At 38.0% G+C, this 423189-nt stretch overlaps 9 protein-coding genes across 12 annotated transcripts; 3 read left to right on the top strand and 6 right to left on the bottom strand.

Moving 5' to 3' along the window:
• Positions 1 to 20692: 20692 nt before the first annotated feature.
• On the top strand, positions 20693 to 31662 carry ascc2 (activating signal cointegrator 1 complex subunit 2). Its single transcript, XM_038288127.1, has 19 exons — positions 20693 to 20825; positions 22920 to 23030; positions 23119 to 23277; positions 23351 to 23524; positions 23610 to 23739; positions 23820 to 23887; positions 23972 to 24085; positions 25313 to 25425; positions 25494 to 25568; positions 25662 to 25766; positions 25847 to 25915; positions 27004 to 27078; positions 27270 to 27516; positions 27740 to 27936; positions 28280 to 28399; positions 28528 to 28755; positions 29421 to 29514; positions 30540 to 30631; positions 30765 to 31662. The coding sequence occupies exons 2-19, from the start codon at positions 22947 to 22949 to the stop codon at positions 30934 to 30936; spliced, it is 2316 nt and encodes a 771-aa protein (XP_038144055.1). The 5' UTR covers positions 20693 to 20825; positions 22920 to 22946; the 3' UTR covers positions 30937 to 31662.
• Positions 31663 to 32972: 1310 nt separating this feature from the next.
• On the bottom strand, positions 32973 to 41091 carry rnf215 (ring finger protein 215). The gene is made up of 10 exons (XM_038288128.1): positions 40768 to 41091; positions 38429 to 38584; positions 37493 to 37564; positions 37244 to 37329; positions 35837 to 35891; positions 35630 to 35734; positions 35324 to 35440; positions 34605 to 34748; positions 34413 to 34515; positions 32973 to 34321 (listed from the first exon to the last, which is right to left on the bottom strand). The coding sequence occupies exons 1-10, from the start codon at positions 41002 to 41004 to the stop codon at positions 34299 to 34301; spliced, it is 1098 nt and encodes a 365-aa protein (XP_038144056.1). The 5' UTR covers positions 41005 to 41091; the 3' UTR covers positions 32973 to 34298.
• A 1168-nt stretch (positions 41092 to 42259) lies between these two features.
• Positions 42260 to 66230, top strand: LOC119785429 (SEC14-like protein 2). The gene is made up of 12 exons (XM_038288111.1): positions 42260 to 42577; positions 46540 to 46615; positions 52207 to 52250; positions 52661 to 52723; positions 52805 to 52993; positions 55850 to 55945; positions 56028 to 56088; positions 56351 to 56434; positions 56807 to 56913; positions 63742 to 63881; positions 65332 to 65501; positions 65595 to 66230. Exons 1-12 carry the CDS (start codon positions 42524 to 42526, stop codon positions 65768 to 65770), a joined length of 1260 nt encoding a protein of 419 aa, XP_038144039.1. The 5' UTR covers positions 42260 to 42523; the 3' UTR covers positions 65771 to 66230.
• Positions 66231 to 72105: 5875 nt separating this feature from the next.
• On the bottom strand, positions 72106 to 305732 carry LOC119785426 (protein unc-13 homolog B-like). Its single transcript, XM_038288108.1, has 57 exons — positions 305458 to 305732; positions 280052 to 280081; positions 269825 to 269924; positions 256290 to 256407; positions 253889 to 254012; positions 252494 to 252567; positions 251538 to 251595; positions 251137 to 251172; positions 250531 to 250744; positions 229910 to 230182; positions 229682 to 229769; positions 174219 to 174268; positions 174052 to 174127; positions 172905 to 172910; positions 169700 to 169774; positions 159104 to 159323; positions 158627 to 158854; positions 146855 to 146996; positions 144530 to 144699; positions 143804 to 143919; positions 140839 to 141002; positions 129393 to 129543; positions 116475 to 116543; positions 116065 to 116154; positions 115527 to 115667; positions 113284 to 113519; positions 111602 to 111687; positions 111447 to 111482; positions 110842 to 110883; positions 110148 to 110274; positions 107433 to 107529; positions 104801 to 104944; positions 97967 to 98044; positions 97733 to 97810; positions 96657 to 96677; positions 96379 to 96417; positions 94764 to 94796; positions 94626 to 94640; positions 94471 to 94500; positions 93257 to 93280; positions 89665 to 89709; positions 89245 to 89259; positions 89134 to 89154; positions 88126 to 88152; positions 87839 to 87859; positions 86617 to 86637; positions 86241 to 86270; positions 81568 to 81656; positions 81336 to 81473; positions 79385 to 79508; positions 78794 to 78838; positions 77810 to 77881; positions 75554 to 75701; positions 75415 to 75471; positions 74962 to 75045; positions 73990 to 74149; positions 72106 to 73900 (listed from the first exon to the last, which is right to left on the bottom strand). Exons 1-57 carry the CDS (start codon positions 305477 to 305479, stop codon positions 73618 to 73620), a joined length of 5301 nt encoding a protein of 1766 aa, XP_038144036.1. The 5' UTR covers positions 305480 to 305732; the 3' UTR covers positions 72106 to 73617.
• A 6272-nt stretch (positions 305733 to 312004) lies between these two features.
• On the bottom strand, positions 312005 to 313529 carry LOC119785427 (keratinocyte proline-rich protein-like). Its single transcript, XM_038288109.1, has 5 exons — positions 313468 to 313529; positions 313348 to 313397; positions 312714 to 313269; positions 312222 to 312545; positions 312005 to 312147 (listed from the first exon to the last, which is right to left on the bottom strand). The coding sequence occupies exons 1-4, from the start codon at positions 313482 to 313484 to the stop codon at positions 312245 to 312247; spliced, it is 924 nt and encodes a 307-aa protein (XP_038144037.1). The 5' UTR covers positions 313485 to 313529; the 3' UTR covers positions 312005 to 312147; positions 312222 to 312244.
• Positions 313530 to 316415: 2886 nt separating this feature from the next.
• Positions 316416 to 353243, top strand: rusc2 (RUN and SH3 domain containing 2). 4 transcript variants are annotated; one of them, XM_038288115.1, is made up of 13 exons: positions 316416 to 316574; positions 332600 to 334323; positions 335231 to 335825; positions 342056 to 342742; positions 344450 to 344644; positions 344771 to 344938; positions 346767 to 346843; positions 347107 to 347281; positions 347519 to 347624; positions 347936 to 347982; positions 348076 to 349015; positions 350231 to 350398; positions 351189 to 353243. In XM_038288115.1, exons 2-13 carry the CDS (start codon positions 332758 to 332760, stop codon positions 351394 to 351396), a joined length of 4932 nt encoding a protein of 1643 aa, XP_038144043.1. In that variant the 5' UTR covers positions 316416 to 316574; positions 332600 to 332757; the 3' UTR covers positions 351397 to 353243. The 4 variants fall into 4 exon arrangements, with proteins under 4 accessions (XP_038144043.1, XP_038144042.1, XP_038144046.1 ...); XM_038288114.1 differs by having other exon boundaries at positions 344768 to 344938; XM_038288118.1 differs by lacking the exon at positions 344450 to 344644.
• A 9867-nt stretch (positions 353244 to 363110) lies between these two features.
• On the bottom strand, positions 363111 to 366718 carry LOC119785445 (C-C motif chemokine 18-like). The gene is made up of 4 exons (XM_038288135.1): positions 366485 to 366718; positions 364274 to 364391; positions 364080 to 364197; positions 363111 to 363505 (listed from the first exon to the last, which is right to left on the bottom strand). The coding sequence occupies exons 1-4, from the start codon at positions 366546 to 366548 to the stop codon at positions 363473 to 363475; spliced, it is 333 nt and encodes a 110-aa protein (XP_038144063.1). The 5' UTR covers positions 366549 to 366718; the 3' UTR covers positions 363111 to 363472.
• A 23972-nt stretch (positions 366719 to 390690) lies between these two features.
• Positions 390691 to 391562, bottom strand: LOC119785428 (C-C motif chemokine 20-like). The gene is made up of 3 exons (XM_038288110.1): positions 391427 to 391562; positions 391191 to 391308; positions 390691 to 391010 (listed from the first exon to the last, which is right to left on the bottom strand). The coding sequence occupies exons 1-3, from the start codon at positions 391485 to 391487 to the stop codon at positions 390902 to 390904; spliced, it is 288 nt and encodes a 95-aa protein (XP_038144038.1). The 5' UTR covers positions 391488 to 391562; the 3' UTR covers positions 390691 to 390901.
• An 8127-nt stretch (positions 391563 to 399689) lies between these two features.
• LOC119785448 (C-C motif chemokine 20-like) lies at positions 399690 to 400480 on the bottom strand. Its single transcript, XM_038288138.1, has 3 exons — positions 400311 to 400480; positions 400078 to 400195; positions 399690 to 399994 (listed from the first exon to the last, which is right to left on the bottom strand). The coding sequence occupies exons 1-3, from the start codon at positions 400369 to 400371 to the stop codon at positions 399886 to 399888; spliced, it is 288 nt and encodes a 95-aa protein (XP_038144066.1). The 5' UTR covers positions 400372 to 400480; the 3' UTR covers positions 399690 to 399885.
• Positions 400481 to 423189: the final 22709 nt, after the last annotated feature.

The following is a 423189-nucleotide window of genomic DNA, read 5'->3' as shown; positions in this document are numbered from 1 at the left end:
TAATAATTTTATTATATATATATATATTATATAATATATATATATACAATATATATACACACACATATATATATATATATATATATATATATATATATATACATACATATATATATACATACATACATACATATATATGTAATATATATATATAATATATATAATTACATATATATATACATACATATATATATATATATATATATATGTATATATATATATATATATATATATATACATACAATATATATATATACATATATGTATATATATACATATATATATATATATATATATATATATATATGTAATATATATATATAATATATATATATATATATATATATATATATATATGTATATATATATATATATATATATAAGCCTGGCTATAATAAAGTTCTTCACTGTGAACTACTCCTCGGCTCGTCTTTCTCAAAAATGCTGAAATCTTAAAAACTGTTTATAGACAGCAAGTGAGGTCACAATATGATGTCACAGTGGGAGTTCTCACTTGCAGCACTGTGACATCACTCACATGGAATTGTGTGGGCGTGGTCGTTTGAAGAGACCACGCCTACACAATTCCATGTGACCACACCCCCTGTGACATCATATTCTGACCTCACTTGCTGTCTATAAACAGGCAGTTATTTTGCTACGAGAAGCAGTCTCCACAGGTCTACGAGAATCCTACCTAGTCTGAAAAAATAGTTTACTGCTGAGGAGTAGTTCACAGTGACCAATTCTTCAGGTAGGTAAAATATTTACCAGACGTTATTAAAATGGATTTAGAAACATTTTTTCCTGCTAAAAATGACGATACCGATTCTGATACCTCTACCGATACCGAAACCGATACCGAAACCGATACCGATACGGAGGAAAAAAACAAACCTGATCCCAGACTTAGGTGGAAACAATGTATAACGCAAGTACAACTTAATAACCAAATCAAAAACCCGGCTCAAAAAATTCAAGATTTAAAGATAAAACTGCAACAATCAAATAATAACGCTGACTCTTACTTAAGTAAGCTAGTCCAAAAAAAATCAGGAAGTAATAGTTTTAAAAAAACTTGTGGCGGATTATAAACACAAGGAGGCTATGGGAATTCAGGTAACGGATCAATATAAACCCATTTCTCGTGAATTCTTAAAAAATTATTCGGATCAATTTCAGGCTAAAATAAAATTACTGGAAAAAGAAAAGGTGCACCTGCGTGAACAAGTTTTGATGCTAAAAGAAAAACTTGAGCTCAAAGACCAGGATTTTAAAAATGCTTTCGAGCAGGTCAGTATGAAAGCGAAGGAGAACACTGGTTTAAAGACTGAAATCAAAAATCTTAACCACAAGCTCTCTAAGAAGAACAAAGCTATGCTAATTCTGGAAAATGCCAGTAAAGCAGAGACCCGGAAGCTTCAAAATATTCTAATGTCTCTCAAAGACGCAGAAAAAGAGGTTGATGAGTCTAGGGAACAAACACAATTACTGCTTCAAGAAAACAAGAGCTTGGATGAAGAAGTTTTAGAGTTGAGAAGAAAACTCGAAGAGAACGAAAATATTTTAACACAAAGAGATAAACAACTTAAACTGAAACATGTGGATTTAAAGAAAGCTACAGAAATGGTCAAGAGGAATGGTGAGCGCATTACGATGTTAACATCAGAGAACATCGACGTAAAGAAAGAAATCAAGAATCTTAACCACAAGCTGTCTGAGTTACAAACAGCTTTTCAAGTTCAGGAAAATGCCTTGAAAGCAGAGACCAAAAGGCTTCAAAATACTCTAACTTCTCTGAAAGACGCACAGAGAGACTTAAATGAGTCTTTGGCTCAAACAAAATCACTGCGTGAAAAAAATACGAGGTTAAATGAAGAAGTTTTAGGGTTGAGACGAAGACTCACAAATAAAGAAAAGACTTTAAAACAAATGCATGAAAAATTTAAACAGAAAGAACTGGAATTTATAAATGTTTCTGATAGGGCCAAAACCTACAGCCAGTGCGTTACGTCATTAAAATCAGAGAACAGTGACTTAACGACTGAAATCACACAACTTAACAAGAAGTTGCAAATTCAGGAAATTGCTATGCAAAAAGAGACCAAGGAATTTAAACAAGTTCTTGCTTATTTCAAAATCTCCCAAAGGCAGTTTGATAATTGTAGGGCTGCAATAGCATTACAGAAGAGAAAAAAACATCAAATTCCTAAATAAGTTTCTTTTTCGTTATCTTCTGATAGTGTTGTGTTTTTGTGTGTTACTCTGTGTCGCCCCGTCTTGCCAGTTTCCATTCCTCTTGGCTCTGTTCCAGTTAATTTTATCCACACCTGCTCCATGTCAGCTCATAAGCCCATTCTTTGTTCTGATCCCCATATATACTTCACTTCTGCAGTTCCTCTATGCTGGTTTCTTGTTGGATGGTTGCAAGGATGATTGGCGACCCAATTTTGTTCTCTTTTTGCTCTTTTTTTGTTTGTTTTTTTCCCCTCTTGACCCTTGCAGACTTGTATTAACTGCTGTTCACCTTCTGCGCTGTGGGCTGCACAATGGTGCAATTTCTAGCACTGTTGCCTTGTAGCAAGAAGATTCTGGGTTCACTCCCAGTGCAGGGTCTTTCTGATTTTTGCATGGTCTTCCTCTACATTATGGGTTCTCTCCGGGTAATCTGGCTTCCTCCCACTGTCCAAAAGCATAACCTGTTAGGTTAATTGGCCTTTGCATGGTTGTATGTCTCTCTGTATCTCTTTTTATGTTATATATTATCCTATAAAATAATACTTTTGTGCAGAGACTTTATTGATTTGAAGGGATGAACAATTTGATTGTGTTTTTCTAAAGGATGGACAAAACTACAGATTTTACTTAAAGGTCTTTTAATCTAAATGTTAAAGCTACAGTGTGTAATTTTCAGCGACATCTAACATCCAGACTGCAGACTGCAGCAACATGAACGTCTCCCCCCCACCGCTTCTCCCCCCCAACAGTACGGCGAGCTTTACAGGACAAAATGTCTTCCACGACGTCGGAATCACCTACCTTCTCAAGTGATGAGGTTTGTTTACATAGATAATTTTACAGATAGTATTTCATTAGTCTGTGTAGGGTATAGATTTCATGTAGACTTTAGATAATAAATATACCCGTTATTTTTTCTACGTCGTTGTGACGTTTTGGTGAGCTGCTTTGCATGGTGATATAAACAGACGAAGTAATTGTAGTCATTAGTTTACCAGCGAGATTGTGTTCGCTGGAAGAATATATATTCCCCGTTTACAGAGTCCAAGTCTTGTTTGTGGCACGGGGGTTACAAGGCGAGGAAGAGGGAGAGGAAGAGGGCGAGGAAGAGGGCGAGGAAGAGGGCGAGGAAGAGGGCGAGGAAGAGGGAGAGGAAGAGGGAGAGGGCGAGGAAGAGGGAGAGGAAGAGGGAGAGGGCGAGGAAGAGGGAGAGGAAGAGGGAGAGGGCGAGGAAGAGGGAAAGGAAGAGGGCAGAGAGGCCGGGGGTGGGCGTGCAGCTAGGGCCAGGCGAGGGAGGGGTGCCAGCGGGGTGAGTATAGCAGAGGAGGAAAGGCTTGAAGATCTCCAAAGGAGCCAGAGAGAAGTAACCGAGGTATATATCCAGAAAATTATTTTACAGAAAATTACTGAATCATTACCTGTGAAACGTCAGGGACGTTGCTGAATAAGTATACTGGAGAGTAACAGCATCATCACGCAGCATGTTATTGTTTTAGACAGGTCTGAGCATCCTGTACTCCAAAAACTGCAGTGATATTAGACAATTGTGTGTGTAGGATTAATTACCTTTCCAAGAGAAAACTGGCAACTTGAGTGTCACTTTGAAAACCTTTTTCCTCCATCAGTGACTTCCATCGTGTAAATGCCGTAGCCAATGTTGATCCGTGTTTTTTGTCGTTTCTTGTCACGCTTGCGTTTATTCTCGTCGTGTTTCCGTTTCTTAGATGACGGGGGTTTTTCTGGTTGTCCCCCGTTTTTTCGTTGTGATGCAGATTTAGGCTTGATCCCCCATTTGCCCTGATGTTTGGCCACACAGTGAGAGAAATTAAAGGATAAAACCTTCTGTCAAAAATAAATTGTGGCCTAAATGACCGACCTTTTGACGGGGAAAAACCTCACCCCTCCCCCTTTCCGGCCCCCTCCCCCCACAAATGATTTTTTGCCCTTTTCCCACCTCCCCACAAAGGGATTTTTTGACCCCCCCTCCCCCAAAAAATGTTTTTTATGCCCTTTTCCCCCCCCCCCCCCCACAAAATAATTTATGCCCTTTCCCCCTCCCCCTTTTTTTCCCCCCCCCCCAAAAAAAGGGATTTATGACCCCCCCCCTCCCCCTTTCCCCGGTCCCATCCCCCATCCTTAGGACCCCCAAGGGATTTTTGACCTTACCCCTCCCCCTTTTGGGGTCCCATCCCCCCAAAAAATGATTTATGCCCCCAAACCCCTCCCCCATTTCCTTTCCCCCATCCCCCTTTCCCTTCCGGATCCCCAAGATTTTTGACCCCATCCCCCACCCATTTTCCCCTAAGCAAAACCAATAAAAATGGGTTGGGGGAATTATTCCCTTTTTTAAATATTGCTGGGGAAAAAAATTTTCTGTATTTTAGCAAGAGAAAAACACTTACGATCCGTTTTTCCGCCTGCAAAGAAATGGAGGGGGAAAGGGAGAGAATTCGGGGGTTTCGCCCCCTTTTGGTGAAAGTTTCTTAATTGGGGCCCAACCCTGGACCAATGGAAGACTTTGAGCCCCTTCCCTTTCCCCCCTGCCTTTTCCCTCATAAGACAAAAAACTACCCCATTTTTAAAAATTTAGGTTTAAACATGTTTTTAAAAACAAATTTTTTTTTCCCATAAACAAATCTTATTTTTTTTTAAAATTTACAGATGCCCTTTCGAAAGCCTTGTTTTCCCTTTTTAAAACCGGGATTTACTCCCCACGATAAAGCTTTCTTTTTTTTAAAAGACCATTTTTTTAATTCATCATTAAAGTCTGTTTTTACTCGCAAAATCACAAACAAACTTAAATTGAAACCAATTTTCCCTTTTTTTTTAAAATAAAAACCAACTAACTTTTCTATCCGGCAAAAACCGGGCTTTTATAAACCCTTCAATTTATTCTCTTTATTTGTTTATTTTTTTTAAAAAAGCCCCAGAAACCACTTCCGGGAATCAGTAAACCTTCAGCTCTTTTGTGAAAAGGGCCCAAAATTTTTTTAATTCTCATTAAAGATTTGGGTTAAACTACAAAAACCCCAAAAACCCCGGAATTGTTAGTAAGTTTTTTTTTTAAAATTTCAACCCCAATTCCCATGATGTAAAAATACACATTTTAAAATTCACACCCCCAGATTTTTAAATTTTAAAAAAAGGGATACCACCCTTTAAACTTTTCACCCACACCCACAGCAAAACACCACCCCGGACACACCCAAACACAACAACAAAACACACACCCAAAACACACACACACAAACACACACACACAAAACAAACACACACAAAACACACCACTGCCCCCACAGCCCCCCAACCCCTTCAAAAGAGGGGGGAAAACAGCAAATGGTTTGCAAGGGGTTTTTTAAAAATGTGTTTATTTTAAATTTTAACCCTTTTTCCCAACCCAACCAAAGCTAACAAATTTTTATTTTTTTTTAAAAATACAGAGTCATTTCATTAAGCTTTTTTTTATTTTTCAAAAATTAATTACTGTCACTTTAAAAATGGGATACAAAAAAAATTATATTAAACCCTTTTTCATCCATATTTTTGTTTGCTAGATATTAAAAAAAAAAAGTAAAAAAAAAAAAAAAACAAAATAAATGGAAAGTCTCCCTAGTTATCCAAAAAAAAAATTTTGATTAGATCCATATCAGGTAAAAGGTTTTTTTTTTTTTTTTCCCCTTTTTGGGGTTTTCAGAGTAGAGCCCCAAAAACAAATCAGTTTAATCAAAAACAAAAAGATCAGTGTTTTAGTTTAAAAGTAGATCCGGTGAGATACTTGTTTTAGAAAAACTGTGGCCCTCGCAGGGTTTGTTGACCACTTTCTATTTTCCCAAAGGGCCCTTTTTTTTCAGGATAAAATTTTCCCTTCTTTGTTTTAAATTTGGGAAGGGGGGGGTAGGTAGGGGAGGGACGTGTGATGTTTGGTTGCTGGGAAGTTAAAGGGTTTTCTCTGCTCCAATGTTTTTCCCCTATAAAAGTTTTTGGGTTTTTGGGAAATAAGAGCTTTGAAGTATAAAAACAATTAGAATTTTGCTTATCTGTTGTCGTCGTTTGAAGCGGGAGTTTAGGTTCATGACATGTTTGAAAATTTTAAAACCCTTTAAGTTATGAAAAATTCAAGGAGCCCCATCTAGGGTTGGGTGTCAGTTTTGGGGCTAGTATTGTCATCTTGCAGAAGCCCTTTCTGGGGGAGTGGGAAACTTTGGGAATTTTTTCCCCCAAGTTATCTGTTTTCTATCCCCAAACAAGTTTCCCTTCTTTGAGGTTTGTTTTTTGAGTGATTTCCCTCCCCTCTATCTGAAAGGGGTTTTAAAAATGCGGGGAAGAACCCCAAGTTCTTGCAAATTTCCTGAAATTTTTTTTAACCCATTTTCTGAGTTTAAAAAACCTCTTTTTGGCAGAAAGTTTAATCTCCCCCTTAAAACCTCGTTTTAAATTTTTAAAAAAAAAGTCTTTTTATTTCGGTTTTTTAATTTTTTTGAAATTAAAAACTATGGAATTAAGTAAAATCCATAAATTTAACACAAAATAAAGTCAATAAAGGGTTTTCTCCTTTTTTTTAAAGCCCTTTGATCTCCACCACACTCTTTTAACAAAAACACAAGAAAAAACAAATTTTTCTGGTAAAAATTTAAAACTTGAAAAAATTTATGTGGCTTAAAAAAATAGAAAATTTTTAAAAATCTTCAGAACAAAAAAAAATACAGAAGGGGATGTTTCTCTTTAAAAACTTTTTCTGTTTTTTGAATTGACAGATTATTTAGTTTTGGCATTAATAAGTAACTATGTGTTAATCACTTTCCCGTAAAATTTTCGATTTTTTTATCTTTTAATATCGGGAAATTTCTTTTTTGGGCCCAAATTTTGGAAAAACATCTATTTTTTTCATTTTTAAAATTTTTTCTCAATAAAAGGAAAGCAAAAATTTAAATTTTTTTAAAATAAAAACGCATTCTCTCGGGAACCATTTTTTTGGAGACAAACGGGTTTTTTAAATTTTTTTTGCTGATTCAAATCTAAAAGAAAAGCAAATTTTGGGAAAATTTATCCAATACTTTTCTGAATAAACTTTTGGGTTAAAAAAACATGTGGAAAACACGATTACTCACTATTATTTAAAGTTGAAAAAAACTTAAAAAAAAACCCTTTAGGAAAAGAATTAGTGGGGGGGGGACATTACTTTACTTTTTAAAATGAAAAACCAAAATTTTTTGGGAAATCCCAAAGTTTCTTAAATGCTACAGCAGAAATAGCTTAGATAATTTTTTTTAGCAGTTTTTTTTCAGCTTTCTGTCCCCTTGTTCAGTAGGTTTTTGGGGTTTGAACACATTTGGCCCAAACTGTGAAAAAGTTTTTGGGAGATTTTCGTTTTCATTTGTTCCCCCACTATTTTTTTTTTAGTAATCTTCTTTGTTGTTTTATTCCGATACTTTAATTTTCTTGTTTTTTTTTTTTTTTTTATGAAAAAAATCCCAATATCAGGGAACTAAAAAAAAAAACCCAAACCTTCTCTCGGGGTTTTAAAAACCCATCATTGCTTTAGTGTTCATACCTCTTTTCTGTGTATAACTAACCAGTTTGTCATGTGAATATAATGTTTTTAATTACATTTTGGGGGTTATATTCTTAAGAAAAAAAACCATCCTGTTTGATTTCTCAATGAAGTTGTTATCAATATGTGGGGTTTTTAACCCTTAAACTTAAATTATAACAACTGTCCCGGGAACCCCTTTTAACCCAAAAAACTATAATGGTCTGCAGAAGAAAAAAACCATGTAAAAAAAAAAAAAACAACGATGGGGATTTGATGTGTTGGTCCGGGTAAACATTCAAGATTATGCCCTTTTTCAGTATTCTAAAAAGGAAATTGTAGGCATTTTTTAACTTGTTTTAAATCAGTGAACACGGGGTTTTAAAAGGTTCCCCTCTTTGTAACTTGTAAGTAAAATTACATCTCAAAATGCAATGCGATAAAAATTCGTCACAATAAATAATCTTTTTGTTTTTGGGGAAAAAAGCTTTTTATTAAGGGGGAACATTCATAAAAAAAAGTATATTTCTGAGAAGCCCCTTTTCCCCCCTGCAAATTTAAAAACGGGTAGGATAAGCCCATTGGTTTTTTTTTTGCCCTGCTTTTTTTTTTTTCCCGGGTTTTTTGTTGTTGTACAAAATTTTTCTTTTTTTGTTACTAAAAATGTCGTAGAAAAAAACTGGCCTCCCCCTTTAAAAAACCTCGGGGTCCTAAATTTGGGCAATTGCCACGACAGGAAAACACTGTTTTCACAAAAGCTTTTTGGTTTGGACCGCAACACAGAGTTAATGTAAAACCTTAGGTTTTCCTGGTTAAAGCGGTGTTTTTAATGCTTTGAAAAGAACAAGGTACGGTACTTGAGTTACTCAATCACCCAAAAACCCTATGTAAGTGTTTTGCTGTGACCTTTGACTGCAGTTTTATTACAAAATAGACCTTTTTTAAATTTCCCCCTATAGCCCAAAAAAATTTTTTTTTTTTGCCCCTAAACCCAAGATAATGTTTTGTGCTAACAATTTGGGAAACCATAGTTGTTTTCAACTAGAATTTTAGATGAATTGGTGCCAAAATTTTAATTTTGGGGTGAACCATGGGTTTTCTTGGGAGGTAAAATTAAAAATTATATTAATGTGAGAAAGTCAAGTCACAATCAATAAAAACAAAGTATTAAGAGTAAAATTTCCCTTTTTTTTAAGATTATTAAAAAACAAGGGATATTTTGAGAAGAAATTTTACCAGGGATTGGGGGGGTGCCCCATGCTCATTTTCCCCCCAAAAAAAAACCTTGCTGTAGATCCTCCATGTTTTTTCACATTTGCTTCCCTCCTGCAGGCTCAAGTCCCGCTTGTTTCCCCCAGCCCCAAAACCTTTTTTTCCCTTTTTTGTTTTTTTGCATTTTTTTTTTCATTTGGTTTGTTGAGTACAAAACTTTACTTTTTCTTGTTTCTAAAAAAAGCTCTATAGAAATAAACTGGCCCCACCTTAAAATTCCCGGTCCCGAATTGAGTATTCCCAAAACAAGGGGAAAAACAGCCCGTTTCAAAGCTTTTGGTTGGACCCCCGGGAACACGGAGTATAATGTGAACAGGTTTGGTTCCCGGGAATGCGGCTGTTTTTAATGCTTTGAAAAGAACAAGGCTACGGTCATCTTGAGTTACTCAATCACAAAAGACATATATAAGTTTTTTGTTAAAACACCTCTGCAATTTCTCATAAATGCCCAAACATGTTTGTCTTGAACCTAAGGTAATGTTTTGTGCTAACATTAGGGAAAGCATAGATGTTACAACTAGAACTGTAGATGAATTGGTGCCAATTTAGAATTTTAATTTTAGTCAAACTTTGTTTTCTTGTCAGACAAAAGACAAGAATAATTTAGAATTTGTTCACATTCATATCTGATTACACTTTTTTTGTTTTGTTTAAATCTTTTAACCGTTTTTCCTAATCTCCCCAAAACACATTCTTACTCTTTCTACCATACACTCTATACTGATGACTCAGAATTTTAAAATAAGGCTCTGACTATTGATTTATTCTCAGTCAGCAATCAACATCTAATTATTTTTGTTTGCTGTTGGTGCTCTATGAAATGTTTCACTAGTTGGTAAGATCTTTGCTTCAGAGCTTAGTTAAATTCTAATAAATAAAAACAAGGAAGGACCAAAGCTTTGATGCAAACATGGAGGAAAGTCATGTTATCTCCTGACTTTTCTTTCTTTCTCTCTCTATAAGATTCAGCCTTATCCTCTCTGCCAAGCAGTCATAGGATAAATGTCTATTTTATTTAGTTGCTGAAATGCAACTGTTTACACAAACTATTAGGAACATCTTTTCAGTCCATAGTAGAAATTTTAAAATGAAAATTAAAATCTAAACAACAGTGCAACAATTTGTTTTAGAATCATTTTTAACATATCAAGAAAATTGACAAATTAATAAACATAGTTTTTCTCTTGCATTCTGATCTTTTTCTTTCTAATCAGAATCAACACAGAAATCCATTGTTTGATGGATCTTCCCCCAATCCCACCAACTTTGTTGAGAAGCACTTTTTAGCTACGAGTAGGTTTGGAATTAACCTTTAATTTTCACTTTTGGACACATCTGAAAGATTTCCACGTGAATGTTACAGAAAGTAGGATGTTTGCATGAGCGGAAATAAGCTGGGGCCTCTGCCCATCAGTCATTGAATGGGATTGTAATCCCAATAGATTTTGGGAAACGCAGAACTGATTATAAATTGAAAGCATTCATTACCACAATTTACAAAATACAGACAAAAATGTATTTCAAACTAGGATACAACCATTATTATTCAACCTATTAGATCCATAGTCTAGTCTGCTAGATATGTAAAAAAATAAAAAAAACTGAAAAGCTCTACCTCTTCATCCAAAAACAAATCGTGACAAGATCCATATCAGATAGAAAATTGTTTTCTTTTTTTTAACCTTCTTGGTTTTCAGAGTGAGAGAACCACAATCAGTTTAATCACAAAACAGAAGATCAGTGTTTGGTAAACCGTAGGACCTCTGCATCTACCTTCACAGGGGTTCTTGTGACATGATCAGATTTCCTTCTTTGCTGTTTAGTGAGTGGGGGGCTGAATGGAGGTGTGATGTGTTTGGCAGCTGGGGATTCAACCGGTGTAGCTGAGGGATCTTTACATCTTAAATCATTGTACAAACACTTTGTTGAGTGAATTTCACTAATTATCAGATTACCCATATAACAACGCTGAGATCTAAATCAACGCTTATTTTTCTCATATACATACGAGAAAAAGTCTATTCAGCAATCCTAAGGGTGAAGGGTTTCTTGTGGAGCATTACCACAATAATCATTAAAAAAAATCAGTATCAATTATGAAACGATAAAATTGTATAAAAAGTTGCTTTACTTGCTTTATCCAAATTGTGTAAATAAATAATAATCATATATGCAATGGCAGGCTTTGATGATGTATCTGAATTCTCTGAAAATTTCCCAAAATCTATTGGGATTACAATCCCATTCAATGACTGATGGGCAGAGGCCCCAGCTTATTTCCGCTCATGCAAACATCCTACTTTCTGTAACATTCACGTGGAAATCTTTCAGATGTGTCCAAAAGTGAAAATTGAAGGTTAATTCCAAACCTACTCGTAGCTAAAAAGTGCTTCTCAACAAAGTTGGTGGGATTGGGGGAAGATCCATCAAACAATGGATTTCTGCGTTGATTCTGATTAGAACGAAAAAGATCAGAATGCAAGAGAAAAACTATGTTTATTAATTTGTCCATTTTCTTGATATGTTAAAAATGATTCTAAAACAAATTGTTGCACTGTTGTTTAGATTTTAATTTTCACTTTAAAATTTCTACTATGGACTGAAAAGATGTTCCTAATAGTTTGTGTAAACAGTTGCATTTCAGCAACTAAATAAAATAGACATTTATCCTATGACTGCTTGGCAGAGAGGATAAGGCTGAATCTTATAGAGAGAGAAAGAAAGAAAAGTCAGGAGATAACATGACTTTCCTCCATGTTTGCATCAAAGCTTTGGTCCTTCCTTGTTTTTATTTATTAGAATTTAACTAAGCTCTAAAGCAAAGATCTTACCAACTAGTGAAACATTTCATAGAGCACCAACAGCAAACAAAAATAATTAGATGTTGATTGCTGACTGAGAATAAATCAATAGTCAGAGCCTTATTTTAAAATTCTGAGTCATCAGTATAGAGTGTATGGTAGAAAGAGTAAGAATGTGTTTTGGGGAGATTAGGAATAACGGTTAAAAGATTTAAACAAAACAAAAAAAGTGTAATCAGATATGAATGTGAACAAATTCTAAATTATTCTTGTCTTTTGTCTGACAAGAAAACAAAGTTTGACTAAAATTAAAATTCTAAATTGGCACCAATTCATCTACAGCTCTAGTTGTAACATCTATGCTTTCCCTAATGTTAGCACAAAACATTACCTTAGGTTCAAGACAAACATGTTTGGGCATTTATGAGAAATTGCAGAGGTGTTTTAACAAAAAACTTATATATGTTTTTTGTGATTGAGTAACTCAAGATGACCGTAGCCTTGTTCTTTTCAAAGCATTAAAAACAGCCGCATTACCAGGAACCTAACTGTTCACATTATAGCTCCGTGTTGCTGGTCCAACCAAAAGCTTTTGTGAAACAGCTGATTTTCCTGTCTGTGGCTGAATAGCTCAGATTCAGGACCAGGAGGTTTAAGGTGAGGCCAGTTTATTTCTATAGAGCATTTTTAGTAACAAGAAAAAGTAAAGTTTTGTACATCAACAAACCATGAAAAACAAAAATGTAGACAAACTTAAAAGAAAATAGAGTTTGGCTGGGGGTATGCAGAGCAGACTTGAGCCTGCAGATGAAGCAAAGTGTGAACAAGCAGTGAGGATCTACAGCAGAGGTGGGGGTTGGGTTTTATGAGCACCAGCACACAATGCAGGGTAAAAGTTCTTCTCAGAAATATACTTGTTTATGAATGGAATCTTAATAAAAAGTATTACTCTTAATACTATTGATTATTGATTGTGACTTGACTTTCGTCACATTAGATTATGAGATGTAATTTACCTACAAGTAAAACATGGTTCAACTAAAATTAAAATTTGAAATTGGCACCAATTCATCTATAGTTCTAGTTGTAACAACTATGGTTTCCCTATTGTTAGCACAAAACATTATCTTAGGTTTAACCAGAGATGGGGACTCGAGTTTGTGACTCGTACTCGAGTCGCACTTAAGTCGCATATTAAATGACTTCAGACTCGACTTAGACTTGCATTTAAAGGACTTCAGACTCGACTGAGACTCGTGATTTCCGACTTGTGAACAATATTTTATTCCAGTGTAAAAACACTTATTCAAGTGTTTTTTGTTTTACTAACTTGATTGATCGCCGCTCGCCTTACCCGCACACAGAAGAGGTAAAAAAAAAAAAAAAAAAAACCCTCAAAGACCCAAACCGTGAAGCACTCAAGTACAAGTGTTTTATTTATACAAAAAGCCACAGCAAAAGTGGCATAATAAAACAGTCCTTTTCTTCTCCTGATAAAACCTAAAATTCAAGAGTTTTCCTTAAAAATCACAGGCTGGAAGTTGGGCTCCGCTTGTTATGCTGCTTCTGGTGCGAGTGATCGGCCAGGAGCACCCACTGGCTGATCCACAGACTCTGCGGCGCTCCAGCACTGTTCCACTCCCTGGCGTGCCACACCCCTTTCCAGACCGATCCAGCTAAAAAGAGAAGCAAGGAGAACGCCAGCATCCACGCGCCAAAACCCCGTCGGAAGATATATTCCTGTTTATGCTTTAAGCGAGGGGGAGCGCTACTTACAGGCGAGGTTCCTCCTCTGCCCTAATACTTCTTACTGGGCCATCTGTGCGCCCTCCTGGCGCACGGATACCAACTGCATCTCCCCTGGCAGCGCGTCCGTCTCTGTCACCTGCAGATTCCGTTCTCTTTCTCCTTTCCTTCAGACTCCTTTTATGTCGGCTTTAATCAGCCCTTGCTCACACCTAAGCGCAGCATTACGCAGCGCAATTAATGCACTCCGCCTCCTCAGACAACTACTTCAGTCCAGTGCGCATGGATTGTCACAGGGGAAAAACAAACCAAAACAACCCAACATGCAGGAAAAATTCAAAAGTCTAAAATAAAGGAAAACAATCATATAAAAAAGAAACATCAAAACATGCAAAGCTCAAGAAGAAAATACAAAGAAAAACAAATCATATCTTCCTCTCCAAACATGCAAAGCATAAAACTAACATTTAAATGAAAGAAAACCATAAACCATATTTTTCCCCTGTGCAACACACTGAAGTCACTGACGCAACAGTACGTGGACGGCAGGATTGTGATTGTTTTTTTTCCCACAGTCCTCATTTTCAATAAAAGAGCAGACATTTACTGCTAAAACTAGAAAAAGTTGTAACCACAAATGTCAGGTAAATACTGTAAGAAAATGCAAAATTTATCTGGAAACAAATTTTGCGTGTGCTTTTTTTAATTGTATTTTTCATTTAGCAGTTCAAGATAATGATAATTCCATAGATATAATAGCGACCTTTAAGCTATACCGTCTCAGTGACGGAGATTAAAACACAAGGAGAAACAAGCAAGCACGAAAATTATTGCACTTTTTTAAATGAATCAAGTGATTAGAATTTTTTGTGCGATTAATTGATTATTGCGACAGGCCTTCTCAAGACTTGAGACTTGACTTGGACTTGAGCTCTCAAGACTTGAGACTTGACTTGGACTTGCAAAAATGACTTGTGAACATGTCTGGGTTTAACGCAAAAAAAAAAATTTGTTTGGGCTATAGGAGAAATTAAAAAGGTCTATTTTGTAGATCACTGCAGTGCAGATGGTCTACAGCAAAACACTTACATATGGTTTTGTGATTGAGTAACTCAAGATGACCGTAGCCTTGTTCTTTTCAAAGCATTAAAAACAGCCGCATTACCAGGAACCTAACTGTTCACATTATAGCTCCGTGTTGCTGGTCCAACCAAAAGCTTTTGTGAAACAGCTGATTTTCCTGTCTGTGGCTGAATAGCCCAGATTCAGGACCAGGAGGTTTAAGGTGAGGCCAGTTTATTTCTACAGAGCATTTTTAGTAACAAGAAAAAGTAAAGTTTTGTACATCAACAAACCGTGAAAAACAAAAATGCAGACAAACATAAAACCAATGGTACTTATCCTACAGTTGAATTAGCAGGGTAAAAGGTCTTCTCAGAAATATACTTGTTTATGAATGGTCTCTTAATAAAAAGCTTTACTTATAATACAAATGATTATTGATTGTGACTTGATTTTCATCGCATTGCATTCTGAGATGTAATTCACTTACAAGTTACAAAGAGGAGAACCTTTTAACCAGTGTTCACTGATAAATCTAGTTAAAAGATGTCCTACAATTCTTTGTTGAATACTGTAAAAGTTATAATCTTGAATGTTTACTGGATCCAACACATCTGAAATCCCGATCTTGTAGTTTTTTTTTTTTTTTTTTTTTTTTTTTACATGGTTTTATCTTCTGCAGACCATTATAGTTCTGGGTAAAGGGTTAGGCACAGTTGTTATATTAAGTTTAAGGGTTAACTACCTACAGTATTGATAACAGACTTGCATTAGAGAGTACAAACATGATGGTTTCATCTTAAGAATATAACCCAAATAATGTAATTAAAAACATTATATTCACATGACTATACTGGTTAGTTATACACAGAAATGATGGTATGATCACTGAAAGCAATGATGTTTAAGACTTCTGAGAGAATGGTTTGATTTTTGTTTTAGTCATGATATGGAGTTTCTTCAGTAAAAAAAAAAAAGACAAGCAAAATTAAAGTATCAGGAATAAAACAACAAATGATGATTACTAAAAAAAAAAATAGTGGTGGAACAAGATGAAAAAGAAAATCTGCAACACTTTTCACAGTTGGTCAACTGTGTTCAGCCCAACAACCTACTGAACAAGGAGACAGAAAGCTGAACAACTGCTAAAAAGTTATCTAAGCTATACTGCTGTAGCATCTGTAGAAACTGTGCAGTTTCTAATATTAGGTTTACATTTTAACTGTAAAGTGAATGTCCCACTAATCTGTTCCTAAAGTGTTTTTTGTAAGTTTTTTACAACTAAAATAATAGTGAGTAATGCTGTGTTTTCCTACATGTTCATTCAACCAATGTTTGATTCAGACAGTATTGGATAATTATGCAATAGTTTGCTTTTCTTTTAGATTTGAATCAGCAAAAAAATTTAAAACCAGTATGTCTCCAAAAGAATGGTTCAAGAGAGTAATGCGTTTATCTAAAAACTTTATTTTGTGCTTTCTTGTATTGAGAAAAGTTATTAAAATGAAAAGTAGATGTTTACCAAAATGGGCTAGAAAAAGAAATTCTCCGATATGAAAAGATAAAAAAATCGAAAATTTTACGGTAAAGTGATGAACACATAGTTACTTATTAGATGCAAAACTAAATAAATCTGTCAATTCATAAACAGAAAAAGTTCTAAGAGAAACAGTCCGTTCTGTGAGTTTTTTTGTTGCTGATGATGTTTTAAATTTACTATTTTTCAAGCCACATACTTTCTTTCAAGTGTGATATTATTACCAGAACATTTGTTTGTTCTTGTGTTCTGTTAAAAGAGTGTGGTGGAGATCAAGGACATTTAAAAATAAGGAGAAACATCAGTATAGACTCTTACATTTTAGCTTGAAATGATTTATTTAATTAAAGTATAGAGACCAAAACAGATCTTTAGCTGGCAGAGCAATACATTTAGAGCAGTAATTATTTTAAAAAAAATTGCATTTAAGACAAAAAATAAAATGTTTTCTGTCAATATGCTCAATTCCCAATTACTTAAGTGGAAAAGTTTCACGAAATGAGTCTGAGATGATTCACTTTATAACATGGCGCATTATCCTGCTGGAAGTAGCCATCAGAAGATTGGTACACTGTGGTCATAAGGACATAAGTTCAGCAACAATGCTGAGGTAGGCTATGAGGTGCCCCCAGGGACATAAATCAGAATTAACTTGCATATACACATATTAAATTACACTCTTCCATATAATATACTGAAAACCTCACACAAACACTAGTAAAAAGCTCTCACATAAACTAGTGAAAACATTTACCTCTTATATAATCTACTCAAAAGCTCTCATACAAAGTAGTGAGAACTGTTCATATAAACTGGTGAAAAGCTTTACCTTTCATACACACTACTAGAAAGCTTTCATATACACTATTAAAAAGCTCTCATATACACTACTAGAACGCTCTCATATACACTATTAGAAAGCTCTGATATACACTATTAGAAAGCTCTCATATACACTACTAGAAAGCTCTCATATACACTATTAGAACGCTCTCATATACACTATTAGAATGCTCTCATATACACTATTAGAACGCTCTCATATACACTATTAGAAAACTCTCATATACACTACTAGAATGCTCTCATATACACTATTAGAACGCTCTCATATACACTATTAGAACGCTCTCATATACACTATTAGAACGCTCTCATATACACTATTAGAAAGCTCTCATATACACTACTAGAATGCTCTCATATACACTATTAGAACGCTCTCATATACACTACTAGAAAGCTCTCATATACACTATTAGAAAGCTCTCATATACACTACTAGAAAGCTCTCATATACACTATTAGAACGCTCTCATATACACTACTAGAAGGCTCTCATATACACTACTAGAACGCTCTCATACACGCTACTAGAAAGCTCTCAAACACACTACTGGAAAGCTTTCATACACACAATTAGAAAACTAAAATATATGGTCCCCCTCCTTTAATTTAGGCAAACATTGCTCAAATATCACCGAATCCAGATGGTTTGTTGTTGATGAAGAGAGGAATAAACACAGTTTAAGATTTGCAGCTAAATTAATTTGTTTCCATATTATGGAACTGCTATCAGGCACTTCCCATCATCTTATATCAGTAATAAAAAATTATAAATACAAATTTGGTATTTGGTGACTTGACTTTTATTTCTGTCAGGCTCAAGTGAAAAAACTTGGAAAGAGACTGATTCTCTTGGCGTTTAAAATAACAACACAAAACAGCATAAGAAAACCGCATTTATTTTTTTTATTTTACAATTTTGTAAACAACAGCGGCTGATTAAACTAAATGTCTCAACCTTGTATAATTTTACGACTTTTTATTTAACCAAGAAATGATCCGAAAGGCCTGGGAAATGATCAGATCCGCTTATGTGGCTGCAATGCGCGGCGCGCTCCCGACACAGGTGGAACAGATTTTCACATGGGAACAGAATTTCGCACAACACTGGAAAAGGATCTCTGTTGAAGCAAAAACATAAAAAATAAAGTCGAGTAATGCCCACGCTTCTGTGAGTTGTTTAGCGGATAGCTGAGCATGAATCAATAATTTTATTTGATACAATTTCGGCCGGAGATAGCACAAAATGTACGGAGCTAGCCAGAATGACCTCCGTTTAAAACAACTTCCGGTGTAATGACGGTACTTCCTGTTTCACTGAAACACCTTCCGTTTCAACTGAAATCCGCTAATAGCTTTTCAGTAGTGTGTATGAGAGCTTTCTAGTAGCGTGTATGAGAGCCTTCTAGTAGTGTATATGAGAGCTTTCTAGTAGCATGTATGAGAGCTTTCTAGTAGCGTGTATGAGAGCGTTCTAGTAGTGTATATGAGAGCATTCTAGTAGTGTATATGAGAGCTTTCTAATAGTGTATATGAGAGCGTTCTAATAGTGTATATGAGAGCGTTCTAATAGTGTATATGAGAGCTTTCTAATAGTGTATATGAGAGCGTTCTAATAGTGTATATGAGAGCGCTCTAATAGTGTATATGAGAGCGCTCTAATAGTGTATATGAGAGTTTTCTAATAGTGTATATGAGAGCTTTCTAATAGTGTATATGAGAGTGTTCTAATAGTGTATATGAGAGCGTTCTAATAGTGTATATGAGAGCTTTCTAATAGTGTATATGAGAGCGTTCTAATAGTGTATATAGGAAGAAACTAATGCTGTTTACTTTGATAAACATCTTTCAGAGCTGCTTTTTGCAGGGCAGGTTTAAATTGTTTCTTACACAACTGCACATTAATAATCGTTGCTGTGATGCATCTTTGCTCAGCAGCTTCATTCGTTGTAAACCAACCAATCAGCGCACAGCTCATATAAATATTCATGAGCATACCATAAAAGGAAGAAAACATGTTGTTTCAATCTAGGGCTTTTTTTTTTTTTTTTTTTTTAACAGAGTCCTGTCTGGCAATGTAGCAATAAGAATAATTGCCTTGATGCCAAGAAGAGCCCAACAGATTTTAATTTCACAAGTGGAGCAGTATGGCTATCGCCATAGTGGTCTGCTTGATTTATGCATATACATTTCTTTATTAAAATTATGCAGGGGGCTTTACAGATTTTATGGACCCCGCAATGTATGTAGAACAGGATATACAGATATACAATAAAGTAACACGTAGATACTATCGCTGAAGTATAAGTAGTATTATTTAATCTGACATGTTACTTGAAGATCAGAATATGGGCTTTCGTATTGAAGTGAATCTCTAAGTACCTGGAACCAAGCACCTGTAGTTCTTTGTGAAAGTGCACTTGTGCATGTAAAGTTTATCCAAAGGAGAAATGCTCAATAGTGGTTGTGAAGAGCCGAAGAGGCATCCTCCCTCAGAGCAACAAGGCCAGTGCCGGGAGACCCAAAGCCCTAGACGCCCAAAAGGACCCCAAGAGCAAAGGCGCCCAGGAGGGGCCAGCCCAGGAAATCCGACCCCCACTAAGGGAGGAGGAGAGATCGCCCCGAGGTAGTCCTCCAGCCTCTGCAATGCCTGAACCCCCGTGAGCAGGGGGAACAAGTCCGCGGGCTCCGCCGGCAGCCAGCCACCCCAAAGTGAATCCGGCCATGGTATACCGGCCATGGTATACCTTGGATACCGAGGTATCCAAGGTATCCAAGGCCCCAGGGGCGTCCCACCCCCCGGCGGGAGCCCCCCCCGGCATGCCAGGCACCGCGGAGAAGCCACCAGGAATAAACCAGTAGCCGCCCGGGCATCCACCCCCAAAACCCGAGCTCCACCAGTGCACCGGCGAGGGCTTTTAACCAGGCTTGCATTAGGGCTCATAGAACATCAGATATGCCACTTTCAGCCCAACCAATGGTACACACCCTATTCAGAGACCTTAAGGACCAGCACCAAATACCCTATATAATCATTCTATGAACCCTTTAAAGTAAAGTAATTAGTAATCTTCCATAACTAAATGAGAATAAAAAGGAATGATTAAAATAAGATGACAATGAAGACATAACGATTGAATGATACCCTGCAGCAAGAAGGTCCTGAAAGTTGGAATCTTGGCCAAGGATCTTTTTGTATAGAATTTGCATGTGTTCTACATGCTTTCTCTTTGAGTAATCAGTTAAATCTATACAAAAAGTCCTTCGGTAGCAGTGTTTGTGACTCCTGACCATTCAAGTCATCACATCTCGCTCATTGAGGGACCCCCCCCCCCACCCCCCACCCCCCCGCCCTTTCTGGGTCCTTTGGTCCAAATCGCACTAGGAATCTATGGAAAACAGAAAAATAGATTTTTAAATATATGTTTCCTCTTCTGTAAGTATCTTAAATATATTTTGCCTTTTTATCTTTAGCAAACAAAACTTCCACAGTGGTTTTTAATTTTCTCTGTTTTGCTTCCATCGTTTAAAACAATCAAATTAGATGTTATGATCCAAGAAAATAAAAGGTTTGAGAGAAAAAATTATTTAAAACAAAGAAACTGTAGTTTCATTCCCAACCGCTAGGGGCAGTCGCGGTTTCTACAGACCATCGTTGCTGACTACGTCAAAGAAAAACAGAGGACTTAATTTCCTGGCCAGCGCAGATGTGCGGAAGGTTGGAGGCAGAAAGGAGTGAAAACAGCGTCAACTGTAATGAGATGGCTTGAACAAATCCCAGTTGTTTTCGGAGGTGAGCGGCTTTATTTAGCTCCGGTTCCGGGCAGTTATTTCCACTGAGTAACGGCCGCCAAGGCGGTATGGCAACCCAGTTGGTTAAAACATGACTTCATTCATTAGCAGCTGTCATTAAACGGGTTACCCAAGCTTTAAACGGCAGCTAGTCAAATAAGGTAACAATTTCTTTACAGTAAAAGTTAATAATTAACTGCTCCCCATTTCAGTCGACGTTAGTCCGTCATTTTAATCAGCTGTCTAACTTTACATTTTACATGTGTCATTACTTTAAAGCATGTTAGCATTAGCTAACGTTGTATGATAGCAATTTTTTTTATTTATTTAAGAGTTTTAATTATTATGTATAACTTACACTAAGTAGAAAATATCAATCCGTGTAGCTTTTTGAGGTCCCTAATTGGATTCTGTTATACTTTCGTTTATGTAATTATCTGGCATTTGGTTATTTGCTTATGTTAGATGAAGCGCTGTGTCTGGCAAAGGGAGTCCACTGCACCCTGGGAATATAATATCCTCTTCTGATGTCCTAAATTTAAATTTCTATGGAGCTCACTGCACAAACATTCAAAGCGCCACAATATTTAAATCGGTCTAAATATAGTTTGTTCTTTTTCAGATTGAGAGGTATTTGTTTTTATTATTTGATCTCATATGTGGAGAAAGTGAGATCACATATTGAGGTTTTGAAGGCACATTGTGGTACAGAATTATGTAGAAAAATAACTGTAAGCGTTTTTCTCTCAATTGTTTTGATTGGAAAGAGCAATGAGGTGAAAGAATTCACCTTTTAATCAAGCCACTCCAATATAACCAAAGATTTCTCAACACACTCTCTTACACATATAATCTGTTTTTGTATTTGCTTTTATGAGTAAAGCCAATTGGCAAAAATAAAACCTTTTCTTTCAAGGTGACTCCCTGAGATAGTTTTCCTTGCTTTTATTTAATCTTGATTGGGTTACTTTAATGAGCTCTATTTTGGGTGGGTGCCAGTCTTTGCTGTGTCATCTAATTCTGGCAGGTGTTTGCCTTTTAACTGTGGCTCCAAAATATGATCACATCACTCCTTACTAGGGTTGTCACGATACTAAACTTTTCAACTCGATACCGATACTAAGGAAAATATTCGATACTCGATACCATTTTCGATACCACAAGGATAAAATTTCAACAGAAATATTTTGATTAATAATTAAAATACAATAAATAAATAAATACAATAAACAATAAGAACAACATTTTGAGGTTGTTTGCTGTGCAAGCTTGATAAAAAACTTACAAAATTAAAATTAAGTTTTCCTTACTTGGCTATGCTTTGCACACATAACAATGACACTAGCCAAACCGGTTAAGAAACAAAAATAATTCTCAGCAGCTGCAACTGTTACAAAAAAAGTCTGAAACTGTAAAGTGCACAGAATTATTCAATCACACAGTGTTCAGAAAGTGCATTTTCCTCTATTCTGCACTTTAGATGAATGACTGTTTAGGTGCGACTGGTACTCGATACTTTTGAAAATGAGTATTGTATCCGGATACAACATTTCAGTATCGATACTTTTTTGAGTATCGATACTTTTGACAACCCTACTCCTTACCTGGCTTCATTACACTGGCTGCCTGTGCATTTTAGAGTTAATTTTAAAATTCTTATCATAGTTTTAAGTGGTTAAATAGCCGTGCTCCATCTTACCTCTCTGATCCTCTTCACCCCTATTTGCTCCCTCAGTCCCTCAGGTCAGCAGCTCCTGCAGGTACTGAGGATTAAGAGGAAGCTCAGAGGAATATGAGCCTCTATCACCGTTCCATGTTTAGTATATAGCCTACCGCTGCAGATTAGGGAGGTTCCTTCAAAGCCAAATTTTAAAACATGGCTCAAAACGTGCTTTAATTCAATGGCTTTTAACACTTAGTTGCTGTAACTTTGATTATTGAGCTTTAACAAATTCATATTATTGCCTTATTTTATATTTTCGTGCTGTATTTTATTATTTTATTATGTTTAGCTATGTTCAGCGCTTTGTTTTCACCTGTAGCTGTTTTAAAGCGCTCTGCAAATAAAGTTGATGATATTTCTTTGTATCTTCAGATCAGGGTAAACGTTTGAGGAGCAGCCATGGCCTGTGCTCGTGTGCCTCTGGATGAGCAACAGGTGACTGAGCCAGGCCCTATAGGAAAGGAGCGCACTCTGCCTGCACTGGTCAGTTCTGTCTTTTGTCTTTGTCTGGAAACATTTGACCTCATGAGGATTTCTTATGTCACACATTTTTGTTTCTGTTCTCCACCAGCACCCTGACAGAAAGGAGGAGCGCTATTTTGTGCCTTATAGACCCCCCCCAGAAAATGGCTCTCCCGCTGAGGTGGAAGAGTTTTTGGAACATGCCAAATTTATAGCAGAAGATATGGAGTGGCTGCTGGCGCTGCCCCACGACAAGTTCTGGTGTCAGGTATGCCACTGCTACAGCTTTGATTTTTGGAGAGAATGAATTCAGAGTGAAATGTCTTTGTTTGTCCTACCAGGTGGTGTTTGATGAATCCCTTCAGAAGTGTCTCGACTCCTACCTGCATCAGGCTCCACGTGGCCTTGACCTTGCCACACTGCCGCTGTCGCCAGCTGTGGCTGATGTGCAGCGCGCCGTCCACAAGGCCATTTTCTTGACCTTCCTCCGGATGGCCACGCATAAAGAATCAAAGGTCTGAGAGTAGTATTTAAGGTACTTATCATGTTACATTCATGGGACGACTTATTCTAAAAAGTACCCTTTATTTCTTTCTACAGGATCACTTTTTCACCCCAGCTGTATTTGGAGAGATTATCTATGACAACTTCCTGTTTGACATTCCTAAAATTCTGGATTTGTGTGTGCTCTTTGGAAAGGGCAACAGCCAGCTGCTTCATAAAATGATTGGTGAGCTGATTGAAAATATCTCCAGTTGGAGCTCCTGCAGCATTGAGTTTGTGATTTGACTTGTTCTGACCTCCTTTCAGAAAACATTTTTACTCAGCAGCCAGCCTACTACAACGACCTGGATGAGACGCTCCCCACAGTGTTACAGGTCGGATTTATAATCCCCTTTGAGAATGTTTGTATTTTTTATGTCTACTGCGGTAATTGTTCATTTTTAAAAAATAAAATACAGGTGTTTGATACCATCCTCGACAAATGTGGTCTTCGGTGTGAAGGAGCCACAGCCATGGAGCCAATGAAGCTGAATGCACAGAAACAGCCCACTGCCATGAGCATGAACCTGGAGGTCAGAGTGTTGCACAGCGTCCTTTTACTTCTCTATGCCCTTAGCTTACGCTTGCATTAAAACATAGCCGCAGGATAGACATTTAGAAAAAATACCAATTAGTGATGTCAATTAAACATTTAAAGACTTAATCTGTGTAGTTTTTGAAAAAAAAAAAAAGCCTTTATATTAGCAGGCTGTGCTTTGTCTGCATAAGGCGGCTAAAGGACTCATTTTTCTAACCATGATCATTTGAATCTTCTGTGTAGTTATAAGGTCACCGATATAACAGTTTTATTTCAAGATTTTGCTTCTAAAAATCGTTTGAAGCCATTTCTACACACCTGGAGAAATAACAATCTATAAACAGCAGCTACAATTAAATCTTACTTCTTGTTACTCAGGAAATTAGAGGAAAAAGCCATTAAGCTAAAGCTAATGATCTTAGTTTAAAAGCTGAAGGGAATATGTTGAATTTGAACAGGCGTCAGCAGATGTTTTCTACTGACAGGGGGTAAATAGATGGATGAAGCACATTTTCTTACCTGATAAATTATACTTTAAGAAAACGCCTATATTCGCATCAGTGGTCTGGCTGCTGATTCACTGCTAGAGCTCTTCATCATCATGGCTGTGGCATAAGCTGTCAATTGTCTGTCCTTGTGTTTCACCTCCATGTCAATTTGATTTTATTTTTTTAGCTTTTATTGTCATTACACACTGTCACAAGTACAAAGCAATGATAAATCTTTTCCTCCTTTTTTTCCGTAATACATTTTTAGTAGCTTTTATCTTCATAAAGTATCTTCAGATAAAGCAAGGATGGTCACTCCATCCCTTTTTTTTAACCAAACATTTTTACCCATATTAGGTGATAATGGTGCTTTCTTATTCTGGTTCTTTTATGCTAAAATATGAAGTGAGAAAATTGCTAATCTGTTTTGGAAAAACAGAAGAACCAAAAGTGACTTTATTATTTTATAGTTTATACGTGTTTAAAGCCTGCTGACTCTGAAATGTAATGTTTTTTTCCTCTTTAACTTCTTTGAATTCACATTATATTATATGCAATAATTAGAAAAGAGTTTTATTTCATTATATCCAAATTAAATTAGAAGAGAATTAGCTGAAAAAAATGACCTTTTCAATAGAATATTAATCTCTCTGTTGTAAGGTTGGTAGGAAATAGCCTGAGCATCATTTGATTTGATTGCTGCCAGTAATTATGTTTTTTTCTTTCCACTACAGGAACTTGGAGATATAATTTTGTACCTGTGCGACTCGACCACCACAATACATGCCTTCCTGGACATATTCCCTGCCGCTTGCTCCAGCTTCCACTCCCATGGTTTCCTCAGCAGGTAAGCCGACTGACAGCATCGCTGCTCAGAGCTCACATAGACAAGTCTTTACTGTCCTCTGTTACCAGGCTGCCACCGTTCTACGAGGCTGCAGTGCCAGACTTGGAGAAGGCCATCAAAAAGAGAAACTTTGATGATAAAAGGCGAGCATCCACCTCACAGATTTTATTATAGGAGAAAACTGGGAGTATGCCATCTTCTGGTTAGTAACACACTGAACTCTTACTCGACTGTAGTCTGCAGGAAGACTTGTGGAAAAGGCTGAGTCACTCCTGCAGGAAGATAGTGGAGACATCTCACCTGTTGCTGCACCACACCTGCCTGCAGCCCATCCTGGAAGGGTGAGCGATCACTCTCACCATGCAGCTCAGCTCGGTCCTCATGAGTACATTTGATCATTCTTCTTTGTTCTTTGTTCTAGTCAAGAAAATATGCAAACTTTTGCAGAGGAACTTCTGCAATATTTCACATCTTTTTTACCTGAGAAAAGGTGAGAGTCATATTCGTTATCTGGCCTTTAAATTGTGAGAACTGTGCCCTGTTTGAAGTATTGTTAAAGAATTAAGGTATGAAATTAAGCACATTACTCGTTTGTTTCTTTGTTGTAATTTATTTATGAGTTTGAACAGTTCTTTGCCTCCAGTTTCAAATACATTGGTGTAATAAAGCTTGAAGTAAAGTCATTTTGTGTGATATAAGAATTTTTTTCCTGATGGAAGCAGCATTGCAGCTTCTTTTTTCAGCTTTAAAGCTGGTTAACACATTTTTTCTGTCTGTGATTTTCCCGTTTGGGGCATTTCCGTTGAATGTAACTAAGTAAAGCCAAAAGACCCTAAATGGAGACAGACATTAACTTTACCATAACTTTCGGACTATAAGCCGCGACTTTTTCCCTATTTTTCGACCATTTTTCGACCTTGCGGCTTATATAACAATGCGGCTTATGTATGGACTTTTACAGCTAACGGCCACTAGGGTAATACCTAAATCTATGGATTTTACCATCCACCATGTTGACGTCACATTTGCTTCAACACACAAGTAGCCGCGCGAGTGGGAATGCGGACGTCCTCCAGAAGCAGACTCCGAGAAAGACGATCATTGAGAGCGCAAGACAGTTTGTCATTATGGAAAACAAACATTGAAATGCATATGATTCAGCTTTTAAGTTAAAGGCAGTCAATTTGCCAGTAAACGAAGGAAATAGAACCGCTGCACGTAACCTTGGAATCAACGAGTCAATTGTGAGACTTTGGAGATGCCAGCAGGAAGAATTGTCTCTATTCAATTGTGTTGAAATGTTAATAAATAGGAGCTTCCCCAAACAGTTGCCTCTTTCCCAAAAATCCTCTCTGTGTACGAACCATATGGTAATTAAACATAAAAAACCTGTGGCTTATAGTCCGGTGCAGCTTGTATATGTACAAATCATGCAATTTAGCTTCTGTGGCTTATATTCAGGTGCGGCTTATAGTCCGAAAATTACGGTATATATATATATATATATATATATATATAAAAAACCCCACTTAGATCTTTGTGGTTGGTACATTTCAACTCCTCTCTTGCGCTTTCCAGGTTTTTGGTGGACTACGATGAGCTATTTCCCATCGCAGACGACGTCAGCCTCCTACAACAAGCTCTACCTGTCATGTATCCCTTATTGCTTAAGGCAGCGTTTCCAGATGTTTGGCTGAAAACTTGATCTAGATGTTATGTTTAGATCAATATATGCTTTCAGCTTTGGTGATGTACAAGAGTTTGTCTGCCTAAGCTGCAGTTTTAAGTCACAAACATACTCCCGGATTCAGTTTGTTTTCTTCTTTAACTGCCGACTCCCTCAGTGATGAGACAAGGACGTCTTATTTACTCCAGGGGGTTGAAAGTGCCTGGGACAGCATGGGTCGACAAAGACCGCTGGGCCACATCCAGAGCGAGGGCGTTTCTTTAATGTCGGCCAATCAGGGAGCAGCAGGTGGAACTGCCGCCTCTTCAGACAGCTTCAGGGCTCCAGAGCTCCAAGAATCAAGAGAAGGACAGAAGCTGAGAGGCGCTGAGGCTATGATGAACGTCCCACAGAAAGGAAACAACGTGAGTTCTTTGTTTATGGAGTGGAATGATATAATTAAACAAATGCAGTGTATTTGACTGCTGCAAATGAAGTCTTTTCAAATAATTATTGGTAAAAATCCTATTAGGCCGTCCATCAAGATGATAAAAACATGAGCGGCAATTATTTACTGCTTTGTGTTTGTGATAACAGAGCTGCCTCTCTTAAGGAGAATTGGAATAAGAAGACATTTGCGTTTTTCAGGGCGCCGTGTGTCCTGTGAGCGGGCCGGAGCTGGAGTCTCTCCTGTCCTGCATCAGGGACCTGCTTCCTGACTTAGGGGAAGGGTTCCTGCTGGCGTGCCTGCAGGAATACAACTACAACTCTGAGCTGGTGATCAACAACATCCTAGAAGACCGCTTGGCCCCCAACCTGGAAAAACTGGATCGAGCTATGCCAAGGTAAGCACACTACCATAATATAATAACATCCACTAGGAGGCAGCAGCCAAACAAAATTTTGATAGATGCTTCAGCTATTGCTGAGTAACTGTATTGTGGTGTCAGCTATGAGGTTCTGTTGGATTTCTAAGCTTATTAAAAAATATATCTGTATTTTAAAAGAGCTGAAAAACTCAAAGAGCAGCTTTGAGGATCCTTAGGATGATTGGTTGGTCATGGCCATTTGAAATTCGTACAAGAAATTTGGGGAATCAAAAGTGACATAGAAAAGAAATAAGGGATGATTAAAGACAAAGCATGTAGACCATCTTTGTGTTTGAAATGTAGCTCTCTACATTTATAGGCCGGTGAAAGAGGAGCTTCCAGCTCTTCTGAACAACCGATCCAACGTGTTTGACGACGACGAGTTTGACGTCTTCCGCAGGGATCAGGTCGACATGTCCCGCATCTGGAAGGGCAGGAGGTAAAAAATAAAAAAGAAGCTCTTAAAAGAAGCTTCTATTCTGTGTGCTGTTGCTCTTTAATCTGAGGAGCACAGAGGATCAAACCAGCTTTTTTTTCTTTCCTTTATTTTTTTTGCTTATCTTACAGGAAAGGTGAGAATGCTCGAGAGATGCTGAACGACAAGCAGCACATAGCGGAGCAGCGAGATCGTTATCGGACTTATGAGACCGTGGTGGACGAAGTTGTCATCGAACCGGGAGAGTCCGGTGCCGTCGCCTACGACTTGGACGATTATGATGACGAGTACGACGACACCTACGACATGAACCAAGTTGGAGCAAACGATCTGGATGGAGACAGTTTACTGAACAGAAGGTATGCTCTTATATCTTGACATCCACCTATTCTATGCAGCTTTACTCTTTATTTAAAAGCTCTGATTCAACTGTAGGGATGAAGAATTTGACCAAAAATCAGTCATTGCATTAACCACAAGGCATGCCGACATTTCACTCTAGGTTTTGTTGTTTTCATGACCTTGAAAGCCTACTTGTCCAGAATCCATTGTTGGATAACATTCCTGTTAGAAGAATTAAATGTTTCCAAGTTATCCTTATTTTGATGGGATTCTTCAAATTAAGGACAATAAATTGTCCCAAAACATCATGCTGCCACCGTTATGTCTGACAGTTAACACATTGATTCTGGCTTTGAAGGTATCAAATAAACTCTTTCAAGCATATTTAGCCTTTGTTTCCAGACTCGTTTTAAATCTGAAGACAAGGGGAAAAAAACAGAGCCGTGCTTGGAACAACCCGTTGAAAACAATGGCAGAGTGGTCAAATTGTTTATTCTGCAACTTGTGATGGGGAAATTAGTAGAGCTGTTGGAATATATTTTAGAAGTTGTTTTCATTTCGTCTCTTTGTAGATGAGGATGATAACATTAATGTCCAAACTGAGTGTATATACGTTTCCTGCTGGAACGTCCTGAAACGGAAGGAAAAATATAGTGAATGTTTGATCACTCTTTTCCTTCAGGCCTTTTACGATCCCCCAGGTACTGAGAAAAGGAACCAAAGCAGAGGTTGAGGAGCAGGAACAGGACGAAGATGATGATGACGATGTTTCACAGGTACTTATGCCCTGATCCCTCCTTAAAGAAGTGCACCAAATCCCCTCATTTAATAACCTACAAATAACCAGGATTTAAAGCAACTGTTGGATATTGATGTAAAATGTGTAGATTTCAGTTCAGGTGAATCTTTAAGCAAATTGTGTCGTTTTAGCAATTAAAAAAACTCATGTAAGCATTTTAAAAGAGATTGGCTGTGACTGAAGCGTATTTGAACAAGAGGGTGTAGGTTGAAAATGATGCCTTCTAATAATTTTGTGGTATTTGTTATGCTTAAAAATAATGATCCTTAAAAAAAAAAAAAAAAATGTAGGCTTAAATATCCATGTCTGTATAGAGCTAGAACCCAACAAATACTTTCTATATGTCAAAAGACATAATTTGTTGGTTTATTTTGTTAAAATAATGTAAGAAATGCTTTAATTCGATTATATAATCCTGATCTATGATATGAAGTAGGTAAACGGTGAGGATTATTATTTTACTGTAGTTTCTACCTTAAAATGCTACAGCTTTAAATAATAGATATATTTAAGTTTATAGAAAACCATCTCAATCCCTTAATAATCCAAAGAGCCATTTAAACCCTCCGTCCAGCTGAATAAACACTATTGAGACACTTCTGCAAAAAAGCTTACTTATATTTGATAAATATCCTCTATAGGAGATTTGTGTTCATTGCTAAAGGACCACTGTTGTAATTTAGTTTCTCAATAAAAAACAAAAACTTTGCAAAAAGAAGATGGAGATATATTTATTCTATCTTTGGATTAAGTTATGAAGAGCTATTAAGAAGGTCCATTAAGCCACAGGTTGCTTGTTTAGCAACCACCATTGCGAAGAACAAATTATGTTCCTTAACAACTTTCTCACTAAAGAGGTGAGATTAGATAATTTTTGATTGATCTTCATAGTTCATGAAATCCCTGAAATTAAACAGATTATTAAATAGAACTGTTTAAAATGGTCCATCTGCCCCTTAGCAGGTAGAAACTTCCATCGTTTGTTGTATCTTTGTGTTGCAGAACAATGTGAACCGGGACCAGTTTGTGCAGGACCCGGCTCTGCTGAGGGAGAGGGCGGAGGCTAGACGAGCTGCCATGCAGCAGAAGAAAGGGTAAATCTTTCCTGTATTAATATAACCTTCTTTTTGGATTACGTCTGGGCGATTCTGGGCTTGGGCCTTTCAGAGCTTAGTGACAGTTTAAGACCAAAAAGATAAAATCCCTGGTTCCTCCCTTATCTTCCAGTTATCACCCAGAGCGTCCCAGTAATGTCATGGGCCGACCCAAAGGACAAGGACAAACTCTGGAGACCTTCTTGGACCGACGTAAAAAGGAGGCCAATAAAAACCGAGTGGGCAACCACAACCGGCGCAGCATGGCAGACCGAAAGAGGAACAAAGGCATGATTCCCTCCTGACCTGAGTGAAGGTCCTGGTGGAAAGACTGAGAACCAGAGGAGGTCCGACTGACCGACTTGGTTCTGGTTTGATGTTGGTGCCGATCAGCCCTGAAGAAGCTGTGGAAGTCACCCCAGGTGTTTGGTAGTTCTCAAGAGGTTTCATTTTATTTTCACACCATCTTATAACAGTTTTAGCTTTACTTTACGTTAAAGCTGCCAAGCAGCTTGTAGAAATATTTGGCAACAAACTCACCTGATTTAGTTGAGCACTGAAACTTGATTTTGATTTCGTTCACGGATATGTTCTAAATGTGAACCACCGACTGATCACAAAAAATGAGACCTTTATTTTGCCAAGTAACAAATGTTTATTATTACCATCCAAAGATATTAACAAATAGACATAGAGGGGATGAAGAGACAGCAGCTTTCTCTTCATCTGGAAGAACATTAACCAAACGATCATGTGTGGATATGAGCTGAACCTGGTTAGCGTGTAACATGTCGGTGTGCCCTCCGGTTCTGCTCGCTGACAGGAGTCTGTTCCACAATGGTCTCACTGGAAGCACAGGCTGGAATACGGAGGAGATCCTGCATCATATTGCCATGCACATATTTTTTTATATATAGCGAGCCCATCTATCTGTCAGAGGATTTTGTAACACAGCAAATTATTACTATTTTGCAACTGACATGGCAAACAAAAAAAAGCAGATAATAAATAATGCAGTGGTTTTGACATCCTTCTAGTTTGACTCGTTTGTGAAACAAGGCATGTATTAAAAAAAAAAAGTCTTTGTAGTGAATTCTTCTACAGCAGGTGAAATCAGAGTTTAGAGTCCTGCTAAACTTTGGACAAATCAGACCCTGCTAAATTATACCACCCTGCATGAAACACATTGATCCCATCAAGCATAAAGTGCCTGCCTGGTTAAAATGCAGCTTTTAGGAAGACTGTAAGCAGTGAACAGATGAAGAACCTCTGTATTCCACTGTTCAGGGAGCAGAAACCTCCCTGGACTGATTATTAGCGCTTTTAATTTAAGTGGATATTTGGTCAAATATCTGGCAAATATCTGCATATAAATATCACCAACAGGGGGCGTGCATAACTATATCAATGTCTCCTTACTGCACAGACTTTAACTCCTAAAGTTTACAGTGATGAGCAAGAATCTTCAGCCTGAAGTGATGCGTTCAGACACTGACACTCCTTAAAAACTTTTCAAATTCTTTGGATTTTAACTGATGTTTCAGCTTCTTAACATAATTTTTTTTAAATATTTTAAATTCTTTTTGAATCTATGTAAAAGCAGTTAACAATACAGACCCATAGGGATTGTAATTTTTTCTTCCCAATTGCTTTTGGACATTTTTGGGCTAATTTTCAGAGCCTTTTCAGCTTCATCCCAGCGCTTATGCTGTGTTGCACAATGATGCTGTTATCTACTCTACATAGTTCCAAATAACAGATTTTAAAGGTAAACTGCATATCGTATTAAGATGCAGATTTTCTGCCTACAGCGTCACCTTAGTGGTCTTAAAACGCCTATTTACCTGTCAGTTTATTCTTCTAAAAATTTACCTCAGAGAAAGCAAATTCTTTTTCCTGCTGCTAAAATCCCTCCTTAGGTTGTTAAGCATTTGATCAGTGATAAAATACGTGAAAATGTCAAAGTTAAAAGAATAAATATAAAAATATGTTAATTTTTAAGAATTACAATTTAATATTAAATAAGTAGTGGTTGAAGGCTGTCAGGCAGCGATTGACCGCATGTCTTTCATCTCAACAAAAAGGAGAACTCTGTTTCACATCTTATGGTCTGTGTTCCCTCCATCCAACATTAGTCCATCCAGAAGTAACTGTTACCAACACCACTAACAGTCCATACTAACTTATTTGGGCCTTTTTTTTTTTTCCAGAGTGGAATGAGCAGACAACCAGATAGAAATATTTTGTATGTTATAATCCAAATGGGGTCAAAATTATGCTGTTCAGAAAGGCTGAGATAGTAGAACCCAAAGGAAAGTTTGGATAAATGTATAGCAGGTCACACTTGGTCTGTATTTTTTATTTTTTTTTGAGCCGTAAACAAGCTTCATGCCATTAACTGGACTTTCAAACAAACTTCACCCATCATTAAAGTATTACCGAGCCTGCTTCCTGGAAGCTGTCTTCATGTGTCAGCCAAGATTATCTAGCTGATGATTAGAGATGAATTTAAAGGTGTTTCTTTTTCAATCCACCAACCTTTTGCAATGCAAGAGGACCACCAAGAGCAAGAAAGTACCATAGCATGACGTGACCCCCACCATGCTTCAAAGTTGCTACAGTTCTCACAGGTTGGAAACCCATCCACCAGCTCCTCCTTTCACATTTATTGTTGAGGTGAAGCTTATGTCCTGAACCTTTCATCTTGAGGTTGATTGAAAATAGCTTATTAGAAAGAATTTAATCTCATCTTGAACAGTTTGTTTTAAGGTGGCTATTTTCCAGGTGGAAACTGAGATGTGCTTCATCGTTGGTGGTGACACTAGAGTTCTCCTCTCGTTCTTAGTCTTTCCAGATCACCCTGATCAGGTTCCAAATAACTGATTGGGACAGTTTGTCTCATATTGTTTTAACCTAGAAATAATTAGTTTCTTCTATTGGGCACAGGTCCTATCAAAACTGCTTCCGCACAGAATTAATCAGGCCAACACTGAGCATATATGTGAAAAATTAGAATTCTTTTAGACTCTTTGGAAGATGGATTAGGAAACCAATCAATTTCTGTAATTTTTTCTTAAACTTGCTGACTGCACAATCTTTTTATGGGAGATTTAGCCCAAAATTAGTGACTTGTTCCAGTATGTTTAAGCAATATCAGTAAGTTAATCTTTTCACTCTGGAAGAAAGACGTTCCATGATGTATGTAAACATCTGAACAGAAGTGCTCATTTTAAAGTATGGAAGGGAAATAAAAAGCACACAAAGTCAAGGTGATAACAGAATCAAAGCAGCCAACTGGGTCACCCTGATCGCCCAGGTGTTAACGTCCGTTTAGGAGCTAAGGAGAACAGCAACAGTCTGTCCATGAAGCCAATAAACACACAAAGGTTTTCTGTTTGTACACATTAAATGTTCACCAGTCTGGACTGAAACGACTCACATGATCACTTCTGGAAATAATCCCCACGTTTTTAAAGTAACAGACATTCCCAGGGAGAGCACAACAGTATCATCACACTACTTCATGACACGGCTTTTCTACCGCCAGCTTGGATGAGGCCGATCAGCTGCTGCTTTAAGGTTGGATCTGCTGCCAGGCTGCGGAGCCGGAAGGAGGAAGAGTTAGGATGAGGTCAGTTTGGAGCGTATGCAGGAGGTGAAACGGCCGTTAACTGTCTCTGCAGACGCTGTCTGGAGACAGTTGGAGAGGAGGGGGAAAAAAACTTTTAAAGCAAAGAAACGGATAAGACTGCTGACTAACTGGGAAGCGGCGGGAGCTCACTGAGGATGCTGCGTTTGCACAGAGGGCAGGTGTGCTGCAGTAGCAGCCAGGGGTCGATGCAATCCCTGTGGTACTCATGTAGACACGGCAGCACCCGCAGACACTAGGGTCGTAAAATACAATAAAACAGCAGTAAAACATGTAATTGATCTGAAAGTAGACAAGGACACCTGGATACCAACAGCAACTCACCTGGTTGTTGTTGAACGGCTCCAGGCAGACGGCACAGTTCTCCGCCTCTGTCTGCTGGGCCGGGTCGCACCAGGGTTTGGGCCGACGGTATGTTTTGGTTTTCAGAGACGACATTTTCTTCAGAATGTCCTGCTTGGGAAGAAGCTGTAGGCAAAAACAGCAGAAGAAAAAACTAAATCACATTTAATATACAAACATTACATTACAGAGGAACTATATCTGAACACAGACCAATACACTAAAAATAATAAATTCAATGTTAAAAATTTTTAAACAGCCTCAAAGGTTTGATTGGGAGCTTTTATTTAGATTTCTTTTAAACAAGGCATGTTAATTATCAGCTGAAATAAAACTGGCAGACTATTAGCATCAAATCCCATAATGCCAATTTAGCCAAATCCTTCGTAGTCGTAGTTCATACAAGCTGGGGACCTCCAAGGTATTCTGCCAGTACTGCACAACAGGATAGACTGGAAGGAACTTTAATATCCCCAGACATCTTGTAAACACCACAGGCCTTTGTGTATTTATGTTCTTCCATCACGTTAACTGAGCTTCAACCTTCAAAATATTAATAATAATCAATTGAGGAGTTAAGCAGTGAAAATGGGTCAGTGTTGTTCCAACCACTCGAACTATTCTGCCTAATTCACCTCAGTCTGCAGCCAAACAGTAGAGGAACCATGGAGCAAGGATGTAACCAGATTAAATGCGAGTACCTCTGAGTTGTCGTTCAGCTGGTTGACCTGATACTGCCAGCGAGCCTGGACAATGACTCCGGTACAGAGGATCAGAGCCACCAGGAGGACGGTGTCCCACAGCTGCTGCAAGTACTTCTGGAACCCACAAGAAAAAACAAAAACGAAGAACATCTGAAACATTCTTCTCATATTTGCAAACAAATCCTCTGTCCTGTTTCACATAGAGATACCCAGGTTCCCTGAACCACCCTCAGACTGTGAATCAGACCACCGTTGTTATGGAAATGAAAGCAGGAGATGTTTGTGTTTGTCCCTCCTCCCCACCTGGACCTGAGAGTTGGTCTCTCCCGTGCAGATGACCCCCTGCCACTCTCCGTACACACCTCCCCTCGATCGGCCGCAGCTGGACCACAGGGTGAGCGTGGCTCCCTGCCAGAACACACAGCATCAGCCCGTGATCTGTTCACTCACCACTAGAGGGTGCCAAGCCAAGAACTGAGAAACACAGTCAGCCAGGAGGCTGAGGCTCACCAAGTTGTCCTGTAGGATCGTCTCATATGTGATTTTTGCCGTCGCCCGTAGACCCCTGCAATTAGAACAATAATAATAAATGAATCCTTGTTGGTCATACTACAGGTGTGAATGGAGACAGGAAGCATTGGCGACGCATGTGACTATTTAATGGATATTAAAAGTATAGTGGAGGATGTTCTTTTTCCGGGTGGATCATCAAAATAAGTGGTCCTCCCCCGTTGTCAATCATTCTGGTGATATGTTTATGTAGGGCCGTCCTACGTGCTCGTCCCCATTTTCTGTGGTGAGTCTATATGAGTGATGCAAACAGCAACTTTTAAACAGAGCGTACACAAGGAGAAATGGGCTTGTGCATGCTCTTGCACGCGTTTAGTAGTGCAAGAACCCTGTACCCGCTACAGGGTTCTGAATGTGCTTTTTTTTTTTTTTTTTTAAGCCGATTTATTCTAGTCCAAATTTAAGGAACCCTTCTTGGCCTGATGGGGGGTTGCAGAATGAAAAAACTCATTTAGCAGGATTAACAGATAAATTTGTGTCTCGTTTCAGTTTTCTACAATGGGATTGTGCCAAAACCAAACAAAGAGCATAAATACAACTCTTTGCATTTCTAAGGTTTGGCTTCTTAAGCATAAAAAAATCTTAATTCTCACCACATACGACCATAAGGAGCGATCACACTCTGTGTAAGAGGAAGAAGCATTTAGCAAGAATACTAAATGGTGTGAGATGGATCTTTATCCAAAAGTCTTTACTCCGAAGCCCTAAAATAAATTTTATACAAAAAACTGTCTTTAAAAGGCAGCTGATTAGTCCACCGATTCCACCTGTTCTGTAAAGGCCTCAGTATTTTATTTTTAGAAAACATTTAAGAGCAGACAGCATCAGTAGGACCAAGGAACACTGTTAGATAACTGAACAACATCTTGCATCATTACACGGCTGCTGTGGTGAGGCATGGTAGCAGCTGTATTATACTGTGGGGATGCAACAGCTGGTCAGAGTTGTTGGAAAGTAGAATTTTGGTAGAGAACCAAGCTCTATGTTTCTGGCAGGACAATCCCCACAAATGTGCAGATATAGCAACAAAGGAAACGTTTAGAACAAATCACCTTAATGTAGTAAAGTGGCCCAATCAAAGTCCAGGCCAGACAACTAAATAAAAATCTGGTAAGACTTGAAAACTGATCTTCACAGACTTTTATCTTTCCATTTAGATTAAAGATGAAATGTTTTCAAAAGATAATCTGGCAAAAATGTTAGTTTCTACCTTTGCAAAGCTGGTGTTGTAAAGTCCAAGGGTCATTATATTTTTTTTAAGACACTTTTATTTAAAAACATGACAGATATGCAGGACTGAGGCAAATTGAACCGGGCCGTTTCTGTAATAAAGAGACTTTTCTGTACCTTAGCAGAGCTCCAATCAGCTTGGTGACATTTTCCGATGTCTGGATCACTATGATGGGCTTGGAGAGAACCTGAGACAAATCCATCTAGAACACAAAGAGTCCGATTTTAAAAATATTTCAACTGAAACGAATCCGAAACAAACATGCAGGACGAAGGAAGCTGCAAAAAGTAGAAACGAAAACATCAGAGGAAGTCAGAACTAAAGTTGGGATAATTGGTTAGGGGTTCCTAAGGTTTTTTTTTTACCTCGCTGACTGTGTTCTGGTTGAGAGCCAAGATGATCAGTGCTGATGCTCCAAGGACCAAAGCTCGCTTCATCTTGTGCAAAAAAAAACAAAAAAAAGATTTTAACAGATCCGGTAAAAAGTAAACAATCCTCTAAAACTCCATGCGGAGTAACAACTGTGATTAAAGCTTAAAAAGGAGATGGTGTCAATGTGTGCAGCTGCTCATCTGTTTTTGTTGATGCTGGTTCTGAATCTGGTCATAAGATAAATGCATGTTTTCCTGGTTTATTATCTCTAAACATCTTGCTATAAACTAATGGTATTTTATCATGACAGACTTAAATGTGCATGAGCTTCTTTCAGGAAGTCTAACTCACTACGGCATCCCCCCGGGACATGATAAAGGAAGTAGATGGATAGTGAGACTGAACTTCCTGCTGACGCATGGTTACCGGCCATCAAATGGATGATTTATGAGAGCATTTACCTCAGAATCTGACACCACTGAGCTGGAATCAAGAACCAGCTCTTCTGGTAAATTATCGTGGATTTCCTCACCCTCCAAATTTTTCTTTGTGTCACTGAGACATGGTTCACTAGAGGTAAGGGACATTTTTTCAGACTTATGCCAGTGGATTGCTGCAAGGGAGAGAAGGTGAAACAACCACTACCGGTATGTAGAAAAATAACTTCAGTTTTTTTTTGTGAGAAAGAAATTTCCAGGTTTGAACTAACCTTGTTTTAAGTGAGCTGTACAAACTTGGTTTTCTGTTTTGTCTGGTGTTAAACCGCAGTGAGACCTAGTTTGACCTTGTTTGGTTGAATAGTTTTTTATTGTGTGTGTTTATGGTTTTGATTTATCTGCAGCACTTTTGTTTTTAGCCACTTTCTTGCGTTTAGGAGGTAAAAATAAGGCAAAGAGCCAAACCAAACTTTTCTTGAATTTAATTCCTACCTTATTGACCACTGCATCTGCAAACGACTCCTGGTTCCCAGTGGAGGCTTTGCTGTCATCCATCTCCATGGGTACAACCCCGATCCAAGGCTCCTGCTGGTTGCTGTTGTCCTCATCTCCTCCTCCGCTGCTTTGCTGCGTCTCATCATCTCGAACCTTGAGACAAAAACCCACACAATTTTGGTATCTGTCCTGCTTGAAAAAAATTCCAACAATGCTGAGACTTTGTATGGTTCCATTTTCTAAAAACCTGCTTTAACCCCTGCAGGGCTGGCGCATCATATCAAAGGCTGTCTAATGCACTGAACCAAAGTTGGGTTTTTTGGACTTTGAGAGGAAGCTGGAATAACCAGAGAGAACCAATGCATGCACTGAGATACCATCCAAACTCCAAAAAGAAAGTCTCCTAACTGGACTGCAAGGCAACAAAGCTAAAAACCTGCACCACAACACAGCTGATTGAGATTTCCTTTGCTTCAAATTATTAAAAAATACACCTTATAAATGCAAAAAGCTCTGCGTGTTCTACCTTTAAGTCAACGTAAACTTCTTATTTAAAAAAATATAAAAAAAATATGGAAAACCTCATTGTGAATCTCATCCATAATTCTGTTTCACTCTAAGGACTTGCTCTAAGGAGTTTTTTTTTACTTTCTATTTTTCATGTTCTCCCCATCAATATACACTTTTAAAGAAATCGCTTCAGAATCTTCGCAGAATGCTTGATCCTAGCTTGTTTACGGAAAGTTTAGTGGAAGGAAAAAGTGTGGTAGACAAGTAAATATGAACAGACCTATCAAAGACTTGAACTAAATCTTTTACATGCTTTTTATTTATTTATTTTTTAGCCACTCCTAAATAAGGGACAGTATAAGAAGTATCTTAGCCTTTTATTGGTCTTTGGTAACATTCTAATAGTGGAGAACCTACATTTCGGTTTCCATGAGCAATTGATCCAAAGGGCTGCAGCCAGAGTTTTTATGAAAATGAAAAAGAGAGATCATATCTCTCCTATCCTGGCTTCTCTTCATTGGCTTCCTGTTAAATCCAGAATAGAATTTAAAATCCTACTTATTACATATAAAGCCTCAAATGGCCAAGCTCCATCTTATATCAGAGATATAATTGTCCCTTATTTGCCTGACAGAGCACTTCGCTCTCAATCTGCAGGTTTACTAGTGGTCCATAGAATTAGTAAAAGTAGAATGGGAGGCAGATCTTTTAGTTATCAGGCTCCTCTCCCGTGGAACCAACTACCAGTTTTAGTCTGTGAGGCAGACAACCTGTCTACTTTTAAGGCAAGGCTTACAACTTTCCTTTTTGATAAAGCTTATAGTTAGAGTCCTCAGATTATCTTTAGCTATCTCTATAGTTATGCTGCTATTGGCTTAGACTGCTGGATGACATAGGGAACCCTTTCTCATCATTCTGCTTTGTTCCATCTCTATTCTCCCACTCTGCAGTATTTGTTAGTTCAACCTCTAAAATTATGCACTATCTCCTTTTTCTCATAGTAGCTTCATCTTGTCTGTTCCTGTTTGGCTGTGACTCCATCCTGGAGAAAAATATCAGCTGTGCTGCTGCCATGTTGGGGTTTGGCCTGTTTTTCATTGCAGTCCAGTTTCTCTGACTGTGACTAACTGTATGGGATCTCTTTCATCCTCTGACGTGGGAGCTAGCTTGAAGCTCGTCTGCCTGGCTGTGTATTTACCTGGACGGGGCCGCCAGCAGAACTGGTTGAAATTTGTCTTTTGTATCTCTGCTTCTTTCTCTATGTCTGCTTCTGTCTCCTTGAACCCCAATCGGCCTCTGCAGATGGCAGCTCACGCTGAGCCTGATTCTGCTGGAGGTTTCTTCCTTTTAAAAGGGAGTTTTTCCTTTCCACTGTCGCTACAAGCATGCTTGGTGTGAGGTGTGCTTTTGAGTCAATGAAGCTTTGTACCAGTCTTACTGTATGACCTGCTTGAATTGACTCTGTATAGTGCCTTGAGATGACATTTTTGTGATTTATATAAATAAACTGAATTGAAATGAGTTGGTATTAATCATAAAACTTAACTACCCTTTCTGATGAATTGATATATGAACTTCTCTTAGTTATAAAAGCAACTTATAGACATCCTGAATTTATTGAGCCTTGCTTGTATTAATTGCTTGTTTATTTACATGTACTATATTACCAATTCCACAGGAGAAAAACGCAATTATTATATATGACAAATAAAAACAAATGGTAATAATAAGGAAAACGATTAATCTGTGTACCCTGGTTAGATGCACTTGCAGATCTAAGGATGTGTCATCCAAATAAAAATATAAAAAATGACAGGAAGTCTCACCAACACCAGGTTCCCTTCCAGCTCCTCGTTTCGGCTTTCTGAGCTCCTGCTGCCTCTGCCGGACTCCACCACCTCCCCCCGGAGAAGGGCGCTTGCAGCGGGCTGCTGCTCCAGGAAAACCTCCACCAAAGCAAGCTGATCTGCGGCCACCAGCAGCCCGGGCCACCGCAGCAGCAGCAGGAGGAGGAGGAGAAGCTGTGAAGGCAACCAAAGACAACACCGGCAAACCGAAACCATGGCAACTCCCCCCCCAAAAAACAGCAGGAAGCAACGATTAATGTATGAAACTCATCAGCTATCAGGCATTATGTCAGTAATCCTGTAGCCGATCGCAGGCTTCTGATGTAAACAGGAAAAATTTGAAACTTCCGGCTGCAAACGAAAGAGGGGAGGGTTATTATCTTGTGTAACAGATTACCAGAGATCAACGGCAGGTTTGTAGAAAAAATGGTTTATATAAAAAAATGTACATACCCATTTAAAGCGAATGTTTCTATATATATAAAAAATGTCTTTAAAATAAAAAAATCTTTTTGTTTGTTTGTTGCGAAACGTGTTTTCATAATAAAATTGATGGCGATGACGCGTTTAACGTCAAAGAGAAATGTAAAATAAAGATAGTAATCTGAATACTTTTCCTTCTTGGTTTTAAAGCCCCAGTTCATTTAACGAAAAAAAACTGCTTAAAAAGGATCAAATAAATAAATATAAATTAATATACATAGATAAATACATGTTTGGTGTTAAGCTGTAGAAACTTCAGTTATTTTTGTTTGTTTTTATTTTGTCATTGAAAAATTATATTTCAATGTGGGAGTGGTGGGTTTAAATAAATAGTAAAATTACATCAGGATGAATGAAACGATTGAAAAAAAAAAAGTGTAAACAGGAAAACAAAAGCTTCAGATGCTATTTACCCCCTCAGGCATTTTGGGATTCTTTAAAGGAAAGTAGGATCCTTCTGATTTACTATTTCCTTGGACCCTTAGTAAATTTAAATGCAGTTATTAAGATTAAAAACAGAAGTCAAAACAGAGGCAATAAGCTTTTACATAAAAGGCAATGTTTGAAGACTTACTTTATCAGAACTTTTCAATGGCTCACTCAAAGTCTTGCTACTCAGGTCTGATTAATATCATTTTTCATTTTACACCAAAGTAAAAACTATAATTAGTGCCCAATAGAGGTTATAGATTTAGCTTTGTTAATCATTTAGTTTGAGCAAAATCTTCATGGCAGGTTTAGGAAGCTAGTCACTCGATTTTTAAAGTTCTCTCTTTAATGAGGTCAGAATCTTTAATTTGTACCCTACAGTTTTTACTTTCTGTCTGATTTGTTTTGCCTTAGCGTTTTGTCACGATGACGTGCACAAAAGAATATAATTATTTTTAAAAGCGTATTACATGTTGACCTAAATAAGAGTTTTTTTCACGTTTAGACCCCCATAGAGGCGGATCCTCCTTCCAGTGCGGAGTGACTCCTCCTGTCCTCTCGCAGATCTTTGGCAGAGTCAGACAGTTGAAGCGGTCCTGCAGCGGGCTATGAGCGTCTGACAGAGCGGTGTTTACATTTTTTCCTCCTCTGTTGCTTTATTTTCTATCTGCAGGCCGCGGTCAGCGGGAGTTAACAGGAATCTATAGCCTCACATGAGCATCAGGAAGCGTTGCCTGCCTGCTGCTGGTGAACTGCGTGTGTTGGTGGATTTGAGTGAAGAAGCGCAGCCTGTCTGTCTGTCAGGCAGCTTTAGGTCTCAGACATGAGCGGAAGAGTTGGAGATCTCAGTCCTAAGCAGACTGAGGCGCTGGAACAAGTAAGTTTTATTAGAAATAATAATAATAAAAAAAAACTATAAGAAACTCATAATGTTTACATATATGTTTTAATTACTTGCTTGTTTTAATTAATAACATTCAGGTGGTCTAATGGGAAAGCTTACCTGCACAGATGCACTGTTGTGCTCTTAGTTTTACAGAGTTCTAATTGTTTTCATCATTCCGGTTTCCAGAAAGGAAGGCTTTATAATAGGATGACATCGCAGAATGCATCGGCTATTAGGCAGCCATTGTAGAAAAAAAAGGGGGGAAAGGAAGGGTTTTAATTACAACATCCGATCAGAGACTCATATGTGAGAGCAGTTTGTGGATTAGATTCATTTCTTGTCTCATTTTGTCAGAATCCAAAACTCATTTTAACAATTTTGCTTATTGAAAATGTTTTTCTAGGAAGGGAAAAGATAGATGTGGTATTCAATCACAGCTGCAATGTGTTTGGGACATGCATATAATTTATTTCATTTCTAGCCATGCCAGTGAGCATGGCTAGAAATGAAAGAAATTATATATATATATATATATATATATATATATATATATATATATATATATATATATATATATATATATATATATATATATATATATGCTGGCGGGGAAAGCTTACATGTAGCACCATAACCAAGTGGCTGAAATAGTGTACAGGAACATCTCTGCAGAGTATGGAATGGAAACCCCAAGGTCAAAGTTGGATACACCTCCAAAGATGGTAGCGAATGATCAGGCAAAGATCCTGTGGGACTTACAGATTAAGACGGACCGAAGGGTAATGGCAAACCAACCGGAGGAAAGCCGTTGTGGTTGACATGGCAATACTAAGTGACTACAACATTAGGGAAAAAAAGAATATGAAAAACTAGAGCAATACCAGGGGCTTAGAAAAGAGCTGGAGAAAACATGGATGGTCAAGGCATCAGTGGTACCCGTGTTCATTGGGGCCCTCGGGTTGTGACCCCCAAACTGGTGGAATGGTTACAGCAGATCCCTGGAAATACATCAGACATCAGCAAAGATACTGAGCAGAACCCTCAAGCTTGCAGGCCTCTGGTAGAGGATTCGACCTTGGAGGAGAAAGATGGGAAGGTGGGACAATCACTGTCCAGCTACAGATTCCCCATCAGATATTTATCTAGACTTTGACAAATCCATTAGAAGATTTCAACTGATAGCAGATTACAAGCTTTAGCTGAACCGGAATCATCCAAATCAGATGTGTTTAAGTACAGAAACCTAAAACCTAAAAACCAAAGGCTCACATTACCCTGTCCTGCTAGAAAAGTATCAAGTATGATGCTGCCTCTACCGTGTTTTCACATGTGAACGCTGTGCCAATATACAGAATATGATATAAAAAAGGATATACAAAAATGCATACTTCAATGGAGGATTTTTTTTGTTACTGTTTTTGTAAAGTAGTCACTTTCTCCTTAATTACCCATCAATGGAGGCCAGATTTTAGGAGTGAACCAAAAGTAAATTAATTGAAGGATTTCCCACCCCAGCAGTCCATCCCTGCAGCTCCTCCAAAGCTACCTTTGGTGTTGGCTGCTCCTTGCTCTGATGCACTCTGTGCCGGCTGCATCAGTTTGGCTCTTGCAGTTGTGACATTCTGTTTTCATTTTCAGATTTTAGATTAAACAGAGCCCGATCAAAGGATATGATACTGTTATATAACCCAACCCAGCTTTTACTGTCTCCATACCTTTCTCCACAACCTGTTGTTTGTTACTGGATTGCATTTAGAGGTGTCAGAGTAAAGGGGGCTGGACACAACTTTCCATTTTTTTGTACAAATCAATTTGAATAAACATGGCAGTCTTCTTCCACCTGACAAGAAGTCAAACCTTCATTTTGGTCTATCCTGAAGAAAACATGGAGTTTTGTTGTTTTGGTTTGACAAAAGAGGAAAACTGAAGACTCGTTCTAAGAGCCGGAAAAAAAAAAAAAAAGGGAAATAAAGTACTTTATAACAAACTGCTCTAAAACCATTTAACATTCTTAACTTATTATAATCTTGAGGTTTTCTGAATGAAGCTTTTCTAATGGAGACTATAGATACACGATAGAGCTGCAGCATGTAGCAACACCTGTCAGACCTTTGTTACAGGTTAGTGGAGGTACGTGTGTGATGGACTTTATCAGTTCAGCCAGTGTTCAAACTTCAATGGCAGACTCAGCCCAAAAGGCCAGTCCTGAAAAAAAAAAAAAAAAACAGACATTTGAAGAGTAATGTCTATGCTTTACTTACTTTGCTTTCTGTAGAGGTTCTGCTCAGATGCATATCTTTTATTTGTTGCAGTCATGATAGAAATCTACCGTGACACCACAGCCCTTAGGTGCTTCTGTGGTTAGGGTCTGATGACTATTTAGACCTTTTCTATTGCAGTGAACTCATTGTCATGTTGAAGGAACCCGTTTGATGTTATTTGAGCTTTATAGCTCAGAGCATTATCCTGCTGGAAGTAGAAACAGTACACTTTAGTCACAAAGGGAAGGACAATGTAGTTGTCAATTGGTTGCAAAGTTAGAAAAAGTGTAACATAGATACACTGTTTTTGCCAAAAGTTATAATCTGATATTTGTAGTTGAAATTCCAGTTCTGGTGAGCTTGGACCGCAGCATCGGCTTGGCCTTCTGCTGCCCTCTGCCCTCTAATTTAAGGTTTATGCTGATGCTGGTTTTCTGCACACCTTTGCTGCCATCATTGTTGAAGCTACTGTTGCTTTTCTATCATCTCAAACCAGTCAACTGATTCACCTCTTCCTGTGTCTTTAAAGTGTATTTTCATTCTCAAAGTTGCTTATCATTGGATATTTATACAGTTTTTTGAAAATTCCTTGTAAACCTGACAGGCAGTTGTGGTTTAAAACCACAGTGGATTAGCAGTATCTTGTATCATGCTTCTAAGTTTTATTTTCCACTCATTCTGATTTTCAGTTTCAACCTCAGCTATTTGTTTTCACCTCATCTAAAGGACTGAAACAATTCAAATCATGCCATAGGAATTTCTGTATTAATTAAGCAATTATACAGGTGGTAATAATTAAGTGCCAAGTTAGGATAAAACCGTCCAGCTAGAAAGCAACCTGGAAAATGTTAGATTAAAAAGAAAACATCTGGCTCTTCTATCTAAGCCTGGAACCTCCATGACCTAACATGGAATTAGTGGAGTTAAACTGATGGATTTATGTTTACGTTGGCTGGTTTCTAGGAACTAAAATAATCCATCATTTAGGGAGGTTGGTGAATCATAGATTCTGATTTCTGTTTAATCTTTGCATATTTTTGATTTGTAATAAGTTATCTGTTTGTGTTATAACACACAATAATCAAAGATAAAAGACATAATCAGAGATTAAAGGGGATATAGCAGCCAAAAGAAAACATTTAGAAATACCAAACAAACAAAACTCTTTCATAAAGAATTTTTAAAGGCATTTGCTCTCTGTTTTATTTATAAAATAAACCGTATTAAACTTTTTGAACACTTAAAAAGCAAACAAGACACCCTAATGATAAGAGATTAAAAAAAAAAAAACCCCATTTGGGCTCCTCAACTGTTAACAGTTTGAACTAATATATAAGTAAATAGAATAATTGGAAATAATTTAAATTTTATGATAATTATTGTATATTTCCACTATGAGTTAATTTTAATGAACCATTTAACATAGCTGAAAATGGTGTTTTTATGGTGATATTATTGGCGGTTGAAAGGTGTTGTTGGAAACATGATAACATAAGGGCCCCTCTGCTTTCCTGCTTCAGTAAAACATGTGTATATGTAATATGAAACTGGGGAGTTTGTAAAGTACAGTGCAAATTAAAGCAAAAAAAAAAAAAAAGACAAGTAAGGTCTAAAAAAGTAACTGTAACCCCAGAATTTTCGCTTAAACTTTCGGGCTGAACTTATGTGGGCTTCTGGTTTTCTCTGGTTTAGTTTCGATCGAAGATACAAGACATTCTTCCTCAACTCCCAGCACAGCATGACCACTTCCTGTTACGCTGGCTCCGAGGTACGTTTATACACAACTCTTCCCTTTTTTTTTGTTAAATGAAACTTATTTAAGTAAGATTTCCCTCTGTTCTGTGGTTGGATATTTGCTTTTGTTCTCGGGAACCGTTCCCGTACCGTAAAATAAATCTGTGTCATCACATTTTAGCTTTAAGCAGAAGCTGTAGGGGTTTACCACTTAAAACGACGTGATGCAACACACACACTTAAAGAGATTTTGCAGAACTTGATGCTGAAGCGACTGCTAAATGAACTATAGTGTCTAATTTTCCTGTGGTTTATTCTATGTATGAGAGGAAATGGGACCAGTCCTGCTCTGATCAATTCAGCAGCAGAGCTCCAACAGTCTGTTTATCAATCTAATCCAGAGTTAATCGCATTAAGAGAGTACAATAGCTGCAGGATACTGCTGCTGTTTCTAGTGCTCTGCTGGGTTTAAATGACCAGGATTTTGAAGATATTAAGAAATAGTTTCCTACCAAGAACTCTGGCAGCATTGAGGGTTCTTTGTTCTCCTAATTAAGCTTTACTAAATGAATGTACCAGTTATGAAATGTCAATTTTTGCCTTTGGGAACCTAAGTGTTCCAGCTTCAAACACAAACAATAAAGCTTTGTTTACTGTGATGAATGCCCCAAACAGTTAAAGTTCTGTTACCCTTGCATGAATAGAAAGTTTACCACAATTTACCATTTAAGTAGCTTTAAAATAAGATTTGATGTCCTTATTCTGACTAATAATTCAATAATTTGAAGTTTAACCACATAGCACAATCAAAGGCCTAAAGGAGAAACATTTTTCACTTTTTTTTCTTTAACTTTATACAAATTCCTTGTGCTTGATAAAATATTTGTGACAAGATTTGGTTAAAATTCCACAAAGATACCAGGAATACCGCATGTAGTGCTCAGCCTGGGACATCTGAATGCAGTTTTCAAGAAGATTAGACATGTAAAACTAATGAAGTTATTTTTAATAGAGAAATAGTAAGTTATGGCCATGCAATGTTCCACTAATTCATAGACTGCTGATTTACCACTGGTCCACTTACAAAGTAAGTATTTTCAAGGCTTTTGGGAGATGGCACCATGCAGGCACATGCAGGACACATTTTATGGGAATTTTTTGTGAAGCATTTCCTGAACCACAGCAGATGTGTCCTACTAAAGAGAAGGGATGGTTGTTGCTAAGTAGCATTAAGGCGTCAAGTTCCCAGAGCCAGAACATGAGAGGATTCGGAGAGAATCCATGTTGACTGAAGTTAAGTTTCATGCTTTCATAGTCTGTAATGATTTGAAGCTTCATGTCATCTGCTGGTGCTGGTTCACTTTGATTATGATTTAACCTAGCCTATGCTGTTGATATGATCCTGCCTGTTTTCTTTAAATAAAATCAGAAACAGCTGCTGACATTAAAATTGTTTTAAGATTCTTACTTTTATAAGGTTTTTAGTTACAAAACTCAAAATATTCACCTTATAACTTCAGAAAAATGCCAGATAGACCATTGATTTTTCTGGATGTTTTGATTTTTGGCCACCGAAAAGAAAAAAAAACAAGACAACATATAAAAATGGTTTTGGTCAGTTAAACTGTGTGGCACTTTAATCATACCCTTTTCAGAGAGAATCATACCCTTTCTGTTTTTTATTTTTTATTTTTATTTTTTTTGTCCAAATACACGCCAATTGTCTTTCCATTATAGCTCATAACAGTGGATTCGGTTAACCTTACATTACCAGGCTAAATATGCTAACTTTAATAACCTTTTTCTTGCTGCCATAACAATTTCCCTACAGTGATGTATGGATTTTCCTGCTTGAATGTCTCAACAAATGCGGATATGTTGCAACAAATGCGGATATGTTGCAAAGAAAAGTTAACATCCATATTTAGTCTCAGATTAGCTGAAACACTTAGTTTATTTAAATCCAGGCTGAAGACCCACCTGTTCTCAGCTGCATTTACGTAGATTTTATTCAAAAGTTAAAATTCGCCCGTCTCTGTATTCTCTCTTTTTTTTCTTAAATGTTTTTAATTTTGAATCACGCTTTTAATTGTTTTTAATTGTTTTCCTTCCCTTTTGCTTATAATGTTTTATGTAAAGCACTTTGAATTGTTCTGTACATGAAATGTGCTTTACAAATAAACTTGCCTTGCCTTGCCTATTTAATGGCACCGGAATCTCAGGGTTGGTGTCTAATAATGAAGCAGATAGGGAAGAGCCAGCCCTTTAAGTACCTTAAAACAATCCTGTAGATTACTGGAAGCAGGCAAAGCTGTGTCTGTAAACTGTAGGTGATTTATGGTCATATTTTCACTAACTAATGAGAAGGTAGACTAATGCCTGATTGTTTACAGTATTTTAAATAATGTGTAATGCTGAATGTCATCTGCTTAAATGAAAAAAAAAAAGAGATTATTACATTCTGGCAGGATTTTGATTCATCATCTTGTCATATTAGTAGCTATTCTGGGTGTTTTATTGTCATAATTTCAAATTTGACAGATGGGTCTGTAAAAGCGATCCAGTCCAGTTTTTAATCATCTGAGGCTAATGAGTAAAGTTAAGTTCTATCTTTGTCATGATCTCTTTAAAATGGTTCTTCATGCTTTTATCTTTTCTATCTTGCAGCTTCCTCTGTAGCGAGGATTGACCAGTCTCTCCTTCACTGTTTTTCAGCTGCTTCTAAATTCAGCTGCCCACTGTTTATCAGGGACAAGTGTATTATGCCAGTAATGTGTTTAATAGCTGCAGTCAACATATTCCCATGATCAGGTATAGCTAGCTTGGATGAGTTACATCACATACTGAATAGAGAAAACCTAGCAGATCTTGTATTGTGGTGTGAGGGTAATGGTTAGGGCTTGTTTTACAGTCGACTACGGGCTTCTAGTTTTACCAAAGATTGGATCATTTCACTATCTACAGATGCATGACGCCCCATGCATCTGTGTGACTTTAAATGGTAGACAGGCATGTTTCTTTAGTTCTTTGATAGGTAAATGTTCTCTTTTAAGTAGTTTACCATCCTTTTAGTTATGTAAGGAATAAATTAACCTCTTTGCTTCTCTTCTGAGGTTAACCTTAGAAAAAACCCCCACCTGGGTTGTTTTAGAGTTTAAACGTGGTCAAAAGGTAGCTGTTTTATAGCACTTAACCAACCTTGTTTTTTCCTTAGCTGTATATAATAACTTGACATTTATTTTTCAAAAACTCCTCCTTCATAGATAAACAGCTGGTGAAACACCAGTTGACTCTGTAATCATCTTCATACATCTGTGTCAGCAGTTCAATAAAGAGCGGTTCCTCTTTTGAGCACCTCCACTGTCCACTCAGTCACATTTAGCTGATACTGGAAGTTTACTTCTCCCTTTCATGGACCGTAAAATTTGTACAAAATAGTTTTTGATTCATTAGATAAGCGGAAAAATTTTGCACCATATATTAGCAACATTAAGGACTTTAGTATAACCTTATGAAAGCCTTAATATTTTTATTGGAAAATGTCAGAACAAATCAACTCTCTCTTTAATAAATTTGTGCTGTTTCTAACGGTGAGCTCAATGCTTGTTATATGATTAAGACTAAAGAATAGCTGAGTTAACACCTTGACTTTTCAGTTTCGAGGCTCTGTTCCGGTGACATTGATGTGCAAAGGTGGAACGGTGAATGGAGCATAATCCAGGGCCAGAATAAACTGTTTATTTCACGTCATAGCCACAGCACTGCCATGCTGCCAGTCTGTCAGCTGCAGAGTTAATCAGCTTATAGAAAGTATTAGACAGCCAACTGTCCCCTCAGCTCAGCCGCTAAATTTTGTAACAGTGTTGTAAAATAGTTATTTATAAATCGTACAGCAAAGTTTTTGAAATATTTATCTGTAAGATGAAGATTCTCAGTTCTCTTTTTCTATTTGGAACACCTCAGAATAAACCTGGCCTGAATTATTCTACTCCTATTTCAGATTCTGTAAGATGCAATTAGTGAAAATGTTTTCTCCATTTGTTCAGAGATTCTAATTTGCAACGTCTCGGTAGGTAGGATGACAGGATCCAGTAGAACATTTCATGTTGTGGCCCTAGCAAGCTTTTGTTTTTTCCATAATGCATCCCGGTGCCATGTTCTCCACAGGTTAGCGAACCACATGCATCGCTGTTTATTTAATACAAAACATGAATCACCAGAGCAGATCCACATTGCTCTGTGGTCCAGCTCTGATGGACAGGTCTCTGCACCCTGCCTGGTCTGCAGCCATGCAAACTGTGATGCACTGTAAGTTCTGATGCTCTTCTATCAGAACCAGTATTCACTGCTTCAGCAACTCAAGATACACATTTCCAACACCATAACAACAATTTTACAGTTGTTTACATCCTGCTCTAGAGACTCATCCATGCTCATTCATTTCCCCTTCTTCTTGCATTAGATTTTAGGACAAAAGGTTCACTCTCTGCCTAATATATTCCACCCACCAGCAGGTGCCATGATTAGAAGATAATGAGTGTTATTCTGTCACTTGTTGGGGACTAATCAGTGTTTATATATTTTCAGTTACTGAGTTTGGTAAATTATAGCACGAGTGATTGCTGGTTATAGAAGCATTAGTATTGACATCAAAGACACAGGCTGAAAGTAACACAGCGTGGATCTGGTAGGATCAATTGAAACAGTGTCTACAGTCAAGCGTAAGTGCTCATGTCTAGAATCATGTACACTCATCTATTTACATTGTTTTTTAAAGATTTAATTGGGTCTCCTTATTTTGTGTTAGGAAAGCAGAGCAGTTGGTTGCAGATGGGTTTGTACCGCTTAAATCTTGAACCACTTTCTGTAGTTTTATGTTTTGGACTGAAAAGGAAGTGCACAATTGTGGCAGCTAAACAATTTTCACATTTTTTTTTGGACTTAGTTCTCTTACATTCATTATAAGAAAAAACTAATTCTTTGTATTTACGGCTGGGCCGGAGGGAGGGAGGAAGGAAGGAAGGAAGGAAGGAAGGAAGGAAGGAAGGAAGGAAGGAAGGAAGGAAGGAAGGAAGGAAGGAAGGAAGGAAGGAAGGAAGGAAGGAAGGAAGGAAGACATTTAAGAATTTAATAAACAAATTAGAGAAAGTTTAATAAAATGAATGACGAACCACAGGAAGTCTGAGAAGCCCCAGGAGGAAGGAGACAAATAGATAGACAGGATAAGAGAAAGGAAGACGTTTAAATTAAATGGAAGTGTTAAATAGAAGTTAAAACTATAATAGATAAACAAAGTAAAGGCACATGTTAGGAAAAAACAGATGGCATGTGGATAAATATCAACAAGTGTATGATTGATAGGTTACCATGTATGACAACAGAACAAATAAAGTCTTAAAAATGTTTGCCTTGTTTTAATTGTCAATAGAAAATAGAAGCTGGAAACATTTTATGCTTTTTCTAGATTATATAGGAAATCTGAGAAAAAAAAAATGTTTTCTGGTAGCAATTATCTGTTGAATTTACTTTTTAAAGTAAATTTAACTTCTTTTGCTAATCTGATGTATTAACACCTTTTAAATCAATAACATCTGCTTGAATTAATAACTGCCTCTTCTTTTTCAGCGCGAAACTTCAATGTTCAGAAGTCTGAGGCAATGCTGCGAAAGGTAACAGACCTAACCTGTGCAGGCAGGCCTTATAAATGAGCTCACAGCTGCAGGCAATCACACGAGTAAATATTATCTAAGGAGCTAAGTACAGCTGGATGGGATTTCTTTTAATGAAAGGCATGTATGGAGGTGCACTTGGCTCTAGCTCAGACTGTTTAATACATCAGTGCAGGTGTGGCTGTAGATTATAGAGGAGTAGCAGGGGTGAAGGTTCGCAGAGGGCAGACTGAGTCATCAGAAGAATCTGAGGGAGATAAGACGCAGCCAAGATTAAACAAGTACTTATGGCAGGTTAAGATTAACGGTTGCATCATTAACAGTTAATCGGCCTCCACCAGGATACCGAACACCTTAACATCCTCCGCCCTAACGTTATGTCTCAACTAAACACAAATCTTCCCTTTCAGCATCTGGAGTTCAGGAAACACATGAAAGTAGACACGATAACCACTGACTGGTGCCCACCAGAGGTAAATCAAAAAACAACTATGAGAACAAGATACTCAAAAAAACAACAACTTTGGATTAATAGGAATGGCTTCCCCTTGTAGGTGATAGAGAAGTATCTCTCAGGAGGGATGTGTGGATATGACCGTGAGGGGAGCCCTGTTTGGTACGACGTGATTGGACCCGTGGATCCCAAAGGTCTCTTCCTGTCCGCTTCCAAGCAGGACTTCATTAAGTCCAAGATCAGAGACTGTGAGATGCTGCAGAAGGAATGTAACCTCCAGTCAGAGAGAGTAAGTGGGGCAGTGTGGACCTGCACTAAAAAAAAAAAAGATCTAGAAATAAGTCAGAATTTCTTAAATTAGATTTATTTACCCTTAATTTGAGCAGGTAAATATGATTATTTGCTAATAGACTGAGTGTTTTTACTTTTAGAATAAGATAATTAAATATTATGCATTGGAAATAAGACAATGCATTTGTTTTTTCTTACTTTAAATATTAGTTGTCTTATTCCATCGGCAAAGTGTCTCACTTATCTCCTCAATTCACAAAGAAATGCACTCATTTTAAGAAAAATTACTTATTTAGATTCCTTTTTTTTGCAGTGTGGGCTGGGGCAAACGTTTGGCGGAAATGTTTTCTCATCCACAATCTTTTAATATGAAAAAATACAGAAACTGATAAAATGTAGACACAATCAGAATTTAATGTTGTTGGTTTTTTTTTTACTAACTTTTGATTTGATCAAGACAGATTAGCAGCTGTTAGAGGAATGTAGAAAACCTTTTGTGTTTTTTCTACCATTTTGGTGCATTTAGAAGGATGGTGAACCTCTGCCCCAGTCTGGCAGTTTTCAGCAGCTTTGGGGTGTTTTTACTTCCATCCATCTCTATATCAACTCTGAGTAGCTTCCTTGGCCCGTCCTGCATTTGCTGTTATTACAAAGTTTAACTGGGATGTTGGGTTTTAGGTGTTGTGTAGTTTTAGGAAGAATGGCTTACGTCCCCAGGAGGCTTCTGACTGGGATGCCTCCTGGGAACGTCCCACCAGGAGGAGATCCCTGGGAAGACCCACATGGAGGAATTGTATATCCCAGCTTTGGGATATTAGCCAATTGTATCATCTCATCATAAAATTAGTTAGACTTGTAAAGAATTTCAACAATCTTTCTTTTAGTCATCTTCCCTATAGGCTAGACTTTACAGCAGGGGTTACCAACCTTTCTAAGGCTAAGGGCTACTTCATGGGTTCTGAGTCATAGGACAGGCTACCAATACTGACCTATGAGCCGTAGGAGTCGGCATTCACCTAAACTTGATAGTTAATAAACATATTTCTTTTGTTTCTTTTCATTTTTAATTTGCTTTTAGATATTTTCATTGAAATGCTTAATGATATGATAAAATGCGCTCTAAATAAAAAAAAAAACTTCAACCTTAGTTCACTTTTACCCAATGTGGTCCTTGAGGGCCATGTTGGTTACCTCTGCTGTACTGTCTACCACAGATATTGCAGGCCTACTAGTCTATTCATTTATTTATTTATTTTTTACGATTCTTCTTGTTTTCTAACCTACTTCTAACCCACTCTAATGTATATTATTATTATTCCACTTCAGTAACAAAATACAGTCTGTGTTTGTAATCTCACTAAATGTTTGGTGCAAGAATGTGTCCAAGGCCCTGTACAAACAGTATGGATAGACAGAAGTTGTATTGGTCTAACCAAGGTTACCATGAGACTATAAGATGAGTAATAATTACCACCTAAAGATAAGTTCCCTCCTCTACACTGGAAATAATCAAAACAATTTTTCTTAAAATAACTGCATTTGTTCTTTGATTGAGGAGGTAAATAGACATTTTGCCAAGGGAGCAAGACCATTTACACCTAAAATAAGGAAATTATTTCAAGTAATGTGTTATATCAAGTGCATATTATCTAATTATCTTATTTTAAGAGTATAACTACTCATTCCATTGGCAAAATTTATTTCTAGATCGTTTTTCCAGTGTAGGAGCCAGAATAAACAGAGGAACAATAGTAAACGAGAGAAAATGATGCATGCTTTTGGTTAAACTTCAGGAATAACGGATGAATTATTGTATCTTCTTACATACAACACTCATTGTGTCTATCCTATGGTATGATGTTGGCTACGCCATTGCCTGCATTATACAAAACTAAACCGAAGAGGCAGACATGGAGTGAAAGCTTTCTTCATAACCATTCAGTTGGGAGCACTGAAAATGAGCTGTATTTCATAATATATTTGAGTACAGAGTGCTAATCCTGCCAAGGACATAACTGCTGAGCCCTACCCAGCAGGAATGCAGCTCTTCTCTAAGTCGCTAAATTATGATGATTGATTGTGATTTTTACTGTCCAAATTTTAACTGGAAAAATATGTGAAATAAGATGATTCAGGTAAAGCATTTTATTGTTTTATTGTTGTTTTGCTTTATCAGCTGAACACCAATTAACAGTTTTATTTTCTCTATGATGCCAAAAAAGGGACATTTTGGCAAAATCATTTTGACACTTAAATGATGTAAATCCAAAAAAGCACTTTTATATTAAAATACTGTTTTTATCCAGACAGTAAATGTCTACTGATGCTACAACCGGCTGCTATTTAGGTGCCTTCTGAAAGTATTCAGCCCCCTTGAACTTTTCAACCTTTTACCACATTTCAGGCTTCAAACATATAAAATATAACATTGTTATTTTTTGTGAAGAATCAACAGGTTGGGCACAATTGTGAAGTGGAACAAATTTATTTGGATATTTTAAACTTTTTTAACAAACAAAATAAATAAAAACAAAAATTTGGGTGTCCAAAAAGATCACCCCCTTGAGTTAATACTTTGTAGCGCCACCTTTGGCTGCAATTACACCAGCAAGTTGCTTGGGGTATGCCTCTATTGTTCAAATACTTTAGCAAGCCACTTTATGTTCTGCTGTCAAGTTTAAAAAAAAGTCATATCTCTTTGGTACAAACTCTTATCAATAATGTTAACAGAGATGTATTCTGTGTTAATTTTTCTTTATCGATTATGAAAATGTTGCCAGATTATGTTAAATTACAGCTTTATTCAATAATTTCTTCAAATTATTGAAGTTTTTTTTTGTTCTTTTTTTTTTAGCTGGGCAGGAATATCGAGTCAATCACCATGATCTATGATGTTGAAGGTCTGGGACTGAAACACTTGTGGAAACCTGCAATAGAAACATATGGAGAGGTATAACTCTAAATCAGATGCATAAAATAATCTCTTACAATAACAGCTTTATTAACATCTCTGCTCTTCTTTTCCCCACTAGATCCTGCAGATGTTTGAGGATAACTACCCAGAGGGGCTGAAGAGGCTATTTGTTATAAAGGGTAAATATAAAATAAATGTTCCAATTGCTAAAATGTATTTAATATGCCCAATTTATGTTTTCATATTTTTGAAAAAAAAACATCCAACTGTAAAATATGTACAAAAATATACCATATTTGGAGATTAATGTTTTAATGACCTCATAGGCAATTTGAAAATCCAGATTGTATTCAAACAGTCTCCCAGTTAATTACATTTATTTATTGAGTGCATATTTCTAACTGCAACATATTTCTTATGTTACTTTGTCTCCTCCTTTAGCTCCTAAACTGTTTCCTGTGGCCTATAACCTTGTCAAGCATTTTCTGAGTGAGATCACCCGGCAAAAGATCTACATCCTCGGGGGTGAGATATCAACACGTCTGCTTAGAGCTGCACATTTCAAAATAAGATCATAGCAACAGCAATGTACTAAATGATAATATTACAATGGTTTAAGAGGCAATAACTGATAAGAAATCTATGGAACATTTTATAATTAGCTGCAAGAAACACTGCTGTTAAATTGATCAACCACATGGAGAGACTTATATAACAGATTACATAAATCAGAACATGATTTAGTGTCAAACTCCTGTGCAGTCAATTTCTACTCTGTCTCACTGCTCATATGAATGCATATCATTTTAATAAACTTAACATTTTTGTTTATGTTAAGTACACCTTTATTAGCTTGTGCACAGTAACTGTATTGGCATGCCCTACTGTTTTATTCAGCAAACTGGCAGGAGGTTTTACTGAAGTACATTGATGCAGAGGAGCTGCCGGCCATTTATGGGGGGAAGATGACGGATCCTGACGGCGATCCTCGTTGCAGAAACAGGGTGAGTCAGCAAACCTACTGGTGCTGATTATTTCATGCAGGAAATGGCTGATAAGTTGGTAAGATAAGTATCTATAACATAAAAACGATAAGAAATCACAGATTCCAGCATTGTTAGGCCTTTTAGTTCAGAGCCTTGGAAGCATAAACAAGAGGACCCTTAATCCCATTTTTTCTTGGGAAAACTATATTATGTGTAGCAGAGATGTTTGCCAGAATCTAGCTTTTCTTTTTACTAACCTATTATTAAACACATTCCGAATTCGAGCATTTAAGCCTTTAGGACCTTTGATTTTACCTCGTGACTCTTTTATCTTGATTAAATGCCAATGTTTATTCACACTTGCAATAAAATAGCCGTCATTAACACCAGTAAAGTTATCTTGACCTTGGTTGACTGGTGTACTCTGCTCCTCTGCAGTTCAAACAGCTGTAAAAGACAAAAAAATAATAATACTAATAATAAGAAGAGCATAAGTTATTTTGCAACGCACACAGAGATTTTCTAAAAAAAAAAAAAAACAGCAGAAAGTGGGGATAGATGCAGCTGATATGAATCCAATCAATTTTTGTCACATGTTGCACAACTTGTAATTGAATTTGTAATGAAATCAGACATGCACGCAGAAAGATAAGGCAGAAATCTTTTAGGAGGGACACAACCTGCAAAGCCGCTTTAATGTATTTTAAGTAGGGCAGAATATCAAATTCATATTTAAGGAATCGATTCAACTCAGATTTTCAAGATTTAGAATCCGTTCTTTCTGATCCGATCTCAAATTGGATTCCTGGAATGAAAACATTTTTTAATTGTTACCCAAATGTGAAATCCATGAATAAAGCTAATTGGCTCTGATGGTCCAATTCAAAATTACTGCAACATTCCTTTCTCTGGGCATTCATCCAGTTGGTGTCATATATCAGGATCTATAACAGTGAAAGCAATATTTTATTATGCAATCTCTAGCAATCTTTTTTATCTATGATTATTTAAGGTGGCAGTTTGCTTGTGAAGGTGCAGACATTGGTTGCAAGGTGTTCCTTAAGATGATGCAGTTCTGCAATGTATAGATTCTATTAATATATTAATATTTAACAGCAAATTAATAAAGTAATGGTAGTTATGGTGTCTTAAGGACAGCAGATAATGCATTTTTTAAACTCGGTCCTTAGTTATATGAATCAATCTTTAGTAGTTAAAATGAGAATTGGCGAAAAGCATATTTATCCATATGTAGATTCTTTCAGTTTGTGCGATTTCTGGCTCTTATTTTGAGACCAAAATTGATGTTGAGTCTTTTTCTCCAAAGCACTTTGTTACACATTTTTTTCTGTGTCCCCTGTATGACTTCTGACAGTTTTTTAAGGGACTTCCAGTGGCTTACTTTCAACAGCTCAATAATCTGCTTTATTTGTGCAAGACTCAGATTTGTAAAGTGCGCAACTATTTGTATCTTCAATCGACAACCTTCCTAGTCTTTATCATTTTAGCAGGACTGCCACATCCTGGTCTGTCTGCAATATTCCTATCCTCTCTCCATCTCCAGATGATGGATATAACTGAGTTTTCTAGATGATTCCAAAGTTTGGGACATTGCTGTATAACCTAACCTGCTTTAAAACTTCTCCACAACTGCAACCCTGACCATCGCCTGTTCTTCGATTTTCTCTAAAAGACTTCTGAGGCCTTCAGATAACCGAGGAATGTATACTGAATGGAGATAAGGTTTATAAGCTAATTTTAAATGCAGCTGGTTGCATTGGATTTGATTACAGTATTAAGACCTCAATGCCAAGGAAAAATTACACTTTTAAATAATTGTAACGAAGGAAAGGGAAATCACAATAATGTTGAGCTTTTGGTAGTTCTGTTACATGAAATCCCCATAAAACACATTGGACTGTGGAAGGGATATGATACAAAATGTGAAAAAAATCTTAATCGTTAATTACAAGGCATGAAATCGTTAGTCAGATTTATTTGTCCATGGATGTCTGCATAGTCAAAGAATTTATTATAGTAAATTATAGTAAAACGGTAAATAGAAAACTTATTTTGAGTCTTTTTACTCTAACTGACCACTCAAGGCACACTTAATAGACTGAAGGTTAAGCTCCCCATTAGTTACAGTAAGGGTTTGCTTTTTGGTTTGGAGCACGGTCTCATTTTTTTACAGAAATATCTGGAATGCTGACTCATTTATGCAGAACAGACTTTCTTATTGTAAGCTTAGATGTTTATAAGCCCAGAGAGAAGATACCAACTCGGAATGTTTACAAAAGGCTTCCTTGTCAAACATTAACTTAGCATGCACTATAAAATATTCAAACAGTCATATGTATCAATGTTATGTATGATATTGCATCGGAAAATAGGAGAAATTGTTGTTTCTCAATGTGTTGTTACTGGATACAGGTCCGATTCCAACTACAGCCATTCACCCCGCAGTAGATTTAAAAAGATGAAAGGAATAACCCTTAAGGAAAGTAGACGCAGAAATAGTTAACATTGGCTTCTCTGGAACTGTTAGATATTTGCTTATTGTCTGAAATATTGAATCTTACTGTATGTTTTTATAATTTGCTCATGTAGTTTGATAGCAGCTTGCAGCTTTGCTTTTAGTGAAACACTGTCAGGCTAATATGCAGTATGCTCATGTGTTATAGGGAGTTCACATTTGACTTGCAAAATTACTTTTATGGACGCTTTTTAACCACCAGATTTACCTGTCTTGACCAAGCAGCTAATACAATAAATTGATTTTCCTACACAGGAATACAGTCATATCCCATAAGGGAAGATAAATCTAACAGGATTTCCTGTAATACTTGGTCAGTTAATGTTTGGATAATATTTCACACATGGAAGGTAAAGTAAAAGCTATTCCTAAATGTTTTTTTTACAGGATTATTCAGTTTGAATTCATGCCACTGCTGTCCTGCCTGGCTTTGTTGGTAAAGCAAAAGCATTCCATATTACTTAACCTGGCAGATCAGAGATTATTAGTAGCAGATGCAGTACAGGCATGGGCCGGTAGATGATTCCCAATATATAACTTTAAGTAAAAATACAACACTTGTGATTCAGTTCAGTTTATATATAGCATCAAATCACAACACAAGTCATCGACAGATAACCTTGCGCTGCAAGCTGGATTGTCATGAGATCTGAGTTTTCAGTCTCAGAACAAATCCATCTTGAAAGACCCCCACTAATATGTCCGTCTTGTAACAACCAGAGAATCGGACCAATGACATTACAGCAATGTTTTTGGGGGCGGGACATGTAGGAATGATGACAGTCAGAAGGGCCTCACCTATAGATACTGGAATTGACTTTGTTTTAGCTAAAATACTGACAATTTCTTGCTTAAAAATTGAGAAAAAAGATGCACTTTTTCTAAACATCCAACAATCGTCTACATTTCAGTAAACACGTCCCACCTGTCATTACTGGTGCACGTCTGAAATGTCACAATTAGATGCTATGATTGGCTGAAAGCATATTATAGAAGGCGGGTACTAGCTGGCACATATTGTACTAAACATCCCTCCTTTTAACGGACGCAAGTATTTTTAATATAACTAACTTCAACATGTTTGACCATCAGCTCAAATGTTTGTATAGTGAGCTTCTGAGGAGTGACAGCGGTGACAGCCAATCACACAAGATAAGACTGTGGGCCAGTCAGGAGCTTGTGGGCGGTCTAAACTCAGGGAGGCGGGCTTCAGCTTGTCTGTGCACTGTAGCGTAATATTGCTTTTGGACAGTAAAAAATGCAGGGGACCAAAACGGACGTTTGAAAAAGTGCAGATTACATGTCCCCCTCATCCCCACCAAAAATTATCTCCATGCATGTAGCGACAGTGGAGAGGAAAACTACCTTTTAACGGGAAGAAATCTCTTGCAAAACCAGGCTCAGTGTGGTAAACATCTGCCGAGGTTGACTGGGGTTCAATGAGACAGAAGCAGACAAACAGAAAGAAGCAGAGATACAAAAGTCCAGCAAAGACTGATATTAATAGTGGAGCAATTCAAGTTAGGTGATAATTAATAATTTAGAAACCTTTTTGGAAAGAGTAACTTTTCAAACTGTAACTGGCCCATGCCTAAAGTAGTGCCAACCTAATGGTAGCTGCTATAGGAGTCCCAATCTAGGAGATGATTAGAAAACTGACCCGTGTTTGTCACTGTTTCTTCAGATAAAAAATTGGGCCCAGGACAAATGAAGAACACAAGGAGGCAAATTCATTTTGACTGCATGCAAGAATCTAGAAGTTAACTCTGGCTCCAAATGCTTTGGGCTTTTTCTCTGCTTGTTCCTTTAACTTTTCCTCCAGTTAGCTAGCTGATTGTTTTGTTTTCACAGTGTATCGGAATGTGTTGGCTTGCTTGGGAAGTCCCCGCTGTTCACATTGTTATTACATGATAATAGACAACATTTTGTGTTTCCATGTGTGGAATTGGATTGTAGTTTACGGCGACAGGATTTCGACTTTTAATATACAATACAGACAATCTAGAGGGTATTGTTGAGCCCATTTTTCTCTTACTACTCTCTTTTTAATAAGTTTTTTTTTTTTTTCATTTAAGCAATAAGTAATTTAATAAATGATTTTAAACTGCATAAGTAAGGGACAGAAATAAAAGTGCTAATCCAAACGTCTTTTTCAAAACGGACAGAGATAGTACTGGTGTTTTTTGAGTCTAGCTGGATAAGAGAGTTTATTTGCTTTGATAATAAACCACCTATGTATTTTGCAAACTATAGAGCGCACCTCACTATAAGCTGCGCCCACAATTTTTTTTTGTGTGTGTGTGTGAAAAAACAGAAAAAAAAAAAACATACTGGGCTATAAGTATGAACATCTACTGAACTGTCTCCCACCAATCCTGCAGGGGGAGCTCTACATACTCTGGAGTAGGGATTAAGAAGAAATCTAGCTCCTGTTAGCTTGTTGGCTCACGGCAGTTAGAGCTTTTTTTGAAAGATGGGGCTTTGTCAGCTCTTTATTTCAGCTCTCCAGTCTTGAGTTGAGCCCAGTCTTTTTTTTTTCTTTTCGGCAGCTTTAATGAGGCAAATAAATGGAAAAATGTGTGAATTCAGCACATTTGTTCTCCGTCGTGGCTGCTGCTAGCTAACCTGACAACAGCCAGATGCATGTCTAGCTCCGCCTAGTGAAGCTAGGCAGAGCGAGACATGCATCTGGCTGTTGTCAGGTTAGCTGCTAGCATGTTCTCATGCTAAATGAAAGTTAGGCCCTTATTCTTTTATTTCCAACTGTGACTTCTTCCTCTGGCGGTTAGGAAAAGTCCACAGAAAAGCAGCACCTTCTTATAAACCACAGGGTTTAAAGCAGAGGTCTTCAATAGACCCCTAGGGGATCCACGGAGGTACTGCATGATGGTCGCGAAAGTTTTGGTTAATTAGACTTTTTTATTTATTTTTTTTATTCCCCCCCTGAAATTTTTTCCACTAATTGAAATACACTTTAAATAAACTTTATCATGAATTAAACACACTGTAGTTAACAGAATAATGGAGGCAAAAGATGTCTTTCAGTCATCAATGAACACATTTAGCGACACACAGGAGCCCGTTTCATCCACAAACACCTGTCCCATCAACCAGGAATCAGAATGAGAAATACTTTAATAATCTCAGGGAGAAATTACTTTCGTTACATTACTACATCTGTGATAGAGTGACTATAGGACCAGTTTGATATAACACAATTTCATACAATATATATAATTAGGGGGTCCCCGCTCCATCTTGCCATCAGTTTGGGGGTCCTTGGCCTGGAAAATGTTGAAGACCCCTGGTTTCAAGCATGAGAAGAAAGTAGCAGCTTATAGTACGGAAAATTGGTTTAGAAATTAGCGGAATATTACTTGAGAGATTTCTTTAATAACTAAAGAAGTATTCAACAAATTGGAAATTATGTTTGCTAAATATCTCTCCCACACTAAAGATACTGCGGAACCCCCCCCTCAAAATTGGCATTTTTAACTTAAAAAAAGTTATTTAAAAGTTATTTAGTTTTATAAAAGAAATGCTCAGGCGAATAAGTACTCATTCATTCGTTCATTTCATATTTATTTCATTCAAAAAAATACTTTAAAATACAAATATACAACCCTACTCACATTTCCAAATCAATCGGTCTAACATGAAAAAAAAGCAGAAAGAAGAACAATCTTATATCTGCCTCTTAATTCATTTTTCAACAACTTTGCATTGGTTCTGTTATTTTTATTTACATCCATCTTTTCTAAACTATCCACATCCACTGTGATTATTTATTTTATATTAAAGTATGTTTACTTATTTTGATAATCAAAAACTAACACCATCATTATGTCCATGAACTCTATTTTGTAAGTTTTTTTTTTTAAAGCTTTTTGAATTGTGCAAATCTTACATCATGAAAGTGTTTTAAGATGTACAACCTTCATTTGAGGGATTCTTTTTTTTTATTTCCTTTTCTCTATGGTGATATCCAGACAACACTTTTTATTCCTGTAGTCATGTACTTATGTTGTAGTAAGTTTTAAGGTTATTTTATTGCATTATTTACTGTTTTTGTGGTTTAAGTTTGTGTGTATAAATAAAAACAAAGATGTAAAACAGATAATCATTTTGTGCTTTATGTAATATGCTGTTGAATATTTAATTAAGAAGGTTTTGCACAAGAGCAAAACAATAACAAGCGGTCATAGATGTGACAGCACCGTAAGTCAAGCCTCTTTTCCCTCGATTTCTTCTAACCTTCAGCTTTAAGTTTTTTATTACCTGTATTATGACTTTTTCTGATTCTTATGCAGATCAACCATGTTGGCCCAGTACCTCCTTCCTACTATGTGCGGGATCATATCAAAGTGGATTATGAATGCTGTGTGACCGTCAATCGAGGTTCTTCCCAACAACTGGACTATGAGATCTTGTTCCCAGGCTGCGTCCTCCGGTCAGTGTGACAATTAAGCCTACGTTTAAAATGACCTCTGTTTGAATGGCCTATGTTTTATATGCAATACAAGACAAATCTTCCATTTTGTTGATGCAAACCAAGAAAACATAAATATTTTCCATGTAAAATGGGGAACTACTATTTCCAACTGCTCAACCTTTTGCAGCAAGACCAGCTGAATGATTACTTCTGACAATGTTATTGTTTTGACAAGAGATTAAGTTGATGTATCACTCAAAATGCATTTCCTGGATTTAATCAATCTGATTTCTGAAAATGAGGGGACATGAATTTCCACTGCTGTTTATGTGGATCTCAGATTTTTTTGTTTTTTAGTCAGCTCTGCTTCTGCCTTTTCTTCCATGGGTTACAACTGTTTCTCCATTTCAGTCTCCATGCAGAAGGGTGCGCTACTATCAAAGATTATTAGATTATTAGAAATATAAAAACCCATTTTTTTCATAATTGAAGATGCTAAAATCATTTGGTTATTTAAAAAAAGGAATTGAGTTGTGATTTTCACAAAGCAGAGCAGCAGTTGCAACCTGTCTTCAAGAAACTCAATTTGCAGTCCCACTGTTGATCAGGGGGTATCATTACAGTGACAAATTGCACTTTTAAATACTTAAGAGCACCCAGAATGGTCTTAGAGGATCATCCCCGAATCGGGCAAATTCCAAAGCAGAAGTGCGTCAGTGGTGACTTTAATAAATGCTGTCAGAATAGTGCTGGAAGTAAGGGAGGAGGTAGGAAGAGGAAGCAAAATGCTTGAGCTGTTTGCTTTGTCTGTGTAACTTTTGTAGATCTTTTTCTAAACCCTGTTGTCCCACTTTTCAACAACATCCTCCATTTACATTTTTGTCATGTAATGGCTTCCGTAAGGATGAAAGCTGTCCAGATTCATGCAGTAATACAAAGTTCCTTTCTTATCCATGATAGTGCTCTCACTGTTGACTCCATCAAATGGGAAGAAATAGGAGGTCAGAGCTACAATTTGCACTATTTGAAATCAGCTAAAGAAACCTATAGGAACTATTTTCCCATTGCTGCTCACATCTAAGGCTGCCATAGCGCTGATCAGCGACAGCAAAGTGTCTGATATTACAGCACTGTTTGTCATAAAAAAAAAGGTTGAGTAGGGGTTGTTAAGATATGATGACAGCAGAGGTGATTGTAGGATAAATTTACCAGGGGCCAGGGTGGGGCGAGGGGGGCCAGGGTTCATTCATGGTTGCACATAAAATATAAAACACAAAAACAGATGCAATGTTTAGTATATTAAGTGAACCACAAAACTATGACTACAGACTGCTAATTTATTAGCTGAAAGCTGTAATCCTATTTCCCTTTCCTTTCTTTGGGCATTCATCCAGCATGTGTCATAATATCAGGCTCTATAACAGTAAAACAATTTTTTATTAATCTGTTTTATCTGTGATTCTTTAAGGTGGCAGTTTGCTTGTGAAGGTGCAGACATTGGTTTCGGGGTGTTCCTTAAGACGAAAAAGGGGGAGTGGAAGAAGGCATCTGAAATGGAGGAAGTAATTCCCAGCCAGCGGTATAACGCTCACTTAGTACCAGAGGATGGATCTCTGACCTGTGAGCGTCCAGGAGTTTGTGAGTAGCTTATCCGTTTTGTTTTTTTTAAAGTCTCCACAACATAAAGTCCTCTTCTCTTTTATAAAATGCTTCACTTTCTGCTAAAACCAGATGTGCTGAGGTTTGACAACACGTACAGCATCTTCCAGGCAAAACGAGTCAGCTACACCGTGGAGGTGCTGCTCTCTGACCAGTTACAGTCACAGAGGGAAGGCCACAGCAACGGGAACAACAGGAAGCCCAGCAGCCAAGCGGAAGATGACGACAGCAGCCAGACACAAATGTGATGTTGGTTAAGTTCAGGGATGTTGAGCCGCTTATGATCAGCACAGCCTGACAAACTTGATGTAAACCCAGCCACATCTGCATTAGCTCACTCATTTTCAATTGTTTATAGGGCTATAACAGTCAGGGTCTGGTACAGAACTCTATTTGGAGTGTTTTGTACATCGACCAACCAAAAAAATAAAATAATTCAAATGCTTGGTTTTCCTTCTCCTATTTTAAACAGAAAAAATAAGTAATGAAAGTGTTCTTAAAATAAAGTGGTTCTGATCGAGTGAGCAGGATACATTATTGAGAAGCAAATTTGTCAACTTCCAAATTAAATCCAAAATTAAGATGCTTACATTTAAAACTAATTTGGATATATATACTATAAACTACAGTATGTGCGACTTAGAAGTTGATGTTTTTTTTATCTACTTGGTTTTTGTTGCAGCTAATAACTGCAAAAATCTTGCTCAGGGTGAGCAGCTTTTGAAAGTTTGTCTGGGTAGGGTATCCGTTCAGTTTTCTTGTTCTTTTCCATTTCAATTATAATGCAGCGCTCTCCTCTCGTTTTCTGTTTTTTTGTTTTTCTTCCGCTCACCACAAAAATGGCGCTAGGGGGCGTGTCAGTCACGTGACTGACAAAAACCGATAGTAGCCAGCAGTAAATACTGTCTTCACTCATGTACCCATCTGGATGATTTGGTGCAAAAACACAAATGCTACAACCCTAATTATTATCAAAGGCTAGAAGAGCAACATGCTCATATTAAATAAATAAGATAAACATTTAAAAACATTACTATTTATATAAAGCTGCAAATGCATACACTAATTGAATACATTGTCTCTACATTTTCATACTTTATAAACTAGTCATACATAACTAAATAGATGCTAAAATCGTTGTGTGTTTAGATTGTGATTCAAAGGTTTCATGATTATTGAAATGATTCAGTTGTTGTCATAAGAACTCATCACTTTTGTGATGATAAGTTTCATAATGGAAACATTTGGACAGCATGACTGTAATTTTCCAACTGTTTCCTCCTTATGAATAGAAACATAAATGGGTATCAACATAAAAAAATATGACTGATGGTTGTTATTTCCTGTTGTTTGGCAGTTTGGTTGCACTATTCAATGCTACTGATGTGCTGAAGGAGTCTCATTGATGATGGGGAAGTTGTATTTTTGTATGTAGTTCTGTATGTGAGGCTCTGATTATCCAGCTATTGGTGCATTTCCAAAAAAAGTCAATTTTTATCATCACTTTTATCATTATTGTGGTAACTATTGCAAAATAGAGCAATATATTTATAATCCACATCATATATTTTTGTTTAAACCAATTTTATTCAGTATTTATTGAATAATTTAACATTCCTAAACACAGATGTGAGAACACAGGTTAGGAAAAGTTGATTGGTGTGTAGTTCAACTGTATGTTAACCAATCAGATGTTAGGGTCTGGATAAACACCAACTTATAGTTATAGAAATTATTCCACAATTGACAGTAGCATGAGAGAGATGTGACTTAATTCAATAATTTCTGAAGTTTTTCTGAATTATTTTAAAACGTTAACTATTTTGATTAATAGTTTTATATGTTTAATAATTTTTGTTTTTTTTTATTCTTGCCACATTTACATGGATTTTTTTTTTCTAGATATCAATTTTTATTTGACAGACCAATATAAACAAATATTTAATAGCTCTTAATCATTTTAGATGTCCTTACTTAGTTCTTCATTTGATATATTTAAAATCATTTAGAGGTTTTGACACTGTTTTAAATTAAAGAAGTTAATTCAAAGTGAAGATAAATATACATTCATGAAGAATGATGATAAAGTAAAACTGCATTTTATGCATAGTATAAATATTTTTCTTCCAATATTTATATATAAATTGGTATCAATTTCTCGTAGTGTAATAAAATCTGTTTAAAAGTGTGCATCTTGCTTCAACATTATTAAAACAAAAAGCACTGCAAAGATGTTTCCATCTTGTTTGAATGTTATTGACATGATGTGTTGTAAATAGTTTGTGACCATGTGATCATGCTGATGTTGAATTCTTCAGTCCTGGTACCCCAGTCAAAGGCACCACTTTCTCTTCCTTACATGTCACTAAAAATAATAAATACAATGAATATGTAAAGACTAAAATATTTTATCTAAACCATATTAAGTCTTAAAATTTTTGTTTTGACTCAGCAGTATAGCCCAAGTCCTGTTTTCGAGATGTAAGCAAATCTTTTTGTTTCACAATGTTTTTGTCAATAAATAATTACTGAATGTAATTTTCTGGGGTCAGACTAAAGTCTTTTTTTTTTTCTTTCTGTACTGTTTTTAAATGTATTCCAAACCCTGTCTATATATGGTTTGACCTGCATAATTGATTTTGGAGATAAAAACAAGTGTTAATCTGTTACTGATTTAATTTTTTTTCGATGTGTATTTTAATAACATTTGTTTCCCGATTTTTAAACTGGTCAGGTCATCAGTTGCTCAATAAAAAGTAGTAATTTCAAATATTTTATAGCTGTTCAGATCATTATTAAAAAACAGACAATGAATATTGTGCAACATCCATCGTAGCCTACTGATGAAAAAGGCTGCAGCATAAAAAAAAGCACTCAGAAGTCTTATAATCCTTCCTGTACTTTTTAAAGATACATTTTACTAGATCTATTTTGTCCAGTCACATATTTACAATATCCAGAGTCTGTTTTGATGTCCCCCAAAATACAGTGGATCAAGGCTACAAAGAAAGAAGATAAATACTATACCTTTACCTTATCGAGAGGATCACTGGTTCAAACCCCAGCTATGTCCATCATAGTTGTGTCCTTGAGAAACATTTTAATTTCTCATATATTAAAAATTACTTGACAACAAAAGCACTATGGCTAATTATACACATTCATATACTAACATTAAAGATAAGTACAGAATTCAAGCAGAAATAGATTTTGTGTTTTATGGGGTAAAGAGAAAATTCTGCATCTCTGTAAGTCATCTAGGAGTCTTCAGTGAAATAGATAAATAAAACATATTAAATAATCAATTTATGTAGATATTAGTGTTTGTAAATATCAATTTTATGCATAATGATTACTGATAAAAGTAGGTAATTAATGACAATGGAAAAGATGTTCACCCAAAACTCAAACCTTAAAGAATTCTACCCACTACAACTTTTATCTAAAAGCACGGATGTTTGAATATATTCGTCTATTAGTAAGCAAAGGCTGTTTTCCTGTTGGATCAGTACAGATTAAATCTGTGGTTCTGGTGCCTATCCGCTTTTGGCCACCCCTCAGTGTACATTGGTTATTGCCTGGCCACCCTTATAAAAAAATTCTGGCTACGCCTCTGGTCCTTGGTAAAGACACTTCATCTGCATTGCATACTGATGGTGGTCAGAAGGCCTGTGTACAGCTGTCTCACTACAGTCAGTGTGCCCTAGGGTAGCTGTGGCTACCATCAATATGTGCGTTAATGAATGAATGTAAAGCTGTTTGGAGCTATAGGTTTGGACCTATATTACCAATTCTGCACTTTAGTAGCCTTTAATTCTCAGCGCAAGCCTAACCTTACATTTCCTTCCAGTTTTCTACTGCAAACTGGGAAATATTTACTACATTCCCTCAAAAATTTGTACATTATTTGATTTTATTCTTTAAAACAATCAGTAAAATCAATAATTTTAGACAACTGAAATTGTCTTTAACCATTTGTCACTTAGGATACACAATATATTACCAAAATTATTTTCTATTCTTACTTGTATCTTTCAATCCCAAATATCTAATTATACTAAGTGGCAATCAACAAAAGACTTATTTTTTGAGTTGAAAAAATACTTTTTGAATACCAGTGCTTGTAAATAAAATCACCTTGAATAATCTCTGTGATAGTTAATAGTTTTAAATTTAAGTGTAATTTATCAAACAAAACAAAAAAACTAGTTAAACAGGAACAGATTTTAAATTTGCGGAGAAGTGCGTAACATGCTATACCATGAAGTACAGTGTTCAACTATTTAGCTTTTGATTCCTTAGAACATAATTTTTATGGCCCCTATCAGGGGTGCAATTTATCTGCAGATGGCTAAGTAATCATAGGGGTGATGGCAACTCCAAAATACATTAATTCAATTAAAAAAAAATGCAAAACAAATGCTGCAATCACTATAAATTGTTTGGAGCGGAATAAATATGTTTGCAATTCAAAAAAAGCTGAAACCTCACTCCATAAAACAGAGAAGTGCACCACTAGGGGGAGTCAACCACCAAGTCACATAAGATTCACACCTGCAGTAAATACATTAATGGGATGTCCAGAAAGTTTGAGGGGAAAAAAGAAAAAAAAAATTTTTAAACGCACAGCTATAATATCTTAAAATATCATAAATGCAGAATAGCAGTAGCTCTACAGGTGCTGGTAATAAAATTAGAATATCATGAAAAAATAGATTGATTTCAGTAATTCCATTTAAAAAGTGAAACTTGTATATTATATTCATACATTACATACAAACTCATATATTTCAGATGTTTATTTTGTTTAATTTTGATGATTACAAATGACAACAAATGAAAATCTCAAATTCATCATATCAGAAAATTAGAATATTACTGAAGACCAATAAAAACAAAGGATTTATAGAAATGTTGGCCAACTGAAAAGTATGAACATGAAAAGTATGAGCATGTACAGCACTCAGTATTTAGTTGGGCCTCCTTTGGCCTGTATTACTGCAGCAATGCGGCGTGGCATGGAGTCGATCAGTCTGTGGCACTGCTCAGGTGTTATGATAGCCCAGGTTGCTCTAATAGTGGCTTTTAGCTCTTCTGAATTGTTGGGTCTGGTGTATTGCATCTTCTTCTTCACAATACCCCATAGATTTTCTATGGGGTTAAGGTCAGGAGAGTTTGCTGGCCAATTAAGAACAGGGATACCATGGTCCTTCAACCAGGTACTGGTAGCTTTGGCACTGTGTGCAGGTGCCAAGTCCTGTTGGAAAATGAAATCTGCATCTCCAAAAAGTTGGTCAGCTGCAGGAAGCATGAAGTGCTCTAAAACTTCCTGGTATGTGGCTGCGTTGACCCTGGACCTCAGAAAACACAATGGACCAACACCAGCAGATGACATGGCACCCCAAACCATCACTAACTGTGGAAACTTTACACTGGACTTCAAGCAACGTGGATGAAGTGCCTCTCTTCTTTTCCTCCAGACTCTGGGACCTTGATTTCCAAAGGAAATGCAAAATTTACTTTCATCAGAGAACATGACTTTGGACCACTCACCAGCAGTCCAGTCCTGTTTCTCTTTAGCCCAGGCAAGACGCTTCTGACGCTGTCTGTGGTTCAAGAGTGGCTTGACACAAGGAATGCGACAGCAGAAACCCATGTCTTTCATACGTCTGTGTGTGGTGGTTCTTGAAGCACTCACTCCAGCTGCAGTCCACTCTTTGTGAATCTCCCCCACATTTTTGAATGGGTTTTGTTTCACAATCCTCTCCAGGGTGCGGTTATCTCTCTTGCTTGTACACTTTTTTCGACCACATCTTTTCCTTCCCTTCGCCTCTCTATTAATGTGCTTGGACACTGAGCTCTGTGAACAGCCAGCCTCTTTAGCGATGACCTTTTGTGTCTTGCCCTCCTTGTGCAAGGTGTCGATGGTCGTCTTTTGGACAACTGTCAAGTCAGCAGTCTTCCCCATGATTGTGTAGCCTATAGAACTAGACTGAAAGACCATTTAAAGGCTTTTGCAGGTGGTTTGAGTTAATTAGCTGATTAGAGTGTGGCACCAGGGGCCATCAATTTTGAACCTTTTCACAATATTCTAATTTTCTGATATGATGAATTTGAGATTTTCATTTGTTGTCATTTGTAATCATCAAAATTAAACAAAATAAACATCTGAAATATATGAGTTTGTATGTAATGTATGAATATAATATACAAGTTTCACTTTTTAAATGGAATTACTGAAATCAATCTACTTTTTCATGATATTCTAATTTTATGACCAGCACCTGTACCTGAGCTTCCCCTAGATGATGAAGCTCACCACCACAACTCCAGCATCCTTCTGGAGAAAGATAATATCAGCTGCTTGTATCCATGATCTTTTCATTTCGGTTGTGATTCATATCTCATGACCCTAGCGGAGAGTCTGTAAATAGATGGACCTTTTAATCTAAAAGCTTTGATTTTTTGGCACAGCTGTTTCCTCACTGCCACAGACCACATCTGAGCTGACATTACTGCGGACGAAGCCCCAATCAATCTGTCCATCTCCTCTAAACACAAACAAAAGAACTGAACCCCATTGTCCTGATTCATAAATATTTTATATACAAAATATTGTTACAAGTATATTCAACATATGTCACATTAGGATATTTATAATTACAGAAATTTACTCAGTTTCACAGTACATACTTAAAAAAAAAATCACAAATCTAGTGGATTTTGTGTACAATAAATACATGCTCTATTCGTAGGCCTTTATATTTTTTTACAGGTTTGTTCTAAGAAGAGTGCAAGTGTTCAGCTGTCACTCCAGGTATGGCCGATGAGAAAGATCCCAACAGGGTCTTTAACATAAGCAGACTGTTTTCCGTTTAATAAACGCTGTTGTTAAGTGGCGTTTGAAAAGCCAGTAGCAAAATATGGGATTTTTAGAGCAAAAGGCCACATTTGTCTGAAATCAACCTTAGAATGTGACGCACTGAACACTTACTAACCTTGGCACGTCGTCAGCACACAACAGGACAGATCTATCGTGTTGTCTATGCTGTAGGTTTAATTATAGGAACACCAGTAAGGTACTGGAAATGGATGATAGGTGCGAGGCCATAACAAATGCATTGCATGGTTGCAGCATCTATATATATTTTTTTTCAGCTTGCAAAAACTCTAAATGTTGTTAGAAAAAAAGATATCTGTTCCTCTATCTCATACAGAAAAAAAACATGGTTCTTCCTGTGTGTTTGGTTTTTTAAATCCATCTCACTAAAACCATTGAACACAGCTTTATGTTTAGTAAAATTAACACAAGCTTGACTGATCAATCATAAAACTCAAGCATTAAAAGTAAACAAAAGCTACCTTTGGCAGCTAACTGTCCCCTGTTTAAGGCGTCACAAATGAGAACTTGCTACAACATCATGCTCCAATGTGATTTTGCACCATCTACCACCAGCCAATCAATGCTTAAAAGTAATTACTATTAAAGATTAGAGACCTTTTTTGTTGGGATATGCTGCAGTTCTGCAAACATAATTAAAACAGCTACTTTATATAAGACACATCTGGTGCTAGGAGTGTTAATTGGTGGATCCAAGTTATGAAAGCTCTGATTCACAATAAACAAGCTTGAAACCAATTAGTGAAATAGGAGGAGTTTTCTTTGATTACCCCTTAAGTGGTTATAGATGAGATCTAGAGTAAATGGTGGTACTGATGGCACACAAGATTTTCCTCAGGTCTCTAAAAGCCTTAAAGTTGTAGTTACCTTTATTAAACAGGCCTGCTCTTTCCCCCTTAAAACATTGGCTGTAACTAGCAGACACAAATGTAATATTTGTATTTGGATTAAGATCGTATTGATTTTATTCAGATCAACTGTCTAACGTCCCCTAACTTCATTATCTTCAAAATAAACTCTTTATCTCATACAAAGTAAGCTGTATTATGTCCTCTTTGCCTTAAACAATCAGTAACTCACACATATACGATCAGTAACTGACATGCTGACTCTGTTTTCCGAAAATAAACATGAGATGGGTCATCAACATTTACCCTATTTTAGCAACATTCAGTCCTAAGTCTGAAGCTCTGCTCATCTGCCCTCCTCTGCAGGGCGAGTCTCAGACTTCAGCTTCACAAACTCTTTTGCCACCTCATCAGCCGGCCGCTGAGACAGGATACGCATCACCGTCATGCCCGTCTCGTCAGTTTGAATTCGCTGCCCAAGAGGACACCAGCACACACAGCTCTTCCTGTCGGCCACGTCGCGCAGCTGGACCACAGCCATGCCGACCACCCGGTCTGCCCGGCCGAAGCAGTAATCCTTCACTGTCACATGGAGCTCGTAGCAATCTGGAGACTCTTTACCTAGGATACTGTAGAGCAGTAGGAGAAATACATAATCAATGACTAATATGATGCATAGAATACAGGTGCATAGAGGCGTTTCAGATGTCCAACTCACAACTGGAAAGTCTCGTTGAACTTTGCTGTCCAGCAGTTGTTCTTTGATTTAGTGGTGAACTTGCGCTTTTTGTCGGCCAAGAAGGGACCCACCATGGAGACCTCAACAAATGGCCGAAACATCCCAGATGTTTGCCACTTCATATCGTTCACAGCAATTACTATGGGGGCAGACATGAAAGAAAAACAGAGTATAAGCAACAAAAAACAGAGCAGAGTCTTAAGTACTACCTAAACAGAAGAAATGCTACCTATATCTATCTATCCATTTATCGATACATATATATTCATTCAGTATTATTCTATGCACGCATATTCTCTTTAAGGTCATGTCACAAAGGTGGCAGGTTCAGGAGTGTTATGCCATAAGCCCTGATAATAACTTTTAACTTTGCTGAAGAAAATGTTGTGTTATCCAAACTCTCCAAACTGTGCTCCCCAAACCTCTTCAACCCATCAGAGGGACATGTGATGCTGTTCCCACCATGCTGGGGATAAAAGGCTCTGCTCACAGATTTTCCATCCTTTTGCCGTGGTAGCTCTGCTGTATAGCCACATCAGGGACAATAAAGAGAACATGGCTAAATGTTCTCTTTGAAACCAATTTCTATCATCCAGTTCTTGTTTCCTTGGCCAGGAAGAGAGATCAAGATTCTCAGCTGATAACGGGAAGGCTAAGCGGAGTGCAATAAAGGTTCTCAGTATTATATTTTGACCTTTTAATCTTTGTCATCAAGGAATATGCTGGCAGTGTGACGTATGGTGTTACATAACATTATTATTGGGTAATAACTTTGACATTCATTCACCACTTTTGTTTTATTTACATTAATTTACTATTTTTATTGCGTTATATATTTATTAAGAAAGGGCAATTACCTTGCTACCTCCTTCATTTTAGAATGAGTGGGGCTTTACATACATGATCAAATTTAATAAATGGGTTTAATGTTTTGGCAGCTTAAACTCTCACCACGGACGTTGATCTTGCGCTCTTTTCCGAGCAGCATGTCGATCTGCAGCATAGCCTCTCCAATTGGCTTCTCCAGACCTGAGCCTGTATTTAACAGACAGCACATTCATATAAGTGACAACACCTCACAGCCTTAATAACTGAATCAATCGTTTTTCATCATGGGTTTCTAACAGCGTCAGTGACCCATTTGATCATTTTCAATTCAATAATTTTGCACCTTTTGCATTGAGCTTTAAACATTTATTTTTGATAAAAAATACTAGTTTATCAACTTCAAGCCTTTGTTTTATAGTAGTAATGACTGAAACTAAGGTAAACTCTCTTATTTTGAAAATAAGCCACTATTTCCTGCAAAACTTAAGTGTATAAACTTATGGACGTATCAGAGCTGAACATCTTTTATTCGTTGCTAAGAACGAGAACAAATCTCTAGACTCTTATAGGATGTACCTCTGTCAGGTTTAATCTTCTCATTGCCGGTGATTCTGATGCCAATCCCATCGTGCACTGAGACAACAAAGGAAAGAAGTTTTTAATTATTTTAAGAATTATATCACTGGCATCAGATGCATGCTGTTTGTGATACCACCTTGGGAGTGTTGTGTGGTGACAAAGGTCTTAATCAGGGCATCGGTGCTCTGGGAGTACAGTGACAGGGCGTAACGCAGCGAAGCTAGCTCAGGACTTTTCTCTACGAATGCTTTCTTCAGGCCATTTCCTCCAGCATGGAAGAATTGCTAAAAGGCAACAAAGGAAAGAAACTGCTTTTTTAATTATCAAAGAAGACAATATTTGGCTTTTAACTACATAAACGTAATGTAATGTAGGTAGCAAACTGATTTTTTCCATTTTCTGACACGCTTAATGCCAAGTGGGATTGCGAGGGGTGCTGGTGCCTATCTCCAGCTGTCTACGGGCGAGAGGCGGGGTACACCCTGGACAGGTCGCCAGTCCATCGCAGGGCAACACAGAAAAAAACGGGACAAACAACCATTCATGCACACCTAAGGAGAATTTAGAGAAGCCAATTAACCTAATAGTCATGTTTTTGGACTGTGGGAGGAAGCCGGAGTACCCGGAGAAACCCCACGCATGCTCAGGGAGAACATGCAAACTCCATGCAGAAAGACCCCGGGCCGGGAATCAAACTCACAACCTGCAAGGAGTGCAGCAAGAAGGAGAAAACTGTGGGTAGCATCTGCAAGGAATGCTACCCCCTGTGCCACTGAGCAGCCCACCTTTATTGTCATTGAATTAAAAATGATTACTTGGAAAATATTGCCTAAAAGTAATGACTGTATACGGTTTTAAAAAGAAAATTATTGTACCTGCATTTTTAGATAATGAAGTGAAACACACAAACAAAATGGATCTATATGGTCTACATCTGGACCATGGAGGGTAAAACAGAAATAATTGGGTATGAGTGTCTGTCGCAGGAGTAACTACAGTGAAACTGTCCTGTAAGATTAAAAGAGATAAGGACAGCAGATGAAATAGGGGAGCAGACGAAAAGTCTGATGGTTTGTTATTCTTACCACAGAAGACTCTTTTTATGTTTTTAATTTCCAAGATAGCCTGATGCATGTTTTTTTTTTTCCATAGCTCTACTTTCATTGTATGTTTTGTGGTTTTCCCCAGTCCTTATGTTTTTATTCATTTTACTGCCCAGTATTTTAGTCTAATTTGTATCTTCAGGAGTTTTACGAATACAGCAGGACTGAATTGGGGCGTGAATATGTAAAATATTACCCTAGCAGTTCAAATTTCCTAAGACCTACAGCACACAATATGAAATTTAAAAGATATATCCAGTTGATTCAAAAAGGGCATTATGAAAAACAACTGCATTATGGGTCACTGTGGGGGAAGTGTAAACACCCGCCCGCCGTGCTCTGATTGGTCCAGCCTGTCAGGCTGGATAACCAGGCAGCAGATGACACCAATGTTCTTACTTTAAAATACAAACTTTCAGAATTAGTTTAATGATAATTTAACAGTGACCAGACTTTTAATACGGAACCTACAGAGGGAAGGCTGGAAGGAGGGAAGGAAATGAAAGAGGAGCTAAGAAAGGAAATAAGAAAGAAAGAGATTTCAATAAGGAAAGGAAACAAGGCACAGAAAGACATCTTGCCTGCTCAGCAGGGCTAACAATGACCCTAGCAACTCCCCCTTTCAGAGGCATAGACCAGTATCGGGTATTGCAGGCTAAAAAAGACCTCAATGGCTCCCTGTAACTAAGGGGTGGACCTCTTCTTCCGGTTCAATTTGCATGTTTTCGAAGGCTTTGTTGGGCTACTCAATAAAGCTTGGAACTCAATCCTAATCTAGACATTTTGAATTGAAAAAGCTTCCTGGATAGGAAGGGAAACATCTTCTAACTTCGAAAACAAAGTCCAGTCGTTTGTTTTTTAACTTCTTGGTAAGGCACAGAAAAGAAAATACAAAGAAGGTATTAAAAAAAAAAAGAAAACGAGGAATGAAGGATAAAAAGAATAAAGGACATTAGAATTAGGAATTAGGAACTAGGAAGGAAAGAAGAAAGGAAGGGAGGACACAAGGAAGCCTGAAAATGTACATTACTTTGAAAGGAAAGAAACAAATGCACAGGAAAAAGAAAGGAAGGAATAAGGGAAGGTAGAAAAGAAAGGGAGGACACCACATTTAGATAATAGGGATTTGAAATAGCAAATGTTTTCTGATTTATCTATAGCTGGAAAAATACTGAAGTTTAATCCCAGAGTCTCAAACACAGGAACCAGGCAGTATGTAGAACCTCGGTTCTATGTTAACATGGCAGCAATAACATGGCAACATTTCCGACCATGTTTGTAAAACCCACCTTGATCGTCTCCAGCCCTGCATCGATAATGATGCATTGTTTAGGTGTCAAAGTTTTGGCCTCAGCTCCTCCCTGTGAAAACAGACAAACGTTAACATAAAAAGTTACTCATAAAGAAACACCTATAATAAAACACAAAGGAGAAACAACATCTACATATTAGAAGTGCAGTAAGAAAGAAATTTTTCAGCATGAAGAATGAGACATACAGCAAAGTATTCACATCTTGTTTAAAACCACAACATTTTTTGATTTAAATCGGCTTCATGTTAGATACAAACTGTACACAGTTTTGTAAGCTGCTAAATGTAAGATCTGTTTTTTTTCTAATAATGAGAGGGTTTAAACAATTTAAAAATTTGTCTCCAATCAAGTCTAATCAATTTTCTCACGTATCTTAATTCTGAAAAGAGGTTAATGGATTCCAAACAAAGGCAGTTTGTATTAAACAAAACAACTATAATTAATTTTTTGGCTTTTTCAAATAAATAATTGAGAACATGATAATTAAGAATAAACTCTAATTAAATCCTAAATAAATGCCTCTCATTTTGATTGATTTTAAAGTTTTTACACTTGTTTTTAAAGCACTTCATGGTCTTGCTTTGCTATATTTAACTGAGATGTTGACCGTACATCGCCCCAGGGGAGCTCTCCGGTCCGCTGATCAAATGGCTCTGGATGTCCCTAGGTTCCAGTATAAACACTGCACCGGAAATGTGGAACAATCTGCCCCTCGGTGTACGGGTTCTCACTGATCTGCACCTTTTTAAATCCAGATAAAAGACTCATTTTTTTTTTTTTTACTGGCTTTTAGTACTTAGAACAAGTTGTTTTATGCTTATGATTTTATTATTATTCTTTCATTTATTTATTTTTTAAACGTTTTTATACTTCTGTGAAGCACTTTGGTCTTCCTGGTGTTATTGTAAAGGGCTATACAAATAAAATTTGATTTGATTTTTGATTTGATTAAAGATGTACCTTGAGATTAGAGAGTCCTTTCGCTGCAGTGAGGAGTTGAGCTCCCTGCAAACAGAGAGAGAGGAAGATTAGATTTATCCCAAACACGGAAATATCAAATTAAAGGAGAAGAAGCAAACCGGGAAGGGCAGCAGAGCCCAAAATTCTGTTAATATCCTTTTACCATACACTACTTATGATACAGTTCACATGTTTAGCCTAACTTAGATATCACAATACATGTTTAATAAGAACATACTCAAAAGACACCCAGACGAATATAATTGTTAGGTTTTGACAACTTCAGCTAAGTATATATTTTTTTGAAAACATGATGAACAAAGAAGGAAGAAGAAAGTGGTCATTATTGTGCAACATTTTGCTTCTATTCCTCTACCCCAATAATTGGCAGTATTTCAGGTTCATTTTATAAAATCAAGCGATAAAGTAAAATTCTTGAGGGAAGCATCTATCCACTTTGATTCTGATGTTTTAATGTTTCATCTCTGAGGTAAGTCCCTATAGCAGACGTCTTTCTTTAACTATATTGTTGTACAGGGTTAGAGATGTTTTAAGGTGAGTAAGGACAGGGAAGATTGTTGTCTCTCTCACCAGGCTGTCATTAGACTGAGGCAGGACGACGGTCTTCTCCAGGCTGCTCAGGACAATCTTCCACAGATCCTTTAGGATCCTCTTCAGCACCGTTTTTTCACAGATGTCAGCGAATATGCTGAGGCTGGATTACAAGCAGACGAGACATTGGTGTTTAAAATAATAATAAAAAAAAACACTAAAGATTTCTGCCTAAGAAAATATTTTGTTGCAGTGCTTTACAAATAAACAAGTGCACTAAGCAAACAACCAAAACTGTAAAATTTGCAGGTAATTTTGCTTGTAATAATTTTTCTTTTTTTCCTGTTAAGCAGGTGATCAAAAAATACATAGCAAAAAAAAAAAAAAATGTTAAGCCCAATTAGGGATGATTGTGACCAGCAGATGGCAGCAAAGTGTAGCATTATTGGGATTCATACACAGCCTCACCAGTTAAAACAAGAATACTATACAATGTGATATCTGAGCTGCTTTAAGTAAAAAAGTAATAGAGATACCATACTTTTTCTTTCTCTTTTTTTTTTTTTTGTAAAAGTACGTAATTTAAAGTAATTTAGGGATAACAAGTTGTTTGTAAAAGAACATGATTTTAAGCCAATTTATGTCATGTAAATAAGCCAAATGGCTGCTGGACAGAAAAGATATTGACCTTAACTATAAGGCAGAGTGCAGCCGGTTTTAATTGGATAATTTGATCCGCTTATTTCCAGGAATGAAGTCTTTTCCATTATGTTCAGCAGTGCATAGAGAAAGTAATGGACTAACCCCCTTAAAGATTCCATCTGTTTTTGCCCTTTTCGTTCCACGAAATATTTTACATCCTTTAACAAATGTTAACACTGTGATGTTAAGTCGTTGATATCAGTTTAGTAAAAATCAGACAATTCTGAGGGTTGTCAAGCATAAACACCTCTATTAAAATATTTAATTCCAGACTTTGATAAAGCCACACTAAATCCTTAATTAGTCACTTCATTGACTCAGTGCTGGCCACCAAGTTTTAATAAATTGAAATTCAAATAGATTTGTCTTTTGCTCTAATAAATTAGAAGAAAAGTGATTAAATTTGAGTAAATTACTGGACTGAATCGACTGTTTATTTCTATATATGAATTTAATCTAAATTGCCTTTAGACAACATTCGCTCTGAAACAAAACTATTTAAATAACCGAAGCTGAAATATTTATGTTCTGTTGAGATATTCTGAGCTGGAATTGTTGATGTGCTTGGATTCAGTTTCCTGCAATGTAACCTAGGTCGGCTTGTGTGAAGGTCATGTATGGGTGGCCAGGTACGGTATTATCTAACAGAGAGCAGAAAATTTGCTTCTATTAATAAGTGCAAGTTATCCTCTTTATTATCCTTCCATCTCCATTTTTGAATCTAAAATGCAGATTGTCGCTAGCTTAACTTGGCTGTAAATCTTTTTGCTCTAACTGACCAATCAGCGGACAGAAAATGCTGATGTAGGGGTGGGCTCGCAAGCTGGCCCTGTGAGGCAAATCTAAATTCTGATTGGTTGAAGAAAGCGTTCCTCACTAATATTGTTAAGGTAACAGCCGCCATGCTGATAATGAAGGCCCTGGGCAGAAGTGATTAACATAGTAACGAACTGAGGCTGAAATCTGATTAGACAAAAAATATAGCATATATATAGCATAATTATAACACTACATAATTAAGAGAACAGATCGTTTGGAATAAATTAATACAGTTGGATAGAAGAAAATTTAAGTTTAGGTTTTGAATATAGATTAGTGTCTCTGATTGATTTTAGGCCAGCAGTGAAGGCCTTGAAGGCCCTGGCCCGCCACAATTGTAATTTATCATGTGATTAATAACAAATTTACCATTTTCACTAAACATTTCTGAAGGTTGTATTCCTTATCTCTAAATGCATATTTCTAATCAGGCGTTATATTGAAGGTTGCACACATCTTGGCAACTTACTTTCCATCCAGGAACTCCATTAGAGGCCGCAGTGCATTGTCGGCGTCTGTCTCTGCAGTGTTGTGGTTGGGCGGACCTTTCATCTGGTAGAGGATCTCGGCCATCTGACGCATGCAGCTGTTTATGCGATTCTGGAAACTGAAGAGAGCAAAGATTAAGTCTGTAAGCGCCTGCTGCAAGCCACTATTTAGCTTTAGGGTTTAGTTTAGACCCAGGTCCTAAGGGCTGTTACCTTTTAGCAAACACGGCACTAAAGTTGTCCAGGACTGTACTGAGCTTCACCTGAAGGTCGTTGAGGATGTTGGCGGCCTCAGTGTCCAGCTGAAAGATGGGTAGAAATGAAAAGGATGAGGGTGGTGGTAACAGGGTCGTAACTTTGTGATCAGAACCAGAGCCAGAACTTGGCTGCAATGTTACATAATTTTCAGTAGGTGCGGCAGGGTGGCTCTGTCGAGGAGAAACTTAAGGGTTAGTTTCCATGTTTTTTGTGTGTTTTTTTTTAAGTTTTCTGTCTTAGAGTTATTTTGGAGTTCACATCATGAATGTTTTTGAAAAAAATAAAACAGCAGGACAGATAACACCATTAAAAACTAAGTTTAATTCAATTCAATTTCAATTCAGTTTATTTATATAGCGCCAAATTCACAACACATGTCATCTCAAGGCACTTTACAGTTCAACCAGATCATACAGTCAAATTGATACAAAGTTTTCTATCTAAGGAAAACCAGTTGATTGCATTGACTCATTGACTCAAATACAATCCCCCACACTAAGCATGCTTGTAGCGACAAGTTTAGCATCACATAGTTAGCTTTTACTAACCATTAGTCATTCTTCAGTAAGTGGACGGTTTGTTTTTAACTTGCATGTAAAATTTCTACTGGTCCATAATTATTATAAAAATATCTAGCAGTTTTTTTCCTAATTTACTGAATATTGTCCGTTTTAAAACAAATGCAGGCCTTCGCAAAGTGGTTAATGCTCACCAAATGTTTCCAGTGTTAACAGCATGCTAAAGTCTGTGAACAGCAAAAGCTTAACCCCTGTCGGCTAATAAAGTGTTGGGTCGTCTATTAAAGTTTACATCAGTAAAAGTTTCCATATCACTTTTAATTCAACCCGTTTATATTTTGCTGCCTGGATGGATTGTATATCTTACAAAAGAAACTCAACAGACAATATGGCAATTAAACCAGACCATAATGCAGAGACAAACAGCCTTGGTAACCAGGTCACTGTTTAAAGCTAATTACATTTATTATCTTCAGAGTGATCTCCTGACCCCAACTTTAGGAATAAGTTTATCAAATCAGCAGAAAAACTTCTGTACTTAACTATTTAGTGCCCTGAAATTAAAGTATAAGTAAAGATATGACAGCTGAATCTACTTGACATTAGGTCACGAGTTATAAAAGTTGGGTTGTGAAGACATGAAGCACTCTGGAGAGTTGAACTCAAAGTAAGGAACAGCATCGATTTGTTTTTGTGATTAATTAAGTTTCTTTCTCTATTTGTTTACCCATGTAAGTTTAATTTCATGCATGCTTTGACATTTTTACAGGGATTTTGAGTATAATGTTGGCAATTGGAAAAGCAAATATTGTTGAGGACATTATGCAGCAGAAGTTGCTTTTCTCATATGAACAGAGATTAATGTATGAGCTCTACCTACAGCAAAGCAGCAGGTCATGAATGTTAAAGAACTGAGAGCCCATCATACATTTAATCTGTGTAGCATTCATAGATGTAACAAGAAAGACAGAAGACAGGCTCTATTTTGCCTCTTCAGAACATGCTGTATTATCTCGTCTGGATGGAGCAATTAAAGAGGTCATTTCCTGAAACTCAAGCGGATCTTCAAAAATGTACCAGAGGATGAAATGAAAACCGTTTTCTTATAACCAGGCATAAACATCCTGAAGTTAGTTTTACTTTCCAACAGAAAAAAACTGAGTAAAAGCTGAACATTCATATATCACAAAATGTTCAGAGACATTTCATTAGAAATCTGTGCTTTTTAAGAATTCTCTACCTTTTACTTTAATTTAGAATATGAAATACATATATTTACTGTAATTTTCAAGCTGGTTTCTTTAGGAAGGAAGGAAGGAAGGAAGGAAGGAAGGAAGGAAGGAAGGAAGGAAGGAAGGAAGGAAGGAAGGAAGGAAGGAAGGAAGGAAGGAAGGAAGGAAAGATTTAGTACATGTAAGAACGCAAGAATTGAAGGAGTATGCAGTCGGATCTATAGAAGGAAAGAAGAACAACTCCCAGAAAAGAAGAAAACAAAGAGGGAGAAAAACAAAAAGATAAAAGAATTTAATAAAAATTAAATCCAAAAAAGGATGGATAAAAAAAAGTGCACCAAAAAAAATGAGGATAAGACATGAAGCGGGGAAATACATGAGAGGGAATGAAAGTATAGAATAAATTGAAGAAAGACTTTTTAGACAATGGGATAGGGAATAATGCCTAAAATATAATTTACATATACATATAGTTTTATATGCTCATTTTCTTTAACCATACTTTTCCAGGTCTGGAAAAAAAGAGAAATCAAATTCCAGATTTGAACAAAGACCATATCTACAATAAATCTCATTGCTGTCATTTGAATGAGATAATCACAGCAAAAGAGGGACAAAAATAGTACTTAAATGTTAATAGAACCTAAGATGAATGAAAATATACTGTATTTTACACCCTTTTTATCAAAGAAACATAACACTCAAAAGGTCATTTTAATTCCAGCTTTAGTTAATGTTTAGCATAATGCTATACTATCATTTTGGACAGAAGTTCAGAACAAAGAACCCCTGTAGCAGCACAAAGCAGTTTCACACTAAAAGATAAAAAAACTCCACATTTTTAGGAATAATGTCTTCCACATGCTTTAGAAAATTAACTGGTCTCAATAATAAGTTATCAATAAATTAAAGAATAAAAAACAAGCTTATTAAGATTATTCAAGTGTTCTCCATGTGTCACACCAGTCAAAGTAGGAGCTGGATGTACATAAGGAGAAGCATCCAAATAAGTCTTTATTAAAAGTGCTCCATCAATAACCGCAGCAGAGTGTTATTAGCTAGAAGACACTGGGCACACTGCCACAGAGTAGATATAAGTGGGGTAAAGAGGGAGGGCCACTTTCCAGCAAAAGCGCTTTACCTTCTTGCATTTTAATTGATAAACGCTAAAATGATGGAGGTGAAAGGTTGGCCAGCAAAATATGCATCCCTGTTTATTTGGAGCTCAGAGTTAAGTAAAAGCTTTAATGGCATCTCAGAGTAAATCTTTAATCTCCTTGAAAAATGAAGGTCAGGCACAATTTTCAAGCATGCAGTAGTGTATCTATCAAACTGGGTATTTTAGATTTAAAACAAGTTTATAGCATTTAAATGCCTCCACCGAAGCAAAGGCGCATAATGGTTTCATGTTTGAATAAGGAACCACAATAAATGTACAAGAAGAGAGCAATCAAGGAAATGGCTCATGATCTCAGTTAGGTGTTTTTACTTAACACACTGGCATCCATAACTCTTAAATTACTGTGCGGAGAAGATGGATGGATGGATGGATGGATGGATGGATGGATGGATGGATGGATGGATGGATGGATGGATGGATGGATGGATGGAGGGATGGATGGATGGATGGGTGGGTGGGTGGATGGACTGATCGACATTAAATAGTAGCAGTAATCAGAAAATCATCTTGTCTTTCTTCATATAAATTATTGAACCTGTTTGTGCTGTCCTCTGAAGGGAGTAGTACACACTGTAGGAAATCTTCAATTTCTTAACAATTTCTCGCATGGAATAGCCTTCATTTCTAAGAACAAGAATAGACTGTGGAGTTTCAGATAAAAGTTATCTTTTTCTGGCCATTTTGAGCGTTTAATTGACCCCACAAATGTGATGCTCCAGAAACTCAATCTGCTCAAAGGAAGGTCAGTTTTGTAGCTTCTGTAACGAGCTAAACTGTTTTCAGATGTGTGAACGTAATTGCACAAGGGTTTTCTAATCATCAATTAGCCTTCTGAGCCAATGAGCAAGAATCAGAATCAGAATCAGAATCAGAATCAGAATCGGGTTTATTGCCATTGTTAGTGAAGGAGTTCACAACTAGGAATTTTTTATGGTACAATCGTGCAACATGAAACATATAATATGAAATAGGTAAATAAAATTATAAAAATCTCTAAAAACACTGGGGTATAAGGCATGCAAAAAATATACTAATATATACACTTAGGATAAAAATATGGATAAAAAAAAAAATATATATATATATATAAAAAGTATAAAAAGTAAAATGTACAAGGTAGTGCAAATAGAGCAGTGTGCAATACAGCAGTGTAAATGGCATGGGCAGGTTATGGAGTCTGACATATAGTTATGTGTTCATGGGTCTTATGGCAGAGGGGAAGAAGCTATTTTTACCCCTCTGCCATAAGACACATTGTACCATTAGAACAGTGGAGTGATAGTTGCTGGAAATGGGCCTCTATACACCTATGTAGATATTGCACCAAAAACCAGACATTTGCAGCTAGAATAGTCCTTTACCACATTACTGTAGCAATGTATAGAGTGTATTTCTTTAAAGTTAAGACTAGTTTAAAGTTATCTTGATTGAAAAGTACAGTGCTTTTCCTTCAAAAATAAGGACATTTCAATGTGACCCCAAACTTTTGAACGGTAGTGTATATATATATATATATATATATATATATATATATATATATATATATATATATATATATATATATATATATATATATATATATATATATATATATATATATTTTTTTTTTTTTTTTTTAAAACTAAAACTCAACACTTACTGCACCATAAACCTATGGACAGGTAATCTATTGACTGTGGCTATTTCACTTCACTGTACCTTCTTTGTGACCACAGATGTGGCTTCAGTCTTTCCAGTGACAAGAAAAAAAAAAGACAAAAGCATAAGAAAAATCAGCCGATGATAAACAAGTGCAAAACAAAAGGCTGTAAACATCAAAAGCACAAAGAACTTGATTTATTCTGAGTGTGGTTTGGTGATATCACAGGGCTAAGGGCGAGCGGGTGAACTGCTACTATGGAGCTCTATGGGCACCAATGGTGTCTAACGGAAACAGCTGGGAGGATGACATCGTCTAACAAGTCAGAAATGCACATCAGAATATCTGCAGCAGGCTTTTCTCAGGAAAATTTACACTTGAGTTTATACAGCAATAAAGCTTTGAGGGGGGGTGATGTTCACTAAACTAACAGACCTTGTTGAGTTCTTCTTTTGACTGTAAAAAGCACATGAAGCAAAAAGGTAAAGATTAGACGGCTGATATTTAAAGCAGTCTTTTCTACCCTCTACTGCAGCAACTGTCTAAAACACATTTAACAGAGGAGTTGGAAACACAATGGGTTTCTTTTCTCTGATGGTAAAATAAAATGGTAACAAAAACGCATGAAATATGGGAGCGAACAGGATCGACTTCAACTGGATATAAAAGTTTTCACATGACACAACAGTAAAATAACATAGAAACATAAAGAAATTCAGTGCTGATTAATGGTTTTTCCTATTACACATCATTTCAATGCCATTATGACGTACAGTATTTGGCTCTATTGTTTCTTTTTTTGCTTTCAGTTTTTTTCTTTTTCATTCTAAAAAAATCTCATTTTAGGAAAATGGTAGTCTGCAGTTTGAAACAGAATCAGGTTTTGTCCTTAAGGATTTTTAAATCAATAAGCAAAGTTTTTCATTTAACTCTAGATTTACATTAATAGATTTTTTTGTGCCAATTATTAACAATCCAATACATTATCTTAACAAAAAAAGAAGATCCCACCGCAAAAAGAACTAAAATCTGGACACTATTGAACCTGGATGAATCACAAAGGCTGCTGGAAAATCTTGTGACAAAAAAAAAAAAAAAAAGATTGACTTCCTCTTTCTGTAGTAAGAGGGATTTCCAATGTTACATTCTGGTTCTGTTTATTCTGATACAGCATATGATCTGTTTTTTGTTATTGTTAGCTGTAAAATTGACAATACTGTTAAAGAACTCTGCACATAGAATGGAAAAGCACTTCTTAGTGGGTTCAAGCTAATGACAGGCTTGTTTTACACTTGTTACAAACCTGAACACTATCCCTGTTGGAAACTTTTTCCTTCTACCCAATTTTCCATGAATACCCTGAATACAGCACTATATAACTCCATCCACACCATGATTAGCCTATATAAACAGGTTTAAACTAAAACACTCTATATAAGATTTATTATGTGTAATTAAGTCTTACTTTTCAACAGTATTCTAATTAAAGGAAAATCATCTGTAAACTATATTTAAACTTTCCAAATGCAAGACAAAAACTTGAAAAAGATGTAACTGGTAGGTTTTTTTTTGTTGCTGTTGAATTTCTATGGTTCCTGCAGGTCCTTGCCTCTGTTTATCTTTCTAACATTAAGACTAATGTGTTTCAAGAACCCACCTCTTTGGTAATGGTCTCCTCCTTGGGCAAAAATGAGGATAAAGACATTTAAGATAAATGTTATTTGCTTTTTGGGGAGACAGAAAACATACTCTATTTTCAAATAAGAGATATATCTAAGCTGTATTATTTAAGATAGAAAATGTACAGCCACATATGCCTTTTAAAAATACTTAAGAAAAGCTAAGAAAAGGAGAGCAATGGCAGGGAGCACTGTTTAAAAAAAAATAAAGTAGGCCATGAAGCTTTCTGCAAATTGAGGGTAAAACGACCACAAACCAACCAACCTGCTTCTCTTGGTCCTTCTTTTCAGCCTGAAAGGACACATATGTGTAGGTGAGCCACAGCATCTGTGGCACCCCCCCCCCCCCTTCCCTAAAGCAACAACATGCTGACAGCAATCTTGTTTTAGCAGTTTCAACAGGTTTACTGTCTCCTCCTGCAAGCTGTGACTCACACTTTAATAACCACTGTCTACAAGTGAAACAGCTGCAAGGTTTGTAAATTCCAGCTTTCCTTCTTAGCCTTAACTCTCCATTTTTTTCATCAGGGGTTAAAGATATGAAATACAACCTTGACGTTAGACAGGATTAGCTAGGGACAGACAGGATTTGCACATTCAGGTACTTCTGAGATTGAGATCAAGGTGGCGATGATTTAAAATCTCCTGATTGTGTTAGGATCATTAACAGACAGTCCCACCAGGCTGCAGCTGGGATGAGCTGTAGAAACTTTTAAACATGTAATTCTTTGAGAAAAACCCAGCCTTTAATTTCATTACATCTATTAATAAACCATTAAGATAATTTTTTTCTGTGTGCTAAATCTATTAAAAACTCCAAATTCATTATTGACTCTTTGAAATACCTGATGTCAAATAAATCTAATTGCCTAAGCAGTTACGTTTGTAAGACATTAAAAGCAGTCTTCTTTAACAACTGCCTCAGTTCCAAGATCTAAATAGCACTGAATAGCAAGAAATCTGTGATCTAAAAAGATTTTGCAAGTTTGTCTGCAAAGAAACCATGTAAGATGCAACAGTAAAGACTGTGAGCTTCTCTAAAGCATTAAGAGACCATACATTAAGAGAAGAAACTATATTTTCCTCTGCAGAATAAGTTCATTTCATCTAAAATTACATGCCTGCAATGAAAGATTGATCACTTTTCAGCTTTTACAAAGATTGGAGATATGTACAAAAAGCAGCAAAAGTTACCTGCTGTATATAGCACTATAAAATATTATTGGTGCAAAAAAGTTACTCTTATGATGAGGATATAGAAACACAGACAAACCTTTTCCTTTTTGGACTCAGACTAAAAAAAGTTAAAAAAGGAAAGGAAAACCGGTTAAAATTACAAACAAAAACCAAATATTTGTGTCAAATTAATCTGTTTGTGGATCACCTTCTCTTTGTCAAGCTTTTCATTAAAGAAAGGAACACATGAAAAAAAGAGATTGAATTAAGATAAGAATGGTGGAGGGGGGATATATAGGCACGTATGGAAGGATCCTGTCCTACAGAGCACTCTTTCAGATGCATCCCTTCTTCCACAGAATCACATGGCTGAATTCCCGGATTAGCTGTCAGTCATTTAGAACTGCAAGCAATTTTTTTTTGTATTTGGATGCATTGAAGAAGAGATGCATCTAAAAGCCACAGGATGGGAGCTCTTAAGGATTGGACTTGGCCACCCCTTATATAGAGAAATGATGTCAAAGGAGAGAAGGGGCGGAGGATTATGGTAAACTATGAGGATTTTAGTTGGTGCAGAGGAGTCCAGGAGCAGCAGAGGAAGATGAGTATAAGACCAAACAAGCCAAACCTTCTCCTGCTCCTCCTCGCTCTCATCATAAGCTGAGGAGTCATCCTACAGGAGGACAGATTATAACTTATCTAAACACAAAACAAACTAGGATCTGTTGAATTCTACGGAGAGTGGCTGCGATTTCAGGAACAATCATGTGCTCAACAATAAAACATGAAAAGAAAATCTCACTTTCTCCTGCCAGGGACTGAGATTCTCTGTGGTTTGCAATATTATGTCGTTACTGAGAGGTGGAAATTTCTCAAGTCTTTGGTTTATGCTTTGACCATATTTTTAATCGTCATGATTAAATGTGTACTGCAGCCAGCAAACCACTGAGATAGAGCTTTGACATCTTGGCATAAACTTAGTGTAAGTGCACTGCAAAAAAAATGCTAATCTAAATAGGTGAGACACTTCGCCAATGGAACAACACAATTAACATTTATTTATTTATTTTTGGGTTAACAGGAAAGGGGGTAAGAGAGAGAGGGAGAGATATGCAGCAAAGGACCCGGGTCAGCCGTGTGGAGGACTAAGGATGGGTCATGCACGCCAATCACTGCGCCACCAAAGCACACCCCAAACAATTTATAGACACAGAACAAATGCACTTATTTTAAGAAAAAAATCACTTATTTAGATTTGCATTTTTTTTGCAGTGTACTTACACTAAGTTTATGTCCAGATACATTTTTCCTATCTCAAAGCTCTGTCTCAGTGGTTTGCTGGCTGCTGTACACAGTTAAGGCCTCCATACATGGGTCATGCGCGCCAACCACTGCGCTACCAAAGCACGCACCAGACAATTTATATTTAAGATAGGAAAAACAATTCAAGTGCATTTTATCTATCTTATTTTAAGAGTAAAAATACTCAGTCCATTGGCAAATCATCTTATCAGCCTGCTCAAAGGGTAAACACACATTTTTATTTATTTCAAGAGCATTTTTGCAGAGTAATCTTTTAGTGTAACTAATCTTTTAGTTCTCTTTAATTTTAAAATCTTTTTAATTTCTTGTGCCATTTTGAATTCTATATCTGGGCACAGCTGCAGTCTCCTGCTCTAATGGGACTCTTCATCTTTGTAAGACCAAAACCACACAACTGATGAAAACATACAGCACCACTAATTAAGACTACTATAAAAACTGCTGTTATTTTTGTTATTTATCGCAGGATGTAAAATTATAACACCTTCAAACATACCAAAAGCTAGCTCAGTCAACACGGTATTACTGTGCTTGATTGGCCAGCAAACTGTTCTAAACTGAACCCTGTAAAGGATCTAAGGGGTATTTTAAGAGGAAGAGAAGAGACAAAAGACCCAATAGTGTCCAACAATGACCTGAAAGCTGCTTTTAAAGCGTCTTTTGCTTCTGTTTGGTACGATGTTGGCATGTAGAGGGCAACATGCTAACTGCTTACATCCCATGCTGTAGTACTGCAATAATTAATTTAAAATTGAGCCAAAGACCCAGCCCTAAATGCATGGAAATTAACAGATTTATTTTTTTCAGAATCCAGACATTTCTGTTTAAAATATGCTGAGTGAACTTTTGTGATATTTTACTTTTCTGACACTAAATTGTAGGTTTTGGTTCTCTGTAACCAAATTGATCAAAATTACAGTAATAAAGGCTTAAATTATTTACAGTAAGTGCAATGAATAAAAAAATCCTTTAATTTTTCCTAAGAATCTACCATATTTTCACGACCATAAGGCGCACCGTACTAAAAGGCGCAGTCTCAGTTATGTGTCCCATTTCTGTATTTAACACACACATAAGGCGCACCGGACTATAGGGCGCGTTTTTTATATACAGGTACATGTCCTCTACTACCTTTAAATACCTCTACTGCGTATTTAAAAATACAGCGGGGGCAAAACTGAGTATGACTGTGCTTTATTCATGTATTTATTAAAAAGTATTAATCAAACCTGGCAGCTGGCCGTGAGACAGACACATCGCAGATGACACAGCGCTGTGATCACTCCTAAATTAACTTAAAATCCTGAAACCTGCCGACGGAATATGTTCGCTTTTATGGGTGCCTGCAGTTTAAATTATTTAGATGAAAAACACCTGCCATCCACCGCGTGAACCTGGAGGCTGCCCAGCCTACAGGCTGCTGATGAAAGGATTTCTCCTGTCGGCGCACCGCTGGTATGTGGGGGTCTGAGCGCCTCCGACAGAAATAGATAATCTGGATGAACTGACTGCAATTATTAAGTTTACAGGTGGACTTTCTCACTTAAAAACATATTAAAACTACTTTATTCCCACTGATCACAGCAAATATAGCTGCAAGATTTAGATTATTTAGATGAAAAAACACCTGCCAGCCACCGCGGTGAAGAGGAGGAGACCCGCCCAGAGGCTGCTGTTGAATTAAGTTTTCAGGTAGAAAAATAGAGCGGGAGCAAAACTGAGTATGATTGTGCTTTATTCATGTATTTATTACAAAGTATTAATCAAACCCATCAAAGTCATCATCCTCTGTTTCTGAATAAAACAGCTGCGCTAAATCAGACATGCCAATTTCCCCTTCTCCGCTGTCAGAGTCACTTTCCATGCAGCGCGGCTCCTCAGAAATAATGCCGGCTTTTGCAAAAGCTTGTACAACAGAGCCAGCAGACACGTTAGTCCATCTACAATCCATCCGCAAACTGTGGCGTAACTTGCCCGGCGCTGCCTTCCACTTATCCTGAAACTGTGGTCTCTGTCGGTCATCCATCGCTCCCACGCCGCTCGCAGCCTTACTTTGAACGGCCGCTTCACACTGATGTCGAGCGGTTGAAGCTCCTTTGTCAGACCCCCCGGGATAACGGCGAGCACAGCGTCCATTTGATTCACCTTTTTTTTCACATCGGCTGTGAGATGGGCATGCGGCGATGGTGATGCATGGAAAAAACCACCTGGTCTCCTCACATAGGCTACACCTCCCTCAGCTACGCTTTCATCATCTCCTCATCCATCCAGCCCTTTTCATTTGCGTTAATATCGTATGTCATCAGAGCGCTGTGTCTGTCTCGCTGTCAGCTCCCAGATCAGCTTCTCTGATTGGTTGATGCGGCGCGTCCAGCAGCAAAACTTCAATTTTTCCATCTCGAGCAGCAGCAGCGCGTTGGCAGATGCTTAAACGCTCCTGCTGCTCAAAACGCGCTGCAGGACCTTTTGCTGCACCTATACACGCGTCAACCATTTACTTTGCATGTAAACTCGCTGCTTCTGCTGCACCTGCTGGGTCCGGTTCACACCGATGTCGAGCGGTTGAACAGCGAGCACAGGGTTAATTTGTTTCCCCATGTTTTTCACATCAGCTGTGAGATGGGCACGCATGGAGTTACATATTAACAGCGATGGTGATGAGTGGAAAAAAACAGCTGGTCTCCTTACATTCAGCCACTCTTTCATCATCTCCTCAATGAGGTGGTCTCAAAAGTCGCAGTTAGAACACACATAGGGCGCACCGCACCATAGGGCGCACCGCACATTTTGAGGAAAAAAAAAAGACGTTTAAGTGCGCCTTATAGTCGTGAAAATACGGTAATCATTTAACTGCACACGCACAGCACTACACACAAAACACATTGACCCTGACTGACCTTCTCCTTCTCTTTGTTGTCAACCTACAAGCAGACAGCAGGACCATTTAGAGGAGGACAGATTGGAGAAGACAGAACAGCAAAAGCAGAACGGTTAGAAATAGATCCCTCTATTTCTAAACAGATTCTAGATGCCACAAACAAAGATAAATAAACACAATTCAAACAATCTATCTTTCTCCACTTCCACCTTTCAGTTCTGGGACAGGCATAAAGTGGGATCTTTATTAATGAACAGCTTAAAACAGGCCTAAACAGTGTGGAATAAAACCACAACAAGTAAATAAAATGATGGGAGTTTGTGGTGACAGCCACTCCAACCACACAGTTATCTTAGTGATCCATTAGTGCAACAAAAGTACACTATAGCCCCTAAAGATTTGTTTATGAAAGTATTTTTTCATTCCGAAAACCCTCTGAATGGCTCATAAGGAAGCCAAAACAAAAAAAGGAAGTGTTTCAGAGTGGCCTAGTCAAAGTTTATACTTAAATCCAATTAGGAAGACCTTAAACAGGCCTTTATTCCGTTACACCCTTCAAATGTGGGTGAAATAAACTACTCAGCGGCAACTGTTGGCACCATGTGTGATTTAATTACCAGTATTTTTTTTTTTTTTCTTCATATTTTGACATCAGAACAGGACGGTTTGGAATGACTTTCTTTTTTCAATTACATCATTTAAGTGCTTCTTGGATTACCTGAAGTTAACCTTATCATATTACAATAAGTTTGATATATTTAACAACTTTGTATACAAAAAATTATGAAAAAATAAAAAAACTATTTAGTTACAACAAGTTTTCAATAATTAATTTCTTACCAGTGCTGAGTGAATACAATTGAATGATATCACTCTGATCTGTTTCACTATGCATTTAGGTTTAGCTTCCACCACACAGACTTGTGGACTTTTTTTAAACAAAACAAAAAATCCCCAACAATTAATTTAACATATTCCCCAACTTCAACACCAAAATAAAGGAACTAAAGCTGAAACCATAAAAAGCAAAAGTAGCAAAATAAAGTGGTGTGTATAACCATGGCTAACAGCATAACTGTTGTATTTTTTAACATCATATACTTTAAAATAAATATTAGTGCTTTGATGCAAATATTAAAGTGATTCTAAGTTTTAGGAATCATAAGAACAGAAACATTGCTACAAAGTAAGCCAAACCAAGCATGACTTTTACCCAAATAACTTCAATCTTACCTCAGATCCCTCTGAGTCTGAGCAACCAGACTGTTGGTTAATAGAATAAGAAAAACAGGGAAATAATAAGACAAAATGAAAACAAAGAAGGATGTTTCATATGGATAAGTTCAACAGTCTTCCAGGTCACTACCGACCTGGAAGCTCCCCCTCACCTTGGTGTCCTCTGACTGTCAGCAATAAAGATTTAAACCAAGGGAACCAAACGAAGATGGTTATTTTAAGAAATATAGACAATGAAAATATTAACAAAAAAATAAGGCTGAATTTTCTTTCAGCTGCAGCCTACCCACCATGCCATCCTCTCCTTCATTCTCAGAAATGGCCTGGTGGTGAGCATACAGGGATGAAAAAAAAGAAGTAAAACTAAGGAAAAATCAACAGTTCCATGATAAATCATAAACATATCATATAGTTCTACTACTATTCTTGGTTATTGTAATATAATAACATATAAAAAAAGGCTTCTAAGAAGGTAATCATAATGTTTAAAAACAGGCAAGAAATTGAATAATCTTTGGAGGTTCAGGACAGGTCTTCTGGTGCTCTGAAAATGCAGCACATTACACTAACATAGTTCTTAGACAAAATCTGAGAATCAAATGTCCTACAGGGTGTGATTGCCCTGAGAACAAAAGAGCCAATCACAAACTTAGTGATGTACTGTCACCTCTGTGTAGGAAAAACTAAACTGCCTTTCCAAAGACGTATATGGCTTAATGCCTGAGAGCCGGCACCTCAGGACAGCACTCAGAGAGAATTGAAAGCGGAATACAGGAAACCATTAAATGGAAAAAAGAAAAATAAACAGAGGATGAGGGATCAAGTTCCAGCTTTTACATAGACTAAAGGTGTCCAGTCAGCGTCAAACCAATTCACTCCATTTTAGATGTGATTAAAAACATCTGGGCCAGGCCAAAAGTGGCCCTAACAGCAGCTTGTTGCTAAGGAAGTCTAATCTGCATGTCATTATAGACATGCAAAATTTATCTTCCTAAACATCCTCACTAGCTTTGAAATGTGAAAGCCTTTCAGAAGAAGGATACACCTGTCAAGGATTTAAAGTGTATTTGTGTTGTTCTGCTTTCCTCCTCAGAGCTGCAGTTCCTCCTGGTGGGTGGGGCTCAGCAGTGTGCTCCCACACACCTGCTCCTAATCATCTTGTTTTGTAGAAGAGGAGTAAAGAGGAGCTGTCATTGATCATTTGCCTGAGAATTAATTGATTAGGTTATCTAGCCGCCTAGGGTAGATAACTACTCTCAGTAGGTGTTGTTGATATGCTAACCTCCTTTGTCTGTCCCAATGATCAGCTGTGCTCCTCTCCCTCCTCACACCTCCAGGTCAGTCTGTCCGCTCCTGTTTCTTATCCTCAACAGCAGCTCACCCACTCCAAACCTCAGTAAGATCCATTTTCCCAATCAACAACTGCATAATTAAACCACTTTGGCTCCATTCATTTCTCCTCCACTTCCCACAGAGATCAGCTGTCTAAAACCCAAGAATCACACAGGCCTACTATCATTATTCATTAATTATTTCAATAAATATTTCTATCTCTACCTTGTGGTAGGTTTATTTCTATGTGAGTCAGAAGTCTGATTGAAATGACAAAAATGTATTTGTTTTTTGTGTCTATTTTAAGCAACATTCAAACAAATATAAGTGGATATTAGTGGGTCTGTAAGTATATATTTGATTACATTTTAATTTCTGGATCAACAAGTAAATAAGCTGTGTGTTGTCTGATCACCCATCTCAGGAACAAAATACTTCAATAAATTATTAAAACTTTTCATTTTAATCGGATTCTGGTCTACATTGATTGAAACCTTTGACTAAAACTGTACCTTTACATGAAATTTCTGGATAATCCTGAATATTAAAAATTCTGTATATCCTTGAACCCACCTCTTCATCGCGCTCGTCAGGTTCCTCCTCATTCTCAAGCTTTTTGGAAAATGCAGCAACGAATCAGATGGAAAGGAAAGTTTTTTTTGTTTATTTATTTTGGAGGGAGAAGAGGAATTGTTAGATAGAGGAAGAGAGGTCTAATTAAGCCTAAAAATATCCAAACACAGTCTACAGGGATGGATTCCATTTAGGGATTGTTAAGGGGGTTCAGGATGGGTGTTTATTTTTCTACTGACAGGAGGAAGGAGGGATGAAGGACAAATCCTCAGACGTACCCTTTCCTCCTCAGCAGTTAACTGCACAAGAGCAGACACAAAATCAGCCTTACTCCTTACATAAAATTACTACTTTAAACCTCCAACTTTACTTTTTTTTCCCTAAAAAAAATCTGACAGCAAGAACTGTTATAATGGAAAGTTTTAGTGACATTTTTATTTTCTCTCTATGAATTGTGAATGTACTGCATGTTGCTTTCAGGACTTTCATCTTACATAAAGGTATAGTGGAGGATGTTCTTTTTCCTGGTGGATCATCAAAATAAGTGGTACTCCTAATTGTCAATTGTTCTGGTGATATGTTTATATAAGGTCGTCCTATGTGCTCGTCCACATTCTCACTTGATGAGTCTGATATAGTGGAAAAAATTGCAAATGTTCTTTTGGAAAGTAAGTTTGTATGAGTGATGCAAAGAGCAACTTTTATACAGAGCGTGCACGAGGAGAAATTGACTCATGCATGCTCTCGCACACCTCTAATTGGCATTCCCAACGGGAGCGGGTACAGGGTTGTGCACGTGCATTTTTTATTTTTTTTTTTTACGTGGAAGAGGGCGGGTCTTTTCAAAAAGTCATGAAGATCCTCCACTATATCTTTAACAAAGCTGCTTCCACCAACTCAAAGCTGAGAGCAGCTCTTCCTGCTGATATCAAATGAGATCCAATCCACCAGTGAAAGCGGCTAAAAACAGCAACTACTCTATGGAGAAAAAGAAGCACACTTTTTCTCCCTCATGTTAAATGAGGGGGTCTTTTAAATGTTATCCCATATTTATACCCAGAGGCCTACCAGAAAATCTACACAAATGCCAGTTTCTAAACTTCCGATCTTCAATAATATCCCACTGATTCTGTGGAAACAATCCTTATAAACTGTTTTTATTCCCACCTGTGTAAAATCTTATAAATAAACTAGAGGGATCACGGAAATGTTTAGCCCGGATTTGAGGAGGACACTTGAAGCATTTTAGTTCACCAAGATGATGCTAAACTCTTGTAGGTGATATTAGCAACAGATTTAGCAGGAAAACAAAACAGTGGCACTATGAGGTTTGAATCTACTTGTTCACACTCACCTGTTTTGCTCCCATCGACTCAAACATTTTCTCCAGAAGGACCCTCATCTGCTGGATGTTGTTCATTAGTACACAGGGCTGTAGGAAGAGGAATGAGTCGAGAACAGGTGTTATAGGAGAGAAAATAATAGAATAAGACATAAATCACTGCAAAAACGAAAATAGAAAACTCCTTTAAATCGACCTTGGACACACAGTTACAAATTAAATAAGTTTTTTGCAGTGGGTACTCACTATCTTCTCCTTCTCACAGTAGGCTGGAAAGCTCTTGGCCAGCACTGCACAATACTGCAGCAGAACTTTGGTGATTGTCTGTGGAAACAACCAGGGTTGATGTTTTGAGATCTTCAAGTGAAAAATATCAGTTTCTTCCATAAAAAAAATAAATATTAAAGTCTCCTGATGTCTTGTTTCTCTGGTTTGGGCTTATTGCAAACAAAACTTTACAACTTTTTGCATTATGAACTTTTTTTTCTCTTAAAACAGTTGCGCATGGTCATTTGAACCATTTTTTTGTCTTTGTGCGTTTAGTTTGGCACAAGTTTTGATTACAATGTTTGCAGATTTAGAAAAAACTACACAGGGGACAAAACAACGTTACGTGGAGTTATATAGGATCTTATTTAGTAGTGCTTTACACTACATTCAGTCATTCACCCATTCATGCAACATTCACACTTTACTGATGGTGGCAAGCTACATTGTAGCCGCAGCTGCCCCAAAGCTCATTGAGATTGTGTAACACGATCTCAGATAAGCACAAAAAATAAGTCCTGCAGGACCAGATTGCAAAAATGTTTTTAAAACCATTGAGAGAAAAAAAATTGCTGAAGGGATGAGGAAGAAAGGATAATTTGTATTGTTGAACCATTTATTAGGTTATTGTGAAGTGGCTAAACTTCTTTATGGGAGATCCTCATGGGGGAATGTTCTATTTGGACAACAATCAGCAATGGGAACACTTAATTCGTAACCTTAAAGAGGAAAATTCATCAGAGTGTTGGCCTAGTGGTTAGAGCAGTGCATTTGTGTTCTGAGAAGGTTGCAAGCATCCGGTTTGATCCCCACAGTCTCCACTCTGGGACCCTGAGCAAGACCCTTAAGACAACACTGCTCCCCGGACGCCACACAATGGCAGCCCACTGCCCCTAAGGGGATAGGTTAAATGCAGATGTGAATTTCTCCATTGTGAGAATAATAAAGTTTAATCAATAAAACTTTTTTTTAAAACCTATTTTTGTCCACTGATCTTATTAGACGGTCTGCAAAAACTTTGCTTAGTACAGTGTTGTTGTTTTTTTACATGCAGATTGCAGTATAAAACATTCGGTAAAAAGGTCAAGAAAATGTTAACGAGGTGTCAACGATCCTAGCAAGGATGCACAAATAGTGTCTACTGGTGACAAAACTAAATGTCATGTTTGTTTAAGTGCAAACCTCCCAGGGGAACTCTCAAAGAAATCAGCGGTTTAATTTATGATTTAAGACGGGAACTTAAGGACTGGAAAAACCTAAATAGTGCAGTTTTCCCGTCAGAGCATCCAGAGTCCCTGTGACAGATTCCCTGGCTTTCTGCTGACTCAGCTGGATGGAAGGCTCATGCATTAAACATTTAAGCCATTAACTGCCCGCTTCCCTAAGTCCCTCCATCCTCTGATTGTGAGGCTCCTGTCTTTCCAGTGAGACTTCTGCTGCCGTCTCTACTCTACTGTGATAAAGATGAAATACTATTATAGTCTGAATCAAGACAAACAAGGAATTGCTGTGGGAATAGGTGACCAAATTTTTTAAAGTAAGTGAGAGAAGAAAATGGTAGAAGGGGTGAAAAACAAAAGGCAGGAGGTTCAATAGCAAAAGTGAAAAGATTAAAATGACTGTAGAGGCAGAAATAAAAAGCCATTTAATAGAAATGGATTGGGTGATGGCTCACGTTAGCCATTCTTTATGCAAATTACTGCCTTATTGATCCAGCCTTGAAGTTATATTAGCTTTGAAGGCAATGCCTAAAAGCTGTTGCTTCAAATGAATAAAAACAGAAATGAGTTGTCAATATAAATGTTAAATATCTGTTTGCTTAGGTTTTTCAGATTTACACCTGATCTGAGGAGGTGAAAGATGACAAAGGGTTCAAAGGTTAGATTCTAATATGCCACAGCAATTTCTTGTGTTAAAGGCTCCATATTTTTTTTTAAATCTTATACAGCTACTAATGTAACTGAGCATTTGTTTAGTTTTGTGCAGGAAATTTGTTTGGGAAAAATCCAAAAGGAATAAAAGAAGAGGAAAATCCTCAACATTCGATCCCTCTTTAGAAGGAGTAAAACTGAACCTAATGGTCTTTTATGCTAAAGTTGAGAATTCAGACATTTTCCCTGTTTGCTACAACTTAACTGCTAGGAGGAACTGGCACTCTGTCATCATGGGACCATTTTTTACATTCTCTCTTTGCAGCTATCTAATGCCTAGACTTAGACTTATGCTACGTTCAGCCCCCACGCAGCAGGAGCAGCAAAAAACGCGCCTGCAGCTTAATTTTTTATGCTTGTACAAGTTTAGTTCTGATGCACAGAAGCTGAAGCATCTTTGCTGCTCTAGCTGCGTGGTCGAAAAAGTGGGTCTGATGAGTGTTGGATGGAGCTACACTATCCTTTCTTTGCCTGTAACAGTGGCAGCTATATTTGCTGTGATCAGTGGGTAAAAAGTAGTTTTAAAATGTTTTTAAGTGAGAAAGTCCACCTAAAAAATTCAGCTGTGCAGTCAGTTTAACCAGATTGTGATCCTGCCTTCAAATATTATTTAGCTGACGGAGCCGCTCAGACCTCTGTAAACCGGCGGTGCGCTGTCACTGGGAATCCTGTTCAACAGCAACCTCTAGTCCAGTTGCCTCTTTGCGGTTTTCCGCTACTGTTCGCGGCAGCTGGTAGGCATTTTTTATGTAGGTAATCCAAACTGCAGGCAACAGAATAATAAAATCGAACATATTGTGCAGGTAGGTTTTGACATTTTAAGTTAATTTAGGCATTAAACTGTTTCAGAGGAGCAATCGTAGCTCTTTGCATCAGCAGTGCTGTGTCTGTCTCCCTGCAAGCTCCCAGATCAGCTTCTCTGATTGGTTGATGTGGTGCATCGAGCAGCAAAGGTTTTTTCCAACTTTAGCAGGAGCTGCTTTGCAGCTCATCACGAGCTTCAGATGCTCAGAAACACATGACGCGCTGCTTCAGCTGCTCAAAATACGCTGCAGGACCTTTGCTGCGCCTTGATGTGCGTCAACCATTGACTGCTTCAGCGGCTGGCAATCTTAACTTAACATTTTGTATACACAGAGTGTTACAAAATGAAATTTAGTTAATTACAGTTTTTTAGAAATTAAATGAAAATTTCCATTTCCATAAATTGCAGCAGTGATCAGATGTAAACAGTGTGGGAGAAAAAAAAAACACGGGGCAAAAAGTTCAGAGCATTAATATGCCTGATGTACAGGCTGTAACGTTGCTGATAATATAATTAGAATATCATGAAAAAAAAGGATTTATTTCAGGAATTACATTCAGAATGTGATACTGGCAATTTTCTAAATTAATTACACACAGAGTGACATATTTCAAATGTTTTTTTATTTTTATTTAGATGACTATAAATGACAAAACCAATTTTTTTAAAGCTATCTCAGAAATTCCTTAGTGTAGTTCTGTAGCCTACAAATTATGGGGAAGACTGCTGACTTGAGAGTTATACAAAAGATGGCCACTAACATCTTGCACAAGGAAGGAAACACAAAATTTCTATTGATACAGAGGCTGGCTGTTGACAGAGCTCTGTATCCAAGCACATTAATAGAGATGTGCAAAGGGAAGGAAAAGATGTTATCGCTGTGTCCTCTGCTGGTGATGGTGTTTGTGAATTCCAAGGTCAACACAGCCAAAAGACTTTCTGTTTCCGGCTGCTGACCAACTTTATGGAGATGTAGATTTAATTTTCCAACAGGACTTGACAACTGAGCACAATGCCAACGCTTCCAGTACCTGTTTTAAGGACAATGGTATCGCTAATCTTAACTGGACAGCAAACTCATAGCAGATCCATGGGGTATTGTAGAGAGGAGAATGCAATCCGCCATACCTAAGGATGCAGAAGAGCTGAAGTGGACTATCAGAGCAACCTGGGCTCTGATAACACCTGAGCATTGCCACAAACTGATCAACTCTATGCCATGCTGCATTGCTGCAGTAATCCAGGAAAAACTGAGCATTGAGAGCTGTACATGTTATATTTTTTGGTTGGCTAATATTTCTAAAAATCTGTTTCTGTGTATTGTTCTTAAGTAATAATCAAATTTTCTGTGATACTGAATATGGGATTTTCATTAGTTGTAAACATCTAAATTAAAGGAAATAAATACTTGAAATATATCAATGTGTGTATAGAGAATGATTCCAATATGAAAGCTTAACTTTTTCAATGAAATAAGCCAAATATATATATATATATATATATATATATATATATATTTTTTTTTTTTTTTTTTTTTTTTTTTTCATGATTTTATAATAATATGATCAAGCAGCCTGGCCAAAATAGACTGAATAACACAGAGCACAGATCATTTATTTTGGTAAACTGCTGCTGAATCTGGCTAGATCTGGTCACAATAATCACAGAGCAGGAGGCATGACTTTACAATGTGTATTTCGGGCAACCACAAATGGAGCAATGTTGCAATGAGAATTAAGAACGTACAAGAGAGCACGCCTTCTATGATCAGATTTTTGGGGCAAAACTAGCAGAAAGCATCCACTGGGGTGTTTCTTTGATGGTTCAACATGTTTCATGGATTACAAAATTACAAAAACATAGCTTGTCGCTTGGAGTTTTTGCATTACATCCGTAGTTTTCTGATTGATTGAGGCTAACTCTGTTGGTCCCGCCCTTCGTAATCGAGCTGTGGCAGCTGTTTACCAGACTGATACACTGTATATAGGTCGTATCAGTGTAGCTGGTCAAGCTAATAACCAAAATTATATGTAAATCAACAAGAAACATGCCATCAGTGTTGCCACTGCTATAAAATCAGGAACATTACTTTAGTTTGTTGTTGCTCACAGGTGTATGAACACAACACTAAGGTGGAGAGACATCACAAATGGTCTGAGAGAACCCTCACCTGCTTCTTATTATTAGACAAGGGTAATAAGGACATTTACAAACAATTTTAAGTTATTGATTGACAGTAAGATTTTCTATTTTAGTCACAAGACGAAGACATTTAATAGATTTGCCAATTCTGCCTTGGAATGAATGTCGCAAAAAAATTTATTACACCAAAACCCATGCAACTCCATCTTGGACTCTATAGGTCTCAGTCAGCATGGTAGATTAATCTATGGATTATGAGAACAAGACTGAAAAAGGATGACTTTGTAAAGCCAGTAAAAAAACAAGCCTCCTATCCTTAAAAAGAACATAATAGCCCTGAAGTTTGCTTAGGTGCTTCTCATTTACCAGAGGATGGCCACACTAAATAACATGGATAACAATATCAGGAGAAAATCAAACGCAGCATACAGTATGTTCTGGGGTTGGACATTTTGCATTGCTGCTGATATGGCCTACATAGAACCCTGTGAGTCTGACTGCAACCAACCTTCTCTCTCCTCTACTTCACAGGAACTGCTTTGCTTTATAACCTCGGTCTGCAAACCACAACACTTGCACAGACATTCTCCACTCACACACCACTTATCTGGTAAAGGTGCTGGAACCCTAAATTGTTTTAAATCCAGATTAGAAATGTATTTGTTTAAAGTGGCCTTTCACTGTGCCATCTAAAGAATATTAGCTGAAATTTGTAGTCCAATCTACTTTCACTTTACTATCAATCATTTCCTCCTTTTCTCCTGTTTTAAATTATCTTGCAATGTACTTTTTTATGTGCTTTACTTTTGTGTAAAACAATTTGTGTACTACTACTAAAATGTGCAACATAAATAAAGTTGCCCTGCCTTATTTTGTAATGGCAGGATTTTTAGACCCACTTTCATAATTGGAGGAGGTTACACTAGAGGTGGGTGGATTGATCCAAATACCGATAAGATCGCTACCAAAGGTGGTACTGATGTTGAACCATACTAAAAATAAACTCTCCTGCATGCATTGACTGCAGCAGATTCATCAAAGCCTTTGGCTGTGTCCAAACATTCACCCTAACCCCTAGATCCCTCAATAACTATATAGAGCGGGGACTGTATAGTGGACTTTATAGTGAACTCAGTTAACTGACCGTTCAGACAGATGATCACTCTTGTTATTTGTTGCCGCTGTTGCTACTGTACCTGACAGTGGGCCGCTGTGACAAATTGTCTAGTGACCATGGATGATCACTACTTTTCAAGGTGCATTGTGGGAAATTTTGAGTCCACTAATTTTTCATCCACTAGACATTCAGACCCTCATTTAAAATGACGTAACCACTATATAGTGCCCTATATAGTGATTAGGGCGGTATTTGGACACAGCCTAACTGTCTTTGTCAGTGCACCTGCATGTGTGCTGTGCCGCTGACTGGACCAGACCGGGCATTCGCACCGAGCCATCAGATCCAGGTTTACAAAAAATCCCGGACGATTTTGAAATTCCCCCCGGACATTTTTTAGGAATGAAAAGTAGGACTTGTCCGGGAAAAAGAGGACGTCTGGTCACCCTTACAGTAGTTTTTGAATTTTTTATTGCCTCAAGATTTCAAAATAGCTTTGAAAATTTGTTTTCCTAATGTTTTATTAAAGTAAAAATCACAAATGCACCAGTAGGTCAACAGTTTCATGATATATCAAGCTTAAAAAAGTATCAGCATCGATATTGGCGAAGCTGACTACATCTAAATTTGAGGACGGTTTGTTCCATCTAGACTATGATGAGGAAGCAAAGACAAATACGAAAGCATTTAGCAGAAGCAGAGTGAGAAGATAAATTTCTTGTTACATAATATTTCGGTTCACCGTAGACTGGAAATCTAAGAAATTGGGAACCCAATAGTGGAAAGCAGCTGTAGTGTTACACAGGTGCAAAGCTCACCTTAGCAAAGCGTCTGTTATATTGGGCCACCACAGCTGGATCAGGACAGTCCAGTTTCTTGATGATCTCAAAGCTCTGGTTAAGCTGAGTGAAGATGTCCACCACCGAACTGGAGAACAGAACGTGCTCAGACGTCTGCTGGAACTGCAGGTAGGAGCGGGAAACAACACTTTTCTGTAACTTCAGTACCCACACTTCATTCACACAAACGCCTGCTCCATATTTATTCCCCTGAAAGATAATCGTTAGTGCACAGTTCCACTTACAGTATTGGGTGTAGCTATACAGGAAGTCATTAGATGGGAAGCTCAAACTAAAAGGCTAATTATACCCAAACAAATGGAGTGTCAGGTTTCTGGCTTCTCCTGCTAGTTCTTTATGTTAAAATAATTGCTTAAACATGCTTCTCAAAGAGTAAAAAGATCACCAATATGAAGATAAATAATATTGAAATGTCACCATGTTAATTTCTATTACATAAAAACCGTTTTATTCGTACTATTTAAAGCAACTATGTGGAGAGGTAAAGTTTTGGGTAATTATATAATTTTTTCCTTTTGCTAAACAAAATTCAGTAATTAGGTGACATCTATTTGTTTTAAAGAACTTTAATAAAAAAACAAAAAACAAAAAAAAACTAATCAATAAGACCTGGAGTAGTCTGTGACATTCAGTAATTTAAATCAGAGCAAACAAAGATCACATGTTGGTTACCTTAGGGCTAATTTCTCAGTCTGCTTTCATTTAAATGCATCTAAATGATGCATTTATCTAAACGTATGGAGTACTGATCCCTTATTATACATGATCTTGTCAAACACTTATCTTATCTCTGTTACCAACTGAACTAGTTTTCTATAGTGTTTTAAAATAAATGGTTCAGAATTTCATCAGATGTGAGATTAAAAATAATTTTGTTTGTCTTACAAATTTCAAAGTAAGAAATCAGTAGTTAGATTACTGTATTTTTGTCTATAAAGGTCTCAAAAAGGTCATAAATTATCCTGTTCATATCTGACCACCCTTAAATCCCCCAGAATTGATTGACTGTTTGTTAAAATATAGAATTTGAAAACCTTGTCAATGGTCTATAAGACAGGGTGAGGTCTTTGGCTTAGATTTATTTAAAAGTTACTAGTTCTGATTTTTTTTTTTTTTTTTTTTTTTTTTTATCATTCAGACTACCAAGTTTATCAGGGACATGTTAACTGGTGTTCCAAAAACAAGAATGAAAAAAGAGGTAGGATTTAGTTTCTATGCTGTTTTAGTTTCTATCGGTTTTTAAACCAACCACCAAGAAACTTGATGAGCTGAGAGTGTTACCCTCTGCAAATCAGGACTAAAGATATTGCTCACTGAAGACTACTTTTGAGTTAATTTATATACAAAGAAGCTTGAATTTTCTATGCTTTTATCGTGAAAAACATTATTATTACTGCATTTTGGCAACAGAAAAAAAAAGCAACCAGTAGGCCACCCTACTCTGGGTCTCTGAGCAGAACCCTTAACCCCACACTGCTCCCCAGGCAGCCCTCTGCTCCCCAAGGGGATGGGTTAAACGCAGATAAATTTCTCGAATGTGAGATAAATAAAGTTAAATTATTGATATTTTTATTATTATTATTGCCAGTCATATTATCAGTACAGATTAAGCTGTGAAAGAGCATGAACAGTCTAATTAGTGGAAAAAACTCTTTAAAAGGGAATACTCAAAATTATTTCTTTTGCTTCCTTTAATGATTAACTAACCAACATTTTGCATAAAAAATGGCACCAGATGACAGAAAGTAATGCTAAGAACACAGCAGCTAAAAAAAGGCTGTTTGTTTGAAAAACAGGAAGGTCATTATAAGAGTTTTAGCCTCAGGGTAAAATGATTTAGTAGATGACCAGCAAGTCTTAGGTGCATCTCCTTCTTAATAGAATCAAACTGCTTCCTGCAGAAAACTCAGACAACACTGAAAGCACATGGGTGTCAGTGGATGTGGACACACAGTGTGGGAAGGACAACAGGTTAATGATAATGATGGCAGCAAAGAACCCACTTTAGGTCAAAAAAGATAATGGACAGGATAAATGAACAGCTTAACTGGAATTAAGCATTTTCCTTTTCGGGAGGGCATGACGTGATCCAAACCTGAAAGGTTTAGCATTAGGCCTGTTTGGTCAGATTGAACTCCAGCAGAGCTTCACAATGCAAACAGAAGAAAGGTCATCCTGATTTACTAAAAATAAAGTGCAGCTTTGGGAGCAGAAGGAGTTCAACAGACAACACCTGTCCATCATTCTGTAAAATTGGCCAAAAGAAGAGCCGGCTGAACCAGAATCAATAAAACCGATCCAGGAGAGACTGTGTGAACTCCAGGTCATGAAACAGTGGCTGTAAATCACCCTGTTGTAAAAAAGCTTCTGTTCTGCTGCTGCTGAGTTTAGTTTTCCTTTATTCTGTTGGATAATTGCTGTTTGAGGATACAGGATGTTTTCAGGGAATAAAGAAAAATTAGCTTTTTTTTTAACAAACAGGTTTTGAGATAATTTGAGCATTTAAACTTTACAGTGTTGAGCGTTTTTTTAGTAGTTCTTGTTAAATTAGAGTGGAGTTCTTCTTCTTTGTGGTCACATAAAAACTCACCCCTTCCCTCTTGTCTCTCTCCAGAGCTCCGGACATGAAGTCCATCGACACCTCCTCATTCTCAGCCAGCCAGGCCAGAACAAACTGGAGGAACCACCTGCAACAACAAGGACGATGTCAGAAAGAACGAAACACCACATTTGTTGTTAGGGATATTCTGGAGGATCTTCCCAAACTTTTGTAGGAAGGTGGATCACAGTAAATTGGAAAAAGCTTCCTCCATTTGAGGAAAATCATGATGCCGCTACAGTTTGACTTAAGAGGTTTTTACTGCTGGTGTTTGTGACTCTAAGGAGCTCACTAGGAGCAGTTGCACCTTACAATCCCCTGGACAATTAAATATCTAATACTACATGAGTTAGTCCTTGCATAGAACCCTCAGGATAACAGCACACATGCACGTTACCCAGAAATACAGCAGTTCTTGCTGTTTTAATGTTGTTTTATTGTCTAATATTTGCATAATCAACCAGTACAGCTTCTCTAATGCCAGGTTTTTGGATCTCTACCAACAGTTTTAGCTAGAGCTGCATTCTACACTCACCGGCCACTTTATTAGGTACACCTGTCCAACTGCTCGTTAACACTTAATTTCTAAGCAGCCAATCACATGGCGGCAACTCAGTGCATTTAGGCATGTAGACATGGTCAAGACAATCTCCTGCAGTTCCACCCGAGCATCAGTATGGGGAAGAAAGGTGATTTGAGTGACTTTGAACGTGGCATGATTGTTGGTGCCAGAAGAGCTGGGCTGAGTATTTCAGAAACTGCTGATCTACTGGGATTTTCACTCACAACCATCTCTAGGGTTTACAGAGAATGGACCGAAAAAGAAAAAACATCCAGTGAGCGGCAGTTCTGTGGGCGGAAATGCCTTGTTGATGCCAGAGGTCAGAGGAGAATGGCCAGACTGGTTCGAGCTGATAGAAGGGCAACAGTGACTCAAATAACCACCCGTTACAACCAAGGTGGATAGAAGAGCATCTCTGAACGCACAGTACGTCGAACTTTGAGGCAGATCGGCTACAGCAGCAGAAGACCACACCGGGTGCCACTCCTTTCAGCTAAGAACAGGAAAGTGAGGCTACAATTTGCACAAGCTCATCGAAATTGGACAATAGAAGATTGGAAAAACATTGCCTGGTCTGATGAGTCTCGATTTCTGCTGCGACATTCGGATGGTAGGGTCAGAATTTGGCGTCTACAACATGAAAGCATGGATCCATCCTGCCTTGTATCAACGGTTCAGGCTGGTGGTGGTGGTGTCATGGTGTGGGGAATATTTTCTTGGCACTCTTTGGGCCCCTTGGTACCAATTGAGCATCGTTGCAACGCCACAGCCTACCTGAGTATTGTTGCTGACCATGTCCATCCCTTTATGACCACAATGTACCCAACTTCTGATGGCTACTTTCAGCAGGATAATGCGCCATGTCATAAAGCTGGAATCATCTCAGACTGGTTTCTTGAACATGACAATGAGTTCACTGTACTCAAATGGCCTCCACAGTCACCAGATCTCAATCCAATAGAGCATCTTTGGGATGTGGTGGAACGGGAGATTCGCATCATGGATGTGCAGCCGACAAATCTGCGGCAACTGTGTGATGCCATCATGTCAATATGGACCAAACTCCCTGAGGAATGCTTCCAGCACCTTGTTGAATCTATGCCACGAAGAATTGAGGCAGTTCTGAAGGCAAAAGGGGGTCCAACCCGTTACTAGCATGGGGTACCTAATTAAGTGGCCGGTGAGTGTATATCAAATAACAAACCTCACTGCAACATTAGAACATTGCTTTCATAGAGTGTATTACACCTATATCATATTTAATGTGAGATGCATTCAGGCTCCTCATGCAAATTATCTTTTTCAGTTGGATTGGCTCCCAGTAGCTCTCACTGTACATAATATTGATTAATATATGGTACGGACTGCAGGCCTGACAACTCTGCAAGTAGCATTAGAGAAGGGTGGAGAATCCATGAGAGGAAGTGATTGAAAGTGGAAACCTGGGACAGCTACCCTGAAGAACAAATAGCCTCCATTTCTGTTCTTCTTTGCCGCTACACCAAACAGCAGCTCCTGGCTAAATCCCTTGATGCCATATTCTTCATCCAGTCAGGTGGGTGTTAGTATCAAGATAACTGGCTCAAGGCATTTCGTAGCTGTTCCGCTGGTTTTTGTTTTAGCTTTTAATAAGGATTTTAATAGAGGTGTAGAAGATATTAATTAAAAAGGGACGAATTATAGTAAGCTGCCTTGTTTTAAATTGGGGTGACAATGATCTTTTTAAAACCTGCAATTCAACAGGAAATGTATGATCAAGTCTAAGAAACAAATCATTATTTTATTATAATATTTTCCTCCAAACAGAAGCTTTTTTAAGTTAAAAAGGAAATTCTCAAACACAACAGTTACCTATTGGTCCACTGATTAATGTGAAATACCCAATCTGTCCTTTTGTTCCTTTGGGATGGGCTTTTAACCACCACTGACTAACATACACAGAAAGCAAAAACATACATGCCCACAACTAAGATCAATTCAAACGCAGGATCATCTTCCAACAAGGCAAAAGAGCTAACAGATGCATAACTCTGCGGCTCAATATACAGCACATCACAGGAACATTAAAATATTGATCAAAAATCCGTGGGGTGGAGGTTCTATTTGAAAGAAACAAATGAGGGAAAGAAGAATGATTGTCTTACGCAGGGTATTCAGGTACAGCATCTGTGAACGCGGGCAGCTCCTTCACGTATTCGTTGTAAAGCCATTTGACTTTAAAGTGTAGGTTCATGTAGTCAGCAGATTTACACAGCTTATGCTTCTCATGCTCTGTGAAAATAAAAAAAAATATATACACATTGAACAGTGAAAATTTTCCTAAAAAAATCCAAGACTCATTTAAGAAATTCAAGACTTGTAGACTTAATTAAAATTATTTTTGGTGCTTCTTCAGCAAGAAAATAGAAAAACAGCAGCTTGCTTTTGAAACTGCAGAGAAAAAACAATGTTGCTAAGTATATTGGTGGTTAATTAAATCTATTTTTTCATATTATTCAATTCAAGGCCTGTTTTGCATGCTGCTCTCTAGAAGAAACCCTGAAGGAAAAGTCTGGATCTGACTGATATGTTGGGATTATCTGAAATATTTAAGCTTCACAAAAAAGCAAAGATTCAGCCTTAAATTGTAGTAATAGCATTTATGCCTAACAGCAAGACCTACCCTAACTATTACTATTATATTGCTGACCCAATAATCACACCTTTCCCCCAACCCTAAACCTAAAGTTTCCCCATAAGACCGTCCTTCTTCAGAAGGCTGGTCAAAATGCTAAAGAAAGTCCTTAAAGGGCATATAAACTAATAGAAAAACACGCCTACACACAGACAACGTCTTACCAGCATAAAAATCAACTCTGCGGATGCAAAATGTGGCGGGAGCTGAGATGGCAACAGAACAATGAATGAAACAATGAGAGTTCAGACAAAGCAAGATGAAAGTCTGATACACAGACAGGGAAAGATTTGAGAGGAGAAAAACCCACATTTCAAGGTGCACTAAACAATTCACTCTACCTATTTAATAACAATTTGAAGGATCTAATATTTTATGACACAAAATATTACAGGCATCTAGACCACCAGGACAGAACATGATTGTTTCTACAAGCCTTAATGTAGTTACACAGCAAGATATTCATATCCACAAAGAAGGAGGACTATATATATATATATATATATATATGTTGCTGCAATATAAAAAATATATATTCTAAAGTTTGATTTTCATCTAGAAATATCAGTATTTAGATCATATCAAATATCTTAACAAATTAATTATATAACAGTATGAAGCTGCTGCATATTCCCTTAAGCCTCAGTGGATACTGTAACAGCAATGATAGACCTGCTTTAATAATACGACACAACACTTATTGTCCCATTGATGACTCTCACAGCTATTCTATCCTAACATCCACATTGTGTTACTTCCTCTATCTCACCGTTGTTCCAGTGATAGTGGTCAATTTTATCCAAAACTGAAGAAGATGATGGATAAGAGTGGGATGAGAGTTGATGGTGTGGATTTAGAGGTTGGAGTTGTGAAGCGCACACACTCACACTTAGAAGTACACAGTGTAGAGAAACATGTACTTACCCTCCAGTGCATATTTCATGTCCTGAGCGAAGAGATTCCACATCACCTCAGCGCTGACTTTACCGACATTGAGTTCCTGAGGAAACCTAAAATTGGTCAGAAAGGAGAAGCATAAGCTGTTTATCTCATCATGCATGCAAGCATATGAGGAATGACAATTGATTTGTGGAACTTTAAGTCCTTTTGAGTCTTCAGTGTTTCTTTCAGTTTTTGTGGCTTCATTTTGCGTTTGTACTAGAATAACTCTTAGGGAATTCAGGGTTCCACTGACCAGGACAGGGTACTTTCCTATCACTTCATTGTTTTGTTTATTTATTAAGTCCTTATATTTTAGCCCTGACAAGTTCCCCTAATATTAGAATGTGAGTCATTTTACATTATTAAAGAAAATGGAGCAACACACCAGTTTTAAGACTTCAGAATGTGGAAGTGAGTGTATCATTGTCAGTGCAGGCAGCTTAGCATAACATAAATGATGCAGCTATTGCTCCAATATTAGGTTTGCACTTATACCGCCTCTACACATACTCAGTATAGATGGGGTGAGAAGCTCATGCTGCACTAGGACTGCACAATATGACCAAAATTATATCACAAATTATTTCTTAGGTTTAGTTGATACAACACAATCCTGATATCGATATTCACAAAACAACAGCCTCATAAAGTCTGCCAAGAGTTACCATAAGAGATGGAAACTTATGACAATTCTTTTAGCTATGGATATAAAAGTTCTACAATTAAACTCTGTAGAATAATCTGTAGATTTTAAAAGACATAAAAAAATTAACCAATCCCACAATGTATGAAGCGTAAAATTCTTTAACCATGGACTCTAAGTTGCACTAAAGTATCAGGAAAAATCACTCCCATTATACTGAGTCATATAGTTAGACCATACATGCTCAGTCAAATGTACATTAAGCCCATAAGCAGCAAATATTTACTTCCTGTGACATATTTCCTACTTCACTGAAATACAAAATATGCAATTATGGGACAAAGGTTTTAGTGGTCATATTTTCAGCTAGAGTTCTATTGTTCACAAAGTTTCTGCTTTACCTAAGGATTACTGTATTGGTTGGAGATATCTATGATTTTCATAAAGTCTCCATTGAAAAAAGCTTAAACCCCACATCTCACAAATGGATGGATGATTATCTGCACCTTCCTTTTTGCTGCTTTACTGAACCACTTTTCTAATGATAAATTTAACAAAATATTACTGCAGACATTAAGTTTCAAAAATGAAACTACAGTTAGAAATTTAAAATAAAATCATATGTTGGAGTTTAATAAATTTTCTGGACTAGAAAACGACGATTTTGGGAGTAATATGTGTGTATTTATTTATATGTGAAAAAAGTACAATTTGCTTGCATTAACTTTTCTAAATTAGTACCTGAAAGCTGAAGTCAAAACAAATAATTCAATGTTTTGACAAATGGTCTTTGCAGGTTCATCAACCTACTCTCTTGGAAAATCTTAAAAAATAACTATACAGGTGTGCTCCAAAACCTGTTGTTTGTGATTACCATCTTTGGTTATCAATCCATATTTTAAAGGAAAAGTAATAATAAAACTTATTTTTACGTTAAAGGACTTGCAATTGAATCTAAATGCCCAAAATCATATTAATAAAACTGCATAAATATCTTAAAATAAATTTCAGAGTTCAGTACTGGTTAATGATGGGCGTATATGAGTTCTTGTCTTCCTCGATGATGGACACAATAAGCGTGATGAGTTTAGGCCAAAAGTCCAGATTCTGGATGCTCGGGCCTTGTTCTTCTGGCTGACTCTCTTCTTTCTTCTCCTCTTCCTCCTCCTCTTCCTCTTCCTCTTCTTCTTCACTATCATCTCCTTCTCCCTCAGCTTTTTCTTTCTTTTTCTTTATCTTCTTCTTTTCCTGCTCAGGCTGTTATGGAGTAAAGAGACAAAATAAAAAAAGGCAATGAAAGAATTCTGTTCTGATGTGTCGCATCTCTTAGAAACTGACTGGGGGAAAAAAAAAGCTCTCATGAATACGTCATTTTTCACAAAGAAGCATCTGCATCAAACACTAAATACAAAATAAATACACAAAAAAACTTTAAAAAGCTCATAAATAAGCTTAAACAAGACTTTAAGATCAATATTGAAGATATGAGAATTGTGGGTAGTTTATACAAAAAAAGGAGACAATAAAACATCATCCCACACATTAATAGGCAAATCTTTCAAAGCACAGTAATAAAATATTCAAAGATGCTGATGGTGACTCTTATTAGTCCATTACTTTGTGCAGCATGTGCTGTCAGTGAGAATCAGTTTGGAACACATCTTCAAATAATGTTCCTTTCTTAGCTTTAGGAACACTAAAATACATCAGAAACATTTTAAAAACCTTTGAGGATCATATAAGTTTTTTTATTTTGTCTGTAGTATTAAACTGAGTATAGAAGATGGAACCAAAATAACAAATTAAAGACAGGATTAGATGCTATTGCAGCAGTTGTCTCTATTTCCTCCCCATTCAATCTCAAAGGTAGAGAAAAACAACTATAAATGATCAATTGACATACAATTATTTTTAATTTTTGTTCATTTTCTGAAATACTAATACATGTGATTGCAATCAAAAATGATATATGGTTATCTTACATGAATTATTATTTATAATAATGCAAAATGGTAATGGTAATGATAAGAGAAGTAATTTTTATTGTTATTAGGAATTTGAGCATGATCCATTATGTAATAATTACTAGAAATACTAATAACAATGCTACTGATGCTATCAGATTGTTATTTTAATGTTGTAATATTAATCTTCAATATTCAAAATAACCATAACAAGCATTACATTTTATACCACAATAACAAAATGACTTAAATGAATAGAAAGGCTGAAAACAAAATTTAGAATAATCAATTTACTAAACTGTTTAAAATTAATCTGGAAACTACAGTTAATAAAAATGAGCATAAATAATAAAAAGAAAAGCTAAAATAAAAAGTAACTCCTTTTTTAGTCGGTTCAACTTAGATTAATTTATTGTGTTTAAAAATATTATTCTTACTGATTTTTTTTTACAGTATGTATTTTCATTTTGACAGCTCTGGTCCTCCAAACAACGATCTGGGTCAGCTATTGTATTATGTTGATATGATGTCATGATCTGGCCTGTTTGCTCTCCCTTAATTAGTCATTCCTTTCACCTGTTGTTTTTCCCTCCCTGCCTCAATTAGAATTTATTCCTCTCACCTGTGTCCTCTAGTTTATATTCAGTTCAGCCTGAGCATTCAGTGCCAGATCATTACCTGTCTTTCTGTCAGCCTGTTCTGTTAATTTTATTTCCTTTGGTTCATGTCCTGGATCCTAACAGCCAGTGGATAGAGGGTTTTAGTGTTTGTCTTGTCTCCTGACTGTCCACTGTTCCTCCCCTGTGGAGTCCTCTGGGTTTTTGGCTCATTATGGGGGGAGGTTCAGTTTTTATCAAAGTAAGCCTGGCTCCAGGGAGGAGACCAGTTTAAAGTCATGCTTCAAGTTCCGGTTCCTACGTCCTGTCTCGGCTACCCTCTTCCACTGTGCCTGCCTGTCTGCACCTGATCCTGTCTGCTCCTGTGCTTAACCACCTGGTCATGCTTCTGGTCCCAGTCAGACTCTGAACCCTCCTGGAAGCCTGTGCATGCCTGGAAGTCTGGATCCTGCCACCTGTCTCTGTTCCTGCCTGATCTGGATCCTGCCTGTTTCTGTCTGTTCTGGATCCCTCACCAGGATCAGCTTCCAGCATAACCTCTGGGACTGCAATACTGGGTCCATCTGTCCTCGTTTCATGACATATGATTGGTCAGCTGAAAAGTTTATGTTTTTTATTTGATCTGACTAAATAGGTTATTTTCTTAACAACCTTTTATGAACTGTAGAAACTTCAAAACTTACCTCCTGAATTGCAGGTTGAAACTGGCGATTAAAGAGATCTAAACAGTTGTTGAAGATGTACTCATAGGTGGAGTTCAGACAGGCTTTGACACAATCCCGCACCACGTTGGCTGCTCTGGGCGGACTCGGCAGCTCCAACACCTGAATGTGAGCAGACAGTGAGTGGGAGGACAGGGAGCAGTAAACAAAACCAACCAGGAAATGTCCGGCCAGCTGATACAGAATGGACAGCATGTTAATAAAGTAATCAAAAATGCTGTTACTAAACTATAAGGATACCCTGAAAAACATTGCAAGAAAGTGCTGCAAAATAACCTGAAGAGCTGAAAAATGAATTTTTAGTGAAAATAGTATTCAGAGCTAAAAATTAAAACTTAACATAAAAACGATAAAGTTTAGATGATGTAAAAAATGTAAAATACTTTATCATGCCTTGTGACTTTAGACAATGAATTTTATTTCATTTTTTCACAGTTTTCAGAGTATATCAACTACCTGGCAGGTATTTAAATGAAAGCATAATAATTCGTTTATTCACCTTCATCCGGAAGAAGGTGATGCTGGTAAGAAGATCTACGGTTGATTTCAGGTCATTGAGACGGGCCTTGTTGCTGGCTGGGAAGTTATTCTGCACGCAGACATGGACAAACAAGGAGAAAAAAAAGGTTTAAAAACTTCAAACTGACCTAAATTAATAGGCAAGAGGTAACACAATTGCAATTAAATGTTACACAATAACTCTCTCTGAGGATACATTAAAGTGTACATTTTCATTTATGTTCCTTTTGAAGACAATAAGAAACCGCCAGAGACAGAGGAAGAAAATAATACCTTTTATACAGATTATTTAAAATCAATGAACTCTCCCCCAGTATCATCTGTAAAATTGGCTCTCTGTATTACATCAAAATTTCACATTTTCATAATGAGCTGAAAGCTTCCACTCACTCTGTACATAGAGAGGTCGATTCTTAAGGAGTTGTGCAGCTGATCCAGGAGCTTTACAAAACGATCCCGCTGTTGGGGGAAAGAACAGACCAATCACATTCAATGATTCTTACAGAAAAATGTTGCAGGATTGCAAAAACAGAATCTACATCGAGTCTTTGAAACATAAATAAAAAGTAAAAGTAAAACTACTTAAAGTATAAAAGTAAAAGTAATGCAGGACAAAAATGTTAAGGATAGGTGCTTTATTGCTCTACCCTTTAAGGAACATCTTTCTGCAATTCTTAAACTTGATTTTCGTAATTTTATAACTAATGGTAACAGTGTTAAATTTAACTTTGCATCATCTTTACAAACTCTTTATTTCGGTATGTAGTGAACAACAAGTTTGTACATTACCGAGTCCAACTGCAAAGAAATTCATAGTCTGGATAAAACAAATTATGTTGATGGTTTTTACTTATTCTAATTACCAACAGGCCATAACCAAAATCAGCTTAAATGAAAACAAACTAATGATTCTATTTTTAAAATGAAAGTAGTAAAAAGTAGAGATAATTGCTAAACAAAATATGTGAGGAGTAGAAGTAAAAATTCTGTAAAAAATAATTACTCCGGTAAAGCACGAAATTTCTACTTTAACAAAGTATTTGTACCTTACTTGACACCTCTTTTTAAACTCCATCTGGAGTTTAAATGACCTAGAAAAGAGGGACCAGAATAGGTCATTTTGTTTAGGGTCACAAACATTGACATTGGCTGATTGAGTTAAATACAAAAGGCCAATAATTATGTTTAGGGAAAGGAACCCTTTTCTTCAAGGCAATATCTGAAAAAGTGTTTCAGAAGAGGTGGTTATAATTTTAGAGACAAACCTAGAAAAACACGTGAACAGCAAATTTTGCCCCAAATTGTGATTTTCACCTATAGCTAAAACTGGCACATGAACTGAAACATTACCAAATTTTACATGAAATGCATCCAGAGGGTTTCAATTGATCCTGCTATCAAACAACATTCCCTTTTCTTGTGTTTATGTCTTTAATAAAATATGTCATGCCTTTTTGAGTCCGATACGGAGGCTTGGTAGAACAAGCAGTTCCCGAATAAGCCCCATTCTCACAATGTTAGAGACTCTTTAAAAAAGGATCCTGTATCCTGATTAACAGGGGGACACCTCTGATAAAACTTTCTTTAAAATCTGTTATTAACTTTTATAGTTATTCTGTACCCAGACAGACAAACACTTCAATATTTGCAGTAATAATGTAAAAACAACAAAAATTCTTCTTCTTGTACTGACAAAATGACCTTGTGTTTTTCAATTTGTGAATGTGGATGCATCACTTCGCAAAATATAAATAGATTTTTAAAAAAAAGATATGACTTGGGATATTCATAGCTGAGGATGGTTGTTTTTTTTATATTTGGTCCTTGTTATTTTCTGTCACATGGGAACCAATCGTTGGCAGTTATTCTAATGCATCTTTTAGTGTAAATTCATATTGAGATGTAAATGATTTTGGAATGTATATGTATCAAATATCAGTGGGGATTAATAAATCTTTTCACCTGCCTACTCCTTTTTGAAAAATCTATTAAGTATTGTTCTTGCTATGTTTTGGCCTAGTTTATATCCCTGTTGTAATTTAAACAGATGAATGATGATCTTCTGATGCACCTTAACCAGCTGCCTAAGTGCCGTTATATTTAACTAATGTGCATTATTGTTGGACTGTTATTGCATTTGTTTTTTACACACAGTTCTTCGATTGCCTGTCTCTTGAAAACAGTTGAGTAGCTGAATCTGTATTTAAAAAAACCAAGAGAAGGGGAGTTCCAGAATCCTCTAACTCTATGAAAAAAGGCAGAGCAGCTCTCTCAGCTGAAATAGGGCCAGTAGTGATATCCCCAATGCTTATTTTTATCCCTTTTCCTGCACAAGCATTGGCTACACAAATGTATCTACATGACATGGGAAAAAAGCAACCTGCAGTTTGCAGGAAGCATTATCTGCCATAGAAGGAGTCACGACTTGGATAACAGATTGAGGAAACCACATTGGGTTTTATCTGATGACGGTTTGAAACCTGGATCCACTCTCACTGAAGTTAGCTGATTAAAAACTAAATATGGAAAAGATCCTTCTGTTGGGAGCTGGAGAAATTCCACCTTTCTCCAGCAGAGTCCGCCGTGGATCCTCCTGAGGGAGCCTCCTGCACAGCTGCAGCCCATCAAGATCATCAGAGGATCCACTACTTAAGCTGTCTTCAGACCTTGCCTCAACGCCGCAGTGTTGATCCAGTTGGTCAGCGCCTAAGCCTAGATCCTCAGTGTAACTTCGTGACTTTGAATCCAGCCTGGATTCTAACCGTTGTCTCTGTCTTCCAGGAAACCAGTGTCTCCTCTGAGAAGCTCAGGAAGAGCTAACCTGCCGAGCCGACCCTCTGAGCCAAACCTGAAGAATCATAGAGAACCTCCATGCAGCTCAGGACTAAGAGCTGGAAAACCCAAAGCCAAGGTCTGTTCATTATAAGACATGAGACGCTGAAGCAGCAAGCGGACTCTGCTGGTGAACTCCTCTCCAGATCCAACAGTGACTCTCCCAAAGCTAACCTCAAGAACCCTCAAGGTACTATCAGTTCTCTTCAAGAAATCAAGCTCCAGCTTGCAACGCTAACTGAACTGCCTCTCACGCAGACTCCGGTGAACCAGTGTCCAGGCCCGAACCTGAACCAGTACATTCTGTGTGCTTGCATATAAATAAACTTGTTAAACTTTTATTCCCCTGACCGTCAGTGGTGTTCTGCATTCTTAGGTCGCTTTTAGTGAACCCATCATGACACCTTCAAAGATTTCCAAAATGGTGCATTTGATTATGTGAGCATTGAAGACTATATTTGATGTCTCCCTTCTTTTTGCCCCATAGGAAAGTAAGCTGCAAACCGTGCACTTGATGGCTGTGTTTCTGTGCATGAAAATCAAACCAGAGTTGAACAAAAACCTGGAATTAAAATATTGTTTAAAGACACGAAAACAGAATCATCCTTAGAGCTTTTGTTTTTATTTTTGACTTGTTCCTGGCGATCTGAGAATCCCAGGGAGGCAGGGGTGGCACAAAGAGATAATGGTGGTGCTTAAGGAAGCAGAGGCACAGAGCATGCAGTCCGGCTTTGTGACTCACGACAGTCACGACAAAAGAAAACGAAGGAACAATGAGAAGGAACAGCAACACCAACTTACACAACTTGCATGGAAAAGTTGCAAGCTAACCTAAAATGCACAGATCCTCCAAACATTTCTATTATTCCATGCCGAGCTACAATGCTTTACTAAATTCATGATAAAGAAAGAAAAAAACAAACAACTAAACAATATGAATCTGTCAAGCTTTTTAAAAGAGGATAATTTTAAATTAACCTTTAATGCTTCCACATTAACTAAACACCAAACCTTAATTCCAATAATCCAAACATAATTTCTCTTTGCAACTGAATCAAAACACCTCAACTGGCATAACATATGTACTGTAGCTCAAACAGATGTGCTCATTTCTTCCATGAGTAAGCTGCCACATCTGCACAGACAATACATGCACTGCAAAAAACAAACACTTTGTGACTAAATTCTGGTAATTTCAGATCAGTTGTTACTATTATTAAAAAAAATGATTACAGGTCAGTGGGAATGAAGACTGGACTGAGACTAAATTGGAAACCTTTAATTTACATACGAACCACTGATCTGTCAGATAAACTGTATCAATAATATAAAGGAAACAGCCAGATTTCCTGCTCCTTAATATCAAAAGGAGCCAGTTGAGGAGGCTGGACATCTCAGGGAGTCCTTTGAATACTTTCTGAGGAAAGGGATTCAAACATGTCTCACTAGAAGAGGCTCTAAGGCAGATCTGTCAGCCCCTTAGAAATGAATCAATGTCTGATCTCTGTTGATGCTGTTGCTACATGATCTACTCCAAGATGTATTTATAGATACCATCAATGAGGGAAAAATGTGTTCAACTTTTAAAGGAAATAAGCAAACATTCAAAAACCAATAATGTAGATGCTGGTTAAAGACTGACATAATTTATTCCTCAGACTTAAGACTGATTGATGTAAATGTTAGATTTGTAACAAAAAACAACAACAAAAAACAGTAAACTGGTTAAGTAAGGCTTTATGATACAGCTTAAATAATCCCTATCTTGAAAATTAATCCTCAGAAAGAGACAAACAGGAAGAAAACGTCCCGATTGACAAATTTAATTCAGTTCAGACAAAGCAGAGACCATATGTTATCATATCACCATAAACACATCCCTCTGGGATTATTGTAATTTCCCTCTAGGATTATTAAAGTATGTCTGATTCTGATTAATCTGTCCTTGTGCAATAATAAAAATACTATGAATAATAACTAAATAAGAAACTCATTCTTAAAAATTGGGTCTTAGATTTTTTTTCTCTCCACTAAAGCAGTTTTTGGCTTTGTTAGAAAAAACATTGTTGGGGAAAAATATCCTCTGCATATTATAAATAACAGAGAGAATATAGGATATATTATGCCGAACTTGTTCTGTCTGAAACAGAAACAAAGAGTCCAGAGCAGGAAATACTATCTTAAATAAGAAGCAGAAGGAGAGAAGTATTACAAAATCTATTAGAAAAGCTGAACACAACCATTAAATGAGATGGGACTGAAGGACTGAAAAAAAAAAACACATCACTGCTGTCTGTAAAATTTTCTGAAATGAAAAAGAAGATTTTTTTGTCTTGAAATAAAATGATTATTACATTAAATTAAATATGTAGCTTGGTTCCTAGATGTGAGCACATCTCACAACTCCAATGTGAAACCTCCTGTATGGCTCACCTAAAAAGCCCTTCTGAAAGTGGTGGAAAGAGAAAAAGCTGGCTGGTAAGTGTGCATAACCATATTGCCCTGGTGTGGGTAACTTGCAAAAGATCCAACATCCAGAGTTTGATCAAGAGCTTAATGGTATGCAGTCTGTTGATAAAGTTTCGCCTTCATTAAAAACAAAACAAAACAGATTTACATAAAGAAAGGTAATCCAGAGCATGAGGCTATGAGGTTTTCTCATCAGGCTTGGATACTTTTTAAGCAAGAAAATATGTCCATCTGTTAAGAATGAAAAAAAAAATGAAACTATCTTAAACTCTCTATAATTTTCATTTCAGCCCTCACCTATGGTCATGAGAGATTGATAACAGCTGAAAGAATCAGATTCACACTACAAGTGACTGGGGAAAAAACTCCTCTGTAGGGCTGCCTGACTCACCCTGAGGAGTCGGGTGAGAAGTTCTGTCAATTTGGGCGAGCTGGGAGCTTTTCAGAGGGAGTTGGCTGACAAGTTGGGTAATTAACAGTGATCCCAGCCATATGTTCCTCAGATGTATACAAATCCCTTTATGTGTGGGGCTCATTTGCAGCAATGAACTGATTTCCCAATTTATTTAGATCTACAACTGCACCTGAGCTGCTGCAGGGGAACCACCTGTGAATAAATATGGTTTTGTAAAGAGAAAGCATTTTCCTCTAATATATGTGCAACCTATTTGTGATGTGCAAAAGGGTCTCTAAAATGTTATGGCACGCTGGCACGATTCACAGGATTCCTTTACATTATTCCAATAATAATAATTTTGTTCCATGCATGATGGTGGCTTTTAGGTATTTTTAACTATTTGCTAATCTAAGCTGCTGCTAGATGGCGCACAATAATGTCAGGATGAATTCTTTTTATTTGAGGATAAATGTAGGTTTTTTTTTGTATTTCTTTTTTTTTACAGTCATGGTATATGACTTGGCCTCTTGAGGGGAAGCTGCAAGAAAACATATACATAAAGTTTCATACATGTGAACTTTTATCTGAGCAGCAGGTGTCTCAATTTCACCCGACTGCAAACCTTTAGCATGAAAGATGTTCACTGTTTCCATCAGGCTCCTTTTGTTTTCTATTTTAAGGACCCATCCACAGGAAGACAAACTCAGCCCAAAACACAAGCATGCTTCATCAAACCCCTGTGTGATCCACATGTGTGATGATCCTGGCACTGGAGCTGACTCTATCTCCTATTATCACTCTGGTTCAGTCTCCACCCCCATTGCAATCATCTCTACTGGTTTCACCTGTCACCACCTGCATATAAGCTCCACCCTCATGAGTCTCCAGTGCCAGATTGTTTTAAGCCAACCCGGTGAGAACCTTTCAGCCTTATTTCTGAAAACCTGTCTGTTGCCTGCCTACCTGCCTTCCTGCCTGATCATACCGGAGATACATACCTGGATCTGAAACTGAACAAACCTGCTGAAATCCCCTCTGCTTATCAGCTGGATGTCTGAATCAATATCTGGACACACTACCTGTTCCTGGCTGGTCCTCAGAGCCTGAACCCCGTGTGAAATCAGGTTAGTCCATCAGACAGTTTCTACTGAAACCTGCCAGAGCCGCCTCTAACCTGTCCCTCTGTCTCCAGGTCATATCAGTCAGCACACGGAAGCTCAACGCCCGAGAGTCGGCGTCTCTATCACCTGTGTTCTCAATAAACTTCTTACATTGTCACTGACCTGTTGTGATGAATCTTGGGTCCGCATCCAGCCCATTACAATGAGGCTGTCATTTGGGAGTCTGTGAAGTAATGTTTTTGATACTAGGTCCCAGAATGACAATATTTCAACTTCCATGTTTCCAGACTTTCCGCCTCTCTGAATCTTCCTCTGAGACACTTTTGTAATCAGCCAGAGGTGTCAAAAGTATTCATGTTTATTACTAACATAGATACATAAATCCGTTTTAAAACAATTTTTTTAGAAGTTAGAGTATCAACTTAAGCTTTTTTTGAAGTAAAAGAGCAAAAGTACCAATTTTAAAACTAATTAAAGTATTAAAGTAAAAGTAATGCAGGAAAAAATGCAAAGGACAGATGGTTTAAAGCTTATACTGCACTACTCTATCAAAGGGTACAATTCTTAATGATAACTTCCTTATATGTCAAATTTAACTTTGCATCATCTTTAAAAACAATTTATTTTGGTATGTGGCAAACAACAAGTTGGGGCAGGACTGAGTCCAACCACAAAGAAATTAAATATGTGAATGAAACAACAAATTTTTGATTTTTTTTTTTTTTTTAACAGGTCATAACGAAAATGAGCTTAAATGAAACAAAACTAAAGCAGAGATAATGGCAAAAAAAATTGAAGGAATAGAAATAAAAACTCCAGTAAAGTATAGGTAGCCAAAAGTTCTACTTAAATAAGGTAACAAAGTATTTGTACTTGTTACTTGACACCCCTGTAATCGGCCAACTTCAAACAAACACACATTTGCGGCACTCAGAAAACAACAGCACCAATAGAGCCATACAGCATTGTGCACATGCCCAATTCCCTATTGCGTCACAGGGCCACCTACAGGTCTGGCATAGTTTGATTGCATTTTCAATCGTACTAAGTACATTCATGTAGCAGCAGACATTTACTAAGCTGACTTATTCTTATGGACATCATTTCTGAAATTATACAGGAAATTATAAGTGTTTTGTCTTGTTTTTGTGTGGATGTAGTTCTTTTTCATAATATTCACTCGGTGTCTCGCTATGGGATGCAGCCTCCTGCAGCCCTGATAGAAGCATTTATCTCAATCTGCCAATCCGCCGCCACCCACAGCCGCCGCGACCTCGGTCCCACAGGCGAGGAAGAAAAAGAGAGCGGCCTGACAGCCGCCAGTTCCTCAGTTGGTGCAGCCTACTGTTCCCCGTTGCGCAGGCCCACCGTTTTGGCTTGTTTGTGCGCGTCCCGCGCCACCGTTGCCCATCCCAGAGCCGGTCCGCGAGGACAGGGACATCGCCCCGGAGGTTTGCGCGGTTGCGCCCAGAGCGGAATGTCCACAAGCACAGTCACACACACTTGTTCAAAGAATAAATGGTGTCAAAATAAAAATAATAAATCTTTCACAGCCAGGCCACGAGCCGAGGGTGCAGATAATAAAAAAAGCCAAAACAGACAATGCTCTCCCCATAAGCAGGGTGGCCGCTCAGCCCCCTGCAGCTCTGCTCCCGGACGGGCACCTCCGTCCCCACGGAGCAGAGCGGAGCGCCCCACCGTACCTCCTGTGGTGCCCGGGAGTCATTTCTCGGTTCTACCACAGGGGGGCGCGGGGCAGGAGCCGCATTATGTTTCCCCCCGCTTTCTCTCAGATGGAAAAGCTGGAGAGCAGCAGCAGCTCCACCGTGGGTGTTGCGCACAATTTCCCGGGGATACAGGCTTCAATTCGCCACTGTCCCTCCCCGCTTCTCTGGCGTAATACACTCACATGCACAGGGAGAATCAGCTCGAGTCTTACGGGAGGAAATTCTCTCTCTGTTAGACAAACGAGCGGTTTCTGTCGTATCTCCCGAACAGAGTCTGTCAGGGTTTTATTCCAGATACTTCCTCGTCCCCAAACGGGGGGGGGAGAGGAATCCGCCCTATTCTGGACCTGAGGGCCCTGAACAAATTCCTGCGGAAATACAAGTTCAGGATGCTGACACACATGCAGCACTGCTGCGTCTAGTAAGACCGAACGACTGGTTTTCGTCCGTGGATCTGAAAGACGCGTATTTCCACATTCCCATTTATCCCCCTCACAGACAATATCTCCGATTTGCCTTTCAAGGGGTGTGTTACGAATACCGTGTTCTACCATTCGGTCTGTCTCTCAGCCCGAGGGTTTTCATACGGTGCACAGAGGCCGCGGTAGCTCCGCTCAGACGCCGGGGGATACGTCTGGCCACGTATCTGGAGGACTGGCTCCTGTTAGCGCAGTCAGAACAGGAAGCCAGGGTTCACACACATATTGTCACAGCACACCTGATGGATTTGGGTTTTGTGATAAATATGGAGAAAAGCCACCTATCTCCAACGCAGGAGATATGCTTTCTGGGTTTATCCCTGCGCTCTGTTCCGTTCACAGCTCGCCTGTCGAAGGAAAGGGTGACGACTTTCAGAGCGTGCCTTGCAAATTTCCGTCTGCACAGGTCTGTCCAGTTCAGACTGTGCCTTCGGTTGCTGGGTCTGATGGCCTCAGCCATCCTCGTGATTCGCCTCAACCGCCTTCACATGCGGGACTTTCAGCGCTGGGTCGCTTCTCTCCGAATGGACCCCGTGCGTCATGGCGAACGGCGGATAACGGTCACAGCGGACTGTATAACAGCTCTGCGCTGTTGGCAAGCCCCGTCCTTCCTGACTCGAGGGGTGCCTATGGGCACTGTCTCGTCCAGGAAGGTGGTAACCACGGATGCCAGCCTATCAGGCTGGGGCGGCATTCACGAGGGCAGGTCTGTGAGGTGCCGCTGGAGCCAGGCTCTCCAGCGCCTTCACATAAACTATCTCGAACTTTCGGCGGTGTTTCTTTCTCTGAGACACTTCCTCCCATTCCTCTCGGGTCACCATGTCCTGGTGAGGACAGACAACACGACAACAGTGGCGTATATCAAACGCCAAGGGGGCCTGCGCTCCCGTATGTTGCACGATCTGGCGCGCGACCTGATTCTCTGGAGCAGTGCCCACTTTCTCTCCCTGAGGGCGACGCACGTCCCGGGAGACTTAAACACGGGTGCGGACCTGCTGTCCAGAGGCGCGCCGGTGTACGGGGAATGGACGCTGCACCCGCAGGTCGTGGAGCAGATATGGGCGCGCTACGGGCGCGCTCAGATAGATCTGTTTGCGTCCAGGGAAAATGCTCGATGCGAGCTGTTCTTCTCTCTGAGCACTCTGAATGCCACTCTGGGCATAGACGCACTAGCGCACGCTTGGCCGCACGAGCTGCTATACGCGTTTCCACCGCTGGCCCTGATACCCCCCACTCTCGCCAGAGTGAGAGCATTCAATCACAAGCTCATCCTGATAGCTCCGCACTGGCCAGCACAACACTGGCTGGCGGAGATATTCCAGATGCTGTGCGCCCAGCCTTGGGAGCTGCCGCTGCGCAGGGACCTGCTCTCGCAGGGCGCGGGGACAGTGTTCCACCCACACCCGGAGCGACTGCAGCTGTGGGCCTGGCTCGTGAGTGGCTTAATTTAACCACTGCCGGGCTCCCTCAGAGTGTAATTAATACTATCCAAAACGCCAGGGCTCCCTCCACTAGGAACCTATATGGCTCCAAGTGGGGACTGTTTGAGCGGTGGTGTCTTGAACGGGACTACATTCCCTTTCAGTGTTCTGTATCAACGATTCTGTTGTTTTTACAGGAACTGATTGATAAAGGAAAAGCCTTTTCCACGGTTAAGGTTTATCTAGCAGCTATAGCAGCATGCCATATAGGATTTGGGGACAAAACGGCGAGCCAACACCCTTTGGTTTGTCGGTTTATGAAGGGCGCCCGCAGGCTTCTCCCCGTCTCCAGACCTTTGCTGCCTCCGTGGGATTTGTCGGTGGTTCTGGAGGGGCTCAAGGGACCCCCATTTGAACCGTTGCTGGGGTCCAGTCTTAAACATCTGTCTCTCAAGACAGTGCTGTTACTGGCCCTGGCCTCTGCGAAGCGGGTCAGCGACATTCATGCGCTTTCTGTGAACCCTGCATGTACCCGGTTCGACCCGGAGTACACACGTATGGTTCTGAAGCCCAACCCGGCCTTTGTTCCTAAAGTGGTTGGTTCGTGTTCACCGATCGAGCTAGCGGCGTTCGCCGCCTCCCCAGGTGAACAGCGAGCGCACATGCTGTGCCCTGTTCGAGCCGTGCGCTCTTATATAGACAGGACGCAGAGCTTCAGGAGGAGTGATCAGCTCTTTGTCTCCTGGGCGGAGCCCCGTAAGGGGCAGCCGATCACAAAGCAACGCCTCGCCCACTGGATGGTGGAGGCTATAGCTTTGGCGTATGGAAGCAGGGGTCTGCAGCCCCCGGCGGGTCTGCCTGCACACTCTACCCGCGGGATGGCTGCATCCTGGGCTTTATTTCGGGGAGTGTCCGTTCAGGACATTTGTTCAGCGGCGAGTTGGTCCTCACCTCTGACTTTTGTCCGGTTCTACATGCTTGACCTGTCTGGACCGTGCGTGGCCAGTGCGGTCCTAGAGTCATAACTGACCTTGTGGACCTCCCCCCCTCGGCCGAGCGGTGCGCTTGTGCACTAAGAAAGTTGCAAGTACCCGGTTTGATCCCCCAATTTGGGTCCCTGAGCAAAAGACCCTTAACCCCACACTGCTCCCCAGGCACCACACAATGGCAGCCCACTACTCCCCAAAGGGGATGGGTTAGATGCAGAGAGTTCATTTCTCCACTGTCAGATCAATAAAGTTCAATTTCTGTCTTTTTTTTTATTATTTTTGTGTATCCAGTAGAGCCGAACTCTCTGTCTCCTTGAAATAATATCTGACTAAATGAAGAGCAGTTTTAAAGTCTAGCTGAAGACTAATCCCATTTCTAACATAGCGTATATATTGTGTTTTAAACTATTTCATTATATTTTAGCTAGGGCTGGGTATTTTCGGTAATTTTCGGTTCCGGTACCAATACCGATACCTTCACTTCGATACCGGTTCCTGAACGATACTTTTTTCGATACCAGTTTTATATTAATTCGAAGAAAAAGAAAATTACACAACATAAAAAAGTACAAATCTTGAGTTTTATTTTAAGCTCTGATTTTTTCCATTTACATTTTTTGTCTTACATAAAAAAAAAAAAAAAAAAAAAATCAGTGTCTAATATTCACTGTTACATTGTGAGGACCTTTTTACTTAGCAGTTTTCCTTTAGAAAAATTACCATGTCTGACAAACAAGCCCGTTGAATGAGCGGCTCCGACAGAAATATTGGAAGGCAGGATGAACTGACTGCACTGATTAAGTTTTCAGGTGGTTTTTCCCACTTAAAAACATAATAAAACTACTTTATTCCCACTGATCACAGCAAATATAGCTGCAAGGCAAATAAAGGATAGAGTAGCTCCGCCCAACGCGCGTCAGAGTCACTTTTCGACCGCGCAGCCAGAGCAGCAAAGCTGCTTCAGCCGTGCGTCAGAAGCTGGTACAAGCAGCAAAAAAGGAAGCAGCAGACGCGATTTTGCTGCTCCTGCTGCGTCCAGTTTGAAAGCAGCATTCTCCAAGAGTGTCTCGCATTATTCACTCCGCTCTGGCTTTGCACTGCCCACGGGCTGCTGAGAGGAGGATGGTCACGCTGGCTGCGGTCCGCTCTTCTTGCAGTCAAACACCGAGCAACTTTCTGATTTTTTCCGTGCACGATGTATTGCATTGCGCACTATTAGCATCAGTCTTAATAAAGTGAAGCCGCACTTTTGACCTGGGGGGCATTTTAAAGGGGTTCCGCGACGCTCACAACCAGTTCACAACAGATACACATGAACCCTGGCTGTAGGCGTGACCACCTGTGTATTTTTCCTGGATGACGCAATCACGTTAAGTGTTACAGCCAATCACCGAAACTTGGTACCGAAAGACGAGGCATGTTTCGATACTCTGTAGAACCGAAGCATTTCGGTCGGTACCATAAAAGAACCGAAGTTCGGTACCCAGCCCAAATTTTAGCAGCTTTCTGGTCATCATAAATGCAAGCATCAAACTAAATCTTCTGAAATATAACAGTTTTTTTTTTTCTCTTTTTTTTCTTTTCTTTTTTTTTTACCAATTTGTCTTAAAATATAAAACAAACTTTTATTGATTTCAAACTTTAGACCAAAAATGATTTAAACAGTTCTCAAGTTAAGCAGCAGCTAGTTTTATTTTTTATAAGATATTTGATTCCTGGCCTTTTATTACAACCTACAGAATGGTTTTTCTAATTTAAAATCTCTAAAAATATTATGTAAGTATTCCACCTAATTGACAGTTTGACTCTCTGCCCCATGAGTAAAAAATGAAAACCGATTTGTTTGGTTTCGCTGTGACTGTCGGTCACTTACCCCAAAGTTTGATGCAGCAAATCTTGCAGGAGCGGAGACATTTGTGGAGGCAGTGGGGTGGGCGTAGAAGGCATTGATGTTGGCCAGCAGGGTGCTCATCACTGCTGGCACTCCTGACAGCATGTATTTAGATGACAGGCAAGAAAAATGTCTGAAGGGGGGGAAAGGAGAAGAAGATTAAAATATGTAATCTTTTTTTCAAGGGCATTGATGAGGCTACTCTAAAAATACAGCTTTGGCCACCAGATAGGTTATAAGCCTCTTTTGGTTCATCTGGTCAAGAAGTAAGGACTTAACTGAAATAAACCAATAAAGAAAAGCAGAGTCTGTGTAATGGGTTGCTATGGGGATTTGTCTGCAAAGCATCCATCATGTATTAAAGAAAGTTTAAACCTCAAACATAAACTGTCTGTCCAAAATGAATGTCCAGTCTTAAAAAAGACTTAAGAAACCTGAGTGGCAAAAAACCTCTCAAGGCCACATTGGTCAGCTTAGGTTTGTTTAAGACAGGGGCGGGCAAACTGTGGCCCTGCAGCCATTTGAGGGCTGTGGAAATTTTATTTTTGTCCCCCAACCACATTTAAAAAACAGCACAAATTTTAACTTCCAATAAAGTTTAGCAACACTTTACAATAACCATTATAACATCATTTATAAATAGTAAATTGACAATTTATTAATGCTTTATAGATAGTTTATTAATGTTTGATTCATTTATAAACTGACGCTAAACCATTCACAAAAGGTACAGGCACATCAGTGGGCTTAATACCTTAATAAATTATCTATTTACCTTTTATAGATGGTTAAGATGCAGATTATAAATAACTCAGATATTAATAAAATATCTGTTAATTCTACTTTGTGTCTTGAACATATTGCATGTTGAAGTTATTGCTGTGCAAAGAAATAAAATGAAAAATAATTGAGCATTAAAACACGGAAGGAGAGGATGTGAAGTGACTTTAAAGGGTTTAATGGTTGTTGAGGCTAAACTACTGACCAACTAAGATTATTAGGCATCTTTAAGGCTACGTTCACACTGCAGGCCTTAATTCTGCAATTTCGCAACTGCATTTATACAACTTAAGTATCCTGCACGCACAGTAGAGGACGCATTGACGTCACAAGCAAGTGTGCTCTGTGTTCACGGAAGTAAACATGGATGGTAGTGCTGTAGCGCAGGCATCCCCAAACTCGGTCCTCAAGGCCCCGTGTTCTGCAGGTTCAGAACACGGTGGAGCAGGTTTGCTGGAGCAAGGAAACCTCTAAAACCTGCAGGACAGGGGGCCTTGAGGACCGAGTTTGGGGATGCCTGCTGTAGCGCATCTAGCGATCTTTCATTTCTTTCCCAACCTCAGCCAGTGCAAGGGTTGAAAATAAAGACTGCTATTCGCATCATTGTCCACCATGGTTGCTATTTTTCTTTCCACTTCTGCATAGCAAGACGTAGAATAGTGACCTTTATTGAGTATTAATGACGTTCAGGCTGGATAAATGCGACCTGACATGCATTTGAAAAGATCAGATCCTATCAGATTCATGACAACATAGCCAAGTGGCCTGGGTCACATTGGACATGTTATCGCGTGAAGTTACGTACACTCAAGTGAACTTCTGTTCTCGCGAGTTAAATCTCCGGACCTGTTGCCGGAGCCGCAGAGCCGCACCGCACTGTAGTGAAAAGGGCGGTGTGAGAGGGGGTAACCGCACCGGAGCCAGTGTGAGCAAGGGGTTACCTGCACTACCTCAGCCTGGAATATACTATTGCTGCTGTTTTTATTGCTTGTATTGTAATGTCTATACACTATATTTATCTTATCTTCTTTTACATGTTCAATATTAAATATTGAATGTTAACGTTAAATCACATATGTTCTTTGTACTGTATTTATTATTGACTAGGGTGACCATATTTTAATTTCGGAAAACCAAGACACCTTGGAGTGGGGGCGGGGGGTGGGGGGGGTGGTAGTACGGGTTTGGGATCTTTGTTCCCATGCACTCACTTAACATAGGCCTACGTAATCCTACAATAACATTATATTTACAGTTGATTTATTAAAAATGCTTTTCAGTAAAAGTCAACAGCAATAACTCCAATAACAAATGATAATTTTATTCAAAATGTATTCATTAAAAATGCTTAACAAATCCTGTAATGAATAAATAGCACAATGAAAGAAATAATGTCTCATCATCGGGATTTGCTCCGTGATCAGAGGAAATGTTACTTTGCGCCGAACAGTGGTGAAAATTGGAAGTTCAGTTTAATATAATAAAACTCTGTGAATAGTTCCGTCTGAAATGAATGAAAATAGTTGTTTTAATGGTTATAGAGGCAGATATGTGGCGGTAATGTTTTGTTTATCTAAAGCTTTTAATCTGTTACTGTGTAAATGGGTTTGGCTGTAATTTAAGGACAGATTCTAATAGATCTGCAGAGTGGGAACTATTTAATTTTTTTATTGCTGTTTTGCACAATATGCTTAAGTAAGTATTTTTTGTTGTTGAATATTAGAGATTTTGTAGATATATTTTGTTCATACATTGTTTAGATTTACTTATATATTTCTAACCCTTTTATAGAATAGAAAATCCCTTTATTGTTCCACAATGGGCAAATTTACAGCAGCAGAAAGATTATTAAAAATGGTCACACAAATGTGGACCTTAGAAAATGTATAAGAATAACATAATAGGGAAGAGTTAAAATATAAAAAATACAATTCTGTAAAGTGTTTTATCAATATAAAACTGGAGAATTAATAACCAATATGCAGCTATGGACATTTTTACAGTGATGGATATTTGAAAATAGCAGCAACATCAGAGATGTGCAGAATGACAGCAGCAGACAGTAATTTAACTGACTAAGGTTTCTATCATTACATTTGATTTTATTTGTTCCTGCTCCAGGTGGTTGGAATCTTTATTCCACTCTGGATTCTTGTGAGTGTAGTCTTTGTTCACTTTAACTTTAAAAAAAAAAATAAAATAAACAAACAGTTTTGAAAACCTCGGTATTCATTCTTTTCCTGCTTTGTGTGTCAACTTTCACGGTTGCTAAGCAACAGAGCATAACTGGAAAATAATCCAATAAAGATGTAGGACGTAATACTGTATGCTAGCATTAGCCCCAACTTTCCGACCTCCTTTCTTCTTTTTACTCGATGCAGCAGGCACAAAAAAATCATCTAGAGACATGTCGGCGGGTTGTTGTCTTAAATTGTAGATTTACTTCGACCCAGACAGGAGACAAAAAACACACGACTATTCCGCAGCGTGCATCACGTGGTCCCCAATATGCTTTATTTTATTATGACCTCAGCCAGCTAAACTAGCTTCATCAACACCAAAATCCGTCCCATGTGTTTACTTTCTACAATAATCCTTCCCCTGCTCTTTGAGTGCAATGGCTAAGTGTGTTTCACAAAGTTAGATTTCATAAGTTTGACCTGGATATTATGGGTGAACAACACTAAAGTGAATTAAGCTATCAGTTCTGAAAACTCACAGCTACTGTAATCTAATTCATTGAGGTTAAACTGAGTACTCCATCCTCAAAATAAACAAGTTACTCTAATCAATTTAAGATAATTTGAGAACTATAAACTTAAAATAATTAAGTTATAATCCAGTTATTTAAGATAATTTAAGTACTTCAGACTCCAAATAAACAAGTTACTATAATCTAATCATATAAGATAATTTGAGTACTGCAAACTCAAAATAAACAAGTTACTATAATCTAATCATATAAGATAATTTAAGTCCTGCAAACTCACAGTAATTAAATCAATCCAATGTAATTCATCTAAGTTGACTTTAATTACATTTTTTGAGGCAGAAAGTTTGCATATTTTTTTTAAGTAAGGTCAACTTATAAAACTTTACAGTGTAATTATTAGGTATAATACTGTGTGATTGTAGCTAATAAAGGTTCCATTGTATTTTAACCCAGTTTATCACGCAGGCTGGATTCCCTCTTCTTTCAGTAGCATCCAAATGAACAGAAACACATTTATTTAGTTGGTGGTTCATACATTTGCTAAGAGCCGTAGCCTAAATTACTAAATTGGTGAAAGATAACTGTATTTTTAACAGCCGGATACAGTAGTCCAAACTTCTTGGAAAGGGGCTAAAACCCTCGTAAGTAAGCAAATTACAGTTATAATCATTCAACTCATAATAAATAATGAGTTTTACCCTCGATTTGAATGGCCAATAATTAACTATAACTCCCAGTTCTATTTATTTTATATATTCATAATCTTCTGGAAAGCTGGCATAACATATTGATCTATATTGGTTGAAAAAATATTTTCAGCTCTAGTTTTAAACCGCTCTTAGTCTGGCCTGTCACCCAGAGACGCTAACATAGCCACTGGGATCATTCCAGCACTGAAACCCCTCCACCATGTTAAGGTGGCGGTTCAAGGAGGAATTGCTTCCTCATATGGGTGTCGTGCCTTGAACACCCTGCAGAGGAGCCAAGGAGGACTACATCACTTTGTTGGTGCTGAAACACCTCTAGCTTCTCCCAGAGGAACTAAATGAACTGTCTTAGTTTAGTTTATAATAAGGGATATTTGGATTCAGAAACCTCTCCAAGTCCTTAGACCCAAGGGGAGTTCAGAGAAGCCAATTAACATGTTTACCATTGTCAAACATGTCTTTTTTTTTACTATGTGGGGGAAGCCGGGGCACCCGGAGTGAACCCACGCATACACAGGAAGACATTTCCCCCCGTGCAGCCCTTGCTTTTTAAATTCAATTGAAAAAAGAATCCTATTTTTCTGAAACCCCCCACCACCACCCACCATTAAACCCCCATACCCCCCCGCCGCCCCGACTATCTTCCTAACCCCACGTGATGCAAGCCCACCACCACTGGTACTCTAAATCATCAGAGTCCGCGCTAATGGTCCATCCAGTCTGTTTTTTCCTCCTGCCATCTTTGTATAGGCGCTTATGTGATGGAGTAAGAGCTTTTTTAAATCGCCTCCACAATGAAACCTTTTTGATTGGGACCTCTAATTCTTCAGAACTACTGTCCTGCAATGGCAACTCATTTTCTGCCTCTGTATCTAATCCCTACGGTGGTTCGGGGATGATGATTGGTTGGTATGGGGAGATTCTCGGTAGTTTGGGTGATGGTATATTAGCTGGAAGCGATGTTGCTCGGTTTGATATTGCGACAGCTTTACTTTCATCTACCACAACTTCTCTAGGAACTGTTACATTGTTGACAGTTTGAAGCTCAAGAGCAGTCTTTGTTTCTGGCTTCTCATCCAAAGATTCTTTTGTTTCCAGTGCCTCACATTTCTTGATGGATGTTGGTTGGTATGTAAAGATTCTTGGTGGTTTGGGTGGTGGTGTATTAGCTTGAAGCGATGTTGCTCGGTTTGATATTGCGACAGCTTTACTTTTATCTACCACCACTTCTCTAGGAACTGTTACATTGTTGACAGTTTGAAGCTCAAGAGCAGTCTTTGTTTCTGGCTTCCCATCCAAAGATTCTTCTGATTCCAATCCCTCACATTTCTTGATGGATGTTGGTTGGTATGTAAAGATTCTTGGTGGTTTGGGTGGTGGTATATTAGCTGGAAGGGATGTTGCTGGGTTTGATACTGAGACAGCTTTACTTTCATCTACCACCACTTTTCTAGGAACTGTTACATTGTTGACAGTTTGAAGCTCAAGAGCAGTCTTCGTTTCTGGCTTCCCATCCAAAGATTCTTCTGATTCCAATGCCTCACATTTCTTGATGGATGTTGGCTGGTATGTATGGATACTTGGTGATTTGGGTGGTGGTGTCTTAGCTTTTTGGATTTGATTCTCATTTTGACAGCTCTCACTTTCAGCAGAATTTGCCTGCTCCGTATCATTTTTTGTTTCTGAAACATGGCAAAGTTTTGTCTCGTTATGCTCGAAAGCTGTCTGAGATAACTCTGTTTCTGTTACTGCCAGAATGTTCTGTGTCAGAGTCTTGCCCTGTTGGACGTCATTTTCTTGTGTTTCAGGGATCTTTTCCTCTTCGGGGACCATTGTTGGTGGAAACATCACAGTTTTATTTGTATGACTCTCATTTGTTGAGGAGGCTGTCTGATCCTCAACTATTTCAGGTTTTGAAACTTCCTGCTGTTCAACACGTTCTTCAGAAACCTTTTGGTCATTGACGGTTTCTTGCTGGGCGGCTGCCTTTCTCAGCAATGCTGCCCTTATCCTGTTCTTACGTTTGGCTTTCTTTGATAGTTTTGGCTCCACATGCTGCTCATTTATTTCTTGTGCTTCAGAGATCTTTTCGTGCTCAGCAACCATCTGTGGTAGAGAGACCAATGTTTCATTTGTATGACTCTCATTTGTTGAGGAGGATGTCTGATCCTCAACCATTTCAGGTTTTGAAACTTCCTGCTGTTCAACACGTTCTTCAGAAACCTTTTGGTCATTGACGGTTTCTTGCTGGGCGGCTGCCTTTCTCAGCAATGCTGCTTTTTTCCTGTACTTACGTTTGGCCATCTTAGGTTGCTTTTTCTTGTCCCTCTTTTGGACCTGATTTTTTTGTGTTTTAGAGACTCCTTTTTCTTGAGTGACCAGCTGTGGTTCAGAAATCATGGTTTCATTTGTAGAATTATCATTTCTTGAGGAATCTGTCTGGACCTCAACTATTTGCAGTGTTAAAACTTGTTGCTGTTCAACATTTTCCTCAGTTGCTTTTTGATTGTCATTGGTTTTTGGTCAGAGGAGGTTTCTTGTACGTTTTCCCCTTCAAATAATGCTTCTTTTCTGATCTCACTTTCAGACTGTTTAGCTAGACTGGTCCATTGCTGATCCCTACTGTGTTGTGTTTCCGAGACCTCTTCCTTTTCACAATTTACCAATACATCTGTTCCTGTTTGTGTTGAAATCATCTGATGGACAGGTGATTCAAAAATGATTTCCAGTACATCTGTCTCACTTTGTGTTAAAACATCTTGATAATGGACTGATTTCAGCTTTGGGCTTTCCTGTAAATCTGTCTGAGTTTCGTTGGAAACCATTTGCTTCTGCAGGTGTCTTTGTTCTGAGACAGGCTGCTCCTGGTGTTTGAGTTTCTTACTTAGCTCAAGATTAATGTTGAACATCTCGCTGGCTTCTTTTTCGGTGACAGGTGGAGGAGAGGTGTTCATATTTTCTTTTGTTGAAGCCTCCACTTGAGTTTTTCCCAACGTTGAAACATCTTCCTTTTCAACTTTTTCCCCACAAAGACTTTGTACTTTAAGTTCGTATGTATCTATCCAAACTTTGAATGGTACTTTTTTCTTTTTGTTGCGCCTAATAGATGGCTTTTGCTCCCCTTGTTTATCGGTGACCTGCTGTGAAACCATTTGATCACTCGGGGTCTGTGGCTCAGAAGCAGGAAAAGTAAATTCTTTGATGCTTTCTGAGGTTTGACTTGCTGAAAGATTCTCCTTCTGGATCTCCATAGTCTGGTTGGATGTCATTGTACAATTGTTTAAATACTAAGATAAGCACTTTTTTTCGCAAAGCAATAAGAACTGAACTCAGAACTTGATGTAAATGTTCAACAGTGTTTTAAAACAAAGCTGAAAGTTGCTTTAAGCTGCGAAAAAAATCTGCACGTGAAAAGGTCTGTACCTTGGAACTGCAAAGCCTTTGTGATACAATGACCTATTCTGACTGGCTTCTAAAGAATTCTGCCACTAGACTGTGATGTCATCATGCTTTAATAGACCCTGATGACATCATAGAATTCCGCATTTTAATTAGGTTCACAACCACCAACCCACCCACCCACACACACACACACACACACACACACACACACACACACACACACACACACACACACACACACACACACACACACACACACACACACACACACACACACACACACACACACACACACACACACACACACACCCACACACACGTTGTGTCACAATATCCTTGTGGGGACCTTCCATTGACTTCCATTCATTTCCCACTAATTTATATGGCCTAACCATGACCCTTGCCCTAACCCTAACCATTACCCTCACATACCTATCCCTAAACCTAACCTAAACTCAATTCACACCTTAGTCCGGGTTAGTACGGGTTTGGGATCTTTGTTCCCATGCACTCACTTAACATAGGCCTACGTAATCCTACAATAACATTATATTTACAGTTGATTTATTAAAAATGCTTTTCAGTAAAAGTCAACAGCAATAACTCCAATAACAAACGATAATTTTATTCAAAATGCATTCATTAAAAATGCTTAACAATTCCTGTAATGAATAAATAGTACAACGAAAGAAATAATGTCTCATCATCGGGATTTGCTCCGTGATCAGAGGAAATGTTACTTTGCGCCGAACAGTGGTGAAAATTGGAAGTTCAGTTTAATATAATACAACTCTGTGAATAGTTCCGTCTGAAATGAATGAAAATAGTTGTTTTAATGGTTATAGAGGTAGATATGTGGCGGTAATGTTTTGTTTATCTAAAGCTTTTAATCTGTTACTGTGTAAATGGGTTTGGCTGTAATTTAAGGACAGATTCTAATAGATCTGCAGAGTGGGAACTATTAAATTTTTTTATTGCTGTTTTGCACAATATGCTTAACTAAGTATTTTTTGTTGTTGAATATTAGAGATTTTGTAGATATATTTTGCAGATACATTGTTTAGATTTACTTATATATTTCTAACCCTTTTATAGAATAGAAAATCCCTTTATTGTTCCACAAAGAGCAAATTTACAGCAGCAGAAAGATTATTAAAAATGGTCACACAAATGTGGACCTTAGAAAATGTATAAGAATAACATAATAGGGAAGAGTTAAAATATAAAAAATACAATTCTGTAAAGTGTTTTATCAATATAAAACTGGAGAATTAATAACCAATATGCAGCTATGGACATTTTTACAGTGATGGATATTTGAAAATAGCAGCAACATCAGAGATGTGCAGAATGACAGCAGCACGTTATTTAACTGACTAAGGTTTCTATCATTACATTTGATTTTATTTGTTCCTGCTCCCGGTGGCTGGAATCTTTATTCCACTCTGGATTCTTGTGAGTGTAGTCTTTGTTCACTTTAACTTTTTAAAAAATAAATAAATAAACAAACAGTTTTGAAAACCTCGGTATTCATTCTTTTCCTGCTTTGTGTGTCAACTTTCACGGTTGCTAAGCAACAGAGCATACGGCAGGTAAAACCCGCCTAAGGGTGGACCTGTTCGAATTTACAGCCAAAACTCTTCTGGCCTCCTTATTGTCAAGGACTTCGAAGGATCCAGTCTAGGTAGACCGCGTCCTTGGAGGATGCAGCCCAGGTTTTCGAACAGAGCCTCTTATTAAGAACAGGGCTGCCCGCACTGAAGCGGCTCAGGGATTACGTCACACGCAGCGTCGTGCGCAGTGCCCTAGTGCCTGTAAATTTAATGGTCCAATTAAGGTAATTTGAAAAATCAGGACATTTCCTCACTTTCTAAAAAAAACCCGGGACGCCCGGGACAGGACGTGAAATACGGATATGTCCCGGGAAATACGGACGTTTGGTCACCCTAGGGTATAAGGTATAAGAGAGGGGGAGAGGCAAAGGACCACAGGTCGTATTTGGAACCCAGGTCGAGGACTCCACCTCATTACAAGGGTCATGTGTGCTAACCAATGCGCCACCGAAGCACACCCAAAAGATATTTAATGAAGTGAGAGTCAATTGCTCGGAAGAACATCTCTAGTTGTTTGGGCTGACTGGTTTAAGATAATAGAAAGGCAGCAGCCAAATAACCTATCTTTATAATCATGGATTTAAGAAAACCACCTCTGAACACACAGCAGTTAGCATAAGCGCATAAGAACAAAAAATATGAGGTACAATTCACAAAAATTACAGTACACAATGCTGGCTTAGAAAAACATGCCTTCTCCAATGCGTCTCAACATTAGACATTAGGAACAGAAATGGCTTTAAACAGCATTAAAGGGTCCATCAAACCTTTTTTAATAGTTATGATTTGCCGATGCAACTCCTCACAGGTTAACAAACACTATTAAAAACTTCAACCATCTCAATGTGCTTCTTTAAACATCATAGTGAGTTCATTATTATTCCAATTCATCTACAGTCACCAGAACTTTAGGATGATGTGTAAAAGTAAAGTCCAAGCACAGATGGTAGCCAGAAAAATCTCTGCAAACTGGTCAATGATATCATTACAAAATAGACTGAAATCTGTGCAGAATGTTGTTGAAACTAAGGCATGCAGAGTTGTATCTTAACTAATAACATTTACTTAAGTAACATTAAAAAATATATATATATTTCTAGGAGTAGGATTTACATCAATGTACTTTATACGTTTACTCAAGTCATATTTAAAATAACGCTATTCCTACTTTGGTAATGTTTCTGGCTACTATGTCCACTGGGAGCTATACAGAGATTAAGTAATATATAGTAAATAGTAGGTATTGTCAGTGGAAGTAATTTACCAACTCCAAAAATATTATGTTTATTTTAGTCTTTCACATAAAGTTTTTCTAACAAAATCTTTTCTAAACATTAAATCAGACAATATGATCCAATAATTACTTAGTACTTTAGAAACCTTTTTACAAAATACATTTTTAATCTCACTTGAGTAATTTTTTGGATGACTAATTTTCACTTTTACTTGGGTAAAACAAATGTTTAAATAGTGCCACCTCTGACGGCATGAAGAATTATGGCAATTCTGAAATTTGAAGAGGCCCCAACTGGTACTATCATGGTGCGCATAATAAAGTGTTCAGCACTGCTATCAAATGTATGATCCTGTTTGATGTATCAGTATGTAGAAGTTAGGATGTTCAATTTAACAACCTAAGTATGAGCAAAAAAAAAACCCTTATTTTAGTTAAAAATCTCAGCTTCTCATTTCAGACTATGCATAGAACAATGTTTGAAGTTCAATTTTCCAAATGAGTCTCCTCTTTCCTGTGATCTTTTAATTAAACGTCTGTATTACAATCCCAGATTTGATTCAGCAGCAGCAGTGTTCTTTTTTCTACAGCCTCTTTTCCACTGGGTTAAAAGTCTGGTCATTTTCTGCTTGGCCCTAAATGATCTAATTTTAGTATTATTGATGAAATTCTATTGGCTTACATTTGTTTTGTGTGGTTATATAAGCTCACAAAGTCTTTCTCTCCATCTGATCACACATTGGGGAAAACTTGCAGGTGGCAGGTCATATATTCTCATTACATGAGATAAACTGATTTGCATTCTGTTTATAGTTCATAAAAACCTTGCTGACCCCTCATACACACAGCGCCAAACAATGCTGCTCAGAGGCAGAGTAATATGAAGCACTTCCTGATTTAATTCACCCACAATTAGCTAAAATCCCCGCCCAATAGGTGAATTTCATCCAGAGCAAACTTATTCAGCAGCTGAGCTCACGTCATGGCTTGGTAGATGGACTCCACGCCGTAACGCATGGCGAACTCGTCGACAATTTCCTGCTGAACTTCATCAAAGTAGACCTTCCAGGCATCGTCTCCTTGAGCTGTCGGGATCTTCACCATTCCGCCTCCCTCGACATCGGTTGAGAAGTGAAACATGTTCTGAATGCAGAAAGATAATAAAAAAAGATGAAGAAAAACCTAAGAATTAGAGTTAAACCTGGCAGCATACATAAAGGGAGCTACATACTGTGATGTACTATGGAAATCTTTGGAAAGGCCACCTTACTGCGCTGAAGTGATTCACTTTTCTAGCATATCTATTTACTTTTTCATTTAGAAAAACACATTTAATCTGGTTGCTTTGATTAAGTAATAAAAGTATCTTTGATGATTCATTTTTTTTTAGTTAGCAGAAACAATCTCTTTATTTCTACATATTTCTCTTAACTTGACCTTCAAGTGGACAGTACATTTGGTTATTAACTTATGGTTTTTGTCTTAATTTAGTTTATCTACATTACAGGAATTAAATGCAAAAAGTAATCTTAGAGAAGAATAAAATTTACAGCCCAGTCCATGAGGACTTGTTTAAGTTTATTCCAAGACACAGCAGTTTGAACCCATAGTCAGTGGCGCAAAAAGTGGGTATGCAGTGTATGCGACGCATAGGGGCGCTACACTGGAGGGGCCCCTCTAGAAATTTTTTTATAATAACTATATTCATTCATTGAGTTTTTTCAATAGATATCATTCAAGAAATATACCCAGCAAGCCAACTACTGAAGGGTTACAAGGCTCTAGAAAACTTAAATTTCCTCATTCAAGAGAACCTTGGTATTTCCACATTTGAAAGTAGCCCTTGGAGTATTTTAACCATGCCTCTGACAGTTGCAACTGCAGAAAGATCATTTAGCAAGCTGAAGCTCATCAAGACATACTTTCATAAATGTTAAAACTCTGACATGGAGTCCAGGCTGTTAAGATTTCATATTTCCGTTACAGAGAATGTTGATGATGTGTTCACATCCACCTCAAAAATATGTAGTTGTGCCCCTACCCGTAGTACATTTTAGTGAATTAGGTGCAGAAATTTGGCTGCTCCACCAGGACAGTGATTCCTAACACCACAAACCTGATGACTTAATCTTTTGAAAGGATTTTTCCAAATCTCTAAACTTGGTTAAAATTCATGCATGCACAGAGAGATTTAAATCTCTAAAAAGAGCCAGGACCTCCTTGCTACCACAAAAAGCTGTTATCAGCTTTGCAATTACCGGTAAGCAGCCTCACTTAGATCAAACTAGAAAAAACTCAGTTTAAATTATTACTATGAGCCTAAAAACAACATCCTTCTGTCTGAGACTGCAAATTTATTCTTTCAATAAAAGCATCATTGTTGGAAAATGTGCTAAAATTAGAAGGTTAATATGAGCTCTTAATATAATACACTGTGAATTCAAAAAAGGCTGTTTTTATGTTTCTTTAAACCAAATAGCTTCCATTTCATATTGCCCATCATGCCATTGGTAAACAAAGCTCTGCTTGGGAGTGAAGGGCTGCTGCAGACTGAGAGAATCTATTTCAAAAGATGATCAGATGTCACAGAACCAGAGAATCTATCGCAGGGCAACACAGAGACAAACACACACAGTCACACCTCAGGAAAATTTAGAAAAATCAATGAACCTAACAGTCATGTTTTTGGACTGTGGGAGGCCCTTGAGAAAACCCATGCATGCTCAGGAAGAACATGCAAACTCCATTCAGAAAGAACCCAAGTCGGAAATCTCACCCAGAACCTTCTTGCTGCAAGGCAGCAGTGCTACCCACTCTTCCACTAAGCAAGCCCACATAACCACTCCATTGTACTACTATAAGTGTATTAGCTCACTATGAAAAGGACTACATGTGCTTACATACATAAAAAGCATACATGACTAAATGTTTATCCTGGAGCAAATGTCAAATCATGTAACTAGTCTGCTGTACAATATTTGGTGCTTTAAGTTTCAATTCCATTACAATATTAATGTATTAGGTTTTGTTGCAGTGATTAAATTATTAAAAAAACAAAACAATAAACAAATCATATTTTTATTTTTAGGATTTGGGGAAAAAAATGAAAGAAAGTTCACATCCCTGCATCAGAGCGCTACCTGTTCGATCTGTGGACGGTTATCCATGTTTGCAACAAAACTAGCAGCAGTAGTGGAGTTAAGTTTTGCAATATACTTCTTAAATCTATCTTTGCGCTCCTCTTATTTATGAAGAAGTTCCACAATCACACTTTTGTCTCACACCCAATTGGCGGTCTGCAAATTTAGCAAGCCTTCCCTGGAAATCCCTTTCCAAATGACACTTTTTATATCTCGACAACTTCTCATTATAAAGCAAACATGCAGGCAATCCTTCTGAATTAGTAATAAGAGCAAATGATTCAGTCTATTCTTTTTTGAATCCTCTGTTCTCAGCAGCTATCTTTCTTTTTTCCCTCTAGGATCTATGGCCTGAAACACATCTGTTGGTTTGTCCATAAAAGCCACCTGCCTGGAACCGCACCGCACTGAAATGTGTGTTGCAGGCTATGACGCAAATCTTAGTTGAGAGAAATTTTCAAGTTTAAAATTATTTTTATATAATTTTTTTATAATAACAAATTATTATACAAATTTTTACAGCATGGAAAAACAAAATTAGTGTTTGTTTGACCCACTGCATACCATATTAAAACAAGCAAACAAACAAAAAATAATCCATATATTTTCATACATTTTTGAACAGTTCTAAGGGGGGCAATAAAGAGCCGCATGTGGCTCTGGAGCCGCGGGTTGCCGGCCCCTGGTCTTAACAAAGTGGTAAAGCCAAAGTGAAAACCGTCTGGCATATTTCCTTAAAAAAATTAGCGATGAATTCAAATGGATGCTTTAAATTAAATTATTAACATCCCTAATAGTTCTTACCTCATGAAGGCATGTGTACTGCACATGGTATGGAGCAACCTTCTCCTCTCCTTCGATCTCTACACTGATCTGAAGACGGATGGCACCAGACACTGCTGACTTGTCAGTTCTCTTCTCTGCAAGTGATAACATACAGAAACACAAACACACACAGTTAATCTAAAGCCATGCATCATTCAGAGCCATCTGAGAAAGAAATCTGCATCTAATTTGACAGCCGGAGAGAGCAGCTTCTCCACCTGCTTTACTAGTGAGTAATGTAAACAAGCAGAAACAGTTCCAATGCAACACAAAACCAAAGATCAGAGTTATTTTATTAATTTTGAATTATGGCTGTCAGTAGACAACATTTTTGCCAACTTTGTTGCTTTTATCATACTTAATAAATAAATGTGGTTTGAATTTGTTTGATCAAATTTGACCTCACTTTTTAATAAAAATATATCATTGTATGTTTTTATTCCCTGATTAAAGTTAATGTGAATTATTAGGTCTTTGCAGGAGCTGACTTGCTGAGGAATTAGTAAAGGAAATTGACAGGTGAGTGAATAATATAAAACAACTTAAAAAAAAAAATCTTTTTTGTTTTCTTGATCCTTAGTCTTTAATACATCATCTTAAGGTTGTGGATTGACAGTGTTGTTAGCCTTTGATTCAAACTTTGACTATTTTTTGTAGTTTTTTCCAATAGTTTTACTAATGCATACATTTTTCAGCTCTACATACCTAAGTTGTACCAAACGTCCATCTCTCCACTCAGTGTTCGGACCTCAATGATGGTCTGACCCAGGAAGTCATCAGACTCTCTCTTTAGTCGCTGCTTTACCCGTGACTTGATGTCGTCGTCCTCATCCCACACTCTGAGTTTGATCCTGTCTGATGAATTGTGGCACTCACTGCAAGGGCAGAAGATACAGTAAGATCAAGAGAGGATATGTTTGTTAAACAGTCATTGCATTTCTGTAGTTAGCTGGTACAGCAGATAAAACAAATGTTTTGGTTTTAAGACTCTATACACCCTGGACAGATCACCAGTTCATTGCAGGGTAATACAGAGACAAAGAATCATGCACACACAGTCATGCTTTTGGACTGTGGGATGAAGCTGTGGTACCTGGAGAGAACCCATGCATGCAAAGGGGGGAAAATACTAACTCAGTGTAGAATGAACCTGGGCCAGGAATATAACCCAGGACCTTCTTGCTGTAAAGGAACAGTGCGATGTACAAATTGTGCCATCATTCAGCCCTGGTAATTATGTATGAAACTTTATTAGAAGTTGCATTCAGAGAAAAACACATGGAATGGACTTGGAGACAGAAATGGAAGTTAGAAAGGGAGAGGGGACAAGAATTATTGGGAAGAAAGAGACATTTACACAGAGACAGAGAGAAAGAGAATGAATGAGAAATCAAAAACAAAACACAGAAAATACAAAATAACTTCTAGAAGTCTGCTTCCTACCATGTAGGAAACAAGAGGAAAGACAAGAAAAAAAAAACACAACACACCAACCACGAAAAAACAGGGACTATTCCATGGAAATGCAATGAATAATTTATACAAACATCGAAAGAGAAACCTATCAAGATTACGTAATGTGAATCAGAGCTGTATATTTTTCCACTGTAGATGCAATGGTGAAGCGGACAACAAGAAAGGACAGAGCAGACTGTACTTCCTAAGGAAGTCTACGTCCTAGAAGAGTATGATGTCTTCTACCATCATTTACTGAGGTACCAGCCCCAGAACAACTGACTGAAAGAAGCTCAACAAGCTAATAAAGAAGGCAGACTCTGTTCTGAGAACTCCTCTAGAACCTCTGGAGAGGATTTTCCAAAAAAGAATTCTCCACCAAGTAAAGCATAGGGAAACAAATGCAGCATCTTCAGAATATTTTTAAACAACAACAATGTATTTTTTTAGTCAGAGGCTTCTCCAGATCTGAAGTTGTCAAGACAAAACGATACAGAAGATCCTTTCTGCATACAGTGTTCAACACTAATAACAACTCTTTTAAAAACAGTTCTCATGAGTTAATTCAACATGTAATTTCCCTGTGGGCTTGATTAAATATTGGTGAATTAAATTGAAATGACTCCTTTTGAAAGTACAGGAATGTATTAAGCCTGACTCTATATCCATAAACATGTAGAACGTCTGAAGTGTATGCGCATGAGTGTGCTTGTGTATAAGGTTTATAAGGATCCTTCAGCGGAAAGATGTGCTCAATAGTTGGTGTGAGAAGCCCCAGAACTGCCCTACACTCGACCCCAGAGGGCACCTGAACATTTGGACACCTTTAATCAGGCAAGGCACCCTGTCTGTAGCGCAAAGCGAGAGCATGGTGCAGCCTCGCACTTTCATTTCTATATGTGCAGTTTAACATAACCATAGTATTTTAGAGTGGAAGACTTCAACAGGGGATCTGCGACCCCTAGGGGGTCCATGGAGGTACTGCATGGGGGTCGCGAAAGTTTTGATTGATTAGACTTTTTTTTAATATAGAGTCATGTGTGACATAAACAGTGACTCGGGTTCATGCCAGCTGACCAAATCTACGTTGTTATAGTATTAATGTGAAGTTTAATTAACAGCGCATACATTCACCTGAGAACTGATGATCTCTGAGTGTTACAGACCCCGGTTGCGTGCACTGAAGTGTATATGACAATTAAGTAGTGGATCTCAATCTATTTACTTTTTTTTATTGTATTTTAAATAGTTCTATAGTCTCATAGGTCTTTTGTCCAAAAAATACCAAAAATCTTTTCATAGCAGCCTCTGTTCAAAATCACTTCCAGCGGCCCTGTCTGTGGATGGATCTGTGTTCCATTAAAAGGTGTTTTAAAACCAAGGTAGCAGGATAATCTTTACTTAACCCACACAGCTATGAGAGAGGTTTGAACCAAATGATATCACCTATGTGGGTTTGGAGTGTGATAGATTTTAAGTAAGATCATACAGGCAGAAATATTTTTTCTGCAGGTTTTCACTGTTACTTTAGAGAGATTTTGCAGCATAACCATGAAGTTAAAAAAAAGAACTTACAAGCTGAACTTTTCCTCCCAAACTGGGTTCAGGTTTCCATATATGGTCTTTGTTCTCTTCTTGGTCTTTCCCACCTGGATGGTGACATATGGATCACTGGAGCCGGTCCTGTCCTTGGCCTGAAGACCCTGTGCACTAACCACTGAGGGCATTAAAAAAATACAAACACACACATTGAGTGAGTTTGACTGTAAAAATTGCATAAGAAAAACAAACACCTACTCTCTAACATCATCATCCTTCCTTGTCTCATTCACACACACATCAAAACGCAAGATATCACCCACACAGTTATGCAAAGACTCGTAACACAGTTTTTCATGACTCAGAGCCAGATGCCGGGGAGCAGCCTTAAACTAAAGTCACCCAGTACAACGAGTCGGCGAGAAAACCTTCACGGAAACATGGCGCTTTGTAGTGAGTGACAAAGCAGAAAGGCCATTTGTTTAATCACCGTGCATTATAAAAAATGTGGAAAAAAAACAAACTTTGCTTTCATTTCAAGTTACATAAAGGCATGTAAAATCTCTTAAAATTCTCCCAAATCCTTTTGTCTAAGAAACATAGTTAGTCTTGCAAAAATAAAATGATATCACTTTAACTTGTTTTTATTTTATTGCGACATACCCCCACACTCCAGGCATGACCTTTGTAAGTTATGCGACAGTCAAACCGAACTAAACTAAACAAAGATGTGTTTTCAGTTGTTTTCGGTAATGTTTAGATATAGAAATCAGAAGTAAGACAGACAGCCACAAAACTTCTTAAACCAAAAAGGGAAATTAGGTTGCTGTTTTTAAATCCCCCCCAAAAAAATGGATTAAACATGATTAGTGATTGTTATTAAAATAAATTCTCAAACCCACTTTGCGAAAAGAAACACATTGTATAGCATGATGTCTTTAAGCCTCATTTCCGTTGAGTATTTCCAATAAAAGAGATTTAGTACAGAAATATTAATGAAAGGTAGGTTATTTAAATCTTTAACATTATCTTCAAGAGTTTTTTTAATATAAATTAGCCTCAATGAATTGCATTAATAAGGCTTTGAATACATTCACCCTCTTTCAAATGCTTTTAGAAACACCCTTTGTTCTAAAACTAAAGCTGATTTTAAGGTTATAAAGTTAAGTTTTCAGCATATCTGCTAACATCAATTTTGAAGCCTTGCCTTGGATTTTCAGTCAAATTGAGCTCTGAACTAACTTTCAAAAACATTTTCCTTAAACCTTCACTAAGTAACTTTTCAACCTTCAAAAAATATTTTGTGATTATACTTCCAATTACAAGTAGTTGATTGACACCTCTGTCGTGGCCAGATGGGGTCTGTATTGCTTTCACCAACACTAACTTACACTAACCCTAAGTGGCAGTAACTCTGCGACACAACTACAAATGTGCAGACTGCTTTATTGCATACATCACTTCCCACTTTTCCCATTTATTTATAAAGACAAAACTCAATGTGATTAAATTTGAGAGATTGTATGTTTGTGCAAATTGTGCAGGGTCGATATTGAGGAAATGTGGCACCTTCCTGCTGTGATCTCTACATGTGTTTGCTGTGAAATTATCAAACATAACGTTATATGCTGGGTTGGGTGGGGTGGGGGTGGGGGGGGGGGGTGAATGCAGAACTATGGTACAAAACCAAGGAGTTAAACATTTTTTCTTTTCAACGTCATCATATGACATTGTTTCACCCCAATTACATTAGAGATACCTCATCGCTTTTCATCTATTTTCCATTGGAAACAGTAATGTAGTTCAATCCAATTGCAGGCGATTGAAAGATCAGGATTTTACAACGCTACTGGTTCTCATTGGAAATGCTGTCTTCCTTCAGGCAAAACAATACAGCTTTTCTCCACTTGGGGGATCTAAAATTGACCAAAGCTGAAAGTTCTTCAAAGCTTCTTTAAAGTATGGTTCTATAGCCTATTAACTACTAGCAGCGGCCCTGTCCCTTCTGTAAAGCAACATCTCCACCAACATATTTCACTCTGGGATATTCACCACCACATATGCGGCAGCGACAGTTATCCACATTTCATCCTTAAAGATTTTAATATTTTCAAGACTGAATCAAACATGCTCCATTGTTAAGTAAATCCACAATCCTTCTGCAGACCAGATGTTGTGATTTGATAAATTCCAAATTTTTTGATTTCCATGGGATCTTCTCTTGGTTATCTAAGGTACACTGACCTATGGTTATTGATAACATCACATCAATATCAAAGAGAATTCAGCATCAATTTTGAAGAAAGTCAGTGATCATTTGGTGGAGATAAAAAATATATCCTGTCAGTTAACCATCAAGCTCAACCACTTTGACACATAGGATTTTTAGGACTCATTTAATTATTTAAGTGTGTTTGAAAAATGTGTAGTTTTATTTTGTAGATACATTTTAATCTTAGATCATAAAGTCAGCTCTGAAGAGGTTTGGGTAAGCATGTTATTATGTGCTTGAGCCTTCATAATCAAAGAAATCACGTGACCATGAATTCATTTCAGCAGACCAGCAGGTTATCCCTGCTCATCTCTGTTGATTGGAGAGACAACCTGTGATGGCTGCCATGGCAACACCGCTGCCACTAAAAGCTGTGTGATGTGTCTGGTCGCTTTGGTAACAGCAGTCGCCTTGTTGCCGTGGGTGAACATGAGTTTGGGGTTTCATAAAGACGTGGGAAAGGTAAACATCCCTTGATGCTTCTATCTGGAGAAACCTGACTTGCTCAGTAACACATAGTTTCATAATCACAGCCACAGGTCTTTATAAAGGAGTCAGATGTCCCAGCAACACGCTCTGATTCAATGGAACTGTTTTGCTTCCTCTGACTTTTTAATAAACAGTTTTAGATTGTGCCACATTGTATAATGATACCTAAATATATCATTATCTAAGGGGACCCAATGCATTGCCTTGATTTTTTTTGTTAGACAATCTTCCTACAATGTTTGAGAAAAACAACTATAAACAAACTATATTTAACTAAAGATGGGAACTAATCCGAAATGGAGTGCTACGATTCATGGTGTTGACTTATAATCCCCAACAGGAGAGAAGCAACACTTTCCACATGGAATATGAATGAAATTTAGAGAGGTGATTAAGAAAATCAAGTCATCTCATGAGCCCTGTTATACTTCGCAGTAAAAAGGAAAGTAGGCATTTAACTGATCAAACCACACTGATGAATTTGTTCGTTTTCTAAAATTACTTTAATTGCTTTGAATTTGTTTCAATATTTGCCTCAAGGCATTTACCTAAGAATTATTTCATAGACAATATTGATGACAAATATTTCATAGTAGCTTCTGACATACTCCACTGGTGTTTGGGTTTTCTTATGAGTTTTAATCTTTCCATTTTTTGAGTGTCCTGTTCTAATGTTCTTGCCATATCTTGCTAATTTCTCTATTCTCTCCACTGTTTCTGAGAGGCTGTCAGATTACGTCATTTGTTTGTGCTTAGTTTCTTACTAAATTCTGGCGTTCTTTGCAAATTCCATTTTTTATTTAGATTTCTTTTAGACATTTCCCACTTATTTAGTAGTTTTTTTGTGTCTCAGAATAGTACGATCAATGTTATTTAGACTGTCTTCTTCAAGCTCTTTGCTTAGTTTTCAAATAAAGCCCAAGACACACATTTGCATCCCATCATTCATGCTTTGATCCATTTTTTTCAGTGCCTGCATAGATGGTCCCTATGCAGACCACTGGACAGTAAACTTATATCTGCAGCTGCTGCTTGAAAAAGCTGAGAGAAGATCCCAGTTTCACTTTCTTTTCTCTACTTCCATTCTCCTACAGTGGGTAAATACACGGTTAATGTTTTATAGATTGTGTGTCCAGGTTTGCCCAGCCTACCATACAAAGAAAAACTTTTTTGCCGTGTGTTTCTAGCCGAACTTGTGGGGACCAATCTTACTTATTTAGTTTCTATTTACCAAAACTAGATTAAATTTAGTCCAGAAATACTTTAATAATCCGAAAAAGGAAATGAAATGTTGCAGTATACATTAAAAAAAAAAAAAAAACATATTTTCTTGGTGTTGATAGCTGTAAGCAGGAAGGTTCTTCTGTAGCTGTCTGTCTTGCACCGGATCTGGAGAAGCCTCTGACTGAAGACACTATCTTGTTGTTCAACAATCTTCTGAAGAGGATGCTCACTGTTGTCCATAATTTTCTACACTTTTCGGAAATTCTTCTTTGTTAAATAATCTCCAGAGGTTCTAGAGGAGTTCCTAGAAAGGAGCTGGCCTTCTTAGTTAGATAGTTCAGCTTTTTTAGGTGATTTGCTCTATGCTGTTACCAAAGCAGATGATTGAAGAAGAGATCACACTCTCCACAGCAGACTTATAGAAGATATGGAGAATCTTGCTGGAAACAGTGAAGGAGCTAAGCTTCCTTGGGAAATACAGTTGGCTCGCTTCCTTCTTGTAGATGGCTTCACAGTTGTGTCCCCAGTCTAGTTTGTTGTCTGGGTGAATACCAAGGTATTTATACTCCTCCATTACTTCCAGTTCTTCTCCCATCAGGTTAATAGGATTCAACTTGTTCCCGTATCTTCTGAAGTCAACCATTATCTGATGCAGCCTACTTTCCTGTCATGTCTCTCTTCCTGTCAGACTCTGAGATCGAAATGCTGAGTAGTTTCAACCAAAATGGACAAACGGTCTAGAGTACCTCAGTCAGAACTATACCTATATAGTTGCAGAGAATCACAAGCAGTTTGATAGCCATGTTAACTTTAATATATTGCAAATGCTACAGACATCCTACGACCTAAATTTCTGATGGATCCGATTCAAAAACATATACAGTTTGTTTTGGTAGTAAGACTGCATTGATATTTGAAAATATTAAATGTTAACACTGTTTTTAAAGGAATAGTACACCCAAAACATGATTAGCCTTCATTTTCTACTCACCCCCATGCTGAACAATACTCTGGAGTACTTTTTTAATATCTCAAATGCATCTGGAGATCTGGGAGGCTTCTTGCTGTCTGCTGACATTCAAATAATAGAGGTCTGTGGTGCCCGAGACAGAAAGGTCCATAAAAGTCCACACGAGTCTACGGAAACCGCGGCAAACCAAACCAGATGAAAGTGCGCATTCAGCTCGGCAAAGAACTCATGCTCTTCCTCAACACTGAAGTCCTCAGACATTTTTCTTTCGTTGTTTCTTACTTTGCACAGGTAAACAGCACATTTCTTCTTCTACGCTTGCATTATCGGCAGAGCAGACGTTGAATGCGCACTTTCATCTGGTTTGGTCTGCCGGCTTCCGTAGCGTCGTGAACGCGCAGGCGCGCGCTTTCAGGAAATCCTATACACTACTGTTTATGCTCTAAAAACATTCTAAATGACTTCGCTTCGAGTAAATTCTGGATGCTACCCACTCAGGACACTTGGAATACATTGGACGAGCAGTATGGAGGAATATTGACACGTTTTTTGTGGACTTTTATGGACCTTTCTGCCTCGGGCACCATAGACCTCCATTATTTGAATGTCAGCAGACAGCAAGAAGCCTCCCAGATCTCCAGATGAATTTGAGATATCAAAAAAGTACTCCAGAGTGTTGTTCAGCATGGGGGTGAGTAGAAAATGAAGGCTAATCATGTTTTGGGTGTACTATTCCTTTAAGTTCTTTTCAAATGCATACAGTCCAGTGTAGGAGTTTTCCCTAAATACATGCTGTATCAAATGTTTAACTCTATTCAGAGGGAATCCTGCAAACATATGTGCTGCTGTGCAGGATTTCAGGCAGGCTGGCTACTACAAGAGGCAGCAGGATTTGGATCTTTAAAAGTTTTCCCCAAGCACATGTAGTATTTTATAACCGGCTTGTTGTTTAAGGTGAGTAATTAAGGTTTGAGAAACTCTGAGATCAACGTGAGTGTATAAATTCTGGTGGAGTTGCAAAAAGAAGAGGAGGTCCAAAAGTGTGAAAAAGCACAAAAAAAATTTTAATCATAGAGGGAAAAGACTGAAAAAATGCTTGAAATACATCATGAACATTAGTGTTCACTGAGGCATGAGCCACAGCTGCCAAAGGATTCTAATGCTTCTGCAAAGTGGATTGCTTCATGATTACAAGTCCTTACTAATATTGGTTCCAAGAATAGAAATGCTACGTTAAGTTTTAGTCTAAATTTTGCAAGTTTGAATAAATTGAATGATTTATTGATAGATTCAAATAAACAGAGCTTGAGGGGGAGATTTATTTTCCAGCTACTGGAATCCAGAAGGCTATTTAAGATCAGATTAAATTCTGGTCTCATCAATAACATGCTTATGTTTTTTTAGTAAATGTATGTTTAATTTGTTTTTATTCTAATTAAAAGGAATTGTCCATTGACTTATTTATTTCATTGCAATATATCCTTGATGCCTTTTCCCTTTTTGCATTTGGTAAGAACAGGATTTTTCTTTTCCCTCGATGTTCTGTTAAGAGAGACTGAGGTGAATTTACTAGAACTTAGAATTATTGTGCATTTGGGTTGGCCTTTGACCACTCTGAGCTGCTGCTTAACTTATTAAGCAGCTACTTCAATTGTCGTCATCCGGTTTTGACAGTCCTGTGGTTATGCTGAGTGGGACATTTCTGCTTATGTCTGCTCAGTGCTAAAACTCATTTTAGGCTTAAAAAAAGTTGTAAATACCATCAAGATGGATGACTGGTCAAGATTAACTTTTTTAGTCATGATCAAATGATTTTTGGTCAAGATTAATTTTTTAGTCATGATCAAATGATTTTTGGTCTTTTTTGTAGGGCCAGAAAACATGACTGTGCACCTTTATATTTCTGTTAGATTAATTCAGAACTTCTTTTTAAAGCACTGAGTCACTTGTTATTTATGAAAAAATTATATTATATTTGCATTTGAAATTAATTCACAGTTGAACACTACATTGCTACACTTTACGAAAGTGTTTGTTCACAAATGTTTGTGACACAAATGTTTGTGACAAACATTTGTGTAAGAACAGGATTTTTCTTTTCCCTCGATGTTCTGTTAAGAGAGACTGAGGTGAATTTATTAGAACTTAGAATTATTGTGCATTTGGGTTGGCCTTTGACCACTCTGAGCTGCTGCTTAACTTATTAAGCAGCTACTTCAATTGTCGTCATCCGGTTTTGACAGTCCTGTGGTTATGCTGAGTGGGACATTTCTGCTTATGTCTGCTCAGTGCTAAAACTCATTTTAGGCTTAAAAAAAGTTGTAAATACCATCAAGATGGATGACTGGTCAAGATTAACTTTTTTAGTCATGATCAAATGATTTTTGGTCAAGATTAACTTTTTTAGTCATGATCAAATGATTTTTGGTCTTTTTTGTAGGGCCAGAAAACATGACTGTGCACCTTTATATTTCTGTTAGATTAATTCAGAACTTCTTTTTAAAGCACTGAGTCACTTGTTATTTATGAAAAAATTATATTATATTTGCATTTGAAATTAATTCACAGTTGAACACTACATTGCTACACTTTACGAAAGTGTTTGTTCACAAATGTTTGTGACACAAATGTTTGTGACAAACATTTGTGTAAGAACAGGATTTTTCTTTTCCCTCGATGTTCTGTTAAGAGAGACTGAGGTGAATTTATTAGAACTTAGAATTATTGTGCATTTGGGTTGGCCTTTGACCACTCTGAGCTGCTGCTTAACTTATTAAGCAGCTACTTCAATTGTCGTCATCCGGTTTTGACAGTCCTGTGGTTATGCTGAGGGGGACATTTCTGCTTATGTCTGCTCAGTGCTAAAACTCATTTTAGGCTTAAAAAAAGTTGTAAATACCATCAAGATGGATGACTGGTCAAGATTAACTTTTTTAGTCATGATCAAATGATTTTTGGTCTTTTTTGTAGGGCCAGAAAACATGACTGTGCACCTTTATATTTCTGTTAGATTAATTCAGAACTTCTTTTTAAAGCACTGAGTCACTTGTTATTTATGAAAAAATTATATTAAATTTGCATTTGAAATTAATTCACAGTTGAACACTACATTGCTACACTTTACGAAAGTGTTTGTTCACAAATGTTTGTGACACAAATGTTTGTGACAAACATTTGTGAAAGAATGGGTCATTTTCAAGAGCTCAGGAGCAGGGTCCAAAAAGGGTCCATAAAGACATGGATGGGAGAGTCTGGTGTGGATGAAGCTGACTGGCCAGCAGTCAGCTTCATCCACTGATTTATGCATTTTATGATATATTTTGCCCTCCACACTTGAGGGATTGCATCACAATGACCCCCCGCTGTCTGCCACTTTGGGAACCCCTGAAGTAGAGGATGTATGTGAGGATGTGGGTCTGACTCCTGGGTATGGAGGAGCAGGTTGGGCGGGAAAACCCCTCAGATATTCATTCAGATTGTAGGGGAGGTGTGGGAGGTCGCTGAGCTGCTGATCGGAGGAGCAAATCACCTTTTAGATTAACTAAAGCAGAGACTGAGAGCCAGGCATTCTCTTCCACTATCAGTGTGTGACCTCACAGATGTGCTTCTGGAAAAAATTCTCAAATCTTGTGAGCAGCCTTCCCAGAAGAGCTGAAGCTGTTCTAGCTGTAAAGGGTGGACCGACGTCATATTGAACTAGGGCTGCAACTAACGATTATGTTGCAAATCACTTCATCTGGGGTTTATTTTTTCCATTAATTGATTAATTATCAAACGAAAACCTTTCCACTTGAGGAGTTCCAGATTTTTTAAATCTTAAATGCAAAATGTTTAAAGATTTTTCTACAATTTTGATATAACCATTATTCTAAGTGGGTCCCTCTGTCAGCTAATGGCCTGTTTTACAGTCTTTATACTCCAGTCAACGATTAATCAATTACTAAATCAGTTGACGATTATTTTAATAATTGATTTATCACGATTAATCCGATTAATTGATTCAGCCCTATGTTGAACCCCTATGGATTAGGAATGGGACGCCACTTAAGCCCATATGTGAGTCACGACAGGTGAGCGAATACTTTTTGTAAAATAGTATATCTGAAACCCTTTAGATTAGTGGTTTGATACTCAAGTCTCCATGAACTACAGTTCACGAGGACTATCTCTGCTTAAACAAACTAAACCTGGGGAAAAACTGACAAATCAAACAAACCTGACCTAAGGCAGTAACAGAACTCTTTGCAGAGCTCTGAAAAGCCTAATTACACTAAAGCAGTTTTGAAATTTGACTCATGAGTGTATAGGAAGGGGAAAGGAGAAGTAAATTCAGTAGGATGAAGGTCAATGACCTTCAAGGCATGGAGTTTAAGATCACTACATTGATTGAAATACCTTAGGTTGCACTATAATAAAAATCTTTTCAAACTTTTAATAAACATAACAGAAGGAGGTTAATGCAAGTTCGAATTTTGAGGAAATGCACTATTCTTACGATTATTTTTCCAAGTTGACCGTTAAAAGTGTTAAAATAAGAATAGATTGCTAATTATTAATACATTCAGCCATGATAGACTTTTATAATTTTCACATCCACACAGATGAAAGGACCCATAAAGGCAACAGAAGCCTACTGCGTCAAAGGGGAGTCTTGTGTTCAATCATTTGACTGACTTCACACAGAGATATGAGTGCTATCAATACCCACAGGGTATGAAGCAGCGAATCCTGTTGCCACGTGCCCTGTGTGGATCCGAACTGAACATGTAGACACCATAAAGAAACAAATAACAGCTCAATCTTTTCATTGGTGGTAATATATTTCATTTGCTTTTCTAAACATTTTCTGTGAAATGTTTACCTAAAAAGCATGCTTCTTTCAACAAACTTTTAAATGAAACATTAAAAAAAAACCACAAAACAAAAACAACAATTACCACTTTACTGTTGCAGTTTCTGTGAGAAAAGGCTCTGAAATTTTTCGATAGAGAAAAAGTATTATGCAGCTTTTTTTTACAGTGTCTCTATAGGCCGACCGGGATGGGTTATAAAAAGTATAAAAATGGTGAGTCACAGGTTACTATGGCGATTTTCCCTTTTTTTCTCCAGGTAGCAAACAAGGGGAAAGAGTCTGAATAAGGAACCAAGTGGAGCAGCTGCTCCCCCATTTTTAAACAATTTGGAGTAACCATGTGTTTCTGCTTCCCCTGTTTTCTGACACAATGTAATCTGATATTCCTTTTCCTTTTATTAATCTAACAATCCATAGACGATATTAGACAGAATTTCTTAAAAACTGCTCCATATTATTCTAAACTTGCACCACTGGCTTAAAAAATAAGCAGAAAAATGGTGCTGCTGCTCCTGTAAGAAGCAACTTTGTTGAGAAACTGAGCCACTGATTTATTCACCGTGTAAAATCTTCAGTGAGACCTAGTTATGATTGATATGTCATGCACTTTGCAGGAAAACTGGCAGATTAATAGGATTTCTCACCTAAAATTCTCAGGTAAAAGAAAACAGACTTAAACTGTAGGAAATCGAGGCTGGGAGTGCACAGCTCTCTGAGGTGACTAGACAGAAAGTCAAGAGTCTTAGAGAAAATTAACTCAGGGCAGGAAAGTAAACACAGTAAATATGTTTTCTAATATACAGTGACGAAAATAAGTATTTGAACACCCTGCTATTTTGCAAGTTCTCCTACTTAGAAATCATGGAGGGGTCTGAAATTGTCATCGTAGGTGCATGTCCACTGCGAGAGACATAAGCCTGAAAAACAGGAGGAGCTGGTCAATCACCTGAAGGGAGCTGGGATCACCATTTCCAGGGTTACTGTTGGTAATACACTAAGAAATCATGGTTTAAAATCATGCATGGTACGGAAGGTTCCCCAGCCCATTTTAATGCCCGTCTTACATTTGCCAATGACCATTTGGATGATAAAGAGGAGTCACGGGAATAATATGGTCAGATGAGACACAAATTGGACTTTTTGGTCTTAATTCCACTAACTGTGTTTGGAGGAAGAAGAATGATGAGTACCATCCCAAGAACACCATCCATAATGTCAAGCATGGGGGTGGTAGCATCATACTTTGAGGGTGTTTTTCCGCACATGGGACAGGGCGACTGCACTGTATTAAGACGATGACCAGAGCCATGTATTGCAAGATTTTGGGAACAACCGCTTTACCTCAGTTAGAGCATTGAAGATGGGTCAAGGCTTGCTTCCAACATGACAATGACTCGAAGCACACAGCCAGGATAACCAAGGAGTGGCTCTGGCATGGCCTAGCTAGTCTCCAGATCTAAACCCAATGGAGAATCTTTGGAGCGAGCTCAAACTCCATGTTTCTCAGTGACAGCCCAGAAACCTGACTGATCTAGGGAAGAACTGTGTGGAAGACCGGGCCAAAATCATTTAGGATCCCTTCATGAATTCTAAGAGGGAGAACTTGCAAATTAGTAGGTTTTTCAAATACTTATTTTTCTCACTGTATGTCTCATGATCTCGACAATGTAAAAAAATAAATCATAAAAATTTAAACCAAATTGTGTGGCAGGGATGAAGAAAGTATTCTCTTAAATATCCTATGGCTTATGTCAACTGCTTACTGAAGCACATTGTTTCCTTGTAGTTCCTGCAGGAATATTTTTAACACCACAGTCGAAGTACAGCTTACGAAAAAAAACATTATGGAAGCAAATGCTTTCAATGGTTATAGGATTCCCAGTTTAGCCAGATCTGAAAAAAAGTTTTTTTTTTTTAAAAACCTCTGCAAAGTAAACAGATAAATAATACCTAAGCATTTAATTAACAATTACTGTGATATCGAAACTTTTTTTGGCTTACCTGTGATGGTGATCTTGGCAGACCATTTGGAGGTGCCATCTAGTACGCTCTGCTTGACGCTCTTCATGTGCTGGGCGTGAATCATCTTAGAAATGATAAACACCTTCCTGATTTCTTCAAAGATCTCCGGCTTGTTTCTTTCCCGGATCTTCATCCGATCTCTCATAGCCATGATGATGTGGTGCGTCCGATCTTCTGCTCCAGTCTTGGAACTTTTCTCTGCTGCTCCTGAAGATGAATAAAGTCACTTAATAAGAAGCCTCAAAATATCTCCCCAAAGCAGTTTCTGGACATTTACCAAAGTTAAATACAAAATGTATTTACCTACATCAACAAAATGCAGGGAAAATATTTACAATTGTATTTGGTGTAAAAAGATTAAGCACCTTCTACATTGTTAAATTTGATAGGTTTTGATGGATTTTCAGCCCTCTATGAATCCTCTGCATGACAAAAAAATGGGGTAACCAAACTTACTCTGCAGACAGTCAGCATTGAGCAGCTCCTGGCACTTCTCATGAACTTTAAACCCACACTCGGCACAGCGCATTCCCTGCCGAGCGATGCCCCAGAGCAGGCCCTCGCACTCATAGCAGTAGGTGGGAGTGGTGGCCGTCCACACTTCAAAATTGTGCGGTGTGGTGCAGGAGATGGGGTAGATCAAGGCTTGTAAAGTCTTCTTATAAACATGGTTTTTCTGAAAAAACAGAAAGCGGGAATTAAAAAGGAAAGTTAATGAGGAAATATTTAAATGGAGGGAGGGCTTAAAATCTGCTCAGGGACAAAAACTTGTTTTTTGGCTGTAATAACTTACGATTTCATATCTATCAATCTTCTTTATTTTGTCATGTTCCTACTACAACTTTTAAGTAACAGGTAGTATTGTGCGTAAAAATGTTCCATGAACGACATTCACTGAATATGTTCATATTTTTAGTGAATGGTGAACTGAACACATCAGTTTTGAATTAATAAAAGTTCACTCTGAGAATAATGAGCCATGCACACAGCTCATGTTCACCTTTTATTGATAACCCTTTTTTATTGGATAACGTCAGGTTTGACAGCACTTATTATGGCAAACAGCACTACAGACCAGCATGTCTACTGCTAGTACTAGTCTGCATGATTTAGACTCATCTACTGGTATTTCTGATGCCAGGTTAGCAGAGCACTTGGCAGAATTTTATGAACTAACAAAGGAAGTCTTGGACAGAAAAAAAAAACTCATGTTTTCGTTAATTCCCATTGGAAATAAACAAACTAAAGTCCACACATCAGCCACGTCCACTTAAAATTTTAAGCGACACATCAAGTTAAAGCCTCCGAGCTATCTTGGGAAATATCTGCTACTGAATGAAGAACGTATAAAATCATTTTTGATACAGAACACCTGAATGTAACTGTTTGTTTCTGAGGTTCTATGTAATTTGGCTAAATAAAGGCTTCACTGTACCTGAAGTATATATTGACTGTATCGAATATTTTTCATTTATTTCTATATATTATGATCACACATTGTTTTTTTGTTGTTGTTTTTACAGCACTAGTGGCTCGTTTTTTTAACACAAGGCTGACAGGAAAGGGGGTATAAGAGAGTGGGAGAGACATGCGGGAAAGGACCACAGGCCAGATTCAAAACCGGGTCGCCCGCGTCAAGAACTAAGGCCACCGTACATAGGTCGTGCGTGCTAACCACTGCGCCACCTGCACGCCCATGATCACACATTTAAAGGGTCAATATGAAGTTCTGCTGTGTAGGATTGTGAACAGACCAGGAAGCAGAGTTGTAGTTTAACACACATCTCTGCAGCTTCTCTACTGTCACCCACTCTTTACTCCATCCAGACAGTGTCTTGCCCACGACCAAAATCTAATAAATTAGCAAAGATTCCCAAAGGAGTAAATCACGATAATCTAATTAAAATCAAAATAACTCCAATTGGGGAAAAAGTTAAAACAATTAAATGCGGTCTGTATAACATAAGATCGCTTTCCTCTAAAAGTCTACTAGTTAATGACTTGATTTATGATAATCACATTGACTTGTTTTGCCTTACAGAAACCTGGCTGCAGCAAGAGGATTATGTGAGCATAAATGAGGCAACTCCTTCAAGCTATTTAAATTTTCACATACCCAGAAGTTCTGGGCGAGGAGGAGGAGTAGCAACAATCTTCCAGTCTGACTTACTGATTACTCCCAAAACAATTAATACCTACAACTCTTTTGAACATTTAACCCTTAATTTCCCTGATCCAAATTTCAAGGCAAGAAAACCTCTTCTTTTTGTAACTTTGTATCGTCCACCAGGTCCTTACTCTGAATTTTTAGATGAGTTTTCAGAGTTCCTTTCTGATTTGGTATTAAATACTGACAGGGTCATCATAGTGGGAGATTTTAACATCCATGCTGACATTGAAGGCGATAGCTTAAGAGCAGCCTTTAATGCTATCTTAGACACTATTGGCTTTGTTCAGAGTGTGAGTGGTCCCACGCATTATCATCTTCATACTTTGGATCTTGTGCTGATATATGGCATAGAATGTGAAGAAATAACAGTATTTCCTCACAACCCTTTCCTCTCTGACCACTTTCTAATAACCTTCAGGATTACTTTAACAGAGTTCTCCTCCCCCAAAAGACGGTTCAATTGTAGTAGATCTTTATCAGATAGTGCAGTTATAAATTTTAAAGAATCTGCTTCACTTTCTCTCTCCTCTGTGTCGCTGAACAGTGCTGCAGAGTGCAAAAGCTTAGCTTATTCCCCTTCACAGGTTGATGATTTTGTTGATGGGGTTGCTAGTTCTCTGCGTATTGCCTTAGACAACGCAGCTCCTTTGAAAATGAAAACTGTGAAAAATAGAAAGCTTGGTTTAATGCAGAGCTGCGTACTTTGAAGCAAAATGCTAGGAAACTGGAGAGAAAATATCGCTCCACAGGCCTGCGAGAGTCCTTCCTAGTCTGGAAAAATTGTTTACTGCTGTATAAGAGGACCCTTTGTAAAGCAAGAGCAGCATACTTCTCCTCATTAATAGAGGAGAATAAGAATAATCCTAGATTTCTTTTTAATACAGTTGCCAAACTCACCCAGAGCCATAGCTCTGTTGAACCGTCCATTCCACCTGCTCTTAGCAGCAATGATTTTATGGGATTCTTTATAAATAAGATTGATCTTATTAAAAATAAGATCATAAGCACTCCTCTATCCGTGGTTGTACCTGAGGTAGTCATGGAATCTGAACCGGGTTTAGACTGCTTTGATCCAGTTGAACTTTCTGAATTAGCAAAATTATTGTCTTCATCTAAGCCTTCAACTTGTATGTTAGATCCAGTTCCAACCAGGTTATTTAAGGAGGTATTCCCTTTGATCTCCTCCTCCATTTTAGATGTGATTAATCTATCTCTGTTACAGGGATATGTACCTAAAGCTTTTAAGGTTGCTGTAATTAAACCTCTGCTTAAGAAACCGTCTCTTGACCCAGATGACTTGGTCAATTATAGACCTATATCCAATCTTCCTTTCTTATCCAAAATTCTTGAGAAAGTAGTTGCCAAACAAGTGTGCGGTCACTTACACCATAATGAACTTTTTGAAGAGTTTCAGTCTGGCTTTAGAGCTCATCATAGCACTGAAACAGCTCTGGTGAAAGTCACTAATGATATTCTCATGGCCTCAGATAATGGACTTGTATCTGTGCTCGTCCTGTTGGATCTTAGTGCTGCATTTGATACAGTTGACCATAATATTCTTTTAGAAAGACTTGAATATTTTGTTGGAATTAAAGGAACAGCACTAGACTGGTTTAAATCTTATCTATCTGATCGAATTCAGTTTGTTCATGTTAATGATAGATCTTCAACACGCTCAAAGGTTACCTGTGGAGTACCACAGGGATCAGTGCTAGGACCAATTCTCTTTACTTTATACATGCTCCCAATTGGTAGAATTATTAGACAGCATGGGATTAATTTTCACTGTTATGCTGATGATACCCAGCTATATCTGTCTATAAATCCAGATGAAGCTAACCCATTACATAGATTACAGGCATGTCTTGAAGACATAAAAACCTGGATGACTCTTAACTTTCTGCTTCTGAATGCAGACAAAACAGAAGTTATAGTCTTTGGAACAGAGTCTCTGAAAAAGAAACTGATTAGCCAGTCACTTCATTTGGATGGGATTAAACTGATTTCAGATAATAAAGTAAAAAATCTTGGTGTTATTTTTGATCAGGACCTGTCATTTAAATCCCATATCAAAGAGGTTTCTAGAATTTCCTTCTTTCATCTGAGGAACATTGCAAAAATTAGAAATATCCTGTCCAGGGGTGATGCTGAGAAACTAGTCCATGCATTTGTTACTTCAAGGCTGGACTATTGTAATTCTTTACTATCAGGAAGTCCACAAACTGTAGTTAAAAGCCTTCAGCTGATCCAAAATGCTGCAGCAAGAGTTCTAATGAAAATTAAAAAGAGAGATCATATCTCGCCTATCCTGGCTTCTCTTCATTGGCTTCCTGTTAAATCAAGAATAGAATTTAAAATCCTCCTTCTCACATATAAAGCCTTAAATGGCCAAGCTCCATCTTATATCAGAGATCTGATTGTTCCTTATGTTCCTAACAGAGCACTTCGCTCTCAATCTGCAGGTTTACTAGTGGTTCCTAGAATTTCTAAAAGTAGAATGGGAGGCAGATCTTTTAGTTATCAGGCTCCTCTCCTGTGGAACCAACTACCAGTTTTAGTCCGTGAGGCAGACACCCTGTCTACTTTAAAGGCTAGGCTTAAAACTTTCCTTTTTGATAAAGCTTATAGTTAGGGTGGCTCAGGTTATCCTGAGCTATCTCTATAGTTATGCTGCTATAGGCTTAGACTTTTGGAGGACATAGGGACCCCCATTTCATCATTCTGCTTCATTCTCTCTCTGTTCTCCTATTCTGCAGAATCTGTTAGTTCAATCTCTAACCTTCTGCTCTCTCTGCTTTTCCTCAGAGTAGCTTTGCCTCGTCTGTTCCTGTTTGGCTGTGACGTCATCCTGGAAAGAAACATCAGCTGTGCTGCTTCTATCAACACCCTTGTTTATAGATGTTGGAGATCGGCCTTTTTTCCAGTGTGGTCCTGTTTCTCTGACCATGACTGAGTGGATGTGCTCTCTTCGTCCTCTGGCATGGGAGCTGCCTTGGAGCTCGTCTGCCTGGCTGTGTGTTTCCTGGACGGGGCCGCCTTTTACAGCTGCTTTTTGTATCTCTGCTTCTGTCTCCTTGAACCCCAGTCGGCCTCGGCAGATGGCCGCTCACACTGAGCCTGGTTCTGCTGGAGGTTTCTTCCTGTTAAAAGGGAGTTTTTCCTCTCCACTGTCGCTACAAGCATGCTTAGTGTGGGGGATTGTATTTGAGTCAATGAGTCAATGCAATCAACTGGTTTTCCTTAGATAGAAAACTTTGTATCGATTTGACTGTATGATCTGGTTGAACTGTAAAGTGCCTTGAGATGACATGTGTTGTGAATTTGGCGCTATATAAATAAACTGAATTGAATTGAATTGAATTAATTTACCAACTGAACTTCAATTACTTAATTTATAGATTTGTGAACTTAGTTAACAATGAACCTGAGGTAGTTAATTTTCAACTGTGGGAACTGAACTTTAAGCTTGTTCTATAGCTATGAACCAGCACAACATTGGTAACAGGGCCTGTAGATTATGCTACACAGTAGGTAGAAGTATTACATTTAATTGCAAAAGCTTTTGTTTAAAAAGTACAATGAAAAACACAGTAGAGTCATGAGAATAATAAGCTTTTGAATTGGTCTATTATTAAAATTAGCAGACTTTAGAAGGAAATAAATGTGCTTCAAATCCTTGTCTTCTGCTGCTTGTAATGGTTACCTTGAAGAAACATGTGCAGCTACCATTGCTTTGAAAAAAAAAAAAAATGGACTCACATGCAGAAAACTGCTGCTAAGGATAGTGCAGCTGAATGAACAGTGCTCTGAACAACCAAGAACCTCAGAGTGAAAGGTCAGCTGCAGAGGAAGGTTTAATGACCCAAGAGAGTCAGTCTCCTACAGATGAAGGTGCTAAAGAGCATACCTGCCACAAGTACAGGGTTCACTGGGGATTGGAAGCAGGTGGTTGTTAGTCTGTCTCACGCAGTGAGATGAGGATTTATCGACATCGGCCCTGTGGCAAGAAGGGCAGCAACAAATACTCTACTGTCTCAGAAAAATATAAAGGACAGACATAGATTTTTTAATAAAGTATATGGATCGATAGCTGGTGGAAAAAAAATTCCCTACAATGGATCCACATTTTGAAATCTATAGCTGGTAAAAGATTTGACTGAGTAAGAAAGGTTGAGATCTACCATTAATTATGGTGTCAACAGCGAAGCACCCTGATAAAATAAAGGTTTTTGGATGCTTCTTATCTAAGAGGCTTTGTCTCACTCCTACAGAAGAACACTGCACAGTAAATAGCAGAATAAACAGTTAGATTAAAAATCTCCTCCACCAGAAATCTCTTCAAACAATCTCAGAAAAATCTGGGGATCTTCCAGCAGGACTGTGCACAGAGTCACAAGGAGAACCTGATCAAGTGGCTCAAAAATCAGAGCAGTGAACAGCTTGCACCTTTGGTTACGAAACCTCCAACAATAGCAACTCCACTGGGAACCTGCTGCCAGCAGGTGGAAAAACAGAAGCCAAATCACAAAGCTCAGAAGGATTGACACTAAAAATGATGACTCTTCAAACAGCAGATATCTTAACTTCTCATAGCCTTTGAATCCTGATAATGTTTCAGTTTTAATTGATTATCTTTGCTAATTTAACTTTTTATCAGTATTTTTGAGTCTAGATTATGTTTTTATACGAGATGTTTTAGCTACAGAGAACTTGGAAACTCTGCATCTATAAAGATTCACATAAACAAAGTTTAGTAGAATTCAGAGACAGACAAAATAGATATCTAAAGAGAAGATGAGAAAAAAAAAACATTTGTGCCACGGATGTGTAAATAAAACAAAAATAACTGGTTCTGCGTTTATATTGGAGACAAAATGGAGTTTGGAGAATAGTTTGAGTGCCAGTTGTTTTATTTGGGAAACCAGGTGGTGTGTAAAAGACTCATTCAATGTTATTGTTGGCCTCAGCTTGCTATACAGGTGCTGGTCATAAAATTAGAATATCATGAAAAAGTAGATTGATTTCAGTAATTCCATTTAAAAAGTGAAACTTGTATATTATATTCATACATTACATACAACTCCTATATTTCAGATGTTTATTTTGTTTAATTTTGATGATTACAAATGACAACAAATGAAAATCTCAAATTCATCATATCAGAAAATTAGAATATTGTGAAAAGGTTCAAAATTGATGGCCCCTGGTGCCACACTCTAATCAGCTAATTAACTCAAACCACCTGCAAAAGCCTTTAAATGGTCTTTCAGTCTAGTTCTATAGGCTACACAATCATGGGGAAGACTGCTGACTTGACAGTTGTCCAAAAGACGACCATCGACACCTTGCACAAGGAGGGCAAGACACAAAAGGTCATCGCTAAAGAGGCTGGCTGTTCACAGAGCTCAGTGTCCAAGCACATTAATAGAGAGGCGAAGGGAAGGAAAAGATGTGGTCGAAAAAAGTGTACAAGCAAGAGAGATAACCGCACCCTGGAGAGGATTGTGAAACAAAACCCCTTCAAAAATGTGGGGGAGATTCACAAAGAGTGGACTGCAGCTGGAGTGAGTGCTTCAAGAACCACCACACACAGACGTATGAAAGACATGGGTTTCTGCTGTCGCATTCCTTGTGTCAAGCCACTCTTGAACCACAGACAGCGTCAGAAGCGTCTTGCCTGGGCTAAAGAGAAACAGGACTGGACTGCTGGTGAGTGGTCCAAAGTCATGTTCTCTGATGAAAGTAAATTTTGCATTTCCTTTGGTAATCAAGGTCCCAGAGTCTGGAGGAAAAGAAGAGAGGCACTTCATCCACGTTGCTTGAAGTCCAGTGTAAAGTTTCCACAGTTAGTGATGGTTTGGGGTGCCATGTCATCTGCTGGTGTTGGTCCATTGTGTTTTCTGAGGTCCAGGGTCAACCCAGCCACATACCAGGAAGTTTTAGAGCACTTCATGCTTCCTGCAGCTGACCAACTTTTTGGAGATGCAGATTTCATTTTCCAACAGGACTTGGCACCTGCACACAGTGCCAAAGCTACCAGTACCTGGTTGAAGGACCATGGTATCCCTGTTCTTAATTGGCCAGCAAACTCTCCTGACCTTAACCCCATAGAAAATCTATGGGGTATTGTGAAGAAGAAGATGCAATACACCAGACCCAACAATTCAGAAGAGCTAAAAGCCACTATTAGAGCAACCTGGGCTATCATAACACCTGAGCAGTGCCACAGACTGATCGACTCCATGCCACGCCGCATTGCTGCAGTAATACAGGCCAAAGGAGGCCCAACTAAATACTGAGTGCTGTACATGCTCATACTTTTCATGTTCATACTTTTCAGTTGGCCAACATTTCTATAAATCCTTTGTTTTTATTGGTCTTCAGTAATATTCTAATTTTCTGATATGATGAATTTGAGATTTTCATTTGTTGTCATTTGTAATCATCAAAATTAAACAAAATAAACATCTGAAATATATGAGTTTGTATGTAATGTATGAATATAATATACAAGTTTCACTTTTTAAATGGAATTACTGAAATCAATCTACTTTTTCATGATATTCTAATTTTATGACCAGCACCTGTATCTGCTCTGGTGAAGTAAAACCTGCCATTCTCTGATGAATCAGGAGAGTGGGAAAAGAAAGCATCTCCACAAGATGAACAAACCCCTCCATTTGAAGCCAAGCTTTATCAAGTATGCACAGAGTTTACAGTCACCAAGAAGAGAGCTAAGATCCAGTAAAGGTAACTCCTTTTTAAACATGATTTATTTTCTAAATTTGCACAACTGCCTTGAAAAATAAACAGGAAACATTTTCTGCTGCTCCTCTGACCAGAATTTTGGACCAAAGACTGAGCCACTGATATACAGGTTTATTCTGTGTAAAATCTTCACTGTGAGGTAGCAATAGTCTAGTTTTTATTTATATATGCAGTGTACTATGCAGGAGATCTGACAGGTTATAGGAAGATCTCTCATCGAAAATTCTCAAGTAAAAAGTAAATCTATAAATTGTAGGTAATCAGAGAAACTCAGCTCTCTGGAATAACATATATTTTAGAGCTGCATTATAAACTGTTCATGTGCCCAGGAAAACAAATGTTTCTAAATATTTCTGATGGTGTGAAAAGAGTTCTTAAGAAAATCATAAAACTTAAACTGAACAGTGTGAAAGACATTGATATGCCAGTAGTCGGCTTGGTGATTTATTTACAGTTTTGGCTGTGCTTCTACTATAAACTATGCCTTAACTATAAGGCTCTACAGGGCTTGTGGAAGTTAAAATTTTGATACAAACAGTTCTTTCATACTAATCTTTACTGAACCAAAAGGTTTTATTGTACTCCCTCCAGGCGTTTTGAAGCAACAGTCCAAAAAGCCTCCAAGAACAGCATTGTTGAAAGATGGTAATGTGCATAATCCTTTAATGCTTGCAAGTTTTGCCAAATCTGCATATGTTTTAAACAACCTCTGCAAAATTGTGATAAAAAATCAAAGGGAAGAGTTTACTTGTGTATTTCTTTTCAGTGTAATGTCTTTGGTGTACAGCAAGTATTTGCTGAGTATAAAGGTATTTGGAATAGAGACATTTAGATATTTTTGGGCTGATGTACACCATAGGACTTTTTTCCTTTTTTTGTATTACCTTTTGCCAAAATTCACAAGAACAAATTTGGTTTTAACAACATTGCAATTGCTGATTTTCTTCTGGTCATCACTGCACTGATCACAAAGCTAAAGACATGCTTGGATTCTAGGTTATTTTTTTAATGGCCTCAAATACTGTCTTGTGAGAAAGTTTATATTTCCTTTCCCTAAATATAACAGGAATAAAGCGAGTCACTCTATTAACTTTTTTTATTCTATTGTCATCAAATGCAGTCAAATGTCCAGTTCTAACTTGGATCTTTAGTAGTTGGGACCACCATCTCTAAAGCATTGAATCACCAAATGCTAAACATTTTTAAAATGATGTTAGGATTGAGGATGCACAGAATTCAACAAACTAATATGCAGTATGACACCTGCAAGCAGTAGACTGATGTTTTATATGAGTCCGTAATGGTTAGGGTTAGGGTAAGGGTCACGGTTAGGCTGCAGAAATTAATGGAAGTCAATAGAAAGAAAGTAAGTGTGTATGGTTGTTTGTTCTGTGTGTCTCTGTGTTGCCTTATGGAGGGGCATCTGTCCAGGTTTTATTCCGCCTCTCGCTCAATGACTGATGAAAATAGGCAGGAATAAGCGGAAAATGGCATGTCGGATGGAAGTTATGGGGCAAATTAATGAGTTGCCATCGATACTCTATCCCCCAAAAAACAGAAGCTGACATTATCTGGCAGAAAAATATAGAACAGAGGGCTAATAAGAACAAGCAACAAGTCAACTCAAGAGGACAAGAAATGGAGAAAAAAAGCCAAGTAGAATCACTTAATTGAAAACAATTAAAACCTTGGTAGCGATTTGCACTATTTATTTATGTTATGAAACTAAGAAATTAAATAGGAGGTTAACTAAGTCTATATTTACCAGAAACCAGGAAGCATTGAAAAAAATATCTTTTTTTATTATGGTTAGGTGCTCCCTAAACTATTTCCAGTTTTAGTCCTCAAACTCTTGTAGCTGCTCTTCATTAACTATAACTTACTTTGTGCACCTAAATTATTAATGTGTTTCCCTATATAAAATGTAATTATCAATAAGAATTGATCAATAATAGGACTTTCAGCACAGAGCCAGCAATTAAAATCAGGAAGGCACACCTTTCATGAAGCTGATGTTGTGGAACATCAGCCATTTCCAACAAACAGCTAACAATGTGACAGCAGGAGCACAATCCAAAAGAAGTTGTGATAGCTGTAAGCATCAAGATACTCACAAGCTCTTCATCCTTTAGTGAGGTCCGAGTGGCCAAAGAGTGAGTGAGTCCGGCTTTTCTGGACTGAATGATAGTCTTGGAACAAAAGGAAAGCAAGAAATCAGGAACTCACAGCCACAAACTATCAAAGTAGAAAAAAATGAAAGAATAAAAAATTTTTTGTTTTCATGTCTGCTCATTTTAAAGTTTGAAGGAGATATCACAAATAGACACATCTGTTCTCCTTTTGTCTTTGCCTTTTTTGTCTTTTAACATGCAAAGAAATGTTAATTTAGAATCCCAATACTTCTAAAATAAGAACAACTAAATAACATATCCCTATGAAATCATACACGTATACTAAAATGGAAACATGTAAAAACCATTGTAACAGCTTTCCAACAGTTTAGTAATATTTGTTAAGGTTTATAGTAAAATGTTTAATGTTGAGTTTAGAGACGGTTTGGATGAGCTTGAGGCACAGGGGGTTTGGGCAGGATCCAGGGAGATTTTCTTTATATATCTTGAAAGTTTTATATATCAACATGAGGAAAATGTGGAAGCTTAAAATCAGTTCTCATGCTGCAACATCTCTTTGATTGAGCGTCACACCTGTGAAAAATCCTTCAGATGCTTCTCTGCTTCTTTTAAACCCAACAACATAAGCTGTCAGTAACCATTAAAATAAACTGCTTTGTGACCCATTAGATCATAATAAGTAGTTTCTACTTTAGAAACATAATGAGGCTTTACTATAATGAAACAGGTTCAACAGTTAATTGGTTGCATTTAGTTTAATTAAGAGACACATCTGAGTAACTAAGTCTGAGATAAATGCGCATTTGTATAGCTTTAACATATAGCCCTAATAATCACATGTAAACAGCCTGAAAATAGCAATGTCTTCTAACGCTGTAGTGCAATACCAGAAAGAAAAACCCACACTTTAAAATTGAATTATCTAATGTAAAGACCATAGTTAAGGTAATAAATCATAATTAATTTAGTTGAAATTGTAACTCCATATTTCTTCAATAGTATTCAGTCGGTCAGTGGCTAACCTGGATGGATGGATGGATGGATGGATGGATGGATGGATGGATGGATGGATGGATGGATGGATGGATGGATGGATGGATGGATGGATGGATGGATGGATGGATGGATTAAAAGTAGCTTTTATACTAGGGATACCAAATATTTGTTCCACTTTTTTCTATTTAGATACATTTGTTTAACCCCAAATCATCCAACTGTATTCAAACAGTTAGATTTTTTCCCTTTATGTAATTCACATGAGAAAAACATTTCTTAAGTTAACCATATGTTTTTCTTGTCATATTCAGCTATATCTGTCTATAAATCTAGATGAAGCTAACCCATTTACAGGCATATCTTGAAGACATAAAAACCTGGATAATTCTTAACTTTCTGCTCCTGAATGCAGACAAAAGAGAAGCTATTGTCTTGGAAAAAAGCTGATTAGTCAGTGACTTCATCTGAATGACATTAAATTGGTATCAGGTAATAGAGTAAAAAACATTGTTGTTATTTTTGATCAGGACCTGTCATTTAAATCCCATATTAAAGAGGCTTCAAGAATTTCCTTCTTTCATCACCGAAAAATTGAAAAAAAAAAAGAAATATTCAGAAATTATCAAGGGGTGATGCTGAGAAACTAGCCCATGCAATTGTTACTTGCTGGACTATTGTAATTATTTACTATCAGAAAGTCCACAAACTGTAGTTAAAAGCCTTCAGCTGATCCAAAATGCTGCAGCCAGAGTTCTGATGGAAATTAAAATCCTATCCTTGGTATCCTATCCTAGCTTCTCTTAATTGGCTTCCAGTTAAACATAGAATCAAATCTAAAATCCCCCTTCTAACATACATGTTATATCAGAGATCCAGTTGTACCTACAATAACAGAGCACTTTGCACATAATTTGCTGGTTTACTAGTGGTTTCTAGAATTTCTAAAAGTAGAATGGTAGACAGATCTTTTAGTTATCAGGCTCCTCTCTTGTGGAACCAACTACTAGTTTTAGTCTGTGAGACAGACACCCTGTCTACTTTTAACGGTAGGCTTAAAGCTTTCCTTATGGTAAAGCGTATGGTAAGAGTGGCTCGGGTTATCCTGAGCTATCGCTATAGTTATGCTGCTATAGGATTAGACTTGCCTAGGACAAAAGGACCCCTTTTCATCATTCTGCTTCATTCTGTCTATTCTCCCAATCTGAGACTACTTCTTAGTTCCACCCATAACTTTAAGTTCTTTCTGGTTTTTTCCCCATCATAGTAGCTTCATCTGGTCTTTTCCAATGTGGCTGTGACACTATCCTGGCGAGAAATATCAGATTTCCTCCTGCCATCAATGCCTTTGTTTATAGATGTTGGAGCTTGGCCTGTCATTCAGTCCTGAGCCTGGTTCTGCTGCAGGTTTCTTCCTGTCAAAAGGGAGTGTTCATCTCCACTGCCGCTACCTGCATGCTTTTGACGGATTGCTGGGAAGTCCATTAGTCAATGCAATGAGCTGGTTTTCCTTAGATAGAAAACTTTGAACAAATCTGACTGTATGATCTAGTTTAACTGTCTCTGTAAAGTGCCTTAAGATTACTTGTGTTGTGAATTGGCACAATAGAAATATAGAAAAATAGTCATACTGACTAGAAAAACTAATGAATGTAATTTAATATTTACATTCAACATTGTCATCCTGTCACATCGACAATTCTGATTCTACTGACTCTATTAATTAAACTCTTATTCTTTTATAATTAACCTGAAATTTAGTGTATATTAATCAATTTCTTGGGTCCTTTTCCTATATTAAAATCAGGTGGTGATGGTTTAGAGGTACAGTATACTATAAGAAATATATCAGTATTTATTCAGACAGAGTGTTATGCTTTGTTAGAACTCCCGTTACTAATGATTGGAGGCACATTAAGTTAATCAAAGCATTTCTTAAAACAATCTAAAAAGCCCCACCTTCATGTCATCTTGGGTATCTATACAATAAAGTTTGAAGAATTTTAACTAACCATCACAAATACACAGCTGGTTGGTGTGTTTGTTTATAGGTATGTATTCCCCATATAAAATAAAATTCTACAGCTAGCAGACTGAAATCCCTTATTCCACTCGGGGGCTGTCAGGGAATTTCAGACCAAATCATTTCAAACGGCAGACATAGCAAATAAAATCTTGCTCATCTTTTACTCACCATAGCCTGAGCAGCCACATCCAGGGAGAGGCAACATGGGCAGAGAGAGGATGCAAGAAGGAAAGAGATCTCAGAGTCACACTTTAGTCTTGACATTTTGTTTTATTTATTTTTTATTGACTTCAAATCAATTTCAGCAGAGGTCACATATTATAAGTCTAAAAGTCAGTTTTTTTTTTCATATAAATAATAAAAAAAAACAATCAAGAAAAAAACAAACACAAGTTACATTTCCTTTGACACTTATTCATGGAGTGTGGACATGTAGTTGTTATAACATTGTTATTGTATCTGAATTAAGACTAGTACAAACAAACGTCAAAATTCAGTTTGTATAGTATATAGTTTATTATTTTTATTCTGACAAGTTTATTGTAACTTTAACACTTTTTTAAAGCTTGTAAAATAATCCCCAAACAACTGGTCTTAATGTAAAGTTGCTGTTGTGTTCAATAACCCTGTTTCTTCTCCTAACGGATCAATAAGGTACCCTGAGAGTGTTATTATTACTGTATAAGTGTATGGGAGGATCTGTGATTAGCTCCTACATAGAAATGCACAGATATCATCTAATACTTTAATAATATGTAGTTGCTTAAAATTATTGCTTGCCTGTTTAAATTATATTAAGGGAGTATGGTAGTCTTTCTGCTCAGCATTTAATTATGTTATGTTGGTCTAATTAGATCAAATTGACGAGAAACAGTCTGTGTATGCCTCCCATTACAGAGCCTATAAGTGAGCATGTACCTGTTCCTCATCTTAAATATTATCTTATTTTTGAGTAAAATGTTTGATTAATTAAAACAAAGCGCTCATAGCTGAATGGAGACATTGCATGCAACTATTTTAACAGCGGGGACCTCGAATACATGGCGAGATAGGGTTAACACAAAATTGATTCAGCTGTGTGTCAGTTGCTGTTGCTTTAATTTGTAGAAATAAATGAATCAAACAAATGGATAAAATAAATGAGTTTTGGTTGAAAACATTTTCACTTTTCTAAAATTTTGAATGTTACTTTTCTGTTTGGTAAATCTTCAAATAATATATCCTGTGAGTACAGATTTAACTGTAAATTGGTATTGTTCAGTGAACAATACCAATACCAAGACAGTTAAAAAAATGTATTGATTGGATTACTCACCAATTCACTAACAAGAGGAATAGGCCTCTTCTTGCGGAGGTCTGGCATGCTGTCAATGCCAAATGGTGTGTTTGCCCTTTTACAAAGAAATAACACAAAGAAAATGTAAAAACAGAATAAACATCACTTATTATAATCAATCAATCCCACATAAAGGCTGTACAGACCCGGGCTTGGCCCACGGCTGCTTGCTGGGGTCAGCGGCCTGCCCTTGGCTCTAAAATGAGATGTCATAGGTCGAGCATTAATTGGGGTAAGGCTGTAAGTCTGATTTTAAGACAAAGGAGCATGCAAACGAAGAGGTATAAGATGAAAAATATAGAGTGGAGCAAGTAACAAGAGGAATAGATTGAGACTAAATTGTGTTGGCTGAGTTTCGGTTCTGCATGCCAAAGAGATCATTAATTCTTTGGGACTATTTATTGTGTTTTTTCTGACAGCAAGAAGAAATAATATGAGGGAGACAATAACAAAATCAATCTTTTATAGAGTATTACACCTAATAATAATACTTTTTTGGACAATACTGTGTCCATCACACTACTTTTAAAAACAAGTCAGCATTATTGTGGCACTACCTGGATCAGTGTAAAAAAAAGCAACAACAATTACAGAACAAAGGACTACAATAAGGTCAAAAATATCCAGAGAAAAGAGAGTAAATGGTTGAAGGTTTGATTAAAGGTGACCTGATCTCCATCTTGACTCCCATCTGTAAAACAGCAAAAGAAAAAAATGACAGAAACAGATAGGAAGACAAAAACAGTCATTTACCATCTTGATTAACTGAGTTAAATATCAAGCCATGTGCTCGTGCATTGTTTCAACAAGATTAAAGTTTAAAAGCAGCACCACTACTGAGTTTTTCAATAGATGGGTTCCTAGGTCGTAAATGTTTGATTAACATGTATAATTAATCATGAAAATATCTCCTAATATTTCCTTCCAGTCCTAGTCTTTGATGTCCCACTCGCTTTCAGAGGAGATAATTAATGTTTTCTAATTCTGCAAATGGATCATGCTGATGCCTTGCAGAGGAGTAAGGGAGTTCTGAGTGGCAGCTGATATGTGCTCACAAGAGAAGTTCAGATAAAAAGCAATCACCTTTGTGTGATCAAACGGAAAGAAGGTCTTTGTCAGTAAAAACAAACCTGATAGAAAAGATCAACGAGTTGTCAAAAATAGGAATAACAGTCTATCAGAGGACAGAAAACACTAAATATATTTATAGCACCTGGCAAAAGTTTTAAACCAACCCTTTTTTCTTGGTTATTCATCTAGCTTGAACCTTCTTGTAATTTCTTATAGTGGTTTTGTTTATTATCTGTCCAATTGTTGTTAAGATAAATATAGTTAATTGCTAATTTCTCTTGAAAAATTTTTCACAGTTTAGTCCAAATAAACCTTAACCTAAGAATAAATCAAGATTTAAAATTCAACCAAATTCAAAATTCCAACCAATTTTTCCGCTCTTTTGTAAAAGAAAAAAAGAACAACAAAACAGAAAACACTTTATTTTTTATAGTATTAAGGCCTGATGCATGTTTGTCTGTCCTTCTCTTGTCCATTTGTGTTCTTTCCTGCAATCCTCTCACTGATTATGATGTGGTCCTTTTTAGGACTAAACTGATTTTGGTGAGCTACTTATCAAAGTCCAAAGTAAGACTTTCAAAGGCCAAAAAAAAAAAAAAAAAACATAAATATGATTTAGGACCAACAGCAAAAATTGAAATAAAAGTCCTGCTGCTTTGATGCAAAATATTGGGTGGTTTAATATAGAACGGCCTTATGTATCAAACTGTGGTAGTCAATGTCATTATGTGAAATTTTACAGTTACAAAAGACAGCTTGGATGAAATGCACTTTATTATATATACTTTAGATCTATAAAACTAATATGCAAAAGTTTAAGTAGATTGTTTACTATATATCTATATCTGTAGATAGATAGATAGATAGATAGATAGATAGATAGATAGATAGATAGATAGATAGATAGATAGATAGATAGATAGATAGATAGATAGATAGATAGATAGATAGATAGATAGATAGATAGATAGATAGATATTATACTTTATTACATGTCTAATACCAAATCACGGATTGGATGATCAAAATGTAAAGTAATTGCTACCTTGTTCCATCTCTTCCTGGGAGAAGGTGGACATAGTCATACTGACAAGGTTGCGTCTGGTTTCCCTCTTCTCTCTCAGAATCTGCTGAAAGCTCCTCAGACATTTCAGCTTGCGTTCATCGATTTGGGGGTTCTCTGTTGATGATGCTGCTTCATCTCCCACTGGTTGTACCTCCAAGCCTCCAGTAATGTCAGTGACATGCTTTTGTGGTTCCTCTGTGGAAAACACTTTCTGCAATGCTACATGCTCATCAGCCTGAAATGAGGCCGACAAGGATTCTTCAGTGGTGCACTGGGAAACCTGTTCTTTCTCATTCACATCCTCAGGTACTTTTAAAGTTTTTTCAGAAATGCTCTCTCCTGTTAATTGTGTAAGGCCATCAGGTGTTGGAGTAGTATTGACAAGACTGTCTGGACCCATAGAAGTTTCTTCAAAGCTTGAGGAAATCTTGCTCAAATGAGGAGGATTTTGGCCAGTATCTAGGGACTCAAGGCTTTTGCTGATTTTATCAACTACAGGCTTTACAGAATCATCATTAGACTTTTCAATGCTATTGTTTTCAGACAGATCACCAAAAGTACGAGCAGAACCAACATCATTTTCATGGAATTGATTGGAAGTTTTTTCTATATGTCCCTGGGTGGATGAAAGTTTCAAAGATAGCTCACTTGTAGGAAGGTCAGAAGGCATTGCTAATTCAAAGTCTAGTAGGTCTCCAGAATTTGTTCCTACAGGTCCTTCAACCTTTCGCAGAGCACCTCGTAAAGCAGACCTAAAATCAAGTACAGCTTTTCCTATGCGTTTTACAGTTAAACTTCCAGGTTGGACATCAGTATTACCAGAATCAGAGAGTTGGTTTTCCCAGCTTTGACTTCTGTAGGATCTTACAACTACATCTTCTTGGATATCTGAAGGTCTCTCTGTCCAGGTCCCAGCAGAATTCTCGTCATAGGCTAGATGGGTTTCAGTTTCACTGTTTGTTCTGAAGGTCAACTTATTTGTTTGATCAAACTCAAATTCCTCTGTTTCTCCATCATTAACCTCAATTGAATGGTATCCTGAACTTTGAGGGTAAGAAAGATCAGCAGAATAGTCATATCCAACAGAGGAGTTGCCAAAGCTGTTAACGGTTGGATTGTGACTCCTGGGCTGACTCTGAGGCCGTCTCATCCATGACTCCCGCTCCTTCCTGCTGGAAGTTCTGGGAGGTGAGTTATAATGCTTACCAGAGCTAATAGAAATACGTTCTGAGCATTCTGTAAATGTCTGTAACGGTGCACTATATCCTCCTGTTCCTCTGTAGTGATCCCAGTTTTCAGTTTCTTCACAAAAATGAGAGCTCTTGCTGCTTTTCTTCTCTAGACCCCTATCCCTGAAGTAAGTGCTATCCTTGTGCCACTTAGACTGCCTACTAACACTACGTCTGGGTATGGTGTTAGTCCATTCTTCCTCTGCACCAACTCTTGGGTCCTTTCTTTCATAACTAGATAATTGTCTTTCAAAGTCATAGTCAGACTTAGAACTATGACCAGAAGACAAAGAGCTAGTACTTGGAAAGTCTTGGACATCCCCATGTTCAAGAAAGTTTAAGCTAAGATTTCTTGCAGTTGCACCTTCTGGTATATCTGAACTATGATCCGAAGTATCATCAGGTTCCTCCAGTTCCTGATGATCATCTGTTGAAACCATGTGGGACGCCTTAGACCCTTCTAGCCTTGTTGGCACTAGTACCCCATGTATATTTTGGGGCTCATACCCTGGCAGAAAACAGTCAAGATCCAACTTTGCTAATGGACTCCCTAAACTACCATAGGCACTGGCAGGCCTTCTACGTGTGGAGTGTCCATCTTTACTCCCCGACCATGTAGCTGAACTGCTTTTGTTGCAAGAACGGATGCCCTCGATTTCCAATAGTACGGCATCTACACATGAGGACACTTCCTCAACTGAGCCCCGCACTGAGGTCAGATAATCCCTGAGGTCTGAGATTTCTTCCTGGATCTTATTGATGCCCCTTAGCTCCTTCAGAATATGGTCAATGATGGCACTTGAAGCCTCTTCTCTATCTTCATCCTCTTCCAGAAGGGTATTTGGTAGAGCTCTGTTGAAGTCCACACAGTCACCAGCGGAATATGGTCTTTTGGGTCGAATGCGAGGTGATGAATATTCTTGGGTTCTTGATACAAACTTTGTTCCATTCATGTCTGGGCTAACTGGTGTGTATAGTGGGACAGGTTGGTTGTGCTCTGGAGGTTCCCGAAGACCACTTTCAAAAGATATGCGTTTTTGATTTCTCTGGGATCTGGAGCTTTTATGTTGTAAAGTGCCAGGTAATCTTATGCACCCCTCTCTGTTCAGTTCCATTTCTCCTACACAGGGTGGGCCTGATACAACTTCATGTCTTTTAATGATTGAACCTTTTGTTGTGAAAGCCTCAGACCTTGGGGTAACCTTCGGATAAATACTTCTGAGCTCTTTTCTACTGTCAGGTGCTTCCACATCCTCCTCTTCCTGTTCATTGCCTGGATAATAAAGGTGGGAATCAGGGACACGGTGATCTGCAGAACCTTGCAAAAGACGATGAATTTTGCCACGAATGACCAATGCTACTTTGGGATTTGGAGCTCTCTTTTTAGGTGGATGAGTTTTGGATTTTGCGCCGCCTTTAGGAGAAACTCCAGCACCATGTTGTCCATTGAATCGATTTCTGGAGAACATTTTCTCAAGAAAGCATGTTATTCTTACTTAGTTCCCCACATTGTTGGTAGGATATAGTCAAACTTCTTGCCATACCATAGTTGAACATAAAAAATGGCAAATACCAAATGGCAAAAAAACTAATTTCAGTGGCCCAAAACTAAAACGAGAGAGAGAAAGAGAGAGAACAAGAGATCATAAATATAAAAAAATAACACTATCCAAGTTTCTTTACTGCTTAGAAAAAGACATATCTGAGGCTTAAATTACTTGTTTAACAAATGCAGGAGATCATATTCTGACTTAGATGTTACTTATCAAACTCACAAGTTTGAAAGTGTTTAATATAGTATCTAGATATAGACATATTGCAGAATTAGGGCAAGTTAGAGTATACTTGCTGTTTTATGTTGAACATGTAATTGGATTTGTGCTCTTTTCACATTTCCTACCTTTGCCATCTGAACAAAACAAAACCTCTGTACTTTAAAACATATACATGCAGATTATTAAATAATACAAGCCATAACAATCCTTAATACTCAAACAGACTTCCCATCTCTCTTAAAAACCTCTCAATAAACCTTCTGTAGCTCTGCAGTGGTTTAGAGTGAAAGGCTATTTAGCTGTAGTCAAATAAAAAACATTATTGGTGGTTAATCTTGGGATTTTTTAGGTCGCACACACAGGCCGCATACCCTTCACTTGGCTCAATGCTTGGGTCTTTTTCTAAAATCACCATCTAAACCTGTCCTCTAACTTTGCCATAGTTTGATTGTTGTAGTCTGATGTCTCATGGTGTGAATAGTTGCAAAACCACCTGCAGTTAAATCTGCATAGTAAAGGTTGAAAAAAATTATCTCTAAGGCCAACTCCTGACCTGATTAGCCTGATTGCCCTAACCCTTTCTCAGAAATAATAACGCTTTTGAAAGACGGGTAAAATATCTCAAAGAAAGAGCAGTAGAAGCCTGTTTACTATTAAGGAAATTTCTCTCATTACCTGACATTACAACTCTGGTCAGCCTTTAAACCATATAAAGGTTTAATTAAATTCTTTGTGCTCAATGACCAATATAGAGTTTAAGGGTCATAATAACTTTTTTCTTGACATCAAAGTTCACTAGATGAACATTTAAGGCACTTGTTTTAATGTTCAATTGGGAATATATCTGGGGTCAAGCTTGTTGCATTCTTAGCCAATATAATAGAAAATATATTACTCTTCAATTAAAATGGCAAATCATATCAGACCAACAATCCTTGTAATATGAATAATTGAAGCAAAACCGCACCTGGATACCTGGACATAATTATATTTTCTGCATCATGATTGTTATAATTTTTCTTGTGGCCAAACAGAAATTTTTCAGACATGGTAACATAAAAGAAGACAAATAAAAAACAGTTTTGTTCTAACCCAAAACTGAAACAAAAACTATTTATTCATTTGAGATAAATTTATAGCGTTTGAGTTTTATGACCAGCAAATCGGATTGATAAATCAGTTTTCAATGCATTTCAGTTTATTAATTTAGCACTAATTTACAACACATGCATTCTCCACACACTTAACAGAATGGAGTTTTGGTTATATCAGTCTCTTAAAGTGCTTTACACTACTGCCCTTTTCACCAATTTGAACTCACACACATGTATATTCACCTGTTATGTGGTCGAAAAAGATAGACTCACATTTATTGATTGGTCTATGGATAATTTTTTGTTTGTTGTTAAATAAAAGAACCAGAAATAATCCTTCAGCTTGTGCAATCAATTACCACTTACAAGTAAAGAGGAGTCTTACTTGACCAAATATGAATGCATATCAGGAATCATAAAAGGTAAAACGATAAAAAGGTTAAGTGAAGATGGACACTACCAGAATTTTTTTTTTTATTTGAACAAGGAAAATGACAATAAATAATTATAAAAGCATAAGGTGAAAAAGTATACACATTCCAAAGACAATTTAGGTTTATTTAACACCTAAAGGAATGTTCTGGGGGAAGCATGACAAAAGATTTTTCTGGTCAGCCTATCACAAACAAAACACAATATCTGCTGAAGCTTCAGCATGAAAAGCCCAACAGTAAATTGGACTTATTAATGTTGCTGACTTGTCAGACAAGCATGGAACTCTAAAAAGATAATCTAATGCTCAACAGAATCTAGCGTCAGCATTAAAAAAAAAAAAAAAAAAAAGCTGGCTCAGTTAAACACTCTTGGCAAAAAAACTGTCCTTTCTCTGAAACACTAACTTATATAAATCTTTAAATCTCAAAGCACAACTTTTAAAGAGCACAAACGATATAGAGGGAAATTTATCTTTAATTTATAACACTTTAATCTGGCAAGATATTTATAAAACAAGTAAAACATGAGTCTGAACAAGGCATCTTTTCATGCAAAAATACTGCTGGTAATGGCAATATATCAGTAGTTTACAACTCTCTACAACTACAAACAGACTTCGAAAGAAAAACTACCTAATATCAATCAAATATCCAATTCCATAATCACAATTGTTCTAAGGGCTATAGTGAGTAAAAAAATGACAAGCAACTGGATCAGTAATTTCAACTATTTTAAACACCTAAGATAAAAAAAAAGAAAAATCTTCCACACTACCTGTTCAAATTTGCAACTCCATAACGTCACCTTCTTCCATTTAGTCTTAAATGTCACATTCATTAAAGAAACCAAAATAACACAGAAAAACAGGTGTCTTGTGTTGCAGCTACATCAAACAAGATTTATTAGGATAAATAATAATTAGGTCTAATCATTTAGTCCCTATTGGAATAATTATGTACCAATATTTTTTGGTGATTTTTACCACTGCAAAATTGATTCTTTGGAATAAATTGCAATAAAAAAAATAGATAAAATTGCACAATAAGATGGGTTATATAACATTGTAAATGTTTTATTGCAGAGGAAAATCTAAATGAGATTTGCATATTTAAATGTCTATATAAGAAGATAAGAGAAGACTCTTAAAGCTATTTCATAAAGGTGCTTTGAAGAAAGAATGATGATACATTATGTTTCATAAGGCAGCAAAGCAGATGGAAAATCGTATGCATGTTTCATAACATTAGGAGGGAAAGCCTGACACTGATGTTCTCACAGAGTTGGTATTTTTCTGCTGCTTTATCTTATCACAACACTAAAACCACAACTATCATATTCATCTATAGTAACTACACTGAGATGTTTCCTCACAATGTGTTGTATTACCCTAGAGGTACAGTATGGGAACATTCTGCAATAGCACCATCCCTTCCAGTTATGCTACAGAGGAGAAACTAGTATTCCCATCTGCTTATCATCAGGATGAATGTATGAAGATAAAGGGTTTCTGCATAACAGAATTTTACATCCACTATATTAACTATGTATGTACATGAGTAACTCAAGGAAAATAAGCCACAAAACGGGTTAGCTTACTGATTGTTATTTAAAAGTTGCATGAAGACTACTCTGAATTCACATTATAAACCACAAAAAGTACTGCTGATCTATCTTTGTCTTTCAGCAGGCAAGCTGATTTGATCTTCAGAGAAGTTGAGTAGACCTTAAAGAGACATTTTGCGAATGTTTAGTGAAAAAATATCTTTAAACTGGCTTTTTTATTTGACTTTTACAATGAAAACAGCATTTGATAAGAAGCCAGGCACATTAGTAGATCAGTGCCGATGCCTCTCTAAGCTTTTTCCTGAATGTACTGCTGAGCAGAAGTTCTGGCCAAAGCATGGATTTTCAAAATAAAACAATCAATTGTTTGGCGACCCAATAATTGTAAACCAAATGGGTGGTGGCAGTCATGGCCTTGCAGTTAAAAACCTCTGGTATGGATGAAAGCATAGTCAGGGTTTAGAATGGCCTAGTCAGTTCCATGTAACTTAGTGTAAATGAACTACTGCATAGCTTGATTCTAGAAAACTTTCTCTAAATGTCCACAGTTGATGGAGACGATGATTGATGCCTTGCAGTTTAATAAGCAAGAAAATTGGTTCTGCAAAGTATTTGGTATGAGGTCATAAATAAATGCCACACCTTTCTAAATTTTTAAAGCTACAGTGTGTAATAATTACAGGGATATACAGTCAGAAATGTAATATATTATACATAACTATGTTATTTTATCATCATCTACGAGCTCAGCCTCTTAACCTTAATATTTGCGTTGCCTTAGAATTCGTTATTTATAATTACATAGGAGCGGGTCTCGCAGCCATGGAGGCAGACATCTTTGCGCTACGGCAGCGCAGAGCCAAAGAAACTAGTGATTGCGAGATCGCCAAAATGTCACAATGATGTAAAAAAAATAACGGGTATATTTATTATCTTTAGTCTACATGAAATCTATACCCTACACAGACTAATGAAATACTATCTGTAAAATTATCTATGTAAACAAACCTCATCACTTGAGAAGGTAGGTGATGCGGATGTCGTGGAAGACATTTTGTCCCGTAACGCTCGCCGTACTGTTGGGGGGGAGAAGCGGCGGGGGGGGAGATGTTCATGTTGCTGCAGTCTGCAGTCTGACCGCTAAATGTCGCTAAAAGTTACACACTGTAGCTTTAATGCCAAAAAAACATCAAAACCATGTGTCAGGTCTTTATGTTTTTGTACTAAATTATCCTTTTGCATTTATTTGTGTCACTAATAGTGGTCCATGACAATTCAATTTTTGGAATGTCTGCACTGCATTTTATTTAGTCTTAACCAGGAATCATGATGGTGTAATTTGTACCCATAATCACAACCGTCTACCTTCTTATGGCATAGATTAACACAAAGTGCTAATCTATGCCATAAAATCCAATTTAAATAAATTGAAGTCTATGGTTATATTCTGACAAATATGGCATCAATCAATCAATCAATCAATCAATCAATCAATCAATCAATCAATCAATCAATCAATCAATCAATCAATCAATCAATCAATCAAATACACCCAAGTTTAACTGTTATTATTGCCTCTGGAAGGCACAGTTTGAAGATTCTGCATTTCAAACAAGGTAGATGCAAGACATTTTATGTTACAGAGAGGAATTTGCATTTGGTAAAAAAAAAGTAAAGAATGCACAATTTGTCACTGTTCTGGTGACACGTCTACAGTAGATGTATTTTCAACTACAAAATACTATTTATGTAACGTATGTCTATTTCTTTGAGCTTTCACATGACAGCAACATATATTTCTCAGCAGAGAAAGAAAAGTTTCCTAAAGGCGGGTATACAATGTATAATATTTTCAATTGTTGTTCTCAGCTACAGCTCAAACTGTATGATGAAACCACAGGGATTTAAATTTCAGAGCTCACAATGTGTTTTCACATGTGTCACACTGTATGGACCAACGCTCTGATCTGATCTACCTGCTCACACTGTATGTAAAAAAAAAACACACGTTGGACTCATCGCCTAGATATTGGCACTGGTCGGACTCAATCTGGAAGAAGAAGAACTCCCTTGTTTGTACATGCACAGTGCACAAGATTCAGGTAAATCTGCGGATAGACACTTGTAGCTCTCTTTCCACAGCAGGATTTGCTAACGAACACCTCACGAGGGCTGACTGGATTTCAAACATGTTTGATTTTCTCCCTAAACTTATGATTCCTGATTGGGAGGTGGTCGTGAGAGGCGTGTATACTACATGATGCAGGACACACAATGAGGCTGAAACTCTGCCTGATCCAAAAAATTCTTGCACAATTAGAGAATCTGCCTGAAAAGGGCAAAAACTCTTACAGTGTATACCTTAGTTTATAGTATTTAAAATCAAGTCAGACTTTTGAATGATGTACTGTGAATCACATTTTTAAGGTCCTAAAAGATGGACTTTCAGGACTGTGTTGGTCAAACCATGTGTGAAAATACATAGTGAACCACTCTTACACAATTTAGTCTTGTATTATGCTGGAGCAATCAGACAAAAGGAAGATGCCTTGATACAAAACCCTGGTCATATTGGGCTTTTATGACATGCCTGACCCTATCTTTCTAGGGGTGAATCTCTTGCTGAACCTGATCAAGCAAATAAAAAAAATAAAAGAGCTTATAAGGTTAGCTTCATGTGTAATGAAAATTCCCTCTACCTGACTGTGCCTATCACCAACATATCATAATATTTAGGATTGTGTCATTTTGTTTTGGTTTATTAGTGTAGTTATGGTCACCCTTTTTATTATCACTATATTATTACTATATTATGAACAGTAAAAAATATAAACAAATATTGTCAAGATAACGTGTTTATGTACATTTCAAGATTAAAAAGTTTTTTCATACATCTTCTCTTTATTTTATGCCAAAATTTTATTATTTTTCAGAAATCAGTATTCAGGGATCATTAAAAAAAAGAATGAGTTTGCTGTTAGTGTAAAACATCTCATAGGGCAGTTTCTTGAGAGGGTTAAGTTCAGACATTATTCTTTTTAGTATACATTTTAAAATATCTTTAATATACACTCCACAGAAATAAATCATCTTTGCAAATTCCTTTCTTGCAGAAAATTGTATTAGTTTTTTTTTTTATTAAAACATCAAAGATCATATTTTATAAAGTTGGTACACAGCTCCACAAAAAGATTAATCCATCCACTTTCCGTCACACTTATCCCAAGAAGGGTCGCTGGTGCCTATCTCCAGCTGTCTATGGATGAGAGGCAGGCTACACCCTGGTCAGGTCGCCAGTCCATCTCAGGGCAACACAGAGACAAATGGGACAAATAACGATTCACACACACACTCACACCTAAGACGAATTTAAAGAAGCCAATTAACCTAACAGAATTGTGGGAGGAAGCTGGAGTACCCAGAGGGAACCCACGCATGCTCAGGGAGAACATGCAAACTCCATGTGGGAATTGAACCCAAAACCTTCTTGTTGGAAGGCAGCAGTTCTACCAACTGCGTCACTGAGCAGCCCTCCACAAAAGAATAAGTTTTTAATTGCAGCTTTTGGTCATCACTTCTGACTTGACTATTTTCGCCTAAGGACAGTGGTGGCTGGTCAATAGAGGGCGCTAGTACGACACCCAACTCACCCAATGACCTTTATTAAGACATAAAGAAAAATACCCAATGACCTTTATTAAGACATAAAAAAAGATAACTTACATAATAAATATTTCGAAATATATGAATCTTTCTTTTAGATGTGCAAGATAAATATTTATTCTTTAATGACGAGTAAACCTGTTTCGTTCGTCATCGGATTATTGATGTATTTCCACCCTTTGGCGCTAAAATCTTTGCCCATAGACTGTCGTTAAAAGTTGTAAATGTGCAGTGGCTCCTCTTCAATGCAGAGGTGAAAGGATTTTTATTTGCACACCACCTGCCGCAACAGCGCTGATGTCACAGTCGTCTATTGTAACTTACGGCTGATTGACAGGTTTATATAATTATTTAGCTGCAAGGCTTGGCTAACAGCATGCAGCAAGGCAACCGCCTTATTCTGCTTTCCCCGCCTCCTTTTTCAAACATCACAATCTGACCCAGCATAGCTTAAGACAGGTATGACTGATATAAAGCACCCATTAAAAATTTTTATTATGTTGTTTGTTTGTTGTTGGCATTCATTTACATATACTGGTGTAATACCTTAGTATCCATTTGATTGATTTTTGGTGTACATCTGTAGCACCGATAGAGAGAACTCCACCAGCCGCTAATGCTTAAGGGACAAGACGTTTGAACACTCCTGTCATACAGCAAATGTGAAACATGTTGACGACACTTTGCAGTAACTATATTGTGCGCATAAAACACTTATGTTTTGCTGACTCTTTAGTAAAATTAATGCATGTAAGTATGGTTTATGCAGCCTAAATGAATGTTACTGTACATCCAGTAACATCTTATAAAGAATTCTTCATTGCTATAGGAATTTAAAGCTTTAATGTATGTGTGACAAATTGCTTACCTGATGACCACTAGGGTTGCAACTAACAATTATTTTGAAAATATATTTATCAAAGGTTCCTTAAAGAAGACTTCTTATGAAATTAAATAAGGTAAAACTAAACGTTTTCCACTTTAGAAGTCCTGGGTGGAGCATATTGATAGACAAATATTTTTTCTTAAATGCAATATATTTATATATATACTGCTCTAGGTGGGTCGCTCTGTCAGCTAAAGGCATGTTTAAGAGTCTCTATATTCCAGTTAACAATTAATTGATTACTAAATAGTTGACGGTTATTTAAATAATAGATTAATCACAATTAATCTGATTAATCGTTTAGGCCCTAATCAATTTTTGCTAAACTGTAGTTATCAGTATTTTTGGTTGGACTTGGATTTGGCTTGAGTTGCAGCATAAAATCTAAACTCTTCTCGACACATAGAAGATCTATCAACAGCTAGATCTGTAGGAAACTTTGGGTTAGACGCTTTGCCCAAAGGCACATCAAAATTTGTGCATTGCAAGTTGACTATACCCCTCATTCAGAGTTGCCTGGATGCTGTTCCTATTCATTTATGACTAAGATACATTTAAAGTAAAAAGCTAAAAGAAAAAAAATTATTAAAATGTGTGTTTACACAGAATCATAATAGCATTTAATTACCTGAACAGTTTCAGTTAAAAGCAAAAAATATATATGTATGGATAAAATTAGCTTATTACAGTATTTTCCATTTTAAACGGTCATAAAAAGAATTCAGTGTCTTCAACTCTCTACTTATGTCTGCTTTTAGGCCTCTTCACCATGGAAACTGCAAAGCAGGCTGGTTGGGTTTAACAGTGTTAAGAGCTATTCATTATACTAATAAGACTTAAAAAGTGAAGCAGATATAATTAAAAATAATGACCAAAGCTTCAATCTGAAGCGTGTCAGATGAGTCCTTCTGTGTGGAAGAACAACTCGTTCCTGCTTTTTACCTGCACCTGTCAGTTTTATTGGACTGAACTGCATCTTCTTGGCGAAAAAAATACTGTTGGTCTAACTCATTTGAAAGGGACAATTTTTTGCTGAATAATTCAGAAATGTAATTCCTAAACCTTTTATCATTTTTATGATCTTCATTAACTGAAGCTTAACCAACTTTTTCTAATTTCTAAAAATTTGATAATACTCATATGTGTGAGAATCACTGACTTTTTCACATTTTTATCTCCTGGTGAGTCTGGCAGGGAGCAGCTGGCTGATGGCAGGTTAGGAAGCTCCTCCTATCTAATCCCTGCTGATTAGCGAGCTCTAGGGATAATGGGAGGATGCTCAGCCCAGGTGCCAGGGTTTTTTTTTATCCATACCAAAAACCCCAACCCTCAAGCTCTGCAGCCACCAACCCCTTATTACTTAGAAATCCAACAATTTGCATCCAATTAGAAAAATAGGTCCTCCATATAATACAGCTTATCATCTGTGATTCCTCCTTCCTTCAACATTATTTGCATCTTCACTTTACCAGTACCCCCTAAGTCTTTTCAAATTGGATGCAACCCAGATGGAGGTCTGTCCGCTTGGAGAGGCACATTCTGGAGAACTGCTACTTCCTCTTGTTATAAGAGTTGTAGTGCAGTTCCCTCCATCATGGCGCAGAATAAAAGGAGGAAGGGAAATATGGGATGTCTGTTGGCTTGACCATCTTCCAAATAAACATCTTTAACTTGCTGAAATGAGCACTTTCCAAATCACGGTGGATCAACTCACGTTCTTGTAACATGTCTTTAGAAAAAAGGAATTGTTGCAAAGCTGTACTAGAAAAAATAAAAGATGAATTATTTTCTAATGTTGTATGTCAAAGTCAGCAGGGTACAATTTTTTTCCAGTACCCTTTTCACAAGTGGAAATATTATAACCTTCATGTAAAATCAAAACATCAAAGTTTATGACTTGATCCTTCCAGCACTAAATTCTTGACAATTTGGTATTTAAATAAGGGATAAAAATTGAAGTGGGTTGTAGATTTGGCTTCTGAAGGCATTAAGCGAATAGCTTGATGAAAGCTTGTTTGGCTGTGAGCCTGGAAGATGCTGAAGGACAGAGAGGATGTTTGATCAAAACTCGCAGGTCAAGCATTTAGAAAAATTGCAAAACTGTCAACAAACCTCAGCAGACATATTTCATTCGCTGTTTTTGGCTCTATGATCTTACTGCGATTAAACTTGAAGTAAGATCATAGAGCCAAAAACTATTATTATTTGTTAACATCATGACAGTCAGTCCTATAGACTGCACCAAACAGAGGTGTGGAGACAATCAGACAAATCAGAACTTAAATCCACCTCATATCTTTGTTTTTTGCCTAAATGATAAAATATTTTAACTTATTTACAGACCTTCAGCTTCGCTCAGGCTTTACTTTACATTGTGTTTTTCATTAACATTAAGACATAGAACTTCCTATCCTGTGTTTAATAAGATACTTCTTCATGTACGCCCTGTTTAACTATTCCCCCATTTACACTCCCCCTCTGAAACGGATCCGTGCCGAGTTTGGACCGAGCTTAGATCAGTTTACCGTGCAGAGCTTGGCTCTTACAACCATTTAGACATCACGTTAGTATGGTTCCTCACTTCCATCACGATGCTACAGAGCTCAATGCAGGAATAATGCAAACAAAAATGATGTTGCCCATAACATTCAGGAACTTCTGTTTTTTTTTAATATTAGTGATATTTCATCATTTGCAGAATGTCAGGTGAAGAGGGCATCCAAGTCAGTTTCGGCATCATCTGAGTCGCACCATGCTCTTTTGATGCCATTTATTGTTAATAAGTTGAGAAGAATTTTGTGTTGTAAACTGTTGAAGAGTTCTGTGAATTGCAAAGGCGGACATGCTGGAAACCCACAAAATGAGTAAGCTGACTGTAAATATGAGATAACGCAGTCTACGCATGCACTCTTTGTTATCAGAGAACCGAGCCACATATGAACAGAAAATAATATTGCAAACCACCACTTGAACCTTGGAGCAGATTTACCACGGCAGCAGAAGACTTTGATGGATGTAACTGCTGTCACAACAAGCACTGCAAACTGAGGTTACCCTTGTTAAGGCTCACAAAATTAAACATGAACAGGTTAATAAATAATCATTACTGATTTTAGATGCAATATTCAGATTTTAGGGTCAGATTTTTTGTATGCAACTTAAAAATGTCACTTTTCATATTAGCTTCAGAGTGCCAGTGGTGGTTTGTTGGCATGTGGAAACCTTTTTTTTGGTCGCTTAGTATGGATGGTAAATGGCCTGTGCTTGCATTTATAGTGCTTTTTCAAGTAAGAGGACTTGACCATAGTGCTTTACACTACATTCTGTCATTCACCCATTCACACACACGTACTCACACACTGATTGTGGCAAGCTATACACAGCTGCCCCAGGGCTTACTGAAAGAAGTGAGGCTGCCTTACAATAGCGCCACCAGTCCCTCCGACCACCATCAGCAGGCAATGCAAATGAAGTGTCTTGCCAAAGGAAACAACACTGAAAGCCGGAGCTGGGGCTTGAACCGACAACCCTGTGGTTGAAAGGGAAACTCCTTCATCCATCACTGGGGCGACAGTGGCGTCCCTTTGTATTGATCACCCTTAAAACCCATTGCTTCATAGTCACGGTTTATCAATTGACAGCCAGATACAGTAAAGTCATGCGTAATGTTACAAAGCAAACTCAAGCAATCTCATAATGGTTTCTTAAATAAAACAATGAGTTACTTACTATACATGTACTTTAAATGATTTCTTATAGCCCATATTTGATATTTAGAGAAACAATGGTGGATTTTGTTTTAGAAGCATAATTTTTTGTTTTTTCAGATACCAGGAGGACCAAGCATATTTTCATTTCAGTGGATGAGGGTCAAAACTGCACAATATTTCTGTAAGAAGATGTGTTGCTATTGATCTATTTCAGCAGTAACTGAATCTGACCACAAGTTTTGATCTAGGCAATCCTCTTTCCTCAGGGTTTTGGATAATATCCAGAGCAAAATTGGTTGTATGATCTCTTCTTTGTTTTATCATTTACTGTACAAATAAAACCCACCAATGTAAATGTGATCAATCATAAGCACAATCATTAACAACATTCTGGTATAAAAATGGTAGAAGTGTATTTCTATACGTTGCTGTAAGAGACTCATTTTCACAGTCTAGTCTAAGTTCAGCCGTTCACCATCTGCTTCTTCCATTTGTGCTTTAATGTGAAGATATATATCCACATTTTCTCCACAACCCCACCTCCCTCAAGCCTCATTTATAAGAATATCCACATATGTAATATTTAGCCATAAAACTACTATATCAGAACTGAATGAGAAATTATGACACTTGATAAAAAACACACTTTGATATACTCCACTGTATCTGAACCCTGTTATAATACTTTTTTATATAGAGCACATTGTCCATCTCTTAAAGTCATACTGCTCTCTTTAACCTGAAATGTATTTAGTATTTATATATTCCCACCTTTTGACTCTACTTTAACCTTCAACATGTTAAACAACACAGTGTTCTTGGCTTATAAAACCAGAACATAGTTGCATTCATAAAGCTGACAGATTGTCCAAGAAATTGCTCTTCCAGGAATCTGATTGAGCTCACCAATTTTGTCAAAGCCTTTTGTCATAATGGCTTTCTCTCTGTCTGGTCCAAGCCTTGTAAAAGCTCTGCAGCATATTTCCTTTTCAAAGGCTGTACGTTTATTGATCGGCATTTTAAATGCTCTCCTGTAACCAGGCAAACAAATTTTGCTCCTCTGCCAACATTGCATTCATTCTAGGAATTCTAAAGACCCTTAAGGAAATGTCAAACTATATGGTATGTGTACATTAGTTAAAAAAATAAATAAATAAATACAAACAAATGACGAAAATGTGAAAGTTAGAATTAAAAACATGCGAAACAGAATCTAAAAAAAGAAAGGACACTCAATCACAAAACAATTTGCATATGAACTATCTGCAAAACCTTTCAGAATCTCCTTTAATCAATATCAAGGTGTATGATATCACTCGAGCGATTCAAGTCAACTATTTGTATAGTTATACTCTTCAACTCTCAGGAGACTGTTTTAGAAACTGTCCTAGAAAAAAAAAAAAAACTTATTTCCATATTTCCTTCTACCAACATCCAAAGAGGTGCCAAGAAATGTTGTTGGTTAGGTAATAACAAGATCAATGCAGACATGAAACAGGACATATGTTAACACTGTCAAAGTCAAAAATCTATTGATAATTTAACTAAACTAACAACATCTGATTCAAGAGCAAACAATTTCCTTTTAATACATAGATAGACAATGGCAATTGAAAAGCACAGTTTTCAACCAAACAAAGCTGACCATACCCCGTGTGAAAATGGTTTAAAGTCAGTATTCCTACAAGTTTGAAGACGTTTGGCTTCCCATCCAGGAAGCTATTTAATTCAAAATGTCTGGATTAGTTTTGACTTTCAAGCTTTATAGAGTAGCCCAACAAAGCCTTTTTATGGCTTCGAAAACATGCAAACTGAGGCGGTAGATTTAGGATTTAGCTCTCAAAAACCTACAATGCAGTGATAGAGTCGATTCCTTCTCACTCTAATCTCAGTGCTCATTGTCATGCAGGGGACCAAGACATCTCGCCTTGTCAGCCAGGCCAACAGTGACCCTAACGACTCCCTTTTCAGAGGCATAGGCCAGTATCTGGTATTGCAGGCAAACAAAGACCTGAATGACTCCCCATTCCTAAGGGGTGGTTCTTCCAGTTCAATTTGCATGTTCAACAAAGTTGAAGGTGCCAGGGTTTTTTTTATCCATACCAACAAAGCCATAACAAGGCTACTCTGTAAGGCTTGGAATTCAACGCTACTCCAGACATTTTGAGTACAGTGGCCTGCTGAATAGACCTTCTCTCGTCCAAAAAGGACGAGAGAAGGTACTGGCTAGCCAGTGTCTCCACTGGAGGTAGGAAGAAGAAACAGTCCCTCTAGGGATAAGTGTAGAAGGCCTTTTTCTCAAGAGCAGCTTTGACAACATTGGTCTTTCCATTTTCTATTTTGATTTCTTTTTTGTTTAATGGCAAGGAATACTGTAATTATGTTCTTTAGTTTTTGTAATTTGCACATTTATGACAAGAAATTGTTAGCTGGGTTTATTAATCGATTCTACAGAATAACCATAGTAGATGATGGAAAAGGGTAAATAATCAAGCTCAACTTCGTTCACTTTTTTTACAATCTTAGGTTCAATAGTTGTTTTTTTTTCTTAAAAAAAAAAAAACTTTCTCTCCTCTTTTATGGTGGGACATGTCCTGTATGTGCATATGTAGACACAGAGTCTCGTTCATACCAGAATGTGAACGATGCAGTGAGGCGGTTGTAGCTTTAATTCAAGGGTATGTTGGTAGTGGGTGAGGTTTAGTGGTAGCAAATAAGGGTTTGTAGGTAGGGGGTGTTGCGATTGGGCCTAAATGCGATCTTGAACTGCAAACTGCACCATCACAATGAAATCACTATTTCTTTTTACAGCAGATTTAACAAGACAAACATCCTGCAGAAGATTTCCTTTCAAGTAAAAAATGTTTCCCAAAATCTTGTTTTTTAAACAATAAAAACTGAGATGCTGGTTTAATCAGCAGGGACTTTTGCCTTACCATTATTAAGTTTAAACACCATGGAATTTCAATCCAATGGGTGTTGATAAAAAGTAAAGCTGCTCTACTATCATCACTATCATTGTCAGCTTCACCATCAACCTCTGTCAGCACTTATTAACTGTCCAGAGAAGATAAAAACATATATAGCAGAAATGTTACAAATATTAACAACCTGCTGACTCTTCTCATACCAAAATATTAGTCCAAGATCGTAAACATAAGCAAAAAAACGAAAAAAAAAAAAAAAATCTCTAGATATTGCAAGAGAATTAAAATCATTGCAAAAGCTGCATGATACATTTTTAAATCTCGTTGATGGTTTATATCTTAAACAAAATTCCAAGATAACTTTAGTAGTAAATTTTTATCATGCCTCAACTATTTTTTAAATTTCCATTTTTACATTTTGTTTCTTCATAACTCTGCTTATAATGTCTAATCTGTGTTGCTTTATTTTCTGGTACGTGTCCATGTCTACACAAAAACAAGTGCTCAGTAAGAGTTTTAACTATATTCCTACCAAGACATTGATGAAATCAACCCCTTCTGCCCAGTCATGCTTAAATGATTTGCAGACAATATTTTGTAAATGCAAAATAATTAGCATATTAACTTTGAGATGAGTCATTAAAACCGTTTCCCTTAAGATCAATGAAAGCTGCCAGTTTAAAGCTGTTCCCATTAAAGAAACTGCTGCTTTTTAATACCAAGAAACAATTTGGTGGTAACTAACACAAAACTATAAAATAATCAGCTTAATTCAAACAGGAACGATACAGAAGATTCTTTCTTTTAAATTTTTTTTTTTTAACTTTCCTGTTTTTCAGAAATGCTTCGAAGCAATAATAATTAGCAAGGTCATGCCAAAACCAGCATACTGCACATGAGTATCAAAACACAGAAAATGCATATTTGCTGTTTGTTTAATGAGTACAAAATTATGTTAGGGACAAGGACTGCCTGACAAAAAAAATGAATACCCCCATTAGAGGAAGGCTTCATTCAGAAGGAAAGAATGACAGCTAGAAGAATAGCAGGCAGCTGGCTGAGAGGAAAGCAAAGAAAGAGCCAAACAACGAAGGAAGACAACAGCTGTTCGAAAAAAGAAACAACACAGATAACTAGGAAGAATGATAATTTCATATTGTAAAGAGAAAAAGACAAAAGCGTTGCAAAGATTACATTTTTTGTTTTACTAGAGTGAGCTAATGCAGTAAATCTCAAAAAACATAACTCTAACTAAAATCGTCTGGAGGAATTACTTGGCCATAAAGTCATGATTTCTACTATAAATAAGAGTCTAAAATCACATTTCTTTTACAGCATAAAGAAATAAATTAGACTGTTTGTGATGACAAGCCAACAAACAAACAAACACATAAACAACTGTATAACAGCTTAGCTAACAAAGCCAAACCTTTTCTGACCCTTTCAGTGTTCCTTTGTGTGAACAGCCTCTAAGCTTATAAGCTTGCAGAGGTCAATAAACTCCAAATGATGGGTTAGGAAAGTGGAAGTTTCAATTAATCAACAAATAGTGCAAAAGTACAGCCTGTTCATACTTAAAAATAATTAGTTCAACAGAAATAATAATTAGCTGAACGGAAATAAACCAAGTGTGTTTACATTGAATAAGTTACAAAAGTGCCAATGAGTTGTAAATTGTGATATTAGCATTTATAACCCACTTTGCTGCTTTCTTTACTTTAGTTCTCTTAACTCGCATACATCTATAGCTTATTATATCTGTAAAGTCAATAATGACAGTCCTATTATTTATTCCATGTATCCTTATTTTATGTATTATTTTACTAAAACCATGACACACACATTGAACGAATTTTATGTTATTCCATTAGCTGGTAGGATTAAACAATAAAGTACCTGAGTTTTATATTTGAAATAAGACATTACCATTTTGGTTTAGTATTTATTCATATCAAGGTATCTCATGATGCTGATATTAAAACGATATTGCAAATTTTCCTGCAGTCCTAAAACTTTTATATATAGATGAAGCCTGGCATTTACACAAACTGTTAGAGAAGACATGTAACCTTGTTTTCACTTTATGACATTACCTTAAACTAGGTGTTTTTTGTTAAGGCAATTAACATTTAAACCTTTTTATGTTTGTTCTTTTCCAGTATAAGCTGCGTTTATTTCAACCTTAAAAAGTTTAGTTACATAATTTTAGTGGACTGGAACCCTATTCAAGGTGTACCGCACGTCTTCATAGTTTGGAACAGTCTAGATGACATTGATGTCTGCACTTCTGCTTCTGAGTGGACCATATAACCCCAAAACCTGATCGAAATACTTTGTGGTATTCATTGTGAAAACAATAAAATTGATTATGAAAGTATTTACAACATCTAGCTTTTTTTCACAACCTCCTGGCTTTAGGTGCTTGTTCAGGACATCAGTGACATTTTCAAACATATTGATATCTATTGAAATTCTTAAAAAAATAAAAGTGGAGAAAATAGTACAAATAAAAACTCTTTTCCAATGCCGTTATTTAGAATTAAAAATTGTTACCATGAATGAAAGTTCCTTACATAATATTTTAGTTTTAGCATGGCTCTAAACAATAAGATAAATGGCTTACCCTATGTAACATAGTAAAGCCACCATAAGGACAACTGTGCAGCTCCCAAAGCCATTTTTAAGCTTGGTAATGCTTGATGTATCTGCAAGGTCCACGCGGCCAAATTACCTCATTTTGGGCTTCCAATCCCCTCCGTGGGGAAAATTTTTAACTACGTGGAGGGATCCATGGGGAAGAAATGGCAAGCGAGTGGCAGCTACAGCTTAACTCATAAATATAACCATTAGTAACAGATTGTGGAAAAATTCAGAGAAGGAAATTACAGTTGCTTTGAACTGGAGACGGGCTGTTCTGTGACGGGCAGGTCATTATGCTTGACACACGTACAATCCGTGCAGATAATGACTCACCTTGTGGGGAATATAGTATTTTTAAATGCTTAAACAATAATATTCATCCATCTTCCATCATGCGTATCCCTGCTGGGGTCACGAGGGGTTCTGGAGCCTATGTCCAGCTGTCAATGGGCAGGAGGCGGGATACACCCAGGACAGGTCGCCAGTCCATCACAGAGACACACAAAGACACACAACCATCCACGCACACACTCACACCTAAGGACAATTTAGAGAGGCCAATTAACCTAACAGTCATGTGTTTGACTGTGGAAGGAAGCTGGAGTACCCGGTGAGAACCCAAGCATGCTCAGGGAGAACAGGCAAACTCCATGCAGAAAGACCCAGGGCCAGGAATTGAACCCAGAATCTTCTTGCTGCAGGGCAGCATTGCTACCTGTGCAGCAGCTTGGCTGCATATTGTATATTTTAAAATATACAAGTTTGAAAAAACAAACAACTTAAAACCTTATAAACAGACACTATATAGATCTAAATATATTACATTATAAGAATATACATTATTTGTCACATGCAAAGTGACAAAGTGAATGCAGGGTCTAATGTCACATCCTTCGTCACTTTTTTTTTGGAATCAAATGAGCTCACTACTATATAAATATTTTTATATAACATATAAGAAATCCATGCCAGGTGTCCTGATGGCTGTCCTTAGTCTTAGGACACAAAAATATAAAAAAGGTAATTGCAAAACCAAAGTCATGACTGTTCAAGTACCAAGATGATGCAGACAGATATTGAAGCACAAATCATTTATAGAGATGTTCAGTTCTCCAACGGAAGAGGCACTAGTGTAGGCAGCAGTAAAAACGCCTATGTACACCCACTGAGTGGATTGAGTCACGGTTGAGTGGGCATTGGTATTGCTGTCACCTTCATTAGCCTAATTCTCTTGTGCACTGTAATTGATTTATCATCGCCACTTCACCTCTGTCTGATGGCAGCAGTCGTTTTTCAAACACAAACTGCTCATAAGCTCAAAAATACAATAAGAGCGTGCCATTTCCATTAACGTCACACCCAATTACATGAGAATGTAGCACACAATCATTTAAGTGGAGCACCAAAAAAAAAAATCTTTGATTATATCCAAAACAAACCTGGATCCCACCATAGGGGATACCTTGGCAGGGTGTGTCACAGTCATTTAGCAGCCACTGTTAGGGTCAGGGAGGCAGGATGTTGGGAAGTGGAAAGTGTAATCACTTTGCCGAGTAAATCGAATGAGCTGGGTCTGTGCCTTCTCTTTTACCCCAATCCGACTCTCCCTCCTCGTTTCCTTAAATGAGCACCTCTTCCATGAACCATCGCTGGCCGGTTGCCATCGGTAACCTGACGCGAATGACAATGGGCGGCCCCCCGAGGCTAATTGATTTAAGTTTTTCTCAGCCATTGAAGAGATGCCAGACAATGATGTTGCCTGTTTTGGCAAAATCCAGAAGAGAAAGAAACACAGTTTTAAAAGGAAAATCTCTTTGATTGTGATAAATAGCCTCTGGAGAAGCAAAATATCTTATTCCATTCAGCTTCATGTTGCTTTTTTTGTGTTTGCCCTGTTTCTTGATAAACTTTAAAAAAAAAATGAATTTAACCCAATCACGTTTTGCTACACTGTTGTAATTTCTTGAGGCAAACACTTACAGCTTTAAAACTTTTTTTTTTTCAGGCATATGGAAAACAACGGGCTGCTCAGTGGTGCAGGGGGTAGCACTGTTGCCTTGCAGCAAGAAGGTTCTGGGTTCGATTCCTGGCTTGGGGTCTTTCTCCATGGAGTTTGCATGTTCTCCCTGGGCAGCCTAAAAACATGACTGTTAGGTAAATTGGCTTCTCTAAAGTTCTCCTTAAGTGTGAATGGCTGTTGTCCTTTTTGTCTCTGCATTGCCCTTCCTGTGTAAACTGGCAACCTCTCCAGGGTTTACCCCGCCTCTCACTCATTGAAAGCTTGAGATAGGCACAAGTGCCCCTGGTTACCCCAACTGGGTTTAACAAAGTCATCACATTATGGACATGCTCCAGGGATGCCCACAGTTTTGGAAGTCCAGGTGCTAAGGCTGGATAATGGATGCTTTCTGTGGTTTTTCCTTGACCGTGACCTGAAACAATCCCTCTTTGGAGGAGGATCACCAGGACAGTAGAGGTAAGGTGAGGCCAGAACTCAGACAGAACCAGCAGTAGTTGAGAGCACAAACCCAGGCAGTGAGTGCACCAGAGCAGGCCAGAGGCAGTAAGCCATGCCCTACTCTGGAGCTAAGGGAGTTGACAGTGGAAGATCTGAGGAGGACAGTGTAAGATTGAAGCAAGACATTGGGGAGTAAGTGCCCCAGTACTGGGGAGAGGTGTGTTAACCACGTTATATGACAACATTAGAGGGTTCATTGGGTCAACAGAAGTATAACCTAGTTTATTTAAGATTATTGAGAGAAAATAAGAAGACAAATCTACTTTCTAAAACAGTCTCTATTATTACCAGCAAAACTAGCTGGTAATGGCACAAATCAGGATTGGGAGTTTCCAAAGAGGAAGTGTAATTTCTTGCCACTTAGCTGTGACACATGAAAGTGTTTCATAATGGTATTAAAAAATGCATGATACCAGATGTCAGACTACATCAGGGGTGGGCAATTCCAGTTCCTGAGGGCCGGTATACTGAAGGTTTTACATCCTTCCTTTATCAAACACACCTGAAGTAAATGGCTGAGTTACCTCCTCAGTATGCAGTCAGTTTCTCACAAGTCCTCTCAATCAACTAATTACTTGATTCAGGTGTGTTGAACCAAAGGCACATCTAAAAGTTGAAGGATACCGGCCCCCAGGAACTGGAATTGCCCACCCTTCAACTCCTCCGTGCGGATCGCAGCGCGGAGCTCTCCGGAAAAACAAAAGGCGGCGGAGTCTGCTTCTACATCAACAACAGCTGGAGCACCGATGTGACGGTGATCTCACAACACTGCTCTCCTTCTCTGGAATATCTCTTCATTAACTGTAAACCATTTTATTCTCCGCGTGAGTTTGTTTCCTTCATTCTGGCGGCTGTATACATCCCACCCGCCGCTGACGCACGTGAGGCTCAGCGCGCGCTGTCGGACCATGTCTTACATGTGGAGCGGACTTTTCCTGACTCTCTTGTTATTGTGCTTGGTGACATTAACAAAGTAAATCTGAGTCAGGAGCTACCCAAATACAGACAGTTTATTAAATGCCCCACCAGAGAGCAGAACACTTTGGATCACTGTTACACAACAGCAAACAACGCCTATCGCGCCGTCCCCCGTGCCGCCCTCAGACTATCAGATCACGTGATGGTCCATCTCATACCCACATATAGACAAAAACTGAAGCTAGCTAAGCCTGTAGTTAGCACAACTAAGATCTGGACCAGTGAGGCTGTGGAGGAGCTCCGCACGTGTCTGGAAACCACAGACTGGGAGGTGTTCAGGGCTGCTACAGATAATCTGGACGAGTACACTGACATTGTGACCTCATACATACAGTACAATGAGGAGCGCATCCTACCAACGCGCACCAGGGTGCGTTATGCAAACGACAAGCCCTGGTTCACACCTAAGCTCGGCCAGATTCGACGAGAGAAGGAGGCAGCACGCAAGAGCGGGGACAGAGACAGCTACAAAGAGGTGAAATACAGGTTTAGCAGGGAGATGAGGAAGGCTAAATCTGTGTATGCAAATCGCCTCCAGCAGCAGTTCTCTGCCAACGACTCTGCCACAGTGTGGAGGGGCCTCAGGGCTATTACCAACTACAAGCCCAAAGCCCCCCGAGCTCTGAATGACCGGGCACTGTGTGAAAGACTGAATACACACTACTGCCGTTTCGACTGTCCCAGAGCCGTTAGCACCTCTCTGGTCTCTCCAGCCACCCCCTCCTCCCCCAACACAATTGAGGCCACTCCATCAAAGGCCCCCTCAATCCACCCCTTGTCCCCCCCTGCCCTCTGCATCCTGGAGCAGGACGTGCACAGACAGTTTCTGAAGCTGAACACCCGTAAAGCTGCTGGCCCTGACGGCGTTTCTCCCTCCACCCTGAAACACTGTGCCAGCGAACTGTCTCCTGTCTTCACGGACATTTTTAACATCTCCTTGGAGTCATGCCATGTGCCGGGCTGCTTCAAATCCTCCACCATTGTTCCTGTCCCGAAGAAACCAAGGATCACAGGACTAAATGACTACAGGCCGGTGGCGCTGACGTCTGTGGTCATGAAGTCCTTTGAGCGATTGGTTCTGCAACACCTAAAATCCATCACCGCCCCCCTCCTGGACCCGCTGCAGTTCGCCTACAGAGCCAACAGGTCCGTAGACGACGCAGTCAACCTGGCCCTCCACTTCATCCTGCAGCATCTGGACTCCCCAGGAACCTACGCCAGGATCCTGTTCGTGGACTTCAGCTCTGCCTTCAACTCCATCCTCCCGGGTCTGCTCCAGGACAAGCTGTACCAGCTCAACGTGCCCAGCTCCCTCTACAGGTGGATTACTGACTTCCTGACGGACCGGAGACAGCACGTGCGGCTGGGAACAACTGTCTCGGACACACGGACCATCAACACCGGATCCCCCCAGGGCTGTGTCCTTTCCCCCTGGCTTTTCTCCCTGTACACCAACTGCTGCACCTATAGCCATCAGTCCGTGAAACTGATCAAGTTTGCGGACGACACCACCCTCATCGGGCTCATCTCGGACGGTGATGAGTCTGCCTACAGGAGGGAGGTGGACCGGCTGGTGTCCTGGTGCAGCAGCAACAACCTGGATCTGAACACCCAAAAGACAGTGGAGATGATCGTGGACTTTAGAAAGGTCACAGCCCCACCGTCCCCCCTTGCCCTCACAGACAGCCCTACCCCCATCTCCAACGTGGAGTCCTTCCGCTTCCTGGGCACCACCATCACCCAGGACCTCAAGTGGGAGCCGACCATCAGCTCCCTCGTCAAGAAGGCCCAGCAGAGGATGTTCTTTCTGCGGCAGCTGAGGAAACTTAAGCTGCCAACCCGGATGTTGGTGCAGTTTTACACCTCCATCATTGAGTCCATCCTCACCTCCTCCATCACCGTGTGGTACACTGGCGCCACCGCCAGGGACAGATACCAACTGCAGCGCATTGTGCGCTCCGCTGAGAAGGTGATCGGCTGTAAGCTGCCATCACTCCAGGACCTGTATGTCTCCAGGACCAGGAGACGTGCAGGTCGCATCACAGCCGACCCTTCTCACCCTGGACACAGACTGTTTGAACCTCTCCCCTCAGGGAGGAGGCTACGGTCCATACGGACCAGAACCTCCCGCCATAAAAACAGCTTCTTCCCCTCTGCCATAAGACCCATGAACACTATATGTCAGACTCCATAACCTGCACATGCCATTCACACTGCTGTATTGCACACTGCTCTATTTGCACTATCTTGTACATTTTACTTTTTATATTTATCCATATTTTTATCTTAAGTGTATATATTAGTATATTTTTTGCATGCCTTATACCCTAGTGTTTTTAGAGATTTTTATAATTTTATTTACCATTTCATATATGTTTCATGTTGCACGACTGTACCACAAAAATTTCCTAGTTGTGAACCTCTTCACTAACAATGGCAATAAACCCGATTCTGATTCTGATTCTGATTCCTTGGACTACATACAATGTTCAGTTGGATCTTAGCATGTACCACCTGGTGTTAAAACAAATATAGCTATTTTTTCAGTGTTGTCACATTTGCAGAAGTAAAGTAGCTCTGTACCACCTTATAGATTTCACAACGGTCCCTGCAGGACTCAGAGCTGTCCCTCCATCCCACAACTCATTTAATGTTTAGGTAACACAATAGACCATGAACCTTGTTCTATCCATTTCCTTGATACATCTGCTTCAATGGCATTCAAGTCATTAACCACCTGTCATGCTTTACTAAATCAGATGTATTTTTGGTAGCACACAAAACTACTTGAATTGCTGTTCCTCTCAGATCAAATGTTTTTCTAAACTGTTTTCAGTCTAACTTTTTATCCACACCTTAGATTTCTTCATTGTTGACAGTGGCAAATATTGTGCATGTAAACATGCACACAGGTTTCTCCTAGTTCTTTACTAACTCAGTTTGTCCATTGGCCAATCGATGCCCACCTGTTTTTTTTTCTTTTTCATTTCAGTTCTATGAAGAGAACAAGCAGTCCCCAAAATATGAATGGACTCCAATAAAACAGGGTGTTGACGTTCTGCCATAAAAAGACCTAAGTCTTTTCCACCAGACTTTAGTCATGTCTTACTGCTCACACTCCTATGTACCATTGTTTACTTTAATTGTGGATTCTTTTGCCAAGCCCCCTTTTCAAAGTCCACACTTGAATTAAGCTTGCATCTAAACTGAATTAAACAAAGAATATTACACACTACACATTACTGCATGTAATGTTTTCAGCGAATGGTGATGTTTAGCGAAAGAGCACCTGTGTCTGTGCTCAGAAATGAAGTGAAAAAGATGGCTGAATGTGGTAGAGTTCTCTGCAACATTGGCGGCACGTGGGTTAAATGGAATTCCCAGCAGTTCTTCCTATTATTATTATTCATATTATTATACACTATCATTCTTTAGTAAGAAATGCTATATTTCCTGTGTGATTATGCACGGGCCAAACAGGAGGAGGCTCACAGCAGAGGTAGGTCTCTGCCCCACCTGTTGAAACATATTTTCCTGGAGTGAGAATAAAAATCGGCCTGAACACAGTACCTTCAAGAGCTCCGCCATCCATGAGTGAGTGCACCAACAGAAACTCATGCTAAAGTAGAACAGTATTGGACGTGCATGGTGAGCTTCCGAGCTTGTCTGCAGATCTTCTTTCTACCCCTGAAGCTGCAGTTCCTTGTGCGTGTGGGATTTTTTTGTGCAATGGTTGATTAACTCATGCACGAAAGTGGTTCAACATACTTGCGAGTATGTTTGTTTTGCTCTCAGAGGTTTCTACTTAATTGAGACGTGAAAGGGGTAGGGTGCAGAGTGGGATTCGGGAAATTACCTTCCACTCACATGACAAAAGAGCCTTGTTCCCATTTGACTAAAATCAAATTTTAAGCAAAAAAGGGAAATGCACATTTATGGTGCTTCCATTTCGTTTGAAGCGGATCAACCAAAAGCACTGCAAAGTTCATTGCCGTCCTACCTCGTTGACCATATTATTTCATCCCAAATGGCTGTCCTAAATAAGAAGGAGAGGCCACAATCTAGCACTGACCACCGATCAGTAATAAAGGAAAATTTTAATGAATGTGGTGCAATCGGGGAAGTTGGTTTTACGTTAACATTTCAGTTAGTAATGGCGATGTTGCTTTTAGCCAAGTCCACATGCATAATAGAAATATCAAGGAAGAAACAGACAGCAGAATCGGCTAATTAGTCATGTGAGTTAAAGTTCGCAACATCAGAGCTAATGTTTCTATTTCACATTTTGCACATGACTCCTTTTTCGTAAAAGCCAAAAACCACCTCATCCAAGTGTAAAATCCTTTATGCAAATTTCAGGGAGTAAATTCAAAAGTTGCCATTTCCATCAGGCTTTTCAGATGTGATGCTTCAAAATATGTTTTAGAAAAAGCTGATTGAAACCAACCTAATAAGTCACCAAGTGCTTTCTATACCACTTTAAATTATGAGTCTCACTCATGAGTGTCACGTCTAAAGAATTCACCTATTCATGCAAAGCTTATGAAAAACATCTCAAACTAAACGCCAAGTAAACAGTGCTATAGGCAGGATTAATTTAGATTTCTTATGAAATCTTGGCATTTGGGTACAGGTGGCAATGCATCAGGTGGAAACTGGATTTTTAAAACGGCTATCATCATAAGGAACAAATAAATGTCAGTGTGTCTGTTTAGAGAATGCCTGCATAGTTTAGACCCTCACCCTGCCACATAGTTCATGCACACATTGTTTGATTGATGGCATGAAAATCATTGTGGCCTTTCGCCATATGAGCCTCTTTTTCATGCACATCTGCAGACAATTAGCAGTGTCAGCAATGGTGGATGTGCTGGAGATTGTCTGCATTGTATGCCAGCTTAAATGTGAAGAGGTCGAGACTGTTTTCCTAAACTAAAATGATTCAGGTTATTCTCTCAGCACATAGTTACTGTGAAATATCTCTGTCTTTTCAGTTGGGGTTATTCTTTGTAGGAGTCTATGCCTTGGCAGAGCTATCTAGGGACTCATTAGTAGATCTATAATATTTACAAAGTATGGTGTCTGAGGGTTTTATACAGTAAGTCAGTGTTAATGAAAAATGGTAAATCAACACTACAGTAAGTTTAACAAGTGTAGGTTCCAGGACTGTTTAAATCATTTATTCTAAGCCACACACAACTGTAAAGTATTGTTTCTACAACCAAATCCAAGTACTTGATAACAACATAACTTAATCATCCTTTAGTAACAAAATTTGGTCTGAACAGATAAGTAACCGAAAATTTTTTATTTTTTTTTTTGCATTTATATAACTGAACAGATTATTGGTGGGTTTTCTATATCTCAGGGCAAAGCATAACGTAAACATTTTAAGAGAAAGGTATATGTAAATTGTGTCAGACTAATAGAATTATTATATTGCAAAATACCATATATATTTTTAACTTTTTGTATTATATTAAGAATATATTTCTTCTACCAATGCAAGGCTGTTAACAAATGGACATTATGTATTTGTTCCTAATGGGCTTCTGTGATCTAATTACATGTAATTAGACACATATGAGGAATGAGTCGAATGCTGTCTGTAATATGAAGTAATTAGTGTTGTGACTGCTTCAAACCAGATGTTTTTTCAAAGCTAGTCATAACGAGGGCATCCATAGAAATAGACATGTGAACAAAAACACAGTAATTATGAAGATAACTATCCATGCTATATGACCTATGTCTCTAAAAATAGAATCAAACCTGAAAATAGTTTCAAGTAAGATTTTATTGGACCTTATTCAACCCCCTTCTACATCAAATCACCAATTATTAAAATGACTAGTGAGATGTGAAGTGGTTTTAGAGCTGATTTCAGATGTTATCCTTCAATAGAATAAAATGTAATCAAATTACGGTTCCTGTCACTAACAAACGTGAACGATTCAATTGCTGGCCAAGACTTATAACGGCACTTTTATCATCTATTCATCTATTGCATGTGGGCATCTATTCACTCCACTGCAGAGAGTCAAGCAGCAAGTCGATTCACAGGCAGTTGCCTGAGCACCTGACAGTCAGATAAAAAGTGTGAGTAAAGCTCAGTTGACAGAAAACAGGGATCCAGGTTAAGTAAGACAAATAAAAAGGGCTTTTAAATAGAAGGATTTTATTTTTGTGATGTTTAAGTCTAGATAAAGATATTGGCGACTGGCTGCCCCACTACCCAAATGACCTTGATTAAGGTAAACAAAAAAGAAATTAAAATTAAATTATAAAATTAATATTTTTATGTTATATATATATATATATATATATATATATATATATATATATATATATATATATATATATATATATATATATATATATATATATATATATATAAAAAACATAAAAATATTAATTTTATGATTTAATTTTAATGAAACATTTCCAGCAGCTCCAGCTCACCCCTTTTGAAATATATTGTTATATATTTTTTTTTAGATGTGCAAGATAAATATTGAATCTTTAAGGACGAGTAAAGCGTCATTTCATTTTTCGTCGGATTGGTGATGTATTTCCACCCTAGGGCCAAAAATGTTGTCCACTGATTCTCGTTAAAAGTGGTACACGAACAGTAGCTCCTCTAAAATACAGAAGAATAGGAGAGCTCCAAAGATATGCCCCGAGCTGACAGGAACTATCATAACAGATGTTGTGCAAGTGATTGACAGGCCGAGTCGCAGGAGGGAAGCAAATTTACCAAGAGAAGCTGGAGGTGAAACCGTTTGAACCTGACCAGCCAAACATCAGAATTAATCAGCAGTCCAAAGACAGATGGAGATGATACAGATGGAGATGGTTCAGCTACAAGGCTTGGCTAACTGCATGCAGCGAGGATAATGCTTTATTTTGCTGCCTTCACTGCCTGCCGCCTTTTTCAAACATTAGGATCTGAACCAGCATGGATAAAGACAGATAGGACTGATTTAAAGCACTTTTTAGAAAAGGTAAGGAAGCATGATGAATCTGGGATTCACATAGAAAATAACATAATATAGTGTACTTTTTCTAGATGTTTGCTAATTTACATAGTTGCTCTTTAATAAACACATTCTCAGAAAATAAATAACTTTTATATATTAAAAATATAAACCTGACTAATAGCTTCTCCACTATTAAACTGGTACATTATTTTAGGTTTGTGACACAATATTGGACCATGCAAAACACAGATTTGCCTGCACAAAGTCTCAGAAGGGCAAGATTCATGTACAAAAAATAAACGTGTACGTGAAATTATGTTTTTTTCAGATGGCCGCTCACACTGAGCCTGGTTCTGCTAGAGGTTTCTTCCTGTTAAAAGGGAGTTTTTCCTCTCCACTGTCGCTACAAGCATGCTCAGTGTGAGGGATTGCCTTTGAGTCAATGAGTTGATGCAATCAACTGGTTTTTCTTAGATAGAAAACTTTGAATCAATTTGACTGTATGATCTGGTTGAATTGTAAAGTGCCTTGAGATGACGTGTTGTGAATTGGCGCTATATAAATAAACTGAATTGAATTGTGATAACTTAGTATACATTTGATTGGTTTTTGGTATGTGCTAAATTTAATTTATAGCTCCTCCTGGAGAAAACTCCACCAGCTGCCACTGGGGACATGGCTAATGTAAAACTTAACAAGAAGACAGTGATCTAACCCCTGTACAACTATCTAGTGTCATTAAAGTGTTGTCATTAAGCTTGGTTGACTGACAAAACCATGTTATGAAACAGAGGAGCTCAAAGCATGTCCCATTTTAACCTTTATTGAGCACAGTTCAAGGTACCAACAATTTGAGGCACCTGCACAATTTATGCAGGTGGACATTTATTTATTTTTTGAGAGTGAGACCCTTACAGAGCAAAAAAAAAAATCTGCTCTTACGATAGAAAATGTGAGGTATTTCTGAAACTATTTGCCTCCTATCAATCATTTTTGGTATTTCATTTTAAACTAAACTGTGAACGCCTAACCTGGGCAGCAGAGCCACTCCATATTGATGCAGCAAGCCTTGTAATAAAAAAAAAGTGCCTTGATTTAATACATAGTCTTACTGTATGTGGGCATATGTAGTTTTCATGAGGCCCGTGTTTCTGTATCAAAATTACAGCTTCTAAGAAACTGGAATTGGTCTATTTAATGAATAACTCAAATTACTGATCTATGCAACTCTATTCTATGTCTCTATATACATATAGATTTATATGTGCTAATGTTTTTTTTTTTTTTAACTAATTTCTATTATAACCTGATTTTTTAGGTTGCAGCTGTATTTACTGTTCTGGAGGTCCACATCAGGTATCCGTCATACACACAGTAACAAATGCTGAAAAATGACAGTTGCAATGGGTGCATATCTTTCCTCTCCCTGACCCTCTGTTCAGTGTGTTCACTCAGGCAAATCATTTAGAGGATTTCTGGATATGGGTGACAAAATTCAGACCTACAACCAGTGCTTCCACACTAATGATTATCATTTCCAGCAGCTCCAGCTCACCCCTTCCAGTCCCATTTCCCTGTGTTGGAAAGACATAGTACATACCTGACAGCAAAAATATTTTACTTATCATCTCTGCAAGAAGCCCTGAAGGCTGCTTCAATGCTCACAAAAACAGTTCTCATAAAAATAAAAGTAATATTTCTAAATCTACCTCATATTGCAATATTTCTCCAGTTTATCCTAAGCAAAGGTCTTGACCCACGGGTTGGCAATAAGGCAATAACACTAATTAATATTTCATGACCCTTTGAGGAAACGTTTGAAGCCTATTGTGAAGCCCAGGAGCCCTGAAACCTTGACAAGCTCACACCCTTCTCATTACAGTGGGACAACCACGATTACTGTTCCCACACAGTGAGCTGTTTGGTGAGGCCGCATAGAGCGGGGGATCTTATTTTTGGTTTTCCTTTTAAATGCAAGATACAAGAGGAATAAGAATCACAGGTAGTATGGTATATGCATAAAAATAGTCTGAAAATGAAAAAAAAGAGGTGACTTGGAGGCAAAAGGAAATAAGTTCCCTATTTCTTAGATTTCTTTTCAGCTGTTATGACTCAAAAATGACTTTTAAGTATGAGAGTATGATGGCAAGGAAGGAAATGTGTTTCATTTTGAGCACTTACTACAGCACTTTAAATACCGCACAATAAATTCAGACCTGCAGATGTTCCTAAATGGGTCTTCTGAGAACCCAAGAGGCCAATTAAGTCATTAAGAAGCCTTGGCTGAAAAAATGTTTTTGATTTATTTGACATCTAATCAGCTCAGAAAAGCCTGAAAGCATTCAAATGTCTTAATCTTTAGTCTCTTTTATATACTTTGTTAGAGAGTCACTCTCAGATGAAAACTGAGCACCTACCTGAAGCAGAGGAAGAAATCAGTGGAAACTTTCACAGCAAAATCCAAGTTTCCATAAAACCCGAGAAACCACTATCCAACATCAACACAGAGACTGAAGGACCTGCTTTACAAACATATGTAGGAAAATGTTTGGGGAAAAAATTCAAGTGATAATCTGAGATAATCCTCTGTTGTCATAAAGTGTAATCCTGTTAGCGTCATGATCATTTCAAAGACTTAGTGCATCAAGTGTTGATAGAAAAAAAAAGAAGTTAAGTTGCCAGGTTTTCCAGGTCTGGAATCATGACGGGCGTGTCATAATCTGCGACTTTCCCTGCATATCCTGAGGGCTCCTCCTTCTGGATCGCAGCTCTCACTGAGTTGCCTTTCCAGCCGTCTCTTCCACCTCAGGTTCAGCTTAGACTCAGGCGTCCCCTCTTCTTCTTTCTCTTGCTGTTTTACTCTGTGGCTGTTTCTCATCCTCCTCTATGTGTTTAGTGGCTTTTATTCTTTTTCCTCACCCACCTCCTTCTATTAGCTCCACCGATCGCAGCTTGTTGCACAGCTGACAGAAGCGCAACATCTCTAACGCTCACTCTCCTCCCTCTCGCTTGCTTTTTCTCTGCCTCTCTCAGCTCCTTCTGTTGTTATCAGTTTTCACTTTTCACTCTCCAACAGATACACATATGCCATAGTCTAGGATGCATATGCACATTTTGCATGGATATTTTACCAGACAAACTATTTAGACTGTTTTTCAATGTGAAATGGCTCCAATATAAGAAGAAGCAAGGGAACAATACTCAAGGATTTAAAAGGTTAAAGTCTGGGTTTTCAAATATATATTTATTCTAATTTAATTCACAAACTACAACTAAATATGGGTAGAAATGAAAAAAAAATAAAGCAGTTAATGCATAAAAAAATTTACTGATTTTCTCCCTGATTTAACCCCAATTAGGAAGAGTCCGTATCAAGCTGTCAGTCAAGCAGGAGCAGTCAGTCATATATAAGGTGAAAACTGGAGTCTGCAACAGTGTGAAGGCACCCATCCCCTCCTAAGTAGCAGTCAAGCAAACACATTTTGATTTCTTTGAGGCAGACCTGGATGTGGTCAGTGTAAATGGATCATAGACCGAGCTGCTAATGCATGCTGAAAGAAGCCAATGAAGAGGAGAGGCTGCCATATGGTGGTATCAGCTAGCTGACTTTCATACCAATGTATTTGTAAATATAAAACACTCTAACCGTAAAACCACCAGGGTTGATACACATTGTTAACTAACTGATTACAATTACATAATAATAAAAACATGTAATAAAAATATATAAAGCAACTGAGAAAGCCTTGAGTAAATAATACATGGCTCTATTGGAATCAAACCTCCAAAAACTCCAAAACATATTGAACATAACTGTAAAATGATTTATTTCAACAGGTAAATAAATATGGCCTGTCTGAATTCTGAGTGTCTTCTAGACAAAGAAAACGGATCAAAAAAGGAACTTTTCGTTCATATATTAAGAATATATTCTTAATGATTTGTCAGATATGATATAGAATGATGTTGATAGCAAAAGAGGAAAATGCCATCCACTGAGCAGAGAATATAATTGTTGGACACTGACTAAAACCTGTCTCCATACAGGTAAAAATGTTATTCATTCAATTTATCTTCCCACCAAAACTCAAAGTTTATGGCTTTCATGCATAAAAAATATGAAAACATGAAGAATATGTTCAAAAGTTCAGTTTTCATTCATATTTTAATCCTTTTTTTCATCGTGTGTGTTGGGATCTGGAGGTCTGTCCACCTTTCTCCAGCAGAGGGCGCCCTAGGTCTCCTGGAGCTGAAGCTGACTACCACACCTGCGGCTCGTTTGCTCATCAGGAGACCAGCATTTAAGCAGTGGCAGAGCAACACTCCAGTGCCAGAGTGTTAAGCCAGTTACGGTTAGCAAGCCTGAGCCAACCAACCTGTCTGATTCTCTGACTCCCCTGAAACCTGAACCAGAACCTAACCTGTTTTGTCCTCACTGCTTCCTAGGAAGAACCTGACTGAACCCTGGAACTCTGGAAGAGTTTCTCAGCTCAAACCAGCTTGTCTGATCTCAGAAGAACCTTGGAAAGTCAAACTGTCAGAACCTGCCTGCCCGCTCTCAAGAGGAGAACTGGAAAGTAACTCTGATCTGAACACTGCAAAGTCTGAAGTCAAGCCCTGCCTCTGCCAAGCCCTCTGCCTACCTTCTGCCTCTGGACCCTCCTGGTTCCCTCCCTCTGCCGCTCAGCCAAAATCACTGAACAGGTACAGACCTGCATTACTCAACTAGCAACAGTATTTGGATCTCAGCTAACCGAACTGTCCCTCTCTGCAGAGAACCTGTTGTGTCCAGTCCTGCATCTGTTTCCAAACATCAGTACTTTATTCACATTGTGTTTCAATAAACTGTTGAACTTTTTCCTCTGAGTCTGTGTGTTCTGCATGTGGGTTAGAAACCTTGATCCCAACATGACTGTGTGCAAGAGGGGAGTATTTCTTGGCATTGGGTTAGGTGAAAATGGGGACGATTATGCAGGACAGCCTTACATAAACATTTCACCAGAATGATTGACAATTAGGTGGACCACTTATTTTGATAATCCACCCGGAAAAACAAACATCCTCCACCATACCTTTAAGTCAAATGTTCTACTTATTGTTTTTGATTTAATGTTATTACTTTGTTTCTTTTATACAGGCCAATATATGTATATATTTAATTCACACCATGCAAATCCTTTTGTGATTTAAACTTTGAAAGGTGCTATAAAAATAACAACTGTTTATTTACTCATCTTGATAGCTACAGTATAGCAACCTAATATGCCTTCCCAGTAGGTACACCTTTCTAGTACAATTTCAGATTGGTTCAACATTTTGTCTTACTTGTTGAGCACTAATTCTTTGTCAAGATTTTAAACTCAACAAATATTTTTAAATTCAATTTTTACTTACCCAGGAGAGTTTCTTAGAAACCAATTTGAATACATGGGAGGCTTTTAATTTAAGCTTGAAGTAGCATTTAAATTATTTGAAAGTCCTCCAAAAGTTAATTTGTTACGTATTCAGTACAAACTGTAACTAATATAGAGACCATGCACTTGGAGAAAAATATTAAGCAATTACTATAATAATCCTGACCTAGAGATAAGAAAAGACCCTAAAAAAAAGTTCATAAAAAATGATATCCTATTTTTATTACAGTAATGCTATTACCTTTAGTATAATGAATATTATAAGAAAAGCTGCTGGTGGAAAGTTAAGTTGAAAAAAATGTGGTTAAAAAATATATCAAAAACAGTGAAATGGGATAAGAAATATAACCAATTAAAAACAGAGGATAATGAAATGAAGCATCATAAGACAAAATACAGCAGCATCTTTAGTAATCACTAAATTTATTGGGAAGGTTTTGTTTTTTCTCTCCTTTAATTATAATCTCTATCTCTATCCCTTAAAATATATATATATATATATATATATATATATATATATATATATATATATATATATATATATATATATATATATATATATATATATATATATATATATATATATATATATATATATATATATATATATATATATATATATATATATTAAAAAATTGTGAAAAACAAAATCACAGTTTTTATAGCTTCTTTAGCCCACTGAGGATTATTTCATACAAGAACGAAGCTAGTTAAAAACAGAACAGGCGTAAAATGTTTTGTTTGTGGCCGGTGGACAGAGATGTGACTTATGCCTCATTAAAAAGCCATTAACAGCACCAGAGCTCAGACCACTGGATGCAGAGCCTTTGGACACAGGCAAGGCAATCAGCCTAGGAGTTGAAGCTCATTTTACTCATAATCAGTATGACAAAGCTAATATATTTGACACAAAAACAACATGATTACAGAGTATGACAAGCAAAAGGGGGAACAAAGCTTCTCTTAGACTTTATCTGAATCATAGTCACATTTAATGCTGTCCTATAATATTACATTTACATTTCAATTAAAGGCTGTTTTTATCAAATTTATTTTAAAGAAACTATATATTTTTTGTGTAGAATTCAATCTTTAAAGACAATAAAAACATTGAGGGAAATTGTTGAGATTACACCCAAGTTCTGTTTTCATCCAGCTATTATGCAGTCAAGCAACTCATATCTTCTGACAGCCCTGTGTTATAAGTGCTGGTAGGTGCTCCTGTCACAGTCATTTTCCATTATTTGTGAAAGATGCAAACATTTGTGAAAACAAATTGCCTCGGGTCTACAAAAACTAAAAGACAAAGGGTTCTAAAAGAGAAAAAACTGGTATTTATGGAATGCAATTTATTTCTACCAATAGTGCATAAGGTTTTATCCCTAAAGCACTTAAAACTACTAAAAACATGTAGAGAATATTAAGTACAAGATAAAAGCAATAGACACCAGGCATAAAAAATAAGATCAGGGATAAGAACAGCTGTGCATTATATAGCACATCAAACAGACCAAACAAGGTAATGAGGCCAGGTGGGGTCAAAGGTGAGGAAAGAGACGGTTAATAAGAGACACAAAGATTTGTTAACAATTTTCATCTCAACTCAAATATCTGACTCCATACACACACACACTAGTTAAATTTTTTGTTTATTTAATTATTTCTTTTTAGATATATGTATGGTCTGTAAAATGAACATACCAGCTAGCATATTATCAATTTATAACTTAACATAACTTCCCTAGTTTTACAATTGAGACAGCCAAGAACCACCTGTAACCCAGCTTTCCCTTACACCCTGTCCAGGACAAGGAGACAAGGGTGAAGAGCAACAAGCTCTGCAAATTAAAAGAAACTTTCAGATATTATAACCACCTCTAAATGTAACCAAGGGTTACATTACAGCTGATAACGAGGCTTTCATTACTTCCATTTTTATTTTTTTTTTTGTATGTCTTGTTTTTTATTCGTTCCTCAGCATCATCGAGGAACCTTGGAACACAAGCACAGTTGAGGTGCCTCATTTTCATTACACTTAACCTACATAAGTGATTCTGGAGCTAATTTGAAGGAGCTCTAGATAATTAGTATATTATATTGCTAGAACTTGACTATGACATAGACGATGCATTTTCCTTTGACTGTTGGGTGAATAAATTAATTTTAATCTCATCTGAAGCCTAAAAGGTTTCATAGTTTTGCTCCAAGCCTCAGCTTTGACAAATATGTGCAATAATTGGAATGCAATTCCACTTTTTAAAAGGTTTTTTTATTAGGTTAATCATCCACAAATGTTTAACTGCATAGTATATTTTTATTACTTTGTCTTGTGGCATTAAATTAATATGCAATGTGTTTGCCCTAAAAAGTTAATAAAATCAAACTGTAATACGGAGGAAAAACTGTCCTGTTTTTTCAATCTGTGTATCTAAATCAAATCAGATAGATGGTTATGTATCAAGATATGTATTATATAAGACCAGAGATTTAAGAGTAAACGTTAAAAAAAATGTAAAAATAAAGTAAAACTGTTGGAGTTAAGTCACACTTGACTATGTGCTACAAAATAATGCTAAAATTGGGTAACATAATACCTTAAATAACATTGTACAGATGTCAATAATGAAAACTACATCAAATAACACTTTATTTAACTAGCAATAATTATAACAGAAAATAATTTACCAGACAATTTGTATTAAAGTTAATAGAAAAATAGGGTTTGGTTGTGGAAATTTATTCTTTCAAATTCTATTCATTTCTCTAATTTTGGGACTACTCATGTTAGTCCTGTCCCAAGTGCTGGCTAATCCGGACCCAACCTGATTTAAATCATTTATAAATGACCACATGTTGTCTGATGACAGTGTCTAAACATCACTTGCACCGCTTCTCTTGTAACCCCAAATCCCACAACCTCCGTCACCGCTCCGCCCCGCAGCGTTACAGATGCCTGTGCAAAGCAAAGCCTACAGCCTCCGCTGTTCCTCCCGTCTTGCTGCTCTCTGACTTAACCTCGGAGCTTGAGGAGAGCATGCACGATATTATCAATAAATTCGTAGGAGCAAAACATGCAGAAATGAACGATTAATTTAACATGACATATTAAAAAAATCCCCATCAGCATCCAGCATATGTGCGGTTTCTAATGGAGGTTGAGAAATCTGCTTCCTGGTCTGTTGAAGTACCAATAGCTAGCATCCAATCTTTTAAATAAACAGCGTCAGTTTTTTGAAATATATAAGAATTATGCTCTAATTTGTAGTTATTAAAGATCTGGTGTTTTCCTATTTGGTGCGATTGCAATATCGGATCTTGACCTGGCCGGACCGGAGCGGAGCCTGAAGATTTAGAGTATGTTTGGGGCAACCTTCCGCTGTGAAGCAGGATTCTCCACCATGAACATAATAAAAAATAAATATGGATCCAGGCTCAAAATGAGCACCTTGATACCACAGAAAATGAGACCCCAGATTTAAAGCCTTGCAGGGCAGCTGAAGCCCACTGCTCTCATTAAGCTAGAAAAAATAAAATAAACGGTCAGTTCAGGTGTTTTAAAAAAAATATGTGAATCAGGAAATTGTCTATATACCAAACTGAAAGATTGTTGTTCTCTACTTCAAAAAAACACTTTAGATTTTAAAATGAAAAATTTTTCTATTTTTTTTAAAGATTGTTAGAATTCAATGTCTAACATGGATTCATAAACACCTCATTTTATTTCAGTGTTAAATTCTGTTTAAAGTAACAGATTATAATTAAAAATATCTCCGGACATTTACTGGTTGATGATTTTCTTTATTCGGACCCCGCTGATTTTTAATTGCTTACCGCTGGCTTAAAGGATAAATTGGGCTTTTAAGTTTGAGAGAAACAGAACTTCAGGGTTTGTTTTTTTTATGAAGGAAATGAAGGCAGTCGGCCTTTACTACATACTGTAGAAAAGAGGAAACGCTTGAGCTCTATAATCATATAGCTGATATGAAAGATAAAGAACAGAACAATAGGAAAAAATCAATAAGTTGGACTGGAGATTAACTATACAGGAATTCTCCATTCAGCGCCTTGTGAAAGTAATTGCTCTCCTAATATCCTTTCATCCTTCCTTCGTTTATTTTGGTATTCTTTTATCTATGCATTCATCAAGTGAGCTGGAGAGCTGCACTGATAAGAGATTTGAGGAAGCTTTCTGATGTCTAGCCTTTTAAAAACCTTTATTCAGCCCATGCCAATATTACCTGATCCAGATTTTTTAAGGGGGTATAACTAATACCGCATAAGTCCTTCTGTTCATCATTTGCTTTTTAGTTTGACATGAAAGGTAGAGGCATCAAAAAACTGTGTCAGAGAGCAACCTGTAAAAGCAGGTTTTTTATTTTTTAAAAAGGGACTTCTGAAACAGTTTTCTCCATTTTACTTTAGAGTGAGTACAACTACCTTTACTAATTTATCCAGTTTCAATCTGTAATTCTTAAAAATGTACAGCCTTACCATAAGGATGAGATACTTTATTATCTAGTATGATTAATGACAGACAATTTGTAGTATTTCATAAAATGGGCTCTGGATCAGTTTGTCTAATTTGAGGAACCGTCATCAAGGTGAGCATAAATTAAAGTCCTGAGTGAGAAAGCTCCTTTTAGAACCCAAAAAAGTTGAGTTTAAAGTAGCAAACAGCAAAGAAACAAAATAACCAGCTGCCGCCAGCCTATTAACATGCCCAAAGAACAAATAAAACATATCAATATTAAAAAGTTTCTTGCAGGTTTTGTGCTTCCTTTTAAAATATTTTTGTAAAATGATTATGTATATATAACTTAGAGAATTAAGTTAATTCTAGCTTGTCTTCCTATAGTAACCAACTTCAACACTGAAGAGTGTTCCTCTTCAACCAGTCACTGCTTAGATCCAGTGAATTTTGAAATCATTTGTCGCTATCTGCATCTATGTGCGCAAAATTTCTCACATTTGATCTAAATCTTGGTTGATCAGAATTCAAAATCTCTGTTTATATGGACACTAAATAAAATGATCCAATCATGACGTGTGTATACAAGTACCAAGCTTCGAATCAGCTTAAATCATTTGGTCATCAGTTTTCTGGAAACGCTTCAGTAGTAGAAGAAACTGCCTAATTTTTCAAACAAACCCATAGCTGTCTGCTCATCCTTATTTCTAGCCTCTCTTTGTGCCTGCCCCTCACATTTCTTTTTCTTCACTCATGTCTGTTGATGTATTTTGAGTTTTTTTCCACTAAGGCTATTTCATCACATCATAATTTTGTTTTTAGTGGTATTTTTTATATAAGGCTCAGTTGTACTTTATGCTAACCCCCCTTTGCTACAGGGGTAAAGGGCAGGATGGAGTGTCCCTCTGCACATTACATTTAAATCCACCTCCTTCAACCAATGAATAAAGACTAGTAAAGAGAAAAACGTCAGGCTGATGTTGCACACAGACACACGGAGGAGATGATTTTACTCCAAAGATCCAAACAGGTGTCTATATGGATGCCAATCAGAATAGTGATCAGAAAAAAACTCTCTCTGTTAAAATTAAACTTCTTTCCAATCAGACCAAATCGGATTAGAATAATCAGTCTCACATGATTACATTAAACATTTTAGATCTGATCTGGCTTTCAATCAGATGATTTGTGTCCATGTAAATGTAGCTAAAGTTTCTCTTTAAATCTCCAAAAGTAATTTGTTCATTAACTTGAAATTAAATTTAATTTACCATTTAACATAGAGAAAACTAAACTCAGTCTCTCTGTTAGGTTTTCATCATTTTTATTTGTTTTAAATATGTATGGTCTACTTTATTTATGTCTATTTTATTTGATTAGTTAATTCATTTAGCTCATTTGAGAATTGCATTCACTCGTTCACCTATTAAATTCTTAGCCACTTTTAAAGAACTTTGTATAGTTATAGTATCTAATAATTAATTCATTAATTCTTACATTTAAAAAGATATTCCCTCTTTACCTAATCAATATCTAGGTATTCCTCAAATTATTAATTCGTATAGACTGTTCTTTATTTTCTAATTCATGTAAATATTTGCAAGGTTATTTAACCATTAATTTAAATGTCCATCTTCTTTTATGTATTCAAGGAAATAATTTTTTCAGAAGTTGTTTATTTATTATGTTATCTGTTCCCTTCTTAGAAGTTTAAGAATGAATAAAGATTCCTCAGGTAGGTATTCTGTTTTCTTACTTTCACAATCAATTCTTTCTTTATCAAGGTTGTCATTTTCCAAATTATTAAAAATAAAAATGTGTATATTACCAATTCAAAATTAGCTTACATTCTCTCACCTTTTAACACACATTTTTCTAATTTTCATTTTACTCATACCTTCATTTTTTAGCAAACCAAGTTGTCTTCTGATATAAAAATACTTCTTAACCAAAGAGTGTTTTGATTAGTAGTTAGCTTCTACTTTTTAATACCATATAAAAACACATTCACAGAGTCTTGTCTTATATTAATTTATTTATTCCCTATTTGGAACTTTTGTTCATTCTATTTTTTATTTTATTTGCTTATTCATTAGTTATTTTGCTCCGTTATTTATTAATTGGTTCCTTTGTTCAATCTGTGAATCATTTCTTTATTTTAATAACTCACTGATTTGTTCATTCTTAATCTAAATGATTTATTGATCGATCAAATAAATTCATTGGGTATGAATTCATTTATTCACTCACTCAGTTAATCAATTCATTAACTTATTCTTTTTCCTATGTTGATTTTTTTTAGCATGTTCATTCATTAATTTCTTTATTCATTGATTTGTTTATTCATTCATTTGCAAAATCAGGTATTATTAGTTCATTCAGTCATGTTGTAATCCACATATATTTTATAATTTCTAACCAGTTTAACAAATGATTGTAGGCCCACAGAGGCAACGCATTAAACAAAACATCCAGCAGAGATACTAATTATTATGGTTTTATTCTAAGCCAACAAGGAAAATCTTTCTCAGTAATCATTTGAAAAGATTCTCATCAGGAAGAGTAATCATAACTAAAACTGATCAGCAAAAAAGGCCCTGAAATCCCCTTGAGTGCAGTCAATTCAGCCATAAAACTGCCTGTTATCCGAAGAGGAGCCCTTTCATCTACCAGCTGCAAATTCTAACAACCACTTCTGTGAATAGGCAAATAGCACTGGGGAATAGAAAAGAAACTAATAACAGCTATCAGACACAGCGGCAGGCGGAGCAGAGAAACACATCCTGTCATTGAGGGGAATTAAAGTGAACCCTGGAGCATTAAATATCTGATGTCACTTTAGCGCAGATGAGACAATGGTCCCTGCTATTTTCAGATTTTTCTTGGATCTCTGGTGGAAAATAAAACTGGAGGAGATAAAAAATGAAAAATGTGAAGGGTGAGCAGGTTGTGTCATTCCTTCTATCTAAAGCCAAGTTCCATCACAGTTGTAAGTGCCAAGCTAATATTCAGCAGAGACTGAGCAGGCAGCCAAACATTGGATTTAACATCAGTATCCACGGGGGCATAAATGAGGACCCCTGGAATCTCTTAAAGACACGCACACATCCCTCCCACAGGCATGATTTCCATAGTGACTTTCAGCCAAAGTCACACAGCGACAGGGGCTGGATCCCTCACAGAGGCTGCATTGTTAGTATGCTGAACATCATTTGTCATCACCAAAAGACACCGACTCATCCTTCCCCCTGTCTCAACCTTTGTCTGTCCAGCCATTCTTTTGCTCTTATCATGATTGTTTCTCATTTTTTCAACTTTATAAACTAAATGGGAGACTCAGAGATCAATACAATTAAGCCTACCTTGAAAATCACTAAAAGCTAAATCTATTCTGAGCCAATTTGGCTCTGTCTCTTCAGAGCGATCATGTTTTGTAAGTTTGGATTACATACCCATCTTGTACTGCCATTTATATTTAATGTAAATTGTTTCTTAATCTATCCAGCAAAAGCAAAGTGCTCATTTGACTCAGGAATACTTTTGTATACGTAGTAGTTATTGGTCCACTCATGACTGCTTGGTGTTCATGTTTCAATGCTGGAAAATGAGCTCAAACAGCAACCCCACCCCACCATGCTTAACAGCTGACTCAGGGGATGACAGAAATGGTTTTCTCCAAATACGGTTCTTTTTTCTTGCTTCTAAACATTAACAATTTGGAGTCTTGTGACTTTGCTTTAATGTCCAAAAGGTTTGGATCTGAGGCATGTTGTCATGTGGGAGTGGCTGCCTATTGGTAAGGGTATAGGCTTAGGAATCCTGAGGTTGGGAGTTTGAAAACCACTCCCACAGACTGCCACTCTGGGTCTCTGAGCAAGACCCTTAACCCTCGATTGCTCCATGGACACCCCACGATGGCAGCCCACTGTTCCCCAAGGAGAAATGTTAAATGCAGAAATAAATTCTTTTTTACCTATTATTGATATATATGTCATCTCCTATCAGGTAACATGCTAACTATCGTATCTAGAATCTTACAGACAGCTCCTGGGATTTGGCAATTTCTTTGTTCACTGCACTTCCCCAAAAGAGCCTACAAAAGAAGGAAGGGGGTGGGGGGGGTTGAGTTGCTGGTCCTTGCAACATTAATTTATTTCTCCTTCATTTTATAAAACACAAAGTTGAAGCTTGACACACAAGCTGTTATTGAGATAAGTTGGTTGAGATAAATCCAGCTGTTTAGAGTGTAATCAGCTTTACCCCAGGCTCACACCGACTCCGGTCTTACCGTTGCGGTGTGGTGTGTGCGGCGCCGCAGTGATTCCAAGGCATTAAAAAGACGTAAACCTCTCTCACCGGCTGCTGAGCTGTCCGGCTGCGGTCACCGAGACACTCCGGCGCAAGAAAGCTATCCTTGCGGCGTGCCGGAGCCCTCCGCAACAAGCTCTCGCAAATATCCTTATTTGGGCCGTGTTATCGCGTGAAGTTACGTGAACTTAAGTGAACTTCTGTTAAATCTTCGGACCTGTTGCCGGAGCCGTAGAGCCTCACCGCACCGTAGTCAAAAGGGCGGTGTGAGAGGGGGTGTGTGGGAGTTGCGGTCTCCGTCGGCTCGGTAACCGCACCGGAGCCAGTGTGAGCAAGGGGTTAAGTTTACGACTACTCTATAGTCATCACTACATAGACAACTTTGTCAATCATAAATCTATGATTAAAGCATAAAATTGTACATTAATGTTGGCATACACCAAAAAATAATTCTGATTAATAAAACCATGCTCAAACACGTAACCAAGCAATTCTCCTAAATAAATCATGGCTGTAGCTCAGAGTTTGTATACAAAGTCTCCGTTTCATGTTCGACCTTCTTCACGCTCACATTCAACCATAACTGGTCTATTTAAACACTGTATAAATATCACTGTGTGTTTAAATGAGCCAGCTGATCAATGATATTTAAAAGTTACCAATGGCAACCACAGAGAAAAGGGCAAAAAAAGAAGCCTACTCCGAGGCAGAAATAGATGTTTTGGTGAGTGAGGAGAAAAGTCACATAATATCTTTAGTAGCAACAGTACTAGGAAGACCAACGAAAGTGTTATAAATGGCAGCCTATTGCTCTCTGCACTGGTCTGGATATCTCAGCTTCATGGAAAAATTCACTGACTTATTTTATTCCTAAAAGTTGCTATAGGCAGGGATTTAATTAACTGTTGATTATGTTTACCAACTGTAGGTGAATTTATGCTGGTAAGAAGATTCAGTTGCCTTTAACCCCAGAGTGGTTAACAGATGCAAAGGGAAAAGAATGAGAAAATCTGCAAAATCACCACAATGTAGTATCTGTTTAATATCAGCAAAAAATGGCAACTACATCAGCTAATTATATTTGGATGTAATCATCTCTCAGATCATCTTGGATATTTAATAAACTGATTGCAGCCTGCAGCCGCTTCTATTATTAGCTCATATCAAATATATAACACATAAACCTATAATTTCTAAATATATTACATCTTACCACAGAGTGCTGGTTATCCTTATTGAAAAGTTTCTTTACAAAAATGCACCATGATATCCTTCCCTTTTTTCAATATTGGACTTGTGCACACTGATCTCATGTTTAACATATCTGTTGAAACGGAATGATACGGGTCCGGCAGATCGATCCAAAGCAATACTCAAGGGTAGAATTCCTCAATTACTGTCCTACACTTCCTTCACCTTTGAGATGAGTCTCTGCTTTAGCACACCTGAATTAAATAATCAAGTCATCCATGTGATTCAGGCGTGGAAGCAGAGTTACTCCTAAAAGTCACAGGACAACCCCTTGAGGACTGGAATTGAAACCTGCACCATTCTAGTCCAGTTGCAGGACATCACCTTGAGGACTGGAACTGAGCAGGTTTCCTCAATTCCAGTCCTCAATTCCACTCCTTGAGGTGCTGTCCTGCAGCTGGACTAGAATGACGCAGGTTTCCTCAATTCCAGTCAAATTCCACTCCTCAAGGTGCTGTCCTGCAACTGGACTGGAATTGAGCAGGTTTCCTCAATTCCAGTCCTCAATTCCAGTTATCAAGGTGCTGGAATTGGGGAAACCTGCTCAAGGGAGTAATCAGCTTAAGGGGGTCTTGCTCTTTTGTCAATCTAGGGGTCCCGGACAAAAAAGGTTTAGAGATTTTGTTTTATGAAAGATTAAAAAGTTGTTTTTGAGAGACAAGATTTCTATCATTAAACATCGCTACAATGTCAACATGTGGAAAATTATCTTTCAAAAAAGAATGTAGATAAATGAAGGGAGCATGAAGATTAGAAATGAAAAGAAAGATTTTTTTCATCCTGTCTTGTTTTTAAATGGAAGAAAACTTCATTCTAATTTATAAATGATAATTTGAAATTCACCACCTCACGTCTGAGTGACTGCAATAATTTCTCCACCAATAAACTAATATCGTCAAGTCGCTCGAACAGCCATCACAGAATATTCATCAGCTGTTTAATAAAACATCTGAATAACAAGGGATGAAAGTTTTTTTTTTTCAACTGTGGCAAGCAGGATTTGCTTCCTCACACTGCTTTTGCTTCTGACTGAAGTGCAACTGAGGTGCAGATGTTTTGTGAATGAATATATATTTGGAATATCTTATTATTTGTTATTATATTGTCTGGATTCTTGTGCAGGAAGCTGAAGATGTTCCCTTCATAAGTCTGCAATGAAAAGATTGATTTTTTTATTATTTTATATATTTTTTTATCATTACTCTAAAACCGGAAATTTGAAATCAACTGATCTAGATTTCACAGAATCCTGGACATATTACTGTTTTATTGTTTTTTACATTGAAAAAAAGCTCAGGTTTAATGATTTTTTTCCTTATGTTGGGTTTGCTATTTTGTTATTCAATTTTGCAACTCCCTCCCTTCTTACTCCCCCAAATTAGACATCCTCTAGAATTTACTTTATAATAGATGCTTGGCATGAATTCTACTTGTAAACGAAACCCCCTTTCAGCTTCAATTTTTTCTATATTCTGGATATCAGCCAGACCCAGACCATTTATCGCAAATGACAGTCAAAAGATAAATAAATATGCAACTCTTGACTTTATGGGAATGGAGATTAGCCTTAAGAACTATATAGTCTTATACATTGTTGACATTGTTCTTATCCTTAGGATGAAGATTTTTAGAATGAGTGTCGTTCTTGCAAAATCATTTTAATTTCTTTCCTAAAAGCTAAACATTCTTCAAATGTTGCCTTCCTTCCTCCCTTCCTCCCTTCCTTCCTTCCTTCCTTCCTTCCTTCCTTCCTTCCTTCCTTCCTTCCTTCCTTCCTTCCTTCCTTCCTTCCTTCCTTCCTTCCTTCCTTCCTTCCTTCCTTCTCTCCATCCATCCATCCATCCATCCATCCATGCATCCATCCATCCATCCATCCATCCATCCATGCATCCATCCATCCATCCATCCATCCATCCATCCATGCATCCATCCATGCAATTAATTCTCGGACAAGAAAGAAGACGTTTCTCTTCTGATTTTTGGGGATGCCTCAGGTTTTCTCCCACTTTTTTTTTTTTTTGCAAGGATGCATTTTATTCAGATGCATGAGGCACTTCAGTGGTTACATTGGAACATAAGAAGTCCAGGAAAACAATTTGCCTTTGCCTTTCTAAAGAGCCTCATCACTTCAAACAAGGTCTTGGCTCATGTTCTGCTTTAGCTTCAACTATGATTACGAGTGCTGTTATTTGTCCCCCAAAGTATATAAGAAATTTAATTCCAATATAACTTAAGAAAAAAATATAATCAATACAAATAATGCAACAATGTTGTTTTAGATACTGTTTAATAGTTAGGTGATTTTCTATTTTGCATTTTTACATCTTCTTTGACTGTATTTAGTGAACCAAGTAGTGCAGCAATTGCTCTTGTTTCCTGTGTTTTCTGCTGCATTATATTTAACATTAGGTTCTGAAAATATAATTATTTTCATGCACACTGTGTATCAAAAGGAGCTCTGCACTTTTTACTTTTTAAAAAAGTTGAATTTAACCAAACTTAAAATGTACAACTATAGCAGAGTTTCTTGTAATAAGAGGGAAAAAGCTTAATGCAAATGTGGGGGGGAATGTGTCAACGTAAAAAGATGTTATTTGCTCTTCAGCACTGCTGCTACTAACCTACCAGAAGATTACATTTTTTTCTGATTATGAGTACATAAGTAAAGGTTTATTCTTTATCGCACCTTTCAGAGACTTTGGGGTCAGAAAGTGTTTTACAAACATGCAGAATTAAAAGATTAAACAAAACGAAACGTCATGATAAATATTCATAGTAAAGCAGCCATAGCAGTGGAGTTGTTAAAAAGCTTTGCAAAAGAGATACTGTAAGTTTTGAGCTCTCTCTGAAAGCATCCACAGAATCAAGGGAAGGTTATAAGAGTGGGAGTCCATTTAGAGCCTTGGTGCAACAGCCTGGAAGGAGGAATGGACCACGAAAAGATTCTTACCTAATGACCTCAGCCTTCGAGAAAGGATATAGGGACACAACAGGCTCTAATGTAAAAGGGAACCTGACTATTGAGAGCTGTAAAAATCAGCGCCAAGAATTTAAAATTGAGGCAAAATGCCACTGGGAGTCAATGGAGAGATATTAAAATCAGGATAATGTGGTCCATCTGCAGACTTTTTTGTTTAGTCAAGCAAACAGACTGTTACAATAGTCTAAAGGAGAAGAAACAAAAATATAGAAGACAAAGATCTTTTATGTTTTGAGATATTCCTGAGCTGAAAAAAAAAAACTGTTCCTGGTGAGCTGCTTTGAGTGGTGTTCAAGTAACATTTCTCTATCAGACAAAGATTTCTTAGGCTTTATTTAACAGATGAACTTGGGTGACCCAAATATTGGTTGATTTCTGGAATGGCATAGTCAGGAGCAGTTACAGCACCACAGTCTTATAACGGTTTAGCTGCAGGTAGTTGATGTTAAGCCATTGTTTAAAGTTTTTTTTCTTATTTTTTTTCTTGAAAGATTCCAATTTTTGAACCTCAGTGGACTGAAAGCAGCAATACCACTGAATATGATCTGCAAAAAGATGATAGCAGACCTCAGGAACCTCTCAAAAGAAATTACCCAAGGGAACAACTTACTTTATGACAGAAATAGAATAGGTTCCAACACAGAACCACGGGGCACTCAATGTAACAATGCAGAGTCGGAAATTTACTTGTTGTGACACTAAATTACTACCATACAGATATGACAAGAAACATACCAGCAAAGATCCTATCAGACCAACCAAACCACGCAGTCTACTCAGTAAAATGTTATGAACAAGAGGGTCAAAAGCCAAAGATGGACTGAAACAGCGCATTTCCCAGCAGTTGCAAACATCATAATGTCATTTGACACTATGATCAGGGCAGTATCAATGGAATGATATTTACAGAAACCAGATTGAAAAGGCCAAACGTGTTAACATTTTCTAAGAATTCTGATAGACAAAATACACAAATAAAAACAATTTCACAATGCTGCAGAACAGACAATAGATTTTTCTGAATATATACATTAAAGTAGGTGTGAGAATAATTCATGTTGAATTAAAAACGACTTAACTAAGCTTATCGGAGCTCAACATCACATCCAAATGTGAATGAGGGAATCTGGAATATTGGAACACTTTTGGATTATAAAATGACTTCCCTCTGAGTCACATTCATCCCATGTCTAGAGAGCAAAATTGGATGTATCATCCCAAATAACAGCTACATGTTAATGTATGTTATAAACTAAAACATCCAAACAAAGAATGAAGAGTGTTCAGTTTTTCACCATCTTCAGCAATCGAAACCTAATCTTACAGTAAAGTAAGGTTGCGTTTCCATGGAAATTTAACTTTGTTGCCATACTAGATTGTTTGCTGCAGAAACACAGGGGCTATTTTTATCCTTAATGTGATAACTGCTGTCCAGCAGCAAACCAGGAGCATCTTAAACAGAACGTTTGCATGTTATGTATCCTTCAACTCTGTCTCGAACAACAAAACCCTCCAAGGAATGTCAGATGGCACTGTAATACCAGTTTAATACCGTTCCTAATCCCACAAAATATTACATCTTAGCAGGCCTTTTACAGCTGAGAATTGCACATTGACATTGCAAAGCGAACTATGACTTGATACATTGCTGGGCTCTGTACCAGATCATAATATTAAATAAAATCACAACTTTAGCTCCCATTCTGCACTTAATAAACTGTACTAATGGGATTGACAGTTTCATTAGTTTAAAATGTTTTTATTATCCACATGTCACCCAGCTTGAAATCTTCCTCTTCAGGTGAACATCTAAACGGTATGTCCGACTAAAAATTGATGTGACACCACCTGTCAACCAATCCTGAAGGCTTGTTGCCAACTGACCAATCAGTGATAGCAATTTTCCACAAAAAGTGAAATGCTCCATGGAGGAGCAGCTGTTCTCTCTCTCTCAGTTAACTTTACCATGATTTTGTATTAGAAAGGCACAGCAGATATGGGGATTTTGATAAAAGAGACATCAGATAAAAAGCTCAAAGTTTTTGGAGGAGAACATGCATTCCAAGCACTCTTACCCAAAAAGTATTTAGGAGTGGAACATGGATGATTATACCCCAAAGTTAATAAGGAGTCTTAAAAAAACTGTACTTTAATTTCCTGAAAACAGCTTATGGCTGTTCATTTGTATGAGGGTAACAACCAGTGATTCTTTTTTTTGGGTTATGGTTACAGTGTTTTCTTATAGCTTGGAAAAAGCTTATATTTCTTGATTATAAAACATGCTTCATTTCCTCCCTCTAAGGTGTTTACTATATTCTCTCAACCAGAATTTGCCACCTCACAGCCAGTCTGTTATGTCCCTTTTTATTTTCTGCAGTCTGTAGATAGTGTGAGTTTTAATATAGATTTTTCTGTTAATGCCTTGAATTAACTTAACTGACTTGACGTAGAAAAAAAAGATGTTCACTGTATTTTCCTTCAGGTTTGCTGATCAGGCAAAAAATGCCCCATTAAATGCCTCAGGTAATGTGCTTTACTATGTTGGTGTCCAAACTATCCTGCTTTTACCTGCTTACTGTACACTGGCTTGAATTTGCAGTTGGCGCCATGTCAATTTCTTCTCTAGCAGGGAGGGATTGCTGAGATACTTTTTAAGGGTTTCAAAAGATCAAAGCCATCTTGTAAAGATGAGATCTTTCACTGATAAATAACCTAGGAGGGCATGAAATAATTATTCTCTTAGATCTGCGTTGAAGTGGCCTGCAGCAGTGACAAAAAGGAGTCAACACCTGCAAGGAGGTGAAGTCCTTTTATGTCTCGTTTTTGTTTTATTAGGTCAGTCAGAGTGAAAGGCAATTACACACACACAAAAAATAGGAAATATGCTCAACCTAAAAACACATTTGACACAGCTAAAACATTTGTGTAATCCCCCTAGAAATAAGAATAAACATGTTATGACATTAATTCTTAGGAGACACAAGGTTGTTATAATCCTTCATTCTTTTCCGCTGCTTCTGAAGACCTTTTTTGATGGTGGCATAGTGCAATTTGTTGGAGGAGCACCTTATCTACAGCTAAGAGGAAGAGTGTACTCTGCATTAGCTATTCTGGAAGATCAGCATTAATACTGCCTACCTGGTATTTGTGTTTTCAAAAACACATGAGAATCAATCAGTGCCCAATTATTCTTGAGCCTTTGGTGTGAGAGTTCTCTAGCTTTACTTATAGTGTTCTAATTGCCTAATGCTGACCCATTTCTGTCTTCGGACCTTTGAGCCTGCCTGCCCTACTTCTGACGTGTTTGTCTGACCTGTCTTCAGATTCTGTTGGATTCTACTGTCTACTGAACCTGGATATGCCTCCTGACTTCGCCCTCTGGATTATCCTACTTTCCTTTGTCATCTGCTCAGATCTGATCTCCTATCAGTTCTGTGTCCTTCAAGGTCATCTAGAACTCTCTGTGCGAAGGGCGCTGCATATTATCGGCAAGACCGACTAGTATTAACCTCGTTCTCTGGGCATGGACTGAACACTAACCCAAGTTCAGATCATCCTCTGTTCAGATCATCCTCCATCAGGTTTTCATGGTCACTAACCTGTTTCCTCTCACTACAGTTACCTGTCTCGGATTCCCTAGTTGCTGCTGCTGAAGATCCACAAACCATCCGTTGTTACTTTAATAAAAAAAATTTAAGTTATTCCACTGTCTTTCTTGCCTGAGTACTGGGTCACTTGGTTCTGAGTCATTACACCACTGTGTAGTTGCGGATTTTACATTTGTAAAAGAAACAGCAAAATTGCACAGGAGTAAGTTGAGTTGAGGTTTCTCATGGTATCTGCTGCTTTTTCAACTGTTAACATAACCGGCTAAACCCATCTTTGGTAGGCGGACACTGGCTGTCGTTGTGGCCAATCATCTTGAAGTTCTGCTGAATATCTCTCAGGCCCAGATTGTTTGGAATAAACCTGAGTGTTACACATTTTCAGTCTAGCTTGCCAGGTCGGGTCAGCTCAGTCCTCGAATGCCCCCTTGACCCAGTGAAGGTGGTAGAGACAGAAAAACAATGGTAAAGGTAAAATCAGTGCCAGACAAAGCTTCACACTCCATGAATGAAGCTGTTGCATAACTGGGGAGTTCCTTTGGTGAAAGACTGCTGCATACTGAGTGCAAAAGAGCATCGCTGCATATCCTTTTCCCCACCAGCCGTTACACTTTATGCTCCAAATCAACAATTTTTTTTTTCTTTCACAGTTATTTTCAATTTCTTTTAAATAATCTTTGCCATTTTTATAGAATAAATATAAGCAAATTGCATTGCAACATTATGCATGGAAATTTTGCACATATTTAATATCCTTCTACTCATCTGCAAGTATATTTGAATCTGAGTATGGTATTTCTACTATACAGTACAATTTCTCATTCGGTTAATTTGCTTTTACTGTAGTTTTGGCAAGGCTAGAAACTCAACCAACACACAGCAGGGAAGAGGCAGACTAAAAAGCATAAAGATACAGAGAAATGGAATTATAAAGGATTGTTGCAGTTTATGCAGAACTCTACTATCATGATTAAGTTAAGAAGAAGCTACACAGTAGAGGTGTGTAGGAGGAAAGCATGAATAAGAAGAGGGAGTCAGTCCTTCCTACCTCATGAAGTTTTACTCTCACTTTGTTGTAAGTTTTCAGCCACCAAACTTTAGATGGGGAGCAGGGTGGAGGGCCATCATCCAAGAGACTAGAGAGGATAAGTGAGACACCAGTTGTTTGCAAGGCATAGTTTCATTAGAGGTGTTAAACATAAAGGTCTAACAGTCCTACAAGAATAAAAACAGCAAAAAATATTGATAAATAAAATAAATTTATTCAATTACATACTGGGTTTTAGTTAGACTTGAGTTGTGATTATCCAAGGTTGGCTTTGGAGAGATGACATCCAGGTCCATGTTGGCACCAGCTTCTGGGAGAACATTTGCTTCTTTCTCCAGCTCTTCATCTTCAAACGATTTTGAGGCCTCACTATGAAGAGGCGCCCCGGTTTGCCTGGGGGAGACGGTCTCTAGATGGAGGCGATCCTCAAGTTCAGAGCTAAGCTGAGAACTGACAGGGCTCAGGTTCCCTGAAGAGTCAAAGTGGCTGCTGTCCAAAGGACTGTAAAGAATGACATATTTAGTTCAAATATTGCTGGGGAAATACTCAACACAACATACAAATGTTTTATAACAACTTTAATACTAAATATAGGGGCATATTTTCATATAACTAAGATAGGGGAAGGTGGGAAAGGTAAAGAGAAAAAAATCACTTTGTAGGAAAAGGTTACTGAATAGAGAAAACTAAATCCTGCGGTTGGAGAACACTAATATGTTCTTGGGTATAGTTATAAAATCCAAGTATTGCAGTCACTCTATATATACCTGCTGTTTTGAATGTTGTACAAAGATAGGCAGCTTTAAGTAAATACCAGTTATGTATACCCTTGGCATACATCTTATCCTGCAACATGTAATGTTGAACTAAGTGAAGATGCCACTGATATTTATTGAAATTTGAAAAGTAAAAAAAATTCTAATAATGAGCACCCCATCTTTCAGAAACCCTACATTGTGTATACATGCAGTCCTGCTATGGTTATTTAAAAATAACTGCTACTGGAATGCCTTTAGCAATGATCCAGTGTTATTAAACTTGGAGCGGCTCCAACAGGAGAACGTTCTTGTCCAGCTGATAAATATTTATCCACTGGGGGCCACAGAAACATTTTATATATATTTTTTAACGTTTATCCCCAGAAGCTCTGGTGATCATTATTTTGTCCTAAATCACCAGCATACTCTATATTTTTCCTTTTGATTATAATTAACCACATAAATTGTGGAAACATATGTTGAGCAACTCTCTGCAGGATCAAGCCATGGTTATCACCTGTGAACCTGTAATTGAGGTGGACCAAGAGCTAAGTAAACCAGCTGTTTTAAAGCGAAAGGCAACTCAAGCAGCCCTTAGTTACATTAAATGGAAATGCAGACAGAAGTTTTGAAAGATGGCGTCATTTGGTTAAACATAGACCTGCATTGTTTTGAAATTGCACAGTCCCATGCCAAGATTAGATGCATATTTATTTATTTACAAGATCTAGGTAGAGCATAATTTTTATATTGCCATAGAAAAATAGCTCATTATGAGGCTTTCAAATTGTTTGTAAACATATAAAAAAATATATGGATTTACCTTTACCCTGTAATAACTTCAATGTAAAAGCAGTCCAACTGACTGCAGGTTGGCCCATACATAATGAAAATCACAAATAACTGACTTTGAAGGAGAGAGAGAAGTGTGACTGCTAGATGAATTAGTTTCCAAATGAGGAAAGTGGTTATGTGCTTTAGCTTGAATGATTTACTTAGTCTTGGCTGTTTGCCAAATTACTTTTCACCGTTGCTTTTAGCCCAGTGTCCAGTCTGCCCGCATGGTTTTATAGAAACACCATAATAAATCTGCCAGACTTTGATTCATTCGAACAAAATGGTAATACTTGGAAGTAATTCAGAGAGCTGCAGGGGACAAAGAAAGGCGGGGCTTTGAAACAACCTCCCCAGTAGAGTGCTAATAAATAAAACCATCAGTTTCTGCATTCATTGAGCTTCTATCACTGTCAGGAAACGCATAACTAAGACAGTGTAAAGTACCTGCAGTATATTAACACTTCATAGGGAAATCCTTTTCATGTGTTGAGATAAATTACGAGGCCCAAACAAAGTACTTTTTTTTTCCTATCAAGATAATTCTAATTATATAATAACAACTTAAAGTTACCAGATGGGAAATGAACAAATGGGCAAAAGTACAAAATGCAACACATATTAGCCATAACAGTGTGACCATCTGTCCACTTATTGAGAAGACCACTTTCCTGCCAACAAAATAGCTCTTATTATTTAAGGCACAACTAAAGGATATGTTGGAGTAGTTCTTCAGTAATAAATAAAGATTGTTGTGGTGCAAGTCATAAATAAATTAAGATATCTATGTGTAATAAATGGGTCTGTGGCATTAATGTCAGTGGTCATAATGTTATGACTGGCTAATCTATTATGAAAATAGAAAAAGGAAAAATAAAAGGAAGGGTAGGACATGGGTTGCACATGTGTCTACAAAAATGTGATAAATGAGTAGTCCCATTTATCATAGAGATACTAGCCTTTTCGCTCCATCCTTCGTCAATAGATCTTTAGGGTGAGCTGTTTCGAATTCTGCTTGCCTGATGTCAGGTGTATTTCCTTCAGCCTCATCTGGCTCACATGGTCTAAATGTTACCTGAGGCTTATCTAAGCTTTCTGATATGGAACCTGAGAGAGATGGAAGGCCAGATTGTGCTGTTTGTGCTAAGGTGTCACAGCTTCCTGTTTTAGATGTCTCTGTTGGTCCTTCAGTATCACTTGCGTCGGCACTTTCAGTTTCCCCAGAACATGGAGATAGTTTGTCGCAGTTCAGCTCACCAAGTTCTTCTGCTGGTTTAGGGGATTCAGGCTGAGGCTGAGTTGTGACCACAGGTGGGGTGGGTTCAGGTTTTGTAGAATCAGAGGTACCAAACACTGAGCTCAGTTTCAAACTAAACACTGAGGTTGCACTTGGTGTTTCCTCTTTTTTGGTTGGCTTGTCATCCTGGAATATGCCTGCTGAAAGGCTTTTAAAGCCTGAGAAGAGACCACCATCTGTCTGTTGAGGCTCTGATGTTTTAGTGGCTGGAGATGAGGTTGAGAAAAGGGATCCAATAGATGATGTCCCTTCAGTAACTGAAGACATGAAGCCAAAATTAGAGGTAGATAAAATGGGTATATCAAAGCTGCTTTTGGTTTCTGACTCTACAGCTGGTGTAACTTTACAAGACTCTTCAGTTTTGGTCTTTTCTGATTCCTCAAAACGCTCATTAAGTTCTGTGGTTTCTTTAAGGTTTTCAGTTTTTACTGTAGAATCAGAAAAAGGAACTTCTGGTTTGTCTTTTCTTTCTGCTTCCTCAACAAGCCCTTTTTCAGGTAGGTCAGAATCCTCGGTGGCTTTAATATGTTCCTCTTCATTTAAAGTTACACTTTCTGAATTTACCTTTTCAGGGTTCTCTGGGTTTGCTACATTTGCAGAGAGGTCTGTTTTTTCTAATTTCATGTCATACTGTTCTGAGTCCTCTGGTTTTGTCGTCTCTGGACCTTTGAACATACCAAATAGATCACTCGTAAGGGATTCTGATGCAATGCTGCTTGGAATGCCAAAGAATGAGCTTTTCTGTTGCTGTGGTTGAGGCTGACGAGGAGTAGGTGATGGTCCAAAAAACGAACCTGGAGAACTTGAAAAAAACCCACCAGTAGTTGGTGATTTATTAGGTACACTTGGGGTGGAAAACATAGACATGAAACCAGAAAAAGGGGTTGGTTCAGGGGGTTTCTGCATTCTTGGGCCAGCCATTCTTGGACCAGCCATTCTTGGACCAGCCATTCTTGGACCAGCCATTCTTGGACCAGCCATTCTTGGACCAGCCATTCTTGGTCCAGCGATTCTTGGTCCAGCCATTCTTGAGGATTCAATTTGTGGTCCACCTATTCTTGGTGCTCCCATTCTTTGCCCAGGTGGCCCAGGTTGTCGGACCACGTCTGGTCTCATGTGTTGCTGAGTAAAATTAGGAGCTGTTGTTGCTAAGCTTGTATCAAAAGCCTTTTCTTCCCCTGATAATAAAGCTACTGCAGAAATATCACTTTCATGAGTTTTGCCTTTTTCATTTACAGGTTCTGAGTTTTTTTCTGATTTTTGCCCAGTCATTTCTTGTGCAAGCGCAACCGGTGAGGATTGTAAGTCTTTTTCATTTGATTCTTCAATAGGTTTTTCGGCAATTTCCTTCAAAGAATCACTGTCAGTTGTTTCCTTGTTTATGTTTTCTGTATCTGGGGCTGTGTTTTTCTCTTCTCCAGTTATTTTTGAAGTGTCACTGGATACATAGTAGACATCATCTGCAGTTGTTTGTTGTTCACCTGCAACTATCGAAGCTCCATCCGCTTTGGTAAGTTTATCATCAGAAATTGTTATCTTTTGCTCATTAACTATCAAACCTTTTTCAGATGACTTTTCAATATCAGCTGCTGGTTGTTGTACTTCACAAGAACTTATTAAAATCTCTTCAGATGTTTTTGTCAGAACTGCCGCTGTAGTCTGTTCTTCACCCTCAGCCTTCAAAGACTGCTCGGGTGGTTTCTCATCAAGTGTAACTGCTTCTTCTTCTTCAGTAGATACTTTCATATCATCCTCCTGAGGGTTTCCAATATTTTTATCAATAGTCTTTTCATCAACAGTGTCATTTAAAGCCTCTTTATCTTGTTTTTCAATTTCTGACCGTATAATCTCATCTTTAGAAATAGCCTTTTCATCTCCGATTTCTTCAACAGCAATCATATCAGAGGTTTTGTTCTTTTGCAAGGAACCTGTTATATTTTCTGACATTTGGTTGGAGTCATAATTTTCTGGTAACTCACTTTTTCCAACTATTTCAGATTCATTTTTAATGATCTTTTGCAGGGTGTCAGTGTCTGGTTGTGAAACTATTTGCTCATCTTTTACTGCATATCTTGTTTCTGTATATTCACATTGCATGCTGGTTTGTGATTCAATCACTTGTTTTTCATCTGGTGAATTCAAAAATATTTCTTTCTCAGCAAGATTACTTGTACTGTTCGAAGTATCTCCAATTGGATATTCAACTGTCTCAAGGGCTTTTTGACTAAAAGAAATATCTAACTGTAATGAGGTTTCTTTTTCCACATCTATATGCATTTCTCTCTGTGGAACAGAAGTTTCAGTAACATTTCTGTTGACAACTTTAACGGAATCGTGATCATCTTGGGAGGACTGTTCTACATTAATTTCCTCCTGAACTGAAACTTGAGTAAGATGTTTATCATGTTTTAAAGTTGCATCATGATCATTTTCTGTTTCTTCTCGTGCTTCTCTAGTGTTTACTTGCTCCACAACAACCTCCTCTTTGACGGGACCACTTTCTTCAGGCTTTGTTTTGCTTTCCTCCAAAAAGGACAATCCAAATAGGCCAAACCCAGTTTTGGGTTTGTTACTATCAGCATTAGAACCAAGTGAAAACATAGAAGACACCTTGAATACACTGTCTGATTCGCTTGCTTGGGAAATGGGTGGTTGTGGTTCCAGAGGTTGATGATTCTGTCCACCTAACTTTGAGAAAACTCCTTTTTGCGAGATCTCGGGACTAGAGGGTCTTGGTGGTGTAACTACTTGTCTAGGTGGGCACACTTTAGGTCCCGTTTGGGGCTGGCTTCCGAGACTACCAAACTTGGAGAAGAAACCGGTACTAGGGGTGTCTTTTTGTGTTGCAGAACCTGTTAGAATGCCTCCAAATAGGGAGGATCCAGTAGTGAGTCCTCTCGGGGGAGGACCACCTCCTGGATGACCCCTAGGACTAGGTGCTTGTGGAGGGGCAGCTGCACCAAACATGGAAAATAGACCTTTTCCTGGAGGTTCTTTGGGGGTTGGCCCTCTGGGTCTCACACCGCCAGCAGTTGCACACCTAGGGCCAGATGGTGGCTGACTGATGGATCCACCAAACATAGAGAGTAGACTTTTTCCCTGGGATTCTTGTGGGGCTGTCTGTGGTGGTGTGTCTTTTGATTCGGATGAAGATGATCCACTAGATCCACTAAACATTGAGAGTAACCCTGTCTCAGGAACATCTTTATTAGATGACCCAGGAATAATGCCCCCAAGAATTGATATTCCAGTTTGAGAGGGAGGTTGTTTAGCAATTGCTGTAGAGCCACCAAAAAGTGAAAATATGCCTTTTCCAGATTGTTCATCAGTCTGTTCAACCTTGGGCAGATCACCCTTAACAGTTGTACTTTCTTCCTTAGATACAGTCAGTTCCTTGCTTAAAGAATCAATAGGAAGTGGCTCAGGTAGAAGAGACACTGCGTCTTTGTCACATTTATCATGAAGAAGTTGGTCACCTTCGGATGATTTCACATCTGAAACTAAGGTTTCTTCTGTCAGAGACTTACTGTTTAAGCAATGAACTTCTTCGGGCAATGCCTTAGTGGAAGATTTGTTTTCATCTACACCAACTGAATCTTGAAGTGACAGAACACATTCTGGTGATTGCTCAGTAATCTGACCAGTCAGGACAGTGATAGGTTTTATCATTTCAGTCAGTGATGTGTCTGATGTTGTCAACTCTGTATCTGCAGGAATCAGTTTAAGGTTTTGTTCAGGAACCACAGGAGTCTCTGGTTCATTCTCAGTCTCAGAAGTGGAAATGTCTGTTGAAGTTTTATCTGTTACAGTGTGCTGGGCGTCTTGTTCATTTGTAACTGTGTGAATTTCAGTAGTCAATGTAATTGCCATGTCTGTAGAGCAAGTCTTAACATCATTGCTTGACATTACAGATTCCTGGATGGCACTGGGTTCTACAGCACTTGCATCCTTAGATTCATCAGACTTAACATTGAGATCTACATCGAGAGCCCTTTGCTCCAGTATTGTTGCTGAACTTGATGTATCATCACAAACACTAGCTTCTGAAAAATTAGGTTCACTGCTTTCAGTGATATCAAGTTCATTAGTCTCTTCTTCTGGTGAACTTGCAGCTGATACAAAAATGTGGGGCAGCCTTATATAGGGTTTCTGCTCATCCAATTCAGTTTCCTTGAAAGGAATTGTTTCTAAAGAACACACTGGCAGTGTTTCTGAAGAAGCAATGCCAATGTAGATTGACTTTGGAGGTGTGGTGTTTCCTTGTGAAGAGAGCTCTTCATACTCAGCACTGAAACTGACAGGGTCTTTAGATAATGATAGTTTATTATCAACTAAAGCGTGATGTTGAGACAGTTCTGATTGAGATACAGTTTGACTTGCAGTTATTTCATTTGTTTTGACCAATGCTTCTTTGCCAGTTGGTTGCAATTTAGCCTCTTGCAATTTATGTGTTAATAGGGAAGTTTCTTCTGAGCTTTTAAGACCTCCATGCAGTTTATCTATTGGTTCAACTGGGAAAGGTTCAAAAGGAGGTAATTCTTCAACTGTTGTTTCTTTTTTTGTGCAATAATTAAATGTTTCAGGCAGTTGTTGATAATAAGATCTCGACTCAGTACTGAAAGATGAGGAGTCCTGCGGCGTCTCGGCAGATACATTGTGGCTCAAAGAAGTAGATATCAAATCACTTCGTTGTGATTCAATGCTAAGCGTTGGTTGTGGGGTCAAGACTTTCTGCTCTGTTGCAGACTTATCTTTTGATATCTCAACTGACAAAGCCAGTTTATCTTCAGAGGTCGCTGATCCAGATTCAGTATAACCCTTTCCAAAAGTGCATTGTAAGGAAGTTGACTCATCAGAATTGTGTGCATTTGAAGCCATTACCTCAATGATGTTGACCTTATTTGTAACTGGGTAATTTGTATCTTGCCTTTGTGTCGAAACATCTTCTGCATTGGTGTGCATGGCTTTAGATTCAGTCTTGGCATGGGTGGATAGTGCATGTGATTTTGTACTAGCAGAAGACTGTGAGTCCAAATTACTAAAAAGTGAAATCAATCCCTTCACAGAAGAGGATCCTGCTTGTGTTAATGGTACTTGTTGCTCTTTTGGTTGAGATATAAAGCCCTGATTATGATAACTGCCTTTAACAGGCAATCCTTGTACTATATTATGACTTCTGTCAGGTTGTGATACATATACAGCAACACATGAATCACCCTGTGTTGGATCCATATTTATAGAGAGCGAGGAAGGTGCAGTATAAGGCTCTGGGGTAATATGGTTTTGGCTTAGGTCTGGTGGTTTTGGGAGTCTAGGAAGTACTTCTCCATCATATTGTGCAGCTGTAGTGCCACTACCTTGCAATGAATCTTTAAGTTCAGGTAGCATAGAATGTTCATTGTTCACACCAGGATGTGCATCTGGACACACAGAGACACCAGCTGGTTGCAACCCTACTTTTATTAGCTGAGTTGCACAGGAAACAGGTGAGTATGTACTGTGTGTCAATGTTCCATCTTCTTCACACTCCTCTGTACTCCCATAACTGTCCACAGTTGCCTGCTTTATAAGAATTTTGGGTCTATAAGTTACATCCTGCTGAATAGTTGTATCTTGTTCTTGCAACTTTTTTGCCTTCGGCTGAGACCTTGCAATTTCTGCCCCAGGTTGTAGACATTGGTGTTGAGAAATTAAATATTGAATAGGTTGCTGAGGTTTATTTGACAATATTTTTTCAGTTGCACTACTTACTGTTGGATATACACTGTTAAGCGAGAACTGAGTAAATTCATTCCGTTGTATAGCCGGGGGATCAAGAGGTTGAGGAGGCTGCATCCTTCCTTCAACTGCAACAACAGATGCATATAACGATTCTAAATGCAATCCCATTCTCGCAGTCATTTCATAATGCATCCCAGGGGGTGCTGCTGGTATATAACTATCATTGAAATATTCTCCATATTGTGGTAGCATTTGAGTTTGAGAAAATGTGACATGACTTCTGACACCCTTTAAAGTGTTTGCAGGTGTGTATTGCTGCTGAAAATTTATTTTGAGAGGGGATAGTTCACAAGCAGAAGAAGTAAAATCCATTGCATCTATCGGGTCAATTATTGCTTTGTTTTTAATATCCAGAGTTAGATCCATAGTACCACATACATTTTTCTTTTCTAGATTCTGTATAGTTTTCCTTTTTTCAGAAGATGTTTTCTTTGTTTTTGCTACTGTACAGTTCATGGGTTCTCCATCTTTTGGCTCAATTTGGTTTCTTGAAGAAATATGTGTATCAAGTTGTTCTCTTGCTGAGAAATTCACAGGATTATAGTGTTTTAGATTTTTATAGGTTGCCTTAGAAGGGGAAAATGTCTCATTACAATGAGAGCTAGATATTTGTCTGTGTAGGGTCTCACAGTACTGTCTTTTTTGTTGACATCCAGGTTGCTCCACTATGAGTGGTACACCAGCACAAGGATAACTTGCCATATGTGTTTTATTTTTGACTAATGACATAACTCCAGATGATAGAGCAATAGAAGTGTCTTGAGACTCTTTCTGGTGAGATTTCGGGGACATGTCTATGAAACCTCTAAAGGAATTTGCCGGACCTGTAATTTCTCTTGATTCACCACGTACAAATCTTTCCAACAGTGCTGTCTGATTTTGTTTAGGCTGCTCTTGGGTAAAATGTGTCTCCAATATTAAAGAGTCACCAAAGGAATCTTTTTCTAAAAATGTTAAACTTGATCTTCTTGAAAGAACCAGTGAAACTGGACATGAAGATGCACTTGTGTCGGGTTTAGAGGCCTTTGTTGACATATCTAATGTACCTTTAACTGAGTTTGCTGGAGCTGTACTGGTTGAATTTGATTTAACAATGGAGTGTGGCAAACCTGAATATTGCTTTACCATACAGCTAGATATAGACTTCTGTAAAATAGGGGTCCTATTTCTGTCTGTGTTTTGGCTTTTTTGAGAAATTTTGCTTGCTGATTCTATCTGGGTTTGATCAACTATCAGTGCAACACCAACAGAGTCTTTCCTTGCAGCCACTCTGGCACTTGACTTTTTAACAAGAGAAACTGCTTCATCTGAGGTAAACTCAACTTCAGGCAATCCTTTTTCCAAAGTAGACTGCGATGGCTTTGGTGACATGTCCAACACATTAGCCTCTTTTCTCAAATCAAAAGAAACATGCTTTTGTTTTGTGACCACTGACTGTGAAGATGAATTACCTGACCCTGTTAAAATGCCCCGTTTGTCCTTCCATGAGTATGACTGAAGTAATTCTGAGTCTACATTAATTGGAATTTGTTGTGTTTCTAGAGTGTTTCCAGGAGTGATATCTTCATTTGAAACCATTTCCATTGAGGGTAAACTTTTAGACGTCACATCTTGTATGGTCTTTAGTGAGCTTATAGGTTCCTGAAGAGTGGGTGCATGGCTAAAGTAATTTGTCTTGTGAGTATTCATTGATGATACTGCTTTACATGTCAGGTCAACAGACTCTTGGGAATGTAAACTTTGGTCTCTCTCAACACAAACTAATGGTTTTCTTTTGGTCAACGATAATGCCTCGCCAGTAGGATCCTTGACTACAACATTTTTCTTCATTGGCTGTGTTTTTGACTTGAAAGACATATCTAATGTGTCTTTAATTAAATTTGCCGGTGCACTTGCTTTCTGATACTGCTGAGCCTTTTCACAAGATTGATACGAAATGAGTGTAGATGTTGGTCTCTTGTCAAGGGATATTTGATGAGTTGCAGCAGTTGTAGAGCTCTTCTTTATTAAAGGTTTCTGTTCCTGAATATCAACTGGCTTTCTGGTTACAGAGCCCAACAGTGGTGAGGTTGGTGTCGGTTGTTTTGACTCAGTCCTAGCAGTTTCTTTGACGATTTTATCAAGACTGGACACATTACTGAATATGCAAGGATCTGAAGGAGTTGTTTTTTCTGAGATGAAATCAGTGTCAGGACTCTTTGATAATACAGGAGATGCACAGGTCAGCTTAAGAGAGGCATTTTTATCTTTCTTAGATACCTCAGAATTAATCTGAGCTGTCTTTGCTCCTTTTGTTGTACTGGAAATAGATTGCATTTGCTGTATGTTGACTAAAGAATGCATTTGGTTAGTTTCAACTTGAGAACTGGGCAAATATTTTTCTGATTGATCATGTTGGTCAGATGTGCGTCTCTGGTCTGTGTGAGATACGGTCTGACTATCCTGTAATAGACTAACACTAGGAAATTCTGAATTTGGACAAACAACTTCCTCTTCTACTTGTTTAGTTAGATCTACAACATCTGTAATCTTATCTGTTAAGCTCAGATCTGCCTGAGTTTGCTTTTTTTCTTTGAATCTTTTTAATTTGTACTTTGTAAAGTCAACAGCCTCGTGTCTAGGTGCAGATTCAACACCCTCACTCTTTCCATCTTCTTTGGTATTTGTTCTATTATTTGCAGAGGAAAAATCCAAGACTTTAGAGCCACCAGAGGGGGTAAAGCAGTTCTTATTCCTGTTGTAAAGGTAGGCTTCACTAGACACACCTGAAGTATCATTCAGTATATGTAGCTGAGGTGTAATTACCTTAGGGATATCTTGTAGGTGTTTTGGGATCTCAGAGACAGCTTGGGACACTGCTGACATACTTTTCTCTTTGTTACCTATCACAGTGACAGTGCCTTTATTAAATTTAGATGATGACATTGCTGTATCTGCTTGTGATGGCTGTCTCATAAGGTGTGGTCTCTGGGAAGATATAGATGGTACAGGTGAGGAAGATGTTTTAGCAACTGTGGAAGAGGGTATTTGTGCTGGTGGATTAGGGGAGCTTGTTGCCTTACTATCAAATGGAGCAGTGGGCAACTTCCTTCCCAGTTGTATTTTTGAAGTAGATTGGGAAGTTTCGGAAGGCTTACTACAAACAGATGACGGCATTTCGGATGAAAGTGTTTTGGCTTTACTTGTGTTGGAATTCGTGGATTTTGTTGAAATTCCTGAAAGTTTGGAGCTTGCTTTTATTTTTAACTGATCTGCATTTGTATCCTCTGCATGTGCAATCCTGATTTCGGGAATTGGATATTGTCTGTTTTGAGAAATTTCTGTCAAGTAATGATGATGAGAACTTCCAAGTTTGACTGTATCTTTAATTTCCTGATCCTTCCAGTAGGGCCCTCCATGTCCCCCTTTAAGAGACTTCAAACTAAAATCTGCAGCTTCCATTGGCTCCTCTTGATATGTGTTACCATTTTGGACAGACTCCACCTTTATCTTTTTAAGCTTGTATACACTGAAGTCAATAGGTTGCTCTGTTTGGGAAGCAACAGACTCTTGAAACATCTGTGAGAAACTTTGCAAATTCATGTTCATTATTTTTTCACCCTTTATAAGAGCAGATGTTAAATCCATGGGTGTATTATTCAGTGATGAAGCATTCTGCTGATAATCTGAAACCCAGAGGCCCTTATTTTCATCATTTAGTGGGATTTTAAAACCACAAAGAGTCACTTTGTCAGTTTTGTTTTGTTTCAGTATGTTAGCAATGTTTTCGGTAATTTTTCCTAATGTTTCCATGTCCTCTTCTGTAGCACACGCATAAAGATGCTTTCCAGCTTTGTCAGTTAAAAGAGAATAAATGTAGTTTTCATCAGTATAAACATAATATCCACAGTCCCCTGCCTCAGCTGGCCACCACAAGCCATGTTCTAATAGTGACAACCATTGTTGGTACCACTCAGAATCCTCCAACATCATATCTTCATCTGTATAGCCTGTAGCGCCTGCTGACCTGCTTAAATTGAGAGCACTACGTCTCAAATCAACAGGGCCTTTTTTTGTCGCAAGTTGCTTTAAAAAGTCAGTTGCAGATTTTAAATCAAAGTTTTCATCTTTTAAGCAATTGTCTATAACACCTTTGTCCTCTACTCGGCTATATTCTTGAGCGCTACATTGTGTAAGTGATTGACACCTATTTAGACGTGTCTTTGATTTTTCAGTTGATAGGTTTATGGCACTGTCTCCTGTAATCCATGGTTTACTATTCCTATCAAGATCATTCAAATGGTCACAACTGCTCCAAGGTTTCTTGTTTCTACAAGTCATGTCAAACAATATTAGATCTTCATCTGTTTCAAGAAAGCGGTTTCTGCACTCAAATAGGTGGGCAGTAGCATCACTCCAAGGATGAGCAGGAACGTTGAAATGACTTATATTCATTTCTTTAGGATTTAAAGTAATGCTGTGGTCAGGTTGAGGTGCTGTAACCGTTGGGGGTATATAACCTTGGCATGTCTGATTGTGAATTTGAACTTGAGTGGCAAGTGATTCAGCTTGAACATAATCATTAAGTTGCTGCCACAACAGAGCTTCTATGAGACACTGATGGTCATATAACTCGGGTGGAATTACCCCATGTTCTGTAAAGTTGTATAACAGATCCTTGTAACCGTACTCATTTGCTGTTCCATATAAGAGACGCTGAATTTCCTCAAGATAAAGTGTTGCTGGAGAAACTGCATGATCTTGCCAATCCTGTGATTGTGGAAGGTGTTCATGGGTATCAAAAACGCGATTAGCTGAATTAGAAGCAGTTGTAAAGGTTTCTGGACTTGAGGGAATTTTCTCCCTATTTGGCTGTAGAGTATCTGGGGCAGCTTTTTCTTTTTCTTTTTCAGGAACAGAAGTGCAAGGGTCACTAGAGCTTGTTTTGAAAATGCTGGATAACAAGCCAGTAGATGTGCGGTTCTGGGGGTCTTCTGTCCCAGGCTGAAATTTAGATGGCTCCTGCGTCTTTGACGGTGGTTCTTCTGTAACACTAAACAAACTGGATAGAAATCCTTTTTGAGGTGGAGTTTTTGACTCCTTATCAGAAGGTGCTTCCTTGAAGGACTGAACTTCCACTGGTTTTGTTCTCTGAATCTGTGGTCTGCTCTGACTTGAACGTGGCTGCTGTTGTTGTTTTTGAGTAGACTGAGGTGTTACCTGATCAGAAGAGGATGATGACTGTTCAACTGTTGCTGAAATTTTGTTTAAAAGTCCAGAAAATAATCCTAAAGATTCAGTTTGGGGTGGATTTTGTTCTGATTTAACACCTGCTTCTCTATCCTGAGGAGGTCTTGTAGACAATTGCTCTTGTGGTACATTGTCACCAGATGCAAGTTTAAGTATACCTGAAAGCAAGCTTCCACTTTGATTAGCCTGCTGAGTTGTTGTTTGTTGAGGACCAGCTGTTTTAAAAGGTTGTTGCTGTGCTTGATGTTGCTGAGATGGTGATTGACCAAACAAACCAGATAGAAATCCTCCCTGCTGACTTATTTGAGATGGTGGTTCATTGGAAGGCTGGCTAGGTTTACTTCCCTGCTGAGTAACATTTTGTGGACTGGGCTGCTGAGATGTATTATCACTAGAAGCTATTTTATTAAAAAGACCTGACAGTAGCCCTCCCTGCTGTGGTTCTGGAACAGAGGGAGGAGCTTGTGGGGGTAGCTGGTTTTGCCTCCGCAAAGGTTGTCTGTTACCCTGCTGGTTTTGTTGCTGATGTTGAGTTGGCTGCTGCTGAGCTGAAGCATTAGCCCCTGGGGAAAACAACCCAGAAAGAAAGCCTCCCTGTTGATTAGGTTGTTGCTGACCTGTCTTAGAGCCTTGTCTTTGTGTCTGTTGCTGAGTTTGTTGACTCCCCATTGTTGGCTGTTGTACACTTACATCAGTAATTTTGTTAAATAAACCACTAAGCATCCCTCCAGGACCACTTGGCTGCTGCTGTGGAGGCACCTGTTTTTGTTGTTGAAGGTTTTGTCTATTCCCTGGTTTCTGATTGGTTTGATTCTCAGGCCTACCAGACTGTGATTGTTTTTGTAAAGGTTGGGGTTGGTTTAAAGCAGTGGGTTCTTGTGCACCAATTCCAAAGAGACCAGATAGCAAACCCCCTTGACCAGAAGATGCTTGCTGGGGTGCTGATTCAGAGAGTTTTAATAAACCTCCAAGAAATCCACTTGATTGAGGTGTCTTTGGTTTTTGGTCTGCTTCCTCTGTTATTGTGCTAGTTTGTTGTGTTTGCTTCAATTGCTCATCTGGGGTTAAAAATTTAATATTTTTCTGATTTGTTTCACTGGATCCTAATTTAACTCCTGAGGAAAGCTCTGTTGACTCACAATGAGAAGCTGACCCTTGATCCAAACCTTGTTGGAGTCCATCGTTATTCACTGTTTGGACAGTTTCCCTTGGCTTTATGTCTGGACTTGGATGAGGTGGCTGAGACACAGATATGGTTTCTGTTGCTTTTTTCATGAGTCCAGAGAATAGTCCTTGACCCTGAGATTGAGCTTGGTCTGAAACACTATCAGAGGCTAATTTTAGAAACCCAGAAAATACCCCTGATTGTTGTGTTCCAGAACTCTGTTGTGGTTGAGAAGCCTGTGAAGGTGATGAAAATATAGAGAACAAACCACCCTGTTGTGACTGATTATCCCCTTCATGGCTTTTCTTATCAGATACAGCAGATTCTGTGGGTCCTATTTTCATCAAACCAGAAATAATTCCTGGTGGTGGAGAAAGTTCTGGTTGTGATGATCCTTCTGCAACTTTGGGTGGACCTTGATCCTGAGAAATAATACTTACTGCTTCCAATTGTTTCCCCTTAGAGGATTGCTCTTCACTAGAGACAGTGTCCTTTGGTGTTTCAGGAAATACTTGTTCACAGTGAGGTTCAGTCTGAACAGTGGGTTTGGTAAGTGTCACAGTAGGAGCCATTTGATTTTTTGTTGGTTCTTTGGCAGGTTCAGCTGGAGCCACCTTAAAAAGGTTAGAAAACCAGCCAGTTCCTGTATTTTGTTTTGGAACACCTTCAAGGAGGGAAGCTCGACTAGGAGAGGGAGATCTTGAAGGACTAGGGGATGGAGTGTTTGACGTGACATTAGCATCTTCTCCTGATCCAAATTTAAGAATCCCAGACAGCATACCCCCTTCTACTTTAGGTGTGGTTGCTGTAGAAACATTATCTGACAAAAATGGGATTTTTAGTTTGCTGCCAAGAAATGACTCCTCGGCAGGCTTCTGTGATGAATGTTCTGATGGAGCTGCTGACATGAGGTTGGAGATGGATTTCTTAAAAGGACTGAAAAATCCTGCTTCCTCTGAACTTCCCTCAGGTTTTGCTTCAGATGCTGTAGATGTACCTCTTTGCTGAATATCAGGAAGTTCACTAGAGGACTCAGTCTCTGGAAGAAGCTCTACTGACCCACTTCCTGTTTCTTGGGAAAGCTCGATTGATCCACTTCCTGTATCTGGCAAAAGATCAACTGATCCACTCCCTGAACCTGGTATTATCTCTCCTGATAACTGCTCCTCTGTTTGTGAACTCTCTTTTTTAGGACTGGTGGCTCTACTTAATTGTCTTTGTTGGGTTTCTTTGCTTGCAGCAGACAGGCCTTGCTCTGGTGGGTGAGGTGATGGCTCTCTGGATGAAGGTGCACTCGAAAATAGCCTCAAAGGGCTTAGCCTTCCTAACATGGATTCAAACCCAGATGCAGACTGGTTCCCAGCTGATGCCTGTGCTCCTGTGGTAGCATGGGTCAGTGGCTGACTGGCATCAGCTGGTCTAGTTGGTTCAGATGACTGAAAAGGCAAAAGGGACTGCAGAGAGAACTTCTTCTCAGTTTGGGGCTCCTGAGAGGCAGGTGGAACTATAGCCACTGGCGGAGAGGTACCACCGCTTTTGGGAATAAATGCAAGGAGCTTCGAAATTCCCAGTTCTGGTTGAGGAGCTGTTTGAGAGGTCTTTTGTTCTGTTGTGGTTTCACAAGACATTTCGGATGCTTCAGTATTACCTTTAGGGATAAATGAAAGAATTTTTGAAATACCAGAGTCAGCCTGTGGTGCTTGAGGATCTGGAGATGTACCAGAAACTTCCGTTTCATTTGGAAATTTTGACCCTGAAATTGTGTTAAACAATGAGCTCATTGCATTTTTCACTCCAGTTATGCCTTGTTCAACAGAACTTTCCTCTTTAACATCAGGTTTGACCAAATGGCTGTCATTGTCTGTAGGTTGTAAAATATTAGCATCAGTTGGCAGGGCAGGTAGTTTTCTTCTGGGTGACTTGGGCATTGATTCATAGTTGTTGATCTCCTCCTCTTTTACAGCTAAGTATTCAGACACTGAATGAACTAAGCTCCGCAGTTCACCCATTGGGTCTATGTATTCATCACTTGGTTCCGCCGGAGGAGACAATGTTAGATCCTGTTGATCAGTTACGTCTTTTCTGCAAAAATCATGTCCAAAATATTGCATATACTTCCCAGGATAGCCGTAGTTTTCATCATCAAAATTAGCATCTACCTCAGAGAATGTTAGATCCTCTAGTTCTTCCTCAGATCCAAATGAGTACTGCATCTCATCAGAACCAAGGGAATTATATTCAATACGTCTTCTAATTCTAGCAGCTTCTTCTTGAGCGGCTTCTTGTTCACGGAAAACTGCATAATTCTCCAAAGTGTCTTCTAAAGCAGTTTTTGCCCACAGCCTGGTCTTGTAAAGCAGACTTTCCTTGTCTGACGGCTGTCGCTGCTGTTTGATTGATGGAATAATATCAATTTCAGGAGGAGAAGATTCATCCTCAAAGGTGCCAGCTGCCTTGTAAACTAATCGTACTTCTCCGCTGCCAAAGCCATGCCTCTGTCTGTTCACAATGCCATTTGGCTCCAGTGGCTCCTCCGGGGATAGCCCATCACACTCGACAGTCTGATAAAATCTGCTACCTTTGGACTCACAGCTGTCGCTGATTCGGTAGATGATACTCTTATCTTCATCTTCCCAAAGTTTTTGCTCAGTGTCTAGATAGTCATCTAGCACACCTGAGTCAGGCACTTTATATTTACTCTCCCAATCCTCCACACCCATACCAGAGTCTACAGGAATGATTCTAACTCCTCTCTTTTTCTTTGATCGTCTTGATTTGATTAAACACAATGATATCATGCAGGAAGCAGTGGGATGTAATGAAAAGAAAGAAAAAAAGAGGAAAGAAAAGACATTAACAACATTTGCAAAAGAACATAAAGAAAGTTAGTCCATATAAAGATGAATGAAAGAAGCCAGTTACAAATATAGAAAAAACAGCTAGTCTATAATTCTTTTTTAGAGGGTTGCTGTTTCAGCTTAAAATGATCACATGCAATTGTCATACAACTGAGTAACTCATGTAGGGCTGCAACTAACGATTATTTTAAAAATCGATGAATCGGACGATTATTTTATCGATTAATCGATGAATCGGACAAAAAATATTTTTTATATTAACCTCTTTATTCCAAAATAAACATTTTAGACAGAACAAACAAGCACACAAGTACAGGTTGCTCATTAACTGTACTGGTGCAATATGAAAAATAAATGTTTGTGTTAAAACTACGCAAACTTACATGAGAAATGTAGCTGTACATCCACAAAATATAGGTTACTTTTTTGTTTTTTTAAAGCCCCTAAGGGGTTCAAACAATAGGTCCCCCCATTTCAACAAATGAGTTTTTTTAGACTAGAAGAGTTCTGCCTTTTAAGACAGGAAAGTATAGCAGTTAAAGTTGCTACTTGAGAAAATACTGAACCATAGAGATAAAAAATAGCCCTGTGGTTCAAATTATAAAGATGGAATAAAAATGAGAGAACAGGGGTGCTAAAAAACACATCCTCCAAAGACAGATATTTACATGGAAATGTGGCATATAATTAATTGACATATTACTGATCTTGCTGGATTTTATTCTGCTTTACTTCCATAAATTGCAGAATCTTCTTTACTTTATCTTTGCCAGAAGATTTAAACTTTAAAAGCCTTGCCCTCATAATTTGCAAGTTAATTTATTTATAAAGAAAATATAAACGCTGCTTAAGCTAATTCAAATGAAATTAAGAGTAAAATAAGTAGCCAACCTTATCACTGTCTGTAACCTACTAGCAAGGTAAGGAAAGGTAAGGAAAGCATCAGATGAGCTACCTGAACGTTACGTTACGTTTCCCCACTTTAAAACAAAACAAACATGGCGCTTTCGTGCCATGTTAATTTGTTTTGACAAAAGTTGCACGTTACGAGTTTTTTCACTTTACAAAGGGCAGGCTATTTTAATTATTGTGATCAATTTGCGCCGGCGCATGCACGCTTCATTTGCAGTCTGGACGCTGAGGGTAAACATCCTGCGGCTCTGACTGCAGCGCTGAGAGGGACTCCTGCGGGAGAACGGGGTTGGGATGGGGGAGGCGCCCCACGGCAGAGTAGGAACGATACATGCTTTCACGTAAGAGTCTCCAAAAGCCACCAGTGACACCGTAAAAAGTCGCCAGATTTGTCGCTAGTCGCTTTTTTGAAAAATAGTCGCTGGAGGGGTCTGAAAAGTCGCTGAGTTGGCAACACTGCACCCACACCGCTGGCTCGCTCTGTCGTATTTTTGTTTTCCCCCCGTTTCAGTCAAGTGGATGTGATGACGGCGGCGGCGGATGACGCATTAATCGCGCGACACAACTAATCGATGATGAAATTCGTTGCCAACGCTTTTAAAAGTCAATTTTTATCGATTTTATCAATTCGTTGTTGCAGCCCTAAACTCATGTATTAACTAGTAGGACAATATCAAAAAAGAGATGGCAAAGAGTTTTTTCAGTGACAAAAATGTGTAAATTTCTCACATCGTTCAGGATTTTTAGTTACAGTAATTACATATACAGACATTCGTCTAAAGATTATTATAAGCTGACGATAAAAAGTATTTTTTTTCATATTTCTGCAAACATTTATCATCGAACTTTAACAAAGTACTGCAATTTTAACAGAAAAATCTATCTGACAGCCTGACTGTGATAAAATCATGTGTCCTTATTCAACAGTTTTCCTTTTTTTTTTGACAGCAACTTGAATAAACATAAAGAAAATGCTGCTGCTATAGATTTGTAGAACTTCAAGGTTGTAGGAGGTAAAACTCCTCACTACAGTTTTACCTACTACTACCTTAAACCTTAAACAGAGGGGGTGGTCTCAGGTTCCACCTCTCAAAAACCTGAAACACAGCAATGGAGTTGATTCCTTCCCACTATAATCTCAACCCCCATCGCTATGCAGGGACTAAAACATCTCGTCTAGTCAGCCATGTCAACAACGACCTTAATGAGTCCCTTTTAGAGACATAGGCCAGTATCGGGTATTGCAGGCCGACAATGACCTCAATGACTCCCCATTACTAAGGGTTGGACCTGTTCTTTTGGTTGAATTTGCATGCTTTTTAAGCCATAATAGGGCTTTGTTGGGCTACTTTATAAAACCTTGAAACTCAGTGCTAATTGATGACATTTTGAAATAAAAAACTTCCTGGATGGGAAGCAGAATGCCTTCAAACTTGGAAAACAAAGTCCAGTGGTTTGTTTTTTCACTTTTTTTCACTTTTTTGGAATGTAGTAAGGAGGTATTTAGGATGTCTAACTGTGTCCAGCAATGGTCTACTTGGTCTAATTTGAACTACATGCTGCCACCAGTGGACACCAAAGAAGTAGCATTACCTTGCTTGGATATATCCTTATTCATTTAGATGTTGATGTTCATGTATTATAGCATACAATACTGCATAAAATTTAATTAATCCAGATTTTCTTTAAGGGACATTGAGCTGACAGGGACACATCCCGATATAATCCATGTCTGGGGTTGTTTCTCATCTACCGAAGCATATTCCTTTCTACGTCTTTCAAATAATAGAATTTTACTTAAACTTATTGAAAGTCTCAACTTTGATGTTGTTTTCTAGTATAGAGATGAATTGGAAAAAAAAAACACATTTGTGTCACTGTTAAAACTTTTAACCAGACTGTATGTATAGTTATAGACACACAGACATAAAAAAAAATCTAATTAATTACTTTTTTTATCATTATATCATACTGCATAGGTAGCAAGATGTGTCTGTGAGGGTGTTTGTGTTTACCTGCTTGCCCTCATTTCCCTATAGTCTAATTCATAACTGTGTACAGAATCAGACTCCCTTGACAGGCTTTGATGCTGGACTCTACGGCCTATGGGGTACTGATGGACAGATGAGTTCATCTGGGAAGTGTTATGGAACCGTGGTGGTCGGTTTCCAGTTTCACTGCGGTAGTCGCTGTCTCGATCATCCACTGCACTGTCGTGGTCATCATATGCTGGGAAAAAGGCAGATAGTTTAGGTAGATGGTTTTTACTTCCACTCATTTAATGCACACCTGGGTTATTTGAAAAAAGGAAAGAAGGCATTCAGACAATTCAGATAGTTGAAAAAATAGCTCCCTCATGTGGTAGCAGGCATTTAATACAAGAAGGACAAACTTGTGAAGGATGTGTTTACAGATTGTAAACGACATGAATTCAAATACAACACTTCACAACTGGGCAGGGCACCATGTTTTTATTTCCATTAGAATCATACACATATTATGATGATGATTAGAATAAGTATATTTTTGTAATGAGTCAATGAGCCATTCTGCAACATGCAAACATGGAGGGAACATTGAATAACAGATGGGCGAAAACAATGAACGATCACTGTACATACTTTGCTGGTCACCCCATCCAAAATAACTCCAACTGCCTGGTGGAATAAAGGAGAGTTTCCAAAGGAGAGAAGTAAAGTCTATAACTGAAGTATTTAACCTATACCTCAGTGCAACAGGGAAATGAGATCTTAGGATGGAAGTAAACTCCCAAATGGGTTCAACTTCATGATAGATGTTAAAGTGATAAGATGAATGTTTTTTGTGTGCATTTTATAAAATACATAGGTCATTATTCAACTTTGATGTTTTACAATAAATATATCCTTTTATATAAAAATTCATCAGTAAAGGTCTAACAGCTGCATAAATAAAAAACTAAATTTTATAACTTAAAGAGTGAGTTTTTTTACTGCCATGGAATACTTTCAAATACTGTATACTATTCTTTATATAAACTTACAGCACTGTGAGGGCATAGATGGCATTCTTCTTCTTTGAACATCTCCTGGTAATGGATACTGGTAAAAGTAGAAGAAAAAGATGAAAAGCAGAACAATTAAAAGATAAAGAATAAAATAAATTCATAGAGCTTCCTTCATTTACTCCCTGTAATCACAAGCCCGATATCACACAAGGTGGCAGCAGAGAACCACACAAACTTATCACAGGATCATGCTGAGTTTAATTCCATTTATAATAACAACAAACTAAATAAAAGGAAAAAACTTTGGAGTGTTTAGGCTTGTATTTCTTGAAAACAAATAAATATATAATGAAAAAAAAACTATACATATATATATATATAGTTTTTATATATATACATAATACTTAACACAGAAGGCTAAAATAAACACGGATGTTTTATAGTGAATTATACCACATTAATACAAGTTTTAACCAGAAAGAATAAAGTAAGATAACACATGAAACTATTATAGTTTCAAATGTTACACCAAGGTTGTATTGTAGGATTACACAGAGATTTTAACTTTATTTTTGAATTTGATATTTTGAAATCCACTCAAATGAATTCACATAAGTGGATCAGGTAAATAAACTGCTGGATGTTATTTTAGAAATAAGTGGAGCTTGATTACCGCTGATTAAACTTTTTATATGTTAAGGAGCCTTTTTATATAACATGGAGTTTGTTAATTTAGTTCACAAACATGCTATTTCAATTAAAAAAATCATCATGCACTCATCTGATTTTTTTTTTCTTCTATTAAAATAAAAACTACAAATGAATCATTCTTCATATTTATACATTTTAGAGCTGCCAGTACACTCATTGCTGTATGAAAACAAAACTTCAAATTAACCTCATATGATAAAAACAACATTTTTTGGTAAGTCAGAGAAAATGGCATTATTTCTTTTTACAGAGTACTAGCAGGAAACAGTTATTGAGCCAACCTCATCGTGTATCTGCATAGTATTGATCTTCTCCAGCTTACTGGTCCAGTACTGTGCCTCGTCTTCTGGGATATCTGGTCAGATAAAAGTAGTAAGTGACAGACAAAGATCCACAGGTGGAGGAGGGATTTATCAATGAGTGAAAAAACAACATTATATGAAGTACAAGACATAATCCAGGAAAAATGAGAAGTTAATCCAGCCAAGGTGCAGAAAGAAATGAAGGACGCCTGGGCTCCACCCTTATCTCTATTCTCTCTCCTCCATCCTCTTAGGATAGAAGAGCTTCACTCTCGATGTACTTAAACATTATATTCCTGCATTTTGGATTACTTTTGGATGAGAAGTTGTCTTTCCAGGGTTCAGGGTCAAATCAATCAGCTTTTTAAGAAAATATCACAAATAAAGTGTAAATACAAACTAATAGAAAGATATTCTTAAAATTCTCTTTGTGTCTAAATTACTAAATTATAGATGTTACAGTGAAGCTGCACTAAGTAACTAATCAAGACCATGTAGATAAAAAAATTACTTGAGAGACTGCGCTACATGAATAAAACAGCAGAAAATAAAAATGAAAAGGTTGTGAAACATCATCACAGTGTAACCCATCATAAAAGATTAATAAACCCTAATGGTAGTTTCACATGTTATAGTATAAAGGAACTTTGGCAGGAAGTTGAGGGGAATTAAATACAGCAGGCAGCTGTTAACAAACAACAAGAAGAAAGTAAGGATGTAAAGTGCTTTCTTCCTATAATCTAATACTCACAATACCAGGTAAAAAAATTACATTATTTGTTTATAATTTATAATTTTGTAACCATACAGAAGTATAAACAGAAACTAATACTAAAAGGTATCAAAGAACTAATCATATTCAGCTTTGACAGTTTAATACTCAAATCAAACTGGAAACAGTATATCATTGTTGTTTTTTTGTTTGTTTGTTTGTTTCTGTACATGACTAGTTTTGATGACTTAACGTTACAAAAAGGCCATTATCTCTTAAATGGAAAAACTATTTTTACATGACTGAGACCTGGATTGCTCCTTCATAAATGAAACATGAACAAATCAAACAGCACAGCTGCTCCACAATCCTCTCTATATTACATTTTACCAATACTACTAATGTGCATTACTAAATGAGATTCCTCATTTCTAATCACTATTTCTCAGTTTTCTGAATGAGAATAACTGTTTTCTGGTAAATATTACTTAGTTTCAGGGAAATTAAATGCACTTTTCTAAAAGTGTATATAAATGGCTCATTTAAGTTACAGTGTTTTATGAGCTTATTAAAGTGTTGACTTTTTCATTCATTATTCCTGGACAGGAAAAACACTTTGAAACAGAAGTACTCTTGTAAGTTTGGGATGATGTGATACAAACCAAATGGAAGCTCAAAGCGAGTGTCTAGCAGCACTTGATGTGGAGTTGGATTGACGGTGCCGCAGATCTGATCCTCCTTCATTAAAACCTCAGAGTCCAAAGCTGTCCATTCTCCTGGTCCCTCCTGTAAAATCATAGAAACATTGTAGTGTGTAGTGTGGTGCTTTTTTTTCTATTCTTTATTACGTGCATGCAACAAAGGTGTCATTTCACTTGTCGCCACCTTAGGCAAACATCTGGAAAATCTTGAGAACATGAGCTGTTCTCTTTAAAATCTTAACCCTAACACCTTGAAAAGCTGGATTCGTCAGGTCCTCGATCCCAACCCCCCTCCGACAGAGAAGGAGCCACACTTCCACAGCGAGATTAAACTCTCAACAGCTGGATTTATCTCCACCAACTCCTTACAACATCTGCTTGACCTAAAATTTTGCAAACATATGTAGCCCCATCTGAAACCTTATCATACTTTGAGGCAGGCTTGTAATGGAACATAAAGGGAGGGAAAAAATCACTATTGCCACAAGTTAGAGATGCACATTTCAGGCTGGCACACAGGAGTCAGGTGAACATTTTTTAAACATGCTACAATGTTTAGGTTCAGTCATGGTGTTTTACTTTTTTTATTGAATAAAGATACTAAATCACCCAAATTAATTTGTGCCAGGAGCTTTTCACCCCAACATTCTTATAAATCCTGTGCTGTTCTGCTCAATTCACACACACGATACAGATCACACCTGCTATTAAGTTCAGCTTTGGATGTGCAAAGTTTGAACGCCTTCTGATACATAGAGACCTTTTAAGATCATGCTTTAAATGTTCTCCTGGAAAGACAGGAGTTAAATCCCTCTACAGTAACATGTGAAAGACCTACTGGATATTGTAACATGTTAATTAAATCCGTTTTAGCAAAATAAACAAATAAGAAACTTTTAGAGACAGTTACTTTAAAAAATAAACAAGTCCCAATCACCTAAAGAACAGAAGAAAAAATCTTCTTAAAGGATTTATTCTCCTAAAGTAGTAATCAGGTTCCCATCTGTAAATCAATACAAATATTGATCCTTATAATGAGTCTCTCGCTTCTTTCTAGTCATTAATGCTGTTAATGTAGTTCCAAATAAAGCAGTAAAAGACTCAAACTAAATATACTGAATTTGTTCAAATATATATATTAAAAGTACAAAACTCTTTATAATCTGGAAATTTTAAATGTATTTTAAAGCCAAAACTAAACCAAATAAACCAAAATAAACTCTTTGAGGAATTGGTAATCTAATCTGTTTTAGAGTTAACACACAATGTTGGAGGTAGTTTAAACTGATACATTTAAGAAAAGGAAGAATGAAACTGGTTTAGTCTAAAACAAGTTAATTCAGGAATGTGGAAAAAATTAGAAGAGAAACAGGAAACAGAACCTGCCCAAAGTACAAGTAAGTAAGCCCTCCTGATGGCAAAGGACCCCAAATATTCACTGGCCACCCAGCTATACTTGACTGTAGATCTAATAGTATCACATTTTCATTAAAGGTTTCAGCAAATTAATATTTAACAAGATTAGCAAATTTCTTAGTAAAGGTGCAAAACAATAAAATCTTAATTGTGTTAAATAATAAAAACCATCTGCTACAGGTTTAATCCCATCTTTGAGATGGATTAGTTAATAAATACATCTCCGTATCAGCTGTATTTAGCCTTGATTGCAAAATTTCTATTTCAAATAACAAATATTAAAATATGCAAACATCTGGGGTAAAACGGTTAAAGTCAATTATAAACTCTAAAGATTAGAAAGAATTATCTAAAAAAAAAAGACTGCTAGGTTTAAAGTAAGGAGTACTGCTCAACCTACATCTCGGTTAAAGGTATAGTAGAGGAATTTTCGCAAATTCTTTAAAAGACCCATGCTCTCAACTATAAAAAAAAGCACATGCATAACCCTGTACCCACTCCCAAGAGGGAACGCCTATTAAACACATGCAAGAGCGTGCACGAGCCCATTTCTCCTTGTGCATGCTCTGTTTAAAAGTTGCTGTATGCTTAACTCAAAGTAAGCTTACTTTGGAAAAGAAGATTTGCATTTTTCCACTATCTCACCACCGGTAAGTAAAAATGGGGATGAGCATGTAAGATGGCCTTACATAAACATATCACCACAATGATTGACAATTAAGAGGACCACTTATTTTGATGATCCACACAGAAAAGAACATCCTCCACAATACCTTTAAGGTGTTGTAATCCTAAAAAAAAAAAAGAAAAAAGTTCCAAAGGCAAACAGAGTATTTCTGATGTCACCTTTTAACAATAACATGTTCCCAGTTATTACACTAGTGTTTGAGAGCTTTCTACAGTATGTACTATCATAAATGAAAAAAAAAACTTTTCGCCATGTTACCTCATCAGACTGATGAATGGTGTCTAGGGGTATCAGGGCTGTACCGATCATAGTATCCCAGATCAAACCTTTGTTCCATAGCTCCACCACCAGGCCAGAGTCCAGATTGCTGATCTCACTGTAGAAAAGAAGCAAACACAAACTAACATCAGTAACACACAACAATTAAGCTTTTTACATTTTTACAACAGGAGGTTATTTTGGCTGCGGCTTTTAGAGCTAAAAAAAATTGCAAATTTTAAAGTGCATCACAGTAATTCACTACCTATATGGTTGAAACTTTGGCAAAACTGGCTGTTCCACCAGCACCATGATCCTGCTCAAAGATTCATCCCTTATGAAACTTTGCGGGCAATATTTGGAGGTCTGGTTTTTGTAACACAGCCCAACAAATTCTGCCAAGAAAATGAGTCAAACATCCAGCCAGAAATGTGCCAGGAGCTTACTGATAGCACAAAAAGGTGTGTGAGGTGGAACCATCAAAATAATATGTAACAACCTGCCTGCATAAGCTTTGCTATTATTAAACCAACCTCTGTCCATTCCATAGACACACATACATTCAGTAATTTAATCTCTTCACTATGGTGAAGAGATTAAATTAAAATTATAAGTAAATAGTTTTTAACCAGACAGTTAATGTTTTTTTTTCTTACATGGATTTACAGAGGTTAAAAAAAGACTGTCTTTAATGTACCTACATAGTCAGTGTACCTCATGTTTACATCAGATCCCATCAAAATGGGGGTTGTTATCAGCTTTAGAGTCTGGTGCCATTATTCCTCCTCCTCCTGGTCAGGAAGTGCATCAGTTTTTTCGGTGAAAAAAAGAGGGCGAAGGATGACAGCTGTCATCTTCTCTAAAGAGAAAACAGCAGCCAACTGTCTCCACTGCTCATCTGCATATTCATATTCACGTTCTCACTCACATTCATATCGCTTCAGTTTGCCTGTCAGTCATCTCTGATGACTCCTCTCAGCTGGGATGGTGGAGAGAAGGTGGGTGGGAGATGCTAAGTGGCAAGTGTGTATGCCTATACATTAATATTGCCTATTAAGGACCTTTTTCTGGTTTATCCACTAAACTGAAGAAGACCAACAGGCCTTAGAGGGAGAAAAACCCTGATCTCATACAGTGGACTTTCCCTTTTTTAGACTTAAGAATGTAGAGGTATTGTGTAATGTAAGTTTTGCTTATAGTTAAGGTTAAACAAAAATACAATTCAGAAATAAATGTAAGGCAACCCAAAGACAATGTGGGGAAAAATGCAATGCAATGTCTCTGTGTTCTTGTATTTGATACATTATGGGGCATATTTTCTGGAAAAATAGCACGTTGTAGGAACTCACTGCTCCTTGCGGAGCCCGATTCCTGGACCCCACAAGGAGATTACTGTTTTAGGGTCAGGACTCACATTTAGGACTAAGGTGTGAATTGAGATTTTTCTATGCAGTATTTTTCAGACTATAGAATGCACCTCATTATAAGACCCACCAAAACATTTTTGAAGAAACTAGAAATGTATATATATTAGCCGCAGCCAGTATACCGTAACCTGCTGACATCTACTGAACTGTCTCCCAACAAACCTGTAGGGGGAGCTCTACATATAGCCAGAGGCTATATGTATATATATGATACTATGATTGATATATATATATATATATATATATATATATATATATATATATTTTTTTTTTTTTTTTTTTTTTTTTTATTATTATTATCTCACATTAACACACAGGTTTATGAAAACTTCATCAAACAATATAATAAAATCATTAATCATTTTGTTCAAATATGTATATTTTATGTTTATAGACTATTATCCTCTTCAGCAAATAAGCAAAAGCTATGGTTGCAAATCTCTTGTAACAGCTTTCCCTGGTCTCTACAAAAAAACTATGAAAGATACAAAAGTACCCAGAAGAACCTGAATACCCGATTAAATGATTATGAAAATCAACCAAGATATTATTTTATGGGGTGTTTTTCCTAAAATCTCACTCAACTAAATCTGAATCTAGCAGTTAAATAAAATATTATTCTGTGTTTTATGTTTGTTTTTTGATCTGTATTGTTCTAAAATATGACATATTGGGAGCAAAGGAGGCCAAGGTGAACTGCATTAATCTGAAGTAGTTTATTGCGTAAGATGACAGACCTGGATCTTTCAGTTTAGAGCAAGAGGGAAAGAATGAATACAGTTGTAATTACTGACTCAATATAATCTATGGGATTATGCAATCTTAACCATGGAAGAGTAATACTTTTATGATTAGAACCTTGTGTCCAGGCAAAGCTTGCTGTCTTTAATGTTAGACCAGATGTGATTGAGTTCCCCCCCCCAGGTATTTTATTTTGCATGAAAATATTTTTCATTATTGAGGGCTATGGATAAAGTGAAAATAAAAAGCCAGAACTGGTGTATTTTTTAAACATAACACATAGACAATAATGATGGCTTGCACACCTATACACTGAGCTGAAAAGAGAATGTGTATTAAAAAGCTTTAAGCCCAACAGACGCTTTAGACCTTACAGACGCTGTCCTGTCTGACTGGAGCTCTGTCACATTTCCAGTGAAATACGGCTTCAGACGTGATGCTGCTGGAAACCATTTACAGATTTAGTAAATAACTAAAAGAACAGTATTTTCTTTTACCTCAGTGGCTCGTGTGTTTTTCTGTTTAAATGGCACGGCTGTTTTGCTTTGAAACTCTGGTGGAGCAGTCTGGGTTTTTAAATAAAAAGGTGTTGTCAGTCTAAGACAAAAACTAAATCATGTTTTGCAAATAGGAAATTCTATTTCTGTCTGCTTAAACCTTAGAGACCAACCTTGCAAAATAAAACTCCAAATCACTGTGTTAACGGACCCTATCAATATTCGTAATTAAATCAATACCGTCTGCAAGAAAATGACTTTTGTTCCTCCAAGATAAAGGCATTAAAAAAACAAATCTTGAACTCTTTTCTCTTCACTGCCAAAAATAAAATCATGCAGTCGATGTTCCTCTTTGAGTTGAAAGAGGGCAGTAACATTTGTGTATAAGGAGTGGTTTTCATTCCTAAACGTAGATTTATTAGTCAAATATCATCTGACTGCATTAGTCCCTCGAAGATAAGCAATAAAACTCAAAAACACAAACTAAACAATAACTGACCAAAGCATCCCAAAATGTCCCTCCTTTGCTTTTACAGTGTACATTCAGCTCACCCATCCCCCAATGTTTCCTGTGTTATTGACCATTGTGTTGTATTATTTTTATTTAGATTAATTAACTATATAAAAAAAAAAAAATCCTGAATGGGTTAGAAAAGCGCTAATGTTATTTATTTTATGCAAAATGCTCTAAGTGACAGAGTGTTTTTCAGGGTTCCATGGGGGCAGTTATTTTGTTTGCACAATACGTTTATATATAGTACACAAAGGGTAAAGGAGTAAAACAGAGGACAATGGGAAGAAACTAAGAGAGAATCCTTACTTTTTTTACTCATGCAAAAAAACAAGCAAACCCAGTTAACTTAGCTCAAAACTGAAATTTTGAGAAAATTGCCAAAAATATGACCTTTCCTAATGATACTATGATATGTAAAAGTTCAGTCATTTGGTTCTGTGCATCTTTATAACATGAAGAACATCTCCAGGATTAAAGCCCTAATGTCCAAGCAAAAAAAAAAAAAAAAAAAATTATGAATTTATCTTTAGTAAAATTACTGGAACAGTGTTTTCATAGTTTTACTTAAAAAAGTGCATCAGACAGCTGCAGCTGATCCAAAACACTGCTGCCCATGTTCTCACTAGAACTAAGAAAGTTGAGCACATCAGCTTAGTAGTGAAGTCCTTACAATGGCTCTCTGTAGCATAGAGAATATAATTTTGTCTATAAATCACTGAATGGATCAGCACAGCAATATATGACAGATTGTCAGTGTATCAGCCTCCCAGATCACTCAGGTCTTCTAGTTCAAGCCTACAGTACTCTGTACCCCAAGAACTAGAACCAAACATGGAGAAGCAGCATTTAGTTCCTATGATCCACTTATCTAGAACAAACTCCCAGAACACTGTAAAAGTGCTGAAAGCCTGAGTACTTTTAAGTCAAAGTTTAAAACCCATTTGTTTAGCGCTGATTTTGACGAAGTTAAACTACTGACTGGGGTATTAGTTTTAGGTTATGATCCAAATTTCTTTATCATATTTTTTTTACTTGCTTTTGTTCTGCTTTTTTTGTGGTAATAATAATTTTTTTGCATAACAGAATGTAAACAACCATTCTAGTCTTTCTGAGGTAGAAACAAATGTTTTACAACAGTATGTTGTAACTTGATAGGAGGAATTACAAATAAATACCACCAAATTCATACTTCCCTGCTGACTTGATGTTACGACAGAGCCAGTATTCTAATTGTTCCAGTGGTCACTAAAAATACAGGTTAAACTTAATTTACAGATCCAGCTGCAAGAACAAAGACTTTGCTGATTAAAAGCTTAGAGAGAATAAAAGTGATGAAGGAGGAAAAGGTTTCCCACTGACAGACGTTAATCACTCCTGTTGTTGTAATTTGATAAAGTCACTCCTCAAGCACTTAATACAGGTTGATGCAGGCAAAGAGAAAAAGGTCACAATTTGTTGATACTTGAGCAGCACTTAATTGACAGGACTTGAAGGAAAGAGCAGGAAATGACCTGAAACATCAGACATATTGATCAATCACTGAGAAAACATGATCAGTGGAGTATCTCCAAGACCTTCTACTTACATTTATTTATTTATAGTTATTGTATTGCAATTAACACACTTCCTAGTTAAAACAGACTCAACTTTATTCATTGATCCTTACAAATCAGATAATATCACAATCACTGGATATCATCTTTTTCTAACATTTTATTTCTGGAAAGGAAGTAGCAACCAAGACATTACATTTGATGGATCTACTGAAAGACAGTAACTTCTGACACAATAGAATAAATCTGTTCAGTAGATTAGGCCTGATCCTGCAGCATCTAAAGACACCTCCGGGTAAAGCAACAGAGAATGAATGAAGAAAGCACAAAGAAAAAGACATGAAATGATGCTCGTTTGTAAGATTTGATCAACATAAAGCAAGAAACACAACATCTAAAGAAATGTCCAGTATAAAACATGCACACATATGCTCTGGCGACCCTGAAAGTAAAAGGATCGACATAAACCTACTTAACCTCTATTTGCCAGAGGCCAAAACACCAACCTGATAAAAAGAACAAGACCCTAAACAGACACAAGCTGTGCAGGAATAAAATGTGGCATACACTCAGGGTAAGAGTTTTAATAGCATTAGCTCCAATGTTACAACAGAAAGAGAATTAATAAGCAATGGCAAAGATAACTATGTTCAAACTTGTCAGATCTTTTAACGTTGCTTTTCAAGCTGAATATACACTGACACTAAAGAAGGATCCTACCACAATGTACTGTAATGAGACAAGTTTTTAAACCATAAGACCAGATTGGGTGCTATGGCAGATGCAGCGACCCTGTGCAGTTGATCTCCTCAACATCTTGCTGTCTATTGTCCCAACCTTTCTGTGCTGTAATATGTGGGTGCACTGTATATACTGTATATATCCCATGCACCTTTTTCTATCTTTGGCACATTCTTCTTTGAGTATTTGAGCTGATGTAACAAGTACATTTCTCCCATCTGAGATCAATAAAGTCAATTAATCAATTGACAGAAATTGCTGCATGTCAAGGAATGCATAATGAAGAGTGTCAGTTGAGAAGGATTTTAAAAGGCTGTCTATCAGCATATCCCATTCACAACATCCAATGCTTTGGACCTCAAATACTACTAAGGCTTCACTACTTTACCGTCTAAACAAACTTGTGAAAACTGACTTCCTTACAGGTAAACCTCAGAATGTTTACAGTGGAAAAAACATCTCACCTGTTTAATAGAAGGGTATGTAAACTTTCAAGCACAACCTAGTTTGGTTAGTTTGCACCTTTTGCATATAAAACTGCCACTTCTTCCTGTCATCCCTTTCTAAGCCTAAAGAAATATGCTAATCTTTAAAGTGCAAATTTTTTTTTCAATTTTAATCTTTTTTTTTATTTCAATTTTATTCAATTTTGTTTCAAGTGGATTTTTTTAATAAATAGAAAACTGTTTTAAAATGTCATAAGTTCCAGTGTTAATGTTGTTCTTTAAAAGGGTGCATGTGCATTATTATATCATAAACATTACATTAGTTCAGAATGGTCTCCAAATGACAATATTATTATTTATCACAATATATTTTGGAATTTCCAGTGAAATCTGGCATTGTGGCAACCCTACCTACTACATTAGTATAAAATAATGAGGAAGTCTGTCTAACACACGTTTTAAATAGCTGAAACACAAGGAGAGGAGACAAACAGGACACTTTACAATATCCAACACACACAGAGCCACATCAAGATCTAATTTACACCCAAAGGGCTGCTCGTCTGCACAACAATGTTCAAGAACAGCTGTTAAACATGAATGCAGAGGGACACATCCATTTACCACAATGACCGTAACCACAGGTCCAGCCTGGACTATTCCTGCATATGCCTTTTGAGGGATTTAAGAAATCAAAATACTTTATTTGATTTCATTCTAATTTTTACAGTAGCAAAAAAAAGTATCTTGTCCTCATTGAATCTATGACAAAACTAAGATTTTTGTAATTTGTTACTGCTTGCGATTTTATGTCAGTCATAATTTAGCTAGCCAGCCATAGATCCTATTTATATAAAATAATATAAAATCAATTTTTGTTGGTAAAACTGTAACACTGGTGGTGTATATGTATTTATCAACTAAAGCAGTGCCCCTCAACCTCTTTGGCACCACAGACTGGTTCAATGTCAGACAAATTTTTTCCCGGATTTGTCTGTAACTGTAGTACTCTATAGTCGCTATTGTAATCCAATTGTAGTCCAGTTTTATTTGTTAGCACTTATAAAACAACCGAAGCAGAACAAAGTGCTGAACTTTAAACATGCCTTTAAAATTAGCAACCGCAAAAACAAAGTGCATGAAAACAGCCTGCTAACTACGAATGATAGCAGTCAAACAGAGGGATCCCTGAGTTTGACATACGGTGTTGTGGCCGATATACTTCAATAGCAAGTCATAGACGGAAGTGAATTTGTTCAGTTTTCAAAATAAAATACCAGTTAAGACTTGAGAAAAATAAATCAGTCGGAAATTATAAAAGTGATTTATTCTCTTTGTGCAGCCCGGTACCAAATGGCACATGGACCGGTACCATGGCACAGGGATTGCAGATCACTGAATTAAAACAATATTTTTTATAACACTTACAATATTATTTCAAACCCTCGCAACTATCCTCAGATTGAAAGAGATACTCTTCTGGCTGCAGCAGTTTCCTGTCCGTCGGTGCATGTTTAAATGCAAAGGGATCTCTAAGTCGTAGGAACACAGTATAAATAGAAAAAATAAAATTCTATGACATTGGAAACATGGTGCAAAGTTTATGAAGCAAAGAAATACCTTTACCTTTCACTTCTGTTTATAATGAACTAATGGAGAAGCACTTATACATTATGAGCCAAGTTATTAGCAAGTCATACATAAATACTGACATTTTTCAAGTTTTTTTCACATCTTTGTTTTTTTTGCCCTAAAAGACAAGAAGAACAAAAGTTTTTTTTTTCTTTTAAACACTTAAATGGTCATTTTTGCTGTGCCATATGTTTTATGGAAAGAAAAATGAAAAGGACTAGTTTTTTTTTATCCTCGTTTTTTTTTCCAGATGTTTTAATACCTCAATGGAAGCACAAGAATATCAGCAAATGGTCAGTTTGAAATAAAAGTTAAAGGCAACTTAAATATAGCAACTAAAAGTTAAAAAGCAGAAACCTTTACAAACGGATAACAGCTTTAAGACAAATGAGTTGCTGTTTCATATATATATTGCACTAGACCACAGGCAACAGCTAGATTGGGAATTGATTTGGTCACCATGATGGGGCTCTATGGAGTAAAATGTAATTCAGTCAGTTTGTTTACATCATTAACAGGCTCGCCATGGAATCCATTACGAACACTCTGAGCCCCAAAAGACTGATCAGAAAGGCCTTTGGTGACTTGAATTGAATTCCTTTAAATACATTTTGAACCTGATAGTTATAAGTTATCTTCACTGTGATTTAAAGGATTACATATGAACATCTATGCACCACTGAAGATGTTTTTGTAATGCACAGTAAATATATCCTGCCAACTAAAGGACTTCCTTGTCAAGTGTAAACCATAGGCTCACACAGTTCGCAGTTCAGTCTAAACTGGGTTAAAGTGTCCTAGATAAATGTAATATTGTATCATATTAATATTATTACTATTATATATTTTATTACTACAGATGCTTAATGCAGTTCTGAGTAACCCGGTAGGTCTAGGCCATTTACACCAAACATACACACACCCACACCCCTCTCTACACACACACACATTTACATGAATCAAATATTTGGTAGAGTCATGCTTAAAAATGCACATATTCAAGGACCCATCTCTGGTAGCAAGAAAAGTTCATTTGTAAAGCGAGAGAGAAAAAAGTAAGATATATCTCATTCAGTAATCGATAAATCATTAACTGGAGTATGGAGACTGTAAAACATGCCTTTAACTAACAGAGTAACCCAGTTTGAGCAGTAATTATACCAAAATTTTATAAAAGATATGTAAATAGTTTGTATATAAGATAAAAAATATTTTTTCTCTGTCAATATGCTCTATTTAGCACTCCTCAAGTGGAAATGTTTTAGATTTACCAGGTTAAAATCGTAAAAAAAAATGTCCTATAAGGAACCTTTGGCTATTTGATTATTAAACAATTAATTCAAAAAACATTCAACAGATTAATCGACTTGAAAAATAATCGTAAGTCGAAGCCCTAATAGCAAGTAATGTTGACATTTTTTACATTTACTAATAGAAATTTTGCCATTTTTTTGTGTGTTGAGTAGGGCTGTAACAACAAATCGATAAAAATCGACTTTTAAAAGCGTTGGCAACGAATTTCATCATCGATTAGTTGTGTCGCGCGATTAATGCGTCATCCGCCGCCGCAGTCATCATCGCTGCCACTTGACTGAAACGGGGGAAGAAAAAAAATTACGGCAGAGCGAGCCAGCGCTGCAGGTGCGCAGTGTTGCCAACTCAGCGACTTTGTCGCTATATTTAGCGACTTTTCAGACCCCTCCAGCGACTATTTAAAAAAAAAAAAGCGACTAGCGACAAATCAGGCGACTTTTTACTGTGTCATTGGCGGCTTATGGAGACTCTTACGTGAAAGCATGTATCGTTCCTACTCTTGTCCTGCAGCAGCAGCTGCTGCCGTGAGGCGCCTCCCCCATTCCAACCCCGTTCTCCCGCAGGAATCCCTCTCAGCGCTGCAGTCAGAGCCGCAGGATGTTTCAGCGTCCAGACTGCAAATGAAGCGCGCATGCGCCGGGATTGACGGCGCAAATTGATCACAATAATTAAAATAGCCTTTATAAATAAATTAACTTGCAAATTATGAGGGCAAGGTTTTTGAAGTTTAAATCTTCTGGCAAAGATAAAGTAAAGATCCTGCAATTTATGGAAGTAAAGCAGAATAAAATCCAGCAAGAGATCAGTAATATGTCGATTAATTATATGCCACATTCCCATGTAAATATCTGTCTTTGGAGGATGTGTTTTTTAGCACCCCTAGTTCTCTCATTTTTATTCCAAATACAATTTATAATTTGAACCACAGGGCTATTTTTTATCTCTATGGTTCAGTATTTTCTCAAGTAGCAACTTTAACTGCTATACTTTCCTGTCTTAAAAGGCAGAACTCTTCTAGTCTAAAAAAAACTCATTTGATGAAATGGGGGGCCTATTGTCTGAACCCCTTAGGGGCTTTTAAAAACAAAAATGTCTTTTTTTGCGCTTTATGAAACAAAGTACCCTATATTTTGTGGATGTACAGCTACATTTCTCATGGAAGTTTGCGTAGTTTTAACACAAACATTTGTTTTTCATATTGCACCAGTACAGTTAATGAGCAACCTGTACTTGTGTGCTTGTTTGTTCTGTCTAAAATGTTTATTCTGGAATAAAGAGGTTAATATAAAAAATATTTTTTGTCCGATTCATCGATTAATCGAAAAAATAATCGGCCGATTTATCGATTTTTAAAATAATCGTTAGTTGCAGCCCTAGTGTTGAGTGTTTGAGCTCAAAATATTTCTTTAGTTGTTGAGGTTCTACGGTAGACTTGTCTATTTATTCAGTTCCATCGCTACACCTGCCTGATCCTGATGTTGGAGCAGTGGACATGCTTGGCAGTCACATCTGTCTAAAGCAAATTAGAAACAGTGCAGCCTCTTGACAATCCCAACTGGAGCAATCCTAATTCAAACTTTATTTAGAGAAGAAAAAGATAGATGCCTGAGAGAAGACATTTTTATTTCCATCAGTGCGCTAACAAACTGTGACAGCCTGCATAGAGAGATGTCTGTCTGCAGGTGAGAGTGATTCCAGTTAGGCTGGACATGAGGACTGCTCCTCAGGGGAGCTTTGCTGTACCGTCTCTGTATTAAAGTGATGGAGCCGCTGCCCAACCCGGGGCGGAGCAGCTCCATATTTTTCTGTCTTGACTTGCAGCACAACTAGTCCTATGATTTGTTTTAACGGGTAGCTGCTACTTCCCCATTGTGGGACAATAAAAGGATTTTCTATTCTATTCTTTTCAATTAAATTCTAATCTATTTTAATGCACTTTGAAGAAGCTGCATCAGCAGCCAAATTTTAAAGGAATGGGAAGTGGGGCTACATAACTAGTACTGTCATGGCAAATTGGAAGAAAATGAGAATAGGAATGTTTTTATTGACAAACTATTTTTGCGAGAAAAAAAAAGAAAATAAAAGAAAGAAAAAGAAAATATTCTTGACTACTGGTTGGAGGGATTCACAAACCAGCTGTTCAGCTGGGCCAGGATCTCATCCTCAGTGATAAGTAAGGTGGAGGATTGGTAATGTTTAGGGTGGACCTTGCAGCTGAACAGTTAAAAAACTTTTTTGATAAAAATCTGGTAGGCTCTAATAAAGAGCTTCTACTGAACAACTGAAAATGAGTCATTAAGAGAAATGGGGGGAAATGTAAAAACCATGATTAATAAACTTGACCAAAATGTTTTAAAACCAGGACAAAAAAAGGTATTTTACTTGAAGTGGGAGCACAAGAGCTTAACTTTTTATTCAGTTTTTCTTTACAGCGCTGTCAAATGCAGGAAGAGCTAAAAAATATTACTGATGATAACACATTTATGTGAACCATGCCTTGTGTTGTGCACACAGAGAACAACAGATGTGCAGGAAAGCAGGTTTCTTAATCAGTTAGATCTTCACCTCACTGCCTACTGGAATCAGGATGGGCTGGGTAATTAATCAGATATATAACTGGCTCATCCATTTACCCGAGCGCAGCAAGTCATTTTACTTTCCATCCATCCTACCTGCTTCTGCCACAGATCCCTATTTAGTCGGCCATGTCAGCCAGGCTGACCGGAGTCCCACATGCCGCCACTGTACAGCACTTTAATGTCACAGGGCCCAATAAAGCCAGCTAACGCGTCACTATCCAATGCATACCAGACCTGCATTCATGTGCAGGCTGGGTATCCTCTGGAGGAACAATTTGTCTATAACACAACTGGAGTTTGGTGGCAGACGTGGCTTACTGTCGCTATATATAGAGAGAGAGAGACAAAACTTAGAAAAAAGGCAACAGAAAGAAAGCAAAGCAAGGATCATGATCAATATTTATGTCAGATTAAATCAACAAAATAGAAATAGAATAGATAGACAAAACTATTCAGGTTTTACAATTAAAAATAAAAACAGTGGTTCTATAAAAATCTCAGTAAATCAGAGGGGCATAGGTATTTTCTAAATAGCCTTTCAAATGTATTTATATACACTCACCGGCCACTTTATTAGGTACCCCATGCTAGTAACGGGTTGGACCCCCTTTTGCCTTCAGAACTGCCTCAATTCTTCGTGGCATAGATTCAACAAGGTGCTGGAAGCATTCCTCAGGGAGTTTGGTCCATATTGACATGATGGCATCACACAGTTGCCGCAGATTTGTCGGCTGCACATCCATGATGCGAATCTCCCGTTCCACCACATCCCAAAGATGCTCTATTGGATTGAGATCTGGTGACTGTGGAGGCCATTTGAGTACAGTGAACTCATTGTCATGTTCAAGAAACCAGTCTGAGGTGATTCCAGCTTTATGACATGCCGCATTATCCTGCTGAAAGTAGCCATCAGAAGTTGGGTACATTGTGGTCATAAAGGGATGGACATGGTCAGCAACAATACTCAGGTAGGCTGTGGCATTGCAACGATGCTCAATTGGTACCAAGGGGCCCAAAGAGTGCCAAGAAAATATTCCCCACACCATGACACCACCACCACCAGCCTGAACCGTTGATACAAGGCAGGATGGATCCATGCTTTCATGTTGTAGACGCCAAATTCTGACCCTACCATCCGAATTTCGCAGCAGAAATCGAGACTCATCAGACCAGGCAACGTTTTTCCAATTTTCTATTGTCCAATTTCGATGAGCTTGTGCAAATTGTAGCCTCAGTTTCCTGTTCTTAGCTGAAAGGAGTGGCGCCCGGTGTGGTCTTCTGCTGCTGTAGCCCATCTGCCTCAAAGTTCGACGTACTGTGTGTTCAGAGATGCTCTTCTGCCCACCTTGGTTGTAACGGGTGGTTATTTGAGTCACTGTTGCCCTTCTATCAGCTCGAACCAGTCTGGCCATTCTCCTCTGACCTCTGGCATCAACAAGGCATTTCCGCCCACAGAACTGCCGCCACTGGATGTTTTTTCTTTTTCGGACCGTTCTCTGTAAACCCTAGAGATGGTTGTGCATGAAAATCCCAGTAGATCAGCAGTTTCTGAAATACTCAGACCAGCCCTTCTAGCACCAACAATCATGCCACCTTCAAAGTGACTCAAATCACCTTTCTTCCCCATACTGATGCTCGGTTTGAACTGCAGGAGATTGTCTTGACCATGTCTACATGCCTAAATGCACTGAGTTGCCGCCCTGTGATTGGCTGCTTAGAGATTAAGTGTTAACGAGCAGTTGGACAGGTGTACCTAATAAAGTGGCCGGTGAGTGTACTCTCAAAGTAACTTCTACCAGAGACCAACTACCTTCCAGCAGGACAACAACCCCGGATAAACAGCCGAGGATATAATGAATGACTTAAACCGAAGCACATCTATATGGTTAAATGATCTAGTTAAAGTTCAGACCTAAAAACAAACTATATCATATTATTTTTATTCCACTTCCCATTTATGTGCTTCTTCATGTTGATCTATGTCATTAAAACCCATTAATAAAAATCACATTTGGTGTGATAATGTGGCAAAGAGTAAAAAAAAACAGTTTAAGTGGTATAAGTACTGTAATGCTGTGTAAATATACTCACAACATGAAGTCCTGCTCCCAGCATGGCTGGTCTCCACGGACTGTGATGGTTGTACTCTTCACATTCTGGACCTTTAGTGTAACATAGGCATTGAATTTGTCTGGATCAAAGAAAGGAAAACAAATATTAGAAATATTTTATATTTGTTAAATATCGTTTACTAAACAGCACCAGACATGATACCTTTTTTGGAATCTATATCTAAGAACGTTAAATATTTACTTAAATGCTTCCAATAATTATAGATATTTTAAGGTAAATATTAATGATAATATTAATAGAAAATTGCTCATAAATACGAAAAAAACATCCCAACTCATTCCTTTTGTATGTCAAGTTAAAACCCTTGTAAATCAAATGCTCTCTATATTTATATAATTCTCTCATCCTCCCATATCTTAGTTATTGTGGGTGAATATGAATTATTATAAAACATTCAACCTAAAATTAGGCTATCAGAGTGGTCAAACATACAGAATACTTTGATCTAATACAATTCCACTCTTTATTAAATATATTTAATATTAAATGAACACAACCACATCATTTGTTTTAAGATATTCAAGACTAGAAAGATGATAAAGATAAATCGGTAATAATAAAAACAAGTGATAGTAGTCTTAAGAGCAATATGTGCTGTTGTTCTTGCCATTCTTTTTTTCCCCTCTATTTCAATTATAATTTTTTTTTATGTTTACAAAGCTGCATTTCAGCATTATGTGAAATTGGTGTTATATCATTGTCTTGCTTTTTGTGGTTTTACAGATTCCATATGAAATCTTCTCTTGCATATGCAGAAATATAGAACATAGAAGTATTGAAGTATTGAAAAAAACAGACTACAGTATATCTATAAAATGCTGAAATCCCTAATTAAAGATTGCTGTTTGCTAAAACTGTCAAAAAACTGAGTCTGAAAGATTACAGCATGTCGGTACGTCATCTTTTCTTCCAGATCAAACGTTTTTTTCTTTTTAACTTTTTTACCAAAACTACCTGCTAATGCATGTCAGTAGTGTGGTGTCAATGAGGGCTTTTAAAGACAGTGCACTTGCAGAAGCTGAGACATGAAATCAAAAAAGAAAAAAGGATGACACATGAAAAAAAAAGTCTTTCAGTTACTCTATTCTGTGTGTTATGGGGTAAGAGTTATTTCAAACCGATTGATGTTGAAAAATATGAAATAAAATTAATGCAATGAACTGCTACAAATAGGTTCAGCTGTTATTCATGTGTTTGTGCTCTGGTCTTTTATTACCAGCATGGATGTCAAAAAATATTTGGAAAGTAAAAACGTTAAAGTTGATGAGCGAATCAGGCTACAAATTTGCACCATTTACTGCAATTTTTTTTGTGAGTTCCGATGACAAAAAATAACAGTAATTTTAGTTCAATGAGAGCAAAGAAAGTGAAAATGCAATGAAATCATCCAGGTCTCGATCTATTAAATTGACCTAGCTTTCTATATGGGTCTTCCATGAGTTTTCTGCACCCAAGAATTAATTTTCCTGTCTATTGCTGAGCAGGTTAATCAGAGATAATCTATCATTCACTTCACACATTGGCAATGTTTGTGATTCCTGCCACTGACAGGTTGCAGACTCCTCAATTTAGCAAGTAAACCATACAGAGTCATGACAGGAAGCAAAAAGCAGCACATTGATAAAAACAACAAAGAGAAAAAAGTATCCAGTGTTCAGTTAAAAACCAACAGAAACATGTGAGTCGCAGACGAGCTGTGGAAGGAAGAAGGCATCCCAACGTGCAGCAGGACCTTCTTGAGAAGCATCCGGCATCATTCATAATTAAGTGGCAATGACTTATGAAAATGAATAAGTTATATTCAGTTACACATGAACGTGTGCTGCGCGGCCGGACCACATGACATTTACTGGCTTGTCTACAATAATGAATACTCTATTATGGGCACCAGTGGAGATGGGAGAGGTGAGGAAGACTGGAAGCTGAAGCAGACACGTGGGGAGAGGGGGGAGGTTTGAGATATGCAGAAGAGATAAAAATAACCAGGTCTGTTAATTGTTGAACAGCAAAAGGCCAAGATGTTCCCTGTTTCGTTACAATTTCCATTTAGCGGCATCTAATTAATATTTTACATTGAAATTTATCCAAATAAAAACAGGGTTACCCAACTTTAAAGCAAGTACCGGTCCTTCCTTTCAGAAGCTTTATTTTGATTCCACTCTGAGCAAGCAGATCAAATTCTTACAGCATCAGCATTCATAGAGTTTATTATTCTTCTGCATGACTTTCTTAATTGTCTCTGGCATGTTGGATTACAGTTGCTGAAACATTCTGGATGACAGGAACATTTTCTCGTCCTCCTAGATATTGGTGCAGATCAGGATTTACTGAACGCTGTTCCTCCTGCATGCTTTTTGAGAACAGAAGCACAGCTAACTTGTCCACTATGGCCCCTTCTTGCCAGCTACTTGTTTTCCCCTCTAGGTTTCTGCAAATGTACGAAAATTGAGCTGCTTCCAATTGAAGTTAGAATGATCTGCTGGATGATTTTTTTTTTTGGCAGATATTTGTATTTTTTATTCTTCTTTCTTGACATTTTTTATGCAATTCTAGGCACAAATCATGAAGAGGGCACGCATCACCACACCCTCCTTTTGCTACCAGTTGTTCATTTATTTTTTTTAAATTAATGTTTCTTTTTTTTTTTTTTTTTATTGAGACTTGTGTAACAGCTGTTATCACGGTGTGATTATTGTTGTGTAAATAGAAGAAGAGAAACCAGCATCAGCTTAAGAAATCAAGACAAAATAAATTGGGAGTATGTAACATGGATCAGTTAGACTGATGATGAGATCTGGCATCAGTATTGGCATTTGTCGTAGAATATCTGCACAGGTTGATTCGCCCCACTTTCACAATTTTTTGCTCTTTATTTTAATTTTCAGACCTACATTCTTTCATTCATTAATGTTTTGAAAAGTGCATTGCTTTTTTTCCACTTCAGCGCCTCACTGTGTGAATGCACTATATTCCACCTCTCACCAGCATTAAACAAGCTCTTCACTGGTGGCTACCTTGCTTTCTGCTGCACCCCTCAAGAGAAATACCTGGTGAATAGTTGTTGCTGATGAGATAAATATATATTATATATGAACATTTGTTCTTATGATTACATCAAATGAAGTCAGCTTAAATATTTGTGCATCAATTTGACATAAAATAAAGCTCTATAGCTTTATAGCTCGTTGCAGTTATGCATTATGCACTACAACATTATGCATAGCAATGTAAAAACAACCTGAATTTTATTTATTAGCATTTTTCTCTAATTCAGCAGTTGGAAACACTATGTTTTACAAATTCTCTCTTAGAGTAAATGGCATAGCTACTTCTCCATCAATCACAAAAAAGTAGTCTGGAAAATGGCCACATTGTAACTGAGTGAAATAAATTAAATACAAAGAAAATAGCAAAGAGTCATTGAGAGCAACAGTTCAGGCTGTGTCAGTGCAGGGCTTCCTCATTACAGCTATTCATTAAAGCCAGAGACTCTGGAGTGTGAACCACAGGTATGAGCACAGCTACTGACAGGTAAGGATCCACAACTAAATATAACAGATTTTCACACAGTTATGCGCCTATACTAAATTATATAACAATATGTGGTGCACAGCTTCACACTTATTAAATAAGATTCAGTCATCGGTTTTCCTTTTACAAAAAACCTCAGACTAAATTAAAGGTAATATTGATCCTAGACTCCCTGCCTTAAAATGACAAAATGCTGTTCAAGTGTGACAACTGTATAAAAACCTTATAAAGAATCAACTTAGCTAATCTGTTTAGTGAAATAATTTTTGCCAAAAATAATAGGTAACAAAACTAAATGTTTCAGGCACAGGCCATCTGCTGTTTATATGCTTTTACCACATTACAATATATTTAATCAGCAGTGCATGTCTGCATGTGATCCGTCCGTCTATCCATCCATCCATCCATCCATCCATCCATCCATCCATCCATCCATCCATCCATCCATCCATCCATCATAATTTTGATTATATTTGGGGATTCCTTTTTTTAATGGAATTCTCTCTTGGTTTTCTGCTTATTTTATTATTTAAAAAATTATCAAGTAGAAAGCTAATCTATTTATGGGTAATCTGAAAATAATTTCAGTAGTTCATCATGAACCACCAGATCTCGCTCATATTAACCAAACCAAAAACAAAGAAACCTCATGCCCTGTCAACTGAGATGTAGAATCCTCTCCCTAGAAATGTTTAATTCTCTGTGAATAAATGCTGATCTTTCTCTAATAAGAGCTACGTCACAAGGACATGCAATGATTGTATTTAAAAGCTAATGTGTCTAACAGACCTAGTGAACAATTTATTTTATTATTTGAACAAAACTATGACATATCGCTGCTGATTAGATCAGGAAATAAAACAATGTGATTGGCTCTAAGGAGAGTGGAGACAGAGGCTACTCTGAGTTTAATAAACAAAACCTGCTCCAGAACAGGATAACTCTAGGGAGAATGTTACTATGGCAACAGAAACAGAGATGGAGTAAACTCTCTTCATGAAAAGGAAAAATCAGAGTTTCCAATAATTCTGGTTTAGAAAACTTTGAGTTTTCAGTAAACCTGCTTTTTTTAAAGGACCCCTGCCATCTGTATTTTTTTCCCAACTATTTATTCACTAATGTTCTTTAAAACATTATTAGGTCTTAAAAGTACAATTTGATTTGGCATCTGTAAGAAGATAAAGTTATACTTATGGACTTTAATCTCTCAAAACCCACTGGATCGCCTGCGACTGAGAATAAAAAAAACTACTTTGAGTCGTGTTTGAACTGATGCAGCTTGCGCTGTGTTTTGCTCACCCAATTTTCATGTATATATTCAGAAACTAGAAGTTTTCAGCTTTTAAATAATGTATTGCACATGTAATTTGGGCTTACAGTTCCTCAGTTATTTGCTTTTCCATTTGGGTATGCAAAATAGGCGAGAATTTCCCAAAATGAGTTTGATATTAAGAGCTTAATTCTAAAAAGTTAACTTTTTGTATGATTCACGCAGGTTAAAGGGTCTCAGAGCAAATTCAAATTGCACTTCTAAATTAAAATCTTTTAATCTTTTTTCATTTCTCAGTAAATCTGTTTTGTGATGGTCTATTTCATTAAATCTAAGTAAAATGCATAGGTTGTGGCTAAATTCCAAAACTGTGAAACAGGGGCATGGAAACTTTTATGCGCCATTGCAAATCAGGGTAAATCCTTTATAATAACAGCCATTTAAAATGAAAAATTAACCGGTCACCTTATCTCTGGGGATCATTCATCAGTGGAAATAAATCCTTTGCTTCTTACTATTACTGTAAGAATAAACCAGAACATGTTTTCCCAACTGGGTCATTAGAGTGGCACAAAACCTACAAACTGTGCTTGATCTAAAACAAATATGTGTGTCACCAGACAGAGTGGCATCCTGGGTAAAATTGGTTTACAGAAAATAAAATTTGCTCAATTTGAGGCTGAAGTTTAAAAAAATATAACTCTTGAGTTTTATTGGTCTCAATCGAATTTACCTCTTAAATGTAGTAAATAACCCTAAAAACCATTTAAAGCCTCTTAATAGTTTTACTCTTGAGGGAACTGCATTAAGAGATGACAAATACAAAATGAAGAAATGCAAGACGGTTTAAATTTGTTTAAAACTGTCTGGGCATCATCCTTAATGTTTTACAATCTACAGACATTTTGAACCTCTGAAGCAGGGGTAACCAATTAAAAATCAGCGGGGTCCGAATAAAGAAAATCATCAACCAGTTAAGGTCCGGAGACATTTTTAATTATAATCTGTTACTTTAAACAGAACTTAAAACTGAAATAAAATAAGGTGTTTATGAATCCATATTATACATTGACTTTTTAAAAATATAAAAGAAAAATTATTTTTTCATTTTAAAAGTGTTTTTTGAGGTAGAGAAAAATAATCGTTCAGCTCAGTATATAAACAATTTCCTGATTCACATATTTTATAAAACTCCTGCACTGACTGCTTTTTTTTTTCTTTCTTTCTTTTTTCTGGCTTAATGAGAGCAGTGGGCTTTAGGCTGCCCTGCAAGGCTTTAAACCTGGGTTTGAATGGAGACAAAGCCATTCTAATGCACATATCAAGGTGCTCATTTTGAGCCTGGATCCATATTTATTTTTAATTATGTTCATGGTGGAGAATCCTGCTTCACAGCAGCAGATTGAGCCAAACATACTAAATGTTCAGGATCATCTTTGAGCACCCCATTTCACTTTTCTTTTCCCAGTTTCCCTGCTCTTTTCTTCTCATTGTCTTCTCCTTCTTACCCACTGCACTGCTTACTACAGGTTTGCTTGCTGTGTCTAAAAGTAGCTCGCAGCAGCAACCCAGACTGACAGCAGCTCATTGGCTAATTTGTATCACGTGCAGCCCGGTGTCAGACGCTCTGGGGGGCTTTACCGTATTAACAGCAGAAGCGGCTCGAGGGAAATTAGACGCAGCCATCAAACAACGTGCATTGATTTAGAAATGTTTTAAATCAGGTTTGGTCCGGATTAGCCAGCAGGTGGGACCAGATCCAGACCGTGGTCCGCTAATCCGTGACCTCTGCTCTAAAGGCTCTGCTGTATAGAGTCATGCATAAGAAGAGGTTGTAAGAGGTTGCTGCCTATAGATCTGAACATTCCTTGCTGTTGTAAACTACGCACTCTGTTTCACTCGGCTTATATTTAAGGGTTTTGTCTTTAGAATGAACTAACCTCTGTCTGAGATATTGGTTAGATCTGAGTAGGGGGAGAGTTTTAGTTGTCTGCATCTAAAATGTAAACATTTTTCCTCTACTCTGCAGATTTTCTTGACATTTTTTCACATCACCGCACTGCTTCACAGGCATCCATAGATGAAAGTGTGGCGATATGCTGGTCATGGTTCTCAGTGAAGAAATGTCATTCCTGTAAAACTATTACATTGACTCTCATCACCAGAATTGTTTCAACATGAACTGAATAATGTTTGTTCTGTCTAACCCATGATGTTGGGTCTTTAAAGTGCGAGTGTATCCATCTAATCAGTTAAAGGTTAAGTCAATTTTCTGAAGCATTGACTACAGAGCTTCTACATTATCTCAACAGTTTAACAAGATGTTGAAGGGGCACATGCTTTAATTATATTCTAGATAATATAACTTGATGAAACTTCATATGAAATATGGTGTTGAAGCAGATATAAACTGATATGTAGGAAGAGTTACAGCAGAATTTTGAACCATGTTAGATATTGAAGATCCATCCATCCATCCATCCATCCATCCATCCATCCATCCATCCATCCATCCATCCATTTCCGCTTTGTCCGTGTCAGGGTCGCTGTGGGGCCGGTGCAACACAGAGACACATAACCACCTAACCAATCAACCAACCACACACACACTCACACCTAAGGAGAATTTGGAAAACCCAATTAACGTAAGAGTCATGTGTTTGGACTGTGGGAGGAATCCGCAGTAGCTGGAGAGAACCCACACATGCACAGGGAGAACATGCAAACTCTATGCAAAAAGACCCCAGGCTGCGAATGGAACCCAGAACGTTCCTGCTGCACAGCAACAGTGCTAACCCCTGCTGCACCGAGCGGCCTGTAGTAAAGACCTTTCGCTATCATTCTCTATATTCCCTACCTTTATCATTTTTCTCCATGATTTTTTTAATCACTGGGGAATATGCAAATTGCTGCCAAAACCAGGCTATTTGGAAAAATAAAACTATATATATATATATATATATATATATATATATATATATATATATATATATATATATATATATATATATATATATATATATATGTGTGTGTGTGTGTGTGTGTGTGTGTGTGTGTGGGTGTGTGTGTGTAGGTGTGTGTGTGTGTGTGTGTGCAAGGGTTATACTTAAAATATGAAAATCTCCAAAAACCACAGACTATAAGAAAGAAGATAGCTGTATACTAAAAGTGAGCAACCACCAGACAGATGCATCTTTTTGAACACTTCTTTAAAAGAGGATTCTTTCTTGACCTCCTTACAGTTTAGTATTGAAATACAAATATTTGTTTTTGCTTTACTTTCTCTTTACTTCAATATCCAGAGATTGAAAAAAGTTAAAAATGTCCACTGGTTTACAAACTGTAGAAGAACTGCAACCAAATAACTTTAAAGAAAGAAGAGTGGGATACAAAAAAAATGGTCCAGCACGGCAACTTTTTCCTAACACTTTAGGCAGATCTGTCTATTTTACAGGATATTAGAACAGTGGGTCATTGGACTAAAAATATACAAACAAACTCCTGTATTTTCTCTCCTCAAAACTACTTGGCACAAATTACTGTATACTCTGGACTCTGAGTTTTTCTCTTCAAGTGTCTGAAAGATTTTTCTCCATGTTCTCCTTTAAAAATGAATGACAGATTGTTCTGAGGCAAGCAGGTGGCCCTTTGTCTGTGATGATCTATTGATTTGTCTTCCCTCCGCCTCCAGTTTGATTTCTTATTCTCCCACTCATTTCTGTTGTTCTCCCCTCAACACTGCCTGCAGACAAGTTGAAGGGACAAACAGCTGCAGCCAAACGACATTAAAAGTGCCTCCTAATTGCATTTATCTGTTAGGAATGTTTGAAATAGTTATGTGCAATCTCCTCTTTTTACATAGTGTCGTACAAATCTTAAAGGAAGAGTACAAATGGACCTGACTGGGAAAAAAAGGAGACTGGGCACCAAGACTAACAAATTGATTGGTTGAAAGGGAAACTGTAACAGTGAGACATTAATAACTCATTGAAAGCAAGATATATATACCAAGATGTCTTCAGATGAACCTAAAGGAACCACAAAAGGTCAAAGTATGTATATATAAAATTTTAAAATTGAACACAGACTGCAGGATTTTTTCAGGAGCCGCTTTATGGATCTATAGAATCTTCAATGAATTTTTGTTGAAAATGCTTCTTTTAGACTAAGCACTGCTTACATTGACTGCACAGTGGAGCAGTGGGTAGCACTTGCAGCAAGAAGGTTTCAGGTTCGATTCTCCGTCTGGCTTATTTAAGCAAGGAGTTTGCATATCCTCCCTAAGCGTGGGTTCTCTCTGGGTACTCCGGCTTCCTCCCACAGTCCAAAAACATGACTGTTAGGTTTATCTTCTTCTCTAAATTCGCCTTAGGAATGTGTGTGTGAATGGTTGTTTGTCCTGTCTTTCTCTGTGTTTCCCTGCGCTGGACTGTTGACCCCAGGGTGTACCTTGCCCACTGACAGCTGGAGTTAGGGTCCAGCACCCTTTGCGACCTCAGTAGGGATAAGCGGATGGAAAATGGATGGATAAACACTGCTTACATTTAATGTATTTCCATTTAAAACAAAGTGCATTTACCTTGGAGATTATGACATCATGATTCCATATATCACTACTCTGCTTTAAACTACGTTCTCACTTCCCACGCTCTTCCCTGTCCATCTCTCACTGAGCTGTTTTAGTAGAGGAGCAGAACACTCCACTGTTGTGCAGATAATGGGAGCATTCAAACAAACTAGAAAGCTGCTATATAAGTACAGGCCATCTATCAAACCAAACAGCTTTGGGGGAAAACTTCATTTGGATCAAGTCTTCCCATTGAATCCTTACAAATTAAAATTAGTTGAATAAATTTTTTTTTCTCTGCCTTGACTCTTTATCAGCCACTGATCTGTTTCCTTTTTGTATGGTATTTCCTGTCTACTCCTGCTGTGGTTTCCTAACTTGCACCAGTTTTTTTTTTATTCAAAAGAATGCAAAAAACATCCTTTGTGTGTCTGAGCGGACTTTTGGGTTTTCTGTCATGACACCGCAGATTCTGTAAATGCCAGGGTCTACATGAATCCTCTTAAACTGGTTTCTTGAACATGTCAGCTGTCACAGTTCAAACTTTCCAATACATCACCTTTGAGATGTGGTGAAACAGAAAGTTAAGGAATCTTCACCCATTTTATCATTTAATTTATTACTACCAAAATCTTATAGTACTGTCACCTGAACTTCACTAAATGAATTTCACCAACAATTAAGTCAGGTCTGAAGAAAAAAAAAAAAAAGGTGGCAAACAAAATATTTGATGGATTTATTTATAAATATGCTCTAATTCAGAGATTCATGAAGGCTAGCATAAAAAATAAAGCAGAATATTTGAATAGGTTCTTACCTGGTGGGCCATGAAGTTTGGCTTTCTTTACTGAAAAAAAGAGAGAATGTGGATTAGTGAATGTTTGGAAAAGGAGACATGATGTCCCCATACACAAACTTGTTTTTCTTCTCAACATTTCAGTTTTTAATTTTAATTAAAAAAAATACTTATTATTGTGTTGAAATTTGTATTAAGTCCCTAAATATGGAAAACAAAAACAAAAATATTAGATCTATAAAATTGTAAATATCTGTGTTATTTTTTGCCAAATTATTCCTAACTTAATTATTTAAAAACTAAAAAATGTGACATGGATGAACATTTTTGTCAGCATACAAAAAAAAACAAATATATATATTGCAAATAATACAGTCATACAGTCAAAACACCTAAATCTAAAATGTTTGCTACTAAGTACCTTAAAGACAAACACTTGAACAGTAGCTGATATCTCTGTTGTCAATTCCTACTTTTTTTACAAGCTAGTTTTGTTTCAATAACATTCAATTTTAGTTTACTTTGGTCAATCAGTTTTTGCATAGTTAACAAAATGACAACCAAACTGTTATATATAATCAAAATGACAGCCATACTGCTACTATCTATCTATCTATCTATCTATCTATCTATCTATCTATCTATATATATATATATATATATATATATATATATATATATATATATATATATATATATATATATATATATATATATATATATATATATATATATATGAAGGACCAACTCTGCCATATTTAAAAATAAATACAGAAATAAATAAGCTGCCGTCAGCTTCGGAGCTCCGCTGGTTGCCACGGTCCTCTCAAGTTCGTCACATTTTCTTTTAAATTACGCATTAAATCTGTGAATGGGCCATATGGTGATGCTTAAAAGTATAAGGTTCTCGCCTCAAATGATCTTAAAACATACTTTAATTGAACAACAGCAACAGAAAAGAGAACATTTAACTTAGTACTCTGAGCTCTGTGAGTTAAGAAGATGGGCCGCCAAGCCAACCAATGAGCAGAAGTTGACTCTCTAGGACACACCCCCTCCTCATTTGCATAATGAGGAAAAATGCATAGAGAAATGTAAAAAGGGCAGAGAGAAATAAAAAGCGGCGAAGAAATAACTAAGGTAAGAAAATACAAAGGAAGAATAAAACAGACAAAAATATTATAACATGCACATAAATAAATACTTAAAAATATAAGTAATTAAAAAATAAAGTTGAAGATTATAAAGGACAGAAAAATAAATAAGGTAAATATTACAAAGGCAAATAAATAAAGAAGCTAATTAAGAGTTATATACATTTATGTCTCACTTTTTTGTTGGCAATTAATTGTATGCTTATACATTTATTGAGCATTTATTTATTTCTGTATTTATTTTTAAATATGGCAGAGTTGGTCCTTCATATATATATATATATATATATATATATATATATATATATATATATATATATATATATATATATATATATATATATATATATATATATATATATATATATGTATATATATATATATGAGAAAAATACAGCAAAATTGGTCATACAAATGTGGACAATGTGTATTAAATGATCAGATTACTAATGATCAGAAATTTCATATTATAGTATAAAATTGCATTAGTTTATATATTGATATTGACTATGAATTGATATTAAATATGCTATGCTCAGAAGGGGAAGTAGTGTAATGGCTCAACATTTCTTCCTCTTGGACAAATACGGCCTGGGACAGACTTTAGAGAGGGATTGTAGGGGCAGCACCCCAAGGCTCAGACCCCAAGATGTTTTTTTTTCCATTTTTGAATCAGCTGATGCAAAATAAAAGAAAAATACAATTTCAAAATCCCTAAGTGCACGTCAGGTGAACTGCTTAATTTTTTTCACATTGCTAAAGATAAACAAAACATGAAGTTTTGCCTCTAACCAAACCCAAGGGAACTCAGATTTGATCGCATCTCTTTCTGTATATTTCAGTGATTTTATTGCATCAAACAGAGTAGGATTGAAACATAAGGTGCTTATCAGTTTGTTTGTTTGTTTTTTGGGAAGGCCTAATCTTTTCAAGAAGAGTATGGAGTCCCCTGATGGGGAATGTGTTAAACTGACCATCTATCACTTCCTTTCCATTAACATATAGACCAACCTAACAAGTAATCCATTATAATTCAATAAAAAAAATTAATTTTCTTTGGGTTGGGCATCAAAACATGTCGAAGCTCAGAGGCCTACATCCTTCTAAATCAGAGCCCGACTACAGCAGTTATTAGATTCTGCAGTAATAAAAAAAATAAGTCTTACTGAAAATATTTAGTAAATTAGAAATAAGTTTAAATACATATTGTCAGCAATAGTCATAAATCTACTCTTTAGTTCCCATTAAAATGCTGAGAGCTTCACAGGAAGACTGTTAGGTCACGTCTATCAAGCTGTCAGCACAGTGCGCCTGGTGTGTCACTAGTGTCAGGTCTCTGAAAGGCTCAAAGAAAACCTGATGGCCTCATTGGTTAGGTGCCAAATGTACTTAGACAGTCTGGTTTTTACCAGGCGGGAAAGGCAGCTCTCCATAAAACTACACAGAATCTGATCCACTTAATCTGTCTTCATTCTTTTTTATAGTATATAAAATACCACCCATTCGGCCTTATATTCATTCATAGTGTATAAAATTCCTTTTTTAAGCTTTTTTTAATTGTCATTGCACTGTCACAAGTACAGAGTAACGAAATTCACCCTCTGCATTTAACCCATCCCCTTGGGCAGCAGTGGCCTGCCATTGTGCGGCACCCGGGGAGCATTGTGGGGTTAAGGGTCTTAGCTCAGGGACCCAGAGTGGCAACCAATGGGAGTGGGGCTCGAACTTAAAACCTCTGGATACCAAGCTCTATGCCCTATCCACTAGGCAGCCACTCACTTATCACATAAGTAACTACCGTAGTAATGAGTTCATAAATTCACAGCAGGAAAATTATATATTTGTAATAAACATGCCACCTTTTTTAGGTTCAGTGATTTATTATCATGTTGCCTTAATTTTATAAAGATTTTATATCATTCAGCTCTATTGATTTGTGCCAGCCTTTGGAGACATTGGTTCTTTATTAACGCTATTCTACTATGGTAATCTTTAGAGAGATGTGTAAAAAATTCTCATTTTTTTTCTGCCTAAAGGTAATGACTGCATTTTTCTGCATGTTATTATTGGCAAATTATTTCCTCCAGTAATAATCAGCTACATACAGCCAGGCCTGATGGAAAGGGGAAAAATTATGTGTTTTTTGCACATATATTTAATACTTAAAACCACTCTTTCATTCATACAAGCTTTAAAATATCTATATTTTCTCAAGGATAAGGATCTTTCATTTCACACGAGACATCTGTCACTTCTCACACCAACACAGCATATTTTGAACCTTTAGCTCTCATAATATTCACAAATCCTAGAATACCACAAAGCAAAAATGTCAAGAGCAAAAATCTCCAAATATTAATGTTTTTTTTTTTTTTTTTTACAGAAATAATCATTTATAGTTGGAAAAGTTTCCTTCATTTCAGAGACAGGTGTAGAATCCCAGTTCAAACAAAACAGATATGATTTGAAGGTTTACAAAACAGACTGAATGCAATAACATGAGGTTAGATCAAATAAATAAAAATGTGACAAAGTTAAATGCATTCTTTCCTACAACTGGTTGAAAACAGTATTAGGTTTCAATTTAGCTCTTATCTAAAAGTCTTTCTTACTTTTATGCTTGCAAAATCTTTTTCTAAAAGGTTAGGATCATTTTGTAAAGGTGCAATTCCTTCACAGTCCACCACAAAGAATTCACTTCAATTGAGAAATATAACTGTGTAACAGAGCTGCGTTCTCACTTCTTATAAGTTATTTTTAGACATAATTAGATGTTTATGCTATTTTTTTTCCTTGAATCAAGTCACATTTGAGAGTATCGATTTAAAAGACACTATCAATCGCACAACAATTCTTTAATTTACAAAAGATGCATAAACTTCAAAGGCATTTTCCCTTTTTAAGATCAACTATGTTCTATTTTCTTTATTATTATCCTGAATTAATAATAAAATATTTTAAAACTGATCAAATATTCCATCATACCTTATGAATGGCTACAGAAAGAGGTTAGCAGCTCTGCAACTTTCTTCTAAACATTAAAAGGATGTTAGAATGAGTGCAAATTTATCTTAGAGAAATAATGGTTCAAATGCATCAATAAAATCAAAAATTAATATAACACTCATTATCCTAACAATGAATGGGCCAGAGGTGTAAAAATATTACTAAGCTAAGCAGATAAAGGAAACAAGTCACCTCCAGAAAAACTTGAATATAGTCTGTATTAAAATCTGTGCCCTCCAGAGCTAACACATGAAAGCAGGACAAATAAAACAGTCAGATCTCCCTGCCTATAGAGGTCTGAAAGCAGGGCAGATGTAAGACACGTGTCAGCTGGAGTGATTGTATGAGAGGATGCGTGCTGCTGGTGACCGAGCGTTTGGCCGGTGGGATAATCCCTGGAGTTAATGCCTTAAGCAGGGCTGTAACCTAGCGGACCCTGCAGCATTGTGCCTGTGATGAAGTCCAAAAAGAGAGGGCTCAAACTTAAAACCTTCCTCTTATTTCCGATTTAACAAAATGCTAAGCAGGAAGAGTTCTGCATAACAGAACGCTTTTAAAATGCTTCACAATAACAAAGATTTGAGGCAAGCCACTGTTCTTATTAGTGGAAAACAGCAGTGGTGTTCACGTGACGACTCGAAATAACAGATTAAACCTGCTGCTCAAAAGCTCCAAACACAAGAATTATGTCATACTCATATCTGCATTGACTGAAAACATCAAATGGAAAAGAAACAGGTTTGATTGCAAAGATTTATATGTAAATGTTTCAAATCATGTGCAAATTTTTTATGTCACATTGCAACAACTTTGATCAAAGCTATGAACTAAATGTATTTCATAACAGTAATAATAAAAAAAGTTTTTTAACCCAGATCTCGTCAGAAAAAAAATAGATTTGAGGGTTTAGCTAAATGTATGTCAATTACTTGAAATCTGTATGATGGGATTTAATGTATAGCTGTTTTTCTAAAAAAGCCTTATACAACTGGCCATATAAAAATTAAATGAGTTTACCTGAATTAAATAAATAAAGTAAAAAAAACAAAGAGTAAAAACGAGCATGAACTGAACAAAGCCATCTGTTGGGTCAAATAAATATTTCTGAATTCATTTTTATTATTCCCTTCATTTCATGTAACCTCAAAGCTTGTCACGCTTTTCAATCCATCTACAGCAGTTTCCTCTAGATCTGTTCACCTTCGCTGACTTTTCTCAGTTGACTGATGGATGCTTCAGCCACTGCCTGATGATACAATAACAGTTATGTTTATTAGCAGTCTGTCCTGATGTGTCTGTTCCTTCCAAACTAAGTCACTTCCATCCCAATCATTTTAGCAAATAATAATATGATACCTAAAACTCCCATACATTTACAGAATAATAAAGCCAACTTAAGACCTAAAGGAACCACTGGTGAGCATTCAGCCCCTGATAATTAATCCTGTAGATCTCTAAAAATAATTACACACATCGGCTGGCTAATATGGTGAATGCATTCCCTTATTCATTACAGCATTCAGCAGCCATGCATGCTAGTCACGTGAAGCTACTGAATGTTTGCTCCTTCCATTTAATATCCATTGTGTGTGGGGGTTTCTTTAGTTGCTTCTTTTTGTTTCTATTGAGACCTGAATAATATTTATATTGTTTAATTTCTATCACGCTAATGGAGGAAGAAAAAGCAATATCAGCTTCAAATATCAGTCCAAATAGACACACAGCATATATCGAGGATCAGTTAGACAGATGTTAAAGATATAGTGGAGGATTTTCTTTTTCCGGGTGGATCATCTAAATAAGTGGTCCTCCTAACTGTCAATCATTCTGGGGATATCTAAAAGAATGATTGCAAACTAAAAGCTATCTTTTTTTCAGCATGTGAACTTTCAGGCGTACGTATATTTGTGGTTAGCTACGGTTTCATTAAGTCATGCTTGCCTTTCTCACCAAAGTTCTTTGAAAATGGACGAGAGTCTTAAGAGAAAAAGTGTCAACAAGGAATATGAGAAGAAAAGAAAGGCATTGGAAGAGTGAAGCAAGACCAGGGTGTTATTTGAAGATTCTTTTGTGCGATGGCATACACTGAAAGCACAGGTCGGGCTTCCCACTAATGCCTTGGTTGCAAAGTTTCTACTCAACAGCTAAAGAGTTGCATGCAATTTGAAGAAATCCATTTCACATCACTGCTGGTAAAAGTTACCTACCTCTAAATTGTAACTTTCCACTGAAGATAAGGGTATTTATTTAGTAATTTGCATCATTAGTAGCTGTATGGTGGCCACAGATCCCTCTTTGCCCCACAAATATGTCCACATTGTCACTGCAGCACACATAACTACAAGCAGGTCATGATTATTTTTTTTTTATGTACCAGTAGTCTAATTTGCAGGGAATCTTTTTGTTTATAAATATGGGTGAGATGAGATCCCTCCGAGCTACCGTCTTATTCCATCCCCGCAACTTCTCGAGAAGAAATGGAACTCGTGCATGCTCTCGCTCGTATTTAATAGGAGTTCGCTCACGGAAGCGGGTACAGGGATGTGCATGCGCATTTTTTCTCCTTTTAAAGTTTAAAGGGGGGTCTTTTCAAAAATTTGTGATGAACTGAGGAGAACAATTAATATAAGACGACCCTGGACTTTGGATGTTCTGGTGAGGATATATAAAGCAAAATGGTTGAAGATGTGTAATTTGTCACTGTATCTCTATGCACAATCTTCCAAGATGAGGAGAGTCCAAAGTGTAGCTTGGGAGCCATTTGCTGCCGTCAGCATGCCTTTTTGTTGACCCTGAATCACAATTTGTGGTGCACTTACAAAAAACATGTGAAATCCCCAAGGTCAGGTTTTTCAAAACAAAATGTTGAGAGAGATTCAAGTTTTCATCAAACTCGAAGCTGAAATCATTCACCGTCTGACCTCAGCCTTTGCCTTCAGTTTTATTCTTAGAAAATTAGACCAAAGTCATTCAGCATTTTTTACACAACAGCAGGTTTGGGCGGTCCAATCGATCAAAGTTAAATACAGCATAAGCTTTTGATAAAACAACTGATCTTAATCTCGTTACAGAGAATACACATAAAAAATCTATATTACATGGAGAAAAACATTGGAAATACTGTTTTTGGTATTTTTCTTTTTAAAACAGGGAAAATAAGTTCAAAAGTTTAAATATTGTTTTATTTGTTCAATTCAATTCAGCTTATTTATATAGAGTCAATTCACAACACATGTCATCTCAAGGCAGTTTACAGTACACCAGATCATACAGTCAAATTGATTCAAAGTTTTCTAAGTGCTCTAAGGAAGGAACATAAGTAACAATCAGATCTCTATTATAAGATGGAAATTCTCTTCTGGATTTAACAGGAAGCCAATGAAGAGAAGCAGGATAGGAGAGATATGATCTCCGTTTTTAATTTTCATCAGAACTCTGGCTGCAGCATTTTGGATCAGTTGAAAGGCCTTTAACTACAGTTTATGGAGTTCCTGATAGTAAAGAATTACAATAGTCCAGCCTCGAAGTAACAAATGCATGGACTAGTTTCTTAGCATCACCCCGGACAGGATATTTCTAATTTTTGCAATATTCCGCAGATGACAGAAGGAAATCATAGAAACCTCTTTAATATGGGATTTATATGACAGGTTCTGATCAATTTAATCCCATCCACATGAATTGACTGACTAATCAGCTTCTTTTTCAAAGACTGGTCAAAAGATTAAAGCTTCTGTTTTGTCTGCATTCAGAAGGAGAAAGTTAAGAGTCATCCAGGTTTTTATGTCTTCAGACATACCTGTAATCTATGTAATGGGTTAGCTTTGGCTGGATATAGACAGATATAGCTGGGTATCATCTGCATAACAGTGAAAATTAATCCCATGCTGTCTATATAGTAAAGAAAATTGGTCCTAGCACTGATCCCTGTGGACCTCCACAGGTAACCTTTGAGCATGAGGAAGATTTGTCATTAACGTGAACAAACTGCAATCGATCAGACAGATAAGATTTAAACCAGTCTAGTGCTGTTCCTATAATTCGTACAAAATATTCAAATGTTTCTAAAAGAATATTATGGTCAACTGTATCAAATGCAGCACTGAGATCCAACAGGACGAGCACAGATACAAGTCCATTATCTGAGGCCATGAAAATATCATTAGCAACCTTCACTTTGTAAAGCAAGAGCAGCATACTTCTCCTCATTAATAGAGGAGAATAAGAATAATCCTAGATTTCTTTTTAATACAGTTGCCAAACTCACCCAGAGCCATAGCTCTGTTGAACCGTCCATTCCACCTGCTCTTAGCAGCAATGATTTTATGGGATTCTTTATAAATAAGATTGATCTTATTAAAAATAAGATCATAAGCACTCCTCTATCCGCGATTGTACCTGAGGTAGTCATGGAATCTGAACCGGGTTTAGACTGCTTTGATCCAGTTGAACTCTCTGAATTAGCAAAATTATTGTCTTCATCTAAGCCTTCAACTTGTATGTTAGATCCAGTTCCAACCAGGTTATTTAAGGAGGTATTCCCTTTGATCTCCTCCTCCATTTTAGATGTGATTAATCTATCTCTGTTACAGGGATATGTACCTAAAGCTTTTAAGATTGCTGTAATTAAACCTCTGCTTAAGAAACCGTCTCTTGACCCAGATGACTTGGTCAATTATAGACCTATATCCAATCTTCCTTTCTTATCCAAAATTCTTGAGAAAGTAGTTGCCAAACAAGTTTGCGATCACTTCCACCATAATGAACTTTTTGAAGAGTTTCAGTCTGGCTTTAGAGCTCATCATAGCACTGAAACAGCTCTGGTGAAAGTCACTAATGATATTCTCATGGCCTCAGATAATGGACTTGTATCTGTGCTCGTCCTGTTGGATCTTAGTGCTGCATTTGATACAGTTGACCATAATATTCTTTTAGAAAGACTTGAATATTTTGTTGGAATTAAAGGAACAGCTCTAGACTGGTTTAAATCTTATCTATCTGATCGAATTCAGTTTGTTCATGTTAATGATAGATCTTCAACACGCTCAAAGGTTACCTGTGGAGTACCACAGGGATCAGTGCTAGGACCAATTCTCTTTACTTTATACATGCTCCCAATTGGTAGAATTATTAGACAGCATGGGATTAATTTCCACTGTTATGCTGATGATACCCAGCTATATCTGTCTATAAATCCAGATGAAGCTAACCCATTACATAGATTACAGGCATGTCTTGAAGACATAAAAACCTGGATGACTCTTAACTTTCTGCTTCTGAATGCAGACAAAACAGAAGTTATAGTCTTTGGACCAGAGTCTCTGAAAAAGAAACTGATTAGCCAGTCACTTCATTTGGATGGGATTAAACTGATTTCAGATAATAAAGTAAAAAATCTTGGTGTTATTTTTGATCAGGACCTGTCATTTAAATCCCATATCAAAGAGGTTTCTAGAATTTCCTTCTTTCATCTGAGGAACATTGCAAAAATTAGAAATATCCTGTCCAGGGGTGATGCTGAGAAACTAGTCCATGCATTTGTTACTTCAAGGCTGGACTATTGTAATTCTTTACTATCAGGAAGTCCACAAACTGTAGTTAAAAGCCTTCAGCTGATCCAAAATGCTGCAGCCAGAGTTCTAATGAAAATGAAAAAGAGAGATCATATCTCTCCTATCCTGGCTTCTCTTCATTGGCTTCCTGTTAAATCAAGAATAGAATTTAAAATCCTCCTTCTCACATATAAAGCCTTAAATGGCCAAGCTCCATCTTATATCAGAGATCTGATTGTTCCTTATGTTCCTAACAGAGCACTTCGCTCTCAATCTGCAGGTTTACTAGTGGTTCCTAGAATTTCTAAAAGTAGAATGGGAGGCAGGTCTTTTAGTTATCAGGCTCCTCTCCTTTGGAACCAACTACCAGTTTTAGTCCGTGAGGCAGACACCCTGTCTACTTTTAAGGCTAGGCTTAAAACTTTCATTTTTGATAAAGCTTATAGTTAGGGTGGCTCAGGTTATCCTGAGCTATCTCTATAGTTATGCTGCTATAGGCTTAGACTTTTGGAGGACATAGGGACCCCCATTTCATCATTCTGCTTCATTCTTTCTCTGTTCTCCTATTCTGCAGAATCTGTTAGTTCAATCTCTAACCTTCTGCTCTCTCTGCTTTTCCTCAGAGTAGCTTTGCCTCGTCTGTTCCTGTTTGGCTGTGACGTCATCCTTGAAAAAAACATCAGCTGTGCTGCTTCTATCAACACCCTTGTTAATAGATGTTGGAGATCGGCCTGTTTTCCAGTGTGGTCCTGTTTCTCTGACCGTGACTGAGTGGATGTGCTCTCTTCGTCCTCTGGCATGGGAGCTGCCTTGGAGCTCGTCTGCCTGGCTGTGTGTTTCCTGGACGGGGCCGCCTTTTACAGCTGCTTTTTGTATCTCTGCTTCTGTCTCCTTGAACCCCAGTCGGCCTCTGCAGATGGCCGCTCACACTGAGCCTGGTTCTGCTGGAGGTTTCTTCCTGTTAAAAGGGAGTTTTTCCTCTCCACTGTCGCTACAAGCATGCTTAGTGTGGGGGATTGTATTTGAGTCAATGAGTCAATGCAATCAACTGGTTTTCCTTAGATAGAAAACTTTGTATCAATTTGACTGTATGATCTGGTTGAACTGTAAAGTGCCTTGAGATGACATGTGTTGTGAATTTGGCGCTATATAAATAAACTGAATTGAATTGAATTGAATTCACCGGAGCGGTTTCAGTGCTATGATGAGCTCCAAAGCCAGACTGAAACTCTTCAAAAAGTTCATTTTGGTGTAAGTGATCACACACTTGTTTGGCAACTACTTTCTCAAGAATTTTAGATAAAAAAGGAAGATTGGATATAGGTCTGTAACTGACCAAGTCATCTGGGTCAAGAGACGGTTTCTTAAACAACGGTTTACAGTAATTATAGCAACCTTAAAAGCCTTTGGTACATATCCCTGTTACAGAGACAGCTTAATCACATCTAAAATGGAGGAGATCACAGGGAATACCTCCTTAAATAATCTGGATGGAACTGGATCTAACATACAAGTTGAAGGCTTAGATGAAGATAATAATTTTGCTAACTCAACTGGATCAAAGCAACTGGATCAAAGTTCAACTGGATCAAAGTTCAACTGGATCAAAGCAGTCTAAACCCGGGTCAGATTCTATGGCTACCGCAAATGCTGCCTCACCTTCCAGAGATAAACCAATCGTAGATACACTACCGTTCAAAAGTTTGGGGTCACCCAAACAATTTTGTGTTTTCCTGAAAAGTCACACTTATTCACCACCATGCATTGTGAAATGAATAGAAAATAGAGTCAAGACATTGACGAGGTTAGAAATAATGATTTGTATTTGAAATAAGATTTTTTTTTTACATCAACTTTGATTTCGTCAAAGAATCCTCCATTTGCAGCAATTACAGCATTGCAGACCTTTGGCATTCTAGCTGTTCATTTGTTGGGGTAATCTGGAGAAATTGCACCCCCCCTTTCCAGAAGCAGCTCCCACAAGTTGGATTGGTTGGATTGGCACTTCTTGCGTACCATACGGTCAAGCTGCTCCCACAACAGCTCAATGGGGTTCAGTCTGGTGACTGGGCCGGCCACTCCATTACCGATAGAATACCAGCTGCCTGCTTCTGCTCTAAATAGTTCTTGCACAATTTGGAGGTGTGTTTAGGGTCATTGTCCTGTTGTAGGATGAAATTGGCTCCAATCAAGCGCTGTCCACAACACTTTTTTCCAGTCTTCCTCTGTCCAATATCTGTGTTATTTTGCCCATCTTAATCCTTTTCTTTTATTGGCCAGTCTCAGATATTGCTTTTTCTTTGCCACTCTGCCCTGAAGCCCAGAATCCCGCAGTCGCCTCTTCACTGTAGATGTTGACATTGGTGTTTTGCTGGTACTATTTGGGGACCTGTGAGGCAACTGTTTCACAAAGTAGAGACTCTAATGTACTTGTCTTCTTGCTCAGTTGTGCAACGCGGCCTCCCACTTCTTTTTCTACTCTAATTAGAGCCTGTTTGGGCTGTCCTCTGAAGGGAGTAGTACACACTGTTGTAGGAAATCTTCAATTTCTTAGCAATTTCTCGCATGGAATAGCCTTTATTTCTAAGAACAAGAATAGACTGTCGAGTTTCAGATGAGAGTTCTCATTTTCTGGCCATTTTGAGCATTTAATTGACCTTACAAATGTGATGCTCCAGAAACTCAATTTGCTCAAAGGAAGGTCAGTTTTGTAGCTTCTGTAACGAGCTAAACTATTTTCAGATGTGTGAACATGATTGCACAAGGGTTTTAGCACATTAATGCTAAGAGCAGCTGGGATTTACAGTTCAACAGAGCTATAGCTCTGGGTGAGTTTGTATTAACTGTATTCAAAAGATATCTAGGATTATTCTTATTCTCCCCTATCAATGAGGAAAAATATGCTGGTATTGTTTTACAAAGGGTCTTCTTACGCAGCAGTGAACTACGCGATTTTCTCTCCAGTATCCTAGCGTTTTGCTTCAGAGTGCGCAGCTCTGCATTAAACCAGGGAGCCTTAAATCCGTTAAAGGAGATGATAAAAATTAATTAACATTTTTACTATATATATATATATATATATATATATATATATATATATATATATATATATATATATATATATATATATATATATATATATTTCAGTTTGGGCATCTGTGGCAAATCATTTGAAACCATCTGATGTAGATCTGAGGTAAATCTTGTGTTTGTTTTCCAACCAAGTGAAATTTTTTACAATGCGAAACACGTTACCAAAAGCAAAAGAGGGCTGTACAGCATATCTATAGCAGGGGTGCCATTAATCATTGAGTATTTTAAGAAAATACCAGACTTTACGAACAGCTTAAAAATAAGCTTAGTAAAGCTGACATTTTATGATAATTTTTACCTTAAAAATGATCTTTTTCAGAAGAATAGACATTCAAACGCTATGAGCTGTGTGCCAAACAGGTTACAGAGTCCATGTTCACTTCTGACTAGAAAGTGCAACAACAAAAGCAGCCCCAAGAGAGCAAATGTTTCTCAACTTAGCACTAAGCAAACAAATAAAGGCTGTAATTTCTGTTAGACTTTGAAGAAGCAATGATGCTAGAACAATACTAGAAAAGAGCTATTCCCCCCCCATACACAGATTGTCCCCTTAATCATGCTGCTGCTCTGAACGTGAGCACTCACAGGCTACTCCACTGGCTCTGGTTTGATCTGCTAACAGAGATGGGAAAGTCCAGCTTTGAAGCTCAAAGGAAGACCATATCGCTGAGTGGTGAATTAAACACACTTTAGAGGACAAGAACAAAGCAACAATAAAACAGCTTCTTCTGTGGGATCCTCTCCCTCGGATCAAATACTGAAAGCTATTTAAGGTTTTAGGATCTCTAAGTTCTCTTGTAATGATAATGATCGCATATTTTTAAAACATTGAGGGAAATTAAACAAAAGGAACCGGACAGTGGGCTGTTTAGTTTTAGTCAGAGATGGAGTCTTATTCAAGACCAAGAAAAAGACTGAATGTTTAGAATTTTAGCAGATATTTCAGAACATTACTTTTTTGTGCACCAAAAATGCTAAAATTACTGTAAGAATTGTAATTTAACCAACAGTTAAAACATGAATAAAACCTAATAAATGTAGCCAAATATTGATATAATTAAATAGCCTTAATTTGTTTACATTGGCTGATAAAGTTAGATGATGACTTTACGAAATCTGTAATAGTAATAAATATTTGTCATATTCAAAATTAAAGTTTTGTGTCAAAGCATTTGTTAAAACGTGTCTTTTTAATGTTGTTCTAATATTTTAACATGATTACAACCCCTAAAATATATAGTAATTACCACTGTTGCTGATAAATAATATCTGAATTAGAACCTGGGGTCCCTGCTTAAAAACCTACAAAAACCTTTAAAATGTTTTTTATTGAAGTCTTCTAAAACTGTTATGTCCCTAAAACACATTAAGGAGCCTTCTGTGCTAAAAGATTATCACCAAGCTAGGATCCTGCTGCAGATTTCGGAAAACACATCTATAAGAAATCAAAATGTTGTTAAAAGGTTATTTAAGTTAATTAGCTGTTTAAAAAAAAAAACTATTGAAAGTGGACTGGACCTTGGATCAAATCAAAAATGCATAAAGAAAATTTCTACAGACAAGTAAATTATTCTACTTTAATTTTGAAAACGCTGGTGCAGAACTACACCTTTTTGTTTGCAGGATGGTTGGCTCACACTAATACAGAAATAACTGATCCTTCAAAGTATCAGTGTTATTATTAATGATATTCCAAATGATAATAGAATAGATTTTATTATACTATTATAAACATCTTATTTGCATTACCTCCAATTATATATTATGGCTGCAGGAGTTGCTTTCAGTTCTTGTTGAATAAATAATAGTTTTAATTTACAGCACAACTAATCACATTTCCAAGCAGGCAAGAAAAAAAAGAAATTACATAGTTTGTTTTAAAAATAGCAAATTTGGTTATATTTGCGAAAATTTAGTCTTAGCTTTTTATATTACATTATTAGGAGCACAAAGCACAAAGCACAAATGTCATGAAACTAAATGCAGGAGATGTTATGATTAGGGCTGCAACTGACTATTTTGTAAAGCATTTAATCTGTCGATAATTTTATCAACCAATCGATTAATAATTGGATGGCAAAAGGTTCCTTTCATTTTTACAAAACCCAAACAGATGAAACTAAAACTTTTCCATTTGAGGAGTTCTGGATAGAGCATACCGACAGTCGAAAAAGTTTTTTTAACAACTTTGGTATAATTGCTGCTGAAGCTGGGACGCTCTGTCAGCGACGTTAAGGCCTATTTTAGAGTCTCTACACTCAATTAATCAATTATTAAATTAGTTGACAATTATTTCAATAATCAATTAATCACGATTAATCTGATTAATTGTTTCAGCCCTACAGTAGTAGCAATTCTAAATTTCCCCACTTTCCTTGATGGGCCCTTGGTTGGTCCCCTACAACTCCTTTTCAAACATCAATATTTGTACTAAATATTCTTTCTGTCATGATTTGTGGACATTAAGATCTAAAGAGAAGCATCTCCTGGTCAGACCCTGGGATTCAGTGGTAGGGTGGAGTCAGAGTAAAAAAATATACACGCCGAGGAGAAGGAGGGATCACTCCAGTGGCTGGATGTTGGAGGGGATTCTGCGGGGAGCTGCAGGGAAGTGGGCTGCCCTCTTGCTGCCGTTTGACTGGGAAGGCCCATTTGAATGGCTGCTATTGTAGTTATGATTTTTTTTAAAAGTCACTGAAAATCTTCTTATTGTCATCCGGGCTTCCGCTCCAGCACTATACCTTGACTTTTAGTTAAAAAACCTGTGTTTTTAAAAACATTTCCCTCCTTATTTGCACTTATCCATGAGGGAACCCTGTGATCATCTGAACACCGTTAAGACTACAGCCCTGATAGCAAAGACCAAGCTTAAAAAAACTGGTAAGAACCCTGGAGTGAATTGCTTAAAAAAAAAATCAAAATAGACAATGTAATGATGTTAATCTCTATTTCAGAATTATTCACTCAGTTAAACGGTACTTATAATTTAAAAAAATCATAATAAACTTCTACCTGCTTTTCTAGTGGAAAACCAACAAAATCAGCGCTGTATCAAAAACTTGTGCTCCCCAGTCTATGAGCAGATATTCTGATTTTAATACCTTCAGTAGATAATATCAGGAGCATATACCTTAGATGAGGAGACCTACTATGCGCTTTAATGCTTAGTAAGATTTGCTGAAGAGGAGCAGCAGGCCCTGAAATGCTCAGCAGGCTGACAGGAGTAGACAAGAGCAGTGTCATTACAAGGAGCCAGACTGCGAGGCTATTTTTAGCTTTAGCCCAGTGGCTTTGAGAGTGCACAGGTTGAAAACCTGTTGGCCATGAAATTAACACCCTTTCAATTCCATTAGATCACAAACCCCTGCAGACCTAGAGAAATAGATCTACTGAAGGACCAGACAATGGTGAAGAAGTTATACTACATATGTTTCAGTGTTTTACTCATCACTCACTATGTGGTTCTGTACCAGCAGGCTGCCAAACCTGATCCAGACATGCAAAATGATTGAATTCATAGAATTATAAAATAAAGTTAGTAAAAATCTGTTCCAGAGTACACACCCAGTTTACTTTATATTGGTATATGAATCCACAAAATAAATTAGCATCTTAAAAACATATATCATGCAGCATTTCTTGTTTTTGAGACATTTAGATGGAAGGGAGAGCTATTGCAGTATTGAAGGGTTTGCTCTACGGCTGGAGAATGGGGCACATCCCTATGCACCAGAGGTTGACACTGCGAGTCGTCTGTTAATTTCAAAATAATAATAATTGAATCACACTTTGGAGAAATTTAACCTCTGCATTTAACCCATTCCCTTGGGGAGCAGTGGGCTGCCATTGTGCAGCGCCGAGGGAGCAATGCAGGGTTAAGGGTCTTGTTCAAGGACCCAGAGTGCAGGCATGGGGACCCAACCGGGGACTTGCAACCTTCTCATAGCACAAGCGTACTGCTCTAACCCACTGGGCCAACACTTGTCCTAAACTTACATGATTTGACTCAGGCATTCTGAAATCTTATTATAGAGGTTCAGAGTATGAAGACAGCAGAAAGACAAACTGTTGCAAGATTTGTGAATTCACAAACTCACAAAAGTACATCGTGCCAAATAGATGCATTAGCCTCCAATACAGAAATATTTCAGACCAATCAAATGCAGGGATGTGTATGACGTCACCACGTCAACCAGAGGAGGTACGATTGAAATAAAAAACAAACACAGCTGTGCAACTTTTAGCTGGAATACCCTCTATTTCTTCATGAAAAATACGTTAAAGGATGCAATTTTTGTCTTTGTGGATGGGTAAGATGTTTGCTGTTCCTTTAAACCTGATTTGTTAACCAGTTTAATTTATCAGTTAACTTTGCTAGTTGTGAAAAAGAAATCAGGAATGTGATGATATCACAGCTGCTGCTGCTGCTGTGATTGGCTAAAAACTCAACATGGCAGGCAGGTACCCAATCAGTTAGCAGAATTCTACTGAATGTCTCTCCTTTTGCAAACACATTGTAAATTAGGCTTCCCAGATTGATTGGTGTTGGAATTCAAGTTGAATTACATGTGTCAATCTGGTTCAGTCTGAATATACCAGGTAAACAAGACATAGCCTGAAGAGGTGCAGAAGTTTTCTACCAGGAGATCATATCATCACAAAAATACACTTCAATTTGACAGCAGAGATGTTTCCACATTCCTAATAGTCACATATTAGTCACATAAACATATTAGAGGGCATCAAAGGGGTAAAGTGGTAATTTCACCATCAAACCAAGGATTCTAAGGATCTAAGGGCAACTAATGTTTTTTGAGAAGATTCACAAAATGTGGAGTCCAGCTGCAGCTGGAGAAGACTCTGGAAGAGTCAGGAAGTGTCTGGAAGAAGAGCGGAGGAGATTCTAATGCCTGGAGATCCAGTGGCAACATTCACAAACCCTGACATACTTACGGGTAGATCTAAATTAGTGCATCAATATTTTAGGGTTTAAATTAACTGTGAGATAAATTCACCCAAAAGTAGCGTACATACACCTTAGAAATACATCAAGGTGTGTAATGAATTCACTAAGTACAGTATATGAGATTCTTTTAAATCAAATTAACTGTTAAAACAAACTTTTCAGTAATGTTCTAATTCACTGAAATGTTGCTGCTGCTGTTATATGAACCTACTGGATTACCCCTATTCTTTTAAGACAAAGGTTTGGAAATGAATGGAGAGTTCCTGCTGTTTTTATGCTGCTTTCTTACGAAACCAAATGGTGGCCCTGCAGCTTGTGCCACTGACACTGAAACCTTAAATAACATGTCAACCAAGGTGGTAAAGCAGGTAGACAATGTCTACCCATAATCACGGCTCATAAAATTTTAGTATTGTCAATGACTGGTACTGATCTATCATAAATGTATATGTACACTCATTAGGAATCCTCAATTCAAGCAATGAACGACCTAAATGCTAAATGCTTTTGATAAGTACACTGACACTGCAGGATAAAACATGAATACAGCTTAATCAGGAAAGCAAAGGAATGAGTGCAGGGATGTGAAGTCCACATTCCTATGTTATACTGTACACACGCACACACAGAGGACGGCAAGAGCAGCAGATGGCCTGAGGATTATTTCCGCTCTACTCCCATCCCCCTGTTCCCAGACAGGCCGCTGAAGCTTTACTAGTCCCTCTGCAGCTTCATTCCAGTGTTTCATGACCCGGTCTGTTCTCACCTACTGTCCTCGCCTATGGCAGCCGCCGGCCCACTTAATGGGATTTATTTACCTTTGTGGATAAAAAATAAAATTCTTCTCTTCAACAAGCAATTAAGCCCTTAGTTTCTGAATGAAAATCTGCAACAATCCCCACAGCTCTATCCTGTAATATTGCAGAACTATTTTTTTTTTCCTGATTCTTCACAGTTATGAAGGACCAACTCTGCCATATTTAAAAATAAATACAGAAATAAATAAATGCTCAATAAATGTATAAGCATACAATTAATTGCCAACAAAAAAGTGAGACATAAATGTATATAACTCTTAATTAGCTTCTTTATTTATTTGCCTTTGTAATATTTACCTTATTTATGTTTCTGTCCTTTATAATCTTCAACTTTATTTTTTAATTACTTATATTTTTAAGTATTTATTTATGTGCATGTTATAATATTTTTGTCTGTTTTATTCTTCCTTTGTATTTTTTTACCTTAGTTATTTCTTCGCCGCTGTTTATTTCTCTCTGCCCTTTTTACATTTCTCTCTGCCCTTTTTACACCTTCTAGGACACACCCCCTCCTCATTTGCATAATGAGGCAGAAATGCATAGAGAAATGTAAAAACGGCAGAGAGAAATAAACAGCGGCGAAGAAATAACTAAGGTAAAAAAATACAAAGGAAGAATAAAACAGACAAAAATATTATAACATGCACATAAATAAATACTTAAAAATACAAGTAATTAAAAAATAAAGTTGAAGATTATAAAGGACAGAAAAATAAATAAGGTAAATATTACAAAGGCAAATAAATAAAGAAGCTAATTAAGAGTTATATACATTTATGTCTCACTTTTTTGTTGGCAATTAATTGTATGTTTATACATTTATTGAGCATTTATTTATTTCTGTATTTATTTTTAAATATGGCAGAGTTGGTCCTTCATACACAGTGGCCTCACTTAACCGAGTATGATGTAATCCCATTAGGTTTTGCATTTATTCAGCAGATAATTGTCTTCCAGAAATAGCTGGGTGTGGATACTAACCGAGCTGTCACAAAGCGTGTGTTACTGGACCATTTTTCTTTACGGGATGCAAAGGCAAAGCCAGGAATGAGGAAAGAAAACAAAACAATGTTGCCCTGCCTGTTTCTCTGAATTAGCCTGAAGGAAGTGAAACTAGCAAATCTACCTGTTTGGATTAAAGAAATTCCTGCTGTGGCCTTACTCATGCAAAGGATGGAGGCGTGCTGATTTATCTGGCTGGAAATCATTTGTGACTGAGGAGATAATTGTGAAGAAAATGGTCAAAAAATGTCTCACCAACAGGTTAGTCAAGATGTTCTGAAAGAAGACTGACATTCTTAAGAGGGTGACTTAGCAACAGCTAAAAAGTACATAAGCCCCTATGCACAGACCAAACCTCCAAAGCTGCTGTAGAAACTGTGACCAGAAGTAATAATATATATATATATATATATATAATATATACACACACACATATATATGTACACACATATATATATATATATATATGTACACACATATATATATATATATATATATATATATATAATATATACACACACACATATATATGTACACACATATATATATATATATATATATATATATATATATATATATATATATATATATTGGTTGGGTTAAACCCTAAAAAAGGAAAGATGTAAACAAAAAAAAAAAGAGTCAGGTCAGCTGAAAGGATCCTTGCCGCTAACCTTCCCTTTATACACAGGTCAGGTCTAGGGTCAGAAGAAGATTATCATGTATACCGACCCTATAGAGCCTGGACTTAAACTGTTTATACTCTGACTTTTAAGTCAGCCCTTATGCAAAAAGTTCAAATAACTTGTAATCAATCCATTATTGAGATAATCTTAACTAATTTAGTTTTCAGATAACTATTAACTGGAATACAAAGACACTTAAAATATATTTGCTAATAGAAAAACTCATATCAAGTATTACTTCATTGAACAGTGTGGATAAATAAGTTATACATTTTGCATTTAAGTTGCAGTTTTAGAATATTGGGACCATTAAAGTGTTTTCCCTGCAAAATGAAAATAACTTTAGATGCCAGTCCAACCACAAATCTGCATCGACATATCAGAAGTGTTTATCCAACAGAGCACTTAGAGAAGAGCTAGTTCTGTTTATTTAGGTTTGTTAACAGTTTATTTTGTTAATTTCAATAAAGAAAGCAATCATTTTGCACAAGAAAAGGGTTCTAATAAACAGTAAGCTCTAATTACACCCAGTCTGACAGTTTCCTTTACCGTCTTTAAGGTCTTGAAAGTCATTTCTGATTTCTGTGAAGAAACCCAATAAATTCAAATGCCTAAAATCTAGGTTACGGGACGTTATTAAATTCCATAAAGCAACCTCTAAGTTACAGAAATGTATCTGTGATTACTGGAAAATAACCTCAATTTCTAGAAATTACAAGGCTAGATGTCATGAAACACATACCAGTCCTTGAACGTGCCCAAGAAATTCCATGAAGTGACCTGCGGTTCTGGAAATAACAGGACAATTCTAGAAAGCAACAGGTCATTCCTTATCTTATAGCATAGCTTTATCTCTAAACATACGACACAAGTTTTAGAAAGTAACTTGCAACATTTAAACAGGAGAACAACCTGTGTGAAGAAAGTGTGAAGACAGTTTTATTGGAGTTGGGTCACAAGAAGAACCAGGAAAAGTTGCACTGAAAAAAAAAGAAACATCACCTACGACTTTAATCAGCCGTTCACTGGCTGTGGAGACACATAATTAGGTCTTTGCCATGTTTCTGATAGCGACACAAGAACCCTTTCAATTTTTTATTTTTTTTTGTCAGGTATTATACTTTAGGTATTAAATTAGCAAAAAAAGTAACTGCATTTTTAATATTACAGCAAATCATATTGAAATTATATCAAATAAAATTGACACCGACAGATGAAAAACTCAATCCAGAGCTTTGCAAATAAAGTATGAAAATAATATATCATTACATCACAGCTGTTTTCTTTTCTGACAAGAAGCCTAAATTGTATATATCACCAAAGTTATTTTGGTCATATATATATATTATGCTTTTAAAATGTCTTAAAATTCCCTTTAAATCTAAAAAAACACATGAAAAGTTAAGATTGCATCCCTCTACTGATTGTCCTGTTTTCAATACCGTCTATTGTTGAGCATGTTGTGTGGTGTCCTTGGGTGTTTTGAATAAAATGTATTTTCATTTTTAGGATTTTGTATTTACCTAAATTGGAACTAAAATTTTTCTTTTAATTTTCTTTTTTTTTCTGGAGAGGCTCTTCAGTGGGTACATCTCTGGGTTATCCATTGTGGCCATTTTGAATCAAAGAATGGCCACTTTGGAAAACTTTTATAAATATTAACTTTAAATGATAGAATTAAGCAATCCGACAATATTCATATCACAGAAAATTAAAAAATAGGAAAAGAAAATGTGCAAGAAGGTCCCACCCACTTAACACCTTTCCGTCCCTTATGCAAACAAACACCCTTCAACCTTTTCTTAGCCTTAACCCAGACAATGACAGTAAAACTAACCATTACTACTATAAGTTAAACTCAGTTCAAACCTTAGCACTAAGTCTTACTTTTAGCAAAATAGGAAGTGGGGATCAGAAAGATGGTCTTTACTTTGGTACAAACTGTCCTCAATTTGATGAGGAACTTTGACCCGCCGAAGCAACAAGAAAAGATATACGTTTGAAAAAGCACAAAATCTGTGGAGACATGTCCTCTAGGCTGATAAAAAAAATCTGAATGAAATGCTAAGCTAGACAGCATTACATTTTGAGGGAAAAACTCTGAAGAACTGAAAGCCTCAGAAAACCATTTTTATTGAGTTCGGCCATGGCAGCATCATGCTGTGGGATTGTAGGAACTGCCCAAATTAAATGACACGAGGAATGAAGCAATCAGGAGGTTAAAACTTGGGTTTTTTGGAAGAGCAATGACCCTAATAATGCCACCTAATGAGGTAATAAAATGATATCTCTGAATCAACAAGTCTGTGGCTTTGAGTAGACATCCAAAGTCACTATTGACAGATGTCTCCTATACTTTCAATGCAATTCTATATTTCTGACTTTGTAGCAAGTTGAACAAAACCTTTTTAAAAAAGGCCACTTCCATTAAGCTGGCATTTAGTGAAGAGAAAATAATTTAGTAATGCTTACTGACCTAAACAAGGAAATATCTAGACTAAAATACTATGGAAAAGGAAAGAATGAATATTTATTGTCCATCAGTGAGGAAATTCAGGATAAAAACAAAGGTCAGTGCAGTAGGCAAGTTTATATCACAAAAAAGAAAAAGAATATGGAGTTATTAAAAAGAAATATTCATCTGGTTGTAGCAAAATTGCCTAAATCAATTCTAAAAAAGTTAAAAATCCACTCGACTTTGTTTTCAAGTTTGAAGACGTTTAGCCTCCCATCCAGGAAGTTTTTCAATTAAAAATTTTCAGAAATAGCATCGAGTTCGAGGCTTTTTAGCGTGGACCAAAAACAAAGCCATGTTATGGCTTTGAAAAGCTTAGCTTCCTGGATGGGAAGCGAAACGTCTTCAAACTTGGAAACAAAGTCCAGTGGATTATTAACCCTTTTTTGGAATGACAATGACCTGGATGACTGAGAATCTTCACCAGCATATTTCCTAAAACTACTTGAAATATTTTCTACACCTATTAGTTTTTTCAGACCACTTCTCTCTGGAATGAATTAAAGAAGATGGAGCTAGATCTTTGTTTTTGTTTTTTTTTGCTCATGAATGAGTCTAATAACTAGATTTTCCAATCATAAAGCAGCTAGTCAAATGCCTGCAGCAAAGAGATGCAGAGCCTAGAGGTTCTCCACAGTCTGATAAAGCTCTGCTTCAAGTTCACCTGCATCAGTATTGGAGCAGAACCACATTTTTTCATTTCTTTTCGAGTCAAGAAACAGAATTACTTTTTTGTAATGCCAACTATCTGGACCCAGCTGTGCTTTACTTCTGCCATTTCTCATACTTCATTCACATCTCATCACTGGAAACTAAAGAGTTGGGCTGTGGTGCTTCTAAGCCACGATTCAGGCGGAGCTCACATCACAAAGATAGTAAGATGAGTGAGAAACGATAGCCCACAGGCAATAGTTTGAAAATCAATGAGTGACAGAAGAGCAATTAGTAATCTGGAGAGGAACCAAGATTCTCCAGATGTGGTGCTGCTGGCCAGCTTCCCAGTTTGAGTTTGATCAGTGGAGATATACATGCTGGTTTTGGAAAGGAGTTTGTTTATTTTCACTCTTTCAGCAGCACTTTTTCCCCCAAGTTAAGCCACGATCTTCCACTGCGCACCACTGAAAAGCTCCACAGGAGAAACTGCAGGTCTGTCGTCTTGGTTCAAGGCACATCAGCGGTTAGCAAGGGGCCGACAAGTCGCCTCATTTAGTGCTGCTCTGTCTGCAACCCTGCATAAGCATGGTATGGATTAAAAAGCAGGAAGACAACCTTGAATGCCTTAATTAAAAAAAATTTATCTAATGGAAATGGAAGTTTTTCAAAAAACAAATGTAAATGTTGAAACATCCCCATACTTTCAGATATGGTAAGTTTCAGATTAGCCCTTTCCCCCCCTCACTCTATATATCTGTACTGAAATATGACCAAACATTAAAAAAATATATTTTTTAAATCAGCATTCATGAACAAAACATATCCCTAAAGGTTTTGCAGCCAATATCCTATAAATATGAAAAAGTTCACAGATTAAAGTTTTTGAAGCTTAAGATTGATAAACTTTACTTCAGTGTCCATTGCTTAAAAAAAAGGGGGGGGGGGGGGTGTTGGGAATGGATTACTGAACACAGATCATGTTCAAGCATTTGAATGGTGGACCCTTACCACATACAATAATTTATACCTTTGAGAGATTAGGTAACGTACAGTTTTTAAATAATGAAAATCAATAAAGTGAATCAATTTAACCCAATTTTAGTGGCGATATTGAAGTATAACGACTTGATTGGCTGACAAACACATTGTAATCTAAAAGTATCACTCGTCCCATTCAGGCAGGTCAATCTTGACTGATTACAATTCTAAAAGTGTTCAAAAACTAAACTAGACATCAATAACCGAAAAAAAAAAAATATCTAAAACCAAGAACAAATGTTTACATCTGTTAGACTATAAATAGACCACTTAGAATCCAAGTTTGCAAACACAAGGTGGCATTTAACTTTAATTCAAGTTGTTCTCAACGTGCTATATAAATATAATCTAGAATACAACATTAAATATATACAAACAAAATACTCCTTGTAGAAATGTAGATTGCACCTACAAGAGGTTTTTTTTTTTACACCATTCACTATTGAAAGATGAGTTATTTTACAATCAGGTCAAAATCCTTAGTCAATGACACGTTACCTTATAAAAATATTGTTTATACCATACACTCATTTATAGACCAATTTGCATTCTTTGAAGGTTTATTTTTAGCCCTAGGTAGTGTTTTTAATGGATTTCCCTCAGCAGCATGGTTATGTTAAGTTTGATAATTATGCTGAAATAACTAAATGCTATTTAGTTAGAAAAATGCATTGGTTATTTAATTGATTCTGCTAGGAATAAGGCACCAACATAAAGTAGTACCACAGTGAACTATTTCTGCAAAGCAATTAAGGCAATAGTTTAAATGTACTTCTGCTTAAATACAGTTTATTCTCCCAATAAAATATAGATAACATCCCTTTGGAGTAAAGATGCATAATTAATAAATCAGGTTTTCATGCATTAAGCCGTCATAACTTTTTTCCCCCTCTTAGTGTAAAGTGTAAGCAGGGCGGCCAGTGGCTGCAGGTTGAGCGCATACCTCTGACGCACAGCAGGGACATCGCAGCAGGATTGTGCGCAACAGTTCCTCCAAAGCCCTCAGTGAGTTTTCCAACCCAGGTGCCTGTTGCTCCGCAGTCATTTACACTGCAACCAAATGTCCTTCACTTTCCGCTCCATCACACAAAGCAACCAAAAACACTGTAAAAATGTATCCGACAATCCGCGGAGCCCCGAGGGCTTTCTGGAGCGACGGTCACCAGCTGAGACTGAGTGACTACCGGCTGAAATCCAGCGGAGCGGCGCGTCTCTGGTGATGCGTTCAAGGATGGAGTAAAGGTGGGGATTCAGGAACACATCACGACAGGTGTTTTAAGTATTCTGACCACCGCATTGGTAGACATCATTTTAACAGGAAAAAGACAAAAAAAAATATAAGTTTTAATATTGTTTAAGAATACCCAAACAATTTTAATATTGAATCTTTATAGTTAAAATAGGGAGGTAACCTAGTTTAAAAGCATACAGAAATCAGGGGCGGAGCTAGATGGGGGGCCAGGGCCACCCTTAGCTAATCTTTGGCCACCCTTACCATTTTCTCCCCCTTTAATACAGACGGTGGTGGCAGTAATACTCTCAAGTGGAATATTCAAAACATTTAAATTTTTCATATATTAACAATTACTTAACAAAAACGTGGTTAATTATGCACATCAGTATACTAACATTTAAGATAATTCATGCTCTTTCAGAACTAGATTTTGTGTTATATGGGGTAAAGAAAAAACTTTTCTCTGAAAGTCATCTAGGAGTCTTCAGTGAAATCATAACTATTAAATTTATATTAGTTCTTCTAAATATAATTTTGCAGAATAATTGTTAATGAGATGTTTGTCCCAAAACTCAAAACTGAAAGAATTGTATCCACTATACCTTTTATCTAGAAAGCACAGATGTTTAAATATATGCATCCATTTGTTAGCAAAGGTTGTAGGAAAGTATAGTTTTTCTTTATTTTTGAAAATATGGCTGTTGTGCTTGTTTATTTTCCTGTGGCAATAGTGTAGATCAGGCTCGGACTGGGAACGATTTTCAGCCCTGGCATTTTTCATTTACAGCGGCGCCCCCGCCAGATCTCACTGCGAGTCTAGGTGGCATGTGGGCAATGGTATGGAAAAATGGCCACCCTTAGGCAATCACTGGCCACCCCTACCATTTTTTCCCCTGTAATACAGACGGTGGCAGCAGTAATACTCTGAAGGAGAATGTTCAAACTTCTTTAACTTGACAACTACTTAACAGAAACACTGGTTAATTATGCACATCAGTACACAAACATTAAAGATGATAGATACAGAATTTTTTTTCAGAACTAAATTTTGAATTAAATTGCTGCAGGAAAGTATAGTTTGTCTTTATTTAGAGAATATGGATGTTGTGCTTATTCCTTTTGAAACACTGTAGATTGACCCTGAGGTTCTGGTGCCTTTCAGCCACCCCTGAATGTACATTGGTTTTTGACTGGCCACCCCCATTAGGATTTTCTGGCTATGCCTCTGACAAATGTTTTACTCATATCCAAATATTTCTCACAGTAGTTCCAGTTAATGTGTAAAAAGCGTGAATTCTAACACCATTATTTTCAACAATCAATTTATTGTCAAATTTTAGTTTTAACTCAAAAAGTTAGTGTGGTATTAACAGATACAGCCTAGTCCCTGAAAAATAAAATATACCATTTCCATTAGGAGGCTTAATGTTTATTCAAACATTTTTTTTCCCCAAGAACAAAAAATGCATTTGGTATTTTACCTACAAACATCTAACCTGAGGTTTTACAACCCCATAAACTTAAACATTTTATCCAACCATAAATAAATGAAAAGGGTAAAGCTGTTGGCTGTCATTGACCATGAGAGACCTGGATCAAAATGTAAAAATAGACCAAGAAAAATAAAATCTTGTGTGGCATTCAAGTCTTCTTACTTCCACATTTTAGATCAAACTAACCCTAAAAGGGGGAAAAAAAATAAACACTGTAGAAAACAATAATCCACTCAGTCATAAGGATAAATATGCTTCACTTACCTGGATAAACCATCTGTTCTTCAACTGGGTTCAAAAAATTTGCCTTACTACCAGATTTGTGATGCTATCCCCAGGCCTGAGGATTTGGTGCATGAGTTTTAGGCAAATTGTGCTGGTTGTCTGACCTGTAGGGCTGAGGCCTTTGCTGGTTGATGGACATCTGTGATGAGGGGTTTTGCTTGTATCCATCTCTATAAGACTGAGATCTCTGGGGAAGAAAATGTTGCTGGTAGGAAGACCCCTGTGACATCTGGGTTAAGGGCCATTGTTGGTGGCCAATTATCCCATGGGGTCTAGGCAACCGCTGGTAGTTAGATCTATGATGGAAATTTTGCCCGTGGCCCGTCTTAAATGGCTCAGATATTAGTGGCTGATGTTGATTGTAGTGGTGTGGGGCCTGTGGCATAGACATTTGTGGGGATGTTCCATCTTGGTGGCTTAACATGTAGAACTGAGGGTTCTGCTGGTAACTTGGTACCTGAGGGTCAGGTGTTTGGTGGTCGCTGGGACCTTCGGATTGCATTTTCCTTAAATTCATTGGCTCAAGCCTTTGCGTCTCCTGTACTGGTTGGTGACCAGGAGCCTGGAACTGAGATTTCGGTTGATAGCCTTGACCCTGGAGCCCAGGCATCTGCAGTCTTTCTTGGTCACTAGGTGCCTGAAACTGAGATTTGGCTTGATAGTCTTGATCCTGCTGCTCAAGCATCTGCAACTGCAGCCTCTGTTGGTGACTGGGTGCCTGAAACTGAGATATTTGCTGGTAACCTGAACCATGGAGCCCAGGGTTATGTGGGAAAACTTTGTGGTAGTGGCTATGTGCTTGGGGTTGAGGTTTCTGGAGGCCATGTTTCAGAGGCCAACTTCTCTGGTTATTATCAGACATTTGTGGGAGAGTCCTCTTTTGTAGACGAAATGCTTGCGTTTTATTTGTCTGTTGGTTCCTGGGTGCTTGGAAGTGATGTGGTTGAGATCTTTGTTGATAGGCTTGCACCTGAGATGCTGGCTCCTGAGGTTTTAGTCGGAGGCTAGGGGATTTTGGCCATCTTCCATTTTGGTAGACGGCCATTTGAGAATCACCCCCCAGGAGCTGAGATCTTGGTGGGTGTCTGGATGGTTGGGGTTCAGGTATTGGTTCCTGGTAATGGCTCAGAGCCTGAGGCCGAGTTCTCTGGTATCCATTGGATGCTTGGTGTGAAGGGCTTTCTTGGTAGATCTGTACCTGGAATTCAGGATTCTGGTATAGTCCGTGTGCCTCATGTCCTTGGTAGTTGCTAGGCATCTTGAGCAAAGACATCTCTTGGTAGCTTGGCCTGGAGTATTTAGGCTTCTGTTTGCCAATGTGCCCAGCGGGCTTCTGGGTTTGCAGTTGCTCATAATGTTTGGGAGCCTTGGGCTGTGGCTTCTGGTTGTTTGTATTGGCCTGCACACCTGAATACTCATTGAGGCTAGGAGCTTGGGGATGTGGCTCTTGGTAGTGGTTGGGTGCATGGCGCTGAAACCTTTGCTGATAATTACCAGACTTGAGTTTCTCTCTCTGGAATATATTAGGACCTCTGGATTGAAGATTTTGCTGGTAAACATGCACTTGGGGAAAGTGGTCAATTTCAAGATCTCCAAGCTGTGGAATATACCTTGGCTGGTTATGAGGTATTTGTGACCCCGGATTCACAAAATGGATATCAGGATATTGTTGATGATAGTTGAGAACCTCAGACCCGGAAGTGGAATCCTGATATTGGGGCATAAGCTGGTATCCATAAACCTGAGGCTCATTTCTCTTAGCAGAATCAAAACCATGAGGAAAAGCTGTCAGTCATTCAAAAAAAAGGGTTAGGGTTAGTCTGCCCAAGATGAGTACTTTTTCAATCCAAAAAACATGAATTACAGTTAAATGTGCAATTGATAGGCTTACATTCAATTCTTGCTTGGAGCTCTCCAGTCAACAGCAGCAGCAGTAGAACAATCCTAGAAATAGATCATATACAAACATAAATATGAGCTTCTCAAGAAAATGTTTAGTAGTAAACTCTGAAGAGAATTGACAAAATAGTTACCACTGAACCTACCCCATGGCTTTGCATACAGCTGTAAAAAAAAACAACTAGAAATACCAATAAAGCTTAACAAAGTATCTTTATCTCCTTTCCATAGAGCAGGGAATCAAAGAATTTCTCTGACTTGATGCAAACTAGTCAATAACTGCTTCTTCATCCTGAACACTGAGAACAGGTGGAACAAATGAGGACAGGTTCTTAATGATCTGCAGGTGTTCTGAAAAAAAAAAGGCTCCATATGGTGGCAGTAATGCACACCTATAGATATTTTACCTACCTCCATAACATTTTACAAGAAGAAGAAAAAATGTCTTTTGAAAGAACACATGCTGGGTTTGTAAAAATGTTTTTGTCAGATTGGAATTTGGATTTTTGTCAAACCAATCTTTAAAAGACAGCCATCTTTATTAGAAGAGGGGGTCACACTTTTTTAGTAGTGCAACAGGTAGAAATAAGACTAAAAATGCAATTTATGCTCCAAATGAAATTTCATTAGTAAGCTATAAACTTGATTTTGATAACTGGATTGATTGAGTTTCTGACAAATCCTCTGTGAGTCCAACAAATGGTAAGGAGCCATGATCAACTTGCCAATATGTATAAGAAATATGTATCTCTTTAGAAGGTTTAACTATTATTCTAACATGTCATTTGTCAGCATAACTCCAAAATAAAAGATCTTTATTCTTTGGCTGTATTAGATTTTTTTTTCTAGAGCCAGTGCTATTCCATCGCTTCTCTTTTGCTTAATTTTTTCCCCTAAAATTGGTTAATTAAAACCTTTTTCCAGGCTATGTAGTGTCATCAGTTTAATAACAGCACATGAAGCCAAAGCTACTTGTAGACTCCGTCTGAGTGGGATCTATGCATGATAATCCCTCTGAAATGATCCAGCAAAGCACAGATGCCAAAACATCTGTCTCTGTATGTTAAATCTCTGGTCATGCTATGTAAAGAGATCCCACTTGCTTTTGTACCTAAAAAAAAAAAAAATGAAACAAGCCGTTAGTGTTGGGTCATGGGGGTATCCTGTTTGAACATGTTATTCCCTTTATGTCACTAGACAAGAGCAGATACAAACCTTAGATGTTACAGTTCTTAATGAGCTCAGCTCAACACAAGATGGAGTTAAACAATCCTGAAAGTTGATGGAAATGTTCATCACAGAAGGTAAAATTGTATTTGTTAAACTTACGATGGATCCTCAAAGTGAACATGTATGGTGTGGATCAAACTTTCCATTTATAAGCTGTTCCTTTAGGAATTATTGCATTTAACCCATATTCAAGCACAAACTTATTACAAGTTGGTTTAATTTAAATGTACAGCAGCACTTTGCTACTGTACCTTCAGAGAAAGCATGTCACATTCTGCCATCTAGAGGCAGAATGTCATAAGTGTTTATCTTTCAGGGTCTGATCGAAACAGGATTATCAATGAAGATGAAGATCCTGCAAAAGTCCTACATAATGAAAACCATACATACTTCTTGCATTAGTTTCAGAGCCTTACGGTCCTCCTTTAGAATAGTGGTATGCTATTTTTATTTTATAAATACATTTTTTGAAATGTTTTCCCTTCCGGTCAATTTCTTTTTTTGTTTTGCTTTCAATCAGCACATTCACTTAAGACACAGTAGTAGTCATTCAAAATGTCCCCACTTTCCTTGATGGGCCCTTGGCTGGTCTCCTACAATTCCTTTTTAATCAATATTTGTACTAAAATATTCCGTCATGATTTGTGAACATTAAGATCTAAAGAGAAGCATAATCTCCTGGTTAGACCTTGTAATTCAGTGAAAGGGTGGAGTCAGAGTAAATAGATATGCAAGAGTGGGCGACTCCAGTGGCTGGAAGTAGGACAGGATTTTGCAGGGAGTTTGAGGGAAGTGGGCTGCCATTCGGCTCCCATTTGACTGGGAAGGGCCATTTTGAATGGCTGCTACTGTATGCAACTACTGCTGATAAAAGGTCTTCCTAGTCCTGCTCAAGAGGTTTGAATTTCTCCAGCCAACAGCTTTATTAACTCCATTGACGTTCTGCACAACTCTCTGGATGCAATTAGCCATGTTGGATCAGTAGGACATCTAAAGACAAACTGGCTTAGGATAACCTCTGTTGGTCACCTGTGCTTTATATGTTAAGAGTAGAGTGCAGTCTGTCAAAAGGTTAAATTAATTTAGCTGAAAGTCTATTTCATTAGAGTTAAATTTTAATTTCAGGCTTTTTGGAGAAAATGTATTGGAATAGAATTGGTGACAACAGTGCCAATAAAAGCTCTGCATCTGTGCCTACAAGTCTGAAACTTCACATCCAGAGGTGTAGTTATGGATGATTATCCCCCGGGAAACTTCCATGACCGAGGCATTCAATAACCAATGGGATCAATCTTGGATCTTGACTCATTAGAATTCCTCCATAAAAACAGATCCTTGAATCCAAGTTATTTCTAAACAGTGCCTTTAATCAGTATCAGAAAAGCTTTAAAAAAAATGAAGCTTCTGTAAATTAATGTATTAGCTTTTATTTTCCAAAATGTCTGGGTTTGGTGTTGCTTGTCAAGAAGAATTTTCTGGAATTCTTCTTTGTCTGTAAAGACAAAATCTGTTAGTTGTGATCCAGAGTGCACTATAATGTTTGAATGTAAAAAATACTGTACACACCTCCTTTTAGCCAATGCAATTATTTAAGGGCCAAATTTACCCTTAGGAATGAAAGAAGGGCTTTTCTCGCTGAACTGGTATCCAGGATGCATTGACCTGATTAAAGTTGGTAGGTTTCTGATCTGCTGGTAGCGACCCACATTTTGGGTCTGAGACCTGAGGTCTGGCTGGTAGCTGCCCTTGTGGTCGAGCCGGGACCTGGGGGCCGGCTGGTAGTGACCAACCGGATTGGGCTGGGACCTGGGGACTGGCTGGTAGTGACCCACCTGATTGGGCTGGGACCTGGGGGACGGCCGGTAGTGACCCACCTGACTGGGCTGGGACCTGGGGGACGGCTGGTAATGACCAACCTGACTGGGCTGGGACCTGGGGGCCGGCTGGTAGCTGCCCACATGGTCGGGCCGGGACCTGGGGGCCGGCTGGTAGCTGCTCACCTGCTTGAGTTGGGACCTGGGGGCTGGCTGGTAGCCACCCAGATGGTCGGGCCGGGACCTGGGGGCCGGCTGGTAGCTGCTCACCTGCTTGAGTTGGGACCTGGGGGCTGGCTTGTAGCCACCCAGATGGTCGGGCCGGGACCTGGGGGACGGCCGGTAGTGACCAACCTGATTGGGCTGGGACCTGGGTGCCGGCTGGTAGCTATCCACGTGGTCGGGCCGGGACCTGGGGGCCGCCTGGTAGCTGCTCACCTGCTTGAGTTGGGACCTGGGGGCTGGCTGGTAGCCACCCACATGGTCGGGCCAGGACCTGGGGGACGGCCGGTAGTGACCAACCTTATTGGGCTGGGACCTAGGGGCCGGCTGGTAGCTGCCCACATGGTCAGGCCGGGACCTGGGGGCCGGCCGGTAATGACCAACCTGATTGGGCTGGGACCTGGGTGCCGGCTGGAAGCTGTCCACGTGGTCGGGCCGGGACCTGGGGGCTGGCTGATAGTGACCCACCATGTGGGGCTGGGATCTGGGGGCCGGCTGGTAGTGTAGTACATTGGACACAGCCTCAGAATGAAGCTCAGGCCTCCTGGCATCAGAATTTTCAAATCCATAAGCGGAAGCTGTCCAAAAAAGAAAATTTAAATTCATAATTGAGGAGAATATGCAGTTTTCTGAATTTGTATTATTACTTGTCTTACTTCTTATACTTGCTTCTAGCGCTCCAAAAAGCAGCCATATCAGCACAACACTAGAAAACAAGATATTTTAGATATATATTCAGTTCATTCAGACAACATAAAGAAAAGAATATAAAATACCATAAAAGCAGCCTCATCACCAATGACAGCACGCTACTGCAGTCACACAAACCCTTCTTGCCTTCTGAACTGCCATACCAGAAGATGTGTCGTCAACTCATTTTAATTTTTTAGACAACCAATCAGAGCACTCGCTTTTAATTGATCAATTTGAAGCAGGTGACATAGCCAAACAGAATGCTATAGATATTTGGCTTTTGCTGCTGTTGCATGCTCTAGTCTAATCGGTTTTATTGTGCATCACAGTTTATCATCAAATGTGGATAACAGCAAAAATCTAACAATAAACTCATTTTTTGACTGATTGATGCGCAGTTATGATTCTAAAATACCCTGTTTTGTGGATGTAATTTGAAAGAATGGCCAATAGGTGGAGCTAATTTGATATAACAGAAAAGGAGCTTGTTGGGCAAAGAAATTTCTCATTTAAAATAAGTGTGCACAGATGTGCACTGTATGATCATCCTTTATAGTTACCAGAAGCCTTTAGGCTGTTTTTACGATAATGCTGTACATCCTGGTTTTACAAAAAAGGTGCATTGGTTGCTATGACAACCCGCCTGCTTAAATCTTAAACAACTTTAATAATTAGACATTTTAGAACTATTTCTGCCTCCTGTAGTATTTTTAAATGATCAGCATTTACATTTTGATGCAATTAAGGAGGAGAAAATGACTGCCTCAAGCTGCCTTCTGAAATAGGATGGAGAAAATTAACTTTTCACTTTGCTGCCACTTTTTACCTTCTTGCATTTTGTCCTTAAGGCCAGTGTTTGACTGAAGGTGCTTCTTTTCTTACCTTTCTGTCAAGTTGTCAAACTCTTTGTGCATCTATGGTTGCCTGGTGTAAAATCCAGATATATTGACTGCTGCATGCTCCTCTCAGTGTAAATCAGTCCTACTTGATGTTTCTTCCTCATCACATGCCCACCCAGTATGAAGGGCTGTTGCAAAATGAGTGAGTGCTGCAATTGCCTAGATTTCCTTAGAGGAAAACCCTAAATACTAAACGGGATTGTCTTTGAAACTGCCTAACTGGATTTAAACCTCTATGTATTAAAACATGATTTCTGGAAAATCATATATATATATATATATATATATATATATATATATATATATATATATATATATATATATATATATATATATATATATATATATATATATATATATATATATATATATATATATATCTTGTCATTCACACACAACAATAAACAGTGATTAGCCAACGTGGGTTTTAAAACTGCAAAGCTTTGTCTTGACTTCAGCTGAAAATCAAACGCGCATCTACACAGACCAGTGTGATGCATTCGCGAGCGTCAGACAGCTATGGTGCATTCAGGAGCATGGGACATTTCAGACTTACAAGGAAAGAAACAAAAACGGAACAGAACTCATAAAATAATGTATTTATTCAGAAACAGTGTGGGCTTTCTTATAATACTGAATGCTCTATAATTGTGTTTCTGTTATTTTTTGATTATGCACATCTGCTAGCTTTTTATTCTAAAAAATCTATAATATTACAGCAGCAAATTATCAAAGTTTTACAAAAGCCTGTTTAAAAGCTCCAAATGAGGCTTCGGATCGTACAGCAACAATTACACTGTCATTGTTTTACAGGCAGAATTTGCATTTGCTGAATCTTGTCTTTTAAAAGTGATGGATATACAGGAATACAGTCATACAAGTGTAAACTCCTCTCAGATAGAACAGGATGCAATATTTGGCAATTTCTATTTTAATTTTTTAATTTTTTTTTTTTTAATTCAATGTAACATGGATGCATAAATACATCATTTTATTTCAGTGTTAAATTCTGTTTAAAGTAACAGATCATTAAAAATGTCTCCTGACATTTATTGGTTGATTTTCTTTATTCGGACCCCACTGATTTTTTATTAGTTACCCATGGTTTTATGTTTCTAAATTTATTTCACGTCATGTGCGCCATCCAATGCAGATCATTGGTGCCATCCACATCTAGTGAAAACTAGTGTAATTGGATGAGTCATATAACGCAAACACTCATTGGTTAATTAAAGGAAATCATCAGAAGCAAGCAGGTGTTCTTCAAACTGTAAACGTGAATTGTCTATGCCATGCTACAATGCTGGATTCAGAAAAACATGTCTAAATGTCTGAAAGGTCGGACACAGCGAGAGCATATCGGGAGATGGAGACGGAGACCAACAAGACCTCCCTCATCCTTGACCCTATCTCAAAGAATTTTTTGAAATAGTGGAAAAATTGTGCTTTCAATTCATATAGTGTTATCTGGCCTTTTTCTTAAAGGTTACTTTATACTTTTATACTTTAAGTAGTTTTTGGAGCACATACTTTTTCACTTTTACTTGAGTAAAGAGGTAGAGTTGATACTTCAACTTTTACCAGAGTGTTTTTAAACTGCAGTATCTATACTTCTACTTAAGTAACAAATGTCTGTACTTTTGACAACACTGCTAATACATAACTTTGTATTCTATCCGTCTATATCATTCACTGAGATTATAGTCAGATTTTTTCCCATATTAAACTGAAATAATATTTAAAAATCAGTTAACTTTTTTTTTTTTTCAGTGGTCCTAGTCGTCTTCCATCGGTTATTGCCTGGCCACCCTTATATAAAAGAAATTCTGGCTACGCCTCTGTATAGCAGTACCAGTCGCCAGAATGTTCTCCAGAATACTGAATTGTGTTGAAGGAACAAAGACACATTACCGTACACTTCTCTGATTTTATTTGTAAAAAAAAATGTAAAAGCAATGAAGACAATGATCATCTGTTGTTTTGAAAACAACTACAGAAACAATAAAGAGCGTTTATTTCTGTCTCAATAATCATTTTAGAAGGTGATCTTGTCCCTGGTAGAGGTGACATCTCTACTGACTGTGGTCCTGTCCCAGCCAGGGTTAGATAATCCGGTCAGGGGCCAAACAGTGTGAGCTCAGGCTGACGTGAGGCTCCGGGTCCCTCCCATCCTCCCTGCCTGCAGTCTCTCTGTCTCTCCGACGGAAAACAACATTCCTAGCATCCCATCAGCTGGGTCTCAGCTTTGGTTTCTATCGAAAACTGAACCGTTGCAGCTCAGTTCGTACAAGGTAAGGACATAAATGTTTATTTCTGATGTTTTTTTTTTCTTTAGTTGTTTTGTTTAACCGCGCGAGGAGACACAACTAGCGGATGGGAGAGAAAAGGCTCCGCTAACCATCATCGGTACAGAGGCGGATAACGCAGTTTAGGTTTCTAAGCCTAATTTTATTATTATTTATTTTTTTGGGTTTATATATCTCCTAACAGTAAATAATGTGACACTGTAACAGAAAGGTGACCTTAAATGTAGCTGAAGGCGTTTATGTACTTGTTCTAACGGTTTGACACGTTCACCATCTGTAGGTTTTTGTTTATTTTTAGATTAAAGAGACGCTTTGAATCCCATTTTAATCGGTTAGGTTGTGTTTGAACAGAGTCTGTTTGTTGGTAGGGCAGAGTTTGCTCGTTCAGCGGCCTGCTTCCATTTCTTATCTCCATATTGATCCCAAATTACTGGAATCATCCTCGGTAGAAAAATGGCTGATGTTTAGAAGAATGTGGGACTGCGACTTACGATATAGTCCTTCAAAATAAAAGCATGTAAACTTTTATTCATTTTCCAGCTTCATTTTGGACAGAAAGATAAACTTACATTATTAAATATTTTTTGCTTTTATTTAAAACCTGTTTATTAAGTAAAACTGCACTTTTGTTTGGTATTTTATCAATAGGGATGGATACAATGGAGGGATAAGTGAGCAATTGAATGAGTGTGAACTAAAAAAAAAATACTATAGGAAGTTTTCATTTCTCATCTTACCAACCAATCAGATGTTTTTGTTTGTTTGTTTTTTTAGGTGAGAATCTAGCTTTTTTTTTGTAAACTTAAAAATCCATTAAACAAATCAGATCTCTTAAGTTGAACAAAGCTACTTCCTTACCCATAAAAAAATCCAACAGTCCTCCATTTCCCATGATTCATTGTGGTCAGAGCGGATTGGTCAGGCAAGGTTGAACTACAGTGGCAAAAACTGATATATTATGCTTTCTTTGACCCAAAATACACTTTAAAGATTTTCCTAAAACCTGAACAGAACTCAACAAATCCCCAACGTAATGAAGGCAACCAGGAGTTTTAAATATATTGACTTTGAAGAGGCATTTATTTGATCTTGTTGCTGTTGATGATAAAATGTGTCCTGTAATTTAAGAAGTTTCCCCAGCAGATGTTACTTATAACTTTGCGAAGATAATTCATTGAAATGGTTTGTACTCTTTTATTTTGAAGGCAGTTTGTTCCTCTTCCTGTTATGTCTCTGCTGGTGTTTTAAGGCCCTTTGCAGAGAGCATGGTGGGGATGCAGATTACTGGCTGATCTAAACAACAGTATGTTTATATCAGGGCTGCAGGATTAGCATTTAAGCTTTGAAACCTGAACTGATTCACATTAGATGGATAATCTGTTTAACTCCTCAAATGATGACATTGTTTTTCCTTAAGGTAGTTATCATATGAGCACAGATTTATTTTTTTAATTGTTTTTTGGTTGAAATTTCTTTCCTTCAATGTCTTTTTTAATAAAATGTGTTTTGTGTTTGTAAAACCTTGGACCTTTCAGATGGAGCATTAGTGCGTCTGACGCAGACTTTCTCCAGCAGGTTTTCTGGTTTTCATCTTAAGCCATGCTGTGGGTTAGAGCGCAGGTTATCTTGCCTGGGTGATGCTGTGGTGTTAGATTAAATTAGGTAATCTCAGGAAGAACGGACAGGACTAAAAAAAGGTGATCATGTTATATAAACTACTCTTGTGCTGGGCTGACTGCCTGTTTGTTCCTCTGATTATTGGATGTTGCTTATTGTCTGAAGCAGCTTGCATATGATTGCTTGACATTTTTTTAATTTTTGCAGCCATGTTTTTTTATTATCTTATCTTTTCTTATTATTTTTCTTATTAACTTTAAGATTATTTAAGATGCAAAGTAACAGATGCTTGAAATACATAGAGAGAGCAGTTTTTGTAATTTGAAGACAACTTTTGAAAGTGCATTTAGTTTTTTCTTCTGGCTTAAGTTAAATAAAGGGTTACCAAAATATACACCGCCCACACATTACCACAGCGTTGTGGTTGGCTGATATATTTCTATGTCATTCAAATCATTTTGGAGCCTTGATTTAAAAGAGAAATCAGCCCGTGGTTCGGTAACGTTGCCTTCAGGCTGAATTCCAGCTTTGTGTCTTTTACAAATACATCAGAACCCGTCCTGTATAGCTTCAGTTTAAGGAGTTTGTTCTTATAGCTGCTGTTTTAACATCTTTTTTGTTATCATCCACAATGTTAATTTTAAAGGAGGAACTTCAAGAGTGTAAAAACTTTGTGGTTTCTCACCGTTGCGGCTATTTCATTGGCTAAAGTGGCTAAAACACAACTTTGGTAGGTAGGCGTGCCCTTGGTGTCGCTTTGCTCAATCAGCTCAAAAGGTTCTTCTTTCCTCGAACAGATTTGATGGGAGCAATCCCAGATTAATAATGTGTAAAAACTTAACTTGAATGCTTCACGTTGTCACTCTGGCTTCCCAGGTTAGTAATTTGGTTCAGAGCTGATAAACTTTTACTCCTTATTCCAGATGTATGCTGTTTATTAACAGAAGAATTTCTGCAGAGCTGCAATCATTGCACAGACTTACTGCTAAGATTTTGCAACAGCATATTAAATAAGTACACACATATATATATTATTATTATTTTTTATTTTTTTTACAAACGAAGTGCTTCTACAACTCAAACTAGATTTAAAAGCTTCCGCTCAACCCAGAATCTCCTGACAGTGACTCAGCTGTTGTGCATCAGCTGCATACAGTCTATCAGTCAACAAACGGACCAAGTTCGTGTCCTGGTTTTAATTAGATCCCCTCCCAGCTTCAGCACGGGCCATCCAGACTCATACACGTTTTTTACTAATCGGGATGTCAAACTGGAGGTTAAAGTTATATCAAATATCAGATCAAATTCATACAGGTAATTTAATCAAACACTGTTTCAATTTACAACATTAACTCAAAGCAATATATTTCTAAAGTAAATACTGGGGCTGCTCTTATATAAAGACTTGCTAAAATTAAGTTATATTAAATTTGTGTATCATTACAACTTATTTTTAGAGCCCCTTTTGGCTTTTATTGTGCAGTTTGCCATACTAAAGCTATCACTTAGAAGAAAAGGCAGAGTTTGCATGTATAAAAACAGATTCTGGGATACATTTTCAGTGGTCCAATAAGTGGGAGATGTTAAACAGAGCAAAAAGGTCTATCTAAAGAACAAACGGATGTTGATTTAGCACTAGCTAACAGCTGCTGGTGGGGAGCATCGCCATAGTAACATATTTCTGCTTGTATTTAGGATGAATGAAAGCTTAAAGAACCTTCTTTGTGTAATAATAAAATCTAAAGTACAGCGAAGTTTAAGAGTTGATGGTCTTTGGTTGTTCAAATTTCCCTGCGGAACTTTTCACAGCCTGTTGCCGCGATGATTTGCTCAATTACCAATAAATAAAAAACTATTACAATATATAAAATACATTTTTGCTGTGCTTTATTTTATACCTGAAAATGGAAGCTAATTTCTGAAGCAAACGGAAAGTGATCTAGAAAGTCTGATTTGCATAGAACTGTAATGAATAGAATCAGCTCTAACACATTGATATTTCTATGCTACATTGTAGATCTTGTTAATCCTTCATATAGTTATGTCTCCCATCAACAATGTAGAGCTGAGATTGAGGGGAAAATGAGCCTTGGGTGGATTTTTCTCACTTATGGGGCTTAAAGCAGTTTTGGCTGCAATGTTACAAGCTGAAATGCTTCCATTTGTTTCTTCCAAAACTGTTTCAGATTTTAATAGTCTGAAGAGTCATCTGTTTCATTTCCTCTTTTCAATGCATCTTCTTTGATGATCATAGATTTTCTAAACAGGTTTTTCTCTGACAGAAAGGTCCCAGTGGCAGTTTTCTACTGGTTCTATAAAGCAAACACCAAACAACCAGTTGAAAAATTGCTTCTACAGGGAATGTTATATCTCCCTAAGGGTTCCTATATACCATGTCTGATTTATAAATGCTGTATGAAAATGCTAAAAGGTATGCTAATGCTCTATATGGGTCCTATTATTTTTTCTTATCTAGTTGGTAATTATTAACATTCCTGCAGCAAAGAGGTAGAAACTTCAATAAATTTCAAGCTGAATAAATTTTTTTGTCTGTTTGTTTTTTTGTTTGTGTTATAATGAATAGAGTTGGAAACAGTATTTATAGATTCAGCTGAACATATAAATTGTGGTCACAGTTTCATTTGGTGCAGGGCTCTAGTTTAAGTCTTTTAACATGACAGAAACCATTTCTGGTTCCATTTTATTAAATGTGAGGGTTTCCTGCCTTTTGCTTAATTCATTGTTTGTAATTACCAGCCAAATGAGAAATAGACTTCTTAAAAGACCCAATTTCCAACTTAAATTATTTTTTTTGTTTTATTACAAAACAACAGCTGGAATACCCTTAAATATAAGTACTGATTCTATTGAATATTATTCAGCCTTAAAGGTGAGTTTTAGAAACCATAAATGCTTGTTTCCCTCTTATAGGTATGGATTTCTCTACAGTTAAATGTTTCTGCGTCAACAGGACACATCATTGGCAGCTGAGCTGATCTCTGCAGCATTACAAGATTAGTGCCTCAGCAGCGTTTAGCCACAGACCTTTTTCTGAACCGCCGCTGAATCGGTGTGTCAGCCAACGTGTCCGCTCCTTTTTTTTCCCAGTCTCGGAATGTGTCTCTCCATGTTATGTAACCGAGGGGCCTCCAAAGGCAGGACATGCAGTTTCCCACTGCGTGTTTGCACATCTGCCTTTAAAACGTTTCTGTGACGGTTTTGATGTTATTCCGGAGTGGCAGAATCTCCACTGTGTGCAGATATAATATAAGCCATATTGTGTTTTTGCAGTTTTCCTAAAAAGCAACTTTAGGCTGTCTGGTCGACAGCATACCATAAAAAGACTGTTGATGCTGCATAAGGTTGTTTATCATTTACAATTTACATTGATAAAGCTCAGTTGGACCTTATTTCCCTCTTTCTTGTTGCCTTTATTGGTGTGTATTCTGCAGCTGAATAACTAAAGCATCCCTAATTGTTTAGATAATTTCCTAAAAATGATTCAAATTGTATTTCTGTAAAAGCAAAAAGCATTAAAATGGATTCTTCATGTATTTCCATGAGATGTTAAGGTTGACCAAAGATATTTCCTTGTTTCTGGTGGTGCCAGTGTTTATAGTTTTTTCTCCCGTTGGCTGTGATTCCTTGAAGTTTCTATAAATTGTGAAAAAAAAATCAGTGTTGTAGATCTACAGTAGCTTTGAAAATAAAACTCACACAAATGCACAGTTTCTGCCCACCAGCTGTGGAGCTTAATTTTCTTCCTGAGTCTCAGCTTGCAGTGCCTGACTGATTTAAAGGCCTGATAACAGTTCTGTGGAGCCGTGTTCGTGGCCGGGGAATGCATTCCCGGCCTGCTCTGTATTTCAGCCTTGTCTTTGTGACTGTGAAAGAGCACTAGGAGCAACGAGGACGTCGTTAATATCCTGTGGGTGTTTTCACTCTGCTGTGCTGTGGAACTGAACAGAACTGTACAAGATCACAGCAGGAAGTAGAGCCAAGGAGGGAAATTATACATGTGTGGAAATTTCTGGATCCTAAGATGCATTGAGATGCAGAAAGGGGAGGCTATGCAGTAGTTTGATACTTTAAAGCAGGATCGGGCTGTTTTCTTAGGATTTTACAAGTATAAGTTTGATGTTGGGCTATAAATAAGGTTATTCTTATTACCGTGCAAGATTGCAGTTTATCACTGAACAATAAAAAGTGAGCAACCATACTATACTTAATTGGACTGTCCAGCTTTATAACACTACGACTCTTCATTTGAAGGGCTCTACTTATTTCATTTGGCCATATTTTTTAAAGAATGTCATTAAATATATTTATATTTATTTAACTGTTTCATGCTTTGATTTACTTTCATATCGAATAGTCTCTGATCAGTTGCATGTTTTAACTCCATAAATACCCATTGTAATTATTTAAGTGTTTTCTCTTATTTTGAAAGAAAAGAAAAAAAAATACAAATTGATTTTTTTCAAATTCTCTTTTCTCATCCCATGTATAAAAATTGTATTGGATTTTTTAAATTATTATTTTTAAGAGATACCCTTATGAACCTATAACTTAGTATATATGTTCTTATTTATATCAGTTTTAATCTGTCAGGGAGGTGATTGATGGGCTGCTGGACTGAAAGTTGTACATTAGGGACAGAACACCCAATTAGGGCTCCCCATCAAAACCTTTCTGGGAATAACAAAAATGTACACTTAATGCAAAAAATAAAATTATGAAGTTGCAGTGTGTAGATCTACTTTTATATTTAACACACTAACTGGCATTCTGGGGCCCTTTTCAAAACTGTGTAAAGGCATGCTGTTCCTCTAAGATTTTTATTTTCTTCCTTCCTTCATCTCTGAAAGGTAAAAGGGTCTGGCACACATTTTCAATGCAGTGGTTAGTATTATTGTTTATGTTTGGAAACTTAATAGAAAAAGTAAATCAATCAACTAAAATATACAGGAAATGTAATATACCGTAATTTTCAGACTATTAGCTGCACCTGAATATAAGCCGCAGAAGCCAAATTGCATGATTTGTACATATACAAACCGCACCGGACTATAAGCCGCAGGTTTTTTTATGTTTAACACAAACTGTCTTGCGCTTGCAATGTCTGTCTTTCTCGCTGTCGTTTGGTCTCGTACCACTCGTGGTGGAAGTCTGCTTCTGGAGGACCTCCGCCACTTGTGTGTAGAAGCAAATGTGACGTCAACATGGTAAATGGTAAAATTTATAGATTTAGGTATTACCCTAGTGGCCGTTAGCTGTAAAAGTCCATAGATAAGCCGCATTGTTATATAAGCCACAAGGTCGAAAAATGGGGAAAAACTCACAGCTTATAGTCTGAAAATTACGGTAATATGTAATATCTTTAATCACCTACTTTATTACATAAAAAAAGCAATGGGTTAAGCACCTTCAGGTTTTAGAGAATGACTTCCTAGTTGTTGACCACAGTAAATCTTTCCAAGCAAATTTGCCTTTTATTACGACAGGCAGAGATGTCAACAGCATTAATATTTATTATTCAAGTAGAATTATAAATCCTACTGTTTAAAAACACTTTTTTAGAAGTTAGAGTATCTGCATAAGCTTTTTACTCAAGTGAAAGTACAATTTCTAAAACTACGGTACTTTAAGTATAAAAGTAAAAGTAATGCAGCAAAAATGGTTAATAACAGATGCTTTAAACCTTATCCTGGTTGCTGCTCTGCCCTATTAGAGGAACATTTTGGATGATACTTAATTTTCTTAGTTATATAACTAATGGCAACAGTGTCAAATTTAACATCGGATCATCTTGGAAAAACTACAACTTCAAAGTTTTATTTCACAGAACAAAAAAAGTCTTAAAATGTCTTGAATTTAACTTGACTTATGTTGTAGTAACCCTATATAATGTTCAGATGTTTAGTTTACATTGTTGATACAACTCCTGAAAATTACTCTGGTGAAGAAATGTCGGGCAGTTCCTTTTGTACAACCGGTCTTTTAACAATTATTCACAGAAAATAATTTTGTAAATAAAACAAACATAAACATTACAAAACGTAGAGTATTCTAGGTGATTCCACTGGGGGAGTGGTCCCTGCCAACGCTTTGCTCTGGCTGGATATAATACCTGTCTCTAGTGCCAACTAGGGGTGGGTATTGCCAAAGAAGTCACGATTCGATTCGAATCACGATTCACAGGCCACGATGCGATTCTATCACGATGCATCACGATACTTGAATTATTGCGATGCATTGCAATATTTTCTCCTCCATGTTTTGTTTTTTAATGACTCGGCGCAGTATCCCACGGCCGGAAATGCTTGTGACACAAGGCAGCGTGCGTCAACACATTTGCAGCGACATCTACTGGACTGGAAGTTGTATTACACTTGTTTCTGGCTGATGTTCGCCAACCATTCATGCAATTTTATTTATTCATTTTTTTAAATCAATAATCGATTCTTGGCATCAAGAATCGATGCAGTAGATCACGAAAATTAGAATCACGATGCATCATCATCACGATTATTTTGCACACCCCTAGTGCCAACTCTCTGTAGGCATTTGTTATACAAGCTTTTCTAAGCTCTTCAAGTTCAAGCAGACAAACAGCAGAGGAGGGAAGCTGTAGTTAATCTGTGAAGGAAAAGCCGGCACAGAGGTCATGTTCTCATCTTAGGCTCCCTGAGAACCCACAGCCATCCCTTGGGATTGGCCGATATCTCTGCTGCGTGCATGTTGTTTTCCTTGATCAGGAAGCTAATCAGCTGAGGTTTTAAGGGTGCATGAAGCAACACATTTATTGACATTTTAAACAATGTTATGCTGATTTAGAGAGTCCAAGTTTTATTCAGAAGACATGAACACATCCCTTTTGTTTGGTGTAGAAATACAGATTAGTGGCTAGTTATTGGATGGATTGGTCTAATATCAGCATGGCAGTTGTTTTAATTGATTAGAAATGCTTTTATAAGGCTGAATGTAGATTAATATCAGACATTTTTTGTTACAGGCCCTGCGCTCTTCTATGTAGGGTGCATGCATTTGCTCATGCTGCTCCGCCTTCATCAATATGTGGTCATAGCTTTCTGCTTGAATCACCTCAACATCTCTGCAACCCTTAAACAGATTAAGCTTGTATAGACAGTAGATTGGGCAATAAAGTGGAGGTTGCTTCTGTAACGACGTCTTCACTTGTGTCTGTGAAATCATCCACTAACTGCACTCTGGAACGGTATATTTTTCCTTGGTTTGGATCTCTGTGTTCTGTTTGGTCAAACATTACAGCAGTGGTTCAGACAATGGATTTCTCCTTTGGAGACCATTTATTGCCCGGTTCATTTCTTATGGTTGAATCATAATGAACTGTACTGAAGGAGATGATTCCTGCAGAGCTTTATATATCATTCTGGTTTCATTTACGACCTCTTGAGTGTGTCATCAATGTGTTCTTGGAATAATCTTGATAGTCCTGCCAGTCTTTGGAAGGTTTTCAGTTGGTTTATTGTTTCTCCATTTCTAGGTGATTTTCCAGCTTTAGGTTTTATATGTTCTGTTGCTTTTGTAATAAAAACAATTAGATTGACTCTTAAAAACTCTGTTCCCACTCTTTTAACCAGGTCTTTTTACCAAATAACCCCGTCATTGAAGGTTGTCATACTGCCGTCAGTCACAATGTGGTTTTCTTGGTTTCTAAACACAGCAAATGGCTTTTTAACCCTTTCCAGACTGATAAATATCAATAAGTTTATTTATAACCTATTCCTGTACTTAGATTGTGTCATAATGCATGGTAACTTTGGTGCTGGTGCCTATATCTGGCAGTCTATGGGCGAAAGGCAAGGTACATCCTTGACAGGTCGCCAGGCCATTGCAGGGCCTTTTTGAGACCTTCTAAGTCTATATTCTATTGTCCATTGAAGTGATTTCTTGATTGATTGATTGTTCGATCATCTTTATCGATCTCACAGTGGAGAAATGTACTTGTTACTTCAGCTCAAATAGTCAAAGAAGAAGAATCTGCTAAAGGAAGAAAAAAGTGCATGGGATATATACAGTGCGTTCACATATGACAGCTGTTTGTTTTTTTTATTTTTTATAATAGGATCATTATACATATTATATACATATTTACATGTATATATACATATTATTTTGACATATTTATATGATATACAGATTCCTCGATCCTAGTTGTCAAACAATGGTAGTAATGTTCGGTGTGGTGAATGACATGACATTGTTCTATTTGTAAGGGAACTCTTTGCAGTTTTTATCATTTCTGTGTCCAACGCAATCTTTTTTAAAAGGAGTTTTGCTATGTTTAATGTGTTTTTGCCACTTTCAGAGTCATGCAGTGACCACATTCAGGGCTGGATCAGTGCCACTGGCAGAATTGATCACATAATGGTTCACAGTCAGACTGGGTCATAAACCTCAAACTTCAGCTTTGGGTTTTAAATAATTCTGTGCCTCAGCTGTCAGTCTGTAAAGTTCAAAGACAAACGGGAAATTTCTCTTTATTTTATTATAATCTGCATTGACACCAAAACCATCTAACACTTTTGCCAGGTATGGAATCCCTACCATTACTGTGGTGCCATTTCTCCCAGTAAAGCTAGCTTTCATTTCTTTAGAAAAATTACTAAATTGTCTAGAAGCATTAAAAACTTAGACTTAGACTTAGACAGTACTTTATTGATCCCTTGGGACGACTCCCTCCAGAAATGAATGTTACCAGCAGCTTACAGGGCAAAAAAAGTATTAAGTTAAATTAAATTAAAATTAAGCAACAAAAAAGTATTTAGTTAAATTGAATTAAAATTAAGCAAAATACAAATAAATATGGAGTTCACATTTTACAGAAGACTGTTAAATTGCAGTATTTCCTTTCTTCAGCTCCCCCCAGGCCTCTTTAGCAGTGCTTGGGTGAACCGGAGCAGCAAACAAAAGCTGTATTTATACTCTTAGTAGAGGGAGGATGTGGAGCATATGAATCCCTATGCAGACAGATACTGACTGCACCATTGGGGCAAGATGGGACAAGACAGACTTTAAACAGAGCAGTTTAGACAAGTTTCTGATTGTGGTGCCATATTTCAAATAACATGTTCCTGAATTAATTTAATCTTGGTTGATGTACAAGCATAATTCTGGTGTATTCTAACTTATGGCTTCCACCAGAGTAGAAGTGTCTGTCATAAATGCATAAGCTTAGTTTTTAAAGCTTAACCCTTTAACTGCCTGGTCAATGAAATGGTTTACCATTTGCACAGCAAAATGCAGGTAGGAGAAGCAGCTAAAGGGTTAAAGATGAGCTAAAAGCAACTTTTAGACTTTGATTGTGGAAAAGTATGGAGCCTTGACAGAAAAACCTGTACGAATACTGAGTCCTGAGTTGATCCTGAGTTCCTAACTATCAGGACTGGTTATCCGTCACCAATTTTATACAAGAGCTGTGCTATAATTTTACTAGATTACATTCCCTAAGTTATCGGAACTTCATTAATTGGGATCTTTACCCTCATCTCTGTCAGTGTGAATTGTGTCTCATTGGTTAGAGTCTGCTGCCTGCTCTTTAACCAGGCTCTATATCCCTAGAAGTACAGCCCTGATGATCTAACAGGGCGGACGTCCTTTGTTTCAGCTTTGTTTCCCTTTCCTGAAGCCTTAACTATAAGGTACTTCCCTGTGCTCACAGGCTGTCCTATTTCCCCAAAGGAACTATTCGGTTCAGGACTAGGGAAAGCAAATAATAAGCTAAATCCCTCTTCACTTGAGCTCCTCACTTTCGCTTCTTATTGGACAGTTTATCTCTCATTGTTTCCTTCAGAGTAAACAAACTGTTACTTTCTCCCACATATATGAAAAAGTGACGACTTTATGCAAAACTGTTTAAAACACTGGTTGCCTCTCCAAGCTAAAGCCTCAAAGATTGTAAGTCTGCTCAGTCTGTCAGTTGGATTTTAACTTTATGTCCAATGTATTTCATCTTGGAAGGTTATAGAGGATCTTTTAGCATGTAGGTAGCACTTTAATTAAACCAATGACCTTTACTTGACTGCAGATTAGGCCGGTTGCTCCTTTAAAATCTTTTAGATTTAAGCTCTCCACTTCCATTCGCTTAGAAGTCTGAGCTGAATTTATTACCGTAAATGTGTTCACAGCTCTTCACCAGAGCGCCTGGTGAAGAGCTACTTCTGTCACTCTAAAATAACCCTATGGAAAAGCTCTACAAGCATTTTACTTTACAATTTACTGCCAATTTGCTTTCCCATTTCAGAGCATTTAAAAAGAGATAAGTGTTGAAAGAGGTGAAGAACTTGTAGCTTGGTTCTGATTATAGCTGCATTCGCTTGCACTCAGATATTTATTTCTTTATCCAAAAACGAATGAGATTCCTTGACATTTTAGGATCTGCACGTCCCCTCTGCCCTATCTACATATAAAATGTTTATGGTCCAGATTTCTCCGGTTTAGCTTCTGTTGGTCTTTGCCTCTGAATATTTTCTGTCTTATCTGACTTGAGAATTTCCTCCAACTACTAAGAGAAACAAATCGCCTGAACACATATTTCCACCTTTAAATTTTCCTCAGCTATAGACCGGGCATTAAACCATTACACTTTCATTACATAAATGAATTACCCTTTTAAATAATTAACCTGCTAAATCCTCTTGTCACAGCTCTTCACCAATTTGTTCTTAGACATTTTACACAATCAACCTTTCTGACCCTACAGCTTATCCCTTAAACTCTTTGCCGTTCCCTCTGTCAGGTATTAAATTTTACTCCAGCCTTTGTCCTGCTGATTAAGCTAATGCTTATAGTGATTCAACAACTCCTGCCAAAGGAATAATTAAAGGACCAAGGCTAAATTAAAATTAAAATAGATAATTTAAAGCTGAAATTAAGTACATGAAAAAAAAATTGTAAGGTTTTCATGGCTTTGAATCGACATCATGTGGAACCACTAAAGGAGGATTTAAGTCTTTGATCTTAGCTGTGCTCCACATCCAGCAAAAGAAGCCATTTAGTATGCTGGTTATGGCTGGATGATAAAGCTTAGAAATCTAATTTCCACATTCTTTTTTCAAACCAAATTCACAGAGTAGTTTTTTAAATTGATTTCTTTCCAAAAACGTTAAAAACAATGCAATGGACTTTGTTTCCAAGTATGAATATGTTTCGCTTCCCTTCCGGGAAGCTTTTTTAATTCAAAATGTCAGAAATAGTGTTGAGTTTAAGGCTTTATACGGTGGATCAAAGCAAAGCCTTGCTTTGGCTTAGAAAACATGCAAATAGAACGACAGGGTCTGCCTTTAGGAATGGGGGTCGTTTTGTTTCTTTGTTTACCTGCAATATATGATCCTTTCAAATTCTCTGAAAGATGGGTCGTTAAAGGGAATTGTTGGGCTGGCTGAACAGGCGAGGTGCTCTGGTCCCCTGTAATGGGATGGGGGTTGCGATGATAGCGGGAAGGAATAGACTTTTTTTTTTTATAGATAAAATAACCCATTTTACTCAAAATTCAGTAGTCTAATGGCAGTGGGGAAAATACTGGAATTTGCTGGACCTGCATCAGATGCTTCAAAGCCTCTTCCCAGAGGGCAGCAGGGCGAGCAGTCCATGGTGGGGGGTGAGGGGTCATTGATGGTGTTACAGGCTCTGGACATGCAGCTCTGGGATGAAATGTCTTTATTGGAGGGAGGAGGAGCCCCGTTGATCTTCTCTGCTGTTTTCACCACTCTCCTCACCTTCTTCCAGTCTGAGGCGCTGCAGCCTCCACACCACACAGTGAGACAGCTGGTCAGAACTCTCTCTATGGTGCTTCTATAGAAGGTGGTGAGGATGGGTGGGGGCAGGTGGGCTCTCCTCATCCTCCACAGGAAGTACATACGTTTCTGTGCCATTTTAATCAGTGAGGTGGTGTTTACAGTCCAGTTGAGGATCTCTTTGATGTTCACCCTGAGGATTTTGATGCTGTTGCCCACCTCTACAGCTGAGCTGTTAATAACCAGTGGAGCGTGGTTAGGCCAGTTCTTCCTGAAGTCCAAGATGATCTCCTTCATCTTCTCAACATTCAGGATCAGGCTGTTATCTTTGCACCAGTCCATCAGCTGCTCCACCTTCTCTCTGTAGTCCAGGTCGTCGTCTCTGATGAGGCCCACCACCGGGACGTCGTCTGCAAACTTCACGATGTGATTGGTGGTGAAGCTGGGGACGCAGTCATGTGTCATCAGGGTGTACAGCAGGGGGCTCAGGATGCGGCCCTGAGGGAAGCCTCTGCTTAAAATGATGACATCAGAGGTGTTCTGTCCGATCTCAGTCAGTCCGGGTCAGACTTGATTGGGAATCAACTCTATCGCTGAATTGTAGGTTTTTGAAAGCTGAAATATGAGTCCATCCCCTCTGTTTAAGGTTGGTTTTTCTTTCTTAACATCAATGGCTTCCTTCACACCCCTCTCAAACCTCCTGTCCTCTCTGTCCAAAATGTGAACATTCTGGTCCTCAAAAGAATGTCCTTTGTCCATAAGGTGAAGATGTACTGCAGAGTCTTGTACCAAGGAGGTCGCTCTCCTATCTGTTGAGCCATGCGTCTGTGGAGAGGTTGTTTGGTTTCTCTAATGTAAAGATCAGCGCATTCCATAGAATTTATGCTGAATTTATTCCATACATATGCAGATTTATCTGACCATGATTTCAGCTCGATTCACACTTTTATTTGTTTTTCTAACACACAGCCAGTTGATTTTAGTCATCCCCTCTGGGGGCGTGACCTTCATTCAAAGGGGAACCAAAATTCAAGCTGTTATACATGCTTGTAAAACAGTCACTTCTTGCAAGAATCAAAAAATGAAACAACAAATGTTTGCAGCTAGTGTTATCATATAGGGAGCTAGTTTATTACTTATGAGTCTTCATCTTCAAGAACAGAAATTGATAAACATATGTTATACATGTTAGGAGTGAATTGGTGAATAATAATTTGATTTTCCAAAAAAGAAATCTTCATGAGGAAAATATGTATTAATATCGGTCTTAGCCTGCTGATCGTCAGACATTATAATGGGGAGCCGATGATGAGCTTAATCCCAAAATATAATTCTATAAATGATAGATAACTAGTAAGAACATAAGTCTGTCACTGTTGTTTATCTTTTAAGTTGGACTTATGTTTAGGCCATTGAATGAGAGCAGAACTACTGGCTGAAGCCAGTGGGGTGGAGTTATTCGTCATGTGCTATTTATTGGTGAAAACACACTTATTCCACAGGAGGTGGCGCCTCATAGAGTTAAAAACTTTCCATTATTTGGTCCGCCTTAAACAGACCAATGTTTATCTAGACTGATAAAACTTCCACAGATTTCTACATAGTGGGACCAAAAGGTCTTTTTTTAAATCATTTTAGATAAATGCCATGTTGCAGAACTGTTCATACATCAAAGAGTACAGAGGAAACAAAATAAAGCAGTGGTTTTAAACTCAATTCCTCTGGGGCCAGTGTCTAGGAACTTTTAAATGTCATCCTTACCCTACAAGCCTGAATCAAATGACTAAACTACCTCAGTAGTATGCAGCAGCAGAGCTCTGCTAATGAGTTATTGAGTCAGGTTTGTTGGAGCAGAGACAAATCTAAAAGTTTCTCTTGCTCTCAAGAACTTAAGTCTAAAACTGCAGATGTAAAGAGGGTAAATTATATTAGAATTTTTTGTAAGATTTGATAAACCAATAAGTATTGACCTGATCTATGGAAATGGTAGCCTTACAAGATCTCTATTAGGTGCTATATTGTGTAGGGGAGACACTGTTAAAGAGTCACTGGGTGTGAAAAAAACATCAAACTGAAATCTGCTGGAATAAATATAACCTAACAGAGTAACTACCTACAGGCAAATAAAAAAAGACAGATTGTCTTCATTGACTTTGCTGTATAGAAGACTTCATGTTTTATAGCAGTTGATTTTTACGGATAAAACTGATTGCAGGATTTTATTGCAGTGGTTTATTTCACCCTGGAATAAAAAGATGATGGTGGTGGTAGTGGTAGTGTCTGTGCTTCAGCATGTGTGATGTTTAGGCTTTGATATGTGAATGAGATCATATTCCTATCTGAGAGTCAGCTGCTTGGTGTGTCTGTTTCCACGCCACGTGATGCTGACTCACTGCGCCCACACTGAACACTAAACCCTTGTGGATTTCTGTAGTGCAGGACTGCCTTAAACTTTCGGATGCTTTCTATCTCCAATAAACCTGAATCTATGGATGAATTTCCTGATTAGCATTCAGTCATTCAGTATTTCTTTTTCATATTTTTTTGTGATCATGCATCGCCAAGTGTTGTGGTTCCTCTTATAAGTTATTCTCTTTCCCTTCTGTTTCCCCTCAGATGTACCACTCTGACCACGGCGTAGACTTCCCCGACCTCTGCTTCCAGATCCCCGGTTGCCCTGCACAGCTGGGCCCCGCTGAGTGAAAACATCTGCAAACAAGCAGTTCTTCAGGCTTGGTCTGCTGCTATACCTCTAGCTTCATCTCCCTTAGACCATGGACAGCCCTCCTAAAGTTTCTGGCGAGACCCTGTTCGTGCATCACATTCCTCTGGTGCACTGTCAGGTTTCAGGGGGGCGGCAAGGGGGCTGCGGGGGCTCATTGAAGAGGAACAACCCGTTCAGCCCACCCGAGACCCTGGGACTGAGCCGCACCACGTCACTTCCTGAGAGGGACGTCCTACAGAAGGAGGCTCTTCTCTACAGCAGCCTGATCCAGACCACCAGTGGCTCCTTGTCCTCCCACGGCGGACGGAGGGAAAAGACAGGTGGAGGGAGGGGGGGAAGCACGGCAAGCGATGATTCGTCATTTACCTCAAGTAACTCAGAAGACCAGCTGATTACAGCTCACACGTTACCCAGGGTAAAACCAAGGAACAGAAATCCTCTGCGTCGTAATCCGTTCCTGCTGAACACCGACGAGGATGAGGAAGATGAAGAAGATAGTGACAACCTCCATGGTTACCTAGAGGACACCTTTCACCTCCACAGTGAGACAAACTCCACGTTGGATGACGCGCTGGCGTCCTTTCACCTGCATGACCTGGGATTTGCGTCTGAGCCGTTCCTGCTGCACAGCTCAGGCGCAGGAAGCAGTCGGGAGTCTCTGAGAGGAGCAGCCTCGGACCTCTCCAACCATCTGGAGGACCTGGACATCCTGGGACTGGACAGAGAGCGCAGACACGGGAGCAGCGGCTCCAACATGTCCATGGACTGCGGGGAGCATGACTGGGTTGATGACGAAGAGGAAGAGGATGATGATCATCCAATGAGATGTGGCCAAAGCAGCAAGGCGGGTTCTTACTCGTCCGGCTCGTCCAATCAGCACTGCTCCTGCTGTGCTCTCTCCCAGAACTTCCCACAGCAGTTCCCAGAAACCTTCTCTGAGACGTTCTCAGAGTTCCAGCAGGGTTACGGCAGCGACTCGTCCTGCAACAGCTCTGAGGGCATCCTCGTCAACTTCAGTGCCATTTACAACAAGATGAACAACAGCATCCCGGAGAAGCAGCTGCAGTCCGGGCCCGCCAATGTCAACAGCTCCACCGACCATTCCTGCACCTCGTCTGTGTCCGACCTACAAGGAAACCAAACGGATCCATCTGGAGGGGCCTTCTACCTGGACCTTCACACCTCCCCGACTGAGCCTCCTTTAACCCATCAACAAACGTCATGCTTCTCCAACACTTTCCCCCTCATCCGAGAGCCACACCTCTCCACCTCCTCCACCTGCTCTTGCTCCATGGAGCACCAGGGGCCACTGGACCTCGACGCCAACTGCAACTCTTTCCATCCTCCTCATGCGGAGTCCTCTGGCGATCTCGCTGCCTGTCTGCAGAGTCAGGCCCGACTTGTGGTGGCCACCCAGAACTACTACAAGCTGGTTACCTGTGACCTTTCATCCCAGTCGTCCCCGAGTCCGGCGGCTTCCTCTGTCAATAGCTGCTCCTCAGAGCACAGCAAAGGCAGCCCCACCCCGACTCAGCCCAGCGAGTACTTCTTATTCAGGCAGCGGGGCGAGGAGGCGGGATTGGAGGAGGAGGTCGAAGATGGAGAATCATCGCAAGTTAGTTCTTTCATTTATAGACCTCATATCACAATATACTGTATGCTAAGGTTAGAACTTTGAGTTTAAATGGACGCATAAAAGGGCAACTTGTCCAAGAAAAAAAACGTAAAGAGACAACTTGGAGTTTATTTTATATTTGGATCTTCTCCACACAAAGTCAGATTTATGTATGACCAAATGATGGCTTTAATGTCCGTCATCAAGAGTAACCATTTATTTGTCATCTAAAAGCCTCTGGCATCATACTGTTATACCAATGAAAAATACTCCTTGGTGGAATAGAAAGAGTGCACTTCCTCAAACTTAAATGAACTCAAATGTATGGCCCTAATTTCAGGCAGTGAGACTCTTTCTTGTATTACATAAAGGCGGAAATATTTTTATTTCATTCTAAACTTCTGAGATGTTTTATTTGAATTATCTGGAAAACATTATCATCAAAATTACAGGAAAAATGTTTTTCACCGATCTTATCGGCCTCTGCAAAAATGAAAATTATCCCGCGTCAATGCTCTAAACTTTGATTTATTTTTGAGAGTAGTTTTTATAGTTTCACAGTTACTGATTAATGCCTTTAAGATAAGATGGAAATATCGAAGGTATCTTGTTATCTTATAACAACCAACAGTCGGATTAAACATCTCAGGAATTTCATGTATCGAGAATTGCCGATTGGCCAAAACTCTGCAATGGGTGCATGAACCTACCATGAGACATTTTTAGTTAACAAGCAATTACAACTCTCTTTATTTGCATGTTTACATTAAAAAGATAATCTTATTGGTTTAGCCTGCTATTTTACTATGTGTTTACTGTTTATGCAGGTTAGAGTAATGGGTTTTATCTCCTAAAGTTTTCCAGAAGTTTAACTGGTTTGGTTTTCTTCCATTTTCACTTGATTCAGCGAGATGAAGATGAGGTTAATGACGATGAAGACAAGAAGAAGAAGAAGAAGAAAAAGAGCGATCAGCAGGATGCCGCAGAGACTGAAGCTGCCCCTGCCACCATTAAAGGCCAGGTCTACATCAACGTTTCTCCTCCTATATCTCAGCGGAGCGTCGTCGGCGAGGGAGCCGCCTCAGGGTGTCGCCCGCGGTCCCGCAGCTACGACCGCAACCTGGACAGGTGTCCCTCTCCACGGCTCGGCTCCATGGAACGTATGCTGAGCTGCCCCGTCCGGCTGAGCGACAGCGCCGCACAGGCTACCACCCCCCCTCCACCTCCTCCCCCGCGCGTCACCTCCTTCGCAGAGATCGCCAGGAGCAAACGCAGACACGGCGGCGCAGGGGGATCGCCATCAACCAAGGCAGCGGCAGACCCTTTCTCCTCCACTTACTCCACCCACTCGCACTCATCTGTGGATTTCTCTCCGATCCCGGAGCAGTGCGTGGAGTCTGTGAGCTCACTGCAGTCACCTGTGCGTTTCACCAGGTGTTACAGTCAAGGCAGCATTGAGAAACAGCTGGGAGGCGCAAAGGAGAGCCAGACCAAGACAGAAGGTACGTCCCCCACCACACAATGTCTATTGTCAGTCTTTGCTGGTATCTGAACTCACAGTGCAGCCATTGAAATTAAGTCTATTACCTGCATTTATTCAGCACACTGTCACATAGGAAAGGCTTGTTTTTTTTTTTTTTTCCTAATTTAAGTGATTCAGGATTTTTTGTTTCCTTTAAGGTGTTTTTTAGGGGCAAAAATGTTCAGCTTCTCTATTCCACATCCTATGTCTCATTCTGTGTTGACATATCTAAGCATATTGCATAAAAGGAGAAATATCAGCTCCAACAGCTGTCAGCAGTAGATTAGCCTTATCTAAAAATAATTACTCTTGGAAACAGGGAAAAACCCTAAATAGTTCACCTGAGAGGTGCATCATCCTTCAGTTGATTACCTCCTTATGGTTATTTATTTAAAATTAGATAAACCAGGAGGTTTTCTTTGATTTATTTTTTCCACATAGATTCAGATAATAAAAATGGAAATAAATTGTGTTTATTTGAGGTTTTCCTGAAGATCTTCAAATGAGTAGCCTGGTTTGTTTTGGAGCTAGGAGATATTTAAGCCTAAAACATTCATGAATTGGACTAAAAATTAGTATGAATGCAGTCAGAGTCCAAAGAAAAATAAATAGCCACTCAGAACGAATCTTTTAACGTGTCTTAAAGGTTGTCAGAAAGTCTGACTAATTAAGAGGAAAAGATAAAGAATTTAAGAAAGTTTAAAGAGTTTCTATAGGATGTGAAAGTCACCCTACTGCAGGAACAGGATGCCACCATTTTTACAATAAAAAAAATAAATGCCAACTGTGGAGGTTACTGAATTTTAACTCATTCTAACATCTTTTTAATTAAATCATTTCTTTTCAAACTTAAAAAATTTGATCTCTCCAAACCACAAAGCTCTAATCTGTACTCTAGTTCCATCCTTTTTATGTAAATGAGCCCAAACTGCTGTTTATAGAGAGGTTTAAACTGTTTTTTCTTCATTGAGTGTATTTTTTTTTAAATACATTTTGTAAAACAAGCAAAACGATATTCACAGAATCATTTTTTAGGAAACCTAAACCTTCGATCAGTAGATTTAATATGACTTTAAGATTTCAGGCTTCTGGTTTGATTGTAAAAATGCCGCCGCCCTGCCCTGCAGTACGGTGCTCTGCAGAATTTAGCTGAAAATATAGAAGTTGTGTTGTCAGCTTGATGCAGAGCTGCGGTTCTGAACTTCAGTGAGAATAAGAGGAAGAAGTGGGCCAAACATGTTCAGAATAACAATCAGATGATGGCAGTAAAATGGGGGTGTATTTGCATACCTTGGTTTGTGTCATTGTGATGGACATCTAAGCAGTACGGACTTTGAAGCTAAAATATGCACCTCTCACAGCACTGCCAGGAATATTTAAACTTAATCTGTGGAGGAAATTTAGTAACTGGCTGAACATAACGATAAAGCAAATATTCTCCATCTGAAAACTTTTGGAGCTCTCCCTACTAAACCTGAAAGTGCATTTTATTTTAATCTCCTGCACAACATTTCTGTATCATTTCCAATCAGGTCATTTAACACCCCCCAAAAAAAAGTCCAACAAAAATCATCTTAGTTCGTAGGTCCTACTTAATTACAGTGCATTAGGAGCCACTGAGTGATGTGAAATGCTGAATCATTGGTTGCCATGGTGATTTCCCTCCCCTATGGGGGGCAGCTTGCAGGAGGAACCCAGTGGCAGTCAGACAGCTTAAAGCAATCCCTCCATGTGTGCAAATAAAGATAAAGCATCTTCGGAGTTTAATGAAGGTGATATTAAGATTAAAGAGACATTTCCAGTTAAATGAGAGAAGATTCAAAGCTGACCATTAGTCGTGTTGCAGAGGGAGACACTTTAGAGGAAAGGAGATAAACAGATATATGCAGAAATTTAATGTTTTAAAAGAAAAAATGTGAATATCAAAGATATTTAAATACCAAATGGTCAAAACCTAAAGCATGCGGCATCTGTAAATAGATCAAGTGATTATCATTTTCTTTCAGACATTTTCTCACCTTCCTAGACATATGTAACCTTTAAAATATTGTTTATGCTGTAAAGGATGGCGGTACTAAAGAAAAGGCTGAGGATTTTATACCACCATTTCCACAAACATCTCATTACACCAGAATTTTTTCCGATCTCCTTTGCATATCATGTAAATGCTACAAAGTGCATCATCTTCGATTTAAAACACTTAGATTTAGAGTTCAATTTTTTGTCGTCTTTAATCTGAGCTTAACTAGTAACATAGAAACAGAAGACAAGAAATCCATTCATCTGCATTAGCAGTGCTCTGGTACTCTTCCAAAATACAAACTCTAAAATATTATGCAGACATTAAAAAATAATAAACTAGAAGTAGTAAGATTTGCTGTTAAATAGCTGCTTGGAGATGATCCTAGGCTCTGCCAAGGATCTCCAGCAGAAGATCCTTGCTTTAAATTTAATATGCGTAAAGGTATTTATTGGAGTGAAGCCTTTTTCTCTGCGTTTTATGCCAACTCACAGTTTTTTTATCCAGTTGGAGGTTAGCCAAACACTCATGTGTTAGGAGTCCTGGAATTTCCTTAGAGATAGTGGATAGTTCTCCCCAGGTGCTCTAAAAAAATGTTTTTTAAAAAATGCTGATTTATCGTTTTTTTTACAGTCACTGTCTTCATCAAGGCATAAACTTCAAGAGAGAACAGGTTAAACATTAAGTCCTTACTTTAAAGGAATAGTACACCCAAAACATGATTAGCCTTCATTTTCTACTCACCCCCATGCTGAACAACACTCTGGAGTACTTTTTTGATATCTCAAATGCATCTGGAGATCTGGGAGGCTTCTTGCTGTCTGCTGACATTCAAATAATGGAGGTGCCCAGCGCCCGAGGCAGAAAGGTCCATAAAAGTCCACAAAAAACGTTTCAATATTCCTCCATACTGCTCGTCCAATGTATTCCAAGTGTCCTGAGTGGGTAGCATCCAGAATTTACTCGAAACGAAGTCCTTTAGAATGTTTTTAGAGCATAAACAGTAGTGTATAGGATTTCCTGAAAGCGCGCACCTGCGCGATCCCGACGCTACGGAAGCCGGCAGACCAAACCAGCGCATTCAGCTCGGCAAAGAACTCATGCTCTTCCTCAACACTGAAGTCCTCAGACATTTTTCTTTCGTTGTTTCTTTCTTTGCACAGGTAAACAGCACATTTCTTCTTCTATGCTTGCATTATTGGAAGAGCAGACGCTGAATGCGCACTTTCATCTGGTTTGGTCTGCCGGCTTCCGTAGTGTCGTGAACGCGCATGTGCGCGCTTTCAGGAAATCCTATACACTACTGTTTATGCTCTAAAAACATTCTAAATGACTTCGTTTCGAGTAAATTCTGGATGCTACCCACTCAGGACACTTGGAATACATTGGACGAGCAGTATGGAGGAATATTGACACGTTTTTGTGGACTTTTATAGACCTTTCTGCCTCGGGCGCCATAGACCTCCATTATTTGAATGTCAGCAGACAGCAAGAAGCCTCCCAGATCTCCAGATGCATTTGAGATATCAAAAAAGTACTCCAGGGTGTTGTTCAGCATGGGGGTGAGTAGAAAATGAAGGCTAATCATGTTTTGGGTGTACTATTCCTTTAAGTCTTGCAAATTTTGTTTTTTACAAGACAAAACCATTACAAAACTCTGTACAAAAACCTAAAAGATAAAATAGGTCAAATCCCAAAAAAAGACAAAATAATGCCCAGTGAAAATGAGCATTCATTAGAAGTTTAAAAAGTAAGGTTTTTAACTCCTTTTAAAAAGTCCCCAGTTGTGTGAAAGTACGTGTAAAAGAGGACTGTGCTGCAGCCTTTTTCTGTCTGCATGAGATTTTAAATATCTTTGAAAAATATATCTTTGTCGATTTCTAAAAAGAGGCATTATAATTTCTTGCTTTTTCTATAAAATGTAGAGCGTGAGAAAGATTTTAAAAGTTTATGCAGCACTTTTCAAAATCGTTTTGTCATATTAAAACCAAAAACTTTAATTTACATTATTTGGGTTAATGTAAAGTGGTGCATTATTATAAACTTGAATATTGTAGTTAAGTCGTTCCCCAATGTTTTTACAAGTAAACAGATCAAAGAAGCTAGAGTTGGACATCAATCTCTAATAATGCTAAATAATACCCATTAAAGGATATAAATTAGTTATTAATAATTAGTTATTGTTGATAATTAATAAATTATTTGTTATTAACAAGATTGTCCTAAATCTTGGCCGTTAAATCAAGTATAATAACATAGTATCATAAAATAAAAAATCTTTGCCACAGTGATAATAGCATCCAAACAACCCATTGAAAATGACAAAAGTGGTAATTAGTTTCCTTTTAGGGTGTTTCTATCATTTGTTTTCATTAATTAAATAAAAAGTATTCAGGTGTAAAATAGAACAGCTCTCAACCTTTTATTTAGAATGAGATCTGGATTGTAATTTATGTAATTTGTCCTTTAGGCCCTGTAACTGTAGTTTAAATCCAGCATTTCTTCTTTTACCCATAGGCCTCTGTCATTTATTTCCTCTTTGCTCCACTGTATCCTAACAGCCTGTCATGATTTAGAGCCGTAACAAGCAGCAGTGCAGCTTCTCCAATCATATATTATTCATCAGACTTCAGTGTCTTAGCAGTGTACAGAGCAGCTCTGTTTAAAAGCTCTACTGGAACAGCTTCCCCGCTAATGATGCTAACGAGCAGCAAATCCGTGGAAGGAAGAAGGCTCGGCTGTCTGATGCATGCATATGAAAGGAGAGAGCTGAGCGGATGGATGCTGATGGTTAGATGTTAAAATGCTAGAAAACCATGGCGAACGAGCAGATTTTACAAACAGGGACGAAGCTTTCTGCACCCCCCCTTTCTATTATTGTTTGTTAGCAGCTAAACTCTGCCCCCTGTGGTTCACATACATGGCTGCACCCAGATCAGACAGTAGGCTGGTCTTCTGGTGACAAACAGCTTGCGCAATGCAGCTGACGTCACACACACCCCTGTCTGTCATGCAGCAAAGTGGATCCATAAACACTCAGTGAAACAGTTTGTGACTCGCTGTGAAAAGCGTTGCTCCCCCGTTCTTCCCATGCAGGGTCAGGTTCAGTATGTCTGTGTGTTTTTTGGATAGATCTTTGTGTATGTGGGTGTTTGTGTTCATGCTGGCCTGTCAGAGCAGTGTCAGTAGTATGGCTGTGTGTGATAAGGGCTGTTAAGCTTTTTATGACTGGGCAGTTTTCGCTGTTTTCCATTTTTAACCTTCATGCTTGTGCTGTATTCTGATCCTCAGTCAGTTCACCTGCCAGGAGTTTCTCCTTCAATCACTTTATACATCAGTCATTTTCAGTTTAAGCTGTGATGATAGAGCCAGAGATACACAATATAGGGTTCATGTGAATAAGAGGAGACAGAACTTATATAGAACAATATTTCTGGGAGTAAATAATTTATGCTTTTAATATTTTAGTTTAAAAAATCACAAACTGTGCCTTTAGATGATCAGTAAATCAATATAGCATAGAGGAAGAGTTTGCATGTAGCAGGGTATTGCCAGGCTAGCTGGAGTTTAGAAGTCCACAGGTTTAATATTTGTTGTGTTGTCTAGTTACTTTTTTAGCCTGCTCTGCATGTGGTAAGGTGTGGAGAGTTGAAACTAGATATTTATACTAAAAAAGTACAAAAAAACAGATATTCCTCAGGTTCTGGCATTAAATCAGATTAAACATTTGCAGTTATTTTGAATTGTTAAACAATGAGATAAAAGGTTATTTTTTTTTTATTGCCTTCAGATTGAGTCTACAAAGACATGGCTTTGCAAGGTTTAATATTTCAGCATGGTTTGATATTTTAAATCTCATGTCAGAAAATCTTTTATTTTACAAAAAGTCATACCAAAAAGGGGTCTCAATAGATTTTAACAAGTGCATGGAATGACAATTTAGGAAAAGTTGTCTAAAAACAGGCAAAAAAGAACCCAAACTTTTACATCTGCCATTTGCAGATGCTTATAACCTGAAGAACAGTTGTTAAGTGGTGCATAAAAATATTTTTATAGAGGGGAAAGTCTTCTTTTAAACAGCTTATTTTCCTTGTTTATAAAAAAAATTATAAAAATAGATAGTGGTGCTCAGCTCTTGTTTATCACTGCTGCTAATAATCTGTTTCTTGTTTTTTCTTGTTTGCATCCAGGTGTTCTGTCGAGCTCCTCAGAAAGCCCACCGGTGGTGGTCCGTTACAGTAAAGACCAGCGGCCCACCACCCTCCCCATCCAGCCCTTCACCTTCCACCACCAGTTCACGTCTAAACCCCCTCAGCCCAAGCCTCTGCTGCCGCTCCTCACTGGCTACGTCTCTGGAATGCAGGCTCGCACAAGTTCGGGCTCAGGTTCCGGTTCTGGAGGTCCAGTTGATGAGGAAAGTGAAGAATCCGCTGAGAAAGGGCCCGGCTACCAGAGTTCTAGCAGCGCCAAGGCTCCTCCGACCGAATCAGTGCGGCCTTCGCCTCTAGGGAGCTACTCCCCAGTTCGTCTCCAGGGGGCGCCCAGCTCCGGCTCTTGTTCCACCTGCACCCCCAGTCCCAAACCGACACACAGCCTCTCCTGTCCGCTTTCAGGAGGTCTCGGCTCGCTGCACACTCCGCCTACTGTTAGACAGGGAAGCGGATCAGCGCCATTACCTCCCACTCCTCCCCCATCCTTAGGGGTGAAGAGGGGCGTGGTGCCGCCTACGCTGCCTGCTGTGCAGGGACAGTGTTTCCACCATGGAGCCCTCCATAACGTACCAGCTCTTCACAGCGACACTCTAAGCCCACTGGGCTGCCTGGACTCTGGAAAACATGCAGATAAAGGCAAAGGACCTGCAAGCAGAACTCAGAATGGTAGGTCCCAAAATAAATCAGAAATACTGTTAAATAATACGTTACTGGATCCTCCTGGCACAAAATACAGCCTTTAACTTGCAAGTCTTTATATTCTCCTGAAAAACTGAGTAGGACTTCTGGGTATGTCTTCTTTTCTTTTATATATAATGAGAAGGATTTGGTCTTTAACAGGTTCCAATGTTTTATATTATTTTTATATTCATCTGGTGTTTAAAAAACAAACAAAAAACATATAAATTCCAGACTTGATAAAACTTGCTTTGTGTAAATTTGCACTTATTGACCTTTGGTCACCCTGATTCTTTTACATTACACTTTATTTATTTATTTAGTGTAAACAATAAGACATTTCGTTTAGAACAGCTCTCTTGACAACCTCATTTTTTAAAGTGCAGTCTTGATAAGGTAAGCAGCAGTGATATAAGTTAGTGATTTATTATTATTGTTAGTTTGATCATGATTATTAGTTTTTTTTTAAACATCCGCCTCGTAAGTTCCATCAACAATATTTAATTAAAATATTTGCTTTCTGACTGAGCCTCTGCAGCAGAAAGATTTATTTTCTTTTTCAGTTATTCTGAAGCAGATCTGCTGCTGTGTTTAGTAACTGCCCCACCTGGTTTGGTTTTAGTTTCAGCTGTTAGATAATTAGTCTCTTATTTGACACTCTAATACAGACTCATGGGGATAGTTATAGTTAGTTGTTATTTTTTAGAGTCCTGTGGCTGCAGAGGAAGCCCAGATCACCATCCATCTACTGCCGAGATTCACATTGGCATGAAGTGTTGTGCATTTTATCTAAACATCCCTACTTTGGTCTTGTTCGGCTGGGTAACGATCATGTTCTGTTCCAAAAAAACAGACATTAAATCTTAATATTATTTGTGAAAATATGAACCCAGAAGCTAAACAGTTCTTTTAAGCTAAACTACTTTTGATCAAACAGATTATTATCACTTTGTAGGGAGATAAGCTCAACCTTCTTTGCTACATTTATCTTAATTCAAACTTATTGTTGTACCTTTGAGCTGTTTAAAGCAGTCATATTAAAGTGCCATCTATTGGCATTTTAAAGGTGGATTTGCTCAAGCACTTTAAAACCTTCTCTTGTTTAAAGTTTAAAGTCACCAACTGATGCTCATCCACCTTCAGGATTTACTGCTGAAGAGAACTGTTAGTCACAGCGGATCATCCAGCAGCAAAACATCCCCAGATCATCATACTACCCTTACCATGTTTCATTGTTGACGTGTTGCTTTTCTGAAATGCTCTGTTGGTTCTACACCACTTCTGTCTGATGAGAATCTAAAACGTTTAAATGTGAAAAAAAATGAAAGAAATCTCTAAGGGGTAAATATTATTTACTTCTTTATCTTTTGCTTGGGTTCTTCTTAATCCCTTTTGCTGTCTCTTACCTCGGATGCTTTTCTTCTCAGAATTAGGCGTAAGGTTATCTGTAAAGGGGGGTGTTTTTCTGACTGTGTCTGGTGACCAGCTGCACTCAATTCTGTATTTGTAGAAAAACTCTCCTGCACATTCTTACTGTTCTCTTTTTTCTCTCTCCTCTTTTCCTCCCTCCGCTCATGCATGCCTTTAAATGTCCCCCCTGTTTGTCTTTTAACTGCCTGTTTCATTTCCTCCGCTGCATCATTTTACTTTATAAAACCCCTTTTCCACTTGACTCCGCCATCACCCCCTCCACAGCACACCACCTGTCCCCCCAGGCTCTAAAATGGAGGGAGTACCGTCGCCGAAACCCCCTGGGAGTAGAAAGGGACTCTGGGGGCCGCTCTGCTAGTAACGTGGAGCTCAGAAGAACAGGGGCAACGCGGCCTACCCGACGCAACGTGTTCGATTTCCCGACAGTTCACTCCGGCCCCTCGCTGGGATGGCCCCATGGTGCTCAGGATACAGTTCTAACAAGCTTACAGAATCAAACAGATAAATAGAACTGATGCTTGGAGCAGAAAGGATATTTCCAAGCAGGTCTCTTATTTTGTGTTTTGGTTTGTGTGCTTGAAGCAGGTCCATCAGCTAAGCTGCAGCAGAGCTACAGCGACTTCCTGCCGAATTACTTCTCCCTGACAGAGAAGCCGCCAGAGGAGTTTTGCCTGTCGCCTGATGCCTCCACTTCCTCCTCCACCTGCTGCTCTGCTCAACCTCACATCTCGGTGGACCTGACGCAGAAAAGAGGTATGACCCGGCATGACGTGCAGCATCCCCTGCAGTTCAATGTGTTAAATGGCAAAATCTGAACCTGGGCTGAAATTAACAGTTACTCTTTAAAGTTGATTTGCAATGCTGTGCTTTATGTTTTCATGCTTTTAGCATATTTTTATTGATAAATTCAAGCTGCAGATTGATCTAACATATTTCAGTTTCGAAATATGATTTATTCCTTATTATTTTCTTGTCTCCCCTCATTGTTCTGCATTGCATTAAGTTTTTTGTTCAGTGGTTCTGACCCAAAGCAACTAAACCCCAAACTGAAACAAGAAGCTAAGTTTCTGAGCATTTTTTAAATGTATTTGCAGAACACCACCTTCCTTTCATCCATAACAAAAAAGAACAATTCAGATCCAGTTGTGAAGATTTTAGTTGTAATTGTAATTTCAGTATAATTAAATCATTTTCTGTTAGACATTACTATATATCAGATTAACCAGTTGCACACAATTCCTTTGAAGATCAATTGTTATCCACTATATTTAAACTCTGTTTGTGATTTTATGCATGTTCGTAAAAAAAGTTTTTATCTAAAGAGGCCAATGATTGCATCTAGGTGTTGAATTTACAGCAAGAATGTGGTGACAGTGGGAAAGAAGGAGTCCATTTTAACAGAAGAAGCAGTCAGGAAGAACCAGCCTCATTCAGAGTATTTGTCTCTGAGACTTTCACCAAAATAAACTCACACACAAAGGGACTGAAAAAGAGATCCACAAAGAGATCCAATGCTTTGTGGTTCCATCCTTGTCTAGAAAAGCTGAAGATGGAAGCACAGAACATAATCTGACAGAGAGGAAAAACAGAGAGAGAACACAAGCTTAATAGGAGAAGTAAGGTCTAATAATGCCCAAAAGGAGAGGGAAAGGAGGGAGCATCTCAGTGACCGTGGTCTTTACAACCCACCGCCCTGCATGTTTCAGATGCATCTACTTCAGAACGCAACTAAAGATTTCATTCGCTTTTCACCAGCCATCAAAGGCTACAGAGGCCTGTTAACCAGCCTTCTATTTAAGTCATGAGTGAGGCGACAGAGAAAAAACTAAAACATTCAGGATGGTGGGTCCTTAGGACTGGACATCATGGCAAACTAAGCCATTCTAACTGCAGATTTGATAAGAAGTGGAGTTTTTAAGTGCTCTAATAGAGACTGTCTGCCTCACAGAGTGTGGGTTCATTCTGAGCTCCTTTTCTCTGCTCTGTAGATTCACATCCAGGGAAGTGATTTCGCTGCAAAGAGCAAAAAGAAGCTAAATGAGAAGTTTTTATTCTGCTCTGATCCTGATCTCCCCTTAGAGGAGGAGAATCCCAGTTTGAAACCAGCAGGGTGATTGACAGGCACCAGGATGAGCTTTCTAAGGCTTCTATTGAGTTTAGGGGGAGTTTACACAGGACAAAATAATGTTTATTAAGATACTTGTTTGTTTTAGGAAGTTTCTCTTGTTCATGGTATGAAGCTATGTTTGTAACTTCAGAATTTAGGAAGTAGTTTAACAATTTTTTGCGTTTTTAGGGTTTTATTTAGTTTATAAGTCTCTTCCTCAGTAGATCCTGTGTCTATGTGAAAACATTAACATTTATTTAGTTTTTCACAAAGAAGACTAGAAATCAACTGTTGCAGAGTTAACTCTTATATGGTTCAATATAAAAGGAATAATGTTCAAAGTTATCTTAATAACCCTAAATGCTAGGTTAAAAAGTTATGTATAACATCTTAACCTGAACCATTCCCCTAATAGAACTCAGCTGAGAAATAACTCACAGACTGACATTTCTGCCCTTCCTCTCCTTCCACCAGGTTTGGTGAAAGCCGTGAACACGGCAGTGGATCTGATTGTGGCACATTTCGGTACCAGCAGAGACCCTGATGTGAAGGTTGGTAATTTAATGGCTGCCTGGGGCTGTTCAGAAAACCAAAAAAGGGAAACATTTAGGGCTGGTCTTCAGCACTTCCAAATAAGGAGCCCACCATTGTTTGTGCAAACAGCAGAACAACTTTAATCTGTATTTTAGAATCTGGTTTATGTTTAGATGGATAGATAATGTAATTGAGTGATTTTTTGCAGAACAGAGTAGGATTATTTCTAAAGCTTTTGGATGTGATTCTGAATCTGCCTCTTTCTCTGTTTTCCCACCAGGCCAAGCTTGGGAACAGCTGGGTCAGTCCCAACGTGGGGCACCTGATCCTGAAGTATCTCTGCCCGGCGCTTCGCAACCTGCTGCAGGACGGTCTGAAGGCCTACGTGCTGGACTTGATCATCGGACAGCGCCGCTGTCAGCCCTGGAGCATAGTGGAGGCTTCCACCCAGCTGGGTGAGACGGATAATTTGTGATTATTAAAGCAGACAGTAGCTTTAAGGAAGTCAATATAGAGTATATATTAGATGTTTACTCCAAAGATATAAAGCAGTATGTTTCCTTCTTTAGTGACTGTAGTCTAAAGGCCAAAGCAACTGCAGAGGATTAAGACTTTCATTTTAATTGTGCAAAAAAAAAAAAGATGAATTCTTGAATTCTCTGGGGAGTTTCTGAATTCCTTCCTTCCCTCAGGACCGTCCACTCGCGTTCTCCACAGCCTCTTCTCCAAGGTGAGCCAGTTCTCAGAACTGAAGAGTCACAGCATGAGGCTCAACGCATTCATCTTCGGCCTGCTCAAGTGAGTTCTTCATCGATTGTTTTCTGTGTCCTGAAGCCATTAAATGCTCTCCGTAATTCTTGTAGTAACGACTAAGTTGTGGCTGAAGTAAACTTATAAATCTTCAAAAAGAGCAGCACTCTCCTCCTGAAATGTCGGATTTTAAAAGTCTGTCAGCGATGAGCATCCTTAAGGCGCGACACTGAGAAAGACGCCTTTTAGTGTTTCTTAGCCGCTCAGTCTGCTCTGCACATTTCTCTGCTTTCCCTGTTTTTGATGTTTTTATCAGACATGTATCCCTTCCTGATAAATGTGCTATCCTCTGTTTTCAGCATGAAATCTCTGGAGTTCTGGTTTAATCACCTTAACACACATGAAGGTAACTACACAGTGAATGCCATTTGATATTAGCTTGACATTTCCCTGTTTGTTCCGTCTCTTACTTGTGCTGATTTTTGGGTTTGCCTTCCAGATATCATAGCAGCACACTACAGCCCGTGGGGTTTCCTCCCCCTCTCACACGGGGCGTGCAAGCCTCTGTTTGAGGAGCTCCTTCTACTCCTACAGCCGCTCTCGCTCCTCCCGTTTGACCTCGACCTCCTGTTTGAGCAGCACCTTCTCCAGAAGGGCCAAGAGCAGATGCGGCGCAAGGAACAGCTGTGCTCGGCGGGGCAGTCGAGCCGCTCCACCTTCCAGCTCATGAGGGGATGGAGCGCCACCGTCAGCGAGATGGTCAGAGACACGGGCACGGAGGAGAAGAACGAGAGGCCGGGGCTAAGGCGCGAGGGAACATGGCCTGGAATGGAGCGGACGGAGTGTAGGAGAGAGGGTGTGGGCATGGCTAATGCCTGGAAGGAGAGGCCGGACAAAGGGCAGAGGGTGAAAGGTGTAGGACAGGAGGGAGGGGAGGTAAAGGAGCGGGACAGGAGGAAGGATCCAGAGGAGGAGAGCCGTCAGCGGGGAGACAAGCAGGCTGGCTGGTGGTACCAGCTGATGCAGTCCTCCCAGGTTTACATCGACCAGTCCACAGAGGGTTCAAAGTTTGTGAAGGCTGAGAGAAGGAAGAAATCCTCAGAGAGACGGCAGAACCAGCCGCCGCCCCTAAGAGAAGGAGTGGTGGAAGGTGCCGAGTCCAACTCTGAAGGGGAAAGAGGGACAAGTGGCAGCAGTTCCAGCAGGGAGTCGGCTGGATCCAGAGGAAGGCCTTCCTGGATGGGCAGCCCCCCAGAATCTGTCCTCAACCAAGAAAAACACACAGAAGTCTTGGAGGGAGCTGCAGTCCGGTCATCATCCCAGGATGAGAGCCCCTCTCAGGGGCAGAGTCTGCGCTGGGGACGGCTCTTTGGTTCCACTGCTGGTTCTCCTCAAAGACCTGAGGCAGCAGAACTAAGAGCAAAAACCCAAAAAACAAGGTGAGAAGAGTCTGTTACTTATTTTAATGTTCATAAAATGATTTCAGCAAAGCATCTGGTTTAAAGAAGATTTTCTGGTTTTCTTCCAGTACACATACTTTTTGCATAAAGCTTCAGTATTGATTAAAAATGATAAAAGCAACACAAGAAGACAGGTTTAGAGCAGGGTCCTTCAACGTTTTCCTAGACCAAGGCGCCCAAACTGATGGAGAGATGGAGCGGGCACCCCCTAATTATATAAATACCCCATTTACACTACCCTTTAAAAACTGTGCCGAGACCGGTCCAAGCTCAGTAACTGAGATAAGTTACCGTGTGTAAGTTGCTTGCCAACCAACACAAAACAGAAGAAGAAGAACAACTATAAACATCCACGAAAGGTTGCCGTCTTCACCTGACCCTCTGCAAACACCGAAGTACAGCACTAATAATCAAGCATACGTTTCTGAATGTGACAGGCGCCGCCATTTTGATTTGCGTGATTCCCTCCTTCTTCGTCTTCTTCTTCTTGTGTTTTATGGCGGTTGGCAAACAACTTTTGGTGCATCACCGCCGCCACCTGCTTGATTTCCTCCTTAAATACTGGCAGTAATACCGCAGATCGTCACTAGGAGGCGAGGAGTCGAGGAACCGAGATAGCGTGATGTGTAAACGGTCGTCAGAACCGAGCTCAGCCTGGTTAACTGATCTGAGCTAGGACCGGTCTCGGCACGGATCGGTTTTTCAAGGGTAACATTGCATAAATTTGTGTTATATAAAAACTGGTCCTATAGTCACTCTATTACAGATAGAGTAATGTAACGAAAGTAATTTCACCCTGGGATTATTAAAGTATTTCTGATTCTGATTCCTGGTTGATGGGACAGGTGTTGTGAATGAAACGGTGCCCAGCTTGAAAGAGCTCCTGTGTGTCACTAAATGTGTGCATTGATGACTGAAAGACATCCGCCTCCATTTATCGGGTTACTACAGTGTGTTGAATTCATGTTAATGTGTAATTAAAGGCATTTTAATTAGTGGGAAGAATTATGGGGTAATATAAAAAAACAAAGTTTAATCAACCAAAACTTTTGCGACCCCATGCAGTACCTCCGTGGACCCCCTAGGGGTCACGAACCCCCTGTTGAAGACCTCCGGTTTAGATGATTAGTGTACAAAAACAGACAGAACTAACTTATCCATCTCTGTATTTATAGTACTGTTTTTGTGTTTCAGGCCTCCCTCAGGTTGGCTTGCTTTCGACAGATCTCTTCTGGACCTGGTAGCTGTCATTGGAGCAGGTGGCGGGAAGAAGGCGGAGCCTCCTGTTACCCCCAATCACCGGCAAACCACAGCGACACTGCCATCCAGGGGTGCAACTGAAACTAAGCAATCGTCTTCATGGTAAAAAACATAATTTCTTCACCAGAGATCCACTCAGCTAAACTGCTGCATGTTGTCTGAATGTTTCTGCACATCATGTGAACATTTAAAGCAGAAGCATCTGAGGAAGATCTCTTGATCTGCTGTCAAATGTAAGGCAATATTATATCCGATAATATTGTGTGTAAAGACATAAAATATTATTAATATCAGCTGTAACTATATCATCTAAAACAAACTCATCTCAAAAAGATCAATACATGTATTCTTCCATGTTTGAACAACCAATAAGCTAAACTTTAAACATATTAGGTTGTTATTGTTTTTCATAAAGGAGCAAAACGTTTACAGAATTAAGAGGATTGTAAAGACGGATGCTAATTTTTAAGCATTAAAACACACCAATTATTAGTTTGCATGTCTAACTTTGTTATTTTTCAATTTCCTTTATTTATTTATTTTTAGGCTATGCCTGTTATAAAGTTGGAGATTAATTGACAACAAGGACATTTTTGTTCTTCTTTCTACACTACTTCACTTTTGTACAGGCATAGTCTCAGGAGAGGCGGTAGTAACCATAGCAACAGGCGACTTCAGAGTTTTTCCAAATGATCTTAAAATTCATTTTAATGTAGCACCGGATTCAGTTGAGTTTAGAAATATATTATTAATCCAATAGACAAATTAAATTGATGCTGGATTTTGTGTTTAGTAGCTGGACCCTTCAATAGTTTTCAAACAGTTTGCAATATATATATATATATTTTTTTCTTCTGGATAATTGAAACCTTTCCCTTTTTTCTATTCTCAGTGAAGTGCGAGCGTTGTGCCACCACATCGCCACCGAGCCCGGCCAGCTGAGTTTCAACAAGGGCGACGTCCTGCAGGTTCTGAGGAAGGCCGACCCGGACTGGCTGCTCTGCTCCCTGGGCTCCACCCAGGGTCTGGTTCCCATCATTTATGTGACCCTGAGCAGCATGGAGGACAGCCACAGTGAAACCGCACTCAGACAGCTCTGATCAAACTCTCTTAGTGAAAGGAAACAACCCTAAGCAGAACAAGGGTTTCCGGGCCGCCATTTTTAGCTGTACAGTGACTGAAAACACTAACATATGAAGAAGATGCACAGACGTGTAAGATCCACCTACAAACGCAATGTCAACGTAACATCCAGAAAAGAGAGCATGCTAACATCCAAGCAAACCAAAAGAGAAGACATGACACGAACCCAAAGCCTCTCCAAGAACCACATCCTCTCATCATGGAGCTGTCCTGAAAGCTTAGCAGTGCTACCATTCAGCCTAAATATTTATCATCTGGGCGCAGTGTGAAGGAATCCTCACCAGTAGACTAAACACCCCACCTGGCTGCTCTTTGCTGTGCTGCTTAAATGTCCGCCACAGAAATGAAGCCTCAGATTATCTGTTTTTCTTTTTATTCCCATGAAAGGCATTAATTAAGATAGAAAAATAGGAATTAACTCTGTAATCCATTTGTTGTCCAACTGCAGAAGTGCAATCATCAGTTTTTCATCAGTTTTTTTTTTTTCACAAACATCGCTAAAAAAAATCTAACATGCAGGCCCCTCCCTCTCTGCTGTGCTGCAGGCTAAGCCCCCGAAGAGATGGAGCTCTAGTTGTAGCAATCCTGTTTTGTTTTTTTTCTTTTGTTTGTCAGATTTTATTTTATTTCCGCTCATAAAACTTTATGTTGTTTTAATTCAAAGTTATAGTTTAGGCAGAAAAGATTAGAGCTATATTCAAAAAAAGCTTCTGGTTTCCGCTTTAAAAAAAACAAAGAATAGAATCTAGCTTCCCACTGCAGTGATCCTGCTTCACCTGATCTGCTTCACATTAATCTTTAAGCCAAGGCCTGGCGGTTTGGGGACTACAGAATAAAGCAATTAAGTTAAATGTTTATTTCATCTGCCAGTACATACTGTAAATCCATTTATGCACTAATACATGTGATTTGTACTTATTTATTCAGCTAGTTAAGCATCAGTTTAAAAGGAAAAGCATCAGAGAAGCTTTTACAGTTTTTTTTTATTTGTTCTTACTTCACATTTAAAGGGGAAAACATGACATCTCTGCCTTAAAGTGCTCACGATGGGGAAAAATAAGACGACGGTCCACTTTTTATTTAACCCGACATATTTTATATATGCTCCTTCTGCTTTGACTCGTCCCCTCACTCCTGTCGTCACAGAAAGGTCTGAGGAGAAATCAAATGGGAATATTTAAAGGGAAGCCTCATTGGCCTAGAGTGCTTAGTACCCATAAGCTACCCACCTTCCACTGAAATAACGGTTCAAATAAAATATATGATGGAAAAACGACCCCAATACAAACGCATTAAAGGTGGCAACATTAATGTAAATGTAATAAATGAATCTCTGCTTGCACTTTTTTTTCCATTTATCACTGACAAATAGTTTTTGTCTCATTGTATAGTTTTTATTTCTCATTTATTTGAATTGTAAATATATTTAACTTCCAACTGTGAGTTACTGGGTTTATTTTTGCCGTAGAGCTCTACAGTACGTATGTATGAATATTATTGATTAATCAGTGCATTTCTTATTTGATACAGGAAGTATAAGCTTTAGATTTAATGCTAACACCCTGCTGACTCTAATCCACGTTCTCTTGGAGGATGGATGGTTTGTTTATGTTGTTTAAGAAGCAGGAAGGCTCAGGGGTGATTTGTTTGAGAATGATTGTTGCTCTTTTGTCCCGCTGGCTGCCTGTAAATACCTTCAGCATCAGTGACACCGCTCTTCTGTCCGTGTCCAGACTATACAATGTATGACGTTATCAAACTACTATGGATGTTAAATAACAAAGTGCTCATGTGATCACAAACTTATCCCGTCTCCTGTGTCCTTATTTTCCCAAGTTATGAGCAGTTTTACGTATTTGTAGCCTATTTGTCAGTAGCAAAGATTTTGTTCTATTGAGGCATCAGCGTTTAATATGCATGTGAATGCATCCTGTGACAGTTAGATGCATTCCTGCTCCACTGAATCAAATATTTATATTTCCTTTAAAGCGTGGCATCTATCCCTGCAGATTTCTACTAACTAGGTATTCATGTTATTCAGATGTTGATGCATCCAGAGGGATTACATTTGATCATCCCTGCACTATACAAATAAATGGAGAAGAGAAAGATTTTTTCTCTCTTCTAGAAGCAGATAAACGCAGGAGCTTAACCCTGTTGTAACTTTATAATTAAACTTAAAAGAGAATTCATTTCACACCAACAGATCCAAAGGTGACCGCAGATGCCCTTTCACCTTAAAACATCTGGAAGCCATCAGGTGACGCCATTGTATAACTATATGTAGATAAAAAGAAAACAGAGAATCTTCCAGAAAAAGTAAAACCTGTTGGTTGTTTGCTTGGTGTAGCAGAGCCACACTGCATTAACAGACTTTAAACCCTTCTTTAACCCTTTATAGAGCAAGTCACTGTTTTTGATCCCTTGCATACCCCTTACAGTACAAATGGAGTCCCCCCCCTCTCCCCGTCCCTCAGTGAGGTCTAGAAGCACATGATCTATATCCAGCCATTCAGCAAAGATACATGGCCGTACATCTTATTTTGGCATTTGAACAATTAGATGAGCCCTTAAATGATATATTACATACCGTAAATTAAGTTGGGGAAAAAAGTCAAGTCAAGAAAAAAAGGTAAAAAGTTAAGTTAAGAAGTTAATAATCCTGGTTAACAATTATATTTAGGTTTATAAACTATGTAATGTAAATGCCAGTATCAGCATTAATGCCTCTAAGTTTATGTTGTACCAAAAAACATTTGTTTCTTTCACTCTCAGAGTGTTTTTCATGGATTTCTTATAGAAGCCCTTTTGTTATTTTTCTTAACAATTTCAGGTAAGTTGGCGTTTCTTGTTATTACATTGACATTCATTTTTGCCATCAAAATATCTGTATTTGTTGAATGTTACAAAGGTTATAAGGTCTTGATTCCAATAACATTATTGGCTTGAAATTTGGATTTTCAGAGTATTTCACTGAGTGCCCTATGAAGGGTTAACCCTTCTTTCTGTGCCAATTTCCTGTTTTATTACTGTCCAAAAAGGCCACTCTCACAAACTAAAAAAAAAAGAAATGTAAATTATATTCCTTGTTGTTGCATTAATAACCATCAAGAACATTTCTTAAGCCAAAAAACCATTAATATTCATCAACCACAATTTTCATTTATAACCATTTTCAACCTGAATTTCTCCTTTCGGGAACAAAGATCAACAATTATTAGAGTTTTTGTTTTAAATCAAAACTATTTTATTTACTTGCCAGAGATGGCAAAAGTACTCACTTTCCGTATTTGAGTAAAAGTACAGATACTTGTGTTAAAAAATACTCTGGTAAAAGTGGAAGTACTGATTAAACTTCTTTACTCAAGTAAAAGTAACAAAGTACAGGCTTGTAAATTTACTTAAAGTATAAAAGTAAAAGCAGAAACCACTTTTTTCATGCCGTTGCCTACATTTTAAATGGATGTCTGCCAATAGGACTAGATCTCCGTAGTGTTCATTTTCAATCATCTCGTCGTCCATACTACTATGCTAACGCCACCACAACCAAGCTGCAATGATTTGCCGCGAATGAATACAGCCAAATCTGTCGATTCATCTTTGTGACATAACGGCTCGCCAGCTCCCGTCTCACGTCAGAGGAGGTGTAAGCAGATGACTTTTAAAAAGGTGGTAAGAACCAGCGGACGACAAAATTCCAGGTCAAAAGCGTGTAGCGGTTTATTTACTGGTGTGACGGTGAAGACAAAAAAAACAAAAAACAAAACAAAATACTTTCAAATAAAGAAAACAAAACCGGCCATTGCAGGCAATACAAAACACTGACAGCCTCACAGCAAGCAGACTTTAAATATAGTCTCTCTCTAAGCAGACCTTCAAAAGCAGTTTCTCCAACCAGTCTCTCCAAGCAGCCCTCCCAAGCCATTGTGAGTGTGCCCCTTAAATAGACCCACCAATAACCAGCCAATTGGGCCAGCCCAACTAAACAGGAAGGCAAATCCCCAATAAAGCACAGTTAACATTGTAGAAAACAAAATACAGACAATGGCATCATTCATTCAAAAAACATACATAATTATGAAATAGTTTAACCATGCTAACAGTCCCAATTTACCTACTAATTACCATGCTAACAATTATTACATACATTGAAATCCTACTTAACAGCCCTGTCCCATCATAGTATTTTCCAATGCCCTGGGACAATGGATAAGAGACTGGCTCCGATGCGGTACGTGTTTCCACACGGACCAGTATGCTGACGGACCAAGGGCGAGAATGTGTAATTTGACTGGTTTTATTGCCGACTACTGAATGTATACTGAAGCAGTCGCAGTGGGTACCTTCAGAGTTTGCTACGCTGGTGAGTAAGTAAAGTGTTGAATGAAAGGTGACGTTGTAATTTCGGAACTAGTGTAAATTACCGGGTGAATTGTTTGGAACTGCCGCCGCCATGACGGCCGGTCTGTGGTGCATGCTGGGAAATGTAGTAAAGGATTCGACGCTGTGTGTGATAGATGGCGGCTACACTTTAGGAACAGAGGGGGAAAACGGCTCCGTTTCACAATCTTGTAGTGGTGCGTCAAATGCAACCTTGATTCCCATCCAATTAGATTGAATTTGGTATTGATGACTTGAAAAATAATAACGGTAACTCCATTGAAATGATTCAAAACTAAAGTAACGAGACAATTTTTTAAAATGTAAGGAGTAGAAAGTACAGATATTTGTGTAAAAATGTAAGGAGTAGAAGGAAAAAGTCGCCATAAAAATAAGTAGTAAAGTAAAGTAAAAATATCAGGAAAATCTACTTGAGTACAGTAACGAAGTATTTGTACTTCGTTACTTCCCATCTCTGTTACTTGCAAATAGTTATGTCTTAAAAAGGTCTTAAAAAGGTCATCGTTCCGTCATTTTAAACCTTCAGCTTGTGTTTTGAAAGGCCTTTTTATCAATGTATTATTCGCATGGCTCTGTATTTAGTATATGATGGTTTTCTTTCACACTTCCCCAGAGGTATCAAACCAAGCCCTTAACCCTTTATTGGGCAAGTTACCATTTTTGATCACTTGCATACCCCTTGCAAATGGAGTGTAATTTCTTATAGTCTCAGTGTTTTTCATGAATTTCTTATAGAAGCACTTTTGTTATTTTTCTTAATATATACGGGCAAATTGGCGTTTCTTGTTATTACATTGAGATTCATTTATGCCATCAAAGTATACATATTTTTTTAACGCTACAAAGGTAATAAGGTCTTATCCTGGATTCAGATAACACACTGCAAAAATGATCAGAAATTTGTGAAAATGTCTTAAAAAAAGCATATTTACCCTTAATTGAGTAGGTAAATAAGAAAACCTCCCAGTTGAAGAAGCATTTTTATCCTTAAAATCAGATTATTTGATATTATGCACTTCAAATAGGAGACTGCATTTTTTTCCTTTATTTTAAATGTACATTTTCTTATTAATTTGCAAAGTATCTCACTTACCTGCTCAGTTCAAGAAAATAATGCATTTATTTTAATAAAAACTGACTTACTTAGACTTCAGTTTTTTTTACAGTGTACTCTGTTTGAAATTTAGATGTTTAAAGTCTTTCACTGAATAACTTATAAAGGGTTAATACATTAATACAGTACCATACAATCAAGCCCAGTTCAGTTTAGACAATGTAGACAGATAGCCAGCAGGTGGCGCCATTATATAACTATATGTAGATCATTTAGCAGGGCTTTATTCTCTGCTCATTTAATTGAGCAGAGATCTTTTTTTAAAAAGCCAAATAGTTACATTATTGCAAAAAAATTAAAATTAGCAACTTATCATCATTAATGCTGTTATGATGTTTACTGTCATTGTTATCTGATGTAAAACCAAGAGCCAGGATGCAATAGATTAATAAGGGTGTTCATTATGAATCTAAAAATCTAATTCTTAATCCTGAAGTGTGATCATCACCATAAACTGTTTATTATCAAATAAACTACCTGTCCTCTTTAAAATGTCAGCTTTAAAGTAACATTGATTCAATCTATAAAAACTTGTCTATGCAGGGTTGAGGTATTGTCTAACTTTCACTGGGGGAGAGGTGAGGTACAGCCTGAATAGGCTGCCAGGTGATCGTAGACACAAATCACTGTTGATTTTTTCATTTTTTTCCCCCAGTATCATCATTTTGAGACTGTTTTTCTTTCCCCACGTCCATAATGAGTTTGTATGAGACGCCAGTCGGCTGTCTGCTTTGAAGGACTTCCTTGGAGGTGGTTGGATGAATCATTTGTTTCACACAGAAATCTCTCTGAGATAAAAAGAGTTTGTTTTTCTGAGATCCGTCACTCATTAGGCTTTTCCTTTTCAAAAACAAAGATCCTTCCGTTTAAAAACCTGTAAAGCTGAGAATCACTTAGACTTTATCTGGAACAAGAAAAAAACACTTTGCTAGGTTACATTATTAGAAAACTAATACTAATTGCACAAGTCTGGGGAGGAATTTGGAAGATTATTGATGTTTGGGTAATTTCTGTGTCATCATTTTGCTCTTATCTATGATCTTTTGAGTTTTTTTACTCTGATCTTTTAACTTGCATCCTTTTTTTGGATGATCAGCCATGTGTAAATGTCTTGCTTCTGGGATTTTCGGTTTGCTGTGGGTCTTTATCCTATATTATAAGGATTTCTGAGTCTTGACTGGGTGAAGTCAAATCAGTGTAGGCTGAGGTTTTGCAGAAACATCCAACATTCCCAGTTCCTACAGCAATGACACTGCAGCTCCACTGAGGAAAGAAATAAGCATCCTTGGATTCATGAAGAAGGTGGTTAAAAGGTTTGCTTGTTTATGTAAAGCTGTTTCCAAGATTGTCTGGGATTGGATGGAAAATATTTTTCTGTTAAACAAGGAAACGGTACAACTAATCATCAGTATTGTTTTAAAGTCAGGGCTACATCTGAGCTATGGTACAAAACAAGAAACTATATTTTAACAAAATAAATGATTTAAGGACAAAGACTAATTTGTTTTGTTATGTTCCATTCAAAGTGCAGATCTGAACCTCTGATTCAGAAATACTTTGCAGAAATGATGACCTAAAGCATTATTTTAATTAGAAAGAAAAACACTGGCATCGTAAAACTACAGTTATGTTTTCTAAACAAGTCTGTCTGCAGAGATTAGTGCAAGCGCCTTAAAGAAGAGTGCATTAGTCATATTAGAGGGAGAGTTATTTCTGCGGAAAAGGAAAGTCTCTCCTACTTGGAAAGCCATCATTGTGGATGCATGTATGATGGCTTAGCTCCGAGCTATTTCCCACCAACACAGAAAGCACTTTGTAATGACTGACATTTGTAATGACAACATTAACATCATGCTGAAATCAATCCAGTAGTACACAGAAAGGGTTTTTGTTCAAGGGAACCTCACTGGGACTTTTCTTTTTCCAACACATTTTCCTCCTGAGGAACTCCCTCTGTGTGAAAGGTGCTGCAAGCTGAGATGAAATTTGCTGAAGCCATGAGTTGTTAAACTGCTTTGCCAGCAATATTAGTTTTACATCTATTTGGTCCTTTATCTCAAACCTTTTAAAGGAGACTTACATCCTATTTATTTTGCTTTTCTGTAGATCTCTTATTTCTATCTAAATGTATCTTAACGTAACATTTAAAATTTTTAAACTAGACCAAAATATCTTTGTTTTCCCTTTTTTTTAATTAGTCTAATCAACTGCTACCAACCTAAATCCAGAGGTGGGGACTCGTATCACATGACTTGGATTCGAGTCATTCTTTTTTTACTTGTCCTGGACTTTTACTTCAATAACTTGGGACTTTAATTGGACTTGAGCCTGTTTACCTGTAAATATCTTTTTTTTTTTTACCCAAAAGAAACAACTTTGAGGTTTTATTGTAGCCTGACGTAGTCCGACTCAATTCTAGTCAGAATATGAGTCTGATACTGCTCCATAGAGCTGTGATTATGGGGCGTGTTTCGAATGAACCAGGAAAAAAAATGCCTCTGCCCTCAATTGGATAGACCTACAACCAATAAGAGCAACGGAGTGCGTGACGTATGTTAAGCGAGGCATAGTTGTTGTCCACAAAAATCAAAGCGTGCAGTTGCACGCCTATAATAAGAAGATGAGACTTGATCGCGTTTCTCTGTTCCTCTTTTAAAATTAATTTGCTGTCGATATCTTCTAGAACAGACCTAATAGCAGAATCTACTCACCTAAACTCTCCAGCGGCAGCCATTGTTGTTGTCACCCAAGCGCGATTTGGTCACGTGGTTGATTACGTTACTGTTGGTCATCTGTCCATCATCGTATAAAGCCCGCCCTGACAATTTGATTGGATCGCCTGACAGTGGGCGATAATACTCGCGCTACTATGGAGCAGAGCCAGACCGAACTTCCCGACCTTAAACTTTGTGGGCGGGACTAAGTTCGGAATGGCACCCAGGCTAGTTTTATTGTTCTTTATGCAAGAACCACCTACTTGCATAAATAACTTTATGTAGTACTATTATTTTGCTACAATGAGATTGCTGACTATAGCAAAATTGATCTTAATGTATGGTAAATTATTTACATTACACACATAATTGCTGGAGTCATCTGCTTCAACCTCAACTAACCAACCTTCAAGCTGGACCTGGCCCACGCCGTGGTACTGACGTGCTTTAAGTCCTCCTCCATCGTCTCAATCCCCATGAACTCAAACCCATCCAGACTCAATCACTAATGTCTGATAGCCCTCACCCCCAACAAGTTGCTTTGAGAGGCTGGTTATAGCTTGCTCAGCTCAGATCCCACCAATTTGCTTACAGGCAGAACAGGAGCTCAGAGGATGCAGTCTTCATGGCGCTGCACTCTGTCCTTTCACACCTGGACAGTAAGAGAACTTCTGCCAGAATGCTGGTCATAGACTTTAGTTCAGAATTTAACACTGTCATCCCATCAAAACACATCACCAAACTCACAGACCCCGGCATCAATCCACTCGCATACAGTATGGAGTGGTTGCTCGTGTTCCTGACCAGTCGGCCCCAACATGTCCAGACGGACAACCACTCCTCATCCCCCATCACCATAAACACTGGAGTCCCACAAGGCTGCATGATGAGTCCCTTCCTCTACTCCCTCCTCACTCACGACTGCAGACCTGTCCATGGCTCCATTGCCATCATCAAGTTTGCAGATGACACCACAGTGATCGGTCTCGTCTGAGACAACAATGAGGCCGACTACAGTTGAGGAGGAGGAGGACCATCTGGCTGAGTGGTGCGTAACAAACAACCTCAACGGAACATTGAAAAAACCAAGGAGCTTATCGTGGACTTCCAGAGGAAAATGACCCATATTCACCCATCTATGTTAAGGGGATGGCAGTTGAGGGTGTGGACAGCTTCAAGTTCATGGAAGTCTGCATCTCCAATGAACTGACCTGGACGACCAGCTGCTCCAAACTGACCACAAAGTTGCACCAGTCCGCCTTCTTCATGAGGACCCTGAGGAAGAACCATCTGTCCTCAGAGATCCTCACAGACTTTTACCACTGCACCATTAAGAACATCCTCACTAACTGTACCAAAGTTTGATATTGGAACTGCTCTGCCTTAGATCAGAAGGCCATGCAGAGGGTGGTGAAAACTGCCGAACACATCGCTGGAGTACCGCTCCCTGCCATCACTGAAGAACTCAATGCATGAATGTGCCAAATTTTTCTTCAGCCGAATCAAAACAAAACTGAAGTAATAGTTTTGTATTAATGGAGGAATTTCCAAACGCAGAGCTTCAGTTAATACAGCTAGAAACCATCAATCATAGACTCAGGTCGTAACATTCAGAGGAACATAAAGACAGTAACAATGGCAACCTTCTAACAACATCTCCAGGATTAAACCTCTATGTCTTTGCAGGAACTTGAAAAACTATTTGTGGGTTTATCTTTTTGACTGCAGGGGTGTCTTCACAAGTCTGTTTTCACAAAATAGGTCAGACAGCTGCAGCTGATCCAGAATGCTGCTGCCCAAGTCCTCAACAAAATCAAGAAAGTGGAGCACATCAGCCAAGTTCTAAAGTCCTTACAATAGTTCCTCCTATCCCAGAGAATAGACTGAAAAATACTTATCTTGGTTGATAAAGTACTGTATGGTTGAGCTCCAAAGTACCTTTAAGTCTTGTTGTAAATGTATCTATAGTACCACCATGATCTCAGGTCTTCTGACTCAAATCTACTCTGCATACCCAGAAGCCAACCAAACACGGAGACGCAGCTTTTAGTTCTTTAGCTCCACCAGTGTGGAAAAAATTAAATGTGCTGAAACTGGAAAGTTTTTAAACTAGTTGAAAATCTTATTGTTTGACAGAATTGTTTTTGTCACAGTTTCGTTCATGATCCTCTTACAAGGTTATGGTTAATACTGTTATACTTCTATGTTTTACTTTACTTTTAGCTATTTTGTACAGCACGTTATGAATCTCAATCCTTTCTTACTTACTTAAAGATATAGTGGAGGATTTTTGCGAATATTGAAAAGACCCACCCTGCCCACTTTAAAGTAAATGCACTTGCACAACCCTGTATCCGTTCCCGAAAGAGAACGCCTATTAAACACATGAGAGAGCACGGGCCTATTTCTCCTCAGGCACTGTTTAAAAGTTGCTGTTTGCATCGCAAATACAGGCTCACTTTCCAAAAGATTAGCAATTATTCCACATGTCAGTCTCACCGCCGGTAAGTGAAAATGGGGAGGAGCATGTAGGATGGCCTTATATAAACACATCACCAGAATGATTGACAATTAGGAGGACCACTTACTTCAGTGTATTCGCATTATGAGTTCGTATGAAATCGTACGAAAAGTTATGCACCGTAATTTCGTACGTTTTGGACGTTTTTTTCGTTTGTATGCTCATCTTACGCACCATTCAATAACATAGAATTTAACATACAATTAACCCTAACCCTGACCCTAACCCTAAGATATAAAACAGCAAGCAACGTAGTTAGAGACATGAAGAAGTAATTATTGGACTGTTTTTCCCAGTTTTCCGTCCGTCCGCGGATCTGCATTTTTTGTCTGTCTGCCTGCGCATGCGCACTGATCTGTTTTCTTGAGGAAAACCGTAATAGTGTGCATAACTTTTCGTACGAACTCATAATGAGAATATGTTGCTTACTGTACTTTTATGATCCACCTGGAAAACAAACATCCTCCACTATGTTTTTAAGTAACATCATCTGAGAGGATAATGTAATTTTTTGATTTTTTGATTTTAAGTCACATTTTTATTATTTTTTGACCGACTATTTACACATGTAAGCCCCTTTCCCATTTTTTGCACCACTTTAGCACATTTTTAGTAGATACAGAACTACAAACTCAACTCAGGTGTGCATGTTTTTCAAACTATGTCCTCTTAGACACACCTTAAAAGGATAAGAAAATACCTTTAAAATTAAAATGTTAAACTTTCAGAAGGAGTATTTTTATATTTTTTAAGTATTGAATCACATCTAAGAAATTTACTTTTCTTCTTTGTATAGTTTTGAAACAACATAAAAAGAAAAACACCAAAAATGAATCCGCATATGGCGTCTGTAGGAATACAATGAAATTTGTTATTTTACTTTAAACAACAACTCGGTCTCATCAGCAAAGATTCAGAAAGTTTGGGTAAAATACAAATATTTTATTTAGAGAAGAATAAAATTTCTATTTTAATTACATTAAAACAACCATGTACCAACAACAATATGTCATCTTATGCAGCAACACATTAAACAGCCTTCTCACATATATTTATATATATATATATCTCTGAAAGACTTCATACAAAATATAATGTTGAGTAAAAAAATAAAAGTCCTTCAATATGGTGTGTTTTTATTGCAGTTTAATCAATATACCGATTTTTTAAAAAGAGAAATATCAGAAGAAGTTAAAAACACAAAAGGCTCTTTGATAACAGGAAAAAAATAATAGCTTGATTCATCGTCTTGCACTCTGTGTTCCAAAGGGTCAGAGGTCGTTTTATTCAGGCTTCATTCCAGTACAGCGTTTGCTCTGGAAAAATACAATGGTGTAAGAAAAAAAATTAACCCACAAATCAGAGATGTCTGGATTACTGATGACAGTATTATGCCCCCTGTGCTAAACTCAGCAGAAAATAATGAACTTAACATGCTCCAAGGCCATTTTCATAAGTAATAACAAAAAAACAAGAAGTTTTCTTCTTTAGAAGCAAAAGGCATTCAAAATGTTATAAACCAGGTGCATTTAAATTCATCCCCCTTAATCCCTTCATGCTTTGGCATCTTAACAGCATTACTCATACGCATGTTGCGGTTTTACACCCAACTGAAGGGAAACGAGGCCTGTCAAAGTCTAAACCAGAACAAATAATAGGAATCAACATTGGATGTTTTGAAACCTATCAAATATTTGCTGATGGCACAGCAAATGTTCACTTTTCACCATAACTGTTCAAAATTTACTTTTGATAATAACATCTTTTTACCAAAACTGAGGAACACAAGATTATTAAGATATTTTTTTCATGTTTGTAAAATAGAAATCCAAATTTTGCCAGTTGCATTTAAGATACAAAAGTTAGTTGATTTAAAGAGAGAAGCATTACCTTGTAATTCAGTTTTTTGCATATTTTTTTCAGGTGATCCACGTGTTTCATCACTACTTGTACCCACTTTTCCTCCTTGGTTGGGACGCAGAGCTGTTTCCCAAGTCTGGTCACCAGACTGCAACAACAACCAAACCTTTATGGTCCTTCTGGGTTCAACCCTCTGATTTGTTAGAATAAAGAAAAAAACTCACATTGTGGCATCGATAGTGCAGCCTTTGGCCTGTTCCCGGTAGTCTACAAACAGTCTTTTATCAAGTTCTCGGTTTTTCACTGACAGGCAGCAGTCGACTGCAACCTCCGCCATAGTTACTGAAAGATAAAACAAAAACGGATAAGAACACAGTTTTATAACTCATTGGTTTTGAAAGTAAAACTTAAATACTGAGCTTACCTACCAGGACTTAATGATACGTCTAATTGGATATACTGAGCTACAGGTATATTTAATTATCCTGAGGATATAATACGTTTTGGTGAGCAGTTACACCTAAAGTTATTGTTCTGTTATTAACATTTTCCATTTCTCAGATATTAAATCAATTCATGGATAATAAATAGATCCTCTGACTCTCTTCCCTTCTCTTTATCTTGCTCTTAGTGAAATGTTTGTAGATATCTGTTCTAAAAGCTGCTGTGTTTCAAAAAATATCTACAATTTTGGACAAATAATACAATGATTTACACATATTTAGATCCAAATATCTATAATAAAACTAAATCCAAAAGAGGAAATGCAATCCAGTCATTAACTGTTTACCTATTTAGGTATCTAGGAGGGAAATAACTTCTTATTACCTGGAATAAAACTTCACTAGAAATACACTGAAATAAAAACTATTGGGGTGAGGTTTAGTAAACATACTAATTTTGTTAGACTCTAGGGCTAAATAGAGCAGAGTATCATCAGCGTAATCATAGAAATGCCTTCTATATATAAAATAAAGTTTAGTGGTCCAAGCACTAAACCCTGTGGTACTCCCTAACTAGGAATAGAAAGTGCAATAGATTTTAGTTGACTTTTAAAAAGATGTTTAACTATTTTTATATAATAATAATAATCATAAAACAGAAAAATAGACAAATTGCTATTTGAAGCAGAGCTTTTACCTTTTGAGACTTACGATTCTGTCATTTTAAATTTTGGAGTATTTTCCTTTCCTCATAGTGTAACATGCAAATGCAGCTCAGTGCAGCACAAACAAACTCAACTGAGCAGCTCAGTGAGTTTACTTTTACAATCTCCTTGTACAAATATAGAAAGTAGCCCATGTGGATGGGATACTGGGAATTTATAATCCAGTCTGTCATTAATTTGACCTGACAGGAAGCCAGTTAATGAAAAACCCACCCAAAGAAACCCCTGGGCAGTTAGAACTACTGCAAAACACTGTGCTATTTGTTTTTTTCTCTTTGAACGGCCTTTGAGATCACAAGCAGTGAATTTATGCAAGGTGTGGGTATCTGGTACTTTCCATTTCTTCACATAGTTTAGTGTGGGTGTGTTAAAGCTGTGAATCAGCCTGATAAATTCTGTGCAGCAAGACGTAGCTGAAAGGTGTCAAACAGCAAAACAAGCAGAAGGTGTTGTTTTCTATTATAACATTTAATGTTTGGTTTTTAGCTCCTTACCAGAGAATTTTAGTATCTTCAATTTTAAAAAAATATTACTAGTCTTTAATATCTGAATTTTTTAATAATCCTAATAATCACTCATAAATAATTTGTTTAGAAATATTGAATTTGAAAAATGACAGGAAGTTGAAGCTGTGAAGGCAACGGGAAGTGTCTGTGATGCTCTTTTAGTTAAGAGAATCTTTACTCTCATCAATAACCAAATGCATTTTTATGCGACACACAGTTGGTCCCAAGTTGTTTCTGTCAAAAAAGAAACTGTGAGCTTATCTGCTCTTGTCTCTTGACCTGCATGACCTGTTTAGTTTTAGCTCACGGAAAATCCAGCACCACTCCTAGAGAGATGCAAATCTCCCTCTTTCAGTCAGCTTTATTGTTCTATATATATATATATATATATATCTATATATATATATATATATATAGATATATATATATATACATAGATACACAGATGATCCAATATTTATTTCGTTTTCATGCTTTAAGCACTTTTTCATTTTCTTCTGTATAGGTTTTTATAATGGTGGGATTTATGAACAAACCGAGGTTTACGCTACATCCTCAGAGACAAAAGGTGTAATATTTCAAGCTCAGCTTTCAAAAGCTGAAATATTTAATCACATCAATGAGCTTTTTTAACATCTATCAACAGCTTTGCTGGAAAATTCCAAGTGGATTTTTTTTCAGTAAACTATCGCTTTCTTTAGCCTTTTGTTCTGCCTTCCTTTCTGCTTTTTAACTTAATTGAGGAAAGTTTGTTGACTCACCTGTCAAGCAGCAGACGATGAAAAAGATGCCAAAAAAGAGCTTTGCATCACCAAAAGGAGCCATGTCTTAACAAGCTTCTCTTGGGTCAGGTATTTGGTCACTCTGGAGGCTAATTGTGCCTGATGAGGAAACTTCTCCTAAGAACAGCTTCTGCCACAAAGGATGTCTCACTACTGAGGTTTATGTGCAAGTGCTCCTATTTAAAAGCCTAGAAAGGGCAGTTTCAGTTTCCTTTCTGGCTTCTTACAATAACTATAAACTTCGGGAATCACATCCCTCTGGAAAAACCCTGCGACTTGAGCTTCTCCTCTGACCTCTATGCAAGGGCACTTGTCCAAGACCAGCAGGCTGGGATTTATCATGTAAATGACAGAAAAAAAAAAAGATTTTTAAAACCTGTGTATCAGTGCAGTTATTGTAGAAGAATATTTGCACAGTAACTCTGCAAATAGTTGAAATAGTTGTACTTGCAGAAAAAAGAAAGCAGAGAAACTCGTGAAAAAAAAAAAAAAAAAATGGAAATAAAAAATAGCAAAGTCAAACCCAAAAGACAAAAAAGAATCTGCAACTTTTTCCCGCAATTAATCACTTTAATCAGGCAGTCCTGAATTGTACCTCTTTATGTTTCCCCTCCGATCTGTTGCATTTCAGTACTTTATTATAATTTTTTGAAGTGTCTCATATAGCTGTTCTTTGAGCTGTGTGTTTTTTAACCCATCATTACCCTTTAACTGGTTGTATACAAAAATTTGCTCTTTGTGTTCAATGAGCGTTTTATAGAAAAAAAACTTTGAATTCATTTGGGTATATAAAACCTTCCGGGATGAATTCTATGTAACTTGATCTCTAACTCTGACATTTTACACCAGCAGCAGGCAACAAAGACAGGGTTAGTTTCAATTTATTTTGTTTAGAAAACACCAGAGAAAACAGACTGATGGGCAGAAAGCAAGGTGATATCCAGAGAGCCACTAGGTGAAAACCTGGATTACAGTAAATGATCTGCTGAAGAATTATATAACTCTCAGGTGCTATAACTGGTTTTACATACAATAAGCGAAAATCAAAAAGTAATGAAAATGCAAGAAAGAAAAGAATCTTGTATGTGATGTTCATATTTTAGGTGTAAAATGAGACAAATGTAATGTATAATGCCACAAAGACTAAAAATAATTTATTGCAGATACAGATCCTATTATGGAAGCTCTATATGATGCCGTGACCGATGGAGACCTAAAGGCTTTCAGATGTCTGCAGAACATGTTTGACTGAAGCTTGCTTTTTATTATGACATATTACATTCTTTCTTTAAACTACTCGACCTGAAAAAAAGATCTCAAAGGCTGAGAACCTAGTGCAAACAGTCTGTGACGCTTTCGGACTATTTACCCTACGACTCTTTAGGAGCCTTGGTGATTTTCCTTTCATCCATGTTGAACTGATTAATGATTGCTCTGTCAGAGAAGGCTAAACCTTTACCCCCTCTGGCAACTGTGACCAAAGGAGATCAGCTGTTCTCAGCCTCTTCAAAGTCTTAGAAAATGCCACCTGCTGAGTCAGATCTTCCTCAAACCCCATTGGAAAACAAGGAAGCTCCAAGTTGCAAGTTTGGACAGGTGCAGGATGTGGGGATGCTACATAGAGGGCTTGATTGAAATTAATGAAATGGTGTTGGTAATGTGGAAGGGAAAATGGTTAAATCGAGTTTATGTCATGTTGGGTTCTAAGCGTCTAACCCACATGCAGAATCACTCTTCAGACAGGGAAAAGGTTAAATAGTTTATTCACAAAGTTTACAATAATTGTGCACATGATCTTGGCTCGTCAGACTGGTCACAGGAGGGAAGCCACTAGAGGAGGACAGATCAGTTAGAGTGGATCCAGGAAACTTGCAGTTTTAAGGTGACTTGGATTAATACCTACTCTGAAGGGGTCCAGAGGCTAGTCGGCAGGCTGAGGGCTGAGGGCAGAGGCTGAGGCTGAGGCGGAGGGCAGACAGGCAGGTTCCAGACAGTGATTGTTTTTCTCCAGTGTTAGACTGAATTCCAGATAAGTCAGGATCTGAGAGGCAGAGGAACACAGGGTCAGACTAGTACACAGAAAGTCAGAGAACTGGTCAGATTAGCTGGCTCAGGTTTTGCTGGTACCATTACTGGCAAACACTCTGGCAGGGAAGTGTCAGCCTCCTCCTCCTTAAGTATGCCTCATGATGAGCAGATGGAAAACAGGTGTGTCGAAGTCAGCTCACGCCCTCAGGAGGAAGATCTCAGGCGCCCTCTGGTGGAGAAGGTTAGACAAGCCTCCAGATCCCAACAGTTTAGGTGAACATATTGCTGTTGTTGCAGCAAATAAATGGCATTTATTTGCTGATTAACTCATTGTGACTTTTGGGCTATGAGGTCAGCTGAAGGAAATTTGAAGAGATAGAAATATACTGGGATCTGCTAAACCTGGATTAATATTACTGCGCCTGAAAAGAGGTCAGTCTGATTAATGAGCAGCAGCTATAGGAAAATATAAACTCAGTGACTGAGAGGAATGGTTATAAATAAAACGAACCATGAAAACATTTCGAAGAAAGACAAAGGGAAGTGACTAGAGGGGATGATCCACATGAAAAACAGTAAAATTAGTAAAAGCACGACTGAATACTGAGAAATTCAGAAATAAGAGAAAAAGGGTTTGCATCATGGTGTCTTCATGAAAATGGGGACGTGTTCTTGTTTACTGGCATATTGGTTTGTAGTTTGAACCAGTGAGTTTTAAGTGGAGAGCTTCAGGAAGACCGCTGAACTTTGTGGTTGGTCTGAAGGGAGAAAGCAGGCTGAAGGAGTTGGTTGACAGGGTGATTTGCTTACCTGAGGGATGAAAGGGAGGTAGCATGGGCCTCTTGGGGTTTGATTAAGCAGGCTTTGCAGACCCAGAGGTCAAGAGGTTGCCTGAAACAATAACTCCACATTAACAGGGATATAAAAAAGATAAATTTCAACTAGAACTATATTCCTGGTTTAGGTCTTTGGCTGGAATACCATCAGGGGTAATCATCCAGTGAAGAGAAATTATCCTTTACCTCCTTATATACATGCTGTTCATCTTGATAGAGAAATATTATCAGGTCTGCAGCACCACAGGCTACAGTCTTAAGATCAAGTCTATATTTATAACTACCTTTTTAGAACTCATTTTATGTTTTCTCTTCATGCTTCTTCCTGGGCGATCTCTCTTATTGGGACTCCTGGAAATCTCAGCAACATCCAGATATGCTTCTACCACATGGCCTCACACAGCTGATCGGTGCCGATGAGGCTGATCCTCTTCTTTAACTCCTACTTTGTTTTATGCAGTGGTGGACAAAGTACTCAACAGTACTACTTGAGTAAAAGTATTGATACTGATAGTTAAATTTTACTCAACTACAAGTACAATGTACTCGATTAAACATCCTATTAATTTAAAGTATGTAACTACTCACTTTTGAAAATACTTAAGCCCTACCTACTACAAATTATACACCATCGGTAAAGAACTTCAGCATAAAAATGACACAAAAATAAGGAAAGCTATTGTGATAAAAATGTTTTCTTTAAAAACAAACCAAAAATAAAACAGGAGTCTTGATTCTCCTCACATTTTCACTGTGGAATAGAGGTTGAATCTATAACCACAAAGAAAAAGCAACCCTGATTTGAGACTCATCTTAACTTGGTCACATGGCAACAACTAATGCCTTTATAAAATTTATAAAATACAAATAATATCAACACTGAGTTTCTCACATTTGTGGAATGTCATGCTAATTTCTAAAACAACAGTCTACAAATGCAATCCTAAGAGCTGCTATCTGCCATTTCAAGAAAGAAAAACAGAAACAGGGGATACAGGGCTAAGCTGAGACAGAAGGAACAAGTAAATAGCAGCTTCCTTAAAATGTAGTGGAGTAGAAAGTACAATATTTGAATATGAAATGCAGTGGAGAACTATGAAGCGGCGAACAGTTGAAAGCTATCCTCATAAAGCTCATTTGGAGCAATTTCCAATAAATTATCCAATTATTTCCCTCCTGTTTCACGGTCCACTCCACAGACTGCTGAGTAAACTTATCCCATAAAATCGTGGATTAAAGTCTTAAGTAAAATCCTCATTAACCTTTCTTTGCCCTATGTTCATGGGTCACACAAATATGACAGAAACTGCCATCTAGACTGAGTTTTGGTACCTTCTTTAAGGTGGAAGAACCAACAGGTCTGCTGTGCTGAAAACAGAAGTCCGTTCAATGTGGTTATAGGGAAACAAAGGTACATAATAACCAAACTACAGGTTTGAAAACCTGTGGACAGGGCAGGGCTCAGAGGTCTAGAATCAGGGCTGTGGTTAGAACTGTGAAGACAGGTGAGAAACACAAAGGATCTGTGGGGAAGGCAAGAACCATAAACCAAGGAACAGAAGCTGGGTCAGAACCGTGGAGGCAGATACAAGCCTAAGGATCCAATTTAGAACCAAGGGGCAAAAACATGGTCAGTGTCCAGAGGTCGGAAAGCAGAGATATCCGGCACAGGCAAGGCAGTGACGAGGAATCTGTGGAGCCGATGAGGTGATGATCAGGGAGATAAGGAAGGAACTCACACAACGGTTAAATAGGCAGGAGAGCAGGCAGTAAGCCTGAGCAGTGAAGAGAATGGGTGGAGCTGCACAGGTGGAAGAAATTAGGGAAAATGATGCCAAGAACAAAGCTGAACGTAAACAAACAGTTACTTTACCAGACTCATGACAGAAATCAAGAATCTGGTAGATCACATGTTGCTTACTCCCAAAAATCTACTGCTTTCTTATAGTTCAGTATTTCATAGTCTCATTTATTTTGTCAGACACCACGTCTGTCTGAATCATTCCAATTCCGTAACTGTAACCCTTCAAATATTACACAGAAAGATATTTAAGCAAAATCTAAATGTCTAGATTCAGGTTTTCTCATGCAGTGTGTGGTCTTGGTCATAAAGAATCAGCCTTAACAAACATGAGGCCCTTCTTGGGCTTGTTCCTCTAAAGCGTAAAGAACAATAACTATAAGTATAGATACTGCAGATGAACTAAACATGCATAATTCAGCTTCCTCATATTGCCATATTGCAGTTATTTGGCAGTATGCACATGTAATAATAGATTTGTTGCAAAACAAACAAAATAGTTTTCATCAGTGACTGGCTGCTGAACAACTGAAACAGAAGCCTGTCAGATGGAAATGTGATGACATCATTGAATTGTAGCGTAATGTATTAGCTTAGCTGAAGAAAGTGAGAGTTTCTTCTAATCAGTTGCCAATAACATTTAACAGCAGCTATCAAAAGTCTACTTCTCTCTGCTAAAAAAAATGACCAGAACCAGCAGTAATACAATGAAAACTTTGCTCCCCCTTTTACGTGACAATTATGAAAAGCAGGAAGACTGTATAAGAATAGAATTAGCAGCAAAACTGGTTGTCATATGTGTGAATAAGCATTAACAGATATTTTTCAGACTTTTCCTCTATATTTAGCATTCAGTCTCCTTCAGTGCACAACTGCCATCAGTCATAGAGAATCAGTCTAAGAGCAAACCAAGTTGTCTCAGCAGGAATTTCCAAGCATCTGACCATTTGCATAATTTAGTCTACAGGTAGGATAAGGTAGATCAAAATATTCTGATAATGCAAAGGTATCCAGGGTAAAGGAGCCAAAGTAGTATTTAAGTAGCACTACCCTAGGATGTTTATTTACTTAAGTAAAATAACAAGTAGCCTTCCTTGAAATTGCTCAGGTTTATGTGGAAAAGTATTGAATAAAAAGGCTTCTTAAGTACTGTGTTGGGACTCCAGTCTGTGTGGTCTGTGTTTTTGTGTGTTTGTCTTCCTTCCTCCACCAGGCGGCACCTGATTCTGATTCTCCTCCTCACACACCTGCAATGGGTTACCTTGTTAATGGAGTGTTCTTAAGCTGCTGACTGCCACTACCTCAACGCCAGAGTGTTTGCCAGTTTGGGGAAGTCATACTGCAAACTGTGTTTTTTCGGACCTTCTCTCCCTGGAAGGATCAACTGAGCTTCAAACTGAGCTTAGGATACAAACCGGAGGTTTGGATCCACTTTTCCCCGAGGGGAACGTTTGAGCTTCACACTGAGCAAGGGATTCATCTGCACAACAGTCCGTTCACGTACCGCAGGAAATCTGAGTTGCAGTCAGTCTTTTTCCGTTCATCTACAAGCAACCGCATTCTGAGTAATCCTGTCCGCCCTCCGTCATATGAGACAAACACCGGAACACATTCCTCACCTGCTGGCGTCTAAGAGTAAACCTAATCACTGGAAATGTGAGTCTGCTAACCTTTTCTCCTCTTCAAGTTCCAGAATCAATTCTCCCACTGAACCTGAACTAAGCAGTGTCTTCCCCTCACCTTTCAATCGAGCAGTGTTCAGAGCAACACTGGAACCTCCACAAAACTTCTCAATAAACCTGTTAAACTTTTTCCCTTGTCTCTCTGGATTGGTGCATCTGCATGTGGGTCCGAGCTCTTGGTTAAATCATGACATACTGGGTATCTAATGATTACATTTGATAAAATGTGCAAAAACTGTTAGACAGGAATCTGGTTTTATGTCCAAATTCTGGTACTTTAAGGACTTATATTACTAAAATACAAATTTGTAACATCATTGCAAATTACAATAGTCAGACAGAAGGAACATCCCATTTTCTTCCAGCATAAAGCATATGAAAGCAGTATTTACAGTAGGTAATGTAATGTTAGAACACGGTAAATAGCTTCAAGTGACATAATTTTACTGTATAAAGGAATTAAGCGATAAAGTTTTATTTTTTATTTGCCTGGTGTATTTTTGTTTAAAACAAGCTTGTTTTTTGGAAGTTACATGCAACGAGAAGAATAGCCAAGCCAGACTCTGGAACCTTCATTTCCAAACTTGACTTTTATCTAAAAAGAGGATGTTGGACTACTGAGCAACGTTTTAGTTTCTTTTCTCTACAGGTCAGCTTCTGTTTCTTGTTCAGGGTTTGCTTGACCTGAGGAGAACCACATTTGTCAGATTAATCTGCGGTGTGGTGTGATTCATTTCTCACCTTGTACAGCTTCCACAAAAATTGTTGAATGAATTTTGTCTTAAAATCCTCCTATGGCTGTAGTTAGGTTTTCCTATGTATTAGGCTTTCCTACAACACCCTTTCCTTCCACACAACTTTCATTAAATATGAGTGACTGAGGAAAAGGAGAACTAACTAAGTGCATAACGGAAATGAGCATGATTTTCAGAGGCCTGAATTCAGCTGGAGGTAAAAATACAGTTTCAACATATTTCACTTAATGTGTAATGTGTAATGATTCAATAAAAGAGAGTTTCCCTCTTCTAAAGCCAGTGAGTAAAAAAATATTGAACTTTTTCCAACTATTTCAATTCTGTTAGATCTGCCTCTATACAGTATAAGTCCTGTGAGAGTTCCAGCAGTAACTGAATAATATATGGAAAAAGACATTTATTACAGCATCCGGATGTCATTTTGAAACAGAGCAAGAGACAAAATAAAAACTGCTCCGCAGAGACTGGCAACGATAACGATTTCTGGTTAGGGCTGGTTGTACTTCATAGTCCCTTGTAATTTCCATGACTGGAAAAAATGAGAAGCGCTACAAAAGCAGAAACCTTTCCTCCAGAGAAAATGTTCAATTTATAAAACCTTACATAACCTTATAAATCTTACCAAATCTTCATTGTGATTCTTTTATGGTGGAATCAAAACAAAAACCATATATACTTGGCAAATGCATCACCACATATTACTGAAAGTCTACCGTACCCTCAGTGAGGCAGCATCTGTCATGATCTTGGCTCTGATGACTGGCTTAATGGTTTGTTCTATTCACCTGCCTAGCTCCGCCCAGTTTCTCATCCCTGTTCATCTTATTCACCTGCTCCTGCCTCTATTTAAGCCGCTTGCTCTCAGTCATCAGTGTCAGATTATTCTAGCCTTTGGTGAGAGTTCTCTAGTGTACCTGTTGTTCTGATTACCTGATCATGACCAGTTTTGCCCTCTGACCTTTGAGCCTGCCTGTTCCTGTTTGGTTTGCCTGATCTGTCTACGGACTCCTGTTGGTTTCTGCTTGTGGACTGCACCTCAATCTGTCTCCTGACTTTGACTTAGATTTCCCCTCGGCACCTCTTTGGATGTCTGATCTCTGGACTCCTGTTAACCCGACTTGGGATTCGTCTTCTGGATACTTCTGCCAGCCTTCACCTGCTTGGGCCTGCTCATCAGCCAGTTCAGCAGTCTTAAGCCTACGGCATCTAGAACAGTCTGGTTGGGGTTCACCATGTGCTGTTGTTAGCTATCCGGTTTGATTCTACTCCTTCTTCTGGGCATGGACTGAACTCTTAAACCAGGTTAGTGACTCACACATTCGTAATCATCCTCGTCAGTTTTACGTGGTCAATAACCTGAGTTTTCGCTCTACAGAGACTCCGGGATTTGAGGCCCAAACTGCTGAGTTTCAGATCCGACGTACATCAATAAACGTTTTTGTGGATCACACTGATCTGTCTGCTGCGAATTCTGGATCCTCAGTACTGAGCCTTGAGAGTATCATGCTGTGGGGCTACTTTGTTAAAAATGGAAATCGATATTGTCAAGTGAAACAAATCATGAAGTTTAGGGTGACATCAGTCAGATTTGAGCCAGAAAATTCGGGAATGTGCTAAAAAAACAAGAGATCATCTCTGTGGGGTCCAGCTTATATCATAACCTACAAAAGAAGGACTTAATGAGAGGAAAAGGATAGGCAGATTCCAGAACTAAAACCATAGAAGATGTCCTTTCACTTTGAGAGGTTTGCAGCACCTTTGCAGTTTAAAGTGGGAAAATATCCCCAAGTAGGAAATATGGCCAGTTAATAGGTTTAAATACTGATTTTAAATCAAAAGCTGCATGCACACTTATGCAACCAGAATATTGTATCCTTATATATCCTATATATATGTACAGAATGTATCATGCTGTTATTTTTTTGATAAAAAAAGGACAATTTAACCAGTGATTGAAGATCTTTAAAAGCCACTCTACATCAGACAATCATTAGTCAAGATACAACCATAGAAACTGCATCTGATGGCATCCGCACATTTATTGCTTTATTTCTGACTCTTTTTTTTTTTTACTACCTGTTCATTTAAAACTCAAAAAAGATATAAAACACTTGGACGATAACAGCTTTTTATTGTAGCTACTTGTACAGTTTTTATTTAGAATAATTTGACCTATAAAAGATGAGACAAACCGATACCGCAACAGTAACTTGTCTGCAAAGAAGTTCTGCTTCCCTAATGACATGGAGACAAGCTGGAATCTGTGCTCTGTTGATATGAAATCACTTAGCTTCCGTCCACCCATCCAAGTATTGCAGTTACTCCCTCTCTTTTTATCTGAAAGAGCAGGCCAGGTCAAAAGTTTCATTTTCTTGTAAATCTCAGCTCGGATGTTTGCCTTATTTGTTGTCTGCAATTCAGATGGGAATTTCCCAACTGATGCACTGACAGTAAAACAAGAAAAAGTTGACGGACTAGAAGTGCTGCCTGTAAGGGGAACTCTGGCAGGTAAAAGGAGAGGACAAGACTGCAAACACAGGTCCCTTTTTGTCTGCATGCTGGACTAACTGGAAAGTGCAGATCATATCTCTCTTAAAAGGACTTTGATGATTTTATGATACAGTAATTATGTCCTCGGCAACTGCTGTACAAACATGATGACTTTAATCATTTATTTAACAACTAAGGCTTGCATCAATCTGTGGTGATACCAAAAAGAGCACGTGTAAATGTGGTTTGATTTGAGTTATTATAATTTTGCAAATTTTTTAAGAAAAGTAAAGCTAGCATGCATGAATTTATAAAGAGAATATAGAGAAATTACATTATTAAAGCTGAATCCTGGAAATGATCTGGGCTGAAAAAAGAATATCAGAACTGAAAGATATTTTTTTCTGAAATGTCATGACCTCTTTATATCCTAGGTGAACCTTTTTGTAGACTTTCTGTTCCAGACATAACATTTTTCACTCATTTCTTAAGGCCATAAATGAAGCCATTATACTTACTTATTCCCCAAAACACACATAAAACAACTACATAAATAACAGGAAAAAATAACATAAATCAATTATACACCTCAATGCTTGATGTCTAAGGAAGTTTTATACTTTTATTATTATCAACCACTGACCTGAATTTGCAAGGGTTGTACTAATTCCATGCTAAGTTTTCTGGAAACTTACTGGATAAATGTAAAGAAAACACACATAAAAGTAGAAAATAATCAATTAAAATTCAGAAAAAAGCAGAGATGAAAAGTTACAATTTGAAGCTGAAATACACCAAAAGGTAGAACCCATATTATCATATTGTGACAAATTAAATCAGATGCATAAATTTAAAAAGACACATTGTAGAGAAGGAGTATGCTGGGAAGTATGAATGATTTTAAATTGGGAAAGTGGCTGCAGATTAGCAGAGATCCACCAACAAGCCTGTATAAATATGTGTTGTTTAAACATGTCTGCATCAACACAAACCCCCGTCTGTCTCCTTTCACACCACACTAAATACCAGCATTGATGCTGAGTTTTTTTCTGATAATTACCTTTTTAAATCATATAAACAGAGAAGTGGAAGTGATTCAGCCACAGGAGAAAGCAGACTGTGGTTGTTTTGCAATTCTTGTTTCAAAACCACAATTGTAGACGAAATACAGCTGACTTAATTTATTATAAAAACAAAATAGAAGCATATTGTTGGAATAATGAAACAAGCAAATCTGCAGGGTTTCTGCATTTCTACTTTGTGTTTTTCTGGTTACTTTAGTGTTAGTGTTTAGTGATATTTGCTTTAACTGTTTATTACAGTCATATAATTTTCTAGATTAATTCTTTACAATTCTTATTAACTGGGATTTCCTGCTGTTCTCCCACTGATAGTGCAGTTTAAACAGGCCCCCAAACTGAGCAATCGGGAAAGTAGTTCCTCTTCTTAGTCAGGGAGGTTTTATCTGTACAGAAATAACAGTCCTCTGCAGTTTTAGGCACATTCTGCTGACCAAATGTTCCACTTCCAACCTGTCTGTAATTTTGCAATGCGGTTTTAAATATTACTGGAAATCTCAGTTTCACTTAATAAATAGTTTTTCTTGCTTTTGGACATTTACCATGCAGAAAGTTTGGCTGAGACTGTAGACCTTAGTTAAACTGAAACTAAGTTAATTTTAGCTTTTAAAGCACAGCTGTGGAAGTTTCATTTCTAGTTGTAAAAGGTTGTAAATTTATGGATATGGGGTCAAAGTTTAAATCTGGCGTCGCTCACAGTAGCAAAGTCCTGCAATGTGGGAAACTCCACAGGACACAATAAAGAGTCCCCAGTCTTTGGCCTGAGGGTCAGTTTGTGGGTGAAAGCTCTCAAGAAGTATCTGTTCTTACGTTGTAAGAACGTACTGTTTCCAAGAATAGAGCTCATTCCAAGAAATCTTTGGAATCCTGCTAACAGTTACAAAGAACCCACAATCGACTATAAAACTCAGCAGAATATTGAGTCTGCACAAGATTCTGTTAAAAGATAAGCAATGAAGACTGTTTGATACTAATCATTAAAGAAGGAAAAGAAGGAAAATAGTGACTGTTTCTGGAAATATTGATTTCTAACTATATCGGAATTCTGGATTGTTTCAGAGTTACATTAAGATGTAAGCATTTCCAAAGGGTGCTTCTTAGTGGTGCAATTGTTGGCACTTTGAACCAGGAAGGTCCAAGGTTCGACTGGAGAACGTTTGCTCTGTGATGCTATGAGATTAGGGCGGCAGTTGCAGACAGTGGTTCTTAGTGCAGTTATCTAACTTTAGGGATATACGAGGATGTTTTATATATTTGAAAAAGGCTTTTGACCAAAGTATAATGTAGGACCGCTGCAGGAGTATGGAGATGCCATTGTGTTACCACAACTAAGATCTTATCACTATAACCTCAGTTATTTTGCTTGGAAGTTGGACCTCAGCAAGGGTTGCCCCATCACCAGTCCTGCTGGTGGTGTTCATGGACAAGATCTCAAGACAGCTACTGAGAGAAGAGCATAAGATTTGTTTCTTTTGGAGGGATAAAAAAAGGACAGTCCCATTCATTTATTAAATGAAGTTTTTCAAGCCTTAAAAAGCATAGGATCTACAGCAAGTATTGGATGTTGTTGATCAGAAGCTGCTTGCCAAACAAATCAGGAAAGATTCCAGGCTGGCACATCAAAGCAAGCTGTGGCACTAAGCTTTGCTGTGTCTGTCAGCATTGTGTCCAGACAGTGGAGGCACTACCAGGAGACGAGGAGGAGACCGTGGGTGGAGACCGCCAACTCACTTTGATCACCCAAAGCCCTTTGTCGTAACACTTTTTAGGTTATATTTATTTGTTTTGTTTTTTTGTTGTTTTTTTCTATCATCAAGGAGGAATTTATACTTTTCAAATCTCACTCAATGTTTTCTGGTGACAAGAAAGAGATTCCAAACATTTCCAGGAAGGTTTTGTTTGTTGATCATGCGGAAAACCCCAAGCAGTAAACACACAGGCAATCTGCCCGTGTGTTTATGTGGGATGGGAATGAGGCATGCTGTGTAACCTGATCTGAACAGATTACTGTAGATCAGGTAAGGGTGGAACAGATTTTATTAGCTCAACATTTATATATCCAAAGGTTGGTGTTAAGCTGAATCCCAGGATTTCATTCTTTCTTTTATCATGTTATAGTTAGGTTAAACTGGATTCTATATATCCACCATCCATCCATCCATCCATCCATCCATCCATCCATCATCCATCCATCCATCATTCCATCCATCCATCATCCATCCATCCATCCATCCATCATTCCATCCATCATCCATCCATCCATCCATCTATCAATCATCCATCCATCCATCCATCTATCAATCATCCATCCATCCATCCATCCATCATCCATCCATCCATCCATCCATCATCCATCCATCCATCATTCCATCCATCCATCATCCATCCATCCATCCATCCATCCATCCATCCATCCATCATCCATCCATCCATCCATCTATCAATCACCCATCCATCCATCCATCTATCAATCACCCATCCATCCATCCATCCATCCATCCATCCATCTATCAATCATCCATCCATCCATCCATCCATCAATCAATCAATCATCCATCCATCCATCCATCTATCAATCATCCATCCATCCATCCATCCATCCATCAATCAATCATCCATCCATCGATCTCTCTATCATCCATGCATCCATATTCTATCAATCACCCATCCATCCATCCATCCATCATCCATCCATCCATCCATCCATCCATCCATCTATCATCCATCCATCCGTCTATCCATCATCTATCCATCTTTTATCCATCCATCCATCTATCAATCATCCATCCATTCATCTATTAATCCATCCCTCTATCATCCATCCATCCATCCATCCATCCATCCATCTATCATCCATCCATCCATCCGTCTATCAATCATCTATCCATCTTTTATCCATCCATCCATCCATCTATCAATCATCCATCCATCTATCTATCATCCATACATCCATCTATCAATCATCCATCCATCCATCCATCTATCAATCATCCATCCATCTATCTATCATCCTTGCATCCATATTCTATCAATCATCCATCCATCCATCCATCCATCCGTCTATCAATCATCTATCCATCTTTTATCCATCCATCCATCTATCTATCATCCATACATCCATCTATCAATCATCCATCCATCGATCTCTCTATCATCCATCCATCCATCAATCAATCATCCATCCATCGATCTCTCTATCATCCATGCATCCATATTCTATCAATCACCCATCCATCCATCCATCATCCATCCATCCATCAATCAATCATCCATCCATCTATCTATCATCTATGCATCCATATTCTATCAATTACCCATCCATCCATCCATCCATCCATCAATCAATCAATACTCCATCCATCTATCACCCACCCATCCATCCATCTATCATCCATCCATCCGTCTATCCATCATCTATCCATCTTTTATCCATCCATCCATCTATCAATCATCCATCCATTCATCTATTAATCCATCCCTCTATCATCCATCCATCCATCCATCTATCATCCATCCATCCGTCTATCAATCATCTATCCATCTTTTATCCATCCATCCATCCATCTATCAATCATCCATCCATCTATCTATCATCCATACATCCATCTATCAATCATCCATCCATCCATCTATCAATCATCCATCCATCTATCTATCATCCTTGCATCCATATTCTATCAATCATCCATCCATCCATCCATCCATCCATCCATCCATCCGTCTATCAATCATCTATCCATCTTTTATCCATCCATCCATCTATCTATCATCCATACATCCATCTATCAATCATCCATCCATTGATCTCTCTATCATCCATCCATCCATCAATCAATCATCCATCCATCGATCTCTCTATCATCCATGCATCCATATTCTATCAATCACCCATCCATCCATCCATCCATCATCCATCCATCCATCCATCAATCAATCATCCATCCATCTATCTATCATCTATGCATCCATATTCTATCAATTACCCATCCATCCATCCATCCATCCATCCATCCATCAATCAATCAATCATCCATCCATCAATCACCCACCCATCCATCCATCTATCATCCATACATCCATCTATCATCCATCCATCCATCTATCAATCATCCATCTATCTATCATCCATGCATCCATATTCTATCAATCACCCACCCATCCATCCATCTACCATCCATCCATCTATCATCCATCCATCCATCTATCAATCATCCATCTATCTATCATCCATGCATCCATCTATCAATCATCCATATTCTATCAATCATCCATCCATCAATCTATCATCCATATTCTACCAATCATCCATCCATCTATCTATCATCCATACATTCATCTATCAATCATCCATCCATCTATCTATCATCCATCCATCCATCCATCCATCCATCCGTCTATCCATCATCTATCCATCTTTTATCCATCCATCCATCTATCAATCATCCATCCATTCATCTATTAATCCATCCCTCTATCATCCATCCATCCATCCATCCATCCATCTATCATCCATCCATCCGTCTATCAATCATCTATCCATCTTTTATCCATCCATCCATCCATCCATCCATCTATCAATCATCCATCCATCTATCTATCATCCATACATCCATCTATCAATCATCCATCCATCCATCTATCAATCATCCATCCATCTATCATCCTTGCATCCATATTCTATCAATCATCCATCCATCCATCCATCCATCCATCTATCATCCATCCATCCGTCTATCAATCATCTATCCATCTTTTATCCATCCATCCATCTATCAATCATCCATCCATCTATCTATCATCCATACATCCATCTATCAATCATCCATCCGTCTATCAATCATCTATCCATCTTTTATCCATCCATCCATCCATCTATCAATCATCCATCCATCTATCAATCATCCATCCATCCATCTATCAATCATCCATCCATCTATCTATCATCCTTGCATCCATATTCTATCAATCATCCATCCATCCATCCATCCATCCATCCATCCATCCATCCATCCATCCATCCATCCGTCTATCAATCATCTATCCATCTTTTATCCATCCATCCATCTATCTATCATCCATACATCCATCTATCAATCATCCATCCATCGATCTCTCTATCATCCATCCATCCATCAATCAATCATCCATCCATCGATCTCTCTATCATCCATGCATCCATATTCTATCAATCACCCATCCATCCATCCATCCATCATCCATCCATCCATCCATCAATCAATCATCCATCCATCTATCTATCATCTATGCATCCATATTCTATCAATTACCCATCCATCCATCCATCCATCCATCCATCCATCCATCCATCAATCAATCAATCATCCATCCATCAATCACCCACCCATCCATCCATCTATCATCCATCCATCCATCTATCATCCATCCATCCATCTATCAATCATCCATCTATCTATCATCCATGCATCCATATTCTATCAATCACCCACCCATCCATCCATCTACCATCCATCCATCCATCTATCATCCATCCATCCATCTATCAATCATCCATCTATCTATCATCCATGCATCCATCTATCAATCATCCATATTCTATCAATCATCCATCCATCAATCTATCATCCATATTCTACCAATCATCCATCCATCTATCTATCATCCATACATTCATCTATCAATCATCCATCCATCTATCTATCATCCATCCATCCATCCATCCATCCATCCGTCTATCCATCATCTATCCATCTTTTATCCATCCATCCATCTATCAATCATCCATCCATTCATCTATTAATCCATCCCTCTATCATCCATCCATCCATCCATCCATCCATCTATCATCCATCCATCCGTCTATCAATCATCTATCCATCTTTTATCCATCCATCCATCCATCCATCTATCAATCATCCATCCATCTATCTATCATCCATACATCCATCTATCAATCATCCATCCATCCATCTATCAATCATCCATCCATCTATCATCCTTGCATCCATATTCTATCAATCATCCATCCATCCATCCATCCATCCATCCATCTATCATCCATCCATCCGTCTATCAATCATCTATCCATCTTTTATCCATCCATCCATCTATCAATCATCCATCCATCTATCTATCATCCATACATCCATCTATCAATCATCCATCCGTCTATCAATCATCTATCCATCTTTTATCCATCCATCCATCCATCTATCAATCATCCATCCATCTATCAATCATCCATCCATCCATCTATCAATCATCCATCCATCTATCTATCATCCTTGCATCCATATTCTATCAATCATCCATCCATCCATCCATCCATCCATCTATCATCCATCCATCCGTCTATCAATCATCTATCCATCTTTTATCCATCCATCCATCTATCAATCATCCATCCATCTATCTATCATCCTTGCATACATATTCTATCAATCATCCATCCATCCATCCATCCATCCATCCATCAATCCATCCATCCATCCATCCATCCATATTCTATCAATTATCCTTTCATATTGTAACTTTTCTTATGTTTTTATTTCTCTTAGGACATAAAAATACTTTTTTTTCCCATCTTTTGTCTCTTCCAAGATTCCTCTATTTATTCAAATATCATTTTAGTGGAAAGTGACTGTTCTACCATAGTGCAACAGAAGTGAGTCCTTTGGAGAGAAATGAACTCTTCTGTGCAATATTCACATTCCATTTCCCTAGAGTGAAATTCTTCTCCAAAATGATTTTTGTCATTTTCCAAGAATCTCTGATATTCTCACCTTCGGCTCCTTGATGTCCCTCAGCATTTTCAGTTCCCTTGCTAATTGCAGATCCCTCATCATCCTCGTTTCAGATGGTGAAAGTGAAATCTGCTGCATTTTACTGCTGTGGTCGGAGAGATCAATTTCCTATTAATTCTCCTCATATATATCCAATCCAATCCAAACCACTTTATTTATATAGCACGATTTAAATAAACACAAGGTTTTCAAAGTGCTTCACAAAAAAGATAAAATAACTAAAATAAATAAAAGTAAATAAAATAAAAGCACTGCCCGCACAGGATAAAAATATGCATGTGTATACATAAAATCAACATGTGTACATAAAATCAATATGTGTACATAAAATCAACATGTGTACATAAAATCAATATGTGTGTACATAAAATCAACATGTGTACATAAAATCAATATGTGTATACATAAAATCAACACTCTACATGGTGTCAAAAGCCAAAGAAAAGCGGTGGCCCTACTTCGGGGTGGCCGGCTGCCGGCGGGGCGGTGGCTGGGGGGCTTCCTCGTGGCTGTCTCTCCTCCTGCCTTGGTGGGGTCTGATTTCCGGGGCTGGCCCCGCCTTGGTGCCTTCGCTTCTGGGGTCCCCTTGGGCGCCTGGGGCTTTGGGTCTCCCGGCGCTGGACTCAGTGCTCTGGGGGGTGTGCCTCTCCGGCTCTCCACAACCACTATTGAGCATTTTTTTCTATGGTTAAAACTTTACATGCACAAGTTCACCCTCACAAACAACTACAGGTGCTAGGCTTCAGGTACTTAGAGATTCACTTCCAAACAGAAACCCCACATTCATATCTTCAGGTAACACAGAGTACATGTCAGACTTAATAATATTACTTTAGTGATAGTTTCAAGGTGTTTGCTTTATTGTATATCTCGTACCATGTTTTTTGGTTGTGCTGTTCTTTTTTCTTTTTTTTTTTTATTTCTTTTTTTTCTTTTTCTCCATCTCATTACAGGTGTTGAAGCAGACTGAAAATGTTTTGTCATTGTCTCCTTCCTATCTCCTCTTTCTTTCATCTTTTGTCCTGTTTTTTTCTTTTTCCTTCTTCTTCTTCTGTTTTTCTGCTCTACTTACATTGCAGTGTCCATATGAACTGTAAAACTCCCTGCATAATTATAATAAAGCAATTTATATACATGAAACAAGTGGAGCGGTATGGCAATTGCGATACCGCTACACTTGTGAAAGTAAAATCTGTTGGGCTCCTTTTGGCATCAAGACAATTATTCTTATTGCCACCTTGCCAGACAGGACACTGTAAAAAAAAAAGAAAAAAAAAAAAAAAAAAAAGAATGCAGGTCCAGCAGATTCCACAACACTTTCTTTCCCACTGCCATTAGACTGCTGAATGTTTTGTAAAACGGGTTGTTGTATTCTATTTTATAGTATTTAATATATTATATGATTACAGAACAAAAAAATGCTATAACTGTAAACTTACAGTCATATGTTTATATTACTGTTTTTATATATTTCCTTTACTTTTTTTTCCCAAGGTTGCACTTTTAAAAAGGTGAAATTGTCCAGTGAGCTGTTTTCCAAACAAAATTTATTTTTGTTTTACACAAAATGACAAATCTATGTATGTCTACTTCATGTCCTTCTATATCTATATGAGCAGGAATCCAGAAAAATTTAATTAAACATTTCTTATTATGTAGCTGAAATAATAAGTGATAAGTTGATTGCATCGATGAGTCAATGCAATCAACTGGTTTTCCTTAGATAGAAAACTTTGTATCAATTTCACTGTATGATCTGGTTGAACTGTAAAGTGCCTTGAGATGACATGTGTTGTGAATTTGGCGCTATATAAATAAACTGAATTGAATTGAATTAAAAAAAAAAAAAAAAAAAAAAAAAGAAAAGCGGTGGATTTTAAGAAGAGTTTTAAAATGAGACAGAGAGGTGGTCTGTCTAATGTGCAGTGGCAATCCATTCCAAAGTTTTGGAGCTGCAACAGAAAACGCTCGATCCCCTCTGAGCTTAAGTCTTGCTTTAGGCACTGTCAGGAGCAGTTGATCAGCTGACCTGAGAGATCGGCTGGGAGTGTAGGGGTGCAGCACCTCAGAGAGGTAAATTGGGGCAAGGCCATTCAAGGCTTTAAAAGTAAATTAAAGAATTTAAAAATGAATCCTAAGATGGATGGGCAGCCAGTGGAGTGAAGCTAAAATAGGTGAAATGTGCTCGTACTTGCGTGTGCTAGTTAAAAGATGTGCAGCAGCATTTTGAACCAGTTGAAGACGAGCAATTGAGGACCCAGTAATCTCCACATAAAGTTCATTACAGTAATCCAGCCGAGTGGTCACAAAGGCACGGATTACTGTCTCAAAGTGCTGTCTCTGAAGGACTGGTTTGATCTTTGCCAGCTGCCTTAGCTGGAAAAAGCTAGATTTTACTACAGCTTTTATCTGGCTGTCAAATGTAAGGTCTGAGTCCACTTTTACCCCAAGATTTTTTGGTTTAAAATATTGCGCTAGAGAACCGAGATCAACTGTGTGTGTGTGTGTGTGTGTGTCTTTTCTTCATTAAAATTCAGAAAGTTTAAAGACATCCAAGCTTTAAGGTCATGTAAACACTTTAACAGTGTTTCAACAGAATAGTAATCAGCCTCTTTGAGGGGGACATACATCTGGCTGTCATCAGCATAACAGTGAAAGGAAATGCCATGTTTCCTGAGAATGGAGCCAAGTGGGAGTAAATAGAGAGAAAATAAAAGAGGGCCAAGCACGGAGCCCTGTGGGACCCCACATGAGAGAGGAGCAGTGGAGGACACAGAGTCATCAAGGCTGATACAGAAAGTCCGATGTGACAGGTAGGACATGAACCATTCCAATGCTGAGCCCCTGATGCCCACCCACTGCTCCAAACGAGCAATAAGGATTTCATGGTCCACTGTATCAAATGCTGCAGTCAAATCTAACAGTACAAGGAAAACACAGTGTCCAGAGTCAGTAGCTAAAAAGATGTAATTAAAAACTCTTAAAAGCGCTGATTCTGTGCTGTGCAATGTTTTAAAACCAGATTGGAAAATCTCAAAAACATTTTGTTCATTTAAAAAGTCCATGAGCTGGGAATAAACAATCTTCTCTAAGATTTTTGAGAAGAAAGGCAACTTAGAGATAGGCCTAAAATTTGACAGAACAATAGGATCCAGCCCAGGTTTTTTTAATAATGGCGGCACAACTGCATGTTAAAGATTTACAGGGACTACTCCAGAGGACAGACTGCTATTAATAACTGTGAGACATGATGGCCCGATAGTGGGAAAAACCTCCTTAAAAAATCAAGGCGGGACGGTATCATCTGGAGACCCTGAAGGCTTCAAGTGACCCACAATCTCCTGCACAAAAGGCAGGGTCACAGGCTCAAACACAAAGCAGAGCAGGGGACAAACACTGAAGGATCAAAAGCAGGAGGTGAAATAAGTGCTCTGGTAGAAGTGACTTTATCAATGAAGTAGTGAAGAAAGTTCTCACACACAGCAGGGGAGGCCTCAATTCCAGTCTGTGGTGTATTCAGAGCAGAGTAGTATAGTAATATAGATTTATAAGTTCTAATTTTGCATTTTTTTTAACTTTATAAAAGTTTTTACTCAGGCCGTCACACACCTGCAAGGCCACACTGTGTGTGGGTGAGACATATTTATTTTGTTAATATTAGGGATTGTGTGGAAAAGAAAATAGTAGACCGCATAACCCGCCAGATGCCTTCCCCTCAAGGTTGATTCAACAACCTTGTCTAATTGAGAACAGGGCAGAACATCGAGCTGTGTGGGCTGTTTGAGTTTCCTGTTTTCATCTTTGCTAAGATAAAATAATGTGCAGACTGAGTGAATTACCATCCTCTCCTTTATTTAACTGGATTGTATACAGTAGTCGAATACTATTTTCCGATGACACTGCATTGTTTTATCATTAGGATCAAATGGAGTGTAGGTACCTTCCCTTTCAATCTGTATAATTATTGAATTGACTTTTCTATGTAAAACAAGCTTGACACGTTTTTTACCTGAAACTACATCAGTAAACTAAACTGAACTCAAACTTGGCTTTTGTTCTTCTCCAATTCATAGTAAAAATTCAAGCAAGGCTGCCAATCACCATCACTTTCTCTAGCTTCATCCTCACCGGGAATGAAGCTGATGGAAGCGCAGCTATCTGATATGTTTAAGGGTTTTTTTATGCACAGAATTTGTAGTCTACAAAACAATGACACCTTAGTTGTTACTAAAATAAATGCAACACTTCAGTTCTTTTCATCATAGGCTCCTAAAGTTTTAAAGTAAAAGTTAGTTTATTCCCTGCAAAATAAGTTGCTGCATACAGCAGCATGTTAAATAGTATGAATTGCTGTTCGAATATAGGCATTAATTCATCCATCCATCCATATTCTATCAATCATCCACCCATCCATCCATCTATCATCCATCCATCCATATTCTATCAATCATCCATCCATCCATTTATCTATTAATCCATCCCTCTATCATCCATCTGTCCATCCATCCATCCATCTATCAATAATCTATCCATTCATCTATTAATCCATCCCTCTATCATCCATCCATCCATCCATCTATCATCCATCCATCCATCCATCCATCCATCTATCATCCATCCATCCATCCATCTATCATCCATCCATCTGTCCATCCATCCATCCATCTATCATCCATCCATCTATCATCATCCATCTATCATCCATCCATCTATCATCCATCCATCCATCCATCTATCATCCATCCATCTGTCCATCCATCCATCCATCCATCTATCATCCATCCATCTATCATCATCCATCTATCATCCATCCATCCATCCATCTATCATCCATCCATCCATCTATCATCCATCCATCCATCCATCTATCATCCATCCATCCATCCATCTATCATCCATCCATCCATCTATCATCCATCCATCCATCTATCATCCATCCATCCATCCATCTATCATCCATCCATCTATCATCCATCCATCCATCCATCTATCATCCATCCATCTATCATCATCCATCTATCATCCATCCATCTATCATCCATCCATCCATCCCTCTATCATCCATCCATCCATCCATCTATCATCCATCCATCTATCATCCATCCATCCATCTATCATCCATCCATCCACCCATCCATCTATCATCCATCCATCTATCATCCACCCATCCATCTATCATCCATCCATCTATCATCCATCCATCCATCTATCATCCATCCATCCATCCATCCATCCATCCATCCATCCACCCATCCATCTATCCATCTATCGTCCATCCATCCATCTATCATCCATCCATCCATCCATCTATCCATCTATCATCCATCCATCCATCCATCCATCCATCCATCCATCCACTTCCGCAAGTACTGAGGAACTGCACAAAGAGTGTATTTATGGGAGACAGAACAAAGAGAGGAGTAACGAGCAGATTGGGAGCAGGTGTGAAAAGAGCAGACAGGAAAGGAGCTAGGGAAAAAGGAGAACACAAGAGGGCAGCAGAGGGCAACAAATAGAAACCTGAGAACTGAAAAATAACCAGAAAAAATAACAAAATAAGAATTAAACCACTAAAAACTGGAAAACATGGAGCAAAGTAAAACTGAATACTCAAAAGAAAACATCACAGAACCAAGACTGTGACTATGTAGAGCAGGCATCCCTAAACTCGGTCCTCGAGGGCCGCTGTCCTGCAGGTTTTAGAGGTTTCCTTGTTCCAGCACAGCTGATTTTAATTGAAAGCTAATTAACAGGCTTCAGCTCTACTGCAATCATGATAATCAGCTGTGCTAGAGCAGGGAAACCTCTAAAACCTGCAGGACAGCGGCCCTCGAGGACCGAGTTTGGGGATGCCTGATGTAGAGTTTATATTTAGGAGAATTATCTGATATATTGCTCTTTAGCTGTTACTAGATCCTAGGGTTTTGTTGGGTTTTTTTGTTCTTTTGTTTTTACTTTGAGCATTTTGTACAGCAAAAGGATTAAGAAGACACATGTGACTGTTCAAATATGAAATATGACTGGTTTAGATGTAAGATATTTTTGTTGCACCTACAGTGGAGGGCCAGTAGTCTGCAGTGTATTACTTGATGCACCAATGTCGTTTTTATTGGACTAAATGGCTCCACAGTAGAAACTTCTATTCGTGGAAATGTTAGTTTTGTTTTATGTATTTTTCTATTTGATTCAGTAAAATCCTTTTATTCAACAAGCTGCTCCTGTCTGCTTTCTTGTGTGAATTTTCAGTTCAATCTGCATCAGAGTCGAACTGTTTGACTTTCTTTCGTTTCAGTTGCTCTTTCATACTTTCTTCACTGTTATTTCTATATTTCTATTATGAAAAGTACTACTTTAAGTAATTTTATCATTGTATCTGGGTCTGATGTTTCCTCATGTTTTATGTTGAATAGCAGTGGAAAAGTCCCCTTTTACTTTATTGCAATTTTACTTTTAATTTATTTCAACTAAAATTTTATTTCCAATTCATTTAGTTCTTAGTTTTAATGTTTTTATATATTAATTACAATATATTTAATATTATTTTTTAAACCATTACCATTTGATTTTTTATTTCAGCATTAGCATTTGAATGTTTATCATAAAGCTTGTCTGATGTTATATCAGCGGAAAATATCTAAATATATTACTGTAAATGGACACCTGAAGGAAATTCACTGCAGCTGTTCTACTACTGAAATGCAAGATTTAGAATCACAGAACACAAATTAAAGATAATATATTCAAATGTTGCTTTATTACATCAGCTTATGCATCAGAAAATGCCTTTCTATTTTTTACAAAATGATAACATCAATTCTCAGCTTAAGTTATCATAAGCTCCCCCCACACGTAGTGTCCAGTACGATAAACCAAACAGGCATCTGTTTCCATCCTTTCTTCACATATTCAACAGAGCAAAGCAGGAAGTGAAGCGATGCATTGTTTATTGATGAGATTGCCTTTTTTTGTCCAAATGTTCAATGATTTTTTGCACCCCTGGATTCCCTTCAGGAGGGACGACACACAGTTTCATGTTTCTCTGGTTGACAAACCTGCAAAAGCAGATGGATCCATAAATGAAAACTCTAACACCAGAGTCTCATTTAATAAACTGATTTATGATGAAAACTCTAACACCAGAGTCTCATTTAATAAACTGATTTATGATGAAAACTCTAACACCAGAGTCTCATTTAATAAACTGATTTATGATGAAATTGATCAAGACTTACACAGTAGCACTGATTTTGCAGCCCTCTCTTGCTCTCTGAATGGTGTAGCTCACAAGGTTTCGGCGGTGCAGACGTTTTTCACGCTCAACTCTCAGACAGCAGTCCAAGGCAATATCGACTATAGAGGACAAAAACAATATTTGGATGAAAAAGAGCCTAAAAACATGAAATCTAAAAACAATATACAATATCTGCAATATAAAAATATGGTTCAGAAATTCCATCTTTATTCTTACCTGCAGCAAACTCAAAGCCGATGAGACCTATCAGGAGCAGAGCTGCAACTTTGGAGGCCATGTCTCTGTCTTCCTGGGTATGATCTTCTCCTGGCTGGTTCAGCAAATCTCTTCCAGGGTGGAAAAAATACTGCTGTGATGGGCTGGTGCAGGTGCATTTATGCAGGTATCAACAGAAAGCGAAACTTTAAATTCGAAGTGGGAGACGGCTGGATCCATACTCACAAACCCCCAGGCACTATGTTAAAGCTTCCATACTTTGAAGCCAAAAACCCCCTAAACATTGTTTTTGTTGCATGATTCCTGGAATGCAAGCTGGACTCTACACAGAGCAATAGGTCGCAGTGCCGTTTATTAAGACATCCAAAGAAAAACGTTTAATGCAATACAACTAAGCAGAGGAAGTTGTTTGCAATGAGATGCGATTATTAGTTTTCACATTTTCAAAAAATAACTTTTTTGGTAAAGTTGAATAGAACAAATGTAATGATCTTTTTAATCAGAAGATTGTTTATTAGATAAGAGGGGGAACCAAATCAAATATTAAGAAAATGACAAACGTAGAGCTTGCAGCAGTAGCTGTTTTTTTTCCAGAAGCTGTGGATTGTTTCACGAAGGAATAATAAAGCAGTTAGTTAGGATGGATATTATAGATTTTTGACCGTTTAGACTCTTTTTTTATTTATCCAATAAATTAAAGCCAGAAATTCAGCCACATATTAACTTTTGTATAACTTTGCAAATTTATGTGATAAAAGGATGGGTCACACCTTGTTTTCTTCAGCAGACAAAATCTGTGGGAACCATTAGAGAAATCTGCACTAAATTAAAACCAAAACATGCTTTGAAATCAAAATAAAAATCTAAGCCAGTTGGTTTAGTTATTTGTAACTTTTCCATTTAAGTGCTGCAAGGATGCTGCATGCCTGCTTCTTTACAGTAGAGCCTCGCTAATACAGTTTACTTAGCCTACCTAATTGCTTATTTTGTTTAAAGTCTTTTACTTTATGGTACATTTTTATAACTTTTTATCTATTGCACCTCTTCATTTGTGTGTCCATTTGTTTATTTCTGAGATCCTTTTTAATCTCAAATTTACTTTTCAAAGCTGCTGTTCTACTCCATATTTTACATTTTTATTTGAACCATGTTGGTATTTAAAATGTTTTACAATTCAAAAAATTTTTTTCTTCTATGTCGGTGATTTTCTTTCTTTCTTTCCTTCTTTCTTTCTCTACTTTACATCAAGTACTTTTCAGAAGCAATTGAAAATAGGCTAAATTTATTGCTGTTATTTTTTTGTAATATTTTATAATGCTTTATACCTTGGTTTTTCATTTTTTTATGTATTATTTCAATATAATTACTTGTGTAGGTCCTTTCTTAATATATCACTATTTTTTCTGAAAATACATAAACATAACCATCATAAACCAACATATGGATACAGAGCATCTGCAGTTCTTAAGACCCCCGGTTGTACCAAAGGAGGTCATATCAAGACATTTTAACCAGTTCTGTTTAAAAAAAATTAAACAAACAAAATTTACAAAATGATGACATTTATTTAAACACTCAGCTTTAACTGTACAATAAAATAATCCAATTTTCTCATAGCCTCTCCCTTTAAACATACAGTACTGTGATAAACAGAACAGCGACTTACTCTCACTGTCTGTTAAGGCATTACATTTCAGGCAAGTTAGGCATCATTTTTTTTCTTTCTGTACAACATATGAGAAAACCAAATGGAAGGAAAAAGGAAACAGCTCTCTGTTGGAGCCCTGCCAGTGAAGGAAAATCTGACAGTATCAATAAATGGAAAATGAATGATGAACTGTTCTCTCTTTGCAAAGAAATGAATAAATGTGCCGACTGAGTGAAATCCATCGATCTCCGTTTATTTAACTAGGATGAATAGTTGAATACTTTTTTCCCACGACAATTTGGCGTTTGTCGACAGGATTCTCCTTGGCTGATTTTTTCTGAGGACAGCGATTGTCAGAAGTGTCAGGTACCACCTGGAGGAAGCAGTCTTCTAGCCTCAATACCCCGTTAGAAGGTTAAGGGAGTGAGGACTTCTGGCATCGAGGTCCCTGGAGGTCAGCAGGAGGATCAAAACGAACCATTTTTTTTGAGACGGTGAGATAAATCTTTTGTCGGCACAGTTTAAATTAAATTTCAAAAAATAAATTACAAAACAACAGATTGTTAACAGATTAAAAGATTATTAGAAATCAGTTACTGGAAAATTAGCTCAAACAAAGTCCTTCTCTTCTCCATAAAAATAATCAAATAAATAAATGTAATCAAGCAAAAAATAACTAAATTATAGATTAATAGGTCAATCATTTAATGCAATAAAATTAATATAATACTAAAGAATATACATAGAAAGTAAAAGATAACTTTTCTTGTGGGGACACGAAAGACAATTCGTGTTTTTTTTCTACCTGTGAACCAAAAGACACTGGCATAGAAACATGAGGCTCTCTCTAAGCGCTGAGAGGAAGGGTGTAGGTGCCGCCATAGCTAAAAAAAAATATTAAGTTATTTTAAAAAAGAAAGTAAGTAAGGCATAAAATAAGGTGAAATTAAAACTTGTAAAATGGAGGAATTAACCTAAAAAAAAAATATTTAATGGGCAAAAGTGCTTTTAAGAGAAAAGCAAAGATATGGTGATGCGAAAGTATGTGGTGAGAAAAAAGTGACTTAAAATGACTGAAGGAGGAAGTGGGGCGACTGACGAGACATTTCCTTCCTGAAAAAGGCTTCTTCTTTTATATGGTAAAGATTAACAACTTTACTTTATTTTATTATTATATTTATTATTACTATTCATTTGAAACATTGAAAACTTTTCCTTTCACTGACCATTTTTTTTTACTCCCTGCCCTTTAAACATGGACTCCCTAATCACAGCCGCTCCTTGTGGAATTCAGACCTGGAGGAAATGCCCCCCGTCCCATTAGCCCGCCGGACAAAGGCAGCCTGCTATAAGCATCAATCTCCCCCCACCCCCCAATGCACACACATCATTACAGGAACCGGATGTAAATGATGAGTTAAAATATGGGGAAAACAAGACAAAAGGATTTTCATCTGCTCTGAACCCCTGACCCTAATAACTCACCTGAGCTGCAACTTGCTCCCCAATGTGTGTGTGTGCAAGAACCATGAGGACAGAGACACTGGGGAATTTATTTTTTGTGGGTAAATAAGGAGGAGGTGCACCAAAAATAAGGCTTTCCTTCTCTCTGGTGCTAAATGAATTTTAAGTTAATGAATTATTTGTTTTTGTTTGAGAAGTGGCTAACCTGCTTGGACTGAGGTGGTGGAGCTCCAGGACTGAAACCGGCTGTTGGCAGCATACAGTAAAGGGTAAAGTGATCGACCATATATTTTATTTTATTTTATTTTCCTTCTCCATTTCTATAGACTTCTAACTATGCAAGAAAAGCTTGATAACTCTCTCTTATTAGATTCCTTTCTGCATCTTGCAATGAAGAAAATGCTTGCTGACAGACTGATTTTCTTCACATGACTTTTATTTATGGGAAAATGTGGGTGATAATGTATGGTGTGGTTGGCTTTCACTAAACGATGATTGTTTCAGAGTAATTTCCCGGATTCACTTCAGGGTGGCTGGCTGCCGGCGGAGCATGCGGACTCATCCCCGCGGCTCCCCCGGGGTGCCATTGCTGTGGCTGGGGGGCCTGCTTTGGGGCTGTCTCTCCTCCTCCCTTGGTGGGGGTCTGATTTCCGGGGCTGGCCCCTCCTTGGTGCCTTCGCTCTTGGGGTCCCTTTGGGCATCTGGGGCTTTGGGTCTCCCGGCGCTGGACCCGGTGCTCTGGGGGGGCGCCTCTTCGGCTCTCCACAACCACTATTGAGCATTTTCTCTATGGATACACTTTACATGCACAAGTGCACTCTCACAAACTACAGGTGCTTGGTTCCAGGTACTCAGATTTTCACTTCCATACAGAAAGCCCACATTCATATCTTCAGGTAACACAGAGTACATGTCAGACTAAATAACACTACTTCAGCGATAGTATCTAGGTGTTACTTTATTGTATGTCTCGTACCATGTCTTTTGGTTGTGCGCTTCTTTTGCATCTCGTTAGAGGTGATGAAGCAGACTGAAAATGTTTTGTCATTGTCTCCTTTCTATCTCCTCTTTCTTTCATCTTTTCTCTTTTTTTCTTTTCTTTTTCTTCTTCTTTTTTTCCTCTTCTGTTCTATTTACATTGCAGTGTCCATATAAACTGTAAAACTCCCTGCATAATTATAATAAAGCAATTTATATGCATGCTGCTACACTTGTGATAGTAAAATCTGTTAGGCTATTTTTGGCATCTAGACAATTATTTGTATTGCCACATTGCCAGATGGACACTGTAAAAAAAAAAAAAAAAGAGTAATTTCTGATCAGATTAGAACTAGACTTAATATCTAAACCAAAACGTATCTTTTTAAAAGAAAAAACTCGGCAGCAGCTACCTTTTCCTATGTCGGCTTCAGGACTGGAAAACAAAACGTTTCTTATCAGATCTGTGGTTGTTTAAAAACAGGACGGGTCTCGTTTAGTTAATTTCCTTCTGTCACCATGTTCCATAATGTTATGGAAGGACCTGGAGATGAAAACTTAGGCAAATCCAGAGAGAGAAAAGGGTTCAAACATGGTCTGACACAGTACTAGTAAAATGTGCACAGGTTTTAGTCAAACCAAATTCTCTATTTCCACAGCAGCCACTCGGAGAGATTAGCTTCATCTCTTCATGATTTTGTGGTATGTTGCTTTGTCCCTGTGCCATGAATGTCTGAGGTTCTGATTAAGACAGAGAAAAGGTGATGGCTGCTCTGACTTATGAAATAGCACCTTATAGAGGAAAAACAATGAATAACATAATGCAATAGGATAAAATCTAGAGTTATTTTTTCACTTTAATCTGAATTAGATTTCACTAAATGAAAGACTAAATTTGATTTCCCTTTTCTCCAACAAATATTAATACAAATGTATATCATTGAAACATATGATCAATGAAATGTGTTAAAAAATAAATGTTACCCTACAGATTACCAAATATATGGGATGTAGTTTGGAGAAATGCATACAAGCTATAGGTTTATTAACCAGAATAGCAGATTTGCAAAAATAGACAATTAATTCCTGAGGATTTGACTCAAATTGGCATATTTTCCTGAGAGAGTGAAATAATAATAATAATAATAATCATTTTTGGCACATTTAAAACAAGTATGTATAAAAGAGAATGAAACCTAAAACCTACTTAATGGATTTAAATCTAGGATGATCAAAAATAAAAACGTTCAGAATTAGGACTGGAATAGCACCTGACATAAAGTAATAAATGGTTGATAATGCTTTCTACTGGGACTGGGATATAAAAGGCGATTAGGAGTTTTCACTTGAGCACCCAAAAGACCCCCCCACAGGTAGAGGGGGTGCTTCAAAGTTTAACTTTGAGGGACGGCAGCAGAAATTGCCATAAGATGTTCTGATTCTTAGGTCAGAGGTGACGAGGTCTACAGAGAGATCTCCCTTTTATTCCAGGTTGGCTTACAGCAGAATAGTAACTGGTTCTTTTATTGACTAGAGTTAAATTACCTGCGGATAAATAGACTGAAAAGCGGCAATTTTACCGTTGGCCAAGTTACAGGAGGTTCGGTAGCAGGCTAAGGGTTCCCAGGAATTTGCCTCCAGTGAGAGAAAAGGGCCCAACACATAATTAGAAAGTTTAATCATTTATAATATGGCCATTTGTTTGTGTTTTGTTTGTCTTATCTCGTATATGTTGTCTGTGGTTGTGGATCCACTCTAACTATTGTATGGTGTCAAATTGTGAAATTAGAATCAGAATCATAATCAAGTTTATTGCCAGGTAGATTTGCACTTACAAGGAATTTGACTTGGTGTTGTTGGTGCAGACAAAAAACAAAATAAGATAGAATATATATAAATATATATATATATATATATACACAGAAGCTATATACAAACAGTAGACTGTGCGTTAATGTAACGCAGAAATCCTGAATGGGGGAGAGAAACATTGTCCAGTGTCACGGGCGGCTCTTGGCTTTGTTGATAAGGCCGGTAGCAGATGGGAAAAAACTGTTTTTGTGACGGGAGGTTCTGGTCCTGATGGACCGCAACCTCCTGTCAGAGGGTAGAGACTGAAATAATCTGTGACTGGGGTGCGAGGGATCAGCCACAATCTTCCCTGCACGCCTCAGAGTCCTGGAGGCGTGCAGCTCCTGGAGAGATGGGAGGTTGCAGCCAATCACCTTCTCTGCAGACCGGATGACACGCTGCAGTCTGCTCTTGTCCTTAGCGGTGGCACCAGCGTACCAGATGGTGATGGAGGAAGCGAGGATGGACTCAATGATGGAGGAGTAGAACTGCACCATCATTGTTCTGGGCAGGTTGAATTTCTTCAGCTGCCACAGGAAGTACATCCTCTGCTGGGCTTTCTTGGTGAGGGAGTCGATGTTCAGCTCCCACTTTAGGTCCTGGGAGATGATAGTTCCCAGGAAACGGAAAGACTCCACAGTGTCAATGGTGGAGTCACAGAGGGTGATGGGGGTAGCTGGGGCTGTGCTCTTTCTGAAGTCCACAACCAAGTCCACTGTTTTTAGAGCGTTGAGCTCCAGGATGTTCTCCCTGCACCAGGTCACCAGATGGTCAGCCTCCCACCTGTAGGCGGACTCGTCACCATCAGAGATCCGTCCGATGAGAGTGGTGTCGTCCGCGAACTTCAGGAGCTTGACAGACTGATGACTGGAGGTGCAGCTGTTGGTGTACAGGGACAAGAGCAGAGGAGAAAGAACACAGCCCTGGGGAGAACCAGTGCTGATGAGCTGTGAGTCAGAGAACTGTGTTCCCAGCTTTACGTGCTGCTACGTTTTTTGAAGATTTTGTCTACATCTCTCTCTTTTATGGGAAGAGTTTTCACTGAGTAGGAGGAGGAGGTGATCTGTTGGGTGGTGTTGTGGGGGGTGGATGCATGACTGTCCATTTGTCTGTCGAAACGACAGTAGAAGTTGTTCAGGTCGTTTGTCGGTCGTTCATGGAGTGGGGGGCTTTAGGCTTGTAGTTTGTTATCTACCTAAGCCCTTTTGAGACAGAGGCAGAGTTGTTGGCAGAAAAATGGTTTCTCAGCTTCTCAGAGTACAGTCGTTTAGCCTCTTTCACCGCCTTGCTAAACTTGTATTTTGCATCTTTGAATCTGCATTTATCTCCGCTCCTGAAGGCCTCTTCCTTGTCCAACCTTAGTCTTCTGAGTTTGCCAGTGAACCAGGGTTTGTCATTATTGTAATTCACCCTGGTTCGTGTTGGAATACAGCAGTCCTCACAGAAGCTGATGTATGATGTCACAGCCTCTGTGAACTCATCCAGACTGTTGGTAGCAGCCCTGAAGACGTCCCAGTCAGTAGAACCCAAACACGCCTGAAGATCCTCCACAGCCTCACTGGTCCAATTCTTTGATTAAGAAGACATGTGACTGTTCAAATATGACTGTCTTAGACGTGAGATATTTTTGTTGCATCTACAGTGGAGGGCCAGTAGTCTGCAGTGTATTACTTGATGCACCAATGTCGTTTTCATTGGACTAAATGGCTCCACAGTAGAAACTTCTATTGGTGGAAATGTTATTTTTGTTTTATGTATTTTTCTATTTGATTCAGTAAAATCCTTTTATTCAACAAGCTGCTCCTGTCTGCTTTCTTGTGTGAATTTTCAGTTCAATCTGCATCAGAGTCGAACTGTGTGTCTTTCTTTCGTTTCAATTGCTCTTTCATACTTTCTTCACTGTTATTTCTATAGTTGTAGACATTATGAAAAGTACTTCTTTAAGTAATTCTATGATTGTATCTGGCTCTAATGTTTCCTAATGTTTTATGTTGAATAGCAGTGGAAAAGTCCCCTTTTACCTTATTGCAATTTTACTTTTAATTTAATTTCAGCAAAAATGTTATTTTCAATTCATTTATTTCTTAGTTTTAATGTTTTTATATAATAATTACATAATGTTTAACATTATTTCTTAAACCGCTACCATTTGATTTTTGTATTTCAGCATTAGCATTTGAATGTTTATCATAAGCTTGTCTGATGTTATATCGGAAGAAAATATTTAAATATATTACTGTAAATGGACACATGAAGGAAATTCACTGCAGCTGTTCTGCTGCTGAAATGCAAGATTTAGAATCACAGAACACAAATTAAAGATAATATATTCAAATGTTGTTTTATTAGGAAAATGGCTTTTTTTTTTACAAAATGATAACATCAATTCTCAGCTTAAGTTGTCATCATAAGCTCCCCCCACATGCAGTGTCCAGTACGATAAACCAAACAGGCATCTGTCTCCATTTTTTCTTCACATATTCAACAGAGCAAAGCAGGAAGTGAAGCGATGCATTGTTTATTGATGAGATTGCCTTTTCTTGTCCAAATAGTCAATGATTTTTTGCACCCCTGGATTCCCTTCAGGAGGGACGACACACAGTTTCATGTTTCTCTGGTTGACAAACCTGCAAAGGCAGATGGATCCATAAATGAAAACTCTAACACCAGAGTCTCATTTAATAAACTGATTTGTTAACTCAAGACTTACACAGTAGCACTGATTTTGCAGCCCTCTCCTGCTCTCTGAATGGTGTAGCTCACAAGGTTTCGGCGGTGCAGACGTTTTTCACTCTCAACTCTCAGGCAGCAGTCCACAGCAATCTCGGCTGATAGAGGGCAAAAACAATATTTGGATGAAAAAGAGCCTAAGAACTCGAAATCTAAAAACAGTGTTTCTGCAATATAGAATAGAATATAGTAACAAAATATCTTTATTCTTACCTGCAGCAAACTCAAAGCAGATGAGACCTATCAGGAGCAGAGCTGCAACTTTGGAGGCCATGTCTCTGTCTTCTTGGGTCAGATCTTCTCCTGGCTGGTTCAGCAAATCTCTTCCAGGGTGGAAAAAATGCTGCTGTGATGGGCTGGTGCAGGTGCATTTATACAGGTGTCAACAGAAAGCGAAACTTTAAACAGTCCTCATTGATTGGAAGTGGAAGACGGCTGGATCCGCACTCACCAACCCCCAGGCACTATCTTAAATCTTCCACACTTCGAAGCCAAAAACTCCCTAAACATTGTTTTTGCATGCTTCCTGGAATGCAAGCTTGACTCTAGACAGAGCAACAGCTCGCGGTGCCTTTTATTAAGACATCCGCAGAAAATCGGTTAATGCAATACAACTAAGCAGAGGAAGTTCTTTGCAATGAGATGCGATTATTCAAAAAATACTTTGTTGGTGAAGTTGAATAGAATAAATGTAACCATCTTTTTTATCAGAAGATTGTTTATTAGATAAGAGGGGGAACCAAATCAAATATTAAGAAAATGACAAACGTAGAGCTTGCAGCAGTAGCTGTTTTTTTTTTCCAGAAGCTGTGGATTGTTTCATGAAGGAATAATAAAGCAGTGAGTTAGGATGGATATTATAGATTTTTGACCGTTTAGACCCTTTTTTATTTATCCAATAAATTAAAGCCAGAAATTCAGCCACATATTAACATTTGTATAACTTTGCGGTATTATGTGATAAAAGGATGGGTCACATCTTGTTTTCTTCAGCAGACAAAATCTGTTCCAGTTTGGGAACCTTTACAGAAATCTGCACTAAAGTAAAACCAAAAATGCTTTGAAATCAAAATAAAAATCTAAGTCTGTTGGTTTAGTGATATGTAACTTTTGTAAGGATGCTGCATGCCTGCTTCTTTACAGTAGAGCTTCGCTAATACAGTTTATTCTAAATGTACGTTAATGTCTTGTAGTTGGATCAGGTTTTGGTTCTGCACAGATGGATGTTTAGATATTTGGTTTTAGTACCAACTGGTGCATTTTACCTGTAGCCTTGTAAAGATTTGGTGCTGCTAGGCAGACGATACTTTCTCTGCCTTTGATCTAAAACTAATCGCAGTAACATTTGCGAACTCCACAGGAAATAAAAAACAGATCTTGATATAAAGGCTTTGCCTCCTTAAGATAATGAAATTGGGACTTAGTTCTTACATATATAATATCTTCTCCCTCACTGTTTTGTCACCTTAAATCAAACTGTTTTAATTTGACTTTATTATGTCTAGAAACACTTTTTTTTACTTAGCCTACCTAATTGCTTATTTCATTTAAAGTTTTTTACTTTATGGTTTATTTTATAATGTTTTATCTATTGCACCTGTTCATTTATGTGTCCATTTATTTCTTTTTAATGTCAAATTTACGTTTCAAAGCTGCTGTTCTACTCCGTATTTTTCATTTTAATTTGAACCAATTCATGTTGGTATTTAAAATGTTTTATAATTCAATACATTTTTTTTCTTCTATGTCAGCGATTTTCTTTCTTTCTTTCTTTCTCTCCTTTATATCAATTACTTTCCAGAAGCAATTGAAAATAGGCTAAATTTATTGCTGTTGTTTTTTTGTATTATTTTATAATGCTTTATACCTTGGTTTTTCATTTATTTCTTTATATTCCAATATAACTACTTGTATGGGTCCTTTCTTAACATATCAGTATTTTTAAGTGTCTCTGAAAATACATAAACATATGAACCATCATATAAACCAACATATGAATATAGAGCATCTGCAGTTCTTAAGACCCTTAGTTTTACCAAAGGAGGTCATATCAAGACATTTTAATCAGTTCTCTGTTAATAAAAATGAAACAAACAAAATTTACAAAATTATACAAAAATTTATTTAAACACTCAGCTTTAACTGTACAATAAATCCATCACAAATAATCACATTTTCTCATAGCTCCCCCCCTTTAAACATACAGTACTGTGATAAATAGAACAGCGACTTACTCTCACTGTCTGTTAAGGCATTACATTTCAGGCAAGTTGGGGCATCTTTTTTTTTTTTTCTTGCTGTACTACATATGAGGAAAACCAAATGGAAAGAAAAAAGAAAAAGCTCTCTGTTGGAGCCCTGCCAGTGAAGGAAAATCTGACATTAGTCCCACGCCTGTCACCTTCAGTTAACGGAAAACACGCACAGAAATGAACTTTTGGCCGGTCTGAAGTCGTTCTCAAGCAAACAGAAAGTCATTGTGAATCAGAAAGAACCATGATTTCTGGATGAGCTTGCCAAGTTTGATCTTTTCAGGCTGCATGATGCAACCACTCTGAGACATTCAGGGAGAAACACTGCTGTCTGCAGCTCGGAGTTTAGCCACCAGGTGCCCTCTCCCATGGCTTTTCCAGGTCCTGTAACAGAGCAGAGCAGGGAGTGAGGCAGGGCGGGATGAATGCATTTCAAATAAATTTAATAAGACATTTGAAACTTAAAATCAGCAAGAAAAAGGTTGTTTTACCTTTTTAATGATGGGACTTTCTGTTCTTGTCCAAACGCTTCAACAGGTTTTGCACCCATGGATGTCCTTCAGCAGGTACAACACACAGTTGCATGCCTTTTTTATGGAGAAACCTGCAAAATTGGAAGGAGAAACTGGATTAAAATTCAGCAGAACTTCAAAATATAAAACAGTTCTCAGAACGGTATGAACTGGGAAATGTTGAGGTTAAAGTGATCTTACACAGTGGCACTGATGTCGCAGCCCTGACCGGCTCTCTGAATATGATAGCCCACAATGTTTTTGGGGATTAGGCGTTTTTCACTGACGCTCAGGCAACAGTCCATGATGATCTGCGCTGCAGGAACACACAAAAAAATAATAAGGATGAGCATGCAGATTTTAAAACCACGAACAAATCGACAGAAAAAGGAGACATTTGCATGTAGATTTTTCTCTTACCTGGTGCAAGCTGGCAACAGATGAGACCTAGCAGGAGCAGGGCTGCAACTTTGGAAGCCATTTCTCTGTGTAGTTTCTTTCTCTAGATTTCTTTAGTTCTTCAAGAGAGGGAAGCTGCTACTGTGACAAGCTTGAGCTGCAGGTGCATATATACAGGTGTAACAGAAAGTGAAAGTTTGATCTCTCTTAACTAACTGGAAGTGATTTGTCTGCTGGCAACAGGTTCAAATGTGCCCAGACACGTGCCAAAAATCCCCTAAAGTAGGTCTTTACATGCTTCTCTCATTACTTCCAGCAGTCACTGTGCAAGAGCTGCTGATTTCAAGGAGAAGAGGGTGTATAATAAAAACTAAATAAACCCCAAAATAATTTTGTGTTTTTATATGACTGATGAGCATTTAATGGTTATGATCCCAAAGGAAGTCTTGCATGAAGTTTATATCTTAAGCGGAAGTCATTTTTTCATCATATTTTCAATGAATTAAACCTTTAAACTGAACATGGGGAAAATGCATAAACTTTATCATTTGATATTGAGATTCTACAGATAATTTTACTTAATTTCATTCATGCCAGTGGTATTAAGAACAGAATTATTTTTCTGAATAAATCAAACACTTTGGTCTAATTTAACTTTAATCCAATAGCTTTCCTTGCACTTTAGCATCCTATTTGCACCACCATTTGCCTCTCTTATTTTTCTTAAAAAATAAGCTAAAGAGTAAATATCCTTTCATCAGCAAAAAGACAAACAGGGCAAACAGTCATGCAAACACTATTGCAGAGCAAAGGGCAATGTAGAAAGATTAAATTACCAAAAGGTGATGTTCTGGGCTATGGAGACCCAGAGGGAAGCCATGCATGCCCAGGGGGGGCATCCAGAGTTTATGCAGAAATTCTCCAGGGACCAGGAGCTGCAAAGCAACAAAACTTACAACTCAACGATGCTGTAAATATATGAATGAATATAAAATCTAATTGTTTTAATGTCTTGTCATATTGCCCATATAGGAAATGCATGATTATAACTTAGAGGCATATCGAAATGCTTAATGGCACTTATCCAAATATTATCGGGAAGTAAAGCCTTTATCTCGTTCCAATCGTTATCTTTTGAGAATTGCAGTATCTCCATGTTTTATCGCAGAGACCTAGTGTTGACTTTGCTGTTGGGGATTTTTCTTTGTTGGGTAAACATTGGGCAACTTTCCAACTTGCTGTTGCATGTTTTTTTTTTACACAAGTGTCGGCATGCATTCAAGAAGTTTTCCATCTGGGAGCGGGGAACCAGTCAATCAAGGGGAAAGGCCCCTTTTTTTCAATGCAAGGATGATGCAACTTTTCAAATGGCAGTGAGGTGGCATGCAGAGCTTAAATGATCTCAGTCAAAGTATTGTCTCTAATTTGGCTTTCTGTTATTGTACATAAAACAGCTTCAACAGACACTTGGTAAGTATTTATGTGAAGGCTGCAAACAGCAAACAATGACGGTAAAAAAGGAGAAGGGTTTGCCTCTGGAGAGGGAGGTACAAACGATATTAATCATAGGAAACCTTAAAATACAGACAAAATAATTAGGTAATAAAAAAAAAGCTGCATTTATAACTCATAATATACTAAAGAAAGGATAAGAGGAGGAAAATGAAAATCAATTATTTAGAAAAAAAAAGTTATAATTTAGGTAACATTCATGATAAATTAAAAATAATGCAAGTGCAAATGTTTTAATGGAACATTTAAATAAGAGTGAATATGAGTAAATTTTAACTTCACATCATTGTCAAGACTCAGAACAGAAGGACAGACAGTGGGTTTAAGTTCAAGTTCAGTCCATTCCCAGACAACAAGGTAGATCCAGCTGGTGGTCTTCCAACAAGATGCAAGTCGCCCAGAGGGTCCCAGATGCTGTTGCCCTGGAGAACATGCAGGAGTCCGAAGCCAGGTCACGACAAACATACCAGAACAGGAAGGCTCAGAGGTCCAGGTGTCTGAAGACTGTTCAGGCACACCATTCAAATAGGAACAGGCAGGCACTGAGATCAGACGGGAACAGGCAGGCTCAGTGGTTGTGAGGCAAAACAGGTCAGGATCAGGTAATTAGAAACACTCAGGTACGCTAAAAAACACTCCCCACTGGCACGACAGAACAAGAATTATCTGGCCCTGATGACTGGTAGCAAGCAGTTTAAATAGAGACTGGAGCAGGTGACACAGAGGAACAGTGATGAGAAACTGGGCAGAGTTAGAAAGGTGAATTAAATGAATACTTAGGCCAGTCATCAGTGCCAAGATCATGACAGTCATTTAATATGGGAACCAATTAGTCATGAAGGTTACTGTATTTTCTCTGCTTGAACTAGTAATGAATTTGCATATATATATATTATGTAGAAAACAGCAATGAATCCTGTTGATGCATGGCTTTTTCCCTGATGTATATGTTGGAAACAAAGCTGCACATTGGAGCAGTTATTAGCCTTTTCCTGAACACAGGGCGTTTCTCTTGGTGCTCTTATTCCTCCCACTCTAAAAGGAAATGCATTCATAGATTAATGGATCCTGAAGGGATAAAAAAATGAATGGATTATTTGAAACACATGATTTCCACAAAGTATTTGTATTTGTTTCCCCTTTTGAATTGAATTTTGTGCTCTCTGTAGATTTAGTGGCTTTTCCGTCATCACATTTCTTCCCAGCGTTTCTTTATTTAGCTCAAGTTCAAGCCAGAGGTGGTCAAGCAGCCCCAGGTTCAGTATCCAACATGTGAAAACGATCCAAGATGCAGGGAAAACGTATTCAGTTAGCACTTATGATCACTTCTTTCCAGAGGTGGCTGGATTTACGCAGGTACATTTATTTGAGCAACGCAAAGAAAACAGTGTACTCTTAGAAGCAGTTTTATTTTGATTTTATTTATTATCCTTGGGGCTGTATTGCAACTCTTACTTTAGTTAATTTCTGTAAAGACTATTTTTAAGTGTATGCTGAAAGATTTTATTTAAAAAAGTAGTTTCTGCCTGAATTAGTTATTTTGTAATCGTGTTATTTCGATTTTTTTATTAATTCTATAGTTTAAAATGCTAGAACCTTCACACACATCTTTGTCCGATTACACCATTTTTAACATTAAATCAGATATTAGGAGCCAACATTTACTCACACCTCATTTTAACAGACACTTTTTTACTGTCTGTTTTTTTAATGACCACTTTTGGGTACTTGACATGATTCTAGAGTTGACTCTGGCGCAGACACAACACGAAACTGGAAGCGGTTAAGAAAGTTTATTGAAAAGTTTTGACAGAGAGATAGTTTTTGGATCGGCGAAGATTCTCAGGAAACAGCGGCTTAATCAGGAACTGCACAGAGAGAGAGATCAGTTAGATTCGGGCTAGGGAACTGAGTTAACTAGAAAAGATGCAAACTCCTTACAGGTCGATGGAGAGCGGAGCAGATGAGGGGAGGTTGGATGAGCCCACAGAGATTGAGTTTGGCTGAGTGTCGGGTTTCGACTAGAGAGCTCCAGAGGGTGGACAGACAGGTGAGCAGCGGAGGATGGATCCAGGAGGACTGAGAAGAGAACCGGCTTGGAACTGCAAGGCTTCTAGGGAACAAGGAAGACAAGGAGGTGAGCTTGAGCCAAGACACAGAGTTTAGTTTAAGAAGAGCTAGCTGGTAAGTTACCACTGCGTGGAAATTAACCGACTGGCGTCCGTCCCAGGAAATCCACTCCTCTAAATACTGCTCCCTGATTGCGTCCAATTGGAACCAGCTGGAGGCTCTTCTGGGCTGGAGACTCTGAGGAGGAAAGGTAAGAGAAACCCTAACACAGCTCAGCACACAATCCTGAGGGCCCAACAGTACCCCCCCCTCAAGGGACGCCACCTGGCGGACGAGCAGAAGAAGACGCTGAACGGCGCTCAAAGTCAGAGATGAGCGCGGGATCCAGAATGAAGGAGCGCGGAACCCAGGACCGCTGCTCCGGACCATAACCCTCCCAATCAACCAGATATTGGCAACTCTGACCTCGGGGACGGACATCCACAATGCGACGCACAGTGAAGGCAGGGTGGCCGTCAACGATCCGGGCGGGTGGAGGGGGCCTGGATGGAGGGCACAGAGGGCTGGAAGACACTGGCTTGATTTGGGAGACATGAAAAACGGGATGGACCCGAAGGTGAGAAGGGAGCTTCAGGCGGACAGTGGTAGGACTGATGACGGCTTGGACCGAGAAAGGGCCCAGAAACCTGGGAGACAATTTCCGGGAGCACCCCTTAAGAGGAAAGTTCTTAGATGAAAGCCAGACCCTTTGTCCAGGAGAATAAACTGGGGCACGGACGCGTCTGCGGTCTGCAAACTTCTTGTTCTGGGCAGCCGTGCGGTTGAGGGCTGCTCTGGTCTGGTCCCAGATGCGGCGACAGGCCTCCATGTGGCCCCTTACAGAGGGGATGACAGCGTCTGGAAAAGAAGAGGGGATGAGGGATGGCTGATAGCCAAGAGAAGCTTCAAACGGAGACAACCCAGAGGCAGCGGAGATGTGACTGTTGTGGGCATATTCAACCCAAGGCAAATGTGTGCTCCAGGAGGAGGGGTTGTTGGCGCAAACGCAACGCAGTGCGTTTTCTAGTTCTTGGTTGAGCCTTTCACATTGGCCATTGGTTTGGGGATGAAACCCTGACGTGAGACGAGATTTGGCTCCCAGGATAGAGCAAAAGTCCCTCCAGACACGAGAAATAAATTGAGGACCTCGGTCTGATAGAATCTCTGAGGGGATGCCGTGAAGTTTAAATACATGAGAAAATAGGAGGCGAGCGGTTTCAGCAGCAGATGGAAGCTTGTTAAGAGGAATTAGGTGGCAGGCTTTGGAAAATCTGTCTATGACTGTCAGGATGACTGTCTTATTTTTAGAGATAGGAAGACCAGTGACAAAATCTAGTGCTATATGTGACCAGGGCCGACTAGGGACTGAGAGAGGCTGCAGGAGACCAGCTGGAGGGCGGTGAAGATTTTTTCCACGTGCACATGTGGAACAGGCTGAGACAAACTCCAACACATCCTTGTTGAGGGAAGGCCACCAGAAATAGCGGCGGAGCAAACCAATGGTACGGCTAGCCCCAGGGTGACAGGAGAACTTAGAAGAATGAGCCCATTGGATGGCCTGAGAACGGGTTCTGGCCGGAACATAGAGGCGGTTTGGAGGTCCCCCCCCAGGATCGGGCTCGGCCTTCAAGGCTGCTTCAATGGCCCTCTCCAGATTCCAGGATAGCCCCCCTACCACGCAGGATGGTGGAAGGATCGGCTCAGGGGTTTTAGAGAAATCATCTGAGGCAAACTGTCTGGACAGGGCATCAGGCTTAATATTGCGTGACCCAGGACGATAGGAGATATTTAGGTTGAATCTAGAAAAGAACAAAGTCCAGCGGGACTGCCGGGAGTTAAGCCTCTTAGCGTTCTGGAGGTAGGACAAATTCTTATGGTCAGTCCAAACGACCACTGGGAGTTCTGAGCCCTCTAGCCAGTGTCTCCACTCTTCAAGTGAGAGTTTGATGGCTAGGAGCTCTCTGTCTCCAATGTTATAATTTCTTTCAGAAGGAGAGAATCTTTTAGAAAAGAAGGCGCATGGATGGAGCTTACCATCTGCTGGGGACCGCTGGGAGAGTACAGCCCCAACACCAGTATCTGATGCATCTACCTCCATGATGAATTGAGCCGAGGGATCAGGATGAATAAGAATGGGTGCCTTAGAGAATTGGGTCTTGAGCTCAGAGAAGGCTTTCTCAGATTCAAGGGTCCAGATGAAGGGTCTCTTGGTGGAGGTTAGGGCGGAGAGGGGAGCGGCGATGACGCTGAAGTTTCGTATGAACCTCCTGTAGAAGTTGGCAAATCCAAGAAACTGCTGGAGCTGCTTTCTGGTTTCAGGGGTTGGCCAGTCCAAAACTGCCTTGATCTTGGCTGGATCCGTCTTCACCTGTCCACCCTCAAAAACAAAACCAAGAAAAGAGATTGAAGGAACATGAAATTCACACTTTTCGGCCTTAACATACAGGCGATTCTCTAGCAAACGGTGGAGAACCTGTCTGACGTGGGTCTTGTGTTTCTCCAGATCTCTGGAAAAGATCAGGATGTCGTCTATGTAGACAAAAACGAAGATGTTTAGGAAGTCCCTCAGGACATCGTTTACGAGGGCCTGAAAAACTGCTGGGGCATTAGAAAGACCAAAAGGCATGACCAGATATTCAAAATGACAGATGTGAGTCTTGAAAGCGGTTTTCCACTCGTCCCCCTCCCGAATACGGACCAGGTGGTAGGCAATTCGGAGGTCGAGTTTAGTGAAAATGGTGGCTTGGCTTACGGGTTCAAAGGCGGCGGATATGAGAGGAAGAGAGTTTTTGTTTTTGATGGTGATCTGATTTAGTTCCCGATAATCTATGCAGGGGCGGAGAGTCTTATCTTTTTTCTCGACAAAGAAGAATCCAGCCCCGACTGGAGATGAGGAGGGACGGATGATACCTGCTTCAAGAGAACTGTTAATATAGTTCTCCATGGCCTGACGTTCAGGTCTGGATAAGTTGTATAGTCGGCCTGAGGGAAGAGGGGCGCCAGGAAGAAGATTGATGGCACAATCATATGGCCGATGAGGAGGCAAGGAGAGGGCTAATTCTTTACTGAAGACGCGTTGTAGATCATGATAATCTGGTGGAACTTTAGAGAGGTCAGCTGGAGGTTGCTGGGGATTGGACACAGAACTCTGAGGAGGGAGTGCTGAGCGGAGACAGCTATTAGAGCACTCAGGACTCCAGGACTCAATGCGGGATAGAGGCCAGTTTATTTGGGGGTTATGTCTGATTAGCCAGGGGTAGCCCAAAACCACTGGGGAATTCTTAGTGGGAAAAACCAAAAATGAAATCTGCTCGTGATGGTTTCCTAGGGACACAAACTGAAGAGGGACAGTCTGATGAGTAATGGTCTTGAGAGCGCTGCCATCTAAGGCTGACACAAAAATAGGAGTTGGGAGTCTTTGAACTGGAATCTTATATTGGTGAACGAGATCTGGACTGATGAGATTCTGTTCAGAGCCGCAATCCACTAGGGAGAGCACGGGGAGGCTTTTATGGTCTAGGCAGATGGATGAGTGAAAAGTTAAGCGGAGGTTGTCTTGAATCATGGTTTTGCCCGCCAGTACCCCCAGATTTACTGACGGGCAAAGGCTTTTGGGCGAACCGGACAGGTGGAAATAAAGTGACCAGAGTGGCCACAATACAAACAACACCCTGAAGACAACCGCCGTTGGCGTTCTTCAGGTGAGAGCCGAGCTCTGCCAATCTGCATTGGTTCAGGAGAAGGTGGCCGAGGCTGAGACTGAGGGCTAGGAGTCATAGCAAAAGCTTGGTGCGGGGAAGCTATACTTCTCTGATGGTTCCTTTCTCTGAGCCTATTGTCAATTCGGATGGCTAGATTAATTTACTGGTCCAAGGTTTCTGGTTCCTCTCGGCAGGCTAATTCATCCTTAAGCTTTTCACCAAGGGAATGTTGGAACGCCCCCTTGAGGGCTGTCTCGTTCCAACCTGAGTCGGCGGCTAGAGTGCGAAACTCAATTGCCAATTCGGCAGCAGACTTGTTTCCCTGTTTCAAAGTCCATAATTTTTTGGCTGCTTCTTCCTCCCCAACATGTAGGCCCAAAATGTTTGTTTGAATAAATCCAAAAATTCTCTGAAGGAGTATTCATCAATGTTAGATTCGTCAATTATTGCTTCTGCCCACCTTAAAGCCCTGTCTCTGAGCAGGCCGATGACGTAGGAGATCTTGTTGGCGTCATCCGGAAATGACTGCGGGGACCGCCCGAACACTAGGGAGCACTGTAGCAGGAATCCTTTGCTCTTGTTCAGGTCGCCGCTGAATGGCTCCGGGGTGGGCAAAACAACGTCTCTAGGCACGGGAGACCTGGAAGAGGCTGCAGAGCCAACAGGTAAGTACGATTTCGGAGGAGAAGGAGACGGCAATTTAGAGCTTAATTCCTGTACTTGGAGTGACAGTTGGCTAAGGGTTTGCATGAGTGAGGTTTGTTGCTGAGCAATAGTAGAGATAGCCGAATCGTGCCGGCCGAGGAGAACTCCCTGTTCAGATAGAGCGGTTCGTCGTTGTGCTGCAGAGTCTTGCTGGCCAGTCGGTTCTGACATGATTCTAGAGTTGACTCTGGCGCAGACACAACACGAAACTGGAAGCGGTTAAGAAAGTTTATTGAAAAGTTTTGACAGAGAGATAGTTTTTGGATCGGCGAAGATTCTCAGGAAACAGCGGCTTAATCAGGAACTGCACAGAGAGAGAGATCAGTTAGATTCGGGCTAGGGAACTGAGTTAACTAGAAAAGATGCAAACTCCTTACAGGTCGATGGAGAGCGGAGCAGATGAGGGGAGGTTGGATGAGCCCACAGAGATTGAGTTTGGCTGAGTGTCGGGTTTCGACTAGAGAGCTCCAGAGGGTGGACAGACAGGTGAGCAGCGGAGGATGGATCCAGGAGGACTGAGAAGAGAACCGGCTTGGAACTGCAAGGCTTCTAGGGAACAAGGAAGACAAGGAGGTGAGCTTGAGCCAAGACACAGAGTTCAGTTTAAGAAGAGCTAGCTGGTAAGTTACCACTGCGTGGAAATTAACCGACTGGCGTCCGTCCCAGGAAATCCACTCCTCTAAATACTGCTCCCTGATTGCGTCCAATTGGAACCAGCTGGAGGCTCTTCTGGGCTGGAGACTCTGAGGAGGAAAGGTAAGAGAAACCCTAACACAGCTCAGCACACAATCCTGAGGGCCCAACAGTACTATGTTTACCTTTAGTTGTTGCTTTTCAGACACATTCAGAACATTGCAACCTACTGATAAAAGTTCCATTTAGTATTTGAAAACATAAAATGTAATCATCTCATGTTGCATAGCTTGGAAATTTGGTCCTGAGTGCCTCAGAAGCAACCCTAGCCTGAAAGGAAGCTTGCTTTTACCTTCTCTGTGTTGAAATAAGAGCATCAGATCCAGGTCTTAACCTGCCTTTTACTCATTATCAGCTTCAGTCAAGTTCAATCCAGGACTTATGATGAATTTGAATGGATTTACGCCAGAGTTATTATGTAAATGCACAATATGTTTATTCCTTATATTATAGCTCTAATTTCCAAGTTCTGACGTCATGAAGTTCTCTAAGCTGGGCCTTCTGAACTATTACCAAGTCAGAGATCTAATGCCAACTCAGAAGCTTCTGTCGTACAGAAGTCCAAAGACAGAGATCTGCTGAATGATTTACCCTTAATGGGGCGTATCGATGTGAAGCTGGATGTCTCCAGGCAAATCTAACAGTGTGTTGGGTCAAAGCAGTTCGGAAACCTAAACCCGTCACATGAAGTTCTTGTCTTTGGCCCGACTCCCAGCAAAACTTTTCAGAAAGCTCAAGTTGTAATTCAGCTTCACTGCAACAAACTTTGCCCATTCCAGTTCTCATCTTGACAGCTTTAAGAGGAGCTTAATATAACAATGCTCCCCACTGTTCCGTGACCTGAACAGCTTATCAAAATTATAGATAATATCAGACAAGCTTTGCCCTGTTTTTCACTTTTAAAACATAAAATGTACATCTGCTTTCCCCTAGAATCAATAGTAAATCATGCAGCTAAAGACTAAATTGTAAAGTTCATGGAAATCTGTTTAAATTTGAAGATTTGTGCAATACATTTAGATTTATTGTATCAAAAGACTTAAAGAAATCACCTGTTTGTGAGGGAATGGATCCTCATGCATATCTCTCTCAGTGGACCAGAACTGAGCTGCTAACTTTAAACATTGCTGGTTATTGTATTTTCATGTATGAGTGATTTTGCAGAGCCTGAATAAGCCTGCTGTCACTGTAAAAGTTGGCCCACATAATGAAGCAGAACCTAACAGTGCAGAAAAGCGATATTATCTGATGATAATCCTTTACATTCTTCTTGATGTGGGCCACAGTAAACTAAACTGCAATTGGTTTAATAAGTCAGTTAAACTAAGCAGACCGAACAAAAAGCACCTTTGTGTCAATACACAACTTACAAAAGTAAAAAAAAGGATGTATGAAAAAAAATTTAAGGGGATGATCCTTTCATTCATTTACCGCTCAGACAGCCACTTCCTCCTCCTCCTCTGGCACACTTTATCCACCGGTACTGCTGTTCCCACACCTAGGATGCAATTTCACGTGATTTCCAGGAAGGTTGAGACTCAATGTTAAGGTTTCCCATTAAATAAAAACAAATGTGCATGCCATGCAGACAAGGGACAGAAATTCACAGGATCTGGTCCAAAAAAAGAAGAAAAAAAGCTGAGAGAATTCACAGTTTATCCAAGCCAAGATCAGAGGAGCTTTTTTCATAGTTAGGAGCATGGGAGAGATAGCTGTTGGGAGAGCCTCCTGTCAGAGTACTATGATGTATGTACAGCTGCAGTATTGCTGGGCTGCTGTCCCTGCAGAGCTAAATGGAAAACAGTTAAGTCATTATTCTTGTATGTTTTGGTTGAGAAAAAGACTTCTCCACTTGGGGGGCCTTGATGGTTTCCTGCTTTGTCTTTCTGTTTTTATTCAGAATGCTGTTTGGGAAATGACTTCTTCAAAAAATCAGCTTATTTTCATGTTACAGTGCCTTAAAAAGTACCAAAACAATACCTTGTTAAATGATATTGTTTAATTGTGATGCAGAATGAAAATAAACAAATTTTAAGCCTTTTTATAACTAAAAATCAGAAAACTGCAGCATGCATTTTAAAAACCGTTTTTTTTTTTGGTTAGTGTGTCTTGGCTTTACACATCTACAGGTGCTGGTCATAAAATTAGAATATCATGAAAAAGTAGATTGATTTCAGTAATTCCATTTAAAAAGTGAAACTTGTATATTATATTCATACATTACATACAAACTCATATATTTCAGATGTTTATTTTGTTTAATTTTGATGATTACAAATGACAACAAATGAAAATCTCAAATTCATCATATCAGAAAATTAGAATATTACTGAAGACCAATAAAAACAAAGGATTTATAGAAATGTTGGCCAACTGAAAAGTATGAACATGAAAAGTATGAGCATGTACAGCACTCAGTATTTAGTTGGGCCTCCTTTGGCCTGTATTACTGCAGCAATGCGGCGTGGCATGGAGTCGATCAGTCTGTGGCACTGCTCAGGTGTTATGATAGCCCAGGTTGCTCTAATAGTGGCTTTTAGCTCTTCTGAATTGTTGGGTCTGGTGTATTGCATCTTCTTCTTCACAATACCCCATAGATTTTCTATGGGGTTAAGGTCAGGAGAGTTTGCTGGCCAATTAAGAACAGGGATACCATGGTCCTTCAACCAGGTACTGGTAGCTTTGGCACTGTGTGCAGGTGCCAAGTCCTGTTGGAAAATGAAATCTGCATCTCCAAAAAGTTGGTCAGCTGCAGGAAGCATGAAGTGCTCTAAAACTTCCTGGTATGTGGCTGCGTTGACCCTGGACCTCAGAAAACACAATGGACCAACACCAGCAGATGACATGGCACCCCAAACCATCACTGACTGTGGAAACTTTACACTGGACTTCAAGCAACGTGGATGAAGTGCCTCTCTTCTTTTCCTCCAGACTCTGGGACCTTGATTTCCAAAGGAAATGCAAAATTTACTTTCATCAGAGAACATGACTTTGGACCACTGACCAGCAGTCCAGTCCTGTTTCTCTTTAGCCCAGGCAAGACGCTTCTGACGCTGTCTGTGGTTCAAGAGTGGCTTGACACAAGGAATGCGACAGCAGAAACCCATGTCTTTCATACGTCTGTGTGTGGTGGTTCTTGAAGCACTCACTCCAGCTGCAGTCCACTCTTTGTGAATCTCCCCCACATTTTTGAATGGGTTTTGTTTCACAATCCTCTCCAGGGTGCGGTTATCTCTCTTGCTTGTACACTTTTTTCGACCACATCTTTTCCTTCCCTTCGCCTCTCTATTAATGTGCTTGGACACTGAGCTCTGTGAACAGCCAGCCTCTTTAGCGATGACCTTTTGTGTCTTGCCCTCCTTGTGCAAGGTGTCGATGGTCGTCTTTTGGACAACTGTCAAGTCAGCAGTCTTCCCCATGATTGTGTAGCCTATAGAACTAGACTGAAAGACCATTTAAAGGCTTTTGCAGGTGGTTTGAGTTAATTAGCTGATTAGAGTGTGGCACCAGGGGCCATCAATTTTGAACCTTTTCACAATATTCTAATTTTCTGATATGATGAATTTGAGATTTTCATTTGTTGTCATTTGTAATCATCAAAATTAAACAAAATAAACATCTGAAATATATGAGTTTGTATGTAATGTATGAATATAATATACAAGTTTCACTTTTTAAATGGAATTACTGAAATCAATCTACTTTTTCATGATATTCTAATTTTATGACCAGCAACTGTACAGACACATTTTCTTTGTTTTTTTTTTTTTTTTTGCAAATTACCACATTCTTCACAGTAGTGATACAGGAAATAGGGAGAAATAAAATACGTTGAAAAGTTCCAAGGTAAGGACTTGATGTTTGGACAGCTGCATTAAAGGTATTGTGGAGGATTTTAGCAAATTTTTTAGAAGACCCGCCCTCTCCACTTAAAAAAAAATGCACATGCACACACCAGTCCATTTCTCCTTGTGCACGCTCTGTTTAAAAGTTGCTGTTCATACAAGCTTACTGTGTCAGAACGTCCACCCGAACCCGTAAATCCCTCAATCACTATATACAGCGGGGACTATATAGTGGATTTTATAGTAAACTCAGATTAACTGACTATTCGGACAGATAATCACTGCTGTTTGCTACCCGTTGGTCACGTAACTCCTCATCCGCTGGGCGGTGCCTGCGCAATTTTTGTTATTAGTCACTGCTGTTGGGTAGCGACAACCTATGACAATAGCTGGCCGCTGTGAAAGCAAATCCCTTAATGCTTTGCAAGGAGAGCTCTCTGTGCAAAGCATTCTGGGATATATCTGCCTATTCTGAGGCCTTTCTTTTCTTCTCATACACTTCATAGACTCTTTTTCTCATACGACCCTCTGCCATTTTCAAAGAAAATTGAGCTTCAATGACTGTCTGAAACCGTAGCTTGACCGTACGTAAATATATCACCAGAGAGATTGACTGTTAGGAGGACCACTTATTTAGACGATCCACCCAGAAATAAAATATCGTCCTTTATACCTTTAAGAATCATTGCTACTCTAACATGCTACCCAATATAAAGATTCCCCTTCGTAACTTAACTTCACTTCAGTCAGACCGGATGGATACTGCCCAGAAAGACACTGATACTTGTAAGTATCACAGTGTCAGATATTTTCTTACACCTGCTTTATAGTTGTTTCCACTTTGATAAGGCCATTCTATCACATCAATATGCTTTGAGCTAATCTATTTCTGTACTGTGCAGATATTTTAAAATCTAAAGTAAACATATTCCAGGACATAAAGACTTTCTTATGCTCTTTTGTACTATATGAACTCTTTATGTTGTCTGTCGTATTTTTATCTTTAATGGTATCTTGCTTTAACTCTGCACTCAATGGTGCGTACAGGTGGGGCAGTGGTTAACGTGCACAACCAATGTACGGAGGCCTTAGTCCTCGACGGGCCGACCTGAGTTTGAATCCGACCTGTGGTCCTTTGCCGCATGTCTCTCCCCCTCTCTCATACCTGTCAGCCTACAGTTGAAAAAAACGAGCCACCAGAGCTCCAAAAACTCAAAAAAAAAATAAAATAAAAATTCAACCTGCCAAGGACAATGATGGTGCTCTTCTATCGTTGAGTCCATCCTCATCTCCTCCATGACAATCTGGTACAGCCGCCGAGGACAAAGGCAGACTGAAGCGTGTCATCCGGTCTGCAGAGAAGGTGATTGGCTGCAATCTTCCATCTCTCCAAGATCTGTACGCCTCCAGGACTCTAAGGCGTGCAGGAAAGGTTGCGGCTAATCCCTCGCACCCCACCCACAAACTATTTCAGGACCAAAACCTCACGCCACAAGAATGGTTTCTTCCCACCTGCTCCTAGCCTTATCAACAAGGCCCAAAGAAGCCCATTACACTGATACTGCGTCTCTCCCTCCCCAGTTCAGGACCTAGAAGCTACACAAATGTAACATCTCCGGACCTACTGCGTTACATTAATGCACAGTCTACTGTGTATATAGCCTATGGTTATATACTATATGCATATATAATTTTCTGCACCATCAACACCAAGTCAAATTCCTGTGCAAACCTGATTGGCAATAAACTTGATTCTGATATATTGTGTGCTATATAAGCTACTGGAACCAGAATTTCCCTGGCGTAATCCCAAGGGATAAATAAATTTGAGTCTAAGTCTAATTTCTGTGCTGCTCTGAGTGAATATTTAGGGTTTGTTGGTATCTTGGTGGCACTTAATTCTGTCCCCCAGCCTGCATCTGTATTTATATGCATCTATTTCCCCATCAATGTCAGACATCTTTCCCATCCCTTGCTAAAATTCTCATAGCATGATGCTTCTACCACCATGTTTTTTAAAAGCTTCAGTGCAGATCTCATCTAATCAAAGTAGTTTCTCCTACTGAGCAAATTTTAACAGTAAGTGCGGCCTGATATCAGATTATGCTTGGGTCCAAATAGAATTTAAGCTCTGTGCAACACTAAATTTAAAGATTGTTTGTGCTTTCTACACAAAAAAAGGATAATTTCTTTATCAGACAACAGGTCAAACATGAACCATCTAAATAGCTTTTTTTTTTTTTTTTTATCAAATTCCTTACAAGAACAAGCAAGTTCTGGTTGTTATCAGCAGTGTTTGGGAGCTGTAAGAAAGTTTTTCCAAAGTGATGAAACACAGACAGACACTTCTTTCACCCTGCAGGAATATCAGATTTTAGATTTCATAACTTCTGGTAGATCTTTTGATGAATACCTCCAACCATTCAGAGTGAAAGTTGCATATCTTGTTATGATATGCATCCTTGGAGTCGTAACACTATTTATGGCATTTCACAAGAAAAAATACACAAAGTTAAACTGATGGACAACTGAGTTAAAATCATACATTTTGTTGATGCTTTTGGAAAGATGCAATTTTTTTCCAGCAGTTCTTAGTGTGTCTGAGGTTTATCTGAATTTTCAAGGTTAATTTCACGAAAAATGAAACTTTGAAACACAAGTTAGGATTTGATTTATTCAACAGCCATAAATTAAATTTCTGCAACTGAACCAAAACATGCCATCATTATATTAGTTCCCAATAAATGAAAGTCAGAGATTCGATCCAAAAATTGCCAAAGTTTCGTTTCTTCCACGGCTTCTCAGAATGACATGGGTGTTTTAAGCTTTCATGTTCAGACTTGTTTTGGAAAGCGTTTTTGAAGAGCGGCCAGAAATACCTGATACCACTTGACTGGGGCATTATTGTTGTTCTTTTTGTTTAGATAATCACCGACCGAAGGGGAAATTTCCACCAACCACCAGCTGAATGGTTGGCGGTTACAAATAAGGCCGGACGTCCTGCAGGTTCAGCTTGATTTGGTGTCTGTGCCGGGAATACGCTGCCTAGGGGATCTACTTTTTGCACGTGCTTGGGCTGGTGATTCAATACTGATGCATTGCCTTTTTACGTTTTGGACATTAAGGCTCTTCTTAAAAATGTAACGTGACACAAGTTGTTTAAAATGTATTGCTGATTTATTTTCCAAAGGCTGTATTGAGCAACAAGAGGGGATGGAGGCCCTGAAGACATCAGCTGTCTATCTACGCTTAGGACTGTGCAAGGAAGATAATGAGTTTGTTCAAAGCCAGGATATGCAAACTGAAGCTTGAGATACAAACTCTTGTTTTAGTATAAAAGCCTCTGCTTCTGCATATCAGCTCTGCAGCAGAGAATGCATTTTTATTCCACAAAAGTCTGAAAGATATTTCATTCTAATCCGAAATATTTAATGTCAAATCAGTGACTCATGACTTCATAAACTAAACGACATGTTGGCCTTTTAGCATCAGCCATCAATATTTAAAGCTAAAAAGCCAAAACATTTCTCCATCCCTGGTCTCCAGAGTTTGTTAAATGGTCTATTTAACCATGGGGGGGTGTTGGCCTAGTGGTTAGAGCACTGCACTTGTGCTCTGAGAAGGTTGCAAGGCTCGGTTCAATCCCCACAGCCTCCACTCTGGGTTCATTGAGTGAAACCCTTAAACCCATAATGCTCCTCGGGTGCCACACAATGGCAGTCCACTGCTGCCCAAGAGGATGGGTTAAATGCAGAGAGTGAATTTCTCCAATGTATTTGTCGTCCCCTCGGACAAGATGCTTTGAGCTTAAAAATATTATAATCTATGGAGGTTTTGCATATATTAAAGGACTTTTTAAATACATTCGCTGAATTTTCTCTAAACCAACATTGTTTTCTAAAAATGTTTTACAACATTTCAAGACTTTCTCATCCTCTTTATGATTTTGGGATGCAAATTTTTACAGGTTCCAATGGACATAAAATATGAATAAGCTTTCTGAAAATGTCTATGCAATAATTATTTTTCCTTTCCTAAGCTTTGGCTAAAAATACCTTCATTTCAAACAATTATTACAACGCAGCTTTAATTTGATGATGCAAATAAAAATCTGTCGGGTGCAATTCTTTATTTATTAATTTTTTTTGACTGACTGCACTTGTTCCCCTAAAGTATTTACAACGCACAAAGATATTTGCTCCTGTTAAAAATGCAAAACAAAGCTTGCTAGGTGGGTTAGAACAAAACTAAAAGGGCTGCTAAGTAGTTTAATCCAGAACATTGAGGTGAAGTGTTATTACAACAGGAAAGTGGAATAATGAAAACATATCAAATAGAGATATATAAAAGATTAAAGGAAACCAGGCAGAACATTGTGCCCTGAGGTGCTGATGACAACTTAATGACAGAAGAGTGACAGTCGGTAACAGAATCCAGCTGTGAACATAAGAAATCTGAAGGCTTCAAAAAACAAACATTAAGAATGTTTTAATTGAGTTGTAGTGAAATAAGTGACCTGGTCTTTGTTGTGAACTGATGCTATTTAAACACTAAATGCTGGCAGCTGAGCTCAGATTTAAGAAGAAAAAAAAATGCGTGAAATAAACTTGAAGTAAGGAATGTTGCAAATGAAATTGGACAAACAGAAAAAAAAAACAAAGGCACCTGGAATACCAGCCTAAACTTTTGTTCTAAACATGTATTCAGATATTTTTATTTCGGGTCAGACTGCTGATGAACATTCCTCATTATCACCAATCTCAGGTCTGCATACACATTAAATGTACAGAGGTGGTGGAGGCGTATAAACAGCCTGGTGTTCAGCTTTACAAGAAGTGACAAAGCAGACTGTACTTCTTAAGGAAGCTTAGGTCATTCAGTATTTGCAGAAGGTGTTTAAACTCCTCCAGCACCTTTATAAAGGAAAAGCCTCTGTGACTTCAGAGTTAGGACTAGTAATGTTTGCTAAGGTAAGGAAGTTGGGATTAGAATGCCCAGAGAGTATGATTCAAATAACCCTCATATGAGCTGATTAATGAGTCTGAGCCTAAAGAGGCCATTTTCTTAAGGCAATTGAGGCAATTTTGAGGTATGGGAAAGAAAAATTAATGTAGGAGCTATTTCTCCATTTTTAGTTAAATCTTAGAATTTGGTTTATTTAGTTGGATTTGTTATTTAGAATAAGATTTGTTTAGTGATTCAGTTAATTAGTTGATTAATTTTAGCTTGGGATGTGGGTGTTTCACAGAATAAACAGGGAGGTCTTAGATAGCTCATTATGCACGTGGGTGGTCATATGTTTTTCTACCAGTTCTCAGTCATAGTTCTCAGTTCTCAGTCACAGTTCTCAGTTTTCAGCCAGTCAATCAATTCATCAGTCAGTCAACCAAAGAACAAGTGCAGGAATCTGAGTGTGCGAATAGCAGAATCCTGTGACCTGTAACCTGTTTGTCTGTACAGAGAATAAAGCAAGCAAAGAACTGGATTTTGACCCCTTTTGATCTTTTGGACTGCGTAAGCCAGAATCCACAGTGCATCAGGTGGCTATCTGAGTTGAATTCCCCTTTTTGCTTTGATCACCTTTAAGTCTTACGTTTTTTGATTTTTGAATTTTTGTTTTGTTCAAATAGTCACTACAATAAATAACCCTTAAACCTGGGCAATACCCCTTAAAGTTTTTTTTTTTTTTTTTTTTTTTTTTTTACAATATTATTATCTAATAAATTCAGAAAGCTATTGAATCACATCTTTACATTAGTTTTTTTCTGTTTTTGTTGTTGTTGTTGTTCTTTGTGAGATACGTAATTAGATTATTACATGGTTTTTAAGATGGGAATTAGGCTTAGACATCTGAAGCCAGTACTAAAACAGTTTTGGGCCAGCGCGGGTCCACCACAGTTGGCCCATGTATGGCCAACCTCTGGCAAATCTGGGCCATCATTCTTTGTGGCGTGTTGGCCGAATGTGTGGGCCAGAACTAGCCACAGCTTGGTTAACTTAAAAGGATGAAGGGATTAACAGGTAGAAAGTCTGGTCAGGTTATTTTTTTTTTACTGCTTGCAATAACAGTATCTCACACCTTGGGATTTTTTTTTTCTAAGTGCCAAGCCTTAATGCTCCACAAAGGATTAACCTTTATTGTAGGCCTCAATGAAAAGATAAGAACAAAAGATTATACTGAAGCTACTCACCTTTTCCACTGGGATGGGCCAGAAATATAAACAACAATATGGTGGAAAAAAAACTCAGTTTAACAAATGTTTTAATTTTCATTATTGAGAGATGCTAGATCATTCTTATAAACGATGCAGCTAATAAATCAAGGAAACCAGATCTGATATAACATCAAAGTATTAAATCACAGCTCTGGTTAATGTGGTTTGTGGTTCCTTCTACTCAGGAAATAAAACCCACACAGCAGCAAACCAAGATTGTATTGTAAAGGGAGAACTCACGACATCTAGTGGTTATTTATGGTAATACTACTTAAATAATAGAAATGGCCATAGGCGGATCTACTGGGGTGGCATAGGGTGGCAAATGCCACCCTAAATGACAGCCTTGCCACCCCTGCTGCCACCCGAGTTGGCGGTAGGGGTTGCGAGGCTTATAAATTATGGATAATTTGAGAATTACGACTGCTAATTTCTAATGTCGGACTGCAGTGGATGCAGCACGAGATGTCGCAAGAGCCACTGAGACTGATTAGTATTGAAAACCGAATGGGGCAAAAGCGAGGGAGCCAGGGGTCATGGAGAGAGGAGACACAGGATGAAACAGGGAAAAACTGATTAACTATCTATAGAGAAATTAAAACATAATGAAAGCACAATGTTGCTAGCATAGCTGCAATGCTGATTTTGAGATGATAAAAATCAGGTTGCAGAACGTTATTTCTCTAACTATGATGTTAGTTAAGCCTGACGTCTCAGGCTCATAAAGACATATTTGTGGTCAACTATGACAGAAAAGAGACTATCAAGTTTGGTTGTACTTAAATCAAAACGCACAAAGGCATTGGATCTAAATACATTTGTGAAGCGTTTTGCTGAGCAACATGGAAATCACCGCATTCAGCTGTTATAGTCATGTCAACTTTATGTTATGCTCTCTGGTGAGCCTTTACAGACCTGTTACATTTTGTTTTGGCACCTAAGAAAATCTGATATTTCCTTTAATAAAACCAAAAGTGTTAAAAGTAAAGTTAAAAATGTGATACTGGTGTAAATCCTGCTTAATATGAAGCAGCATTGTTTCTTTTTTGTATATATAGTATGAAACTATCCAGAAATGACCTGTATGAACCTACTCACAAAATGTTTTGTACTTTTTGAGACTGGAAGCTAAATTTATTTTTATGTTGC

Source organism: Cyprinodon tularosa, unplaced genomic scaffold, assembly GCF_016077235.1.
Source record: "Cyprinodon tularosa strain WSP-4 unplaced genomic scaffold, ASM1607723v1 ctg249, whole genome shotgun sequence".
In the NCBI taxonomy this organism is placed as follows: domain Eukaryota; kingdom Metazoa; phylum Chordata; class Actinopteri; order Cyprinodontiformes; family Cyprinodontidae; genus Cyprinodon; species Cyprinodon tularosa.
The sequence above is the reverse complement of the archived record's forward strand: the minus strand, read 5'-3'. Positions and strand labels throughout refer to the sequence as shown.

Excerpts from the sequence above, each read along its gene's own strand:
- LOC119785426 (XM_038288108.1), bottom strand. The coding sequence starts at position 305,479 with ATGTCCCTGCTGTGCGTCAGAG. Across the intron at positions 129,544-140,838 it reads TCCATCTACCAAGCCATGAC|ACATTTTTCTTGCCTGTCAT; the intron begins GTGAGCTCAGCT and ends CCCCCCCTTCAG. Across the intron at positions 110,275-110,841 it reads CAGAGTTGATTTTTATGCTG|AGCATGAGAAGCATAAGCTG; the intron begins GTAAGACGTTGT and ends TTATTTTCACAG.
- ascc2 (XM_038288127.1), top strand. The coding sequence starts at position 22,947 with ATGGCCTGTGCTCGTGTGCCTCTGGATGAGCAACAGGTGACTGAGCCA. Across the intron at positions 25,569-25,661 it reads AGAAACTTTGATGATAAAAG|TCTGCAGGAAGACTTGTGGA; the intron begins GCGAGCATCCAC and ends ACTCGACTGTAG. Across the intron at positions 27,937-28,279 it reads CTGGATCGAGCTATGCCAAG|GCCGGTGAAAGAGGAGCTTC; the intron begins GTAAGCACACTA and ends CTACATTTATAG.
- LOC119785428 (XM_038288110.1), bottom strand. The coding sequence starts at position 391,487 with ATGGCCTCCAAAGTTGCAGCTCTGCTCCTGATAGGTCTCATCGGCTTT. Across the intron at positions 391,309-391,426 it reads CGGCTTTGAGTTTGCTGCAG|TCGATATTGCCTTGGACTGC; the intron begins GTAAGAATAAAG and ends TGTCCTCTATAG. Across the intron at positions 391,011-391,190 it reads TGCAAAATCAGTGCTACTGT|GTTTGTCAACCAGAGAAACA; the intron begins GTAAGTCTTGAT and ends CTGCTTTTGCAG.
- LOC119785427 (XM_038288109.1), bottom strand. Across the intron at positions 313,270-313,347 it reads GCTAGAAGCAAGTATAAGAA|CTTCCGCTTATGGATTTGAA; the intron begins GTAAGACAAGTA and ends TTTTTTGGACAG. Across the intron at positions 312,546-312,713 it reads AGCTACCAGCCGGCCCCCAG|GTCCCAGCCCAGTCAGGTGG; the intron begins GTCCCGGCCCGA and ends GCCGTCCCCCAG.
- rnf215 (XM_038288128.1), bottom strand. The coding sequence starts at position 41,004 with ATGGTTTCGGTTTGCCGGTGTTGTCTTTGGTTGCCTTCACAGCTTCTC. Across the intron at positions 35,892-37,243 it reads CTGATTGGAGCTCTGCTAAG|GGGTCTACGGGCGACGGCAA; the intron begins GTACAGAAAAGT and ends TTCTAATTGCAG. Across the intron at positions 35,441-35,629 it reads AGACCAACTCTCAGGTCCAG|AAGTACTTGCAGCAGCTGTG; the intron begins GTGGGGAGGAGG and ends TGTGGGTTCCAG.
- LOC119785429 (XM_038288111.1), top strand. The coding sequence starts at position 42,524 with ATGAGCGGAAGAGTTGGAGATCTCAGTCCTAAGCAGACTGAGGCGCTG. Across the intron at positions 52,994-55,849 it reads GTAACCTCCAGTCAGAGAGA|CTGGGCAGGAATATCGAGTC; the intron begins GTAAGTGGGGCA and ends TTTTTTTTTTAG. Across the intron at positions 56,435-56,806 it reads AAAGATCTACATCCTCGGGG|CAAACTGGCAGGAGGTTTTA; the intron begins GTGAGATATCAA and ends TGTTTTATTCAG.
- rusc2 (XM_038288114.1), top strand. The coding sequence starts at position 332,758 with ATGGACAGCCCTCCTAAAGTTTCTGGCGAGACCCTGTTCGTGCATCAC. Across the intron at positions 335,826-342,055 it reads GAGCCAGACCAAGACAGAAG|GTGTTCTGTCGAGCTCCTCA; the intron begins GTACGTCCCCCA and ends GTTTGCATCCAG. Across the intron at positions 349,016-350,230 it reads GCAAAAACCCAAAAAACAAG|GCCTCCCTCAGGTTGGCTTG; the intron begins GTGAGAAGAGTC and ends TTTGTGTTTCAG.
- LOC119785445 (XM_038288135.1), bottom strand. The coding sequence starts at position 366,548 with ATGGCTCCTTTTGGTGATGCAAAGCTCTTTTTTGGCATCTTTTTCATC. Across the intron at positions 364,392-366,484 it reads CATCGTCTGCTGCTTGACAG|TAACTATGGCGGAGGTTGCA; the intron begins GTGAGTCAACAA and ends TTTATCTTTCAG. Across the intron at positions 364,198-364,273 it reads TGCACTATCGATGCCACAAT|TCTGGTGACCAGACTTGGGA; the intron begins GTGAGTTTTTTT and ends TTGTTGTTGCAG.
- LOC119785448 (XM_038288138.1), bottom strand. The coding sequence starts at position 400,371 with ATGGCCTCCAAAGTTGCAGCTCTGCTCCTGATAGGTCTCATCTGCTTT. Across the intron at positions 400,196-400,310 it reads CTGCTTTGAGTTTGCTGCAG|CCGAGATTGCTGTGGACTGC; the intron begins GTAAGAATAAAG and ends GCCCTCTATCAG. Across the intron at positions 399,995-400,077 it reads TGCAAAATCAGTGCTACTGT|GTTTGTCAACCAGAGAAACA; the intron begins GTAAGTCTTGAG and ends CTGCCTTTGCAG.